This window comes from Letharia columbiana (genome assembly GCF_014066305.1).
Source record: "Letharia columbiana isolate WasteWater2 chromosome Unknown Sc0000005_s0, whole genome shotgun sequence".
Taxonomy (NCBI): domain Eukaryota; kingdom Fungi; phylum Ascomycota; class Lecanoromycetes; order Lecanorales; family Parmeliaceae; genus Letharia; species Letharia columbiana.
Genome location: NW_023501041.1, coordinates 724,829 through 1,292,440, shown reverse-complemented (window position 1 = coordinate 1,292,440; position 567,612 = coordinate 724,829). Strand labels below are relative to the sequence as shown.

The 567,612-nt window shown below is 39.2% G+C and overlaps 128 protein-coding genes across 128 annotated transcripts; 65 read left to right on the top strand and 63 right to left on the bottom strand.

Moving 5' to 3' along the window:
• Positions 1 to 51,904: 51,904 nt before the first annotated feature.
• HO173_002715 (uncharacterized protein) lies at positions 51,905 to 53,339 on the top strand (the record flags this gene model as incomplete). Its single annotated transcript, XM_037304647.1, has 2 exons — positions 51,905 to 52,369; positions 52,422 to 53,339. 2 exons carry the CDS (start codon positions 51,905 to 51,907, stop codon positions 53,337 to 53,339), a joined length of 1,383 nt encoding a protein of 460 aa, XP_037168740.1.
• An 82,321-nt stretch (positions 53,340 to 135,660) lies between these two features.
• Positions 135,661 to 136,872, bottom strand: HO173_002714 (uncharacterized protein; the record flags this gene model as incomplete). The annotated part of the gene is made up of 1 exon (XM_037304646.1): positions 135,661 to 136,872. The coding sequence occupies one exon, from the start codon at positions 136,870 to 136,872 to the stop codon at positions 135,661 to 135,663; it is 1,212 nt and encodes a 403-aa protein (XP_037168739.1).
• Positions 136,873 to 137,367: 495 nt separating this feature from the next.
• Positions 137,368 to 139,219, top strand: HO173_002713 (uncharacterized protein; the record flags this gene model as incomplete). The annotated part of the gene is made up of 3 exons (XM_037304645.1): positions 137,368 to 137,547; positions 137,595 to 138,969; positions 139,137 to 139,219. 3 exons carry the CDS (start codon positions 137,368 to 137,370, stop codon positions 139,217 to 139,219), a joined length of 1,638 nt encoding a protein of 545 aa, XP_037168738.1.
• Positions 139,220 to 139,490: 271 nt separating this feature from the next.
• Positions 139,491 to 140,141, bottom strand: HO173_002712 (uncharacterized protein; the record flags this gene model as incomplete). The annotated part of the gene is made up of 1 exon (XM_037304644.1): positions 139,491 to 140,141. One exon carries the CDS (start codon positions 140,139 to 140,141, stop codon positions 139,491 to 139,493), a length of 651 nt encoding a protein of 216 aa, XP_037168737.1.
• A 1,009-nt stretch (positions 140,142 to 141,150) lies between these two features.
• HO173_002711 (uncharacterized protein) lies at positions 141,151 to 142,556 on the top strand (the record flags this gene model as incomplete). Its single annotated transcript, XM_037304643.1, has 2 exons — positions 141,151 to 142,023; positions 142,164 to 142,556. 2 exons carry the CDS (start codon positions 141,151 to 141,153, stop codon positions 142,554 to 142,556), a joined length of 1,266 nt encoding a protein of 421 aa, XP_037168736.1.
• A 492-nt stretch (positions 142,557 to 143,048) lies between these two features.
• HO173_002710 (uncharacterized protein) lies at positions 143,049 to 146,022 on the bottom strand (the record flags this gene model as incomplete). Its single annotated transcript, XM_037304642.1, has 2 exons — positions 143,049 to 143,502; positions 143,558 to 146,022. The coding sequence occupies 2 exons, from the start codon at positions 146,020 to 146,022 to the stop codon at positions 143,049 to 143,051; spliced, it is 2,919 nt and encodes a 972-aa protein (XP_037168735.1).
• A 333-nt stretch (positions 146,023 to 146,355) lies between these two features.
• Positions 146,356 to 147,232, top strand: HO173_002709 (uncharacterized protein; the record flags this gene model as incomplete). Its single annotated transcript, XM_037304641.1, has 2 exons — positions 146,356 to 146,507; positions 146,572 to 147,232. The coding sequence occupies 2 exons, from the start codon at positions 146,356 to 146,358 to the stop codon at positions 147,230 to 147,232; spliced, it is 813 nt and encodes a 270-aa protein (XP_037168734.1).
• A 1,457-nt stretch (positions 147,233 to 148,689) lies between these two features.
• Positions 148,690 to 149,596, top strand: HO173_002708 (uncharacterized protein; the record flags this gene model as incomplete). Its single annotated transcript, XM_037304640.1, has 5 exons — positions 148,690 to 148,725; positions 148,794 to 148,918; positions 148,992 to 149,046; positions 149,099 to 149,235; positions 149,293 to 149,596. The coding sequence occupies 5 exons, from the start codon at positions 148,690 to 148,692 to the stop codon at positions 149,594 to 149,596; spliced, it is 657 nt and encodes a 218-aa protein (XP_037168733.1).
• A 717-nt stretch (positions 149,597 to 150,313) lies between these two features.
• Positions 150,314 to 151,104, top strand: HO173_002707 (uncharacterized protein; the record flags this gene model as incomplete). The annotated part of the gene is made up of 2 exons (XM_037304639.1): positions 150,314 to 150,532; positions 150,679 to 151,104. 2 exons carry the CDS (start codon positions 150,314 to 150,316, stop codon positions 151,102 to 151,104), a joined length of 645 nt encoding a protein of 214 aa, XP_037168732.1.
• A 734-nt stretch (positions 151,105 to 151,838) lies between these two features.
• HO173_002706 (uncharacterized protein) lies at positions 151,839 to 153,050 on the bottom strand (the record flags this gene model as incomplete). Its single annotated transcript, XM_037304638.1, has 1 exon — positions 151,839 to 153,050. One exon carries the CDS (start codon positions 153,048 to 153,050, stop codon positions 151,839 to 151,841), a length of 1,212 nt encoding a protein of 403 aa, XP_037168731.1.
• Positions 153,051 to 153,694: 644 nt separating this feature from the next.
• On the top strand, positions 153,695 to 156,175 carry HO173_002705 (uncharacterized protein; the record flags this gene model as incomplete). The annotated part of the gene is made up of 5 exons (XM_037304637.1): positions 153,695 to 154,153; positions 154,329 to 154,616; positions 154,669 to 154,761; positions 154,821 to 155,289; positions 155,385 to 156,175. 5 exons carry the CDS (start codon positions 153,695 to 153,697, stop codon positions 156,173 to 156,175), a joined length of 2,100 nt encoding a protein of 699 aa, XP_037168730.1.
• A 171-nt stretch (positions 156,176 to 156,346) lies between these two features.
• On the bottom strand, positions 156,347 to 159,052 carry HO173_002704 (uncharacterized protein; the record flags this gene model as incomplete). The annotated part of the gene is made up of 11 exons (XM_037304636.1): positions 156,347 to 156,514; positions 156,583 to 157,004; positions 157,161 to 157,532; positions 157,591 to 157,811; positions 158,001 to 158,072; positions 158,123 to 158,253; positions 158,322 to 158,409; positions 158,463 to 158,525; positions 158,587 to 158,606; positions 158,672 to 158,686; positions 158,801 to 159,052. The coding sequence occupies 11 exons, from the start codon at positions 159,050 to 159,052 to the stop codon at positions 156,347 to 156,349; spliced, it is 1,824 nt and encodes a 607-aa protein (XP_037168729.1).
• A 648-nt stretch (positions 159,053 to 159,700) lies between these two features.
• On the bottom strand, positions 159,701 to 160,863 carry HO173_002703 (uncharacterized protein; the record flags this gene model as incomplete). The annotated part of the gene is made up of 3 exons (XM_037304635.1): positions 159,701 to 160,275; positions 160,331 to 160,499; positions 160,561 to 160,863. 3 exons carry the CDS (start codon positions 160,861 to 160,863, stop codon positions 159,701 to 159,703), a joined length of 1,047 nt encoding a protein of 348 aa, XP_037168728.1.
• Positions 160,864 to 161,323: 460 nt separating this feature from the next.
• Positions 161,324 to 163,683, top strand: HO173_002702 (uncharacterized protein; the record flags this gene model as incomplete). The annotated part of the gene is made up of 3 exons (XM_037304634.1): positions 161,324 to 161,465; positions 161,541 to 162,148; positions 162,199 to 163,683. 3 exons carry the CDS (start codon positions 161,324 to 161,326, stop codon positions 163,681 to 163,683), a joined length of 2,235 nt encoding a protein of 744 aa, XP_037168727.1.
• A 343-nt stretch (positions 163,684 to 164,026) lies between these two features.
• HO173_002701 (uncharacterized protein) lies at positions 164,027 to 166,021 on the bottom strand (the record flags this gene model as incomplete). The annotated part of the gene is made up of 1 exon (XM_037304633.1): positions 164,027 to 166,021. The coding sequence occupies one exon, from the start codon at positions 166,019 to 166,021 to the stop codon at positions 164,027 to 164,029; it is 1,995 nt and encodes a 664-aa protein (XP_037168726.1).
• A 361-nt stretch (positions 166,022 to 166,382) lies between these two features.
• HO173_002700 (uncharacterized protein) lies at positions 166,383 to 168,958 on the top strand (the record flags this gene model as incomplete). Its single annotated transcript, XM_037304632.1, has 5 exons — positions 166,383 to 166,539; positions 166,920 to 166,933; positions 166,985 to 167,433; positions 167,488 to 168,042; positions 168,190 to 168,958. The coding sequence occupies 5 exons, from the start codon at positions 166,383 to 166,385 to the stop codon at positions 168,956 to 168,958; spliced, it is 1,944 nt and encodes a 647-aa protein (XP_037168725.1).
• A 1,148-nt stretch (positions 168,959 to 170,106) lies between these two features.
• On the top strand, positions 170,107 to 173,739 carry HO173_002699 (uncharacterized protein; the record flags this gene model as incomplete). The annotated part of the gene is made up of 5 exons (XM_037304631.1): positions 170,107 to 170,679; positions 170,729 to 172,586; positions 172,637 to 173,006; positions 173,066 to 173,240; positions 173,293 to 173,739. The coding sequence occupies 5 exons, from the start codon at positions 170,107 to 170,109 to the stop codon at positions 173,737 to 173,739; spliced, it is 3,423 nt and encodes a 1,140-aa protein (XP_037168724.1).
• A 487-nt stretch (positions 173,740 to 174,226) lies between these two features.
• On the bottom strand, positions 174,227 to 175,958 carry HO173_002698 (uncharacterized protein; the record flags this gene model as incomplete). Its single annotated transcript, XM_037304630.1, has 3 exons — positions 174,227 to 175,118; positions 175,169 to 175,743; positions 175,839 to 175,958. 3 exons carry the CDS (start codon positions 175,956 to 175,958, stop codon positions 174,227 to 174,229), a joined length of 1,587 nt encoding a protein of 528 aa, XP_037168723.1.
• A 975-nt stretch (positions 175,959 to 176,933) lies between these two features.
• Positions 176,934 to 177,603, bottom strand: HO173_002697 (uncharacterized protein; the record flags this gene model as incomplete). Its single annotated transcript, XM_037304629.1, has 4 exons — positions 176,934 to 177,263; positions 177,317 to 177,410; positions 177,471 to 177,489; positions 177,588 to 177,603. 4 exons carry the CDS (start codon positions 177,601 to 177,603, stop codon positions 176,934 to 176,936), a joined length of 459 nt encoding a protein of 152 aa, XP_037168722.1.
• A 399-nt stretch (positions 177,604 to 178,002) lies between these two features.
• Positions 178,003 to 178,774, top strand: HO173_002696 (uncharacterized protein; the record flags this gene model as incomplete). The annotated part of the gene is made up of 4 exons (XM_037304628.1): positions 178,003 to 178,029; positions 178,087 to 178,219; positions 178,275 to 178,539; positions 178,600 to 178,774. The coding sequence occupies 4 exons, from the start codon at positions 178,003 to 178,005 to the stop codon at positions 178,772 to 178,774; spliced, it is 600 nt and encodes a 199-aa protein (XP_037168721.1).
• Positions 178,775 to 179,236: 462 nt separating this feature from the next.
• HO173_002695 (uncharacterized protein) lies at positions 179,237 to 181,751 on the top strand (the record flags this gene model as incomplete). Its single annotated transcript, XM_037304627.1, has 2 exons — positions 179,237 to 180,817; positions 180,867 to 181,751. The coding sequence occupies 2 exons, from the start codon at positions 179,237 to 179,239 to the stop codon at positions 181,749 to 181,751; spliced, it is 2,466 nt and encodes an 821-aa protein (XP_037168720.1).
• A 753-nt stretch (positions 181,752 to 182,504) lies between these two features.
• HO173_002694 (uncharacterized protein) lies at positions 182,505 to 186,076 on the top strand (the record flags this gene model as incomplete). Its single annotated transcript, XM_037304626.1, has 2 exons — positions 182,505 to 183,267; positions 183,327 to 186,076. The coding sequence occupies 2 exons, from the start codon at positions 182,505 to 182,507 to the stop codon at positions 186,074 to 186,076; spliced, it is 3,513 nt and encodes a 1,170-aa protein (XP_037168719.1).
• An 863-nt stretch (positions 186,077 to 186,939) lies between these two features.
• On the bottom strand, positions 186,940 to 189,015 carry HO173_002693 (uncharacterized protein; the record flags this gene model as incomplete). Its single annotated transcript, XM_037304625.1, has 4 exons — positions 186,940 to 188,354; positions 188,407 to 188,624; positions 188,679 to 188,763; positions 188,814 to 189,015. The coding sequence occupies 4 exons, from the start codon at positions 189,013 to 189,015 to the stop codon at positions 186,940 to 186,942; spliced, it is 1,920 nt and encodes a 639-aa protein (XP_037168718.1).
• Positions 189,016 to 189,373: 358 nt separating this feature from the next.
• Positions 189,374 to 192,884, top strand: HO173_002692 (uncharacterized protein; the record flags this gene model as incomplete). The annotated part of the gene is made up of 8 exons (XM_037304624.1): positions 189,374 to 189,537; positions 189,810 to 189,948; positions 190,289 to 190,666; positions 190,720 to 190,757; positions 190,905 to 191,541; positions 191,669 to 191,887; positions 191,977 to 192,325; positions 192,496 to 192,884. 8 exons carry the CDS (start codon positions 189,374 to 189,376, stop codon positions 192,882 to 192,884), a joined length of 2,313 nt encoding a protein of 770 aa, XP_037168717.1.
• A 663-nt stretch (positions 192,885 to 193,547) lies between these two features.
• Positions 193,548 to 194,078, top strand: HO173_002691 (uncharacterized protein; the record flags this gene model as incomplete). Its single annotated transcript, XM_037304623.1, has 2 exons — positions 193,548 to 193,589; positions 193,644 to 194,078. 2 exons carry the CDS (start codon positions 193,548 to 193,550, stop codon positions 194,076 to 194,078), a joined length of 477 nt encoding a protein of 158 aa, XP_037168716.1.
• A 239-nt stretch (positions 194,079 to 194,317) lies between these two features.
• On the bottom strand, positions 194,318 to 197,311 carry HO173_002690 (uncharacterized protein; the record flags this gene model as incomplete). Its single annotated transcript, XM_037304622.1, has 5 exons — positions 194,318 to 195,253; positions 195,312 to 195,533; positions 195,585 to 196,226; positions 196,283 to 196,915; positions 196,982 to 197,311. 5 exons carry the CDS (start codon positions 197,309 to 197,311, stop codon positions 194,318 to 194,320), a joined length of 2,763 nt encoding a protein of 920 aa, XP_037168715.1.
• Positions 197,312 to 197,407: 96 nt separating this feature from the next.
• Positions 197,408 to 199,011, top strand: HO173_002689 (uncharacterized protein; the record flags this gene model as incomplete). Its single annotated transcript, XM_037304621.1, has 4 exons — positions 197,408 to 197,563; positions 197,649 to 198,024; positions 198,096 to 198,442; positions 198,496 to 199,011. 4 exons carry the CDS (start codon positions 197,408 to 197,410, stop codon positions 199,009 to 199,011), a joined length of 1,395 nt encoding a protein of 464 aa, XP_037168714.1.
• Positions 199,012 to 199,371: 360 nt separating this feature from the next.
• On the bottom strand, positions 199,372 to 201,054 carry HO173_002688 (uncharacterized protein; the record flags this gene model as incomplete). The annotated part of the gene is made up of 6 exons (XM_037304620.1): positions 199,372 to 199,614; positions 199,674 to 200,110; positions 200,168 to 200,492; positions 200,543 to 200,671; positions 200,722 to 200,800; positions 200,852 to 201,054. 6 exons carry the CDS (start codon positions 201,052 to 201,054, stop codon positions 199,372 to 199,374), a joined length of 1,416 nt encoding a protein of 471 aa, XP_037168713.1.
• A 341-nt stretch (positions 201,055 to 201,395) lies between these two features.
• Positions 201,396 to 202,446, top strand: HO173_002687 (uncharacterized protein; the record flags this gene model as incomplete). The annotated part of the gene is made up of 2 exons (XM_037304619.1): positions 201,396 to 201,583; positions 201,633 to 202,446. The coding sequence occupies 2 exons, from the start codon at positions 201,396 to 201,398 to the stop codon at positions 202,444 to 202,446; spliced, it is 1,002 nt and encodes a 333-aa protein (XP_037168712.1).
• A 127-nt stretch (positions 202,447 to 202,573) lies between these two features.
• HO173_002686 (uncharacterized protein) lies at positions 202,574 to 203,908 on the bottom strand (the record flags this gene model as incomplete). Its single annotated transcript, XM_037304618.1, has 2 exons — positions 202,574 to 203,788; positions 203,837 to 203,908. 2 exons carry the CDS (start codon positions 203,906 to 203,908, stop codon positions 202,574 to 202,576), a joined length of 1,287 nt encoding a protein of 428 aa, XP_037168711.1.
• Positions 203,909 to 205,712: 1,804 nt separating this feature from the next.
• On the bottom strand, positions 205,713 to 207,038 carry HO173_002685 (uncharacterized protein; the record flags this gene model as incomplete). Its single annotated transcript, XM_037304617.1, has 3 exons — positions 205,713 to 206,711; positions 206,760 to 206,885; positions 206,943 to 207,038. The coding sequence occupies 3 exons, from the start codon at positions 207,036 to 207,038 to the stop codon at positions 205,713 to 205,715; spliced, it is 1,221 nt and encodes a 406-aa protein (XP_037168710.1).
• Positions 207,039 to 207,644: 606 nt separating this feature from the next.
• Positions 207,645 to 209,165, bottom strand: HO173_002684 (uncharacterized protein; the record flags this gene model as incomplete). Its single annotated transcript, XM_037304616.1, has 3 exons — positions 207,645 to 208,436; positions 208,495 to 208,929; positions 209,013 to 209,165. The coding sequence occupies 3 exons, from the start codon at positions 209,163 to 209,165 to the stop codon at positions 207,645 to 207,647; spliced, it is 1,380 nt and encodes a 459-aa protein (XP_037168709.1).
• Positions 209,166 to 209,711: 546 nt separating this feature from the next.
• HO173_002683 (uncharacterized protein) lies at positions 209,712 to 212,048 on the top strand (the record flags this gene model as incomplete). Its single annotated transcript, XM_037304615.1, has 3 exons — positions 209,712 to 209,902; positions 210,175 to 210,355; positions 210,411 to 212,048. 3 exons carry the CDS (start codon positions 209,712 to 209,714, stop codon positions 212,046 to 212,048), a joined length of 2,010 nt encoding a protein of 669 aa, XP_037168708.1.
• A 159-nt stretch (positions 212,049 to 212,207) lies between these two features.
• On the bottom strand, positions 212,208 to 215,546 carry HO173_002682 (uncharacterized protein; the record flags this gene model as incomplete). The annotated part of the gene is made up of 4 exons (XM_037304614.1): positions 212,208 to 214,373; positions 214,422 to 214,501; positions 214,548 to 214,747; positions 214,795 to 215,546. 4 exons carry the CDS (start codon positions 215,544 to 215,546, stop codon positions 212,208 to 212,210), a joined length of 3,198 nt encoding a protein of 1,065 aa, XP_037168707.1.
• A 1,193-nt stretch (positions 215,547 to 216,739) lies between these two features.
• On the top strand, positions 216,740 to 218,056 carry HO173_002681 (uncharacterized protein; the record flags this gene model as incomplete). The annotated part of the gene is made up of 3 exons (XM_037304613.1): positions 216,740 to 216,793; positions 217,170 to 217,358; positions 217,409 to 218,056. The coding sequence occupies 3 exons, from the start codon at positions 216,740 to 216,742 to the stop codon at positions 218,054 to 218,056; spliced, it is 891 nt and encodes a 296-aa protein (XP_037168706.1).
• Positions 218,057 to 218,712: 656 nt separating this feature from the next.
• Positions 218,713 to 220,334, bottom strand: HO173_002680 (uncharacterized protein; the record flags this gene model as incomplete). The annotated part of the gene is made up of 4 exons (XM_037304612.1): positions 218,713 to 219,441; positions 219,493 to 220,081; positions 220,132 to 220,211; positions 220,284 to 220,334. The coding sequence occupies 4 exons, from the start codon at positions 220,332 to 220,334 to the stop codon at positions 218,713 to 218,715; spliced, it is 1,449 nt and encodes a 482-aa protein (XP_037168705.1).
• A 372-nt stretch (positions 220,335 to 220,706) lies between these two features.
• Positions 220,707 to 222,694, top strand: HO173_002679 (uncharacterized protein; the record flags this gene model as incomplete). Its single annotated transcript, XM_037304611.1, has 9 exons — positions 220,707 to 220,787; positions 220,841 to 220,912; positions 220,964 to 221,096; positions 221,147 to 221,251; positions 221,299 to 221,619; positions 221,818 to 221,911; positions 221,967 to 221,982; positions 222,037 to 222,154; positions 222,207 to 222,694. 9 exons carry the CDS (start codon positions 220,707 to 220,709, stop codon positions 222,692 to 222,694), a joined length of 1,428 nt encoding a protein of 475 aa, XP_037168704.1.
• A 295-nt stretch (positions 222,695 to 222,989) lies between these two features.
• HO173_002678 (uncharacterized protein) lies at positions 222,990 to 223,802 on the bottom strand (the record flags this gene model as incomplete). Its single annotated transcript, XM_037304610.1, has 1 exon — positions 222,990 to 223,802. One exon carries the CDS (start codon positions 223,800 to 223,802, stop codon positions 222,990 to 222,992), a length of 813 nt encoding a protein of 270 aa, XP_037168703.1.
• A 480-nt stretch (positions 223,803 to 224,282) lies between these two features.
• Positions 224,283 to 226,023, bottom strand: HO173_002677 (uncharacterized protein; the record flags this gene model as incomplete). The annotated part of the gene is made up of 3 exons (XM_037304609.1): positions 224,283 to 225,737; positions 225,790 to 225,845; positions 225,909 to 226,023. The coding sequence occupies 3 exons, from the start codon at positions 226,021 to 226,023 to the stop codon at positions 224,283 to 224,285; spliced, it is 1,626 nt and encodes a 541-aa protein (XP_037168702.1).
• A 317-nt stretch (positions 226,024 to 226,340) lies between these two features.
• On the top strand, positions 226,341 to 226,827 carry HO173_002676 (uncharacterized protein; the record flags this gene model as incomplete). The annotated part of the gene is made up of 3 exons (XM_037304608.1): positions 226,341 to 226,343; positions 226,403 to 226,594; positions 226,651 to 226,827. The coding sequence occupies 3 exons, from the start codon at positions 226,341 to 226,343 to the stop codon at positions 226,825 to 226,827; spliced, it is 372 nt and encodes a 123-aa protein (XP_037168701.1).
• Positions 226,828 to 228,163: 1,336 nt separating this feature from the next.
• Positions 228,164 to 229,217, top strand: HO173_002675 (uncharacterized protein; the record flags this gene model as incomplete). The annotated part of the gene is made up of 6 exons (XM_037304607.1): positions 228,164 to 228,192; positions 228,263 to 228,280; positions 228,444 to 228,507; positions 228,664 to 228,855; positions 229,022 to 229,093; positions 229,140 to 229,217. 6 exons carry the CDS (start codon positions 228,164 to 228,166, stop codon positions 229,215 to 229,217), a joined length of 453 nt encoding a protein of 150 aa, XP_037168700.1.
• Positions 229,218 to 245,064: 15,847 nt separating this feature from the next.
• On the top strand, positions 245,065 to 246,891 carry HO173_002674 (uncharacterized protein; the record flags this gene model as incomplete). The annotated part of the gene is made up of 2 exons (XM_037304606.1): positions 245,065 to 245,604; positions 245,656 to 246,891. The coding sequence occupies 2 exons, from the start codon at positions 245,065 to 245,067 to the stop codon at positions 246,889 to 246,891; spliced, it is 1,776 nt and encodes a 591-aa protein (XP_037168699.1).
• Positions 246,892 to 247,100: 209 nt separating this feature from the next.
• HO173_002673 (uncharacterized protein) lies at positions 247,101 to 248,477 on the bottom strand (the record flags this gene model as incomplete). The annotated part of the gene is made up of 3 exons (XM_037304605.1): positions 247,101 to 247,892; positions 247,948 to 248,382; positions 248,445 to 248,477. 3 exons carry the CDS (start codon positions 248,475 to 248,477, stop codon positions 247,101 to 247,103), a joined length of 1,260 nt encoding a protein of 419 aa, XP_037168698.1.
• Positions 248,478 to 248,987: 510 nt separating this feature from the next.
• HO173_002672 (uncharacterized protein) lies at positions 248,988 to 250,615 on the top strand (the record flags this gene model as incomplete). The annotated part of the gene is made up of 3 exons (XM_037304604.1): positions 248,988 to 249,365; positions 249,421 to 250,274; positions 250,345 to 250,615. 3 exons carry the CDS (start codon positions 248,988 to 248,990, stop codon positions 250,613 to 250,615), a joined length of 1,503 nt encoding a protein of 500 aa, XP_037168697.1.
• A 700-nt stretch (positions 250,616 to 251,315) lies between these two features.
• Positions 251,316 to 252,587, bottom strand: HO173_002671 (uncharacterized protein; the record flags this gene model as incomplete). Its single annotated transcript, XM_037304603.1, has 1 exon — positions 251,316 to 252,587. One exon carries the CDS (start codon positions 252,585 to 252,587, stop codon positions 251,316 to 251,318), a length of 1,272 nt encoding a protein of 423 aa, XP_037168696.1.
• A 240-nt stretch (positions 252,588 to 252,827) lies between these two features.
• HO173_002670 (uncharacterized protein) lies at positions 252,828 to 253,295 on the top strand (the record flags this gene model as incomplete). Its single annotated transcript, XM_037304602.1, has 3 exons — positions 252,828 to 252,904; positions 252,980 to 253,162; positions 253,223 to 253,295. 3 exons carry the CDS (start codon positions 252,828 to 252,830, stop codon positions 253,293 to 253,295), a joined length of 333 nt encoding a protein of 110 aa, XP_037168695.1.
• Positions 253,296 to 253,454: 159 nt separating this feature from the next.
• On the bottom strand, positions 253,455 to 255,066 carry HO173_002669 (uncharacterized protein; the record flags this gene model as incomplete). Its single annotated transcript, XM_037304601.1, has 5 exons — positions 253,455 to 254,361; positions 254,502 to 254,529; positions 254,581 to 254,856; positions 254,911 to 254,925; positions 254,976 to 255,066. The coding sequence occupies 5 exons, from the start codon at positions 255,064 to 255,066 to the stop codon at positions 253,455 to 253,457; spliced, it is 1,317 nt and encodes a 438-aa protein (XP_037168694.1).
• A 10,170-nt stretch (positions 255,067 to 265,236) lies between these two features.
• On the top strand, positions 265,237 to 267,096 carry HO173_002668 (uncharacterized protein; the record flags this gene model as incomplete). Its single annotated transcript, XM_037304600.1, has 4 exons — positions 265,237 to 265,274; positions 265,427 to 265,679; positions 265,742 to 266,055; positions 266,109 to 267,096. The coding sequence occupies 4 exons, from the start codon at positions 265,237 to 265,239 to the stop codon at positions 267,094 to 267,096; spliced, it is 1,593 nt and encodes a 530-aa protein (XP_037168693.1).
• Positions 267,097 to 267,712: 616 nt separating this feature from the next.
• HO173_002667 (uncharacterized protein) lies at positions 267,713 to 269,499 on the bottom strand (the record flags this gene model as incomplete). Its single annotated transcript, XM_037304599.1, has 3 exons — positions 267,713 to 269,304; positions 269,355 to 269,439; positions 269,497 to 269,499. 3 exons carry the CDS (start codon positions 269,497 to 269,499, stop codon positions 267,713 to 267,715), a joined length of 1,680 nt encoding a protein of 559 aa, XP_037168692.1.
• A 391-nt stretch (positions 269,500 to 269,890) lies between these two features.
• Positions 269,891 to 270,945, top strand: HO173_002666 (uncharacterized protein; the record flags this gene model as incomplete). The annotated part of the gene is made up of 2 exons (XM_037304598.1): positions 269,891 to 270,048; positions 270,111 to 270,945. 2 exons carry the CDS (start codon positions 269,891 to 269,893, stop codon positions 270,943 to 270,945), a joined length of 993 nt encoding a protein of 330 aa, XP_037168691.1.
• Positions 270,946 to 271,653: 708 nt separating this feature from the next.
• HO173_002665 (uncharacterized protein) lies at positions 271,654 to 272,668 on the bottom strand (the record flags this gene model as incomplete). Its single annotated transcript, XM_037304597.1, has 4 exons — positions 271,654 to 271,913; positions 271,965 to 272,244; positions 272,311 to 272,562; positions 272,627 to 272,668. 4 exons carry the CDS (start codon positions 272,666 to 272,668, stop codon positions 271,654 to 271,656), a joined length of 834 nt encoding a protein of 277 aa, XP_037168690.1.
• Positions 272,669 to 274,606: 1,938 nt separating this feature from the next.
• HO173_002664 (uncharacterized protein) lies at positions 274,607 to 275,748 on the top strand (the record flags this gene model as incomplete). The annotated part of the gene is made up of 4 exons (XM_037304596.1): positions 274,607 to 274,651; positions 274,700 to 275,187; positions 275,236 to 275,309; positions 275,372 to 275,748. The coding sequence occupies 4 exons, from the start codon at positions 274,607 to 274,609 to the stop codon at positions 275,746 to 275,748; spliced, it is 984 nt and encodes a 327-aa protein (XP_037168689.1).
• An 810-nt stretch (positions 275,749 to 276,558) lies between these two features.
• On the top strand, positions 276,559 to 284,525 carry HO173_002663 (uncharacterized protein; the record flags this gene model as incomplete). Its single annotated transcript, XM_037304595.1, has 14 exons — positions 276,559 to 276,597; positions 276,650 to 276,713; positions 276,762 to 277,542; positions 277,636 to 277,747; positions 277,844 to 278,645; positions 278,696 to 281,109; positions 281,162 to 281,398; positions 281,486 to 282,175; positions 282,224 to 282,430; positions 282,491 to 282,568; positions 282,738 to 283,090; positions 283,144 to 283,312; positions 283,360 to 283,668; positions 283,719 to 284,525. 14 exons carry the CDS (start codon positions 276,559 to 276,561, stop codon positions 284,523 to 284,525), a joined length of 7,062 nt encoding a protein of 2,353 aa, XP_037168688.1.
• Positions 284,526 to 285,636: 1,111 nt separating this feature from the next.
• HO173_002662 (uncharacterized protein) lies at positions 285,637 to 289,299 on the top strand (the record flags this gene model as incomplete). Its single annotated transcript, XM_037304594.1, has 4 exons — positions 285,637 to 286,083; positions 286,131 to 286,249; positions 286,307 to 287,227; positions 287,283 to 289,299. The coding sequence occupies 4 exons, from the start codon at positions 285,637 to 285,639 to the stop codon at positions 289,297 to 289,299; spliced, it is 3,504 nt and encodes a 1,167-aa protein (XP_037168687.1).
• A 3,555-nt stretch (positions 289,300 to 292,854) lies between these two features.
• HO173_002661 (uncharacterized protein) lies at positions 292,855 to 297,090 on the top strand (the record flags this gene model as incomplete). The annotated part of the gene is made up of 6 exons (XM_037304593.1): positions 292,855 to 292,938; positions 293,024 to 293,054; positions 293,114 to 293,764; positions 293,817 to 296,324; positions 296,379 to 296,474; positions 296,531 to 297,090. The coding sequence occupies 6 exons, from the start codon at positions 292,855 to 292,857 to the stop codon at positions 297,088 to 297,090; spliced, it is 3,930 nt and encodes a 1,309-aa protein (XP_037168686.1).
• Positions 297,091 to 297,973: 883 nt separating this feature from the next.
• On the bottom strand, positions 297,974 to 299,292 carry HO173_002660 (uncharacterized protein; the record flags this gene model as incomplete). The annotated part of the gene is made up of 3 exons (XM_037304592.1): positions 297,974 to 298,951; positions 299,007 to 299,113; positions 299,166 to 299,292. 3 exons carry the CDS (start codon positions 299,290 to 299,292, stop codon positions 297,974 to 297,976), a joined length of 1,212 nt encoding a protein of 403 aa, XP_037168685.1.
• A 6,366-nt stretch (positions 299,293 to 305,658) lies between these two features.
• On the top strand, positions 305,659 to 306,812 carry HO173_002659 (uncharacterized protein; the record flags this gene model as incomplete). Its single annotated transcript, XM_037304591.1, has 2 exons — positions 305,659 to 305,680; positions 305,791 to 306,812. The coding sequence occupies 2 exons, from the start codon at positions 305,659 to 305,661 to the stop codon at positions 306,810 to 306,812; spliced, it is 1,044 nt and encodes a 347-aa protein (XP_037168684.1).
• A 19,688-nt stretch (positions 306,813 to 326,500) lies between these two features.
• HO173_002658 (uncharacterized protein) lies at positions 326,501 to 329,795 on the top strand (the record flags this gene model as incomplete). The annotated part of the gene is made up of 4 exons (XM_037304590.1): positions 326,501 to 326,841; positions 326,897 to 327,060; positions 328,462 to 329,291; positions 329,352 to 329,795. 4 exons carry the CDS (start codon positions 326,501 to 326,503, stop codon positions 329,793 to 329,795), a joined length of 1,779 nt encoding a protein of 592 aa, XP_037168683.1.
• Positions 329,796 to 330,354: 559 nt separating this feature from the next.
• On the top strand, positions 330,355 to 330,888 carry HO173_002657 (uncharacterized protein; the record flags this gene model as incomplete). The annotated part of the gene is made up of 1 exon (XM_037304589.1): positions 330,355 to 330,888. The coding sequence occupies one exon, from the start codon at positions 330,355 to 330,357 to the stop codon at positions 330,886 to 330,888; it is 534 nt and encodes a 177-aa protein (XP_037168682.1).
• Positions 330,889 to 331,660: 772 nt separating this feature from the next.
• On the bottom strand, positions 331,661 to 332,316 carry HO173_002656 (uncharacterized protein; the record flags this gene model as incomplete). Its single annotated transcript, XM_037304588.1, has 2 exons — positions 331,661 to 332,145; positions 332,193 to 332,316. The coding sequence occupies 2 exons, from the start codon at positions 332,314 to 332,316 to the stop codon at positions 331,661 to 331,663; spliced, it is 609 nt and encodes a 202-aa protein (XP_037168681.1).
• A 568-nt stretch (positions 332,317 to 332,884) lies between these two features.
• Positions 332,885 to 333,381, bottom strand: HO173_002655 (uncharacterized protein; the record flags this gene model as incomplete). The annotated part of the gene is made up of 2 exons (XM_037304587.1): positions 332,885 to 333,180; positions 333,252 to 333,381. The coding sequence occupies 2 exons, from the start codon at positions 333,379 to 333,381 to the stop codon at positions 332,885 to 332,887; spliced, it is 426 nt and encodes a 141-aa protein (XP_037168680.1).
• Positions 333,382 to 337,179: 3,798 nt separating this feature from the next.
• Positions 337,180 to 338,694, top strand: HO173_002654 (uncharacterized protein; the record flags this gene model as incomplete). The annotated part of the gene is made up of 1 exon (XM_037304586.1): positions 337,180 to 338,694. The coding sequence occupies one exon, from the start codon at positions 337,180 to 337,182 to the stop codon at positions 338,692 to 338,694; it is 1,515 nt and encodes a 504-aa protein (XP_037168679.1).
• An 810-nt stretch (positions 338,695 to 339,504) lies between these two features.
• On the top strand, positions 339,505 to 340,512 carry HO173_002653 (uncharacterized protein; the record flags this gene model as incomplete). Its single annotated transcript, XM_037304585.1, has 1 exon — positions 339,505 to 340,512. One exon carries the CDS (start codon positions 339,505 to 339,507, stop codon positions 340,510 to 340,512), a length of 1,008 nt encoding a protein of 335 aa, XP_037168678.1.
• A 1,357-nt stretch (positions 340,513 to 341,869) lies between these two features.
• Positions 341,870 to 343,493, bottom strand: HO173_002652 (uncharacterized protein; the record flags this gene model as incomplete). The annotated part of the gene is made up of 3 exons (XM_037304584.1): positions 341,870 to 342,831; positions 342,885 to 343,200; positions 343,485 to 343,493. 3 exons carry the CDS (start codon positions 343,491 to 343,493, stop codon positions 341,870 to 341,872), a joined length of 1,287 nt encoding a protein of 428 aa, XP_037168677.1.
• A 3,353-nt stretch (positions 343,494 to 346,846) lies between these two features.
• Positions 346,847 to 348,199, top strand: HO173_002651 (uncharacterized protein; the record flags this gene model as incomplete). The annotated part of the gene is made up of 6 exons (XM_037304583.1): positions 346,847 to 347,038; positions 347,127 to 347,163; positions 347,221 to 347,282; positions 347,335 to 347,708; positions 347,763 to 347,827; positions 347,889 to 348,199. 6 exons carry the CDS (start codon positions 346,847 to 346,849, stop codon positions 348,197 to 348,199), a joined length of 1,041 nt encoding a protein of 346 aa, XP_037168676.1.
• Positions 348,200 to 348,548: 349 nt separating this feature from the next.
• HO173_002650 (uncharacterized protein) lies at positions 348,549 to 353,024 on the top strand (the record flags this gene model as incomplete). Its single annotated transcript, XM_037304582.1, has 4 exons — positions 348,549 to 348,845; positions 348,897 to 349,160; positions 349,214 to 351,237; positions 352,505 to 353,024. 4 exons carry the CDS (start codon positions 348,549 to 348,551, stop codon positions 353,022 to 353,024), a joined length of 3,105 nt encoding a protein of 1,034 aa, XP_037168675.1.
• A 312-nt stretch (positions 353,025 to 353,336) lies between these two features.
• On the bottom strand, positions 353,337 to 355,098 carry HO173_002649 (uncharacterized protein; the record flags this gene model as incomplete). Its single annotated transcript, XM_037304581.1, has 4 exons — positions 353,337 to 353,372; positions 353,425 to 354,676; positions 354,733 to 354,883; positions 354,936 to 355,098. The coding sequence occupies 4 exons, from the start codon at positions 355,096 to 355,098 to the stop codon at positions 353,337 to 353,339; spliced, it is 1,602 nt and encodes a 533-aa protein (XP_037168674.1).
• Positions 355,099 to 355,650: 552 nt separating this feature from the next.
• HO173_002648 (uncharacterized protein) lies at positions 355,651 to 358,322 on the bottom strand (the record flags this gene model as incomplete). The annotated part of the gene is made up of 2 exons (XM_037304580.1): positions 355,651 to 357,792; positions 358,044 to 358,322. 2 exons carry the CDS (start codon positions 358,320 to 358,322, stop codon positions 355,651 to 355,653), a joined length of 2,421 nt encoding a protein of 806 aa, XP_037168673.1.
• A 768-nt stretch (positions 358,323 to 359,090) lies between these two features.
• HO173_002647 (uncharacterized protein) lies at positions 359,091 to 361,037 on the bottom strand (the record flags this gene model as incomplete). The annotated part of the gene is made up of 3 exons (XM_037304579.1): positions 359,091 to 359,217; positions 359,264 to 360,926; positions 360,992 to 361,037. The coding sequence occupies 3 exons, from the start codon at positions 361,035 to 361,037 to the stop codon at positions 359,091 to 359,093; spliced, it is 1,836 nt and encodes a 611-aa protein (XP_037168672.1).
• Positions 361,038 to 361,602: 565 nt separating this feature from the next.
• HO173_002646 (uncharacterized protein) lies at positions 361,603 to 362,626 on the bottom strand (the record flags this gene model as incomplete). The annotated part of the gene is made up of 4 exons (XM_037304578.1): positions 361,603 to 361,901; positions 361,948 to 362,170; positions 362,222 to 362,367; positions 362,434 to 362,626. The coding sequence occupies 4 exons, from the start codon at positions 362,624 to 362,626 to the stop codon at positions 361,603 to 361,605; spliced, it is 861 nt and encodes a 286-aa protein (XP_037168671.1).
• A 164-nt stretch (positions 362,627 to 362,790) lies between these two features.
• HO173_002645 (uncharacterized protein) lies at positions 362,791 to 365,655 on the top strand (the record flags this gene model as incomplete). Its single annotated transcript, XM_037304577.1, has 2 exons — positions 362,791 to 362,911; positions 362,972 to 365,655. The coding sequence occupies 2 exons, from the start codon at positions 362,791 to 362,793 to the stop codon at positions 365,653 to 365,655; spliced, it is 2,805 nt and encodes a 934-aa protein (XP_037168670.1).
• A 352-nt stretch (positions 365,656 to 366,007) lies between these two features.
• On the bottom strand, positions 366,008 to 369,205 carry HO173_002644 (uncharacterized protein; the record flags this gene model as incomplete). The annotated part of the gene is made up of 1 exon (XM_037304576.1): positions 366,008 to 369,205. The coding sequence occupies one exon, from the start codon at positions 369,203 to 369,205 to the stop codon at positions 366,008 to 366,010; it is 3,198 nt and encodes a 1,065-aa protein (XP_037168669.1).
• Positions 369,206 to 369,511: 306 nt separating this feature from the next.
• HO173_002643 (uncharacterized protein) lies at positions 369,512 to 371,415 on the top strand (the record flags this gene model as incomplete). Its single annotated transcript, XM_037304575.1, has 2 exons — positions 369,512 to 369,702; positions 369,753 to 371,415. 2 exons carry the CDS (start codon positions 369,512 to 369,514, stop codon positions 371,413 to 371,415), a joined length of 1,854 nt encoding a protein of 617 aa, XP_037168668.1.
• A 230-nt stretch (positions 371,416 to 371,645) lies between these two features.
• On the bottom strand, positions 371,646 to 375,141 carry HO173_002642 (uncharacterized protein; the record flags this gene model as incomplete). Its single annotated transcript, XM_037304574.1, has 3 exons — positions 371,646 to 371,889; positions 371,967 to 374,533; positions 374,617 to 375,141. 3 exons carry the CDS (start codon positions 375,139 to 375,141, stop codon positions 371,646 to 371,648), a joined length of 3,336 nt encoding a protein of 1,111 aa, XP_037168667.1.
• A 480-nt stretch (positions 375,142 to 375,621) lies between these two features.
• Positions 375,622 to 376,652, bottom strand: HO173_002641 (uncharacterized protein; the record flags this gene model as incomplete). The annotated part of the gene is made up of 4 exons (XM_037304573.1): positions 375,622 to 375,709; positions 375,761 to 376,445; positions 376,498 to 376,552; positions 376,608 to 376,652. 4 exons carry the CDS (start codon positions 376,650 to 376,652, stop codon positions 375,622 to 375,624), a joined length of 873 nt encoding a protein of 290 aa, XP_037168666.1.
• A 6,706-nt stretch (positions 376,653 to 383,358) lies between these two features.
• On the bottom strand, positions 383,359 to 384,426 carry HO173_002640 (uncharacterized protein; the record flags this gene model as incomplete). The annotated part of the gene is made up of 3 exons (XM_037304572.1): positions 383,359 to 383,612; positions 383,654 to 383,959; positions 384,051 to 384,426. 3 exons carry the CDS (start codon positions 384,424 to 384,426, stop codon positions 383,359 to 383,361), a joined length of 936 nt encoding a protein of 311 aa, XP_037168665.1.
• Positions 384,427 to 386,783: 2,357 nt separating this feature from the next.
• On the bottom strand, positions 386,784 to 388,147 carry HO173_002639 (uncharacterized protein; the record flags this gene model as incomplete). The annotated part of the gene is made up of 3 exons (XM_037304571.1): positions 386,784 to 387,673; positions 387,724 to 387,861; positions 387,916 to 388,147. 3 exons carry the CDS (start codon positions 388,145 to 388,147, stop codon positions 386,784 to 386,786), a joined length of 1,260 nt encoding a protein of 419 aa, XP_037168664.1.
• Positions 388,148 to 389,046: 899 nt separating this feature from the next.
• HO173_002638 (uncharacterized protein) lies at positions 389,047 to 393,482 on the top strand (the record flags this gene model as incomplete). The annotated part of the gene is made up of 4 exons (XM_037304570.1): positions 389,047 to 389,705; positions 389,756 to 389,873; positions 389,935 to 391,674; positions 391,767 to 393,482. 4 exons carry the CDS (start codon positions 389,047 to 389,049, stop codon positions 393,480 to 393,482), a joined length of 4,233 nt encoding a protein of 1,410 aa, XP_037168663.1.
• Positions 393,483 to 397,294: 3,812 nt separating this feature from the next.
• On the bottom strand, positions 397,295 to 399,213 carry HO173_002637 (uncharacterized protein; the record flags this gene model as incomplete). The annotated part of the gene is made up of 6 exons (XM_037304569.1): positions 397,295 to 398,127; positions 398,177 to 398,315; positions 398,435 to 398,471; positions 398,533 to 398,893; positions 398,950 to 399,040; positions 399,094 to 399,213. 6 exons carry the CDS (start codon positions 399,211 to 399,213, stop codon positions 397,295 to 397,297), a joined length of 1,581 nt encoding a protein of 526 aa, XP_037168662.1.
• Positions 399,214 to 399,656: 443 nt separating this feature from the next.
• Positions 399,657 to 400,348, bottom strand: HO173_002636 (uncharacterized protein; the record flags this gene model as incomplete). Its single annotated transcript, XM_037304568.1, has 4 exons — positions 399,657 to 399,727; positions 399,777 to 399,909; positions 399,963 to 400,229; positions 400,331 to 400,348. 4 exons carry the CDS (start codon positions 400,346 to 400,348, stop codon positions 399,657 to 399,659), a joined length of 489 nt encoding a protein of 162 aa, XP_037168661.1.
• A 526-nt stretch (positions 400,349 to 400,874) lies between these two features.
• On the top strand, positions 400,875 to 401,993 carry HO173_002635 (uncharacterized protein; the record flags this gene model as incomplete). Its single annotated transcript, XM_037304567.1, has 3 exons — positions 400,875 to 400,950; positions 401,008 to 401,703; positions 401,848 to 401,993. The coding sequence occupies 3 exons, from the start codon at positions 400,875 to 400,877 to the stop codon at positions 401,991 to 401,993; spliced, it is 918 nt and encodes a 305-aa protein (XP_037168660.1).
• Positions 401,994 to 405,495: 3,502 nt separating this feature from the next.
• Positions 405,496 to 406,787, bottom strand: HO173_002634 (uncharacterized protein; the record flags this gene model as incomplete). The annotated part of the gene is made up of 3 exons (XM_037304566.1): positions 405,496 to 405,669; positions 405,740 to 406,299; positions 406,361 to 406,787. The coding sequence occupies 3 exons, from the start codon at positions 406,785 to 406,787 to the stop codon at positions 405,496 to 405,498; spliced, it is 1,161 nt and encodes a 386-aa protein (XP_037168659.1).
• A 242-nt stretch (positions 406,788 to 407,029) lies between these two features.
• HO173_002633 (uncharacterized protein) lies at positions 407,030 to 409,292 on the bottom strand (the record flags this gene model as incomplete). Its single annotated transcript, XM_037304565.1, has 5 exons — positions 407,030 to 407,913; positions 407,967 to 408,255; positions 408,304 to 408,654; positions 408,708 to 408,754; positions 408,812 to 409,292. 5 exons carry the CDS (start codon positions 409,290 to 409,292, stop codon positions 407,030 to 407,032), a joined length of 2,052 nt encoding a protein of 683 aa, XP_037168658.1.
• A 1,685-nt stretch (positions 409,293 to 410,977) lies between these two features.
• HO173_002632 (uncharacterized protein) lies at positions 410,978 to 411,551 on the top strand (the record flags this gene model as incomplete). Its single annotated transcript, XM_037304564.1, has 2 exons — positions 410,978 to 411,289; positions 411,369 to 411,551. 2 exons carry the CDS (start codon positions 410,978 to 410,980, stop codon positions 411,549 to 411,551), a joined length of 495 nt encoding a protein of 164 aa, XP_037168657.1.
• Positions 411,552 to 411,802: 251 nt separating this feature from the next.
• HO173_002631 (uncharacterized protein) lies at positions 411,803 to 412,673 on the bottom strand (the record flags this gene model as incomplete). The annotated part of the gene is made up of 3 exons (XM_037304563.1): positions 411,803 to 412,155; positions 412,306 to 412,441; positions 412,581 to 412,673. The coding sequence occupies 3 exons, from the start codon at positions 412,671 to 412,673 to the stop codon at positions 411,803 to 411,805; spliced, it is 582 nt and encodes a 193-aa protein (XP_037168656.1).
• A 712-nt stretch (positions 412,674 to 413,385) lies between these two features.
• HO173_002630 (uncharacterized protein) lies at positions 413,386 to 414,027 on the bottom strand (the record flags this gene model as incomplete). Its single annotated transcript, XM_037304562.1, has 2 exons — positions 413,386 to 413,870; positions 413,919 to 414,027. 2 exons carry the CDS (start codon positions 414,025 to 414,027, stop codon positions 413,386 to 413,388), a joined length of 594 nt encoding a protein of 197 aa, XP_037168655.1.
• A 23-nt stretch (positions 414,028 to 414,050) lies between these two features.
• HO173_002629 (uncharacterized protein) lies at positions 414,051 to 414,395 on the bottom strand (the record flags this gene model as incomplete). Its single annotated transcript, XM_037304561.1, has 1 exon — positions 414,051 to 414,395. One exon carries the CDS (start codon positions 414,393 to 414,395, stop codon positions 414,051 to 414,053), a length of 345 nt encoding a protein of 114 aa, XP_037168654.1.
• A 469-nt stretch (positions 414,396 to 414,864) lies between these two features.
• Positions 414,865 to 415,779, bottom strand: HO173_002628 (uncharacterized protein; the record flags this gene model as incomplete). Its single annotated transcript, XM_037304560.1, has 5 exons — positions 414,865 to 415,079; positions 415,153 to 415,176; positions 415,243 to 415,296; positions 415,345 to 415,417; positions 415,498 to 415,779. The coding sequence occupies 5 exons, from the start codon at positions 415,777 to 415,779 to the stop codon at positions 414,865 to 414,867; spliced, it is 648 nt and encodes a 215-aa protein (XP_037168653.1).
• Positions 415,780 to 422,188: 6,409 nt separating this feature from the next.
• HO173_002627 (uncharacterized protein) lies at positions 422,189 to 422,581 on the bottom strand (the record flags this gene model as incomplete). The annotated part of the gene is made up of 2 exons (XM_037304559.1): positions 422,189 to 422,239; positions 422,312 to 422,581. 2 exons carry the CDS (start codon positions 422,579 to 422,581, stop codon positions 422,189 to 422,191), a joined length of 321 nt encoding a protein of 106 aa, XP_037168652.1.
• A 3,408-nt stretch (positions 422,582 to 425,989) lies between these two features.
• On the top strand, positions 425,990 to 429,010 carry HO173_002626 (uncharacterized protein; the record flags this gene model as incomplete). Its single annotated transcript, XM_037304558.1, has 1 exon — positions 425,990 to 429,010. The coding sequence occupies one exon, from the start codon at positions 425,990 to 425,992 to the stop codon at positions 429,008 to 429,010; it is 3,021 nt and encodes a 1,006-aa protein (XP_037168651.1).
• Positions 429,011 to 429,519: 509 nt separating this feature from the next.
• Positions 429,520 to 430,684, top strand: HO173_002625 (uncharacterized protein; the record flags this gene model as incomplete). Its single annotated transcript, XM_037304557.1, has 3 exons — positions 429,520 to 429,972; positions 430,045 to 430,489; positions 430,542 to 430,684. The coding sequence occupies 3 exons, from the start codon at positions 429,520 to 429,522 to the stop codon at positions 430,682 to 430,684; spliced, it is 1,041 nt and encodes a 346-aa protein (XP_037168650.1).
• Positions 430,685 to 431,413: 729 nt separating this feature from the next.
• Positions 431,414 to 433,036, top strand: HO173_002624 (uncharacterized protein; the record flags this gene model as incomplete). The annotated part of the gene is made up of 2 exons (XM_037304556.1): positions 431,414 to 432,946; positions 433,010 to 433,036. 2 exons carry the CDS (start codon positions 431,414 to 431,416, stop codon positions 433,034 to 433,036), a joined length of 1,560 nt encoding a protein of 519 aa, XP_037168649.1.
• Positions 433,037 to 433,242: 206 nt separating this feature from the next.
• Positions 433,243 to 439,197, bottom strand: HO173_002623 (uncharacterized protein; the record flags this gene model as incomplete). Its single annotated transcript, XM_037304555.1, has 4 exons — positions 433,243 to 433,399; positions 435,711 to 438,760; positions 438,820 to 438,970; positions 439,043 to 439,197. 4 exons carry the CDS (start codon positions 439,195 to 439,197, stop codon positions 433,243 to 433,245), a joined length of 3,513 nt encoding a protein of 1,170 aa, XP_037168648.1.
• Positions 439,198 to 441,466: 2,269 nt separating this feature from the next.
• HO173_002622 (uncharacterized protein) lies at positions 441,467 to 442,665 on the bottom strand (the record flags this gene model as incomplete). Its single annotated transcript, XM_037304554.1, has 2 exons — positions 441,467 to 442,012; positions 442,525 to 442,665. The coding sequence occupies 2 exons, from the start codon at positions 442,663 to 442,665 to the stop codon at positions 441,467 to 441,469; spliced, it is 687 nt and encodes a 228-aa protein (XP_037168647.1).
• A 149-nt stretch (positions 442,666 to 442,814) lies between these two features.
• On the bottom strand, positions 442,815 to 443,168 carry HO173_002621 (uncharacterized protein; the record flags this gene model as incomplete). Its single annotated transcript, XM_037304553.1, has 1 exon — positions 442,815 to 443,168. The coding sequence occupies one exon, from the start codon at positions 443,166 to 443,168 to the stop codon at positions 442,815 to 442,817; it is 354 nt and encodes a 117-aa protein (XP_037168646.1).
• A 468-nt stretch (positions 443,169 to 443,636) lies between these two features.
• Positions 443,637 to 446,391, top strand: HO173_002620 (uncharacterized protein; the record flags this gene model as incomplete). The annotated part of the gene is made up of 3 exons (XM_037304552.1): positions 443,637 to 444,031; positions 444,087 to 444,345; positions 444,403 to 446,391. The coding sequence occupies 3 exons, from the start codon at positions 443,637 to 443,639 to the stop codon at positions 446,389 to 446,391; spliced, it is 2,643 nt and encodes an 880-aa protein (XP_037168645.1).
• A 609-nt stretch (positions 446,392 to 447,000) lies between these two features.
• Positions 447,001 to 449,590, bottom strand: HO173_002619 (uncharacterized protein; the record flags this gene model as incomplete). Its single annotated transcript, XM_037304551.1, has 5 exons — positions 447,001 to 447,345; positions 447,409 to 447,723; positions 447,892 to 449,371; positions 449,423 to 449,442; positions 449,504 to 449,590. 5 exons carry the CDS (start codon positions 449,588 to 449,590, stop codon positions 447,001 to 447,003), a joined length of 2,247 nt encoding a protein of 748 aa, XP_037168644.1.
• A 608-nt stretch (positions 449,591 to 450,198) lies between these two features.
• HO173_002618 (uncharacterized protein) lies at positions 450,199 to 453,045 on the bottom strand (the record flags this gene model as incomplete). The annotated part of the gene is made up of 3 exons (XM_037304550.1): positions 450,199 to 452,701; positions 452,751 to 452,917; positions 452,971 to 453,045. 3 exons carry the CDS (start codon positions 453,043 to 453,045, stop codon positions 450,199 to 450,201), a joined length of 2,745 nt encoding a protein of 914 aa, XP_037168643.1.
• Positions 453,046 to 454,312: 1,267 nt separating this feature from the next.
• HO173_002617 (uncharacterized protein) lies at positions 454,313 to 457,141 on the bottom strand (the record flags this gene model as incomplete). The annotated part of the gene is made up of 1 exon (XM_037304549.1): positions 454,313 to 457,141. One exon carries the CDS (start codon positions 457,139 to 457,141, stop codon positions 454,313 to 454,315), a length of 2,829 nt encoding a protein of 942 aa, XP_037168642.1.
• Positions 457,142 to 460,555: 3,414 nt separating this feature from the next.
• Positions 460,556 to 461,722, top strand: HO173_002616 (uncharacterized protein; the record flags this gene model as incomplete). The annotated part of the gene is made up of 3 exons (XM_037304548.1): positions 460,556 to 461,256; positions 461,311 to 461,497; positions 461,558 to 461,722. The coding sequence occupies 3 exons, from the start codon at positions 460,556 to 460,558 to the stop codon at positions 461,720 to 461,722; spliced, it is 1,053 nt and encodes a 350-aa protein (XP_037168641.1).
• A 6,807-nt stretch (positions 461,723 to 468,529) lies between these two features.
• On the bottom strand, positions 468,530 to 470,667 carry HO173_002615 (uncharacterized protein; the record flags this gene model as incomplete). Its single annotated transcript, XM_037304547.1, has 3 exons — positions 468,530 to 469,297; positions 469,435 to 470,165; positions 470,271 to 470,667. 3 exons carry the CDS (start codon positions 470,665 to 470,667, stop codon positions 468,530 to 468,532), a joined length of 1,896 nt encoding a protein of 631 aa, XP_037168640.1.
• A 1,229-nt stretch (positions 470,668 to 471,896) lies between these two features.
• HO173_002614 (uncharacterized protein) lies at positions 471,897 to 472,145 on the top strand (the record flags this gene model as incomplete). Its single annotated transcript, XM_037304546.1, has 1 exon — positions 471,897 to 472,145. The coding sequence occupies one exon, from the start codon at positions 471,897 to 471,899 to the stop codon at positions 472,143 to 472,145; it is 249 nt and encodes an 82-aa protein (XP_037168639.1).
• A 189-nt stretch (positions 472,146 to 472,334) lies between these two features.
• On the bottom strand, positions 472,335 to 473,756 carry HO173_002613 (uncharacterized protein; the record flags this gene model as incomplete). Its single annotated transcript, XM_037304545.1, has 4 exons — positions 472,335 to 472,765; positions 472,823 to 473,399; positions 473,449 to 473,629; positions 473,689 to 473,756. 4 exons carry the CDS (start codon positions 473,754 to 473,756, stop codon positions 472,335 to 472,337), a joined length of 1,257 nt encoding a protein of 418 aa, XP_037168638.1.
• Positions 473,757 to 475,182: 1,426 nt separating this feature from the next.
• Positions 475,183 to 476,084, top strand: HO173_002612 (uncharacterized protein; the record flags this gene model as incomplete). The annotated part of the gene is made up of 3 exons (XM_037304544.1): positions 475,183 to 475,575; positions 475,625 to 475,954; positions 476,001 to 476,084. 3 exons carry the CDS (start codon positions 475,183 to 475,185, stop codon positions 476,082 to 476,084), a joined length of 807 nt encoding a protein of 268 aa, XP_037168637.1.
• Positions 476,085 to 479,992: 3,908 nt separating this feature from the next.
• On the top strand, positions 479,993 to 480,761 carry HO173_002611 (uncharacterized protein; the record flags this gene model as incomplete). The annotated part of the gene is made up of 3 exons (XM_037304543.1): positions 479,993 to 480,383; positions 480,581 to 480,693; positions 480,750 to 480,761. The coding sequence occupies 3 exons, from the start codon at positions 479,993 to 479,995 to the stop codon at positions 480,759 to 480,761; spliced, it is 516 nt and encodes a 171-aa protein (XP_037168636.1).
• A 1,248-nt stretch (positions 480,762 to 482,009) lies between these two features.
• On the bottom strand, positions 482,010 to 482,949 carry HO173_002610 (uncharacterized protein; the record flags this gene model as incomplete). The annotated part of the gene is made up of 3 exons (XM_037304542.1): positions 482,010 to 482,591; positions 482,642 to 482,721; positions 482,778 to 482,949. 3 exons carry the CDS (start codon positions 482,947 to 482,949, stop codon positions 482,010 to 482,012), a joined length of 834 nt encoding a protein of 277 aa, XP_037168635.1.
• A 263-nt stretch (positions 482,950 to 483,212) lies between these two features.
• Positions 483,213 to 484,215, top strand: HO173_002609 (uncharacterized protein; the record flags this gene model as incomplete). Its single annotated transcript, XM_037304541.1, has 3 exons — positions 483,213 to 483,411; positions 483,467 to 483,785; positions 483,885 to 484,215. 3 exons carry the CDS (start codon positions 483,213 to 483,215, stop codon positions 484,213 to 484,215), a joined length of 849 nt encoding a protein of 282 aa, XP_037168634.1.
• A 462-nt stretch (positions 484,216 to 484,677) lies between these two features.
• On the bottom strand, positions 484,678 to 485,607 carry HO173_002608 (uncharacterized protein; the record flags this gene model as incomplete). Its single annotated transcript, XM_037304540.1, has 3 exons — positions 484,678 to 484,711; positions 484,781 to 485,344; positions 485,504 to 485,607. The coding sequence occupies 3 exons, from the start codon at positions 485,605 to 485,607 to the stop codon at positions 484,678 to 484,680; spliced, it is 702 nt and encodes a 233-aa protein (XP_037168633.1).
• A 534-nt stretch (positions 485,608 to 486,141) lies between these two features.
• Positions 486,142 to 487,062, bottom strand: HO173_002607 (uncharacterized protein; the record flags this gene model as incomplete). Its single annotated transcript, XM_037304539.1, has 4 exons — positions 486,142 to 486,585; positions 486,671 to 486,852; positions 486,909 to 487,008; positions 487,060 to 487,062. The coding sequence occupies 4 exons, from the start codon at positions 487,060 to 487,062 to the stop codon at positions 486,142 to 486,144; spliced, it is 729 nt and encodes a 242-aa protein (XP_037168632.1).
• Positions 487,063 to 487,862: 800 nt separating this feature from the next.
• On the top strand, positions 487,863 to 488,384 carry HO173_002606 (uncharacterized protein; the record flags this gene model as incomplete). The annotated part of the gene is made up of 1 exon (XM_037304538.1): positions 487,863 to 488,384. The coding sequence occupies one exon, from the start codon at positions 487,863 to 487,865 to the stop codon at positions 488,382 to 488,384; it is 522 nt and encodes a 173-aa protein (XP_037168631.1).
• A 1,093-nt stretch (positions 488,385 to 489,477) lies between these two features.
• On the top strand, positions 489,478 to 491,244 carry HO173_002605 (uncharacterized protein; the record flags this gene model as incomplete). The annotated part of the gene is made up of 4 exons (XM_037304537.1): positions 489,478 to 489,481; positions 489,729 to 490,031; positions 490,081 to 490,547; positions 490,600 to 491,244. The coding sequence occupies 4 exons, from the start codon at positions 489,478 to 489,480 to the stop codon at positions 491,242 to 491,244; spliced, it is 1,419 nt and encodes a 472-aa protein (XP_037168630.1).
• Positions 491,245 to 491,835: 591 nt separating this feature from the next.
• On the top strand, positions 491,836 to 492,875 carry HO173_002604 (uncharacterized protein; the record flags this gene model as incomplete). Its single annotated transcript, XM_037304536.1, has 4 exons — positions 491,836 to 491,866; positions 491,930 to 491,963; positions 492,020 to 492,261; positions 492,322 to 492,875. The coding sequence occupies 4 exons, from the start codon at positions 491,836 to 491,838 to the stop codon at positions 492,873 to 492,875; spliced, it is 861 nt and encodes a 286-aa protein (XP_037168629.1).
• A 612-nt stretch (positions 492,876 to 493,487) lies between these two features.
• Positions 493,488 to 496,112, top strand: HO173_002603 (uncharacterized protein; the record flags this gene model as incomplete). Its single annotated transcript, XM_037304535.1, has 4 exons — positions 493,488 to 494,008; positions 494,120 to 494,755; positions 494,808 to 495,327; positions 495,381 to 496,112. The coding sequence occupies 4 exons, from the start codon at positions 493,488 to 493,490 to the stop codon at positions 496,110 to 496,112; spliced, it is 2,409 nt and encodes an 802-aa protein (XP_037168628.1).
• Positions 496,113 to 497,156: 1,044 nt separating this feature from the next.
• HO173_002602 (uncharacterized protein) lies at positions 497,157 to 497,918 on the top strand (the record flags this gene model as incomplete). Its single annotated transcript, XM_037304534.1, has 1 exon — positions 497,157 to 497,918. One exon carries the CDS (start codon positions 497,157 to 497,159, stop codon positions 497,916 to 497,918), a length of 762 nt encoding a protein of 253 aa, XP_037168627.1.
• A 992-nt stretch (positions 497,919 to 498,910) lies between these two features.
• HO173_002601 (uncharacterized protein) lies at positions 498,911 to 500,627 on the top strand (the record flags this gene model as incomplete). The annotated part of the gene is made up of 4 exons (XM_037304533.1): positions 498,911 to 499,236; positions 499,304 to 500,012; positions 500,084 to 500,509; positions 500,592 to 500,627. 4 exons carry the CDS (start codon positions 498,911 to 498,913, stop codon positions 500,625 to 500,627), a joined length of 1,497 nt encoding a protein of 498 aa, XP_037168626.1.
• A 2,526-nt stretch (positions 500,628 to 503,153) lies between these two features.
• Positions 503,154 to 507,249, top strand: HO173_002600 (uncharacterized protein; the record flags this gene model as incomplete). The annotated part of the gene is made up of 9 exons (XM_037304532.1): positions 503,154 to 503,172; positions 503,227 to 503,271; positions 503,323 to 505,424; positions 505,473 to 505,764; positions 505,815 to 505,972; positions 506,027 to 506,311; positions 506,366 to 506,680; positions 506,734 to 506,872; positions 506,999 to 507,249. The coding sequence occupies 9 exons, from the start codon at positions 503,154 to 503,156 to the stop codon at positions 507,247 to 507,249; spliced, it is 3,606 nt and encodes a 1,201-aa protein (XP_037168625.1).
• A 511-nt stretch (positions 507,250 to 507,760) lies between these two features.
• On the bottom strand, positions 507,761 to 507,985 carry HO173_002599 (uncharacterized protein; the record flags this gene model as incomplete). The annotated part of the gene is made up of 2 exons (XM_037304531.1): positions 507,761 to 507,918; positions 507,979 to 507,985. The coding sequence occupies 2 exons, from the start codon at positions 507,983 to 507,985 to the stop codon at positions 507,761 to 507,763; spliced, it is 165 nt and encodes a 54-aa protein (XP_037168624.1).
• Positions 507,986 to 508,831: 846 nt separating this feature from the next.
• On the top strand, positions 508,832 to 510,791 carry HO173_002598 (uncharacterized protein; the record flags this gene model as incomplete). Its single annotated transcript, XM_037304530.1, has 8 exons — positions 508,832 to 509,128; positions 509,186 to 509,214; positions 509,277 to 509,395; positions 509,461 to 509,860; positions 509,945 to 509,996; positions 510,070 to 510,342; positions 510,410 to 510,541; positions 510,597 to 510,791. 8 exons carry the CDS (start codon positions 508,832 to 508,834, stop codon positions 510,789 to 510,791), a joined length of 1,497 nt encoding a protein of 498 aa, XP_037168623.1.
• Positions 510,792 to 511,871: 1,080 nt separating this feature from the next.
• HO173_002597 (uncharacterized protein) lies at positions 511,872 to 514,304 on the top strand (the record flags this gene model as incomplete). Its single annotated transcript, XM_037304529.1, has 3 exons — positions 511,872 to 511,941; positions 513,134 to 514,143; positions 514,200 to 514,304. The coding sequence occupies 3 exons, from the start codon at positions 511,872 to 511,874 to the stop codon at positions 514,302 to 514,304; spliced, it is 1,185 nt and encodes a 394-aa protein (XP_037168622.1).
• A 5,244-nt stretch (positions 514,305 to 519,548) lies between these two features.
• Positions 519,549 to 520,203, bottom strand: HO173_002596 (uncharacterized protein; the record flags this gene model as incomplete). Its single annotated transcript, XM_037304528.1, has 3 exons — positions 519,549 to 519,800; positions 519,953 to 520,091; positions 520,184 to 520,203. 3 exons carry the CDS (start codon positions 520,201 to 520,203, stop codon positions 519,549 to 519,551), a joined length of 411 nt encoding a protein of 136 aa, XP_037168621.1.
• A 14,463-nt stretch (positions 520,204 to 534,666) lies between these two features.
• On the bottom strand, positions 534,667 to 536,199 carry HO173_002595 (uncharacterized protein; the record flags this gene model as incomplete). Its single annotated transcript, XM_037304527.1, has 1 exon — positions 534,667 to 536,199. One exon carries the CDS (start codon positions 536,197 to 536,199, stop codon positions 534,667 to 534,669), a length of 1,533 nt encoding a protein of 510 aa, XP_037168620.1.
• A 1,423-nt stretch (positions 536,200 to 537,622) lies between these two features.
• On the top strand, positions 537,623 to 538,939 carry HO173_002594 (uncharacterized protein; the record flags this gene model as incomplete). Its single annotated transcript, XM_037304526.1, has 2 exons — positions 537,623 to 537,748; positions 537,803 to 538,939. 2 exons carry the CDS (start codon positions 537,623 to 537,625, stop codon positions 538,937 to 538,939), a joined length of 1,263 nt encoding a protein of 420 aa, XP_037168619.1.
• Positions 538,940 to 543,228: 4,289 nt separating this feature from the next.
• On the top strand, positions 543,229 to 544,503 carry HO173_002593 (uncharacterized protein; the record flags this gene model as incomplete). The annotated part of the gene is made up of 1 exon (XM_037304525.1): positions 543,229 to 544,503. One exon carries the CDS (start codon positions 543,229 to 543,231, stop codon positions 544,501 to 544,503), a length of 1,275 nt encoding a protein of 424 aa, XP_037168618.1.
• A 733-nt stretch (positions 544,504 to 545,236) lies between these two features.
• Positions 545,237 to 546,042, bottom strand: HO173_002592 (uncharacterized protein; the record flags this gene model as incomplete). Its single annotated transcript, XM_037304524.1, has 2 exons — positions 545,237 to 545,637; positions 545,730 to 546,042. The coding sequence occupies 2 exons, from the start codon at positions 546,040 to 546,042 to the stop codon at positions 545,237 to 545,239; spliced, it is 714 nt and encodes a 237-aa protein (XP_037168617.1).
• A 454-nt stretch (positions 546,043 to 546,496) lies between these two features.
• On the bottom strand, positions 546,497 to 547,813 carry HO173_002591 (uncharacterized protein; the record flags this gene model as incomplete). Its single annotated transcript, XM_037304523.1, has 5 exons — positions 546,497 to 546,525; positions 546,594 to 547,250; positions 547,327 to 547,476; positions 547,527 to 547,644; positions 547,730 to 547,813. The coding sequence occupies 5 exons, from the start codon at positions 547,811 to 547,813 to the stop codon at positions 546,497 to 546,499; spliced, it is 1,038 nt and encodes a 345-aa protein (XP_037168616.1).
• An 885-nt stretch (positions 547,814 to 548,698) lies between these two features.
• Positions 548,699 to 549,865, top strand: HO173_002590 (uncharacterized protein; the record flags this gene model as incomplete). Its single annotated transcript, XM_037304522.1, has 2 exons — positions 548,699 to 549,407; positions 549,474 to 549,865. 2 exons carry the CDS (start codon positions 548,699 to 548,701, stop codon positions 549,863 to 549,865), a joined length of 1,101 nt encoding a protein of 366 aa, XP_037168615.1.
• A 1,405-nt stretch (positions 549,866 to 551,270) lies between these two features.
• On the bottom strand, positions 551,271 to 552,907 carry HO173_002589 (uncharacterized protein; the record flags this gene model as incomplete). Its single annotated transcript, XM_037304521.1, has 4 exons — positions 551,271 to 551,444; positions 551,516 to 551,633; positions 551,704 to 552,660; positions 552,729 to 552,907. The coding sequence occupies 4 exons, from the start codon at positions 552,905 to 552,907 to the stop codon at positions 551,271 to 551,273; spliced, it is 1,428 nt and encodes a 475-aa protein (XP_037168614.1).
• An 11,882-nt stretch (positions 552,908 to 564,789) lies between these two features.
• On the top strand, positions 564,790 to 565,569 carry HO173_002588 (uncharacterized protein; the record flags this gene model as incomplete). The annotated part of the gene is made up of 1 exon (XM_037304520.1): positions 564,790 to 565,569. One exon carries the CDS (start codon positions 564,790 to 564,792, stop codon positions 565,567 to 565,569), a length of 780 nt encoding a protein of 259 aa, XP_037168613.1.
• Positions 565,570 to 567,612: the final 2,043 nt, after the last annotated feature.

Genomic DNA, 567,612 nt, shown 5'->3' with positions numbered 1-567,612 from the left:
AAAATATAAAATATTAAGTATATTTAAATTTTTAATAATATCTAATATATATCTAGATATAACTTTAATCTTATTTTTAAAAAATAATTAAAGAAGTAATAATACTCGCTTTCTTTTATTTCTAACGATCTTTCTATAGAAAAATAGTAATTTTTCTTTAAATATATTTAAAGTCGTTTTTATACGCTTAATATTTAAAGAAATATTCTTCTAATCTTAATCGTTATTAATAAAGAAATTCTTATTTATAATAAGTTTTCTATTAAGTCTATAAAACTCTTTAATTAATAAAAGTCTTAAATTTATAAAAAGACTTTATATATATAATATATCTATATAAATTATTTAAATACTTAGAATATTAAGAAAATAGCTAAAATATATATTAAAATAAATCTTTTTAAACCTTCTTTCGATAATATTTATAAATTATATTTCGTAATTAATCTTAAAATAAAGTCTTATAAACGCTATATTATCTTTAAAAGATAGAAGAATAATTTAATTTATATCGATCTTTAAAGATTATTTAACGCTTTTTATAATAATTATATATTTATAATTATTTTTCTAAATAATTTTATTTTATACTTCGATATCTATCTTTTATTAAATAAATCTAATAAATTTATTCTTATTATATTTAAGCTTTTTCTCGATAATATAAAATATAATAATTATTATTATACTCGTTTTCGCTTTAATTATAATATAGAATATTAAAATTATAAAATAAAAGTCTTTTATCTATTTAAGGAAATTATCTAGAAAAATATTATATTAAAGAATTTCTAAATAAATAATAAGTTTAAATAATTAAGTATTATTATTTAATATAAAATTAATATAATATTTAAAAAGAGCGATTTACCGTAAAAATATTAAATCGAGTTTATTTATATTAGAAATTATTTATATAATTATTAATCTATAATTAAATAAGATATTACTTCTTTTAAAATTTATATTAATTTCTTTTTTAATATTTCTTATCTATATATCGTTAAATAAATAAACTTCTATTAAATTATATTTAAAGCTATTAGTTAAAAAAAGTATTAAAATTATATAATTAAAAAATAATTTATAAATTATTAAGATTATTTTTATTATATATTTTTAAATAATAATAAAATCGCTATTATTTTAAATATTAAATAATTTAATAATATCTCTTTTAAGCTTATACTTTTTATTTTAAAAAAGAATATATATAATAATATTAAAATAATAGTCTATCGTAACGATCGCTAATTTATTAAAACTATTAATTATTTTAAAAATTATCTTCTCTCTTTATTTATAATTTTAAAAGAGAATTATTAAAAGAGATAAATAACTTCTATTAAAGATAAAGTTAATAATTTATTTAATTTTATTTAAATCTTTAAAAGAGCTTAACTAATAATTTTAGTTAATTTAAAATCTTTAGAAAAGTAATTATCTAATATATTTAATAATAAAACTCTCTCTATAGCCTCTATAATAATATCTTTTAAATTTATTACTTATTTTATAAGCGGTTATAATTCGATCTTAGCGATAAATCGCTTATTCGATATTTTAAGAATATATAAAAAACTCTCTTTAAATCCTCTAGCGCTATTAATAAAAATCTTTTTTTTAAATCTTATAAATCTTAAATCTATAAAAAAATTATATTAAACTCTTATTATAAGATATATTAAAAAATTATTATAAAGAAAAAAGTTAATTCGCTTATTATTAATAAAATTTAAACTCTAATAAATCTTTTATTAAATACGAATAAAGGCCTATAAATTAAATTTATAATCATTTTTTTTAATTAGGGCCTAGTGGGCTATCGAGTAAATAGGTGAGCGATCTTTAGTGAGCGATATTTGAATTCCTTACGCTTTAATGATTATAAGACAAATTTCTAAAATTCTCGAGAATTCGGAAAGCCCAAATAGCGCTTCAAAATTTAAAAAAGAAATTTCAAAATTTTAATAGAAAACAAAAAAGTTATTACTATTGTGAATAACGTACACCTATAATTTAATAAGAGAGACGCGAGAGGGCAAGATTTTAATAATTACGAACGTTAATTTATTTACCCGCGGTAATTTAGCTAGTCTAATTAAAGAGCGTAGTAACTCTAAATTTATAATTAACTATATATATAAATTTAAGATTTTCTAGTTTAGCTCTATCTTATTCTTTTATATATATTAATATATATTTTAGAAAATTAATAGATTTATAAATTTAAGTGTAATTCTATAAAAGAGATTATATAATATAAAACTCGCTAGATTATTTATAATTTTAAATAATAAGAAAAGATTAATTTTAATAAAATCTTCGCTTTTATTATTAAGTTTATAAGTTATAAAGCGATTTTTATATTAATAATTATCTTAAATTAGAAGCTTAAATAAATAAATATTAAAATTATCTTTTTATATAGCGATATTAAAAAGATAATTTATATTATTTAACTTATTAGCTTTAAAATTAAAAATTAAAAAAATAAGATATATAAGCTTATTAAGATACTTTATAATTTAAAATAATTCTTTAAAATTTAATATAATATCTTTATAATCTATTTAAAGAAACTAGATTTTAAATTTATTATTATTAATCTCTCTATATTTATTAATAATATTACTATTATCGCTATTTACGTAAATAATATTTTACTCGCGAGTCTTAATAAAATTAAAATATAAAGTATTAAGAATAAGCTTAATAAGAAGTTCGAGATAATTAATTTAAAATCTTATATCTATTATCTTAATATAATAATTATTAAAAACTATATTAATCGAATTCTACACTTTAGCTAAAAAGATTATATTAAGAAATTTCTAAAAAAATATAATATATTAAGCTTTACGTTATTATCTACTCTTATTAATAATAATAAATTTTATATTATTAAAAATAATTTTATCTCTATTAATTAATCTCGCTATATCTATTAATTAGCTATAGAATTACTTATATATATAATACTAGATATTTAATCTAATATTATATTTATTATTTCGATAGTTTTTAGATATATCTTAAACTTCGATAAATCTTATTAAAAGGCTATTAAGTATATTTTTTAATATCTAAATAATATTAAGAATTAATAATTAATATTTAGAGAAAATCTAAAATTACTTATTAATTATATAGACGCGAATTAGGCGAATAATTAAAATACTTAATATTCTATCTCTAATTACGTCTTTAATATAGATAGTATTATTATTAATTAATTATCGAAATAATAATCTATTATAGCGCTATCCTCTTATAAAATTAAATATATCGATTAGATATAAGCTATTAAGAAGATAATTTAGCTATATAAACTTTTTAATTAACTTAATCTTAGCGCTAAGTATATATAGACTATTATTATCTACTATAATAATTAAGATATTATAATTCTTATTAAAAATTCTTAATTTTATATATATATTAAGTATATTAATATTTAATATTACTATATATAAGAATAAGTTATTATTAATATTATTATCTTTAAATATATTTCTATTAAATAATAAATAGTCGATAAACTTATTAAGATACTATCTAAGAATAAATTTAAGAAGTTTCGTATACTAATTAAACTAAAACATCGTTTATAGTATTATTTATTTAGAGAAGCTATTTTATTAGTCCCCGCAGTTCGAGTAATCTCAAATCGCTCGCCGAGCCTTAAGCTTAATACTCTGCGAACTCGCCATTTTATATCGAAACAGCTATTTCTTCAGCGCTATTACCGCTATCGCTATTAAATCTTTAAAGCTCTTTCGAAGTATTCTTATCTATATTACTATTATTATTAGCTATTATTATTAAAGAACTAGATATTTAAAATAACCTTATAGAAGTCTTATAGCCGGTTATAATATATAGAATAAAGAATTTCTTTCAATTATTTTATTTAGTCACCCCTACGAATATCCTTCGGCCTCGAATTAATCGATTTTTAGTGTATATTAGATGGCCTAGAAATAAAATTTTCAAAAAACCGCTTTTTAATAAAAAGTGGAATTTGAAATTTAATATAGTCGTTTTTAAATTTTAACTTTTTACTTTAATTATTTAATACTAAACTTACTTTAGCTATCTAGCTTAAACTTTATTTTAATTATTTAATATTAAACTTACTTTAATTATTTAACTCGAACTTTACTTTAATTACTCGATATTAAACTTACTTTAACTATTTAACTTAGACTTTACTTTAATTATCTAGCGCTAAACTTACTTTAACTACTTAATTTAAACTTTACTTTAATTACTTAACTCGAACTTTACTTTAATTATTCAACGTTAAACTCTAACGAAAATCGATTAAGTTATTTTTATCTTATCTATTTAATTTTAATATTATTAGCGTTAAACTTCGTATCTATCGAATTTCGCGTATAAAAGAATATATATAAAGGAAAGTATTAAAATTCGAATTACGTAACTCTTAGCGTCTTGACGATTACGTAATATAATTACGTGATATACCTTAATATATTTATATCTAGTTACTCTTTTCTTTCATAGAACTCTCTAGTTAATATAACTAAGTGTTCTACCTCATATTTTAATATAAACGAAATTTCTTTTCAAATTTAACTTTTATGTTATTTATTATTTAAAGAAATAAAGTATTAAATTTAATAGCCTTACTTAATAAGTAAGAGATCTATTTAAAAATAAGAATAACGATTATATCTATTATCGATATCGTATAATTTTTAAAAATAATAATCTTAACGAAGATATTAAGAATATTATATATTTTATTATTATATTACTAGATAATATAAGAAAAAGTATTATCTCTTTAGTTATAATATTATATAAATTTAGCGAATAAGATAATATTAATAATAAAAAGTCTAATAAAGAATTATTATTAAAGATCTCGATAGAGACTTCTTAAGAGAAGTTTATAAAAGAATTAAGAAAAGTCTCTACTGTTGATATTTCTAAGTTATTACGTTAAATAAGAGACGCTTATAATCACGATAACACCGCTTAAAAAATTATTTAATTAAAGATATCTAAATAGAGAAAGCTATTATTTAAAATAATTAAGAATAATCTTAAGCTGAAATTAAGTAATTATTATCTTTATAATAGATTATTATTAATATATATAAAAGAATAAGATAGAGCTAAATTAGAAAACCTTGAATTTATATGTGCAGCTAATTATAAATTCGAGGTTATTACGCCTTTTAACTAGACCGGCTAACTTATCGCGAGTAAATAAATTAGCGTCCGCAACCATCAAAATCTCGCCCTCCTACGCCTCCCTTATCAAAAAAACAGATGTACATTATTAACACATAGAATAACTTTTTTGTTTTCTATTAAAATTTTGAGATTTTTTTTTTAAATTTTGAAGCGCCGTTTGTGCTTTTCGAATTTTTAAGAATTTTGAAATTTAGTCTTATAATTATTAAAGCGCAAGGAATTCAAATATCGCTCACCAAAGTTCGCTCGACAGTCGGACAGCTTTAATCAGGTACACATTATTTAATTTTAGAATAACTTTTTTGTTTTCTATTAAAATTTTGAGATTCTTTTTTAAATTATAGAACGAAATATGGGTTTTAAGATAAAAAGGAATTATTTAATTTAGTTCTATAATTATTAAAGTGCAAGGAATTCAAATATCGCTCATTAAAGTTCGCTTATTAAAGATCGCTTACCTACTTACTCGATAGTCTTAATTAAAAAATAAAAAATAAATTTAATTTATAGGCCTTTACTCGTATATTAATAATAGATTATATATATTAGATATTCTTAAATTATAAATTAAAATTATTAGAGATATTTATAACTCTTTACTCGAAAACTATATTAATAAATTATTAATCTATAATAGAGTAAGTAGACTTTACTATAGATACAGTCCCCGTCAAAAGTCATTATCCCCCGAGGTTTACCCGGCCACTGCTGGCTTCCCACCAAAATACTACTATAGATACTTCTAAATAGTGACTAATGAAGTATAGTATACTTCCCTACACTTCTATATATAGTTTACATTATCATAAGACTACTATATATAAAAAAGTTAAGTTCTTTAAAGCCGTTAATACCCGCGATAGTGGAAAAATAGTTAAAGATATATATTTAGATAAGAATATTTTATATAGTATAGGGAAGACTTAGCTACGAATTAGAAAGCTTAAAGCTCGAGGGCGTTAAAAGTCACCGTTTTCCGAGGTTTACCTAGTTACTCTGGCATCTCATTAAAATAGTAGTATAAATATTTCTAAATAATCAATAATAGATTATAATAAACCCCCTTATATATCTATACGAAAGCTTTATTATTAAAAAGCTACTACGCGTAAAAAGACTAAATTCTATAAAGCTTATAATACTTAAGAACTCGGAATTACGCTTAAAGATCTTTATATTTAAAAGAATATTTTATCTAATATAGGTAGAGATTAGATATAATTTCGAGAGATTTAAAGTTTTCTCGATATTAGAAGATACGATAAATAGTATTTTAGATGTTTCTTTAAAGTTAATTAAGTTATCTATAATATTCTATAAAATATAGATAATTCTATATAAGATTAATCGAAGAAATGTTAAGTTAAATACTATGAGATTTCTATTTACTCTCGAATTATTAAGCGTAATTATTATAAATATATTAATAATGCTTAATTATATAAATAACGTTTAGTTAAAGAAGTATCCGAGCTAAATATAAAAAAGAGATTAAAATATGAATATATATATAAAGATAATATTATTAAGAATTTTTGATAATTCGTTATCTGGACGAATGAAAAGTATTAGGATATTAGATTTCTATAATAGAGCCGTATATTTCGAGACGCTAATACTGTTAAGAACCTTGAAAATATATAGATAATACCTTTAAAAGAAGGTACCTCGATTTATATTTTTATAGATATCTCTTGAAATTATAAAGGTAAATTACGCTTCTATTATAATAAGCTTAATTAACCTTAATTTATAGTCGATAAGCCCTCGAAGTTATATCGATATTCTCGAAATAGAAATAAGAAGAAATATTAAGAGCGTGTATATTAATAAAAAGCTATTATTTCTTATAATCTTATTATATAATTATTTAGAAATAATATTATAATGAAATACTATATTAAGTATTAGCGTTCGGATTACTATAACTTAATTAATTAACTTCGAGTTAAATACGAGCGTGGTATTCTATAAGAGGATAGTGATTTAAGTTATAGAAAGAAATAGAGTAAAGAGAATAAAGAAGTTAATATATAAAATATAGTTACGCAATTAAAAATCGATAATTAAATTAAGATTCTCGAGTATTCGATTTAATTATTTAATCTTAATCTAATTAAAGCTATTTAAAATTTTCTTAATAAATAAATATATTAAAGGAAGTAAAATAATTAATATAAGCTTTATATAGTAATCTCGGAGGAATAAAAGTGAATTATATTGGAGGAAATCCGAGTTAGAATAGCTGAAATGTCTTGATAATATCGTATGTTATGTGTAAATAATCACGTTAAGCTAATTAAGTTAAAGCTATAATAGAATTATATATAAATAACTTTATATTTGATGGGATGCCAGAGTGGCTGGGTAAACCTCGGAAAACGGTGACTTTTAACGCCCCCGAGAAGGCTTTCTCGATACTAGAAGACTTAAAAAATAGCGTTCTAGACGTCTTTCTAAGGTTGATTAATCTATATATAATACTCTACGTAATATTAATAATTCTATACGCAATTAAAAGCTCGAGCGTTAGCTTTAATACTATAAAATTTTAATTAATTCTCGAACTATATATCGTAATACTTAGAAATATATTAATAATATCTATATATATAAATAACGTATAACTAAATAAATATCTAAAAAGAATATCGAGAAGCGATTAATATACGAAAATGATTATAAGAAGAATATTATTAAGGATTTTTAGTATTATATTAATTAAACGAATAAGAAGTATTAGAATCTAGGATTTATAAAATTTAGCTATATATTTCGAGACGTAGATATTTCTATAGAGCCTGAAAATACGTAATCGATATTTTCTCTTTAGAGTACTAAGATTTATATCTCGGCGGATATCTTATAGTATTATAAAGGTAAGCTTTAATTCTATTATAACGAGCTCGATTAATCTCGAATTATAGTCGAAAAGCCTTTAAAGCTACGTCGACGTCTTAAAAATAAAAATAAGAAGAAGTATAAAGAGCGTATTCGTTAGTGAAAAGCGAGTATTTTCTATAATTCTAATATTTAATTATCTAGAAATAGTATAATAATAGAATACTATATTAAATATTAGCTTTCGAACTATTATAAGTCTATTAAATAGTTATAAATTATATTTAAATATAAAATTCTATAGAAGAATAATAATAAGAGTTATAAAATTATTTATAGTAAGAAGAATAAGACTTTAAAAGTCGAAAATATCGTAACTTAGCTTAAATATAATAATTAAATTAAGACTCTAATACACCCCGCTTAATCGCCGAATCTAAATTCTATCGAGAGTATCTAAAATCTTCTTAATAAATATATATATTAAAGATATTAATATATATAATAAAAGCTTCGTACGATAATTTAAAAGAAGTAGAATTATATTACTCTCGAGGAAATTAAGACTAGAATTACGGAGATACTATAGCGATATTAAATACTATAAGAGATTAACTATTTTAAGTTAATTAAGTTAAATATATAATAGATTCTTTATAGAAATATATATAATAATCGTAGAAAGCTAGTAGTAGCCGGGTAAATCTCGAGAGATAATAACTTTTAACGAAGACTATACTATTAGCTAAGAATAATAGATTTCATTACTCGCTATATTAAGAGCTATTATATCTATAAAAAATCTAAGACTTATAGAAAAAATAAATAAGATCTTCTTAAACCTCTTTCTATTTTCGAATAATACTAATAAGATATTTTTATTAACTTTATTATATTATTATCTATTTATCTTAGATATAAGCGCTTTTATTAATATATTATAGTAATTATAAATAGACTTAATAAGAAGAAGAAATTTATTTCTTTAAATTTCTTAAAAGTAAAGGTAATAATTTAGGTCTTTATCGAATTTATATAGCGAGAGAAAGAATATCTATTTATTATTATCTTCGATCGAGATATTTAATTTATAATATATTTCTAGAAAAGACTATATAAAAGAATTAAGATTAAACTTAAACTCTCTATTATATTTTATTTCGAAATTAATAAATAAATAGAGAACGCTAACGCTATTCTAAAGTAACATCTTAAAATTTATATTAATTATAATTAAGATAATTAATAAATCTTTATTAATAGTAGAGTTCGAAGCTAACTTGGATAAAAACGCCTTATCGAGTATATTACTATTCCTTCTTATTAAAAGATATATTCCTTACTTAAAAATAGAATCTTTTACTTTTTAAGATTAATTCGCTAATTAAAAAGCGAAGAGAGATATTAAATTAGCTAATAAGTTTATTAAAAAGATAAATATTATAAGAAATTACTTTAGAAGTTAACTCGAATAATTATAAGCTTTATAAAAGAAATAAGCTAATTATTACTAACTTTTAATATTAGAATTTAAAATTAAAGATATAATTATATTTAATAGAAGAAATATTGAAACTATACGCCTTAGCAAATTATTAGACTATAAAACTTTTAAATTATTTAAAATTATTAAAGCTTTAAACAATTTCGCTTGTAAGTTAGAACTTCTAACTTTTATAAATAATATTTACTCTATCTTTTATTTATAGCTATTATATCTTAATAATAATAATCTATTATTAGAATAGATCGAGTTTTCATTATCTTCCATCGACGTTAACGAAGAAGAAAAAATTTACGATATTAAAAAAATAATTTAAATTAGATTAAATAAATAAAAAAATAATTCTTTAATTAGTAAGAGGGGATATCTAATATATAAAATTAGATATAGAGGCTCTAAGATTAAGAAAAACTTATTCTAGTAAGTATTTACGGATATAGCAGGATATTTAAATCTAATAATAGACTTTTATTATTACTACTCCGAGGCCGTTAGCTCTTATTTATTATTCAAAAAAATCTTTAAAATAATCTTCTTTATTAGCGCTACTAATCTATAGTAACTATATCGACTTATAAAAAAAAATCTCGAATTATTACGAAATACTAAGTTAATATATCTAAGAATATTACTTTATATCTTTTAGAAGTATTATCGACGACGGTAGCACGTTCTAAGGGCGCTAATAGCGGCGTCTTATTAATAGTACTCGAGTTTATATATAATATCTTAACGTGATAACTCTAAGAACTTAATACCTAAGGAATCCAGCTATAAACTCTCGGCTATTTTCTAATAAAGTATCTCTATACCTCTATTAAATATTTAAAAAGAACGAATAACTATATAATAGACGAAGTCTTTCTATTACTCTAATAAGCTACTTTACTTAATATCTCGCTATCGCTATATTATCCTTCGAGATATATATATATTATAACGCGAAAAACTTTTCTATTAGAATAAAGTATTAAAAGTAGAATACTAGATATATTAGAAATTAAATAACTATAACTGAAAGACTAATTATTAATTTATAGAATATACGAATATTTATATATATAAAATATATAGCTAATAACAGCTAATAATTACTAGTCTTAATAATATGTGATATATTATATAATAATCGAAGGGGTTAATATTATAATACTCCTCGATAGTCTTAGAAGCTAGATTCTCTAAATCTTAATATATTATATTTCATATATATTAGTTTCTAACTCCACGCTTTATATTCGAGATTAATTATTTACTCGATTTTATTAAACCTATAAAAAACCTTAATAAGAAAAATAGAAAGAGTGCCGAGGCTTTTGAATACTCGTTTCGGGACCTTAAAATAATATAAGAGTTTTTAATATTTTATCTATATTGTTTCGAGACTAATAGTTTACTCGTATTACTTCGAGACCTCAAAATAATCTAAAGATTTTTAATATTTTGCCCATATTGTTTCGGGACCTCGAAATAATCTAAAAGTTTTTGTTATATTATAAGTACAAGCATAAGATTTTAATAGTAAAAGTCATAATGATTCTTCTAAGAAAAGCTACTACTAAGATATCGAGTATCAAGCTATATTAAGCGCTAAGCTATATTAGGCCGTATTAAATTATAATATTAATAGATATAGCTATAGTTATAATATCTTCCCCTTTTAAAAAAAAGCTTATCCCGAGTATTAAAGTAAATAAAAAGTATTAATAAGTTTAAAATAAATACTCGATAATAGTGCTGGGAATTTCGTTAGTTTATATATAATCTTCTAGGCTTATCTATTCGCCGAGCGCTAGAGAGATTTTAAAATCCTAACCCTCGTATTAAGCGACTAGAGGTTTTATATTTAAAAACTTCGCCGCGAGAGTCTTAATAACGTTATCGCTTTTTTATAAGATAATATTAATATCTTATTTAATTTACTCTCTATCTACTATAGTTATTATAATCTTTAATATCGAGAATTTATTTATAAGAATTACTATCGTATTATTCTAATATAAATCGAAGATTATTAAGATTTAAATCTTATAATTAATAAAGATAATAGTAATAAAGAGCTTAGCGACTTATCTAAATAATCTTATCTCTACTCTTTTTAACTTTATTAATATCTTATTTTTAAAAAATTAAATTTTTAAAGAGTTTATAATTAATAATATTAAGATAAAGCTTAATAGTAGAATTAGTTATATAGTTGAAAATAAGATATTAATTAGCGAAGTTTTCGATAAAGTCTATCTAAGAGAACTTAATATCGAAGTCGATATTTAACTAAGATATAAAGTTAAAAGAGATTATAATTTCTTAAATCTCTATTATTTATTTAATAAAAGGCTTTCTAGAATATTTTAATCTAGTATTTAAATAGATATCTTCTAGATAAAAGTATTATATCGTCTTTTCTCTAATATCTTTTATCGACTTATTAGAATATATTCTATTTTTTATACTCTTTTACGCGATAGTAAAAGCTTATATATAAATCTTATACGCTCTTTAAGATTTTTATATAATTAATATATATTTTATATAATAAAGCGTCTAATATTATTCTTATTTATTTATATAGTTGATACTTTATAAAATATAAAGTTTTAGATTAATTACTCTTTCGAATTAAAGTTAAACTTTTAAAATTTAAATCTATTTTTAATATATAATTTTATTATATAAAACTTTTAAAAATTAAATAAAACTATAAAAGTTTTATAATAGCGAAGAATTTCTTTCTTAATAACGTTATTAATAATATCGATAATAATATAAATAAAAAATCTATTAATAATAGATTACTCTAGCTTTTTAGCGTAATTAATTTAAAACTATAATATAATATTCTTAAACTTTTCTTCGTTATTTAAATTATTAAAAATCTAGCGATTTATTAATTTATTAAAATCTCGATAAATAATAAAGATATCTTCTTTTTTTATATTAGTAATTAGAATTCTAAACTCTCTTAGAGTAATAAAAATTATATTTGATAAGTAATTTAGATTTTTTAATATTTAAGATATTAATATAATCGAATTTAAGATTAATAAGAAATATAATAAAAAGTTATTTTAATCTCGACTTTAATCGATATTTAATAATTTTTTTAAATTATATTAGATATACTAGAATACTTTATTTATATCTTAATAAATATTTAATTAAAAATATTAAAAATTAATATAGCTAAAAGCGATTTCTAAAGTAATATTAATAATTTTCTTAAAGTAATTTAAAGTTTAATCTATCTTTAAAATTATAATCGATAATATCTTATAGCGAATCGTTAAATAATTATTATAATTTAAAAATAAGAAGTTTTTACTCTTATTTTATAGATTAATACTTTTTTAATAATTCTTTAAATAATAAATATAAAAAGCTTTTAAGATTTTTAGCTACTTTAATACTTTTACGCGAATCTTTATTTAAATTAATTAAAAAGTATTAAATAGAGAATAATTATCGTAATTAAAAGTATAAATAAATAAAAAGATAAAATAATAGTAGCTAACGTTTTCCTTTATTTAATAAAGATTTTTATTAAGATTTAAGAGTATAATAATATTATTAATAACTAGTTAAGAGGCTTTATTTATAATATAATAAAATATTTTCTAAATTAATAATTATAGAATATTCTAAATTAAGAAATAGAGATATTAATTATTTAATATTATAAAGATTTTATTATAAAGTTTAAAAAGATTTTTAAATTTAGATCTAGCGAGATAGTTAAAAAATATTATATTATTATATTATATAATCGATATTAACTAATCTTTAAAGTTATTTATATAAGAAGTAATAATTATTATATTTCTTTAAATCTCGAAGAATATAAAAATATTAGAAAGATTTCTTTAGATTTCTTTCTAGATAAGTCTTAGATAATAATAATTTATATTCGAAAAACGCTAGATAAAATTATTATTTACGTTAATTCGAGATTAATCTATTAAATAAAAGTTAATCTTCTTATTAGAAATATTTTTATATTTATATTTAAATTTTTAATAGATAATATTAATAAAAAAATATAAAAACGCTATTATTTTCGCGATAATATCTATTTATATAATATTTATATATTAATAAAATAAAATTAAAGTAAAATAAAATATTATTAAATTAAGATAAGATATAGATATATTTATATAAATAAAGATAGAAGTATAATAATAAAAAGATTTAAATTTATTTTAATTTATTTTTACTTAATAAGTATAAAGAAGAAAGCGAGAATTTATAACCTTATTTTCGTATTCTTAATTTCTTAAATTTCTCGATTATTTCTAATATATTCTCTCGAAGTATATTTATAGATTTCTAAGTAATTTCGAAATACCCTTTTTAGCGTATTCGATATTTATTCTTCTTCTCTTATTTTTCTCGATATATAATCTTCTCTATTATATACTTCTTTTATCTCTTAATAATTATAAATATAAAAAAAAATATCTCTTTAATTAAATAAATCTTAAATATATTAGATAAAAGTTTTAGCTTATAAATTAAAGCGCTAATCTTTTTAAGAATTCTATATAAATTAACTTTCTTAATAAATAATAAGAAATTCTTAAAGATATAATAGCTTACTTTTTTAATTTTTTTTAATTTAAAATATATATTATTAATTAGATTAGAGGTTTTATATTTAATATTATATCTAATAATTATCTTAATTTATATTAACTTAATAGCGTTAGAAGTATTATTATAAATTATCTTTTATATCTTAATAAAATCCGCGAATATCGAGTTTTTATTTAAAATTATACTTATTAGAAAATTTCTAGATTTAATTTTATAGAAGGCTTCGAAAGAGATAATAGAAGTTAAAATATTTTTTACGATATTTAAAAACTACTTAACTTTTAATAATAGAGTATTCTAATTCTTTTTATATTTATTAATAAGTAGATATCGTAGAGCTATCTCTATTATTTAATTTATATATTTTATTTACTTATTTATTAAAGAATAATAAGCTATTATTATCTTAAGTATTATCTTATATTTTAAAAATAACGTTCTTTAGAATATATTAATAAATTTAGAATCTTAATCGAAGATTAATTTATAGAGAATTTTTTAAAATCTATAGATTTAATTAAAATATCGAGCCGCCTAAACTTCTATTATATCTTTCTTATTTTTCGATATTAATTAAATAAATTTAGAGAATTTATCGATAATTATTAGAATATAATTATATTTATTAAGAATTAGAGATAATTTAATTATAAAGTTTATAAATAATTTCTCTAATAATTATTAAAAACTTTCTACTAATTAAAGTTATTTATATAATAATTATTAAGAAGATTTTAATAATTAATATATTAGATAACTATCGATATATTTTTAAATTATTTTTTATATTTTTAAAAAGTAGATTAAGCTATAAAGTTAATTATATATTTAATATATATTCTTATAAATATAATAATTATAATTATACTTTAAGATTTTATAAATTAATTTTTCAAGAATATATAAATAATTTAATTTCTTATTTAATATATAAAGTAATTTTAAATTAATATTAAGACGATAGAACTAATAAATAATTTATACATCGAATTCTAAATCTTCGATTTCCTTTATCTACTTCTAGATTTATTTATAAATATAATTAAAATATAAATTATTAAATAAGACTATAGAAATTTTATTAAGGAATTTCTTTTTAACTTATATTATTACTATAGGAAAAACGCTAATTATATCTAGATCTATTATTAATACTTCTTTTATAAATAAGTCTTTAATAAAAAGCTAAAATAGTTTATTAACGTTATTATAAGTTCTTTTAGCTTTATATATAATTTTTATTCCAGATTAAAAAATTAATAAGTATAAAGTTTATTTATTTAATCGAGTAGACTAACGACTATTAGTCTTATTTTAAAAAATAGATTTTAGAATAATATAATTAATAATTATTATAAAATCTCTATTATTAAAAAATTAAGAAAGCTTAATTAATACTTAAATTAAGGCGTTAATTTTTAGTTTCGTAATTTGATATTAAATCTTAATATCGCTAAAATCGCGTAATAAAAATAAGATTAATTATTTAATTCTATCGATATTAACTTAATATAATATTATCTTATAATCTTTCTTTTTATTATTATCGATATATAATATAAATAAATAATTAAAATTCGAAAAAACGAGGATTAATATATTATATAGTTTATTTTTTAATATTTTCTAGATCTTATAATGTTCTAGATTAATTTATAAACTTAATATTTTAGCGATAAATTTATTTAATTTAAAAATTTTAATTATTTTTATTAAATCTAAATTAATATTAACGAAGAGTTATTTCTTCTTTATATAATTTTATTAAGATCTATTCTTATTAAGACTTCTTTTAAAATCCTCGATTTTAAATTTAATTAAAAATCTAGTAATAGTTATATAATATTCTATAAACTTATAATAATAATTAAAGAAATCTAAATTAATTTTTAGCTATCTAAGATTTCTCGAAAAGATTATTTTTTTAATTACTTCGACTTTTTCTTTTATAATATTAAGATTAAATCTAAAAATATAATATTCTAAAGCGATAATATTTAAATATATAAAATAATACTTAAAAAGTAAGAGAGTTATTTTACTTTTTTCTAGTAAGTTTAATATCTAATCGAGATATTTAATATAATTATTAAGAAATATTAAAAAAATAATAATATTATTAATATAGATTAGAATAAATTACTAAAGATATAAAGCGAGAAGTCTTTTTATTCGATATTAAAAAAAATTTAAGATATTTATAAAATCTATAATAGAGATCTTTAACTATTCTTATCCCCGATAAGAATTAATAAAAATAATTTTTTATTAATTCGATAGTTTAGTAAATTATTAAAAAAATTCTTTAATTAGATTAATAAATAAGAAGATTATTAATTCGCTTAAAGCTTTTAATATAATATTTTATTTAAAAAGTAAATAGATATCGAGATATAATTTAATTTTTATCTTTCTTAAATTAATAATAACTCGAGATTTATTATTTTTTTATATTATAAAAGTCGATAAGAAGATAATAAAAGGAATTTCTAGAGATATCTTTTTAACGTAATCTTACTTTATTAGCGAATTTAAAACGAAATTTATAGCTTAATAATCTCGCTAAGATAGATTAAAAGAATTTTATTTAAATTTAGCGAAATTAGTCTTATCTTTAAAAGATATTAATATTTCGATTTTATTATTAAAACGTCTTAGATTAAGCCGAAATAGTAATTAATATTTTTTAAATATCTTTTCAATTCGTTTTTTATATTTTAATCTTTAATATTTAGAAATATCTATCTATAATATTATAATTTTCTTTAAAAAATTTATAATATATAATATATTTAATTTCTCTTTAAACTTTCTTATAAAGATATTAATAAAATAAAAATCTATCTCTATAAATTTAGTCGAGTTTTAAAAAATAGATAATCTTCTTAATAACTAGCTTTTATTAGTATATATAATAGAATAAGATAGAGCTAAGCTTGAAAACCTTGAATTTATATATATAGCTAATTATAAATTCAGAGTTACTACGCTCTTTAATTAGACCGGCTAAGTTAGCTCAATAGCCCTTTCGAGCTCCCTTATTAAAAACTTATATATAGAAATTTTACACTTTAAAGTATTCAGCTTGCGATATATATAGTTACTTTATAATTCGTCAAATTATAAAGCTTACTTTACGCTTTCTAACGCTATAAAAATTATGAAATTTAATCTACTATTAGTGAATTAAATGAATATTTAAATATAGTAGTTATAGTAGTTACATTAGACGCGTTTAGAATCGAATAATAATCCTTTTATCTATTTATATAACTATTATTCTTTTACTACTCTATTAATTCTACTAATTCTATTAAACGCGTTGAAAGACCCTTAAAAAGAGTCTAAACGGATACGTTCTCCTCTATATACTCCTCTTAAGCTAGCGATAGGTGGGTTAAACTAATATTCAAATATTGTAGTCACATTAAACGCGTCCGGTTCAGGTATATATACTCCTTTTGCTCGCCTCTTAGAGCCCCTATTGACGCCCTTAGGTCATCCCTCGACGAATTCGCTATTATTAGCAATCGAGGCTATAGTCTAACAGCTATCTACTACTACTTATAAACGCGTTAAAAGACTCTCAAAAAGAGCCCGAACGGATTTATAGCCATCGTCCTCCCCTATATACTCCTCTTAAGCCAGCGATACTCGATTAGCCACTTAATTAATACTATCTATTCTATTAACTTAGTAATTTACTTAGTTAGATCGTTAGCTAATTACTTAATTATTTACTTAGTTAATTACTTAGCTAGCTACTTAATCTAATACTTTATAAGAGAAGAAGTAAGAGAAGAAATTATAATAAATAAATACGGAGAATATTACGGAGAAATTAAGCGATAATAAGATTATTATCGTTAAGAATACGGCTTAGCTCTTTAAGATTCTACGTTATATTAGTTATTTACTTAACTAGTTACTTAGTCTAATACTCTCTTTATAAGAGAAGGAGTAAGAGAAGAAACTATAATAGATAAATGCGAAGAATACTACGAAGAAACTAAGCGGTAATAAAACTATTATTATTAAGAATACGACTTAGCTCTTTAAGATTTCACGTTATATTAATTATTTACTTAGTTAATTACTTAGCTAATTACTTAATCTAATACTCTCTCTATAAGAGAAGAAGTAAGAGAAGGAATTATAATAGGTAAATGCGGAGAATACTGCGGAGAAATCAAGCGGTAATAAGGTTACTATCGTTAAGAACACGGCTTAGCTCTCCAAGATCCCACGTTATATCAGTCATTCACTCAGTCAGCCACTCAGCTAGCCACTCAGTCTGATACTCTTTCTATAAGAGGAGGAGCAAGAGGAGAAACTATAACAGGCAAATGCGGAGAATACTGCGGAGAAACTAAGCGGCAACAAGGCTACCATCGTCAAGAACATGGCTCAGCTCTCTAAGATCCCACGTCATATGCTCTCCACGGTTCCACATCAAATCATTATTCAGCAAGCGGAGAACACCATTGTAATTTAGCCTGCGATTACAGCCAATTGGGCCTCTATAGAAGGAATATCGAACGATACATATTTGAACGAATTGAAACCGTCCGATATCTTGCTCTGATAGCTATTGTCACAGTAAGCTGTCGTGACTGCATAGATACATAGTTTTACCTACCTTCGTACCTGCTAAGGAGATACCTTAATAAGAACCTTAGCTTAATATTATAAGTAGTTACTTCTTAGTAGAAGAATAATTATCTTTACTATATATTACTCTTATACTTATATTTTTATATTACTCTTATAATATAGTAATAATATTATTATTTAATATTAATTGACTATCAAATAATCTAGAAGCTTCTCTACTATTATTATTCATTTAATAATACTTTATTACTTAATTTTTTACAGCTATTCTACTATCTAAGTCTTCTACTAATACTCTTTTATTTATTAATTAAAAAGCCTTTACTATCTTATTAATCTAATAAGTAATTTTAATTTAATAGAATATCTTTTTAATATCGACGCTATTTATATCTATATTAATTAAAAAGTAATTATATTAGTCTTTCGAATTAACGACTTTATTAAAATAGTATACTTATATCTTAATCTATTAAAGTCTTTAATAATATCTATAATTCGATATTTTATTATTTATATTCTTAAGCCTCTAGAGCTATTAAGATTCTTATCTACGTTATAAAATAATAGAGTAAAAATTAAATTAAATTTTTTAGGATTTAAGTTATTAGTATTATGGTTATTAGATTGAATTATTAATAAACCTTTCTTTTATAAGATAATTAGAGACTTCGATAATTTTACTATATAGCTAGTAAAGCTATTAAAGCCTTCTTTAATTAATATTATCTTATTAAATTTATCTTTACTAAGCTCTCCTTTATTAGCTATATAAAAATCTTTAGAAATTATTTAAGTAAAAAGCTCTATATTAATAAGCTTATTTAATAGATTTTTTTTTCTATATTTAAGATTTCTATAGAGACTACGATTTACGATAATATTATAATTCTAAACTTTTCTCTCAATTATTAATAGCTTTAATAAGATATTAATAATATTATTTAAAAAGCTATTATTTAAATATTATAGAATTTATAAATATTATCTAACTTTATAGATTTTATAGAATAATTAGAGTTATAAGATTTATCTAGAAAGCAATCTATCTTATTAAGCGCTTTTAATTAATAGAATTTATCGAATCTTAATTACTTTAACTCTTATCTCGATAAATTCTATAAAGAAAATAAGATTATTATAGTCGATAAAAATATCTACTTTCGCAGCGTTATTTTTTTTATAAAATAGCTATAAGATATAGCTATTATAAAAGACTTTTTTATAATTAAAGTTAATTTTAATATAATACTAAGAGATATAGCGTTATTATAATATATTATCGAGTTATTAGATTTTAAGAAGCTTAATTTATAGATAAATAACGATATTAAGAAATAATATAAAGTGCTATTAAGATAATTTAAGGAATTAATTAAAATAATACTCGCTTATTTTATTACTAAGAAGTATATTCTAGTAGATATATATAATAGAAGAGAGCCTTCGGGTTATATATAAGTAGTTATTTATTATATTAAGTCTATTAATATAGATAATATCAAAAATTAATTAATATTTATTTATTAAGATATTATAGTAGACTTATATACTTTTGTAGATTTATTATCTACTATAATATTAATTTCTTTATTTATTTAAATACTTAAATTAAAGAAAAATATATAATTTAAGATATCTAGATTATTTTATTAAAGATTTTAATAAAGTTAACTACTATAGTAATAACGTAATAATTAAATCTTTTAATAAGATCTTTAATAAGATTAATTAAATATTAATTATTAAGATTAGTAGAACTATAAAAATTAATTATTTAACTTCTTTTAATCTTAGTTCTATTTATAATAATCTTCTAATTATTAGAATAAATCTTACGATAAAGAATAATACGCTTATAATAATTAATAATACGATTATTAACTAAATCTATAATACGCTTTATAAGGTAATCATTCGCTTATTATATCGCTATATCTTTAAATCGCTAGTTCTCTAAATACGTTAGATTCGACGTTCTCGAATTAATTTAAATAATTAAATTTTTCTTAAGATAAAAGATTTTTAAGGCGAGATAATTATTATTAAAGTAATAGGGGTAAGTAACTATAATAGTTATAAGATATCTATTATAGCTAGATCGCTATTTATTAAACTAATTATAACGATTAAATAGCTTATAATTAAGCTAATTATACTAACGAAGATTAATCTAACGTCTTTTAAGAGTATAATAAAATATAAAAAACTTATTAAGGCGAATTATCTAAGAAAAGCTTCGCTAATAATTATAAAGAATAGCTATATAAAGAGATTTATATTAATTTCATTAATATTTATATAGTCTATTAAAACTATAATATATTATTTATATCTAAAATAAAACTCTATAAGTACTTATAAAAGAGTTATTTATAAGAGCCTTTCGTAATTTAAAAGCCTTTCGTTTATTAATTAGAAGTCTTTTATTACTAAGACTTCGATTTTATTAAAATTATTAACTCTAATTTAATTAAAAAGTTTAATTTAGATATAAAAGTTACTTTTCGAGAGTAGAATTATATTTATATCTTTATACGTTTATAGCTTAACGCTATCGATAAGGAGATTTATATTAATATCGACTATAGAGTTATTTTAATAGATAAATTATAGCTATTAATATTACTATCTCTTATAAAAATTCGAAGAATAGTTTTATCTCTTCGTATTAAGAGCTTAGATTTAGCTATATATAATATTAATAAATATATTTTAATCTTAATATATATCTCTATTAATAAGATAGATAATAATAAGATTCTCTATCGAAAAGAGAGATCTAAAAGCCTATATACTACTAGAGAATAATATTATAGATTTTAAAAAGATTATATTTAATATTATTTAAGATAAAGTATATATTAATAGCTATATTATTACTACTAATATTATTAATTAATAATATAATCTATATTAGAGATATATTATTTATATTTATAAAGCTTTAATTATAATACTTTATATAAATATTATAATACTTATTAACTCTTCTAAAAAACTATTTAAGAGAGATTATATTTTCGAATTAATAGTATAATAAAACTTAACTCTATATACTTATCTAATAGATTTATATATCGTCGAAATTCTAATTAAAAATAAAATTAATTAAATCGTTTAAATTCTTAAGAAGCTTTATCTAGATATATTATATAAAATTAATTATAAAAATATCTTCTTTATAGAGTCTTCGCTAAAGTCTTTTATAGATAAGTCTATTATAAGTAATTAAATTAAGAAAATAATTACTCTTATTATAATAATATTAATAAATCTAACCAATAGTTTTTTATAGCTTATTTATAACGCTATTATATCTTAATTAGATTTTATTAGAGAGATTAAATTATTAAATAATATTATAATCTATAATAATAAGTATAATACTTAGATCTTAATAGATTTAGTTAATAAATTTCCTATCTTATAAAGAGATAAAGACTTTATTAAGATATTTAAAGATAATTAAATAAAGATTATACTACGCGATAACTAATAAAGTAAACTACTAAAATCGAATTATATAAAGATTTATTTTTTAGATATTAATAATAGAGAAGTAGTTAATAATATATTCGATGATTTATAATAATAAGATAAACTTAAATATACTATTAAGTCTATCTTATTTAACTATCTTATATTTATAATTTAGAAAATATTATTAAATAATAAGTAGAAGAGAAGAATTATAATGAATATTAGAGATCTAAATAATCTTATTATTCTAGATATATACTTTATATTATTATAATTAGATATTAGAATAAGACTATTAAAATATATCTACTTATTTATACTCGATATAATATCTTTCTTCTATTAATAACTTATTTACTATAATAATCGCTATATATTTATTATAGTTTCTTACTAAGACTAAAAGACTTTTAATATATTAATTATAGAATATATAAATTCTATAACTTATATATAACGATAGATTAATAAAATTCTATAATCTATTAAAGACTTTATTGAAATATATATTAATAATATTATACTAAACTCTAAGACCTTAAAAAAATATATTATATATTTATAAAAGTTATTTTAAATCTTAATTAAGTATAGTATTGCTATTATATCTATAAAAATCTTTCTAAAATATTTTAATATTAATTTATTAAATTATTAGATTAATTTTTTTAATATAGTAATAGCTAAGAATAAGTTAAAAGCTATTAATAAGATTATCTATTCTAGTATACTTAAGAATCTTAAATACTATCTCGAATTAATAGGCTATCTAAAAAATTTAATTTACTACTATATATAATTTACTAGCTCTCTATAAATACTAAAGATTTATTTATTTAAAGAGATATTAATTAAGAGTAATTTATATTATATTTATTTCTCTAAGCTTTATCTATTAAAGACTTTCTTATAAAAGAACTAAAGCTTTAAAAGCCTATAGAAAGCTTTAAATAGACTCTTATTACTTATATATTTTAATTTAGATAAAGATCTATAAATAGATCCAGATATCTTTAGAAAATAGGATTTTAATATATAAATATTTTATATTAAAAAGAAATATATTATTATAACTAGTATTAAATAGCTATCTAGAACTATTATAAAATTAATTATATACTTATTAAGAATACTAATATTCGCTAAGAAGAATTATTAGTCTATAAAATTTAAGATAGTAGAATTTATATAAATTATTAAGAAGATTCGATATCTTATAAAGTCGTCTAAGCGATCTATTATTATTTAAATTAATTATTTAATTATTCTTAATATTATAAAGTAATCTTCTATTACTTTTATAACGTTTATAATAAAACTAAATATATAATTAATATATACTTCTTAATTTCTTCGCTAATTTTATCTCGATATAAAATATAAATTTAATAAGAAATATATTATATTAAACGCTCTCTTACGCCTTACTATTTAGTCTATCTATAGAGTTTTATTTCAAGTAATTAGTAGTTAAAGGTCTAACTAAGTAGCGGTTAAATAATAATTAAATACCGATTAAATAGCGGTTAAATAACGGTTGAATAACGATTAAGTAGTTAAATAGCGGCTAAATAGTGGTTAAACTACTATAGAATAGCTAGTTTAGCAACTATTATTTAAGGGCTTTCAATCGTAGATTAATTATTAAAAAACTTATATCGTCTCTCTTAAAATTATTAGTAGTTAAATAATCTTAATAACGTTTTTAGTTATTTATTTATTAAAGAATAAATAAAAACGATTATTTAATAGATAAATAATCGTCTTTATTTTTATATAATTAATTATAATTATATAATCTATTATAATATCTTTATTATATATTAATATTATAATCTTTTATAATCTCTTTTATTATAGATAATTAACGATTTATTCGCTTTTATATATATATAAATATATAATATTTTATCGAAGCCTTTAGTAATATAAGTAAATCTATTTATTAAACTTTTATAAGTATATTACTTTTTATATATATTTTAAATAATATAATTTATCTAATTAGTTTAATTCGTTAAAAATATTAATTATATAAATAATATTATAATATAAAGCTAGTAATTTATATATATACTAATTTATCTATCGCTTATATATTAAAAGATTTAATATTATATTTAATATTAAATTATTTTTAATATTTTCTAAATCGCCTTAATATAATTTTATTATAATATATATAATAAGAAAAATATATTTCTTTTAATAATAGATATATATAAAATATTATAATAGTTAACTCTTTCTAATATTAATCTATATATAATTATTAATATTATATATATATCGTTAATTAGCTTTATAAAAGACTTCGTTAATCTATATAAAGAGTATACGCTATATTATACTTACAAATTTATATAAATAATTTTATAATATTATTTTAAAGTAATTATATTAAAGTTTAATATATTAAAATTATACTCGTTTTTATAAATAATTATAAAGTATTAAATAAAGCTATATTATAAATTAAGTCTTATTAGATTAATTATTATTTTAATATAAAAGAATCTATTAAGTATAAATTTTTTAAGTGAGATCTATATAGAATAATATTCGCTATCTTTTATAACGCTATAAAAGCCTTTTATATTACTTTTATCTAGATTTTACTTATCGATTAAAAGAAAGCTCTATATTAATATTATATATTAATTATTAAATAATCTAAATACTTCTACTATATCTAGATAATTATAATTCTAAATATTTATTAAGTCTAATTATAATAATTATTATATTATATTCTTTATAAATAGATAATCTATTAAGTTTAATAGCGTTATAATATTTATTATATCTTTAAAAACTTTAAAAATAATTATTAATAATTATAATTATAAGAAAAATAGTATAAATAACTTATACTTTAATTCTCTTATTAAAATATTTAAATTTATAATTATTATATACTTTCTAATATTATTTATAAGATAAAGATTTATATAAATATTTAAAAGCTTAAGAAGCTTCTCAAATTTATTATTACGAGGTTTTCTTCGTTTATTATTCTTATTCTTATTCTTTTTCTTTTTCTTTCTCTTAATTTTAGTTAATTTAGACTTTAATATATATTATAATATATTTATTTTTAAGTTATTATATATTATATTTAAAAAAACTTTCTCTAAAGCGCTTTTATCTTCGAAATTATTCTTATTCTTATTAGAGTTATTAAAGTTTTTTATAATAAGCGTTATATATATAATTAGCTTCTAATAAGTCTTACGCGTATTTAGAATTTATTAATATAGTATAATTAATTTAATATATTTTTAATTATTAATAACGATATTAGATTAAGTAATAAGTCTAAACGCTTATATAATAGTCTAAAATAATATTATTTCGAAGATTATAACTTTTTCTATAGTCTATAAAAATAAGAGATAAATTTATTTAATTATTATTTTATTATATAGAATTAATAGCGTTAGTAGAGTAGCTTTATTTATCTTTAAAAGTAATTATAATTAAATATAAAATATTAAGCTTTAAATACGCTTTTATCTAGAAGAAAAGTAGAATTTCTAAAATATTTTAAAATAAATAATAGATTTACGCTTAGTAAGAATTATAGTTATTAAAAATCTTTAAAGAATTTTTTTTAAATCTCTTTACTTTAAATAAAGAGCGTTATAAACTTTAAATTAAATAAAATTTAAGAATAATATTAACTTCGCGATTAAAGAGATATCGAGTTATATATTAATATCTTAAATAAATTTCTTAAATTTAATACTATCGAGATCTTAAGTAAATTCGCGTTATTAAATAATCTTCTAATAATACTTATTATTTTCTATAATATTAAAATTTAAATTTACTCTTTTATTTTTTAAGTAATAATAAATACGATAGTTTATAGTAGCGATATATTTTATAAAGCTATTATTATCTATCTACTAAAATATATCTCTAAAAAAATTAATAGATAAAAATCTAAAATATATTTATAACGCTATTAACTTTAAGCTCTATTCTATAATCTAGATTCTATATAGATTTATAAAAGACTTTTATTATATTTTTAATATTAATATTATAAGATCTTAAAAATAAAGTAAATCTATTTATAAGTTTTCTACGCTCCGCGTAGTCTAGATATATTAAAATAAAATAAAATACTTTAAGTATATAATATATATTTTTATAAATATTAAAATTATTAATAAAGAGAAAGTAAGAAAAATTAATAAAAGATTTTATAATAATAACTTTAAAATAATTATAATTAAAATATATTATCTTAAGCTCGCTATAAATTAAATATAATTAATATAAAAGTCGTATAATAGATAAATTAAAATTAAGAATTCTTTAAATAAAGCGATAATCGTCTAAATAGATAATCTCTTCTTTATTTTTTTTAAAGTTATAATTATAATAAATATTAAGATATCGAATAATAAATTACGAAGTTTACTCTAGCAAAATATCCTCTATAAAAAGAGTTTATATTTATTATCTAGATTTAAATTAAAGTTATTAAGAATAAATACTTTATAATTTATAACTATCTATAATATTATAATAATATATTCTATTATATCTTATCGATAATCGCGATTAATAGATATTATATATTTAATATAATATAAAAATAAATAAATTTATATTAGATTTCTAGAAATAATAAATATTCTTTTCTAGATATAATAAACTTCCCTTAATATTAATTAAATAAAAGATTCTTATATATATAATTATTAAAGCTCTATCAACTTATTTATATATTATATTATTTTAAAAAATATTTTTTTATATAGATATATCGCTAATAGTATAGTATATATAAGATTTAAGAGTTTATATTAATATTATTATACTTAATATTTAATACTTTATTATTATATATTCTTCTCTTATTATAATAATAATAATTATTTCTCGATTATAACTATAAGAGGCTTTCGTAATAATTATAATAAAGAAATATATCGATAAATCTATTACTTTAGTATATCTAGCTTTAATAAAAAAATATATATATCTAATTCTAAGTTCTTATTCTCTTTCTTAATTATAAAGCTCTTTATTATTAAAGACTTCGATAATTAGAAAATCTCTTATAGTCTTATATAGTTTATTTACGATCTATTTAATTTCTTAAATTATAGATCTAATATTAAATATAGTAATAGAGATAAGATATCTTTTCTATTTTATTAGATAATTATTTTAGATAATGAAATTAGAGAGAAAGTTAATAATTAAGCTTAATAAGAAAGAACTAATAAGAGTATTCGCTCTAAATTTTATAATTTTAGACTTAATAATAAAGAAGTTAATTATTTATTCTTATCGCTAAAAGCGTTAAGATTTTTAAATAATTTAAGAAAAATAAATAGTCGAGATTCTTAAAATATTCTATTAATTTTTTTAATAGACTATACGATAATTAGTATAACGATACTATATCTTAGAAAATTAAATATAATAAATAAATTCTTATTATCTTTACCGTCTAAATCCCCGTTACTATTTATAGCTATATATATCTACCTCTACCTCTATCTATATATCTCTTTATCGAAATCGTAAGATAATAAATTAATACTTATATTGTTATTTATTTACTTATTACTATTGAAAGTAGAATATTAGATATATTAGAAAGAATAATTATAACTGAAAGACTAATTATTAATTCATGGGATATACGGATATTTATATATATAAAATAGATGGCTAATAGTGGCTAGTAATTACTAGCTCTAATAATACGCGATATATTATATAATAGTCGAAGGGGCTAATATTATAATACTCCCCGACAGTCTTAGAAGCTAGATTTCCTAAACCCCAGCACATCGTATCTTATATATATTAATTTCCAAATCTACGCTTTATATTCGGGATTAATTATTTACCCGGCCTCGTTAAATCTATAAAAAACCCCGATGAGGAAAATAGAAAGAGTGCCGGGGCTTTGAATACCCGTTTCGAGACCTTAGAATGATATGAGGGTTTTTGATGTTTTGCCCGTATTGTTTCGAGACCTCGGAATAATCTGAGGGTTTTGTTGATTTGCCCGTATTATTTCGGGACCTCAAAATGATATGAGGGTTTTGATAGTTTACTCGTATTGTTTCGAGACCTCGGAATAATATAAGAGTTTTGATAGTTTACCCGTATTATTTCGGAACCTCGAATGAAATGAGGATTTTAGTTCGATATTTTTTATATAAGGATTAAATGGCGATAGCCCTCTCGTCGGTAAGTACGAGCTAAAAAAAATAGGCTATCGCCATAAGATGTATCTATTTATAAACGATCATCGAAGACTTAGTTTGATATCTATATTAGGAAGTACAAGGATGTTCGATACTACCTTATCCGCTTCCGAGCTCATAACCTATTGAAAGTAGAATATCAGATATATTAGAAAGAATAATTGTGACTAAAAGACTGATTATTAATTTATGAAATATACGAATATTTATATATATAAAATAGGTGACTAATAGTAGCTAATAATTACTAGCTCTGGTAATACGCGATATGTTATGCGATAGTCGAAGGGGCTAGTATTATAATAATTACTTTTATAATTACTAGAGACTATAAATAAAAATATCTTATTATAAAAGTCTTTATTAGGCTATTTAAAGAGATTGTTAGAGACTATAAGTAAAAATATCTTATTATAAAAGCCTTTATTAGGCTATTTAAAGAAATCTTAATTATTTTAGAAATATTTAATAGAAAAGTTATTTATAGAGATAAAGTTATCGATAGAAGAAAAGTTATTAATAGAGAGAAGATTATTAAAAAAGCTAATAAATATCTTATTATTAATTATATCATCGCGGGTATAATAAATAAAATTTAAACTCGAAGATAATAAAGATTAATTATTATTATTAATATTTTAGTTAAATACTTATAGTTAATTTATCTTATAAAATCGAAATATTATTCTTTAATAAAGAATTAATAGAATAATTCTTAATAGATAATTCTAGATAAATATAAATTTATTAAAGACTTTAAAGATTATAGAATTAAAAGATATAATCTTATTAAAGAGTTATAATTTTATTAAAGAGTTATATAAACTCTATAAGTAAGTCTTAATATATCTTAATAGATTATTAATAATAATATATAATTTAAGTTTATAATTCTTAATTAGATATTTAGTTATAATAGAAACGTTAATTATTAATCTAGATAAATTATATAAATTATTAAACTTCTTAGATATAATATTAAATAATATATATTATATTTTTAATATAGATTTCTTAGACTTAATTAATAGATTTACGAGTATAAAAAATTATAATTAAATTTATATCTCTATGGCTACTATATATATATATAATAAAAATTTAATATAATCTATATTAAAGTTATTAACTCTTTTTTTAAAGATTATTATAATAATCTTTAATTATTATTAAGATATATAGATTATAATTATAGATCGTAGAAAGAAAAGAAGGGTTTCTCTATTAGAAGTTTTAAAGATATATTATAATTAAGTAATTACTATATTTTTAATTAAAGATACTATTATAATATACTTTCTATTATAAACTTTATATTATAAGCTTTTATATATTATTTATAGATAAAGAAATTAATAGAATAGAAGCTTTTAATAATAAAGTTTAATATATTTAAAAAAAGATTTTCTCGCTCTTTCGTTATAATAGAATATATTAAAGTATCTTATATAGTAATAAGATATAAAGTTTATTCTATTTATTTTATTTAATTCGATTATATCTTATTATCTTCTTCTTTTTAAATACTTATTCTTTAAAATTAATAATAACGTCTTCTATATTATCTTCGCTATTAAAGATTTATTAATTTAATTTCGCTATTATCTATAATATAGCCTTTTTAATATTTCTTTAAATTATTTAATTATTAAAATTATTAGCGATATAGTATTTATATATCTATATTATTATACTCGAGTTTTCTATATATATTATATATTCGAGAATTTAAGTTTAAATATTTAAATTATATATATATTCGATTATATAAACTCTCTAATATATCTATTATAGATTTAAATTAGTTAATTCTACCGCGTATATTATAATTAGAATTTAAATTTTATTAATATATTTAATAAACGCCGTAATAATAATATTACGCTCTTCTATTTATTAATAAATATCGAGAATTATATAATTAATTATAAGAAGTTAAAAGATTATGATAAAGAGTATTATAATAGCTAATAATTAATAGAAGATTAGAATTTTCTTTTAATCTCTTATAATCTATAGTAAAATTAATATTTATAAAAAACTATTATAGAGAGATATCTATAGAAGATTACTACGAAAGCCTATAATAGAAAGTTTATTATATATTTATAGAAATAATAAAGTATATATATATCTAGCTATAAATATTATAAAATAAAATATATAGCTTTAATATATTCTTAAGCAATTCCTAGAGTAATAAGCTTAAATTCTCTATACTCGATTTTATATAAGTTATAAATCATTTAAAAAAAAACGTCTCGCTAAAGGCTATAATAATTAAGTACTTATTAAACGCTCTAGCTTACTCTTTATAAAAGGGTCTTATATATCTTTTAATAAAAGACGTCTAGAGAGGACTTAATTATATTTCTTATATTTAATAAATAATTAAACTCTTAAATTAATTTACGTTAACGAAAGTTCTTTATTAAAGAATAATCTTAAAGTACTTTTACTATTAGCGTAATAAATATTATATATTATATAGATATAATAATTTATTTAATTCTAATTAAATTTATTAGAGTATAGAGTTAAAAACTTATTAAATCTTAATCGCTCTCTAATAAATATACGCTTCTCGACTATAATAAATTATAGCTCTTATCTATAAGATATATCTATATATTTTATAGCTTTTTATTATAATAGTATTTAGATATAAATATAGATTTCGAAATATAGTTTAAATTAATTACTATTAATAAAGCGTTTTATTTTATTTATATCTATAAATTCTAATTTTATATAAAGATCTTTATACTTATAGAAAGCTAGCTCTTTCTCGCGAACTTCGATTAATAAAAATATTATTATAATTATAAAAGATTTTAAATATAGAATAATAGAATAAACGAGTTAATTTATAGAGTATTTATTTATTTATATAAGACTTTAATTAAATTAGATTATAATCTTATATAGAGCGAGTTATAGTAATAATATTAAAGTAAAATAATTAAAAACTTATAAAATTAAGATTTTAAAAATTAATAAAATTTATTTTATATCTTTTTTATAAAGAGTAAATTTATAATTAAGATAGATATAGAAATTAAGTAACGCGTAAATAAATAATAACTCTTACTTTATATATATAGAGAGAGGCTTATAATTATACTTTTATAATTTTATAATAATATCTAATCTAATTAATAAATTACTCTATAATAATCTTTTATAATAAGATCTATATTTCTAAATATATTATTATTTATTAATTTACTTATTTTTCTTAAATTATAATTAAAATTATAACAATTAAAGAGAATATAAAAATATATTTATTCTATAAGAGAGATAAAGAGATTAGATAAATTTTAATATTAAAGTCTATCGCAGATACTTAATTTAGCCTAAAAATACTTTAAATAGCTTCTTTTATAACGAGATATATAATTTATTTAAATTCCTCTCTTCTTTAATTATTATAGCTATAGAAATATTTTATTAATTATTTTTATAATAATAGATAAATCGATTATTTAGCGTAGATTATAGATATTAAACTTTTAATAGCTTAAGTCTAAATCTAGAATATATAATATTATATTTAAAAGATCTCTTATCTAGAATAGCGAGTTTAAAAATAAACTAGTAAAGATTATATTTTAATATAATAAATATTAATATAAATAATCTCTTAATAAGTTAAATATAAAAGAGATTAATAATACGTTTCTATATAGTAGCTTTATTAAAATAATATATTATTTAATACTTTTATAGCTCTAAACTAATAATTTTTTTAAATTAAAAAATTTAATATCTAGACTATATTATAGACTTTTAAATATTTATATATAAAGCCTTTTATAGCTATTATATAATTTATATTAAGAGCTTTAAAGACTTTATATATAAAATCTTTTATAGCTACTACGTAACCTATATCGAAGACTTTTAAATCTTTATATATAAAGCTTTCTATAACTACTACGTAATTTATACTCTAAACTTCTAAGACTTTATATATTAAGTCTATTATAATTATTATTAAATCTTTTATTATTAAGTCTATTAATATAACTTTAAAGATTTTAATAAAAAATATATAATATATTATAAGTATAAAGAACGATAAGACTTTTAATAGAGAGAAGAGAAATTAAAATAATTCGATAATAACGTTAATATTTAAAAGTAATTCGTAGAGTTAAATAAACGAATACGATATTATTATAAATTAATTTAGTACTATAAAAAGAAGAATTAAAGATTTTATATATTCGTTAAAGTTTAAAGTAGAGATCTTCTTCTAATTAAATCTATTAATTAGACGCTATTTTTTTATCTTTTTATTAAATATTTACGTAGATAAACTCGTTTAAGCTATCTTTCTAGATATAAAAAGTAATTATTAAATATATAGAGAGATTAAATATTATATTTAATATTTATATAAAATATAAAAAAATAAAGTTTTTAAATAAACGCTATAGTAAATATAGCGATAAATTAAAAATATTATAGATTTAAAGCGTTAAGCGCTACGCTCGAAATTATCGACGTTTTTAAATATTAAGATAAAGATTTATAAGAAATATAATTTTAAATAACTAAAGAGTATATTTAGATTTAAAATTAAAATAATAAATTTCGAGGCGATTATTGAAGATAAGCTAAGATTTCTTAAATATAAATTTTCTATTATATCTATTTATAGATTTATCGAAATCTATTATAAATATAATAACTAATTATTCTACTATCTAGATACCTTTTTATAATTTATTATATATTCTTATTTAACGAAGCTATATCTTAAGAATTCGATTAATTTATTATTAATAAAGTATATATATAAGTATCTTCTAGATTTATTTAACGCTCTTTATTAAAAGAATAAATTCGAATATTAATCGCTCGATTTTTATTTTAAATATATAATATCTTATAATATATAATATAAAAAATATCTAAAAATTAATATTAATTAGAATTTAAATATAATTATAAAAGAATCTAATATTAATATAAGCGAGGATTAGATATTAGATATTAACGACGATAAGAAAAATAATAAAATAATCTTTAATAATAGAGAAGATAATAATAGCGGTTAATAATAATATATTAAAGGCTTCAATAATCTATATATAACTCTATTATCTATAGCTTTACTATTTATAACTTTATTATCTATAACTTTACTATCTATTACTTCTATTACTTTATTTATAATTTTAATTAATATATATTTATTTCTTAGCGTAATATTATATATTTTAATATTAATTTAAGACTTTATAGAAGGATATAATAAGATATTATATATAGAGAGTATTATAGCTTTAGTCTATATAGAGTATAATTATATATATTAAAGACTTCGATAAACTATATTATTTATAAATACTATATTAAATTATTTATAATTATAAATAGCTTTAAAAAGTACTTTATTAACTTTAATATTAAATTTAATAATTAATTATTAAATAATTAATAGATTATAATTAAGAAATTATAGAACTTTATATTCGTTTTTTAATCGTTAATTAATCGCTAATTAATTATTAACTAACGATTATATATCTTAAATAGTTATTAAACCGTTATATAACCGTTAATTAATCGATTTAGATCTACGCGAGAGGTCTAGACAGTACTAATATCGATAAATTAATATTATTTAAAGATTACTTAAAGCTTAATATCTTATATATCTATATTATATAAATTATAAATTATAATAATATCTATAATTACTCTATTATTATAGTAGAGATAGATAAAGTCTTTCGTAATAAACTTCTTACTAAATACGATATAGATTTATATTAAATAAGAATTATTAATATTATAGATACTAATATAAAGCTAATAGCTAAAGATCAGAGCGTTAAACTTTCTTTTATTTATAGTATTATAAACTTTAATCTTATTTTTTATAAGAATAAATTTATCGATTTTAAGTAATTATATATATCTTAATCGCTAATTAAAGATATCCTCGAAATCATATATAGCGATAATTATTTAGATTTTAAAAAATCTTTTAAAATAATCTTTAAATTATAATATATATAAAAATTATTTAAGTATTTTTATAATTATATTAAGTATTATTCTAAGTATTTAGTATTATAGATTTATCGCTATAAGCTTTATAATTATCTATAGCTTATAGAGAGTTTTACTTTATTTTTTTATATCTTAATACTTAATTTTAATTTTATTATATTATTATCTAATAAGAAATTTAATTATATAATAATCGTTATAGATAAGTTTATAAAGCGAATTATTTATATTTCTAGTAAATCTATTTAAAATATTAAAGAGTGAGTTATTACTTTATTAGACCATCTCGATATAAATAATTAGAGAGTATTAAAGATTTTATTATCTAATAGAGATCTTAAATTTTTATTAAAGCTATAAAAAGCTATATTCGATAGATTAGAAGTTAAACTATTATATTTTATAGTTTATTATCTCTAGATCAATAATAGTAATAAACGTATTAATTAGACGACTAAAATTACTTTATACTTTTATTTATATACTCTAGAGAAGCCTTTAATATAGTTTATTATTCTTTTATATATATAAGTATTACTTAATAATATATAGTCGACTACTATAATTAAATTATTAAATAAGCTATTCTATAGATTTCCTCTAAATAAAACCCTTAATCTTATTATATCATCTAAACTACTATAGTAGATATACGCTATTACTAGAGTTAAAGCTATTAATATAATAAGCTTCGTCTAAATATCTTAGAAATTCTATTGTATTATAAATATTAATCTATATACTTTAGAAAGAAAAATAAGATATTCTTATATCTATATAAAGATTACTTTATTCTATAATCTATTAATACTATTAAAATAAATAAGATTAATTAACGCTATATTAATTCTTTTAAAATTATTATTAAAGTAAATAAGTAAGCGTATTACCTCGATATACCTAGTTATTAAAGAGTTTATTTTATATTTTTAATAATATAACTAGAATTATAGCTCGCTAGTATTAATCTCTTTTATAGATTATTATTAAATAAATCTAACTCTATTTATATAGAAGGCGATATTAATAATTATAAGTTATATAAATTATAATTCTTATTTAATAAGCGTATTAGACGTTATAATAAGAGTTATTTAATTGAATATCTAGCACGTTAAAAAGGATATAACTTTAAATATAATTAATAATATAATATTAAGTATCTAGACGATACTTCGAAATTAGTAAAAGATTACGAAATCGCTATATCGCCTCTATTAGAGCTACTATCTCCGCTATCAATAATATATTTATAAAAGCCTTCCGCAATCGATTATACTACTATACTATTATAATACCTTTACCTTATACTATTATACTATTACTATCTCCGCTATTAAAGCTACTATCTATAATACCTCCATCACATTTATAGAAGTCTTTCGCAATCGATTATACTACTATAAAAGTATCTTTATTGTTAATAAAACCTTCGAAGCTTATTATAAAGAAAGCTATTATAATTATAATACCGAGAAGAAAGAAACTAACTATATGATTATTACTATATTTACTTGCTTTTCCTAGTACTTTTTAAATAACTATAGCGTTAATATAGCTTTTAATAAAATCGCGCGAATTATTTTTATAGCGAGTCTTTATTATAATATAGAGTTTATAATACGCTTTAATCTATATTATAATATCTATATTAATAATAGTTTTAAAAATATCTCTTATAGATTATTAATCTATTATAACTCTTATAATAATCGCTAAGCGAGAGATTAATTAAATAATATTAATTTTAATATAGTATTAGAGATCTAGTAATACGAAGAAATTCTATATATTCCGCTTTTATTTATAATAATTAAAAGCGCTCTTAAGTATAGGAATTTAATAAAATTAGCTTAAATTAGTTAAAAGCTTAATATCGATATATTTAGATATAATACTATTTATAAAGAATTAATCTAATTTTTAAAGCTTAATAAGAGAAAGCTTTAATAAAAGTTTAAGAATAAAGTTTATAATATAGTAGAGCTTAATAAAGTAAATAGAGTAAGCGATATCGATAAAACTAGCTTCGCTTTAAATTCGAAGAGCTCTTTATTTAAAATTAGCTCTAATAATAATTTAAGAATAAATTAACTCGATATAATAATAGAATTAACGCGAGAAATTAGAGTATACTCGCTATTAATACTATTTATATCTAAAATACTTATAATTATTTAAAGCGTATAGAGAAAATTCTATTAAGCTCTAAAGTTGGCTTAATATAACTTAAAGCGTTATTTAAAAAAGAATTTTACGTTATAATCTATAATATAATTAATAATATTCTAAAAAGATAAACTTTAATTTATAGGTACTAGAGGGAAATATAATATAAATATATAATAACTTAAAGGAAGATTACCTCTTTTTATACTTAAGAGAGAATTTAATTAAATTTTATTTCTTATATTATTATCGCGATTATCTTAATTATTCTCTATTATATTTATAATATAATATCTTCTATTAATTAATACTTCTATCGAAGAAATTAATTAAGACTAAATACGAGATTACTTATAATTTCGCTTTACTCGCTTATTAAAATTAACTAAAGCTTCTTCGCGAGATTACTTTATTTATATAAATATAGAGAATAATTACTCTTCGATTACTACGATAAAAAATAATTTCTCTTTATATATTAATATATTAAATATATAAGATATAGATTATTTTCTTTTTTAACGTTATATTATTATCTTAAACTAGATTTTAATCTCTATTATAGAAATTATATAATAGAATATTAGAGTTTAATTACTTATTATTAGCTTTTAATATAGCGAAGTATAAGAATAAGAATATATTATCTCTTATCTTTAGCGTATTTTACTTAATATAGGAAAACTAGTAATATTCTAGCGATTATAGCGACTATATAACGAAAAAGTATAGGCGTATAATATTCTATTACGGCGTATAATAGCTTCGATATTATATAGTTAAATACGATATATTTTAATTTATCTTAAATTATCTTATATTAGAGGCGATATAAGAGTTTATATATTAAATTATTAATATAATATATTAGTATATTAGTAATTTCGATATAGTCTTCCTTACTCATAACCCTTACCCTTTTAATTAAAAGCGTATTTAGCGTATATTATCTAGTCTAAATAATTATCTTAAAGTAGGAAATACCTATATTATAAAGATTAAAGAAAAAGATCCTCCGCGGTTATAATTACTATTATTTAATAAATATTAATATAATAAATACGCTAAAAGTAATTATAGCCACGATAAATAATAGATAGATTATAAAATAATTAAAACAGTTATCAAACAGAGCCCGGGCTTATAATCTATCAAAATATAAGATAGAACACTTAGTTATATTAACTAGAGAGTTCTATAAAAGAAAAGAGCGACTAGATATGAATATACTAAGGCGTATTACGTAATCGTATCACGTGATCGCCAAGACGCCAAGAGTCACGTGATCCGAATTCCAACAGAATACTCTTATAGAAATATACTTTTTCGCTAAGCGAGTGTTACTTTTTAATCTTAAGTCTTTTTATAAATCTTAGCGAGCTAATAATCGTTTTCTTAATTGCTAGAATTCTATAAATTATTAAATTAAAAGCTATTATAATAGATTAAGAATCTAATTTTAACTTTAAAAGCTAAAATTACGCTATAATAAAAGTTAGACTTACTAAGGCCGATAAGAATAACGATATTTATTTAAATACCGGCTATAGAATAACTCTAGTTAATTATTTATAATTAGTAGATTTTCTATTAAAAGCCGTAATTTTTAAGATATCGTTATTACTAAAAGTTCGTAAAGTAGGATTTTTTAAGTATAAAACTCTAGAGTATATTATTATATTTTACTACTTTTTAGAACTTAATAATTAAAAAAACGAGGTTCTTACCTTAGAGGAAATATATAATTAGAGTATATCACGTGACTATATCATTAACTCGATGTTTATTATAACTTTCAGTCAACTTTCAATCAACTCTAGATTAATATTGTATTTTCTATAATAGTAAATTATTCGATATTCGAGATGAATAGATAATTATTAGATAATTCCCTTATTATATATTAAGATTTACACTAATTCGAGTATCTCGCTTCGCTTATAACTGCCTATTTATAAACGTCACGTAATTTATTTTTCGATTTTTCGATTTTTCTCGAAATTTAATATATAAGTAAGATATATAGCCCTATAGGACTGTAGGACTTAAAGAAATTTTCGAAAAATTTCATATATTACCGCTACTCATTAATTCTCTACTAGTAATATATTAATGTATTACTTTATAGCGTAGTATTAAAATAATTATAAATCGATATCTCTTTCGTATTCCATTAACGGTCCATTAACTATCCATTAATAATAAATTTAACTGAATTCTCTATTAACAGAAAGTTTTATATAACTCTATTCGATATACGTTATATAGAACGTAAAATCTGAATATATCCGGTGTGTAGTCCTTATTATACAAATCGTATTGTTATCGCTAATAGTTTATCTATTTTCTATTAATAGTAAATACCCATATATAGTAGCTCCCGTAAGGTATATATATTTAACGAGAAATTTATATTATAAATAGATTATATGCTAATATACTAATTAGTAATAATTTTATTAATTTTAAAGAAATCTCGATTAATATCTTTAAATAAAAGATCTATATTAAGAGCTATAAAATAGAGATTATAATTATTACTTATTAACGTAATTAATTTATTAGAAGAAAGATTTACGTAAACTTAGTAATTAAGATTTTATTATATAGCGAAGAATTTATATTAATCTCGAGAATACTCGCTCTCTTTAACGATTATAATTATATTTTTAAGTTTATAAATTAAGCGAAGATAATACTTTTCTTATATCTAGTTAATTATAATATAATTAATATACTTATTAAAAATAACTTAAATCGAGAAGTTAAGATTTCTCGAAGATTTTAACTCGGCGATATTATCGGATTTAATTATAAGAATTACTTCTAGACGAATTTCGACTTAGAATATATATCGATAGCCCCTTTAAAGAAAAGAGGGTGATTAAAAAAAGCGTTTATCGTCGCTATTACGACGTCGGAATTTTTATTAAATATTAAACCTATATTAAGAAAAGAGGAATAACTTTTTAATAAAATAATTATTTATAAAAACGATCTCGCTAGAAATACTCTTATTAATTTTATTAATAAATTTCCTACACTATAGATTAACGAAGAATTTATTAATATATTATTAAAAGAGTAAATAAAGCTTTCTTTTAAGTTTAATTAAGAAAATAGAGTTAATAATAAGACGAAGGTTTATTCTTTAAAATTACGCGATAAGAAAGTTATTAATTATATATTCGACGAACTCTATAAGTAAAAACGTCTTAAATAGACTTCTTAGCTTATTTCGTTTAGCTATTTAGTCTTTATAATATAAAAAAATCTTTTAAATAATAAGAGAAAGAGTCGTTTAATCGTAGATATTCGAGGTCTAAACGACTTATTAATACGCGATTTTTATTCGATATTTCTTTAAGTAGATATAATCGCTAGGCTTTAAGAGTATAGTTATATCTTAATTCTTAACGCTTTATTATTCTTCTATTAATAGCGAGTATATCTAGACTATTAATATTTATAGATTATTATTAATTATTATAACTAAAAAATATTTCTAATACTAATTATAGGAAATATAAACTTTATTATTTATATTTAAAGATAAATCGATAGCGTATTTCGCGCTATTAAGGAATTCGCTTAGATATATATTAACGATATAGTATATAACTTAGAATCTTTTACTAACTATATCTCTTATCTTTATTAATTCTTTATTCTATTATTAAAATATAATATCTCAATTAGTTTAAAGAAAGCCTTTTTTAATTATCTCGATATAAATTTATTTAAATAAAGAGTTAACTTACTTAAATTAGCTACTTTTAAAAAAAAATTTAAAGCGATTAATTAACTTTAATATTTAAGAACTCTCGATAATTTAAAATACTACTTAAGTCTTATAGAGTATTTATAATAATACGTATATTTCTATACGTAATTAACGAAGCCCCTTTAGAATTTTAAGACTTATTTATTAAAGAAAGCCTTAATAAAAAATAATTCTTATAAAGTATACGCTTCGAAAATAAGACTATTAATAACTTTTATCGTCGAATAAATTTCTTTCGAGAAACTTTAGAAAGCGTTATTTGAATTAAGTATCTTAATATATTTTAATTTCTTAAAAATCTTATAAATAGATCTTAACATTTTTAAAGAATTTAAAATTAAAATTATTATCTTTTACGTTAAGAACGATATTTTTATAAAAAAATAGTTATTATAAATAATTATATAGCTAATTATATTCTTATCGCGATAATTAATTTCCGCGGAGTAGAATTACTAATTAATAAAATTCGAAATTATAAGATTTATATAGACGATTAAGAAAGTTAGATATTTAATTAAATCTTCGAAGTAGATAATTATTATTTAGACGGATTATTTAGCGATTCTTAATATTATAAAATAAACTTTTATTATTATAATATTCTCTATAATATATATAAATATTTATCTTATATATATCTCTTAATTTTTTTATTAATTTAAGTTAGATATTAAATATAAATTTAAAAAGAATTATATTATCTTAAACGCGCTATTATAACTAGTAAGTATAAATAATAATAAGAAATTTATCTCTCCTAATTATATAGAGTTAGATACTTTTTATATAAGCACTTATTCTTTAATAGAGATATTTGAAGACTTTTAAAAACGTATTCTTAAGAGCTATAAATTCGATCTCTAATACTCTTATCTACTATAGTAAATTAATAATAATAAAAATCTTAGCGAGGACGCTATAATACTTTCTTTTATCCGCGAGAATTTATTAATACTACTTACTTATAACCCTTATTTAAAAATCTAAGAATTTATTTAAAAAACTTCTTAGAAATTATAAGTAACTTCTTAAGAGTTTTAGTATAAAGAAAATACGTTATTAGTAATTTTAGGATTTTAAGAATCCTAAGTAACTTTAGAATTTTAAGAATTCTAAGAATTCTAAAAAACTTTAGATTCTTAATCTCGAGAATTATAGATAACTTCGGATTCTTAAGAGTTTTAGCACGAAGAAAATATATCGCTAGTAATTTTAGAATTCTAACGATTCTAAGTAATTCTAAAATTCTAAGAATCTTAAGGATCTTAAGAAACTCTAGATTCTTAATCTTAGGATTTAATCTATTATATCGATAGAGTTATTAATTATTAATAACTCTATATTCTATTAGCGGTTATTAATAAAATCTTATATCTAGCCTATAATAATAGCTATTCGGAATTCTAAAGATACTATAAAATTATATCGATATTCTAATATATTAGAGATCTTATTAATTAATTATAGAAATTTATTCGCTATTATTCGAATTATTAAATTCTTTAAACTAGACGTTATTAATTATATAAATTACTAAATTCTATTAACTCGCTATTAATTTCTTTTTATATATTTATAATTAACTTTATACTCGCTTTATCGAAGTCTAAAAAAGACTTTAATGCGATTATATTAGTTATTAATAAATTTACTAAGCGAGTAATTAATATACTCGAAAAATCTATATAATCGATAGTTTAATAGATTAACATTTTACTCGATAGACTCGAGATAGCTAACTAAGATATTTCTAAAGCTATTATCTTAAATAAAGATTATAAATTTCTTTTAGAATTATAGCAAGTACTATTTTAACGCCTCGACGTTTCTCTACTTTATTCTATTACTTATCTTTTATAAATTAATAATAATAATAAAAGAATTAATTAGACTATAAAAATCGCTATATATTTTTATATTAATATAATACTTAATAAGACTTCTTTATAACTAAAGATTTTATCTTAATTTTAAAAATTACTTAATAATTTAATATCGTTAACGACTAGAAATACTTCTAACGAAGTTATCTACGACTTTATCTCGAATATATCTCTTAATCTTCTTAAATCTTTAAATATATCGAACTTTTTTTATACTTGAAATTTAGTAAAGAATATTATTACTTTTATTAATATAAATATTAAATATTATTATAATAGATATTATTAGCTAATATTTCTTAAGATTAATAATTATATATTTCTTCGTCTTTATAAAGATTATAATTTTTCTATAAATCTCGAGATTATTAAGAAACTATCTTAATAATATATTAATTCTTTTAAGATTCTTAATTAAGTCGATCGTCTAGCGTATTATCTCGATATTCTTAAGAATTAGCGAGTATATCCTATATTTATTATAGCGTAACTAAAGTTTACGCTATAGAATAATCTCTTTAATTATTTAAGATCAAATTATCTACTATCGATCTTTATCGAAGGCGATATTAAGGAATAAAAATCTTATAAGATTAATTAACTACTTAATAAGAGAACTATAATTAAAGATCGCGATTTTGCTATAGAATATCTTATTAAGTAAAAAGATTATAATCTAGTATATAATAAGTAATATAATATTAAGAATCTTAATAATACTATAGATCTCGTTAAAGAATATAAAGACGAATTAATATATATATATAATCTATAGACCTAGGAAATATTATAAATCTAAAAATCTTATTAGATATTATAAGATGAAGAAAGTTACTATTTCTTTAAAAATAATATTTTCTTAAGAAAGTTTCTTCGCTTACCTTATTAACTTTCTTTAGTTTCTTTAGAAAGAAGATTTCTTCGATAATTTCTTCGAGATTTCTTCGAGAAAGACGTTTCTTTAAGAAAGACTTTCTAGATAGATATTACTTTTACTTTAGCGAGATTACTATACTTTCTTCTTATTTATAAGGATATTATTATATAAGATAAGGGGAAGGTACTTATCTTACTAAGCTTTACTAAGCTTTATCAAGCTTATTATTATTTATTATAAAGTAATAGATTTCTAGATAGAAAGAATTAAGTTTCTTACACCCTATAATAACTTATATATCTATTATAATAATAAGTTAATACTTATTTATATTTAATCTAATATTACTATTATTAATATAAAAGTATACTATAAAAGCTAAAGTATAAATAAACTAATTATTCTCTAGTTAATAAAATCTACTTATTAATATACTTATCTACTAAGACTATACTAAGTCTTATTAAGTCTTATAAGATTAAATTTTATATTAATTCTCGTAGAATCTCGAGAATATTACTCTTATAAGAACTTTAACTAAATCGCTTAAATCTAATCTTAGAAATAAAAAGCGTGAATATAGAAATATTTATAGAAGACTCGCTTTCTTAGAAGACGCTTAAAAGAATTTTTAAGCTACGATATTATAATATTAAAAAATATCTAACGAGTAAAGATCTATAAATTAAATTCATAATTTTTTTATTAATTAGGGCTATCGAGTAAATAGATAAGCGATCTTTAATAAGTAATATTTGAATTCCTTATACTTTAATAACTATAAGGTTATATTTAAAAATTCTTTTTTCATCTAAAAGCCTATATTTCGTTCTATAATTTAAAAAAATATCTCAAAATTTTAATAGAAAACAAAAAAGTTATTCTAAAATTAAATAATATATATTTATTTTTTAATTAGGGAGACGCGGGAGGGCGAGATTTTAATAATTACGAATGCTAATTTATTTACTTATAGTAACTTAGTTAGTCTAATTAAAGAGCGTAGTAATTCTAAATTTATAATTAGTTATATATATAAATTTAAGATTTTATAGCTTAGCTCTATCTTATCTTATTATATATACTAATTATCTAATATAAGAAGATTCTTTAAAAGAGTTTTAAGATAAATACTTTAAATCTTATAATAAATTCTTATTTATAAATAATATCTATAATATTCTTATTAGTATATATTCGAAAGTATTTAATATTAATATATATAAAAGAATAAGATAGAGCTAAGCTTAAAAATCTTAAATTTATATATATAACTAATTATTAATTTAAGTTCGCTACGCTTTTTAATTAGATCGACTAATTTATCGCGAATAAATAAATTAATATTTATAATTATCAAAATCTCGCCCTTCTACGCCTCTCTTATTAAAAAAATAGATATATATTATTAATATATAGAATTACTTTTTTATTTTCTATTAAAAATTTAAGATTTTTTTATTAATATTAAAACGCTATTTATACTTTTCGAATTTTTAAGAATCTTAGAACTTAATCTTATAATTATTAAAGCGTAAGGAATTCAAATATCGCTTATTAAAGTTCGCTTATCAAAGATCGCTTATTAAAGTTCGCTTATCAAAGATCGCTCACCTACTTACTCGATAGCCCTAATTAAAAAAAAATTATAAATTTAATTTATAGACCTTTACGGAGGGTGATATTAAAAGTTCTATATATGCGCTAAATCTCTTAGCATGCTTGGCATTTTAATAAATCTAACCTTTTTCTTGAATAGCTTTATTTTTCTAGTGATGATACTTTATATAGCTACGTATATACTTATTTACTCGCTCCGTAGAGTTATAGAAGTAGGCCGTATATTACCTCTCTTACGGCCTTTCCTATACTCGTTATTACCTTTAAGGCGTATTACCTCCGCAATATATCTCGGTATTCGCTTTATTCACTTCTAAATCCTCTTTTAAATAAGCTCGTAATTCTAATAATATAGTTATCGTTTCTCGACATCTTTACGAGTTCTTAATACATCTTTTCGAATAGTTTAACGCTTTATTCATAGCTAAGAATATTTGCCAAGTATGCTAAGAGATTTAGCGCATATATAGAACTTTTAATATTACCCTCCGTACTCGTTTAATAATACTCGATTTAAAAATCGATAAGTTCGACGTAATACTAAAATATCTATCTTTTATTAAAGTTCTATAATAACTCGATATAATTATAATAAATAATATTAAACTTTCATCGCTAGTAACATTAATATATCTAAGATTTTAAATTATTATTTTTTAAATCTTATCGATTTACTCGTATATATTTAAAAGTACTCGATATTTAATAATATACGATCTAAAATCTACTTTAGTAATTCGTTCTTTTATAATAATAATACGAGTAAAGATTTATAAATTAAATTCATAACCATTTTTTTAATTAGAGCTGTCGAGTTAATTTAATAAGCGATCTTTAATAAGCGATATTTGAATTCCTTATCTTTAAACATTTATAAGACTAAATTTAATAATTCTTTTTTTATTTGAAAGCGTAAACTACGTTCTATAATTTAAAAAAAAATAAGAAAATTTTTAATAGAAAATAAAAAAGTTATTCTAAAATTAAATAATATATATCTATTTTTTAATTAAGGCTGTCGGTAAATTTAGTAAGCGAACTTTAATAAACGATATTTAAGCTTCTTACTTTTTAATAATTATAAAATCGAATCTTAAAATTCTTTTAGCGTTAAAAAGCGTAAACTACGCTTTATAATTTAAAAAAAATCTTAAAATTTTAATAGAAAATAAAAAAGTTATTTCATTTATTTAAATAAGAGATTTTAAAAGAGCTAGTAAGCTAACTTAGTTAGTTTAATTAAAGAGCGTAATAAACTTAAATTTATAATTAATTATATATATAAATTTAAGATTTTTTAATTTAACTCTATCTTATTCTTTTATATATACTAATATAAAAATCGAAAAATCAAATAATAGAATATTAAATAAGATTTCTAGAGCTTTAAGAATCTCGTAAATCGCAGTTGTATTAATAACGTTGTATATTAGTGTAATAAAATCTATCTAAATTCTATAAGCTCTACGTCGCGATAAGCTCGAGATAAGTTTTCGAAAGAATATTCTCTAAAACTTACTTTCGAATTTATCGAATATAAGATCGAATATTACTCGTTTCTATCTTTATTTATATATTATCTTTATTTATATACTCTTTAAATTCGATAAATTCGACGTAATATTAAAATATCTATCTTTTATTAAATTTATATAGTAAACTAGTATAATAATATTAATCTTTTATTACTATTTAGACTTCTATATCGAAGAGTTTAAATTACTATTTTTTAGATCTTATCGATCTATTATATCTTAAAAAAACTATTATTATCTTCTCTTCTACTATCTCTTCTTCTACTATCTCTTCTTCTACTATCTTCTTATCTCTTCTAAGATATCTCTTTTATCGCTTTCATCTTTTCTATCTCTTTGTCATTCTCATTCCTTCTCTCTTGCGCGGCTCCACACTTTTTACTTTACTACGATAAAGCCTCTAATAAAGTCTTTAATAAAGTCGATAAAGCCCGTTACTATAACGGAGTAGCTTCTTATTTATCTCGCTATTATTACTATAGTAAAGCGAGAATTAATAATATTAATAGATCTAATATAAGAGATATAGTAGCCTTTTTTCTAATAGAACTTCTATCTCTCTTCGTATCTTAAAAAATAGCTAGTTCGAGATAATATCTATAATACTAGATCTATAGATAACGACTATAATATCGTAGTATTAACTATTATAATAGACTGTGATAGTAGACTATTTAAATGAGTAATAGTAATAGCCATAGTAGTGGTAGCTATCTATGTCGGATTTATCGGATTTAAGAGCGTGTAAATGAGGGTAACGTATAAATAGAGGTGGAAACGAGTATTAGATAATCGTATGGGAATACGCTATACTTAGTATGGGTTACCTCAACGCTAAGGCCACTTCAATATCAATTTTCTTAATTTTTTAACTCATCTATTCTCTATCTATCTACTATAATCATAACGATATCTAACTTATATATCGTTATTTAAGAACGTATTCAACAGACCTTAGTCTCTATTGCCTCCGAAATAAAGCTTAAAATTACTCGATTAATTACTTAATTTAACGTATTTTATAATTAGCTTCTATATCGCTATAATAAGATCTCTCTTAAAGATAGCTACTCTTACGCGCTTATAGATTCTAAAAAATAGATTCTTTATTAATATATATAACGGCTCGATAGATCGAGAATATCTTATTATCGTTCGATATTTATAAAAGTTATAATTTTTTTTTAGATCTACTTATTAAGCGAGAATTAGATATTATTTAACGAGCTATAATAGCTCGAGTAACTCGAAAAGTAAAATTAATACGATAGTTTAGAAGAGAGATATTATTATTCTTATTAGACTCGGTCTTAAATTATTACACGTAAGAAAATAAAAATTAAAAGAACTTTAAGAGCTTTAGAGTGAGTAAATATTAAAGAGTCTCGGGTATATAATATATTTAGAAATAAGAATATTAAGTAGTTTAAGGCTACTATATAAAGAGTTAGAAAGTTAATTAAGATTAAAGTAATTAAAAAGATTAAAATAGACTATAGTAGTTTTAAATAAATATGTATATGGGTAGGTAGATAGAATAATTGAAAAAATTGACATTGGGGTAGCCTTAGCGTTGGGGTGGCCCATACTAAGTGTAGCGTGTTCTCATACGATTATCGAATATTTTCGGGTATATATGAGTATGTAACTAGTCTATATGGACCCTTACGAAAACTCCCCTGCCGACCTTACTTTAATGCAGATGATAGCGGTTATGATAAGCTCCAGCGGCTGTTTGTGTCAGCGCTTTAATCAGCCCCGCCCCCCAGCCATGGGCCTTAGGCTAGGGCTAGGGCTAACTTGGGAGAGAGAGGGCTAGGGCGGGGCGGGGCTACGGGGTAGTCTGGCTAGGGCTGGGCTAGCCCAGGCGGATCTAGTGATTTCTGACCACTAAAAATCAGGCTTGGCAGCGCTAGACCTCTAGCGTCGCAGCAAACTACATAGGTAGGTACGGAATTTTCAGCAGAACCTCCCTACCGGGCTCCCCCCGCAAAAATTTGGTGGCAACGAGGCTCTATGACTGTACTCCCTGCACATTGCGTCCGTGGAGGGCTGAACCATGCCAGAAACACCTCATTAAACGTCTTATTGACAGATCTCAGCACGCGAGCAAGGGGGAGGTGCAGTCGTGAATGGGCCCATAGAATGAAGCTTCAGAACCACCTCTTGCCAGCCCATGCTGCCGGTAATGACTCGGTGTGATGTAGAGGAGGAAGAGGATGAAGGGATTCATAATTCTACATTCCTACAAAGAAACATGGGTCCATTAAAATAAAGAAGGCTAAGTAGGGTTAGCCGGCCCGGCAAGTCGGGGCTGAGGCGGGCTAGCCAATCAGAGCCCTCGGGCTGAGGCTAGGCTGATTAGCCCCGCCTCAGCCTAGCCTAGCCCCGAGGCGGGGCTATTTAAAGCGCTGGTTTGTGTAGCTTGTTTAAACTTTAAAGGGTACTTTAATCTACCGCTAACTAACACTAAAGTGGCTGCCTTCAGGCATGTGATATTTGACGTGAACTTAAACATGCTCTCAATCAACCATCCAGGGTCGCTGAATCCCAGCTACGGAGACACGGTTGATAGTCATTGAATCATTGCTGCCAATCTTTTTGATGTGCACGCCAACTCGAAGCTTCCGTTGAGTCCTCGTGCCAGCTTCGATTCTTCAACTTTTGGTCGTTGAGACCTCGAAATGCCTGGCGGAGCATCCGGCGGTGGCACAGGCTCGAAGTTGACCAAGGCTACTGTGATTGTCTGCGGAGTCGCGTCTCTTGTTGCCTCGTTGCTGTCTTTCCTGTATGACACGTCTGAGCACATCGGATTCTGTTGTGTTTCCTCTCGGACTAGATCGCTTAGCTAACATTCTCCCAGATCAGTATGGCTGCAAACGTTCGTAGTGGATACACATCTTAGAGCGATGCGTGTGTTGATGAAGTTCGTAGGAAAAACTACAGGAAGCCATTGCTACAACGATACGTAATTCGCATTCTGCTGATGTACGTGGATATGTCTCGCAACGGAGCTAGCAACTCACTTTGAGCCAGGGTTCCCATATACTCTGCCTCGTCATGGGCCAGTATAATGTCTCAGGATGCCGCTTTTTTTCTGGATCCATTACGTGACATATACGAGGTATTGGCTGCTAAACCCTGAAGATTCAAATTACTCGACTAACCAATGCCTTTAGGCATTCACCATATACACATTCTTCCAACTTCTCATCAACTTTCTTGGAGGCGAACGCTCTCTCATCATCATGATGTATGGAAGGCAGCCTGTTCATCACCCCTGGCCACTCAATCATTGTCTTGCCAAAGTGGACATCTCTGATCCTCATACATTTTTGGCAATCAAGCGTGGCATCCTACAGTATGCTTGGCTAAAGCCTATATTGGGTTTGGCGACAATAGTCATGAAAGCTACCGGTACATACCAGGAGGGCTACATTGGACTGACTTCGGGGTATCTGTGGAGTGGCATACTGTACAACGTTTCCGTCACCCTGAGTTTGTACTCACTCGCGATGTTCTGGGTCTGCATGTCGCAGGACCTACAACCATTTAGACCTGTCCCCAAGTTCCTCTGCATCAAGTTGATAATCTTCGCCTCTTACTGGCAAGGGTTCTTCTTGTCAATACTACAGTTCGCGGGAGCAATACCGAACAATGTTCCTGGATATACGCCAGACAACCTCGCAGCTGCTATACAGGACGCTCTAATTTGTTGCGAGATGCCTCTTTTCGCCGTTGCTCACTGGTATGCTTTCTCTTGGCAAGACTATGCGGATGTCACCATTTCTGCGGCCCGTATGCCAGTGAAATATGCCATGCGAGACGCTTTTGGTATACGAGATCTGATTGAAGACACGAAAGAGACTTTTGGTGGCAGACATTATGAGTATAGGGTATTTGACAGTGGAGACAATGTTCTTGCACACGAGGAGTCGGAGTCACGTACTGCTCGAATGATGGAAGGAATGAGATATGAAAGAGGCGGCAAGGGCAAATACTGGATACCAAAACCCGGAGAAATCAATAGTAGAACGCCTCTCCTTGGTGGCAGCGGAGGACCGAGTCGAGCAGCGACTATGAGTACTTCTAAGCGTGGAAGAGACCTACACGAAGATACCGGAATCGATGAAGCTGATGAAGCGAAGCTTGACGCAGAGGACGAAAGGCTTTTTACCACCGCTAAAGCTTTGGAGTTCGGAGACTGGAATGTAGGCTGTCTCCCTCTATCTTGTCACAACCCTCAGCTACTGAAAAGAGCGTAGTACCCGGTCATAACTGCTCATGTGCCAGCCGCCGACAGGTGGCTCGGCGCCGACCCTGGACTCATTACCACGTCGACCAATAGAAATCTCTTGCAGCCAACAAAGGCGAATCGAGAACGACGAGCCAGCAACATTCAGAAGGACCTTGATAAAGGCAAGTCCAAATCGCGGTCTCGAGCCCCACTTTTGGATGGAATGCTCCGAGAAGAATCTTCATCATCTCACTCCGCCAGGTCGGGTAGGAGTCAGCTAATTGATCTAATGGTCGAAGACACGGAAGCTGAGGAGACTGAGCGCGTCAGAGCTAGGAAAGAAGGGGGTTCTGCATGGAACGAGGATGAGACCAAACACTACATGTAAGTCCGGGCTTGAAATTACAAGAACAGTGTCTGACGCTCCCTTAGTCGAACTTACGAGGACGAGAATGAAGGAGAAGTCGTGCGCGAAGGCTTCGAGCCGGGCAGAATCGACCCAGCGTCTGGCTCAGACTTCGCAATCGGTGACGGCGATGATGAGCCAGGTAATGTAGGTAAAATGCATGAAGATTCTGAGGAGGCCCAGCAATGGGATGAAAGCAATAGTCGGAGGGAAGAAGATTCTTCAGCAACCTCACATACGTACGGGACTTTGGACGATCGGCATGTGTGGGTGGCAAAGGATAGAGATGAAGCATGATATTCGTGATACTGGATGCTTTTAGCGAGGAGTTAAGGCGTACTCCATATTGTGCTCGATGACTCTGTCCGTCAGGAATACAGACTCTCGGGGTCAATAACCTGTCATCTATATCATTCGTCCTGGCCAAATGATTACCTTCTTGGCTACCATTTTGTCCAACTCGTGCACTTAACTTATTCAAAGTAGAGTTTCATGTGTGAAATACACGTGATGGCGCACCAGGCGCGAAAATATGCCCGCAGTCGCAACCCACTCATCGTTGCACATATCTCTCCCACCTTCACCATTACTCCATTTACGCGCCTTTGTACTCGGAATATTTGACTTGCTACGCTCGCGACATTCTACACGTTAGTCCAGATCTATCCGTGGCATATGTGCTACCGTGCGTTCACACCTGTCGATATCTACTCAGCGCGTTTGGATATCATCAGAAGTGTCATATAAGCTCTGGTAAACTGCTGTGCTGTGTCGGTCAAAACCCGTCTGTCTACGCGCTGTTCATGGCTCACAGCCCGCATGAAGGTCAGCAGTACCGGCACATGCTCTCAAAAATGGCAACTCATATGAATGCAGGGCAAGCATCGCAGGAGCCTCATACCAGGCGCACTAACCTTGTAACGAATGCACGATCTCCGCCAACCTCCCAGGCATCCTCTGGTTCTCTGAGTTGCCATAAATCACAACTTCGGCCCAATGCAGCTGGTGATCTCGACATCATCAGTCCTCACAACGCGATGACCCGCTCGACCTCGTTATCGAATAAGTCAAGCCAGGAAGACACTGACAGACTTTATCTAGTGGAGCCTGACGTATCCTCCGTGGACCAAGACGAGAACATTGATGGGCTAGTAACAGAAAATGCACTTGACAAAGTCCACCCGAGCGCGCCGAAGCGCATGGCAAATGGAGAAGTCAAGCCTTCAGAATCCAGTCTACCGGCTAGTCCAGTCGAGTCAAGCCAGTATGGGCATTCAAGAAATAGCAGTGGGACGTCCCGAAATTCACAGATTGGCGAGGTCCGTGATTTCTCGCAAAACGACTAATGTAGACACACCTAATAATCATTAGTTGTCGAATCAATTACGAACCCGTTTGTCGTATGCCATGGTCAAAGTGCAGAATGGCTGGCAATCACATAATATCAGCGAGCTCGAGAGTATGACATCAAATCAAGCTTCACCCGTTTCTACAGTCTCTAATGCGCACCGGTTGTACGATCGTCATCTTCCAGCCTATTTTCCTGCAGATGCACCGACATCCATACAGCTTTCCGAGCGGGCTGCAGCAACTCCAGATTATGCGCATCCCTCGCCCCGAGACAGCGCAACCACTGCTGAACATATTTCTAAACATCGACAGCATGGAACGTTTGACTCCACTTCGCGCCCAAGCAAAGTTGGCGCTGCCTACGAGTCCTTCTGGCGGGACCACGAAGCAAGTGGTGCCTCACGACCCGTTGAGGCACCTACCGTTGGCCCTTCGTTGGCCCCATCGGCAAATATCGTTGTCCGCACGCCACGGCGCTCAGACGCAAAGAAGAAGCAGCCTCCACCGCTTCGTACGGACAATCTTGGTACTAACTCAGCGCCTATAACCCCCCCACCAAAAGGACAGTCCAAGATTCGAACCCCAAGCCAGCAAGCCGAAGTCGAAAAGGACGCTGTAGAGACCTTGCTATTTATGTCGAGTCCGGGGAATTCTGGTTACCACCCGCCTGGAGCCTTTGCTCGGACCCCACTGCGGAATCATTTCGAACGCCAGGCCGATCAGACAGATAGCCTGGGCTTTTCTATGCCCGATTCAGCTCGTGGTCCTCGTGAACAGCCTAGGCTATCCTATTCCCCACATCTGCGAAGTCCTCCCCGAAAGAGACGACTGTCTAACGCGGAAATGGACAAGATACTTGACGAAATGCCCGATACGAGTAGCAGCGATGATGGCGAACTACAGGGCACACGTCCACCGCCACAAACAGTTGGAGCGTAGGTGCATTATTGGAATCCTTGGACGCATCTGATTCCCTGCAACTTGCTAATAGAAAAACGCGTGCCGTTCCTGCTATATGCGTTTGATGTTATGGAAATACTTACGGGACTTATCTACCCTTACCTTATAGAACTTGTATACCCTTACCTATTAAGAAAATATATAGAACTTAGATACCTTTTTTTATTAAGAAAATACTTAACGTTATATACTTAACGAGTAAATGCCTATAAATTAAATTTATAATTTTTTTTTTAATTAGAGCTATCGAGTAAATTTAATAAGTAATCTTTAAGAAGCGATATTTAAGTACCTTGCCTTTTAATAATTATAAGATTAAATTTTAGAATTCTTAAAGTATTTAAAAGCGTAATCTACGCTCTATAATTAAAAAAAAATCTAAAAATTTTAATAGATAATAATAAAGTTATTAAAGGATTAAAAGTAGAATAAGAGATTTTTAATAGTTATAAATATTAATTCGTTTATTTATAATATCTAATTAAAAAGTATAAATCTAATAAATTTATAATTAACTATATATATAAATTTAAGATTTTCTAATTTAGCTCTATCTTATTCTTTTATATATATTAATTATAAATTTTTAATATATCGCTAATCTTAATCTCTCTTATTAAGATTTATCTTTTATTTATTTATTTTAAATAAAATATTAGAATATATTTAATTTTTTTTAATTATATATATAGCTACTTAAAGTAATATCTAATACTCTATTTATATAAAAAAAAACTATATATATCTAAATAAGAGTAAAACTTTTAACTTTAATTAATTTTTAATAGAGAAATCTTTAATTCGATTCTAATTCTCTTCGTTATATTAATATTTTTATTTATTTAAAAATCTTTAATTAATAGTAATCTTAATATAATATATATTTTTTATTTTTTAATCTCTTATTAACTTTTATATCTTTCGAGTATATTAAAATTAATTTATATTTATTATTAAAATTTAATTAGCGAGCTCTATAATCTTTAAAATCTATAATTTCTATAATTTTCTATTAAAATCTCTCTTATTTTATATTTTTATTTTTACTTCTCTCTTATCTTTCTTCTAATATAAAAATTATTCTTTTTAATTATTAAATATATTTCTCTTATAATTTAATTTTTGAAAATTATTTTATTTAAAATAATTTATATTAAAGAAATCTTTATCTTTATCTTTAAAACGCGTATATTAGTTACTTTATATATTTCTATAATTCTATTAAAATATAAGATAGAATACTTAGTTATATTAACTAGAGAGTTCTATAAAAGAAAAGAGCGATTAGATATAAATATACTAAGACGTATTATATAACTATATCACATAATTACTAAAACGTTAAGAGTTATATAATTCGAATTTTAATACTTCTCTTTATATATATTCTTCAAGTAAAGGCATAATTAAATTCATGGGTTGGATTTTCTATGTCAAATCGAATTTTAGCCCAGCCCTAAGTTAAATCGAACTCAATCGCTTGCATGCGTTTTGACCTACTTCACCACGATAAAATTGATTTGATCTATGTGATATACAGGCATATATGTGCGGAGAGAGGCGCCTAAGGCCTAATTAGGAAGGTGTATTGAGTGTGGAGGATTGATCCGTAATAATTGCCCATAAAAAAAGAAAAGGCCATATTCTTATGGCAAGAAGTATCGAAATACCGGAAAGAAATGGAGACAACGTGCTAATTAGTGGTGTGAATCCTATAATATCTCCCGCCGCAGTGAAATTTTTCGAATAATAAAATAGCTATAGACATCGGACGGTTTCAATTCGTTCAAATATGCATTGGAGAGCATATGACGTGGGATCTTGGAGAGCTGAGCCGTGTGCTTGACGATGGTGGCCTTGTTGCCGCTTGGTTTCTCCGCAGTGTTCTCCGCATTTGCCTGTTGTAGTTCCTCCTCTTACTCCTTAATGTAGTGGGGATGACAGGCTAAGTTGCAGTGGTGTTCTCCGCTTGCTGAGTGATGATTTGATGTGGAACCGTGGAGAGTATATGACGTGGGATCTTGGAGAGCTGAGCCGTGTTCTTGGTGCTGGGGGCCTTGTTGCCGCTTGGTTTCTCCGCAGTGTTCTCCGCATTTGCCTGTTGTAGTTCCTCCTCTTACTCCTTAATGCAGTGGGGATGACAGGCTAAGTTGCAGTGGTGTTCTCCGCTTGCTGAGTGATGATTTGATGTGGAACCGTGGAGAGCATATGACGTGGGATCTTGGAGAGCTGAGCCGTGTTCTTGGTGCTGGGGGCCTTGTTGCCGCTTGGTTTCTCCGCAGTGTTCTCCGCATTTGCCTGTTGTAGTTCCTCCTCTTGCTCCTTCTCTTGTAGAGTATCAGACTGAGTGGATGACTGATATGACGTGGGATCTTGGAGAGCTGAGCCGTGTTCTTGACGATGGTGGCCTTGTTGCCGCTTGGTTTCTCCGCAGTGTTCTCCGCATTTGCCTGTTGTAGTTCCTCCTCTTGCCCTCCTCTTATAGAGTATCAGACTTAGTGATTAGCTGAGTGGCTGACTGAGTGGATGACTGAGTGACTGGCTGACGATCTAATTGAGTGGATTACTGAGCTGATAGGGTAGGTAGTGTTGATTGAGCGGCTGGTCGAGTATGTAGGGGAGGACGATGGCTGTGAATCCGTTCGGGCTCTTTTGAGGGTTTTCTAACGCGTTTATGAGCAGTAGTAGGTAGATTGCCAACAGTAGCGGATTCGCCGAGGGGGCCTGGGGGCGTTAGTAGGGGCCTAAGAGGCGGGTAAAAGGGGTACGCCTGAAGCGTTTAGTAACGTTTCCGCGAGGATAGGGTGATAAAGAACGGATTAAAAAGAAAGACGCGTCTTAGAAGGTAATATCGCTAGGTTGGAAGGTATTACCGCTAACTTAAGAGGAGTATATAGGGGAGAACGATGGCTGTGAATCCGTTCGGGCTCTTTTTGAGGGTTTTCTAACGCGTTTATGAGCAGTAGTAGGTAGCTGTTAGCTTGCGGCCTCGATTGCCAGCAGTAGCGGATTCGCCGAGGGGTGGCCTGGGGGCGTCAGTAGGGGCTCTAAGAGGCGAGCAAAAGGGGTGTACGTGCCTGAAGCGTTTAGTAACGTTTCCGCGAGGGGTATCGAGGATGATTATGTTCATATTAGTAAATTGGTAGAATGGTGAAAGAAGAATAGTTACACAAACAAACAGGTGGAAGGATTATTATCCGATCCCGGACGCGTCTGGTGTGATTATCATATTTGAATGTCAATTTAATCCACCAATAGTAGGCCAAACTTCATTATTTTTACAGCGTTAGAAAGCGCAAAGCGAGCTCTACAATTTGAGGAATTATGAAGTAACTATATCTATCGCAAGCTGAGTACCTTAAAGTGTAAGACTTCTACATACAAATTTTTGATGAGAAAGCGCGGGAGGGCTACCGGGCTGACTCAGCCGGTCTAACCAAAGGGCGTAGTGACCCTGAATTGATGATTGGCTGCACATACAAATTCAAGGTTTTCTAGTTCAGCCCTACCTTATTCTTTTATATATACTGATTATACGCGAAATTTAATAAATATAAAATTTAATATTAACGGTATTAAAATCGAATAAATAAGATAAAAATAATTTAATTAACTTTCGCTAGAGTTTAATATTAGATAATTAAAGTAAAGTTTATATTAAGTAATTAAAATAAAATTTAAATTAGATAATTAAAGTAAGTTTTAATATTAAGTAATTAAAGTAAAGTTGAAACTAAATAGTTAAAGTAAATTTAATATTAAATAATTAAAGTAAAGTTTAAGCTAAATAATTAAAGTAAATTTAATATTAAATAATTAAAATAAATTTAGTATTAAATAATTAAAATAAAGTTCGAGTTAAATAGCTAATATAAGTTTAATATTAAATAATTAAAATAAAGTTCGAGCTAAATAATTAAAGTAAATTTAATATTAGATAATTAAAGTGAAGTTAGAGTTAGATAGTTAAAGTAAGTTTAGTATTAAATAGCTAAAGTAAAAAGTCGAAATCTAAAAACGACTATATTAAATTCTAAATTCTACTTTTTATTAAAAAGCGGTTTTTCGAAAATTTTATTTTTAGATTATCTAATATATACTAAAAATTAATTAATTCGAGATTAAAGAATATTTATAAAGATAATTAAATAAAATAATTAGAAGAAATTTTTTATTTTATATATTATAATCGACTATAAGACTTTTATAAAGTTATTCTAGATATTTAATTCTTTAATAATAATAGCTAATAATAATAATAGTATAAATAAAAATATTTTAAAAGAGTTTTAAAGATTTAATAGTAATAGTAGTAATAGCGCTAAAGAAATAGCTATTTTAATATAAAATAGCGAGTTTATAAAGTATTAAATCTAAGGCTTAACGAGCGATTTAAATAAATTACTTAAATTATAAAAACTAATAAAATCGCTCTTTTAAAGTTAGAGTTAATTTCTTTAAATAAGTAATATTATAAACGATATTTTAATTTAATTAATATATAAAATTTCTTAAATTTATTTTTAAATAATATCTTAATAAGTTTATTAGCTATCTATTATTCGATAAAGATATATTTAAAAATAATATTATTAATAATAACTTATTTTTATATATAATAATATTAAATATTAATATACTTAATATATATATAAAATTAATTTTTTTTAATAAAAGTTATAATATTTTAATTATCTAATTATAATAAATAATAATAGTCTATATATATTTAGTGTTAAAATTAAATTAATTAAGAAATTTATATAATTAAATTATCTTCTTAATAATTTATATCTAATTAATATATTTAATTTTATAAAAGAATAGCGCTATAATAAATTATTATTTTAATAATTAATTAATAATAATATTATTTATATTAAAGATATAATTAGAAATAAAATATTAAATATTTTAATTATTTATCTAATTCGCGTCTATATAACTAATAAATAATTTTAAATCTTTTTTAAATATTAATTATTAGTTCTTAATATTTATTATTTAGATATTAAAAAATACGCTTAATAATCTTTTAATAAAATTTATTAAGATTTAAAATATATTTAGAGATTATTAAAATAGTAAATATAATATTAAATTAAGTACTTAATATTATATATATAAGTAATTTTATAATTAATTAATAGATATAGCGAGATTAATTAATAAAAATAAAATTATCTTTAATAATATAGAATTTATTATTATTAATAAGAGTAAGCGATAGCGTAAAGTTTAATATATTATATTTTTTTAGAAATTTCTTAATATAGCCTTTTTAGCTAAGACGTAGAATTTAATTAATATAATCTTTAATAATTATTATATTAAAATAATAGATATAAAATTTTAAATTAATTATTTCGAACTTCTTATTAAGCTTATTCTTAATATTTTATATTTCGATTTTATTAAAACTCGCGAGTAGAATATTATTTATATAAATAGCGATAATAATAATAATATAAAAGATTTAAAACCTAATTTTTTTAAATAGATTATAAAAGTATTATATTAAATTTTAGAGAATTACTTTAAATTATAAAGTATCTTAATAAACTTATATATCTTATTCTTTTAATCTTTAATCTTAAAGTTAATAAATTAAATAATATATATTATCTTTTTAATATCGCTATATAAAAAGATAATTTTAATATTTATTTATTTATTTATTTAAGTTCTTAATTTAAGATAATTATTAATATAAAGATTATTTTATAATTTATAAACTTAATAATAGAAATAAAGATTTTATTAAAGTTAATTTCTTCTTATTATTTAAAGTCGCGAATAATTTAGCGAGCTTTATATTATATAATCTTTTTTATAAAATTACACTTAAGCTTATAAATCTATTAATCTCTTAAAATATATATATTTAATAAAAGATTTATTAGAGTTTAAGTCTTATTAATAATAAGCGAGTTAACTTCTTTTTTTATAATAATTTCTTAATATATTTTAGCCAATTATAATATATAAAATAGAGAATTTCTTTTAATTATTTTATTTAGTTACTTCTATAAATATTCTTCGATCTCGAATTAATTAATTTTTAATATGCTGCTACTACGCGTATAGCCTCTACCTTACGAAAGCTACTACATATGAAAATTTACTATTAATAGAAAATAGATAAGTTATTAGCGATAATAATACGATTTGTATAATAAGGACTACACATCGAATATATTTAGATTTTACGTTCTATATAACGTATGTCGAATAGAGTTATATAAAACTTTCTATTTATAGAGAATTCTATTCTAGCCATTACTAAAGATATATTACCGTTATATAACGATTATATAACTAATAATCGATAAATAATCGATGTATTATCGATATATAACCGATACGAAACTCAATTTATACTCGTTAGAAGAATTGTTCTAACTTATAATTTTATATTCGTTGTTTAACGATTACGTGACGGTTACGTAACGGTTACGTAACAGTTATCGAACGATTATAAAACGATTATAGAACGATTATACGATTCTTATAGAACTATAAATACTATAGAGTCTAACTCTAAAATTTTATTATCGTAGATAATCTAGATACCTCGAGTTTTGAGATGATATTAAGATGATATAGGGCTAGTTTAAAACCGGTTTATAATCGATTATAAAATCTTTCTAATATCGTATTTAGATTATTTTTAGATAATCTTTAGCTAGTATAATATTAGAGAAAAACGATTCTAAGATCATTTAAATATCTATATCTTTTCTTAATATTTTTAAAAGTTTAGAGTTTAGAAACTTAAACTATATATATATTTAATATATATTAAATATATATTAGAAACATCTTAAATCGATCTCTATTATAACCTCTATTTAAAGATCTATTATATACTCGTCTTAAGTCTTTTATATACTTATACTTATTTTAAATAAAGTCTATTATATATAAACTTATCTTATAAATAATTAATATCTTATATATAGTCTAATATATAGTTATTTATATTCTTATATAACTAATTAAATTCTTTCAATATCTCTATTATATATAAACTCTTATTCCCTAATATAGAGAGCTTATAGATATATTACTACGCGCCTTTACGCGTATATATTAAAAGATTTAGAATCAAATCTATAATAGGATTTTCGTTCTCTATCGCTAAATAGATATATATAATAAGAAATACGTATCTCTTTCGCTAATATATATAAGAAAAATATTAATTTAGTTTATCTCTAATATCGTTTATATAAAGATAATCGTTAATATTATATATATAATATTTATTATTTCTATAGAAGACTTTAATAGAATCTAGATTAAGAAATATATAACTTATATATCTATAAATTCTATTCTTCAATATCACTTTAAAACTCTTATATTAAAATTAAGAACTCGAATTTTATAGTCTTAATAATATATCGCTATTAAGTATTAAATAAAGTTATATTATAATAAAAGCTTTATTAGATTTATAATAGTCTTAATATAAAAATATATATCTAGAATAAAACCTATTATAAAAAGATAGGAATATCGATAATTAGTATTTTTCATTATATCGTAAAAGCCTTTATTATCTTCTTCGTTAAATAATTATTCTTTAACTAATAGAAAGCTTTTTATAAATATTAAATATTAAATATATAATAGCTTTAATACCTTTATTATCTTTAAATAATTATACTTTTATATCTTAATAAGATTAAATTATAATAACTATTTTATAATATCTTTAGCGAATAGATATTTTATAAGATTTAGAGATATAGCTATATTCGCTATATCTTTAAAAACTCTATAGAATTATTAGCGTCTACTATATTTTATATTAAGATATTATACTTATATTTTAATTTATTAATTAATATATTAGAATTTATAATTATTATATATTTCTTCGCGTTCTTAATTAGATATAAACTTATATATATATTAGAGAGACTAAGAAATTTTTAAAATTTATTACTCTTAGATAGTCGCTCTTTATCTTTAAGTTTTAATCTCGCTAATATTATTTTCGATTTAGAGTATATGACGTTAGATAGAATAGTTTTTAAGATCTTATATTTTTTATCTTCTTCGGCTTTTTTATCTTCTCTATCTTCTTTATCTTCTTTATCTTCTCTATCTTCTTTAACTTCTCCGACTTTAACGATTTATCTATCGAAGTCTTTTCTAGCTATTATAGTATATAAAATTAACTCTTAATATACTTTTTATATCTTTATTATATATTTATATAGCGTATTAAGCTCAATATAGCGCTAGCTTTTTATTAGAGTATTATTTCGTATAATTAAATCGAATACTTATACGATAGCTCTTAGAGATAAAGATTAAATAGTTATAATATTCTTTATTATCTAAAAAATAGTAGTTTAAATTATTTAATTATAATATAACTTCGAAATATTAATAGAGCTAATAATATCGTCTTTTCTACTTCTATTAATAATTAAGATTATATATAATATATTAGACTTTAAATTTATATTTAGTTAGAAGAAAATCGATATTACTAAAACGCTTTTAGATAAATAGTATTTTTATATTTATTTAGAATTAAAGTTATAAAAAAATCTTAAAGAATACGTTTTAACCTCCTTTATTTCGAATAAGGCGTATTATATACTTATAATTAAATTAGATCTAAGGCTAATACGAGTTTCATAATAGTCAAAGCCTTTAATCGTATTTTTATATCTCGGAGAAATATCTTATATTCTATCTTATTATTTAAATTCTATATATATTTCCTCTATTTAAATATCTTAATATAATATCTACTATTAACTTTAATATCGTAATTAAGATTCCCTTATTCTTTCTTTAAATAATAGTAAGTTTTATAATCTATTAAAGTATATCGCTAAAGAATATTATATTAAAGACCTATATTAACGTTATATTTCGATTTCTATTAATCTTTAATTTTATATTATAATCTAACTTTTAAATAAATTTATAAAAGACTTTTACTATATTATTAAGTCTTATATTATATAATCTTAATAAGATCATAAATATATTAATAAGCTTTCTATATTTCTTATAATTTAAATAAATCGAAATTAAGTAAAATATCTTAAGGACTTTATATATATTTTTATATACTTCGAGTTATTAATAAATAAAAGATATAGTATAAATATATAAGATTTAATTATAAATACTTCGATATATTTATAATCGAAATATTATATTTCTAACTCTTCTCAAGTTTAATAGAGATAGCGAAGAGATTAAATACTCGATATATAAAGATTAAGGACTCTTCAAATATAGTATTAATCGTCAAAATAGATAATCTCTTTCTTATTATTATTATATTTATAATTAAGATATATATTAAAATAACGATTAATATTATTTATCTTAAAAAGTTAATTCTTAAATAGAAAGAATTTATATATATTATCTCTATTTAAATTAAAATCGTATAAGATAAATTATATATATCGCTATTCTATAACTATCTATATAGTTATAACTATTTCTTTATCGATATTCCTCTAATAGTCTTAATTAATAAATATTATACGATTTATTCTAAAAGATAGAGATCTAATACAAATTAGATCTTTAGAGATAATTGTTGAAATGTGTCACCTGACTAAGTTGGAAGGTTTGCCGAGGCAAGGAAGATTTGCCGAGGCTTGGCGATATATGTATTCATGATACTCTCTGCAGTTAGATCTAATTAACTAAGTATTTTATCTACTACTTTTAATAGATTATAAGCCTAAATCGTAAGATATTTATTTAATATATTATTTATAAGTTAGCTAGCTTATTAACTAAGTACTTAAAAAATAAAGGAAAACTTTATTATAATATTATACCGCTTAGCGATATTATCGTAATATTAAATATTTAATTAATTTACTTCGAGATAATTTGATAGTACTCTCTAAGCTTTATAAACCTTTAAATTATAAATTATACTTATTACGTAATAGCTATAATTCTTATAGAGATCTCGCTATTATTATCTCTAATCGCTATATTATAAAATAGAAAATTAAGATAAAGAGCTTAAGTATTAAGTTAATTAAAAATTTTATCGAGTTAACTAATTAGCTAAGCGCTTTAAATAATATTAATTTCGCTTATAGAACGCTAAATTTATAAATAGAAATAATATAGTTATAAAAGAGGTAGTATATAAAGAAGTATTCTTATTTTCTAATCGAAATATAGTTATATTAGCTAGATAGATTATAGCGAAGTATTATTATATTAATACTATTAATTATTTAATTAATAAGTTATTAGATTAATAATTAAATATTTAATTAATAAAGAATATAATTACCGCGTAAGATAAAGAGTATAAAGAATTCTTAGATTTTCTATCTAATATAGACTTTATATCTACTTAATTACCTTTAAATCTAATTATATCTTAAGAAAATCCTTTATTTAATTATATTAATTAAAATAATATTATACGTCTTAGATATAGTTATATATTAATATCTTCTCTTAATTAAGATAATATTAAACGCCTTAAATATAATTATTTATTAATATTTTTTATAGTTTAAGATAAGCTTAAAAGCTACTATAGACTATACGCGTTTATTATATCTCTAGATATCTCTTAAGAATAATTTTATACGTTATATAATAAAGCACGCGCGGGTAAATATATTTTTAAGCGCGATTTCTCTCGATATAATTAAATATTAAATAAAGTCTAATATTAATTTAGAAAGCGTCTAGAAAATTAAGGACGCGATTATATATTTATTTATCTCTTTAATAACTTCGTAATTCTTAATAATTTAACTCGCGAGTTATTTCTTAAATTAATTAATAATAAGAATCTCTTTAATACTATTATATAGTTTATTAAATTTAATTTCTTTATAAGCTCTTAATCTCTTCGCGCTTTAAATAATATATCGAAATTAAAGCTATATTAAAAGAAATTAATTTAAATATAAAGTTTAGCGAGCTATCTCTTTATATCGTTAAGTTTAAAGAATTTAAAGATCTTTAAATATAATAGCGAGATATACGTTAATATCTTATAATGTAATATTTTATTAAGTTTACTAGAGTTAAATAAAAAGATTATTTTATTATTTTTATCTTAATCGAAAATACGTTTAACGCTAAAATTATAAAATTTATTAATATTATTAAAAATAAAGTTATTAAGTAAAAGCTAGAATATAAATTAACTATTAATATTATCTAAAATCGCCTCGATAATAATCTACTATTAAATTTAAAAAGTTAAATTAATATTTATCTTCTATAGGAGGCTATTATCGCTAATAATAAATTTAAAAATTTTAATACTTTTAATAATCTCTATTATTAATTACTTAAGCTAAATCTTAGCTAATATAAAGATATATTAGATTTTATAACTCGCCTTAAGAGTATTTATATTAATATTATTAATATATCGCCTAAATTAAAGTTAAAAATTAACTTTCTTATTTTTCTCTTTTATATCGATTTAAGTAAGATCTATAACGTCTATTTTATCTATTATATTTAAAATTATAAGCTAATAAACGAGATAAATATAAAGCTTATCTTCTCGCTAAAGTACGCTATTACTTAATTTATTTAAATAATTATTAACTTATTTTTTAAGCGTATTAAATTTAGCTATATCTTTACTACTTAATATCTTCGCTATTTTATCTTAAATAACTTAAGTTTTATTATTATTATTAAGTTATAGAAGAAAGTTATATCTAATCTTAATAATTATATAATTTAAAAGTATATTAAATATTATATCTATTATAAGAAATATTATTATATTAAAACGAAGTATAATTAATTTAGTAAAAAGAGTTAAAATAAAGTTATTAGCGGTAGTAATAATAGGGGTAATACTCGAGATAATAACTTTAAGTCTAATAATAAAAAGAATAAGAATAGAGATTATAAGTCTAGTAAAAAGCGTCGTTATAATTCTACTAATATCGAAAGAGAAACGTATATCGTATATATCGCTAAATCTAATAGCTCGCTTATGCGATAGGCTTTAGATTATATCTACTTATAGTACTTTACTCTTTATCGAGACGCCTTTATTAAGTATTATCTTCTCGACTTTAAAATCGATAATATTCATCTAATTAAGAATATTAAGAACTTTTTTATTTCTATCGATATTAATAAAGTATATTTTAATATTATTATTAATAATAAAAAGAAGAAGTTAATTCTTATTAATATTCTTTATCTTCCCGAGTTATCTCTTAATTTAGTTTTTTAAAGATAATTAATACGCAATAGTCTATTTATAAAATTCGTTTTAAATAATATCGAAATTAGTTATTATAATATTATCGCTTAGCTATAAAAAAATAATTATATATCTTTTATATATAAGAGTTAAAATCTATATTAATATCGTTTAAAGTCGAATTAATATTTATATTAATATCTAAATAGTATAATATAAAGTTCGCTATACTTTAGGTTATTTTAAAATATAAAAAGAAGACTAATTCGGTAAATAGAGATATTTTTGTCTTCACTAAGTCTGATATCTTTGACTCTAATTTCGACTTCGACGGCACGCCTTATAAAATTAACGAAGAAATTCTTAATCTTTAATATACTTATATAAATTATTTAAGATATTAAAATATTTAAAAGCTCGCCGGGTTATTTAAGGGTATAGACCTTATTAAAAAAGTTATAAAAACGAAGTTTTACGCTTTATATACTATTAAAAAAGCGAAGAATATATTATATAAATCTTATATTTATCTTAAGAAAAGATTAAATAATTTAATTTACACTGATATCTATAATTTTATTATCCCGCGTGACTTCGATAAAGATAAATACTTTATTATTTTTCTAGATAATTATAATAAACGCTTTAAGATTAAGATTATCGAATAAAAGAGCGATATCTTTATAGTCTTTAAGCGCTTTTAGCTTTATAACGAATATAGCGATTTTACTATTAGATATTTATAAAGCGATTATAGAGGCGAGTATAAGAATTATAATTTTAATATTTATTATATTAATTATAATATTACTTAAAAGCTAATTTAATTAGAGAACTTCGAATAAAATAGAGTTATTAAATAATTTAATTAAACTCTTTTTAGTATTATTAATATTATTATAGAGAATATTAATATTAATTAAAAGTTTTAATTAAAGCTTATAATAGCGGTAAACTATCTTCGTAATTATAGCCCTATTATAGGTCGTAAATTTACTCTATATAAGACTTATATTAATTATAAATCTCATTTAGTATATATTAGATATATTAGAATTAAGAGCTTCACTATAATAAGAAAATTAGCTATTAAATAAAAGAAAGAATAATATTATATTTAAAAAGATATTCTTATAGATTATAACGGTAATTATATTTATCAAATATTATTATTAGATAATAGTATTATATACTTATTAAAAGTTATATAAGATAGAGAAAAGAATAAACTCTTATTTAATTTAATATCTTCTTAATCGCTAAATAATCTAGCTATAAAAAAAAATACGCTTAGATCTATAATATCTTTCTTAGCTAGAAATTTTCTTTTTATAAATATAATAGATATAAATAAATTTATTTAGTTATCTAGATTTATTCTAAGGCCTTTAAAATCTATAGTAACTCCTTTTAACTTCGATACTTCTATTATTACGCCTTAGTCTATCTTAACGATATAAGATAATATATTTTTATATCTTAATTATTCTTACTTAATCTCTCGAAATCTCTCTTTAAATCCTCTTATACTTTATATTATAGTTATTTAAGTTATAAATATAAAGTTATATAAATTAAAGATTTATAAAGAGGTTATAATAAATAATTCTTTTTATAAGTAATAGAAAGGCGGTATAATCGAAGAATTCGAGTCGCTGAAAGAGAATAATATCTAAACTCTTATCGACTTACTTTATAAGCGTATTATACTTTATAATAAATAGATTTATACTTTAAAATATAGATTTAATAATAAAGTTATTCGCTATAAAGCTCGCTAGATAATATATAATTTTAAATAATATAAAGGCTTAGATTATAATAAAATCTTCGCTTTAGTAATTAAGTTTATATTCTATAAGACTATCTTTATCTTAGTTATTATCGAAGATTAGAATCTAGAATAAATAGATATTAAAATCGCTTTTCTCTATAGAAATATTAAAGAGGAAATCTATATAAAATAGTCTACTAGTTTTATTTTAGAGAAGTACTCTCGACGAGTTTATAAGTTTAATAAGATACTCTATAATTTAAAGTAATCCCCGCGTATATAGTATAATATCTTTATTAACTATATATAAGAAATTAATTTTATTTCTATTAATATTAATTATAATATATTTATTAAACTCGATATTAATATTATTATTACTTTTTATATAAATAATATTCTTATTATTAGCCCTTCTTAGCTTAATATTTAGCGAATTAAAAATACACTTAATATTAAGTTTAAAATAAGCGATTTAAACTCTTATAATTACTATTTAGATATAATTATAATTTATAATTATATTAATCGAATATTATATTTAAATTAATTAGTTTATATTAAATAATTTCTTAGATATTATAAAATATAAGAGTTTAAATTATAGTTTACTTCTATAAAAACTAATACGCGATTACTTTTCGTCGAGAATAGTTATATAATATTTATTAAGTTACTAAAAACTTATTAATTAGCTATTAAATCTCTTATATACGCTATACTCGATATAAGGTCGAATATTATATTCGCTATATCGATAATCTTATAATATTCTTTAAACTCTATTAAAGTCTATTACGCGGCTATTAAGCGTATTTTTCGATATCTTAAAATAATTATTTATTAATATCTTATTTATAAAGATTCGCTTTAAAACTTAATTAATTATATTAATTTCGATTAAGCTAATAATTATAATACTTATAAATTAATTTTAGATTATATTTATAATCTAGAAAATAAAGTAATTAGCTAGTCTTTTAAGCGATAAGTTATTATCGTATTATTTATCTATAAAATTAAATATATTAATTAAATTTAAATTATAAAGAAAGTTATTTAGCTTCGAAGACTATTTAATTAAATTTATCTTAATAAATTACTTTAAATAATTATTATCTTCGATAATAATTAAAACGTAATTATCTTAATAAAGAATTTTTAGTATTATAGTCGTATTAAGTATATTAATATTTAATATTATTAGATACGCGATTAAATTATTAACGATAATATAAATCTTAAATATATTTCTATTAATAAATAGATAGTCGATAAGCTTATTAAGGCCCTATATAGAAATAAATTTAAGTTTTTTCGAGAATTTATTAATCTAGAACCTCGTCTATAGAATAATTATTTCTTATATTTTAGCGATACGCTTATTATTAAGAAAGAGTTAACTTTAACACCTTAAGGGGTAAATAGATTATTATTAAGAAAGAGTTAACTTTAGCACTTTAAGGGGTAAATAGATTTCGATCTTATTACTTATATGAAAGCCTACTTCTAATTAATTTTTATATCTTAAATAATTTATTTAAGCCGCTCGTCGAGCCGCTATATTAAGCTTAACACTCTACGAACTTATTATTCTATATCGAAATAGCTATTTCTTCAGCGCTATTATTACTACTACTATTAAATCTTTAAGGCTCTTTCGAAATGCCCTTACCTATACCTCATCCTATTGGCGCATTATGTACGGGGCGCACATTACTATTATATCGCCAAGGACCAGAACGTGATATAGTTATTTTTAGATTTCAACTTTTCATATTATCTACCTTATTGTGAATATCACGAACTTCCGGCCGCTAATCGATCGATCTTTGGTGTATATTAAGTGGACTGGAAATAAAATTTTTAAAAAACCGCTTTTTGATAAAAAAAAAAAAAAAAAAAAAATGGAATTTTTTGTATGGGGTGAATGGAATTTTCCTATGCACATGCCCTCTTCACTTTTGTCACCCGGCGTTCGGATATGGTTATTTGCTCGAATGGGGGGGATAGGGGGGTGAGGGTATTTCTTCGTTTTTCTACTTATTTAATTTGAGCTGTATTTCGAGTATGTGGGAGTGTCGAAATGTGTTATCTAACTAAGTTGAAAGGTTTGCCGAGGCGAGGAAGATTTACCGAGGCTTGGCGATATATGTATTCGTGATGCTCTCTGCAGTTAGATTAAATTAATTAAGTATTTCACCTACTACTTTTAACAATAATAAGAGTATTAGTACTTATATAGTAAACGTCTTCAAATATTATTTATATAAATAATTTCTAGATATTTAACTCTTAAAGCTTAGTAAACTTATTTATATAATAAGTTATATTAAAAAATATTTTCTTACATAGTCTAGTAGTTAATAGAATAGTATATATAAGATTAATAAAATTATATTAATATTACTATATTAATCTTTTAATTCTTTAACATTTTATCGCTTTCTATCTTTATAAAAGTAATAGCTATTTTTCTAGAATAACTATTAAAGACTTTTTTATTAATTATTATAATAATATATAGCGATAAATCTAGCGTTTTAATATATTAAGCTTTATTAATAAGATCTATATTAGATCTAGATTTATAATCTTATTATTCTTTATATTAACTTCCTCTATAAAAGACTTTTATAATTAAAAGATCTCTCTTAAATATACGTAGTCGATTCTTAAATATCTAAATCCCTCGAATAATCAATCTAATACTAAATATAGAAATAGTAGAAAGACGTTTTTTTTATCTTACTATAGAATTATTTTATAAAATAACGTAAATAAGAATATTATAAGTGAGAATATTATAGATAAGAATGCCGTAGATAAGGATATCGTAGATAAGGATATCGTAGATAAAAATATCGTAGATAAGGATATTATATATAAGAGTAATAATAGCTTTTTATAGTCGTTAAATCTAGTAAAGCTATTTTACAATAGTAAATTCTTATTATTAGTATTACTAGAAGACTCGAGATCTTTAAGATAGTTTAATAATATTAAGATATATATTTCTTAAGATATATTTGAGACTTTATCAGCTAACTGAATAATAATTAGAATTTATTATTATAAATATAGAGAGCTTATAATAAATAGATCCTTCTCTTTATTACTTTTCGTATTTATCTTAGTATTAAATATTAATTATTTTTATTTATTTATTTTCTATCTATTTATACTTAAAGAAGCTATACTCTTATTTAAAAATACTTATTACTCTATCGTATTACTTATATAAAAATCCCCTTTATTAAAAACTTTTATAGCGTATATAGACGAGGGCGAATTATTCGTTAAACTAATATAATATAAAGATATAATCTATTATTTTTTATAATTATTATCTATAATAATAATATACGAGAATAAATTTTTAGACTTATCGTCTCTAAACTTATTATCTTTAAACTTATTATTCTTACTTAAATTCTATATAAATACTTATAAACTATTAATCTTTCGAAATTTAGAAGTTATAATAATAATTAATATATATTTTAGAGGAGAAAAGTTATTTATAAATTTAAAAGAAAGTTATAAAATCGCTTTTTATAAGATTTATAGAAAGTTATAGCCTTAGAGTAATCTTATCATAAAGCTATATATTCTTATTTAAATCTTAGAAATCTTAAATTATAAGTTTATCTAAGATATAGTATTTAATAATATATATTTTTTATTAAGGATATTTTAAGAATAGTTTATTAGTATATATAGTTAACTTAATATTTAACTATTATATCTATATATATTAAAGATTAGATATATAATTTATACTAAAGCTATCGAGTTTCTCTATAAAGATTATTAAAGTAGTTTTTAACTACTACTAAGATATATAAATTATAATTAAAATATAATTATAAGAAAAGAAAAAAGAGAGCCTCTATTAAAGGTTTTAAATAATATAATAATTATTAATAGAAGAAAGCTATAAAAAGTCTTTTATAATATTTATATTATAGCTTAACGTATTAATAGTATTAATTATAGAATTAAATTATCTCTATATTAAAGATAAGATATAGAGAAAAGAAGTATATTATAGTAGAGATTATAGTTATAGCTTTATAAATACGCCTCTTATAAAAGGCTTCTATATATTAAGAATATTAGTATAATATAAAAGAAAGTATTTTATAAAGAGAGTAGCTTATATTTATAGCTATATATATTCTCTTTTTTTAATTAAAAAGATATAGCGTAGTATCTTATAAGGGGTTAAGATATTAAATATCTTATTTTTTAACGCTAGATTTAAATTATTAATTCTTATTAATCTATTATTAATTAATATTTAGTTACTTAAATTAATTTATTTAATTATTTTATCGATTAAATAAAAGATAGCGCGATTTAACTTATCTATAGCTTTAAAAACCGTCTTTTTAATATTTTTTTATATTATAATATTATTAAATATATTAATAATGTAGTATTTATAAAAATATATAACTTTAAAAGAATTATTAAATTATTATACTCTATCTATAGTCTATTCTAAAACTTTAAAATTCTATATACTCTTAATTATATAAATATATTATTATTATTATATATTTAGATTAATACTTTTAATAGTATATATTATTATATATATTATTACTTTATTATTTAATTTATTAAATTAATTTATAATAAAATTATATTCTTTTATTTTTTAAAAGATAGTAATTATAATAATATTAATATCGAGAATTTAAAAAATAATAAATAGTAGTATAGTAATAGCTAGTAATTAATATTAGATAATATACGTTTTTTTATTTCTAATTATCTAGTACTATTGTTATGAATTATACTTAATACTTGATAGAAGCTAGTGAAATGGCTTAATATGGCTTGGCATTAAGATGTATTTAGGCAACTAGACTCCATAGGAGAAGGATTATCTTTTTATCACTCAAGAAACGTCTTTCTTAGAAATGAGATTTCTGAGAATCTTATGCTATTATAATAGTGGTAGTAATATTTATATAGCAGCAGCTATCATATAATGGCTTGCTGCTAGAAACTAATAGAGTCCTCTATTAATATTAATTCGAAGTTGAGGATTCTTATACTTCTTGAAGTAAAGAATCCTTATACTTCTTTAAATATAAGAATGAAGAATCTTTGTATCTCTTTATCTTCCACTATTTCTATATACCTATTAAGCTGGCTTCTTATAATATAATTATTTAGACCTAGTAGCTACGAGATTTTATTATTTTCGATTATTAAGTAAGCTTTCTTATTAATAGAACTACTCGAAGAATTATTTAATATCTTATTAAGAATATTTTTAGACTTACTAGACTAGTGTTATTATTATTAAGAGACTAATAAGTATAGTCTTATTTTTTATTATTTAATTCGCTTTTTTAGTAGACTTAATTAGAAGATTAGATAATCGATTATACTACTCTAAGAACGGTACTTTATTTCTTTTAAGAATCTACGATTTAGAAATATCGTTTTTTTAATCTTTTATCTATTGATAATACTCTAGAAATAGAAAGATATACCCCTTTAAAGTAAGCTATAGATATCTTATCTATTAGATCTTTAAGTAATAATCCTTAATTTACTACTAAGTTTAGCGATTTATAATATCGTTTATTAGAAATCTTAAATATCTCTATTAACGAGATTATTCGCTATTATAGTAATAGTAGAATAGTAGATAAAGGATTTAGAGTAGACTTTTAAGCTATTAATATAGAAGTAATTATTATTAATATTATTAATCGTTATATAAGAAATTATTTAAATCTAGAACTCTCTAACTCGCTAGGTTTGCTAGAAAATCTAGGAGATCTAGGAATATTAGAATAGAATATTGTTAATAAAAGTAATAAATCTTATTTTCTTAATAGCGATATCGGATTCTTCGATTTTTTCTATAATAGTAAATCTTCTAATATAAAAATAAGTATAGAGTATATTAAAAAAGAAATCTATTTTTAAGATATTATTATCTTTATCGATATAATTAAGAATATTGCGAGAGTTAAGAATATAGAGTTATTACGAAATAATTTATAGATTTATTTTTAAGGCGAAGTACTTAAGTAGTATATATATTAGTTTATTAATAATAATAAGCGTTTATTAATTTATAATAATAACGTTAATAAATAAAGCGTTATTTTATTTAAGAGATTTAAACTTATTAAAGTATTAGAAATAGCTATTATCGTTAAAGAAAGATATATATTTAATAATATAATGAGATATCGTAAGCTACGTAAGTATATTATAATTATTATTAGAGTTATTAAAGTAGTAAAGCTTAATAATAAGTATAATTAGCTTAATATTATTTAAAATAGCCTTAATATTAAATTTCAATCTAATATAGATTTATTAATTATTTAAATTACGCTAAATTAATTTCTTATAATTATAAATATAAGAAAGAATTAATAGTAGATAAAGGCTTTAAGGATAACGAAGCTTAGTATAAGTAATACTTTTTATATATTAAATTTATCTTATAGAGATAATCTTAGTTAATATAATTAAGTAAGAGATATATCTAATTAATCTACGAACTCTAGTTTTTAGAATTTTAATTAGCTATAATAATAATCTTTAGCTTTCTCTAATTAGTAGAATTATTAAATTTATAATTAATTCTAAAATCGTTAATTAGCTTATTAAAGTAATAATTCTACTTATTAAAATTACTCTCGAAGAGATATATAGTAAGTATTGCTAGCTTTACTAGCTTTATTAGTATAGCGTTAGATTATTATTAATTTAAATTAATATTAATAGTAAAATACGTATAATTCTCGCTAATCTTTTAAATTTAGTTATATGTTATATTAATTTAAAGAAGTCTATTAGAATATTATTACTTAATCTTTCTAATTATAAAAGTAATAGATTTATTAAATCTTAATTAATAAAGTAAAGAAATTCGAGAATTCTTAATGAAATTTAAATTACTCGAAGAATTTTAATAGCTTTTATAACGACTATAGTAAAGAGAATATCGAGAAATAAGAAAACGATTACTTTAGTTTTCACGAATCTTATAGAAATATAGAATTGGAAGTTAACTTTATCGACTCGTCGCTATTAGAATACTCTTATTAGCGATATTATAAGAAGTTTAAATTTAAAAATAAGCTATTCTATTACCTTAAGTAGTAATATTAAAATTATAAACTTAGAAATAAGATTTCTAGAAAATTTATAGATTTCGGGAATAAGAATTCTAAGTATACTATTGAAGTAAGTACCTATATTACAAAAGTAGTTTTTATTCTTAAAATCATTAAGTCTACTATCTTAGCACCGTCTAAATATAAGTAAAGAATCGCTTTTCGTAGTTTCTAATATATTAAAGTAGATGCTTATCTAAATTCGAATTCTTTCAATATAAAAGTTTACTTAGATTCTAAATACTCGATTATTCTTAAAAATTGTGCTTTGCTAGCTTTTTTTATTTAACTTTAAAAAACGAATCTAGAAGTAAGTATTTCTTATATCGATTTAAGACTATAATAATAAAATTATTAATACTATAAAGTATATTCTTATAGATTTATATTTTTTAGAAAATCTAAGAAATATAAAAAACGCTACTCTTACTAAGATATAAATAAAGATTTATTTTATAAATAATTTTAAGATTAAAATACTAATTAAAATTAATATTTTTATATTATATAAGTTTCTATTAGATTATAAGTTATAGTTTATAATTATAGATAGTTACTAGAATATTGAGATTTCTATCTATTCTATAACGAAGTCTTATTTTTAAATTAAGTGAGTTATAAAAATAAAGTTTATATTTATATTATTACTTAACTTTATAATAAATATCTTAATTAGCTATTATAATACGCTTTTTAATAATTATAATTATCTATTTAAGCTTAAATTCTTAACTTTCCTCGAAAGAGAAAGCGATATCTTTATTTATATTATAAATTCTACTTTAATTTTTATATAAGTAAGAAATTCTATAAAAGTATTAGTTATACTTTTTAGAAATACTAGATTAGATATTATAGTAGAGTATATTATAAATAAATACTATTAAGTTTCTTATAAATTAGTAAACTTAGTAGTTTATAAATAATGTATTTTAAATTAATCGAAGATAATTATCGTTATCGCTATTATAAATAATTCTATTAATATAAATTATATTGCTATAATAGATTTTAATCTTAAATATATACTTTCAAATAGCGTAATCGTCTATAATAATAACGAAGCTTATTATACTTTTAGCTCTATTGTAATAAAATATAAAGATATCTTTACGAATTTAGAAAGAATTATAGATATTTCTGAAGAATAGTAGATATTGATTTTATTAAAGTTAGATTCTAAAGTAAAGCTATCGAAGGTTTATTTTTTTAACTATAAAGATTAAGAAGTAATTAATATTATTTTTAATAAGCTATAGTAGTAAGAAAAGCTTCGCTTCTTTACGTAGTTAACTTCTTATAGCTGACTTTACTTCGTAATTTAATAAGATATACTATAAGATCGTAAGAGAAGAGTTATTATTGATATTTAAGGATTTAATATTATAATAGAAGATAATAACTATCTATTATTCTTATAATTAGATATTATTATATTAATAGTAGAATATATCTATATTTCTACTATAAACGAAGTCGTATAGTTCTATTAATTTAGTATAAAGCTCTCTAATAGATATAAACTTATTATTATTAGTTATCGCGGTTAGAAAGAATCTAGTATAGTATTTATAGAATATAAGAGATCTTTATTATATATATAACGTTAGACTAATACTCTACTACGTTTACTTTATACTTTTATATATACTTTTAGAGACGATATTATCGTCTTTAGTAGAATCTTTTAGAAGTATAAATTTTATCTTCGATAGCTATTTTAGCTACTGCGAGAGAAATATGCTTCTCTAATACTAATAAAATTCTTTCTAAAATTCTTATTTATAATACTATTAGAATAGCGCGTTAATTCTCTTAATATATTTATAATAGAAGAAAAGATTAAGGCGATTATCGTATTTCGATTCTTATTAAGTTTTTATAACTTAAAAATCTTTCTTAACTTAATAGAATAGCTAAAAAACTTAATTTCTCGCTATACGTAGCGTGCTTAGTCGTTATAAGAATATAAGATATTTCTTATTTAAGTAATAATAATTAAGTTAATTACTTTTTTAGATTAACCCGAAGTAATTACTATATTTACTATTATTACTTCTAAAAAGTAATTTATTAAACCCGCCTATAAGTAAACTTCTATAAAGCTATATTACAAATCGACTCGGGAAGAAATTTCTATCTTTTAAGAAATATAGGATACTTTCCGCTCGCTCTTTTTTCTAATATATTTTGATCGAAAACGGAAGTTATATATTAATATTAATGCTTTTAAAGTATAGGATTTTATTACTATAGTTTATTATATATAAAAAGAAAAGAAAGTCTTTATTTCTATTAGAGAAGATATATAAATTATAATATTTCTAAGTAAATTAATTATTATTATAGAATATATTTCTTAATTTATAGAATTTAAAGTTATTATTATAATTTAAATAGTTTATAAGATTAAGTATTTAATCGAAGTATTAGAAGTATTATTAATAGTAATTTATATCGATTATTCTATTATAATTTAGATTACTTAATAAACTACGCTTTCTACTTCTTTTATTAATAAATTAAATCTTCGACTAATTTATACTTTTTAATATTTATTAAAATTTAATCTTATTATACGCTATAAGACTAATAAGATAAATATTAATTTCGATATATTATTTAAACTTTAAGTAGATATAGATTTTAAAAAAAAGTAAGTAATATTAAAAAGCCTTTATAATAATATTATAGAAATTAAATATAAATAGATAATATCGCTTAAAGGAATTTTAATCTATTATATAACTTTAATAGAAATAAATAATAGTTTTAAGAAACGTCTTATTAAGGTATATAATAAGGATTCTTAATAAATTAAGATTCTTAACTTACTTAAGTAGCTCGAGATTAATCTTTCGAAATTACTTCGCTTTCGAAAATATAATAATCTTATTTATAATATTATACTTAATTATATTAATAAATAATAATTCTATATTTCTAAGTTTATATAGTAAGAAGTTTTCTAGCTAGTATATAATTAGAATTTTTATATTAATTTCTATATTACTTATATTAGAATCTCGCTATTAATCTATATTAAGAGCTTATTAAAGTATTTTTAAATTTATTTAAAGTATTATTCTAAGTATTAACTTAATTAAATTAAATAATATTTTATTTATAGCGAGCTTAATCTAATTTCTACGCCGTCGATTCTATTTTATATTATAATAATAGATTTTATCGTTATACTTCCTTTCTAAGAAGATAAGAATATACTTTTTATCGTAATTTATAAATTTTTAAAGAAAAAACTTCTTATATTAAGATTTAATAAATAGATTATAATCGATTAAGTAAATACTTTACTCGTTATTCTAATATCTTATAATTGAAATATTTCTATTATCGTAATTAGCGATCGTAATATTAAGTTTATAAGTATCTTTTAGAAAACTATTTTTAAGAAGCTCGAAATTACTATAGTAACTTCGATTATTTATTACTTTTAAATAGATAGATAATCGAAAAAAACGAATTAAACTATCGAGATTATTTTATTATTTTATTTTATTATTAATATGAACGACTAGTTAAGCGTACTTTTATTTCTTTAAGTATATTTTAATAACTTAGTTATATTAATAGAATTTATATTAAATAAAATCGCTTATAAATTTCGAGTAAAAGATACTCTAAGATTACTTATAGATTTATTATTAGAGAATCTTAATTAATTATATCTTATTAAATAAGAAAGCTAATAATATTATTACTTTCGTTAATATTATAATAAAAACTCGCTATAATAAGAATTATAAAGCTATTAATCTTCGTAAAAAGTTATTAATTTATCTAAGACTATATTATAGCTATTTTATTCTCGACGTTAATCTTAAGCTTTCTAATTAGAGAGTTAGACTATTTAAGATATTAGAGAAAGTCGAAAATCTTACCTATAGATTGAATCTTTCGGATATTATATATATTTATTCTATAATATTTATAGTCTAATTAGAATTTACTTTAGACTAGTCTGAAGATCCTTACTATAGGAAACCACATTCGTTACTATTAGTAAAAGAAGAAGGGGAAAACTAGGTGGATTTAGACCTTACTGCTAGATTCCCACTATTCGAAATCGAGAAGCTAAGTGATAGATGGGGAATTGGAAGGAATATTAAGTATCTGGTATATTGGAAGGATAGTGGTAAGGAGTATAATGCTTGGTATCTACTATATGCCCTCTCGGGAGTAAAGGATCTAATAGCAGAATGCGACGCTCGAATTTCTGCTGATCCCACAAGAAATCGTCGAGAAAAGAAGTAGCCTGCTACACAAATACCGGCTAAGAAAGCACTTACTCTAATAAGCGAAGCACCGGCCAAGAAATCTCCTAAAGCTGACGCTGGCGGGAATCCTGCTGCTAGGAAGCCAGGCCGTCCTCGAAAGGCTTCCCTATCACCGGTTTAAACGATTCCCACAAATCCGCCTTTACTTACACCACCGCCCACCTCGCTACCAAATCCTTCCGCTACCCGCCGTAGTATACGACTTCTTACTCAGTGAAACGTCTTTCGACCATTCTTGCTGGAAAGGGTTTCTTCTACGAAGTAGGATCTTGCTACGGGAAGGGAGGAAGTTTGTTCTGTGAAAGAAAGGCCGTTCTTTGCTTGAAGCAATGAGTTTCTTTGAAGAAATGAGTTTCTTTGCTTGCAGCGAGGACGCTACCTTTCTCTTTCTTGTCGGCATATGTTATGGATTATGCTTGATACTTGGCAGGAGCTAGTGAAATGGCTTGGCATGGCTTGGCATTAAGATGTATTTAGGCAACCAGACTCCATAGGAGAAGGATCATCTTTTTACCACTCAAGAAACGTCTTTCTTAGGAATGAGATTTCTAAGGATCTTATGCTATTATAACAACTATCGATAATATTAATAAATAACTTCTATAAAAGATTTTATATTAATTATATATATTTATTAAAATTTTTAACAAGCTAATAAATAAGTAATATATAAGAAACTTTATATAAAGATAAGTAGAAGTCTTTAATAAAAATAAGTAGATAGAGATTTATCTAACTTCGAATATTATAAAATAAAACTCTAATCTTAAATCTACCGCTATAAAATATAAATAGTAATTTTTTAAACTCGTCTAGATCTACTATATTATTAATTATTTAATAAAATTAATTAACGAAGTATATCTTATTTCTTAAAACGAATTTAATATTAATTATCTTTAAATCGAATTTTTAATTAATAAAAGAAAATTTTAATTATATAATACTTATAGAGAGTTAATAATATATAATTAACGATTACTTAGACTTTCTCTATTATATAAATTCTAATTTAATAATAATAAATTTATCTATAAACTAATCCTTTATTTCGCGATATTTCTTCTTCTCTTAATTATTATATATATAATTAATTATAATAGCTTTATTAATTAATAAAGTTTCTTTAATACTAAATTCGATATAAAATAAAATTAAACTAAATATTATATTATATATTAAATAAAAAATTTCTTTTAAATTTATATTAAATAAGTATTTTTTATAATAAAATTAACTTTTAATACGAAAATCTAGTTTTTTATAGTTTTAAAAGTAATATATAACTTAATTATTAAATAATTATCTACGAGATTAAATAGATTTTAGTTCTTCGCAAAATTAAGCTTTTTTAGCTATTTCGATTTTTATTAATAATCTATTTTTTTATATTTAATAAACGATATATAATTAATTTAATCTGCGATTTCGTTAGATATAGAGAATATAATTATAAGAATATAAAAATTAATATTAAGCTAGATTATGCTTATAGCGCCTTTAACTATAAAAGACTTAATTAGATAAACTTTATTTAAAATAGCAATATCGAAGTAATTCTTAAGATTATTCTTCTAGTTCGAATTTAACTTCATCTTTATCTTATTTATCTTAATTTTAAATATATATTATCGATTAATATAATAGCTTTATAAAGTTTAAGGTCTATATTAATTTAAGAATATACTATAATTGATAATTATAATTATTCTCGAATTTTACTTCTTTTTATTAAATACTAAATACGTCTTAATAAGCTTATTCTAAATAATCTTCTCGCTAGCGACTAAATTATAGCGTTTTTCATTATTATAATATTTATAAATTATAAAGACCTTAAGCGTAATAAGCTTAATAGTTCTAATCTATTATATAATAAGATATTTTAATATAATAATTAATATAAAGTTAATATAAGATCTTTTCTTAATTAATTAATTAACGCGTATCTTTTATAGCTAGATAGTAGCTATTAATAAGCTTTAATAATATATTTATAAAAGACTTTAAGAGTATTATTTATAGAAGGCTTTAATAAAAAGTATTAGATAAAGTAGATAAGTAAACTTTATATAGAGAAAGCTTTATATAGCGTAATAAAAGGATATTTAAAGAATAGAAGTTTTTTATAATAGCATCTATCTATAATAATTATCCTATAAAAATTTAGATCTTATTAAGATCTATTATATCTATAAGTATATATTTATATATATTTAGATTAGTATAAAATAGAATAAGAGTCTTAATAGTTAAAGATTATTAGAATTATAGTTATTAAGAAAGTGTTATATCTAATATTTAAAATATTATATACTTCTCTTACTATTTAATCTCTAGAAAATTATAAAAATTCTTTAAATCTTTATATTAATAATTGAGATTATTAAAGTATTTTTATTATTTATTAAACTCTCTAATAATATCCTCTATAAATAATTAATAAATAATATTATTCTAATTTAAGTCTTTCGTATATTATATTAGCTATAGCTAAGACTTTATATTAATTAATTAATTAAGACCTCGAGTAATAGTTATAAAGTTATATAATATTTTAAAATTATAATTAATTATAATAATCTAATTAATTAATTAATACTTCTAAAAGTATTCTTTAGTATTAAAAATAAATAAGCTATTTTCTATAGTTATATACTCGATATTTATAAGAGTTAACGAATTTTTAAAATAACCCTTCGCGATAATATCTAGAATATCTAAAAATAAATATTCATCTTTAATACGTTAAAATATAAGCTTCTTCGCGAACGACGATATAGTTTTTGTTGGAATTCGGATCACGTGACTCTTGGCGTCTTGGCGATCACGTGACATGGTCACGTGATACGCCTTAGTGTGTCCGTATCTAGTCGCTCTTTCCTTCTATAGAACTCTCTAGTTAATATAACTAAGTGTTCTACCTCATATTTTGATAGGTTATAAGCCCGAACTCTGCCCGATAACTATTTTAATTATTTTATAATCTATCTATTATCTATTATAGCTATAACTACTTTTAGCGTATTTATTATATTAATATTTATTAAATAATAGTAGTTATAACCGCGGAGAACCTCTTTTATTAATCTTCGTAATATAGATATTTCTTATTTTAAGATAATTATTCTAGCTAAATAATATATATTAAATATACTTTTAATTAGAAGAATAGAGATAGCGAGTAAAAGGAGTTATATCGAAATTATTAATATGCTAATATATTATATTAATAATTTAATATATAAACTCTCTTATTATTTTTTATATAAGATAATTTAGGATAAGTTAAGATATACTATATTTAATCGTATAATATTAAAGCTTATACGCCGAAATAGAATATTATACGCTTATACTTTTTCGTTATATAATTATTATAACCGCTAGAATATTACTAGTTTCCCTATATTAAGTAGAATACGCTAAAGATAAAAAATGATATATTTTTATTTTTATACTTTATTATATTAAAAGTTAATAATAAATAGTTAAACTCTAATATCTTATTATATAATTTTTATAATAAAGATTAAAATATAATTTAAGATAATAACGTAATACTAAAAGAGAAAATAATCTATATCTTATATATTTAATATATTAATACGTAAAGAGAAATTATTCTCTATCGTAGTAATTAAAGAATAATTATTCTCTATATTTATATAAATAAAGTAATCTTATAAAGAAGCTTTAATTAGTTTTAATAAGCGAGTAAAGTAAAATTACGAGTAATCTTATATTCGATTTTAATTAATTTCTTTAATAGAAGAGCTAATTAGTAGAAGATATTATATTATAAATATAATAGAAAGCGATTAAGATAATTACGATAATAATATAAGAGATAAAATTTAATTAAATCCCCTCTTAAGTATAAAGAATAATAATTTTTTATAAAGATTTTATATATTTATATTATATTTCCCTCTAATATCTATAAATTAAAGTTTATCTCTTTAAAATATTATTAATTATATTATAAATTATAATATAAGATTTCTTTCTAAATAACGCTTTAAGTTATATTAAATTAATTTTAAAGCTTAACAGAACTTCCTCTATACGCTTTAAATAATTATAAATATTTTAGATATAAATAATATTAATAGCGAGTATACTCTAATTTCTCGCGTTAATTCTATTATTATATCGAGTTAATTTATTTTTAAATTACTACTAAAGCTAATCTTAAATAAAGAGCTCTTCGAGTTTATAGTAAAGCCAGTTTTATCGGCGTTATCTATCTTATCTACTCTATTAAGCAATTAAAATACTCTATTAAGCCTTAAAAATTAGACTAATCCTTTTATAAATAGCATTATATCTAAATATATTAATATTAAACTTTTAATTAATTTAAGCTAACTTTATTAAATTCCTATACTTAAAAATACTTTTAATTATTATAAATAAAAGCGAGATATATAGAATTTCTTCGTATTATTAGACCTCTAATACTATATTAAAATTAATATTATTTAATTAATTTTTTATTTAGCGGTTATCGTAAGGACTATAATCGATTAGTGATTTATAAGAAATATTTTTAAAACTATTATCGACGTAGATATCGTAATATAAATTAAAGTATATTATAAACTTTATATTATAATAAAAACTCGCTATAAAAATAACTCGCGTAATCTTATTAAAAGCTATATTAACGCTATAATTATCTAAAAGAATTTAAAAGAATATAAGTCTCGTAAATTAGATATTTTTAGCTTTATTATTTAAAGACTAAAGTCTCTTACTCTTATTATCTACGAAAATAAGTTATAAGCTTATATTAATTAATTTATAAGTCTATTATAAGAAGTTAATAGCTTATTTAAGAAATTTCCCTTTATTATTAATAAGAATTAAAAGATTTATTACTTTTATAAGAGTCTAGATAGCTAGTATACTTAGTATCGCGAGATTTATAATTAGAATTATAACCTTTATAATAAAAATAGATCTTTTAAATTTACGCTAGTTTATATTAGAATATAATAACTTAATATTATCTCTAATTCTACTATCTTCGCTAAGTCCTTTAATACTTATATAATAACTATCTATATCGAAATAAATATTTATATTTTTATTTCTATAGCGCTTATATTAATTAAATATTATATTTAAAATAATATTAATTCTAGTAACTCTTATATCTAAATATAGATTTATAAGTATTATATTATTTATAATAAAGATTTTTATTTTATTAAAAAGTATCTCGAATAGCTAAAGTGTAAGCGCGTTCGCGAAGAATCTTAAGTCTTTAAAAATAGAGATTATAATAGTTATAATAATTAAGATAGAAGAGATAATTAAGAAGATAATAATATTAATATTAAATCTAAACTCGAAAAGTTTAAAAAAGAGAAGAATTAATCTTTTAGCGTTAAAGTAATTATTATAATTATTTAATCTATAATAGCGCGCTATTTTATTACTTATATCGCTATTATATTTATTATTAATTTTTAAATCTTAAATAATAAAATTTATAAATCTTTTAAGATTAAATTCTTAAATAGAGTTTTTATTATTATACTTTTTATTATAATAATAATATTCTCTCTTTAACTTTATAATTATATATATACTTAATATATTATTTATAATTTCTTAATCTTTAAAATCTTCTCTAGATTTTAAAAATCTTATTTTATTAATAAACTCGTCGATAATAATTATATAACTTTCGACTTTAATAATATTAATCTTAAATATAAAATAAAAAATATTAAGTATATTTAAACTCTTAATAATATCTAATATATATCTAAATATAATTTTAATCTTATTTTTAAGAGATAATTAAAAAAGTAATAATACTCGCTTTCTTTTATTTTCGATAATCTTTTTATAAAAAAATAGTAGTTTTTCTTTAAATATATTTAAAGTTATCTTTATACGCTTAATATTTAAAAAGATATTTCTCTAGCCTTAATCGTTATTAATAAAGAAATTCTTACTTATAATAAATTTCTTATTAAGTCTATAAAGCCCTTTAATTAATAAAAGTCTTAAATTTATAAAAAGATTTTATATATATAATATATCTATATAAATTATTTAGATACTTAGAACGTTAAAAAGATAATTAAAATATATATTAAAATAAATCTTTTTAAATCTTCTTTTAATAATATTTATAAGTTATATTTTATAGTTAATCTTAAAATAAAGTTTTATAAATACTATATTATTTTTAAAAGATAAGAGAATAACTTAATTTATATCGATCTCTAGAGATTATTTAATATTTTTTATAATAACTATATATTTATAATTATCTTTTTAAATAATTTTACTTTACGCTTTAATATCTATCTTCTATTAAATAAATCTAACGAGTTTATTTTTATTATATTTAAGCTTTTTCTCGATAATATAAAATATAATAATTATTATTATACTCGCCTTCGCTTTAATTATAATATAAAATATTAGAATTATAAAATAAAAGCCTTTTATCTATTTAGAGAAATTATCTAAAAAGATATTATATTAAAAAATCTTTAAATAAATAATAAATTTAAATAATTAGATATTATTATTTAGCGTAAAACTAGCGTAATATTTAAGAAAAGCGATCTATTATAGAAGTATTAAATCGAGTTTATTTATATTAAAAATTATTTATATAATTATTAACTCGTAATTAAATAAGATATTACTTCTTTTAAGATTTATATTAATTTCTCTTTTAATATTTCTTATCTATATATTATTAAATAAATAGACTTTTATTAAATTATATTTAAAGTTATTAATTAAAAAAAGTATTAAAATTATATAATTAAGAGATAACTTATAAACTATTAAGATTATTTTTATTATATACTCTTAAATAGTAATAAAATTACTATTATCTCGAATATTAAGTAATTTAATAATATTTCTTTTAAGTCTATATTCTTTATTTTAGAGAAGAATATATATAATAATATTAAAATGATAGTCTATCGTAATAATCGTCGACTTATTAAAATTATTAATTATCTTAAAAGTTATCTTCTCTCTTTATCTATAATTTTAGAGAATAATCGCTAAAAGAGATAAGTAACTTTCGTTAAAGATAAAGTTAATAACTTATTTAATTTTATTTAAATTTTTAAAAGAGCTTAATTAATAGTCTTAGCTAACTTAAAGTCTTTAAAAGAGTAATTATCTAATATATTTAGTAATAAAACTCTCTCTATAGCCTCTATAACGACGTCTTTTAAATTTATTACTCGCTTTATAAGTAATTATAACTTAATTTTAACGATAAATTATTTATTCGATATCTTAAGAGTATATAAAGAATTTTCTTTAAATCCTCTAGCGCTATTAATAAAAGCCTTTTCTTTTAAATTCTATAAATCTTAAATCTATAAAAAGATTATATTAAACTCTTATTATAAGATATATTAGAAAATTATTATAAAAAAAGAAGTTAACTCGCTTATTATTAATAAGACTTAAACTCTAATAAATCTTTTATTAAATATATATATTTTAAAAGATTAATAGATTTATAAGCTTAAGCGTAATCTTATAAAGAAGATTATATAATATAAAGCTCGCTAAATTATTCGCGATTTTAAATAATAAAAAGAAATTAACTTTAATAAAATCTTCGCTTTTATTATTAAGTTTATAAATTATAAAGTAATCTTTATATTAATAATTATCTTAAATTAAAAGCTTAAATAAATAAATATTAAAATTATCTTTCTATATAACGATATTAAGAAGATAATTTATATTATTTAACTTACTAGCTTTAAGATTAAAGATTAAAAGAATAAGATATATAAGCTTATTAAGGTATTTTACGATTTAAAGTAATTCTCTAAAGTTTAATATAATATTCTTATAATCTATTTAAAGAAATTAAGTTTTAAATCTATTACTATTAATCTCTCTATATTTATTAATAATATTATTATTATCGCTATTTATATAAATAATATTCTATTTATAAATTTTAATAAAATTAAAATATAAAATATTAAGAATAAGCTTAATAAGAAGTTTAAAATAATTAATTTAAAATCTTATATCTATTATCTTAATATAATAATTATTAAAAATTATATTAATCGAATTCTACGCCTTAGCTAAAAAGATTATATTAAGAAATTTCTAAAGAAATATAATATATTAAGCTTTACGCTATCGCTTACTTCTATTAATAATAATAAATTTTATATTATTAAAGATAATTTTATCTCTATTAATTAATCTCGCTATATCTATTAATTAATTATAAAATTATTTATATATATAATATTAGATATTTAATTTAATATTATATTCGCTATTTTAATAATCTCTAGATATATTTTAAATTTAAATAAATTCTATTAAAAGGCTATTAAGCGTATCTTTTGATATTTAAATAATATTAAAAACTAATAATTAATATTTAGAGGAGATCTAAAATTATTTACTAGCTATATAAACGCGAACTAAATAAATAATTAAAATACTTAATATTTTATCTCTAATTATATCTTTAATATAAATAATATTATTATTAATTAATTATCGAAATAATAGTCTATTATAACGCTATTCTTTTATAAGATTAAATATATTAATTAGATATAAGCTATTAAAAAGATAATTTAATTATATAAACTTTTTAATTAATTTAATTTTAGCGCTAAGTATATATAGACTATTATTATCTACTATAATAATTAAAGTATTATAGTTCTTATTAAAAATTCTTAATTTTATATATATATTAAGTATATTGATATTTAATATTATTATATATAAAAATAAGTTATTACTAATATTATTACTTTTAAATATATTTCTATTAAATAATAGATAGTCGATAAACTTATTAAAGTACTATTTAAGAATAAATTTAAGAAGTTTTATATATTAATTAGACTAAAATATCGTTTATAGTATTATTTATTTAGAGAAGCTATTTTATTAATTATTTTATTAATCTTCGTAGTTTAAATAATTTATTTAAACCGCCCGTCGAGCCTTAGACTTAATACTCTATAAACTCGCTATTTTATATCGAAATAGCTATTTCTTTAGCGCTATTACCGCTATCGCTATTAAATCTTTAAAGCTCTTTTAAAATACTCTTATCTATATTACTATTACTATTAGCTACTATTACTAAAAATTAGATATCTAAAATAACCTTATAAAAGCCTTATAGCCGATCGTAATATATAGAATAAAGAATTTCTTTTAATTATTTTATTTAGTTATTTCTACGAATATCCTTCGGTCTTAAATCGATCGATTTTTAATATATATTAGATGGCCTAAAAATAAAATTTTCGAAAAACCGTTTTTTGATAAAAAGTGGAATTTGGGGTTTAATATAGTCGTTTTTAGATTTCGATTTTTTACTTTTATTATTCGGCGCTAAACTTACTTTAACTTTACTTTAATTATTTAATGCTAAATTTACTTTAACTATTTAATTCGAACTTTATTTTAATTATCTAATATTAAATTTACTTTAATTATTTAACTTACTTTAATTATTTAACTTTTTAACTTTACTTTTTAACTTACTTTAATTACTATTAGCTTAAACTTACTTTAATTATTTAACCTAAACTTACTTTAACTATTAATTAAACTTTACTTTAATTACTTTAAACTTAAACTAATTAACTTTAAACTTTAAACTTTAATTTAACTTAAAACTACTTTATAACTAAACTTTAAAACTTTAAACTTTTTACTTTAATTTTAATTTTAACTTAAACTTTAAATTTTAATTACTTTAAAAATTTATATTTAAAAATTAAATATTAAACTCTAGCGAAAATTGATTAATTTTATTTTTACTTATCTATTTAATTTTAATATTATTAGCGTTAAACTTCGTATTTATTAAATTTCGCGTATAAAAGAATATATAAATAAAGGAAGAGTATTAGAATTCGAATTACGTAACTCTTAGCGTCTTAGCGATTATATAATATAATTACATAATACGCCTTAGTATATTTATATCTAGTCGCTCTTTTCTTTTATAGAACTCTATAGTTAATATAACTAAGTATTTTTTTTTTTTTTTTTTTTTTTTTTTTTTTTTTTTTATTTTAAATATTTATTTTATTTATTTCTTAATATAATAATTTTTGAATAATTATATTAATCGAAATCTACGTCTTAGCTAAAAAGATTATATTGAATTTTTTTAAAGAAATTATAATATATTAAGCTTTACGAATATCTATTGAAATTCAGAGATTACGTAACTCTTAGCGTCTTAGCGGTCACGTGATATAATTATATAATACGCCTTAGCGTATTTATATCTAGTCGCTCTTTTCTTTATAGTAACTTTATAGTTAATAACTAAGTATCTTATCTTATATTTTTATAGATTATAAACTTAAGCTCTATTCGATAACTATTATATTATAACTACTATTTACTTTTATAACTATAATTACTTTTAGACTTTTAATATCTATCTTATAATATTTAAAGTCTATTATATAAAGATAGTAGTAGCTATAAAGATATTCTTTTAATCTTCTTAATAAAGATATTTTTCTCTTTTAAAATAATTATAGATTTAAACGAGTATAATTTATTAATAATATAAGAGATTAAGAGTCGCTATTATCTCTATTCTAAGCGAGTTAAGATATATTATCTCTAATCAAAATATTAAACTCGCTAAATATATTAAGTATATAATTATATTATTATATAATTAAGTTATATTATTAAGATTTTTTAAATTTTATTAATTTTCGCTAAATTAGAATATTTAATTTTATTAAAAATAAAGTTATTTTATATTAATATTAATTTTAAAATTATATATTAATTATTAAATTAATAATTATTAATTAAAAGTAATTAAATATTAATATTAATAGTTTAATTATAATTTAAAATATTTTAGAGCTAATATTACTATCTTTTAATACGCTTATAAATCTATTAAGATTAAAATAATAAGAATATCTTATTAATATTAGCTTCTAAATCTTTAGAAAGCCTCTTAAAAAAAAGGGTTAAAGCTCTATTATCGAATTCTTTCTTTATAATTACTTATATTCTATTATTATAATTATAAAATTAGAATAATCTTCGAAGTCTTATAATAATAGCTAGCGATATAAATATTTTAAATCTAAATTTTTAAATAAGTAATATAAAAAGAATATTAATTTCTCTTTAAGAAGAAGATTTATATATTTATAATAATTATACTTTATATAATTTTATTAGAAATTAATCTTTATTTATAAATTATTTTTATTATTAAATATCTTTTATTTTAATTATATTACTTATATCTATTATAGCTCTATATATAAATACTTTTTATTTTTTATATAAAAATTTAAAGCTTAAAGATGATAGTTAATTAGTATTAATAAGATCTTTAAAAACTCTAATAATAATTAGAGTATTTATTTTACTTTTACTATTTTATTAAATAATAATTTTATTAATTTTAAATTTAAAGTTAGCGAAAATAGTTTTAATTCTTTAAGCGATATTAAGCTATTTAATCTTTATATTAAAAAGTCTATTATATTTACTTTAAAATTATTCTTAAAATCTTTCTCTAAATTTATTATCTTATTTAAAATAATAATTAAATTATTATTATTATTATCGCTATTATCTTCTTTATTAATATTCTATATATCTTTATCTAAACTATCTTTTAATAATAATAAATTTAAATAATTAATTATAGCGCTTTATAATTAATATTTTTAATTAATTTTAATTTAATAAAAATAATTTTTCTTTAATCTTTATCGCTATTCTAAAATCTAATATAAAATATATTAGATAAAAATAAGATATTAAAAGCTAATTAATACTTAATAATCTTTTATTTTTTATTAAAATTATAAAGCTTAAAATTTATATAATTATTTTTTAATATTTTAAATATAATAATTATTAGCTTATTGAGATTAATTATAATAATAAAAATTTTTAAATAATATTAAATATTATCGCTAAATATTATAAATCTAAAAATTTTAAACTTTATATAAAGCTAATTCGCTAATTACTTAATATTACTCTTATTTTTAAAAAAGATATTTATTAATATAAAAAGAATTTTTATAAGATTATTATTAAAATCGCTAATTTATATAAATTACTTATTTTATTAAAATCCTTTCTAATTTAACTCTTTCTTATAAAACTTAAAAACTCTTTTAATATCTTTATAATTATTTATATTTAGATCTATAAGCTATATAATAATAAAATTATTAAATTTAATAAGATTATCTATATCGCGATAAATAAAGAAATTTATCTATTATTATTTAAAGATAATAATATTATTATATACGCTATTTATAATAATAATAATAAAAATAAAAATAAGTAATTCGCTAGATATTATAAAATCGACGATTTAAAAATTAATCGCGAAATTTATTTTTTATATAAAATCGTTAAATATAAATTTAGATATTCTTTCGTTAAATATTAGATTAAATTTTCTTATTTAAAATTTAAAAAGTTTATATTAAATAAAAAAAAGAAGAAGAAGACTTAAATTATTATAATTAATTTTAATAATATAAAGAAGAGCTTTAATATTAAGCGTAAGCGTATTAAAGAGATATTTTTTAACGTCTTTATTTTAGAGGAGAATAAGTATCTTAATATTAACTATATCTTTCTAAAAGAATTAAATTTAATTATATATTATATAAATTCTAATTTTAATAATTTTAATATTCTTAATATAATTAATAATAAGAAAGTTATTAATTTAATAATTATTAATTTTAATTTAAAGTATAACTTAATAATTATTAACTTTATTAATCTATATTCTTATATAATAATAAACTCTAATTACTCTTATTATTTCTTTATTAATTATTTAATATTTATTATTTATAAAAAGATTTACTCTTATTCTATTCGCGATATTAAAAATAATTAAATTTAATTTCTTAATCGCGATATTATTAATTTAAATTACTTCGTTTAAAATAAGTATATAAATATTATTTTATTTAATATCTTATATATATTTAATATAAATATTAATCTTCTTTTTATTAATAAACTCTTAAACTTCGATATTATAATTATTTTTTATAAGATTAACTACGCTTTAATTAAAGATAATTTAAAACTTATAAATACTTATAATTAAGATTTATTCTTTTTTAATCTTTAAAATAATTTAAATAATATTTTAGCGATATATAGTATTTCTTTAAACTCGATTTATTAACTTTAATATATTTATATAAATTATTTAAATTAATAAAATTTAAATAAACTCTTCGCTATAGCGATAGATATAGATTTTATTAAGAATATCGCGAATAAATATATTTATAAATATTATATTATAGGGTGTTAAAAGATTATTTTCTATATTAATTCTACTACGCCTAATATATAATTAAATAAATTTATTTATAGCGATTTTATAGAGCCTCTATTCTTTATTAATTTTAATAACTATAAATACTTTATAATATTTAAAAATAATTTTATCTTTTATTTTAAAGTTTACTATATTTATTATAAAAGTAAAATCTTCGCTATATTTTTATAATTTAAGATTTATCTTAAATTATATAATTATAAAATCTCTTATATTCGCCTCGATAATAAGAATAAGTATATATTTAAAGTCTTTCTTAATTATCTCGCTCTATCGAGTATTAAATAAAAATTTATTATTCTTAATAACTTCTAGATAAATAATATAATTAAGTATTTTAAATAAACTCTATTATATAAGATATATTTTATTCTATTAAGCTTTAATCTTAATAAATTCTTTTAATTTAAAATTATTATTATTATTAATTATTTAATAATATAATTATCTAATATTAAAATTATTATAATTTCTTTTAAGATCTTCTATTAATAAAAGTTTATTCTTTTTTATTTATATATAATTAATTTTATTATTTATATAATAAAATAAAATTAAAAGAAATTTATAAATTAAAGTAAAAAGTATATATTATTAAGATATAAGAGGGAGTATATCTTTTAATTATATAATCTTATTAAGAAGATAATTATTCGCGCTAATAGCGTATACTTTATAAAAAAATAACCTCTAATTATAAATTTAAAAGAAGAAATTAAGATTTATAAGTTTTTAAATAAGTAATAATATTTAATAATATTAATATTCGCTATAAAAGCGATATTAAATAAATAATGTATTATTAATATTTTAAAAGATATTAAATTTAAAGAAGTATTAGAAGATATTATATTTATAATTAAAATAGCTATTAAATCTTTAATAACTTTAAGATCTTTAATATTTATAAAATTAAGATTAAATTTTCTCTAATTAATTAATAAGAAAGCGCCTTCGCGAAGATCTATATAAGAGTCTTTAATATAGCGAATTTAATTAATTACGCGAAAGCTCTTAATTTAAATATCTCTAATATAAACTACTCGATTTACTTAATTAAATATTATATTTATATCTATATTAATAATTTAATCTATATTATTTATATAAGAAATTTCCTTAAATTTAAATTTAATATTCTTAGACTTAATTTATTATTTATTATTATTAAAATTATATAAACTATTCGCGAAGATTATAAGTTAAATACTATTTAAAGAATATTATATAATTATTTAAATCTTATAATTTTAAATCTATAAGATTTATTCTCTAACTCTCTTTCGAAGATCTTTATAATATTTATCTTACTTATAAATTATATTAATAAATTAAATATTTTTAAGTTTATTATTTATAAGTAAGCTATATCTAATTAGCTATTTTAAATAAATTAAAAACTTTTTATAAAGAATAAATATAAATCTCTTATAGATAATAATACTTAATATCTTATTTAGGCGTTTTTTAAAGCTTATATTCTAAAAAATAAATAAATTTATATCTTAAAATAAGATTTTAATAAAAAAATTATTCGCTATAAGATATATTAAATTATTTAAAAATTTAAATAATAGAAGAGTTATAATTATTATAATACTTTCGCGTTAATAATAAAGTCTATAAATTATAAAATAATCTTTATATTTATAATTATTCTAAATTAAAATCTAAAGTAAATAAATATTAAAATTATCTTTTTATATAATAATATAAAAAAAGAGATTTATATATATTAATTTGATAATTTTAATAAAGATAATATTAAGATTTATAAACTAAATAAGATATTTTATAATTTAAAATAATTCTCTTAAGTCTAATATTAATATTTCTCGAAATATATAAAGAAGCTAAGTTTTCTCTCTATTAAATTAAATAATAGCGTATTTATAAATCTTAAAGAGAGTATTATTATAGCGCTCTATATCGATAATATCTTAATTATTAATTTTAATAAAGTCGAAATTTAGCGAATTAAGAAGGGACTTAATACGAAGTTTTATATATTAAATTTAGAATTATATATCTATTACTTAAATATAACTATTAAAAAAAATCGTTATAGCGATATTCTTCGTCTAAAATAAGAGGCTTATATTACTTAATTCTTAAATTATTTTAATTATTAAAATCTTATCTCGATATTAATATCTCTCGAGATTAGTTATAAACTAACTTTTATTAAAAAGAGCTATATCGCTTTAAGAAAATTATAAAAGAACTATTAATTCGCGGTGAAATCTCTTATATATATTATACTCGATATTTATTCTAATATTATTTACGCGATATTATTAATAAATCGCTATTTAGCTAATTTAACTTTAGTATATTAAAATATAATTATTTAAATCTTTCGATATTTAAGAGATATAGTATACTATAAACTCGTATATAAAGGCTTTTTTTAAGAGCTTATTAATTATATTAATTCTAATTAAATTAATAATATAACCCGAAGATCTATATCTAATTATCTCTTTAATATAAGAAGCGATATAATTAGTTAATTATCTAAGCGTTAAGTTATTATAATATTATTTATTTATAAAATAAAGTATATTAATTAAATATAAGCTATTAAGAAAGTAATCTAGCTAAAAAACTTATTTAATTAACTTCTTCGTCTTAATAATATAAACTTTAAAGTTATTATTATTTTCGATAATAATTAAAACGTAATTATCCTTCGCAAAAAACGCTTAATTTTATACTTATATTAAGTATATTAATATTGTCTACTATTTCATATAAGAAAAGATTAATAATAATACTATAAATATACGATATATTCTTACTAATAAATAAATGGCTGATAGGCTTATTAAGGCCCTTTACTTAAATAAATTTATTACTTTTTAAAACGCTCTCGAGATAAAAGCTATATTTATTTATCTCTTAAATAATCGCTAATCTTACTACTATCTTAATATAATCTTATTTTATAAAAGAGCTATTCTACTATATCTATACCTAGATTTAAAAAAATCGCCTATTATCACCTACTTTAGAGGAGTTATTTTATTAATTCTCGCACTATAAGTACATTACGACAACCCATCTGGACCAGGAGTTCCTGACGAAATTTCAAATTCTGATTTTTCGAATAGCTAATTTACCATTTTCCATTTTTCAATATTCAGCAACTATCCCTACAAAAATCAGCCAAAGCAATTCCGTCAGATTCAAGTAGCATCTTAATCATTGCCCGTTCTGCCAGTTTAACATCAATACGGAACGAAAAAGAATAGTTCTAATGACGATTGCGACGACTAGGTTCTACGAGGCGAAGTAATAACGTCAACTCAAAGGTTTGGCTACGGACATTGAACGATTTAACTGAAACTCACTCTTCAGCCAAGTAGGTAATAACTCTAATATAGCGTAAATAATACGCATATTGATGGATAATATATATTCCAATACCATATATAGTAGAATACTACTTAGAGTATAATAGAGTGTATTGCGTAAAATTTTTTAAAAACATCGCTTGCGTTTTAATAGATCTAAACTAATAGAACTGGCGGTAAGGCTTAGATATAGAAAAAGTTTGCTTAGATAGGCTAAATGCGATTTTCAAAAATTCGTGCTTATATGCGGGGACCCGGCGGAAGTCGAACGGAAAGGAATTTTAGAGTTGCCATGTAATCTACTTAAGCCGTTTATCGAGCCGCTATATTAGATTTAATACTCTATAAACTCGCTATTTTATATCGAAATAGCTATTTCTTTAGCGCTATTACTACTATCGTTATTAAAACTTTTAAAACTCTTTCGAGAAATTTATATCTATTCGTTACTAATGTCTTGAGGTATTATATCTTTAAATTGTCGTTGTTATAGTTACTATTACTAAGGATTAGATATTTAAAATAATCCTTATAGAGGCCTTATAGCCGGCGATATATAGCTAGAAGAATTTCTTTTAATTATTTCATTCAGTCACCCCTATAAATATCCTTCGGCCTCGAATCGATCGATTTTTAATATATATTAGATAGCCTAAAAATAAAATTTCTAAAAAACCGCTTTTTAACAAAAAGTGGAATTTCGGTCGAATTTTGGTGGGGGCCTAGTCTGATATAGTCGTTTTCAGATTTCGACTTTTCACTTTACCTACCCTATTTTAGACGTCGCGAACTATTGAATCTCGTATGTTTTTCAATTTCGTGTACATAGAGGGGAGATAGGGGTATAGGGGGTATAGGGGGGGTGTGTTTTCACGCTAGCTACCCGGTACTAACTCACCTTAGCTATTTAATATTAATTTCACTTTACCGACCAACTTAACTTTACCGAATTTCACTTAACACTCGCGCAACTCACTTTAATAACCTAACGAAAATCGATAAATTATTTTATCTTTTATCTACCGGTTTTACATCGTTAGTATCGAAACTTCGTGTTCACTAGGTTTCGCTTATGAGAGAATATGTGCGAAGGGGAGTGTTGAAATTCGGATTACGTGACTCTTAGTGTCTTGGCGGTCACGTGACATGGCTCAGCGTGACTGTATCTAGTCGCTCTTTGCGCCATAGTAACTCCATAGTTAACAACTAAGTGTCGTACCTCATATTTCCATAAATATAAATTACTACTAAAGGCTTTAATAAGCGATTAAAGATTTTTATATATATCTCATAGAAAAAAAATAATAAAAAAAAATTTTTTTAAAAAAAAATTTATTATAAAAAAAAAAAATTAAATTAAAAAATAAAAAATAAAAAAAAAAAATAAAAAAAAAAAAAAAAAAAAAATAAAAATTATTTTTTATTTTTTAAAAAAAAAAAAAAAAAAAAAAAAAAATAAAAAAAAAAATTTAAAAAAAAAAAAAAAAAAATTTTAAAAAAAAATAATAAATAAAAAAAAAAAATTTTTTTTAAAAATTTTTTAAAATATTTTTTTTTTTTTAAAAAAAAAATAAAAAATTTTATAATATTTTTTATTTTTTTTTTAAAGAGAAAAGAAAAAGAAAAAAAAACTTTTTATATAGTTTCTCTAAATAGTAATAGCGTAACTTCTATACGCTAGACGGAGAAGCTATATCTTATATTTCTAATATTTAAATATATTTTATATTTTATTCTCTATATATATTCGAATATTAGTTATTTCTAAATATTATCTTTTATTTAATCTAAATAATTAATATTGAAGATTATAGCTTGAGAATCTTAATAATAAAATTTATAAAAGACTTCGTAATAGATCTTATAAAGGATTATCGTAGATAATAAACGAAGTATAATTAAGATATTTAAATCTTAGATATTAAAGATATCTAGATTTAGTCGAAATTATATATTAAAACGCGCTATAAAAATTAATAATAATAATAATTTGAGAAACGAACTCGATTAATTAAGATCTATATATAATTCGCGTTATTATAAAAGAGATATAGATAAAAACGTATTAAATAATAATAAAGTATCTTTATCTAGCAGTTTAGGAAAATCGATAGATATCTTTCGAGAACGTCTCGAACTTTACTAAATTTATACTATAATATAAATCTTAATTTTTATTATCGAAGAAGATTATAATAGACTTTACTACGCTAAAAATCTTAATAATTTAAAAATCTAAGTTTATATCTATTTTAAAGGCTTTATAAAAGACTTCTATAGGCTTAAGTCTAACTCTTAAGTTTAAACTATCGAATATATCGAAGCTATTCTTAACTACTATATAATTTTTTTTATTTCTCTCTTTAAAGCTTAATATAATCTTTAGTTTATCTAAATAATTAAAGACGATAAAAAAAATATTAAAGGCTTCGATAGAGAATATTAGAAATAGAAGAATTAGAGATAAGAGGATTAGAGATAGAAGAATTAGAAATAAGCGAAAAAGTAAAAAGAAATTTGAAAATAAGAGAAATCGTAGTAATTTAACTATAACTCTACTTTTTAATATGAATTAAAGCTAGTATAGTATAAGGATAGATATCGATATTAGTAAGTTAAAGAAAACGAAGATTAAAAAGAGTGAGAAAGAGGCTATAACTTAGCTAAACATCCTTATTAAACGCTACTTTTTAATATATCTATTAAATATATATATAAATAAGCCATTATAAGAGATATTTTTAGAGATAAAGGTTGAGTATTTAGTCTATAAGAAGGTGAAGATATATATATAATAGATATATAAGTAATAAAAGACTTATATTTTAATCGCGGTATTAATATAAATATAACGTTAAATATATTACGCTAAACTTATAAAGTCTATATAGCTAATAACACTTTAGATATTTTCGAAAATTAAAATGAAGATTTAAAGCGAGTTTAATATTTCTTAGTTAGAAATAATATTTAAATTTAAGATTAAAACTATTAACTTCAATAATATAAAATCTAAAGAAATACGCTTTTTAAAATATAAATATATTTATTAAAGGCTTCGGTAGCTAGCTAATAACTATTAGATATCTTTTTATAATTAATAATCTATTAATAACTTATAGAACTTTATAAAGATGATTTTAATAATTTTAATCTAATTAAGTATACTCGCGTATATCTCTTTAATATATTTAATACTCTTTATTAAAGAAAGAAGTTCTCGCACTCTCTCGATTACTTTATAAAGCGTATTATCCTATACGCGATTTAATATAAACGTTATTAAAAATTAAATATTAATTAGAATTTCGATACTTCGTATAGATTAAATATCGAAGAAGTAGATAAAGAGTATAAAGACTTAAATATACTAAAGAGAGAGTTAAAGATAGATAATAAAGATAAAAATGAAGATAAAGATAAAGAGAATTAAAAAGAAAATATCGATATTATATAGAAAAACGAAGATATTAAATAAGATAAATCTTTATTATAAGACTATATAACTACTTTTATATTATATAGCTTATATAATAATATATATACTAAAGACTTTAATAGACGATATATTAATAGAGTATTACTTTCGATCTAACTTTATTTAATATTACTTTTATATATTATAATTATTATTACTATTAATTCTATAGTAGACTTTAAATAGTATTATTTTTAAATTACTTTAAGTAAGATATTTTATATAGCAAGTAATATCTTTGTAAACCATCTTTACTTCCTAGATCGTCTTTAGTTTTTAAACTATCTTTAATTTCTAGACTATCTTTAAACCGTCTTTAGACCGTATTTAAACGCTATTAAAATGATATTCAGACTATATTTAGATTATATCTAGACTTTAGGCTATATTAACCCGTTTATATATCGCCTAAAGATGATTCGAAGATAGTCTAAATACCGTTTTTAGCGTATAAAAATCCTCTGCGAAAGGATTTAAGACTAGTTAATATATAAAATTAGATTTAATTTAAAAATAGATTTAACTTTTCTAGTATTAAAAAGTATTAAAAGGCCTAAACAGTAATTTAAAAAGATTATCGAGTCTCGAATAAATAAATTTAATATTATAAATTTAATTACTAATTATATTAACTAGAATTCTACTATTATTAATTTAAATAAATATTTATATTATTAAAATAATAAGAAAAAGGCGAGTAGTAAGATTAATAAGATTAGCGATTATAAGATAATTATTAATTAAATCTAGAATCTTATTATTATCGAGGTTATAACTAATTATAATTATCTCTATTACTATCGATAAATCGAGGTTATTAATTTACTTAAAATCTAGAAGTATTTTCGATATCTATACTTCTTTCTACTCTATATCTATTTATATCTATTTATTAATTATATTTAAAATTATTAAGCTTAATAAGAAATTTTTATAATTTTTTTTTTTTTTTAAATATCTAATATCTCATCTAAGATCGAAATCGAGATTATTATAAATAACATCGATTTAATTACTAATATCTATAAACTTAATATCTTTTACTACTTATAAAATTTATTAAATATATTCTCGAGATTCTTTATAATTATTAATATTATAAAGTATATTGCGTTTCTTAAAATTTAAGTTAATAATTATATTAGTAGATATCTTAAATCGTTTAATAAGTAGTTATTTTTACTTATTAAATCTATTACTAAGTTTAATAAAACGCTTATTATTATTAATAAGTTTACTAAGTTATTATTTTAAGATAAGACTTTTTAAGTAAGTTTAAAGGTTTATATATATAAGATTATTATCTTTAATGCTAGCTACGTTATAAGTATACTCGATAAAAAGATAAATATTATAGAAGTATATCTTCTTTAATATATACTTTATTGGCGAGGCTTTAGATACTATCGATTTATCTTTATATATTAAATTAAAGAAATCGATATCGCTTAGATTCTATCTCGGCTATAAGAAATCTTTATTATTTCTTAAGATACTAATAATATTTAATAAGCTCGATAATTCTAATATTCTCTATTATAATAGATTATTATATATATATTAAGCTATCGCCGCGAAAGTAGCTATCGCGATAACAACTTATATTTATAAATTATTAAGATTTATTTTATTTAATAGATCGATTAGATAAGAATAGATTACTTTATTAATAAAGATTATTTTTATTATAATTTTTAAGATTCTTAAAAAATATATAACGATTTTTAAAGATAAGATTAAGTTTATTAAAGGAAGTATAATAGTTTTTAAAAGTAAAAAACTCGGCGAGTTTTCTAGAGTAACTCCCGTAGATAAAAGATTCTCGAGTCTTTATAATAGCTCTACTCCTTCGTTAAATATTCTAAATATTATATAAAAATATAATTTATTAATAATTTAATTAAGAGGCTAGAATAATATTTCGATTAAATTTAATTTAATATATAAATAATTATTTTTTATTAAGATTTCTCGAGTTATAAAAAATAAATAGAAATTACTTTCGACGATATTTTTAATAAATTAACGATTCTTTTTATTAAGTAAATTTATAAATATATAATTACTTTTAAGAAACTTTTATAATTAAAATATAAAAATAATAATATTATAAGTAATTAGATTAAATACTAAATAACTTAAGAAAGTTAGCTTAGTTATTAATCGACGATATTAATAATTCTTAAAAGGAAGTAGAGAAAGATTAAGAAATCTTATAAAAAATTAAGATTTCTAAGAGAGAGATTTTTATTCCTTATAAATTCTTAGCTGAAATTACGATAGATATAGGGGATTTACTATTAAAGGTAATTTTAGATAATAGTAATATACTTAAAGAATTTGCGTAGTAGAAACTTAAGATAGAATTTAAAGAATAAACTTTCTTTAAAAATAGGCTTTCTTAAAGAATGAGTTTTCTTTAAACGGGCTGGCCTAGTAAAGAAACTTCTAAGATCTCTTAATAGTTAATTAATATTAAGAAATAATATTACTATTATATTATAATAATAATAAAAATCTATAGTCGTAATATATAATAAGCTTAATTATTTCTATCTAGAAATCTACTATTTATAATAGTAGACTAGTAAGCTTAGTAAGGTATCTGCTTAATAGACCTATTTACTTAATAAAGTAAGTATCTTATTAAGACTATCTATATTTTCGTAATAGACTTAAGAAATCGTAGTCTCTCTTAACTTTATATCTTAGTTAAATATCGACTATAATCTCGATATTAAACTCTCTTAAATAGACTTTATTAAAAACTTTATTAATTAATATCTTATTTTCAACTACGTAGCTAGTTTTACTTTTAAACTCTATCTTAATATTATTAATTATAAACTCTTTAAAAATTTATTTTTCTAAAAATAAGATATTAATAGAGTTAAGAATAATAGAGATTAGATTATTTAAATAAGTTATTAATCTATTTACTATTATTATCTTCGTTAATTATAAGATCTAAGCTTTAATAATTTTTAATTTATATTAAAATAATATAATAGTAATTCTTATAAATAAATTCTTAATATTAAAGATAGCGATTATTATAATAAATAGAAAGCAAATTAAATAAAATATTAACGTCGTTCTATAAAAAAGTAATGACGCTATTAAGACTCTCGCGATAGAGTTTCTAAATATAAAACCTCTAGTCGCTTAATACGAGGGTTAGAATTTTAGAATTTCTCTAGCGCTCGGCGAATAGATAAGCCTAGAAGACTATATTTAAGCCGACGAAATTCCTAGCACTATTATCGAGTACCTACCTTAAACTTATTAGCACTTTTCATTTACTTTAATATTTAAGATAAGCTTTCTCTCGAGAAGAAAAGATATTATAGTTATAGCTATATCTGTCGATATTACGACTTAATATAACTTAGTATAGCTTAATATAGCTTAGTACTCGATATCTTAATAGTAGCTTTTCTTAGAAGAATAATTATAACTTTTATTATTAAAATCTTATACTTATACTTATAATATAATAATATATCTTAAAAGATATCTAGATAAGATATTAAGTATTACAAGTAAAGGCTTATGAATTAAATTTATAAAGTTGGATTTTTCTAAGTTAAATCGAATTTTAGCCCTAGCCCTAAGTTAAATCGAACTCTAATCGCTTGCTATACGTTTTTAACCTATATATAGATATATATATACGAAGAGAGGCGCGCTAAGGCCTAATTAGGAAGGTGTATTAAGTGTAAAGAATTAATTCGTAATAATTATCTATAAAAAATAGAGAAAGGCCATATTCTTATAGTAAGAAGTATCGAAATATCGGAAAGAAATAGAGATAACATATTAATTAGTGGTGTGAATTCCACATTATCTTCTATCGTAGTAAAATCTTTCGAATAATGAAATAGCTGTAAATATCGAACGATTTTAATTCGTTTAAATATATATCGTCTAATATTTCTTCTATAGAGGCCTAATTAACTATAATCGTAGGTTAAGTTATAGTAGTATTCTCCGCTTACTAAGTAATAATTTAATATAGAATCGTAGAGAGTATATAACGTGGGATCTTAAAGAGCTAAGCCGTGTTTTTAACGATAATAACCTTATTACCGCTTAATTTCTCCGTAGTATTCTCTATATTTACCTATTATAGTTTCTTCTCTTACTTCTTCTCTTATAGAGTATTAGATTAAGTAACTAGCTAAGTAATTAACTAAGTAAATAACTAATATAACGTGGGATCTTAGAGAGCTAAGCCGTGTTCTTAATAATAATAATCTTATTACCGCTTAATTTCTTTATAATATTCTCCGCATTTACCTATTATAGTTTCTTCTCTTACTTCTTCTCTTATAGAGTATTAAATTAAGTAGCTAGCTAAGTAGCTAACTAAGTAAATAATTAATATAACGTAAAATCTTAAAGAGCTAAGTTATATTCTTAACGATAATAGTCTTATTATCGCTTAATTTCTTAATAGTATTCTTCGCATTTATCTATTATAGTTTCTTCTCTTACTTCTTCTCTTATAGAGAGAGTATTAGATTAAGTAACTAGCTAAGTAACTAACTAAGTAAATAACTAATATAAGATAAGATCTTAGAGAGCTAAGTCGTATTTTTAATGATAATAATCTTATTATTACTTAGTTTCTTCGTAGTATTCTTCGTATTCGTCTACTATATTAACTTCTCTTATACTAACTAAGTAAATTAATATAAGATCGTAAAGAGTAAGTTTATTATATTACTATTACTGATAACTATCTTCGTAATATTCTTCGTAATATTCTTCGTATTCGTCTATTATAGATTCTTCTCTTACTTCTTAATATAGTAGAGATAATAGACTAAGTTATAGTAATATTCTCCGCTTACTAAGTAATAATTTAATATGAAATCGTAGAGAGTATATAACGTGAGATCTTAAAGAGTTAAGTCGTATTCTTAATGCTAAGAGTCTTATTACCGCTTAGTTTCTTCGTAATATTCTTCGTAGTATTCTCCGCATTTATCTATTATAGTTTCTTCTCTTACTTCTTCTCTTATAGAATATTAGACTAAGTAACTAGCTGAGTAAGAGCTCTTTTTAAGAATTTCTTAACGCGTTTATAAGTAGTAGTAGATAGCTATTAAGCTCGCTTACGGCCTCGATTATTAATAGTAATAAATTCGTCGAGAGATAGTCTAAGAACGATATTTAGAATCTAATACGCGTTAAGAGGCTTTAAAAGAGAGTAATAAAGAACGGGTAGAGAAGAAAGACGCGTTTTAAGAGGTAGTATCGCTAAATTAGAAGACACCATCGCTAACTTAAGAGGAGTATATAGAAAAAAACGATAACTATAAATCCGTTCGAGCTCTTTTTAAAGATCTTCTAACGCGTTTATAAATAGTAGTAAATAACTATTAGATTCGCTTACGGCCTCGATTATTAATAATAGCGAATTCGTTAAGAGATAATTTAAGGGCGTTAATAGGGGCTCTAAGAGGCGAGTAAAAGAGATATATATATCTAAGATATTAAGTAACCTTTAAGCGAGGGGTATCGAAGACGATTATATTTATATTAATGAAATTAATAGAATTAATAGAATTAATAGAATTAATAGAATAGTAAAAGAATAACAAATAGATAGAAGAATTATTATTCGATTTCGAACGCGTCTAATATAACTACTATAATTATTATATTTAAATATTTATTTAATTTATTAATAGTAGATTAAACTTTATAATTTTTATAGCGTTAGAAAGCGTAAAGCGAGCTTTATAATTTGAGGAATTATAAAGTAACTATATATATCGTAAGCTAAGTACTTTAAAGTATAAAACTTCTATATATAAATTTTTAATAAGAGAGATACGAGAGAGCTATCGGGCTAACTTAGTCGGTTTAATTAAAAAGCGTATAGAACTCGAATTAATAATTAGCTATATATATAAATTTAAGATTTTCAAGCTTAGCTCTATCTTATTCTATTATATATACTAATTATCTATAAAAGATTTATATTTATTCTTTATAAAAAGTTTTTAATTTATTTAAAATAGTTAATTAAATATAATCTATTTATAAATAATAGATTTAAAAATATTTAATTTATTAATATAATTTATAAGTAAGATAAATATTATAAAGGTTCTCGAAAGAGAATTAGAGAATAGATTTTATAGATTTAAAATTATAAGATTTAAATAATTATATAATACTCTTTAAATAGCGTTTAATTTATAATCTTTATAGATAGTTTATATAACTTCGATAATAATAAATAATAAATTTAAGTTTAAGGAAATTTCTTATATAGATAATATAAATCGAATTATTAATATAAATATAAATATAATATTTAATTAAGTAGATTAAGTTATTTAGATTAAAAATATTTAAGCTAAGAGCTCTTACGTAATTAATTAAATTTATTATATTAAAAACTCTTATATAAATCTCCGCGAAGATATTAATTTATTAGCTAGTTAGAGAAAATTTAATCTTAATTTTATAAATATTAAAGATCTTAAAGTCGTTAAAGATTTAATAATTATTTTAATTATAGATATAACGTCTTTAGATTTAATATCTTTCGAAATATTAGTAATACGTTATTTATTTAATACTTTCTCTATAGCGAATATTAGTATTATTAAATATTATTATTTATTCGAGAGCTTATAAACCTTAATTTCTTTTTTAAATTTATAATTAGAGATTATTTTTTTACGAAGTATACGCTATTAACGTAAATAATTCTTTTCTTAATAAGATTATATAATTAAAAGATATACTCCTCTTTATATCTTAATAGTATATACTTTTTACTTTAATCTATAAACTTCTTCTAAATTTATTTTATCGCGTAAATAATAAAATTAATTATATATAAATAGAAAAGAATAGATTTTCGTTAATAAAAGGCCTTAAAAGAGATTATAATAATTTTAATATTAGATAATTATATTATTAAATAATTAGCGATAATAATAATTTTAGATTAAAAGAATTTATTAAGATTAAAGTTTAAAAAGATAAAATATATTTTATATAGTAAGGTTTATTTAAAACGCTTAATTATATTATTTATCTAAAAATTATTAAAAATAGTAAGTTTTTATTTAATATTCGATAGAGTGAGATAGTTAAGAAAGACTTTAAATATATACTCGCCTTTATTATTAAAGCGAATATAAGAGATTTTATAATTATATAATTTAAGATAAATCTTAAATTATAAAAATATAACGAAGATTTTATTCTTATAATAAATATAATAGACTTTAGAGTAAAAGATAAAATTATTTTTAAATATTATAAAGTATTTATAATTATTAAAACTAGTAAAAAATAAAAACTTTATAAAATCGCTATAAATAAATTCACTTAATTATATATCGAATATAATAAAATTAATATAAAGAATAATCTTCTAACGCTTTATAATATAATATTTATAAATATACTTATTCGCGATATTCTTAATAAAATTTATATCTATTATTATTATAAGAAGCTTATTTAGATTTTATTAATTTAAATAATCTATATAAGTATATTAAAGTTAATAAATTAGATTTAAAGAAATATTATATATTATTAAGATATTATTTAAATTATTCTAGAGGTTAAAAAAAAAATCTTAATTATAAGTATTTATAAGCTTTAGATTATCTTTAATTAAAGCGTAGTTAGTCTTATAAAAGATAATTATAATATTAAAATTTAAGAGTTTATTAATAAAAAGAAGATTAATATCTATATTAAATATATATAAAATATTAAATAAGATGATAATAATTATACGCTTATCTTAAATAAAATAATTTAAATTAATAATATCGCGATTAAGAGATTAAATTTAATTATTTTTAATATCGCGAATAGAATAAGAGTAGATCTTTTTATAAATAATAAATATCGAATAATTAGTAAAGAAATAATAAGAGTAATTAGAGTTTATTATTATATAAGAGTATAGATTAATAAAGTTAATAGTTATTAGATTATATTTTAAATTAAAATCGATAATTATTAAATTAATAACTTTCTTATTATTAGCTATATTAAAAATATTAAAATCGTTAAGATTAGAATTTATATAATATATAATCGAATTTAATTCTTTTAGAAAGATATAGTTAATATTAAGATACTTATTCTTCTCTAGAATAGAGATATTAAAAAGTATCTCTTCGATACGCTTACATTTAATATTAGAATTTTTTCTTATATTATTAAAATTAATTATAATAATATAAGTCTTCTTCTTCTTTTCTTTATTTAATATAAATTTTTTAAATTTTAAATAAAAGAATTTAATTTAGTATTTAGCGAGAGAATATTTAAATTTATATTTAACGATTTTATATAAAAGATAAATTTCGCGATTAGCTTTTAAATCGTTAATTTTATAATATTTAGCGAATTACTTATTTTTATTTTTATCGCTATTATTATAAATAACGTATATAATAATATTATTATCTTTAAATAATAATAGATAAATCTCTTTATTTATCGTAATATAGATAATCTTATTAAATTTAATAGCTTTATTATTATATAGCTTATAAATTTAGATATAAATAATTATAAAGATATTAAAAGAATTCTTAAGTTTTATAAGAAAGAGTTAAATTAGAAAAGATTTTAATAAAGCGAGCGATTTATATAGATTAGCGATTTTAATAATAATTTTATAAAAATTCTTTTTATATTAATAAATATTCTTTTTAAAAGTAAAAATAATATTAAGTAATTAGCGAATTAGCTTCGTATAAAGCTCGAAGCTCTTAAGCTTATAATATTTAATAATAATATTTAATATTATCTAAGAATCTTCGTTATTATAATTAATCTCGATAAGCTAATAATTACTATATTTAAGATATTAGAAAATAGTTATATAAGTTTTAAGCTTTATAATTTTAATAAAAAATAATTTTTTTTAAATATTAATTAGCCTTTAATATCTTATCTCTATTTAATATATCTTATACTAGATTTTAGAATAGCGATAGAGATTAGAGAAAAACTACTTTTATTAAATTAAAGTTAAATATTAATTATAAAATATTATAATTAATTATTTAAATTTATTATCGCTAAAAAATAGTTTAAATAAAAATATATAAAATATTAATAAAAAGAATAATAACGACGATACCTTAGTAATAATAATTTAACTATTATTTTAGATAAGATAATAAATTTAAAAAAAGATTTTAAGAATAATTATAAAGTAGATATAATAAACTTCTTAATATAAAGATTAAATAGCTTAATATCGCTTAAAGAATTAAAGATATCTTCGCTAGCTTTAAATTTAAAATTAATAAAATTAATTAGTATATATAAAAGAATAAGATAGAGCTAAACTAGAAAATCTTAAATTTATATATATAGTTAATTATTAATTTAGAGTTACTACGCTCTTTAGTTAGATTAACTAAATTAGCTCGATAATCCTCTTACGTCTTCTTATTAAAAATTTATATATAAAAGTCTTATACTTTAAGATACTTAGCTTACGATAGATATAATTACTTTATAATTTCTTAAATTATAAAGCTCGCTTTACGCTTTCTAACGCTATAAAAATAATAAAGTTTAGTCTACTATTAGTGAATTAAATTAATATTTAAATATAGTAATTATACTAGATACGTTCGAGATTAAATAATAATCCTTCCACCTGTTTGTGTAACTATTCTTCTTCTACTATTCTATTAATTTACTAATATAAATATAATTATTCTCGATATCCCTCGCGGAAACGTTACTAAACGCTTTAGATATATATATCTATTTTACTCGCCTCTTAGAGCCTCTATTAACGCCCCTAGACTACCTCTTAATAAATTCGCTATTATTAATAATCGAGGCCGTAAGCTTAATAGCTATCTACTACTATTTATAAACGCGTTAGAAGATCTTTAAAAAGAGTTCGAACGGATTTACAGTTATCGTTCTCCTCTATATACTCCTCTTAAGTCAGCGATAATATCTTTTAACCTAGCGATACTATCTTTCAAGACGCGTCTTTCTTCTTAATTCGTTCTTTATTACTCTATCCCTCGCGGAAACGTTACTAAACGCTTTAGGCATATACACCCCTTTTATTCGCCTCTTAGAGCCCCTATTAACGCTTTTAGACTATCTCTTAACGAATTCGCTACTATTAGCAATCGAGGCCGTAAGCTTAATAGCTATCTACTATTACTTATAAACGTATTAAAAGACTTTTAAAAAAAGCCTAAACGGCTTTATAGTTATTGTTCTTCTCTATATACTTCTCTTAAGCCAGCGATAATATCTTCTAACCCAGCGATACTATCTTCTAAAACGCGTCTTCCTTCTTAATCTATTCTTTATCACCCTATTTTAACTATATTTCTTAGTCGCTTAGTTAATACTATTTATCTTATTAGCTTAGTAATTTACTTAGTTAAATTATTAACTAGTTACTTAGTTATTTACTTAGTTAGTCACTTAGCTAGTTACTTAATCTAATACTCTATAAGAGAAGAAGTAAAAGAAGAAACTATAATAGATAAATATAAAGAATACTACGAAGAACACTACGGAGAATACTACGGAGAATACTACGGAGAATATTACGAAGAAATTAAACGGTAATAAGATTATTATTATTAAGAATACGGCTTAGTCTTAGTAATTTAGACTTACGGCTAGTCGAGATATCTATAGCCAGCCTTATACTTGTACCTCGCTTCGGGGACTAATTATATCGCAAGCTTATTACGATATACCCCTCCCTTAGAGTCTAAGTAGAAAACCCCCGAATCGCTATATAGACCGTTAATTTATATAGGCCTATCGTAATAATCACCCCGTTATCTGAATATCGCGACTTTCTCTATTTTTTTAATTATTATTATATAGTCTTTTAATATTAATTAAGAGGTTAATAGACCTTTCGAGGTCGCTAAATAAGTATATAAACTTTTTATTATAATTAAATAGCTCGTTATTATTATATAAGCTTATTTAAATACGTATTCTTCGCTAACGATTATAATATCTATCTTTAGTCGATTATTCTTTAATAATTAAATTCTAGATAATAACGTATTGTATTTAGTATTATTAAAAGATTATATAACGAGTCGGGTGTAATAATTAAATTATAAGTTTAATCGTATTATTATCTAATAAAAATCGAGTATTAAAGTTATCCCCCCTATATATATATTTATTAACTCGAAGATATATTACTTAGAAGTTAAAGGGAGTATAAAATATATATCTTAAATAATTTTAATACGCTTAACGCGTTTAAAATAAATTTAAGCGAATAAAAAGACTATAAGAGGCGCTTAGATACGCGATTTTCTCTTCGATAATAATAGCGAGATATTTTCGAATTATATATACTAATCTCTTTATAACTTATAAATATATTCTTTCTTCTAACGAATACGAAGTTTTAAAATATTTGGCGGACCAGTTCTGAAGTAAAGAAAAAAAGTTATATATTTGATTCCCGAGCATAAAAGTAAAAAAAAGAATATTTTAACGTTTATATATAATCTTAAATTATATATAACGATATAAACCCTTCTTCGCTTACGAAAGAATAAAATTCTAAGTATTATATAAGCGCGAAAGAGTCGAGTAGTTATAATAATCTTAATAACGATTTATATATTACTAGTAATATTAATACTCTCTCTTATATTACTTTAAATTTTAATATTTATTATTTTATCTTTAATATAATAATAGAGACTAATTACGCTATAATCTATATCTCGAAATATATAATTAATATAAAGAGCGAGTAATATTATACTCTAATCGTCTTATAAAATTAATAATAACATCTATAAATCTGAAAAGTGAATTTCCGCACGATTTCCGCCGAGTCCGTATTATAAGCACGATTTAGCACGATTTAGTCTATTAAGCAGACTTTATCTATGTCTAACTCTTTCTATTAGTTCTATTAGTTTAGCAACTTTAAAAAATTTTTAGTAACTTTAAAAATTTTGCGTAATGCACTTTAATACACTCTAAGTACTATTCTATATATATATAATATTAATATATATTATTATTAATATACGTATTATTATACGCCATATTAGAGTATTATCTACGCGACTAATTTTATTAAATTATTCAATTTCGTAGCCAAATTTAAGTTGACGTTGATACTCGTTATCGTAAAACCTTACCGTCGCAACGTCGATTATTAGAACTTTTCTTTTTTTATACGTATTACTACTAAATTGGTAGAACTAATAGAAAAGATTAAGATAATTACTAAACCGACGAAATTTAAGCGAATTCTAATCAGATTTACTAATTCAACGGATTTTATAATTTCCACGACATACGCGCGATCAGCAATTTCAAATTTTACAGGAACTTTTTAGATTTGCAGATGAATAGGTAAATCTTAATAAGATTAAAAATAGGCTTAAAAAGGAATAGATATATACGATTCGCTATTTATTTAACGATAAAGACGCTATTCTAATAGCGAAAACGGGCTTTAAAAAGAGTCTTATTTTTTACTCTCTACTTCTATTAAAATCGGGTAATATAGCGATTCTCGTATATTTATTTAATATATTAAAGTTAAATTAATAATTAAAGATTAATACGTTATTTAATATTAGCGTCTTTATTCTAAATACTTAGATTAATAAGAATAAAAATCTATATAATATCGCTAGCGATATCTATATATATATTCTTATTAATTTCGAGATCTTTATAGATAATAAGAACTTTCATACGATTATTATAAAGAATATAAGATTTATCTCGCGATTTAATCTTATTACTATTAACGAGATATATATAATATAATAATAGAACGATAGCTTTTATTCTAATTATAGTAAACTTTATAAAATAAGAATATTAACTTTTAATATATTATAATTTAAGACTTTAATTATATTAGACGATTAGATATTAAATATCTATCGATCGCGTATTAGTTTTATAAACGATACGCTTATCGAGGTTATAAAGATTTTTATTAATCGCGAGAATATTATACTTAGTATTAAGCCTCTATAATATAAATCGAACTCGTTTAAAGATCTTCGTTTTTTAATATAGTTATCGAATTATATATCTACTAAGATAATTTTATATATTAATTATATTATACTCGATTATAATATTATTAATTAGTTAACTCGATAATATCTTAATATAGATTAAATAAAAAGAGAGGTAAAAAGACTTTTTCGTATTTATAATAGTGAAATAGATAAAGAGGAGTTAAAAATTATAGCTATTAAATTTAAGAGATTAAATTCGATAGTTAAACTTCTTATTATTATAAACGCTTTTAATATAAATATTAATAACCTCGATATATATCTTATTATATAGTAATTATTATTTAAAGGTATTTATTCTCTTTTAAGTATATAATAGCGAGCTAGTTATATAGCTCGAGTATTAAATCTATATAGTAACTTTATATAATTTATTAAAAATAATCTAATTAGTTTATTACTCGAGAATTTAATTATTTTTATAATAGAGGTAGAAAGAATATAAGCTAGAAAGCGAGTGGATATATTAAAAGAATAATATATTATTCTTAATTAACCTTAGAGTAATTATATTCGAGAATTTTTTCTAGAGTATTTCGATAAGACTAAATCGATTATAACGATTTATTCTATCGGATACTATAATTATTATAAAAAAATTATATTTATAAGAATCTTAAATATATAATTTAAAGACTTAATAAGCGTAAAAAACTATATATCGAACGCGAGGATAACTAATATATGTAAGAAATTACTTAAGTAAGATTAAGAGAAATATAAATAAAAATATAATAGGATTAATATTACTAATATTGCTAAATTAAATATCTTTTTAAATACGAATATCGTATAGAAATAGGCTAGATAAGCTAATACTATTATTATTATTAACGACTTCTTAGCGTTAATAACGAAATAAGATTTATACTAGATAAATAAGTATAAATTTAAGCTTTATTCTCTTATTAGACGTTAACTTAAAAAAACGGCTATAGTTAATAAGAGACTAAATGTTGAGTAGGCGAAGAAGAAAAAGTAGACTAAGATTAATAAGAAAAAGATAGAAGTCTTAGTAGCTAAAGAAGTAATTAAATAAATAAGAATTTATATAATAAACGAGACGAAAGAGACGAAGATAAGAGATATGAAAACTATAGCGAAGGTAAATAGATAAAAGGCTATAGAAATAAAAGTATAAGAGGATAGGGCTAAAAAGGTCGACTTAATTACGAAGATTATAATAACGCTTTATAAGCGAAAAAGTTCTAATACTAGAATTATATTTAATATAAAGAAATAAAAGTAAATAGATAGTAGATCTTTATTAGCCGATATATTAATAACGGCGAATAGATAGAGAGTTAATATAAAGGTAGATAGAGGTAATATATATAAATAACTTTAGAAATTAGATAGACGGCTAGTTAAAGAAATAATATAGTTTAATATACTTTTTTTAATATATCTCTAAAAATATCTTTCTTCGACGGCGATAGCGACGGCGATATTATACTCTAAGCGTCTCGCTAATATATCGTCGATAGTATATATTTATAGATATTAAAAGTTTTAAAAATAAAGAGAATTAATAAAGAAATAATTAAATAGTAGTAATATAATTAATTAATATAATTATAAGACTAAAAAGAAATTAAATCTAAAATGAATAAAGAATTAAATAAAGCCCTTTAATTAGTCGAGGCCTTTCGATTCGTAAGCGTAGAAATCTTATTTCGATATTAAATAACTTAATATAAGATACGTAGTAGTTTTCTCTATAATAATACTATATAGCTAAATTTGATAGGCCTATTAACGGCGATAGCGAGGTTCGCTAATAGCGCTATATAGCTTTAAATATAATTATAATATAAAATAATTAGCTATACGCGCTTAGAGTACTTAATTTAAGATTATTATTAAGTATTAATACCCTAAGCAATTGATTAATAGATATTAAAAAACGAGGTCTTCGAAGTTAAATTTAAGTACTTATAATAAGTCTTTAAACCTTTAAAGAGGCCTCGAAAAGTATTTATTCGCTATTCGTCTATTATATTCTTATAGAAATCCCACGTATTATCGATTTTATTTATAGTTATATCGTCTAATTCTTAATTTAACTATCTTCTTTTCTTCGGCGAGATTTTATTCTTAAGAGAATTATCGGGTAACTATTTATTATACTTATTAACGATCTTATTTATCTTACTCGCTTTATTAAAAAGTAGATATAAAGTTAATTTAATATATAATCGATTAGAATTTCGCTATATAGAGCTCTCTTATAATGTACTAGCGTATTCGTATAAGTCTTTTATAGAATACTTAATTAAGTAATAATCGTTTTAATAGATATTAAGTAATAAATAGAAGACTTTTTTAATATTCCTTAAAAAATCGAGTATTAAGAGAAATATATCTAAAGAGATAGTCGAAGTTGAATATAGAATTATATCGCTTCTAAAATATAATTTTTATTTCGCTATTAAAATACTCGTCGAATAAATTAATCTCTTTTTACTTATCTAATCGACTAGTAATATTAATAAGAGAGTTAAAAAGAATAGTCTAGGCTAGCTTACTATCGATAATACTATCTTCGCTATTAGAATTAGTATAATATTTTTATTAAAGTATTAATTTCGCGTAATTATAGAAATTAAATTCGTAGAAATATAAGTATATCCGATTTAAAGCACGAGAAATTAAGCCGATATTATCCTACTTAATTTCATACTTTAAAATAAGATAGGGCTCTATGCTTTATAAGAACTTCATATAATTTTAACAAGCAATATTCTCTTTATCCTCGGGTACTCTAATAAATAAATCGTTTCGTATAAAAATTACGATTTTATTTATCTTCTCGATTATATAAGTAGCGAGCTATTTCTTTATTATAATATAATTCTATTTATTATTATAAGACGAGATATATATCTAAAGTGCTATAATTATACGGGCCTAAAATAAGTATATAAGAAACTTATTAAGTATTTAAAAGTTATTCTTTTCAGATAACTCTATATTCTTATAGTCTTAGAAACCTTACGTATATTATAGATACGAGAGATTATTAAATATATATATATCCTTTAATTTTTAATTATATTTATTACTCGCTATTATTTTCGAGCTAAAGTTAATATTATTAATTTTTTCTAGATTAGATAATAAAGTACTCGCTTAATACGCCTTATAAATAATCGTAAGATAGATTATTTTAATATAAAATAAGATTAATATAGATATTAATTAAGTTATTCGACTATAATTAGAAGTCTTTTACTCTATATAACGTCGTTTAATACTCTATAGACGAGAGAATATAAGCTAATTATCGTATATAAGACGTAAATTAATATCTTAACGAGAATTCTCTTATTTAAATCTAATTTATTTAAAATAGATATTTTTAAGTATCTTAATATTATCTTTTATAATACTCTTATTAATATTAATAGAATTAAGCGAATAATTAACGATTTTCTATAGAATTAATTTATTAATATAAGATATAGAATTAACTAGTAATAACTAGTCTTCATATAACTATTTCTATTATATAGAGAAAGTATTATAAATAGCGATATTTATAAGATAATTGATATACTACCGCTATTAGTCTATAACTTTTTTATTACTATAAATCGTTAAAGAGGCTAATCTATCTTTTAGCGAACTTTATTTTTATATAATTTAGATATCTTTAATATATAAGATATACGTAGAGATTTAAAATAGTTTATTATTAAGGCTTTAAGTCTATAGAAAGATATATTATCTTCTTAAATTATATAATTAATAATTATCGACTTTAACTTTCTATTACTATTTATCCTCTATTTCTTAATTTTCTATATTTATTCTAAATTATTATACTAAATATAATAGTTATTAAAACGATTAATATACTTAATTACTTTATTATCTAAATCGCTACTTTTCTTAATATATCGTAGAATTTCTTAATAGCGAATAATTGGTCTAAGTTGATTATAAAGCTTAAGAATTAATCGTTTAACTTTACGCGAATATATAAGAATATTTAATTAGATAGAAATCGAATTAGCCCTAGTCTTCTACTGTTAATAATAATTCTATATATCTTTTATTAAGTCGTAGAGGCTCAGTTCTAACTCTTTTATTATACTTATTATATTCTAAACCTTTCTAGTCTTTATCTTTCTCGTCTTTCTCTTCTTAACCGTGCTGATTATCTTCGATAAAGTATTACTTTTACTTCTCTCTTTAAAGCGAGATATAAATATAAAGAGCTAAAAGACTATTAGCGAATATTTAATAATAAATAAAGTAGACTCTATAGCGATAATAGATAGATTAGATATTAATTAATAATATAGAAAATAATTAAAGATAAGATCTACTTAATAAGGCTTGAAGATTTTTATTAAGACCTCGCTAAGATCTCGCTAAGATCTCTTCTTAATAAGATCTCTTTTATATTTAAACTAATTATTCTTTATTAATTTATCTTTTTATTTTATTAATCTTCTAATTAATTATAATCTTCTTTCTCTTCTTATTTAATATTATTTAAATTAAAGTTATTATATATAATAAGCTCATCACACTCTATCTTACTATATTATTCTTCTAAATAAATCTCGCGTATAAAGATCTATTAATAAATTATTTAACGATATATTTCTAGTATAGTTTAATCGTTTAATATACTATATATAGAGAGTGTAGTTATAAAGCTTTATCGTCGCTTTAATTTTTTTTTATATAACTCTATATAAGAAGGTTCTATTAAAAATTCTTAAAGTAAAGAAGAATATTACTTAACTTTTAATCTTCTTTAATAAGAAATATACTAACTATTAATAGACTTAAAGTCTAATATTCTTTAATATTTTCTTAAAATTATAGCGTTAAGATAAATATCTAAGCGATATTTAATTAGATCGTTTATAACGACGACGTAAATCTTTCTATATTTAAAGATATCTCTTTCTACGTTTTATATATCTATAAGAGACTTCGACGTTATACGAGATATTCTTATTTATTAATATCGTCGCTACTAATATCTAACTTTATATTAAAAGAATAAATTATCTTCGCTTCGCTCTCCGCTCTACTCTTCGCAAGTTCGATCGCTTATTTATTTATATATATCGTCGTGACGATACTCTACTTACTTACTTACTTACTTGCTTACTTACTTATTTACATTTATCGCCGCGACGACTTATCGTCATAGCGACTCTCGTAAGCCTAATCGTCTAAAAAATGAAGGGGAGACTATAAAAAATAGGGGGAGACTACGGCGTTTAATCGAAGTAATAAACTAATTAATAAGATTACGTATTTTCTCTAATACGCTATATCGTCGATTCGACGAGTATTATAGCGATTATCTCGAGAATTAAACTATAAGAATTTTTTTATATAATATCTACGCGTCTATTAAGATATATAATATTCTTAAGTATTAATATCGCTACTATAGCTAAGTTAGCTAAGTTTTTTAATAAAATAAAATTAAAAGCTTACTTTTTAACTACTATATTATAGCTTCTAATTTAATAAGAGTCTATTTAACTATTTATTCGACTTTTTTTAAGAATTTCAAAAAAGGTTATATTACGTAGTTACGTATTTTTATTAAGAATTATATATACGTAGAGTATAAATATTATATATCGAGCGATATATTAAAAAAGTAAGTCTTAATAGAGATTTCTACTTAGATCTATCTTAAGGTCGATAAGATTAAGCTAAGACTAAATACGACTTAGTCTTAGAATTTAAACTCTATATTTTAGAGGGGGAGTCGAAATATTATAATCTCGAGTCGATTCTATTATACCCCCCCTCTAGAGTCTAAGTAGAAAATTATAAAATCGCTATATTAATCGTTATTTTATATAAGATACTCGTAATAATTAATCGAAATGCGAAATTCGCGACTTTTAATAATTTTTCTACGACTATTATATAATTCTTTAAAGTTAATCGCGAAGGAAATAAGTTTATCGAGGTCGCTAATTAAGTATTTAAGTCTTTTATTAAAATCGAATAGCTTATTATTATCGTATAAGCTAATTCGAGATTACGATCTCCGCTAACGCTTATAGCATTTATTTTTAATTAATTAATCTTTACTAGAAAAATTTTAGACGATAGCGTATTATATTTAGTACTATTAAAAGATTATATAACGAATTAAATTAAGAAATTACCCGAATAGATTTATTATATTATCTTTAATTAAAAAATCGAGTACTCGAGATACGCTCTCTATAGAAATATATATTAACTTAAATACGCTTTACTTAGAAGTTAAAGAGATTATAGTATATATATCTTAAATAATATTAACGCGATTAATATATCTAGAATAAGCTTATATAAGTGTAAAATATATTAGAGATATTTAGATATTTAACTTTCTTTATAGCGGCGACGGCGAGATATCTTTAAACTTTAGATATTAATCTCTCTATATCTTATAATAATATTCTTTCTCTATATAATAGCGAAGTTTAAAAACTTTTAATAATTCGAATCGAAAGAAATTCAAAAATTTATATATTTGATTCCCCGCGCACGGAAGTATTATAGGGCGATTTTATAAAATCTTAAAAAACGAGTACTTATAGCGGGTCGGACTCTTCCTCGCTCTTATCAGGGCAAAATTCTAGGTGTCGCGAAAGTGCGGAGGAGTAGAGTAGTTGCCATAACTCCAATAGTACCTTACATACTCTATCAGCAATATCAAGCCCTGCGGCTGATACTTAGTGCCCGTATGTACGCAGGGGTAAATATTACATATCAGTCAAACCACCAAAAAAATAAGTCTTGGCAGGGTTTCCTGCTTAGACCCACTGCGTGGGGCCTTTCTGAGACTAAACACGGCTTAGCTCTCCAAGATCCCACGTCATATTAGTCATCCACTCAGTCAGCCACTCAGCTAGCCACTTAGTCTGATACTCTACAAGAGAAGGAGCAAGAGAAGGAATTACAACAGGCAAATGCGGAGAACACTGCGGAGAAACCAAGCGGCAACAAGGCCTCCAGCACCAAGAACACGGCTGAGCTCTCCAAGATCCCACGTCATATGCTCTCCACGGTTCCACATCAAATCATCACTCAGCAAGCGGAGAACACCACTACAACTTAGCCTATCATCCCCACTGCATTAAGGAGTAAGAGGAGGAACTACAACAGGCAAATACGGAGAACACTGCGGAGAAACCAAGCGGCAACAAGGCCCCCAGCACCAAGAACACGGCTCAGCTCTCCAAGATCCCACGTCATATACTCTCCACGGTTCCACATCAAATCATCACTCAGCAAGCGGAGAACACCACTGCAACTTAGCCTATCATCCCCACTGCATTAAGGAGTAAGAGGAGGAACTACAACAGGCAAATGCGGAGAACACTGCGGAGAAACCAAGCGGCAACAAGGCCCCCAGCACCAAGAACACGGCTCAGCTCTCCAAGATCCCACGTCATATGCTCTCCACGGTTCCACATCAAATCATCACTCAGCAAGCGGAGAACACCACTGCAACTTAGCCTGTCATCCCCACTACATTAAGAAGTAAGAGGAGGAACTACAACAGGCAAATGCGGAGAACACTGCGGAGAACACTATGGAGAACACTGCGGAGAAACCAAGCGGCAATAAGGCCACCATCGTCAAGAACACGGCTCAGCTCTCCAAGATCCCACGTTATATACTCTCCAATGCATATTTAAACGAATTGAAACCGTCCGATGTCTACAGCTATTTCATTATTCGAAAAATTTCACTGCGGCAGGAGATATTGTGGGATTCACACCACTAATTAGCACGTTGTCTCCATTTCTTTCCGGTATTTCGATACTTCTTGCCATAAGAACATGGCCTTTCTCTTTTTTTATAGGCAATTATTACGAATCAATTCTCCACACTCGATATACCTTCCTAATTAGGCCTTAGCGCGCCTCTCTCCGTACATATATATCTATATATTACATAGATTAAATTAATTTTATAGTAGTGAAAGTAGGTTAAAAACGCATAGTAAGCGATTAGAGTTCGATTTAACTTAGGGCTAGGGCTAAAATTCGATTTAATATAGAAAAATCCAACTCCATGAATTTAATTCATAGGCCTTTACAGAGGTCTGCACCGAAAGTCCTGCACACGCACTAGTGCAGCCCTAACCCTACTTTCGGAAAGCGGCCCTATAGAGGGGAAGCCTAGAAATATATTTTTATAGCGTATAAATAGGACTTTAGATACTTCTTTTAGCTTAATAGAGGTATTAAGCCCCGAAACCTGGCTAGGGCTAGATGCGATTTTAAAGAACTTTAGACGTATTATCTAGGTAGCCCTTTAGGTGGGGCGTTATTCGAAGTCTAAGCGTAAGAGTCTTAGCGGGTATAGGACTTTCGGTGTAGACCTCTATACTTATATCTAATAAAATAATAAAATTAAAATAAATACTCTAATTATTATTAGAGTTTTTAAAAATTTTATTAATACTAATTAACTATCGCCTTTAAGCTTTAAATTCTTATATAAAAAATAAAAAGTATTTATATATAGAGTTGCGATAAATATAGATAATATAATTAAAATAAAAGATATTTAGTAATAAGAATAATTTATAAATAAAGACTAATTTCTAATAGAATTATATAGAGTATAATTATTATAAATATATAAACCTTCTTCTTAAAGAGGAATTAATACTTTTCTTATATTACTTATTTAGAGACTTAAATCTAGAATATTTACTTTACTAACTACTATTATAAAATTTTAAAAATTATTTTAACTCTATAATTACAATAATAAAATATAAATAATTATAAAGAAAGAATTCGATAATAGAGCCTTAATCCCCTTTTTTAAAGAGCTTTTAAAAGTCTAGAAGCTAATATTAATAAGATATTCTTATTATTTTAATCTTAATAGACTTATAAGTATATTAAAAGATAGTAGTATTAGCTTTAAAATACTCTAAATTATAATTAGACTATTAATATTAATATTTAACTACTTTTAATTAATAGCTATTAATTTAATAATTAATATATAATTTTAAAGTTAATATTAATATAAAATAATTTTATTTTTAATAAAATTAAATATTTTAATTTAGCGAAAGCTAATAAGATTTAAAAGAGTTTTAGTAATATAACTTAATCGTATAGCGATATAATCGTATATTTAATATATTTAGCGAGTTCGATATTTTAGCTAAAAGCGATATATCTCGACTCGCTTAGAGTAAAGACGATAGCGGCTTCTAGCTCTTTATATTATTAATAAATTATACTCGCTTAAATCTATAATTATTTTAAAAAAAGGAAATATCTTTATTAAGAAGATTAAAAGAATATCTTTATAGCTATTACTATTTTTATATAATAAACTTTAAATATTATAAAATAGATATTAAAAGCTTAAGAATAGTCGTAGTTATAAAAGTGAATAGTAATTATAATATAATAGTTATTAGATAGAGTCTAGACTTATTAATATATATAAAAGAATAAGATAGGGCTGAGCTTGAAAACCTTAAATTTGTATATGCAGCCAATCATCAATTCGGGGTTATTACCGCCTTTGCTAGGCTAGACTGAGTTAGCCAGCTCTTAGCCCCTCAGCTCCCTTATCAAAAATTTGTGTGTAGAAGTTTTACACTCTGAAATAACCAGCTCCCTACGGATGCTGTTTCTTCATAATTTCGTAAATTATAGAACTCAGTGTGCGCTTTCTAACGCTGTAAAAATAATGAAGTTTGGCCTACTATTGGTGGATTAAATGGACATTCAAATATGGTAGTCATGGTAGTCACACCAGACGCGTCCGGGATCGGATAATAATCCTTCCACCTGTTTGTTATTCTTCCATTATTCTACCAATTCTACCAATTCTACCAATTCTACCAATTCCACCAATATGAACACAATCGTCTTCGGTACCCCTCGCCCAATTAGAGCCCCTTACTGACGCCCCCAGGCCACCCCTCGGCGAATCCGCTACTGCTGGCAATCGAGGCCGCAAGCGAGCCTAACAGCTACCTACTACTGCTCATAAACGCGTTGGAAGGCCCTCAAAAAGAGCCCGAACGGATACGTCCTCCCCTACATACTCCTCCCAAGCCAGCGGTAGGTGGGTTAAACTAACATTCAAATATTGTAGTCACACCAAACGCGTCCGGACGTCATATGCTCTCCACGATTCCACATCAAATCATCACTCAGCAAGCGGAGAACACCACTGTAACTTGGCCTGTCATCCCCACTGCATTGAGGAGTAAGAGGAGGAACTACAACAGGCAAATGCGGAGAACACTGCGGAGAAACCAAGCGGCAACAAGGCCACCATCATCAAGAACACGGCTCAGCTCTCCAAGATCCCACGTCATATGCTCTCCACGGTTCCGCATCAAATCATCACTCAGCAAGCGGAGAACACCACTGCAACTTGGCCGTTCCACATCAAATCATTACTCAGCAAGCGGAGAACACCACTGCAACTTGGCCTGTCATCCCCACTACATTGAGGAGCAAGAGGAGGAACTACAACAGGCAAATGCGGAGAACACTGCGGAGAAACCAAGCGGCAACAAGGCCACCATCGTCAAGAACACGGCTCAGCTCTCCAAGATCCCACGTCATATCAGTCAGCCACTCAGCTAGCCACTCAGCTAGCCACTCAGTCTGATACTCTACAAGAGGAGGAGCAAGAGGAGGAACTACAACAGGCAAATGCGGAGAACACTGCGGAGAAACCAAGCGGCAACAAGGCCCCCAGCACCAAGAACACGGCTCAGCTCTCCAAGATCCCACGTCATATGCTCTCCACGGTTCCATATCAAATCATCACTCAACAAGCGGAGAACACCACTGCAACTTAGCCTATCATCCCCACTACATCAAGAAGTAAGAGGAGGAACTACAACAGGCAAATGCGGAGAACACTGCGGAGAACACTATGGAGAACACTGCGGAGAAACCAAGCGGCAACAAGGCCCCCAGCACCAAGAACACGGCTCAGCTCTCCAAAATCCCACATCATATGCTCTCCACGGTTCTACATCAAATCATCACTCAGCAAGCGGAGAATACCACTGCAACTTGGCCTATCATCCCCACTGCATTGAGGAGCAAGAGGAGGAACTACAACAGGCAAATGCGGAGAACACTGCGGAGAAACTAAGCGGCAACAAGGCCACCATCGTCAAGAACACGGCTCAGCTCTCCAAGATCCCACCTCATATGCTCTCCACGGTTCCACATCAAATCATCACTCCAGAACGATACATATTTGGACGAATTGAAACCGTCCGATGTCTTGCTCTGACAGCTATTTCATTATTCGAATGATTTCACTGCGGTAGGAGATAATGTGGGATTCACACCACTAATTGGCATGTTGTCTCCATTTCTTTCCGGTATTTCGATACTTCTTGCCATAAGGACATGGCCTTTCTCTGTTTTTTGTGGGCAATTATTACGGATTAATCCTTCACTTGATACACTTCCTAATTAGGCCTTAGCGCGCCTCTCTCCGCACATATGTGCCTGTATACCACATAGATTAAATCAATTTTGTAGTGGTGGAAGTAGGTCAAAAACGCACAGCAAGCGATCAGAGTTCGATTTGACTTAGGGCTAGGGCTAAAATTCCATTTGACTTAGAAAAATCCAACTCCATTTGACTTAGAAAAATGAAAAATCCAACTCCATGAATTTAATTCATGGGCCTTTACTTATAATCTATAAAAATATAAGATAAGATATTTAATTATTTTCTTTAAAGTTACTATAGAGAAAAGAGCGACTAGATATAGATACGCTAAGATGTATCACGTGACTATATTACGTAATCGTTAAGACGCTAAAAGTTACGTAATTCGAATTTTAATAAATAATTCTATTATAAAAAAAGAGATTTTTTATATTAGTATATATAATAGAATAAGATAGAATTAAGCTTAAAAATCTTAAATTTATATATATAGCTAATTATAAATTTAAGTTCGCTACGCTCTTTAATTAAATCGACTAAATTAGCTCGATAGCCCTTTCGTATTTCTCTTATTAAAAATTTATATATAGAACTTTTATACTTTAAAGTACTTAGCTTATAATATATATAGTTACTTTATAATACCTTAAATTATAAAGCTCGCTTTACGCTTTCTAACGCTATAAAAATAATAAAGTTTAGTCTACTATTAATAGATTAAATAAATATTTAAATATAATAGTTATATTAAACGCGTCTAAGATTAAATAATAATTCTTTTATCTATTTATATAATTATTCTTCTTTTACTATTCTATAAATTTATCAATATAAATATAATTATTCTCGATATCTCTCGCGGAAATATTATTAAACGCTTTAGATATATATATTTCTTTTACTCGTCTCTTAGAGCCTCTATTAACGCCTCTAGACTATTTCTCGATAAATTCGCTATTACTAGTAATCGAGGTTATAAGCGAGTCTAATAGCTATCTACTACTATTTATAAACGTATTAAAAGATTCTTAAAAAGAGTTTAAACGGATTTATAGCTATTATCTTTCTTTATATATTTTTTTTAAGTTAGTAATACTCGAATAGTCGCTTACTTAATTAGATTATTAACTAGTTACTTAGTTATTTACTTAGTTAGCTACTTAGCTAATTACTTAATTTAATACTCTATAAAAGAAAAAGTAAGAGAAGAAATTATAATAGATAAATACGAAGAATACTATAAAGAATACTACGGAGAAACTAAGCGATAATAAGATTACTATCGTTAAGAATACGGCTTAGCTCTTTAAGATTCTACGTTATATACTCTCTACGATTTTATATTAAATTATTATTTAGTAAGCGAAGAATATTACTATAACTTAATTTATTATCTCTACTATATTAATATAGTACGAGTAAAGGCCTATAAATTAAATTCATAACCATTTTTTTTGATTAGGGCTGTCGAGTAAATTTTAATAAGCGATCTTTAATGAGCGATATCTGAATTCCTTATCTATAAATATCTATAAGATTAAATTTAGTAATTCTTTTTTTTATTCGAAAGCCCATATTACGTTCTATGATTTAAAGAAAGAATCTCAAAATTTTAATAGAAAACAAAAAAGTTATTCTAAAATCAAATAATATGCACCTGTTTTTTGATTAGGGCTGTCAAGCGAACTTTAGTAAGCGATATTTGAATTCCTTGCGCTTTAATAATTATAAGATCAAATTTTGAAATTTTTTTATTTTTAAAAAGCGTAAGTTCCGGGCTATAATTCAAAAAAAAATCTTAAAATTTTAATAGAAAATAGTAAAGTTATTAAAGGGTTAAAAGTAGGAGAAGAGATTTTTAATAGTTGCGAACGCTAATTTATTTACCCGCGATAACTTAGTCGATCTAATTAAAGAGCGTAGATCTAATAAATTTATAATTAACTATATATATAAATTTAAGATTTTCTAACTTAGCTTTATCTTATTCTTTTATATATATTAATCTAACTAATAATAAATTTAGCTAAATCTTTTATAAATAAAAAGTTTTAGATAACTCTATTCGATTTACGTTATATAGAATATAGAATTTAAATATATTCGATATATAGTCGTTATTATATAAATCGTATTATTATTATTAATAGTTTATCTATTTTCTATTAATAGTAAATTTTTATATATAGTAGCTCTAATAAGATAGTAATTCTAAATTTATAATTAACTATATACCGGATTAATTGGCATATAAAAAACCATATCATTATAAGGCCCCTTTGCATATAAAATACCGTTTAAAATAACGGTTTTCAGACGTAGGCCATAATTAGACTGTAAGATATGAGTTCTAGTAGCCTGCTGAGTAATGGTACTTAATCGTACTAGGCCCCCAGGGCATTACCCTCACAGTAGCAAGTCAAGTAGAATAATAAGTAGTCGGAGTAGGTATAGGCCATTTGCGATATACTACGCCCCCAAATTAGGTACCATCCCCCGTATAGAGATATTTTCCCGTCTAATAAGAGCGTCTCTCCGAGCTCTCTAATTGGCGACAGCGAGCTTAGTAAGGCGAGGGACTAGCGCCTTAGGCTATACGATACTATAGTGTTATAAGGCCCCTTTACATATAAAATACGGTTTCAAACGATGATTAGATAGACGCTTAGACTATATAATAGTATCTTATATATTAATTAATTCGATATATAAATTCAAAAGATTTTTAGATTAGCTCTATCTTATTCTTTTATATATACTAATTAAAATAAGATTAATATCGAATAGTTAAAGTAAAGTTTAAGCTAGATAATCGAAGTAAGTTAGCGTCGAGTAGTAAATATAAAATTAATATCGAGTAATTAAGGTGAGTTAGTGCCGGATAGCTAGCGTAAAAACTAAATCGAGTCGAGATATACCGCTATACCCCTATTCTCTTATATAAATAAAATTAAAAAATACGAGATTTAAAGTTCGCGATATCTAAAATAGAATAGATAAAGTAAAAAGTCGAAATCTAAAAACGATTATATTAAATTATAGCCTTTATTTAAATATAATTTAAATTCTACTTTTTATTAAAAAGCGATTTTTCGAAAATTTTATTTCTAGATTATCTAATATATATTAAAAATTAATTAATTTAAAATTAAAGAATATTTATAAGAGTAGTTAAATAAAATAATTAAAAGAAATTCTTCTAGCTATATATCGCTAGCTATAAGGCCTCTATAAAGCTATTTTAAATAACTAATTCTTAATAATAGTAGTTAATAATAGTAATTTAAAGATATAATACTTAAGATATTAGTATATATAATAGAATAAGATAGAGCTAAGCTTGAAAATCTTAAATTTATATATATAGTTAATTATAAATTTAAGTTTATTACGCTCTTTAATTAGATCGACTAAGTTAGCTCGATAATTCTTTTAAGCTCTCTTATTAAAAATTTATATATAAAAGTTTTATACTTTAAAGTACTTAGCTTATAATATATATAATTACTTTATAATTTCTTAAATTATAAAATTTACTTTATACTTTCTAACGCTATAAGAATTATAAAGTTTAATTTACTATTAATAAATTAAATAGATATTTAAATATAATAGTTATAATAGTTATATTAAACGTATTTAAAATTAAATAATAATTCTTTTATCTATTTATATAATTATTATTCTTTTATTACTCTATTAATTCTATTAATTCTATTAATATAAATATAATTATCTTTAATATCCCTTATCTAAAGATTACTTAATATTTAAAATATATATATCTCTTTACTTATCTCTTAAAGCTCTTATTAACGCTCTTAGATTACTTTTTAATAAATTCGCTATTACTAGTAATCGCTATTTACTACTACTTATAAACGCGTTAGAAGATTCTTAAAAAAAGTCTAAATAGATATATTTTCTCTTATATACTTCTCTTAAATTAGCGATAAATAAATTAAAGTACGAAGTTTATACTTTATACGGCTAACGATCGCGCGAAAGTTAATCGAATTTAAAGGGGTATATATATATTAAAAGAGAGTATATATATATTAAAAGAAGAGATATATATATTAAAAGAGGATATACGTATATTACTTCTCTTATATAATACTATTAGCCTATTCGAGACTTAGTAAAAAAAAAAATATATATATATATTATTATAACGATTATAAAACGATTATAGAATAGTTATAAAACTATAACCGTAGTAGAGTTCTAATATAAAACGATTATAAATCGATTATAAATCGATTCTAGAACGATTTTTCAACTAGTATAGAATCGTTATAATACCGTTTTACAATCGTAATACGCTAGTTCTATAACTTTGCAAACGAGTAGAACGAAAGCTATCTACTTTAAAAGAGTTATTTTATTAATCTTTATATTATAGATAATCGACTTAAGTCGCTTATAAAGTCGCTATATTAGACTTAATACTCTATAAACTCGCCATTTTATATCGAAATAGCTATTTCCTTTAGCGCTATTATCGCTATTATTACTAAAACTTTCAAAGCTCTTTCGAGAAACTTATATCTATTTATTACTAATATCTTAAATATTATATCTTTAAATTATCGCTATTACTATTATTATTACTAAGAATTAATTATCTAAAACGATTCTATAGAGGCTTTATAGCCGACGATATATAGCTAGAAGAATTTCTTCTAATTATTTTATTCAGCTACTTCTATAAATATCCTTCGATTTCAAATTAATCGATTTTTAATATATATTAGATAACTTAGAAATAAAATTTCCGCAAAATCGTTTTTTAATAAAAAGTAAAATTTATATTATATTTAAGTGAGGGCTATAATTTAATATAGTCGTTTTTAGATTTCGACTTTTTACTTTATCTACTCTATTTTAAACGTCGCGAACTTTAAATCTCGTATTTTTTAATTTCATTTATATAAGGAAATAGAAATATAGAAAAGATATATTTTTACGCTAATTACTCGATACTAACTTATCTTAACTATTCGATATTAATTTACTCTTACTATTCGATACTAACTTACTTTAGCTATTTAACTCGAATTTTATTTTAATTACCTAGCGCTAGTTATAACCTACGAAAAACGATTAAATTATTTTATCTTATTTATTTAATTTTAATATCGTTAGTATTAAACTTCGTATTTATTAAGTTTCGCTTATAAAAGAATATATATAAAGAGAAGTATTAAAATTCGAATTACGTAACTCTTAGCGTCTTAATATTATATAACTACGTTATATAATATATCTTAGCGCGTCTATATTAAGTCGCTCTTTTCTTTTATAAAACTCTATAGTTAATATAACTAAGTATTCTATCTTTATATTTTAATAGATTTTCCTTACTAATAGATATCTAAGTATCTTTCGAAGCTATAATATATTACTTATAAATCTTATTATTACTATTAATAATCTCTATTAATATTAGTTATATAGTATCTTATAAAGAAATCTATTTAATATTAAATTAGAGTTTTTAGCGTCTACGGCTCGATTTAATTCGAAAGCTCTCGATTAATTACGTCGTATTATTCTATCGATATTTTATTCGCTTAGATATAGATTTAAAAATTATTACTATTTACTTCTATAATAATAGATATTATTTTCGCTATATTATATCGATTTTCTTTTAATTAAACTTTTTATATACGCTTATATCTCGATTAGTAATATCGCTATAGCGTAAATATAACGAGTTATTATTATACTTAATATCTCTTATAGAGAAAAATATAATATTAAGATTTTCAGATACGATTATTTCTTTACTACTTTTATCATTTTTTTAGACGTTAAGTATATATATATACTTATTTTTCTACTTTTTTACTTATTAATTATAAGATATAATTTTAGAAAGAGAGAAGATAGTATTATAAGTATATTCTATATTCTTAATATATCACTTAGCCCTCTAATCTATTCGGGCCTAGCGTATTTTAATAGAGATATTTATCTACTACTTAATATCTCTCTTCTATCTATATAGTTTAATATCTTAATTATTTTATTTAATATAAGTAAAGATCTATAAATTAAATCTATAATTTTTTTTTTAATTAGAGCTATCGAGTAAATAGATAAGCGATCTTTAATAAGCGAGCTATTCGACTATCGAGCGAACTTTAATAAGCGATATTTAAATTCCTTACGCTTTAATAATTATAAGATTAAATTTAACAATTATTTTTTTTTTTTAAAAGCCTATATTTTATTTAAAAGCCTATAATTTAAAAAAAAAATCTTAAAATTTTAATAGAAAATAAAAAAGTTATTATATATATTAATAATATATATCTAAGTTTTAATAAGAAGACGTAGAAGAGCGAGATTTTAATAGTTATAGACGCTAATTTATTTATTTATAATAACTTAGCCGATCTAGTTAAAAAGCGTAGAGAATCTAAATTTATAATTAACTATATATATAAATTTAAGATTTTCTAATTTAATTCTATATATAATAGAATAAGATAGAGCTAAGCTTGAAAATCTTGAATTTGTATATATAGTTAATTATTAATTCGGGTTCTATACGCTTTTTAATTAGATCGACTAAATTAGCTCGATAGCCCTTTTAAGCTCCCTTATTAAAAATTTATATATAGAAGTTTTATACTTTAAAGTACTTAGCTTACGATATATATAGTTACTTTATAATTTCTTAAATTATAGAGCTCGCTTTACGCTTTCTAACGTTATAAAAATTATAAAGTTTAATCTACTATTAGTAAATTAAATAAATATTTAAATATAATAGTTATAATAGTTATATTAGACGCGTTCGAGATCGAATAATAATAATTCTTTCATCTATTTATATAACTATTCTTCTTTTATTATTTTATTAATTTATTAATATAAATATAATCGTTCTCGATACCTCTCGCGAAAACGTTACTAAACGCTTTAGATATATATATCTCTTTTACCCGCCTCTTAGAGCCTTTACTAACGCCTTTAAACTATTTCTCGATAAATTCGCTATTATTAATAATCGAGGCCGTAAGCGAGCTTAATAGCTATCTACTACTACTTATAAACGTATTAAAAAACCCTTAAAAAGAGTTTAAACGGATTTATAGCTATTATTCTCCTCTATATACTCCTCTTAAGCTAGCGATAATATCTTTTAACCTAGCGATATTATCTTTTAAAACGCGTTTTTCTTCTTAATTTATTCTTTATTACTCTATTTTAATTATATTTCTTAGTCGCTTAGTTAATACTATCTACTCTATATTAGCTTAATAATTCACTTAGTTAAATTGTCTTAATTAATTACTTAGTTATTTACTTAATTAATTATAATAACTTAATACTTTCACTTAGTCTAATACTTTATATAAGAAGAAGTAAGAGAAGAAACTATAATAGATAAATGAGGAGCGGAGATAGTTATTAGCAGTAGTAATATAATAGATCTACTCTTTACGATCTTATATTAATTTACTTAGTTAGTATAAGAGAAGTTAATATAGTAGACGAATACGAAGAATACTACGGAGAAACTAAGCGGTAATAAGATTCTTAGCATTAAGAATACGACTTAGCTCTTTAAGATCCCACGTTATATACTCTCTACGATTTCATATTAAATTATTACTTAGTAAGCGGAGAATACTACTATAACTTAGCCTATTATCTCTACTATATTAAGAAGTAAGAGAAGAAACTATAATAGATAAATGCGGAGAATACTACGGAGAATACTATGGAGAATACTACGGAGAAATTAAGCGATAATAAGATTATTATCGTTAAGAATACGACTTAGCTCTTTAAGATTCCACGTTATATACTCTTTACGATTTCATATTAAATTATTACTTAGTAAGCGGAGAATACTACTATAACTTAGTCTATTATCTCTATTATATTAATATAATATATTACTATAATAACGTTATAAGAGAAGAATCTACTACGACGATTATAGTTAATTAGATCTCTATAAAAGAAATATCGAACGATATATATTTAAACGAATTAAAATCGTTCGATATCTTACTCTAATAGCTATTTTATTATTCGAAAGATTTTACTACGATAGAAGATAATATAAGATTTACACCACTAATTAACATATTATCTTTATTTCTTTTCGATATTTCGATACTTCTTATTATAGAAATATAGCCTTTCTCTATTTTTTTTTAAAGATAATTATTACGAATTAATTCTTTATACTCGATATACCTTTCTAATTAGACCTTAGCGCGTCTCTCTTCGTATATATATATTTATATATAGGTTAAAAACGTATAGTAAGCGATTAGAGTTCGATTTAACTTAGAACTAGAGCTAAAATTCGATTTAACTTAGAAAAATTCAACTTTATAAATTTAATTCATAGGTCTTTACTTTTTTTTTTTTAAATATTTTTTATATGTAGGTTTAGTTTATTATTTTTTTTTTTTTTTTTTTTTTTTTTTTTTTTTTTTTTTTTTTTTTTTTTTTTTTTTTTTTTTTTTTTTTTTATTTTTTTTTTTTTTTTTTTTTTTTTATAAATTTTTTTTTTTTTTTTTTTTTTTTAAAAATTTTTTTTTTTTTTTTTTTTTTTTTTTGTTTTTATTTTTTTTTTTGGGGTTTTTTTTTTTTTAATATTTTTTAATTTTGGCTTAAAATTTTTAAAGCGCAAGGAATTTAAATATCTCTCCCCAGAGTTCGCTCGACAGCCGGACAGCCCTAATCAAAAAAAAAACAGGTACACATTATTTGATTTTAGAATAACTTTTTTGTTTTCTATTAAAATTTAATTTTTTATTTATTTAAACTATAGAGTATAATGTAGGATTTCAGATAAAAAGAGAATTACTAAATTTAGTCTTATAGATATTTAAAGATAAGGAATTCAGATATCGCTTACCAAAGATCGCTCACCAAAATTACTCGACAGCCCCGATCAAAAAAAAAATGATTATAAATTTAATTTATAGGCCTTTACTCGTCTATATTAATATTATATCTATATCGATTCTAATATAAATTATTAAGAAGATAATTTAATTATATAAATTTTTTAATTAATTTAATCTTAGCGCTAAGTATATATAAACTATTATTATTTATTATAATAATTAGAGTATTATAGCTCTTATTAAAAATCTTTAATTTTATATATATATTAAATATAAGAATAAGTTATCGCTAATAATATTACTCTTAAATATATTTCTACTAAATAATAAATAATTAATAAACTTATTAAAATACTATTTAAAAATAAATTTAAGAAGTTTTATATATTAATTAGATTAAAATATTATTTATAGTATTATTTATTTAGAAAAATTAACTTCGACTTTAGAGGAGCTATTTTATTAATCTTTATAGTTTAAATAATTAATTTAAATTACTCGTCGAGCTTTAGACTAAATACTCTATAAACTTACTATTTTATATTAAAATAGCTATTTCTTTAGCGCTATTATCGCTATTACTATTAAATTTTTAAGACTCTTTTAAAATATTTTTATTTATACTATTATTATTATTAGTTATTATTATTAAGAATTAGATATCTAAAATAGCTCTTATAGAAGTCTTATAGTCGATTATAATATATTTATATATATATATATAAATAAAATAAAGACTTTCTTTTAATTATCTTAGAAACTTCTACGAATATTCTTCGATCTTAAATTAATTATTTTTTAATAATATACTAGATAATCTAGAAATAAAAATTTTCAAGAATCGCTTTTTAATAAAAAGTGAAATTTGAAATTTAATATAGTTATTTTTAGATTTCGATTTTTTACTTTAGTTACTTAGCTTAAACTTTACTTTAACTATTTAACGCTAAACTTACTTTAACTATTCGATTTAAATTTTACTTTAATTACTTAACGCTAAAACTTATTTTAACTATCTAATTTAAACTTTACTTTAATTATTTAACGCTAAATTTACTTTAGCTATTCGACTTAGACTTTACTTTAATTATTTAATATTAATTTTACTTTAATTACTTAGCTTAAACTTTACTTTAACTATTTAACTCGAACTTTACTTTAATTATTTAACGCTAAACTTACTTTAATAATCTAATAAAAATCGACTAAATTATTTTTATCTTATTTATTTAATTTTAATATTCTTAATATTAAATTTTATATATATCGAATTTCGCGTATAAAAGAATATATATAAAGGGAAGTATTAAAATTCGAATTATATAACTCTTAGCGTCTTAATAGTTATATAATATAATTACGTAATATATCTTAGTATATTTATATCTAATTACTCTTTTCTTTTATAGAACTCTATAGTTAATATAACTAAGTATTCTATCTTATATTTTAATAAGATCTTCTCTTAATAAAAGATTTTTTTTAGTAACTTCTAATATCTCTATTTATTTTAAATTATAAATAATTTAATATTATAGAAAATTTAATATTAATAGAAAGTTAATAGAAAGTTAATTAAAATTTATAATAAATATTTAATTAGCGATATAATTACGTAATATACTTTTATATATTTTCTCTAAAATAGTAATTTATACGATCTTTATAGACTATTAAATTTTTTACGAGTTTATAATTTATCGATATATATTAATAGTTTATAATATAATTCTTTAATTTTAAATTAATTAAAATTTAATAGATATTAAATAAACTAGATTTTTTTAAATAATTACGTAAATTAGAAATGAAATTTTTATCTAGAGTAGATAGTATTAGAATTAGCATAGATGTAATATTAGTATAAGTAAGATAGAACTAGAGAATAATAAGGCTATCGAATTATATAGATAAAAAGAAGATATAATATAATAGAGAATATCTTCGTTAAGACTCGCTAGTTATAGAGCTAAGTAATATATTAAGAGTACGCTCGTAATAGATAGAATATTATATATATATATATATATTCTCTTTATCTTTACTATTCGATATTTTAAATATTTTTATTTACTCGAATAAAAAAAAAGTAGAAGAGAGGTTTTTTCTTCATAGAGAGTATTTTCTATACTTATTTAATTAAACTATACGTAAAAAAATAAAAAAATTTTTAATACAAGTAAAAAAAGCATCTTAATAACGGCACGCCGACAACAAACGATATTAAACCACCAAAAATAAGACAAATAAAATATTTTTATCTAAAAGCCATATTATCATAATTTAAAAAAAATCTAAAATTTTAATAGAAAAAAAAAGTTATTTATATATTAATAACGTACATCTAATTTTTAATAAGGAGATACGGAAGGGCGGGATTTTAATAGTTATAAACGCTAATTTATTTATCCACGATAACTCAGCCGATCTAGTAAAAAAAGAACTAAATTTATAATTAACTGCATATATAAATTCAAGGTTTTCAATTCAGCCCCACCTTATTCTTTTATATATACTGAAGAGTATATAAGAGTATTAAATTAAAAGATTTATCGAGGCGAGAAAAGTTTATCGAGGCTTGGCGATATATGTATTCTTAATGCTATCAGATCTAACCATTCAAGTGTTCCACCTACTAATGTCAACATGTAGAAGGTTCCTGGCTGTGCTGCGAATGAATGAACTTGTACAGTATTATCTATGCCCTTGCATCCCATCGTTCTACCTCCCACGAGGGCTCCTTTTGCCCAGCCCTACGATTGCGTTCACCATCGCGCATAGTGGCTGGTGCCATATGCCTATAGGAATCGAGTCGCTCAAGAGGAAAATAGATTTTGGGAAACCTTCACCCTCTCCTCAACAACCCAAATAGGAACCGAGACATGTTTCTTACACCGTGTGTATCTTGTTCGACATTCAAAATCCAAGTCTCAGAGAGTGGTGATGGTTCACCAATTTTTACCCACATTGTTTGCGCTCTTCTTGTACGAAACCATCTCATGCGATAAAGGACGCCGACCCAGTCTGCGTTAGTCTGCAGTGGTAGGTCAACTACAGCAGTCAGAGTAGTGAAAAGTCGACCGAGTCAACAAAGGCCTTCCCTTGAGTCGAAAAGGACATATCAGGAGCCAGCGCCGAGAATTGTCTTCTTCATCTCTGTGAGGATCTTGAGAAGCGTGTCGGAAAAGGAATTTAAGCTTTTCGCTGGTATACAAACGTGCGGACTAAGCTGGGCGACTGACCGGGGTAAGCTTGGAGAGGTGGCTATTTTCTGCGGATGTAGAAGATCTGGTTGCCTTTCTTCTCCGTTCACTGGCACTCATAGTGGTGCTGCCTCGCCGTGTCCGAGTAGGCCGCTCCTCCCCTTCAACGTTCGATGGAGTACTGCTGCGAGAAGTGTTTCGAGAATGTGAGTCCGACCTTATGAAAGAGTGCCTTTTCCCTTCTTTTTCGAGTTGGTGCTTATGATGGATTTTCTCGATATCACCCTTTCCACTAGTGTTCTGCACCCTCTTGCGTCCTCGCCCTCCCACCCACCAGACCCACCCGCCATGCCTTTGTGCCAGCTCTCTTTCACTTCTTTGCACCAGGTGTCGCAGGTGTGCTCGTCTCTCATTTTCCTTCTCCCAGTACTCCAGACGATATAATTCCCAATTCTCACGAAAGTCCGGAGAAAAAGGCTTAGGCAACAGTAGAAGTTTGATGTAGTCACCTCCAGGCGAAAGATCCTCCTCTCGCGGTGCACCCTCTTCCTCTTCAAACATGGGCCGGATACCACCTGAGCCGTGTTTCTCGGTAACGTGATCTATGTAATGATAGGAAGATCCTTGAGTGGGGAAAAAAGAGGAATAGGGAAAGAGAAAGGAAAGATGGCCCAACATCTCCTTCCACCAAGGCCCTTTGATAACAACGATTTTTGCATTCATACTCCTCAAGCCTCGATTTGTAATGCCTACCCAGCGCCGTGGCCATCTCACCCCCCGATCCCATTGGCCCGTCCCCCATATTAGGACTCCAGTAACTACCCCTCCCATCAATGCAACCTTCTCTCCCATTTCGACCACCCAGTAGACGGAGCCACCCACTCCGCTTCCATCCTCGCGTGGACGCAGGAACAAGAGATATGAAAAGCCAGTGATCCAGATAACAAGCAGGAGCAAGAAGAATGTATTCTGCCTCCTACGAGCGCGCAGGGTTAAATATTGAGAACGGAGGGAAGCTTCAACGATGAGAAGATTGAGGTATATTTGCGGAGGTGAAGAAGGAAGCGTCGCGAGTGGGTCCGAAGTTACCAAAGGAGGGGATGATGTTGGATCTCCCAACTCCGTTTTCTCTGCTAATGGAGCTGGTGAAGATGATCTAGAGACGACGGAAGGGACTGAAGTGCCTGGCGGAGGAGCGCCTTTGACAATTTGGTCAAGCTTGGAGCCGGACATGATCCCCTAGAAGACCATTAAACTCCTTGCTTCAGCTCCTCCCACCACTTGAAGTGCAGCAACAGTTCGCCAACCGAGACCACTCTGCTCATCATGACCAGTCCAAAGTCATTGCGAATCGGCCAGGGTGCGAAAACAAAAATTACATGGATATTCGTCCCGTCGGTCTTAAAACGTTTAGCTGCTACCTGTTACGAGTACGAGACAATGCTTGCATTGCCATCCTAAGGCCTTTGGTATTACAAATTCCCTTGTATTACACATTCCATTGTCGAGATTCAACACACATGAGTTGCGAAGATTCACTGGAGACAAGGGGATTCTATCAAGCTGTCTTCACTGAATCTTGTTTCTATCAACCTCAGCGCGAGGCCGTCGTCCAATAAGCGTGTCCTGCTGCCCTTCTACTTGCCGACAATTGTCCTCTGCAGCCCACGTTGTGTGACTCGGTTTACAACTTCCGTGCAGCTAGGGGGCTCGCAACACACCGCGATCATGTCTACCGCCACCGCTAATGGCGGCGACGATGGATCACGAGCAAGCCCTCAGCACAGTCCCCGGGACTCCCAACGTGAAAAAGCAAGCAACACATCCACGGGGACAAACAGGACAGCAAGGACGGGAAGGACGGGTGGGTACTTTACATTAGGCTACAAGGAAGGTTTCAGTCAATGGGTTGGTAATCTTGAGGGAAGAAGGTGCATTGTGCTGATTTAGCGTAGTGGGCAAATATACCAGCTGCCAAAGCCGAACATACTGTTCTGTCATACATTCCCTACCTCAAGCAACCTCCGACCCACACACAAACGGGGAAGATGCTACCCTCCGAAACCCCATCAACAGCATCCTTCTCAGATAATAGCGTCGACAAGGCCTCGGCTGTCCAGACGCATTCCAATAGCGATCCATACGGACCCCGGCAATGGCATTCAAATTTGGTGAAACTAAGCGGCAATAATCGAGCCCTCAACGAGTTCTCGGTGGAACGCATGGGCGAGGACATTGACCAGAATTTGGTCATCCTTCATGGCTATGGTGCAGGACTTGGCTTCTTCTATAAGAATTTCGAAGGACTAAGTCGAGTCAAAGGGTGGAAAGTGTATGCCCTTGATCTCCTGGGAATGGGTCGAAGTAGTAGACCACCGTTCAAACTTCACTCCAAAGATCGGCAAAAGTGCATCACCGAAGCAGAAAACTGGTTTATCGATGCTCTAGAGGAATGGCGGGTGCAAAGAAAGATCGATCGGTTCACTCTCGTCGGTCACTCTCTAGGTGGTTACATGTCCGTTGCTTATGCGTTGAAATACCCTGGACATCTGAACAAATTGATTCTGGCTTCCCCCGTCGGGATACCTGAGGATCCGTACGCCGTAAATGCTGAAATGCCGGAACCCACAGACTCCACCCTAACCAATGAGTTCAGCCAAGATCAAGAAGAAGATGTGAAGAGCAGCTCAAACCCCAAGATACCAGAATCCGCGAAGCAAGGAGACAAGAACAACTTTCTAAATGCCAGATCGAAAGGACAGGAGACCAGCAAGACTGTAGACAAAACGCTACCTACTGCTCCAAGGAAACCACTGCCCAAATGGCTGACCTACCTGTGGGACGCGAACATCTCTCCGTTCAGCTTGGTTCGCTGGTCCGGGCCGTTGGGTCCCCGCTTCGTCTCAGGCTGGACATCTCGACGATTCTCTCACTTGGCAACAGAAGAAGCTCAGGCTCTCCACAATTACGCGTACTCACTATTCAAGCAGCGAGGTAGTGGGGAGTTTGCCCTAGCGTACATATTGGCACCGGGCGCATTTGCCCGGAGTCCCCTTATACGGCGTATTCAAGGCGTCGGCCGGCAATACCTACAACCGGATGGATCGACGACTTCCAGTGTCGAGTCGGCGGTGCGAAAGCGAGAGAATGGCATTCCTGTCGTTCTTATGTACGGAGAGAATGATTGGATGGATATAGCTGGTGGCTACGCCGCTGAGCAGAAGATGGAGGAGGAGAAGGCGTTAATTTGGAAGACAGCCTCTGCCGCCGAGAAGGAGGTTGACAATGGCTCAGCCAAGGTTTTGATCATCAAAAAAGCCGGTCACCATGGTACGTAAACTTCCGAGCAGTCCTTTTTTGTCGATACCGAAACTTGCACCCCAAGACATGTTGGGGGAGTAGCTATGGGATGTCTCCTCTTTCCCCCTACGTTCTCCAGACTTGACTCAATTCGGTGCGTTAGAAAGCAGACGCTGACTTCAGAGTTGCCGGCGCAGTATATCTGGACGGCTTTTCTGAATTTAACCATGTCATGCGAGAAGAAATGGAGGAAGTTTCACGTCACGAAAGGCAGGCGTAGTGCTTTTGGAAGCGGAGGACTTCGGTCCGTCCCATGAGATGGTCCGGGCATTCGGTCTGCGGGCGTCGCTGTACAACAATAGACGGGTATCCTGGTGTGTACTGTAGAAAGGCGTCTCGGTAGACCTGGAACTTACGCATAGCGCTGTACGGATGGTTGATGTTCTTAGTAGACGTTAGGCACAAACATCTTATTGGTCAATTTACGTGCCAGTTGACCCTTGAGAAGAACCAGAAGAAGAACCCAAGGGTTTATGGTACAGAAGAGCTCTTCAGATGTTGGCTGCATCCAAAGCGGTCGTCGATTTGGAGGGTGCACGGTTGGCAAAATACTCTTCGGGACTGGTACTCCCTCCTACTCGAACGCTTGTGGGGGTCCTCGCGCGAGATCGCACGGGCGAATTGAGAGGTAAAGACACGGTTGTGAGGCTACCGGAAGTTCTTGAGCGGTGATGATTGCGCCGGCGGCCATCGACCATTGCAGGCAATTCGAGTCGAGAATTCAGAGACGTCCATATGGCATCTTCATCAGGTGTGCCTGGGACTCTCCACCCCCCCACCCCTTCAAAGTCGCGTACTACCCCACCACCGCTGTAGATGCCAAAACCGGTATCCGGAAGTCTAGGGGTTGTAGATCCACCATTGGATCCGCTACCTGCACTGCTTCTTCTGCTCTTGTGCCGCGGCTGTTTTCCCTCTGCAACAGCTGGAGTCACGCTTGTGGGCACTAGAGTCTTTTCATTTGCATGTTGACTGGCAAATTTATTCTGTATTAACACGGCCCCGAGCTCTGCATATACAAGAAGAGCACGAAAGAATAAAGTAGAAAAGGCTAGCGTGGTTGTAAGAGCAGCGAATAATGAGAGAGGAATTGAAATGAACAACAGGACTGGCGAGAGCAGTATGTAGAATAAGCTGGGCATGCTGCGTAGCTGGACAGTAGGGAGTAAAGAAAAAGAAGGCAGGGAGGGAGTCGTGAAGAGTAAGTATGCTAAGGGAGGGGGTAAGTACTTTAACGCCACTACGACCCCGCTATGGGCGGCCAAGAACAGCGCATGGGGAAAGGTCCCAGACTCCCAAGTTACACTGATTTGCCGCCGGGAGCGCCGCTTCTCCATCGACCTTTGACAACATTCTCTAAACCGGTCATTACTACATGGACTGCTTTCTCTGTGAGGTGTCTACGAATGCTGAATACTATTCGAGATCTCAAGATATTGTTCTTGACCGATCTAAATCAGCTCATGCAATCTTAGCTAGCTGCTCAACTTCATGACGAAAAGGCTACACATTCGTCGCGACATCTGCTACTTCTCTAATGCCTGCGATTCTACCCCTGCTATCGAATTTGAAAAACCTTTGATAGTGATTGTATTGGCATGTCGAATTTTTCTGCCTCGCTTTCTTTACACAGCATAATCCTGACTGATCATGAAATACTGCTAGCATCAAAGCCCGCAGGTTAATAGACAAACATGACTACTTGATATCTTCTTCGTACTGAAGTTTCCTAAGAAGAGTTTATATAAAATGACCAGGAGGCCAAGATAGGCCGGAACATTGGTGCACGATGTGACTTGCAATGAACTAGATGTTGATGACGAATTGGCAAAACATAAACAACAGAATTCGCCACTAGTGCATATCGTCCGCGATTTGTTCGCGCTCTCCCAACTGGACTCCTTAGCAATACATTCAACAACATCGTCGCTTTCCTTGCTTCAACTCATATTGCTCTCGCGGGTTTACACTTCATCTCGCTAAGGCGAGTGAACAAACCGGACAAACCTGTAAGTTTATCAGGGCGGTCCAGACGTAAACTCACCCATCTGAAAGAATATCTTACCGTTCACGTCAACACATATTCTACCGTTCACATTTTACTACCGCGTGACTGGTTTGTCCCAAGATACACCTGATCAAGACACCAAGATGTCCGACCTCATTGAGCTTCTCTCTGACCTTGCTCTTCTAGAGTCGACCCCGTCAGATATGGATCAGCGTGCAGTGAGCTTGATTTTCAACATCAAGAGAGAGGTCGACGAGTTCCTTGCCAATCTTACTATGTCTGCCAACTTAGCAGCAACCTCACCTCACCACGATGAATATTCTACCGTTAGTACATCGAAATATACACAATCCACTCTGGGCACGAGTAGATTGATTTGGGACCACCACCGGGATGCCGCTCTCTATGATGGATTCGGATCTTTGTCTCAGAGCACCGACTCTAGTACTGACTCCATGCATGCCCCCTCCCTCCAAGCCAATCCTGGCCTTGGAGTTACTGCCCTGTATAAGAGCAGCGAATCTCGCTTCGAAGCTATGAATGCCAATTGTATGCAAGTCAATTCATACGAGAATGAGACCCACTCTGAATCCAGATTTGGAATCATGAACGGCGACCTTATGGTCATCAACGCCCTCAAAGAAGGCCTTCTCATTCCTCAGTTGACGGATACAGCTTTGAAACGCCCAGCAGCTACCGGCCCATACGATCTCAGCGTCAGCCACTCCTCGGCTTCCTCTCCCACCTCTACAGGCTTGTTTCCCATTCCATTCCCTACTAGGGGAACCACAACCCAAAACAAGCGTGTGTTTCCTGGAGCACTGGTGGCATCAGGTCGTACCTCTGGCGCAAACCTTGTTCCGGATAGCGCAACTGCTACCAATTTCACTGGGCCGTCAAATAGCGATTCTGCTCTCAGAGGAAACGCCACACAGATGAAAAGAGCATTAAGTGAGGCATCAAGCCGTATCGCTGCTGGTGGGGCACAGAAGAAGGCGAAAGGTGACATGGATCCTGTAGGAGTTCCCCAATCGCAAGTTTTCTCATTCAAGCGTCTTCGGAAGCCTTGAAACCTGATTCCATAGTCCAGAAACATCTCTCATGGCTCTAGTTCTCGGCTAGAACTAGCAAGAGCTGACTAGAAAAAATCTTTTAGGAGAACCACGAAATTTATCGCCTGCGACAAGAAAACAAACAATTCGACGAAATCGCAGAGATCATCAACAACGTTCGGTCCTCCCACGGCAAGCCTCCGAACCTCACAGGAAATGCAATCTACGGCCGCTACAAGCGAAACGCGACACTCATCGCCGCTGCAAAAGGCGAAGTCTACAAGCCCTGTGCCCTTGATTTCCAGGCGGGAACAAACCTCAAGGTCATCACGCAACCGGTACCTGCTGGCTTTGATGACAACGAGGATAGGCTGCTTGTTGAAGCGTACAAGTACGTCATGGAGAACGCATGGGTGCTAGTGAGCAAGCGCCTCGAGGAAACGTCTGGCCGTGTTCATGATCCAGTCGACTGCGCCAATCGCTTCGCCTACCTCTGATTCACATGGTACACTCCCCTTGCTATCCTGTTCCTATCCTTAATAGAATAAATAGCTTCCTAGTAAGTCTCCTGAAGGTATTTCTCTTCTAAGGTTCCAAGGAATGACATTGGACAGACGTGAGTGGGTGTTAAAATCATAGCTGGTCGTCTCATACATACGCTTGATAGGTTCCGACTAGCGATAAGAGTATGGTGAATCTTCCCAGTATTATCTCCATCTCAGGGGCTGGAGACTGACAATGAATAGGTATGGATAGATTTCTTGATTGCGAACGGCTATTGGCTGTGGTGATATCCGCCAAGATTCTACTTTCAGTGTCTTTAGTAGCCAGCACAATTGCACAATGTTAACGGTGTCAATGATTATTCTCTATGGTGAATCTCCACAGGGCAAGACGTGGGTTTCAGTTCCCTACATCTTAGTCAATGCAACAAATGCAAGAATTTCAATTAGAATCTCGCTTGTTCCTGCCCGTGGTTAAAGATTGGTTCAAAACCCTCGCATTAGCTCCTTGAGCGTAATTGGTTTCCTGACCGCATTCGAGAAACCCTCATGAAAGCTTACCCACACCTTCCTCTCCTTCTCGTTCTCATCTGATTTTGAATTCTGCGATTCTTCACACTCACCCTGGCTTGGTTGGCCTCTTGCCGCGGGTAGAACTACATTGATGATCCTCCCAAAAAAGTCACGCTTGACCGCTACCGGCTTCGGCTTTACTCCTTCTTCCTCAGTGCTCGCATTTTCTCTGTCCTCGGCTCCGAAATCTGCCTCAGAACTAAGGCCACCTCCAGCTCTATATCTAGCTTGACGAGCATCAGCACGCTGACGGAGGAGGTACTTCTGATACTCCTGGTCGAGAGCTTGGCGGATCGCGTATCTCGCTGGAGCTGTCGTTGAACCATTTTGACAGGCAGTTTCAAAAGCCGCCAAGTTGTCTAGAGGCCTATAGAGACGCGTCAGTGTAAGTCTTATCCGAGCCACAGCACTGGCTAGCTTACGGCTCCATGCGATAGATGTGGCTGCTGATGCCACTTTGACCCATCTCGACTCTGGCTCGCTCAAGCGTGACGCCAACAGCGCCCATAACGCCAACAGCACGTTGGATCATTTCTCGCTCTCCTTCCTTTCGAACGCTTACTGCACCTCTCTGGTCGCCACTTCCGCCTACAACAATGGGCTTGACATCGGGCGTCAGCATCCTGATGAGATTTGGGAGGAGATCAGTCGAGATGTCCTCAGCAGACCTGAAGGAGCGAAGCAATTGGGATGATAAAGAAGACTGAAGGCCGAGCAGGACAGCCCTATTCTGCTTCAAGGCCTCAGAGGCCAGATAGTCAGCTCGAGGACCGGAGAAAGGAAGCAGCTCTTCATTCTCATCATCCCAACGTTTCTGGTCGGCCCATGAATGCTTTGCTGGAGAAGCGAACAGATGGTGGAATCCAAGGACCGATTGCGCAAGATATGGTCCAAGCTCCCATTCCTGACCCCCGTACACCTTCGAAGACAACCGATCATGGAAATGCAGCCACTCGTGCGCAGCGTTAGGCTTGGAAAGGAAAGTATCGTCTTGGAAAGAACGCGAAGGGTATGCAGTAAAGCAGTCGGTGACAATGCGGTCGCTCTCGCCACATGTGTCGACAACGTCCCGCAGTCGACTTATAGCTGTGTGTTTCGCAAGCTCTGACACTCCCAGAAAGTCTCTGTTCTGTACTCTGCCCATGCTATTTGGCGCTGTAAAGGCAGCCTTGGGAAACCCTGCGCCATCCAAGAAAACCCGCTCGACGACCTCTTTTGCGCCGCCATGACCCAATCCTCGAGCTCCGTCTCCCTCGTGCGAAAGATTTTCGAGCATATGCTCCTCTACCCACTTCTTCGTCAGTCGAGCCGTTTTCCCGGTAGATGCTCGCATCTTCGCCGCCACCCATTCGCCGACCACCAGTATGCCTCGCATGTCACCTTCACCAGTACCACTGGGATTCGTCCGAGACTCCCTTCTGTCGCTGACACCCCAGGTTGCCTCACAAAGCCTTCGCACACCATCAACGTCACAAGCGACACCCTCGTTGTCAAACACTGATTTGAGTCTAACTACGACCTTGTCCAGTGGTGGCCTCCTAATGTGGATAATCTCTGCCAACGTGGAAGCACGAAGATGCCGTAGGGCAGAATGGTACACGTCGTTACAGATTAAGATCATCGGCCGCAAAAGTCGAAACCTGTCGCCTTTCTTTTTCGATTTGTCCAAATTGGCTGAGGTAGATCCGAGAACGTTCGAGTTCTTCTGATCAAGGTTAACCAAATCAATCAAGGCCTTAATGAATCCACCTTCACCTCCACCGCTACTCCCACTGACCACGCCATCGACCTCGTCAACTATAACACAAACCGGTCTTCCAGCCTTGCGAGTCGTACCTGCTGCATCCTTGGTGTTGATACCTTTGACGTTCTCAGTACCAACGCAGTCTTTTATTCGTCCTTTGACGACGTCACGACTCCTCTCATCGCTGGCGTTGATCTCCACTACCTCATAGCCAGCTTGTCTTGCGCAAACATGTGCGAGTGTAGTCTTACCCAAACCGGGAGGTCCTGCAAGCAAAAGTATCTTCCGTTGCTGTCGAGGCCCTGCTTCGGTCTCCATCGACTTGGTCTTTGGCTTAAGTCTGCTTGTGCCGGGAAAGACAATTGGATCCCAGCCTTTGAGCCATCGCAGAACGTCACGATGCGTACGTTCATCACCGACTAGATCTGTGAACTTTTTGGCGCGATACTTCTCCGTCCACAGCATCGTTCGACCTTTCTTGGAAGTCTTTCTGGGCAATGGCGCTTCCATCGATGGACGTGGAGCGTCGCTGTTCTTATGTTTCTCATTCCTGGCATCCTTGGCCGCCTCATCGAGCAGCTTGTGAACGTCGACGCCATAATAGCTCTTTGTTGCCTTCCTTGGTGCAGTATTAGACCGCTCAGCAACGAGCTGTTCGTATGGAACGGGAGCATGTGAATGCTTCGAATGGAGTTTGAAGGTTTTACCTGATGATGTCTTGGCTTGAGGCGCTCGACATGACAAATGTTGCTGCCGACTGTTATCTGGTCTAGCTAGGGTAGACTTGAAAGCCGGTGCCGCAGCTGTTGTCCTTGGGGTTCCACTTTCAAAGGACCCAAGCATGCTAACATTACTCGCCATTCCTTCATCATCGTAATTGTCATCGTCGTCGTCGTCGGCGAAGGGCCCGTGCGACCTTGAGGGTGCATTGTCCACTATCCGAGCTTTTAGTGACACCGTGTCAGAGGTATCCAATGCAAATGTTCGGAACTCCACTCTCGCATGACCTTCGTCCTTCGCGTTCAGAGCCTTCCTCTTTACCTGCAAGGGTACTTCCAGCTCATGCTGTCTTTTGCGCTTTTCCAGTATGAGTGGAGGTGACGAACTTGGTGGATAAGTTACGGGTGACGATACTAGAGACATTGCGCGTCGAAGGCAAAGGAATGAAATACGAGTACTTGAAACAATATATGTTAAGAAAGAGGAAAACGCGTACATACCAAAGACGTGACCGATATCGCGCTACCGATCGCACTACCGTGGTAGTGTCGCCGGACCGGCTGTGGCGTTTCTTAATCTTCGCGACGGGATACATACGGTCATCGGCTCTTTTGCGCTGGAACTCTGGAGCGCTGGAGTCTTCAGCTGCTGCCATCCATTTCATGTTGTCATCGTCGTTCGAGCATTTGGCAACCTCTTCGTTTGTATATTCCGGAACTCAACCGCAGCATTCAAGACCAAGCATTAGCCTAGCCCATGGATACTCCGCCATACACACCTCCTCCAACAGGCCACTCCTCTATAGACTCCTTGCACATTCACTACTGCGACTTTGCCTACGAGCACAAAGGCCCCTTTCGCATGGCAGTGACGGATATAGGCGAAACCACAGCAAAGACTTTCGCAGAGTTGGTTCCTCTTTTCCGTTCCTGCGGCGCTACATTTTGGTTGACTAACATTGTTGCGCTTCAGACTCCTGTCAGGCTCGACCATGGATATTTACGTCGGAAAAACCAGGCGCCATTGGTCACTTCATCGCAACATCCTCTGCCATCACTCAACATGGTTCCAAAAGCAGGTCGAGCATGGGAGCATGAAAGAAGGAGGGAAAGATGTCTCGGTCGAGCTGTTTGATGACGACCCAAGAGCTTTCGAACTTCTCGTCAAGTGGCTATACCAGGGCAAGATTGACAATGTCAGCGATATGCCGATGGACAAGAAGTGGGACTTTGCGGATGCTTGCCAGCAGCTCTATATACTTTGCGACAAAATCAACCTGCCCCAGCTTAAGAACCTAGCTATCGACCAATTTAGAAAAGGGTGCAATGAAGCTGGTTTAGTACCTGGGCCAGAAGAGATAAAACCAGTCTATGACAAGACCCCTCCATCATCGCCATTCCGTAAGCTCGTCAGTAAGATCGCTGCTCGGCAGATAATGGACCCCGAAAGCGAGAGCGATGCGAGCACGTACAGGCAGTGCTTCGAGGGAAGCTCAGACTTCGCAATCGATGTGGTCAACGCGATCAAGGCTGGAGCTGGAGGCAGCCTATTCCAGGATCCTACGGAGGAGGATGGATGCTGCTATCACGAACATTCGCTGGGGCAGCGCTGCGACACTCCCTCGCACAGATGAGGTACCAAGCATGGTTCTTGACGCCATCGTCTGCCTTTTCTACTAGCGATCTAGAAAGCTTGGAAGCTTCATATCGAAGGGACACCAAGGAAAAGCGTCGAGCCAGCGCATTACCACGTGACCACCCTCGGTCCGGTGCACTTTGGAAACGATTTATCAGCTCTCAGGTGCGCCACGGGGACACGGAGATATGCAGGACTCGGGTTGAATGGAAGGCCGGCTGTGAGACGACGAGGATTCCCATTTACCATACATTCTGTCTGTGGTTTGGAGCCTCGGAGGGCGGAAGTTGCACGGGAAGAGCAAGATGCTTAGATTCCGTACGGATTCTAGGTGCTAGGAGAGTGGCAGGAGTCGCAGAAAAAAAGGAACAAGATAGTTGTGATTTTGGACGGACGAAAATCCGAAGTCAACTCGGCCTTCTCACTTTAGGTACTTGCGCTGTTCCAGAAGTGTGTTACTTGATAGAGCGAGGACACCAATAGATCAAGCAACATCTGGCTAAGGTAAATGGAAGAATCTATTGGTGTCCTCGCTGTATCAAGCAACTCACTTTTGGGGGACTTTATTACTCTAGACAATTTAGATTTGTGCCTTGCATGCGTGTATGCAACCCCTCGATCCCATGCATGTGAAGGTAATGTAAGTAAAGGATTTGAAATCCAAAAAGTGGGGGCGCTCGGCTCGCTCTTACTCCGTACTTTATACCTTCGGTAACCACATATTTTCAAATTAGCGTACTATATATAGGTATATACGGTTTCGTTCGATAACCATATTTTCACTTGCCAGGCCACATTTCGTCTTGAAAATATGTAAATTATGGGTTGACCCATAATTTGAGACCCAACGTGCGCTAAGCACATACGAATAATGGATATTTATAACTGCAATAGCGATATTTCATTTTCATGACTAATAGCCACATTTCATAACTGCAATAGGTAGCTATATTTCAGTTATAGATAACTCTCTATTCGAAGAGATAGCTGCAAGTGTTATTCTTACTGCTACTTAGTACTATTCTTCTTATTATAATAAAAGATAGAGTAACGACGGGGGTAATAGAAGTATTAATAATAATTAAAGTCTATATAGCAGTAGTAGATATATTAGTTATAAGACTATTAAATAGTAGATAGAAAGATAATTATCTCTAACGAGAAAGAATTTTTCGACTATTCTATATTCGATTCTTACTTATCGAGATTATAGAAACCGTATATATATTTTATATATTTTCAACTATCTACTAGTGCTATTTTAAGTCTATATTTTATTTATTAAGAGGTGGGGTAATATATGTTGGCATATTTTGAAAATATGTGGTTACCGAAGGGGCCCTTAGTTATATTTAACGGAGGGACAGATCAGCTCAGCTCTCATCCAGAATTCTCACCTCAAAAATCAACAATCACAACAACAATCACAACCTCACCCTCCCACTCCTTTCCACCATGACACAAACAATTACCCTCTGGTCTCACGACAGCGTCAGTACCTGTGGCCGCTGTTCTACAATACACCTACTCATTACTCATTTTGGAATTTTGCGTTGCAGGGACCCAATCCCTGGAAGGTCGCTATCGTTCTTGAAGAACTTGCCCTGCCATACGAGACCAAGTTCGTCGACCTGCACAAAGAGGTCAAGGCCAAACCATTCACAGACAAAAACCCCAATGGCCGGTAAGAAAACCTTCTCCTCAGTCAACTCCTCGATTTCCGGAAATTCCCTGGCTGACCAATCTTTCTGTGTCAGTGTACCAGCGATCGATGATCCAAATACTGGCATCACTCTCTGGGAATCTGGAGCCGTAAGTTCCCAAACACTCCTCAGACAGGTACTAACTCACTAACGTAATGTAGATCATTGAGTACTTGATCGATCGTTACGATACTTCCAACTCGCTCACGTACACTTCTATCCCTGAAAAGTACTACTGCAAGCAATACCTTCACTTCCAGTCTTCAGGCCAAGGCCCGTACTTTGGCCAAGCAGCCTGGTAAGTCCACCTGAAGACCACCGGCCATGAGCTCCACGCTGATTAATGGTGTGCCAGGTTCAATAAATTCCATCCCGAAAATGTCCAATCGGCAAAAGACCGCTATGGCGCCGAGGTTAAGCGAGTCACGATGGTCCTGGACACCATTCTGAAGGGCAAGGAATACCTTGTTGGCGACAAGTGCACGTACGCTGATCTGAGCTTCGTCACGTGGTACCAGCTAGCTCCCTATATCACTGGCGATACGAAGATCGATTTCAAAGGCGATTACCCTCACTACTATGCCTGGATGGAGCGCCTCACGGCCAGACCGGCTGTCAAGAAGGTCTTGGAGGATAAGCAGAAGGCCACGTCTGGTTAGGTGTTACTTTTGCTATCACTGAACTAGGTCAAAGCATAGCTTAGTGGGAAATGCTGGTAGTCCAGCTTGCTGTATAGGTCGCTATTGGTGATTCATTGAGACATTTCATATCTCATATGTCCAGCTGCCTACAGATTTGCTTTCTCGAGCTGTGTCTTGTCTGAAAGGCCTCGCATCTGCTACGCAGTTGAGGTTGAGCTTTGCCTTTTGCAAGCCAAACCCTGGTGTTTACTGGGTCAGATCGATTTGAAAGAATGGCCAATTCTGATGATAGAGAGCAGATTGTCCCAAATTCAAAGTTTTTAATGAGTCTGTACCGTCCACAATTGAGGCGTGACAGTTGCATCTATCTCAGAGACTTCTTTTTCTATTTCTTTAATAGCTACCATTACCACTTTCTGGTCGGTTGCCATTGTTACAAGACTTCTATATTCACGGATCGGCGTTCTCAACGTAGCTGGTATTCACTCTGATGCCTCGCAAGCTCTGAGATGAAGCCGACACGTTTGAATAGCTATTGTGTTTAAGTAAATTGTGCTTCTAGCCACCTCACAGTGAATCAAGACAAGGCTTTCATACAACACAACTTCTCCAGGCAACGTTCTGAACCTTTTCATTGATTCTCGAGAAACCTTCGCCCACGTTCCTTCGTGCTAACGCCAAATCCCACCATCTAAAGCGTCTCCTTGACAATAATCTCCAACCTCACTTGTAGTCATGGATACAGCGCGAGCGCAAGTCTCCAAGAGCTCGGAACGGAGCATAGGACAGACCCATGGTGAACCGGGCACCAAAGTCACATTACCCACAGGTGAGAATATCTCGAAGTATCAGCAGTTACGAAGAGTCCACATCCCCGGATTTCCCGCAACCACAGAGCGTTTGCCCGAGGGTATCGAGACTGAAGATATCATCAAGCAATGGCCGAATCATCTGGTACGTATTTCCGGAACCCATATTACTCTATCGAACCAGTGTTTGAGCCTTGAGTCGTGTCTTGGAAGACCTTGGTCTGTAGAATTTTTTCAAGACTCGAAACGCTTACTTGAAATCGCAATGCTGACGGCGACATCTTTGTCTAGTGGGGACCGCTTCTACTGCAGGTTATAGCTCATTGGAGCCCAAAACAAATCAGCAATCTAAGCGGAGGGAGACTTAAGCCCAATTCCATAGTGAAACGAGTCAAGGCTGCCAGAATCCAAGCGGGCGATACCCAAGGACAGGCCAAGTCTCCCAAGAAGGGAGGGAAAAACTCTCGCAAGCGCAAGAGGGATACGGATGCACCTCCCCGCATCCGTGAGGAGGCACTCAACACAGAGCAGCTTGACGTCGAGTCAGAGGCTAGCCGTCAATTCCGCATCAGTCAAATGGAGATAGAAGACGCAGTGAAAGCGAAGGACCCAAATTATGAGCTGCGTCAGATTGGTCTCAAGAAAATGCCCCGGCTGGATCGCATCTTGATAGATCAGGCTTTCGAAGAGCGAAAAGTCGACGTGAAATCACGGTAAAGGAGGGGATTGAGCTGGTACGTTTGGACTGAACGAAACATCTCGGGCGCATCCGTTGGAGACGTCTAGGGAATCCCATTGGCATAGCTATTCGGGAAAGTGGAACAATTGGTCTCTGAGACGGGATCGAAGCATAGTGAGCGATGCTGTCGTCTCTGCAGAAATGATCTTCGAGATGATACCTTACTTTAGCGAATAGATACATGTAGGCGGTCCCGCACACCAATACCGTTTGGGTACGGTTACCGGAACCCACTGCCCTCCGCTAGGGTAGGTATCGAGACGAATGGACTACCTTGCTTACCCCTGATAGAAGCGGCATTTGATAGAAAAAATACTACTGTACAACCGATGGTTTCCCTTCGCTCTTGGTGCCATGTTCTCGGAAGCGGGTAAGAAACAGCAATAGCCTGCGGGCCTCCGTAAAACATGTTGTTCTTGACGCGCAGCACCCGCCCTTCCTCCACGTCTTACTCTACATCCAAAACTTCTGCACTCAAGAAAAGGCCTCGGAATATGCTCGCTAACATCATTTAACCGCCAGAGCAATCTGTCATTTCGTGCTCCTTGGCTGATAGAGCACTCAGAACTGTAGAACTACATTGTTCGTATTTGTTCATAGGGATGTTCCCAATTGCTATGAAATTTTGACAGGGTACTCTCTCTGTCCCCCTGATCTTCCTCGGCCCATAAAAGGCAAGCTTGCAGCAGAACGTATTGGGCCAATGTCATCATTATCCAGCGCCATTCTCATTCCCTAATTTCTTTCCGAATATATAGTGCCACCAATTTGATCGTAACTGCTTCACGCCTTCCTCCAACGTCCAACCCTTGATTTGACAGATTTTTCGGACAATATCCTCTATTAAGCCATCCATCTTCTCTCCGGCGGCATGTAGGTCACTCTCAGCGAGAATTTTGTCATCAGGCACTGCTTGGATGGCAGCGACGGCCTTGCTTGAGGTAGAGGAAAAGTTGACGAGAAGAGAGAAGGAGAAGAAGATGATTGCAGGCACTGATGGGTGGAGGTACTGTCTGAGAGTATCTACGGGCCCAGAGTATGAATGAAGACATATTCGAGGAGGAAAAGGCTTAGGACCACCTAAATTGGAGCTCTGTTCATCTGCCTCGGAAAATTCTTCCTCTTGGTGTGCTGCATCGAGCGTTGCTCTTCGTTTCCTTTCGCGCTTGCTCAGAGATCGTCTCTCATGTCCACGCCAGGTTTCTTTCAGGGTTTCGAAGACTACTCCATGTGCAGCTACACCATGAACAGAAACTGCTCTTTGCAGTTCTCCGGCGATGTTGAGTTGCGCCTTCAGGATTTTCCGTTGATGGTGCATATCAACGCGGTAAGGTGACAGTCGTCGGCCCTCTCTTCCACCGGGCGTCAAAGCTGGATCCCTCTCATATCGGTTGTCTGCCAACTCGTTTCCAGGGATACGGAAGGCACGATCGAGTCCGAGTTCGCCCACAATCGCATAAGGATACCTTTGAAGGTAACTGCGAGTCTGATCGAGTAGATGGGACAGTGGTCGAGGATCAGGAAGTGTAGCAATAAAATCATCATCATTTTCTGGTGAGGGCGATATGGCCATCCGGTAGTGATTGAGTTTACTAGGGATTACACCTTTCCCATCGACGAAAATTTGATGAGAGAACCATGGATGCCAACCAAATGCAGGGACAATGTAGCCCCTCGATTTCTTATTGCCGCTTGTAGATTCAAGGGCTGGGATTGCGTCGTCAGTGATGCCCAGCTTGTCGGCAAAATCTGCCACTAAGCTTTGGTCTTGTTCCCTTGTAGCCATGACAGTCAGTGCTCGAGTCTTCATGCCTGCGACATTGTCCAGTGACGGGACCGTATCGGTCGGATGACAATGCGCATCAAATACTCCTAAGTGCCACGGAAAAGGGGGCTTAGTTTCGGAAGTCTCCTGGCGCCCCATTACTCTCGTATTGCTGCTGACTGCAAAGAGAAAAGTGGTACAATTTGCGAACTATTTATTGAAAAGTGAATCAACGTACTCGTACGTGAAAAATAAGATAAGTACTCGTAGACATCTGCTCTCGGTTAACACAGTAGTAGTATACGTACTCTCTCCTCTCACATCAGTTGTGTAGTCTCCCCAGAATGCCGGGGTCGGTACTTGGCATTTGGTGCTGAACAGTAAACAGGCAGCCGACGTGTGTGGCGGTAATTCAATACCATACGAGTGGAGTACCTTAGCCTTTTAGGTAATACGGAGTTAACTGTCTCGACTGTTATCTCCCATACCTCGCTTACTTTACGAGTGCCCGATAAGGTTAAGTAAATTCATCGATGAGGAACAATGAGTTCTTGTCATCGTCTTCCTCGGAGATTCGTTGTTATGCAACAGTTCATTGCCATTCCCTCCTCCTCCTCCTCTACACCGCCTGCGCATAAAGAGCAACCATATATCTGTATCATACACCTCCTCGTCATGTTGGCCTGGCGATAACGATCATATGCTGGTTGCTTCTTTTCCCCGCCACGCCCCGCTTCGTCGCCGTTAGGAAGTAACCTCCCAGGACCATGGTTCATGTTGCACCTCATTCATAATAGAACGAGATGGGCACCACCGACTCTCCACCTGGGAGTTCAGATTCAACAGACGCTTCCACAAGCACACTACAGCGCGTGAGATGTAAAGCCCCTACGCCAGAAATACCTGGGAAGCAGAAATGGAAGTTTCACCTAAGGCCCGACGACGATGATCAACCTCAAGATTGGTGGTTCTGCTCCACAGCTATACCCCTCCTCGCTGCTTGCACTGGACCCCTTGCCAATGTCATGTCCATTGCGGCACTGGTCACATCATGGAGGAACAACTACAACCCGGCCAATCCAGGCATCGATGCAGATTCAACGGGCTTTCCAGACCCCAGATGGTGTCTGGGACTCAATGGCGCCTCGCTAGCATGTGGTTTCGCTGGCAACATCTTTCTTCTTTTCAATTTCACCAGGCGCATACGCTATATAGTAGCTTTGCCCGTCACTATTATTCTTTGGTACTTCGCAACAGGAATTGTATGTCACTATTCTCCACTGTACTTACATGTGTCATACCAATTCTATCATTATACCGTCGTCTTCTGCAATTTTGTCCACACGACGTTACTCCTCTATGTAATTCGTCATGTGCTGTCTATACGCAATCATAAATCATGGTATTAATGAGACATCTTCTGACTGACGACGCTAGCTCATCGCTATCACCGCATCCATGGATGAGTACGTGCCTCCCCACCGACCAGACCAGACCTATAGCCAAGGCTTCTGGCACGCCGTCATCGCTGCCATTCTTTACCTCGTCTCATCGATGATCCTGATGTTGAATATGTTGGGGTACTTTCTTGGCCATTATCCTCAGCATTTTGAACTGTCCGATGATCAGCGAAATTTGATACTTCAAACTATGATGTTCTTCTGTTGGCTTGCCGGAGGCGCTGCCGTGTTCGCCAAAGTGGAGGGTTGGTCTTTTGTGGACTCGGTCCGTCTTTCCTCGCCCAACTCCGACGTCCTTCTTGGACTAATAGCGCTAGCTTTATTTCTGTGACGTTACGGTACTGACAGTAGGATTTGGTGACTTCTACCCTACAAACGACGTCGGAAGAGGCCTAGTTTTCCCGTATTCGGTGAGCAACCTCATAGATTGGTTGTCTGCATAACAGATATCTGATACTTTTCCTATTAGGTTGGCGGTATCATCATCCTGGGTTTGATGGTATCCAGTATCCGAGGGTTCGCCCAAGAACTCGGATCGACTCATGTCGTTAAGTCGCATGTCGAGAAGCAGAGAACGCATACACTACGACGGACTGCAACTACGGACTTCGAATATGAGAAACTGAAGGCACATGCGTTGGCCAAACTTCATCACAAAAAGCCAGCCCCAATTTCCGAGCCATTTAACCTTACACAGCGTACGGTCAACTTCGATGTGGAAAAGGCAATCACCCCAGCCCCTCGCGAATCCCACCAAAAGAAATCAAAGGTTGGTCCCGTGACTGCCGGCTTAAGGGTGCTAAGACGAGTTGGTTCGAGGCAACCAAAAATCCTGTTGATGAGGCAAGAAAAGGATCGGTTCGACGCAATGAGGAAAATTCAGTATGATACTCACAAGTTCAAGCGGTATTCTGCCTTGACAATGTCCTTCATAGCATGTAAGTAATGGTTGAATACTCCTTTTGTCGCTGAAGCCAACCAACTATCCCGTCGGTTTCTCTTCATGCTCGCCAGAAGGCTTATTCTTATGCAGTCGGACTTCTCTGGTGCGTAGGCGCTGTCGGCTTCTGGAGAGCGGAATCGAAGTCCCAAGGTCTGAGCTATTTTCAGGCTCTTTACTTCTGTTATGTCTCCCTTCTCACCATCGGCTACGGAGACCTGAGTCCCAAAAGCAACGCCGGAAAACCTTTGTTTATCGTCTGGTCCCTTATCGCCGTCCCAACCATGACAATCCTCATTTCCGACATGGGCGACACAGTCATCGCTAGTTTTAAGCGCGGCACCTTCAAGCTGGCCGATTGGACCGTTTTGCCGAAGGCAGGCTTATGGCGTGAGTTGCTCGAGAAGTATCCATGGCTGCTGCTGTGGCTGCAGAAAAAGTCGCAGAAAGCTGCAGAGAAGCGACGCCTGGCTGCAGGTATGCCCGTTGGGCAAGAGGAGGATGAGATGGACCCAGCACCTACAATGGAGCAAGTCAGCGAGTTAGACAATCTCGATGATCAAGCTCTAGCCGGGAAACTTGCGATAGCAATACGGCATACAGCGAATCACCTCAAAGACGACCCGCCTCGCAGGTATTGCTACGAGGAATGGGCCGAGTATACGCGGCTCATACGCTTCTCCAGACTGTCGAAAGAAGAGATTGAGCTGGCAGAAGAGGAACAAGGCATTGTGGGATGGGATTGGATTGGGGAGGATAGCCCAATGTTGGCAGATTCGAGCGAAAGTGAGTGGGTGCTTGATCGACTTTGTGAGAGTTTGAATCGATATATGCGGAGACAAGGGAGGCGTGTCTTGGCTAAGGACAGGTCGAAGGATGTATGATTTGTGAATTTTGGTATACACTGGGTTTCTCTAGGCAAGATGTCGTTGAATTCAACGTAACACGAATACATCCTCAATGTCCTCGCACAAGCTTCGCAACGGAAACCTGGGTATTATGCTATTGTGCGTGGTGACCATCAACGGGAAGAGGCCGTCGCTTGTGCACCTCCTTCACAAATACCTGCTCAGCACAGAAACTCTCGTGCGAGCCACCATGTCTACGCCACTACTCAGCTGTAGAATCCCAATCATCCTTAAAACGTCATTCTTAGCTCTCATTCTGGTTGGATTCATTGCTATGTTGTCACTTTGGGCTTTGACTAGCTCCGCGATTACTAGCTAATATTCGAAAGTCAGTCTGGGACTTCTAATAGATCCCGCGCTCAGCACGAAGGATGGGCGCTCACCGCTTCAGAAAATGCTCGATGTTGGAAATGATACCACACCATGGCCTCGTCCTCGAACAACGCGCGCAGCAGAAAGAAACTATTGATGGCCTCGTGAGCTGCGTCTAAAGTTCCCTGAATATCGATGTCTAATTGCCCATGCTCGTCGGCATATACTAGCATAAGACAGTGGAAGTAATTGCTTGTCAGGAACAAAGTTTGTCTTGCAAGCCTTTTGCTCCGGCGTGCTAAGTCGCAGATAGATGCTTCGGTGAATGTGCGGAAAGGCGCTGGGAAAGACATGTAGATGCGATGGAATGAAGCAATCAGGCTGGTGCGTTGGGTGTGCGAGGACGATATTGGGAGCGAAAGAGACCGCGGGGTACAGAGAGTCGATTGTACTATGTTTGCAAGGTTCCACATGCTCGATATGTATGTGACATCTACGGCATTCCGGGAGTCAGCGTTCCTCTTTTCAAACGCCTTTTTGAGTATTAAGACAGATTCGGAATGCAGAGACACATCATCTAGTCCACAAACATGTTTGGTTTCCAGCAGAGGTCGGGAAATGGCAGAAATAACGCAGAAAGGGTGCTTACCTGTTGCGCCGGACTCGGTGAGCGACTCTTCCACTTCCAAAGCCAGGTCCTCAATTCTGACGTCGGTATGAGTGGCTGTAGGAGGTAATTTAAGTATGACGGTGAGGAAAGTATCTTGGAAGAGCACAGCTTGCCACACCTTGCGGCGCTGCTGCTTCTCGAAAGGGTGCGCGTGGGGAACGATGATTGACGGGTCACGGTTCAGGCCTAATGCATAGGCCTGGCGGATGAGAATGCCTGCGAATGCCCAAGCATCCGCTGCGTGATTATCGTTCATGAGAAAGTATATGATGAGAACCATGGTCTGAATGACCCGTAACGAAGGACGACCGAGGTAGGAGAACACTCTTAGCGCCTGGTGTGATGCCGAAACTTTTCAATCAGGTCAGGACCTTTTACACTACTTCGAACACCAAGGCTGGTATCTTACCATAAAATTCAGCCGTTTGCTCCTTGTCATCAGACGATGGCAATGTGACAAATTGTGTACCCATTGCCAGCATGACGAATATGAGAGCGACCAATGACCCATCTACAGACGGACGCTCCGCTGGCGCCAACAACCAAAAGAATTCGTAGTCTCGTAGGAAGGACTCGCGGTGGATCATCGGATAAACGGGATCAACGACATCAAAGTATTTGGCAATTAGACTTGAGCGCGAATTAGCTGCCTCTTGGGACAAGAATGAACTAGTAGCATGGGAACAGAATGGAAAGAAAATGAGTGCTGAACGAAGCCCAAGATTAATCAAGGATGAAATTGTAAAGGACTCGCTCGCCTATTGGGTGAAAAGTTGGACACACTTTCTTCGTTACAAAGGAGGAGAAGGAGGAACTAACATATCTGCCTGGTCTTTGCTTGGCAGAACTCCGATTACTTCGTTCAGCCCGCCCTGGTGGGTCCAGTAGTTGCTTGCTCCCTGTCAGTGATAGCTCTGCAAAACCAGAATCACAAAGTTCACCTGAAGGGATGTTCGGCCTTGAAGATATTGGAAGCTGTAGGATGGGAGAAGGGAACGTTGGAAAGTGGCATCGGCGAGGATCCAGTTGACGACCTTGAAAGTGGCCGTTCTGTGGGGTTGGTGGTGCCATTCTGTGCGTGTGCTTGAGTCAGTCCCTGTGCCAACATGGAGACGAAGTCCAAAGTCGAGGGTAACAGACGTTGACAAGGGTAGAATTTGACGCAGCATCACCGCTTGGTTTTGACTTTTTTTTTGGCGTATCGATGCCCAGGGCACGATGTGATTCCCTAATACTCCATCAGACGAAGGATTTTTTGGAGTCAAAGATTGGGTGAGCAACTCGATCAGATCAGCAAGGTGGGAATAGTGACATTCGGATCTCCGTTTAACGCATGCAAAACATCTACCCATGAAGTCAGACGCGGCGTGCTTTAAGGAAGAAGGTGCTCTTAGGTATTGAATACATCGGTCTTCCTCGGTCACACTAGAAGAGATGTAAGCATGGGAATAAGGAGGAAAGGAAGGTTCAGGGATAAGGCATCTTCCAACCTTTGTTTTCTTAATCTGAAGGACCGTAAGTACAATTTCTCTCTTTCTTTCTTTCTTTCTTTCTTCCTTCCTTCCATTTTCCCTATCCTTTTTTCTAGAAAACACAAATTACTGGTACTTATGGCTTACAGTGCACGTTTCGCAGCTTAGACTTGGCTTATTACGGCGTCTCTGCGGTTTGGAGGAGGCGTCCCCTCGGTCTGAAGCGGTCACAGGAGTCGCAGCAATAATATGGTTGGTTTGATTGACATGATCCTTGGCTTTCGGCGCATTGGTAGTATTAGCAGGCGCATGATTGGCAGCCGCATTATCGGTAGCCTCAATATTGGGAGAGTCCGTCCGTACTTGCAAGGCTGATAGCCGTCGTGTGTCTTCGTCCATGCTCCGCAAATAAAATGGAAATCATGATGCATTTGACAAACGTTCTCGGAGGTAAAGTGGAAATATGACAAAGGGAGCGGGGTAAAGGAGGTACTAGTAGAGTACCTTCGCCCGTAACCACCTTAAGGTAACTTACTTACTTTACTCTTACAATAATGCAATTAATGCAATAATAAATGTGTGAACAATCACTTTGGAAACATTTAGCCGACGGAGAAAACTTGCTTCAGACACATTTCCATCTTCATACTGCTCATCGCGACTGCTCTGATATTGAATTCGAACCCCACATGCCAGTGTGCATTCTACCAATCTTGTCATTCCGTGTAATCTGACTACGTCTCGAAGTTAGGTCTTCTCTTTGACCAAACCTATGGTAGGCAAGCCTTCCTCGCCCTGGAAACTCGCTCTCAGCGACTCTCCTCGAAGATGAACAGGGAAGTGGTTCGCTTATAACCGGCTTGCCGAATACTCGAAACAGCCAGGGAATCTCGGATTTTGGGCAAGACCTGTCAGTGTCATGCTCTTTCGCTTCATAACACGAAGAGAACAATGCAAGGTGTGAAGTACGAAGTGGCTTAGGTAAAAAGGTCTGTCCAAAGATGGTGTAAGATCTCGAAATATATACATGAAGACAAGCATTCTTCGCTACTGCTTCAATTTTATAGTCAGCTCTGGCACTTTATCAAAAAGGTTGCCAACAAGACCAACGTCAGCCACATGAAATATTGGAGCATCGGCGTCCTTATTGATTGCCGCTATTACCTTACTGTCCTTCATACCTGCAAGATGCTGGATGGCTCCCGAAATACCGGCACAGAGGTAGAGTTGCGGCGCAACGTTCTTGCCTGTCTGTCCGACCTGCAAGCTGTTGTCCGCAAAGCCGCTATCGACCGCTGCTCTTGATGCGCCGATGGCTGCCCCCAAAGCGTCTGCCAATGGTGGAATAATCCTGTCAAATTCTTCTTTTGACTTTAGACCTCGTCCACCAGAAACAACTTTGCTTGCTGTTGCAAGGTCAGGTCGGTCTGATTTTGCCAAGTCTTCCGAAAGCCACTCAGTCTTGATTTCAACCTTGGGATCCACCCCCTCGGTGATCTCAGCAGAGCCGCCCTCGGCCTCGGCAGCTGTAAAAGCCGTGCCTCTGATTGTTATCATCTTGATTTTGTCTGATGATTGAACAGTGAGAATGGCATTTCCAGCGTATATTGGCCGAACGAAGGCTACAAACGAGTCAGAGCATGCTTCGCCAAAGTCACGAACTTTGGTCGATCTCACTATCTTCGCCCTCAATAACGGTAATATCTGATATCTGTTGTACGTCCAGGAGGGCAGACACCCTGGGCATCAGATTCTTGCCAAATGCCGAATGCCCAGCAAACACATGTGTAAAACCTCCTTTCTTTATGTTTTCAGCAAGTAGAGGAGCATAATTTTCAGGGAGAGCCTGAGAAATGATTAGAAGCAATCACGGGTAATCACAGCAGTATACGGCACAGTAAGCGTACTTTGTCATATGCGCCATTCTCGACCATGATGATCTTCTCTAGCCCCCTGACCTTTGCAGCCTCCTCGGCCACTGATCTAACACGACTCCCGGCAACAAAGCCTGTTATTGAGCCTCCTAGCTTTTGAGCAGCAGTGACAGCGCTGAGGGATGCACTCTGAAGTTTCCCCTCGCGTTGTTCAAGGACAGCAAGGGAGCTTAGTAGGCGGGCAAAAGCGGACTGTTGTTGTCGATTGAAGGTTCTCGAGAGCCTGAGGTAGCATTGTGCTTGCCGGAAAGCAGAGTGCCGAGTGGTGAGCAGCATTGTAGATGCGGTCAGTATGGACTCCCCCAACATCCATCGGGCAGCGGTAAATTATGACAGTACCTCTGTTGACAGCGTAAAAGAAGATGGAAATAGGGAACTCTCGGAAGTCATTTGTCGATAATGAGGAGCCGCATCACGCCGACTTGCCGATCACGCTAGTCGCCCTTAGTGTCTTCCTTACCTTATTTCCAGCACTATCACTGCGAGACTGTCGCTTCACGCGCCCAGCAGCTAGTCATCAGTGTCAACAGCCCACCCTCTCCATCTCTATGAGCGTAGGGTCAGAATGTTGAACGACATCTTAGACAGCGAAGTCATTCAATCATAACAATCAGAGGCTTAGCCCGGCGTCTCAAGACTCAGTTTGTACAGCTCAGGAGAACGCAAGCATCAGCAGCCTACTAGCATCGGCCAAGTACTACGTACCTGAACAGACATTTGTATCCAGTCAGCGGAAATGGAAGGGGGAATTCCGGACCTTGGCCACTCGTCTGCCCTAGCTTCATCAAACACCCTAGACCAGCCTCACCAAATTACACAGGCGCAAGGCAATGAAGAAATCAATGCCTCATATTCGGCTCTTTCTGAGAATGGTGCAGGTACTTTTTCATGCCGGACATCCTTTCCTACAGTTTGGATGGGCTAATACTGATCACTGTTTTGCACTTCTAAAGCCACCGTTGCACCTGAAGCCCTAGTCACCCCAAATCCCAACACATCTTCCGTATCACCGCAGAAGCTCTCCGAATCTACACCATTACCAATCTCAGACAATCCTCTAGATGCTCCGGATGCGCCTCGAACAGGGGACGACGATGGTGACAGGGAGGATGAGGAGATGGCAGGTACCGGAGAGGAGCCTGCAAATGACATTGGCAGCCCCAACAAGGATGGAGACCAGCCTGGCAGCCCTGCAGAACCTACGGACGAAAAAACCGATGGCCAGCCGACTCAAACGAAAGCCGAACTGGAGTCGGCCGCGCGATCTCACCTCGTAGCTCAGAGATATGCGGTGGTCCTACCCAGCTATAGCACCTGGTTTGACATGCGCTTAATTCACAAAGAAGAGAGAAAGTCCCTACCGGAATTCTTCAATAGCCGCAATCGAAGCAAAACACCGGCAGTCTACAAGGACTACCGCGACTTCATGATCAACACATATCGTCTCAATCCCTCTGAATACCTCACCGTCACTGCCTGCAGGCGTAACCTTGCAGGAGATGTTTGTGCCATTATGAGAGTCCATGCGTTCCTCGAGTCATGGGGGTTGATCAATTATCAGGTAATCCTTCGAACGCGCCATGCCATTTTGCCCTGCTAAAAGCTTCCAAGATCGATCCTGACACAAGGCCATCGAGCATTGGTCCGCCTTTTACCGGCCATTTCCGTATAGTAGCGGACACACCTCGTGGTCTGCAAACTTTCCAGCCAGCATCAGACGTCAAATACGAGCCGGGCAAAACCTTTGTTGGTACCGAGAATGCTCTTCTCAAAGCCTACAAGGAAGCTCCGCCCCATGAAAGGGAGAATCTTAATCTCGAGATCCGCCGAAACATCTACGATCAGAAAGGCAAGGATCTCACGGCAGATCTCAAAGACAAACAAGCCAATGGTGGGGAACACTCCTCTAATGGTGCGCCTTCCGGCGATCTCTCTACGAAGACTATTGAGGACATAGCCAAAGAGCCAAAGAGAACCGTATATTGTGCTTCTTGCGCTATAGATTGCTCGCGCCTCCGATACCACTACGCTCAGACCCTCACCGATCGTGGCAAACAGAACAATGTCTTTTTTGATATTTGTCCGGCCTGTTATCAGAACCACCGATACGATCAAAAGCATGAGTCTATAGACTTTGTCAAGTTTGAGGATCCCAATTACTCCGCTGTAGCCGATAAGGATGCGCCATGGACCGACGAGGAATTGCTCTTGCTCCTGGAAGGCCTCGAGCAGCACGACGAAAATTGGAACAAAATAGCCGACCACGTCGGCAGCCGCACCCGTGAAGAATGCGTCGTCAAATTCTTGCAACTGGAGATTGAGGACAAGTACCTTGAACCGGAAGTCAATGGCCACCCAAGCTATGGCCCACTCGATAACGGCCGTGTTCCGTTTGCCCAGTCAGACAACCCGGTCATGTCCGTTTTAGGGTTCCTAGCAGGTATGAGTGAACCTTCCATTGCTGCCGCAGCGGCAGGTAGATCCGTAAAGGAAATGGAGAAGGCTTACCGGAAACGCCTGAACATCGGTGTGGGTGGAGATCACGCAGACAAAGGGAAGGACAAGGAAGCTATGAAGACGGAGGATTCCATGGAAATTGATAACGTTGACAGCCCGCAACCGGAAGCTAACAATCAGATGGCTCTCTCGTCAGCAGAGAAACGGCAAGATCCGTCGTCGTTTGCAGCAACAACGGCGTTCGCTACATCTGCTGCTCGTGCCGCAGCGTTGGCTTCGAATGAAGAGCGTGAGATGACACGCCTTGTTTCCGCAGCAGTGAACACAACTTTGCAGAAATTCGAGCTCAAGCTGCAGCAGTTTTCCGAGATGGAAGCAATGCTACAATCTGAGCGCCGTGAATTGGAGCGTGGCAGACAGCAACTCTTCTTAGACCGAATGGCGTTCAGAAAGCGAGTGTCCGAAACACAAGACGCGCTTCGCGCGGCAAATCAGAAGGGTGGAGAGGAAGCCGCGAGGATGACACAAGATGTAAGTGCTGGAATGGGTGAGAGATTCGGGTTCCAGCGAGAGATGTCAAAGGGGACTGTAGAACCATATGGGCCTGGTGATACTGGGTACAAGAACATCGAGATTTGACATCGGGGCTCCAAGTCATTATTAGGCGCATTTCAAGAACATCGCAATATGATGTATCACAAGTGCAATGCATCAGGCGCAGATGAATTTGATCTGCGAGTTGCAATCGTTAGAGATATCTCGGCAAGGGAGGAGACTTCTTGACTCTTCGGAAATGTACTATTTGTGCTGGGTTAGACAGTATCACAAATTACCCCAGTCATTGGATACTGTGCTCTATCGTTCAGTAGGCTGTCCGTTGCGCTTCCTTAGGGTCAAAGCATGTGTAACATAGAGTCTTGTTGATTATTCCCAAAGAAAGCATGTCTAGGTCATTAAGGGTGTTGCAGCCCTCAAAATATGCTCATTCGTTGGAAAGATTGTCATCACTACTCTCCATGTTGTTGTTAGTAGCATCTAGCGGGCGTGTGAGACTTTTGGGACGCGTGTTATCGTCGCCTGGCCGCAGTCCACCTCTTCGTCTTTTGGTAGCTGGAGTATCATCGTCAAGACTTGAATGCCACATGTCTCTGTCTGGGTCACCACCATTACTGCCTGCCCAATGCTCATCGTCGTCGGCGGATGATGCATTGGGGCCATCATCGTTGATCGCACCATCGCCGTCAGCATCTGAGTCAGAGTTCGAGTCGTGCTGTTCTCTGGTAGACTCGTCGTTGATCAGACTCTCCGGGCTGGATTCGGAGCTGGTAAATCCTGCGCCAGAATCCCCGTCCCTTTTGAAATTTTGATTATTGGCAAATCTGCTTCCGAATACTGGAACCTCATGCGTCTCCCAATCCCCAGCGTAGTCTACCCAATCTCTCCAGTCAAACATTTCCTCCTTGTCTTTCCGGTTTGGAAGAGAGGCTTTGGGCAGCTTCACATCTACAGGCTCCATCTTTTCTGCCGGATCTTCGCCAAGCATCTCCCACAAGCGGCGTTCTTCATTACGACTGGCCTGCTGGTCAAGTGCTTCCGCGTAGGCGTCCTGTAATTGATCATGGGCCTCTTGCTTGTAGTCTTGCTTGTTTGTGGGGTCTAAAGGCGTCGCCGAGAGGTCTTCATGATCTGACAGAGCGTCCGCCCCGGCAGCGTCAGTCGACATCGAACCCTCCGATGCGCTTGCTGAATGCTCTGTCAGAATTCGGCTTTTTCGAAACGTTGGAATAATCGCGTCATTGGCCTTTATTTCTGGACTGTCTGGGTCGCTGATCATACTGGGAGATAGAATTCTTTCAATCTCCGCGTAGCTGTATCTCTTGCCGAAGACCTGCCGGTGCCTGACTTTGTCATAGACTCGTAGCTTGCATTTTCGAGCCGCCCTGGCCCAGAAGGCTTTCGCGTCAGTCCTCATGCCCAACACATTGAGCGCCGCCAGAACGTCTCGTCGTCTGACGTGTGATCGAGGCGTGTAGTGTCCTGATGCGGACATAGCTCTTAGCCGTGACATCGCGAAGAATAGACTCGACTGTACAAGTCGTTGTGTGATAGAAATTGATACTGCGTGGAAGTCGGAAAATGCTGTATACATGATTGAAGGTGATTTGATTTTTCTTCCCGTATAAGAACGCCAATTATCTTCCGCGATGACCGAATTCATAAAGAAGCGCTTTGAAAGTGCAAGGAAGTTCGTGAGGTTCAACAGTCTTGCCGCGGGAATTTGCTGTGATACCTCTTCCTTGCCTCCCTCACGTAATACTATACCACGTTCTACCCACCTGGCGATTCCTGGGGTTAAGAGGGCCAAATCTTTATGCCTCCTTTTCTCAGCCCTTTCTTCCTCATCTTGCTGAAGGGCAGATAGAGCTTCTGCTGTGAGATCAAGAGCCGCACAACAATCCCCACGCACTTCAAGCGCAGCTTCAATGTTTGAAGTATCCAGTATATTCTTGCGAGTCTCGTAATTCTGCTGGTCTAGCGCAGCTTTGTATAGCATATCTGAATATACGTAGACTTCAGACTCGCTCTTTGAGCCTATTTCAGTGGCAATGCCTCGGATGTCTTCTCGACCTCTCCTGGTAAGGGCACGGAAGAACGCTCCCTTCTCTTCCGTAGACCATACGGTGACTCCTACGTGGCTCTCCTGTAATAGAGTATCTGGCTCTGAAGATTTGTTCGACGCAATCTCCATAATTGCGCTATTGAACAGTCCACGGTACTCATCATTGTATGAAGACTTCAGACGCTTTAACCAAGGTTGCGTAGATGTCAAGTTTTCTATGGTCTTACGTTTCCTGGGCCTCCCTCGGCTTCTGGAACGGTCATAGGAAGAGTTTGAAGACTTCTCTGAGCTGTCTGACGCTGAATGAAAAGCGTCGGATTGGTCAAGCGCATCCAAATTGGACGCGCTGTTGGACATCGTGGCAGGAATGTGTTACTTGCCGTTGCTGGCTAAACATCAGTATTTGAACCCTCGAGATATCAACGAAATAATGACAAGATGGAGTTGATGAGCATCGAAGGTTCAATTTCAGTGTTCTTCTCACATGATTATCGGGGATCGATGCAGACCAGTACGGGGTAATCTAGTGCCTCAGTGCCGGTGGTGCTCATTAGACGAGATTCTTGCCAAGCCTCAGCCCTACCAATAGCCGCTAATACGATCGCTCTTGCTCGTCCTGCAAACACGCTTACACTCAATAAGTCAAGCAACATGAGGCATGCAGCGAATACCTCTGAGCGTAATTACGTGCCTCAGACTTCGTCCGACATGTATTTCAATGATCGATGTACGGCGACTTGCAACTTTAGCGCCCGCCATTGCACCAGAGCTGGTCTCATCGATACGCCTCCGAGAATACCAGGAAGAATGCATAAAATCCGTCCTTTCTTACCTTGAAAGGGGCCACAAGAGGCTTGGCATCTCTTTAGCTACTGGTACGTATTGTTCTTGCAGATTCCAGACTTCCTCTCAACACCAAGCTTTGAGTTTTGACGGACGTTATGGAACCCAAGAGTTGAATGCCCGCCAAATGTTGATGACATCGCTTCCGGATTGTCTGCTCGACTCGAGCTTCTACTTGATATGGTATGGGGAACATCTTGCCGTGGCTTCTTAAATCAGGTTCTGGAGATCAACACCTATTTTGAAGCATTCGGGAGCATTGAATTCGGCTATTGGGAATTTGTGTCGTAAGAGGATATAGTGGGGTTTCCTACCCCTTTGACTGCAGCGAACAAGCCGCTTTCTTTGTAGACATATCTCAAAACTGGAAATCCTCTTGTGAAAGCCGATGCTGACTCTGCAATCGTTACAGGCAGCGGCAAAACAGTATTTCGCCAAGACGAGGGTCCAGACAATCAATCACTGATCGATTGACAGGTCATCTTCACACAACTCATTGATCGCATCCAAGCACCAACGCCAGATGCCACTCAGACTCTGATCCTGGTACATCGCCGCGAGCTTGTCGAACAAGCCGCTCGACATTGCAAAAACGCGTATCCATCGAAGTCTATCGAGATCGAAATGGGCAGTTCGCATGCCTCTGGTGGTGCAGACATAACCGTTGCTTCTATCTGGAGCATCGTCTCAGGGGACAGGATGCTGAAGTTTGACCCCAAAAGATTCAAGCTTGTCCTGGTAGATGAGGCGCATCATATTGTGGCTGCCAAATTCATGGAGACTTTAACTTACTTTGGATTACTCCTGAAAGACTCGACCACTGCCGACTCCCCAGCACCAGCAGCTCTGGTTGGGGTATCAGCAACACTGTCGCGCTTCGATGGATTACGACTTAGCGACGCTATTGATCACATAGTATATCACAAGTACGTTTAGCGACGTTGTTGAGATCGATTCTATATGCTGAGAAAGGTGCTCAGAGACTATGTCGACATGATTGGCGAGAAATGGCTCTCCGATGTTATATTTACCACTGTTCAATCCAAGGCAGATGTTTCTGGCGTCAAAAAGGGACTTGCTGGGGACTTCCAGGTTGGAGATCTCTCTAGAGCAGTTAATACTCCGGAAACGAATGAGATCACCGTGAGAGCGTGGATGGCTAGAGCCGCCGACCGAAAATCTACATTAGTATTCTGCGTTGACCTAGCTCACGTTTCAGACTTGACGGCAACCTTCCGCAGACATGGTATTGAGGCAAAATTTGTCACAGGCAACACGCCAAAGCGAGTCCGCGGCGAAAGGCTCGATGCCTTTAGAAACCGGCAGTATCCGGTACTTCTAAACTGTGGTGTCTTTACTGAAGGGACAGATATTCCGAACATCGATTGCGTTGTTCTCGCGAGGCCGACCAAATCACGTAACCTACTAGTACAGATGATTGGGCGTGGCATGCGCCTTTACCCAGGAAAGGAAAATTGCCATATCATCGACATGGTTGTATCTCTCGAAGCCGGGATTGTTACGACCCCAACGCTGTACGTATTTTCGAAGTCCATGTTCCCTCTTTTGGACCAAAAATTGAATCTCGAGACGTATTTTGGAGTATCTGGCCGTCTAGACATGTTCCAAGCATCAACAAAGCTCCTCAAACAAGCAATACTGAAGCTGAAATTATAATACAGATTTGGCCTCGATCCGGGGGAACTGGTCACTGGCGCGAACATTGAGGCAATGAAGTCGCAACACGAACGAAAGGAGCTGGAGGCTATTCGCGAAGAGCGTGCTGCGGATCATGCTACTAATATCTCGTTACCATCACGACAGTCGACTATCACCTTTACAGATTATGTTTCGGTTTTCGACCTGATTGACGACACTTCAAGAGAAAGACACATACGCGGAATTAGTCAGCTAGCTTGGGTGATGGTGGGACAGAATCGCTATGTTCTATCGGCGCAGAGCGGTGACTACCTCACCATTGAATGTTCAGATGTTGGTTCTAGTACAACTTTTTCGGTCACCTATACGCAGAAAGTGCCCGAGAGAGACCGTTCACCCGAGTCTAAGGCCAAGAGCCCCTACATGCGTCCGCGCGTAGTTGCAAACTCGAGTACATTCTCTGACGCGGTGCACGCAGCTGATACGTTCGCTTTGACCAAGTTCCCTTGGAGATTTGTTCACAACGGACAAGCCTGGAGGAAACAGCCGGCGACAGAAGGGCAGCTGGCCTTCGTCAACAAAATCAGGCCAATGGCAGATCAATTGACGGGGGACATGATCAGCAAAGGCAAAGCGACGGATATGATCAGCAAGATCAAATTTGGGGCGAAAGGTTGGTTCAGCAAGCTTGAAGCAGAGAAGAAGCGGAAAAGCCGGGCGAGTGAGAAGATTAGACAGACGGATAATGTGAGGCAGCGAGAAGAGATTCGAGTTGGCCCAGTCGCTCACTGACCTCTCTGACATACGGGGCATACGTACTCTACCTACCTTAGTCCATTAATCTACTTCCCTAATTCAAGCTTTCTTCGACCCTCAGGGATCCGCTTCTTTCTAGGGGTGTGCATGGTTGTCCAGTCTTGATAGGTCCCAAGTACCTACCGAGGGTGGTTTGCAGAAGTCCTTGGACATGCCGAGATTATTCCGGTTCCCCCACTAAAGATTCCTACTATTTGATAGAGAAGTCTACTTACTTCTTTTCTATATACCACTAGAATTCAGTGCTTAATCCATCACGTTCCTTACACTGTTCTACACGCTTCTGCATGTGACAGTCTTTATGTGGAGTGGTGTGGATGTGGAAGGAAAGAATGGGTAGAAAAAGGAGGTAAGCTACCGGAATAATCTCGGCATGTCCAAGGACTTCTGCAAACCACCCTCGTACCGTAGTACCATTTTCTTAGGATGATCTGCCAATTTTGTATGGAGGGGATGAAATCATGGCCGCTTGCTTGTGCGATCGAGGCTAGACCATGCACCTTGTATTTAGAATACTTTTATCTACTTTAATATTTGGGCACTGGGGTGGCACCTGAATCAATTATTAACACGATCAATTAATTAATTAATCAATTAATTAGCCTAAGCTTGCCTGCTTAAGCAACAAACCTTTTTGATGTTTGTGTGGCCCACGGTTGTGTCATGCAGATATGCAGGAGGCAGGTAATAATAGTCTACCTGAAGCACTTGATGTGAGATGCCTTGCCTTAGCTTTCGACTATGCCTTAGGAACTAAGGTACCTTAAAGTAATATACATGTATTCTATGACACTGGAAGATAAGCTGATCGGACCTTTGTCCTCATCCTTTCTTTGTCCTGTTGCATCATGCCCAAGTCCTCCACCCCACACTCGTTCACGGTAATTATCTCATAATTGTGATTGTACGGTACTACTTTACCCTATTAATTGTTGGGGGGGCTGGGAAAACCCCGTTCTTCCTCCTGGTGCTCGCGCGTCAAAAGCTTGGCTTGGCTTGGCTTGGTTGACCCAACCACCAAACGGCAACGCGGCGACACTCTTCGAATCCCGTAGGGACTTCTCCCTTGCTCCAGAGGCTTTTCGACTTCTCATGCTGTCTGATCCTGTTTGCTGCTGGGTTCAATGATCAGAAGGCTGTCGGGCTCCGCTGAGGATACCGACAACAGCGCCCCTACCCAAGCCGAGACTGCTCCCCCTAACAAGCATGGAAACAACAAGCATGGAAAGAAGAAGAGCTTCACCTCTGCCAAGTATGACGTGACAAGGCACTCCGATACCCTGGATCGGAGGAAAATCGAGAAAGCAATTGGCCTTATTCAATCCCCTCCTAATGGATCCAATCCGTCTCCGCCGGCAGAAAATCGACAGGGCGTTTCCAGCAAGAAGCAGCTTCTCCTGGCACCAGGAGAGGACATCGACAGATTGCCGGAACCTCGGACCTGGCGACGCTCCCGAGCGCGGAACCCCTGGGCATGCTCATTGCTGACCATCAGTGTTACCGCCTTGTCCGCCCTGATCCTCCTCTTCATCGTTCATGCCTTCCTTACTCGACAGCTTGATCCTAAGGGATGCGATATGTGCTGGTCACGGCCAATTTACATCAAGTTCTCCGACTTCGATACCGAGCATACGCGTTTCGCTAGCAAATACAATCTGTACTTGTACCGAGAAGGGGGCTTTGACGAAGACCCAAAGGTGGGTGTCTACATGAAACATCCAATTCTGGTATGCTGATTCTCTTTAGGTCAAGGGTGTCCCTGTCCTGTTCATACCCGGAAATGCAGGAAGCTACAAACAGGCGAGATGCCTGGCTTTCGAAGCAGCCTCGTACTACCATGATAGTATACAACAAGATGCCCAGGCTTTGAAAGAGGGCATGACAAGTTTAGATTTCTTCTCCGTCGATTTCAATGAAGATTTTTCCGCTTTTCACGGTCAGACCATATTAGATCAGGCAGAGTACCTGAACGATGCCGTTGCTTACATATTGTCACTTTACCATGACCCTCGAAGGTCTCAGCGTGATCCTGGTCTGCCTGATCCCAGCTCAGTCATCCTAGTGGGCCATTCCATGGGCGGTGTTGTTGCTCGAACGATGCTTACCATGCCAAATTACCAATCGAACTCGATCAATACCATCGTTACCATGTCTGCGCCCCATGCAAGGCCACCCGTCTCCGTCGATGCTGAGTCCGTGCGAACATACAAGCGAATCAATGACTATTGGAGACAAGCGTACACACAGAAATGGGCAAACGACAATCCTTTATGGCATGTCACTTTGATCTCAATCGCTGGTGGAGGCTTGGATACAGTGGTGCCCTCGGATTTTGCCAGTCTCGAATCCCTTGTACCAAGCACCCATGGGTTCACTGTTTTCACCTCCGGTATACCCAATGTGTGGACTGGTGCGGATCACATACAGACTACGTGGTGTGTCCAATTGATGAAGCCGATTGTAAGATCAATATTCAGCACTTTGGATGTACATCGACCGGGGCAAACAAAGCCAAGGGCGGAGCGAATGCGTATTTTTCGAAGTTGGTATTTGACCGGAATGGAGGATGTGGTGGAGAAAACGCTGCCACAAAAAGAATCATCGACATTGCTCACCTTGGAAGACAATTCACATTCCGTAATGTCTGTGGGAGAAAGTCTCGTGTTGAGAGACCTTGGACGTGCAGGGAAACCAAAAGCACACCTTCTTCCGGTTCCTATGCGAATTCCGCAGGGCTCGAAAAGCTTCATTTTGCTGTCTGATCAACGCTTGGAAGAACCTGGGACTACTGCTCAGATCGAGGTGCTTTTCTGCAGCGTCTTTCCATTGCAGCATGGCCAATCATCAACGCTGTTCTCAATGAACATGGATCTGTCCGATGGTACTTCTGGCTCTACTAGACTGGCCTGCAAAAACGCTGCCTCAGATGTTATTCGTCTTCCAGCTTCAAAAAAGATGTCCGCTCATCCATACGATAAAGCGCAACCTATGTCCTATCTCCAATATGACTTAGAAGACCTTGCAGACTACCAGTTTGTCGCTGTGGTCGATAAGACTGTGGAACCAAGCCAAGGATGGGCCATCGCAGAGTTCACTGAAAAGTTCGACTCCATTATCGAGACCGATTTAGGCCTCCGGCGACTCCTCTCGTTCGGTCTACATCTCAAACTACCTGCAGCTAGGCCTTTCATGACTCAGATCAAGATTCCCGCGCTTCATTCGAGTCTGCTTGCTTTCAAATTGAACCTGGGCAAGCAAGCCTGCGGCGATGACGCAGAGCTGTTCACCCCACTTCTGCGACAGCATCTCTCGGAACCACATGAGTCGAAATACTTTGTGAATGTGAAGGATGCGAACATCAGCCTGCACGGCGTGGCTCCATTCATGCCGCCGCCACTGCGCGCTCAAACTGTCAGTGATGGTGTCTCATTACAGTTCTGGTCCGATCCAACCTGTAATTCTTCGATTGACGTATCAATGAACGTCGATGTACCGGGTAGCATGGGGAAATTGGTGATGCGGTACAGGATGGTTTTCGCTGCCTTTCCACTAGTCATTGTCGCCCTTGTGCTTCGGAAACAATTCAAAGTGTACGACGAAAGTGGTGAGTGCAAGTTCTCCAAATTGGGGGAGTCTGTAGCTGATCCAGAGCAGGAATCTTTATCACGTTTGCAGAATCTCTAGACCTTTGCCTGAAAACATCGTTACCGGTGTTGCTCCTTGCACTGACCTTCCTCGCCATGGGTTTGACAATATCAAGTGCTGCGCCTCCGAGGGCCGTATCTACTGGCTGGCTTGGTTGGGGAGGAAATGCCACAGAGTCAGCCATCGACTTCACCAAGAACGACCTTTTACTAGGCTCACAAGATCCAATCTTCTGGTTTCTGGTCCCGCTGTTCGGCCTCATCAATGTTGGTATCTGCGTTGGTGTCAATTATGTAACTCTCGGACTGACAAACCTCTTCTACTTGCCATATAATTTTCTGACCGCTAGGCCGGCGTGGGTGAGAGTTGAGGACGTGAGGTATGCAAACATTCAACTTTCAGTCTACCAGGAAGCCTCATCGACTAACCAACATGTAGTGGAAGATCTGTTGCTCCCGACTTCGCTGCCAGCTCACCCAGAAGACGCATCATTACCACCTGCGTACTACTCTTCTTAGTATCAACGTTCATTCCCTATCAGTTCGCCTACCTAGACGCTGTTCTTGTACAACTATCGACGTGCACGCGGGCGCTGCGGTTGGTTCGGGAAACTGTAAGTCTCACGTAAACCCGTTGAAAATTGCGAGAAATCTAATATAGGACAGCGATCTGGCGGCCACTATAATTTCTACAATTATTCTCATTCAATGCTGATCCTCATGCTCTGGGTACTCCCCATCAACGTACCCGTCCTTCTCGTCTGGGCCCACAATCTCGCGGTGCAGTGGCTCACACCCTTCTCCTCACACCATAATGTCTTATCCATAATGCCCTACTTAATACTCGTCGAAACCCTTACCTGCGGCAAGATGATCCCCCGCGTCACATCGAGGGCTCGCTACGTCACCAACATCCTCTTCTTCATACTCGCCGGCTACGCTGCAGTCTATGGCGTGACGTACGCATACGCATTGCATCACATTGTCAACTTGGTTTGTGCTTGGTTGGTTGCGGTGCATTTCTCCAGCAATGAAGTGTCGCTGCAAGGCTTAAGTCAGATCTTAGAGGGAGTCGACGACGGGAACGATAGAGGTGCGAAGAAGAGACCTTAGTAGAGAGATGTGATTTTGCATGGGTTCACAGCGGGTTAATTAGCGAGTTATGCTTCCCTTCGGTGCATATATATTCGGGATGGGTAGAAGCAAGACATTAGATAATGTATCATGGGACTATGATTGGGAGATCAGATCGTAATGTCTCAAACGCAAGGAACAGTGGATCTATTGGGTATCAGCTTCATCTTTGCTATCTATCGACCACTCTTCAGAAAACCGCTGTCCCAAGCCGTGCTCTCATCAGGATCGGGTGTCTAGGTGCAGTGGCAAGCCATGAAGCCACCGCAGAGTCCTCTTCTGTCTATTCCCAACGCCCACAATGCAGTGACATCGCAGTCATGATGTGAATAAGTAAAGAGCATCAAGAACCTAGCAAACGCTCATGGGCAGCCAATGCCCAGAAGGCCTCAGCTAAATTCGTAAGTCATTCTTTCACATAGCTACGTCGCCGAGTCAAGCAGCTAACACTGGCGGACTGGCCTCATCATCGACTTCCACTACTGCCACCTCCCCGTAGACTTCTGAACCAGCCTGTTATACCGGATCCCTGGCTGCTCCCGCTGCTCCCTTCACCAACATTCCCACTGCCGTTGCCATTGCCGTTGCCATTGCCGTTGCCGTTGCCATTGCCATTGTCATTGCCGTTGCCATTGCCATTTCCCCTCGCGTTGTTTCTCCTCCTCTGACTGTGCTGCGAAGGCTGTGGCGAAAGTTGTCCTCGTGGCTGAACAAATGCTTGTGGTTCAGAATACCGCTGAAAACCCCCGAGGACATATGGCAGATTCATGCCTGGCTGGGTGAAAGCGCCTGGCATGGGGGGTCGCTGATTGATGCCGTTCTGGCTCGGGGAGGGACCCGAACTGGGCGAATTATTATCCGGGAACGGATTCTGGGTATACCGTGGCGCCTGGCTTGGAGACCGTGGAGCGTCGGCTCCGCCTTCCTTTGGCATGATGCCCGCTCGACAGTGGGGACAAGTGTCGTGCTCTTTAAGCCAAGCGCCCACGCAGTCTCCGTGGAACCAATGATTGCACGGCAGAACAGTAACTTCGTCTCCAACGTCTACGGCGTCCATACACACTGAGCATTCCGCTTTTCCGTCTGACCCCATCATAGTCTTGTCTGCTGGCTTTTTGGGTAGCGCAGCTATAGCTGCCGCCGAAGCTGGACCCGGAGCGCTGCCTTGATGGTTTTGATCCATCATCTGCGTAATTATGCGGTCGAGGGCTTCTTCGCTGTAAACGGCGTCTCCAGATACGCCGCCGAGCATTTGTGTGATGAATGTGTTGAGGTTGGGCATACCAGCGTGCTGGCCACGATCTCCATGAGGATCGACCATGCTAGCTTGCACCGATTGTAGCATTGTGGCAAGCACGCTATGGGTGTTTAGTAATGGACAAGTACCAAATAATACATATTTACTGACCTGTGGAGATTGTTTATGTTTCGGTCGTTCGGAGGTGCATTGGGACCGTTCTGAGGCCATATTCGGCCGGTTGCTGTGAAGGCCTGTCGGCCGCCCGACGGACCGGAGCCGGGAGTCCATGGGCTATGATGATGGTGAATGTGGTGATGCTGGTGGTTAGGAAAGGGGTTCTGAGATGCGAATTCTGGGCGGTGAATATGAGTTGGATGCTGTATGGCCCGGATGTTCCTCGCTTGCGTTCGGCCCTGGGCATTTGCATTTGCGTTTGCAGCGCCTTCAAATATGGTGGAAATGCTTTGAAAGAGGGGCGCGAAGGGATCATTGGCTTGACCTCGACCCATAGGGGAAGACGATCGATAGGAAGTGCGAGCGAAGTGCACGCCCGGAGCAGGATTCCATTCGACATGCTCGATATCTGGCTCATCGGGATCTGGCGCTTCTGCTTGCCAGGGATTGTGATGATGTAAAGTATGGTGGGGTAGGCTGTCATTGCTGGTTAAGGTGGCCTCGTCGTCATCATCGTCATCATCGCTCATATCGACATGATTGTCGCGTGGATCGTGACGCTCGTCGATCTGTCGACAGGAAGGGTCAGGATTTGAAAGGTCTTGCGAATGGTATCGCAGCCTTTGACAGCAAGGTAAACCAGCTCAACACTGGGAAGACTCACAATCTCAACAACGTCGGAATGGCATTCTGGGCACTGCAGACCATGCTGATCCCGCAGCCATTCATTTTGACAGGCGTGGCAGAAGACGAGTTCTCGCTGCTGTTCGCCTTGGTCGGCCATATTATGTCTTGACAGATTGGGCTTTCTCCTCTCCACGCAGCGGTTGTTAGATTGTGTCAAAGAAGCTCTTCTTCAGGTTGGTGTGGCAAGTTGCTGCGGATTGAATGAAGGTGAAGGCGTCAAGCAAGTGCCTGGATAAGGCAGTGAATCATGTGGTGTGGTGTGGCGTATCGGAGTGGTTGTAGACTTGTAGTAGTCAGGTTTGAGGCGCAGTGGGGTTCCCGTGAGACAGAGAAGTGAACGACTGAAACTCTGGAGTGTCCAGACACAGGCCGGGGGGAGGGGGGGGGGGGGGGGGTATATGTGAATGATAAGATATGTTGGTTGATAAAGAGTTGTTCAAGATGAAATGGATATTGATGTCAGAGTAAGCAGTTAGAGTGGAGTAATGAATGTCAGATAGAGTGGTTTGGTTGGAAGGAAGTGATCATCCCTCCCATTCTCCCTTCTCCGTTTCCGGTTCCAGCCTTGAGCCAAGCGAGCCAAGGCAACTGACACTGATGCTGACACTGACACCAGCACCCTTTCACCCTTTCACCCTTTGTCAAATACCTCGCTGTTACTTTGTGTACAAGGAAACATAAACGATAATAGGCAACGAAATGTCAGAAGTCGAGAAAAAGTTGGTACCAGGTGCCCTGGTGGTGTAGAGTAAATTCATATGTAAATGGTAAGAGAATTGGCCATCAGTCTTTCAGGCGGGCGGGCAGCAATCAGAACCCGTGTCATATTGTTTGGCCTTTTTCGCTTCTTCGCCTTTCTACCATTTTCCCATACCGAACATCATGCACCATGATTCTTCTTGCCACACCAACCCGGTCAACCACAGCCACCAACCATTACGGTACTCTTGCAAGTCCGCCTCGATTGACGAATCTCATGAGCTCCCTTGTTCCAGCTACGTCTAAAGACACACAGACACTACTCGATTGATCGAATCGCAGCCACATGAACCTGTACCTGAAACAACACCCTCTACCTCCTCCTTGCTCCTTTGAATATCATAGCACCCACCCCGGCCGCTGCAATGGCCACACCACTGAGTATTGCTACTCCCAGCAGACCTTCCTTGGCGACCTTATCATCAATGAGGCCCCGCAAACTCCCTGCCTGCAGATTCGATGGCTCGTGGTCGAGAAGTAGATCATTATATCTGCGAGCCTCTGCGTAGTTTCCCAGCTTGTAGTTTCCGAGAGCCAGATAGTACAAGCATTCCCGCCTCCGCTCCGGTGCGTTTCGAAATATCTCCGACAGCAGGCGAACGCCTTCTTGTTGCTCACCGCGTGCCGAGGATTTGATCAGGCCCTGGGATAGAATGAGCAAGAGATTTCGAAATACTATTACTGGTTGTGACCCACCCATGCATAGTTAAATTTGGTCTGCACGCCGACGTAGTCTCCCTCTTTCTCGTATTGATCTCGCAGTACTTTGAGCTCGGAGGGTTTCAGGGGACTACGTAGCCTCACAGTGAGTGTGCTGATACCGGAAGTACTTTTTGAACGGGTGTCCTACCTATCAGCATCTGCTGCATCTGGTACATGTCGTGCCATGTTAGCTAGTATTGGTTCCAGGAAGCTCAATTATGCTAAGATTGGGCCCACCAAGCCCAGAAGAACGAAAGAAGCTTACATGGCAAATGAGACATTCCAACTTTTGTAGACCAATGTCGATGAATAAACAATGGGACCTAGACGGAAAGAGAGACAAGTAAAAGTGAAAGTACGGTAGGCGACAACAGTGCTTAAATGTAGAGACTCTTGGTCGTGCGCGTGCTCGTGCTTGGCTTGGCTTGGTGAGGCTTGGCTCCGCGTCATTCGTGTGGCGTTGGACGCTAGCTCTGCTAGCTGCCGGCGGGCCAGTTGTGGTCGATCATCTTCATTGTTTACTTTCTCACAAAACCACAAAACTTCACTGCCGATCCAAGCCATTCAAAGCAAACACCACTCGAAACCAACATCACTATCCTAGGAACGACGGGTACGTTGATGATTCTAGGTTAAGCTTGTCCATCGAGTGACAACAGTAACCACGGTCTGCTTCCAAGATGTTATTCGACGAGGACCCAGCCATGGTAAGAGCTCTCCGTTGAAGTGAACTCCGAGCAATCACTATGCTAATCTGTTTGAAGCTTGTGCAAAGCACCATGGCCAATTTTCATATCGACACAGACAAGATCGCCATCGGCCGCATCAATGAATCTCTCTCAACCCTCCAGCAAGCTCGTGATCTACGCATACGGGAAGCCGAGAGCGCCTTGAAGAGTATTTATGCTCTCCTTGATCTTCGCAGATGTCCCAATGCTTATCGATTACCCAGAGTTATCACGCAACTTTGCGACTATGTCACAGCAACACAGCGAGACTGTCTCCTCGCAAAGCAGTACAGATCATGCGTCCCAAATAGTCGAGCTCGATACACAGAAATTCCGTGCTGCTAAAGCAGCCTCAGACCTCGAAATTGAGGGAGAGAGGCTAGAGCAGGAGGGGGAAGGTCTGAAGAGCCGATTACATGACTTGGAGGTCGAAGGGGTAGAAGGAGACAACATGGCGAGGGCGAAGAGAGAGATGGATGACCCTACAATGTGAGCGTCCCTGATTTTTACTGATAATATTCGCGTCATTGCTAATTACTGCATTCGCAGACTAAAGCTAAAGGTGTATCGATCCCTTGGTATTGATGTGGAAGCCGATAGTACAGGCAACTACAACAAAGCCGTAATCCGAAACCACCAGAAAGGCGACGTCCATGTTATCAACGTCGACCCAAAATTCTCTAAATTCTTTTACTCAAATTATTTTTGGCAGACAATGCGCTAGGGGGGCAATCTGACGTTCATGTTCGGACATAGCGTGGCGTCCCACGAGTGGCGGCTGGAGTAGTAAAGGTGAAGGGACTTGCTTGGTGCAGGCTGAAAAGCATATCGACCCAAGATGATCGGCCTTCTGATGGCGATGGAGTTGTGCGATGGCTTCTGGTATTTGCAAGGCCAGCATCCACGTAGGATTGTACATGTATCAACAATAGGTCTCCTTGTTGTGTAGCAGCACTTATAATAGCCTCGACACGATGTGAAGATATAGAAGGTGGGAGCAATTGTGAAAGAAAGTGGGGTTCGTGGCTTCGCCAGAAACTGTGACAGCATACATTAGTGTCAAGTGCGTTGCTTCTTGTAATCACATCTCGCATTTTTTGGACAATTCAAAATCATGGACAATACAAATTGAAGCTATGAGGAAAAACCAAGGGTCAAAGCCTGGCAATCAGGTACGGTAGATAAGATGATGGACGGCTCTTCCCGGCTGGCAGCCGCATCTCCAGATCCAAGCTCGCCAAGTCCGCTGAGGGACACATTCTCCTTTAACGACAGCATGCCTCGACACAGACCTCCAACTTCGGGCTATGCCCGGATAGCTCAAGCAGATGATGAGAATGCTTATCTGGATGATTCTGAAGAAGATGACGCCTTCCGTGTCCCTCGAACGATATCCACCCTCTCAGCACCTCGCTATGCCCCCATTCAGCCACAACCCCATGGACCAATGCAAGCGGACCTCAATGAGAGCTCTACCAGACACCAGAGACGGCTGAATACCGGTAGACGGCGGTTGCGAAGGAATTCGTCGGGTGTGGACATTAAAGCAATAAATGCTAGATTGGAGAGATGGGCGGAAGAAATAGCGTCAAAGTTCAAGATCAGCAAGGTGAAAGGGAAGACGCAAGAAGAGGAACAGTTGGAGATTAAACACTCGGTATTCCAGGCTCCGGAAGGGTTACGCCCAGCAAGTGTAGAAACTCTTGCGTCAGATGTTAGCGAAACCCAAGGAGACAGGATGACAAAAATGGGATTCGACGATGTTGTGGAGAGCGTTAAAGTCGCCATCGAGCTTGGTGTACATCCAAAAATGATTTCGCAAGGTAGTTCAGGGAGCTACTTCGCCCAAAACAGCGACGGAAAAGTTGTCGGAGTATTCAAACCAAAAGACGAGGAGCCATACGCGTCGAGAAATCCCAAGTGGACCAAGTGGCTACATCGAAATCTGTTTCCTTGCTTTTTTGGCAGAGCATGTCTTATACCTAATCTTTCCTACGTATCCGAGGCAGCTGCGTACGTATTGGACAGTAGGCTACGGACGAATTTGGTGCCCTATACGGATATCGTGTACCTTTCATCTAAATCATTCCATTACGATTTCTGGGACAAGTCTGCATACTACCGAAAACGGAAACCTTTACCTGCAAAGGTTGGAAGCTTCCAGGTCTTTCTCAAGGGATTCAAAGACGCAAATTTATTCTTGCGGGATCACCCATGGCCAGATCAAGTCAATTCAGGCTTCCGGCCGGACGATGCGCCAAGATGGAGAAAGAAGCCTTGGACAGAGACATGCAGGCCTAGTAGCGCTCCGTTAGAGGATGATGAAGAGATTCGCAGCGACGTTCGGTCCATGAACGGCAATGAAGAACCCCAAGGTCAGGATAGGGGATTTTCATGGACGGACCCACTCAAGCAGGCTTTCCGAGAAGAGCTGGAGAAGCTTGTGATCCTAGACTATATTATGAGAAACACAGACCGAGGCTTGGACAATTGGATGATTAGGGTAGATGCTGCGAATCAAGAGGTCTCTATTGTTGCGGACCCGTCGCAAATGAGCGGCCGTTCTGGTGAGCGGCCTGTTCCCATGATCAAAACCAACAGCGAAGGAAACATAAAGCCCAGTACATCCCCTTACAAGCGTCAAGAGGCTATGTCAACTGCGAGCAGATCAGACACACCTTCGAATCTCGATTCAGAAAAAGGTGCCGCCATTTCGATTGGGGCCATCGACAATAGTTTGTCGTGGCCATGGAAGCACCCAGATGCTGTAAGCCAATCTCCAAATGCAGTGCGAGCTTACGCTAATCGCTTCCCAGTGGCGAAGCTTCCCATTCGGCTGGCTCTTCCTCCCTGTTTCTCTGATTGGCCAACCATTTTCACAAAAGACTCGAGATCACTTCCTTCCTTTGCTCACCTCTACGAAATGGTGGAGCGATACACAACTAGCTCTCCGTCGAGTATTTAGCCAGGACTCCGACTTCAAGGAAAAAATGTTTGCCAGGCAGATAGCCGTAATGAAAGGGCAAGCATGGAACGTGGTTGAGACGCTGAAAACATCAGATCATGGCCCGCTCGAGTTGACTCGGCGCACGCGTGTGTGCGTGTGGGATGACCTTGTTGATATCCCTGTTGCGATTCCTATGCGAGTACCTTCCGCTGAGATGCGGAGGCGGAGAGATAACGATGTGCGGAAAAGTATCGAAGAAGAGGAAATGGACATAAGCGCTGCCAACGCCTCTGCACCACAACCACAACACGATCTTCTTGGCCTGTCGTCACCCACAACTGATCTACCCAATCCAAATCGCTTCGATCTTTCACGAAATAACAGCACATCGGACCTGGGCCAGTTCCCTAATGGGACCGAGAGTCCAGTGACTGTCCAGGGGCCATTGGTAGACCACCAAGCCGAGTTAGACGAGGCCAAAATGGTCCACGCAAACAACACCAGACCAAGTGCCACAAGATCGAAGACTCGACTCAGCTTAGAAGGGCACGGTAAGAATGCAAGCACGAGCAGCCAAAGGCGGCGCTACTCTTTCTCGACCCGACATGGTGGAGGCTTTCTGGGCGATAGTGACGATCTGGAAGGAGATCTAGGCTACTCGGCTGCCGAGGGTATGGAAGGAAATCAGCGAAAAGTAATTGTGGAAAGGCTGGAAACGGTAAAAAGCAAGAACCCTGTGTTCACATGGTGTTAGAGGGTCTGGGTGCATGTCTACTGCTTGTACGATATGAGTATAGGGTATCATAACACATGAAGGGTGTTGATACATGGTGGACCGGGCATGAAGCATCACACCACTCGATGGCGATCAGGTTGCTAGAAAGGTTGCTAGACCTAGAATCAGCATAGCGTATGTCGTGATAGGGTATTTACTAGAGTATAAGGTACCTCGTTGAACATTCATTACCTTACTTACCCAAAACAATTCAAGCTTGGTGACACGGCCGTTTGGAGAAGTGAGCGGTTAGCGAACATCCTGGTGAGGCTCGTGAGGCTTGTAAGTCGTGAGGCTCTTTACTTGCCCTAAGGTACCTAGCTACCTACAGTAGGTACCCCAATTTTTAAGGTCACCGGCTACGAGTACCTTATCTTAGTTCCCGTAGATAGCGTCACTGCATGAAAGTGCATGCATGGCATAATCGACTACTCTACCTTAGGCAAGTAATCGTGGCGTTCCTCGGCATCGACTCATCTCATTGGGTAAGCATTCAAGCTAAGAGTCGTCTCATTGTTTTCGCACTTCGAGGCATCGACGGACATACAAAAGAATAGAAGATAACTTTCCAAAAGTACTTGTAGAAAGATGCCTGGAATCACTCGAATCACTTGAATCATTTGGTCCCTCATTCACTTCCTTCACTTCATTCGCCTCTTATCACAATGCCCTCTTTGTCCTTTCTTCATCCTCCACCTCAAAGTACCATCTCTCACTGAAATCACAACACTCATGATCACAACCTCGACAGCTTCCTCGAGCCATACATCTCACCACATGGCTTCCTGGACAGGGGCCAACGGTACCCAGCTATCTGCTGCAGCGCTCACAGATCCCAAAGCCTTGAAGAAGCACTTGGCCAATGGTACTTCCATTTCATCTCACTTTGCATCTTCTTCCGTGCCAGCTCGTCGCGGCAGTGAACCCCCTCGTTCTGAGCCTTTTTTTGAAATACCCTTCATTCCCGATCTTGCATCGCAAAAATCAAAGGATGACGCTTACGATGCCCTTGATCATAAAGGCAAGAAGGCCGTGAGCTCACAGAATGCGACAATAGCTGGGCGAGCGGCCTCGAGCTCGTTTGATCCACGTCGCCTTCTCGATCCGAAAGGCTTCAGCAATGACCAACGGCAAAGAGATTCTAAGAGCGCTTCAACCGAATCTACTATAGCTCAACCAAGTCCTTCCAATCTGCACCTAAACGGTAAACCCTCCGAGGCCGACGTCAATGGCTTGCGCAAGCGAGACCACGAGGACTACGAAGGTCAGGGTATGGGCAGCTTGATTGAGAAAGTGCATAATGTTTCACAACGTGAAGAACGTCCGCAGAAGAAGCCGAAAGCCGAGAGCGGCGAGTTCGATGTCGAAGAGGACAAGAAGGTCAGCTTCGTTGGCGGAGGCATGGGTGGAGAGATCGGAGAATACTTGAAAGAGAAAAAGAAGCAAGGCATCGCGGAGTCAGGGTCTGTCAACGCCGTGGTAGATCTGACTGGAGGTACGCATCTTTTATTCAAACAAAGCTTTGTCGAGCACTGGTACTAATTGGAATCTTAGATGATGAGGATGAAGAAATCGTCGTCGTTGGTGACAGTCAGGAGAAGGAAGTGTGTTATGGACGCTTGCAACAAACAAAAGTTCAAGCTCATCAACTGCCGTGCCCCGGCGGTAAAGCTGTCTACATCAGTAAGGGCGACTGGCCCGCCATGAGGTTGCAGCTCAAGCGTTTCCCTGGAAAAGACAACATTATTCGCGTCATCGATCCCATGGGCAAAGACTTCGGCAACGTTGATCTGAAAACCTCATCCGCCCTTGCAAGGATCATGGACTCCAAAAACCCTCGTTTTCGAACGCAAGCTAGGATCACCATAAGAAAGAGACAGCCTAACGACTACCCGGGCAAAGAATGCTCCGAATACTTTGACATTACGATCAACTTGTACGGTCCGAAGGTCAAGGCCCAGCCACTGGGTAAATTTCTCAGGCAGAGAAGTGTTTTACTCGGACCACCATTCATGGTAGATAGTGGGATCGAGGTCGTCAACCCACATCAACCTGCCGACACGCCTCCGAGGACCTCTTATGGAGGGACACAGAGCGCGCCCCGTACAGCTCCTGGTTACGTCGTTCGTACTGCAGAGGAGATTCACAACGATATTGTTGGAATGTTTGATTCTCTTGAGCAGTCAGAGAATCTGCCAGAGAAAGAAGCTGACCCTCGTATCATCACACCGTTGCTCAGCCATCAGAAACAAGGTCTCTACTTCCTCAGCAACAAGGAAGAAAAGCGAGTTTTCAGCGACAACGACGAAGACAATAATTCGCTGTGGCGCTTAAGATATCGACCTAATGGATCACCTACCTATTACAACGTCATCACCGGCACAGAAGAGCGCAATAAGCCACCTGAAGTACTCGGAGGAATCCTAGCAGATATGATGGGTCTAGGCAAGACACTGAGTATCTTGTCTCTCATTGTTGGAAGTTTGGAGGCAGCCGGCGAATGGGAAGAGATCGGGCACTTGCCAGAAATGGATGGCGACAGAGCCTTGATTCGCAATTCGAAAACCACATTACTTGTCTCTCCGTTGAGCACTCTCGCGAACTGGGAAGATCAGATCGCTACTCACATCAAGCCTGGGGCATTGAACTACTATGTCTATCATGGCGCCAATCGTATCACAGATATTAATGCTTTGGCCCGATTTGATCTTGTTATTACGACCTACAGCATCGTGGCTAGCGAATATGGAGGACGTGCCAAACGCAAAGACATCGAACCATTGCTGCAAACGAACTTCTTCCGCATTGTCCTTGACGAGGCGCACATGATCCGTGAGCAATCCACCCGTCAATCTCAAGCTATCTGCGCACTTTCAGCCCAGCGAAGATGGGCCGTGACGGGTACTCCAGTCCAGAATAGATTGGATGACTTGGGAGCGTTAGTCAAATTTCTACGAGTCCAGCCTTTCGACAAGGGCGGCTTTTCTCAATTCATCCTTGCTCCGTTCAAGAACGCAGATCCTGAAATCATACCGAAGCTTCGACTTCTTGTGGACAGCATTACTCTTCGACGTCTCAAAGATCGCATTGATCTTCCTGGGCGCCATGATCACGTTGTTAGATTGCCTTTTACTGATGAAGAGTTTGGTCTGTACGACTGGTTCGCAAAAGATTCTCAAAATACACTGAAGGTCATTGCTGGTGAGCAGAAAAAGAGCTTGGGCGGGAAAACGTATGCCCACATCCTTCGAGCAATCATGCGACTCCGTCTGCTCTGCGCCCATGGCCGTGAACTCCTCAGCGAAGATGATCTCAAAGTCACAGAAGGCTTTAGCTTGGACAACGCCATTACCCTCGACGATGAAGAAGAGGACAATAGGCCTGCTCTCAGCCCAAAGCAAGCTTACGAGATGCTCATGCTTTTCAGAGAGACTGATTCCGATACTTGCGTTCAATGTACGCGTAAGATTATCGTCAAAGACAGAGAAGATACGCCAAATGGTAGCGATGATCTACTTGGATGCATGTTGCCATGTTATCAGATCATCTGCAGACAATGTATGGACGCTGTCAAGAGTTCGATTATCCAGAATTCTTCGGCGGACCATCGCTTCAAGTGCCCTTTTTGCGAGCAGGCGTTGCGAACGTCGTTTTTCGAGCTTACCAAGGACGGCATCGAAGCCGCCGAAGAGGCTAGAGCTATGGCTAGGGAAAATCCCCGTCATGCGAAGATTATGGGAAGATATGGTGGCCCACATACGAAAGTCAAAGCACTTTTGGAGGATTTAAGGAGATCGGAAGTCGAGAGTCAGAGTCTACCGACTGGTGAACAGCCTATCAAGAGCGTCGTCTTCTCAGGCTGGACCGCCAATCTTGACCTCATCCAGATCGCGCTTGAAGACAGCAACGTCAAATTTGTTCGTCTCGATGGCAAGATGAGCCGCAAGAACCGCAATCTTTCTCTTGACGCATTTAGAGACGATCCGACAGTATGCGTCATACTCATTTCCATCATGGCTGGAGGTCTAGGTCTCAACTTGACCACTGGATCCAAAGTCTACGTCATGGAACCACAATTCAATCCGGCTGCTGAGGCTCAGGCTGTTGACAGGGTCCATCGTTTGGGTCAGAGACGCGAGGTTTTCACTTACCGCTTCATCATGAAGGACAGCTTCGAGGAGAAGATGCTGGATCTTCAGCGCAAGAAGCAGAACCTCGCCGATCTCAGTATGAATCGTGGCAGAATCGACAAGGCTGAAGCAGCGAAGCGCAAGCTGGATGAGCTTAGAAGCCTCTTCAGGTAGAGATTTTTTCTCAGACTCCACGCCATCTTTTATTTGATACTCGAAAGATATGACCAAAATTCATTGCGGAAATCACCAGCAAAATCACCAGCCAGCCATATGACACCTTTAACAGATCATCGAGCGGCAGAACTGCTCTGCTTTCGATCTTGCCTGCCTTAAGCTAATGGTGTCTTGCATATCCACTGTCGATTCCGTACGACGCCATTATTCATGAATCGAAATGCTTGCCATCCTTCTCACTTCAAGCTTTACGATCAAGACCTTTGACTTTCCAAGTCGTTGGTCAACATATGAGGGCATTTGCATACATCAGAGCCGAATGAAGTTGAAACTGGAGTTCGGTCATACTTGAGAAGAGGCATTGATTGAATAACCTACTCAAGACAAAGGCGTTGGCAATCCATAGATTTGATACCCCATTGCAGCAGATAGCGAATGATTAGTCTCCTGAATTCCAGACCCAATCGCTGAGGATTTCAAAGTACCGCATCAGTCGTGCATGTGGTATTGGTCACAGGTAGCATGTGAGTAAGCAAAATGTAGATTCGCTGAATCGTGTAGGTACCTACGCTATGCCCAAGCCGCAGCCCCTAGTAGAAAGAAGCTCTGCACACTCCCACAAGGAAGGTGAAGGTAAGGAAAGGAAAGGAAAGGAAAGGAAAGGAAAGGAAAGGAAAGGAGAAGAAAGAAAGAACCCGGGTAAACGCTTATCAGAAGGGTATCGCCGCTATGCTCTGCACCACGAATCTTACGTACCACACTGCCTCCAATTTAGAGGCCGTCCAGCAATCCGCCTCGTATAAACTCAAGATGATATCTGCCAAGGCAGTATCATACAGAATGCGTCCTCCAGTCCGCCTTCAGAGCAACGCCAGTGCTGCAGCTAGCGAGCCCTTATCATACTTAACATATTTGCCCTTCCCCTTATCTAGTGCCTCGTAACGATCGTAGAAGCGTGCATAGAGCGGCTCCACCTGATGCCCCACTTCCCTACTCAATTCACTCTTTACCTCTCTCTCCATGCTGGGACTCAACTCCCTATGCCTCTTCACGCACTCGTCGAAGGAAGTGTTAAAGAGCTTGAACTTCTCTTTGATCGCATCCTTTTCTTTGCTGCCGAGAGATTTGACCACTTCAGCTGAGGTGAGAGAGGCGCCGGAATGTGGCCGGGCTCCTGAGGCATTTGTGCGAGTGGAGTCTAAGAGCGCCGATGACGGTTCACGCCAGGCGTCCATATACGTGGAGACACCTTTCCTGCGCCAAGTGTCGATCTTGGTTTGAGCGCCGGGATTGGCGCCGATAAGTGAGGCGAGATCAGAGGAGCGGATCATGCGGTCGATTAGAGCGACAGTGTTAGAGATGAAAACGCCATGAACAGCTTTGGATTTGAGCAGAATACGAGCACGTGATTCGAGGGTGGTCAGGTGTGCCTCAAGGGTGTCGAGAACGTAATGCGTTAGCAATTGAGCGCCGTCTGCGCCAACATCTAGGGATTTGAGCGAGGGTAAGGAGGTGGAGGAATTGTTCGAACGGTTAGCTGATGCGGACTGAGTCCAGTTGCCGTCACCTATAGAGGCCAGAATTGATGAGAGGGATTTGGGATAGACGGTAAGGGTCTGGAGGCGTGTCATCGTTTCGGAGGTGAAGGGAATGGCCGAGCCATCTGCAGGCAAAATAGCCAAGGACATAATGCGGCGTCGTTGGTCGTCGAGCAGCTCGGGGAGAGAGAATTTCGCGATTTCCCGGACTGGCGCTAGAGCATCCCCAAAGGGTAGCGGTTCTCCAGTCTTGGAGTTGAGATGGTGTGCTACATCTGTGACGACCTCAATGATCTCGTAGGCAAGGAAGCAGTCCGTGGTCAGGTTGGATTTGATGTGCATGTTAAGCTCGCGCAGAGTTTTGGCAAACTCGGCAAGGGCTCTGCGGCAAGTGGTTTCGAATGCTATGGTCCAAGCATCGCGGGGGAAGCACGCAGAAACATTCTGGAATTCGGCAAGGAAAATGCTATCGATCGCTTTGGCATATTGATTGATGGCATTGCTGCCTTGACGATAGATTTCATCGGAGTTCTTCTTCTTCGAGGTGCTGATCGATGCTAAAGATAGATTTTGAAGGCTACCGACGAGGTAAGGACCACGAATATCTGAGTAGATATGGATCGAGGCTGACTCGCTCTGGTTGGGAACTGTACTGCGAGCGCTTGGAGAAGAGATATATCTGTCCATAGCCTCCAACTCTGATGAAGTCCCATTTGATAAAGTTGGGAAGGGCAATTCTTTGGTGGATTAGCACTCGAGGTCATAGAACGGAACATATGCGTGGCCTACCCCTTGTGAGATAGTGCAGAGGCTCCAGAGGCTGAGAAAATTCGAGTAGCACGGAACGATAGACTTCTTCCATTTTCTTACTACCTTCAGCCAAAAGCTCGTTGAAGTCACCGATGGCCTGTTGATTGGCACGCATGTTTGTAGTGCCCATCTCGGTAAGAGCTCGATTCACACGTTTCAGCGAGTTCAAGTACTCGGTCAATCCGACTTGGGCCGGTCTGAATGTTGGTTCAGCGGAGAGACAGAGAGAATCTCCCCTTGATTAGACTTACCCAGCCCGAATGATCCTCTCTTCCTTACCTTTGTCTTGTCCCGGCTCAAGCATCTTGTCAATGTGCTTGATAAGCTTCTCAATGTCTTGAACAGAACGTTAGGTTCCATGTTGACTTCTCGGTCTGCCAACGTACTATGTATTTTGATCTGATGCTGGTTTGTGTTGCTGTGCACTTGGCCCATCCCATCCCTGACTGTCCGACCTCCACCCTCGACACTTGCTTGAAGTGTCTTAAGTCTTCTGCCAATGTTTGCATGCTCATCTCTTTGTGCAAGGAGAACCTCTACCTCCGCTTTTTCCTCCGCCCAAACTGCCTTTTGAACTTTTGCCATCATTCGCTCGTGCTTCTTCTTGAACAGGATACAACTTATAAGAGACGGGGGGGAATGCCACCCCAGCTGGGTGCTGGCCTATCCTGATTATACAGATCTATAGTTATCAACCCTCAGATTCTACCAATTGAGGGGAAAAAGCAACCCTATATTGTCAGGCGTCTGCAGGCTTCTACCGTCCTACAACTGCCACGTTTTCTGGCGGCCTGCAGAGCGTGCCTCATCAACGTGATAAAGCTCGGATGATCGATACCGCTAAACCCAGATCGGTTAGTATAGAAGTGGGTATAGTGAGATCAGTGGCTTGGCAACGGTCGTGTTTCTTCCGATGGAAACTCGAAAACGGTGTACCTCAAGGACTATGAACCAGCGCATAGGCTCTCTAGTTGTGGCATCATCAGTCGCTTTTACCCTCAACTATAGGCTCAATCCCTCAGCCGTGCGATATAACGACAGCGGTAGTACTACGCAATGGCCTAGCACTCGACCTAATATTTCTAAGAGAGGGCCAAAAGAATCGAGCCAGTAAGTGCACTCTTCAACTGCTTGGTATGACCGTCAAGACATAAGCAAAGTCAGGTGTAGATCACGTTTCCATGTGTACAATCGTCCCTTCTGTCGCATAAGTTGCTATTGATGCGTGTAATAAATCTAGTCCTTCCTAGTATTATGGTATTTACAAAGAATCATACTGCTGAAGCTTCTACTTTGGCACGCAGTGCGCCTATTGTTGGCCTGGCAAAGCAACTTCTGTGGCTCAGGACTTCGGAAAAATACGCTGACCCGAGGCTATGCAGAAAGGAAGACAATGACGCCAAAGCTCCAGCAGAAAGCCAGGATGACGAAATTCCCCTTTTCGAGGATGAGGATAGTGCAGCGTGGGCCTCTTTCTCTTTGAATGTTGCTATTGCCCGCAAGTCGATATCATCTGTCCAGGTACGTACATTGAAGAAATTCACCCCTCGTCGATACCATTGGTTTGGGTCGCGAGACATCTTTCAGGAACAAAGAAACCAAATAACCCTCTGCGATTGTCTGATGAATCTGGTTCTTTTCCCAGAAAGAGTCATCTTGAGACCGAACTGTTTTTTACGAAAGGAGAATTTTCAATTGGTAGAGGAGCAACAGCTCTACTTCCAAGGCTTGCTCCATACATCCAGCTTCTCGTTGGCATTTTGAAGGGTGCAGAGAGCATTGTTATTCCTGATCCCACAAGACAGGAGACTCCCTAGATGTATTTGTAGCCGGTTTCTAGCTGACGTCGAAATTCATACAGTGGACGACACTTGGAGACAAGATCACGGATCGATTCATTCCGCAATGGGCCTACGATCTTCCGGACTATGTGGCAAAGCTTCAGCGAGAGATGAACATGGCCAGAGGGTCACTTGCCGAGGAGATCTGGCAAGAAGCTCAGGATGAAAACATTCATCCCGAGATTGCGCTGAATGCGAGAGTAAGGGTCGGCAAAGACTTGTGTTCTGATGAAATGGCCTTCGTCCGGCGCAGAAAGAGATACACAAGGTGTGCACTGGCAAAGTACCTCGAGATACCAGAGGCCGATGTGGATCCCAGAGACGTGCCCACCATCGCAGTGTGTGGATCAGGTGGAGGTCTAAGGGCCCTAGTTGCTGGAGCAGCATCATACTTGAGTGTAGAAAAGACCCCACGATGGCCTGCAATCATGCAATGTTGACCATATGACAGGCGCAGGAGGCAGGGCTCTTTGATTGCGCCACTTACACGTAAGTATCCGCGGAGTCCATGTCCCCCCTCTCGGATTGAATCCTGAGATTTGAGACGTTTCTTGGCATTGTTGACTCTCTAGTCTTGTTGCAAGTTTAAACATAAACCCTCAAATGAACAGTACTGACTCCAAATCTGTTATCCAGTGCCGGTGTCAGCGGCAGTTGCTGGCTGCAGACTCTGTACAACTCAAGTCTCGGTGGCCGTAGACATGACAAAGTTATAGAGCACCTGAAGAAACGCATAGGCATCCATATAGCATACCCTCCCAGTTTCCTAGACTTGTGTACTCGAGCTCCCACAAATAAATTCCTCCTTGCTGGCTCCGTGGAACGGCTCAGAGGAGACCCGCAAGCAGATTTTGGCCTCGTCGATGTTTATGGCCTACTGCTATCGAGCCGATTGATGATCCCACGAGATGAGCTCAGCGTCGACGATCGAGATCTCAAGCTCTCCAACCAACGGTTTTACCTCTCTAGTGGTGCAAATCCACTTCCCATTTATGCCGCTGTTAGGCATGAGATACCGTTAGAGGACGAGAAAGTGAAAGGCGAGACAATGGACGCAGCGAGGGCAAAGGCAAAGCAAGAGGCATGGTTCCAGTGGTTCGAATTTACTCCTTACGAGCTTTTTTGTGAAGAGTTTGAGGCCGGCATCCCCTCATGGAGCATCGGCCGTCACTTCCAAATGGGAAGAAGTGTGAACCGTGACAATAGGCCTCCACTTCCAGAGCTTCGCCTTCCGCTTCTGATGGGAATATGGGGCTCCGCATTTTGCGCCACCGTACGTAACTCCTGGGTCCAGATATCCTAAGCTGAGCCACCTTTCGAGGTTTGATATACGTTTCAAGAGGTCTCACGAAGCAAAATCTGTCTTCAATAGCCAATGCTGACTTCAAAATCTCTGTCAGCTTGCCCACTATTACAAAGAGGTCCGCCCCGTGATAAAAGGACTTGCTGGCTTTGGAGGCATCGACGCCCTGCTTGAGGAGAAGAACGATGACTTGATCAAATTGCATCCAATTGATCCAGGAACAATCCCAAATTTCGCAAGAGGCCTTGAAAACCGGCTGCCATCGACTTGTCCTAAGAGCATCTTCAACGATGAATATCTCGAGCTGATGGATGCTGTAAGTCACTGCCATGTTTTATGATGATGCATGCATGGGTCTTCCATTGGAACCGCAATTCTGCAGTTGCTCAATACTGATCTTCCTAGGGCATGAGCAATAATCTTCCTCTCTATCCGCTACTCCGTAGAGACCGAAACGTCGACATTGTTGTCTGCTTTGATGCTTCTGCCGATATCAGGCAGGAAAATTGGCTTTCTGTTGCCGAGGGCTACGCAAAACAACGAGGTGTCAGAGGATGGCCCGTAGGTGCTGGCTGGCCAAGAGCAGAAGACGAAACAAAGACGGAGCTCGACGCAGCTGATGCAGCGACAGCTCAACAGGCTGCTGGCAAAATAGCTGAGACGCGAGAAGAGCAGAGAGGGAGGTCTCAAAATAATGTCAAGGATCACATCGCAAAGCACGAGACCCAGGAATCTGACCTGGGCTATTGCAATGGTACGTAAATCTCCGAGTAGCTCCCTCCCAGCATGTACCGGCACTCAAGTATCAATACATTATCCCGGGAGTTCAGTTCCCGTCTATCCTCCACGTACGCTACATCTTTTGTACCTCAAGGTGATTTCGTGTACCAAGAAAGATATGCTGACTTGGAAAATTGCTCACAGTCTGGGTTGGCACCACCATGGATCGCAAGAGCGACGAAAAGCCATCACAAAGCTCGCGGGTTGAGCTTGATGCCGACTGGAAGCTCCTAGCTCCCGAGGCTGGAATTACGGTTGTCTATTTTCCCTTCCTACGAAATCCCAAGGTGGAAGACGTTGATCCAGACACGTCGCCGTTTCTTTCCACCTGGAACTTTATATATTCGCCACAAGAGATCGATAAGGTTGTCGCCCTCGCACGAGCTAACTTCGAAGCCGGCAGAGACCAAACGAAGAGGACTGTCAGGGCTGTATATGAGAGGAAAAAGGCTAAAAGACTGGAGGCGGAGGAGAAGGAGAAGATTCAGCGGTGGAAGAGGCACCTACGAGAGCATGGAGACCATTTTCAATGAGGTGGATTACTGTGCCTTGAATACTTAGAAGTTCGTTTGAGATACCCAAGCATTTCTGTTTTGTCAATTTCATCAAGCACTCGAGCAAGCCCGATGCAAGACTGATAAGCGCTGTTAGCAACCTTGTATTGCCGAAATTGGCGCGTTGTCTTGGGAATTCTGATGGAAAGATAGAGTGCCACGAAGTTTTGAATATCTGTAAGGCGATGCACAACCTGCTGTTACGAAGGTCATGCTCGGGGCGCCAGGATGACATGCTCCGACGTCTTTGCTTCTATTGCTCGGAGATTCTGGCTGCGCTATGATATAAGGTACCTTACAGGTACCTTATGTCACCCTGGTTTGGCATCTTGGCATACCATCACAGCTCCATCATCTGACGCGCCATTCTCCGATTATCGTAATCATCTGAAGCGTCTCTCTAAAGTAACGTACTCTTTGATGGTGGTGTAAAAGGATGAGGAAGAGGTCAAGTCGTTAATGGTATTTTTAGCACTTGCAGTACTTATGAGTAGGGTTTGTGGCGCATGTGTCATTGGTTGCGGGTCGGATCTCTAAGGGGCCGGAGGGGCGGTTTAGGGGGCTAGGGGGCCACGCGGGGGAACTCGTGTCCAAAGTCTCTAAACAGTTCAAGCTACCGTATATAATATACTCACAACGACCATGGCAGATCGCCTGACACAGCTTCAAGACTGCTATGATCAAGTAAGATGCCGCTTACGTCTTCTCACCTTCACCAAAACTAACACGCACCAAAAGCTAGCAACACAATTCTACGCTTCCATCCGTTATCTATCGCTCCACCACAATTCCTCCGCCCTCACACCCCCACCCCCACCTCCTTCCAACTCTCAACACAATCACAATAATAGCAACTCCAACGCAAATCCCAATTCCAACCACGAGCAACCTGAATCCTTCTCATACCCACCAGAACAACGTCCCGACACCCCCACCGCGTTCGCATTCGCGCAGCGAGAACTAGCCCAAGATCTACTACTCAAAGCAAAGCAGATTGAGTATCTCATCAGTGTGTTGCCGGGTGTAGAGAATAGTCAGGAGAAACAGAAGGCGCGGATTACGGGGCTGGATGCCGAGCTTGGGCAAGCGTTGGAAGAGCGAAAGAAGGCCGAGGAGGAGAGGGAGCTTTGGCTAGGAAAGGTCGATGGGATCATTGGGGGAATAAGGCGGTGATGCCTGACGTTTCGATACTCCGCGCCTCTCCCCCAGGCGCGTTGCTGTCTTTCTGCCGCCAAGTAACGTCACTGTCGGGCTTTGATATGCTCCTCAAGGTGACGAAAGGTGTATCCACAAGCAGCACATGATCTACAATATCGCCCACGGGTTGTCCGCTCGTACATATGCTTGCAACGCAAAGCCAAATCTGGGTACAATAAAAGGATCGCGAATCCGCAATCCAAAGACAGCTAGTACTACTTCCTGGCGCTTGAAAATGCCTCAACCAACTGCTCTGCCTCTTCAGGGCTGACCCTGGCCTCCAGCATCTGATGCGCGCAATCCACAACGTCATCCTCAATGCCTTGCTCATAGAAGCCGCCCTCACTGAATGCGAGACGGGTGAGAGCGACGAGGAACTTCTTTTCGCCGCCAGGGACCACGGAGAGACGAGCCTGCATATTGACAAGATGAGCGTAGTTGGATGTAAGGTGGTAAAGGAGTCGGGTGGAGGTATTGACGAGAGTGATCCTCTGCTCATACCCATACTGGTAATCGTAAACTCGGTCGAGCTCATCGTTCATGACGCGTACCAGGCGGCCGATAACAAGTCGATGTTTCGCAAGCGCTTCACTGCCGTGAATGGTGTTACACATGGCTTCGATCAAGCTAAGAACATGGAGACGGACTTCGCATAGCTTGGCGGCATCGGGTGGCTCTTCCCCTGGAGAAGTACGAGGAGTATTGATGAGCAGGTGGGAGAGGTTGTCAATGATATGAGCTTCGGATGCGTCTTGCTGTCCATTGTTCGGAGGAATGATCATAGCGAAGGATTGATCCAAAATGCTTGTATGGAGCATGCTGAGCATAATGTTGATTTCGTCCAGAGGGTTGATGAAGTTGAGGAGCATCATTATGAAATCGAAACGCATAGTGCGCCAGAAGCGTACTATCTCCTCTGTGTCACAAGAGCAGTCATCCGCCATCGTTTGCATTACCTGAAGACATTCGACGCAGCTAATGTCTGCTCTGTCCTTCCGAGGTGACTCTTTCTTGCAACGGGGCACGAGTATCACATCGGCTGTTGATTGAACCAGACTCATCAGGTGGTTCGTGAGATCCGGTGCTGTCTTTATTGAATTGAGCACGAGTATAAAGTTGACCAGGTCCACGAGGAGATGCACTGGCTGATGCTGAGTTAGACAGTCAGAAATGAAGGAACACCGGTCAAGATAGATGGAAAATGCTTACATATTTCTCCTCCATACATTGTGACCATAATGAGATAACAATCAGACCAAGTGCAGCCGCAAAATCGCCAGAGTCTGGTTTGAAAGTAAGTGTCGACATTTTATCAAGTAGAATGGTGGAGAGAGCTCGGTCTCGGTTTGAAGGGAATGAAAATGTTGCCAGGCGCTCGAATGTCCTTGGCTCTTCAGGTGTGAAGCGACGGTCGAGCAATCTTTGTGTAAGCTTTGGAAGTAGATGTTAGTTTGGCAATCCCAATGCGTTCGCAACTCGTACCTTGAACTTCTGGTCCTGCCGTACTGGAGCAGGCCTTGGTATTTGGTTATTGGCTAACTGAACATGACCTCTCTGAGGTCCAGCTGTTTCCTCAAAGGAGTCGATTTGGATTGGTTGCGTGAGATCCAATGGCTTGACAGGGCTGGCTTCTGTGGGCTTCCTTTTCCTTTTTGCCCCGGCTTTAGGAGTATTCGCTTTGGATCTGATGACTAGTCTGGAAGGCGACATGGGCTGGATTTCCTCATCCTCGAAGCCATCTGCAAAGGCCAAAGCTTTGTTCTTTTTCGGAGTTACGGGCTGATTTTCCTTGCCCCTAATCTTCAATTCGGCATCTTTGTCTTCCCCTTTCTTAATAGCTTTCTGTAGGTTTCTGATCTGTTTGGTCCCTTCCGCAAGATCATTTTCAAGGAAGTCTTTCTCCGTAGCGAGCTTCTGAAGCTCTGCTCGTGCCTTTTCTACTTCGATCTTTTGTCGCGCTGCTTCGTCGGCGTGCAGTTTCTGTAGAGCGAGTGTTCGATTCTCAAAATCCTTTTCTACTTTGGTAGCATTGGCTCGCACGATAGCAATTTCGCCAGCCTTGGAATAAGTATTGTCATTGGCATTCTGAATAGCCTGTTGAAGTGCCTCGCGTTCACGTAGCAGCTCAAGAGAAGTTTAAGCAAGCAGCCCCTGTACAAGAGAGTTTTGAGCAAGCTCACCTTCAGGACTTGAGCTTGAAGAGCGTTCACATCCGCACTCTCCTGTGGATGCAGGCCAGGGTTCACCAAATACACAGCCCTTTCTCCTTGACCTGTAGTGTTCGGACCACCGCAATCGCTAACATTGGATAAGGGCACGCCAAGAGCTCCCTGCTGATTCACACGTTGCTGCGCTTCTATGGGCCCTGATTTACGTTGGTTCGCCGCATATCGCTGTAGTCTCCACTGCTCTCTCTGAGAGTATTCCCCAGGCTCTTTCCCACCAGCACCAGCTTCGTATCTCGCAGCTAGAACAGGTTCCTCTGCAGCGTCAAGGATCTCGCCGTCCAACATCTCCTCATCAAAGTCGCCATAGTCTGACGATGGCGCCTGAAACGCATGTTGGTTAGCAGCATGGCTTGCAGGTCCCCCAACCGATAGTCGTCCAAGACCACCTGCTAGTGAGGTAGATTGTTTTATGGTAGGAAGCTGGACTTGTGTACTCAGGCTCGGTTGTGGCGTTGATTCAATTGCATTCTTTTGGAGTTGATGAAACGCGTGGTCCGGCAAGGCGTCTAGGTCGTCATCCGAGTAGTCATCATCTTCGCCGCCCTGGTCGTCCATGACACTCGTCGTATATCCGCATTGAGAGGTCTACAAGTTGACCATGTGAGTACTTTGAACATTGAGATAGGTATTGACGTGTGAAGGGTACTATACTTTAAGGGTCCACAGCGAGAGTGCGGGAAGCGGCGCGGCTACCTCGAGTAGGGCTAGTACTTGTAGGGCTCGAGTAGAGCTGCAGCGCACGTTTGATGGGCCAGCAGCCCAGTACTGTGACACTGCGTCTTCAACGCCGATAACGCCGATACTTTGATCTTGATATCTCGCAGCAAAACTGAAATTGTGCGGCGTGAGAATATCCCAGTCCGCGCCAGAGAATTGGCGCTCTTCCTCGCCCTCTGCATGCTTCTTTTGCTCAAGGCACCAAAAGCTTGATTTGAGCTTACCCGAACTCCACAGAGTGCGAGCGACGAGCTTCCCGGTCATCTCGCGCCGCGCGTGTGTTTGAAGTGTTGCTTGACCTTAGAGAATACAAGCTGGCCCGTTTATGAGCTGAGCAGTGAGCACCCTCTACAAAGAGCCATGGCCAAGCCAAGGCGCAACGTCCAATTTCAACATAGGGGGAGTAATCACCAGAATGGAAGACGACCCAGCATATCCGAGAGCGAGGGCGTCTCCGAGCCAGGTAGCCCAACGAGAGCAAGTCTGAATGGGAAGCTGGAGTCAAGCAAAGAAGAGGTAAACCTTTCTGTGCAGATGGATCACTTTCACCGTGACGGGCCAATCTTATCAAACAATGCTGATGCCCATGCCTTCCTTATAGGATGAGACCGAAGTTCCACCGCAATCAGAGTACGAAAAGAAAAAGCAGACCTTCATCACACGGACGATCTGGAGTTTCGTCATGATCGCCGGCTTTTTCACTGCCATGTTTTCAGGTCATCTATATGTGATCGCCATCGTGACGGGTATCCAGATTGTTTCCTTCAAAGAAGTCATTGCCATCGCAAATGTTCCAAGCAGGGCCAAGAACCTACGATTCACGAGATCGCTGAACTGGTACTTCTTGGGGACGACAATGTACTTTCTCTACGGAGAGAGCGTGATATATTACTTCAAGCATATAGTGCTGGTCGACAAGGTTTTACTACCTTTCGCAACCCACCATCGCTTCATCAGCTTCATGCTATATGTCATTGGTACGTCTCCGCTACAGGGGTCATCGTCAGCTGAAGTTGGAGAGGAAATCCGCGATTGACTCCTTTTGCAGGGTTTGTGTTCTTTGTCGGCTCTCTTCAGAAAGGCCACTACCGCTTCCAATTTACCCAGTTCGCCTGGACGCACATGGCCCTCTACTTAATCGTTGTACAAGCCCATTTTATCATGAACAACATTTTCGAGGGGATGATCTGGTTCTTCCTCCCAGCATCCCTCGTAATCACCAACGACATTTTCGCCTACATCTGTGGCATTGCCTTCGGTCGTACCCAGCTCATCAAGCTTTCGCCTAAGAAGACTGTTGAGGGTTTTGTTGGAGCGTGGATTTGTACCATCATCTTCGGATTTGCCATGACGAACGTATTGATGCGGTACAAATACTTCATCTGCCCAGTAAATGTATAACAACCTAGCCCGTACAATGTCATTCCCCCAAACTAATCATCTATTAGGATCTTGGCGCGAACATATTCACGGGCCTCTCCTGCACCCCAAACCCCGTTTTCATACATCAGGCCTATCATATCCCCTCCTTCCTCACCAACCTCCCTCTCCCAGCCTCCCTCCAAATCCCTTCCACGGTTCACATTGCTCCAATGCAATTTCATATCCTCGTCTTCGCAACATTCGCCTCCCTCATTGCGCCCTTCGGCGGTTTCTTCGCCTCGGGCCTCAAACGTACCTTCAAAGTCAAAGACTTCGGCGAGTCCATTCCGGGCCACGGCGGTATCACCGATCGTATGGACTGCCAATTCATCATGGGTTTCTTTGCTTTCATGTACTACCAGAGCTTCATTGCGATTTACAGGGCTAGCGTAGGGGATGTCATGGAGAGGGCAATCCAGGGATTGGATGCTGAGGAAATGGTGGAAGTGGTGAAGGGTTTGAGCAAGTACATGGTCAATCAGGGTTTTGTGGAAGAGCGGCTCCTCGACTGCCTGACAGGAGTGGTTGGAAAGAGGAAGTGAAGGGAACCTCGAGGAAAATCAATTATAAGCGACAAATTCCGATGCATATGATCTTTATATCGGGATGGGCATGGACAGCGGTGGCAATAGTAGCCTAATATCTTTAGATTAGATAGTTGGGGCTTTGACATAAATCCTCATGATTCTTATGACAATAGAAATTCACTCATACCAAAACAGCGGTCATTTCATCTAAAGCTATAACTTTGATCCGAAAACGTTCTTTGCAAGCGTCAATGATATATCTCCTCACTGCTCTTACCACTCGGAAGCTGTAACTTGATCTCCGGTCGGAATGTCGAATTTGCAGACTTGTGGGCACATGCCCTCAAGCTAGCTCTGTGCTTCCTGAGGCCGTATCTAACGGCCTCGACGTCTCTTCTTTCGCTTTGAAGCTCGTCCCGGGACCTCGTCCTGAACAATTGGAGGACCTCGTTGGACCAGGACTTGGTGTTCCAGCCGGCCATTGCCTTTTCGCTGACCCTCATGCGGCTTGTCCGGTGCATTGCCGCACCATTCTACGGGATCTCCTCTGGAAGATGTTGCAATGGTGGCCTCCGTTTCGGCTTTGAATGAACGAATGCGTTTCGTCTCTGGAAGTACCTACTCGCATTCCATGGTCAGAGGTCAGGCTCAAATCTAGCCCCAGGGGAAGCTCAGACTCTACGTCTTTCCCTCTCAACCTCGACCTCGACCTCGTACTCTTCTTCTTCTACCTTGAAGAACTCGGCCACAGCATTCTTCTCGTCTCTTGCGCGCTGCGGGTTGAGCATGAAGCGCACCGTGCCCTCCTTCAGCCCAGGCTTCGAGCCGCCATTAGCCGTTGGAGAGGTAATGTCTCTCAAGGATTCATCGCGAGGACTCGTGGTTGGAGTAACGGGTTTCTTAGCTTTCGAGTCCATGATGCCATTTGCCGCTTTGGCGCCATTGGTGATGGACCTCTTCTTGTGACTTTGGAAATGGCGTGGGTACTTGTTGGCCGATGCTTCCTGATTTAGGGCAATTCGGATGCTAATGAAAGTCTCGAGGGCGTGATCTTGGCCGACAATGGTAGATGCTCGATGGTGAGTATACAAGTCCAGGAGGTCAAGCAGCGTCTCTAGATTTGACATGATTAGATATGGTGTTTTGATAGGAGTGTAGTCAGTGGGCATACCCATGACCTCGGGGCGAGAGATTCTCCATTTTGTATAACCCTTGCCTGCTTCTAATTCCGAAACCGGCTGTTCGCAGATGCGCCCCGATAGTTCCACACATGCAATTGCCATGGTGGCCGTGGTCTGCTTGATGGGAGCGAAGGTGCGATAGAGGTCCAGAGATATGTTATAAGCAGTTTTGCCTACCGTATCTCGGTCTACATGATAATGCTTTGCCATCTTCAGAACCAAATTTTGAGGATAACGATTTCTGAAGTCGAAGCCTGATGCTTCGAGCATGAGACGTTCCAGACCAATGATTGTCTTTGAGTGATTCTCGAACAGCTGTCCATAGTCAGGAAATGGATCGATTTCTCGACTGGACGCACACGTACTTGGTCATCTGGAGTAAGCTGCTCTCCCGGTGTAAGTTTCAGATTGTACGCAGCACAGAGAATTTCCTTTGACTTTTTCAGTGTGTCCTCGATCTTACACGCCGCGAAAAGTGCTGCTGCAGCCGCATCCTACGATGCTATTAGAGGGCAAAATTTACTGGGGGTTTTCTGATACTCACAATGTAACCATTGCTATCAGGATGTACTAGACGGAACTTGTGATAGTACACCGCTGCAGTGTTGTAAGTTCGTACGGGACTATTCATATCAGCTTTTGGGCTTTAGAGAATGCTACCAGTCTTTACTGACAGATGCATAGCTTTTCTCACACTGTCGATCCAAGCCACTCCCTGAAGTCGAATACTGTCATCCTTCGCTTCTGATACTCCAGCAACGGTAAGACATTCATGAATTTTGGGTTCGAAGATGTATGGCTTTGCAATTTCGATATAAGACGGGTGAGGACCAACAAGACCATGCTCCATCGGCTCTGCTATCTGAGACGGAGCCATTTCATACTCCAGTGTCGAGAAATCCAGAGTCCGGCTTCTCGAGTAGACGACTGTCAATGTTACTGCGGAACGATTGAAGTCTTCTGTGAAACGAGAGTGATCGAACTCTTGAAACTGGAAGAAGTCAATCTAACAAAATCCGGGGAAAAGGCTTGGCAGTACAAGACATGATATATGCACCCCCCACGACCCCCACTCACCCTAGAGCTAATAGAGTAGGGGGTGATATTGGGGTACAATTCTTTTGTCTTGGCAACATCTCTGTGTTTCTTGGCAGCCGCCACCTTCTTCACCTAAGGGCGACATCTGTGTTTACAGCAGCGTTATCATCTCATCGTATCATGGGCATGGGCATAGATATGGGCATGACTTTTCTCTATCTCTGGGCTCTGTTGCCAATTGCTTGGAGATTTGTGACAGCTTTACCTCCTCCGCAACAGCCCATCTTACCAACGGAGAGCACTCCAATTGCAAGCTCGGCAGAGTCAGCAAACTTGCCCCTGGTGGTTTGGCATGGTCTCGGCGACAAGTGGGTCGTCCTCCTTTCAGCTTGACGTCATTGTACTCATAGGTTCTAGCTACAAAGCTGAAGGCCTTCAATCGATTGGGGAGCTACTCAACGACACCATTGGAAACACAACCACATACTATATTCGTCTTGATGGTGATCCTTCCGCCGACCGCACTGCCACTTTCCTGGGAAATGTGACCCTGCAGGTTCAGAAAGTATGCGACGATCTAGCCTCGCATCCGATACTCTCCAAAGCACCGGCCATCAATGCGCTCGGCTTTTCCCAAGGCGGCCAATTCCTTCGAGCTTACGTTGAGCGCTGCAACAGTCCCAGGGTGGAGAATCTTGTGACCTTTGGAAGCCAGCACAACGGTATCAGTGAGTTTCAAGAATGTGCTACCAACGATTGGTTATGTCAGACCTGGCGCGGTGTCCTGAAAAGCAATGCATGGGGTTCATTTTCGCAAAGTAGACTGGTACCCGCGCAATATTATCGAAACCCTGAGGATTTGGATAATTATTTCGAATACAGCAACTTTCTGGCTGACATAAATAACGAAAGGAAGGTAAAAAATGACACCTATAAAGAAAACATGAAGAAGTTGGACAGATTCGCCATGTTTATGTTCGCAAATGATACAACGGTCGTACCTAAGGAGAGTGCATTTTTCAGTGAGGTAAATACTACGAGTGAGGAAGTGACGAAGCTGCAAGAAAGGGACATCTATCAGGAAGATTGGATTGGTCTGCGCTTTCTGGACGAAAAGAGAAGACTCGATTTCAGGATCGCTGAGGGTGGACACATGCAGCTGAGCGACAATATCCTCACAGATGCCTTCAACAGATATTTCAAGTCGCGCAATAAAGGTGGTCTTGACTGATTTAGCGTTAAGGACCAATGGAATGGCTGTTCGTGGTACCTGGCTGCTGTTTAGTTCTGTGAGAAATCTTGTTTCGACGACATTGATTCGACACGCGTGGGTATCATCGTGTATGAGACTTGTCAGATCATGATTCAAATGCTGAGATCGCTGTCGTCGCCCTCCTGGTCTTTTTGACCTTGGGCTTTGCCACCAGAGTCCTGTCCATGGTCACATCGTTTCCCTCAATACTGTCCCTAGCTTCTCTCTTCTGCTGTCGTAACTTCTCTCGTCTCTCCTTCATTTCCTGACTCAGGTCTTCATCATTCAACTTTTTGACCTTCTTTTGCTTGGGCTCGTCCGCAGTCTCACTTTCACCGTCCACCTTTCTCTTCCCTGCCCAATCTGCATGACCAGCCTCCTTGCCTTCTATCAACTTCCTCTTCCTTTTTCCCTTCTGGGCTGCTTTCGCCTTCGCCTCTGCGGCTTCTTCATCCTCAAGCAAATAACCCTCGTCTACCCAGAGTTCCTCAGCCAACCAAATTGGCAGCGCCATTGTATTAGGGCCCTTCACATGCACAGCCCTTACGTTCTTCCATCCCACGAGTTTCCCGGCGAGGCTTGCCATCACAGCTTCGATGTTCGCCGCCAATTGTTCAGGCGTAAAAGATGCAAGGCCAACGCGTACTGCGGTGGTAGTCGATGGGGAGAGGTTGATCTGTGCTGTAGAGAGACTGCGTTCAATCTCCTTCGCGAGTAGAGGTGGTGCAGCAATCGATTTGGTGTCGGAAGGTTCTTTACGGACTTTGGTGCTTGGAAGAGCCGCATTCTTTCTCTCCTTTGGCTTCGAGGCTTCGAGGGAGACGGGTATAGGCCGCTTGGCTGTAGTATTATAGAACGTCTTGCCCAGAAACTTGGCTAGATATGTGACGATGCGATCATCGGCAAGGAAAAGGTCGTATGAATCACGAAGCTGCCGTCTAGATTCGAACGAGCGGTATTTCGCTTCCAGCTTCTTGATGCTGATAACCTTAGTGATCCGCTTGGACAGTGTGGTGGGAAAAGAAGGATGAGCAATGGCATCTTTGAATTGGCGTTGCGGCTCTGGTGATATTAGACATATCGATGTGTTTGAAGAGGTATGTAGAGAGTGCGGAAGTAGGACTTTGCGAGGTTTCAGGCGCTTTTGGTCGGTCATGAATTTTTTCGTGGTAAGGACAAGCCATATAGGCTCCACGTCCGAGGGAAAAACATCTTCGGAAGAATTTTCTGGTGCAAGGAGATTTTTGGTCCCAGAGACAGTCTCTTTTTTCTGCACTTCGGTCTTGATATGCTTGAGAAGTGCGCTGGAAGCTCTGAGTGTCTGTTCGGCGTTAGGCTTTTTCTACGGAAAAGCTGAAATCGGACTGACCTGGACTTTATCCAGTTGATACGGCGACTCAGATCCGACGTCTGTCGTCAACGCGGTAGACTCTGGCCCCATACCTGCAAAAAATTTGAATTGCACAAACTATAGAAAATGGATCTGGATTTTCTTTGCGCAAAAACCGGATCAAAGATTTGCCGAGATCCGAGACTAGGGCTCTCGGACTTAAAACCCTAACCAGAACACACGGAGCATCGAGGAGGTGTAAGGACAGAAGGTTTCTGAACACCGTGTAGGCTAGTTAACAACAATACAAAGCATTATTAAATTAATCCACCACCTACAAAATCATATTAGGTATTCTTATTATACATGGTAAAAAAACCAACCACTACGAATAGAAATACGATCAAGCCTCTTTTCGGGAATTGGCTACTGTAAATTACACCACCTTTCATTTCTAATTCTTCGGCGATTTAGCCCAATTCTCGAAGCTATCTTACGGTTGGTCGGATGGCTAAATTGGCTGTAGAGGCTTAATGGTACTCCCTGAGTAATACAGTAATGAAGGAAATCTATGATCTAGATAAATCTCCTAGCTTTCAAAAACTCCAGGGAGCCGGGTATATTTACCTCGGTATTATACCCTAAGACTTGTGTCGACATGTGCCCAATTCGAGGAGCACTTCGTGTTATACTCCCTTTTCCCCCCTTCATATTTACCGAGTCGAAGGCCGGATATTTTCGGCGAGACGTCTCCTTCCTTTCCACTATTTAATTGAGGGGCACTGGGATCCCAGGACAAACTATGAGAGAAAACAAGGGTGGAGCTTAACAATCGAGAATGTACCTGCGAGAATGTGTCTCATAGAGGAAAGAACTTCAATGCTTTGGTTTCTGAACAATTACGGACTCGATGGGAAAATAAAAGCGTGGTCCTGCTCGTGGCGATTGAGGTCTTTCCGATATCATGCCAGGAAATAAGCATAGTATATGCAAATAGCCTTGTGACAACCTTTCTATGGACCTCAATCACTCGATCCGTAGTGACATGCTATGTTATCTAGGGCAATGGTATTTGGCACGGACAGCTTGTCCATGGGGGCATCAAAACCGATAGCTCTCACTTCATTTCATGATATTTCGAGGATACCGGATCGCAGTCAACGCAAGGCAGCAAAGGCATGGGACGGCCGTCATGTGTGGAAAAAACTTACCCGTGTGTTTAGAAGTCCAACTTTTGTGAGGAACTAAATGCTAGTGAAGCAATGGAAAACGGATAAGAGATAAGGACTTCTTTATTGTCGAGGCAAATTCAGTGTGCCCAGGGTAAATCCGTATATGAGGCCTTGTGCCGTGGCTTCTCGGCACTGTAATGTAATTAAAAATCGGCTATCTCGTATCATGTTTATGTTCTTCAACAGGGGTGGCGGCTACAGGTGGCGGTATGTCACCGCATAGCAGGTGAGGGCTAAAGTGTAGTCTAAGAGAACCTTTAGGGCTTCCATTGACGCGTCGCTGAAAGTCGAGTCTGATCCAAATGGACCTTTGCTTTCCTGATGTGGAGATCCGCAACGACTGGCAATTCGAGGCGGGTCAAAGACTGTATCTTGCGGATGTAAAGAAAGAACAATCTGGGGGACGGTGGCAAACGTAAGGTCTTTTCAAGAACCTCTCTTAGGATGCAACAATCTGAGATTCGTGGAAGGCAAAGGACATTGCTGATTTGACTGGCTTGGCTCCCATTCAAGACCGTATCGAACGGGGATAGCTAGCTAGATAGCAAGAATGAAAGGAGACAAGGTCGCGCTGAGTAAATTGACACAGCAGCTGAACTTACAATACGAAACAACCAAGAGATCTGATTTCCGCGGAGAGACTGAGCCCATTTCTGCTCTACATGCATGGCCGCCTGTCAACGTCATTTATAGAGTAATCCATCAACCATCTCAGCAATCGCTAGAGAACTGGTCAATCCGGGACTTTCAATGCCGAGAAGATTGACAAATCCTTCAAACCCCTCCTCTTTTCTAATCACGAAGTCTAAAAAGCCATCCCCATTACCTTTCCAAACAGCGCCTCCCTTTCCTAATTTTGGCCTGATACCGCAGTAATCTAAGCCAACCTTCTCTTTCTGAATCCTTGGTAGATACGTCTCGATCTCTTCGAGAGCGGCTGGTAATCGAGACTCATTTACAGAGAGGTCGTTGGGATCATCAACCCACTCAACGTCTGGACCGAATCGAATCGCGCCCGTCATATCGATGGTCAGATGTGTACCAAGGCCAGCGGCTCCCGTAGTTGGCGCAGGATACACGAGAGTCTTCGGACGGGGCATAGGAGCAGAATAAGAGTAGTACGAGCCCTTGGCATAATACGGCTTAACATGCCGCGCGTGTGGAAGTATACTGTTTGATAAGGACACAGCAGCTAGACCCGCGCTGTTTATCAAAGTATCGGCTGTTATCCATGTCGTCTTCGAAGAAGAAGGACATTTGGTCTGTATTTTCCAGCCTTGAGAGCCCGAAGCAAGAGGCTCGACTGACTCCGCACTCGTATAGCATGCCAAGTCACCACCTTTTGACTGGAAATCAGACTCCAGATAGGACATGTAGGTGTGGGAATCTACGATGCCGGTTGTCGGGCTCTCAAGGACGGCTTCTTCGACTCGGACGTCTGGTTCACGGGCATGTGCTTCTGATAAGGGGATGAAATGTATTGGCACGCCGATTGACTTGGCAAAGTCATGTGTCTTGACGAGCTCTTCATGTTGCTGGGCGTTCTGTGAAAGGATCCACTTTTTTGCGTTGCGGTAAGGAATGTTTTGCTTCTCGCAGAGATCGTACATCATCTGTTTGCCTTTGAGACATAGGTGTGTCTTCAGAGAGGTAGGACCGTAGTAGAGGCCGGCGTGAATGACCTGCCATGGCTAAGCTTTGAGGGGTTTTGTAGATGTGTAGAGACCCGCCTCTGAATTGCGACTGCTGGTTTCTGTCCCCACTGCTCCATGCCTCTCTATAAGAAGGGTCGAAGTGCCATCCCGGTCAGCCAGCTTGCGAGCAATAGCAAGACCTACAGCTCCAGCGCCGACCACCTGAAATGTTTTAGTTTCACCTCGAGAAGAATTTGTTGCGGTGAGCATTGCACAAACCACATGGGTGAAGTCAGCCCTGGGCGTCGAAGAGGTCGAGAAAGGCCGTAGATCGCATTGCATTCGTAACACTCGACACAACGCTCTGGCGAACATGTCAGGAATAGAGAAGAAAAGTTCTCGCAACCACAATACGAGAAAGCTTCAGCATAATTGGTATTTCAAGGCTCTACCAATGCTACAGTTGTTGGCTTCGAATGACGTTCGTCCTCGGAGATAAGGATCAGTCGACGCTTTACCGGCACGCAGAAGAGGATACATGTGGAATTGGAGACTCATATCACAGCTCTCATATATACACACACTCATTTCGCATACATGTTGCTGTAGAACAACTTTCTCGAGAACAGCAGGACACGCCTTCTTCCGAGAAAATCTGCTGCTCTACCCTCTCTAGCAGCCCCAAGCGTTCCAGACTCGGAAAAGATATAGTCAAATTTTCTAAGCTCAATCGGTCTAGTGGAGGAGTCTGTCACTGCGCACCGCATGCTCAAAGTATAGACATTCGCACCCCAGCGTACTGGGTGTATCTCCTAAGTGTCCCTTGACTTAATTTCTCCGTCGTGGCAAGCTCATTAATCCACTGCTGAAAGTCAGCTCAAGGTCATAGCTGACGGCAACTTTATACTTCCTCTTGATTTGGCGTTAGTGCTCGTGGTTGTGCTCTGCGAAAGCCGCTCCGGGCCACGCCATCTCCATTCTTCAGTCAAGCATTTCAAGCATGTCTGGGATGCTTGTGAATTTTTCCCGCTCCCTACCCTTTGCTTTCCCCCTTCCCTTTTCCGCTACATCGATCTTCTTCCAATTTTCCCAACTGACAGGTTTCAGATGCCTTGCGGCTGCGTCTTCTTGCAGCGCGTCCCATCCATTTGTACCGGACATGAACGGTTCCTTGTTTTCCCAGTCTTTTGCAATGGATTCCGCTGTGTCGAAGGCGTCTTCCATTGTATTAGCAATCACGCCCGCCGGACCTCGCTTTACCCATCCAGAACAATAGAGGCCCGGAATCCCGGTCCCGTCTTCTGAGAGACTAGTGATACGACCATGTAAATCATTGGGAATGATGCCTCGACACTCATCGAAGTCTATGCCTAAATCTTTCATGCCATTGATGGCTTCTGACTTATAGCCAATACTCCGGAACGCCAACGAAGTGGGGTATAATTCCTCACTTGTAGTGGGAGAGACGGTAGCCCACGAGTCGAAGACGTCTGGACCATTTACTTTGTTCTTGAGGAATGTGAGAGAAGATAGATTACTAGGTGTTGCACTGGACGCATTGAAAGATCTAGGCGACAGGAGAAAATCCAAAGACCAGGACTTTCGCGCTTGCGAAGCTGGAGTTGATGAGCCCTTAGCTAAGAGCTGAGTGAGACGTTTGGGCGTTCGAGGAAGTTTTGCAGCGTTTGGCGGAAATAGAGCAGGATCAATAGGCTCGAAAGAGACAGAAGGCAGATTCAATAGCTCCCGGACTTCTTTGATAGTAAAGGATGCCTACACGAATTGTCAATCGTGCGGTTTTCCTTGGCATTGATGAGACGGAAGTACACACCTGCATTGGACCCCTTCGACCAACGACACGAAGTCTCTTCACTCTGCTTTTCGACAAAGAATCAAGGGCATAATCTGTCATGTCCGTCTTCCGTAGACTATTGACGTCGCTCAAGAGTGTACGTGCTACGTCAAGGGCTACGTTTCCTTGCCCAATGATCACTGCTTCTTCACCCGATTCCAGGTCTGGCGCCAGTGCTTCGTGTTCGGGAAGTCCGTTGTACCAGCCCACAAAGTCGCGCGCTGAGTAGATTCCTTTCAGGTTGTCTTCACCTGAGATTCCAAGTTTCCGGTCCTTGGTGGCACCATAGGCGAAGACGATAGCGTTATAGTGAGGTCTGAGATTTGCCAACGGCAGATCTTTGCCAACCGCAACGTTGCCTATAAAATTGAAGCGCGGTGATGAAGCAACTTCCTCAAATTTATCTTGGCAGTTCTGAGAAAGGATTATCAGAAGTGAACAGTGAGAGCATGAGAGGCAAATAAGAAAATACAGGCGGGTTGAAAAGGCATTTTTACCTTGACTTCTGGATGATCCGGCGCAACGCCAAATCTCACTAGGCCGAAGGGTACGGGCATACACTCATACATATCGATGATAGCATTCTCTATACTTGACATGACCTTATAAGCTGTATAGAAGCCCGCAGGCCCAGATCCAATAACAGCCATGCGAAAAGGCCGGTCATTCCGAACAACATGGCTGCTATGCCGCCTTGAGACGTGTAGCCTCGTAATATGAATATGTGATGGTCTGACCAACAACTTTGAGCACCTGATACAGATGCTAATAGTTCGGGTGATGGTGCTCATCTAATTAGTGGAGAAAATGAGGGTTCGTTCGTGGAATTTTCAAGTCGCTTACGAGTAAGGTACCTACCTGTACGTAAGGTACTTTACGTAGGTAACCTCGCAGTGCCCACGCGAGTGACAGAAATATCCGTACACCTAAAAACTGGAAAGTGGATGATAAATTCACAACCAAGTACCGTAGCTGAAGGTTCTTGCGAGATAATTTTGAGGATCTCATCAATCTACCCGCGTGCCTCGGTAGATAGTGTCGCTACTTTATTTTTGAAGCAGCTCGACGTTGCCCCGCCAACACCCGACTCAAGTTCCGGATTCAATATTCGATATCCTTATACATGCAAGTCTTCTCGTATGTGCAGGTATCTGTCGTATTTTCTATCTAGTACTTGCTGAGCACTGTACCAAGTCATGGGTGCTGAGCCGCCCTTCCTCTACGAACATCCTTCGAAATATTCTTTCTCAGCCCCCACCGAGCGAGGCTTCAATCCCAAAGCCATATCGCAAGCGAGCCTGTCTCTACCAACACCAAGATCGAAACCGGATGGCCTTTTGATTAATTCCAAGGAATTTAATCGACATCCGGATTCGTACTTTGTCGCGTAAGTCTTGGGCGCGAGCTTTCAGGAAAAGCACGGTTTTGCTGTCTAGCGTAATTTTTTCCCTGCGCATCAGAAGGCTCCAGGCCGAGTGCTCGAACAAACGACGTGTCCATGGGAAGCACTATCCTTGTAGCATCAGAGCATCTGGCCAAATTCGTTGTCTGTGTTTCGAGATCACTTTGAATTCTGTGCCGTCATGAATGCCACTGATGTTTGGCTGCTTGCCCATACTTGTGGCGATTTGTCCGTGGCTTTGTCTAATCGTTTGCTAGTCCGTATGGAAACCTGGACTGGAAACCAATGAGTCCGCGTACAAAGTCGAGAGTCAAATCTACACGAATCACTCAGCTAGTCCTTCGAAATTGCCAGTTGATTGGAGCAGTTGGCATGCTATTTTGTGTCATATGTATCAAAGGGACCGACGCGACCACAGGATGGATTATACGGGTGCCCGTATGTATAACCCCAATGAGGACAAAAGATCAACGTTAATCACGTATTGTATTAGCCCGGAGTTGCAATATTGCACACCGTCTATGGTACATATCATCTTTCGCGCTCTGCCAGGGGACGCACACCATCATCTTCGGCCAGTTATATGTTATTTGCAGCCATGATTGACGCCGGATTGACCCCGTTCCTTGTATTTACGGCCTTGATTTCTCACACCCAGTCTATCGAGCCTGTCAATGCCCCAGGTCATTGGTCCACTCTGTTCGCTAGCGACCAGGCTACTACCAGTATCGTGTTCGCCACCTTTGTTACCAGCGTGGTTACCGGGACGTTTCACCTGGTATCTTTAGCGATATCGATCTATCTTGGGGTCATCTTCCGCAAGGTCTCAAGACTTCCTCCGGATATGAACCCTTTAGAGGACAATCTAACGTCTCGGCACAAGCGCAATAAGTCATCTCTTCTCGATAACCGTACGAGCCAAATCTCCATATCAACAGACAAAATCCGAGGACTCAGGGCTGAAGATCCTCTGATGGCCTCCCCGACCGTCCCATTCATGCACACCCGCAATGACTCCTACTCAAACATTACAGACGTCTCCCATCCTAACGCGAGCGCCAGAGCTTCTCGTACTAACCTTTCAACTCCGTTTAACGGTCAGCCACCGGCTCATCGTTCCCCTCATACCAAGATTAGAGGCCCCTTCTATGACCTACCGCTCTCTCAGCGCTCCTCGTGGACCAAGATCCAGAGCCAAAATAATGACCAATTGCGCTCTTCTCGTACCGACTCCCATATCAACACTACTGATGCTCCCCATCTCAACACCAATGACAGTGTCTCTTTGACTGACCTCGCAACTCCTTTCTACGACCAACCGCCTGCTCATCGTTCCTCTCGTACTGAGATTCAAGGCCCTTTCTATGATCAACACTCCCCATCCCACCAGTCGTCTCGTACCATGTTCCCTGTCCTATCTCACGGCGAAAGCCTGGCGAAACAAACCGATCAACCAACAGTAATCTGTTCTCCCGCCAAGTCTTCTTCGCTTTATTCCAACTCTTCCAACCCCGCGAGCCATACCAACCAACCAAATATAATTCGTTCTCCTACTAAATCTTCATCAATCTACTCCAACAGCACCATCACCACAATAGCAACAAGTCGACCTGGATCAACACGTCCGCGGTCCACAGTCCCATCACTTCCCGACAGCAATTGGATTACGCACCCTTCTCCCTCCTCTTCTCCATCCCCATCGCCCCCAAGAGAACTCAAGCACCTTCTCAACAAACCGTCCTACCAGCCACTTTCCCAGATTTCGCCCTTTGATTACAAGACCAACGAGAACTTTCGCCCTCTGCAAATGAACCCACCAACCCCACCGCTCGATCAGCAGAAGCGAAGGGGAGCAGCCGGGGTAGAGAAGGGGCCATTGAGGCCGGGAACCGGAAATCCTGGCCAAGGAGGGGGCTGGGCCCCTGGGATGGTTGGGATCGGCAAGGCCAAAGCGTGGGGAGGCATGGGGAGGTCTGGGCCTGCAGGAATGGGTGGCGGAGGTAGGGTTGTTAGTAGGAGCGGAGTGGAGGTCAAGGAGAGAGGAATTTTCCCAAGTGGAGGCATCAGAGCACGAGAAGTTAGCGGAAAAGTGATGGAGGAGGGAAGGACAGGGACCGGAGGATGGATGTGAGCTCCAGGGATCGTTTAGCAGAGCGTGCTCATAAATAGGAGGGAGTCCGGGCTGGATAAAGGGTAACATCTCATTGTTTTACAGGTGAATGTCTAGCGTACAGCATGCATGTGGTAACTACTCGGTACAATCCTTAAACACATGTTCACTCATCTTGTTTCAACTCCATTCCTCATCCTCTGCATCCCCAGCTTCACTGTTGTCGAAGCCTTTCTCCATCTGCTCCTCCTTCCCATCATCATCTTCTCGGTCCATCTCTTCTTCTTGCTCCCTCACGCCTTTAACCCATCTCCCCCATTCAACCTTTCTCCCTGCCTCCACTCCCGCTAGCCCACCACCCTCTTTCCACCCCTCCCACTCTTTCAACCCATAGACGTGCCTCATAGTCGGCCTTCCATGCGGACAATTCCACGGCTTGTCAATTTCTCCCATTTTCCTCACCAACGCGCCCATCTGCTTCGGCGTGAGAGTCTTTCCTATCATGACACTACTACGGCAAGCGCGCATGGCGAACATGCGTCGCACTTTGGTCGGCCGTGGAACGCTTTCTGATGAGGAAGAGGAAGGATTATCGGCAAGCAGAGCGATAAGTTCTTCCAGGTCGGTAACGTCAAAGGTGACCTCTCGGCTCATCGGGAGGGACATGAGCTTACAGCGACGGCCGACTTCTTCATCGCCGCTGATGTCAATTTCGACCTGGAAACCGTTCTTTAGCAAAGTGTTATTGTTGTCGAGGATGATTTCCTCTTCGATGGCGGTGAGATCGAGTTTGTGTGGATGAACTAGGCGTTGATTTTGGACAATGGTTTTGGCCTGAAGACGCTCGAAGTTGTACTTCTCGTCTGAGGCGTGTTGGTCGATTATGAAGAGATCAGAATTGGGCGAACAGGGAGAGGGGTCACGGACAGCTAGAATGAAGCCGAGATTGAACTGGCCTGTAATATGCATGTGCGCGAAGTCGGCTTTTGATACGGTTAGCGACAACCTCTCTTCAGCAGATGTGTCCTCCGTGGGAGCTGTAGGATTTGGCGAGAAGCCATAATCGGCGGGTGCTTGCAAAGCGGTCTCCAGAGTCTTCAGTTGCTGATCAATTCTCTCTACGGACTCGTCGATCATCTGCATGAGCTGCGTAGTGGAGTCCTTTTGCCCGCGACCTCTCAATATCTGGTTTACACGTCTGATGTTGTCCTCGGAGGGCATGGCTGCCTTTTCCTCGGCTTGTTTGATCAGATCGGCGACCGTCGCTTCTTCTCGAGCTTTCTTACCCTCATCATCCAGGTAGTCATCATCAGATTCAGCCTCCGCGAGAGGCGTCTCCAGGGTTTCATCGGCACGACCACCTGGGGACTCGGCCGGGCTTTCTTCATCATCTTCAGACGTTGTCAATGCTCCGGGACTTAGGTCCGTCACACCAGATTCGTCTTCATTGTCACTAGCACTGCCAAGGTACGGCCGAGACACCCGTGATTTGCTTTGTGGTCTACCAACCGACTTGATTAGCTCAGAGCCGGGAGCAGCAAAGGCTCTCATGCTGCTACTGAATTTCTTTCGCGCTGGATCATCAGCGAAGCCCGTGGGTCTAATTGGAGTGGCTGTTGTCGAATCGAGCTTTCGCCGTTTGGAGGAGGAGGATGGTCCGAGAACAGAAGTGGTAGTCTTTGAGCCAATGGTTATCGTTGCAACTTCTGGAGGATTACGCCGGGGGCGCATTCGGTCAAAGGCGTTTTGCACTACTCCTGAAGAGTGTTCCGTCTCTGACTTACTTCCCGTTGGTGAAGATGCTTGGGACTCCTCGCGCGAAAGACATCCCATTGGGGTTGGAGTCTCAATCGAATCAGGCTGCTGCTCGGCAATCCTCCGATTGAAGTCTTCCACTGGTCTCGCAAGACCATTCAGCATGGCATCAGATTTCGCCAGATCCCGAGCATCATCATAGTCTGCAGGCTCGTGTGATTGCTCCTTCTCTCTACCAAGTTTCTTTACGAGCTTTTGCTTGTCTTTGGACAACATTTTCGTCCTATTCGATGCCCCTGGAGCTGAGGTGGCCTTGATAGCACGCTCTCTGCTGTCACGGCCTGCAAAGCTCTCAATCAGACTTGGCACACCGTCATCTTTGGCTGGCTCTTCCTTCTCACTCGATACCTCATACTCGCTATCATCGGAAATTTGAAGCTCAGGGGGGTGTAACGCGTGGTTCCCAGGCGTATGCGTGTCATCAACGCTTGAGGTTCCCCGACGGCCCGTAAGGTTTTTAAAGGTCTGACCCGACTTTTGAGACTGTGGTACAGTCTGATCCTGTTTCTCAAAAAGCGCGGTCAGAGAAACCTGCAGCGGTCAGCTCGCCATTCCCAAGAATCTAAAACGTCTACAAACCCTAATGGATTCCAATAAACTAGTCTGATCATGCAACAGAATCGTCCTCTTGTCGGGCGAAACGTTCACATCGTACGCATCTGGGATCATTAAAAAAAAATCTATGGTGTTCCCAGGGCCACGTACTAGTGTCTAACGATAGGTTCGCAAAAATGAATGGCGACTGCGAAGCATTGTAGGCCTTGTAGACTTCGTTGAAGATTTTGGCAACTTGAGGAAGTCCACAAGGCCTTGAATTGACGAAGAACATCTGGCGATCAGGTGCCTGCCGACCTTCGCCAAAGGTGGGTCTTGAAACATGGCCAATTACTTGCACTTGCTTGTTTCTTGGCAGTCAGATTCTCGTTTCTCCATGTGTAGTATGGGTACTCACTCGGAATTAGACGCTGGTTCTTGGGTCTTGGTAGGCTGTAGCTCGAAGCTGAGATTCATAGCAACCAGCGCGGGCAATGCTTTTGTACCGAAGACAGTCGCGATGTTCTCTCTGGTTGTCTGGTTCGACTTTGTCGCGAAAATTACCGCTCTCTTGCCTTTTGCCATGACATTGCTGACGGAGATCCGCGCTTGCGTACTAATGCAAGCACACGCCTGGAGAATACCGAGCACTTTACCATATTCCCTCTTAATGTTCTTCTCAAGCTCCCTTCTCCGAACTGGCAGGCTCACGAAAAGATCCTCAACAGCAACAGTAGTACCTTTCTGGCTTGCTACTACTTGAGTACTCTTCAGTTGGCCAGACACCTCGAAGTCGAGCCTCGTGCCCTTTGGAGCTTCATCTGCACGGGCAGTGGTGACATGAAACTTGGAGAGAGCGCAAAGAGAGGAAAGAGCTTCGCCTCGGAAGCCGAACGTTTGCAAAGAAGAAAGATCGTCGTAGCTAGAGAGCTTGGAGGTGTAATGCTTCAAGGCGATGGTCTGGTAATTCTCGCTGACAATGCCACTACCGTTGTCTTGAACCTCGATGGAGTCAAGACCATTGTTTTTGAAGCGGATATCGATCGAAGTAGCTCCAGCATCGAGACTGTTCTCAACCAGTTCCTTCACCACCGAACACAGGTCTACAATGACTTGGCCAGATTGAATTTGGTGAACAGTACGACCCTCGAGAGCCTTGATCGTTGCCATATCATGCCATTTTGACAGGACACGGACGCTTCTGCTAAAGTAATGGAACGCGTCTACCAGCGTGTGATTTTTGGGTGTAAAGGATTCTTGCAGGCGAGATTGGCTTGCTTGCTTGAGTTTTGAAACCTCTCAGGCGCAAGGAGATGAAGGACGCATCCTTAAAGACCAACTCATTTTCGAATCCAACAACTCCATGATGAGTATTTGGAGGGGATGAAGAGCAAGTGAAATGACAAGAGCCTAAAATAGCTCCCCTGCTGTTCCAATATGCTTTGAGTGCTTTTAATTGCTTTTGAAGTGCTTTAAAATAATAAGTGCAGGGCGGCAGATCGCCTCATCATCCCTTTTATCTAATATCGCGATTTGCCCCTGGGGCCCTGGGCATATTTTCTCCCTCCAAGCCAAATACTCACGCCCACGCCCACGCCCACGACGTAAACCCATGCTATCCTTCAACCATTTGTACTTTTACGTGTAATCTGCTTCTGCCTCTGCTTCTACTTCTGCTTCTGCCTTTACCCAACCTAATAATGCCAGCGCGTTCATTTGTATAAGCAACTTTAATTTAATCCTCGCTCCTTAATCAACTATCGCGTCCCGGGAAAACACCACGAACACCACGAACAACACTCAACACACTCTTCTTCGCCAACACCTTCCGACTACCTCCTTGCGGTACCAAGCGCTTCCAACTCCATTCTTCCACTCTACATCCCCCACAACCGCAACCACGGCTTCGGTATCAGTACCCCTCATCTACAGACACTCCCCCTTGGATCCCACACTTCCATTGCCTTCTACACATCAGATCCCGGATCTGCCAGCCTTTAAAACGGCTCCTGCAGCAGATATTCGGGCGCCTTCGCCATCGTCCAGCCTCAACCACGACTCCTCTCGGCGGTCCTCGGCCTCAACACAGCAACGTTCCCACCAAGCAAATCTCCACCTCGAACTTCCTGCTCTAGTCACCCTGGCTTCAGTCGCCTCTGTTCCGTCGCCGCATCTCCGGTAACTACCCCATTACGCAACGCACCCTATATTCTCACGCTTCCCCCTTGGCTGTATTTTCTGGCTTCACCCCCGTGAGTGGGCGCTTAGTCTTGAGCGCCGAACAATTACACGTGGCTGAGATTGGACAAGACTGAGGCTGACGGCTGGATGCTGATAGGGCGTACAATGATGTCTCCCAAACCATGAGCTATGCTACATCGTTACCTGCTGCGACTACAGGTCAAGGCAACGTCCCTGTGAGTATCTTCAGCTGGTTTACTTAGGATAGTTCCCTTCACGACCCCTCGCGTGCAAGAATCTGAGCGCGAAGAAGACCGACGTGTTTTTCAGATGTATGGCATGATCTCTATCAGAGTATTTCACAAGTTCGGCTTTGCGACCACGTTTTTGGATTGCTGGCGGGCCACAGATCCCTTTCTGCGCGCTAAAGAGCTTATTACTTATCGCTTATCGGGCTTCGTTCTTCTCTGTTTTCAACGCTTTGAAAAAACGTTCCGGGCTGAAGTGAAGTGAAGAGGCCGAGGACTAATTCGAGAGCGGCGAAAATTGTGGTTGCGGGTATTTGTGTGAAATATGGCAACATTTGCTGACCGTGAGCCTGGGAACCTACAGCCAGTATGCCAGAACTGTACTACGTCTACAACACCTCTCTGGCGACGCGACGAGATGGGATCCGTCCTCTGCAATGCATGTGGCCTCTTCCTCAAGCTTCATGGTACGCCTCGGCCTATATCCCTCAAAACAGATGTAATCAAGAGTCGCAATCGTGTCAAAACCGCAGGTCAGGGGCAGAAGCGAAAGGTAAGCACATTCGAAGTGCGCAAAGAACTATACTAACAAAAGTGATGAAGTCGCTGTTTGACGGTAACGGCTTGCCCACGTCTCAATCAGAGGGTACTCCTCCTCCAAATTATCCAAATTATGCCAACAATCAGCGAGTTGGCCACAATTCTGGGTCCGACCGATCAAATTCTCCGGTCTCGCACAACGAAACCCCCGCTCATCCTTCCAACATCGCTCCTCAACATGTCTTCGACGGTGTCTCGTCAGCGGAGCATGCATTCCAGTCTCCCGCAATACCTGCGTTTCAGCTGCGTCATCCTTCGCCAGGCTCCACGTCATCTTTCAATGACCGCAACTTAGAACCCCCACAGACATACGAAGGGCTACTACAAGCGAATACCTTTTTGAAGACGCGGGTGAGCGAGTTGGAGGTCATCAACGACCTATACAAGGGCACGGTCAATCAGTATGAACAAGGTGGCGCCCCACAAGCGGAGATGCTTCCCAAAGACTCCGAGAGCCAGCTGCGTCAGTCTTTAGACCAGGCGCTGCACCGGGAAGAGGACTTGAAGCGCCAGGTTGACGAGCTTGAGCGTGAGGTTGCGGAATTACGAGGCGAGCAGCCGGAATCACGACCTGCCAAGAGAAGTCGCATCTCAGACTCCTCGGAGTACCCAGAGCCGCCTCAAGCCTTCACCAACGGGTTGCACGCCTAACCTTACCAACACGCCCATTCTGGACCGTTACCAGTATTGACCATTCCGCTTTTTGATGATATCAGACGATGAACGCCTTCTGCAACTGTTAGAATCTCACATCCAAAAGGGACATGTGAGCTGCAGCACACCTTAATGTTAATCTTCGACCTCGGGTTTTCTTTTGTTCGAAGTCTACGGACACCTGTACCATTATCACGATTTTCATTCAATTCATGTTGTCCAGCATCGAAAAAAGTTTATGATCAAGAATGCGAGTTTTAATACCCTTCCGTTAGGCGTTTACATGTACTTTACTCGTATGACGGTGCCGTTTAATAGGTGGCAATCTATGCTGAGAGCCAAAGGCCTACGGACTTGAGAAACACATGACATCAATACACACACACACATCTGAAGAGGCCTGTTTCTAGATTTGAGACATCACCACCAGATTGAAGTAAGTTCGTGTTTTGAGAATGTGATATATCGACTGATGAGAGCCTCCTCGCATCCGTTCACATTGACTGCCTATACTATGTACGTAACACCCTAGTACCGATGATGAACCCATAAACACCATCCGATGTTAACCCTTGGCAGCCAATGCCCACGCACACCCTGGCAACAGCTCCGCAAAAAATGCCCATATCTGGATCAAAGCTACTGTGCTCCTCTTAATAGCCAAAGCGGTCCGGCATCGTAACCGGCGCCACCAGACTCCATGTGTAAATGCCATACGCCACCCATGCGCTCACAATCTTCACCCAACTAGCCCAATATGTCCTCCCAACAGCTGCAAAGTCACCAGCGTTCTCGAAATCGATGTTTTGCGTGAGTAAGGTAGCAACCCAGCATGTAGCCAGCAGGAAGATGACGTGGAAAAGGGAGTAGTTGTATTGCGTGCCTCGTCTCTCATCGTCTTTACCGCCGTGGTCGTCATTGGACTCTTCGTCTTCGTCATCGTCGTCAAGAGCATTAGCAGGCAGACTGCCAGCTTCGACCGCAGCACGGAGGGCTTCGGCGCGCATTTCGCGGCGAGATGCAGAGGGCTGAGTGTCGACGAGACCATGCTCTGCGGCCTCTTCTGAACCAAGCTTGCTGTATGAGTGGCTAGTTTGGCTGCCTAGAGCAATACCCTGAGTGGCAGCACGGGTAGTGGTGTAGGCGATTGTAAGCATGGTAACGATCGCGCCGATGACGATTGACGCTGTGCGAGTGCCACTAGCACGGATGAGAGGATTGCAGTGGTGGTCATCGGGCTCCATGGATACGGCGGACATAGTAAGGTAGGTGCAGTAGACGGCAACCATAGCGGACTGTGCGAGGCCAGCCTGGGGGTTATATTCTTGAATCACGGGGTGGACCGAGATGGCGGAGATTATGAGCAGGACGATGAGGTTCACCTAGACGCTTATTAGCGGTAGCATGGTTTGTAAGATTATAGATCAACGTACGGTAATTGCGGCTTGATTCATTGCGCAGCCACTGTTTGCGAAGAAAATATACATGACGATGGTCATGGCGAACGACATGGTATACATGCCAAGCGTCGATCCAATGAGAACGCCCCTCCATGCCTTCGAATCATAGTTTTCGATCTTCTCCAAGCAGAATTCAGCCCAAGTGTGGGCAAGATCGACTAGAAGGATGAGTCCCAGGAGCACAAACATCATGGCTCCGGCCAATGCGAAGTATTTGCCCCAGACTTGGAAGAAAGCCTCGGGAATGAAGAAGGTCATGACAACGAAAGCCAGCCAGATGATGATCTTAGGCCCCCAGTAACCGTTTTGTAAAGCAGCTCGTCCATCCCTAGAAGATTTGACACCGAGCAGCAGAATTGCAAGAGCGAAGTGGAATAGACCGAGAGCAAAGTTGACCCGCTGGACAGCGACGAAACCATAGCACTGCTTTCCTTGACAGGTTATCGCCATGTAGTCCAAAGTCAGATGTTCCAGCTTCTTGAGGGCCCATGGTGTGAGCATGAGCCAAGATATTATTGAATTGAGTAGGAGGATGACTGCGTAGGCGATGCGAGTGGCCATGCTTGTCTCCTGTTAGCTATACATCCTCGCAACGGCCCAAAGGATATCTACCTGCTCTGAAATTTCCCACAGGAACTGCATACTGCAGAACAAGTGGCTGCTCCGCAACAGGAGGCTCCAAAGGTCATCAGCTACAGATAGGTCAGTCAGTACGGATGGTTGAGGCAACGCCCGCCGGAACAAAAGCAGCGGGGCCAACTCACCGTCCCAAGACTCGGGACAGCCAAGAGCGGAAGGGAGAGTAAAGCCCCCATGGTGTCCACCAAGGTACTTTCTTCTCGCGATTTCGAGGTTGAAGGCGATACGGCGGAGGTGTATGACAATATTCGTGTTTGATGCGACCAGTGGGACGTGCTCGATGTATTCTAGGGTAGGCGCTTAAAATCAACCAATCCCGTATGATATCATTCTCTTGGCACTGATAAGTTGTCCACCAGCGTAACGGCTGTTGATCCTGACCATACTCTGTATGCAACTTTTTTCCGTCCAAATTGATTAATTCATCCTTGTATCCTTGTATGCAGATATGATGCTACTTGCTTCGCCATCGTGAAGAGGTGGTGACGAGCAATCACCGTCTCTCAAAGACCTTCTGCCCGCCTAGCCAATTACAAATTACTACTACAATGTCAGGAAACAGGTTGAGGACAGCGAGAGTACTATCAGTGATTGCAGCCACTCTTATATCACTGGCATGCGGGACTAATGTGGATATGCCAGCAACATTTGTCTTTGTGTAACACGCTGACCGCATGGACAGTATGCGTACTCGGCATGGGCACCAGCATTTGCAGAAAAGTTGAAGCTCTCCTCAACCCAGAGCAATTTGATTGTGGGCCATCTTCTTTGAAAAAGCGTTAGACATGCATCTCATGTCTCGCAGGGTACATTCGGCAATCTGGGCATGTACAGCGCCGGCATCCCGATAGGTCTACTGGTTGATACAAGAGGTCCTCGGCCAGGCGCTCTCTTGGGTGCCGTGTCGTTGGGAGTGGGCTACTTCTCGCTATATAGAGGTATGGAGCCCTATGCGGCCCAAAAGGTCAGGTTTTTGACATCGCCACAGCATATGATGGAGGTCCTGGTTCAATATCGTTGCCGTGGCTATGTTTCTTCGCTTTTCTGACAGGCGTGGGGGGTTGCGCTTCTTTCGCAGGCGCTGTCAAGACATGTAAGGCTTCCTACGTCAACACGGTCGCCGGAAACTCACAGTTTCAGCCGCTTTGAATTGGCCGGATCACCGTGGTGCCGCGACCGCCTTTCCCCTAGCAGCCTTCGGCCTGAGCGCCTTTGTCTTCGCATCCGTATCGTCCTTAGCCTTCCCGGACAATACTCTAGATCTGCTCCTCTTGTTAGCCATCGCTACGTTCACGATCCCTTTCATCGGTAGTTTCCTCCTTCGCATTGTGCCAGTCCCGCAGTCTTATGATCCTCTGCCCGGCTCACTCGAACGAAGCGGCTCGGATGCCTCAACATTACTTCAACGTTCCAAATCTGAAGACAGTAGGCACATCGTCCGTCACTTGTCTCATGAACCAGGTATGCAACCTGAGTCTATCAAATTTCATGAAGATGCACCCAAGGATCCTTCAAGTTTTAATCGACATGAAGTCCCTAGCCAAGGCACAGAAGAGACCACATCTTTGTTGTCTAAGTCTTCTGGGTCGTGTCCCGGCGATATACCTTATGAGGAAGGCGGGGCAAAAATTGCAACGGATCATGACTCACACGATGTAGATATACGAGGTTTAGCGATGCTTTCACACACGAAGTTCTACCTACTATGGGTGTTAATGGGCCTATTGACGGGCTTGGGCATAATGACGATCAAGCAAGTAAATCGCTGTTTCCATCTTGGAGGGATGTCAGACTAACAAGCTGCTCAGCAATATCGGAAGCGATGTAAATCTTCCTAATTTCTTGTTGTTTCGTTGAACATTCTCACCTATTTTACAGGCTAGAGCGCTATGGCATCATTACGACGACAGTGCCTCCTCAGAATTCGTACAAGAACGACAATTGATGCATGTCGAGATCCTCTCCTTCATGAGTTTTTGTGGACGGCTCGCCAGCGGTACGTCAATGCTGTATACTCCCGAAACCCAACGCTAATTTCATTTGCCCAGGTATTGGTTCCGATATCATTGTCAGGAAGCTGGGAATGAGCCGTTTTTGGTGCCTCTTCATATCCAGCACAATTTTTCTTTTCGCCCAAGTTTGCGGGACCCAAATTGATAATCCTCACCTTCTTGGCTTCTTGTCTGGTTTGACCGGCCTAGCCTACGGTTTCCTCTTCGGCGTCTACCCAGCACTCGTTGCAGAAACCTTCGGCGTGAATGGCTTCAGTCAAAACTGGGGCAGCATGACGCTTGCGCCTATTGTCTTCGGTAACATCTTCAATCTGGTCTACGGCCACATCTATGACCGGCATTCGATCATCCTACCTGGCGGGCAGCGAGATTGCAAAGACGGGTTGTACTGTTATCGTAACGCGTATTTTGTCACGCTGGGGGCAAGCTTGGTTGGCGTGGGAATAAGCCTTTGGAGTATACACCACGACTGGATCGCAAACTTGAAGAAGCGTAAAGAGAGGGAGAGAGCACGTGAGGCTTGATACGTGCATGAGGCCCTCCAACACATGCCGAGTGGTCTTATTGAAAAGATGATGATAGAAGATAGATGATAGATATTTGACGTTTACAAAGCATTAAGGCTGCCGCTATTTGTGCCCGGGAGTCTCGTACCAGACAGATTCAAGTTTCGGTTGAGGCGGCTCGACACTGATCTCAACAGCAACACAGATAGGGAGGCAGCCAGACTACGATGAAACCGTTCCGAGGTATGCGGCCGGAAAAGATGACAAATTTAGCGTAGCTGGGTGAACATGGCCTATTTGTTCAACCGAACCGTCATAGATGCGAGGAACCTGGAATATCGTCCCCCAGTCTTTTTCCGACATCGTCAGCTACCGCCAACATGCCATTGTATGACATGAGCACTTCCGTCTCCATTCGCCCTCCATCCTCTCCAGGTATATGGATCACGCGGGTCCCTGTGACCTTCCCTACTAACTCTTGTACCCGATCGTTCCACAAAATCTGCCTGATCCTTCCTCCTTTTCCCTCCTGCACTTCCTTGCTGTCTCCAGCCTCTGTTTCAACCTCGTCTCCACTTCCCTTCCTGTCCTTCTTGGCATCGTCAAGATCCTCAATCATGATCCAGACCACGGCCCTCTTCGACCTCCTCAGAGCATCTCTCACCCCCCGCGTAACTTCCCTCTTCGCACACAACAGCCCGATCGTATCTTCTCCCCTCCATTCACCCGGCGCGCCAGCGAGGGTCCCTTCAAGCTCCCTGATCATCTCCGGGCTAGCCTTTCGCGCTACAGCTTTGCACTGCACCACCACGTTTAGGGGTGGGGACTTGGTGTACTGCAGAGACAATGGCAGCCATTTTCCCAGTAGATCAATGCCCTTGTCGTCAGGACCGCCTGTGCGGGTCAGATCTTGGAATTCAAGGCGCGGGAGTGTCCTGGCGCATAGATGCTCGTATGATGTGCCGATGTGCACCGTCGAAAAGGGCTTGGAATGAGCATGTGTGCGACACGTAAGTGGGTCACGGTGACGTGGCGGGCAGCCAGAGAGATGAAGCGTGGTCTGGCTTGATCTGTACGGGTTTGGACCTCGGTAGGGACTGCGAATCAGGGAACGGTGGACTGACATTACGATCCGAAACTGTCAAATATGACGCATCTTCGTAGGCCGTCCATGGCACTTTGAAAATAATGAGCAATTTGAGCTACGCGCGAAGCTTTGCGTTGTGTAGTATAGTCGTGTAGTCAAGAGTTTATCACGCTCTCGAACGCACGTCTTCTAGTGCTACTCGTAGTGGCCAATTGCCAATTGGGGGTCCACTTCGATTTGGATACCCGTGTGGAGCATTATGTTCCTTTGCAATTGCACAAAGGATACACAATCATGATTTCGAATTGTGTAGATCGATATAAGATCGACGAGTGGTATTGACTACATATGCTTGTAAATACGGAGAAGAAACATCCCATTGTGCGAACATTGGCATGAAGACGTAAATTGAACGCCACCTCCTTTCCATCCAGGGCTCCAAAATACTGTACATTTAACGGCCTACAGCCAAGCCCCCTCGTCATACCTATTCGCTCCGTTTATCAGCCCTCTCACCGATCAGAAACCCGAACCAGCCGGGCCGCTTGCTTCCAATGTTATCTGCTCAAATTTCTCGTCAAATTCGCTGTTTGTGCCGTCTCGGCTGATTCGTGGACTGGTCGAGATGACACTGCTGTTAGAAGTGAACTCGGTGTCGACCGGAATAGATTGAAACCCGTTGACCACAGCGCTTCTCTCGAAGCTATCCCCCGCGTCGTCATACGAGGGTGGTAGGCTACCCTCACTCTCGTACCCCGGGAGAGTGGAGACGCTCCTCCGCCGTTCGGAGCCTTCGGCCTCGTACACGAAGTCATGCCTCCCTTCTTCGGCAGCCGTAATGCTGCTCACGACTCGGTGGGCGTTTCTGAGTGCCCTAATGTCGTCGGCCATAGCATCTTCCAGAACGGCCTCTTGTGCGATCACACGTGTCCGTTTCTCATCCCAGCTAATTGCTGCCTGAGGCGCGAAGCCGTACCTAAAACGGAGAGCTTTGAACTTAAGATGAATGCTCCGAAGCCAGTTCTCGAATGCTTGCTTCTGCGCAGCCCTACGATACATTCGCTTGGTTCTGCGTTCCTCCCTGCGAGCGGCACAGTCAACACGGCGACGAGGGTCTCGACAACGTAGGAGGAGCCATGCAAGACACGACAGGACTATGAGTCCCAAGCCAAATGACTTAAGGAGGTGGGTATTAATATTGGGTTGAGAGGGAAGAGTTGTTGTTATGGGGCTTGTCGATGTCTGCAGAGCTTCCGTCGATATTAAAGATCGCGTTTCCGCTGCGGACAGATTAGGTGTGGTGCTCGTTGAACCGGAAGCCTCAGTTGTGGAAACTGATTCCTCGTAGGATACGGGAGGTGGCTCCAGTAGTCGGTCAGTGGAAATCTTAGAATGTTCTACCGAGACGGCCTTCACTTCGCTAGGCTTTCCCTTGCTCTTGTGACACCAGATACCAGCTACCTTCTTCATGCCCTTTTTCAAGGAACTTTTGATGGCAGTCAGTTCAGCCCCGAGGCTCTTTTGGCCTTGACTCAAAATGTCATACAAGACTGAATCATTCTTTACTGCATTTGCCATAATATCCGGATCGAAATCTACGGACGGCCTCCGCCATTGGTTGGCGAGCACAGGATCAAGAGCGAAATTAGCTGGTTGGTATCTCGGAAAGAAGCGCAGGATTGCCGGATGGCCAATCTGTTTGTACGAGACCGTAAATCCACGACGGGCTGGGTTGACGAAATGGATACTGAGGACATGGACGACATCTTCTCCGACGGAATTGCTTCCATCGGTTGGCACAGCGTCGTAAAGGCAGCTAATGTGCCATTTTGCTTCGCTTCCACCGTAGATGTCGAGGTAATCGTGACCTTCGGCAGTCGTCCCTTCCCACTTGGTCTCCAGCTCTTGACCATTAAGCTTGACATTGCTCTCTCCACATGCCTTTTCCGTACCCTGGACCTGGAATGTGACGATCTATACGCTATTGGTAAATGCTCTTTAAGACTCGGTACATTGTGCATCATACTGGATCAATTGGTTCGCCAGTTCTGGCACCGAACTCTAGTAGAGCTTCATAAGGATCTAAAGGAAAATTAGTATGCTTAGTCAATCAGAAACGTCAGGGCTTTACAGATGTTGCCTTACGATATTGGATCACGGCATCTGATGACGGAGTGCTCAGGGAACCCGATTCAGGTATGACTAAAGCCGAAGCCCAAGTCGATGACAGCAAAGCTGCCGCCTTGGTGAAGCCGCGCATGCTGGTGGCGACAACGGCTCGAGGTCGCCTCTCGAGAGGAGGGGATTGTAGTATTGAACCTTTTGTTGTTGAAGTCAGCAGGCTCGGGCAGGCAACAACTCAGCTGCACCACTTTGCCAAGAGCTAAGCCCTGCTTGATTTCTTGGCAGGGCTGATCAATCGCGTCCGAAGGGTCCAACCAAAGCGTCCAACCAGCAGTCCAGCACTAAGGGTAGCGCGGAGCTTCAACCGCGCCTCTCGAATATTGTAAATGACCGTAGATACCTAGTGTCGATCCTGCAGCTTTCGCATTTCCCCCATTTAAATCAAGGCCAACCATGGTAAGTCGAGCTCGATATTGGACATACCGGTACTGTATGCTGAACTCGGTGCGACTCAGCTGCCGTTAGGTCTTCTCAATGCAGCCCAGGGTCACCCTATGCTCGTCGAGCTAAAGAATGGAGAGACACTCAACGGTCACTTGATCAGTTGCGATACGTGGATGAACCTTACGCTCAAGGAAGTGGTCCAAACAAGCCCAGAGGGCGATAAATTTTTCAGACTACCAGAGGTCTATGTGAGGGGGAATAATGTATATCACTCCCCTCATTGATGTGAAAGAACAATGTGGGCTGACTTTGGTGGTAGATCAAATACTTGCGAGTACCGGACGAGATCATCGATCTGGTCAAAGACCAACAGCAAAACCAGCCATCGAGTCGCGCCAGAGGTGGCGGTGCCCTGAGAGGTGATCATGGGGGAAGAGGAGACAGAGGAAGGGGTGGGGTAAGAGGAGCTCGTGGAAGAGGCAGAGGCAGAGGTTGAGGCTGTGAATTGTGCTGCAAATCAAATATATGGGGTGGCCTTTCCTATGAGCTCTACATGGTCGAGCAATGGGCATGCTCAAGAGTCCATCCGACGTTTGCCATTACCACCTACATAGGTTTCGAGCAGAGCTTCGTTGTCGTAGAAGTATTGAGTGACCCGGACGGATGAGGAAGCATGGTCCCCCCGTTCTTGGATGTACCTCAAAGCGGTTACAAAGTATGATGCAGGAGAAAAGGAGACACTTTTGGAAATGCCGTGGTCACAAATCGAAAGCTCGGTAACATCGAAGTAGGTAGACGACACCAGCGATAGAGATCCTCGTATCCTGCCTCTGGGGTATCGACATAGACTGCAATGAGAGACCGCGAATAGCTCAGAATCCATGTTCGATCAATTCTTGTCTATCGACGAGAGGATTGATCGCAAGTTCTTCCGTGTAAAGGTTACTTCCCTCTGTTAGTACTACAATTTTATAGTTGAGACGTTAGCGTGTTTTTGCTTCTTGTTGTTTCATCTCGCATGCTATCTTGCTTTCATTGCGATATTAATATTTCTTGGAACCCACGAGATTGCTATTTGCTACAAGCACCACTGCGACTGCTCAGAGTCACTTGGAGTGCAACTCTTTCAACATTTTTTGATCATTTCATTACCCCTTGTTGACCAGATCGAGATTTCAAATCTCGGGCGGGTAACATACCGTATTTGCGTAATTGCTGTGAAGTCTAAAGTCAATCATCTCTGCGCATTCTCAGAGAGCATCGAGAAGCAGACGAGTGGCCTAGGTACATAACAAGACGGATCGCTATTTACCCACATTCCTCATTCGCAATTGGGGAAGGGAAAAGTTATCGGTTGGGTTCCGGATTGGGTGCAAGGTCTAGGTCCTCGGTGCTCTCTGTTGTCTCCAGGACAGACATGATTGTGCTCTCCAGAGCAACCTGTCTATCAGCACCAAATCCAATTTGAAACAGCTCAGCAGGGTAAGCTTGCTCGAGTCAGGCAGGCATGAGAACGAGCTTTCAAGGTCCTTGCCGATGACTGTTTGTTTTGGCCGAACTATCCTTGCTGCAGATTTGGCGGCAGCGCATACTGTATCCCCTGCCAAGAAATACCATAGCGCTCGAAGGTCTTTCATCCACGTTTTCAGGGTTTCAACGGGACATTTGTAAGCCAATCGCTTCATCTCCACATTCACTCATTGTTCCTCCATCTCTTTCGCAAGCATTTTATATGTTGGGGTATGTAGTCTTGTTCGCATATGTATGCGATAGCCGACTACTCTCCGCCACGGTTCAAGCATGCTGGGGTAACCAGCTGAGTATTTCCCACCATGACTATCGCCATCAGGCTGTTCAGGGCGTTCGTATACCAAACGTCACGAGCTCGATCTTTCCCAGTACAATGACAGACTGACAAGAACAAAGAGAAGACCCCTCACTATCAATCAGTATGCGTCCCTCCAAGATATCATGTTTACCGCATCTGCTACTTTGGCTCCTTGGCTTTGTATTCCTGTCTGCAACAAGTCCAACACCAAATGCTGCAAATATACACACCTACAACGCTCAAAGCAGACCAAGACTTATACCATCCTCACTGACGAGGAGCAGTCCTCAGTATACCCCAAAGCGTTTTCCTGTCGCCCGGGATCTGTATGAGTTGCCGAATGGATGGGTTCGTACAGTCTAGAATACTTCCTTCTCCACCTTTTCGGAGTCTTAGATCTCAAGACATGCCCGGGAACATGCAGTCCAAACGTTAAAGATAGATTTGTCTTACAAGTCAAGTTCCTCCCCTAAGGAAGACATGCTTATGCCAAAAGTTGTGTAGATCGGCCGAGTCGACAAATACCTCTCATTACTACCTGTGCAGATCGCCGCATCGGTTCTCGAAAGCTTTTATAACGTTGTCATAGACAACGTAAGGCAGAAATGGATTCAGCAGCAGCAGCCCGTGAACAGCTTCACAATCACATGGGCGAACATTGAATTGGAATTCTCTTCTGCTACGAGAACAATACCCGTAAGGCATTTTTGGGGTCCTTTCTTGCAGCCCAGCGCTGGGTCTTGAGTCGCGTGACATGTCACTGAAGCAGGCTGCTCATCTCGCCATCTCTTTGCTCCCTCGACGCTGTCTCATGGCTCGAGGCCATTCTCGGAACGGAAATGCTGACCCGGAAATTTGCTAGTGGAATTTCGTCTTAGCATTTGCAGAGCGACTAGCCCACTTAACACAGCGAGGTTTTGTTGGAAAATATTGTGTAAGACAGCGCAGAATCTTTGGAACGAGCTGGCTAACAAGACTAGATCTACTATATCCACTTACCAACTGGAGAAGAAATTTCCATACACTTGTTGATACCCTTGGTAGCTGCGGGAGCATGATAAGCCGCGAATCGGCCTTGGCAGATGTTTACCCCTTGTATTGGCACCCTGCAAGCAGAGTATGGGGTTGTGATTTGTAAGAGGATCGAGCAAAAGTCATGCATAGAGGGGGAGATTAGGCGAGCAAGGGTTCTGACACTTTTAGGTCCCTCACCGAGGTAGAAGTGGAAATTTTGAAGCTCTACAGGAAAGCATGTTGTTGAGAGGGGGAGAGGGAAATCCCAAGGGCTTCATTCTTTCCATTTTGGCACACTTTTGTGGGAATCAGTCAGAATACGTGAACCGTTCATCTGAAGGAATTGAGCATGATGGGTATTCAAGCAGGAAAGATGCTTTCCCCATAACAAGAATTATGAATTCGGGCTCGTTTGATTACAACTGTCAACTTTTCTGGGAGAGTCCCTATTGAGATCTGGAATCTTTGCTATCATCTCTTAGCTGAGGCAAGAACTTGTACGTTTTGAATCACGGCCCCGGGTAGTGGTGGTGCGAACCCCTAGAGGGTATGCATATGCCGCGGGGTATGGATGTTTTTGACCAAGTAGAAAATGAAGTCGCATCATGCAGACTTGACATTCCAAACCTCGTGGAGTCATACTACCTAGTGCAGGTCTTGATCATGATTTCGTCGAAGAGAAGAGACTGCATCTCTGGCATAATGAAGTATCCTTGGTAAACAGTGAATTTGTCTCGGAAAATTCTTGTGCTATGACTGAAATGCTTGGGGCTTAAACAACGATGAGCGTGGACTGAAGGGGGTTGTTTGATTGATTGATTGATTACATCATACTACCCTAAAGTCTTACCCTAGTAACCGACTATACGAGTTACGTAATCTATCTGATCCTTTTAGTCAATTATATAATCTCAAATAAATGAGGCTATATAAGTTACCGTTATAATTCTATATCTTACTATACTTGATTCTTAGAAAGGGGTGTATTCTATATCGCTAAAGCCCTCTCGTCTTAATCGTATTCTTTCTTTTTAACTACTTACTCTAGTAAATTCTTATTATTAATCTTTATTAAGGGCTTAATATTATTTAATAAACTTAATATTTCTTATAAAGTTCGTCGTTATAGAGGCGTAGCGTAGTTTTATTAGCATATTCTTATAAGTAATAATCCTCTCTTTTATCTTTCTTCTTTCTTCGATTTACCTATATTCCTCGCTTCTTACTAAATAGTCTATATTCTTTATTCTCTATATTCGATATTTATCGATTATAAAGAAAGGCCTTAAGATCTATTTTCTCGATTCTTATTTATATTATTAGCGACGTCTTAACGCGCTTAACTCTCGAATATAGAAGTTATATTTATTTCGATAATATTAATTAGATTCTTCTAAGAATATCGTCTCGCTTCTCGTTAACTTATTTAATTGGAAAGCTTGCTTTCTCAATGCTCAAGACTTGAAAACGAGAATAGTGCTACGCCGTAAGAGGCTAGTGACCAATCAGATCATCGGATTTCACCATTTTCAGTCTAAAACTCACCTTATTTCTTTTATTTTCGATCTAAACGCGGGTACTACACGGGTACGTCCAAAAGAGGAAGCTGGAAAAGAACTTCAAAATCCTCAAATCTACCTATTTTGGATTCCTTGTATTTTATCAAAAATATGATAATAAACTAAGTACGTAGAATTATAGCAATATTTATACGCTTTCAAATAACGTAGCGTAGACGAAATTTGATAAAGTATTCATCCCTATCGAGCTTGCGAAGAAGAGCCTTTGAAATTTAGCAGAAACTTCTCAGAGCTGCAGAGGGTCAGAGGGTTTTAGGGTCTCCCTTATAGCATATCAAATAAATAACAACGTCTCTTTCTTTCTTCTTTCTTAGATCCCTTAAATTCCTCCTTCTTAAAATAGCCTTATATTTATAAAGAATCTGTCGAGGCGTCTAAGCAAGCTCGAAATCAATCAAATACTTTATTAAAAATAATCGATATTTCGACTTTTAGACAGCCCCTCGACAGAACCATCTGAACTTATTTAAATAGCGACGGTCTTAGGGGCTTAACGTCTCCCTGAATATAGACAGTTAAAATATCGAGTACTAATTAAATTCTTCTAAGAATATTACCCGCTTCTTATTAGCCTATATAATAGTTTATTATTTCATCGCGTAATCTCTAATAGTTATCTTAATTATCGATATTATTCTTATCTATATAATTAATAATTAAACTATTTCGTTAGTATTTATCTCTACTCTTTTATTATCAATTACTCACTCTCGCTAGCTAGTAATTTTCTTCGCCTTTTTATTCATCTATTTATTATCATTAATATTAATATACGCCGAGATCTAATATAATTCTATTATTATCTCGAGATATCTTAGCGAATTAATAATCTATACTATTTATATTATATAAATCTACTTTAAATACTTATTTAAATCTTTAATAGTTTAAATCGATATTTAATTATTTATATTTACTATAACTCTACTAAGTTATAATCTTATTTAATATATAGCTATTATAGTTAGAGCTTAAAGAATATTATATAACTTTATCGAGTATATCGTATATTAATCGCTTAAGTTTAAATAAATATTAAAAGTAGAATTAATATCTAACGATATAGCTAACGCTCTTATCTTTTTATTAATTCTATTATTATCTATATATATTATTATATAACTCTTATTAATTAATCTTTTAGCTAATTCTTTAACGACTTTCTTAGTCTTATAAATTATTATTTTAAGAGACTCTTAATTAAAAGCGACGCTAAAAGGGCGTAATTTCTTAATCTTATTAGTGTCGTCGTATTATTCTTTAAATCTATTAATATATCGCTTTAGTAAACTTAATTTTCTATTCTTTTTAAATTTTCTTTTAAACTTCTATCGCTTAAATCGTAACTTAATAATCTCGCTATATATTAAATTAATAATAATTTATAAAATAGCTTTCGAGATAATCTTATCTAGCTGTTATTTAACTAATAGAAGATATACTTCTATATTAAGTATTAAAATAAATATAATCTTAAATACTTTAATTATCTTTCTATAAGAGCGTAGTTTACTAATAATTAGCTAGCGAACATCTATAAATCTAAAAAGTGAATTTCCATACGATTTCCGTCGGGTTCGTATTATAAGTACGATTTAATACGATTTAGCCTATTTAATAAACTTTATTTATATTTAAACTCTTTTCGCTAGTTCTATTAATTTAGTAACTTTAAAAATTTTTAATAACTTTAAAATTTTTACGTAATATACTTTAATATACTTTAAGTACTATTCTATATATATATAATATTAATATATATTATTATTAATATACGTATTATTATACGCTATATTAGAGTATTATCTACGTAACTAATTTTATTAAATCGTCTAATTTTATAATTAAATTTAAGTTAACGTTAATACTTATTATCGTAGAATCTTATCGTCGTAACGTCGATTATTAGAACTTTTCTTTTTTTATACGTATTACTACTAAATTAATAGAACTAGCGAAAAAGATTAGAATAGTTACTAAACCGGCGGAATTTAAATAAATTCTAATTAGATTTACTAATTCGACGAATTTTATAATTTCCGCGATAAACGCGCGATTAGCAATTTTAAATTTTGTAGAAACTTTTTAGATTTATAGATGAATATAGACTATAAAAGACGTAGTATCGTTATAGAGTTTAATAGTATATTTAGTAATAAAACTAATCTCTAAAAAATATTAAAACTTCGAGATATACGAAGTAAATCTATATTTATTAAGTCTTTAGATATATAGAATATATTATTAAAACTAGATTCTAAAAGAAATTCTAATATAGTATATATAATATCGACGCCTTAGCGTAAGTAGCGCTAAGGCTTATAACGTATTAAATCTAATAATTATCTTTTCTTCTAAATCTTAGTCTCTAGACGTCTAAGTAAAAATAGAATACTTATTAAAAAACCTTTAAACTCTAATAGAAAAATAAGAGAAAAGAGTTAATCTATTACGATATCGTTTTAATAATATAATAAAATTAATTATTACGCGCCGTAGATACGTTATTAATATATTATATAATAATATTAATACTTTCTTTAAGAATAATATCGCTTTTATAAAATTAATTAATAATAATTTATAATAAACTAACGCGTTTAATATTAGCGTTTTTATAATATTAATTAATAGTCTCTATAGCGAATAATATTAGATTTAAAAATTTATAATAAAATCTCGAAAATTTAATAGATAAAAGAAGAAAGAAGAGTTTTTTTATAAATAACGTTATTTTTATAATATATTACGTCTATAGCGAAGTAATATAATAATAATCTTTATTATAGAAATTTAAAAAGAATAATTAATAGAGTAACGCGTTCGCGATAACGCTCTCGATTATTAATTAATAATAATAATAGAAATAATAATAATAGTTAGACGACGCGGCTCTATAGATAATAGCGAAATATTATCGCGTTATTACTATCTACGTTATTAAATACTATCTATTAATAATAGTACTACGATAAAGAATATAAAAATCTCTTTTAAATTATTTATTTTTATTCTTTATAACTTCTAACGTCTCTCTTATAAGTACTTATTTTAATATTATAACGTTAATATTAATATTAATATAAGTATAGTATATCTTATTATATTAATAGTCTACTTCTCTTTATTATAAGTATCTTACTATTACTAATTACGTTAATATATAAGCTAATAATTTTATAATATCCTTTTTTAATAATAATAATAATTTTAATAGTAAGTATATAGTCGTTTTATAGGCGCGACTACTAACTCTTAACTATTCTTACTATTATCGCTTTATATATATATCTACTAATAAATTCTAATATCTAATTTACTATATAGAACTTACTTTTATTAAAATAACGATTTATATATTTAAAATAAATCTTTTCTCTATAATAACTATAAGGCTAAAAGATATGATATTAATCGCTATATTAAAATCCCTCTATATCTTTAAGTATAGATAAGAAAATTAATATAATATTATCGCCGCGTTAAATAGTTTTAAAAGCTATCTTATCGATAGACTAAGCTTAATAAAAAGATTATTTAATAATATAAATTATAGAAATATATAATAATAACGACTTCGATCGTCTTTATTATAATTATAAATCTTTAAAACTAGCTTATAACGATATATAAGCGTATAGAGAAATTAGAGAAAATAAACGAGTTACTAAAGAAGAAGCTTAAGAGTCTTTATCGATATATAACGAATATTAATAGATATTAACTCGACGATTATACTTTAATTATCTTCTTATTAAAGTAATAAGTTAATAAATTTAATTTAGAATCTAATAATAATATAGCGAAGAATATTTAAATAGCGATTTTTCTTTAATAATAACGCTAGTATAAGACTCTTAGATAATTCTTTAATAACTACTTTAGATAAAAATATATCTATATTAATAGTATATACTTTAATATAATAAATTCTCTCTATAGTAAAGCTTAATAGATAATTAAATAATATAATTATTTTATTAATCTATATCTTAATAGTAGTAAGTATAGAGGAGTATACGCGTAGTATAAGTATTATCTAGAAATATATCTAATCTAATTAATAATTATATCTTATTTTATCGCGTTTACTTATTTATCGTTAATTTATATAATTATATAAATACTTTAATAATAAGAGACTTATTATTTATTACTTAATACTTTTACTTACTATTTATTTATTTATAAATTTAAATTAGCTTACTAATATTAATAAATTTATTATTTAATAATTATTAATTATACTCTTCGCTTTAACTAGTTTATTTAATTTTATATTAAATATCTTTCTTATATTTAATCTTATTAATAATTTCTTCAATCTTTTAAAACTTATTATTATTAATAAGATTAAAAATTTATATAAAGGCTTTCACTATGTTATTATAATTATAAAGATAATAAGACTTAAATAACGATATATAAAAGATATTATAGATTCTATATATCGGGGGTAGAAGTAGGCGATATATCTACGCCCTTATCTTATTTATAATTTAAAATAATCTTATAAATTTATAAGATAACTTCTTATTTAGATATTTCTACTTTAAATTCTTAGTTATTAATATTATTAAATTATCTATCTTATAGCTTTAAGACTAATATATTTTATTATAATACTTAAACTAAGTCATAACCGCGCTATAAAGATATTTTACTATCTTATTTCTTAATACTTATAACTTTTTTATCTTATTATTTATAGTAAATATCTCTCTCTTAATAAAGTTATTTTTAATCTTCTAATAAATTTTAGAATAATATCTATATATTAAAAAAAACGATATTATTTTAATAGAGAAATATTAACTATTTATATAAGCGAACTTTATTATTAATAATTATTTTATCTAAACGTTTTACTTATTATTAATAAATATATATAAAAAATATTTTAATATCTAATTTTAACGCTTAATTTACTTATCGATTTATAAATAAAAGACGATATTTAGATATTATTTAATTTTAAAATAAAAGTAAATAGCGAATTAGAAGCTATTAATAAATATAGAGTCTCTATTATTAATAATATCGTTTAATATATTATAGTAATATACTATTTTAAAATAAAATACTTTTATTAATTAAGCGATATCGATTATAATAGATATAAAAATATATCTTATTATTTTTATAAATTAATTTATTATAACTAAAATAATATTATAAATAATATTCTTATATTTACTCGCTAATAAGTCGATAATAAAGTTTATAGAAATTTTCTTCTATAGCTTAATAACGATAAAAAGCAAGCTTAATTCGCTATAGAGGCGATATCGCGAAGCTTTAATTTATTAATAAATATTATATATCTTAATATAATTAATAATTTATTTTAAACTTTTATTTTAATAGTATTTATAAATAAATAGTTTATACATTTTTATAGCGTTAAAATATTTTAATAATAAATTATTATAATATTTATTAATAAGCTCTTTTTTTAAGATTTTATTTCTAGAAATATAAAGGTAATTATTATATCTTAATAATCTCTCGAAGTTTAAGACTTATACTTAATTATATATACGATATTTAATCGCTAGTTTATTAATATTAATTTAAAAAAAATTATCTAATTATTATAGACTTATAAATTTTAAATTAATATTTTTATTAGTCTTTAAAGTATATTATAAATAATCTCTTATATAATCTTAAGCTCTCTTTTAGAAATAATTATTTAGATATTAATAATATAAAATATAAGCGCTATAGTTATTATAATCTTCTTATTTCTTTATAACTATTTACCGCTAATTTAAAATATAAATTTATTTTATAGTATTAATAGTAGTTTAATATTTAATAGCGAAGTTCTTTTATAATTAAGACGTTATAATAGCGAGTTAATAGAATTTAATTTATCTATCTAATAAAAAATCTTAAAGTTATAAATAACTAACTTTAGCGTTTAACGAGCTTATCTAAAGTTTAATTTCTTCTACTTTATAAAGCTCTTAAAATTATTATAATTTATTAAAATCTTAATATAAAATATATTATTTTTTAGATAGTAATATTATTACTTTATAAATACTATAATAGCGAATAACTCTTAATTATAAATCTTATAATTTTATTTCGTAAAAATTATTTTTCTAGATTAGAATATTACTAGTTATTAATAATTATTTTTATTTAATTATAAAAGTATAGCTCTTATATCGAAGTTAAAAGCGTTAATCTTAAGATATAACTTTAAATTTAAATTATAATAATATAGAAATAACGCGGTTATAAAAGTGTTTTAGAGCTATTAAAACGCTTATTTAGCGTTATCTATTTACTCTAATAATCTAGATTTCTTATTATTCTTACTTTCTTTAAATAAGTTAATAAATAATATTATTATATTAGAATAATTATAGATAAATTATTAATAAAAATTAATAAAGTCTAAAAAGACTTATATATTTCGATAATTTTTTAATTTTAACTATTTCTTAATAATAGTAATATATTTTTAATCTATCGCGATATCTTCGATAGATATAATAAACTTTAGAAACTTAACCCGCTCGATATAGAATTAATATTTTTTTAAATTAATATATAATTAAAACTAGCGTAAACGCTTAAGTACTTATTTAATATATCGCTAATACTTCGCTAAATTAGTATTATAAATTAGAATATTATTTAAATATATTATATATATTATATTTATTAAACTCGTAAAGACTCTATTAATATATACTTAAAAAGTTATTAATATATTAACGAGTTTAAAAGATATAACTAAATATTCGAAGTAGTTATAGCGACTGCGAAACGCTATTTTTCAATTATTTATCCTCTTTAATTCGAATTTAATAATAGATATTCTTAAGATTTAGCTTTATAAAGACTTTAAATTTATATAAGCAATTTAGAGTCTTAGTAATTAGAGATAGCGAATATTAATTTTTAATAATTATCGCGTTTAGACTTCGATAATTAATATAAAGATAAAATCTTTTATTCTTTTTAGAAATAAAAAAAATTAATATTTTAATTAAGAAAGTTAAGTAATAGATCTAGCTTTTTTAAAAGAAATTCTTTAAATAGCGCTATAGCTTCGCTAACTTCGTTTAAAATAGATTATATAAAAAGTTATATAGTAATTTTTTATCGCTTTTAATCTTAATAATATAATCTTCTTACTTAAGCGTAGATAAGATCTCTACTTTTTTATTAAAAAAAATATTATTAAACTTTAATAACTTCTAAGAAAGCTTTAAACTACGTCTATTTTCTAATTTACTTTATACTATTATAATATATATAATCGCGAATATATTTAGCTTCTCTTCGATAATTTAAATAAATTTAATTAATTTTTTAATCTATAATTTATTAGCGTTAACTTTAAATTATTATTACTCTATCGCTAAATTTAATAATACTTATAATTAATTTAGCTCGAGTATATCTAATACGATATTAAAGCCTTTTTAATTAATAATATAAAAGAGTATATTATATTTTTTATTTTAATCTTAGCTATTTACTAACTAATACTTCAGCTAATACACGCTATAATAATATATACTTTAATTATTTAGCGTTTTCGATTATAATAAGATAGCGTTATAAGATTCTAAATTCTATTAAATTACGAACTTTTATAAAATTAAATTAATATATACTTTAGTATTAAATAGAGTAACGAGTTACCTCTATTTACTCTAAAGCTTTATTTACTTCTTTATAAGAATAGAAGAAATTATCTCTATTAATTATCGTTTTTATCTCGCTTTTAAGACGATTATAAGATTAAATCTTTTTTTATTAATATTATATCGATATATATTATAAATAATTTATTAAGATTTAAATATTTAGATATTTAATAACTCTATTTTCTATAATAAAAATAACTATCCTTCTTATAGTTAGAGTTAAAGAATTTAATTTTATACTTTATATTATTATCTTAGATACGCGCTATATAAGCGCCGCTATTTAAAGTTAATTTAAACTTCGAAATTCGATTCTTTAAGAACTTATTCTTAGCGAATTCCTTTAAAGACTTTAAATAAAAATCGTTATTAAAGCGTACGCGTTTTAAAATCTTTTCCTATATAATAATCTAAATAAGAATTTCTTCTTATTATTTCGATATATTACTAGTACTTAGAATCTTATTTTTAAGCTTTAATTTAAGTTTAGCTAAGAAGAAATTAGCTTAATACTTCTTAAAAAATAGAGTTATATAAATCTCTAGCTTCTTTAAATAAATCTTAAAAATAGATATCTTCTAATCGAAGCGTTATTTAATTTTTTTTTACTTTTTATATATAAGAAAATAGCGATTTATTAGATTCGCTATTAAATTAAATAGAAACTACTTAAAGAATTTAAAAGTTATATTCTCTAAATTATAAATTTAATAGTATTTATATTATTAGATATTAAGATTATCTTTTAAAGATTATATATAATAAATAATTCTTAATTAATTAATAATAAAATACTTAGAATTTATAAGAAACTTAATTTCGACTTCGCGGAACTAGCGTAGATACTCTCTCTTACTAATACTCTTATAAGAATATATTCTTTTAAAATAAAGTATTTTTATCTTAATTAATATATTCGCTAAAAGCGCGATAATAATCGATATAGATAAATTTTTATTAATTATAAATAATAAGCTAATATTATAAAGCTTATAATTATAAGCCTCTAACGTAGTTAATTCTTATTCTTATTTTAGATAATAATTTTCGATTTTAATAATTATAAGATATTATTTTATAATAAGATTTTCTATTAATAAGAAACTCTTAAACTCATTATCGAGGCTATAGCGACTTTCAATATTATCTTTATTTTTCATTATACGATCTAGAGATAAACCCAATATTATAATAATAATAAGTCTTTTCCTTTAAAAGATAGAGAGATTAGAATTATAAGAGCGTAGTCTACTAATAATCAGCTAGCGAATATAGATTATAAAAAATATAATATTATTATAGAATTTAATAATATATTTAATAATAGAACTAATCTCTAAAAAATATTAAAACTTTAAGATATACGAAGTAGACCTATATTCGCTAAGTCTCTAGATATATAAGATATATTATTAAAATTAAACTCTAAAAGAAACTCTAACGTAGTATATACGATATCGACGTTTTAATATAAATAGCGTTAAGGTTTATAACAGCATCAGATCTAATACTTTCTCTCTATTTAAAATTAAATTCTTTATAGCGATAAGAGATAAGTTTTATTATAATCGATAGTATTTTTAAACTAATACTATACTAAGTAGTAGTATATTATTTATAGAATAATTACCGCCTAATAGAGCTATCTTATACTCTTATAATTATTACCCTACGTCGATTCGATAATTCTTACTAATATATCGATACTTTTAATAGTCTTAAATCGAATCTTCTTATTATAATAACTCTATAGAAGTTTAAAATTAATTTCGACTTCTAAATAGCGAATAAAGCGTCTTATCTTAATATATTATCTCTTATTAAATTATAGAAAATAGTTTAAGCTAAATCTTTATTTTCTATTAAGATATAGTAGTTAATATTTATTAGAATTAAACTTTAATTTATATTATAACGTCTACTTTATATAAACTTCGTTATAAATTTAACGAAGAGCGTTATAGTTTTTCTTAATAAAGTCTTCTATTATTAGAAGGTTTATATTATCTACGAAGCTAATAACTATTATTTTTAAATTAACGCGACTATTATATTTATTAATAAGATCTAAGTTATAAAAGAGATAAAGTATAGATAATAGCGATAATTCTTAAGAAATTTTGATTACTATAAGAGTCTTTATTATAGAGTATTCGCTTATTTTTAATACTATTATTTTATTAGATAAGAACGATTCTATCTAGTTAACTACTCTTATATTAATTTTTTACTTTTAAAGATTATAAAGTAATCGAGAATAAGAGACTTTATTATATATATTTAAAACGTCTAGTAGTAATATCGTAATTACTTTATTAGAGTTCTAGATCTAATATATTCTTTCTAGAAGATAGTAAATACTATATTTATATAATCGTAATCTACGACCTTCTATATATATAATCGATAGAAGTTTATATATCTTTATAAGATATACTATTCTTCTAGTAAGAATAAACTCTATTACTTTTTCTATAATATTAAGTAAAGCTATTAATCGATATTCTTTAGAAATCCAATAGTTCTTACTCGGCTTCGAAAGAATAATTATTATCGATATTCTAAAGTACTCTAAATAGTAGTTATTCGTTATATATATATTAAATATTCTATATAAATAAGAGAGTAATAACTTTAGAATCTCTTTAAGAATTAGATTAAAGATCGTATCTTTTCTTAAAACTCTCTTTAATAATATTTATATTATAATCTTTTTTATCTTATTTATAATAACTATACTTATTAGATAAACTTATAGATATATTATATTAATATTAATATTATCTAACTTCGTCTATATTAATAATAAGAAGAATATTCTTATAAGAAGATCTATCTTCGAGTTTAATTCGTTATATTTTTATTTATCTTTATTAAATAGCGAAGAGAGATATATCTATATTATAAGTTATTTTCTAATCTACTTAATCTTTTTTTATATTATTTATAATAACTTATACGTCTTTATTATAAACTCTTTAAACGCCTTTCTAATAGTTCTCTTAATTAGATTATTTTTAAAGTTTTTAGCGACTTTATATTTATTCTATACTTTCTTTAAAAGCGTTATTCTTTAACTTCTTTTTAGTAATTTATAATATCTTTATACTTTCTTATATTCTAATATAAATTTCGATTTAAACTATAGTAATAATCTAATAATCGAAGTAAACTTCTTTATAGCCGCTTAAATAGAGTTAATAATAATTACTATTTAATAATCGATACTATCGTTAATAAGATTTTTATTATTTCTCGAGGAATTAACTAGATACTCTTTCGATACTATAACTCTAGCGAGTATTTCTCTTAGAACCTCGACGTTTAGTTTATTAAAGTTTCGATATATTATTAATACTAACTCTATTATAATTAGCTTAAGCTTTATAAAAATTAGAAGATAGTTAAATTCGCTTTCGAAATTATTTTCGATATTATAATTAATAATATTTATTATTAATACTAGAGTAGCGAATAATAGATCTATTATTATTTAATAGTTTTCTTTATATATTACCGTTTCTACTAGTAATACTTATTCTATAGCGAATTCTTTCGCTATAAGTATTAGTTCTTCTACTCTCTTATTAATATAAGTATTTAATTTCTTTTATATTATATAATAAAGATTAAAATTATCTAGTATAATCTATTTATTATCTTTAGACTCTATAAGCGTCTTATATAATTTATTAAATTTATCTATTTATTAATTATCGAGATTATAAATATTATATATATATATAATTCTATTATTTTTAAACTTAATATTAAGAGTATAGAGGTTCGATAAGTAATATAATAAGTACTATTATTTTAATAATATTCTCTTATTAATATAGAAGTATACTTATATATTATTATAATAGAGATAAATTAAGTTAAATCTATTCTTTAGAGAATAATATAATATATTTATATTAATATTTCTCTAGAGCTTCTAAATTACTACTATATCGATATTATAAATCTTTTTATTATTAAAAAATTCTATTATAATTATTCTAGATTTTCTTATATTATATTATAGTATTAATAGCTAACTAAGATATACTATTATTTCTTAATATTATTATTAATATTATTTACTCGCTTCGTCTAATTTATAGAATTCGCATTTTTTTTCTAAGTATTCTTCTTTTCTTAGTTATCGATAAATCGAATATATCTCTTTTTATTCTTATTAACGAAGATTATAATTCTCTTATTATCACTCTTTTAACTTAAAGACTATTTATCGTTCTCGAAGTTATTAATTTCCTTTATTACTATATTATTCTTATATTATTTAACTTTATCTACATCTGCAAATTTGAAAAGTTTCTATAAAATTTGAAATTACTAATCGCGCGTATATCGCGGAAATTATAAAATTCGTCGAATTAGTAAATCTAATTAGAATTTATTTAAATTTCATTAATTTAGTAACTATTTTAATCTTTTTTACTAGTTCTATTAGTTTAGTAGTAATACGTATAAAAAAAGAAAAGTTCTAATAATCGACGTTGCGACGGTAAGGTTTTACGGCGACGAGTATTAATATTAATTTAAATTTGGTTACGAAATTAAACGATTTAATAAAATTAGTCGCGTAAGTAATACTCTAATATAACGTATAATAATACGTATATTAATAATAATATATATTAATATTATTATAATATATATATAGAATAGTACTTAGAGTATATTAGAGTATATTACGCAAAATTTTTAAAGTTACTAAATTTTTTTTAAAGTTACTAAACTAGTAGAATTAACGAAAAGAGTTAAATATAGATAAAGTCTACTTAATAGGCTAAATCGTGCTAAATTATACTTATAGTACGGACCCGGCGAAAATCGTATGGAAATTTACTTTTTAGATTTGTAGATATATTACTTTAAAGAGCGATCTATTTCTAAATAAGATTCTTATTAATAATATAGAAATATATCTTTTTTTACTCGACTAAAGATTTAATATAATAGTTCTTTCGAGATTTAACGCTCTAATTTCTTCTCTACTAACTATTCTATCTTTATCTACTAATCTACTACGCGTAAATATTAATCTTAAAAAAAATTCTTATTTCGCCTACGATTAGACGTATTCTAAAAATAATTATTTAATTAATCGCTTATTTAATAGCTAGTCGATATCTTCTTCGTTATTATAAATCGTAAAAGAGTTTATTATCTCATTATTCTTATTCTCGCTATCTTTCTCTTCTTTACTATATATACCTTATTTTAAGCCTTATATAATTCCTCGCAAATTAAATATTTATAAGTATCGACTATATATTCTTTATAATAATACTTCTCTAAGTATTTCTCATATATTAAATAATTCTTTTTAGAGTATATAGTCGATAAATAATTATATTTTTAGTATACGAAGTATTACTTTAATTTATACTACTTATTATAAACGTAATAATTATATAATTTTAAATCGATAATTAGATCTTCTTCTAGTACTCTATTTTTTTTCTCTAGAGATACTAATTTAATAATTAATAAATTCTTATTATAACTTTCTTTATTCGCGTCGAATTAGTCTAGTTATACTATATCGAGACTTAGTATATTAATATTCTTATTCTAAACTCTTTTAATTATTATAATTATATCTTTAATATTAAATATATTAATTCTTATTTTATAAAGTAGAAGACTATATATTTTAGTAATTACTCTCACACTATTACTTATCTTTAAAGTCTAATTCTTACTTTCTCTTAATCTATTCGCTTTCTTCTTATTTATAGTTATAATATATATATCGTTACTCGCTAGCCTTCTAGTCGTTCTAATTAATTTTCTTATAATATTTATATTTTTTATATATTTATTAATTATCGTAGTTATTTTACTCGATATCTTTCTCTTTAATATTTTACTTATTATCTTATCTTATAACTTTATAATAATCTTATTTAGCTTATTATATAATACTTAGTTTTATTTTAATATTATTAATAATATAATAGAAATTTCTTTAATAATAAAGAAGAATATTAAGAATTAGTCTAGTACGCTAACGTAGCTAGCTATTTTTTTTTTTTTTTTTTTTTTTTTTTTTTTTTTTTTTTTTTTTTTTTTTTTTTTTTTTTTTTTTTTTTTTTTTTTTTTTTTTTTTTTTTTTTTTTTTTTTTTTTTTTTTTTTTTTTTTTTTTTTTTTTTTTTTTTTTTTTTTTTTTTTTTTTTTTTTTTTTTTTTTTTTTTTTTTTTTTTTTTTTTTTTTTTTTTTTTTTTTTTTTTTTTTTTTTTTTTTATTATTTTTTTTTTTTTTTTTTTTTTTTTTTTAATATTTTTTTTTTTAATTTTTTTATATTTTTTTTTTTTTTTTTTTTTTTTTATTTAAATTTTTTTTTTTTTTTTAAATAAAATTTTAAAAGGTTTTTTTTATTTTTTTTTTTTTTTTTTTTTTTTTTTTTTTTTTTTTTTTTTATTTTATATTTTATATTTGTGGGAAAGGTTCCCTATGCGTCTCCGTGACTGAAGGGGCACATAGGAAAGGCTGCCAGAGTCAAAGAACTACCCCAAAGGGGCTTAGCGGTATTGGCACATCTGAGGGACCGAGGCAAGAAAGAGGAACGAAAGTTTGATAATTTTTTGAGACTGAGAAGACATGCTTTCATTTGAAGCCAATGTCATCGGGGAGAACGACAATCGATGGCTTATTGCAATGTCTTTGTCCAACATCGAGTAGAATCCCGCGGCAAGGCTTCAATGAGATCTCACGGCCAGGTGCGAGAAGTCTGATAGTATGTCGAAAACTTCACCCACGCCAGACCCACACACAAAGCTTCCTCACAAGCTCTCGAACTGTTCCGCGTCCATTACGCCAACCCGGAAACCTTCAAGCTCAGCGGTGCGCTCATCAGAAACCCTCCTTCGTTGGCCAGCATGTCCGTGATCAAGACCGTATAAGGCACCTAGACATAACATCTGCATATCAAGAGTTGCGGAGGTCAACCCTGCAAGGTCATTATGCCCATATTCGAGATTGTGTGAAGATATTGGTGAAAGAACGCGGTCAGAAGCCGAATTTGCGGTTGTACGATGCATTGCTGCTTGCCAACACGGATCATCAGTATGGCTCAGCAGGAGAGGTTGCTAGGATCTTAGATGAGATTGCGGTGGAAGGTCTTACCCCGGATTCCGCTACATATCATGCTGCTTTGACGGTGGGATATTGCGCTAGAGGATTCAGATATGCTTTGGCTGACACCATACAGGCTCTTGCTGTACATCCAGACTGCCTGTTGAGGCAACGCATACTCGAAGAACTACGCCAACGATGGTTTTCCTTGACCAAAAACGGCTGGCACGACGTGGTTACGGGCCTGATCAGAGAGCGACAGCTAGAGCTTGCGCTTGATACTCTGGACCAGATGCAGAAAGAAGGAGCCAAAGTCGACTCTTGGCTTTATGACCTGATCATATATACCCTTTGCTCTGCTGAAGAATTCGACTCGGCAGTCAACCTAATGCAACACCGCATCTCGTCAGGCGAATTCAACATCTCAGCGACCCTGTGGTACTATTTGCTCGACACTGCCTCACGCGCCCTACACCATCGAGGCACCCTCTTTGCTTACAGGGCGAGGGTCGAGAGCTCGTATCTCAATCCTTCTGCTGGAATCTGCATCAATATAATTTCTACTGCAGCTCGTCATGGAGACATTTACCTCGCGACGTCCGCCCTACGTATCCTAGGTCGCCGATCAGGCAACCCTATCCAGCTCCACCACTACGAAGCTTTACTAGAAACATACGTGACCGCCAAGGACATTCGCACTTCGTTCACTCTCCTTACCATCATGACGGCTGCCGGCCATCCTCCAACAACAGCGTCTACTCGGCCCATATTCACCCATCTATGCCTGTCGCCCAGTCTGGTAGCTACAGCAGTCTCAATACTCGAAGAACTCCGCGAGCAGGACCGTCAAATCCCGATACAGGCTATCAATGTGATAATGGAAGCGTACATAGCTCACCATGACCTCGCCTCTTCTCTTTCAATCTACAAGGCCTTGCACAACTTTGGAGACTCTCTTACTCCCGATACTGCAACATTCAATCTTCTTTTTCGCGGCTGCTCGCAAGCTGCTCGCAAAGACCTTGCCATGTTCCTGGCTTCTGAAATGGTGGCGCTAAAGGTCGTGCCGGACAGACTCACGTACGATCGGCTCACATTGGTATGCCTCAATAGCGAGAGCAGCATCGACGATGCCTGGCGCTATTTCGAGGAGATGCGTGGCCTGGGATGGTGGCCTAGACATGGTACTGCAGTGTCATTGGCAAGGAGAGCCTGTGAGAGAGGCGACCAAAGAGTCTGGAGGCTTGTCAGCGAGGAGGGAGGTGAGGGAGTCCCGAAGTGGAAAGTGGAAAGTCTGATCCACGAATATTGGAAGGATGGCTCTGAAGAGCCCGAAAAGGAGATAAATCCGGAAAGGCGTGAGGGAGAGTAGAGATGCTCGCTCTCATATTTTGAAGCTTGTATATGTGTACATGACGCCCAGATACCCTGAGACACATTCGTGGATATAGAGCACATCGCTGTCACTCCAAGGGCACAAGCACGGTCCAAGTGTTTCTATGCAGTGTGCCATGCTATGCTACAAATCTTCCACGGTGATGTACAGATTCTTACAGCTGCCAGCCGCTATCACGCACTCCTTTACCTCCGCCGTAGATACCAATTATGAGCTAGAGTATTTATCTCCGTTCCGTAAGGTGTCGGCACCTCCGCTAAGCCTGGTCTCGCAACCGGATGCCTTAGATACACCGCCGCGCATACTCTCTGATGCACCTCCAAGTATCGGGGCACAAATGCAAATGCGGACATCCACTCTCTAGGCCGCCAAGGAGTAGCATACGGTTTTGATGGATCCACAGGGTTCTCGCGCGCGTCTTTGAGAGCGTCGCGGAGAGTCTTGAGTTGGGTAGAGTCGAGGGTGGCGGCTTCCGCCTGAAGTTCGGGCGTTGAGAGTACGGGTACTTCTGGTGTTGGGGGTGACGGTGATTTAAGACCGGTATTCGGTGCTGTAGTCATACGCGCTACTATTTCTGCTAATTGACTGTCGAGCGAGGTCGCTGTCAGGGTCTTGGGGCGGCCTAAGGTGCGTTTCACAGTCCTTTGAAAGGCGCGGAGATCTTGCTTTCGTTTTGCAGTCAGAGAAGTTGAAGGAGTTGCGAGAAGTTCTTTCGCTTGGCTGAGGAGAGACTGAAGGCTTTCTTTGGGGGTTTTGTCCGTGGTGGTGGGTTCATGAGATGGGTCTGACTTGGGCGTTTTGGGCTCGGCATCTTCAGAGCCTTCAGAGTTGGACGCTTTCTTGGAGTATCTGGCCCGTATCTTGCGGCCAGCGCGACGCTCGAATCTATCTTTTGGGGCGCCGGTGGCATAAAGCACGCGATCAGGCTCCACTTGAAACATGTCGCCTGGGTTCAATTGATAGCCTGGGTAGATCATCTGCGGACCGTGAGGTTAGCTATGTGCTAGCAAACATCTCGAGAGCAATGAGGACCTCCTTTCCGTTGACTCTGACATATCCATGTACCACGAACTGGCGGGCCTGCCTCGTACTACTTGCGAACAGAGCCCTGAAGATAGCGGTATCCAGCCTCCGCTCGGTTGGCGCATATGTCATGTTGAGGTATGGTGTCCGTGGGAACGGCTTAGGTTTCTGATCAGGAGGTGGATCAAGTCCTGATCCCCTCCCTTCGGCCTGTTCTGATCCATCCTTCTCTGCTAGCATCTTATAATCCATTGGCACAACAGAGCGAATTGTTCGTCGGAACATCCTGGTCCACTGCTTCTCTCTGATAGTTTCGCCATGGTATGCTCTTGTCAAAGCTTTGGCGGTCCATTTCTGTTGGAAAAAGGTTCTTTCGATATTTTTGGGCTGCTCGACTCGAGAGAGATTGAACAGGTTGTATTTATTCCATGACTGTCGAAGTTTCTACGAGATGTATTAGTCATTCTTTAATCTCTAACACGTATGCGCCGAATATAAAGACTTACTATTCTCTTGAGACCATGAAACCTTTTGCGCATGGTCAATCGATCTGGTATGAGTGAGTGGTAGTCAGTTCTGTCAGGGCTGTCGCTATAAATTATCAGATCACTAGAATTCGCGTTCGCTGCAGGGATTTAGTGGTTCACCGTATTCTAGTCGGAGCCGGGAAAAACTGCCCCGCTCGTTTGACAGAGCTGTCCCTCCCACTTTTTCATGACTCTAAGGTAGTTAACCGATCCACAATTCTCCGCAGAACATTCTCCAAGGTACACGAGGACATTGGATCGAGACCCAATCACTGCTTCCCATCATCTATATACCATTTGACTTGAAGACCCTGTCCCACTAGAGTGACTGGAGAGCTATCAGTCCTTCGATATTTATGCAAAGCAGTCTCTAATAGGATCTTCTAAACAAAAGGTAAAGCCTTTAGCCTCACGTCTGATGATTTATTAAATTCGCATCATGTTTAGGGACTTTTTCTTTCTGTCAACGGTGGAAAGGATATGGCTGAGACTGACAGTTGCTTAGAGAAGAGTCTACCCAATATGGAGGTGGAAGAGGTAACCAAGCCTGGAAGCGAGGACCAAGTAGAAGTACCATCGCTTGGCCAGTCGCAAGATACAATTGAAAGATTGATTGAAGAGTCAAAATCGGAGAGTCAGACCAATGGCACCGAAGCAGCGTCTGCCGGAAAGAGCGCCAAGAGCCCAGTGGAGCAGGAAGAGAAGACGCGCAAGGAACCCGAGAAGGAGAGTCCAAGCCAGGACGGACCTTCGAAGAGGGTTCGAGAAGGACAGAAATGGAACGACAGACCTCGCAAACAGTATGGCAATCCCAATGATCGTCCACACAAAAGGCACAATAACAAGTCGGATCTCGTTTCTCAACAAGAGAGTAGCGATCCTGTTGCCATTCGCAAACAAGTGTGTAATTCTCCGATGTTATATAACTTCATAAAGACTGACCGCCATACCCAAGGTCGAGTTCTACTTCTCAGACTCCAACCTTCTGACAGACAAATTCCTGTTCACAAAAGTCGAAGGCCATGAAAATCTACCAGTCCCAATTAGTACCATCCACTCGTTCAAGCGTATGCGCCACTTCCAGCCCCTATCTGCCATTGTCGACGCTCTCAAAGAGAGTACCATCCTAAACGTCGTCGAAGATGACACGTCCATCCAGCGAAAAACCCCGCTACCTGAAGGTCTGGTAGGTAAGCCAATGGTAGAGATACAAAAGGTTCACGAAGACAAAACCATGGCTCGAAGTGTCTACGCAAAGGGTTTTGGGGAAGAACGGCCAAGCACTCAATTTGACATTGAAGCATACTTTGCTCAGCACGGCCCCACCAACTCTGTGCGTCTACGACGATCGTATGACGGTACCTTCAAGGGAAGTGTGTTTGTGGAGTTTGACTCGGAAGAGACCCAGAACGCTTTCCTCGCTCTAGACCCCAAACCTAAGTGGCAAAGCAATGAGCTGCAGGTCAAGAGCAAGAAGCAGTACTGTGATGATAAGGTCGATGATATTGCAGCTGGCCGTGTGAGGCCCAACGAAGATGATCGTGCTCATCAGAATGGTAATCGTGACTGGGCTGGTCGTGATCACGATAGGCGGGGAGAGAAAGGTGTCAGACGCGATAGAGACGACAAGGATGACCGGGATTGGAGGGTTCGTCGGGAAGAAGACCGCAAAGGCGGCTTCAAAGATAGAAATGGCGGAAAGCACAAGGGTTTCCGCGGTTCAGAACGCGGTCGAGGAGGCGGCCGAGGCAGAGAAGGCCGAGATAGATCTAGGAACAGGAACGATCAGAGGAGAGAGAGAGACGAGCGGTAAGTTCGTGTGCTTCTGAGACGCACTATCGATTCACCTGATGCAAGACTCATTCTAACAAAACGACAGCGGAGTTCCAAAAGTCAGGACCTCAAGCCCCGGATCGGACGACAAGGATAGCCCAAGCACAGAAAAGCCGGTCAAAGACGAAGCCAAAGAGGCTACCGACACTTTGACGAAAAATGACGGAAAGGCAGTGGATGCGACTACAGCACCACCTGAAGCTCCTCCAGATGCTGCTGCCGATCCAGGCTCGAAGAAGCGTGCTCGGGAAGACGACGATGGAGCAGAGGAGCAGGGGAACTCTAAGAAGGTCGATTCAAAGGTCGAGGAGTCGTGATGTGAAGTTTGCAATTAGAGAAGAGGTTCATTCTGCAGTGGTTTGCTGATGATCATGCATGCATAGAGAGAAGATGGCATTGGCTTTCCATTTTTCTGTCCTCAAAAAGTATCAAGATACCAGTCTTGCTTGTACATATTGCTTTTGCATACTGTTTTTCGGCCACAAGGATAGCTTTGATATGAGGATATTGTTGAAAATGAGAGATAACGATGAGTGCTAGTGGATACTTGATTAATGATTAATGGCAAAGACTACAACAACGTGATGGGTCTTGACCCTTATTATATCTCCGCGTAGAATAGAAATGGAGCCAATGTCTACGTACTTCCTCTCTTGAATCACAATCTAACCCAAGTGGTGGCAATTGGGAGTCGTCAGGGTATCACGACAAGAACAGCAAGGGAACAGTGTTCGGTGGCATACGACTCTTGTCCACTCTTTTCGTGTACGGAGGAATTTGTGGCGTCCATTTCGGGTGTACAGGCAAAAGGAGAAATTGACCAAACCACCACCAAGCATTTCCAGCAGACATAATATTTGGAGAAGGGCGTTTTCCTCTATGTACATATGGTGTACAGGATCAGACGCCGCCTAATGAAGCCTGCTGATGCACGCAAAACATTTCCACAAGAAGCGCTTAGATCTTGCAGCAGCAAAATGCTGGCCAGGTATATCCATCCGCTTCCACCCCCAAAACTCACACAAACACCTCTCCACCATCAACAAGTACCGGCTCCCAAGGCTTCTCTTCGGTAGCCTCGCTGGGCACCCTCACCTCCAACGGACTGTACAGGTACCAACCCTTCAATGCACCTATGGCAGCTCGAATTCTGGCTTCATCCAGACTGCTTCCGGATCCCTCTCCGAGTTTGTCCTTCCCTGCAAAGACACCAACCACGAAGACAGGATGTCGACTCTTTCTCCCAGTCTCACTCAATATTCTTGCCACAGGACTCTCAAACCCTTCTCTCGCACACAATTTACTCAGGTCCCTCGTTGGTTGTCGAAACTCAAACAACTTGCTCACATCCAAATGCCGACTGAGTATGTGCGCCTTGAAGAAATTATAAGCAGCCCTCTTCCCAGCATGTAGATACACAGCACCCATCAGCGCTCTCACAAACCCGGTGGATGCTACTTCGAGCGTGACCCCCCTCTTAGCCTTCCGCTGGGCGTCTTCCTGTCGCAGCTCGGGTCGCTCTGCGTAGTCGGTCTCGGTGCGCTCGATTTCGTCTCCGAAGTCGTCATCATAGACGGTCTGGCTAGTCGCGCCTCTGCGCCAGCCCCTTCTCTGCTGCTCTGGGTTAGGTCGCGTGCTAGGATCTTCAGCAACTTTTGGGAGGTCCTTGAACTGTGTGCCAGTGCCGTTCACGCTTGCATTGCCCGCTTCCTGCCTTGTGCATTGTAGAACCCCAGGATCGACTTCTCCCCCTGGCGCTGCCGCCACTTCGACGCCCCATTCTCGCGTAACGGCCGCGAGAGTTTTAGGCCCACAGTAGGCGTGCATGGCGGCGAACGTGACTTCGGTGGGGAGACGAGGGTAGCGGCAGACGATGGCTTCGGAGGTGTAGTAGCCTAAGAGGTCGTAGCCGAGTATGGAGAGGGAGGCATTGTTGAAATTAGGGTTTGTATCGGCGGAAGGGTCGACAAGGCAGCGGGCAAGAGACTCTAGGGGAAGGCGTGGAGGGAGAACGAGTCGAGCATGTAAGGCGGAGAGGCGAGCGGAGGAAAGGGCGCGTGAGGGTGGTGGAGATGGGAGGAGGGTGTAGTGTGCTGGTTTTTGTGGCTCAGTGTCATCTTCTGGTTCTGAGATGGTTCTTATCGGTACTGCAGCGGAGGATTGAAGGCGGAGAAGAATGTTGAAAGGTTGAGGTCGATATCGACTCGGATATTTGTGAATGAAGCAGCATGGTCTCGTGCGCGGTGAGAGGACTGAGCCGCTCCATCGTAGGAGGTGCAAGGCTTTCATATAGGCATATGACAAGACGGTAGGTCCTCGGTTTTCCCTTTTCCCCCAATTGCTCAACGACTGTTCCTTAGGGATATCTGGAATGTTGATGTTGAAGCTGGTGCATCTTTAAAATTCTTGAGCCACTTCTAAATTTAATGGTCTTGTCGATCAATTCCGATGCCAAGGCCCTGAATAGAGTAAAGTCAGAAAGAGCGCACTTCCTCTTCGTCTTTAACAGAAACCCGATTACCACGCGCAATGGAGAAAGACCATTCGATCAAGTCGGTCGAGTCGAAAGGAGCGTCAGTTTCGCACTCTAGCGGAGGAAAGATACCGTAAGTAGAGCAAGGGCTGTGGATCCAATGGCTCTTGAAACTCCATTCTGTTCAGTCGGCTTACCCCATTTCAAGATATCCCAAGCATGTCTGGTCACCAGCAGGAGGATGGTATGCACAGCCAGCCAATTGGAAAGCAAACACAGCGGTAATGGGGGTGGTCGTCATCGGGATTACGGCAATTGCATGGAACATCAGTGCGGAGAGGGAGGTCAGGCCAAGAATGCCGGAGAAGGGGAGATTTTTCCCAAGTCGATAGTAAGAATACCCTATTTTCTACAAGTTAAGTGCGTATATACTGATGTTGGTCTATCTTAGTTGGAGCAGGCAAATAATAGAGCACGAACGGGCAGAAGCTGCCAAGGAAGCAGCGGCGAAAGGGCAGCAATAACGACAGGTCCATGCAGCTGATTACTGCCGGCGTTGCAGATAATCGACGAGCCTATGGGTATCACAAAGTGTAGATCAATTCGCTATCTCCTTTTGCTATCTTTCATGAGAAGGCCGTTACCAATCTTGGTAGATCCTCCACTTGCTCGAACCTTTGTCTTCATGAAATCCGCGTTCTCGCGTCTTTTATTGTGCTTCGCCTATGTACGAGACGTTGTGAGGTTGTACCAGTCGCCGCAGATCTCTTTGAGACCTCCCATGGTGAAAATTTGTCGAACAACTCGCCAGAGACTTTGGTGATATCGAGCTTCTCGACTCTCTCCCGCATCACGTCTAAGCGATCGAGACTTCGTTCACCGTTCCACAGCTCTTTCCCTTCATGGTAACTTAACGTTGGCATTCCGGATTGCTCGATGGCGAAACTGGCGCTGATGGAGCCCACTAATGCACTACCTTCAAATGCAGTGAGGCCGGGCCCAAGATCGCGCCACTCGTCCATCAGCAACCCTATGCAATAGCCTCCTAGGAATGCGTTGCCACCCCCAGTTGGATCCGTAACTCTGTTCTTCCAGGTCGCACGGTCTTCCTGTTTTACGTGCTTCAATGGCGTATGGTACGCTGGCAATGCAACATTTCGGGTGTGCGAAGCTACGAAGCAACCATCTTCCCCCATTCGGACCACTACGGCACTTGGCTTGAGTCCGAACCCTTGTGCGAGGAGCGTCTTGCAATACTGTTGGAGATCTTGTTGAGCTATAGTGCCCTCACCCTGATTGTCTTCGTTGAACAGGGCAAAGAGTTCGCGGTCATTGGGCGAAAATACGTCCACAAAATCCATTGCCTCAAAGACTGATTGCAGCTCGCTAGGCCGACAACAGTGCTCCATAGGCTCCCACACAATGAATGGCGTCTGGAATTGATCAGAATTCCATTGTGGGTGTTCGTTTTTAAGAGCCTTTCTTCGACTCATGATGCCCTTCACCAGTTCAATGCACCGAATAGGAGTGCAGATGAGGTGGTAGCTCTTGGACGTCAAGAAACGACCACTGAGCATTGCGTGGTCGACCCTGAATTTTAGATTCGTGGTCAGTATTACCTGTTTTCGAGGGGATCTCGAGGCTTGGAACAAGAATAAAAGCTCTCAAGATATGTCTCAAATTTCAATGTTTGGTCCAGAAGAGAAAGTATGGACACGGAAAATACGTACTGGATCTTAGGAGTCAGGAATTCAAAGTCTGGTCAAGTAAACATTGGCGTTGCTTCTCGAGATCATACCATTGACTTACCACGGACTCCTTCTTTAGAGTAGACGTTCTTCCCGCGAGTGGTCAACCTGTGCGGCGTCCTGACGAAGATGCTGCTCAGACACCAAGACTGAAGCTCAACTTTTGCATCCACTGGAAAATCACAACCTTCATGTACGATCATACCAACAGATTTCGAGTCCACCCCATTGCCTTTGATTTCCCGGAAAATCCTCGCGCCAAGAGCTGCGTAAATTCCGGCACCTCCAAGTACATTCGAATACAACAATTTGGGCGGCGATTCTTGATAGATGTCGTCTGACAAGCATTGGAGATGGTCTAGATATGAAAAGGGATTTCGGACAAGCTCACCAATGATGCACGAGCCTGCAACATATTCAGTTGACATCATGAGTTTAGCCAAGTAACTTATTCACCAAGCGTAACAAAGTCGATGGGGGTTTCTATCTCATCTTCTCCCGTGAAGTTGATTTGCTCCTTCTCGGGTATCAAGTGCTTTTCCGGCATGATGCCTCTGATTGGTGCCAAAGTTAGAAGCTTGAGAGCGGACCAGATGGCTAATGCTGGGAATCCGCCAAGGAATCCTTGTGATTGTAGGCAGGCAAAAAAGGCCGTTGTAGCGAAAACAAACCAAGTCGTTGCAGGCCAGATCTGCGTGTAGAACCGAATACTGTCAAAATTGAGCACTGCGCAGACTTTAGAGTAGACACATTTGGAGAGCAGAAATATCCTTTCGCTGCCGAAACACGGCATTTCACTCGAGTAACAAGACAATTCTGGAGGATTCACAGTGAAGGAGCTGTCTGCTCTCGAAATCTGAATTGTGGGCCCTAATGTGCTATCGAACAGGGAAGTTTCATTCCGAAAATACATACATCTACAGTACTACTGTACATTCTCAACACTGAACCCGTCGTCCACTCTCCAGGCCTTGTAGTCGTGAGTAACTTTGTCTACTTTACTTTAAAGAGCGGGTCGGCTCGCGATTGGAGCGGTAAAGTACGAAAAGGTACTAGAGGGATTAGTTAGGGGCCTTCGGCTCTATGGCTATTTAGTGTGATCCATTAGATAACTAGCTTAATTATATATTTTCCGATAAAATTATAGAAGCTATGAACTAGTTAGTTATAATAATAATATTCTAATAATTATTAGGCAGCTACTAAAGAACAAGAATAACCAAAATGTTTTGGTTTGTGTAGATTTTATATTTTTTTTTTTGGTGTGGTTGATTTTTTTGGGGTTTTAATAAAAATAAATAAATTTAAAAAAAAAAAAAAAAAAAAAACAACCGCCCCCCCCCTACTCCACCTTAAAAAAAAAAAAAAAAAAAACCCATAACCAATTTATATTTAAAAAAAATAAAAATTATTTTTTTTTTTTTTTTAAAAAAAATTAAAAAATATAAAAACAAAAAAAAAAAAAAAAAAAAAAAAAATTTATTTTTTTTTTTTTTTTTTTTAATTTAAAAAAAATAATAAATAAAAAATTTTCCTTTTTTTTTTTTTTTTTAAAAAAAATAAATTTTTTTTAAAAAAATAAAATTTTTTAAAATAAAAAATTTTTTAAATTTTTTAGGGGGGGTTTTTTTTTTTTTTTTTTTTTTTTAAAAGGGGGGGTAGTAAAATTAAGAAGATAGCCTATAAAAGTAACGAATTTCTTGAGATAATCACCGTAAAATGCGTGTTTAATTTTTCGGTTATTGAGTTATATAAGTATAAAAGATCTTTTATAAAATCCATTATATTCATTTATTCAGAACAGATCTCTCTAGCGGGCTTTTAGCTTTTCTATATTTTTCTAGTATAATATAATTAGATCGTTAATATAATGCGTAACTTGCTTAATCTCTTTATTATATCGGAAAGTTATATCTTTCTTCTACTAATTTAAACGTTATCTAATCATATTATAAAGATTCACTTAATAAATAAGATATTATTATACGATTTAAGTATAATTAATTAAATTCTTTAGCTAAGTTATCTAAGTAGGAATATTATATTTAAAAAGTATACGTAAGGTAGATATACTAGTAGAAGCTTTTAATAGCGATTCGAAAAGAATACTAGTAGAAGAGATTTTTAGATATTCGATAATTCGTATATTAATAGAATCTCTAGTCTTTAATAACCGCTAATTTCATTTTAGTTCGATATAAAGAGAATTCTTACGAAGTACCGCTTTCAGTAGTTTATTATAGACCTCGATTATTCTTATACTTTTAGAAGTATTAGAAGAACTATATATAATCGTAATACCTTTAAATCTTAAGAATTCTTTTAATTTATTATTAAAGAAATGCTAATCGCGATTGAGGTAGTAGATATAAGACTTTCTATATATAGTAAAGAATAACTTAAGATATTATATAACGTTCTTTACATTAGTAAATATAATAGTAAAAGAAATTATAAATCTACTTATATAGTAGACTTTTACGAGTATAAAAGTAGATTCTACTTTAATAGTCTTAAGTAAGCCTATAAAATCTATTTCTATAAGTTAAAAAGAATATATAACTTTAATAGAATATAAAGACTAAGATCTAATAGTAGGTCTATACTTAATATACTCGAGATACTCAGTAATATACTTCTCGATATCTTATACTTTCTTAGGCTAGTAATAGCTACGTAGTCTTACTAGAATATTAGTCTTAGCCTAATATTCACTTTTATTATAAACTTCTTAAAATATAGTAAGCATCTTTTCTTCCGACACGTAAGATAAATATATATCTCCTCGAAAGATCTATAGAATATATCGTATTATCTAATATTTAAAAGCTTTTCAAAGCAGCGTAATAGTAAAAGTCGAAGATTCTACGATAAGAAATTCGTAGATTTTATCGAATTAGATATTGCTGCGGTAGGCTTTAATCTAAATCTTAACATTTTTATTAATCTTATCGAAGGCTTTTATAAATAGTTTCATAGCTTTTATAGCAGAAATAGCTTTTAAAGAGAAAGAAGAAATATTATATAGCGTGCCCCTATTAATAACTTTAAGTTATTCCGATTTAATGAGTACTACTAGAAATAAATCGAATCTATTCTTATTATTCTTCTAGATCTATTTTAGACTATAATTCTTTAATTTATATCATACTCGTATAACTATAATATTCTCCGAGTATTTAATATCGAATAAGATTCTCGATAAGCCGTCGATAGCTTTATTTCGAGGCCTAGATATATATTAAATAATGAGATTTAAGCGATAAAGTTTATTAGCTTAATGTCTATAAATTTTCTTATAAAGATCTAAGTCGAGAAAGTGCGTAAGAGGCTTATAATTAGTGTGTATTATAGTAGACTAATATAGATACTTATATAAGTAGTTATACTTCTTATAGAACGTGATAATAGCGTAGAGTTCTCGCTTATAAGTAGGGTACTTCTTTTAAGTGGGATTAAAGGTAAACGAATCGTATAAAATAAATACTTTCTTATCCTTTTCTATTACGATAGACTTCTAAGATTATAAAGCTTCTAATAGAATAGCTTCTTATAGCGTAAGAATATAATATTATATAATAGTATACTTAGCTATAAAATCGAAAGCATTAATATATATATAAACGATTCGACTTAAGTTAATATTATATATACTTATTCTTATAATATATTTAATATGTAAGATCTTAAAGGATAGCTATTTTACTTAAGTTTACCGCTATTTCACCTTTCCTATAAGTCTAGAAAGAGATCTCATAATTTCCGCGAAGTTCTTTACCCACCGACACGTAATATCTATAATTTCTAAAAAACCTCGAACTTCCGACTAATCTAAAGGAATAGACTATTTAGCTACTTTAATAACCCGTTTCTTAAAAATATAAATATATTCTTTAATAATATAAATTATATTAAGAGCTTTAATTAATAATATAAATAGTCGTAATTTCTTAAAGAATAAAAGCAACTTAGCTTATTCGATTTTAGAAAAGAAGTAATACTATAAAAAGGAAAATAGATTCTCGAAGTTATAAAAGTTATCGAAAAAGTCGTTTATATAAAATATAAGAGATAGTAAAATCTTAAGATTCGGCGAATATAGTAAAGAAGATTCTAAAGAAATAGAACTAAATACTTTATAAGCTAGCTTTATTATAATAAAATCTATAGACTATAATTTCTATTATATTCTCATAGGCTATATCTAATTAATATCTAAAATAATAAAAGTAAAATAATATCTATCGTTAGGATATAGAGGTATTATAAGATACGCGTACTTTAAATTAGCTAAAAATAAATATTTATAATATAAATTAGATAGATAATCGTAAACTTTCGAGCTTAGCTCGAGATAAGCTTCTGAAAAAAGCTCTATAACTCGTAAATAATCGAAAGTTATTCTAGACTTATTAGTAGATTTCGAATTCTCGACTTTATCTATTATAATAGCCCGTGTATTTTACTAAAATAGACGTCTATTTGCAGACTTAGTAAGTTTATAAATACTATCTTCGAGATCATCTTAAATAAACTTTCTCAGCTATTACTTCGTATGAAAAGGCTAACATTTCTAAGATTTCGAGAAAGTAGGCTTTATATTAGATATAATGCGTACTCGATATATAATAAGATTCGTATAAGGTAAGTCTCTTAGATCTTCTCTATTAAGATGTTTATATTAATATAGTAGTTATAGCACTTATAGTCTCTACTCTACTATAGTAATAAGTAATTTAAAGATTAATCTCAATTCTAGCTTATTAGTCTATTCTTCAAGTTCTAATAATAAGAGATATTATAAAAGATTTCGGCGAATTATTCTTCTAGAAGAAAATACTTGTTTAAGAGATATTTATAAAAATAATAGTGCTAGCGTTCTCGAAGCACTAAAGACTTCGATAGATTAGCCGAGAAAGTTTATGATAGTTACTTACTTTAGTAAAGAAAAAGAATTAAGAACTTTAAAGGTAACGATAGAGATATTTAAAGGGCTTAAATTCTTAAGATAGACTTTTACGAGCTTTGATAATTTAATATTCTACTTAAGATAGACTTGATTTACTAAAAATCCTAACGCTTAACTTTCTTAATATCTAATAAGTTATCTCTAGAATTAGAAGAATTATTAAATTCTGAAGAATTAATTTCCTTAATAAAAGCCTTTAACTTATTCTACTTAATAGCCTTTAAGATAGTTATAATAAACTTAAAATACATTAATAAATTATAATCTTTATAGAAAACCATTTCCGAACCCACGATTCTTCGAACTTTCTCGCCTTTCGATCTGTCTCTTAAGAAAATAATAGAAAGATAAATTAAAATAAAAGCATTTATAGTCTAAAGTTACGGAATTCCAAGAATTAGACTAAGATATTTAGATCTTTCTAATTCTATAATAGATATAACTTTCGAAATTACAAAGTATCGAATATTTCTTTAGATTTCTTTTATATCAATCGTAAGTTACACTTAATATTCTAATACGATATTACGATAATCCGCCATATATATAAAAAAGACTTTTAAATCTAATCTTCGAAAGTAGGTGAAGATATAAATCTAGAAGATATATTAGTTTAGAAGATATTACATTTATATCGAAATCTTAATTCGTTTAAGTATAAGATTTCTCGAGGTTAACATCGAATTTATCTTATTTCCTTATAATAATAAGAATATAAAACGCTTTATTCACACCCATAAGAGAGCTTAAAAAGTGTATATATTTCTTAGCTTCTATAGTAGAAATATTAATTTAAAATACGAATACTAACGTAGTAGGATTTCTTAAAGTCTACTAAGAAGGCTAAGATACAGATACTTATAATACTAATATAGAAGAAAATGCCGATATAGATTAATAGGCTTATGAATACCCTGGAGATAGTATAGATATCTATAAAATTTATTAAATAAAAAGTAGACTAAAAGCTAATTGAAGGAGCTTGCGTAGTATTCGCAGCAGGCTTTAAAATTTGTTTCTTAAAAACCCGAGTGTAAAAGGCGTTTTAACTTCTTATATATAGTAGATAATTATATTATAAGATCTATTATATTTATATTAACTTTAATACTCTTAAGTATATATCGAATTAATATAAGAGAATTATATTCTAATTTATTAAATAAGCCTATTAAAGGCTAAGATTCTACTTTCTTATTAACTCGCTTCTTACCTTTATATTTAAGACGCTCTTCTTTCGAAGTAGCCTAGAATAGATATAGCTGATTTTAAAAAGAAAATCCTTAATCTATAGCTATCGAAGGCTATTATAAACTTATTTAAATAGAAACTTACGACGGGTAGAAAGAAATATTAAGATTTAGATTAATATTAGATTACTTTTACTAATATTAAGATATCTAAAATTACTATAATATAAATTACTATAATTAAATAAGTATTAATTAAGATCTCTTAAGTTACTTTTCTTATTATTATTAAGATATCGATATTAATACTAATACTAATACTAATACTTCTTTTATATAAGCTCGTTTATTAGACCCTAATTCTTTATCGAGAAAAGCTTTAGCAATTTTTATATTAGCGAAACGAGATCGATTTAGTCTCGCTATTTCGAACTGCACTAAATTAGAATAAAGAGAAATATAAGAATTTATAAAGCTTAAAGATATTACTTAACCCGATCCAGCAGAAGAAGAAGAAGAAGAAGAAGCTACGGAAGATTTCTGCGAAGGGATAGTCTCGTAGAGTTTAGAAGATCTATTAAACTTATCGAACCTAACAAAAGTAAAGTTTAACTATAAGTTATCCTCGAAAATAAGTATTCTTAGATATAATTATTCTTAAGTAGGTAGTAAAGTACTATTATAATTAGAAGAGATGTAATTCTTAATATTACACTTAATATATAGCTAATCGTCTTTCCTATAAGATCAATAAATTATATTATTAATATAAGGGTTTTTCGAAGTACTACACTCGAGTATATCTCTTAAGATAGATTAATAATTACGAAAGCGATTATCAGCTATAAAATTCGAAGGTTTACTCCTATTAGCGTTTCCTTTATTAAAATTCTAAGCTAAGATCGAAGCCGAAATCGAAGTAGAAGCCGAAACTTTATATAAAGAATAACGATACTCTAGAGATTAGAATTATATAAAATGTTAAGATCTCGCAAAAGCCTCTAGTAGCTACTTCGATGAATTTGTATAAAAGAATTAAGACTAATAGTATAAGGGCCTTAGAGCTTTAATAGCTTAATAAGAAACTAGTAAAAAAGCTATCTACTACTTTAATAAGTTTTATTTCATAAAAGATTTATAAAACTAAAGCTAATCAAATCTCGATTCTTTATTTAAAAGCTTCTAGATTTCGGCGTTAATACGTTATACTTCTTTTACGAGATTATAGATTATATATAAAGATCTATCGGACGATATTATACCTCTTATTACTTTCTTTTAAATCTCGTAATTATTTAATCTTTTAATAAAGGTACGGAGAATAATATCGAGTATAATAGATTTAAGGAGGCTAAAAGTAGCACTAAGAGTAGTAGCGGGTCTATTCTTAATCTTAACTCTCTATATTAAGTTAATAACACGCTTAAAGTAGAAAGTAAGAGATTCTTTAAAATATTAATATAGATTTATAATCTCGATATTAAACGAGATCGCACTTACTTCTATAGCTTTCGAGGAAAACTTCTTATAAAATATAGTCTAAAACTATTAGATTATTTACTAAGAATTAATATTCTCTATTTTAATAAGAAGTCAAATAGCTTCTAGATAACTTTCTAATTACTTGAAAGCATTATCGATAAAAAGTATATTAAGATATCTCAGATACTTGACTAAAGGAAAACGATCTTCTTTATCTTAATAATCCTTTATATCGAAGTCGAACTTTCGAAGTTACTTTAATATTAATATGCTAGTAATCTTCGAGAAGTTATTATATATAGTAAATATAGAGTAAGATATAATTGCTTTTATAGTATTGCTAGAAAGGATACTAGACTATATAAGAGCTTTAGACTAATTTAAAGAAAGCGTATTTCGATGAGATTCTAATAACGAGACTGTGAAATTCGTAGAACTATTATCGAGAGGAATTCTCGAGAAGTCTAAGGCGTTAAGACGGTAGTAATAGACTAATTCCTCGAGAAGATTTCTAATACTCGCTAGAATAATAGTGCTATAACTTACTTTCGTAGTAGTAAAAGAGTTCTAATAAGTAACGGTGACGGCTTAAAAATCGAGTTGGGTGATAGTAACTTCTTGAGATATTTACTAAAGGCTTCTTAAGTCTCTAGAAGTGATTTAATAGATATAAGAGGCTTTCTAGACTGAATGACTTAAGAAAGTACTTTCGTAGTGAGATTTTCAGTGAGGGATTTAGTGGAAAAATGAATAACGATGGATTACAGCCGGATAGGCTAAATGAGGATTATAAAAGATACGCAAGAATAATAGTAAAGATGATTCTACTTTAGGGTTATAAAAGATCCGAGCAGGGACCTTCAAAGAATAAGAATAATCAGGCTCGTGTGGGTAGAAGAGGATATAGATTCTATGGAAGCAGGATCCCGAGGATTCCCTAGGGATCTAGCCAAGCAAACTATACTATATAAAGCTAGAAAGAACGACCCCGCAGGAAGCACCTTCCGACTCTACTACGCGTACAGCCCCTACCCAGTAAGCGTACAGCCCCTATCTACTAGGCGTACAGCCCCCTAATCGTGTTAGCGGCCGCGCGGAAGCTAACAAGATCTAACCGGAAATGGTAAAGAGCCCGCATCTAGTCTCTGCCAAATGCCTTCACAGTAGGAGTAGTAGAACCAACTCCCACCCCACCGCCCGCCTACATCCCTCGCTCAATAGGCAAGGATCAGAGCGCATACCTACACCTACCTCTACACCTACCTCTACACTGCAAGCGTCACAGCGGGGGGGTTTGCGACCGCTGTAGCAGCCACCCCGACGACTAGGCATTACACGAGGAGGGCGGCGAGGTGGTGCTACACGAGGACAGCGAGGTGGTGCTACACGAGGACAGCGAGGTGATGCTACACGAGGACAGCGAGGTGGTACTACACAGGCCTACATGCAGGGTAATGAGGCTATGTTCAATACGTTTCAGATGTAGGAAGATCAGCTGGCCGATAGGTAGTGGACATTTGAGTATGATAGGCGTATTTTTAATAGCAAGCAGAGAGGGTAGCTTGCCAATCAGCTATCCAAAAAATTTTTTTTAATTATTCCTTTTTTTCTTTTTTAAATTTTCCTTTTTTTTTTTTTTTTTTGGGGGGGGGGGGGGGGGGGGCCCCCTCCCCCCCCCCCCCTCCCCCCAAAAATCTCGAAGAGACTAGATGCGGGTTCTTTACCGATTTCGGTTAGTGTCCGTTAGCTTATGCGGTTCTTTACCATTTTCGGTTAGTTTTTTTTTTTTTCCCCCCCCCCCTATTTTTTTTTGGGGGTTTTTTTTTTGTGGTTGGGGGTTTTTGTCTTTTTTGTGGGGGGTTTTCCCCTTTTGGAGGGGGGCTTTACGCGTAGTAGCTGCCTAATTAATAATTATAATAGAATTATTGTAATAGCTTTATTTCTACAATCTATAGCTTATTTTACTACGTAGGTACGTAACGAGACGAGATAGAACGAAGTTTAGAGTATTATATCCTATTCTAGAATGCATAATGGATGAGGTTGCTGGCGTAGCAGGGTTTATAGGTGATAGTGGGGTGAACTGCTGGAATGCTTGATGATGACGACGTCGATAAGGAGCTTATAGGTATCGTGGCTCTTGATTCTAATTCGCTAGTGAGAGCAGAGTGGTACAGTTGCAGATAGTCGGCCAGTCTGTTTAGAAAAGCTGCCAGGGTTGATAGGTCGCTGAAGCCTTCCGCAGCCGGCTTCTCTGCGGGGCAGGGGAGAAGGGTACTTGTACAAACGGCTCAATGGCCAAAGAGGGTGATAATACAAGCAAAAATGAAAGAATGATCACTTGAGGGCCACCTAGGATCTGGGCAAGACCTCCAGAAACCAAGAAGAGCCAGCCATGGGTGGGTAGAAGGATGGATTGTTCAGAAGTCTATGGTAGCTATCTACCTGCAAAAGCCTTCCAGGAAGGACCACCCCGAACTATGACTCCGAATTCAAAGACCCTGGCTGTGGAACGTTACCCAAGGCCCTGAGTTTCATGAGACTCGCGTCATAAGTTCAGTTCATTTCCGGCTATCAGATAGGCCCTTATATTGAATCACTACAATTAGCTCCGTCCGCTACCTCTAGGACCTGCCAATCGTAACGAATATCCTGAGATTGATTCTCATGATACTGTAATGATAGCTTGAGCGATTAGCTCGAGATTGCTTATTGCGAGTGCTAACATGCTTTGACCTGCACCGCTGAGACAGACTCTACCAGGGTATACTCTATATTGGGCGTGAGGTCTTTCAGGACTTTACCAAACCCTGGGACTAAACCACTTCGATAAAGGTTGATGAAGCTTAATCTATCTTGCCAAGGCAAATAATGCAAATGCGAATGTACCTGCGAAACAAAACTAAAGTATCTATCACATTATTCAATTTTTTTTCAACGGAGTAAGAAAGAATTGGTTGTTGATTTTGTGACAGAGCTTTGCCTCTTGTCCTTTCTCCTTTGATTAGAGTACAGCTGTGATTGCTACTACAGTACTCCAGCGAAGCGCCTGTCTTTACTCTCTCCTTTTCCCATAATGGCAGCTTCGGTGAACTTGACAACCCTGATCAAGCGGTATGCACGAACCCTTACTTGCTTGCCAACAGTCTTGCTCTGCCTTACTCTGCCTGCTAAATTACCCATTCCATCTCTGTCAAATCCACTCCACACCCCCGCCAAATGCCCTCCACTCTACCTGCAAAGTTGGCACTGACCATACTTGGTAGGCTCGAAGCTGCAACTTCGCGTTTGGAAGATCTAGTACCTACGATAACCGATCCTTCAGTCACGACAGATGCCGCCCAGCCTCTGTCCGGCCAGGGACCATCCGCAGAACGGGCTTTGGACCAGGCAAGATCGCCTTCCAGGCACATGGAAACACTACCTCCGGTCATTGATGATTTCGATGCTATAATCAATGGGCAAGTCAAGTCCTTCGTTAATATGAGCGAAGAGATTGGGGGGCTAGTTGCTGAGCAGGTACGTCCACCAAGACTTCCTCACCAACGAAGCATCTGGCTTGCTGACCCTCGCGTCACCAGTCTGCTGCTGTCCTTCGAGCCTTTGCTGCAGAGCGCAAGTTCCTTATTATCACCACCAAAGCCAGAAAGCCGGACATCCAGTCACCAGTCTATATGGAGATCTTGAAGGACTTGCAAGCGATGATGGGTGCTGTCAATGACATTCGAGAAGCCAATCGAGCATCGCCCCTTTTCACCCATCTGACAACTGTATCCGAAGGCATTGCTGTGCTCGCCTGGATAACCATTGACCCCAAACCCGCAGACCATGTGGCGGAAACACTCAGTAGCGTTCAATATCATGGGAACCGTGTGATCAAGGAGTATAAGGAGAGGTAAGTCATCGCCGTCGCACTCGATGCCCGATGTCAATTAATTTCTTCATCAGGGATCGGAGACATGTCGACTGGGTTAACGCCTTTTACGCCATTTTTAAATCCCTAATCGCGTACGTAAAACAGCATTACCCGTCAGGCGTGACATGGAACAACCAAAACGGCATTGATCCACAAGAAGCCCTCCACCAAGTTCAAACTGGCCAGACGTCCTCAAAAACCCCACCGCCATCTTCTGGCCCGGCACCGCCTCCACCACCTCCTCTGCCTTCCTTCGATGGCCCTCCACCTCCACCGCCAATGCCGCCGAACGGCGTCACTCCAACTTCCAGCTCCTCAGACATGGGTGCCGTCTTCGACCAAATATCTCGTGGCTCAGATGTGACCTCTCACCTCCGCAAGGTTGATCCGTCCATCCAAACCCACAAAAATCCCTCGCTCCGTGCCCAGGGCGCCAGCGCTCCGCCTGCTCCTAGCCGCTCTTCATCTCAAAGCTCTTCTCTCGGCAAATCGCCCATCCCTGGCAAAAAGCCTAAGCCAGAAAGTATGCGCGCAAAGAGGCCACCCCGAAAAGACCTTGAGGGCAACAAATGGCTCATCGAAAATTATGACAACCCTGGCCAAATGCTCGAGATTGAGGCTTCAATCTCGCACTCCATCCTCGTAACGCGCTGCACCAAAACTCCCATCCGTATCATCGGAAAGGCCAACGCTATCTCTCTCGACAACTGCACACAATGCTCGCTCGTCATAGATTCTTTAGTTAGTGCCGTCGATGTCATCAAAAGCCCTAAATTTGAAATGCAGGTTTTGGGTAAGCTGCCGACTATCATGCTAGACCAAGTCGATGGCGCGGCGATCTATTTGAGTAGAGATTCGCTCGGGACAGAGGTTTTCACGAGCAAGTGTACGGGCATCAACGTCAATTTGCCGGGACAGACAGAAGATGATGATTATGTCGAGAAGGCGCTGCCGGAGCAGGTCAAGAGTGTGGTGAGGAATGGTGCGCTCGTCAGCGAGATTGTTGAACATGCTGGATAGGAGATGAAATCTGGAATGAGAGGGGTAGGAAAAGCGCCAAAGATGATCTAGGTCTGGCTGGTGAGAAGAGAGCATGTAAGATTGAGATTGACAAGATCTTTGTAATCGATTACAATATTTCATGAGATGCTGCCATTCAATGGTAATTCCACATGGAGTTGATATCGAAGAGCAGCACTACACACTAGCGTACGTTATGAGTTCTTGCTCAGGCGAGCATGTCTATCAGTAGCTGGTTTTGTTCGTCTGGAAGTTGAATAGGTGAATAATCCTGACCCCGAACCGAGGGATAGTACAGGCAGCGTGATCAGAGGATCGTCTTCTTTTCCAGCATCTTGGTAAGAGATGTGAGCTTGGATTTCCTCCCAGGTCCGAATGTCATTCAAATGGGCCGATCACATTGCCGCAGCAAACAGCCGGAAGTTCACGAAAGACTGGCTGACAGACACGCTTAGGTGGGCCGAATGCAGGGCTACTTGCACTGCTCAAAAGCCCATTCTGACGCCATCGCTCCAACAAATGCTTGCTATGCTCCTACTGAAATGCCCAAATGCAGTTGAAAGAGCTGATTGGCCCTGATACGCCGGTCGTTGACCACATTCATTCACCATCTTCCTCATGGCAATTGCCCGTGAATACCCGGCAAATCCTGTGTACTGGCTGATCTCATATCAGGGTCAGGAATAGGGCTGCGCATTTCCTCGATTCCCAAGTTGACGTTGGGGGGCCCGCCAACTCCATCTGAATGACTGCGATCCATCGGCGCAGGCTCCGATATAGAAATAGCAGGATGATCCGGATGCGGTATATGCTCTTCCCCTTCCGGTCCATGGGCTTTGACGCCAGCTTCCGAATCGCTATCGCTTCTTTCTGCAGCCAGTGCTGTATTGCTGAGATCAGTCGTACTGCTGGCCTTACTCACATTAGTACTCGACGGGCTCTCAGTTCGCAGTCCTAGGTCCTTGCCTAGACTTTCGGCAGCGATTTTGAGGTTCGCGTTCTTCCAATCCGCGGCTTTGCTCTCTGGGACCGGCTGGCCGACGCTTGGCTCAGTGATGATCTTGGTGAGGCCTTCCTTGGTTTCTGGAATAGCTCGCCATACGACTGCTAGACGGTCAAGCGCGCGGGTACCTTTACGAGCCGACCCTTTGATGCCGTCCATTGCTTCCCAGTCAATTTCGAAGACACCGCTGTCAGGTAGGGTGTCCGCGCTAGGAGGATCGGCTGTGGCCCTGGAGGTAGTCCCGTAGTCAGGTTGAGAGGTAGAGGAGTTTTGAGATTCAAAGAACGCATTAAACCAGACATGTGCGACTGACGTGACCATTGTGAGGCCGTAGGTAGCCTTATTGCGGCGTTCGAAGTCGACGTTGATGTCGGATGTAGGAAGTACGATTGGGCGTTCAGGACGGAAGAGGACAGCATCCGCGCCCGGTTGGTGAGCTATTTTGGAGTAGACCGAGGATGAGTAGGAAGGATGGCTGGGGTCAGCTTGAAAGTTGGTCTCCTGGAGAGGGAGAGCTTTCTCGTTGAGATGATCCGAGACGCTTGCGGGATTGACCATCTTCTGCGACTCCCCATCCATGATCATCCTCTCTTTTCTGTCGAATGTGTGAAATGTCTTGATGACTCTACCTTCCTCCACGTAGCCCGCAACAGCCACTTTCACCCCGTCTCGGAGTCCCCATACGTGTACTTCGAGAATTTCGATTTGCCTCTCAATGTAGACCTTGCCATGTCTCGTCCACCAATCTACGTAACCGACCCACCGCAATTGGCTTGGTATACTGACTCCACTTCCGAATCCGCTCCTCATTCTCCTAGAGGTAAATCTCGTCAGTGCTTCCTCAATGGTCCATCCTTCCTCGCTGATCAGGTAGCTACAAGCCGAGGTCCCACTCCTGCCTTTTCCAGCTTTGCAATGTACTACAATCGTTCTCCCCTCTTCCGACTCGGGACCTTTCAGCCACTCTCGCATACTAGCCACGATGTTGGGTATCAGAGCGAAAGGGGGAGGATGATGATCTGGCCATGGAAAATGTCTTATTCGATTGTAGACCTCGCTGTCCGGATAGCCTGTACCTTCGGCACGAAACTCCCATATCGCCCACTTGTTGCCATGTTTGTAGTCAAGAAATCTAACAAGAGCGTCGGTTGGGTTGCGGTAAGCGCGTTGGGGATAAGTCGAAGATGGGCCAGAGGTGGCGATGACTGACCGGGTATCAGAGGCTGAAGAGTGAAGGGTAGGTAAGATGGTTTACTATTGTCTGTAACGTAGCAAAGGTCCAAGCCTGCCTCGGGATGGCGTGAACGAGGACCTGCTACAATTGATCGGAGAAGAGAAGCCTGAGGGTCTTAATACAAATGACATTCGGGATGCATCTCATTCTCCAGTGGACATACCATGGTTCTAAGGATTTCCGCTTGTTTGGCTTACTGCACTTGCACTGGCAATCCCTTTGTACGTGTAGGTAGGTCTTGCACAAGAAAATAGCAAAAGATTCCCTATATTTTTTCTTCTCTTTTTTTTCTTCTCTTTCTTCCGATTTACTTCCCACGCTCAGCAATTGGGCCCAAGTTCATTCTCATTGTAAAAACACCGAGTGTTTGGTAAGATGCTTAAGTTCCGCAGGTGCAACTATTTACGCACGAAGCCTGCATGATTTAAGCTCATCGGTGCGTCACTCACCGAGATGCCGATTTGATCGACGCAGGGATATTTACCTCAGTCGTGATAACTTTGGTGCAAGGGATGATGTCCTTCAAAAACTCATAGAAACTGTTCATATATACAGCAATGACTCGGACGGTCCGCACGACTCCCAAACCATTACCAACACCCCTCGCTATGTCCGCTGCCCCAAATGAACCTACTCCCTCCCCTCTTCCTATCCGCCCCAAGGAGGAGGCTCATCTTTTCAAAGAGGAGGGACGAAAGAAAGATGGAAGGGAAGAGTAAGCATTTCAGGGGGTCTTTAATGATCTGTCTCGAGCTCTGACAACCAGATCAACGACAGGAAAGTGACTAGTCGTCCACATCCAAAACCAACCTTTCCAACCCCAAAGCTCCGCCTCTCTACCCTTGACCTTGATCACCCTGGTTCCAATGTCTTTTTCAGCAATACGAACCCTTCCAAAGCTCTTTCCGAGGCAGTCGACGCCGTCCTTTCTATTCTCTATCAACCCACCAAAACCAACGATCATATCCCTGCGTGCCGCTCCGTGACCCTCTGTCTCCATGCTATGGGCGGTGTCGCATATACAACGGGCTCAGATTTAGACGGAGACCACAAAGAAATCCACTTTTCTCTGGACTATATCAATGGAATTCCATCTGCGCGACAGAAAGACGAGGTACAAGGGGTGCTTGTACACGAAATGGTCCATTGCTGGCAATGGAACGCCGTGGGAACCGCACCTGGCGGGCTAATCGAAGGCATTGCTGATTTTGTAAGGTTGAAGGCTGGCTTAAGCCCACCACATTGGAAGAAGGAAGGAGGTGGGCAGTGGGATGCTGGATACCAGCATACAGGATATTTCTTGGAATGGATAGAAAGTACTTGTGGCCGAGGCAGTGTGAGAAAGATTAATCACGCATTGAAGGACAAGAAATACGCAGAGGATGACTTTTGGGAGCAACTGTTCGGCAAAAACGTTAGTCTTCTGTGGAAAGAGTATGAAGGAAGCCTAGACGAGGAACAGAAAATGACGAAAAAGGTGGAGAGCAGCGCGGAAAGTCACGAGAAGGATAGGAAAGATAATGCTGAAATGAAAGAGAAGGGCAGGAAAGACGGTCGCTCCGAGGGAGACGAGTCTGTCGAAAAGGACAAGCCAAACGACAACCTTGCATGAACTGGAATTGATGATATCGAGCAAGACCAGGTGTATGAGTGATGAGATGATCTCCTCTCCATTAGCCCTCGTTGTTCCCCACTCATAGACTCAACATCCTACAAAACGCTTCAGTCCCAGCCGCTCTTGATCCGCTTGTCAAAGATCGGGTATTAGCTGAGTATGGACTCCCATGGCTGAGCAGGATGGATCTGCTGCTAGTCAACTCGATTCTAGAAGCATCAGGCGAGATGCAAGTTCCAAATTTCTTCAGACTCACCTTCTCCAGATGGATCCAATGTAGCTGTGCCTCGTTGGTCTTCCAATTCTAGCAGCATCTCGAAATGATGGTGTATTGCAACTGTACGTTTCTACTACTTTTAATCCGAGTTCATTCGGTGAACGAGCTTTATCAATCATACTCGTAAAGGTTAAAAGGTCCATGGCCGTCGAATCGTGGTAGTCTAGGTTCGAAATCTTGTGTGACCGAGTAGATTTAATAGTGGCGTTAGCTTTTCACCTGGATTCATAACGATATAAGAGATCCCCAGGAACACAGGTAAAACTTGTTGAATGATTCACATAATCTTGAAACATTTCCTGATGTCGGAACCTGCCTTCCAAAGCTTGTCCAGCCTATGACTCGCTCATAGGGGCAAAACTCCAGAAGACAGGTTCTTAGGACCGCTTTTGATAGCTAGGGCTTGTATCCTATTCCTACTGTACAGATTACATTCGGTTCATTGTAAGACTTAATCCAGCATCAACTATGAGACCCTGGCCATTGATGTAGCTGGCCGAGGCACTGGACAGAAAGACAATCACGTCACCAACTTCTTCTGGTACAGCCATTCTCCCGACAGGTGAGACGGCTTGAATGATACCTTTGAGCTCAGGCTGCTTGTCGAAGTCTGCGGCCATCATCGCCGTATCGACCCACGCAGGACAGATGGCATTGACCCTGATGTGGTGAGCTGTATTGTCAAGCGCTGCGTCTCTGATCAGAAAGATCATCCCCAAAGACAACATTCGAGACTTACCAGCCGTTTTCGTGATGCCCATCACTGCATGTTTCGAGGCTGCGTATGGAAGTTTGCCACGAGCCCCAATGAAGGACATGACGGAAGTAATGTTGATGATGGACCCTCGACCAAGAGATCGCTGCCCGTGACGGCCTCGATACATGAGAGGCTCTTGCACTGCCATGGCTTTTGAGACAGCGCGTACACACAGCATTGTCCCTCGCGTGTTGATTTCTGCAAGCTTATCAAACTCCTCGACGGACGCATCCGCAGTCGGTGCGTTTGAATCTGTGCCTACCTGAACATGTCCATCCGCATCAGCTTCAGATATCGTGAACATTGTTCCTTAACACGGGGGTGTTACCCCAGCGCAATTGACACTGTAGTCGATCCTGCCAAATTCCTTGATGGCAGCATCGACCATGGACTGCACGCTCGCTGGATCTGTGACATCGAGATGGACGACGAGGTAACGGTAGGCTGACTGGATGGCTACAGTTTTGCTCTGTTCAGCTGCTTCTCGAGCACCATTGTCGTTCATATCAGCGAAGATGATGCCATTTGCCCCGGCCTCAGCAAAAGCAAAAGCAGCCTCACGCCCGATGCCACCAGCAGCCTAGATGCAAGCGAAGATGAGTGCTCGATAGTATGAAGCGTATAGCTTATGAGGATGCACGCACCCCCGTGATTAGTGCAACGCCATTCACGCCCTTGACGGCCATGTCGTCGTCTGTCAATGGCTGGGACACCGGGCAAAAATGGAGTGAAAGCTTTGAGGATGGTCAGATGCAGGCGAAGACTGGATTATGTCCAGATGTTGCTTGAGTGAGATAATGGGTGGAAAGCGGAAGAAAGTAGAAATGTTGGGTTACAATGAAAAGTGCCTCAAAACGCAGCTAGGCAAACAGCCTTAGACTAGGAGTGGACCTCGACCGTTTGAAAAGCGTTGGGAATATGTGCGGTGCCGCAAGAGGTCTTGCAGCTCCGTTGTTAATGGTTGTAAATCTATGGAGGCTGCAACCATAATAAGGGAGTTAGCGTCAGAGCTTTAGCGCCAAGTAAGCTGACATACACATAGGTACAATGCTGATGGAACGGACGATGCCGACGGTAAGGGACCTCATGGGCAGTATTCGACACCATTAAACAAGCCTGATACATTTATAGATCACAGATTTACAGTACGAGTATGGTAGGTAATTACATACCTGACATCGTGTATCCAAAATCGTTGATTGGAGTGTTCCCCCCAGCTACGATTGTATCGACTAACAGTATTAGTACTAAGGTACCTCACAATACTGTGTGCGCTTCTGCAGGCACTCCCGTAAGGTATTGGACGAGGCAGAAATTTCCTTGGGAGAATCATGCCCCCACACTACTTTAGGTACTCTAGTTCGGGTACGGTACGTACCGGAACGATGGTAGTCTAATCCAGTGTATGCAAGGCGGAGAAAATGCTCGAAGATTTCTCCGAAAAAATCTCCTATTACCCTCTAGTAGCCAACGGATCCCGAAACACCACCTTACGAATCTTTATCTCAAATACCAGTGTACCACCCTCTCATGTTTTGCTTAGTGCTAACTTGCTTCGACACCCTCTGAAGCGTGCACGAGTCTGACGTACAGTAAGCCGAGCTCGGCCGCCCGGGATGATTGATAATTGAGATATGACGAGGCGAGGAGGGTATTTCAGGCATAGTCTACATGCACGACACGGATCCTACGCACGAAAGGGAAAGCAGCGGACATTAGGCGCCGTAGCTACCTGAATTATGGGGAAAGCTTTGCGAGCCGTAATTCTTTGGTTCTTGCTTACCCCCTACAATATAGGTACTCCCTACTTCTACAGCCTTAGCCTAACAATGTGTTGTGCCATCCATACATCTCTCATTTAATTCTGTCTGTCATTTACGACGATGACGCTGGCTGATCCTGAGCTTACCGCCCTTTGAATCACTCAGCCTTTCAGCCTGCTCAAGAAAAATTGCGGACATCTCGGCCACCAGCTCATGCGCGGCCCCGAGTCAGCAGCCACCAGCTGTGCACGGCCCGGAGATCAGTTGCATTTTTTGGTTGATACCAATGTATCTGTAAAAGGCCAAGATACATCTCCGGTCATGCTCCTCGGGTATACTATCAAAGCTGAAGGATGCGAATCGACTCTCGTCATTCCTTGGTACTGGTGGTACGGTAATGTAATGCCCTAGTAAAGCTGGCTCCTTTTGTTTTTATAATGATAGTCTCGACCTTCTCTCTCTATTCAATACTCTTCCCATCTGCTAAATTTCGTCCTACCAGTTTGATAAGCAATGCTCATGCTCCTCAAAGCTTCAAATTTGCAAAATTGATTCCAAGACGCGTGCCCCTGTCTAGACATGAATGCAGCTCCATCCGAGGACCGTGGCCCCGCGGCCAAAAAATTGTACATTGCCATGATCATCGTCCCTTTCATCTGTGTGGGGATCCGTCTTTGGTCGCGGGGAGTTGTGCTCGGATCTTGGTCTCGTTCGTCAAAAAGGGCGAAATTTTGGTGGGAGTACGTATTTTGGGAGACCATATTTCACTTGCTGGAATCAAGTTTGAGTCTTGCGATGTGGATTGGGAAATTTTACTTTCGCAGCGTGTTCCAAGGCTCGACAAAACCTGTCAAATAGGCAATGCTGACTGCGAAATCCAGCGACTGGTTAGCAGTGGCGACCTTGGTCAGTATCTCCATCTCAAAAGCGGACTAGAATGGCTGAATGTGTAAGCCTTTCATCGTTGCGCAAAACGTGACAGGAGTATACTGGACAACAATCGGACTGGGGAAACACATAAGTCTAGTCAGCCCGGACAACATCGTCAAAGGACTCTTATTGCTCTACGCCGATTATCCTCTCTACGATACCGCAATATCGCTCCCTAGATTCTCGGCGCTCTTGTTCTACGCTCGCGTATTCAACGCCCACAGCAATCGGCTCTTGCGGACTGTACTCTGGACTACTGCTGCCTTGAACATGGCCTGGTTGATCTTTGCTATAGTTTCATCCATATTCCAGTGCACCCCCATCGAAAAGGTTTGGAAACCAAGTATCCAGGGCCACTGTATCAATACCTATGATTGGTGGATGAGCAGCGCTATTTCCAGTGTTATCATCGATCTCATCATCCTGCTCATACCTTTGCCGATTCTGTGGAAACTACAACTCCCGCCACTTCGAAAATATCTTCTTCTTGGCGTGTTTGTCTGTGGCTATTGGTAGGCATCCCTATCGCAGTCTAAAATTTAATGCTGACCTACTGCCAGCGTGATAGTCATCTCAATTGGACGGCTCGTAGCTGACATCAAAGCTGGTCCTGCTCTGGTCGAAGATTTCACATGTAATTCCACAGCGTCTTGATAGTCTCACCAAGAGTGTTCGCTGACCTATGATCATCAATAGACAACGTTGTTCCCATCACATATTGGTTGTCCTTGGAAGCGCCGGTGTCCATTGTTAGCATATGTCTACCGAGCATTTTCTCTTTCATCAAAAGAGGCATCCAAGGCGGCCCCTACTCTTTGCTCACATCGAAAAACGAAGCCTCCCTCCACTTCAATGAGCAGCGAGGCGACATAACGGCGTATCAAGGCGAGGGACTCGGCGGGCTTCACGGCGGAGAAACATCCATTGAAAGGCTATACATAAACGAGAGGGCCAATCAACACAGTGCCACAGCTTTCAAATCTCACTCCTCGGAAAGCTCTCAGAAGGACGCGGAAGAGCTTGCAATGGATGCTATTCGGGTTCGGCAAGATTTAAATGTCAGCGTGCAGTAATAAGACTGAGACCTGTGAAAGTGACAAGTCGAATGTTAGGTCGGATCACAATTTGGTCTAGGTCATACATCAGTAGCTTGCTTGTCGCTGGCGCAGGCTCGGATTTCCATAGCCGTTAGGGGTTTTCTCCCTATTCTCAGGACAAGACATCTGAGAAAATCTTATCTGCGGAGTGTGATGAGTAGTCCTGAAGGGCTCAAACCGTTCATCCTGGAGAGCCAACGCGAAGTTACAAATAAGCGGGCCGCGTAATCGTGTGGGTCCTGATGGTTCCAGATGACAGCCTCGACAAATCGAGACGCCTTAACGGCTTTAACATTGATTTCATGGAATACTGACTAGTCTAGAGTGTTAATACCTTGAAATTTTTCACTAGCTCTTTTTGTTTCAACTCGTCCATATCACTCAATTCTCCGATACGTCAACCCATATTCCCCCTGCGGGCCCTGCGGGGAGACTCGGCTGCAGCATGTAATCGATAGCGTGGACCCTCACAGCCAGTCGGGGTATGTTCTGATCAGTGAGATCCCTATCCGTGAAGTGGGGCACATGCACGTCGATCCTACGGCGACAGTGGCGGTAAGGCATCGGATTGGAGTATTCATCCTAGCCTATACCTGCAGAGGGCGCTCGGGCTAGTTCAAGGAAATGTAGGTGTGCTTTCAATCATGAATGCTCCCATAAGATGTGCACTACCCCAGTGGCCACGTATATGAACGCGTTAGATAGAGACGTGATAGTTATTCACCCATTCGAGATAGCCTGTCTATTCTTTCGCCATTCCCTCTAAGATCCATCGATAGAGTGCTCATGGCGCCTGATAGCAAAGAGCTGAGCGGGGGCAACCTTGTGCGTAATGATGTATCACACAAGGATGTGCCATGACTGACCGAGTGATTAGGAGAAGGTCTCTACCAAGGGACACCAAGGCAGTCAGTACGAGCCGATCGCTATCGTTGGAATGGGTATACTACGTAAACCTCTTCAGCTGGCTCACTGCTAATCATTTCAAGGGTGTCATCTTCCGGGCGACGTCTCATCTCCATCTGACCTCTGGGACTTTCTGCTTCAGGGTCGCTCGGGTCATTCAAAGATGCCTCAGTCTCGTTTCAATGCCGAAGGGTTCTATCACCCCGATTCGAACCATCCGAACAGCATAAATGCAACCGGAGGCTACTTCCTAACCGAAGACATTCGATCCTTCGACAACAGCTTCTTCGGAATTAACAACTTGGAGGCTAAGTACATGGATCCACAGCAGCGCAAGCTTCTGGAAGTGGTACACGAATGCTTCGAGAATGCAGGTCTACCCATGGAAAAGCGCTTGGGCGCCAACGTGGGCTGTTACGTTGCCAACTTCACTTCCGATCACCAACTGTCGCAGGTGAAAGACCCTGATTCCTTTCATCGATATAGTGCTACTGGCATGGGAATTACGATCCTTGCCAACCGTATAAGTCATGTTTTTGACCTGCGAGGTCCAAGTATGGTGCTTGATACTGCATGCTCTTCATCGTTGTACGCTTTACACACAGCGTGTACTGCCCTAAATGCTGGCGAGTGTGACGGGGCCATCGTTGCCGGCGCAAATCTGATTCAGTCGCCTGAGGTCCATATTGCAACTGTCAAGACGGGCGTCCTCTCAGGAACTTCGCAGTGCCACACATTCGATAAATCAGCTGATGGATACGGGCGTGCCGAGGGTGTCGGTGCACTCTTCTTGAAAAGACTGAGTGATGCCGTCCGAGACTCAGACCCAATACGTTCTGTTATTCGAGGCACCGCTGCCAACAGGTGAACACTCACAGTGCTTTATCTCTCAGTCAAACACGCCTGAAGCCCTTTCGTTCTTCGGACAATAACGCTGACATTACTTGAATATCACAGCAACGGCAAAACCAACGGTATAACGCTTCCAAGCGCTGTAGGACAAGAGGCCGTCATTCGGAAAGCATACGTCAGAGCTGGCCTGGACCTGGATGAAACAGATTACGTCGAGGTATATCACCGAGCGTAGCCTTCGGCCAAGGTCATGCTGATGTCCGGGGACCGTAATCTTGGGCTCGACTTGTGCTGACTTCCTGAATCGTACTAGGCTCACGGGACTGGAACGCCTGTCGGAGATCCAATTGAGATAGACGCTTTATCACGCGTGTTTCACCATCGAAGTGGGCGGAGAACCCTAGTCGGCTCATTAAAGCCAAATCTGGGCCACAGTGAAGCTGTAAGCGGGATATCTAGTGTCATGAAGGTAACGCTGGCACTTGAGAATGGGCTCATACCACGCACGATCGGAGTCACCGACGTGAATTCTGAGCTCCGCGTAGATGAGCGAAACATCAAGATAGTCACGGAACCGACTCCTTGGCCGGAAAGCACGGCTCGGAGAGCCAGCATCAACTCTTTCGGATACGGTGGCGCTAACGCGCATGTAATTCTGGAAGCTGCTAATGCTCACGTTCCCGATGCTCCTCAGAACTCGAATCCTCAGTGCCATTCTCTTGGAACAGCAGTATTACTGCCACTGTCCGCACACAGTCGACTGTCTTTGAACGAATTTGTAGAAAATCTCGCATCTTCCAACATTGGGATTCATCGTCTCGAGGACCTTGCTTTTACGTTAAGCTGTCGCCGTTCACATTTATCCTCACGTGGATATCTTCTCGTCACTCGAGATACTATATCCAATGACTTACACCCCAGTAGATTGCAAACGTTAGAAGCTGCTAAAGAGCCCCTTAGACTCCCTCTTGCTTTTGTTTTCACCGGACAAGGAGCACAGTGGGCTACGATGGGAAGTCATCTCCTTGAAAGGTTCTCTACTTTTCGCCGTACGATTCAAGAGCTGGATACTTCCCTTGCCGGTCTTTCCAATCCACCTTCTTGGACAATCGAACGTGAGCGTTAGGGCATCGTTTGACTTTGACAACTGACTCATTTCATTAAGGAGCGATACGGGAACCGGAGGTGTCCAGTATGATACACGTTGTGTCACACTCTCAGCCTGTCTGTACTGCGATCCAGATAGGATTGGTAAATCTGCTAAAGGAATGGGGGATACTTCCACAAGCCGTCATCGGGCACTCCTCGGGTACTCTTGCTGATCAACTCTACGAAGACTGCACTGACACCGGATTCTGTACAGGAGAAATAGCGGCCACTTTTGCAGCTGGACACATCACGGCGGCCGAAGCCATCGCTGTTGCTTATCACCGTGGGCAAATCTTGTTGAGATCTCCATGCAGTGGCGCAATGATGGCGGTGGGTCTAGAAAGCAGTTCTGCTTTCAAGATATTGTGCGACACTGGATATCAAGATAAGCTCGCCATTGCGTGCGTGAATTCACCCGAGAACGTTACAGTCAGCGGTGACGAAGAGGCCGTCGACGCCCTTGCTGCTTACTGTCAGGAACAAAACATATTCACAAGGAAATTGAAGACAGATGGAAGGGCTTATCATTCCAAGCACATGTCCACCCTTGGCCCAGATTACGAGAACATGATATCAGAAACAACTTTTCAAACTGAGTCATGTCAGTCAAAGTCGGCACAAATTCCAATGATATCGTCCATAACGAGCAGACTTGTTGAGCCCAATCAAACGAGGACCGCCAACTATTGGCGCCAAAATCTCGAATCGCCTGTTGATTTCTGTGGTGCGCTGAAAGTGCTGTTCTTGGACCATAAGTATCACATCATCGAAATTGGACCTCATCCGGCCCTGAGGCTCCCTATTGCTCAGACGCAGAAGACGCTAGGCATTGAGGAAAGTCACTGTCTTTACTCATCGACTCTTTTTCGGGGCGTCAACTCGGTCAACAGCATGCTTCAGCTCGCTGGATCCCTTTTCCTGCGTGAACATGAGGTCAACATTGAAAGAATAAATCGCACAAATTCCGCATCGAGCGAACCCCCACGGCACGTTCTACACAGCTTGCCAAACCAGAAGTGGGTCTACGGCCCGCTGCTATGGCACGAGTCACGCATTAGCCGAGAGTCTCGCAGTCGTCAGAATCCACGTCATGAGCTCCTTGGGACACGGCTGCCCGGGGATAACGGGAAGACAATGACTTGGAGGAACTTACTAAAAATCAAGGACGTGCCATGGCTCGGAGACCATAAACTCGGTCAGACAGTCGTATTTCCTGCTGCGGGGTACTTAGCCATCGCTGTTGAAGCACTCCATCAAGCGCTTGGGCCTGACAGGCATTTTGGTCCCGTACTCACCTTTCGCCAGGTGAACTTTGTCAAGGCACTGGCAATGCTAGACGAGGGCTCGGATGTGGAGATGCTTACTGAGTTGAGACCGCTGCAGATTTCCAGCACCACAACTTCAAAGGTGTGGTGGCAGTTCGAAACGAGTTCGCATGACGGCCATACTCCGACGACGCATGCGAATGGCTATCTTGGCCTTGAAATGACCTCCCAATTTATTTCGCCTACCCTGAACTTCTCCACTGCCTCGATGGAGTGGCAACCCATGCGGAATTGGTACGAAAAGATGCCAACTTGCGACATAAATCCTGGTTCCTCTTTCCACTCTTTGGCTGAGATAATGGTCGACAGAATGAGAACTGCGCGTCAGACAGTGGCCAAGACGATTTCGAGATCAGAAGCTCTCCCCAGCCCTGGCGGGTGTCCTCACTATTTCATTCATCCCACTACTATTGATGCATGCCTACAGACAGCGTGGATCGCTAGCACAGCTGGATTGATCGAGGATTTGAAGGGATTAGTTCCAGTGTCCATAGGATCCATCAAGATGGCCACATCTATAGATCGTTTTCCGCCGGGGGCGCGCATTATTCGCGGTGTCTCCGAGCCTGTTGGGTTTCAATCGGCCAGATTTTCGTCAGAGCTGTACGACTCGGAGGGCAATGTCCACCTCCAGATGCAAGGCATGCGAGCCGTTCCGTACCAAGAAGGCGCGACTCAGACTGTTTTGTCCGGAGAGCGCTATCCTATGCTTCGAGTCCTTTGGAAGCCAGATCTGTCGTTACTAAAGGCAGACGACTCAACAGTTTTGGAGACTTGCGCTGATAAGCTTCCTCTCATTCAGAAGATGTTTTCGGATACTGATACAAGGACCGTTGCAGGAGTTTTGGATCTTCTGGCTCATAAGAATCCAGATATGAAAATTCTGATGCTTGGCAAATACAGTAAAGAGGTCACTTCAAGCTTCCTGGAGATGCTCCACGCAAATACTTCTTTGAGGAGGTTTGGTTCTTTTACTTGGGCTTCCTTGACGGTCTCAGGGCAATTAGTCTGTGAGGACAGCAAAGAAAACGTCAATCATCGATACAGCATTGACGCTGCCGCAATTCAACAAGGAGCACTGTTCGACGCCATCGTCATGCCAACTGTAAGTTTTCAATGCTGGTCAAAACACTTTCATCTAACTGATGGTGGGCAAGACTGCATGCATAAAACCCTGTCTCGAGGACAACTTAGAGAAACTTCTTGGCTATCTGGCGGATTCTGGAAGCTTGCTCTTCGTGGCTGACCCTGCAATGACTGCACAAAAAGTGCCTAGTGGTTTTTCGAAGATACTAGCACCCGTGAGAGACTCGAAGAATAAAGTAGTCACTCTCACTCGAGCTCGTCGTTATGAAGGGCCTAAAATAATTGCGCGTTCCACGACCGTAATACTGGTATGTACTTCTTTCTCTTGGAGCAATTTTTGTCTGAATCCTTCAATCAATTTATTTGTTCTGCGCTCACATGCTCACCCATCCTAGATTGGACATATACAGGATAGTGCCTTTAATGACGCGCTGAAGACAAGTATCTCGAGCACTCATGGTTATGAGGTTGTACGCGTGTCCTTATCTGACATCGCCGAAGCGACGTTGCCGGCAAAATCAATTGTCGTCTCCACGATTGAACTTCGGAGGCCGATTGTGGGTACTATGAGTGCAGCTGATCTAGATTGCCTTAAGCTTCTAGTGGAAAAGGCATCAATTATCTTGTGGGTCTCGGGTGGTAATCTGTACAATGCCGAGCGCCCGGATTTTGCACCGGTATTTGGACTTTCACGATCCGTACTGCTGGAACTACCATCGATCAAATTCGTCGTTCTTGACATTGATACTACACGTGAGGAGCTGAGGTCAGCAGAGAGTAATATCCCAATGCTGTTGGAGCAGGCGATTCATAATCCTAGAATGGACCTCGAATACTTACAGCACATGGGCATCCTGCACGTTAGCAGATTCATCCCGGACCATTCCATGAGTCGCCGATTTCGGGAGAAGCAGGACGAAGAGGCTGTAGACCTACTGCTGAAAGACGTGGGGGTTTGCCAACTATCGATCAAGCACTTGGGCCAATTGGATACAATTCAATTTGTCACCAGTCCAGAGCAAAACAGCCCTTTGGAGGCAGATTTCGTTGAGGTACAAGCAAAGATCTTGGGCCTTAATGCAAAGGTAATTTTTCAACACATTGGAGATTGCTGTTGTGCTCACGTTTAGAAGGATGTCCATGTGATGTCCGGCCGCATTGACACGAAGAATGGAACATGCTCAGCAGAGATTGCCGGCATCGTCAGAAGGGTTGGCTCGCAAGTAACAAAGTTTGCGGCTGGAGATCGAGTGGTTGTCATGGCTCCTAACCACTTCGCTACTGTCGAGAAAGTGCCAGAGTGGGCTTGCTGCAAGCTGCGCGATAATGAAAACCTTGCCGTCCGTCTCATTCATGCACAAAGTATTTGATTCTCATACCAGCTGACTTCTGTGCTCTAGTTGATGGCAACCATCCCTGGCGTATTTTCCACGGCTTTGTATGCTTTGCATCACCGCGCACGTCTCGAGCATGGGGAGGTAGGCTAAGAACTTACGTTTTTGCACGTCATGTTTTAACGAGCGTCAGTCCATCCTGATCCATTCAGCAGCGAGTGGGGTAGGGATCGCAGCAATTCAGATTGCACAGCTTCGCGGTGCCAAGGCATGTCCTCAATCAGAATCCTCGCGATGAAGCTAATTTCTCAAGATCTTTGCTACTGTGAGCACGACGGAGAAGAAGCGATTCCTGATCGAAACCTTCGGTCTTGATGAGGATCATATCTTCTCATCTCGAGATTCCAGTTTCCTTCCTGCGGTCTTGCGTGCCACCTTTGGGCGTGGAGTAGACGTTGTGCTCAATTTCCTTACCGGCGACCTTTTACACGACAGCTGGCGCGCCTGCGCAGACTTCGGTCGCTTTGTAGAGATCGGGAAGCGAGACATCCTGGATGGCGGTAGACTGGACATGGAGATATTTGAACGTGGAATCACCTTCACCGCTTTCGACCTTTCTGCTTTATATTATTCTACTAGCCTCAGTCGTCGGGCTATATGGCAAGCGTAAGCTCAGGGACCTTAAGTCGTATTCACACTCCAGCTGACGTCTTCAAAAGCCTGTTACACGAGAGTGTAGAGCTTTACAGGTATGGAAGAATCAAGTTTTTTCCGCCGCCTCAAATATTCGACATTTCGGACGTTGTCAAAGCTTTTCGAGCTGTTTCGCTCAGTTCCCGGATTGGCAAGATCGCTGTTTCCTTGGAAAATCCTGATAGCGTGATACCAGTAAGTGGTTTTCCATGACGTAATTTTATGTTTGCTCACACCACCAGTTTGTACGTCCCAGATACGATACAAGACTGGATCCAAACAAAAGCTATTTTCTTGTTGGATGCCTCGGCGGCCTGGGCAGAAGCTTGACCAGATGGATGTTTGGCCGAGGCGCGCGCAGCTTCGTTTTCTTAGGGCGCTCAGGCACTGAGAAACGTGAGGCTATAGACCTAGTTGAAGATCTTCGCAAGAGTGGCGCACAAGTCCGTGTGGTCTGTGGCGATGTGACCGTCTACAAAGACGTTGAACATGCCATTGCCCAAATACCTGGAACCATCGGAGGAGTTGTCCAGGCTGCAATGGGACTCGATGTAAGTCAAATTCTCGTGATAGCTGGATTCAATTGTTGATCGGAAACCAGGAGGCATTGTTTGCTACAATGTCAAGTGAAAAATGGCGAAAAGGTGTCGATCCGAAGATTCAGGGAACTTGGAATATTCATAACGCACTCAAGGAGAAGGACGGCCACCTTGACTTCTTCATATTGACGAGCTCAATCTCAGGAAGTGTAGGAACCGCCACGGAGAGTAATTATTGTGCCGCCAACGCATTTATGGACACTTTCGCCAGATATCGACGGAGCCTGGGTCTGCCTGCGATATCAATTGGGTTGGGGATGATTTCTGAGGTCGGCTATCTGCATGAGCATCCCGATATTGAAGCCTTGCTCTTGCGCAAAGGGCTTCGGGCCATCACCGAGAGCGAGTTGTTGCAAATCATGGATATTGCTCTAACAGAAAAATTTCTTAGCAACCAGTCGTATGGCAGCGAGCATTTTATACAAGGCCATGTTCTTACCGGCCTCGAGGCGCAAGGCTTGCAGGACATTCGAAGGAAAGGTTTCGAAGGGGGGAGCCATGTTCTGGACGACCGACGCACTTCAATAATGGCCCGAGCTCTTTCTGATGGTAGCAGCGGAGGCATGAGCAGTGTCATCCAAGAGGGTCCGGGCAGTGGCCACCTGCCAAAGTCCATCGCTGAAGCTCTTGCTGCGGATAAGATCGACGGCGGCGCTCTCACTAGAGCTCTCGAATCAATCGTGGGGCAGAACATCAGCAACTTGCTCTTGTTGTCGGCCAACCAGCTCAATGCCAAGAGCTATCTGTCCAAATTTGGGCTAAATTCTGTGTTGGCGGCAGAGTTCAGGTATCATCTACCGTGTCTTTGAAGTCGATGTCTTCTTTATAATGCTTTTGTCTAAGACTACGACTGTCGCCTGTCTTGCGAAGCTCAAAGCAGAAGGATTGCAGAATTCACAGAGCTAGCTCCGAGCCTGTGAAGGAGGTGCATGCGGGTAAATGAAGGCTATGTGTGTGATAGGGAACCTAGCAATTGCTAGAAGGTACCTTAAGTACTGTCGAAGTTTCGGTCTATCAATCTTAGCATCCTGCTTTTTTCTAGCTACTCAATTTGTAACTTGCCAAATTGGGCTTAGAAGTCATGAATTTCACATTCTGCAAGTCGGTCTTCCTCATTGATAGAGCTGTTAGTAACGCCGGCAAATCCAGGAACGGACCACTCCGAAATTGTCGATGCTTTCTCGGCTTGTAGCGCATAAGAATTGAAAGAGACACTTGATAGTGGCAAGGTAATCGTTGGCTTCGCCCTGTCATTTCCAATGTCCTCAGTCTTGGCTTTGGGCTCATTTCAGGCGCCATACCGAGCAAACGAGGCCTAAACGTCGCTTTAAAGTGTATGTAGGAGGTATGATTAGTGATATTCCCTGAGCAAATATGGGAGGGAGTTTCGATAACGCTAACAAAGGGGATGGGCTGAGCGGCAACGAGCCCAGGGGACAGAATTGGAGGCGAATTGAATCGTTCTCAACGGTACCCCACCCCGAGCCATCTTCAGAAAGGTGGAAAGACGGTGGGAGAGATTTGGATACGAGTAGGTAAGGTAGGAAGGGCGAGCCTAAGGTAATGTAAGGTAGGAGTACCTTACATACCCGTCTCTGAAGTAAGAGAATGCAGAGACAAGGCGCCCACTAAGGTAGGTACTCTTACGAATTAAGGTACTCTTTAGAAGTAGAGTACCTGAGGTACCTTTCTTAGAGTACCTTACCTTACCTTAGCCTCTGCGTTTTCGCTGGGGTGCGAATTGCGAAACCTCGGGCTTCCTGAAAGCGGACACTAAAAGCGGACGCTAAATATATTGCTTTCAAAACATTGCGCGACCCCCCCCCGACCCCGAGGCAACTCGAAGGACCAGCAAGCACAACCACAAGTACAAGCAACGCCGAACTTTCGTTGCCATTCTTTCTCCATAGCATCCACGATATGGAGCTTCTAGCTAGCAATACACTCACTGCCTTAAAAAGCACTGCACCTATTGACACCAAGCTTAAGCATTTGACAGAACTCAAGGCCGAGATCAAGCACCGTCACTGTCCTGAACATGCTGTCGCACCACTCTTTGATGCTATTCGCATCTCCCTTGCTACACCACACCTCACCGATGCCGGGTTCTCCATACTCGGTCATCTCATGAAACGTTTAGAGTTGCAGGACCAGGACTCGCTTCTCCAAGCACAAGGGATCAGAACTTACCCGTGTCTACTCGAGCGCCTGGCAGATCAAAAAGATCGCATTCGACAAAGGGCGCTGCAAGCATTCACTGACTTTCATTCCGTTTCTGCACCGGATGTCGAGCAATATGTGCGCGACCATGTCTTGACCAATAGACACCCGAAGACGAAAGAAGCTGGGATGCAATGGATAATTAGCGTATGTGTTGTCCTTCCCGCCTTGCAACAGATGCTAATAAGTCTCAGATCCGCACAGAAAAGAACATACCCTTTCGAACCTTTGTGCCCAATATTGTGGACTGTCTTGAAGAGGCTGATGGAAGCGTTCGACGGACCGCACAGTCTACAATCATTGAACTGTTCCAGTGAGTGCCCGGAGCTGAGTCTCGACCGCTACGGTAGCCATCGCTGACAATGCGTAGAAATGCTGGAATCAAGGGAACCAACGACCTGCAGAAGCATCTTCAACAGCGCAATGTCCGGAGATCAATTGTTGACCACATCTTATCCGAGCTTGGACTTACTGCTCATGAGGAAATCGAATCTGCCCCGCCAACACAGGCGCGAATTGGTGAGCTTCCGAGACAGACACACTTTCTTGGCAGTAGTACCGCAAGCGACCCCCCGCTTGATGCGCCGCCAATGTCGGTATCTGAGCAAGAAGCCGTACATTTGGATCCCTTGTACATCGAAAGCCACAGAGATCTTGAAGAAACGTTCCGTGAGATGCATCCATACTTCGAGGGCAAGGAGTCTGAGCAGAATTGGCTCAAGCGAGAGAAGAGCATATTGAAATTGAGAAAAATAACAAAAGGCAATGGACTTCAAGACTTCACCACAGTTTACCTTGCCGGCATCAAGGGACTCCTCGACGGTATTCTGAAGACTGTCAATTCCTTAAGAACAACCGTATCCGCCATTGGCTGCCATTTGGTACAAGACTTGGCCCGAGTCGCCGGGCCTGGTCTTGATAGCATGGTTGAAATCCTACTTCAGAATTTGATCAAGCTTTGTGCGAATACAAAGAAGATCACAGCAGCTAAAGGCAATGACACGGTCTCCGCCATCATGGCCAATGTGACTTTTAACAGTCGACTCACCCAACATATTTACAGCGCTTGCCAGGACAAGAACGTGCAACCTAGAAGTTATGCGTGTGGATGGCTCAAAATCATCATCAACAAACACGGACACCATAAGCATGTCATTGAGCACGCCGGAGGGCTTGAATGGATTGAGAAGTGTCTGAGAGCTGGTCTCGGAGACCGGGACCTAAAAGTCCGTGAGAGCATGCGATCAACGTACTGGGCATTCGCCCGTCTTTGGCCGGAAAGATCTGAAGTGTACGTCACACGTCTATCCTCGACCACCTGGTCTCGTTGCTAATGCGTCTTTTAGCATCATGTCCACTCTCGACAAGAAACAACAAGATTTGTTGATAGAAGATCCTTCAAACCCGAACCCTCACAAGATACCGGCACCGCACACTACTGTAGCTGGTGCTAAGCCCGGGTTCTCTCATAGCACGACCTCAGTACCAGCTAAACCTTCGATCAAGGAGACCATTGCGGCACAAAAGAAAGCAAAGCTAGCAGGCAAACATCTTCCCGAACGCCCTGGGTCGGCCGAACCCTTTGGATCACCCAAGAAATCTGTCCTACAGCCTAGTCTGGCTAGACCGGCAACTGCCATGTCTGCAGCCACCCGAAATGTGTCTACAACATCGATTGGTACATTATCCTCCGCACCAGTGCGCCCACGACGGAGAGCAGATGTAGCTCGCCCGGCTACCGCAGATCCCTATTCTACCAGGAAACCCGCGAGAACGGAAACACCACCAAGAAGTCCTGCGGTGAGCCCTGTCAAGAGACCAAAGACCCCCGCAAACACCGCAAGTACGATTAAGTTGGGTCCTACGAAGGTTGGTAGCCCTGCTAGTACCAGCTCCGTCAAGGCGAATTCATCAAAGAAAGCTGGCATAGTCAATTTGAAAGTCCAGCCCCAGCATAGTCCTACGAAAGCTGCAGAAAATTTCACCATGGTTATGCCCAATATGAATGAGACGAAGTCGGACGCCAGCGACTTCTTGCCTTCACTCAAAGCACCTATTGAGATCAAGTCTACTTCCTCACTAGATATACCACCTACGGGAGATCCATTCATGCCTACGGAGTCCGAGAACGCTCGATCATCCCCGAGTCCAAGGAAGTATCTCAACCAGAACGGTTCCGCTTCATCGATCAATGGCCATGGAGGTGACAAGTCCCACACGAGTCCCACAAAGCTAGCCAACGACTTTGATCATCTATCAATGAACGGGGCCAGTAGCCAAAGAATATCGATGAGCCCAAGAGCTATTGGATCGAGGAAAGAAAATCTGACCATGAAAACCTCCTATTTCCAGGAACAACGGCCGCTCCAGGTCTATGAAGATCCTGTGCTTGACCCCAGCGATGGCAAATTATCCCTTCCGCCATTAGTCCACACGCCAGGTGCCCTTGAAGAACTTCCAGTGAACGAGCCTGCAAAACAGCATCGCCAGGTATTTGATCATCAACTCTTAGCGGAGGAGCCCGCTAGTCCCGAATACCACGAGAAGTGGTTGGCTATTGAGGCAGCGGAGAGACAACGTATTAGCAATTCGGAAAACATTGATAATCCCCGGCTTGCACGCAAGATCTTAGACAGCGGAATCGTCCGCGTCCAGTCAAGGAGCTTGGATGTTCACGGATTTCGCAAGCTTCAGGCGCTGATTCGCACCTCGGGAGAGTCAATCTGGGAAGGCGGCTACAAATTTGACGAGCTAATCCTCCCACTCCTCGAATACCTCGAGACACCAAATGACGAATCAACACCTCGCACAGGCAAAGCGCAGGATTTGAAGACGCAGGTACTGGTTACGGTACGAGTTTTGCTGCAACATCAGCCGAAATACTTCTTCACCTACCATCCGCGCGCACTTACCGCTGTCCTTGCTGCTCGCAAGCATTACAGCAGCACATCCCATATTGTTTGCGGTCTCGAAGAAACCGCTGAGTCCATCGTCTATCAGTGTGACCCGTCTCCCTGCATTGATTCTGTTCTGGATCTTCTAGAGACCGAACGTCCCGAAGGCGCTGAGACTAATACCATTCTCATGGGATTGTATGTCCTGGCCGGCTTATTACACCGTGGTCAAGAGAAAGGAACTCGCCTTCATCTGAGTGAGGAACAAGAAGAGAGACTAGGCTGGATGGGTGCGAGATGTTTGTCAGATACGAATCCTGATATACGACGCGCTGTAATCGAATTCGTGCTCGAATTATACGATACCGTGGATCAAAAAAGATTTTGGGGCCTTGTGACGGGTGCGAAGGAAGATCATCGCAGCTTGATCACTTACTATTTGGCGAGAAAGAGGGCTGTTATGCAGTAACGCATGGTTGACGACGGAACGTTTCTGGGGTTTCTGGGCTTCGAGCCTTCCATTTCAGCGATGGCGCTGGTGGCTGTCGTTGTATTGTATATGCACTCTTCAGTAGGGCTCCCCAACTTGTGCACTCAAAATGTATTAAATAGCGCTGAAATAAAATGCAAAGTGTTCACTGTTCGATGTGTCTCTGCCTAAAGCTATGCGTGCCGTGGTAACCAGTTCTACAAGTAGTTTCCTAGGGCTATGAGGTTCTCTTTTTTGAGTAGCGGACTGTTTGGCCTCAACTTCTAACAGGGTTCCGAGGTTCAAGTCTTTACGCCAAAAAGACAAAGGCACGGATCTGTGACTGGAGACTCGGAAGTATCATCCGTGATTTAGAGATTTCTCGCCCAGAGCTCGTGCATGCATCTGCACTTTTCAAATCACGGAAGTGATCCAAAAATGGGGCTACAACGCATTGCCAATTCCGAGAACGTGAGACGTACGAATGGCTCCGATGTCATCTTGAGTCTCAAGATGAAGCTCCTCCAATACCGGTGGAAGAGCGGCCGACATTGACAGATTGGGCAAGACTAAGGAATCGATCCCCATACAAAGTCGTTTGAATTTGGGGAAGTCTTGCAGGATGAGCGACCGAGAATCATCCAGGTCTTGGGGATAGACAAGAGTAATGCATCGTATAGCTTCCCGCTCGAACATGGCCGATGTAGATGCCCGGCGTAGCTCGTAGGGCACGCTTCAATGGATAGATTTCGCAGAGCTTTGGGCTAAATGATCACTTCTGGCGGACCATTGCCTGGTGTACCAGTATTGCGAAGAGCTGGATCAGAAACGTCCGACGCTTTAGTTTCTCTCCGTTCACCATAGCCTTTGATATGACCCTCTCGGGTCCAATACTGAAGGCCGTCAATTGATAGACGCGTCAAGGACAAGAAGCAGGATATGTCGTGTAGGAACTGAAGGTCTTCGGCAAGTTCTGACGCCCAATCAGCACAATCTCTGTCATCATACCAGCTTGACCGGATACTGAAAGAGCTGATTGGGGCTCTATTGAGAGCTCTGACGTAGGGACTCGTTGAAGACAGGGGCAATCCTTTCAAGGAGATTGACCCGAGTATTTGTAGTAGTCGTCGAACCGCTTTATCATCGGTAGGCCCTTCGTTGTGTCATGTCAAATCCACGTCTGAACAGAAGACAAAAGACATTTGGAGGATTCTAAGTTCCGTGCGAATACATTAAGACTGAATACTCTTGACGTAGCTGGTGATGAAGTTTCTAAAAGGTCTTTGCTTAAAGTGGTGCGATGGATGAAGTCGCCCATCTGGCTAAAGAAGTCGAGGTGTCTTGAACCCCAGAAGTATGCCGCAATTGGAGCATCATAGGTAGTAGAGCTACATGGCGCTGGTCTGATTGTGTGGATGCGTATGAACGCCTCTTCAGTCTTCTGCCGCCCTCGAAGATGAACATACGCCTGGTAGTCGGTATCCTCTCGATGTGATGATTATGATCACAGTCAGGCGCGCTTCTACAAGCGCAGAATCAACAACGCTAGTAGCGTCGTACTTTACTTTACGAGTAGTGCCCAATTCGAGATCCCAACGGCGCTAGCAGATTGAACCTTTGAGTTTTAGGAAATGCTTGCGGGCCGCGATTATCGGATATCGAACATTGATTGGAATGATTAACATTTCAGATCTTTGTCATCTGCCTATCGTTATTGAGGTTCTCTTGTCTCGCCGGACCATAATCTCCTACTTTACTCATTACTACTAGGCCCTGTCAACGACAAGCTTGCACGGCGACGGCGGCACCAGGCCTTCTTAGGGACGGGCTGGAGGTGCAACATGGGCAAAGTGTTTCAAGGCAACGATGTTTCTGAGAAAAGTCAAGAGGCGTAAAGCTTGACTGGTGGAGAAAGCTACTTGACTTGCAAGCCTTTGAGCTCAATAAAACAGGCAGGTTGGAGCATTACCTATCAGGATCAGGATTTTGAGGTGAGGCTGAAGGGGATAGGAGGCATACTGCATGCATAGTAAGATACCTTAATGCTGCAGAACGGCAAGACAAGGCTGAGGGAGATGAATGATGTTGCAGGTACAGAGGTACAGTAAGGTAGACCTAGTTAGTTGCAGGACAATAGGCATATTGTCAAGGTTTGGGCCGCTAATCAGGCCCCACGTCAGCCCCCGCTATGCCTAAAGGATTTGGGTGGCGTCTAAGGCCCCCTGACATCCTGACACCCTGGCAGTGACAGGGTATGTGTATTCCTGCAGGGGCTGCGGGGGCGCCCAGAGTCCGGACAGCGCGTTATTGGTTTTTCTATCAATTTGAAACAATAATACTACCTATCAGGCTTCTGGAGTTCACGCTCAGTGATTTGGCTGATAACTAATTGACAAGTCGTGGGATGTAGAAAGGAGCAAGCAGTTGTATACTTATACTCCTTACATACATGGCTTGCGCCCATTCCATTTTCCATTCCATTCGGCCCTCCCGCAAAGTTGCAATCAAAATATCTTCCTCATAAAAAGGACTCCGACATGGATTTGCCGTTAGATATGCGTTTCAGCCTGGCTGCGCACGTTTGAAGCGGTCAGAACATTCGTAGCACAGCAGTCATCACTCATCAGTCACCAAAAACCCCTTATGCGAGGTACTTGTGGGCACTGCCGTAGAACAGTAGAAAATGTTTGTACCCACCCCCTCCCCCCTGTCTTTAAGTACCGTAGATTCGTAATGGCACTGGCTTGGAAAATGCTTCACCAAACTTTTCTCCCGGCGAACTACCTTTTGCCCTTGGTATAGTAGTGTATAGTGGAAATACTCTCAAAAAACGCACTAGCCACTTCCTCTTCTGCGCCTGGACATCGTCACCCTGAACTTCGGAACACCACTGGCACCTATGATGATGCTGACAGCGACAGCGACACCGACGAATCTTCATTCTTGCTTGCACGCTTCGTCGTTGACCTTCCCACAAGGCCAATTGCCCTAATAATCCTGAAACACCATTGCCGAGAGCCCCAGTCACGAGTCCCAAGGTCCGCACCTCGAAATTCTTTCTCCGTCCACTCCCCAATGAATCAATATAATCACGACCAACTTCATCCCACTGCCCTTTCGGGGCGAGTGTGAGTGCTGTACGGCTTAACTGCACGACTTTTCGGGAAGCTGCGAGGCCTGCATCATATTACAGCTTTCTGCGCGCTGCCCTGGCCAGAGCTTAGGCTATCCACTCCTTTCTCTCCGCTTGTCGCTCGCGGGTGTGCATGTACCTGTCAGCCAACGTCAGTCCCATCATACGCGCACCATAAACCGAACCGGTAGTCGACTAGGCTTGCCTTACGCCCGGAAGACGCAGATTTCGACTGTTTGAGGTCTGGTTTTCTTGCGAAACGGCAAGGGATATCAGTCCATTTGGGTGGATCTGGGCAAGTCTGGCCTATGTCCCATGAATAGAGCTAGCGGGGAGGATCAAACGTCCTATCGATACGCTGGCCCTGACGTCTGCTGTTGATTGCTACAGCAGAGTTGGGTTCTGGCAACCCAGTGCCTCTGATGATGATGGACTCGTCTTCGGGCTTTCCTGAGTCTCCTATGGAGCAGGACGAGGCAGCATATCCGTGTAAAGGATGTGGAGAGGTATGTTTCACGCCGCCATGCGGCCTTTCAGCTAAGCCGCCCCCTGTGCTAGGCCGGAGTGCTAACGAGTGTAACCTGCACGTAGATACTCGAGGAAGGAAAGGCCTTCGAACTGGGTACGTCTCTGCTACAACCATGGTCACTTTGCGAGATCGATATACTGATAGTCTACCAGCGGGCAATCGATGGCACATAGACTGTTTCCGCTGCAACACCTGCGGTACCATCCTCGACTCGGATGCAAACCTCCTCCTGCTCGGCGACGGCTCACTCATCTGCAACAATTGTACATATAGCTGCAGCGTCTGTAACAATAAGATAGAGGACCTCGCCATTCTCACGGGAGACCAGGCCTTTTGCGCTACATGCTTCAAGTGTCGGAATTGCAAAAAGAAGATCGAGAATCTCAAATATGCTAGGACTTCACAGGGCATATTTTGCATGGAATGTCACGAATCCTTGATGCAAAGGCGCCGGAAAAAATCTCAAAAGAACGGCTCAAATCGTCATAAACATCTTCAGCAACCCCAGAACAACACCATGTTGCTGGACAAGTCCTTGCCATCTCTACCGCCAAGCGCCGTCAACCAAAGTGCCTTTTCGCCGGACAATGAGAGCCCACCTTCAGAGGGCTACTCCGAAACACCTACCGAACTCCCACCTGGCGCGCACAAAGTGCCATCGAATTTGAGATCAAGATCGGAGACTGGAGCACCGGCTGAAATACCCCGAGGGCCCCCAAAAAGGCCGCCGAATTTCAGATCGCTTTCATCAAGGAGTGAGAAACGTGAAAGGTCACCTATGACTCAAGAAGACGAGCGCAAAGGTATACATCCAGTGGGGTGGCTCCCTTCAATGCGGTAGCTGACAATTGGCAGAAAATATCACGCTACCCAATACCACCTATCAAAACAATAGACACTCAGTTCATTCGCAACTATCTGATGGATCTGGAAATGGCGAGGGATTCTTCATTCCCATGGCACTTGATCCCAACCCAGCGCCTGGACCGTCTCCATTAGCTAGGCGGGAGTTGTTCGACGAGCAAAAAAGTACACCCAAGTCTCAACCGAGCGAGAGCAAACCTACCGCTCGAGATTACTTCAACGCGATAAATTCCGCGTCACGGAAATCGCCAATCGAGAAAGAAAATACTCAGACAGCTCCCACCCCTGTTTCGCCAACTAGCTCTCGCCATTCATCTCCGCCTTCTCAACCGCAAAGTCCACACATTGCATATCAAGAAAGAGGTCGGCAACTGTCCACTGACCTCACGGATCAAGTCCGCAGCAAGAAAGAGCTTGGGAGCAACTCAATAAATGCAATTGCCCACGAGACCCCACGAGCCACTCCTGGCGAGGAGCCTCGTCCGCGTCGGAACGGCGAGACAACTAATGGCAAGTTCATGCTACAAGAAGCCCCCAAGAAGAAGAGGAATTCGAAGTCAGACCCGATTCCGCCAACGAGAGATACCTCCATACCGGCGCCAAAGACGAAGTCTGCGCCAGTAACGGCAAGTACGCAGGTAAAAGAGCAACAGGTCATATTATCTTCGCATGAATCCCCAACCTCCTCACGCTCTGAAGCAACTCTAAGCGGCTCGCCTCCTGACACCCAAGGTTCGAGAAGTTATACTTCGACGGATTCGCCAGTTTCGCATACTTCGCCGTTGAGTACGCAATTAAAAAACCTGCCGGAGAGGGGCGATTCTTTGGCTAAGCCATCGCTTGGCAAACAACCTATTCCCAGGAGAGAGATGGATGTAGCAACTGTGAGCAAGCTGTCGAATAATGTGTCAACTTCTGAGAGCGGTTACGAGAAACCAGCATCGGCACCAGCTACAACGACTACTCAACCACTTGCAAACACCAATGGGAGTAGAGGCGTTACAAGGGCGCAGGACTCCCCATCAGCTGTCAACTTTGCTGATGCTCCGCCGCCTCCTTTACGTGCCCGCGAACGCCTCGCTCAGCAAGGTGCCTCCTCAAGCGATTCCTTTGTCGCGCCCAGAGTGCCTCCTAACCCTCCGAATACAGCAACTTTCAAAGCAAAGACCGACTTGATGAAGCCTGAATCGCCACGCAATGGGGACTCCCCAGGCTCACCAAAAATGCGCCACCCCGCAGCGGAAGGTTTCACCATGGATAATGACATAGCTCACGCTACGAACACTGACGGACAGCAAGACCAAGGTGGCTTCCTAAGACGTGTCTCGCATTCGGTCCGTCACGCTCGGAGCTACAGTGACAGAGGTACCCGTCTTTCTAGGGAACAAAAATGGCCCAAGTCACCTCTCGTTGGATCGAACAGTCCTGGTTTTGCCAATGAAGTCAGCAGTCCCACAGCCTCATCGCCAGAGAACAAAGAAGAGCTGAGACGGTACAAAAATGAAAGTCGTAGGGACAAGCAGAAGATGACCGAAATGGAGCAGAGAATCGTCGAATTGGAAGCAGCGGTTGAAGCCAGGACCAATATCAAACAGATGAACACAGAATTGCGGGAAAAAAGATCTACGATGGTCGTACTGGACACACAGAAAGAGATAGTGATCCGGGAATTGGAGGTTCTGACAGAGCATATCGCTGCAGCCAAGAGAAGCGGCGACCCACTGGACGTTGGTAACTTGAGTAACGCGGTACTAAGAGAGTTTGCGGAAAGCCTACAGAAGCTGAAGGATTCTTTTGCGCCGCAAATCGAAGAGCTGACGCAGCGAAGGAACGATTTGACCGAAGAAATCTTCAACCTCACTCAACTGAGAGAGAGCAGCTTTCAGGAATTTGAACAGCTGTCTTTGAAGAATGCGCAACTCGCAGATCTCAATAATCAGCTTGTCCACCAGGTCCAGGAGCTTCGAAAAGCAAATGAGGGCCCTGCTCCTGACGTTGTCCGACCTCAAGCCAATGGCCTGGGTATCTATGCACAGAACCAAAATAGTAGGTCTAACTCTGGGATGGACGTTCGGGATTCACGGCCCTCGTTCACGGAAAGTACTATGACCGGATCCACCGTGGTGCAGGAGAACGAAGTCGAGCCTGCAACATACTTGACAGCACCTCAAGTGGTCAATATCCGAAAGGCCCAACCAAAGAAGTTCAACTGGAAGAAAGGAGGTCACAACGTTGCCAAAGGCGTCACGAAAGGCCTGAAAGGAGCTTTCTCTAGCGATGGGAACAGGAATCAAAGAGAAGGCCAGTATCCTGAAGGCATGCCTTATGGAGCTATGCAGCAGCAAGAATATCCCAGCGGTAGCCTCTCCAGGAATCAGAGTCATGACCCAGCGCGACCAGGATTCGTAGGCTTCTTCGGCAATCAGAAGGGAAGGCAGCAGCCGTGGAAGAACTCGCCCAACGGTAGCATGCCTGCTATCAATCACGAAGGTGGTCCAGGTATGAACTTGCATTCTTCCGCCAGTGCTATGATCTCGCTAACATAACCAACAGCTTTGTTTGGCTCCGAGCTTGAGCACCGCGCAGAATACGAGCGGGTGAACATCCCCGGTATCGTAATGCGTTGTATCCAAGAAGTGGACGCGCGAGGTATGTTTTCATGCCATTGCTCCATAACCTTGTCTATTACTGACACCCTTCACTAGGCATGGATATCGAAGGCATCTACCGCAAATCTGGCGGCAACTCCCAAATCCAAACCATCAAAGAAGGCTTTGAACGCAGCAACGACTTCGACATCTCTGATCCCGACCTCGATATCAACGCCGTCACCTCCACCCTCAAACAATACTTCCGAAAGCTTCCCACACCACTTATCACCTACGAAGTATACGATAAACTCCTCGAGACTCTTCCACCTCCTGGGCAGAACCCAATGGATATCGACCCCTCACATCCGGCCCACCCCAATAATCCCCTCAACCACACCTACCGCGTGAGCAGCATGAGAAACGCAATCAGCGAGCTACCCACGCATCACCGTGATACGCTGGAAGTACTGGTATTTCATTTGGCGAGAGTCGTGGAGCAGCAGGCGGACAACTTGATGACGAGCCAGAACGTGGCGGTTGTGTTCGCACCAACTGTTATGCGGCCAGAGAGTCTGGCGAGAGAAATGCAAGACACGCAGGCCAAGAACGGGGCCGTGCAATTCTTGATTGAGCATTGCCAGGAGGTGTTCATGGGTGACGATGAACGGAGATGAGAGCGACCTGAAAAGAAAACTTGTGACCTAGGGAGAGAGGGAGGCTCATGACGGCGTGCTCGATGCCGCCGTCCAAGAAGTATCGAGAGATGGACCTGGCAAGGTCCGAGACACCATGACACTCCCGAATTCGAGGAGTGGAAACGTCACAAGACGAAAGTGGGTATAGTGACTTCGGCCTCCAGGTTACGTGAGTGCGAGAGCACATCGAAGAAATGATACTGATACCCTTATTGGAATGATTTTTACTTCTACAGCACTTCGAGCGGGCGCTATCCTTGTTTATCTTACCATATATCCTTCGGAGATGATACTTTTTAGTTTCCTCCGTGTACTGGGTTCCGGCATGACTAGCAAAGCGTGCATCATTTACGGGGGCATTTCAATCTTTTTACCTTACGGATGGAGCATTTTAAGGACCTGATGATACGGGTAGATATATACCATTAGTTGTATTTAACTTGAGAAAGTATTTCATGGATTAGACTACTAGTAATCTTTGCACTGGAATCGTTGTCGTGCTTTTGATTGGGAGCAGCAAACCAGTGTGAGGGTATTTCTTGGAACAAATCGTTTGGAAACGAGGTTATAACCACGCTTTCCGGAGGAGGATTGAGAATATCAGGCTCACTAGCGGAAAAGATGACAGATGCAGCGGTACAAATCCCGAGAGTCTGGACGGATACAACTTGAAGTAACAGTTTTACAGCTTTCAGCCACTTCACTCGGAACATTGCCCACGACTCCGCTGAGATCGAGAGGTAAGATTACAAGCGTCGAAGAGCAATGCCTGATTGATTCTGCAAACCAGGATTGGACAGTAGGGGGAATGTGAGATGGAAATTGGGCCTCTTCCTCCTCTGTACTATACACATAGAAAGCCTCAAAAGGTGTCCTCGTCTCCCAATCTCGCTCTCTGAACCACACTCGGGCTGTCTTCCTCCAAATCATCCGTCACGTTCCCACCAGCCGTAAGCAACAAATCCTCGACAATCCGCTTCGAAGCTTCCCGTGCGGGCGTCCTCAACAACCTCGGCTGCGGAACATGGAATTGCATCGTCTTTGGCGGGCTCATCCCGACGCCCATATCGTCTTCACCATCGTCGCTGTCACTATCCCACATCTGCTGTTGCTTTCCCCTCTTCCCACTTTCGGCGGCGCTGTGTGTCCTCCCTCTTGCAGGAGTGAGCACACTGACTCCTGGTACACGGCTCTTTCGTGCCGGCGTATCGAAGATTTCTGAATGTAATTGTGGTGCAGGCACTGCAGGAGAGGAATCCAGATCGAAGTCCTCCTTCGCTCTGCCTCTACCCTTCTTGGCTGTGCTGGGTTTCGGCGTTGCATCTGTGAATGATTTGCTACGCTGAGGCAGTCTTATGGTGGAGTGTGGGGTGGCCTGTATTCGCCAGTTCTTGTCCAGAACGCGGTGCAGAAGGACATCGTTTGCGGGCGTGCGGCGGGCTGTGTGGTGAGATGTGGAAGGCGGAGCGAAAGGAGATGATTGAGGCACTGGAGAAGCGGCGGCGCGGGGTGTGGATGGAAGAGTAGATTCAGACGGCGAAGGCGCAAGGGTTTCTCGCTTGAGGGTTTCGTATGGCGAAGAGTACGGGGCTGTTGCTATTGGCCGTTTTTGCTTGGGCGGACGTGGCGTGCTGTTGGTTGGGGAGGGAGAGAGTGTTTCTTCGTTAGGATACGGCTGGTTCGAAGGGGTGTTGGGCTGGGGGGAGTCGTAGGTTGACGTTGACGGCGTGGTTGTGGTGGGATCGTCTTCTTCTGTGGTGGTGGCTTCGTCGTCGGCGGGAGGTTCCTCGTAGCCAGAGAGGGAGACGTTGGCCGAGGCTTCGAAGAACTGTTTCCAGAACTGTGGCATGTCAGGCTATAACCTCGATGCGATTAGGACGGGGGGGGGGAAATACTTTGGAGCCTTCCCAGACGTTTTTCGAATGCTCTGCATATCGTTCGACAACTGGCAGAATGCTCGTCGTTACGATCCGGTGGGCTCGACTGAAGTTATGATCGATCTCTAAGAAGCAAAGTCAGCACAGCACATTGGTAGGCGCATGGTATGGAATCACCTTGGAGGGTCAAGGTAATGGATTGTTCCAGCTTCTCCAGCTCTTCGGTCAGGGAGAGGTTTCTTTGAGCTGCCGAGGTGGGATTGGAATTGATATCCCTCTGTCCGAAGGCGCTTGGGCGCGACATGGTTACAAATGATGTTCTATCTACTTCGTGGGAAGAAGACTTTGTTGGAGAAGCATCCCAAGCAATCAAAGCATCAAAAGGTCGCGTATTTATTTAGGGCTTTTTTACACGCGCCCTGAGCCGAGGCACGGGATATCGGGGACTTCTTATCGGGGCTAGTGCGGGGGCGAAGCATTAACTTTTTTTTAATTTATTTAAAAATATTTTTTTCCAACAACTTTTATATTATTTTTTTTTTTTAAATAAAATATATATATAAATAAAAATAATTAAAGAAAATAATTTTTTTTTTTTTTTTTTTAAATCCCCTCACCCCTAACCCCAAACAAAATAAAAAAATTTAACCATAAAAACAAAAAAAAAAACAAACTTTTTTAAAGAAAATATTTTTTTTTTTTTTTTTTTTAAAAAAAAAAAAAAAAATAAAAAAAAAAAGAAAAAAAAAAATAATAAAAAAATAAATATACTTTTTTGGGGGGGGGGGGTTTTAAAAAAAGAAAAAAGGAAAAATAAAAATTAAAAATATTTTTATTTTAAAAAAAAAAAATAAATTTTTTTTTTATAAAAAAAAAAAAAAAAAAAAAAAAAAAAAAAATATTTTATATATATTAAATAATTATTTTATAAAAAAAAAAAAAAAACAACAACCACCTACTAGTTTTTTTTTTTATTTTTTTTATTTTTTTTTTAAATAATAAAAAAATTTTTTTTATATTATTTTTAATATTGAAAAAAAATTAAGTATCATATAATAAGCTAAACGAGATCATTATAAAGTTACAAGACGAGATAGTAAGTAAAGTACTAAAGGAGAAGACATCGAGCGAGATAACCATGATAGTCAATAAATATATAAAGAGTACGAATACTATAAGGAAACCTATTAAAACGGCCAGGAGGCTAGCGAGTAGCGATATATATATCATAGTTACAAATAAGAAGAAGGCGAATAGACTGAGAAAAAGTAAGGATTAGACTTTAAAGATAAGTGGTAGCGCGAGAGTAATTATTAAAATGTATAGCCTTTTACTTTATAGAGTAAGAATTAATATATTCGATATTAAAGATATGGCTACGGCAATCAAAAGGATTTAAAATGAGAATATTAATACGCTAAGCCTTAATATAGTATAGCTAGACTAGTTTGGCGCGAATAAAGAGAGTTATAATAAGAGTTCATTAATTATCAAATTAGCATCCTTAGAGAAAGAAAATAGAGTACTAAAAGAAGATCTAGTTATCGATTCGAAATTATATAGTTATTACATCTATAACAAGTAGTATAAATCGAAGCAATACTTCATATACTGGAAATATAGTCATTTATCGACTGCATACCCTAAAAAGAATTACTTAGTATACAGGAAATACTTAGAGAAGCATCATTATAAAGAATATACGGCCGACACTCGCAAATGCCCGGTTTACAAGGGATTATATAAGGCTTAAAATAAGGTATATATAGTAAAGAAGAGGGAGATAGCGAGAATAAGAATGGCGAGATAATAAATTCCTTCACGATTTATAACAACGAAGGAAGTATCGACTAGCTATCAAACAAGTAATCAATTAAGCAATTACTTTTAAAATACGTTTAATTATAGGCGAAATGAGGAATTTTTCCTAAGGCTAGCATTCACATACGATAGGCCAGTAGGCAGAGATAGAATAATTAGTAGGGGAGGAATTAGAGGGCCGAACCTCGAAAGAACTACTACATCAAATCTTTAGCCGAGTAAAAGAAGATATACTTTCATATTACTAACAAGGGCCTCGCCTAGAAATAAATCGCCCTTTAAAGTAATAGACGAAGTTAAATAATATAAGAACGATATAGCGGTAAGGGAAATTAATAATTTCGAGGACGATAGATAACCTCTAAATCAAAAGAGTGGTAATAAGAGAATTACGGTCTCCATTAATGAGAATAAAAAGAGATATATCTAATCTATCGACGATTAAGAAAAGAAGAATACTTAGAAAGGGGATATAAACTCTATAAACTAGGCGGAGCGAGTAAGTAATATTAACAATAACATCGAGAAATGATAGTATACCTCAGTCAACTATTAATACTATAATATAATATAAAAAAATCTAAAATGGTTATAATAGAACTCTTCGATAATAAAAAGATCTATAACATCGATATAGTAGCAATTTAGAAGCCCTAGAGAAACATTAACATAAATATATCATATTATCTTCTAAAGAATAGATTTAATTTAATCTACCCCTATTATAATAATATACGAGTATACTTCTATATTAATAAGAGAATATCATTAAAGCAATAATACTTATTATATTACTTATCGAACCTCTACACTCTTAATATCAAGTTCGAAAATAATAGAATTATACGTATATATAATATCTACAACCTCGGCGACTAATAAATAGACGAACTTAACGAACTATATAAGACGCTTATAAAGTTTAAAGATAACGAACAGATTATGCTAGACGACTTTAACCTTTATTACACGATATAAGAAAGATCGAATACTTATATCGATGAGAGAGTAGAAGAACTAATACTCATAGCGAAAGAATTCGTTATAAAATAAGTATTGTTAGTAGAAACGATAATATATAAAGAAAACTATCAAATAATAATAGATCTACTATTCGTTACTCTAGCACTAATAGTAAATATCATTAACTACAATATCGAAAGTAATTTCGAAAGCGAATCTAATTACTTTTTAATTCTCATAAAGCTTAAGCTAGCCGTAATAGAGTTAGCATTAACAATACGCCGAAACTTTAATAAACTAAATGTCGAGGTCCTAAGAGAGATACTCGCTAAAGCTATAATATCGAAAGAGTATCTAGCTAATCCCTTAGAGAATAGTGGAAATATTATTAATAATAGTATTAATCATTAAGTAGCAGCTATTATTAACTCTATTTAAGCGGCTATAGAGAAGTCTACTTCGGTTATCAGATTATTACCACGATCTAGACCGAGATTTACGCTAGAATATAAGAAAGTATAAAGACATTATAAATCGCTAAAAAGAAGATAAAGAATAACGCTTTTAGAGGAAGTATGGGATAAGTATAAAGTCGCTAAGAACTTCAAAAATAACTTAATTAAGAGAATTATTAGAAAGGTATTCAGAGAGTTTATGGTAGAGGCGTATAAGTCGTTATAAATAATATGAAAAAAGATTAAGTAGGCCAGAAAATAACTTACAATATAGGTGTGTCTCCCTTTACTATTTAATAAAGATAAATAAAAATATAACAAACTAGACTCGAAGGCAGATCTTTTTATAAGAATATTCTTCTTATTATTAGTATAGGCGGAGTTAGATAATATTAGCGTCGATATAGTATATCCATAAGCCTATCTGATAAACACGATCATCGTAAATAAGATAAGAAAGGCTATAACGTAGATATCGTTAAAGAGAGCTTTAAGGGGAGACGCGATCCTTAATCTAATTCTTAAGGAGATCCTAAAGTCGTTACTTTTTTATCTATATAGAATATTTAATATATATATAATAAACGACTACTATCTAGAGCACTTTAAGATATTAATAATAATTATCCTTTTGAAGTTAGATAAGAATTACTCGATTTCTAAAGGATATTAATTAATAGCTTTACTTAATATTATAAGAAAGGTAATAAAGTTTATTCTTGCTAGGAGAATAGTATATCTTATGAAGATATATAGACTTCTATCGGCTATATATATGAGAGGCCGTAGATTACGATCATATAAATACGATATTTACTATCTTCTAGAAAGGATATATTAGACTTAAAACTCTGATAAAGTAACTACGATATTATTATTAGACGTTTTAGATATATATAATAAAGTCTCTTATCCTCGATTACTTTATAATCTTCGAAAGCGAAAAATCGATATAAGAGTAGTTAACTAGGTAGAATCGTTCTTATCTAATAGAATAATAATACTAAAAATAAGCGAATACTCTATATTAAAGACTCTTATAGCAACCGAAATTTCTTAAGAATCACCGCTATCACCCATACTTTACCTCTTCTATAATTTAGATCTTATTAATAAATATAATAATCGCGTCGATTTAGAAACGATAGCCATCGGCTTTGTAGACGATATAGGTCTTCTAATAGTAAGAGACTCCACCGAGGAAAACTATAATATACTTCGTAAAATCCACGACGAAGTTTATATAAAGTAAGCGTTATAATATGAATTAAAATTCGATCCCAGTAAATATCAACTATTACACCTTAATAGAAAATAGAGATTTAGCTTAAACTATTCTCTACAATTTAATGAGAGGTAATATATTAAGATGAGACGCTTTATTCGCTATCTAGAAGTCGAAATCGACTCTAAACTTCTATAAAGCTATCATAATAAGAAGATTCGGTCTAAAGCTATTAAAAGCATCGATATACTAGCGAGAATTACTAAATCGATATAGGGTGACAACTATAAGAGTATAAGACAGCTCTATTAGGCGGTAATTATCTTATAAATAACATACTACTACTTAGTATAATATTAGCCCGAAAACATTATCGGCTATAATAAAACTTATCTCTTATCGCTATAAAGAATTTAATCTCAGATAGAGAGGAAGATAACTAAAGCATTTAAGATTATATTTATTTCAGCACTTAATATAGAAGCGTATCTTCTATCAGTTAAATAATAGCTAAATAAGATTATCTTAAAAGCTATCTTATAAATTACTACTAGTTTAATATATAATGAGATTATTAAGTCATATTTCGAGCGATAGAAGTTTAAAAAAAATCTAAAAAGAATAGGAAATTAAGTTCACTAAAGCGATATATTAATAGATTCGAAGAATAATACAACGATATTAATAAGATTAAGAAACTACGCTCTTTTAGCGCCGCTTTCAACTAAGAGTCTTCTAAAACGATAATTCATAAAATTAAGAAAGCCGCTAAAGAACTGGTTAAAAAATCGATTAATAAGAAATATATAATAATATATATAGATAGTAGCGGGATTAATAAAAAGGTGGGAGCATTAACTATATTATTAGATATTGATTTTATTTTTAATATCTATTTAGGCTTAAGCGACTAGTATATAATATACTCGGCGAAGCTATATGATATTCTCTAAGCTCTAACTATAGTAGCTATATATTAAATAAAATTACAACTTAGCAAAGTTATAGTAAATATAAACAATTAAGTATCGATTTAGGCTATCGAAGACTTAAGTAAGTATTTAAAATAGATCTATATAATATAGATAATATAGATTATTAATTCGCTAAGGTATCTCGAGATAGTAATAGAATTATACTAGATCTCGATATATATTAATATTAACAATAATAAATAGGCGGATAGAGAGGCGAAGAAGACTATTAATTAGCGAGAGCGAGTAATTTATAATAAAAGAGTAGAGATAAATATTAATAAAATAATTTAATTATTAATTATATAGATAAGAATAATATCAACAATTAAGACAGCTATTAAGAACTACGCGATAGAATAATAGACTATTAAATAAGTCAATAAGAAGCGAGACGATATTCTTAGAAGAATCTAATTAACACCGTCGAAATAAATATAACTTCTATATTCGAGAGTCAAGCGCGCTAAGACGTCGCTAATAATGTAAATAAGAACCGAGAAAATAGGTCTTAAGGCCTTTCTTTATAATCGATAGATATCGAATATAGAGGATAAAGAATATAAGTGTGGAGCGAAGTAGATGACTTAGCATATCCTTTATAAATATAGACTATTTAGTAAGAAGCGAGGAATATAGTAAGCTAAAGAAAGAAGGAAGGTGAAAGAGAGGGTTATTACTTACAAAAATATACTAATAAAGTTACGCTACGTCTCTATAGCGGCGGACTTTATAAGGAGTACTAGACTTATTGGGTAATATCAAGCCTTTGATGAGGATCAACAATAAGGATTCACTAGAGTAGGCGGTCAAAAAGAAGGACACGATCAAGACGGGAGGGCCCCAGCGATGTAGGGTGCACCCCTTTCCCAAGGATCAAGTACCCAAAACGCAGAACCATGACGGTGACTTGTATAGCCTCATTTATTTGAGATCATATGATTGGCCGAAAGGATCAGATAGATTACGTAACTCGCATAGTCGGCCACTAGGGTAAGACTTTAGGGTAGTATGATGTAATCAATCAATCAATCAGTAGCTTGAGCATGCTCATGAATGAGTACTCGGTCTTTCGGTATGACGACGAGACGGCCTCTTTTCCAGGCACCGCCGATTTGCTCTGCAATACCTCTACCACTCTACCACTTACCACTCTCTCCTGAGCCTGCCATATTTCCAATTTACCTTACATAAACAAGATTTTATACACGACACCTAAAGTCTCTCTCACCATGCCGGCGCCATTGGCCAAAGGTCAGTCACACCCTCATGAAACTTGAATGCCTGCACTAGTCTCAGATGAGAGACCAAATCACACGCCTCTGTCTCGACGATACCATTCACAGCAAGCTTACAGTCTCCAGGCCTGATTCTCACCATCTCCCTCATCTGCGCTGCCGGTCTCGCTATCTACGAAAACCCCCAAGTACGGCAGTGGATCGACGAATCACGACGTAAGGCTGCAATAGCCCTATACAGCCTAGGCGACGAAGTAGCACCACAATCGGAATCCCGAAACACATCACCAGATGCTTCAACTCGCGAGGATGAGGACCCAGAAGCGGTTGAACGAAGGCGTAGAGCCAGGCATGAGATTTTAGAGAGGGGCAGAATGATAGAAGAGCGACGGAGATCAAAGCAAGCAGCCAGGGGGAAGGCAAGGAGCTTCGATGACCTGGTTGACAGGGATGGCGCTCTCAAAGTCGAGGAAACGACGGCGACTTCATCGGCTGCCGAGGCCCAACCAGAGGAACTAGGCCTACGCCTCAGACATATAGAATCCAGGGCCGCAGCTCTGGGCTCTGCATATGCGGACCCTTTCGCCGATGAGATGGGTGTGCCAATAATGGATGCACCTCCTTTACCTCAAGAGCAAGAGCCAGATACTATCTCAGGCTCCAGCACACCTACTCATCCCGCCTCATCTGCTTCCCCACCTACTCTCCGTGATTCTTCGGCCTCTCCTCCAGTCCCTCCGAAACCAGCAGCGTACCAACCCCAACGCCTCCTTATCGACACCGACGAAGTCTCCAACCATCCCTCTGAACAGCTACTGGACCTCACACCCACCACGTCCGCCTCCTCAGCTGCTGCAGATCTAGCTGAGCTCAGTAATGAGCCCCAGCCAACACGTTCAAATTTTTGGTCTGTCAATGAATGGGCCCAGAGCAGTGCACCGGCTTTCTACTCACCACCTCAATCCGAAGCAGCTGGCAGTATCGAAGAGAAAATGGAGAACCACACTGGTGGGTCACATGCAGGTACCGGTGAGCATGCTAGTCAAGTCGGGAGCGAGGATATGGATGTCATGAGCGATGACGAAGCCCTGGTCAGTACGCCGGGGAGCTGGACTGAGGTGGGTAGTCAGGTCAGCGAGGGTTACTGATGACAGGCTTATACGTGGAAAGGGAGCGCTTTTTTATGGTGGCAAAAGAGATGGCGTTAAAACTGGGTGGCATTCGCGGAATTTGGTGATGGCGCTCATGAATTTTCCTAAGGTTAGACTTGAAGGCTCGTCAATTCAATTGAGATACTTTTCATCACAAATCTTCGGAACTTGAACCCCTACTGATCTTCTTTTCTACCTTTTTGTGTCAGAGAACTCCCCAGTTTCCTAGCTTGTTCCCACAACACTCAAGATCGTGCCGAGAGGGCATCCAAATTCGAGATCTCGTCGATTCTGCGTCATCTTGCTTCTTGGCATTCGCAGCAGCGCTGGAGTGTCAACTTCGAGTGGAGTGCCCAGGCGAAGAGGTTCGTCTGCGATCTTCATGATCCTACGCCAATTGATCGCTGACCATAACCGCCGAGAGCACCCACGCTGTCAGGAATTCATTACCATGCTGGGTAAATGTCTGCTGCATGACGCGCAAACCTGCTGTCAGGGACTCAATGGTGTGTGTGGTAACTCTGTATTGTAGTATGAAGAGAATACTATCTATATAGGATTATTACAAGTGTGGGCTTCACAGTAAGGTAGAAAGGCCGAAAGGCCTTGGCACGCTAAGCCTAATTGGGCCATAACACAAGTAAGTAAGGTCGTAAGGTCATTGGAACCGTGACATTACCCCCCTTCAATTTAGAGCTTCGGCGACGACTACTACATAATAGACACCGATCTCATAGAAAACATACCTAGGCGTATACAAAGTAACATCCTTAGATATATTAACTTAATATTCCATTACGATATCGAGATTTTCTCATAAATCGATATAGCTATTATAGATTAGTAGCGCTAATAATAAAGATTATTCTAAAGGTCTTTTAAATAATAAATAAGGGCTAACGACCTTAGAGTAATAATAATAAAAGTCTACTACTAGATTCGAATATTCTACTATATTTATAAATAATTACTAGAATAAGTTTTTCTTAATCTCGAGGTCTCTATATCTAATTTTATATATAAGATATCCCCTCTTATTAGTTAAGGGATTATTCTTTTATTTATTTAGCTTAAATTAAACTATTTCTTTAATATCGTAGATTTTATCTTCTTTATTAATATCGATAGATAGTAGCGGAGACTCGATTTATTCTAATAGTAGATTACTATTATCGAGATATAATAGCTATAAATAAAAGATAGAATGAATATTATTTATAGAAGTAGAGAGTTCTAACTCGTAAGCGAAATTGTTTAAAGCTTTAGTAATTTTAAACGATTCGAAATTTTTATAATTTAGTAATTTACTAGGGCGTATAGTTTTAATATTTCTTCTATTAAGTATAATTATATCTTCGACTTTAAATTCTAATATCGAAAGCCGGTAACGATTAACTTATTCTTTCTATAAAGCTTATAACTATTCGAGCTAACTTCTTAGATAATTTCTTATAATATCGATCTTTTCGATAAATCTATTAGTTAACTTAATATCTCTTTTCGCTCTTTAATTAGCGAATTAATTCTAAAAAATCGAGGGTTTTATTCTTAAGCGAGGAATATATTCTTTAATAAGAAGGAATAATAATATATCTAATAAGGTGTTCTTATCGAAGTTAGCTTTAAACTCTACTATTAATAATAGATCTATTTAATTATCTTAATTATAGTTAATATAAGCTCTAAGATATTACTTTAGAGTAGCGTTAGCGTTCTTTATTTATTTATTAATTTTAAGATAAAACGTAGTAGAGAGTTTAGATTTAATCCTAATCCTTTCGTATAGTCTTCTTTAGAAATATATTATAAATTAAATACCTCGATCGAAGATAATAATAAATAGATATTCTTCCTCTCGCTATATGAATTCGATGAAGATCTAAACTACTATCTTTACTTTTAGAAAGTCTAAGAGAACGAATTTCTTCTTCTTACTAAGTCTATCTATAACTATTATAATATATTAATAAGAATACTTATATCTAAGATAAATAGATAATAGTATAATAAAGTTAATAGAAATATCTTATTAATACCGTTCGAGAATAGAAAGAGGTTTAAGTAAACCTTACTTACCCTCTCTATAAGTCTTAGATCTTTTATAGATATAATAGCTCTTAATATAGCGAATAACGGAATTCGTTATTCTTAGCTAATAGTAAAGTCTACTTACTCTATTATAAATTAATAATCTATTAGCGTAGCCTTCGAGTAAAGAGTTATAAATACCTCTAATAATCTTAATTCGTAATTCGAGAACGTTCGATATATATAATCTATTATTAATATATAATAATCTATCGTGAAAGTAGTAATTATCTAGTTTTAACTTAAGATTATTCTTAATTATTTTAAGTAATAGCTTCCTCTATTTAAATATCTTTAATTAAATAATTCTCTAAGCGATATCGTCGTAATTATAAATATTCTTTATTTAATATAATAACTTAAAAGTATTAGTAGTAAAGACTTCTCTCGATTCTTCTAAAGACTTCTCTTAAGAAGTCTCTATCGAGGCCCTTAATAATAATTCTTTATTAGACTCCTTATTATTAATATTATCTTATTCGCTAAGTTTATATAATATTATAACTAGAGAGATAATACTTTCTTTTATATTATCTAGAAGTATAGTAGCTAGATATATAGTATTCTTAATATCTTCGTTAAGATTATTATCTTTAAGAATTATATAATATCGATAACGAGTATAATCGTTATTCTTATTTTTAAATAAATCTTTTACTCGTCGAGTAAGACTATTAAATTTAATACTTTATTTCTCTAAACGATAGATAATACGAAAGTTAAATTTAAATAGAAACTTCGTTTATCTTACTTAGCGAAAGTTAAGTTATTTAGATAATATAAAGTATTATAAATTCTTATAATCTAAAATAACTTTAATAAGATCCTCGATAAAAGTACTAGTTAGCTTAAAATATTATTTCTCGAAGACTCGTATTATAGTTATAAGTTTCTTATTATAGATATCGTAGTTATACTTTATAGAAGATATCTTCTTAAAAAGAAATATTATAAATTTAAATATTTTATCTTTATCTTTTTATAATAGAATAAGTAAAGGCCTATGAATTAAATTCATAGAGTTGGATTTTTCATTTTTCTAAGTTAAATGGAGTTGGATTTTTCTAAGTTAAATAAAATTTTAGCCCTAGCCCTAAGTCAAATCGAACTCTAATCGCTTACTATACGTTTTTAACCTACTTCTACTACTATAAAATTAATTTAATCTATATAATATATAGATATATATGTGTAGAGAGAGGCGCGCTAAGGTTTAATTAGAAAGGTATATCGAGTGTAAAAGATTAAAATAGAGAAAGGCCATATTCTTATAGTAAGAAGTATCGAAATATCGAAAAGAAATGAAGATAATATGCTAATTAGTGGTGTAAATCTTATATTATCTCCTATCGTAGTAAAATCTTTCGAATAATAAAATAGCTATTAGAGTAAGATATTAGACGATTTTAATTCGTTTAAATATATATTATTCGATATATCTTTTATAGAGACTTAATTAACTATAATTATCGTAGTAAATTCTCCCTCTTATAACGTTATTGTAATTTCTTCTCTTACTTCTTAATGTAGTAAGAATAATAGATTAAGTTATAGTAATATTCTCCGCTTACTAAGTAATAATTTAATATAGAACCGTGGAGAGTATATAACGTGGGATCTTAAAGAGTTAAGCTGTGTTTTTAATGATAATAGCCTTATTACCGCTTAATTTCTTCGTAGTATTCTCCGCATTTACCTATTATAGTTTCTCCTCTTACTCCTTCTTTTATAAAAAGAGTATTAGACTAAGTAGCTAGCTAAGTAGCTAACTAAGTAAATAACTAATATAACGTGAGATCTTAGAGAGCTAAGCCGTGTTCTTAACGATAATAACTTTATTACCGCTTGGTTTCTTTATAGTATTCTCCGTAGTATTCTCCGTAGTATTCTCCGCATTTATCTATTATAGTTTCTTCTCTTACTTCTTAATATAGTAGGGATAACGAGCTAAGTTACAGTAATATTCTCCGCTTACTAAGTAATAATTTAATATAAAACCGTGGAGAGTATATAACGTGGAATCTTGAAGAGCTAAGTCGTATTCTTAATGCTAAGGATCTTATTGCCGCTTAATTTCTCCGTAGTATTCTCCGTAGTATTCTCCGTAGTATTCTTCGTAGTGTTCTCCGTAAGTATTCTCCGTATTTATCTATTATAGTTTCTCCTCTTACTTCTTAATATAGTATTTCTATATTTATAGAATAATCCGACTAAGATATATAGAATATATTTATTCTTCTTTATTAAGAGAGAGGGAATATAAAGAGTAATTTAATATAGCTATTTATCTTCTTATTAATAGTAATAATTAGAATAATAATTAGAACTATAAGCGTCTCTATTCTTCTTTTTAAAATTATAATATAAAAGAATATTCTAAATTTTAAATCTTTAAATATTATAAAAATAAAATTCTATAATTATCTTTATTTATATATATATTTTAACGAGTTAGATAAGCTTAATAAACTTTATATTTATTCTTCTCTTAAACTCTTCGCTTACTCTTCTATTCTACTCTATCGCGATTCTTTTAAGTACTTTAAATTTATCTTTATCTAATTAAACTTATTAACTATTTATAAATAAATTCGCTTTTTAAATTATTTTAAATCTTTTTATTAAGATTAAATCTATTATTATTAACTCTCTCTAACTATAAATCTATTAATTATCTCTTTATATATTATAGAGTATTAATAATATATCTTAATAAACTTATAAATATTAAACTTATCGAAGTACTTTTTATAAGCTTATTATCTTTACTAATATAATTATTATAATTATTAATTAAATTTTTATATAAAGTACTATTAGCTCTTTTAATCTAATCTAATATATTAAAATCTTCTTTAAGATTAAGTTTAGTCTATTTAAGCTTATTTTCTTAATACTTTATATAAAGAATTATTATTAAAATATAAAATATCGCTAATAAATAATACTTCTAAGTATTATAATATCTTTTAATTATTAAAAAATATCGCTTATATATAATAGCCTTCGCGAGAGAATAAAGAATATTATAAGCTATTTAAGTAATTATAGCGTATTTAAACTTTAATTTCTTTTATTACTTTAAAATTAAAAGATTCGCTAGATTATTAAAAGAAGCTTTATAAAGATTAGAAGTAAGATTATAATTAGAATAATAATTAGAAGACTTATTATTTTATCTATATTACTAAAAGCTAATTATATTTATTCTTATTATCTAAATTCTTAATTTTAGATTTTATTATTTAATTAAGCGTATTTTTTTATTTAATTAATTTATTCGCTTAGCTCTTTATAATTAACTACTTATATTAATATTTTAATAATTTTAAAATATTCTTTTAAGCGCTTTTTAATAGATCTTTATCTATAACTTCTTTTTAATATTAATCTTTTAATTTAATTTCTTTAATTTTATATTATTATAATTTAAATATAAAAGCGTAATTTATTTATATAGATAGTTTAAATCTAATTAAGTTCGATTATAATAGATAATTAATTTCTCGCGAGTCGTCTTAAAAGCTTTAAAAAGTTCTTTTTTTTAAGAAACTCTCTTTCTTCTTAATTTTCTAAGCTCTTTATCTATATAATTAAATAAATAATTATAAATATTAAAGACGTAGTAAATTATAATCTTCTTTTCTCTATTTATTAATTTTATAAATTTATAAAAAGATCTAATAAGCTAAATTAAATATTAAATCTATTAGAAATTAATTAAAAATTATTTAGACATCTAGACTATAATTTTTATTTATAATTATTTTTTATTACTTAATCTTAAATAGATAGTTAATCTATTTTTTAAAAAGTATATAATATTAATATAAAGAAGTAGAGCGCGAATTAATATCTAATAAATTAAATTTTAGCGAGTCTTAATATTCTAAAAGAGCTTAAAAGAGCGTTTTTAATAATATTACTCTTTTTTAGAAGATTAATATTTATCTAATATTAAAATATTTTTATCTTAAAGTCGTTTAGCTTATAATATAAAAAAGATCTCTTTACGCTAGCCGCTAATATTAATATATATAATAATTTTTTAAATCTTAATATAATTAATAATATAATAATTAGAATAATAATAAGAAATATTATATTTTTATTAGAGTTATTAATAGATTAATTATACTTATTTAAACTTAATTCTTATCTTCTTTATTATCTTAGCTTCTTTAAAATTTCTTATTTATTAAAATAACTCTAATATTATCTAGAAGTTCTTTTAAGATTAATTAAATAATATATATTATATAGAAAATATATTATAAATAATTTAAGAATTTAAATTCTTTAATATTAAGCGGGTTCTTTATTATAAAAATAAAAAGATAAATAATTAAATCTTTAAAGAGTATATTATTATTACTAGCGTTATTAATTATAAATTTAAATATACGATTTTAAATCTTATATTTTATAAGAATTAAATTAATAATACTTATAAGTTTCTAACTAATATATTTATCTTCGATATATTTAAAGTCTATAAGAATCTTATATTATTATTAATTAATATTAATAAAAAAAATTAAGATTATTATAAATAATTAGTAGTTATAAGATAATTAATAATTTAGAATTAGAGAGACTTTAATATTATCGAATTAATAAATTCTTTAATAATTTTATCTCTAGCTCTATAGCTTTTTTTATTAATTAATTCTTTATAATAAATATTAATTTTAATTATATATTAAAGTTAAGATAGCGTAAGAGTTATAATATTTTAAAATTATTAGTAATTATAAATAAAATATTAATATTTATAATTTAGCGATAAAATTATTTTAAAAAGTCTTCGCGTATAAGCTTTCGATCTTCTAATATTATAAGAGAATTTTAATATTATCTTTTCTAGAGTAAATAGTAAATTAGATATTCTATTTATTATTTTATTTATTAATAATTTATATTATCTAATTTAGAAATATATCTAATTTTTATAATTATTAATTAGATTCGTTTATTATAAATTACTTAAATTAGATTTCTTAATATATTTCTTAAACTTAATATATACTATTATATCGCTTATTTTATAATCTATAAATAAATAAATTAGAATCTTATTATAGTAATAATAAATAATATATAACTTCTCGAAATCGATAAGCGTATATTCGTTAAATTATATTTATTTCTAAGATTTTCTAATTTCTAAACTCTAATAAATAGGTTAATAATCGCTATTAAATTTAAACTAATTCTATATAATCTATACTATCTTTATTTATTACTATATTTATTATTTTTTATTATTAATATTAAAAAGAAAGTAAGATTTATTACTATCTTTATATTAAAATATATTTATTAATATCTTATATTAAATATCGTTAATTAAGAAAGTTAAATCTATACTAAATAAAGATCTAATTAATATCTTAAAATTAAGATATTTAAAGAGAAATTAAAAGAGATATATAAATAAATAAAATATTAGAAATAAAATAAGATTAATATTTAATATATAAATTCTATCTTCTCGCTATAATAGAAACTTATATCGCTTTAATAACTTATATCGCTTTAAAATAATATATTACTATATTATTTTTAATATTTTAAATTAGAGATTAATTCTTTCTAATTAATATTATAATTAGTAATTATATATTTAAGAGTATATAATAATATTAATATAGAATTAATATTTAATTTTATTAATTTAAAACTCTAATTAGTCTAGCTATTAACGCTTTTCTACTTAATATAATATAATATATACTTTATTTACTTTAATATTAATACTTATTTATTATTATATTATTTTAATTATTAGAATTAAAAATTATATTTATTTAATTAATATTCTAATCGCTAATTATATTAATAAAAGTATATATTAATATCTTAAAATTATTAAATAAATTTTATTAGATATTAATATAGAATTAAAATTTAATTTAAACGCTTTAATAATTTAATTAACTAGATTAATTATTATTTAAATCTTCTATATATAGAAATTAAATCTTTTATCGCGCTAAGATTATTTTTAAATCTTAAGATCTTTCTTATTAATATAACTCTCTTTTATTTAAGTAATATTATAATATCTTTTACTTAAGCGTTAAAATATTAAAATATTATATTCTTCGCTTTTAATTAAATAGTTTCGTCTTTAAATTAATATCTTTAATCTTATAAAAATAATAATTAATTTATTATAGACGAAGGCGAAAAAGAAATAATATCTTCTTCTATCTTTAGAGTAGAAGAAGAGAAGAGAGTAAATAAATTAATTATAAGCTATAAACGGCTTAATATCTAAGAATAATAAATTAATAAAGTTATAATATTAAAATAAAGAGCTTTTCTTATAATTAATAAATATAAGATTAAATAGAAATTAATTAAATTAATAAGATTATCTTTAATAAATATATCGCGTATATAAAGAATATCGAAATATATAAAATATATATAAAATATAAGAGGGGGCGTATATATATAGCTATAAATATCTAAAGTATATTTAAAATATAGAAAAAAGCGCTTATATATAGCTCTACGATATATATTAATAAAAAAAAATTAATCTCTTTTTTTAATTAGCTTTCTAATTAATATTTAAACTTAATCTATCTTTAAATAATATTTTATTTTAATAAGATTTTAGTTATATAATATTAGTTAGCTTAATAATAAATATTTAATATTATTCTTTTCTAATTTACTCTCTTTTTTTTTAAAAATTCTTTTTATTATTATAATATTTATATTATAATATACTTATTTATTATAATACTATCTATATCTAAAAAAATAAAATTATTTTCTTTATATTCTATAATTAAATTAAATTAATAATATTATTTTTATAAAGTAAATATATATCTAATAGCGCTATATCTCTTAATATAATAATTAATTATAATATTAATTATAATTTATTAATATATAATATTATTATCTATTAAAGTTATTAACTCGATAATTATAAAAACTTAAAAAATTCTTAATAATTTATTAACTACTAATTTAGACTTATTTAAATTATCGAAGTAAAGTAAAGAATAAGACTTCGCGAAGATAAAGATTAGAAGATTATATATGAAGTTTAAAAAGTATAATTATAAATAAGAAAAGTGCATAGTTATATTAATTATATATATCTAAATTAAATAATAAATTAATTATATATATTAATTATATTATTACTAATTAGACTTTAAAGTTTATATATTAAAGAAAATTCGCGAATAGTAGAGATTAATAAATTTAATTATTTCTTAAATCGTATTTATTTAAATAATAAAGAAGATCTTAATTTATATAACTTTAAATTCGATTAATTCGCTTCGAATTTAATTCTCTATATTATATATACTTTAAGAAATTATAAAAATAAAATTAGCGAGTAATTTTAATAATATAACTTACTCTTTAATAATTATAAATAAAGAAAATTACTAACTAATATCTAGCGACTTAATTATATATATTTTATATAAAAAGAATTACTTTATAATTAAAAGATATATAGCTTTTTAAATAATTATAATAAGATATAAGTTTATAAATAATAATATAGTATTATTAAAGTCTAGACGTAGTTTTTATAAAAAGAAAATATATAATAAATAAAAGAAAAACTATTCTAAGTTAAGAATAAGATATTCTAATTATTATTCTATTTATTACGCTTAATTAATAATATTTAGCTATTATACTTAATCTAATAACTTTATATATTTTATATTTATAAAATAAAACTTTTTAAATCGATTTAAATATAGATATATATTTATAAAAATACTACTACTTTAATAAAAGAGGCTTCTTATTCTAAAATCTATATTAAATTAAAGATTATATTTCTATATTTAATAGCTTTAATTTCTATAGTTACTATTAATATCGCGATTAAATTTATATAATAATAATATATCTTTCTTATTAGCGAGTATTTCTATATTTGATAGCTTTAATTTCTATAGTTATTATTAATATCGCGATTAAATTTATATAATAATAATACGCCTTTCTTATTAGCGAGTATTTCTATATTCGATAGCTTTAGTTTTTATAATTACTATTAATATCGCGATTAAATTTATATAATAATAATACGCCTTTCTTATTAGCGAGTATTTCTATATTTAATAGCTTTAATTTCTATAGTTATTATTAATATCGCGATTAAATTCGTATAGTAATAGCACGTCTTTCTTATTAGCGAGTATTTCTATATTTAATAGCTTTAGTTTCTATAATTATTATTAATATCGCGATTAAATTTATATAGTAATAGTATATCTTTCTTATTAGCGAATATTTTTATATTTAATAGCTTTAATTTCTATAGTTATTATTAATATCGCGATTAAATTTATATAATAATAATACGTCTTTCTTATTAGCGAGATATCTCTATATTTGATAGCTTTAATTTTTAATAATTACTATTAATATCGCGATTAAATTTATAGTAATAATATAATATTAATATTTCTATATAAATTAATAAATAAAGTATAAAATAATAATCTTCTTATTAAGTATAATTAATAATCGTAAATAGTTAAAATATAATAGAAAATAGTAGATAACTCTTAATAATATTCGATTTTAAATCTATAGCTTCTTTATCTTATCTAGAAGTAAAGATATTTATATCTAGAATTTAAAATAAGTAAATTCTAATATATAGTTAATAAATATCTAGATATAAATCTTCTAGTACTTCTCGCTAAGCGTTTAACGCTTAAAAGAAGAATATTAATCTTTAATTACACTTATATAAATCTTTTAAAAAAAAGCTATATATTAATAGAAAGTCTTAATTTATATTAATTTTAATTATAAAGATAATTATAATTATAATTTTAAATATAATTAGATATATAAGTTATAAGACTTATTACTAGCTAGTAAATAAAAAATTAAATTCTATTAATTATTCTATTTAATATCTTATTTATTATAAAAATATAGAGTTATCTTTTAAAAGCGAAACTTTAAAGATAATAGTTAAATAATATAATATATATATAATATAAAATCTTATGAACTACGCGCTAAAAGAAAAGCTTTAGAATTATAAAATTAATTAACTTTTAATAGCGATAGATCTCGCGTAAAGCTTAAGCTATAGCTCGCGTTAATAATATATAATAAAAATAATAATAGCTAGAAGAATATATTATCTAGTTTTTATTAATACTTTAATATTATTAAAATAAAGGCGATATCTATTAAAGCGATAACGATATCTATTAAAGTAATAGCGATATTTATTAAAGTAGCGGCGATATCTAATAAACGCTTTATTATAACGCTTTTAAATAGATTATTATCGCGCTTAGTTTAAAATAATATTAACTTTTTAAAAAAGCTATTAATAATAAATTAAATATATATAAATTAAGCTCTTTACGCGATCTATCTATATATTAATTTAAAGTTATTAATAAATAAAAAATAAATATATAATTTAATATCTATATTATATTTTAAATATTATTATTATAATATTAAATTATTTAAATAGAAATCTAATATATAAAGAAGATAGTCTTATAAGAAGAAGAGTTAATATAAAAAAAAAGTCTTAGAGAAAAGAAAAAGCTTAGATATCTATCGCGTATATTAAATATTTAGATTATTTTAAATTATTTAGTTTATTTTAAATATTAATAAATAATACGCTTTCTCTTTAATTTTAAAGATTTAAATTTAAGCGAATTATATTTATTAAGCGCTATTATCTAATATAATCTTATCTACTTTTATAATATTTATAATTATTATTATAGCTTATATAGATTAAAAGATAAGATATCTAAAAGAGCGAGTTAATAAATAATTATTCTTATCTAACTTAATTAAAATAAAATTATTATAACTTATTAAAATTTTCGCGTATTTCATTTTTATTTTCTTTTCTTTATATAAATAATTATTCTTTTAATTTAAACTCTATAATTAAAATAGTATATAATATATATTCTCTTTATTTCTAACTTCGATACTTACTAGAATTAATATACTTTTTAATAAAATAAATATTAATTAAAATTAAGTATAGTTTAATATTTATAGATATTTATATAAACTCTTTAATTTCTTTATATATATCTATTAATTTATCTTTTTATAGCGATTAAAGTAGAAGATATTAAGTCTAATAATTTATTATAATAAATATTAAATATTAATAATAATAATAATATTAAAGAGTCTTAATATAGATTAATTAAACGATAATTAGATTTTTAATTAAAATAAAAAGCGAAGAATAAGCTTAATAAAAATAAAAATATTAAGAGATCGCGATAGCGAATAAATATATTTATATTTAAGAAGAAACTAATTAAAAAAGTAAAGAAAGTTAATATTTTAATTATTAATTACGCTATAGTTTATAATAAGTATAAAATTAGATATATTAATATATCGTAATTAAAATAGAAGTAAGCTTTTAAGAAAATTAGATAAAATATAATAGATAAATAATAAGTAATTTCTAATTCTAATTATTATTCTAATAAACTTATATTTTAATAATATTATATAAAAAAAATACGCGAGCGTAATTTAGAGAAAGTCTAGAGTTTCGCTTTTTACGCGAATTATTATATATATAAATAAAGATAAAAGCTCGAATTAAAAGAAAATAAATAATATCGAAGTTAAATAAAATATAAGTATTAAAAATAATTTTATTATACGCGCTAATAATTAAGTAAACTTTATCTTTTAAATTATTTAAAAGCGCGATATAGAATTTAATAATAAGCTTTATTATAGTTTAAATATAATAGTATTAACGCGTTAACTAATAAGTATTAAGCTATTATAAAAATCTTAAAATATTAAATATAATTATATTTAAAAGATAAAATTATAAATCTTTATTAATATATAATTAATTTAATATATAATAATAAAAAGTCTATTATAAAAGCTACGCTATTTAAGTTAATACTTTAATCTTAATTATTACTTTTACTATTATATAAGTAATATAAAGCTATCTCTTATTTAAGTATATCTAATTTTTAATTTTAATTATTATTATAGATATCGTTAATTTATTCTAGAATTATTAAATATACTTTTATATACTTTCTATATCTTATCTTTTTTTTATTAGAATAGCGATTAAACTCTAAATTAAAATAAATACTTAGAAGAGAAAAGTTTATAAGTACTTAATTATATAATTTTATTTCTTTTATACTTTTTATAATTACTTAAATAATTAATAATATATAATTATATCTTATAATTATATCTATAATAATTAATTAATTTAGTAATTAAATTATATAAAGATAAATATATTTTTATTTTTAATTTAAACGACTTAGCTAAGATAATTATAAGATTTAAATTCTTTTTCTATAATATAACTCGCTTTTTATATATTATATAAAGATAAATATTTATTTAAATAGAGATTATTAGAGCTAATTATAAAGCGTAATAATAAAAAATTTACTCTTAAACTAACGAATTAGAAAGACTTCTATTATCTTATATAATACTTTAAGAATAAATCTTTAAATATAATAGCGCTTTAACGAATTTTAATTAAGTATAATTTAATAAATTAGATATTAAAAAAAGAGCTTTAAAATTATAAGATTAATTAATTTTTAATAATAATAAATCTCGCGTAAAGCTTAAGCTATAGCTCGCGTTAGTTATATATAATAAATATAATAATAATTAGAAGAATATATTATCTAGTTTCTATCGACGTTTTAATATTATTAAAATAAAGATGATATTTATTAAAATAAAGATAATATCTATTAAAGTAATGATAATAGCGATTAAAGCGATTAAAGCGATAATAATATCTAATAAACTCTTTATTTTAACACTATATCTAGTACTCTAAAATAGTATTAACTTTTTTAAAGAGCTATTAATAATAGATTAAGTATATATAAATTAAGCTCTTCGCGCGATCTATCTATATATTAACTTAAAGTTATTAAAAGATAAAAAATAAATATATAACTTAATAACTATATTATACTTTTAATATCGTTATAATAATATTAGATTATTTAAATAGAAGTTTAATATATAAAGAAGATAGTTTAATAATAAGAAGAGTTAATATAAAAAAAAAAGTCTTAAAGAGAAAGAAGAGGGAAAGAAAAGCTTAGATATCTATCGCGTATATTAAATTTTTAGATTACTTTAAATTATCTAGCTTAAATTAAATATTAATAAAATACTTTCTCTTTAATTTTAAAGATTTAAATTTAAGCGAATTATATTTATTAAGCGCTATTATCTAATATAATCTTAGCTACTTTTATAATAATTATAATTATTATTATAATTTATATAGATTAAAAGATAAAAGATTTAAAAGAGCGAGCTAGTAAGTAATTATTTTTATTTAATTTAACTAATATTAAACTATTATAACTTATTAAAATTTTCATATATTTTATTCTTACTTTCTTATCTTTAAGTCTTATTATCTTTATAGAAATAATTATTCTTTAAATTAAACTCTATAATAATATACTTAAAATAGCGCGCGATATATATTCTCTTTATTTCTAATATCGATACTTATTAGAATTAACGTACTTTTTAATAAAATAAGCTTTAATTAAAATTAAGAATAGCTTAATATTTATAGATATTCGTATAAGCCCTTTAATTCTTTTATATATATTTATTAATTTATCTTTTTATAATAATTAAAGTAGAAGAGATTAAGTCTAATAATTTATTATAATAAATATTAAATATTAATAATAATAGCGATATTAAAGAGTCTTAATATAGATTAATTAAATAGTAATTAAACTTTTAATTAAAATAAAAAGCGAAGAATAAGCTTAATTAAAATAAAAATATTAAGAGATCGCGATAGCGAATAAATATATTTATATTTAAGAAGAAACTAATTAAGAAAATAAAGAAAATCAATATCTTAGCTATTAATTACGCTATAATTATTAAAAAGTATAAAATTAAATATATTAATATATTATTATTATAATAAAAGTAAGCTCTTAAATAAATTAGATAAGATATAATAGATAAGTAATAAGTAATTTCTAATTCTAATTATTATTCTAGTAAACTTATATTTTAATAATATTATATAAGAAAAGTACGCGAGCGTAATTATAAAGAAGTCTAGAGTTTCACTTATCGCGCGAATTATTATATATATAAATAAAGATAAAAGCTCGAATTAAAAGAAAATAAATAATATCGAAGCTAAATAAGATATAAGTATTAAGAATAATTTTATTATACGCGCTAATAATTAAGTAGATTTTATTTTTTAAGCTATTTAAGAGCGTAATATAGAATTTAATAATAAGCGCTATTATAGCTTAGATATAATAATATTAACGCGCTAATTAATAAGTATCGAGCTATTATAAAAATCTTAAAATATTAAATATAATTACGCTTAAAAGATAAAATTATAAATCTTTATTTATATATAATTAATCTAACGTATAATAATAAAAAGCTTACTATAAAAGCTACGCTTATTTAAATTAATATTTTAATTTTAGCTATTATTATCGCTATTATATAAGTAATATAAAGCTATCTCTTATTTAAATATATCTAATTTTTAATTCTAATTATTATTATAGATATCGTTAATTTATTCTAGAATTATTAAATATACTTTTATATACTTTCTATATTTAATCTTTTTTTTATATATCGCGAGAAGATAGCTTAAAGAAATATAGCTTATTATATTAAGCTATAATACTTTTAAGAGAATATTAAGAAATATATTAACTTTTCTAAATTAACGATTTAATAAAAAGACTATAATTATAATATATATAATTTTATATTAGATAGCGATATCGAAAATATATAATAGATATATAAAATTATCGTTAACGACTTTAATTATAAAGTATTAACGAATTTCGCGCGATTAATATTAGAGAAAGATAAGCTTTTCTTATTATTAGTAGATATAGCTCGCTTTCTTTTATATATATAAAGTAATAAAATATAATTATATTTAATTTTATATCTTATTAATTTAGCGTAATTATTAACTAGAATAATAATTAGAATAGCTACTTCTAAATATAGAAATCTTAATTAAGATATTCTATATATATATTATTTTATAATATAATATCATAGATATATTATATCGTAATATATATCGCTAAGATCTTATATTATATTAGATATAAGATTCTATAAATCTTAATAACTTATATTATTTTAAGAGTATAATATAATAGATTAATATCTTATAAATTTATCATAGCTTTCCGACTAAGATTCTTTAACTTATAAAAGAATTTTATTATAAAAACTTATTTTTATTAGCTATTATAGCGAGGACGTTAAGCTTATAAAAAACTCAAACTTTCTATAATATCAGCGACGTAAAGAAAACTTTACTATTATTAAAATTAAAAAATTATTCGAAGTCTTAAAGCTATATAGTAATAACTTTAATTCTCTAATTTTTTAATTATCTTAATAAAGATATAGATAAAGATTTCTACTATATTCTTTTCTTTAAATATAATCTTTACTATATAATTTAAATTCTTTCTTAAAGACTTATTATTACTCTAAATAATAACGAGTTTACTATATAATAAATAATTAAATATATAATAATCTAAATTAAATATAATAATTCTAAATCTAAAGAATATATAAGAGTTATACTATTTTAGTTATAATATTTCTAAAATAATATTAAATCGTTTTAATAAGATAATTAAGTATTAAAGTTCTTTTATATAATCTTCTAAAATAAGTTTTATTAAGACTATATATATAATATTAAAAATAAAGATAGATTTATTATTAATTAATTATAATCTATAGAATTATATTAATACTATCTTAAATAGCTTATTTATTTTAATAAAAGATATATTTATAAAGCTTAATATTAAAGCTTTAATATTCGAGAGATAATTAATCTTAATCTATTCTATTAATATAATAATTTTTCTATAAAAATCTAATTAGCGTTTATTTTATAAAGAGGCTTTAATAATAATAATATACGCGGATAGAGAGACGAAAGCGAGTATTCTTTCTATTTCTAACTCTTTAATTCTTATATATAAGACTTTTAGATCTCTAACGACGATTTAATTAAAAACGTTTAATTTTCTAATTCTTATAATAATTCGACGAAAATATTCTCCTTAACGTCGACGGCTTTTAAAATTATATTAACTTATTCTTTTATTAATAAGTCTATATTCTTATATAAGATACTATTATCGCTAAAACGATATCTAGTCTTTAAACACTTAAAATATCTACATTCTTTTTCGAATTTTATTTATTAATAATTTAAGATACTTATATTCTCGTATATAAAAAATTTTCGATAGTAATATTATTATTTCTTTTAGTAAGAAAAAGTATTACGCTAATTATTCGAGGGGGTAAAATTTCTATAACTATTATTAATTTTATTAGTTTCTTTTTTACTTTTTAAATTTAATGCATTATTAATAGCTCTATAGATTTATATCTAATACTTATAAAAAAATAACTAATTCTCGAAAAGTATTAAAAGACTATTCTAAAATTCGATATCTTAGATATATAGAGATTAATCGTTTTAGATTAAATATCTTATAAATATTAGTAAATTCTAAGAGAGCGATAGCTATAGAGAATCGTACGTAGAAATCCTCGAATAATTCCTTCTTATCTATTACTCTTATATTAAATTTAAAATTAAATATCTTAATATTTAATTTAGTAATCTTATTATATATTTCGAATATATTATCTAATTTATTAATTATTTCTTAGACGATTTAATATAAATCTAAGATATCTTCGTTTACTCTTATTTTAATAACGTCGTATATAGTAAACTTATAATAATTTCATATATAATCGATTTTCTTAAGTTTAATAGAGAAGATTATAGTATTTTATCTAAACTTCGCTTTAAGATATTAACGTTAGCTATTCTACTTATTTCGATTATTAATATTATAAAAATTTAAAATATCGAGATATCGTTTATTTAATTCTATATTCTTTACGCGATTCGTAATAGAGATATAATATAAATTTCGATAAATGCTATTAATAAGAATACTCGACTAACGAGATATAACCTCTATATCTTTTTTATCGAAGTTTTTTAAATTAGCTAATATAAGAGATTATTACTTCTTTAGCTATTACTCTTTACGTCTTAAGTCTTACTTAAGTTTCTTATTTTCTTTAATAAGTTCTATAATATTAATGCGATATCTATCACGTAAACCTCGAAGTCTATTATTAATTTCTTACTTATAGAATAATTAGCTATTATTATTATTTAGCTGAGTAGTAATTATTAATATCTTTATCTTAATATAAGCGATATTCTAATTAAGTTATTTATTTTATTATTAAAGTACCTTAATATTTCGGCTAGTAATTCGAAAGCTCTCTATTAGAGTTTTTAATCTATTATATTAAATATTAAAAGTATTAATAATACTTTTTATAAAATTCTATAAGTTAGTAATAAATATAAAGATTATAGTAGACTCTTTCTCGATAATATCTATAAGTTATACTTCGATATAATCTAAACTAGATTTAATAGTATATCTTCTAAAGATAAAACGCTTTCTCTTATATCGTACGAACAATATAGTAAGTATTTAAGACCTTCTCATCGAAGTTCTTAAGTTCTTCTAGACGGTGATATATCTATAACTCACACTTTGGTACACCAGGTCAAAGGCACCAAGGCATGCTTTGAGCTTTGGTGGTTGCTAGTCGGTCTTTCGAAGCGGCAATCCTGGCTTTGGACCTGGCAACGCTCTACTCAAGCTCTGCTCTCTCAGCTGCTGGTAAGGCGTTCTTCGTTACATCTGTACGTCTGCCTCGGAAGAGGTGTCGTTGCTGCTGAATGCTGCTCGGTTCAGCAGTGCTGCACCCAACACCTGATGTGTTGAGAAGATCCTTTGCATGAGATCTAGAAATGATATGCTGATGGGGGGTTGTTGCCCCCGCATTTTTATTGTGTTGTGTTGAGACGATGCATCGCTGCCACGGGCGAAGCAAGTCTGTATCGGAAGAGGAACGAATGATGAGTAGCAGGACTTGGGCTATATTTTAGGACTTCACTCGGTTTGAGAGTTGCAGGAGATGGCTAGGATACTGCTCGGGGGGGGAAGATTGTAAGTGACATATGGAACATAAAAGGAGCAAGAACAAAAAGTGAAAAGAATCAGAAACACCAATTTTTGACCAACCCAGGGTTTAGAACAACAAAAAGAAAAACCCTTATAGGGGATTTCTTCGGGAGTGGGAGATATTTTAGCAACGTCAAGGGCAAATCCAGAAGTGTCTTTGTGTCCTTGAAGGCTTCTTTTTCCACTTCAATTCAAATAAGACCAAGGCAAGCTGGGACCCATCGTCGGTGTTGTCGACAGACCTAATATTAACCTATGTTGATACTAGGAGAGACCATTAAGCATGCAGCTATGCAATCGTGGCCGACACGTGACATTCGTTCAGAGGCAAAATCCTGTCAGCCATCGACTCAGTCGGGAAGTTAGTGCCGAAATGAGGTATCTATGCTAACGAAAGTAATGGAGGACACTAGACTCTTACTTGCTAGCATGCTCAAGCTACCATTTTCGCAAAAGCTGGACCACGGAAGTCATACTGAGCTGCAGTGTCTCGCCCTGCAGACTTCAGACGACGACTGCAAAACCAATCATGCGGATGAGTGTCCGCGTGATGCTTCGTCCCCGGAGGTCTCGACCGCTCAAGAGAAGACCTGCTCCATTCTACGAAGCGGCGGTACGCCCATGATTTATGTGCCGTTTATTCCAGAGCATGGAAATCCTCCCAAAGGAAGAATTATAGACTATATCGCCAATGGCCTTGAATATGTGGCGATTTCTCATGTTTGGGCACACGTTCTAGGAGACCCCAAAGCAAACGTTCTTTCCATCATGTCAAATATTGCGACTGAAGCGCTTGAGCGCTGACCTGGTGTGGTCTTCGACAAGACGTGCGGCACAAACCGCGTTCTGGGTTGATACACTGTGTATTCCTGTCGATCCGGTCCGCAAAGAGCTCAGGAAACTTGCAATTACGCAGCTGGCAAATACTTTCCGTCAAGCCAGACAAGCAGTCGTGCTCGATGCGGATACACCGCGCTCTTCTAGGCGTTGTAGCAGAACAGAATTGGCAACAAGAATCCTGTGATCTGGCTGGATGAAAGGGCTTTGGACCCTCCAAGAGGCTGTGATGACCGAAAAGACCCCAAATTGCAGCAAATTGGATACCCACTTCCACGAAGGCTCGATTGAGTTCAATGCGGTCGCCAGGCGGAGCTGTCTTAGTCTTATCATACCGAGTCTGCCATAAAGCTCGTATACAGCGCCTTCCCACAATTCCAGGCAAGGGATAGGACGTATGCTTTCTTGAGCCGGGCACTTGAGTATCGGGCTACGAGCAAGTTAGAGGGTGAAACGATATTTCTGGCAACATTCATATATGTTCAGAATCCGAAGAGCGTTTGTGAGCGGCATAACAGCGGAGCAAAGGATGTAGGCGATGTATACGCTGATCGAACAATTCCCGGCTTCCGTCCTCTGTCACCGATCAAAATGACTGGCTGATGGCTCTCGCTGGGCGCCGGCTTCTCTGTTGGGCAACAACAGAAACAACGTCTTCAGTGATCCCCGGGCAAAGTGCGATGCCGAGGATCTCCACGTTCGATATGCTGGTTACATCGTCACTAGACATAAATCACGGCCCCAAACTCTAGACGAACTCACCCAATGTAACTATTACAGTGGCAATTTACAGGATACGGAGCTCAAAAGGGCGGATGAGGTCTCATGACGACTGTGAACACTCTGATAAGATGTCATCGGTAAACAAAGGCATTGAATTGGACAAGGTCATAAGGGAGCTCACTCTTCCTGCAACAGTCTTGAATCCAACAGAAAGTACAGAATCAGCACTTGTGTCTGTGACCGAAGAACGAGGAGGCGTCATATACGCAATGTTTCTAACGGAAGTCTACGTCAAAAAACCTCGCTTGGCAGGACTGGTAAGTGAGGTACGTCAGGGTTGGAAAAAGCACTTCATTGAGACACGTGAAGTTCTCATCGATTCAGCGATGGTGTATCAGGTGATTGGTTACCTTTTCGTCATCATTGCACGGCCCAGAGCCTCGATAATGCAAGCCTGTCGCATAAGCCAGTCAGTCGAAAACCTATCATCCATTACCACTCAAAACACCGCAAGTCGCGACTAGTTCGCCTACGACATGCGGCAAATTGCAAGGGTAGTCACTTTGCGTGGGACCTTTTGTTTCCAGATAGTTGCTCTACATGAGCTCTGTCTGACTTTGTCAGCTGTCTTCATCATTAAATGTGCTGCGTTGCTCAAGCCCGATTTGCAGTCTGAAGCCTACAGATGCACACCCTCTGTGCACTATCCACGCTCTTTCTCCAATCCCTTCTCACCGTTCCGACAACGGTACTTTCGCCGTCCGAATTCAGGAATGAAACCTCTATTGCATCACTAGGCGCCACTAACACCTCTTCAATTGTTCGTATAGGCTTGACTTCTCTTCCTTCATCAATCTCTTTGACCTTTGATCTCTTCGGTTCTCAAATCCCATCTTCTGCAGTCAACGCCGCCTTCAGCGGCGCCATCACTAGGATTCACCCTTTCCTCCAAAGTAAACCCGACGGACCCATCGCGAACGATGAATTTCAGTACCGTGCTGTTGGCGGCAGTGTACAGATTGGCGTTGAGGCCATTCTGCATCACGGAGTATCATGGCAGCAGTTGAATTCTGTGCTGCGTCAGGCATCCAGTTTCATGAATGGTGATCCGGGAGCCGGCCGGCAGCATATGCAAGAGTTATCATTCGAGATCATCGAAGACGGGACCAAGACGGGGGAAGGGCTCGTCTCATACCGCCCTTCCCGCGGCCTTCAATTCCGAGATCCTACACTGGTCAATCTGACGAACGCAAAGGACACAAAGCTCCTGTTGGCTCCCACGGACCCCTTATTAATTGCGCTAAGAGCAAACACCATGCCTTTCCGAATACCCGACACTCCCTTCGCCCTAACCTTCGACGTGCTCGGCGACGCAATCCCGATCTTATCGGTCTGGGCAGCCTTCGACGGCGCCCGCTCGCAGATCATTAGCCCTCTGGGTCAGCATCCCTCCTCGCCCATCCCTAACGACCAGTTCGAGCACGAGGAAGAAAGTGTTCGTATCACTGTTCTTCCCGACACGGGGATCATCATGACCTGGAAGCAGTTGTCGTGGATCTTGGGCGGAATGTACGCTTTCATGACCGGGACGCCGGAACATTACCAGCTTTTGACATGCGATATCGAATTCGTAGGCCATGGAAAGGTGGGGTCTGCGTCGGTGTGGTATTCCCGCGAGCTAGCTTGAAAGTGACGCAGAGAGCTCTGCTCAGTACGACAGTCTCGTTGCCTCAAGTCTCAAATAGCGGGAACCATTCCATTTCCCTATGCCGAACACACCAACCATCATCACCTTCAAACACCGTGGAATGTCCATTCCATGGCGCGAGCTCGACGTCGCAATCTGAGTTGGCTGGATCAGCTCGGCCCGTCATGCAGGGAACATGGTACAGATCCGGTCCCTGGTGACCACTTCTTTCGAGCCCTAGAAAGTGTCCGCATGACAATCTCTACCAATCTGCCTCACATCATGTCATGGAGTCAGCTCTATAACACTGTGTGGGGTCTGATGCTATTAGTGACTGGCGCTGACAGAGGAGACGAGCATGATCGGATCCTGACTTCCGACGTGGACGCCATGCTCGTAGGCAAGCTGGCGCGCGGGACACTGCGGTATACTGTACCTAGAATGGTGGATCTTAAAGAGGTAGACCGAGCTTCGTAGCGTAACTGTATAGACGATGCGAGCTGCCAGATCGGTTCACTCATACTTGAACCACTGCAGAGATCTGTCCTTGGGGGAGAAGGCCACACGACGTGCCAATTTGACGACTGTAACGCAGGGCCCACCGCGGTCATTGAAGTATGAAATTGGTTGTGAGCCCCTTTTTCTTGGTCAAGAGTGGCGGTCGTGCCTATCCTGTGCGGGTTCAAACCCAGAATAGCCATGTGACATGGGCCAGTAGCTAGAATAAGCCCCCATTGAAATCGTTTGCGTTTCCATGTCACCCATTTCCAGCTCTAGGAACCTGAGAACAAACCATAACCAGGGGCTAGAATCCAGTGTATGAGTACGGAATTGCGGCTCCCACGTGTAATTTGCCCAGAACATCTCGACAGTTGTTGATCTATCGCTTGAGCGCGTGACCGGCGCTTGCAAGTCATCCAAGCGAGAGAAGAAACCTCTTGAGGCGCAACATACGCAGAGAAGTGACCCGCGTGTCGATCGTTGAAAAGACAAACACAGACAAGATCCCGCCTTTGCCAGCCCACAATCGAACGCCATGAAACCACCACCCGCCCTCTCCTTTTCCGTGCTAATCCTCTTCACCATCACCACTCACGCCGCCCGCACCCGCCGAACCGGCAACGGCAACGGCAACGACCCATCCCCCGGCATCATCACAGTCCAAGATACCAAAACGATACACTGCACCCCCCTGCCCGGGCGCATCTCCCTCCACGCCTGCGCCGGCGCCATCCTCCGCCTCCCCATCGACCACACCGTCGGCACGTTCCACGGCGGCGGCGCCGACGACGGCTTCCGGCTCCCGGTCTCCCGGACGTACGGCGGGTGCGACGTCCTCGTGGGACTGCGCGGGGGCGGACCGGATCGGGATCGGGGGAGCTGGCTGGATGCCGGGCGGGCGGCGGCGGAGATGAACGGACGGTGTGCGGGGAGCAGGGGGGCGGTGCGGAGGTACGGCAGCGCTTGGGTGAATGTGGGGGAGTCTGGTCGGATACGGATTCGGTTGCGTCCCGCTGGTGGTTTGCGGGATGTGGATGGGAATGGAACGGTTGTGGATGTGGTGTTGTAGCTTTGTTTCAATGATGGGTCCTGACCGAAATGGCAATGTTTGTCTCCATCGAGTGTGCAAGGTACTTCTTGGCTCGTTTCGTCTCGCCACGAACATCAAAGCATAAGTGTACGTACAAAGGAATGATTGCCATAAAAAAAAGTCAAAGACATGAGCGGCAAGGTCGGCCAATGCTTCGGTTCGTACTTTGTCACAAAGCAGGAGGCTAAGAAACATAAGAACTCCGCGCTCTGGGTCTTAATCCAGCATCATCAACTGAGGTCGATGTTCGACGGCTGACTAATGCTGAAATTCTTACGGCTGAGAAGTGATATGATAGCAAGACTTGCTAGGTAAGAGCCACAGAATCGTAGCATTGTTTCCCTAACAATCATGCCCCTTATCACAACAAGGAGGTAGAGGCAAGGAGCCACAAGCTTCCAGATAGTATCAAACAGATCCGTAGACCTGGAAAAGATTTACTGGCAATGCTTCTCAAGACGCTTTGTCCTCGGCGTTTTGAGCTGGGCAAGGATCTGTCTCCGTGCAAGTATCAGCGTTCCTGGCCGAGACAATCTCGGCGATCACAGTAAAGTGTCGAGGCTCCCATAGAGCAATTTCGTCGTTGGCTACCATTGGGTGACGTGACGTTAGCCCAATACGATTGAAAGTAGCCTACTGGCGCAGTTTAATAGCAGCATTAGATCTGAAGCCCGAGGCGATGATATGTGCATATCTGTGTCGTGGGAGCAGAAGGACCAGAGAGTCTCATTCCAAATAGACCATCTTTAGTTCAAGGTCCCATTATCCTCTGCACTTTCTCCAGCAGAACCTTGCTCTCGCGCCCAAGCTTCCTCTGCCCATCTCTGCCTCCAGATCTTGCTTTAGCCATGGCCTTGCGGAACCTCTCCCTCTCCTCGATCTTCGCCTGCCGCTGCCGACGGATTTCCTCAAATTCCTTCTGACGCCTTTCGTTCTCTTCTCTGCGTTGCTGGGCCAGGAGGGCTTCTTTTCGGAAAGGCACCGACTTTGGGCGTGGTGGTTTCCTCCCTCGCAGCACCTGCTGTTGTGTATCTATCTGTTCCCGTGGCGCAGGCTCAGGCTCATCCAACATAGCCTGTCTCTCAGGGTGCAGCTCTAGCGATGCAGAGGGTTCTTCTGGAGGAGGGGTCAAGGTGTAGACGGAAGGTTTTGTGTCAACTGGTTCTCGTTCTTTGAGCTTGCTGTAGGATTTCTTGACCTTGGCTTTCCGAATGAGATCTTGCTTGATCTTTTGGACTGTCGATGGGTTAGTCTATGGATTTGCCATCGTGCAGAGAAATTACCCTTGCGACGATATGTGCCATCGGGTAGTGTGGCTGGTCCTACGGAAAAACCTTTTTTGGCCTTCTTGGCTTGTGTTTCTGGGTGATCATGCTGAGCTTCGTCTGTTGATCTTTTAGGTGCCATGTCTGGTAAGGAGTGAAAAAACAAAGAGGGTTGGTGAGACGCAAGTAAATTGATTTTCGGCGACGTTCTTTTAGCGCCTTGGCACTGGATGCCTTCGACTACGACGTGTCAGCCATCCTAGACTTGAACCTCTACGCATGTCTCTTACAGGATGGGTTTGCGGCGGAGATCAACAAAGTATCGTGCCTGGAGGAACAGGTGAGGCTGATGGCTACGGATGATGTGCAGATGTACTACAGGGTTTTGGATGATCCAGTATGTTGAGTATATGAGTCTATGATCGAGGGCGTCGTGAGGCGTGCGCTGGTTGATGAAGATAAAAAATGGAGGGGGATGCCAAGGGGCAATTGATCGTTGAAGAGAAACAGCATGTTCAAAAAGCGAGGTTGGTGCTTACTTGAAGGGACGTTCAAAGCGTTGTCGAGGCCCAAGCGGATTTCAGCACGGTAGCGTATTTCCGGACATTCAAGTCTCGAGCGGTGAGGAAAACATTTCGGAACGAGATTAGCTGGTGTTGAATTTGACGTCTGTTATCATATTCGAATATCTGTACACGAAAATTTTCGCATCAGTTGCTCTTGTGAGCGAGAAAGTCTCGAGCAAACCATAGACCATGTCTCTGTATCGACCAGACAAAGCACCTCCCAAGATAAAGTCGTACACGAGGATCACGTTGGCCACCCTGCTTCCACCCGCTGGTCATTCCTTGACGAGATCGAGTTCCGAGAGCTTGACACCACATCACATCAGCCGCCATTGATTTCTGTAGCAACTCCTTCTCACGACATGCCAGAGTAGAGAAGGACCAGCTCACATCTGCCAACCCATCCATCGCGTCATTCTCCAAGCCTTCTCTCTCAGTTGCTGCATAAACATCAGCATCTCTCAATTGATCAGATATGCCCAGATCTACCACATTCAGTAGGTAGTCTTACTAGACGTCACATTGAAAGAGAAATTATCAGATGAGGATCCCTGCCGCTTAGTAGGACCCATTGGTACGGCCCCGATGCGACTACTTAAGAACCAGAATAGCATGATGAGGTTGAGAGACGGGGCGTGCATGGTTCGTTTGGTTCGTCGGTGTATTGTTCTCGTGAGAAGATTGGAGGTGGGTTGGGGGAATATGGACATGGGAGTTGACTGGAGGGCTGGTGATGGGGTGACATGGACGTATTTGGACAACGGGTAGGTATTGGTTGAGCAAAAGCACAGTAGAGGAAGTCGAGGTAAGGCATAATTAATATAGCAATACAAGTGCGTGCACGTACTCCGCTCGATACGAGCACAGCATGTGGTAGGATTACAGCAATGATCTTTTGGAGGAGAAAACTTTCTGGTCTTTTGCTGCCTCGTGCCTGCAGATACTATACTTGCAGGTCCGTGCGTCCTTGTGTATGCACTAGCAAATCCGCTGTGGCTTGATGGATCATGTTCCATATACGTGAGCATACCTATTTCCGTCTGTGCGTGGATCGGGAAAAGAAGAGAAGGAGATTATATGCAAGTCCGGCATGTCATCGCGAGAGATGTGGACGCGCTGGACTGTTGCTTAGGCGTGTCGGTCTGAGGACTGTATTTATGTCCCTTGGACGGCAAATATAGCTAAACACAAGTAAATAAAAAAGAAGACTCATGTTCGAAGATAGTGAGGCTGTCAATACCACTTCGTCTAAAGCAACGAAGGAGGACCATCTTCGTTCCCAAAGACCTTCTGATTGCAATGTTCTATGCAAGAAGGTCAGGTCCGAGGGCTGTATCTCAGACAGCGCAAAGTTATACGATGCGCACGTTGCATGGCGTTTCGATTTGCCATGTACACATAGGAAGCAGGGTTGCGAGTTGCTCGAGCTTGTGGTAGAGCCGGGTAGCCTTTGTAATACTGTAGCTACTGAAGCTGCATCCTTGTTCAGGTTGGACTCCCAGAGCTAGCAATGCAAAATGATTGTAAACGGAGGTGAAGGTTGATGCGCAGTCAACTCATGAACCTGCCGTCAAAGCATTGACCAATCTTCATGACTGAAGCGCTTCAAAATGGAGAGCACTTCTTGCAGTGCTGCTGAGCCTACGTGCATAAAAACAACAACTCCTGACACTATTTTGCAACCTGAAACCAAAAAGACGCCTGTACCATGTCGTGCAGGCATAAAGCTCGCGCATGTATGTCAACGGGTAATTCTTCCGAATGTCAACGGAAGGGACATGAAGCTTTAAACCCTGGATCTTGTGGGTCCTTGCTTAGATACATCGTGATCGTGCGGTCATTGACATCGGAAAAAGATGTCATTTGCGCTGCAATTGCCCGGTTCGGCTCAAGAGTGAACTCCGTCGGTGGTGATGAAATGGTCGAAGCTTTGTGAATGATCTAAAGTTGGTATCTCGAGCCCAGATTTGAGCGCCTGGAGATAGAGCTCGAGAATTTCTCCTGGCGAAATCTGGGGAAAGAAAGTCGGCAAACATGGTGCTGCAGTGTGATACCTGCGCATATGAATTTGGGTAGAGTCTGCCTACTGAAATTCGTAAGAAATGGTACCAAGATTGTGTACTTAGACAAAAGTACTGTTGTCTTCTGTGTATCGCAGACCCGCTGCATGATAACAGATCAGACCTAAAACAGGGGAGAAGACCCAGATCATCTAGGCACAGAAGTGTTTATGATGCTGCCAACTATGCGTGAGCTATTTTCAGCCTATGAAACGTATGCACTGCAGGGAGATCGCCGTTGCCTCTGGACTGACAGTCTGACGCGAGTCAGAGCAGTTAATACATATCTTTTGCGTGTTTTGGAGGTTAGACAAGATCAGCCACATCCTAGTCTTCATGACTCTACATATTCCACATTATCGAAGTGGCAGATTCAGCGGTACCGTAGCAATAAGGCTTGGAGCCTCGTCTGATGAGACTGCCACGCTGGTGTTCGTGACGAGCCCGAAGGCACAGCAGCTATGTTTAGCTCAATCCGAAAATTGGCAGCGTTATCTGTGAGTGCGACCGGGAACGATCTCTTGCATGAGACGGCGCAGGTGAACTCTGCTTGTAGCCAACGAATTGGAAGGAAGGGAAGAGGTGTTCGTCAAAGAAAACGAATAAGATGTAGGCGCTTTTACCGCACAGTGGGCTAAGCCTCAAAGAGGGAAAGATGGACGTGGTGCTATCTCGCGGTCCAATGAATAAGATGAGAGGGTGATCCTTCCAAAAGCACCACCCAGGCACACGAGAAACGAGTGGCTTTCCTTGAAATGAAAGTCGCCGAGAAGGGTCATACTTGCGAGCGATTTGGCCACATCTCCGGCTGGGTCTGGCCTCATCATGACCGGATTCGGGGAACTCTGGTAAAGATACGGCGGGGGTGGTACAAATGGTGAGATTTCCAAGACCAAGCATGTGCCAGCGCTGAGGGAAGTACTTTCCCAAACCATACATCCGGGGAGTTGGACGATATAGGCGCATGAGCAGAAGATCTCGATGGGATAATTTTGCGATGCGATCCGTGTCGACAAATTGTGCGAGTGGACTCGTTTGCATGGACTGGACCGCTGAAGGTTTGACAGCTGCACACCATTGAAGCGTCTATCTCTTTTTTCGCGAAATCCCAAGAGTCGTGGACTCCGGAGAAATGTGCGCGTGCAGATGAGACACGGTCATGCAGTCTCTGAAGATCCCAGTTCCCAGTTCCCAGTTCGAATATTTTTTGGCGTTTCTTACAGTAGGAATGTTAGTGGTACAATAATAATGTCAACCTGCATTCGATTTGGCCGTCTTGGTCGGAGGTGTAGCAAGTCAATCATGTTGATGAAGTTGATGGGGATGAGGTGATGACTGGTTGGCTGGCTTACAGCGATTCGACGGGCGACTGGATGAAAAGTACATGATATTAAGAGAAGTATGATTTATTGATTGGTTGTATTCGACAGGACAGCCTTATAGCTAGTATCTAGTTGTATCTAGTATCTCGGTGCTACATGTCGATTTGGGTCATAGCGCTTTCGGCTTTATAACCGAGGTTAGACTAGCATGGGTTAGATGCAAGGCTTTCGCCCTGCTGTCACTCAAATTCTCAATGGTTTGAAGATCATGTCCCCCTACTTCTATATAGTACATACTATTATCATACTACTGCCTGTACTACAGATGCACTGGACCCTACAAAGGCTTCGAGGGTAACCCTAAGGTACCTTTAGGGTATAAGGTATGGAGAGAAGGTTCTAGTGGTAATCGAAATACCGTTAATAACGTAAACAATGCTCTGTTACCCCGCAATTTGGGATATGATTTGCCTGCTTACCCTTTGCACTTGGCCTGTGACGGTTTGATTTTGCTTGGGTTTTTTATTTCAGCCCCCCCCCCTCGTTTTGCTGGTCGATCGCATTGGACTTCTTCACCCTCAACCCATTTTCATTTCTTCATTCCTTCACTTCTTCCTTTCTCCCTATTAGTCCCTTTCTCCCTGTATTCCCTTTCTCCCTTACCCTGTCATTCAACATCACATTCAACCCCCCCGTTGTTTCGTCTCTCAAGACCTTCTTCGATGCGCAAGCCGTCAGAACCGTGCTGTTTAGCCGCAAAACGGCATTTTTGACCCCATATTCTCCGCAGAGACACATTTACCCGTCCGCTTATTCCATCGTCGTTATATCCTTCCTTCCAAAATCCAATACTCCGCAATAACTATCTTATCATTTCCCTTTCCATCAAACCCTCTACCGATTCTTGTTGCGGCCTTGGCTGGTTGTGCAGTCAAAAGTGCTTCCCTGAATTCGACTACAAGTAATTGCGACCCCGATGAGTCCACACTGTTGACCTTCCACTCACCCATCCTCAACAATCATTTGCCCCAAATACCCGACGTTTAGAGTCGCCAAAATGGCCCCCCCTGAAGGAGAATCCGGGGGACCAATCCCGCTCAACAAGGGTGTTTATATGGCCATAGCTGCCTTCACTGCAGTCGCATGGTACAATGTCGCCGAACTCAATGTCCAAGTCTTCCTCACTTTCAAACGACATCGGGGCCTCTACTTCTGGTCACTTCTGATATCGAGTTATGGCTGTGTGCTTCATGCTCTCGGCTTCCTCCTCAAGTTCTTCCAGCTGGTTTCCCGCAATCAGTCCCTCAACGACTATGTTGCAGTTACTATCATCACCGTTGGCTGGTATTGCATGGTGACCGGTCAGGCCGTAGTTCTGTATTCGAGGCTCCATCTCGTCGTGCGGGAGCAAAAGATCCTCCGTGCAATTCTCGCAATGATCATCGTCGATGCTGTTTGCTTTCATATACCTACTACCATACTCACATACGGATCAAATACGATGGATTCTGCCAAATACATCCCCGCATTCAACGTTATGGAGAAGCTCCAAATGACGGCCTTCTGTTCGCAAGAGTTTATTATCTCCGGGGTATACGTTTGGTCAACCATCAGACTTCTCAAGCCAGTCTACCATGGTCGAACACGAAAAGTCATGACGCAACTCATATGGATCAACCTAATCATCATCGGGATGGACGTTTGCCTGCTTGCCATGGAGTACTCGAACATCTACGAGATCGAAGCCACATTGAAGGCGATGGTCTACAGCATCAAGTTGAAGCTCGAATTCGCGGTGCTCAACCAGCTCATGACCCTCGCCAATTCGACTGTCAGTAGTCACCAGCAATTGAACATAGAAGAGGGTAGCGAGAAACCTACCAGACCGCCCACCGGTCGTTCTAGATCCACGGAGTACATCAGCAATAAGTACAAGAAGCCTTCGAAAAAACCGAAAGACAACGCCAAGAGATCCGCTCCTGCCATTATCCACAGTAGCTACTCCACCTCGCGTGTACCACATCACAGCCGCTCGAACTCATTTGGACCAAACAACAAGAGCCGATTTCAATGGATACCCACTCTGGATCGCAACTGCGTCGTTGAGACAAAACACATCGAAAACACTGAAGACTGCCAACTTAATGTATTTACCAATCCCGCCGCCTGCTTCAAGCCTGGCCGACAACAGCCTGACGGCTATCCTCCACACGATGGTCTTGGCGGCATCCCTAACTCATGTCCCGATTCTCCTGAGACATCACCAACCCGAGACATAGATGGGTCAACCCTCCACAGTCGCCGGGCTCCTCCGCCTCCACCCCTTGACCTTGATAACTCCGTCATGCCCAACGGCTTGCTACGAAGTACCAGGCCGAGTGTTAGCGAATGGGGCAAAGGACCCGACAATGAGAGCGAGGCTAGTCCCAACAGTGATGAGATTCGATTAGATCCATACGAAAATGCAGACTATCTTCCGCCTCGAAGTCCCGGGAGTGTTAGGGTGGGGAGGGACAGGGCGGCCCGGAGTATGGGTCAATTGGATTTCATGACGAGTGCTTTGCGGGAATGATGCTCTTTGCGCTTTCACATCCACAGATGGATGAACAAGCATGGGCGGGCGTTCCGGTATTAAAATCAAGGATTGGAAGGAACGGGACCTTGGGTTGGGAATGGATTTGTGCGGCGCATGATGTAACTCGCCCATCGAGGCTTGAGTTGGATTTTCCCATGCTTTCGAAGTGGTTCCTTTCCCACGAAACTCCTTCCTGATGACATACATTGGGTAGATACAACCACAAGCATATGTCTTAGATATATTTGCCACCCATATACTATCACACTATTTACGCTCCAATTTTCGCGCCCCTCTGAGCTTGCTACTTGTCGGCCCCTCAAGACAGACTTTGAATGCCAATTTTAGGAAGGCATGCGACCCGAGAGTATTCATGCTTTTTTGGTCTCTCGCGCATGCAATCTTTGTTTTCGCAAGCTTGACTCACATTTTGATGCGCATTTCGCCAGCGCATCAGGCATTTGAGACACGGCTCGAGGAGAACAGTGCTTTGCTACTAAATTTAGAACCGAACTCAGCCCTGAATCCATTCGGCCTCAACAGTGAAACGGTCGCTTCACTCACCAGCAAGGAATGCCTCGCCTCTCCAGCCATTGTTACTATATGTTTGAAACATCAAGCATGGCGGAGCGAGGGCTGCGGCATCTATTCCTACTGTCCTTTCACAACCGTTCCCCTACAACATTTATTAGGTTTGTGTCTCTCGCTTTTTTCCCAATGTCGTCTTATCTATCAGACTGTAATATTTCTATCTCTTCTTTCTAATTGAAAAGATTTAATTTGACTTTCCCTCTCGAGTCCCCAATCATGATCACCATCCGTCCCTCCCGCCAGAAAATGTACGCCGATGACCCTAAATTCCTCTGGAAATACATCCTGCGCTCCCTCGCCATCATCCTCGCCCTCATCAGCATCGGCCTCATCGGCTGGTCCCTAGCCCACCAAGTCGTCTTCCCAAACAACATCTACGACAATTACGACTACGCCTACTACGACTGGCCCTACAACAGCGACATCTGGTTCCTCCCATGGGAGTTTATCACCCTCGGCCTCTCCATAATCTGGAACGTCGCCAACATCCTCGTGCTCCTCATCCGCAACAGACCGATCCACCCCGGCGCGAACGTCGCATGCGATCTGCTGCTGTGGCTCGGATTGATAGTCACAGGCACATTCGCAACGGTGGGCGCCGGGAATTATTTCTGGTGGTACCCCAACGACTACGACAACGACAACCAAGGAGGCCCCGTCGCCGAAAGCGACGACAACAGCTCCTCCTACTTCATCTTCCCCAACAGCACCGTCAGCAACGCCACCTCCACCGCGTCCGACCTCTGCGAAACCTTCACCAGCTGCGCGGCCCAAAAATCCTACAACGACGCCGTCAACCGCAAAGGCACCGTCATCGCCGTCGGCGCCGCCCTGAGCTTCCTCGTCCTGCTCCTCCACTTCGCCCTCTTCGTCTCCGCGTGTCGCTACACGAACGCGCGGCTCGTCACCGCTAGGGCTACGGTCATCGCCGACGGGATGTACAACGAAAAGGTCAGCGGGGACGCGGGGGGGGAGAGGAACCCGAACGCGGGGTTCGTGCCCATCAGCGAGCCGGTGGAGCAGCAGGCGCCGTTGCATTACGGCATGCCGCCCGCGCCGACGGGGATGACGGTGGGGGATAAGGGGAAGAGGAGGGCGGTGATGTCGGAGGAGCTGGGCAGGGGGGTGAGGTTTTCGTATGAGCAGCCCGAGGTTGTCGTCCAGGGTCCCGGTGATGAGCGTGCGGCGGCGGCGGCTTATGGGAACGATGTTTATGAGGCGTAAGGACGAGATGCTAGGGAATGAACTTTTTTTGAAAATCGCAAGAGGCGTCTTTTTTTTTCAGAAGAGGGCGGTGTTGCTGCATGGCGCTTTTGAGGTTTAGATACCCACGTGGGATATAGCACGGCTTCGCATGTACTATTAATGGAGAAAGAACGGTCCACAGGCGAAGCTCCTCCATGTGATACGATGCTCTTGCAGTAGGGGGCTCGAAGAAAGCCCGTGGGTGCCCAAAGCGAGCTTCCCAAGAGTCCCAGCAAGCGATCTGACACACTCGTCCATAGCACCGGCGGACTCTGATCCCTTATCGCCAGCCAAACACTTCCATTTGCCTCTTATGCCCAACTTGAAGCGTGAGATGCAGCATGGGCAAGCGCGAGGACTGCGAACACGACAAGGGATGACTTCGCCTTCACTCTTGAATCGAAATCTTTTAGAGCATCATCTGCCAGAATGCAATATCTCATCGGATGCTTCGAATGCCCTCCCCACCCCCATCGAGGCGTTTTGCTTGCTCTTACAGCACCTGCTTCCGACTCTACTACACAGGATCTCTTTTCCCCGAATTCTCCTAGAACCCTTCAAAGCGACCCCGCCCTCTCCGACTCTTACAGCAGAGCCACCTCAACGCCCCCATCAAGGACCCACAGCCCGACCTTGAACCACACCTCCTTCGCAAATCACATCGTAACATCCCCATACCTCAAGCCTAACTCTGCACCTCCGACCCCAAGCACACGTCCAGATCAACCCTCACTGCACTACCATGGACTTAGACGCATTGCCCGAAGTGATGGCGCGCGTTCTTTTCCGAGGGTGACGGACCGCTACTCCCCAGCGACGATCCTCAAGCGAGCCCTTCCTTGCAAAGTGTCTAGAGCGAAGTTGCGAGGGGAGGAAGTGCACAGTCACGGGGTGGGGTGGGCTGGAAGCCTGGATAGGAGCTCCGGCAAGCCGGTCCGGCGCCTGACTTATTGGCGATTGCCAGCCAGCGGTGCTTCCGGGGCCTGATGGGTAGGTATATGAACCGGGGACGCCGTGATGACGGACTGCGGTTCGCTAATGAATGTGAAAGGTGGGGCGTGATGGGGAATGGGGCTGTTGCGACGCCGACTGATTCAATCGCTTGTCATGGTGCAAATGAGGCTACGGGAGTGAGGAGATGTGAAGGGCGTGATTCGGGACTTCGTGTCTGGTTTTGGGCGATGGTTCACGCTCGCTCTGCACAGCGAGGTCTGTTGCTCTCGTTGGTATAACACACGCACATATCATGGATGTTTTGGAACTTAGAAACCAACTTTTCTCTGCTCTTTGCTGGGCTACTTGCCGCTCCCTTACGCCGATGTCAGGTGCCACGCTATTACCGACCAGTGGACTGTGATGGCAAATTTGAGCCTTCAAGATCAAATTGAGAAGGCAATGCGGCCATCTCATCTTCGATCGCCTGTTGTGCAGTTTTCGTGGAGTCTGCTGTGTTGGCTTCACTGTCACCATGATTGCTTGGCTTGCTGTCTCTGTTTCCACAACTAGCTTTATCAGTCGTATGACGAATGACCTCAGCACTGTGCTTTTCTGATGTACCGCCGACAACTGCGTCATCGCAAGCCTCTTCCGAGACATGATTCCTTGAGTTGTCTTGCTCCATGCCAGTCGCATCAGGTTCGTCCGTCGAGGTCAGGTTTCGTATCGAATTTTCGAACAGGCAGCTGAACTGAACTGTATTCTCCCGATCCTGTTGGAACATGCCTAACCTTGCTTCTTTTGCCTTCTTATCCAAAGCTGCTCTCTGTTCCTGAATGTTGCAGATTTCTGTGTCCAATTGATTCTCGAGGTCGTTTTTCTTTCGTTCCATGGCCTGCATCGTAGCCCGGAAAGCCACAAGGATATCGTGAAGCTTGCGCTTGCGTGGCGTATCTTGTAGAGCCGTGGCCAGTTTCAACGCATTCCTGAGCATCTTCTCAATTCCTTTGACGCTTGTGCGAAGGCGATGTACAGCTGCATGACGAAGCGGGTGCGTTGCCTGGAAGACCGCGGTTAATGCCTCCCCTGACCCGAGAATCTTCGCATCAAAGCTGGAAGCGTCAGCTCGTTTAGGTATGATTGCGGTCCACCTGCCAAGCTCTACGGCTTCCGAACAAGTCCAATTCCGCTCATTCAACAAGGAAGGGATCCACCTGGCCGCCCAATCGTAGCAGCAGTTCTCCAAAACTCTCTGAACAGCATTCAGCAGCTTATGCTGAGAAATATACGACAAGTACGAGGGAAAGAGAGATGGCGATTTGGGGGAAATGGACCCGGAGGGGTCTTCGTTCGGTCCGACTTCTTTTCATACACATTAGCGGGATCAACATTAATCGCATGGCAGAAGCTATAACCTGCAACATCGACGTGCTCGCCACCTAGGTCGCCTTCAAGCATAGCTAGATCAGATCTTGAGGCTTCATCTAGAGCCATCGCTTCTGATTGGGCTGCCTCTTGCTCCAAAGCGTCATGCTGTCTGTCCCTGAGCGCAGAGGGCTGATGAGTCTTAGCGGATTCAAGCTGAGCATTTGTCTCCAACGCAAATGTTCCGTTTTCAAGCAAGCTGGATATTATCTGGACGACCATATCGCTTCCATACAACTTCACTACAGATTCAAACCTTGCTGGATATTCGAAGATGATAGCCTTGATTGCATTCCTGTCAGTGGCCTGGATTGTATTACCCATGAGTATTGCACTTGCGGCCCGAATGATACTTTGACGACGTTGTTCTTTCCAGAAGGGATTGAAAGACGACATGGCCAAAGACTTTGCTCTCACGCTTTAATGATGTATGCTTGATGTCCAGGATGTCACTGAAGAGGAGTGTGTCTCGAAATGTCATGGGCTCATCGAATGAGGCATATACTCAAGACAATGTCACATCACTCATTGAAGTTTGCTCAGAGTGAAGACGAAGCAAACCTCCATGTCGGTATCCAGAAATGCCCCACCTCACTCATGTTTTAGGTCCAATATCATTAGCCCTTGACCAAGTAAGCCAAGCATAATCCATCCGGTAGGAAATGGTATTTATACGCGCTTCTTGCCAACCTACCGAGCCATCAATACTTTGCATTGTTATTCTGTGATGGGTAACCTTTGGAATCTGGTCGGTACCATCCCATAGAAAATCAAAAGGTGCAACAAATACTCTAGCGAAACTCTGCCCTAGACGCGTGTTCCCAAACACGTTTCATGACATCTGAGTTCGGGGGGTATTTTTTTGGAAGGAGACCATCGATGCCGTGAGAATACATGGCACGGTATATAGGAAAGCTTTGCGGCCTTACCGTCATATATAATAATTTCCGCTGCTTGGCTCGGAACAGAAAGCTGATTTCAAATACTAAGCATTTACTGTGTTGTAAGATAAAACTAAATAGTCTCGCTGAGGTGTAAAGTAAGGTGGCAGACAGCACACCGGATGGAGGCTGACTGATCAAGATCTTGGCGCTCTGTACCATGACGTTTGTGGTAAACACACGAGTAAACAGCGATGACGCGCTTTGCTTCACCTTTCAGAATAGATTGATACTCTCAACAGCCACTGCTGATAAGATTGGAAAGTTTCTACATGTCATTGGCGAACAGTCTTTCGAATCGATCAGACTACCTGGAGCAAGCCTTCAGCGCCGGCCTGAGTGGTACATTCGGTGACAACAGGAGTACTTGTGCATCCAGGGCCCCACAACTATGGTCTTGCTTACTGAGCATGCATGGCCCCGGCACCAAATTGCAGAATTCTGGGTGTGGTGATGTCAGTTGGAAACCTTCCGGTGCTCCAAGAACGACTTGAAAGCGTTCGCAGCAACGCTGTCGCAGGTTCGCAAGTTCGAATTGCAAATCTCGAAGGAATGGACGCCTCCGGGAACACACAATCGGCTTCGGATTACTAGAATGCCGCCGGTTTTTGAGGAATGGGCTCGTCCAAGATCCGATTTCGGGAGCCGACGATCCGGAAAGATTGAATATTAAGCTCGATTGGCAGTGATACTCCCAGACGAGATTTCGATTTGGGGGTCGTTAAGTGGGATGATACTCGTCTTCCGGAAGACGTGCCCATGATTGAGGAACGAAAGGCCGTCGAAGAGTGAATTTAGGAAGGGCGGAGATTGCCCACTCACTGACGAGTGGTCGAAGGAATGAAAACTCTTTTTCGAGCAGTCTTCTGAACTATCCGATCACCACGACTGTACTACCTACTATAGGCATGCGTCCTGCAACAAGCACTTGTGTGTCGGCTTCATTCATCTCTAAGTCTCAATTGAGCTTCCTCAACATGCAATAGCATCTGTGCATGATATGATCGCCCAACGTCATTGCGACTGATCCTGGATTGATATGTACCCATCTTCAGTATGCGGGCATGCATGCCCACTTGTTTCTGAGAAAGCATGGTTGGCCACATTGAGGAGATCGCCACCTTTACTTGTGCCTAGGTACCATCATTCTCAACTGTCTGTCGTCATGGCGAGGTCTCAGAATCAAGTCACTTTCGGCATGCTTTGCTTTTAGATAGTGCAAGTGGGCGGGGATCGATGGCCAGAACCTCAGCTGCCTTTCAGAGGCATGACTCCTCGTGTTTGGAGACTGGATATCTCGTCATGACGCAGGTCGAATGTGCTCTAGTGAAGACTAAGCACTCTCCTTCGAAGAGCGTTCTCCATCAGGTAATGTTTCTGTTTTCGCCATGCGTGGGACACAGTCTAGAATGCTGACTGAAGGACTTCGATTTCCATCCATGGCCTCTGCCTGCTACCAAATTGATGTTGGAAGAGCTATCCCGGCCTTTTAGAACTCGCGTTGAATACGTGCTGCATGGGTGAAGAAAATGATTTGGAATTCGTCACCGGTCTGTCTTCGTCCACGACGCCATCGTCTGTGAACCGTAGCCGGGGTCCCGATCCAGTAGGTTCGCGAAGAAATCGTAAGGGTACCGGTACCTGCAGCATCTCGACCATCGCACGAGATTTCATCGAGCATTGGGCGAGCCTAGAACCCCGCGAATTTTGAACAATATCCACTTTTTTTTCATCTGCTGGCCCCTATTGGGAGTGACTGTAATTCACTCCTCGTTGCAGATTCAGCAAACGATTAGAATATGCCCGTGTCGAGGTTTCACAGGGTCTTGGTATTGCCAGCTGTCGATGGCGCGCTTCAATGCACAATGCAGTTAGTATAGTATATGCGCGCATTCAAACCGGTAGTCTGGCGGTCCCAATTGAGAAGATCGGCGTGTTTTCTGATTCGTTCTGAACCTATCATTCATCGTAGGGTCTCTGGACAGCCTCTATTGGTCGAGTGTCAGTGCGAAGGTTGCGAAGTGTGAAGGACGACTGATAGTGTAGCGGTTGTAGTCGCTGCTAGCGTAAGACGTAAGATGTGGGAAGAACGCCACAACGGTTGCGGGTAACTGAGGCTTTAACATGACATGCAGGAGTTATCTAAAGTTTCAATTATTGATGTCGATAATCGATAATCGATGAACGATGAACGATGATCCTGGAGACAAACGACTGGCCATACGTTGTGCCTCTCTCTATGTAGGTACTTCCACTAATCTTATACACGTATACACTCCGAGTGCGACGTTTTGCCCGACTTATTACTCGTACCACATCACATACGCGATTCATGTTGGAGAATGCGGAGATTTTAGGCGAGGCCTTAATCAGATGCAGGCTTATGGGCTGAATCAGATTCTGATTGGATGCTCGCAAAAGATGATTGTATGGAAGGACCATAGAGATTGTTAGGAAGAAAAGGACCTGCACACAGCCTACAACAGTGCATCAATCAATACGCCGGTGATGGCACCCCATGCACCACTGAGTGCACCAGCCTCCAGCACAGCGCCCTGTCAGGAACCGAGTACTCGTCAAAGGTGCATGAATGTCACTGTGCCGCGTGTTCGACTCGAATCTGCTGCAACGTACTCAACCTATCGGCGCAATACGACAGCCAAAGCCTAGCATCCCACATGCACCGAAATTTGGTCCTGAGTCTTGACAGCCCTCCCGCTTTGGGCCCTCCTCTAGCGAGGCGCCATACTCTAACGGCACCTTCTATTCCATGTCAAAGCTCATTTGATCTACTGTTCCCGCGCATTCTTCAGTCGCTTCTCGTGGCTTGCTGGAAGAGAAACCTAAAATCATCAAGCAACATAGAGCAAAACTACCTCCTTCCGCAATCTCAGGCTTGTGTAAGCGTCACATTCAAGCTTCGTTTACGAAGGAATCCCTGAGTCCGAAACCAAAGGTCTCCAAACAGTCAGCCTTGTGCTCTACATCTGGGCCTTTGGCAAAGTCGTTCAATGGCACCACCAAATGCCCAAGAGATCCAATATCAACTCGCACATATCCACCAGGATCGGTCCAACGATATCGTTGTATCACACGGCATATGCATTGTCATTGCGGCTGTTGCAGTGGTTCTCAGATTTTCTTCCCGACGACTATGCAAAGCTCCAATCCTAGCAGACGACTACATGACCATCGTTGCACTTGTGAGATTCCTTTGAACGCATTACTCCCGCCATCAGCGCTCTCGTTGGCAAGAAGAGATGGTTAACCGGTGCAAATGTTGCCGCCTAGATCCTTGCAGCTGGAGAGGTCGCAGGAGGTCTCATGTGTATGCACTCACCCAATAGATATGGCGAGATGATACTGAGAGATTCTCGTTGATTAGGCGTCCATTACGGAGGTGGAAAACACGCGGTATTGCTCAAGAACCCCGAGACGTTCGCTAAAGTAAGTATTCGATATCACATATGGTTGAACGCCGGCTAACATTTTATGCTAGTGGGTAATCGCCACCGAGGAGCTGTACAACGCTGCCATCACAGCAGTCAAGCTGTCCATCTTGCTACTCTATCGTCGCCTCTTCCCAGATCCTCGATTCAAGATTGCCCTCTGCACCGTTGGCGGCTTCGTAATATGCTGCGGTCTAACCATGAACCTTCTTGTCGTCTTTCAGTGTCGACCAGTCAATGCGTCTTGGAACCTGACTGTGCAGGGCCAATGCATTCACCTGAACACTGCGTTCATTATTTTGGGCTCGTTGAACGCACTTACTGATATCATTGCACTTTGCCTGCCAATGCCGTTTCTGTGGCGTCTCCACGCCGACAAAGCGAGAAAATTTCAGCTCATTGGTATATTTTCGCTTGGGAGCCTGTAAGTTACCAGATCCGTTCGTTGGTAAGGGTGACATTGACCGAAGACGTGAAGGACTTGTGGCATCAGCCTATACCGGATTCCTCAAATGGCGAATATCTCGCTTTCAGACGCACCATGTAAGGCCTCGACTTCGTGATATCGAGCTCGTATTGCGGGACTACACTAACAAGCTACTAGGGTCCGACGTCAAGCCATGCGTATGGGCCGTCGTCGAGGTCTGCCTGGGTATCCTCGGCGCCTGCCTACCTACGTTCCCAGCGCTGTTCCGCTGGAAGAGTGTCCGCGACAACCGAAGGCCGAGCGGAATGTCCCAGTCCAGAAGCGCCGATTCGTCTCGGTATCCTGTCTTAACGCCGGATGAACGTCGCTCAGGATTCAAGAGTGGAGTAGGGAACGCTCATAAGGAGTTCTTGAAGATGATTGATTGGGCGGATGTACCAAAAGCCGTCAAGAAAGGGAATGATACGAAACTGCAGGGATATTTTTGATATAGTTGTGCAATGATTCCTGACAGCAGCGATGAGGCTAAAAGATGTTATGATAGATGAAAGACGCTTTCATAGACTTTTGTGTATTTCTTTGGGCCTTCGATGTAGTCGGAACGAAGATTCAACAATCTTGAATATATGGCGGTCTCAACGCGCATGGCGTGAGATCCCAAATAGTACTAGCCTATCCAATCTATTACGGCAGCTCACACGTACAAAGCCGCCAGCTTTACGCGAAGGAACGCGATTTCAACGCGTTCTATAGACCGAACATCAACCTTCCGTATCTTCTGAATATCTCAAGAGAAAATCCCCTACCTTCATTCATTACCACTTTATCTCTGTCAAGATGGATGGTCTACAGCTTCGCGATGAGGCAGTACGAGATCGCATACGCCTGGCAGAAGAATTTCTAGATCCCAGCGATCAAAGCGCTCGAAGCTACCGCGCGGACATCATACTCATGCTCAATCGAGGTCTTCGAAGACTTACTGTCAGCCTTGATGAGATCAGAACACACAATAGACAATTGGCAGATGGACTTCTCCAAGCACCTTTCGATTTCTCTCAAGCGTTCGACCAGGCGCTCAAAAATACGATTGTGGCTTTACCCAATAGACCTGCGAGGGAGTCGTCTGACGATGTTGTAAGTTTTCTTCGTTCGAAATCCTATCAACAGGCCTGATTGCATTGCTAGATGTACTACTGCGCATACGTTGGCAGCTTCGGTGAATTCTCCTGCAACCCTCGAACCCTCAGCTCCAATCACCTCAACCATATGGTATCGCTAGAAGGAATTGTTACGAAATGCTCCTTAGTCCGCCCGAAGGTGGTGAAAAGTGTGCATTACAATGAAAAGAAGAACATATTCCGGTTCAGGGAATACCGGGATCAGACGATGACCGTGAATGGAGCCGCCAGCACAAGTGTGTATCCTCAAGAGGATGAGGATGGAGAGCCGGTACGATGCTGGAAGACGGAGCCTATTTGGTGGTAAGCGCTGACAATCAATAGCTCATTACAGAATATGGTTATTGCACTTACAGAGATCACCAAACCATCTCGATACAGGAGATGCCAGAGCGTGCACCGGCCGGACAGCTTCCTCGAGGCGTGGACGTGATCATGGACGATGATTTAGTAGACCAAGTCAAGCCGGGAGACCGAATACAGCTCGTTGGTATCTACCGGTCCTTAGGAAACCGCAATGCCGGTCAAGGTAGTGCGACTTTCAGGACACTGATACTGGCAAACAATGTCATCATGCTCTCTTCTAAGTCGGGTGGGGGTATCGCTCAGTCGGCAATCACAGATACGGATATTCGAAATATCAACAGAGTATCGAAGAAAAAGAATGTCTTCGAACTATTATCACAGTCGCTAGCACCGAGTATATATGGCCATGATCACATCAAAAAAGCAATACTGCTCATGCTATTGGGTGGTATGGAGAAGAACTTGGAGAATGGTACACATCTAAGAGGAGATATCAACATCTTGATGGTGGGAGACCCTTCGACTGCGAAATCTCAGCTGCTCCGATTCGTCCTGAACACAGCACCATTGGCAATTGCAACGACTGGCCGAGGATCCTCAGGCGTTGGTCTCACAGCAGCAGTGACCTCAGACAAAGAGACAGGAGAACGACGTCTCGAGGCCGGCGCCATGGTTCTTGGAGACCGAGGCGTCGTTTGTATCGACGAGTTCGACAAAATGAGCGACATCGACAGAGTAGCCATCCACGAAGTCATGGAACAACAAACCGTCACCATCGCAAAAGCGGGCATACACACATCTCTCAATGCCCGCTGCAGTGTCATCGCAGCCGCAAATCCCATCTACGGCCAATACGACCCTCACAAAGATCCGCACCGCAACATCGCCCTTCCTGACTCGCTCCTCTCCCGTTTCGATCTTCTCTTCGTAGTCACAGACGATATCGATGATTTCCGCGACCGTCAGATTTCTGAGCACGTCCTCCGTATGCATCGATATCGCCAGCCTGGCACTGAAGAAGGCGCACCAGTTCGCGAACAGCAATATCAGACCCTCGGCGTAGGCCTCGACGAAGAACAAGACGCCAACCAACCCACCACAGTCTACGAAAAATTCAACATCATGCTCCACGCCGGCGTGACCGTGACCTCAGGTCGTGGCGCCGCTCGAAAAGTTGACGTGCTGAGTATCCCTTTCATCAAGAAGTATATTCAGTACGCCAAGCTACAGCGCAAACCTGTCCTCACAAAAGGGGCTGCAGATCACATCGTAACAACCTACTCCGCACTTCGCAACGACGAGCTGGAAGGGAATCAACGCAAGACTTCTCCTATGACAGCTCGTACCCTCGAAACACTGATCCGCCTTGCAACGGCTCACGCCAAAGCTCGTCTCTCACACAAGGTAGAAGAGAAAGATGCCGAAGCCGCAGAGTCGATTCTCCGGTTCGCCCTCTTCAAGGAAGTTGTCGAGGACGAGCGGAAGAAGCGGAGGAAAGTCAGCCATGCGGATGCAATGTCCAGCGACTCTTCTTCTGATGACGACGATGACGACGGAGACCAAGGAGAAGCACCACGAAGGAATGGCACCACTCCTCGCCGAACTACACGGACCAACGGGACCGCAAGAACAAGGGGTGCTGCTACTAACGGCGACAACGGCGGCGACGTGGACGGCGACGGCGACTCGGACAATGACGACATGTACACTGCCAGCCCCCGAACCAATGGCCGCACCACGCAATCGCAGATGTCGGTTGCGTCCTCAGCGCCAGCATCTCAGCTCCTCACATCGCAAGGAGATGATAGCCAAGCGACCACTAACGGCGACTCACAACAGCCCATCAGTGCAAACCGCCTGCGAGTCTTCCGGACTGCATTAGGGCAATTGGTGAATACCAGTGTATTCCAAAACGAGAGCGCCGACGTAGAGCCGCTTGTCAAGGCAGTCAATGAGAGGTTGGGAAGGACAGGGGATGCGGAGTTCGGGCTGGCAGAAGCTGGGAAGGCGCTGGAGGGGATGCAGGAGAGGAATGAGATTATGTGAGCCTTAGCCCTTTTCGCTTTGTCGAAGCTGGTGTCAAGGGAGTTTGGCTAATAACGATTGGTGAAATAGGTATTCCGAGAGCGACGGTATTGTGTATAAGATCTAAGTTCGGTCTGTTTTGAGGTAAGAGAAGTGGTTGGGATGGGCGCGGCGTTGGTCTGGGAGACAATGTTTGCGGTATCAAATCTGCACCGAGCCACGAGGGAGGGATCATTTGATGCATCGGCGTTGCACAGTACCCTTTGATTTGTGGAAGCTAGTAGAGAAGAACGACTGAGTGTTCAGATGCTTTTGTGCAAACATTGTACCTCTTGCCTTGACCTCGTCGAATCATTCGTGGCGGCATGCTGGTATTGATCTAGAGACCATTGTTTCCAGCGGCTCCCTCTTCCAAGCAGCATCACAGCTCCTGACCTACCGAGTATTCGTCTCCACCTCCCCAACCGTCTTCTCCACCATCTCCCCCCCCCCCAACCCCTCAAGCTCCTCCCTCAGCGGATCACAGACCTCAGGCGTCTCAGGCGCCGAAAGCCCCCTTTGCCAGCTTCCCGTCCAAAGACCTGCATAACCGCCACACCCACCGGTCTCGCCAGCGCGGAGCAAACCCTTCGGATCGCCCATACATTACTCACCCAGCGTACTGTACTATTCAGTTCGCGTCCCGCGCTTACGGTCCGCAGGTTCGATGTCGAACTTTGTGCTGTGGGAAGACGGGATCCTCGCTCGCCTCCTTCGTAGTGCCGTTTTCATTTCGAGGGGAGTGGAACGGAGGGGTTATGGCTTCTTCGGAAAAAGAGACCGATCCAGCAGCGGGGCTTGACGACCAAGTCTGCACCGAGGGGGAGCGCCTTCCCAGATGTCATTGGTAGGTTATTCGATTTCGAAGGAGCCAGACAGAAGCATACGTGGACGAGCCAGACTTTCCTCCAAAGATTGTTCTACATTTGGTCAAAGTGTTGGTGTGATGTGTGACAACTGAATGGGGAAATAGTCCGTCTTGGATAAACTTCGGTCGATAGACGACGGGGCGGCCGGACCTCATGCTCGCTCTCCCCAACCTTCTCTCCACCAGTGCGTACCGCTCCCCAACATCCCAATGGCCCCGCCACGTTCCCTCCTCGCCCAAACCGTCATCCCAATCCTCACCCGACAACCCGTCCTCGCCGCTCCCCCGCGCTTCTTCCGCCGCCACCACACCCACCTCCTCCGCCGCCCCCTCCCATCCCCCCTTCCCCTCACCCCCCGCCACCGACACCGTCACAGCACGGAACCCTCGGCGCCCAGACCCTACACCTTCGAAGAGGTGCGTGCCCTCACGGCCGACCCCTCCCCCTCGCCCTCCCGCACCATCATCATCGACGTCCGCGAGCCGGCCGAAGTGCAGGAATCGGGCCGGATCCCGGGCGCTTACTCCATGCCCCTGACGTCGAACCCGGACGCGTTCCACCTGAGCGACGGGGACTTCTTCGACAGGTTCGGGTTCGGGAAACCGCACGCGTTCCGGACGTCGACGTCGGAGTCGCCGTACGCGGCGGAAGCGGAGGGGAGGGAGGCGGGCGGCGGGTTGGGTGCGGAGGATGGGGTTGAGGGGGCGGATGCTGGTGGGGAAGCGGGGGAAGGTGGAGGGGGGATGGGGGTGGAGGAGGTGGTTTTTTACTGCAAGGCCGGGGTGAGGAGTAGAGCTGCGGCTAGGATGGCGAGGGAGTGGGTGGGAGTCAGGGCCGGGGATATGAAAGGCGGGTGGATCGAGTGGGAGGGGAGGGGAGGGGAGGTTGAACGGTGAAGGGTTAGGAGGTGAGAGTCCGCGGGATATTGAAACTTGCCGTAGAGATCACGTATTGGAGAGAAGAGATAGAGGCAGTGTAACATCTAGCGATGTCTAGAAGAGGGTACAACGGACGCGGAGTGATTATATGACGAGGATGTTGGAACTTCGAAGTAATGAATCAGACGCTATATGAACGCCCAGAACGGCCATAAAAGCCACCCGACACGACTCCGGGTAATGTAATGTCGCGGGACGAAGAAGAAAAAGGGAAATCTAATTACAATGATATGAGGACTCGTGCAAGCTGAGAAACAAAGATGGCAGCATTCATGATCGCTTTGAGAAAACCAACGGGCAGTGATCCTGTTGCCAACTATTAGCACTTCTTTACTTTTTTTTCGGATGACAGACTCACCTGTGGGAATATCGTGGCGAAAACCTCGATATCTTCACTCTTCTCGGTAGGCTTATGCGACCAGTCTAGGCACAGACTGGCCTTTCCAATCATACCGATCAAATTCAATTGTGCATACGTCTGTCCCAGACAGTAATGTGGACCAGTACCAAACACTAACCAGTTCTTACTCTTGCTCTCCGCATCCCCACTGATCCATCTCTCGGGATCGTATGAATCAGGATTTGGGTAGACTTCTGGGTCATGTAGTGCGGGCCAGCAGCTCGGTATTATCATGGAACCTTTAGGCGCGGTATAGCTATCTGTGACAGGGAAGGGCTTCTTGACAACGTAGGGCACCATGATAACTGGCGGCCGATACCGTAGGAGTTCTTTCACAACAGCGCGGGTATAAGGGAGGTTTTCGAGTAAGTCCATGCTGAAGCGAACATCCTTGTCACCGTTGCGGGCTGCAAGATTCTCTGCGCGTACGCGGTCGAGAATCTCGGGTCTGTCGGCCATGATTTGGAAGAGCCAGGTGCAGGCGCTGCTGGTCGCATCTTGCGAGGCAAAAAGAAATGTGAAGACAGTTTGGGAGATCTCAAAGTCGGAAAAGTCGCGGACGAGGGTGGCAGGTTTCTCTTCCGGGTCGACCGCAATCCCCTTGGCAATTTTCTCATTATATTTAGTGGAATCGATCATAGACTTTACCCAGGCGTCCATGATGCAAGTGATGTCACCGCCGACGGCCATGCGTGCTTTGCTCTTTGCGGCGCAGTTGGCGAATTCGTCAAGGACCATGTCCGCCGCCTTCTTCCCATACCACGTCTTGGTGAAAGGAAGGATGATTGGAAAGTTGACAAGTTCAAGGGCCGCGGTTATCATCCAATAATCGTCTGCAATCTTCTTCACTGCATTTTCGGACAGGTAGTGGCCAACGAAGGTCCGGCAGGATACGGCGCACATGAGCTCTCGGAAAAATGGCATGAAGGGAACACCCTTCTCCTTATCTCCTTGTTCCGATATCTCCAGAGTCCTCGCGAAGTATCTGTCATAGACCTCCTCTTGACCTGGCAGATATGCCTCCAATGCCTGGCGGGTGAACAAGCCGTTCAAACCTTTGCGATAGTCGATGTGTGCCTTGCCATCCAGGAACACCCAATTTGTAGGCCGGAGCAGCTTGATTGCTACGTCTACCACGCAAGGCTTGACGAACGTAGGTGAATTGAAGACCTTTCGCGCCATATCCCGAGACGATGCCATGACCACAAACCTAAAACAGCGCGATCAGCATTTGCAATTGGTGGTATCAGAGCTGCTTGTCCGTACTTATGGAAGACGGAAACGCAGCTCAAGTCTCCACTCGCCCACTTTGCCTTATATTCGTCCATCTTTGGATTGACGGATTGCAGGAACGGCCCAATGAAGGGTATTTTCCACGACGGTCCAACAATTGATCCCTTGTTCCAGACATATTTGACTGCGGCATACCTCAGCGACCCATAGAAGCTGTGGATGCAATGTAAACTCACATTGATCATATGCGACAAGTATCAACAGCAGGGTGACTGTGACACTGAGTCCGCTCATGCCATTGTACACTCTTGACAGGAGTCCTCCCTCTGCTGGGCTGAGAGCAGTGTAGTCTGCGCTTGCAATTGGCGATGCAAAGCTTCCATTCACAAGGGCGGCCATGCTGCGCGAAGGGGGAGAAATTAAAATTATTGGCGAGCGGTCAAATTTGGGTCAAATAGTCAAATTTGAAGCCGCAAATAAAGAACTTTTTGATTGATACTTAATCTTACAGAGGCCAAAGAGAATGTGCCCTTCAATGAACAAGCCAGTAAAGAACGCGCAAATTACGATGAGCACATTGAATTATCAAGCCTATACTTGTCGCCTCTTTATACTAGGTATGAGTATCATTCGTTAATAAAAGGAACCGGTGGCGGTGAGCGAGGTGGGCGAGAGGTGGGCTCGGGAAATAGGTCTGCCGAAGCTCAGACCGCACGCCCGAGGCGCCAAGAGGAACGGTCCCGCCAAGAGCTTCAAGTGAATCTGAATCGAAACTGAAGCGGATACTATTCATCAAGGGGAACCCTTTTTTCATCATCGTACTCTGTACGGACAATATTATAGGTATTCGGAATGCCGCCGCTATCTATGCTCAAGGCCTAAAACCCGGACAACTCCCCCCCCCCCCAACAAAAAGTCGTGCAATTCCACCATGATTGATGATCAATACAATCACATCTCCTCCTCTACCTGTCTCGAATCTCGCTGGACACCTAACCCTTTCAGTCTTCTTGCCAATAAGCCTTCGCCGGGCTCCGGAGTACCAGGCCTCCCAAAGACGCCGCCGTAGCCAGACTCTCCTTTGTTCAGCTTGTTGTAGCCGTCGCTACCATTGCTGGAGGAATTGCTCTTATATGAGCTTGATGGCTGCACGCCATTCAAGTAAATGGTAGTCTTGTCGCTCAACGGCGATTGCATGTCTGACGCGGTGGTGGGCCTCGAAGTATCCAGGTCCATGGCTTCACTGTTGCTGCTCCCCTGGCCCTTGGTAGGCCTTTGCCGTGACACTGCGATATTGAACGGTATTGCAGGAATAGGAGGAACGGGGGGGCCAGTAATGAAGGGGAACGTTGATCCGCCTGTAAAAGTCTGCGTAGCATGACCATCAGCCTCGTCGCTATCAAACCCGAACCCGGAGCTCCGTCTTCTAGATGCCTTTTCTGCCGTTAGCTTCGCACCTGCGCTCAAGCTGGCACCAAACAACGGGTCTCTACTTGGTTTATAAGCGCTGAATCTTGGCTGGGGTACCTGGATCTCGTTTCGCAACTGCTCTTTGTTGTCTGGCACGCGGTTCGCGAAGACAACCCTGATCTGCTGGTAAAGGTAGAATCGTCCTTTTGAAGGGCTGCAGATGTTCAAATGGATCAGATAGCGCAGAGTTGGTTTGCCGGATATAAACGCTGCGTCCGGTTCAGGTTTTGAGGCCAGGGGGCTATCGATGACTGGATCGGCCGAGTAGGAACGCTGTCGCACGAACGTTTTGGTGCCTGATTCCATCCCAGATAAGTCATACGGGATCAAAAAAAGCTTCACCGCTGTCTTGTTGGGGTTCTTGATGATAATCTGTAATTGGCCCTGCTCAGGTATCCTGTAGCTCCCTCTGGGCGGAGCAGATGCAGGCGAGGTACGCCTTCTCTTCTTGGATTTTCTCGGAGAAAGTTTGGCAGCGGTTGTATCATGCTCCGCACCCTTCACTTTGGTCTGAGATTCAACCTTAACCTCTGCTTGGAGCGTTGAAGCCATTTCAGGTTCTGGAGGTGATAACGAGTGCTGTAGATCGATGTGGCCCACGTAGGGGCTAGGATCATCGTTCACGGAGCTCCTACCATTGCCTGCACTCCAGCTGTAAAACACCGCAGGAAAAGGAACAGTCACATGAGCTGGACATTTGGGCTTGCAATTGCTTTTACCAAGGACGCCAATCTGGGCCGTAAAATCTAGAGGCTTAGAGGGAGCGGTTGACATCCATCCACGAAGGATGGACTCCTCGTAAGATCCCACCATGTGGGCATGCTGCCGAGGGGAAGCCTCGGAAGAGAATGATATCCGCCTTGGGCGTAGGTACGCAGGCGTTTGCGGGGAGCTGGAAGCTTGCAAAGACCAATTCGAAGTCAAAGATCTGCGCTGATGGTGGCCATATGGAAAAGGACCTTCCCTTCGATACGATGGAGGATGACGAGCTGCCTGTGAAAAAGTCGAAGCTTGGCCACTAGAGGACGAGTGCATATCTTGAAGGGTATTGGGAGGTAATGTATGGCGCCTGTTGCCTTTCTCGGGGCTAACGGAACGAATCGTTGGGGAGAAGTCCAGATCGGTCGTGTTTGATTGCTGGACCAATGGAGTTGTGGGGGCCTTGAGTACATAGCTTGATGATGAGTACGAGCTAAGTGATGGTGCTCGGCTCCTCCAAGGCCTTCGGTCTGAGGGAGCGTAGTCTCGGTCACGGGGACTGACTTGGGAGCTCGCATCAAATTCCTTGAATGATGAAGGCGGATCATACCAGGGAGTCGTTGGTGAAGTCCCTAGGGCCCCTTTTGGGAAAGCATCAAAACGCCTGGAAACCCGTGGCGAGTCTCGTGAAGTTTCCTTCACTTTTCCATGTTCCTCCGTGAAGTCCCCAGCGTGTAAAGCTGACCTTGGTCTCTGAACTTCCAATGGTGTACTTAATCCGTCATTCAATGTACCATCCTGCTTCTGTGCCATACCCTTGATTTCGGCGGCTGGAAGGAGAGGGGAAGGGGCTTTCCACTCGGAAGTCTGGCGTCGAAGGCTTGGAACATCCCCATTATTGGTCTTGAGGTACTCCTCTTGCAGCTGTACGATATGTCCGTTAGCTACTATCTCCAACGTAACATTGCCTCTAAGAAGGTCAAAGAAGCTTGCACGTCCGGTACATGTGAATCGACTTCTCCTTGACCATGATACAACGTTCAAGCAAGCAGCTTGACACAACCAAATCACCCTTTAGAGGTTGGCTTGCAAAGTCCATGGCCATGTATTCATAGATGTGGACCATACCCAGAATCCCCGAATGTACTTCAAAGACTAGGCCACCCCCAACTCACCGCCTGATTAGGAATCCAAGTGGGACTTTCTCCTCGCTTGATTCGTTCGATCAACTCGGCCCTATCACTGCAGACTGCTTCTCCATTATTGCTAACCCTGCCTTCTCTCCGTGTCTGTAGGGCAACATCGTCCATTTCGATATCCGGTACCGGCCCGTCACAGTATTCTGTCCTTATGGTCTCTTCTGACAGTCTCCGCACGTTGACATGGTGTGGAGGAAGCTCTTCTTGTTTGTAAGCTTTCGAGAGCTGCTGTTCAGGATCTTGGTGGATAGGCATTCTGGCGGCGGGGTTTGGCAGATTTCATGGTCCGAGCAGATGGGATGTGGAGGGTGAGTGGTTGCAAACAGGGTTATGGCGCGGAGACGAGGGATTACCTTACTCCTGATTCACACAGCGGTTTTGTATGACACTTGTGCAAATGCGGAGTTATGCATAAGTTTCCATAAAGGTCATGCCCTAGGTGCAGTGTGGCAATGTTAGTGCAGACAAAGCAGTCCTAACTCCTAGAGTAATCGACTCAACTTCCTTTCTCCAGCTGGACGCAAATAGGAAGAAGATGCTTTGCAATGAATCCTGCATCTGGAGGAAGCTTTGTTGCACTCATGACTCTGTATGACTTCCATGTTGACGTGATGTTGGAGGATTATGACGAGACTCGCCGCTTATCGGGGGTGATGTGATTCACAATTCTCACAGGGGCCACATCAGGAACGCGCGAGCTGCCGAAGCGGGGTCGAGCTCCTCGTCCAAGCCAATCCGATAAGCACTCATGAGACCAGAAGCAAAGCCGATTTCATAAAGTACTATATAAAGTACAATATAAAGTACTATATAGAGTACCCTCGAAATATGCGAGACCCAGTACTCAGTGGAGTCTGGAATGACAACTGATGATTCAGAAGGTTGCCCGAACAATAGTATGCTATTGCTGTGGTAGAGTACACCCTACTTGAAGCAATCCATGGCTTTCAAAATGTGCAAAATGTAGAGACCTTGCAGTATCCTATACAAGGTGCCGCCTGAATCAATATGCTTCCCTTAAATCTACAGCTTTGCTTTTGGGCCTTCGGTCGTTGGTAGAAGCAGATCTCTAATATCGCCCGCTGCCTCGTTAAGCCAGAAGCTCATGCGCTCACTGCCCAATCCTTTGCTCACAATGTTGAACTGAATGCTACATGCCGTTAGCCATGATTTCATCAACCAATTGGACTACACACCTGTTCTCGTTGATCATATACGCAATGCCAAAGCCGTCATCTATAACCTGACTCCACCCGTATCCGTTGAAATACTCGCTACTCAATTGACTGGTGCTTAGATACCACGTTCCGCTGTAACCGTATGCTCGATCTTTGAAGATCTCTGGCAACTCCTCTCCCTCCTTCAAGCACTTCTTCAGGCCGAACAGATGTCTGTCAACGCCCTTTCCGTCGCTTGCATCAGTGATGTACTTGACGTGGGCGTCAACAGCGGCTCGGAAAGCCTTAACGCATTCCTCTGGAGGAACCTCCGGGTCCGCCATGGCAGCGCAGAATGCTACGCTCTCATCACTGACGCTACGGCAAGTTTCAGTGCGGCCTTGTTGGAAGCGTCGAGTAGCGGCTGATTCGTAGGTGGGACGACAGGTGCCGTACATCTTGTGGTAAGCGAGCTGGATGATCATCTGCACGTAAGCATCTGGCGAGCACTTGAACTTTTTGATTAGACCTTTGCCGTAGCCTTGATAGGCTTGCACCCTCAGCTCATGCTGTGCAATTAGGTTCTCATGATCGGAGATGGCCCGGTGGATCTCCTTGTTCACAACTTCGTTGATGTGGAATTTGACGGCCACAGGCTCAGCGAGGTCGGAGCGGACGTTGGAGTCGGAGAGGTCGAGTTTGTTGGTGAAGATCATCATATTTATGTAGTCGTTTAGTCGATGAGTAGGAGTGCCGTCCATCATGCTGTGCTCGCCAATAAAGCCAGAAGTGCCATTCTCATTAACGATGAACTCCAGGGGTTTATCAAACCATCTATTCGCACCATCACCATGCCAATACTGATGGGCACGCTCTTCTAACGTTACTGGTGAGGCATCATCCAGGCAGATCAGGAACCCTGAAGCCTGGATGGTCTCCAACGCAGCAGCGTTGGCTGGATGCGCCGAGAGAAGTGTCTCGCGAGCGGAGTACCAGATATCACGATTTTGAGTAGTCAATGCACCGACTGCTGGAGTCTTTTGCGCCATCTTGTAAATTCGATTGAACTGCCTCTCCAACTCTGCAGCGTTGAGCTGTTGGCCACTGACCTCGTACATCACTTTGAAAAATTGGTTCTTTCGGACCACCGTAATGTATTTGTGGTCTTCATGGGAATATTTGACTGGGTGGTCGACTGCTTTGCCAGGAATGCGGCACGCATTGAACATCCACTGATATGATTCCATGCTAATGGGAAGCCTTTTCATGTACTCTGGTTCCAAACTCCCGCTGTCTACCTGCTTTTTGAATGCGAGGACAGCCGTAGCCAACGCTGCCGCCCTTTTCGCTGGGTTCCGTCGCCTCCTATCATCCCGATGTGAATAGAAGTAGCTTACGTACGGCACGACCGGGTCTCTATAGCTGAGGTATGCTGCATCGTTCCACCACTCGTAGATCCAATTCCGGTGTTTGGGATCTTCTCGACGGGCCTGTAGCCTCTTTTGTAATTCTTGTCCAATGCTGCCAGGTTTCACGAAATCGTCAACGGTTTTCTTCGTTGTTGCGAACTCGGCTTTATTCAACAGTGGTTGTACGGACTTCAGGTAACGCTTTGAGGTCTCTTCGAGGGTAGGAACCGGTAATTTAGGGAGCGAATCCTCGAATCGTAGCATGTCACCTTTCGAGCTGTCTTCTCGGTACCCTGACACGCAATGCATGAGCGATGCGACAATAGGATGGGCCCGGATGAAAGGAAAGACCCCATACCTTCGGGTAGCGCAGACGAGCTTCGTCGGGAATTTGCTGGCGCCATGGTGAAAGCCTGAGCAATCCGTCAGTCTTTCCTGCAATTTGTTTATCTCAGCCACTGTTAAAGCTACCTTTGCAGGATGGACCGTCGTCGAGCTATTCCGGAATGCTGAGCGGCTTCTTGCCAATGCTTGCAACATCCCCGGAGCCAGTCAGCAAAGGAAAATTAAGGAGAAAAGGAGCTCCTGATCAGTGTAGAACAAGGAAAGAGCGGAAGAGAATTGCTTTCTTGAGTGTTGTTGTTTTTAAGGATGCCCCAAATTACGTGTGTCCTTGAACACGAAGCAATGCAGTTGCAGTTCTCCATGAGCGCTAGCCGAGTGCCGAGGCAACCCCACCAAACGGCCTTGAACGCGGTCTCGTGGGGCAAAACCTCCAGCTCCTTCCAACAGGGATCAATCACCTGAGCACCGAATTCACTTATTAGTTCCCTATTCTTGTGGTCAAATCTGTGAAACTATGGCTTACAGTAGTAGTAGTATATTGCCTCAAAACTCACGCTTAATGCCAAGGATCTTGGAAAAGGTTCGCAGCTTTGGCTAGAATATGCCCCCTTTCAATTCCGAACCCTACCTCTTCCGTCCACTTCTCCGCGACGCATTACTTTTTATTGCAGCTCCTTTCGATGCTTTGCTAGTATCCTTCAGCGTGGCAGCTTTACTATCGTTCTCGTCTTCCCCCATGGCCTCGCCGTCATCTTCATCGTCCTTCTGACCATCGTCAGTACCTTGATCCACTGATCCTTTACTCCCCTGTCTTCCTCCAATCGTCGAGACTTCTGCTAGCAGCGATGTTCGCGTACCCTTCGACGTACGAGTGTTGCGGCTTATTTTTTGCCCACTAATTGATGCTGGCGAAGAACGTGGATCTGGAACATTCACTAAGCGTCCGTGCAAATCAATGAGCATGCATACCATCTGTGTCGTCCACGGTACTATATCTTCTTGCCGCTCTTCCGCCTTCAACAGACATGCCAGAGAGCTGGTGGGCAAGTAGCGGCGGCGACGAAGTTCCTTCACCTGCTAATCTCTTTCCAAACATCATGTCCCGGTATTCATCTTCAGGTAATGCGAACGGACAGAAGGGCTGCTCAGCAGGATCACCGTCCATTTGGATTGGTTCGCCGAAAGCGTCTTCCTGGAAGCTATAAGTCTAAGCTTCCTGTGGCCCAGTCTCTGGAAGACTAACTCTTGCATCAAGAGTCTCGAGATTGTACAGACTCCCCAGTTTCTCCCAGATCCCTGGTATTCGTGTATGAGCATTTTGAGGAGAGGAGTAGCCATGGTTCCTCAGATTCTCAGAGATAGATATCATTCGGAAGTGTTTATGCATGCCTGGCAATGACTGTCAGTGCAATCCGCCATGTAGATGGAGCGAACTAATGTAATTCGAAAACGAACCTACAGGCTTCCATCTAACCATGCTTTTGAAGAGCGATGTCTCCTGTTCATCAGTCCATGCATCTGTGACGATGATCCCTATGCCCGAATCCGGCTTCATTGTGGTCGGTGTCTCCTCTGCCTGCTCGACTACGTCACCGACCGGTGTTGAGGCAGCCCTCGAAGGCTGGCGGACCTTCTTCTTGGGAGCCATGGCTGGATTGTTTATGTGCAACTGAAAACCTCTTAATTTCTGAACTTGTACCTTACCTCCTAAGGCCGGACTAGCGCCTTGGCGACAGTGTCGCGTCGTCCGGAATTTGCGCAGGTCACGTCGCCCACAACCATTCATGTTGGAAGATTATATACAAAGGGATTATGGATCAACAGGTCAGAGATGGAAACGCGTTCGCGATTCCAGACCTTTGGAAAGCATCAACCCTCGCTCAATTTAGTGAGCGCGCAATAGATTCTATTGCGTTCGAAATTGAACCATTGAGTACGTCTTTGTCACCTAGGAGTGTATGAGAAAGGACTTCATGCTTATTCTTTGCGAAAGATGTACAAGATGAAAGTCATGAACGACTTGGGATATCGAAAGACCTAGACCTGGAGCTGCCCGATTTCTCGACCTTTACTTATGGCCCCATAGAAGACCTAGGCGCATTCGACGCTTCTTTTGTGCTTTCCTCCGCAGAATCATTTGAGACCCTTGAAACGCCTGACATCTGGTCATTTCCACTTGATCCAGAAGTGCAAAGACCGGCCCAGTCGAAAAGCTGGGAAACCTTCTATGATAAAACCTTCCACGAGCCTCGGACTACATACATTAGCGAAGGTGGACCCCGGGTTTTTGATGCCATCCTTGCCGTCGAGGACGGAGATACAAAGAATGATAGTCTTGGCAAAAGATCTGGATGTGTGATCAAATCTGCCGCTCTGGTATCCAGCCTTGTCGAGCTTGGGCTGGGAAGAGAATCCATGCTATATCGCTATCATGAGCACGAACGATCCTTTCTTCCCCTCATCGGGAATGGGCGCATGTCAGGATACAGCCTCGAGACAGTTCAAAGTCTTAGCGCTACCTTCATCGACCATGGCAACAAAACAAAACGCTTACAGTCTTTCATTGACGAGACACAAACCTCGAGCATGTCAATTCCAACATCTATAGCTTTGGTGGGTAGCATCTCTGCCATCATTGCAACACTTCACGCTCAAGTCGGAGATTCATCGACGTCAGCACGTAGTTTACTCCAACTCCAATCACTGTTTGAAAGGCCTGGCTTAGTATTGTCTTACCTTAACGACATAGTCATTAAGGTTGACGCAGCCAGGAGTGATGAAGAGCTCTTATCTCGGCTCTATGAATATGTGGAAGATACCGAACATTCAGCTGAGTGGATTCGGCCAGCATTGTTCCAGATTCTTGCAAGCGTGTCCAAACCATGGCTAAGTTCTGTCTGCAAATGGGTGGGTCTGAAGGAAAAGACCGGTGCTGGAATTTATGGTCACGGTCAGAACTTTGTCGTTGTGAGAGAGGAATCACAAAGACTCGAGGGCGGTAAGGAGACGAAGAAGTTGGAATATGATTTTAAGCATCTATCAATGCCAAATTTTATCTCAGAAGAGGATTCTTTTACAATCTTCGAAACTGGAAAAAGCTTGCGACTACTCGAAAGTCATCAACCCGAACATCCTCTTTCGAGACCGACACAGGTTGGTACTATGGAGGCCCCCGACCTAGATTGGCGATTCTCGTGGCGGGACTTGGAAGGAACACAAAGGCAAGCCCAGGAGTATGAATCAAACCTTCAGAAAGCCATCGCGGACTTCAACCTCCATGGTGGCAATCCAAGAGAGGCGCATATGCCCAAAGAAGGCGTCGCACAGGCTGAGATAGCGACGGTTGCGCTTTCGGAAGAGACGGCGAAAGCCTACATCCACGCATCCATTGCAACCTTCGAGAAACCATTACCCGATTTGAAGGCGGAGAAGGGCAATAATTTTATACCCAAGTGTATTTACAATGACTTGCCAGAGGAAGAGATCTTTGCGCCTCCATTGTCTCTGCTTCCCATCCTGTCTTTCAATCCTGTGATCGCAAGTCAGGCCCTTCTCATCAACCGTGCGTGCCTACGCCTTGTTTTCAAGGAGCACAACATACGGTCTCACTTCATTCTCCTTCACCGCTACAGCCTTTTTGGCGACGGCGTATTCGCTTCTCGCCTTTCGCACGCTCTCTTTGACCCTGAACTCGACTCTGCTGAACGCCGGAAAGGTCGCTCCCGCGCTGGCACCTCGGGCTTGAAATTGGGCTCTCGAGATACTTGGCCACCAGCGAGCTCTGAACTGCGACTGGCGTTGATGGGTATTTTGACAGAAAGCTATTACGAATCTGGGCGAGGAGCCAATGGTTCTTCAATGTTCCGGAGAGAACTCCCTGGAGGCCTGAGTTTTGCCATTCGAGACATGCCTGAAGACGAGCTGCAGCGTTGTATGAACCCTAACTCTATCGAGGCCCTGGACTTTTTGAGGCTTCAGTATAGGCCTCCGCCACCTTTGGACGCAGTGATTACCCAGGCTTCCCTGACAAAGTATGACACGGTCTTCAAACTCCTGCTAAGAGCAGTACGAATGCTGTTCGTCGTAAACCAGCTCTTTCGTGACACAAAACTGCGCTTTGCAATTCGTCAAGAAGCAGACCCTATATCTAAATCTTTCCGAATCCAAAGCCACCACTTTGTCTCCGCAATCTGTCGGTATTTTTTCAATGGCGTTCAAGCGAATTGGAATATCCTCCAACGGAGGCTCGAAGAGGTTGACATAGCCTTGGACCGCGTTGGCACGAGCGATGGCGACAGTCTTCATAGACTGCGCGACTTTCACGAAGATCTGCTGGACCGGCTAATGTTTAGCCTGATTCTAAGGAAAAGACAGGCGCAGGTCATGAAGTTGCTCGAGGAAATTTTCAGCCTGATACTGGTGTTTGCACGGCACGCCAGGACTGAAGCTACCCGAGACATGGGCCATTCGGGCTTCAAGGTAGACCTGAAGGAGACCTATGAGAAGTTCAAGAAGAAAGTCAGAATTTTCATCAGCGTTTGCAGAGGTTTGAACGAGCGGCGAGGCGAGGGCGGCACTAAAAGTCACGATGCAGGTGAGGCGTTGAGCGAAGATGGAGGAAACACCATTGGCCAGCTTCTTCTGGACTTTGAGATGAGCGGATTTTATGCAAAATGATACCCCTGAAATACAGCTGCTCTTAAAATCGAGAACTTTTTTGGTGCGTAGAGATCGCTTACAATGTCTTTACTGTCTGATTACTATCTCACATGACACAAGTGATGGACATATACCCAAGTCACATAGTAGAAAGTCAGGGAATAGACTCCCTATCGGTCTTACATATTCGGTTTCCAAAGATGTAGAACGGGTACAGAAATGGACGCGAGGGTCAGATGTATTGACATCCTTTTATCAGTATGGGACCAAAAAATAGAAATTATGTACGCCAAAGATGCCCCTGTCCCATATCGTACGGATATATACATGTCGAAGTTCTCCATTCCTAGCTACTTCTAGCCATGCACCACTATCCTCCACGTAAAAGAGTAATCTGGTATGTATCTGCCATCCTAGGCATATTACTGAGCGCATCCACCGTCTTTGGCGCAACCCTGAAAAAGCGCCGTGGCGGCGTGAGACGAATCCCTTGCTTTGCCTGCAGGTACACAGCTGCCAAATGTACCAGAGTCAAGTATGCTGGCATCTTTTGGTTCGGCAAAAGCAATGTATCCCTCATCATTGCGCGGAGTTTGACCTTGACGTAAGTGGGATCGCCCAATGTATCCCAGCCCGGCCAGTTTGAGATCAGTTCGCGCTCGCAGAGCTCAAAGGCGAGCAGCTGATGTCTAGATTCGGGGGACTGGGCAAGGTGTTGGATGTAGAGGTTCCAATTAGGACTGTTGAGGGCGAAGCCAGAGGAGTGTAGCTGTTTGATTGTGCTGATCAGATCATCGATGCGGCCTTGTTCAGCTAGGGAGATTATGTAATGCCGTAGAGGTACATTCATTACAAGGCGGCGTGAGTGTAATACCCAGCCTGGCTCCGACGTAACGGCCCTGGCGCGACAGGCGAGCTTCTCGGACTTGTCGAGAGCGAGGAACCAGCATCGCTCAACTTCTTCATGGTCGCCAGCGCGTATGTGAGCGATCATGAGAGCGCTAAGTAACCGAATTGGAGGACTGGCTTCGACGTCACGGTGGCTGAATCGGGCGGAAGTGGAGATGTAGCGTTCGTAGAGCTCAGTGACCTTAGCAAAAGCAGCGTCTCTGCCATAGAGGAAGATGAGATACTCGAAGTAGGTGGAGGAGAAGGACTCATTTAGGGGGTTAGGCCCCACGAATTTGCGCGGTTCCGAAGCCGCGAGTTCCATTGGATCCAGATCGGATATCGTCTGCTCAAAAGTCTGTTGTGCACGTCCAAGCTCGGTTCGGTTCTCAGGATCTTCGTCGTAACCTTGCTTCGCCTTGTCCACTGAGGCTGCCGCTCGGAGAAGGATGTTCTGGGTGCTCATTGTCGGGCTGAGATTGCGCGTCAGCATATCTTTGTAGAGTTCGAATATTTTGCCGTAGTTCTTGTTTGCAAGGTATCCTCCCATGACGATGGCATAATGTAGCGACGTTCTTTTCATTTTTGCTCGCGGCATTACCGTATCCAAGATCTTATATGCTGCTTGGGGCATCTTAGCAATTGTCAGGCTTGTCATCAAAGCAGCATAAGTCATGCCATTAGATGCCACTCCTGCAGCTTGCATTTGTTTGTGCAACACAGACACCTTCTCTACCTCTCTGCGCAGAGCATACGCGTTGAGCAGAATGGTCCACATAAACGTCCGAGATCCTTCTAAATCCATGTGCAATGCCTCTTTTACAAGTTGCTCGGCTTCTGCCAATCTCTCATCGTTAATGTTTGCCAAGACAATACTGTCAACCATCAACATGGTTGTTTTATTACCGTCGATCTTCGATTGTTGATGGAACTCATGGACGGTCTCCCAGTCCCCTCTATTCGCGTACAAAGACATTAGCAGGAAGTAGGTTCTGGAGTCCGGCCGTAACTCGGACTCGAGGAGTTTGTTGAACCAAGTCAAAGCGCCGTCAACGTCGCCAATGCGAGAGAATGTCCCAATAACATAATTCCAGGCTCGCACGGTAGGCTTGAAGTGAAAATCCTTCTGCAGGTCGTTGAAGGCGCGCACCACACCCTCAGGGTCTGCTCGCCTGTTGTGGACGAAAAGCAGGATGTTGTACCACCATTTCCTGGTAGGCCTTCCATACGTAGAACAAAAATCATGGAATAGGTTTTGGAGGGGCTCAAGCTGTCCGAGTTGAGCAAGGACGTTCGCCACATTGATAGCAATGCCAGCGGGTAGTTTCTGATGGTAAGTGCGCCAATCTTCGATAATCATAAACATGCCGAGACTACTCTTTTCTGCCACTAGCTTGCTCGTCACCAATGAGAGTAAGTCCGTACTAGGTAAGAATGCCGACTCTGTTCGTAGTATCCGGTAAAGGTTCAGTGCGCGATGCCCATGCTCCCTACTGTTAATGGATAATAGCTGCTCCAAAGCCATGGTTTGTGTCGTCATATCCGAAGCATCAAGGGTTCTTGCCTTCTGAACGAGCCGCCAATGGTTGTGGATATCGAAGTTGGTGTTCTGAATGCAAAGAGTTTGTCGAATTAATTCTAATGCGAAATCGCGAGCAGCCACTGCATTCTCATGTTGTGAAGAAGATTCAGCAGTCGAAATTGCGAAGTTCGCAGCCGAGATAGCCTTCTCCATCAAATCTGGCAGAGACAGAGCGTTGACTCCTGTCCAAATATCGGGCCTTGTGTAGTAGTGTAGTTTATTGACCCAATATGCGTGCCATGTGTCTATTGCCAACTGCCACTTCTCATGTTGCACGGTATACCGAAGTAGTGCTGCAGTCCCGATAGAACCACTAATCCTTGCCAAAGCCTCACGATGGATGTCGATTGCTGTGTCCAGGTCCTCCAATGAGAGCGCAGCTGAGACGGCGTAGCTGTAATGAATAGCCCGCCTCTGCGTGACAGGTATGCTGTCGAATAGAGCCACGGCACGTTCGACATCAATGGTTCTCTTTGACGCCCCCAAGGATCGCAGCATCCTGATAAGCTCTTGTGGCGTTAGCGATTGTGACATCTCTAGTAGAGCTTGATAGCTTTGCCACAGCTCATCATAGATCCAAGTCTGATCCTTCGAATCAAGCATCTCGTTGATTCCTCGTCTTATTGCATCGCCCGGCTGAGGCGTCTCTGACGAAGACCTCGCGGAAGCGTCTTGGGCCTGGGCCCCAGTAGCTGTTCTAACTGCCTTCGCTCCATTGATTAAATCTGCAGCAATTGAGGTGTAGCTTCTGGAACAGTGCTTGATGTTCTGAGCAGCGTGATGTTGCGCCTTTGTGGACCGGTTGAGCCGTCTAATGAGTGCTAGCGTATGTACAGGATACAGGAAGTCTAGGAAGATCTCTTGAAGCCCACTGGACAATGCTACCGTTGGGATTCCGTGTCTTTTGCTCGAACATGACTCCTGGGCGGAGCCTGATTTTTGTAGAAAGAGCATCCACCAAGACGGTAGATCAATGTTACCGGCACCGTGAGACCAGAAGGCAGAGTGTAGGTGGCGTCGATTGCGAGAATGCTTCTTGGAGCCCCGGAGCACAGCTCGTTCTCCCGTGTGGAGCCATCCAACCGCTCTCTCTATCATGCCCTGGCAAGTGTGCTACCACAGGGGAAGGGATCGCCGAGGCTTTGGCTGTCATAGATCCTCGAAGAAAAGTGTAAAATGGGAGAGTCAGTCAAAGGGAGCCCGAAGAAATGTTCGCGCAGAGGCCAGTAGAAAATATGTACAAAAGTGGCATGATAGACAAACAGAATTTACGAATAGAATTTACGAGTAGAGTACATCATCGAAACGGGAGCGCCAAGACCTCGGAATTCATTCCGAGATCCACCCACAAAGCGGGCAAGCTCACTGTCAAGGACATCAAGGTTCTCCTCCAAGTAAGCTACAATGGATATCACCAATTTTATCGTCTCTCAGCGTGAAAAGGCACTTCTAGTTGGTGATTATGCATCCTACAGGAAACAGCTTTCTCGACGCTTGCTTGTTGTACGGAAGAAGCTCCACTATACCTCGACCAAAGGCAAAAAGTATGCGGCAAGACCTGCGGTCACGGCCGAAGATATAGCTGGGAATCATGAGTGCGTCAACCCTAGAAACTTGATCTGCAAGTCCTCATACAGAAACTCAGATTTATATACTTGCTCCTGCTTACTTCAGAGCGAGCATGGGCCCTAGCGATGCAAATAAAGTCAACGCATTCTGCAGAATCCGGAGCTCATGGTAGTACCGGATCAACGAAGTCTCACATGCACTCTCGCCTACACAAAGCTAGTACCTATGCTGGACAGCTTGTGAAGTTGCTTAAAAATAAACAAGTTACGAAGGCTACTTCGGAGGCCCTACTCGAAGCACGAGCGTACTACGTCTCACTGCGGGGAGCCATTGAATTCGAGAAGCACCGCTGGGAGGACTGCCTGCGTGAGTATTCGGAGGCTCGTTTCATTTATACCACGCTTGCGCAAAGTGGAGGCCCAAAACAGGAGGATCTTTTCCGGGATCTCTTGAACACCACAGTTGACCCTAGCATACGATATGCCGCCTACCAATTGAAATTGCCCCGTACCACATCGATCGATACCATCATCTCACGCTATGTTCCCGAAGACAGCCCGTTTGTCCGAGAGATCTTGAAAGACCACCCAGATGCATTGGATGACCCAGCCACTGCCCAAAGGAAGACGCCCAGCGGTAACGCTGAAAATGTACCAAAGACAATCCAATGGCGATCACGCCTCGTGAATCTCGAAGACGCAGCCACTGCTGAGGCTTTGGCAGCGGTCTCCAATGCGGAATCCAAGCTCTCCGCGTTCTTGACAGCTAACCCAGATGCGGCACCTCAAGGTAAAGCAGCCGCTTACGATGAAGTCCTCATACCCAGTCAAGACGCAGTTGACGCCACGAAGACTGCTCTTGACGAGTTGTCTGCCGAAGGTATTTCCCAAGGAGATCGACGCATGCAGGCGTTGCAAATCACTAGGACCGCAGTCAATTACGCATTGGTGGAGTGGCGAATTGGTAGGAATCGAATACTTTGTGGCAGACAAGACGGGGCGTTGCTTGAACCAGAGATATATAGAAACTCTCGAAAAGACGGCAAGACGACTGTAATCCAAGAAGAAAGCACCGGACGGAAACTCACCAGGCTGCGAGAAAGAGTTGTACTTTACGACTCCACACTACAGAGCTTAGACTCCGTCAAAGAGCTACCCGGTGTAGCAGCAGACCAAAAGTTCGTCGAGGAACTCGAACCCAAAAGGGCATATTTTGCAGCATTAAGATGCCTCGCTATCGCTCGCTCTTACGCCCTGCTATCGGAAACGAAGAACGCACTCGCCCTGCTGTCACGTGCTCTCGATTTATCTAGTCGAGCGTCTCTTCACCCCTCTAGCACCCAACGATCGGATGCAAAGCCTCCAAAACTCGACATCACCCCAACACAAGCCTCCGATCTTCACTCACTCCTCCAAAGTCTCGTATCCCAGCACCGCGCCCTGGTCGAACTTCACAATATCCACTCCGTATCTTTCAACAAAAACATTAACCCCGTACCACCGCTGATAGAGCGATTGTACGAATATCCTCTAAATGACGTCGACCTCACAAAATTGGTCACTTACCCGCCTAAGGTGGAGCCGATACCTGTTAAGCCGCTATTCCTGGACGTAGCGTTCAATTACATCGAGTATCCAGGGCGGACTCAAAAGATCAACGAAAAAGCGGTCAACGGGGTTGCCGAGGGAGCGAAAGGCGGAGAAGAGAAGAAGAAGGGGTGGTTCGGATTTGGTCGATGAGGAACAAACAGTGCTAGGAATCTACGAAACTAGACCGCCAGCTCTTGCATATTGTTGGGTCACACCGTCACTGTAAAGATCGCGACATGCCCAACAGCAAATGAGGCTCCAGAGATGCATTTGCGTATGTACATGTACCAAGCGTCCGCCATTTGTCGCATCCAAGCCAAGCTATCTATGCAAAACCATGCCAATCGTGTCACTCAAACATCTCGCTCCCCTCTTCCAATTCAGGGAATGTCAAAAAACCCCTTCAGCTTCTTAATCAGCGCCCACTCATCATTGCTGACATCAGGCCTATAAAATTCCTTCAAAGTATCGATACTCTGCCGTGAGATTAACGAGTAGAGTGCGTCCTTTTCTTCCCAATGTCGACCATAGACAGGTTGGTTGGGACCTTCGATTTTAATGGCGACGGAGGGCTGGCCGCGCTTTACCATGGGAATTTGTTTGTGGTCGCGCTCGATTGATTGGCTGTAGGGGAATTAGTAACAATTCTCGGAAGACTCGTGGAAGAAGCGAAAGAGGGTACGGAGGACGAGGAAGCTTACACTCTGCCTAAATTGACAACCTCTTTGACGTTGGTAACCGGGTTCGTCCGTACCACGGCGATTGGCGTGAGGAGTCTGAGGTTGCCTTCAACAACATCTACCCCAACAACGATTGGATCCTTCTTATTAAACACCGCCACCTGATTCAGCACACAAGGGAACACAGCCAACAATTTACTATCCTCCTTCTTCTGCTCCGCCAATTGCGCCATATGTTTCGTAAAGTCGTCGAAAAGATGATAGATGATATCCGCCGTGAAAATTTTAATTCCCTCCCGGTCAGCATACTCTTGCGCTTCTTTATCAACTTTGACATCGAAACAGAGCATGACTGCATATTCCCTGGCTTTTTCGAGCATAATGCCTGCGGACATGACGTCCCGCTTGTAGACGGGGCCAATGGAGATGTTTGCGACAGGAATTTTGGAGACCTTGAGGAATTCAAGGAGGGCTTCGAGAGAGCCGAGGGTGGATGCTTGGACGCTGACACCACGTCCTGTTTTAGAGACTTTCGATAAGAGGTTCTCGATATCAGACATGACTTCCTCCTCAATATCCTCTTCGTCGTCGCCTGGTCCGACGACCAAGAGGCGCGAACCGGCGATGGCGTGTTCGAGGTCATTGGCCGCAATTTTGACACCTAGCGATGCTTTACATTCTTGGTTGTGGACATACTGGGACTTCAGGCGGAGCTCCTTTAGCGGTGCTGGGGTGAGTAATGCTCGAATGTTTGTGGCAATGGCACCGTTGATACCGCAAAGAACTATCCGATCGCCCTCTCGTAGGACACCGTTAGATAGGACGACGTCGATGGTTGTGCCTAGACCTTCAATGACTTTCACTTCCAAGACTGTACACTCGATCTCGGAGAGATACATGAGTTTGTTGGTCATTCGCTCTTGCGTTAGACTGACGAGCAGCTTTAGCATGTCTGGTATACCTTCTCCTGTGTGCGCGGATGTTGGTACTAAGGAAACGAATTTAGCAAGGGACTTGTTCTCGCAGTAAAGCTCAGAGTTGAAGCCTTGCTCGGCGAAGGCGACTTTTGTCTTTTCGAGGCGATCTCGAAATTCGTTTTGAACCCCCTTGTTCTGTAAGGCCATACTTTCTTGAAAACCATTATTATCAATCTTCTTCCAGCCATATAGACGATCGATCTTGTTGAGAGCAACAATGAATGGTGTTTTCCGGTCACGGAGTAATTTCATCGACTCTAGAGTCTGCGGTTCCAGCCCGTGCATTATGTCGACAACGAGAATGGCAATATTACATAGCGAGGATCCTCGAGATCGCAAATTTGTGAAGGATTCGTGACCAGGAGTATCGATGACCAGAAGACCAGGTACCTTGAACTCGAAGCTGTTGTCCTTGTTGACGACCGCAGTTTTAGCTTCTAGGGCGTCAACTGGGAAGTAGGTTGCACCTATTTGTTGCGTGATACCTCCAGCTTCACCTTCTTGGACATTAGTCTGCCGTATCTTGTCCAATAGCTTAGTCTTCCCGGTATCGACGTGACCCAGGATACAGCAAATAGGAGAACGGAGGTTGTCTTTTGATCTGGCGGCAAGCGCCTCCTCGTGTTGTTTCTGCCTCCTGGCTGCAGCTTCAGCTTTCTTCTGTGCAGCTGCTCGTTGTGTGGCTGTTCCTTGCGCATCAGCAGACGAGTCGTCTGAATCCGACTCGGAATCGGATTCAGCTGGCTTCGGTTGTGGCTTCTGCTGAGGTTTTTGTGCTGATGGAGCGGGCCTCAAAGGCAGGTCTATTTGTGCGGCTATGAGTTGTTCCATACCATTAGTGACAGCACTGGGCTTCCGAGGCGGTGATTGCGAGGCAGCAGCTTCTTCATCAGAGTCCATCTCCCAGCTCTCTTTAACATTACCGTCGTCAGCATCGGCAACAGCCTCCCAGTCCTCGAGGCCGTCACTTTCGGGCTCCTCTGCTGCTGCTGCCGCCGCAGCTTCAGCCCTCGCCTTCTCCTCTTCTTCTAGCCTCAGACGCTCCGCTTCTTCAGCTTGCCGCCGAGCTTCTGCTTCGGCAGCTTCTTTTTCTTCCTGTATTCTGGCATCGTCGCCTGGCTTCTTCAGTCCCTTCTTCTTCTTGTTATCGTACACCGGCTTCTTCTTCTCCGCAGGTTCCTCGTCCAGTCCTGCAACCTTTACACCGGCGGCAAGCATTTGTTCTCTCTTCAATTCATTCCGCCGATGCGCTTCCCGTTGGGCTGGTGTCATCAACTTGCCCTCTTTCTTTAACTGCTCTTTTTTCTCCTTGTCCTTCTCCTTCTTCCGCGCTCGAGCATCCTCTTTCCTCTTTTCTTCCTCCGCCGCTAATCGCTCCTCTTCTTCTATCCGGGCTCTCTCTTCGGCATCTGCCTTTTCTTGCTCCTCTTGCTGTCTTCTCAGAGCTTCCTGTTGTTTCTGGAGTGCTGCAAGGGCGGGCGGTAATTTCTTCTTTCCTCCTTTCCCTGCATCGGCAGCTGAGGCAGCCTCAGACTTCGCTTCGACTACGGGCTTCACAGGCTCCTCTTTTTGTGCCGGAAGTGCACCTCCTTGTTTCTTTTTTGCAGCAGCCTGGAAACAAAAAGCATGTTAATAAGCCACGGCCTCTCTGTATCCCCACGCTTGTAATGTCAACACTAAAGATATGCACGTACCTGCTCTTTCTTCCTCGCCTTCTCCCTCTCTTTCTTTTCCTTCTCTTTCTCCTTCTTACTCTTGACCCCTCCTGTGCCCCCCTCTTCTGTATCCTCTCCGTCCTCGTCCTCGTTGGGCACTAGTGTCCCTTCTTTCTTCCCCTGTTTACCCTTCCCATTCTTGGCCTTCGTAACCTGCTCATCGAATAGGTCCTCTGTCGTAGCCTCCTCAGGTGCCGTGAAAGCTAGGTCTTGTATACCATTGGGTTCGACATGACCGTTGACACCATCCGCTGTGGGAGGATCTTCGCCGTTCACATAGTCTTCCTCCACAACCTTACCTTTCTTCTTCTTGTTAGACTTGTTTTTCTTGAGTGCAGCCAGTAGACCGCCTCCTCCACCAGGAGCTTCATCAGGTTCGGCATCTCGGGCTGCTTCAACCTCTTTGGCTTCTTGGGCTGCGGCGGCGATAGCATCCGGGGTTTCACCCAAGTCTGCTTCCCAGTCCTCGTTGCCCTTCTTGTTGCCTTTCTTTTTGGGCGCCATTTGTGCAGGAAGGCTTTTGGAATAAAGAGATTGAAGGATGGTTCTCTAGATGTTTAGTAGGATATCTGTGGGCGGCGCTGAATGGCGTGGGCTGAAGTTTGATCGTGGGAGCGGCAAAGATGCTTGCTAGTGCGGGATGCGGAGAAGGAATTGGCGGTGGTTTGACGGTGACCCAAGGTACTTCGTAGATGAACCTGAACATACAAATTTAGATCACATAAATGTCTCATGCCTTTTGAGAATTCCTTTCGTTAAGCTGTGGATACACACTGAGCAAGCTTCTACTCCGGACGTGTGGGACTCGGTACTCTACAGGAGGAAGATCAGCTTCATTGAGATGAGTCATTTCACAAATTCTTCATTGAGATGAGTCATTTCACAAATTCTTCAGATCTATGAGTGCTCGGCTCTACTTCTAAGAAGCTGGGTATCCGAATAAGAACTACAGGGAGCTATAAACGAAGGGCGAGTTCATATCATTCAAAAGCCTAACAGAGGTCTTGTCGTATTCGTGGCTCCAACTCCATCGCCACTCGGCTTGTTGACCTTTACAGCGGGACTGCCATGTCTGTCAAAATATATCAGCACATAATCTCCAGCAACTGAAGGGGATATTCACGCGAAGAATGTAAATTTGATCGCAATAGCCAATCCCGCGTGCAACAACACCACCGCAATGACCAGCACCCGACTAATCTTCGCGTCTGTAACACTCACAACCGGCCACAGATTCCTGACCAGAAACGCAACGCTCACCACAAACCCTAACGCAGTGAAGACATAGTTCAACATTGAAATCGGACTCCAGCTGATGATGGCCACGGGTATCCATATCACATTCGCATACCCATATAACGCCCAACATTCGACGAGTGTTGCGGATTCGGCTCCAAACCACCGCAGCAAGGCCCATAGGCCAACAGGGACGAAGCCCGTGTAACCGTAAATCAAACCTGCGGCGCCGCTGAGCAGGGCGAAATTGTATTCGAAATGGATATCATGGTTCCGGCTCAGGTATTGACTCATAGTAGCTGTGATGAAAAGTATAAAGACAAGCGTCGTAGCGATCCAGAACGGGCCGTAGAGATCGGGGTTTCCGTCCAGAATATCCAGGAACGGGGCACGCGGGTAGAGAGACGAGGTACAGCGGCGGAGCACTTCCGATGTATCGACATCGAAAAATTGGGCATAGAATGATAGGGTCCAGAGGAAACGTTTGGACGGTGTGGGATTTTGGGTGCTGCCGAAAGGAGTGGATGTGTCTGGAAGTATTTTGGAGCGTGGGTTCGATGGGTCGTTGAAGTCTAGCAGCAGGAAGTTAGAAATAGGAGGTTTGGACGAGTCCTGAGAGCATACTGGAAGAATGGAATTCGAGGTCGTCTTGTTGGAGGTCTGTATGACCCAGATCGCCCTTGGGACGAGGTTAGCGCATGTGGGTTAAACTTTCCATTGGACAGTGAGCATACCCCTTCATCGACGTCTACGACGACATCATAGCCCTGGTTCGCCATCAAAAAATGTACCCACCTTTTCTTTGTCCTGGGTGAGGTACTGTGAATGGCGGAGCTGAGCGTCGATTGGCAAACGTGTCGCCAAGCTCGGGATCGGCTAAGTTGCCATTTTTGTAGGCCAAGGTCACTCTATCCCGCACTAGAAGTCACTTCAGTCTCGGGGGGTTAAAAGTCATCATCCTCCGAGGTAATCCCGGCTACTACTGGCTTTCTACCACACACATTATTTCTACTACTCGAATATATACATTTCTACCATAGCTTTGATTTAATAAGCTTATTATGGTTACCCTCACGTAGTATACGATATCGCTAAGGCATTTCAGTAATTCTAGCCTGAATTTCACTAAGTTTAATCCGCTTTTATTTCTTCGAGATTATAATACGAAGCTTATATTAATTATCCTACTTTCTTTAATATATCTATTCATTTAGAAGATTCTAGATATTCTCTATTAAATTAAGATTAGATGATTAAGTAAGATAATTAAGAGTCTCGATCTAATAATCGATTTTTAGTTACGTAGCTATATTTTTTATATTAACTTTCTTATCTTTCTTACTTTTTTTTATTTCGTAATTTAAATCATTATCTTTTTATAAAATATTACGTTCGTATATAATTCGTAGCTAATTTATCGAGTTATAATAATTCGAAAGTTAATACGCAGTATAATATTTCATTATTATACTATTTTTAGTAGATTTTATAATAGAATCGTAAGGCATAGTAGCTTCTTATTACCGTATACGCTCTTAATATTTCTTCTTATTTTTATTTTGAGGACGTCGACGTAACTTTAAAGGTTTTTCTATTATAATTTAAGAGCGATTAAGCTCGTCGTAATAGAATCGTAATTTACCTTTATAATTTCAAGAAATATTCGTAGATATATAAATTATAATACCTTATTTTAAAGATATAAGTTATATATTTTTAGGCTTTTTAGTAATATTAGCGTCTCGAAAAGTATAATTCTATTATATAAATTTAACGTCCTAATACTTTTTATTTATTTATATAATAAATTACTAATAATTCTCTATAGTATTATCTTTATAATTATATCCGTAATCTAGTCTTTTTTCTATATTAAGATTAAATACTTATTTAACTAAACGTTACTTATATATTTAAGCATTTTTAATATACTTTAACGCGTTTTATTAAATAATTCGAGAGTGAACTAAAATCTTATAATATCTAACTTAATATTCTATTGATTAATTATAAATAAAATTATTTATATCTTATAAAATATTATACGTAGCTTGAGTGACTTTAGAGAGACATTTAAAATGCTATTTTCTAAGCTTTCTAATATCGGAGGAGCTCTTAAATTTTCTAATTCTCAATTAAGTCTTGCCCGTATTATATAAAATATCCTTCTCGACGTATATATCTTTAATCGTTTTTCCACGATCTCGAGTATTAACGGCTTTAAAGAATTTAGCTTTCTTACGCGTAGTAGCTTTTTAACGATAAAGGCTATATATAGATATATAAGGGGATATATTATACTTCATAGTTGACGATATAGAAATATTTATAATAGTATTTTGGTGGGGAAGTCAGTAGTAGTCGGAATTACCTCGGAGGATGATAACTTTTAACGCCCCCGAGAGTGTAGGGACGGATATTACGAAAAACTTTCGCATAACGCTTATACTATATTATTAAGCTATAGAAAGTAGATATACGTATTCAAAGCACTTAGTAAGATTAATACCTCTTTAATTGACTTTAAGGGACGCTTATATCTCTATAATTATATCGAATAAAGTTAACTAGCCTTAATAAGACTATAGTAATTATAATTTTAAGAAGTACGTATTTATACTAAAGTTATTAATAAATACTATATTAAAAATAATAGATAAAGACTAGAAATTATTAATAGACGAAGTAATTATTATTTTTAAGGCGGTAATAGTATTTATAAAAAGAATAAATAATAAATTTAAAATTTAGATAGTCTTAAATAAAGTATATAAACTAGTTATTAATTTAAATAATTAAGATAATAATATAAAGAAAAAGATTATATATATTAAGTATTAAGTAGCTAGTCTAAGAAGTAATATATCGATAGCTAGCTACGCTAGCGCATTAGATTAATTTTTAATATTCTTCTTTATTATTAAAGAAATTTCTATTATATTATTAATAATATCGAAATAAAGCTAAATATTATATAATAAATTAAATAAGATTATTATAAAGTTATAAGATAAGATAGTAAGTAAAGTATTAAAGAAGAAGATATCGAGTGAGATAATTATAATAGTTAATAAATATATAAAGAATATAAATACTATAAGAAAATCTATTAGAATAATTAGAAGGCTAGCGAGTAATAATATATATATTATAGCTATAAATAAGAAGAAGGCGAATAGACTAAGAAAAAGTAAGAATTAAACTCTAAAGATAAGTAGTAGTATAAGAGTAATTATTAAAACGTATAGTCTTCTACTCTATAGAATGAGAATTAATATATTTAATACTAAAGATATAACTATAATAATTAAAAGGGTTTAAAATGAGAATATTAATACGCTAAGTCTTAATATAGTATAACTAGACTAATTTAACGCGAATAAAGAGGATTATAATAAGAGTTTATTAATTATTAAATTAGTATTTTTAGAGAAAGAAAATAGAGTATTAAAAGAAGATTTAATTATCGATTTGAAATTATATAGCTATTACGTTTATAATAAGTAATATAAATTAAAGTAATACTTCGTATACTAGAAATACGATTATTTATTAATTATATACTCTAAAAAGAATTACTTAATATATGAGAAATGCTTAGAAAAATATTATTATAAAGAATATACGGTCGATACTCGTAAATACTCGATTTGCGAGGAACTATATAAGATTTAAAATAAGATATATATAATAAAGAAGAGAAAGATAGCGAGAATAAGAATAGCGAGATAATAGATTTCTTTACGATTTATAATAATAAAGAAGATATCGACTAGCTATTAAATAAGCGATTAATTAAATAACTACTTTTAGAATATATCTAATTATAGATAAAATAAGAAATTTTTTTTAAGATTAATATTTATATATGATAGGCTAGTAGATAGAGATAAAATAGTTAATAAAGAAGAAATTAGAGTATTAAATCTTAAAAGAATTATTATATCGAATCTCTAGCTAAGTAAAAGAAGATATACTTCTATATTATTAATAAGAGTTTTATTTAGAAATAGATCGCTCTTTAAAGTAGTAGATAAAATTAAATAATATAAGAATAATATAGTAATAGAGGAAATTAATAACTTCGAGAATAATAGATAGTCTCTAAATTAAAAGAGTAATAATAAGAGAATTACGATTCTTATTAATGGAAATAAAAAGAGATATATTCGATTTATCGATAACTAAGAAAAGAAGAATATTTAGAAAAAGAATATAAACTCTATAGACTAGGTGAAGCGAATAAGTAATATTAATAATAATATTAAGAAATAATAGTATATCTTAGTTAGCTATTAATACTATAATATAATATAAGAAAATTTAGAATAATTATAATAGAATTCTTCGATAATAAAAAGATTTATAATATTAATATAATAGTAATTTAAAAGCTCTAGAGAAATATTAATATAAATATATCGTATTATCTTTTAAAAAATAGATTTAATTTAATCTACCTCTATTATAATAATATATAAATATACTTCTATATTAATAAGAGAATATTATTAAAGTAATAATATTTATTATATTATTTATTAAACCTCTATACTCTTAATATTAAGTTTAAAAATAATAGAATTATATATATATATAATATTTATAATCTCGGCGATTAATAAATAGATAAACTTAACGAATTATATAAGATACTTATAAAGTCTAAAAATAATAAATAAATTATATTAGATGACTTTAATCTTTATTATATAATATAGAGAGAATTAAATACTTATATTAATAAGAGAGTAGAAGAATTAATACTTATAGCGAAAGAATTTACTATAGAATAAGTATTACTAGTAGAAACGGTAATATATAAAAAAAACTATTAAATAATAATAGATCTATTATTCGCTACTTTAATACTAATAGTAAATATTATTAATTATAATATTAAAAATAATTTTAAAAGCGAATTTAATTATTTTTTAATTTTTATAAAATTTAAGCTAGCTATAATAAAGTTAATATTAATAATATATCGAAACTTTAATAAATTAGATATTGAGATTTTAAGAGAGATACTCGCTAGAGTTATAATATCGAAAGAGTATTTAATTAATCTCTAGAGAAATAATAAAAAATTTATTAATAATAATATTGATTATTAAGTAGTAATTATTATTAACTCTATTTAAGCGACTATAGAGAAGTTTACTTTAATTATTAAATTATTATTACAATTTAAATTAAAATTTATATTAGAATATAAGAAAGTATAAAGATATTATAAATCGCTAAAAAGAAGCTAGAGAATAACGCTCTTAAAGAAAGTATAAAATAAGTATAAAATTGTTAAGAACTTTAAAAAATAATCTAATTAAGAGAACTATTAGAAAGGCGTTTAGAGAGTTTATAGTAGAAATATATAAGTTATTATAAATAATATGAAAAAAGATTAAGTAAATTAGAAAATAACTTATAATAGTATAGATATATCTCTCTCTATTATTTAATAAAGATAAATAAGAATATAACGAACTAAGCTCGAAGATAGATCTTCTTATAAGAATATTCTTTTTACTATTAATATAGGCGGAGTTAAATAATATTAGCGTTAATATAATATATCTATAAGTCTATCTAATAAGCACGATTATTATAAATAAGATAAGAAAGACTATAATATAAGTATCGTTAAAGAGAGCTTCGGGGGAAGATACGATTCTTAATTTAATTCTTAAAAAGATTCTAAAGTCGTTATTCTCTTATTTATATAGAATATTTAATATATATATAACGAATAGCTACTATTTAGAGTACTTTAGAATATTAATAATAATTATTCTTCCGAAGCCGGGTAAGGATTATTCGATTTCTAAAGAATATCGATTAATAGCTCTACTTAATATTATAAAAAAGATAATAAAGTTTATTCTTACTAGAAAAATAGTATATCTTATAAAGATATATAAACTTCTATTGATTATATATATAGGAGATCGTAGATTACGATTATATAAATATAATATCTACTATCTTCTAGAAAGAATATATTAAGCTTAGAACTCTAATAAAATAGTTATAATATTACTACTAGACGTTTCAGATATATATAATAAAATCTCTTATCCTCGATTACTCTATAATCTCTAAAAGCGAAAAATTAATATAAAAATAGTTAATTAAATAGAATCGTTCTTATTTAATAGAATAATAGTATTAAAAATAAGTAAATACTTTATATTAAAGACTCTTATAGTAATCGAAATTCCTTAAGAATTATCGCTATCGCCTATACTTTATTTCTTTTATAATTTAAATCTTATTAATAAATATAATAATTATATCGATTTAGAAATAATAATTACTAGCTTTATAGATAATATAAATCTTCTAATAATAAGAGACTCTACTAAAAAAAATTATAACGCTCTTTATAAAATTTACGACGAAGTTTATATAAAGTAGACGTTATAATATAAATCGAAATTTAATCTTAATAAATATTAATTATTATATCTTAATAGAAAATAAAGATTTAGCTTAAACTATTCTCTATAACTTAATAAGAGATAATATATTAAGATAAAACGCTTTATTCGCTATCTAAAAGTCAAAATTAATTTTAAACTTCTATAGAGTTATTATAATAAGAAGATTTAGTTTAAGATTATTAAAAGTATTAATATATTAAAAAAAAATTTTTTTTTTTTTTTATTTTTTTTTTTTTTTTTTTTTTTTTTTTTTTTTTTTTTTTTTTTTTTTTTTTTATTAAAAAAAAATTTTTTTTTTTTTTTTTTTTTTTTTTTTTTTTTTTTTTTTTTTTTTTTTTATTTTTTTTTTTTTTTTTTTTTTTAATTTTTTTTTTTCCCTCCCCCTAAGTCAAATCGAACTCTAATCGCTTGCTATGCGTTTTTAACCTACTTCCATCATTATAAAATTGATTTAATCTATATGATATATAGGCATATATGTGCGGAGAGAGGCGCACTAAGGCCTAATTAGGAAGGTGTATTAAGTGTGAAGGATTGATCCGTAATAATTGCCCATAAAAAACAGAGAAAGGCCATGTCCTTATGGCAAGAAGTATCGAAATACCGGAAAGAAATGGAGACAACGTGCCAATTAGTGGTGTGAATCCCACAATATCTCCTGCCGCAGTGAAATCTTTCGAATAATGAAATAGCTGTAGACATCGGACGGTTTCAATTCGTCCAAATATGCATCGTTCGATGTTCCTCCTGCAGAGGCCTAATTAGCTGTGATCGTCGCAGTAGATCCTCCTCTTATGACGTTATTGATGTATCATATGAATGCAGTGGGGATGATAGGCCAAGTTGCAGTGGGGATGACAGGCTAAGTTGCAGTGGTGTTCTCCGCTTGCTGAGTGATGATTTGATGTGGAACCGTGGAGAGCATATAACGTGGGATCTTGGAGAGCTGAGCCGTGTTCTTGGTGCTGGGGGCCTTATTGCCGCTTGGTTTCTCCGCAGTGTTCTCCGCATTCGCCTGCTATCGTGACTTCTCTTACCCTGGCTAAGTGGATTGGTGTGAGACCGTGGAGAGTAGGCCTATTGTGTTACTGCTGCTGATGACTATCTCCGCAGTGTTCTCCGCAGTGTTCTCCGCATTCGCCTGCTGTCGTGATTTCTCTTGCCCTGGCTGAGTGGATTGGTGTGGGATCTTGGAGAGCTGAGCCGTGTTTTTGACGATGGTGGCCTTGTTGCCGCTTGGTTTCTCCGCAGTGTTCTCCGCATTTGCCTGTTGTAGTTCCTCCTCTTGCTCCTCCTCTTGTAGAGTATCAGACTGAGTGGCTAGCTGAGTGGCTGACTGAGTGGATGACTGATATGACGTGGGATCTTGGAGAGCTGAGCCGTGTTCTTGACGATGGTGGCCTTGTTGCCGCTTGGTTTCTCCGCAGTGTTCTCCGCATTTGCCTGTTGTAGTTCCTCCTCTTGCTCCTCCTCTTGTAGAGTATCAGACTGAGTGGCTAGCTGAGTGGCTGACTGAGTGGATGACTGATATGACGTGGGATCTTGGAGAGCTGAGCCGTGTTCTTGACGATGGTGGCCTTGTTGCCGCTTGGTTTCTCCGCAGTGTTCTCCGCATTTGCCTGTTGTAGTTCCTCCTCTTACTCCTTAATGTAGTGGGGATGACAGGCTAAGTTGCAGTGGTGTTCTCCGCTTGCTGAGTGATGATTTGATGTGGAACCGTGGAGAGCATATGACGTGGGATCTTGGAGAGCTGAGCCGTGTTCTTGGTGCTGGGGGCCTTGTTGCCGCTTGGTTTCTCCGTAGTGTTCTCCGTATTCGCCTGCTGTATTGACTTCTCTTGCACTGGCTGAGTGGATTGGTGTGAGACCGTGGAGAGTAGGCCTGTTGTGTCACTGCTGCTGATGACTGTCTCCGTAGTGTTCTCCGCATTCGCCTGTTGTAGATCCTCCTCTTGTTCAACTGAGTGCGAGGGTACCGACGCGTTTATGAGTAGTAGTAGGTAGCTGTTGGGCTCGCTTGCGGCCTCGATTGCCAGTAATAGCGGATTCGCCGAGGGGTGGCCTGGGGGCGTCAGTAGGGCCTCTAAGAGCCGGGCAAAAGGGGTGTACATACCTGAACCGGACGCGTTTGGTGTGACTACAATATTTGAATATCAGTTTAACCCACCTATCGCTGGCTTAAGAGGAGTATGTAGGGGAGGACGTATCCGTTTGGGCTCTTTTTGAGGGCCTTTCAACGCGTTTATGAGTAGTAGTAGGTAGCGATTGCCAGTTACGGATTTGCCGAGTGTGAGGGGTGGCCTGAGGGCGTTAGTAGGGGCTCTAAGAGGCGGGCAAAAGGAGTGTACGTGCCTGAGACGTTGAGTAACCTTTCCGCGAGGGGTACCGAGGACGATTGTGTTTATATTGGTGGAATTGATAGAATTGGTAGAATGGTGAAAGAAGAATGGTTACACAAACAGGTGGAAGGATTATTATTATCCGATCCCGGACGCGTCTGGTGTGACTACCATGACTACCATATTTGAATGTCCATTTAATCCACCAATAGTAGGCCAAACTTCATTATTTTTACAGCGTTAGAAAGCGCAAAGCGAGCTCTACAATTTACGAAATTATAAAGAAACAGCATCCGTAGGGAGCTGGTTATTTCAGAGTGTAAAACTTCTACACACAAATTTTTGATGAGGGAGCTCGGGAGGGCTAGCGGGCTGACTCAGTCAGTCTAGCCAAAAGGCGTAATAACCCCGAATTGATATTGGCTGCACATACAAATTCAAGGTTTTCAAGCTCAGCCCTACCTTATTCTTTTATATATACTGATATATTATTACTTAATATAATATTAGTCTAAAAATATTATCGATTATAATAAAACTTATCTTTTATTATTATAAAGGATTTAATCTTAGATAGAAAGAAAGATAATTAAAATATTTAAGATTATATTTATTTTAGTATTCGATATAAAAGCGTATTTTCTATTAGTTAAATAATAGCTAGATAAGATTATCTCGAAAGCTATCTTATAAATCGCTATTAGTTTAATATATAGCGAGATTATTAAGTTACGATTTAAGCGATAAAAGTTTAAAAGAAAATTTAAGAAGAATAGAAAATTAAGTTTATTAAAGCGATATATTAATAGATTTAAAGAATAATACGACGATATTAATAAGATTAAAAAACTACGCCTTTTTAGCGCCGCCCTTAATTAAGAGTCTTTTAAAATAATAATTTATAAGATTAAGAAAGTTATTAAAGAACTAGCTAAAAGATTAATTAATAAGAGTTATATAATAATATATATAGACGATAATAAGATTAATAAAAAGATAAGAGTTTTAACTATATTATTAGATATTAATTTTATTTTTAATATTTATTTAGACTTAAGTAACTAATATATAATATATTTAATAAAGTTATATAATATTCTTTAAGCTTTAATTATAATAGCTATATATTAAATAAAGTTATAACTTAATAGAGTTATAATAAATATAAATAATTAAATATCGATTTAAACTATTAAAGACTTAAATAAGTATTTAAAATAGATCTATATAATATAAATAGTATAGATTATTAATTCGCTAAGATATCTCGAGATAGTAATAGAATTATATTAGATTTTAATATATATTAATATTAATAATAATAAATAGACGAATAGAGAGATAAAGAAGACTATTAATTAGCGAGAATAAGTAGTTTATAATAAAAGAGTAGAGGTAAATATTAATGAAATAGTCTAATTATTAATTATATAGATAAAAATAATATCGATAATTAAGATAGCTATTAGAGATTACGCGATAAAATAATAGATTATTAAATAGACTAATAAGAAGTAAAATAATATTCTTAGAAGAATTTAATTAATATCGTCGAAATAAATATAATTTTTATATTTAAGAGTTAAGTGCGTTAAGATATCGCTAATAATATAAATAAGAATTAAGAAAATAAGTCTTAAGGTCTTTCTTTATAATCGATAGATATTAAATATAAAGAATAAAGAATATAAGTATAAAGAAATTTAATTTTTTTTTTTTTTTTTTTTTTATTTATATTATTTTTTAAAAAAAAAAAAAAAAAAAAAAAAAAAAAAAAAAAAAAAAAAAAAAATTTTTTTTTTTTATAAAAATTTTATAATAATTTTTTTTTTTTCCTTTTTTACCAAATTTTTTAAAAAAATTTTTTTTTTTTTTTTTTTTTTTTATCCCCTTAAAAAAAATTAATATAAAAAATTTTTTAGGGGAAAGGATTAAAAAGAAGAATATAATTAAAATAGAAGGCTTAGCGATATAGATAATTAGATATACTTCTTTAAAATTTTTTAATTTTTTTATTATTAAAAAATTTTATGTTATTTATTAATAATAATTAATTCAAAGATCTGAATCTCTTTAGCTTTTGTGATCTATTGGTGTATCTAAAGTACAACATCCATAGAAGCAGCCTCTCACAGTTTCCAACGAAACTTCCTGAAGACTTCCAATATCTTCTTTAGACCAAAACTGGGATCCAGTCCTACTCTTCTGCTAAACCATATCGAAAAGATACCGACCAAGAATGCCAACCCCATTCGACTAGCAGAACGTCTGTATTTCCATATAGTTGCCATTGCTCGTTTCTGCAACTCTTCTCTCCGTAGCTGTAATGCCTGGTATTCGAACAGGTCTTCGCCGTCCTCGAGAGTCTGGTTTCTGACAGATTCTCTTGTGGTTTTTAGGACGCTGTAAACTGAGATCTTCGCCCAAGCTCTTAACGGCAGACTTTCCGGAGGATGCCCCTCAAATAGCGTCATCGCCCGGGAGATCAGAGCTTCCAAGTTCAGAGGCTTGGGTAGCTTGGACAGGACCGAATGAAGCATCTCGGGTTCTTCCGCAGGGATCTCAAACAGTTCATCGCGGCGCGAGAGTATGATAACGGCAAAGAAGTAGATGGAGACAACAGCTGGTTGCGCGATCAAAAAGTCAAACAGTCGAGCTATGTCACCATACTCCTGAATGTCATGAGCGTACAAAGTAAGTGTAGCCGCCAAGGCGAAGAACGGCCGCGTCTGTGACAAATGGAGGCAGAGCTTCGGATCCACAGCGTAGAGGATGGTCGGCAGTAGGTTCAGATGTGCAAGGGATGCCGAGAGCGAAGGCAGCATGAAATCACGAATACGTAAGAGTGAGATATGAGCGACAGCTGTGGGCGCTCGATCGACACCAAGAACGAGTAGAAAGACCTGAACGATATCGTGGAATCCTTGAAAGTAGGAAAGCATCGGATGTTCCCTCAAGACTTGAATGATCACCGACGAAAGCTCGCGTTTCCGTCGATCAAGCTGCCTTTCCGATTCGTCTAGATTCGATTTAGCATCAAGCTATCCTAGGGGCTCAAAGCACGCCTACCTTTCGGGTAGTAGATGAAAGACCGGTTCACATCAAGCTCGACTTGATCTTCATCTTTATGGATTGGCAGATCCAGCGGGTAGCGAGCAGAGCCGGTGAGCTCGGACTCTTCGCTTCTGTAGCCCAGCAAAAGTGGCCCTCAGTAGCGGTCAGTCTCGGGAAATAGGGGAATTTCAGCTCTGGCAGACTTACAGACCACCTTCCGTACCTCGTCGTTGATCAAGCCACCGGTAGAAGTTGCCAGTCTGATCAAGAGATCTAGATCGTGGGGATCCTCGCAAGCAGCTAGTATACGATTGACCTCATGTGGCAGCTTTGATTTTCCAGCATCCCTGTTCTGAGATTCTTTGGAAATACCAACTGCGGAGGTACGGCTGTCAGATTGTTCTGACAGCTCACGCTTGTCCTCATTCCGCCTCTCCATTGCACGTGTATGGTGATATGGTCGACCCCGAAGGCCTGCGAAAGGTGGAGATGATCATAGCTTGCAGCAACCGTGATGTAGAAGCAAGACTGACAGGTCTTCAATCATGGGTGCTGAGATGTTAGTACGGCGGATGATCGGCGGTGCAGGGCAAGACGGCGGGGACCGACTACCGAGGTACTACTACTATAATACCGACAGGCCTCCAAGCGCCAGCCTGCCAGCCTCGAGCTTACCCTACCGTACTTCACGGCCAGCAGTACCAGCAGCACAATAATGACCTTTACATATTCTCCATTGAGACACCAAAAGGCGACCTGCATTCAAGCAGAAGATTTGTTGATTCCATCATCATCATCTTCATCACAATTCAATTGGTCCTTCCTTGAGAGTAGTGGACATTTTCTACTGGAGAGGTACGAGTACTCCGCTCGAATCGCCAGAAAAAGGTCGCCGGCCCACCAGCCCAAGGATATTTGGGTGCAAGTCCCGTGAATTGGTCGCCCTCGATTTTCAGTTGCATAATCGTTCCCGCTCAGCTGGAACCTTTAGCTTCTTCTCCTTTAGGTTGCGTGAATATTGCTGGCGTCGCACCCATGTACCCTCACCACATCGAGACAGCTCTTTCTCTCTGTCTTCCGCATGAGGGGCAATGAGCCCCTTGACAATTGCTTCCAGACTCTACAGACTAGGCCAGGCATATTTCAGAGGGGTTGATTCCTTTTCTCCCTCGTCTTAGGACGCCGTTGCTCCCTCGAGTTGCCCTAGTTCCCTGGCAACTTGTCCTTGTTTCCTTTGGCTTAAGAGGACTGCAGATCTACCATAGCCTCTCCTGTAATCTTTGAAAAGGCCCAAGAACATTGTTACAACAGTGGATTATCGTTGAGCCTTTCCTCAAAATGTCGGTTCGAACTACTGTCCTTGAGAATGGAAGATGGGTCACTAGAAACGTGGACCCCTACCATGTAAGAGCCCAAAATGCAGAAACGCCGCGCAAAGAACGGAGTCAGCCGTCGATCAGTATTCCAAAGACGCCTTCTTTAGGAATCCTTACGAAGACTCTGGTCAGAAGTTCCGTCATCAACCGGATTATCCCTGCGAGAATACGGCACAAGACGAAGAACGACGTGCTCTTTATATCGGCAAATTCAGTAACAATCAAAGAAGCCAAAGCGGACTACACTTTAAGAGAAATAGCCACCAAGAGTGACTTTGACTCAGCAATCAAGTCCGCTAGAGTAATCGGAGAGCGAAGGGAGCTGACAAGACACGACTACAGCTATAGAAAGCTCAGGAAGGAGGAGCGTTGGGATGATACCCACACTAACAAACATAACGATTTGGTCCCGGAAGAAAATCTTCCGGATCGTGCTCCCCTGTACCGACGAGAGCTTCCACCTCATATCCTCGTTCTAGCTTTGGAGTCGAACAGGCTTGTGTTCTTGTGTGCAGTCAGTGGAGATTTGGAGCATGCTGAACTTTTCTGGAGTCAGAAGGCGTTGCCAGCTCCGACCTCGCCTTTGCAACGCCTTGGCGAGCATATTGCTGTCGATCCGAAGTGCGTTGTGAGCCAGATACGTTGGACAAGCTCCTGACTGACAAGTCTAGGTCCCGAGCAATGGCTGTTGCTGCTCACGAAGACAGAGCTTACGTATACGCTTTGAAGCCAATGAACGAGATGAGAGCAGAGTTCAAGGAGAAGTCTCAGCTTGGGCCGATCAAAGAAGTGAGTGTTCGGTCAATCTAGCTTGTGCACACCCCCCAGCTAATAACCATCTCACTGTAAGGAAAAGCTCATCTTGCTGGGCGGAAGAATTCTGAAGATGGAATTCCTCCATCCGCCGGAGGACGAGCCAAACCAAATTATTCTGCTGTTCGTTGTCGCAAGGGATCGCCAAAGTTGGTTGTTTTGGTACGACTGGAACGCTGATATGCCTTTGCACCTGTCTCAGCCGAGGCCAAATAAGATAGCTTTGCATCCAGACGAACAGCTGCCCTTACTTCTGATACCTCTTATGAAAAACAGTGCATTTATCATGGTGTGTGAGAAACGCCTGGTCTTGATCAAGGATATCTTGACGGGGGGTTGCCACCGGTTCTTACATCGCCTCGCCGTTGAGCAAGAGCCTCAAGAACCTGGCGTTTCTACGAGGCGGCCACTTTGGGTTCAATGGGCAAGACCAATGAGATCCAAGAGGAAGAGGCCTAACGAAGACAACATAGTCTTATGCCGAGAGGACGGGATTGTGCAGTATGTGGTGATTGATCATGGTCTCAAAGAGATGATCGACAGCAACCACAACGTTGGCAGACTCGGGGTCAACATCAACACATCATTTGCGACTGTAGATATTGGTCTTTATACAGAGGATGTGCTGATCGCAGGCGGCGACGAAAGCGATGGAGGTCTGTGGAGCTTTCCACCCCGTCAGAAAAGTCCCAATCAGCGAGGTACTTTACCAAATTGGACGCCGATCAATGATTTCGCTATTGCCAATGTTCCGATGGACCGACAGAATGCAGGGATCACAGTTGCAGCAAACAACGCCTCAAAGGGACAACAACGGCTGTTCGCATGCTCCGGCAGAGGAAAACACGGCGCGATCTCAGAGATACGCTACGGAGTGCAAGCATCGAAGAAAATCAGCACAGTACCTGATCTTATCGATGAATTGAAAAATGGGTTGTTTGGAATTTGGGCCTTGCACGGCTTCTACGGAAACACAGACGAGCAAGACAGGCAAGACAATTATCTGGAAGACGTCACATATATCATCTTGTCTCACCCACTGCGAACTTATCTTCTGCGAGTGTGGCTGAAGCAAGAACCAGAACCCACTAGCGATGATGTAGGCCTGCTAGACGCTGATTATAAACTCATTGACCATGATGTGGGTCTTGACCTCAACGCTAGGACGATCGCTGCAGGGCGCACAAATCGAGGCCTCACTATTCAAATTACAGAAACCTCTCTTATGGCCACATCATTGCCTTCGCCACCGTCGAACGACAAAGAGATTAAAGAAGAGGATATGGAGGACACAAAGCCGGACAAAAATCAACTTGACGCCGAGAGATATGAGCCAGGATCTAAGTATCCATTTGGAGACTCGCGGATTCTGGCGGCCTGTATACACACAACTGCGGACAACACCATTATTGTTTTCGCTACCCAACGGAATGGACAGTTTTATCTAGAATCTGGAAATTTTGCCAATGAATATCAGCATTTGGATCAACAAATACCGCTTCACGTACAACCATCCTGCCTCTCTGTGCTGGAAACCGGAAAAGAACTTCTCGTACTCGTTGGTACTCTTGCGGGAGAGCTGGATATCTATCTGCCGGCCAACATTGGCTCCGGGCTCCTGAACCCTGCTACTACCATTCACCATACTTTTGCCGGTCCCTTTGGTATATGTGATAGTATCGCTATCATCGCAAGAGCCACGAGCAAAGGGGTACAACCGCTCCTTGTCTGTGGCCTCCGCGATGGCACTGTGGAAACATTAAATCTGAGCAAGGAAGTAGGTACATGTGAGTTTACCACTATCCTGGGATTCTACCCAAGATGTACATGCTGACAATGGCAATGGACCATCTAACTCTCTGCGAAAAGCTGGCTTTCGGCCATACTTCCGTGGCTGTCCTTAAGGACACAACGGCCAATAGAGTCGTCATCCATTGCGAGAACACTTTATGCACCCTAGAATATCCCCAAAAGGACGATAAAGCACCCGCGACGGTGCTCAACGTGTGGATAACAGACCCATGCAAACCTTCACTTCAGCAAGGTAAAATCTCTGCAATCAGTCAAGTTGTGGATTCATGGTTGCCCGGAGGAACCCCTGGATTCACCGCTGAATCTTTCGTTTGCATGGATGGCAATAAACTCCATACGATCTCTCTCGATTCGCAGCCAAAAATGGTTCCTCGCCGTCTAGAGCTTGGTGGGAGTCCTGTTAGAGTGTTATATTCAAAACGCCTGGATAAGCTCATTGTTCTCCACAACAAGTTCGAAGTTCTTCGGTCTGCTAGACAAATCCATGGGCGACCTAACGTCCGAGGCAAGCGTGCTCTGCGCCCGATGATCTCGTTTCTGGACTCGGATGTTGACCCAGTCGCCGGGCTTGATCCCGATGCAATGGACATTGATGATGGGGAAGAGCCCAAAGACAATCAAGCGCTCATGATATCGGAATGCAAACCAGGCGAGAAGTTCCTTGGTATGACCGAGTGGTTCCCTATAGTTGGCGTCAACGAGTACCATATGTTGGTCATTAACACCATGTTGACCCGGGCACAAAAGCCAGTCGGGCGGTTACTCTTCTTCGCAATTACCAAGGAAAGAAGCAATCAGCCTCCAAAACTTGTCACAAAGAAAGCGATTGATACGGATGAACCTGTGTATTCTGTGGCTATATACCCTGACAAGTCGCTCGTCTACTGCTGCGGAAACGATCTATACATGCAGTCTCTCGGGGTAGCTGATCCATCTCGGATCAATTGGCAAACTCCAGTCAAAGTTGCAATGCGGTCACCGGGAAGGCATATAACCGTGAAAGAGCCATACATATATGTTTCAAGCAGTCGTGAGTCGTTGTCAGTATATCGGTGCGATGCTGGTCAGCTGATCTACCAGTTCGGGGATCAGTCCGCTCGATGTGGTTTACATCATCTTCAGTTGCCCACCCACTCACTTGTTCTAGCTTCGGATATGTCAAATACAGTCGTAGGACTATGGCAGCCTCCCGAGCGAAGGATCGATAATGCGATGACTACAGTGTTTGAGGCTGTGTTGCAAGGGTCCATAACCCGTCTCAGACACGTCAGTCGTCCGATATGGTCTCACGATCCTCGTAGTTCCCTTGAAAGCAATGGGAACAAGCCCGTCAACTCTTCACCACCAGGGGATGAAGTAATACTCGGCTCCTCCGCAGATGGTACTCTGACTCAAATGTCTATCCTTTCTAGCATTGAATGGCGCTTCCTTCGCTTCACTCAAAACATGGCCGAGCGACACCCCATAATCTGCCCCTTCCACCCAGGCAAGCCCCATCGAAGACACATCGAGCCTTCGGCTGCCCGACCGCATTACATGCATATCAACGGGGACATACTCGAACGAATAGTCGATCGAGGGGGCGAAGGCCTGTTGAACGACATGCTAGATGTGGAACCGGACCATGAAAGCCACACGGACTTTGGGTCTAAGGAAGAGAGGAGGGAGAGGTTTGAGGAGTTGGCGAAGGCAGTGCTGAAGGACGTGGAGAAGGGCGACGTGTTGGGAAGGGTGGTACTGTGGCTTAGGTACCAATTGCGGAATGCGCTTTAGATGTGTTTATGATGATGAATGATGAGGAGGCTTGGGGATGAAGACCGATGAGCTACGAGAATGATGGCAGGAATCCTTGAAGTATGACGAACGTTCGCTTCTGCACTTTCCAACTGTAAAACAAACCAGAGGGCGTCATCATGACAAATAGGCAAGATCAACCCAACAACCCGCGGACTTTCGAGTCAAGTAGCTTTGTATTTGCCTATGCTATCTCATCCGCCTAGCACACAACAACAGCACAAACTCCTTTCATCTCAACCGTCCAGCTCAACCCACAGCCACAGCGTACCCTCTACTTCAACTTCTTCTTTGGCCTCAGCTGGTTCGTGTGGCCGCACTTCTTTTTACGGCTACGTCCTGTCAGCTGCAGCGCGCGATGTTCCACGAAAGAACGCCTACCAGTTCGTTGCTCGTGGTGGGAGACGGGCGTAACCTGGAATCCCCCATCCGTCAGCAGTCTTCCCCCACTTGCCGCTGGGAACCCGGGCAAGCTTGGGGAATCGGAGAGGGGGCCGGGACGTACATTTCCGGCAGATCATCTTGTCGCAGTTGTATTTCGAGGCCAGAGCCTTGAGGGAGGGCTCGATGATGCCGCCGCGGAGACGGAGGACGAGGTGCAGGGTGGATTCCTGTTCCCGTGCAGGTCATCAGCGTTTTGTTTTCCCAAAGGCCTGCACCATTCGAAACTCCGGCAGATTCCCTCCCTGGCCCACTGCTCTTGCTCCCCGCCAACAGTTTTGTGGATGCAACCTACTTTTTGGATGTTGTAATCCGACAGCGTACGCCCGTCCTCCAATTGCTTCCCGGCGAAGATCAAACGCTGCTGGTCCGGGGGGATACCCTCCTTGTCTTGGATCTTGGCCTTGACATTGTCGATGGTGTCGGAGGATTCGACTTCGAGCGTGATGGTTTTACCGGTGAGGGTTTTGACGAAGCTGTGGCATTGTCAATTCTCTGTGGGCGGACGGGCTGTTGTGGGTGAGGGCCGCGGGAGCTTACATCTGCACTGTGGTTGAGAGGAGAAGTCAGTACATGTAGATTCAATGATATGGTGATGTGGAAGGTGGCTTACTGATTGCGGTTCTTCGATCCTGCTGTGCTTAGATGTGGTCTTTTGGTGTCGATGACTCGGAGTTTTGGATTGTTCGTGGGACGAAACGCCTCTGCCAGCCGAGACTTGGCGCTATTTTGATTCGGGCACGACGTCCTCTACATACGTATTGTGGAGTAAGAAAATCAACGCACCAAACGGGTGACGGAATAGATTATCGTTTACGGCAGTATAAAACAAGAATATATGAGGCGTTATAGCTACATTTTCGCTCTTAGCGATCTCTACTACTACAATAATTTCAACGTGCTGCTCTCGGAAGGATAAGACTAGACATAGAGGCTCGAGTGAAACCTTTCCTGAAAAAAGGAACGTTGACTGTAAAGAGTGCACCTTGATAGAGCTTCTCAGCTTCTATGGTTCAAAACTTCGGGTAGAGGATTGCCCTGTGACGTTGGGGCTTGGATCATAGAGTACATTCTTTTCAATTAGAAACCCGCATACGAATGGGCTTATGCTATCTGTCATGGATACAATGATGATACTGCATAGTGGACTTCTGGATCAGACAGTGGATCTAGACGGGACAAACACGCAATACGCAGGCTCGCACGCAGACAGCAGCACATTTGATCACTGATACATCAGGTGGGAATTTTAACAAGTTTCTCAGGTCGTGGTTTGTGGGAGTTATGCGAAGCTATCAAGAGGACATTACTCAATCGTCTTGATCCACTTCTCGAGCATCTCGATGATTTCCAAATTGTTTTGCTCAAGGAACTGTAGGTGCCCATTCCCGTGAACCCCCTCGTCCGCAAGCTTGAGATGCTTGACGTTCACGCCTGCCTGCCTAAGGAAGCGCACAGTGAACTCATCGTAACAAGCATGGGAGCTTGCTTCGCCTGTTTCTAACAACACGGGTATCTTGGAGAGATTCTTGAGTCTTCGCGCAGGCTCCTGTTGCAGGATACAGGTTCTGTCATTGAGGGCAGCTTGTTCGTGTGTTTGCAATGGTGCCTGGCCGTCAATCGTGGCATCGGCTGGTGGATCATAGCTCATGGGGATCTCCGTTATACCGTAGAGCTTGACCGTGGCGTCTTTGACAATAGTGCTTTGGAAAGGTGGTCCGCTGGGTTCAATTGCGACAATGGCTTTGACAAGCTCAGGTCGAACGTCAGCCCACAGCCAGCCATGGGTGCCACCTTGAGAATGAGTGGCTAAGACAGCGGGCCCTATGCGGTCCAGCAGGCTAGCTCCAGCGGCCTGCATAAGCGTTTGTTCCACGCCATAGTCCCTGAGGGAGGGGACGGTGCTGGCGTAGTAAGCATCAAATACAGGGTCGCCAACACGGCCTGAGCCTGGCCACTGCGTGTGAAGGGCGGCCTCCGGCCAGAGCTGAAAGTCGCGGCATGCAGTCCAGCGTTTTTCGGCCAGTTCGGCAGTGTAGGTGATAGTTGGGCCATTAGAAGGGTGGTAAGAAGAGCGCCCGCGCGAGATTTGGTCGAGGAGGTAGACAGTATAGCCTTGGTCTAGGAGCCAGGATGCCCACCCTTTACGGCCATCAGGAGTGTTGAGGAAGTTCTGTGCATTATGAATGTCAGCGAGGGATTACAAAGGAAAGGTGGACGCTTTAATGGATATGCCAAGCGTGAATTTGCCAAAAGAATCCTGGTACAAGAGAGGACAACAGCATGCGATGAGATACGATCAATCCAAAACAGTTGCGTTGAGACTGGCGAGGAAGGTCTGCTTGCTCGCACTGTACGCTCTTCAATCCCCAGGCCGATCTTCCCCAAGGTGTCTGGCGTGCGGCACACCTTATCTTTTCTCAAAGGACGTAATGCGTTCTTTGCCTACGCAGTGAATTGAACAATTTGAAGCAGACAAAGCAATGATTTAACCCACCGTTCCTGTCTGACCTGCTCCTTGAATAAAGACAATTGGCCATGGGTGCTTTACACCACCAGCTGGCGTGAGCTGCTCCACGTACATCTGGCCTGTGAATATACGCTGGCCATCGCCACTCTCGGCATCCACATACTCACCTCCTACGTAGAAATAGGAGCGATTGTACAGTGATTCTGCTGTGGCTGGGACGGGTATAGCGTGGAAGACACGTTCGGCTGATGTTGTGGGCATTGCTGGGTATAACAATCCTACCTAGTACACGGACACTGATCAACGCGCTATGCGGTGTACGCTGAATGTCTTGCCAATTGCAAAAGGCGGGTGATAACAGTGAATGTCTAGATGTAGTTCGGTGACACAAAGTGCTGACTCTTGCCGCAGACGAGGACTGTTGTGACGGAGGGTAAAATGGCGCTCCGAATCCCTCAATCCAGCCGCTGCCCCTCGCTTCCGACGGTTCTTAAAGAGATTTAGATGGTTTCTTTACCGAGTAAAAAAACCATAGATGTCTAAAACAAAGGGTACGCCGTCTGACTGAGCCGATCAGGATATTGAAGCAGAACAATGGTTGCGCATGCGATTGGTAGAAATACGAGCCCACTCCTTGCAGCAGATGTCGCACAAGAGTTTTCTTGTGTATAACGCTATATGTCTTCTGCAGCGATCCAGTTGGAATAGAAAAAGTTCATGGATGTGGAACAGTGTTTCAAGAAGAAGCAACACAACCGAGAAAGCCTACAGTCTGGAACTACTATGAATATCAGTAGCAACGGCGCCGCCAGCCGAAGGTAAGTTCCATGGTCCTCACCCGAAATCCACTACGTTTGCGGTCATGCACCTTCATGGTTGGTCAAGCGTTGTTGTCGCTTGTATTCTCCATGAGCGCATCACCTTCCTCTTTGTCTGCCTTCACCTTTGCCTCTCTCCACTTCACCAAGCTTCGCTCCACCTGTCCCACCGCTAGAATGAGGCTTTCAAGCCTGACACCGATCGCTTCAGCAACTGCTTCATGGAAAGCTTTGGCGTGCGGCGTTAAATCCTCAACTTTCCTGTATCTCTTGTAGAAGCTTCCGATTCGAGTCGAGTCCCCATGAACCCCAGCGGAATCTTCAGGGTTGTCAGGGACTACATTACGCAAACGCAGCTTGCCCATCACCACATTGAGCCTCTTGTCGATGGTCTCCTGCTCCTTGACAGCCATCTGATCGTAATTGTATGGCGTAGGGCTGGAACCATCTGTACGACATATTGGAAACATGTCGAGGAGCTGCTTTGGAAGGCCACGAGCTTTTTCCTCCACACGGGACTCGTCGACATAGGTGCGTTCGTACCAATCCATGTAATCGTCCAACTGTTCCCCCGTCATATTCATGACATCCCTTTCCGTGACATTTATCTCGCTTCCACGTTCCACGTGAGCCTCGCCGGTAGCATGGAGTTTGTGAGAGCTTTGAACGTCGACCCATGTTGCCCAGTCAATTGTCAATACAGCCGAGTCTGCAAGAGAGCGCACATGGCGGGTAAAGCCGTCAAATGGGTGATAGAGCTTCACCGTTATTATCAGCAGACATATCAGCTGAATTTCGGGCAAGGAAGAGATCTGCTGCCGAAAGCTAGGCAATGGAAAGGCGAACGTTATTAATAGTAGTCGAGAAATCTCGAGCGTTTTGAGGTGGAGCGTGACTGCGTCTCGTTAGCTGGAGACTTGAAGAGGGATAGTACCTAGACATACTTGGTAAGGAGAGATTGCGTATCTGCTTGTAGAGTAAAAGAGGAGCGTTGAGTGGAGGGAAGACGAGCGCGAAATGGTGTGTGTAGAAAAGAGAGAGATTATGGATCGTCTTGCGTAGCTGATCTAGCTCGAGCGGAGACTGCAAGTACAAAGTCAGTCAAGCCTTTCCAATATTTTGGATAGCCATGCCGTGGTATCCAGTGCTTTGAGGTACTGTGCGGGTAGCCTTTGCTTCATGATAGCCGGTACGAATCTCACGGCCCTTATGAAAGGAATGTCCTCTCTGACAGCCCACCTGGACATCGAGACCGTTTTAGCACAAGTCTATTCCGAAGTTCAGGCAGCAAGCCACGTACCGATGCATCTCCCCAATACTAACAGGCAATCGCAGCAGGATCGTTCCCAGATAGCAGAGTCCCAGCGTCTCAATCAAGCTGGGCATAATTTTCCCCCTAACCTTCCACTTTCTCCCAACACCCTCATGCTTATCTTCTGTCTCCGTCTCGCTCTGCGGCTGTGAGCTAAACATCGTGTCCTCGTCTGAGGTAGCATCAGTCTTGCTTTTCAGCAACTGCAACCGCAACGCCCATAAGTCTTTGACCACGGTCTCGAGCTCTGCTGGGAGGCCAGTGGTGTGGACCAAGGCGTAGCATTGTTTCCAGAGGATGAGCTGATAGGATTGAAGGTAGAGCTCTGTAGCAGTGGCGCCTCTGTAAACTGGATGCTGTTAGAGAGGTCCTGTAGAGGAGCGGGGTTGCAGGGCGTGGGCTTACTTTGGGAGACCTTTTCTTTTGTTTCCCTTCTGACGCGGGTCTTTCTACCCTGGGTGCCAAAGTCATCCTCATCTTGCTGCGTTGGTATTCCCTGGTTATGACTCTGTCAGGCTCAATGCCCAACTGGCTTAGATCCTCATTTACCTCCTGCAGATGCCCCCTCTTGCAGTACTGGAAGCTATTTTCTTCGTAGTACAGCGTTGATCTGCAATTATCCTCCTTGCCGCACCTTTGACCCTTCGTGTATTCCAACTTTTTAGGCATGTATTATTCTGAGGCATGCTGATCTTCGTGATGGGCCTTGCCTTGGAGCGGCTTGGATGATGGGTGTATAGGAGTGAAGAGGTTCATAGCTACGTCGCGCAACGGATCTACATCGAAAACTTAAATATTGCCTATGTGTATCAACATCGACTTTCAATGACTCGGTGTCCTCATATCTCAGCGTTTGAATTCTTTTCTACATTGATCTCATCCTTATCATCAACTCATGCAGTATCCATCGCCTAATACATGCAGAAGGTATATGCCGAAACCCAAGATACCTTTTGAGGGAGATCCATCATGAAGTGTAGCAAGATAAGCTGGGCTGCCAGCTTCGATCCCCCGCTAAAGTGCACAAAAGCAACCAACGTTAACCATGATATCCACTTTACTGTCTTTGTTCTCCGGAGGATGTAAGCCCACTTTTTGGTTGAGAAAAGCCTTCAAGCGGCCTTCGGGGCTTCCTTCGCTTCAATAGCCACCTCCTCGCCCATGGAAGTAAGAACAATGACGTCTTGCAAACATTAGCGAAAGTCATACTTCTTGACAGATGTTCGACTTACTCGTGTCTTTTTCTTCGGTGCGGAAGAGCTTCTCGATCTTGTCACCAACCTCTCCATCAGGAACCTTGACATCATCTTTGGTAGTGCCGTCGTCAGACATGAGAGAAAGGAAATTATCGTCAGTGACATCCAGCTAGTGAACGGTCAGCAAAATGTAATTTGCAGGCGTATGCAGTGAATCATTACAAGCTGGTATTCCTTGCGCTGGACGTTAGGGACGTCCATGTTGTGAGTGGAGGGGCAAAGGTCTTCGAGCTTCTTGCCAGTGAATATGTCAATTGCAACGAGATGAACCTTCGCGTGACCGTGCTTGCCGGTCTTGGAAGTGCTCATTTCGACGATCTTGCAGGGGCGGCTCTTAATGACGACGAATCCGTTCTTGCGGAGCGCAGAGCACTGCATAGGATAGGTGGTAGAAGCACCGGCATCGGCGCTCTCGAAGGTATGCTCATGCTGATAGGCAAGTTGGTCAGCAAAAGTGGGAAAGAAAATGCTCGAGCTCATGCGCCGGTCTGGCGGGGGAAAGTCTGTGAGACAGCTTGGATGTCACTTACCTGGGCGTCGTCCGCCATGATGAAAGCTGATAAAAGCGAGATGAAAGGAGCGAATAGATAAATAGGAATTAAAGGGAACTAGGCGCCGGCGGCGAGGGTTAGAGTATCTGTTGAAGAGTTGAAGTTTTTCTTGACGTGAAAGAGTCAAGAACTCGAAGAAAGTGCGATTGGCGGGGCGAGCTAGTTCGGCTCACTATGGCTAGATGGGTGTGGGGTCACCAAGTGCTTACCCCTGCGGCTTTCCTGCTTTACTGAGGTTCTCAGGATTCTACTCTCCAGCTTTCTTATGTCGCTTCTATTCCGTAAGGCATAAGGTAACCAGTGCAAATTGTCGCTTGTGCTTGTACTCTACTTGCCAAGCTGCAGATATCTATCATGGCTTGCCCCAATCTGTCTTCGGCAAGTCTCGGGCGATCACTCGGAAAGACGTTAGGGGCAAGGGATAGTAGCCAAAAGATGCAGTGCTACTGCCCTCTTCTTCTATCCAGCTATCCGACAATCCAACACTCTCGAATCCTCCTTCCTCTTCATACGACGGTTCAAAATGTTTGGCGGCAAGAAATTTGATCCGGACACGGAGATTCCTGATCTAACAGGGAAGACAATCCTGGTGACTGGAGGTTAGATTCAGATCTGGCTGTCAGTACAGCGGGCAATATACTGAACTTTGGTCCTAGGTAACAATGGCCTAGGACTGGAGACCTGCCGTCAGCTTGCCAAACATAACGCCCATATCTACTTAGCCGCCCGAACACCATCCAAGGCACAGTCTGCCATATCAGACATTAAAGGGACAGCGCCAAATGCCAATATAACCTTCCTAGAGCTGGACCTAGCTTCTCTCGAGTCTGTGAAAAAAGCTGCCGATACTTTCAATGCCGAGTCTGATAAACTTGACGTTCTTATCAACAATGCAGGGGTCATGGCTCTACCTGCCTCCACCACCAAAGAGGGGTACGAAATTCAATTCGGTACCAATCATATCGGTCACTTCCTCTTCACAAAGCTTCTCATGCCCACATTGCAGCGCACCGCGGAGGGCAAAGGAGACGTACGCGTCGTCAATCTCAGTTCAGAAGGGCATAGGCTTCCTCCAAAAGGCGGACTTGTATTGAAAGATGCCCATTCAAATATGGCCTCTTACAACACCTGGGTGCGCTACGGCCAGTCGAAGTTGGCAAATATCCTGTTCACGCGAGAACTCACTAGGCGCTACCCCGCCCTCAAGAGCGTTGTCCTTCACCCAGGAGGCATTGACACTGGACTTTCCCTGGGTTTCCAGAAAGAACACCCATGGCTCGCGGCATTCCTTCGCCCTATAGCCTCACCATTCCTGACGACGGTCCAACAGGGTGCTCTCACGCAATTGTTTGGTATGTGATTTCGCAGCCAGAATTTTTCCTTTCCGTTCCATTTCCGAAACTCGCATCAAGTGTCAGGAATGTTGCTGTGTAGGCTTGTTTCAACACTCGGAGACCGCTCTTGAAAGGGCAATGCTGACACCGAAATCTTTCCAGCCGCGACGAGCGAAGAGGCCAAAACTGGAACGTACTATGTCCCTACTGCCACAGAGAATGCTGGGTCCAAGTACTCGCGAGACTCGAAGCTGGCGGGGGAGTTGTGGGAGTGGACCGAGCAACAATTGGCCGAGCATGGGTATTGAGGTTTAGGAGTGCAGATTCATGGACCGCAGTCCAGGCATTTGTTCTTTCGTATACCGACAGCCGCAGGCTCAAACCCACAATCGTTGCCAAATCAGTCTTTTCTCAAACCTACAGAGTAAAGTCTCTGAATTAGGTCCTTGGAATTAGGTCCTGAAAGACTCTTTTCCATTATTATATACGAGTTATAAACCTTACTTTTCCATACGAAGGAAACCTTACATTAGAGCCATTCCAGGCCAGCAGCATGTTTACATACCTGGTGACGGAGAGAGAGTTTCTTACGCTCTTGGGCAATGGAGGAAAGCCAACGTTCCAGATATCGTGATGAAGCCATAGGTTACGGTCCAAATCACTCCAGAGTCACTCTCGAGATGATCTTGCGCATGAATCAGCTTGCATTCTACGATTGCCCTCGACCTGAAAAGGCCCGCATGTTGTCAATTTGGATTATTGACTATGCACCCGCTCCATCATGGCAATGTGTCACTCGTTTAGACATTGCCAATCCAAGCTTCATTTTTTCGATACCCATATCTTTCTTCGAAACATTCGATCGTCAGCTCCGTCCATCGACCGTCCTTGATGTTGGCGTAACCTTGCGGCGCCCTTACAAACCCTAAAAGGCACTTCCGCAGCACAAGCTTACCTTAAGTAATACTGCTCTGCTATGTCTTGAGCATGCACTTTCTCTCACAAATCTGAGAGTTGCCATGACCGGCCAAGGATTTGTCAACTCGATAGCCCTTATGGAAAGAACTTTGTTTCCGCCAAAAGTATGTCACTCCAGACTTCGAACATGTTGTCGGTGCCGAAATTGAAAACAGTTTCGAATGTTATGTTCCATGGCATCACCCCTGCGTTGCTTAATTCTCTCTATATGTATGGACGAGTCTATGCAAGAAACTTGATGGTCCAGAGCCCTCTATCATAACGCTGCGACTGTGGAGCTCATAGTACTCGCTAGAAATGGAAGGGAGTGACTAGGCACTGGATATACCTCAGAGGCCCCCGGAAACCTTTAGTGTCTTCTTTTGATTCAAAGATCCCCTTGTATAATTTCCATTCGGGCGTTAGCTAATGGAGCGTTCAACCTGCGGGTGAGCGACGCGCTTGTCCGATGTTTTGAATGCCCCCTTTAAAATTCCCTAACGAAATCCTACTCAATATCCTAAGTAGCGTCAACGCTACAGATCATCTCAGCGTCAAGCTTGTGTCCAAAAAATTCCGCGGCTGGGCCACTGACATCAACACGACTACCCTCACCCTCGCAGAAGTAGTAAGGTGCCATGCCGCCATCGAGGCCGCTTTCCCACGCAATAGAGAGCTAGTTCGCTGTTGCTGCACCCACTGCGGGCTTGTCAAAGATACGGCTCAGTTCTCAGATCCTGACGCTAAGAAGACGAAGGCAAACCGCACGTGCATTGCCTGCGGCATTCGAAGGAAAAATTACTCGCACAGATACCTCCCTACTGTTGGCGGCCAGCAACGAATTCCCCGCCACGTATAGCTTAAGTGGCAGAAGCGACGATCCTGCTTGATATCCGCGCTGGGAAGATCTATTGCGAGCATTGCTTGGAGTCCAGACTAAGTTTTGTCACATGCGCCCCTACATTGCATGACTTTTTGCTTGGGTCATCTGTTGCCAGTCTTTCCGTCCTGTGGGGATCAGAGCCTGAGGGGCAGAGCATCAGGGGAAGTACAACTGAGGAAGAAATCGATTAGCTACGCAATAGGGCTGTGGCATTTTTATGTAAATGGGTGCTGGCCTCTTTAGATTACGAAGCGGCTACAACGCTCAGATCATCAGCATCTCAATGAAGAAACCAAAATCTATTCCTCTAAACAAAAAAATTATAAAAAAATGAAATTGTGAATGCTATCAGAATCTGCCTCTTTCATGGCGAATCAGGTCGACACGGCTGCCGTTTGATCAGGGAAGTTTAGGTTCGATCCCAACCCTCCGGCACGTATATCACAGCCCACAACATGTACCAACAACACAAGCGAATTACCACGCAAAGCCATTCCTCAGCAGTAAACCCTACGGCACAGGGCGTACATTAGAACGAGCAGACAGCCCAAGCCATCGCCCACTTTAACACCTTCCAAGCGCATGGTATGCGGCTTCTCTGGCAATTTTTCCACATGTCAGCTCATTCAGTGACCGGCGCCAGCCCCTCCTCTGTACTTACCCAGGGTGGACTGCGTGCGAGATCTGAAAGAGCGAGCTCGATATGTGGAAGAATCAACGCTCACTCACCTCGGGTTAAGTGGGAGCGAAGAACAAGATCGCTTTACCAATCAACAAGTACCAGAGATTGTCGAAGTGGACACCACGGCTCACGATCGCGATATATACAAGGTAATCCTTGGGCATCCGGAACGTCGTTCGTGAAAACATATTCGAAACCCGCTACATCCTGGCGGGAGCTGCCAAATCGACAGCGCAGGCGAAGCTCACTATGTAAGTAAATATTTAGCACTGCAGTCATCAGTCGATAACAACGAAGTGGAGCTTTTCTTCTGTTTCTCATCATACCAATACATCAAAACGAGGCGCAGCGAAAATCCTTGAAGCGCCCCAGCACTATGCAACCCACCAACTCTGCCTTTCGAAGTCTCCGCCCGTTGTCCCCACCGCTGACCTCTCATCCGGCAATCATCATCAATATCCACCTCCATGAGCCCGACCAACTTCTGAGCCAGATACCCCGTTCTTTGCCCCATTTCCATCTGCTCGTCGCTCAACAACGCCCCATTTATCGTCATCGTATACCAGTGTTTCTCTCTCCGCGTCAAAGCGCGCAATGCGACGGCCCTCGAAGAGAACCTGGCCGCTGCCGCCAGGGTCGGTAAGGGGAAGAAGTAGGTGCTCCAGTGGAGGCTGTGGGGTCTGGTGAAGTAGAAGAGGGCGATGGGGGAGAGAGCCTTTAGCACGCCGAAGAGCATGCCTCTGACGGTGGCACCCGATTGGCTGTCGAGGTTAATAAATAGTGACATCTTGTCGCCTGGGCAGGAGTGTGGATTTGGTATGTGTTGGTGTGGAGTGGACGGGGGAGCTCGTTGGGCTTCTTGGTCTCGCAGGATATCAGTAAGAGGAACTTCGCTGGGAACAAAGGGCCTTGCCTGTAATCTTCGCTGAATTGGCGGTGGTTTGGCTAGCCTTTCGGTGACAAAAAGAGATCTGGCAAGATAAATACCTCGCTGTTTATAACCAAAAAAAGCCAAAAGAAAGCCTGAGACATGCGTGCAGAATCGTTTGAATCTTATTCGCGGGATCAACTGCCCGATTCTCAGATCTTAACAGTTCAGAAACGTCAAATCCTTGCACGAAAGAGAAGTATCTCACACTTCTATGGTACACCATGAAGCATGTGCTTACTCCACCACCCAAGACAAACCCCCCATTCTAGGCCATCAACGCCAATGTCCTCACGTCCATAGTACAATCTGCATGCTTAGCCGGCATGACTGAAGCTACTTCTTAGCGGTCCGGATCATTTACTCATCTTCCACCTCTTCAACCCTCGGCGCAGCATGCGCGTGCCGCTTGCTGACTTGCCCATTCGTTGTTTCCGTACCATTCGTCAATGGCGATGCCTCAATCAATTTAGTAGCCGCTTTCTCCCCGCCTCCTCCTTTCTTCGATTTCTTGGCTTTCTTCGCCTTCTTGTCCTGCTCATGGATTGCGATCAGCCTCACCGCCCGCTCCTCAAGTTGAAATACAAGCTGAATGGTAACTCACCTCCTGCCACCCCCATACCGGCCTGAAACTATCAAAGAAACCCACATCCTCAAAGAGGTTCGGATATAACCATAGTCCAGGTGGTACCGTAAAGACCGTCGCGCAGAATAGTATGAGGCGGAATATAGCCATAGCGAAGAACAACCCTATCAAGCCTAAGAAGCCCATACTAAGATACCAAACCCCAATCCTCAACGTAACAGGCCACAGTGGGAACATGACGACCGTCATAATCAGTATCAAAGCTCCCACCGCATACAATTTTGTCCGCCATTGCGGTCCCTCGTACAGCCAGACATAATGTAGATCATCGTTTATATCCTGCTGCTGTTCGATCTTAACGGTCCATAGCCCCTTAACTCGCTTTTGAGGCTTCGAAGGAGCATGGCCATGGCCTTCGTGGGGATCTGATTTTGACACACGTAGAGCAAGGAGGGAGAGGGGGAGCAGTTTGAAAATTTCGGCTTTTGGGGTTGCGGTAGTGATTTCGGGGAGGAGAGGGTTTTTACTGCGGGCTTTCGTGTAGGCGGCGGAGTCGATGGCTCGGAGGGCACGTTTGACTGCTCGAGCATTTAGTGACCTCGTAGAGATATGTACGAAGGTGAAAGGCGTAATGTATACCTCTAAACATATCTTTTCGCTGCCCATTCAATATACAAGTCCTCGGCTTCAAATCCTGACCCTTCAACCATTTTGCTAGCGCCAATGCCCTCGGATCCGGCGCTCCCGGTGTAATAGGCACCTGTTGCCCCTGCTGCCCCTGCATCTGCGGTTGCCCTTGTGGTTGTGCAGCTTGGTTCTGAGCTTGTTGCTGCGCCATTTGCTGCTGGCGTTGATGGTTTTCGAAAGCTTGTTGTTTGAGCTTGTTGATGTACTGGTCGAAGGTCAAGCCCGCTTTGTCGGCTTCGGCTTGGATCTGCTGCCGTTGCTGGGCTTGCAGCTGCTGGGGCGTCATGCCTCGTCTCTGGGCTTCGGCGGCGATTTGTTGCTGGATGGTTGCCAGTTGCTGAGGGGTGGGCTGCTGGCCCGGAGGTGGTGGGCCTGACATGTTGAATGGTGGTGCTGAGCGAATCTAGTCTCTGTAATTCTTTGTACAAAGGTTTTCGATTTTCTAAGATCTTACAACAGTCGTGGGCGCTCCTCGAAAGGACAGCGCAACCAGAATTTTGTTATTGCCGACCTTATCCCCGAGCGATATGAAAACCCTTTGTTCAAGCAGTTCACGTGCTTCATATACTTGACCGCGAATCAACGTATGATTGATTTGGATATTTCTACTTCCGCGTTGTCTCAATATTCTCCAACACCTTCCTTCGCTTGCTCAAACCACTCCCTCGTCTCTTTCGCCAATCTGCCGCCCGTATCTCCTACAATAGTCAATACAAGACTGTAATTGTTCCCTAAGAACCTTCCCCTTCTCCCCTGTACTAGTCCCTTCGAAGACTTCATCAAGAAAGCTTCAAATTCCCCGCGCAAGCGTTCCAAGCTGCGGCCCACAGGTTCGGCATCACTCGGTGCCGCCTCTCCTGTGACTGATGCTATATTCTCGTTGCTGCCGAGCGCCAAGATGCCTTGCAGAAATTGCCCAAAGCGCTGAGTCAGAACGTGGGGAGCTGTGGACCCCTTGCTATCTGCACTTGAGTTCATCAAGGACAATGTAGCGCGGGAGCCACCTGAGAGCGAAGCTGTAGAGCGCCGCACAGATTCAACATGCACATCCATAGCCAACTGAAACCTCGGCCAAAGAAGCATGTTCGTGCCATTAACATATCCATCCGCGACTGGGCATTTCCGCCGTTGCAGCTCGAAGGCTAAATGTTGATTCAGACGAACGCAAAGTAGTATTCCCAAGCAGTCGTAGGAAGTATCTATTAGATGTTTCGTAAAAGCATTTCCCAAAGCAAAAGTCGGGGCAAATATCGAATTGAAGTGCTGGGAGACGACATGAAATGATAAGTTAGTGAAAAAGCTTGTGAGGAAGGAGTATTCGAAGGAAGCATTGTCGATCAAGGCGGTATTGAAGGCGTAGAAAGGGGTTTCGAGATACGTGGGAGCTTTTGACTGCTCCGCTACATGGGAGGAAAGCGCAGAAGAAGAGGCGCGCTTCAGAATGTCGATACGTCGACCAAGTGAGAGAGCGTCGTGAGCGGGTTGGGCACTTTTGGAGGCGGCGCCTGGGATGACCAATTAGTGAGCAGGATATAGCATTCGTGGCCAAAAGACACACCTCGTTGGTTCATTTGATCTCCCAGAGCATCATGCTTGTCCACAGTGTACAGAGTGATCTTCTCAAGAGCCATTCTATAGCGTGTGAAGTGACTCAAGTAGTACCAACGCATAGTGTTAATGTATGCTTGAGCAATTTCATCGGCAAGCTGGGCATGATGTTTGGCCAGGAAAGCATAGAGGTCCTTGTAAGCAATGAATGCTCGCTCCTGAATAATTTGGGCATTGATGCTTGGTGAACGTAAAGCCTTGATCTGAGAGACCAGAAAGTCACGTATTCGCTCTATAGCCTGTGTGAAGATATCAGTCAGGTCTTGTTGAAAAGTCGCAAGTCTCACCAAGTTGGTAAGGTCCTCCAAAAGCGGCTTGACCTCTGACACTGCAAGGACCTTGTCAGGTCCTTTGAATTTGTGTTCGATTGTCTTGGATCGTTTGTCAAGTTCTTCAAGCGCCTTGATCCAAGCGTGGTCGATTGGACCTTCGGAGATCTGTTTGACTATTGTAGGAGAAACGCAAATCTCCTCGACGGCAGGACCCAGAAGCTTCTCAACCACTTTTCGGTTCTCTAGCTTGATGTTCATAGTAGTTGAGCGGGATTGAAGGGTCTCGATCTCGGCTGACACTGCACCCAGGTCTTTTTGAAAATTTGTCAGGGAAACTTCGACGGACTTGAGAACGTCGTCGCATGCCTAACGAAGCATCAGCATTACGCAGGCATTACCTTGACTAGGAGAAGATCTACGAGGATGGATCTATGCAAGTCCTCAAACTTGTCCTTGGCTCGTTCATCTGATGCCGACGTTCAGTATCAGAACAGTGGGATTTTGTAAGAGTATACATACTCACATTCCATGGCACTTTGTGCGGTATTGTCATAGGAGTCTAAATCTCCAATGTCGTGTCGTTCATCTTCGTCCTCCAAGAAATTATGTATGCTCCGCCCCCCAAAATGAACATCCTCGACCAGGTCAGCCGGCTTCTCCCATTGGCCTTGACCCTCTTCTCCATGCCCCTCATCCTCGTCAGCTACTGGGCGCCCAACTATCTCCTCTAGCAATTTCAGTGGGTTCGTGAGGTCTGCTGGCGGGGTGATCTGCTGCTTTAGACCCGAACCATTGGGCAGACGTGGAGAGTTCAATGACGTGGTGGAAGCGTTGTATTTGCCGGAGACGTTGAGAGATGAAGATCGAGGATTGTGTGGTGGTCTCGCCGCAAGTCCAGGCCCGAGGTGACTGGGACGTCGAGGCGCAGGTGAAAATGATCTCTTCTGTGGTGGAGGAGAGCCAGAAGGGGTGGAATGGCCTGAGAAGCGATCGAGCCCCCACATTTCGCTCGGACCTCCTGGTAATCAGGTTTCTGTATAAGATGAATGTATCACCAGCTTCAAGACGACATGTTCTCATGCGTCGCCAGCTGCCATTCTTTGAGTCATCAACGACATTAGAGAGCTTCAGATTTCGGGCTTAGGAGTAGTCACGGAACAGAAACCCTAAGGCTAAATATTTCAGTCTTGCTTGGCTCCTTTCCTTAGTTGGAGGGGATTATTGATTAATGTAGTTCCGGCCGTCTTGGCATCAAAACTGTAGTCAGGTCTAGACAAGAAATCGCGCCCGCAAATTAGGAGAGCAGCTATCTATGTCCATTTGAACCACTCTACATATAAAAATACACCAAACCCGGGTCGCCTGATCAGGCTATGTCGCTCAGATCTTCCACTCCACCAGAGCATCTCTCCCTGTACACTCACACCACACTGGACCTCACCACCCTCCTGGATTAGTCTCGCGCGCAAAGATTTGTCAGTAAGCCGGTCGATGACGTGTTTCTGGCACAGTTCAGTCGTCTAGATCGCTATGTGCAGGGAGTGCAGTCATAGAGCTCCATTTCATGGCTGCGTACCCAGATTTCTCATTTAGCGACCAGAATCGAAGTTCTGCCGGTTTTTTGTAAAGTGACAATTGTGTATAGCTTCGAAATATCTTCATTTGACAACTATGTGTTCAATCGTAGAGTGCTACAGTAATATCGCGCAAATCGCAACAACCTTTGATGTGAAATACACTACTCGGTGATGGAATCTAAGGCTGGCGTCTGAATCAGCCAATCAATAGCCCTGTCTAGCTCCCTCCACTAGCGTGGCCCTCCCGAGCACAAGGAAAGGGATATTAGCGGGATATCCAAGAAGAGATCCCTACAGCCTCAAGTAGAGTATTTTACCCTCTACATACCCTACCAAAATTATGTATCTTACGATACGATACCTTCTTACCCTACGGTGTTTTCATACCCTGCAATACTCTTCTACTCTGCGATATTTCTCTATCCTGCGATGCTTCTTTATCAACGCGACCAATTCAGCCTTCGAGAAAAGAAAGCGTGTATCTCGACACGTAGAGTGTAGCTGTTTCGTACTGCATTGTCATCAACGCTATTATTGACTGAATCATTTGTTGTTGATTCCGTTTCAGCGGCGAATGAAGACTGCAACAAGTACAAGCAAATACTTATAGAGGACTCAAGACTCTGTGAGAGAAGCCTTGCGAGCTCTGAGCTTTAGAGCTTGCAAGACTAACGCGACTCTCACCAGCGTTGTACAACTGTGAAATATCGCTAGACCTAAGCCTGATAAGGTGTGAGGTCAAGGAACATTTCTCTCGGGCCTGGTCATGACATGCTACGGTGTGCTTACTTTATACACTCGGATGAAAAGTCCGCAGCCCAAAGCTTCCCAGCTTCCATGCATGCCAGCTTTCTGTTTCCAATTCACACATGTTGACGGTGCTCCGCTCTTGAATATTGCGTGCGTGCTTAGAGGTACAATGTATTAGCTCCCGGCACATACCCATTGACAATTTTGAAGATGGTGAAGAAGACGAAAAATCGGGATGCCAAGGGGGAGATGATGATAATGATGGAAAGCTATGCGGCCAATGATGGTCTGAGAAGCCAGGAAAGCCAAATCTGGCAACAGGATTTGTTCCAGGGAGGGTCGACACCGGGAAGGCGCTGGGCATGACCGAACCCAAACCCGACACAGTCTTCGGCAAATTGCGACCCCAATTCATAAAGCCCGGAACGCGAGGACCCAGCGACATCAAAGCGATCAAGAGCCTAGGCTGCATCGTTGATTGGCCATTCTTCAACTTCGAAGCCAAACCCGCCCAAACCGCCATCCCCCATGCCCGTAACCAGGCTCAACGCGACTGCGGCGCTGTCCTAAAGTCACTCGTCAAACTGAAAGCATACGTCGAAGGGCGCGGCTACAAGAAGAAGATTGGTGCAGTCGAAGCCTTCTGGGTCTTACTCGCTTTGCTGGAACCCAGAGTATGCCAGATTACTGGTGCACTGGGTCGAGATCATGGATGATGAGACGGAGATCTTCCATGTGACAAAATTCCGTCAGAAGTTCATGGATGATGAGGAAGGGCGGGCTGCGCTGCGTGCTTACAGGCACAACGTCTTTGACCATGGCCTCTTCACCCATGTCTCCGCCATGGAGAAGATATGGGCAAAGGCCGTCATGGCGGGAAACCCTTCGATGAGGACTTTGATGTGTACGCCTGAATATCGGGATATGTACATTTGAGCTTTCCATTGCAGACTGTTTTGGGTGAGGTGGGGGGGCTCCGTTGCTGGATGCGCAGTCGGGACTGGCTGTCAAAACATCAGACCAAGATAGTCTCAGCTCTCACATGGATTCTGTCTATTCAAACACTTCTAATCCGGGATTCATAGTTCGAGACTTCCCGCAACCAAACGAATTGGCAACAGGCTGCGTTCAATCTGTACAGAGAAAACAAACCAACACTGCCTCCTTCCCCCTCCTCCCTCTTTCCCTCACGCCCCAACCCCAAATAACCACCATCCCACGACCGCTCCGCTCCACATCATGCCTCGCAAACCGAATCTCGCATCCCAACCACTGGCACCAGAAGTCGCAGTCCCTCTGGCTTTGCTTGTTGCAGTATCGCTCGCCTGACTCGTCGCCGTCGTAGCCGCTGCGAGCGCAGACCTTGATGGGGACGCATATTGCAATACTTGTGTGCTGGTGGTAGTCACAGGCGAGGGCATTGGCGTGGGCGTATGTGTGTTGGTGATCGGAGAGGGAGTACTACTCCCCTCTACACTGGCACTAACGCTGAGGCTCACGCCCACGCTACCGCAGATCTGTTGCGCGAAGGCTAGGACTTCTGGAGGAAACATTCCCGGTCAGTCAATCGTTACATCTGGAAGCTTTCGTACCGCCTTGCTTCTGTAGCGATCATCGCCCCTGTACGTTGTTTCTGAACCTCGGAGGTGGGGCTGGGGGAGAAAGGTTATGAGACGGGGGCAGTACACACTTTGCAAATCAGCTTGCGAGCACTGTTTCTCTGCTCCGGCGAGGGCTGCGTTGATGAAGGAGTTGTCTTTGCAGAGGCATGCGAAGTCGTTGGCTTGGCAGCCCGTCGAGCCGATAGCGGAGAGGGCGGGACTTTGCTGGGAAAGAGGGAAGTATGGTATTAGCTTAGTCTCCTTCTCGTAAGGATGGCTTGGGGAGAGTGGCGAGCCGAGTCGGTGGGGCTGTGGGGAGGGCAGAGGGGGGGAAGGAATGGTGAGTGAGTGCTGAGCGACGTACTGCGCAGGAGGGGAGATTGGATAGATTCTGGGCGTGTGACCTGGAGGAGAGAAGAAGGACGAGTGGCGCTAAGTATGGGAGTTTCGAGTGCATCGTGATCTCGAAGATGGATTGATTGTCGCGAAGGCTACGTTTACCACATCAATTTCTTCTGTAAGAGTGAGTACACTGCACGGATTTCCCCAGTTGAGCGTCCGGGGAGAAGAGCAGAGCACAGACTGATGCTATATTCTGTGAAAGACGAAGCGAACGATCCAGATAGGTGAGCCGGTAAATAAGGCAACCTCGACACCTGGGCGCGCCCACCATCGCCCAAAGTCGCGAACCCCCTGCATGCAGAGGGCTGAATAATATCTGATTGCGACACCGGTCGTCCCCGCCGATCGACGTCCTGCAGGGAGACGATCATCTGCAGTGTCTGTCAGCTGCTGCGGCGGATTGACACACCCGGCCAATGGGATCGTGGTGAGATGGTACATCAAGTTCTTGTATCTCTGGAACATGGATCTCAGTGGCTGTTAACGGTCTGTGGTCATCACTTCGTGGAACACGGGAAATTGGGATGCCATGCGGATGATGCCATTGTCGGTAGCCAATGTCCACCCTCCTACATATATGTGTAATGTGTCTGGCATGTATTCAGCTCGGCTGCGGGATTATGATTTTCACATGATTTGTTTAGTCGATGCTTTTCTTTGCAAGGCTGCCGTATCATCTTCCTCATTGGCAAAGGACGACGTGGAAGGTAAATCTCTCAGCCGGAACTCTTTCCAGCCAATACCCCTTCTTTCAAGGATTGCAGGCGCTATTCTTCACCGAATTCTCCTTGCCGGTTGATGAAACTCCGCATGCCAGTCATGGTGGCCCGCTCTTCGATCAATGGCAGTTCTATCCCTCGGTTACTGGAGTCTTCAGCAATTTGCAGTGCGCTGCTTTTCCCTTGCCATGACCACGGCCTCAGCACCAATTTGAAGAACCGCCAACTCCTACTAATCCAAGACTTGTTGGATCCCTGTCTCTGCGCTGGTCTGTCTTGATGTCTGGAGATGAAGAACGCTCGGAAGGCTGTAGCCGCTGTCATGGTCAGCGCGATGTTGGCAGTGACGTACTGCCAGTATGTCTGCCAGACGGTGTCTAAGGAGGAATCGCTGGAGCTCGTGCGAACACCGACGACACGGGTTATTGTGCACATGATGGTTAGGACGGTGAAACAGAGGGTTGACGCTAAGACGAGCTTTTGCGACAATCGGACTTTGATCCTCCAGATGAGGTGGAAGGGAATAACCAATACTGCAGGGAGAGATCAGTCATGAAACGGTCAAACCGTGTGAAACTGACTCAAGAGATCACCGAAGATGTCGAGAACCATCTGGCTGATTGCGAAAGCAAATGATTTGTCTAGACCGTTTCCCTGCAAACACTCCACTGAACCAAACCCATCAGTCATCGTTCCCAAATCATAGGGATGGGTCAAAGCAAGAATCCTAGAATACCTGAAATAGTGGTACAATACCAAGGGCGTATAACGGCATAGATGATAATTCCATAAATCGAGATCAACGCATTAAATATCACAGCAACCCACCAGTAAAGGACCATGGGACGAATTCGATCAATAAGCTTTCTGAATAAGAACAGATAGCTGAACTTCACGGAGATGATAGCACACCACGTCAGCACCAGAGCACCAACAACCAATTTTTCGAAATCGAAGACACGTTGAAGGAAGTCTACCGGCAAGTCGGCCGGGATCGTGCTTCCTTCCAGTGCCTCGACCAGGAACAAGTCGTCGACGAAGATGATCAGTAAGACCATGGCTGAGATCAAGCATAGAATCCCGAAGAGTAGAATGCCATCGTCTATCGACAACTGTTTCTGTATGAAGAAGCGGACGTAGTATCGAACGCTAACGCTTGCTAGACAGACGCCAAAGAGGACGGAGTTGGATATCTAGTCTCTTTCAGTCAAGCCACGCACAGAGTTTAGAGCCCCACAGACCAGCAAAGGCAACTTGTGTAACTTTTGCCCTCTTCTCAATCATATCCTCTGCGACGAACCCCGCCTTCTCGATACCATCGGAGCTTATTCGCTTTGGAACGCTAGAGAGCCTTCCATTAAGATCAAATCGAACAACTATAGCAGTTTTGCTGATCCGTGCTTATAGGAGGCTTATCTCAGCGCTGTTTACCCAGTGCAAAGGGACTGAAGACGTGCTAAATAGTTGCTATGTGCCCCCGTAGATAATTTCATTTCCCACAATTGGCATCGAGTAAGGTGGTGAATTTCATACAGCTGACGATTGATAAGGAGGTGCAGGTGGGTCTGGCCCTTGAGGATGTGGGTCTGGCCCTTGATAAGGAGGTGGGTCTGGCCCAGTTGGCGGCTTATGATATAGACCGTCGGGAGAGCCGAAGTCATTTCGCGAGTCAAAAGGGCGCAGGTTCGCATAATTTCCAGTGCGAAGATCAGTATTAAAACCGGTCTGATAGCCGAAGACGGCTAGATCGACGTAAAGAATTAACCTATTAGCGTGACTGGAATGCTACTATGCTGTTAAAATATAAATGTATACCTATAGCGATGAACGTATAGGGCACTAAGGGGTGTGACCGTCAGTAAGTGAGGTTGTAATGTAATATGCACACTTGATCTGGAGGCTTACAAGCTTGTATTGCCGCATCATTGGGATTTCGGATAGTAACAAAGTAGGGCCAATCTACAACGTGTCAGCGAGTCGAAGGAGCAGGGACATTTCGGGACTGACCACGGGCCAAGCTGGGATAAACGCTGCTTGCAACACTGTTTCTTCGCAGGCCGCCGTTCCGGGTGTGCATGAGCTGAGCAAGGCCTTTTTGTCAACAGATTGCTTTATAAAGCACGTGACTTTGTAAAGTCCGCATTTCGACCATTGACTTACCGCGTTTAAAAGCAGGATGTCCACCGCCTTCGCGGACAATAAGCTGTCGGATTGACCAGTATACGGGCTGTCCTGTGGTAGGAGTTGCTGATTCCGCCAGGATCGCCATTGACCGAGGTTCCAATCCTTAAGAATAATTTGTTTCCTCATGTTGTAGATTTCTGTTCTGGTATCCCACATCTGGGGAGCATTCGCCATCTTCTCCAGCCACCAAGGGCAGATAAACCAATAATTCACACCTTTTGTTCCATCGTATGTTTCATCGTAGTGGGATATTAACATTGCTGAATCGGTTGTGTAGGTATCGCCGCATGGTGGTTTTGGTCCCTGGAACGAGGTTTGTGATACTAAGCTGCGGTCAGTCTGCTTTTAGCGTATAACTGGCGGATATTACCTTGATTGAACATGATATTACCATTATTAAATCCGACGTTATTGGCGTTGCAATATATAGCCTTTAATATATATTAGTGAAAGTAGATGATGAGAGTAGTTATGCGAGCGATAATCGTGCTGCGATCTTTTCGCAAGTCCGACGGGAGTATTTACTAGGTTCTTCGATGGAGTATGGGAGGACCAGCCCCTAGGACTTGTCCACTGCATCCGCCCTGTAAAATCTGCGATCCCCAGAATATCTATTGATAGGCCGTGCCAGCCGATCTCTCCACCACCGAATACGGATCGGGCGTAATTGGAATTTGATCCGAGTAAAGCTTTAGCGAAGTTGGGCTTGCTGTTGAAACGGGGATTTGCTGGCAACCAGGTCGCTGTCTTCTTCGCTATTGTCGTTGCACGCTCAAGAGCAGGCTGGAGGACCGCAAGATGCCTTTGGTTACATGAGCCTGGGTCAAAAGCCCAACTACTTGCGCCAGCGACAGGGTCGCAGAGTGCAAGGCTTGCAATGCATGTCAAAAAGGAATGGAGCTTCATGCTGTGCACTGAGAAAAGGATGTCAGTAGTGAATCATCTATAAAGGAATATATGGGTGGAGATCTCATCTTATAGTAGAAATAATCTTCGAATTGTTTTCGCGACTGCGTCACGGCTAATTAGATAGGTTCCGCATTAGTCTCAGAAAGGCCCCACGCAGTGGGTCTGAGTAGGAAACCCTGCCAAGCCTCATTTTTTTGGTGGTTTGACTGATATGAGATATTCACCCCTGGGTATATATTAGCATTGGTAGGTTTCGGGGTAGCTTTGACCCGGAGCGAGCTACCCCGGAACTATTCTAAAGAAACTTAATAATCTATAACTTCGATATATTATTACTCGATAACCGAACCATCACTTTTTATAAAAATTTATAAATATATTCTTAATATATATAATAATAATATATCAAATTTTCTAAATTTAAAATTCGAAGTCTTTAAAGTTATTAAGCTTTTTACTTTTTTTTCTAAAAATCTTAAAATAATTAAATAATTAAATAAATTAAAAAATAATATTAATAAAACTTTATATATCTTTACTTATATCTATAAATTATAAAATATTAATTTAAAATTATAAATTAATTAATAAATTAACTAAGATAATAGCTTAAATAAATATATTTTAAATAAATATTTAATAAATATTAATGTATAAAATCTGGCCTAGAGAATTCTATAATAATATTCTTAAATAGACTTATAAATATAACGAGTATTTTGATATTATTTTTGGAATTTTGTCGGTGCACGTTAAAAAATAAGAGGGGGGTTAAATGTATAGTTTTTAAAACTCTAATTTAAATCTTTTGAAAATAATTAATTAAGCTATTTTATTAAAAATCGAAAAAAAAATCTAATTTTACGATATTTAAATAGTTATTTTATAAAAGAGTATTTTTTAATTAGAGTTCTTAGTAAAAAGTTATATATAAAAGAAACTGTTTATTTTCTATTTCGGTCAATTTTGGTGAGGATCCCATACAAAATAACGGTCAATGTAGAGAGGTCTGCACCGAAAGTCCTGCATATGCGCTAGTGCAGCCTAACCCACTTTCGGAAAGCGGCCCTATAGAGGGAAGCCTAGAAATATCTTCTCACAGCGCATGGATGGGACTTTAGGTACTTCTTTTGGCTTGATAGGGGCATTAAGCCCCGAAACCTGGCTAAGGCTAGGTACGATTCCGAAGAACTCCACACGCATTGTCCAGGTAACCCTTTAGGTGGGGCGTTATCCGAAGTCTGAGCGCAAGAGTCTTGGCGGGTGCAGGACTTTCGGTGCAGACCTCTGTACGGAGTAGCGATTCCGTGGTTTCCTACTCAGACTCTACAGGGGGGGTATGACGGAATCGGCTCGGCAATATAATGTTCCGGCCCCCCCCCCCAAAAATGTAGAGTCTGAGTACTGAGGCTAGTTCCGCAAAGATTTTGAAGACAAATTTGAATAATTATTAAAGATTATTAAGATTAAAGCTAGCCACTCTGGGGCAAGAAGAAGATTACATAGCTATATGTCTTTAAATAGTCTCGCCTCGAGGCTAGACTAGGCTAAGACGAGACTAATTAGTCTAGTCTTAGCCCGAGAACTCTAATTAACTAGCTCGCCTTAGCCTCGACTTATCGAGTCGACTAATTCTACTTAGCCTTCTTTATTTTAATAAACCTATATTTCTTTATAGAAATATAGAATTATAAATTTCCTTTATTCTCTTTATTCTCTAGATATATCTTATTAATAACGCTCTCTATGTAGTTACTATTATAAATCCTATAGACTATTATAATACTACGTTATATTCTATTAAAAGCGCGATTATTAATAAGAGCGATTATATTTATAAATAGTCTAAGAAATAGTTAACTATCGAAATAAATAATATCGCGCTAGAAAGTCGTTTAACGACTTATAATAAGAAGTACGTCTATACGAAGAACTTAATATACTTTTTAAAGATTATAAAGAGCTTAAAGATATAGAAATACGACTTAGAGATTATTGAGTTAAATATATTAAAGAAGTTCTAGCTTTATAAGTATTATAAGTTTATCGTATTTTAATTATATTAAGATCGTTTAACGCTTCTTTCTATAGGTTATAAATATTATAAAAAAGATAAATATCTCTATTTAAGCACTAGATTCCTTATAGAAAATAATCGACTACCTTTAAGAGTGCTCGCGTCTTGATATTATAAATAAGAAGACTTTAAATTCTATCGCTTCTACGATTACTCTAATAACTATAAAATATATCTTAATTTAAAAGTCTTATAGATCTAGATCTCGTAGAAAAGATGAAATACTTCTTTATTCGGTGGATTATTATTATATATATCGCGTTTTCTATATATAGCAATTAGTTCTTTAGAGACTTACTAAGACTATTTTCGAAGACACTTATAGAGTATCTATCGACTTCTAGCTTTAAAAATTATTCGCGATTAAATTATAACGATCTATCTAAAGTATTAAAAAGTTATTAAAGAGATACTCTATAAGAGTAGAAGTAATATATATCTTTTATTCGATTTATAGACCTCTAAGAATAATCTCGCTCTTATCGCTATTATAAGTTATTTCATCGATAATAATAATAATTCTTATATTATTCTTCTAGCAATTAGACGTATATAAGATATATATTTCGATAAAAATATAACTTAGTAAGTAATTACGATTATTTAGAATTATAATATAATTAGTTATCTCGAATACTTCGTTCTTAATAATATAGAGTTTAATAATATATGCGTTAATATTATTTTTAAGATATTACGCTCTAAATTTCGAAAATAAGATTATCGACTACGTTATCTTAATTATATTATTAATTTCGCTATCTAAATACTTCTCTTTAGCTATAATTCTAACGCCTTTATTATAGAGATTCTTATCGCTAAGAAATTAAAATACGAATAAAAGATTCTAGATCTATAGAGGAAATATAATTCTATTAAGAAACTCTATAATATCGTTAAATTTATTCGCCTTACTTCTTAAAGACGCGAAAAATTTAATGCGATTAAGTATACTACTTTCGAATTAATTCTCGAAACTATTAAAGATCTTATAATGAAATTAGATAACGCGACTCGATGAAATTTAGTCTATATTATAATCGAATAAGTAATTTAACTACGTTATAAGATTAATCGTTTCTACGCCGAGTATTAGAAGCTTATAAAGAAACCTTTAAATAATAGTAATAATGGCTCGATTAAGGATAATATACTTTTATATAACGATTAAGAAGTACTAATATAGATTCTAATATTTATTAAGTCTTTTAAAAAGGCTATCGCTTAACTCGAAGGTAATATAAAGATAGATACTTACGATAGATTATGAAAGTGAACTTATCTACTATAGAGTATCTAATTTAGCAATTAAAAGAGTATTAAAGAGATTACGATACTCTTATATAGTCGAAAATCTACGTTATTACTAAGTATAAGTATCTCTTTTATTATCTAAATAACTATATAGTAAAGCTTAAAAAGTATTAAGGCCTTATTAATAAGTTATCTACTTATATCGCTATAGTTATTATATATTCTATAAAGAGATAAAAATAAATTAAACTAAATACTTTTATATTATTAGACTCTATGATAATTATAGTATAAGTAATATAGAATACTTAGTATAAGAATAAAGATACTTCTCAAATAACGTCAAATCCTATAATTCTTATCTTCTTCTTCTTCTCCTCGCGCGATTATATAGCGTTTAATTAATTTCTTAATATATTAGACGAAGATATCGCCTTTAGTAAAGATAGCTATACGATTTATTATTAGCTCGATAATCGTATTAATAAGAAGAATTATCTAAACTCTAATATTATCGACTAGTAAAAGAAGTATAATTATAAGAATATAATAAGATTTAAATAGAATATACTTACTATATCGACTATATCTATAGAATATAAGCGAGTCTTTAATAGTATAGAACGTCTACTTACGCCTATTAGAAGCTCGCTAAAGAATAATATTATTAAGACCTTTAAGTATCTTAGAATATAGATCTTATAGAATATTAAGACGTTATAGATAGTCTCGATATTTAGTACTTTTAGTACTTAGTTAAATCTACTATTATAAAACTAGTATCTAATTCGATTAATTCTCGAATATAGCTAATTTAGATTTATTTTATATTTAGCTAATTTAACTTCTTTTATCGTTTAACTAACTACTCTCTATTAAGCTATCTTCTTACTAAAATACGTTTTTATCTCTTTATTATTCTAGCTAATTAGTTATAGATATCTTTCTTCTTATTCTTTCTCTTTCTTCTCTATATTATATCGAGTTATTATTAATAATATAAGCTAATAAGAGATATTTCTAAAGCTTTATTCTATAGACCCATTTACGACTATATCTCTCTCTTACTCGCGTATTAAAATCTATTAATAAGACGTTTAATAAGATATTTCTAATATAGTTTAATTCTTTATAAATGTAATATATAGGGAGTATAGTTATAGAGCCTCGTTGCTATTAAATTTTTACGAAGAAAGCTCGATAGAGAGATTCTATTGAAAATTCTATATTTATCTATATAGTTTGCTGCGACGCTAGGGGTCTAGCGCTGCTAAGCCTGATTTTTAGTGATTAGAAATTACTAGATCCGCCTAGGCTAGCTTAGCCCTAGCCAGATTACCCCGTAGCCCCACCCCGTTCTAGCCCTCTCTCTCCCAAGTTAGCCCTAGCCCTAGCCTGAGGCCTATGGCTGGGCGGGGCGGGGCTGATTAAAGCGCTGGCTACAACGTGGATCGCGACTACTTTGACTTCTCTGATTATTTTGACGTTTTTTAGTTAAGGCCTACCCCCAGCAATGCAACGACGCTAGTCTTTCTACAGGGGCTTCTATTGGTCAATTGGCTTCTTTGAAGTCTTCATGTGTGTTCTGAAGACTTCAGGACGTCCATGAAGCTGCAGCCAAGCAAATAGTATGAGGCCTAATAGTTACTTAATGGCGTTAGGGTGGACTCGAAATCTAGCCGCATGTAGGCAAAATGTGGTCTTCAAAATCTTTGCGAAACCTATCTATGGTAACAATACAGATAAGAGACCCTGATAGGTATAGAGTCAAGAGCAGATGGTTACTCACGGCATGATCCAGTGAATGCTGGACCTCGCACTCTATCCGTACCAGAATAATCCCACAGGCACCTGGAACGCCCCTATGATGAGAACAGGAAGACGAAACTCAGGATGACCCTGCCCGCCGTTTTCCTCACACAACTTCTTATAATACCTATCGGCAAGGCGTGTTCCAAGTTGTGAAGCTATACCCATTCCTACAAACAATGAGATGTAGTTGAGGAAGCCAATGGAAACGGTTTCCCCATAGGTAACCGTCCAGACATTCGGGAATGTTGCAATCAGGAGATAAAGGATACCGTAGAGGTATGCACAATACAGGCTCCAGACCTGCACAATGGGTTGGGTTCCAAGCAGCATATAGAGCGTGATGAGACTAGTGCGCAGTAGCTGTGAAAGAGACACCCTATCATTTTGGGTGTACAGATCCGGATTTTGGGTGCTTTTTCGTGACCGTTTGCATCTTCTTTGAAGAAGAACTGGGGCGTAAGTTTCGCGGAAAAAGGGGAAGCCGAAGACCTGGACCGCGCCGCCAGCAATTGAAACAACATAGAAGCACCATCGCCACGATGTGTATTGGACGAGGAAACCACCTGCAATGGGGCCTACAACAACTCCAACAAGAGGTGCAAGGGTATAGACCGCTCAGCCCCTTTCGCGAGATCGGAACAGATCGGCAGTGATGCCACTTCCAATCTGCAGCTCGAGTGTTAGCATTCAAAAATTTGCCAACCATGTTCATTACAGAGTAGTTAAATGAAGACTTACAGCAAAGGGACCGGCTCCACCCAAGCCGGCGAGGAAACGGAAGACAATTAGTTGATTCTGGGTTTTCGCAGCATCACACAGGGTATTGAAGATGATGTAGAAGACATTAGTTGACTGAAGGACTATCGATCTCCCAAAACCTTCGGAGAGGGGAGCCGTAAACAGAGGTGGCACCGCAGTGCCTAAAAGGAAGACTGACAGAGATAAGATGACAAGGAGGGTGGATTGGAAATGGAGATCTTGCTGAATAGTGTTCAATGCTGGGGCCATGGTGGCCGAACTCATTGAGGCTAGAAAATTGAACAATGACATTGGAAGGAGGGTCGTCCATTTTCGACTTGTTGGCCAATTCTTAGGATTCTCCGGATCTTCGGGACCAGCCCATGTTACCTGTCGTGTTTAAATCATCAACTGATTCAACAACTTGGGAAGAAAACAACGACCCTCGCCTGGCTTCAAAGATATAATGCTTACCAGGTTAGGATGTGATGGAGACGCGTCTGCAGCAGCGCTTGGGGCAGGCTGGGAAGGCTGAACAGGGTTCGAGTTGCCATTGGCAACTGGTTTCCTCTTTGTCGGCCATGGTAATTCAACAAATTAGATCGGCCGTGGTAACTCAACAAAATGGATGGACAATGATGGAATGGCCTGAGAAGCGATCGAGCCCCAACATTTCTCCCGGATCTCCCGCTGACCTAATTTCTGCACAAGACGTACATATGGTTAGTTTCGAGACAATAATTCTCATACCTACGTCAGCTGTCATATTCTGCGCTAGAAACGAAATGTAAGACCGCGAACACGCAGAGAGCTTCAGTCTCCCGTCATTGGATAGAAACCCTAAAGCTGACCATCTTGGTCCTCTTCGGAAAATTGGTAATCTCGGAGGCAATCCGTACCGAGTTGTCTGTTCTGCGAGCTCGTCACGTGTAGATAGAACACGTAGTGGTATATAGCCGGGCTGATGCCCATCAATCAACAGACAGTCTCGCGGGTGACAGATCGGCCTGAACACCTAAAATCTACAAATCGATCACGCTTTGCCAACGAAAGGTCCTGTCAAGAATACTTCGAATCGTGATATAGACGAAGAAGCAGAAGTAGTACATTCCACCGCGACCATGAGTTTGTGAGAGGGTATTAATAGAATCATTCCGAACATTAAACTGGGAGGATCGCTTGGTGGTGTGCAGGCATTTCTGTCACCCGCGAGACTGTCAATCCTGCTGGATTTATACTTTTGCGCTTGATTGGCATCTAAGGCCTCACATCGTGTACGGAGCGGAGATTACTTGTGGATCCTACCATCTTGTTCATCACTGCTGGTATTCGCAGGTTTCCGAACGTTGTGTGGAGGCAGAATACCATTACTCTTCTCGAATGCGCAGAGTCTCCCAAATGTACGGAGTTCCGAAGTATCAACGTGAGCATAGTCAATGTGTATAGCACGTGCTTCTTTAGGCAGAAATGAGACGTGGTGATTAAAAAGGGGTTTTCACACGCGTTTCTGCTGACCTTTCTCAAAGTGTCTCCTCAAAGTGTCTAATCCGGATAGATACGACGCCGGGAGACCCACAGTAAAGCCCGCGTTGCCGCGCCCGCAACTTCATCTATTGCTATCATCTGAACCCGAAAAGGCTCGTAGACCCGACATCAAAAGCCCCTCGAAGCTCCAGCTGCTGGAAATGAAGATCTCCCTGCGCCAGCGTGATCTTCGGCGGGCCCGCCAGCGTCGGGTTGAAACCCACGAGAAAGGCTACCTTCACTTTCGGCAATCTCATGGAGTTTCTCACTAGGCTGGTGACGGCATTGTCAATCGCTCCTTTGTTGGCTACATGGACGTTCGCACACAGGTTATTCATTGGGTTGCGAGGACACTTGGCACCGACAAAGCGGTCCGCCGACAATATGTGAATTCGTTGGCCAACTTCCATGAAGCATGAAATCCTTGCAGGCGCCACCAATATTCGTCATTTCGCAGGTGTGGTAGACGGTGCAGCTGCGAACTTTGGTGGCGAGTGTTGAGGTATGAGCTGTCTTGTCAGGATAATGCACATGGCTTGCATGCTCACTGCCGAAGGTTCGCGGTACTTGAAGGTTAACCTATAAGAGAATAGAGTCCTGGGGTGACGCCTTGTAAAAGCTACACCAAGCACGAGCAATGCACCGGAACCATGTGATGGCGCATGGGAGCGCTTTCTGATTTGCTGGGCCAAGCCTGGAAGCTGCCCAACTGGATATTCCTTTGACTGATTACTAGCAAGCATACAGAAAGCCCATTCGAAATGAACAATGTTGGATAAGTTGACCTTGAATACTCAGGGTAGAAGAATTTCGTGTTTTGAATGGAAGTTCGCCAAGATGGATGTGTCTTGTCTGTTGCCTGTAATTGTAGTTGTAAATATAATTGATTATAGGGAAGTAGGGCAAATTCGACTTCTCGACTTTTTTTAAACATTTTTAAGTTTGAAAAAGATGGGCATGACGGAAGCATGTCCTGTATGTTGATGCAAGACATCGAGATTGGATGCAGGTCAATGGATATATGGCCTGTGCTTAGGTCTGCGTCACCCCTAGTTCCGGCTCCGGAGATGGTCGGTGCGCTTAACTAGTTAAGATGACAGGGTTTGTTAGATGCGTTAGATGCTGCTGATTTCTCTAATTTCTAATTTCTCTACCATACTTACATGTACTGTACTTTAATAACTTCTCCGTAGAAATTGAATGGAAATACCAGCCAACTTCGAGTGCGCCAAACCATGGAAAATTGCAAAGGAGTGCTTTGAAAATCACCCCTTTGTCACAGGCTACATGCGGATCGTCGGCCAACTATTTAACGAGCATCAGTTGCTGTCTGCTGAGCCTGTCACTCAAAGCATGTAAGGCTAGACTAGCACCACACAAACAAAACAAATAAACCCCCAAAAAAATATAAAATAAAATAATTCGTAAGAAAAGAAACGGAAAATATATTAATATTGAATATAAATAGTATTAAATATTATTCAAAGGGCTATAAAAAAAGATATTAAAAAGTTACCAAGGCCCTTATCCTTGCGGGATGCTTGCAAAGGGTTGCAACGCAGCGCGTGTCGAAATCCAACTCTCCCGTCCAAGACTCCCAGACGTGTCTCCAACTCCCTCGTGTTCTCGCCCTATCACCTTCTCTACGAACACCCTCTTATACACACATACACTCTCTGTCTTTCTTTCTTTCCACGAGGTGATATCGCCTGCCTGCCATTCATCGGAGGCCTGGTCCATCACTACTCTATCCAACACGCTCCTTCTCCGCATTGTTTGTTTCAGCTTCTATGCCGCATCCTCCACTCATCATTCTCATCCATCCCACTACCATCCGACCGTCTAATCCGTGTCGTCAATTGAACATCCGATTTCCTCTTCCAAGATTAGATTCTGCCTCTCAATCATCGCATTCCACTCTTCCAGCAAAAAGATAATTGGCGAGGTATCCCAAGTCAGTCCGGGAGAGCGATCCACAGCTTTCTGACAGGTCATCTCACGCGAAAGCTGGTCTCATGCAATGCAGTCGGAGGTCATGCGCGAACTGTATCTCCGTTGACCTCGACCAAGTCAACCAATTCTCATTCCGACTTCAGGCCCTGGTGGCCCGCACCAAACCCTTCGCATGCTCTCCTTTCCTCACAAACATCAAATATGACGTCTTCCAAAGAAACCCCTCAAGAGCCTCCGCGCAATGGCTTGCGGCCACCACCTCCCGCGACTCCTTTCAATAACGAGCCCTCTCCCTCTCATCAGTCTCACCACACAGTCCTCACGGACCCCGTCTTCAACCCAAAGCGAAGCAGTCAGCGCAACAAACATAGTTCAATAGTCCCGGACTCAATGTCACCCAATTTGAAGCGGCGAACTTCTAGGTTCGGGCTATCCAGTCTTTTCAGCAGATCAAAGCCATTGGCGACTGAAGGAGTGCAAGAGAAATTGGGTGTACAATGGGAATGTGACGAGCCTGCGGGGACATCAAAGAGTGCTGAAACGACAGCATTACAAAAAAAAGATTTCGAGCCTCGCTCTCCAGAAATTCAAGCCCGGCCAGACATTGACCCCCCTGCTGCTCCACTGCGGAGCCGAACCTCGAAATCAGCGCTCAGATCATCCTTCAGAAGGGATATTACCAGCAGGAGCTCAGCCGCTTGGGATCCACCTCCACTATTCCAAGCATATCCCCAGGCAGTTAGGCACGCGACGTTACGAGCGCCCGCACTTTCCGCAGACACAATCTTACGTCTCAATGCTGAAAGGAATGGCAGCTCGAACCAAAGAGTGGAGTCGTACACTCCAGAGGTCAATGGAATGAAATGCTCAAAAGAAAAAAAGCTGAAAAGACCTACCGCATTAGATGTGCTATCGAAGGGAGATTGGACGAGGAAAACCTTCGTCTTAATTACTTCCGGCTATTTCCTGCAGTATGCTGGCCAAGGGCCATTTGACAGACTGCCTGAGAAGATTATGTCGTTGACCAAGGAGTCAGCCGCCTTTGCAAGCGATGCCATTCCTGGCAAGCCTTATGTCCTGCAAATATCTCAAGTCGCCCACGACGATGGGTCATTGGACACGGAAGCTTCGAGGTCAATGTTCAAAAATCTAGGTTTACGAAGCCAGATGAAGCGGTCTACTTCTAGCTTCCTACTTGTATTTGAAAGCCCGGAAGAATTGAGCGCTTGGATGGCAACTGTAAGGAAAGAAATTCAAGCTATGGGTGGTAAAGAATATCGACCAGACGAGTTTCGGAAACCAGCTGAAGTTGAATCAATTCAACAGCTGCATCAGAGACCAAGCCAGCGATATCTGGTCAAAAGGGATCCCAATCGATTTTCTCAGATCACGGACCTAGTGCCGAATGTTACGTTCGGCAACAATACTCTCTCACCGGAGCCCTCAAAGCAAGCCGTTGTTGACCCAACAGATCCTTCTTTTGTCAGAAGGCAATCCATGGCTACCCAGCAGTCCATTGAATCGCGTGCCACATCGAATACAGCCGAGTCTATAAATCAAATCCACCTCGATCATTTGAGAGAAAGCCCACGACAGTCGTATGCGTCAGTGGGAAAGACAACGTCGTCATCAAGAGATTCATCGCCTGGACCTTCGCCAGTGAATCTCCAGGCCGACATACCACAGTGGCCACAGAACTTCAACGAAAGGCGACAAACAACATCTATGTATCATGGACTGGTCAAAAGCTCGGCGCAACAGCTGACGTCTCCAAATAAAATACGTCGAGAGTCCACAACATCCCCTCCAGCGCCTCCATCATCGCATCGAATCTCGAAATACGCACCACAGCAGCAACGGACTCCATCCCCTGCAGCACCCAACTTCAGTGTTCCAACTTTCAGCAAACGTTACTCGTCCTCAAGCAACTCTCCTGCGTTATCTTGCACTACTTCAAAGCCGCAAACTCCACCGGCAGCCCTTATCCATGCGTCTCCTTCTCCAGCTGTCATCATTAGCGAGGAAGGGGCAGGTAATGGAAGGCGTACTTCTATCATAGGAGAACTCCAACATCTCCAGAAACCAAGCCCAAGGGCCTTGAATGGTCTTTTCCCATCAACGAGCACTCCGCCTCGTTCGGCAGGCTCTTGTGGTCCTCCATCTTCGTCAGAGGGAAATCCTCCATTCTCTCGTCGATTCTCCTCGTTGGAATACTCTCGAGGTGTATCTCCGCTTCAGCTGGCGAGTCACTCACCATCGCCGCACCCACCCCCAACTACGGCTCTGCCAGCAATTCCTGGAGCTGACCTCTCCTCACGATCTTCCTTTATCAACCCACCATTGTCCCCCTTGCCCCCGTTGCCAGGTGCCGAAGAGTCAAGAGCCAGCTCCACAACTCCGACCCCACCAACGGCTTTGCTCGCGTCTCCTTCAGCGACACCATCGCCGCACACTTTCGTTACTCCATCACCATCACCACCATCGCCACCACCAACAGCTTTGCCAGAGATGGAACCTCCACGAGGAGGCTTTTCTTACCCGCCACCAACAAAGGCTCTGCCAGCTGTGCCTGATGTGAGCCCCTCATCACGCGCTTCTATTCTTCCATCCCCTCCCAGGACTCCGTCCCATGAATCAACAGCTCGTGAGCCGCCACATGATTCTGTAATGCCTCAAGCGAATTTGTCGGTCCCTATTGTACCTCAGACTGAAGCGCCGCACCAATCCTCTTTTATCCAAATTCCCACCACACAAGAATCGACGAGGATCGATCAAACCCGAGCTCAAGATCTACGTCGTCCAGTGAGCATGCAAGTGCGCAGCCAATCTCCTGCTAGCTATGCCACTCCGCCTCAAACCGCCTTTAAGACGACCTTCGACTTCGAAAACATTACACCGCCACCAACAGAGTCTTTGCCATCGCCCCTACGGCCTACCCGCGACCCTCCGCCGCCGCCTTCTGAGCAGCGACCACAGCTTGGCTTTCGCAAGAGCTCGCCACGAACCGGTCGAGAGCCGCCGCCAGTGTCTGCCGTTCCGAGCCCTAGGAGCAGGATCTCGGTGATTTCTCCGGCAACCCACTACTTCGATGAAGCTGCCCCACATCCTTTTATTCCTCCTATCAAGGTTTCGGATCGGAAATCTCGTGGATCGCTTGACGGTCCATGGAACCCTGCGTACGGGGCGCCCCAGCGAACTTTTCTCGATCTGGGTGCTGTTTGATTTCACGCAACCGTATATTCACCCATGTCACTTCGCCACCCATGCTGTGCTGGTCTCAGACTCATGTTAAAAGACTTCGTGCATTATGTTCCAATACTTCGGTTTTTAGCGGGGGCTATTGGGGATTTTTTTCACAAAAGGATGGGACTACAAAAGGATTACCAAACGAGGGGGTTATAGGCTAGCAGGAACATGATACCCATGGATTAGATTCACACAATGAGATTTATCAAAGATCAATCCATGCACAGAAACTCTTTTGAGGATGCAAGCAACTTTCGAGAGATCTGTAAAGGTGATTATGCAACGGCGAGAGCCCTAAAAGTTTGAACCAGCCGGGACAACTTCGGGCCACATTATTTAGTGCCGAGCTGTCAATAGGAACTTCTGTAAACCTCACCTTGTTCCTCTCAGTCACACCTCTGCACCATGACCCAGGGTCTCATTGTATGAAAAAGTAGGTCCGTCGTTGGAGCACCCAGCTTGTATTAGGTCCACTACTCCTCACGATGCCTGACATCGATTCAATAACCCAATCCTTTTCACCCTCACGCGCTTACAGCAATGGCACTCACTCACCTTCACGCCACTCGCCTTCCCGCCATGCCTCAAGCTCCTCTCTTGCCGCTGCAGCTACTATCAACGCAGGCTTTCAAAATGAAGAATCCCGCCGCTCATCCATTAGCTCGAACCGTGGGCGCGCATCACCGCAAGTCAGCCGTAGTGAGCGTGAGAGGAGACGCTCGAATGCTTTTCTAGGCTCGTACGACCCCACAGTACCTGGACCTGGAGAGTTGCAGGTTGGAGATTTGAGGGGTCAGTCATATCAGGGTATGAACCTTCCGTTTCGTTCAGCCAGTCCGCAAGCGATGGGAAGTCCAATCATGGGGGTTCAGCGGGATAGGGCACCGAGCTTGGGCGAGCTGCATCAAGAATTGGAGGCGGAACAGGAGGCTCAAGTGGTAAGCAGTCTTCTCGGTCTATCATTTTCTGCACCTATATTCTTGCTTTACTGACATGTCTGCGCGCGTCAGAACCGTCTGCTGGAAATGATCCGCCAACAGCAAGCGCAATTACAAGCAATCCAGCAACAAGCATCATACACACCTCTCAGTAGCTCCACAGCACTCGATGACACCACTCCTCCCTCTGAGCGTTCAGCAAATCATCCCTACCACTACTCCATTCCACCAAACCTGCCGTCGGCCTCCGTGTCCATCTTCAACAATCCCCGTCCGAGCTCACCTTTCCGTAGCTCTATGGATCTTTCTCGGCAGTCTTCCCGCCGCTCTAGAACACCCAGCCGCACTGCGTCGCCTTCTCTGCGCCCTGTCTCCGCTGGTATGCAGGGACCGGGTGAGGACTGGGGCTTTGCAGGCAGGAGCCAGTCGAGCTTCGACGACGGTGCTTTCTACCAGGCGGAGACGCAAATGCTCACGAGGGAGAACCAGATGTTGAAGCAGAGGATTAGGGAGTTAGGTACGTCAAGTAAGAGGTCAATCTTGTCTACCATGGTACTGACGACGCGTAGAACGCCAACTCAGTGAAAGCACCTCAGCTGTTGCCAATAGCCCGGCCACCCCCTCGAATTTGACAGCTCCTCCTCTTGAGGCGGACAACACTGAGGCTATTGTGGGAAGCCATGCCAACACGACTGAGGACAAGGAGGATTGAGAAACCACATGAGAGCAGCATGACTGGAACGCATCTAGGAAAAGTGAATCCTCATTGTCACAAGCTACGAAAAGGAGATATGGCAATTGATATCCCTGTGGCATCCGTGAGCCTTTCACCCTCAACTGACCTGATATACCTGGAATTCACGTTCACACATAACATCCATGGCAGTCGAGAATTGTTCTACGGTTCGAATAAGCATAATCTTTCATCAGCGGGCGTTGGGAGACGAAGGAGCGGTTAAGCATAGCATTTTATACCCCCAAGCAAGTCTCCAGATCAGGCTTCGCAGCGCGCATCTTGCAACACTAACACTCAGATAGTCAGATAGAAGAGCGTGATCAATTGTTTTATTTAACCAGTTTGACCAATCTCCACAATGAATGTATTGGAAATGATGTATGTAGATCGTCGGGATATGTGGGGTTCTCGGATTGAAGATCTAGTGGTGGGAGAACGCGAGAGCACGCGCCAGAGAAAGCGAGTGGAGCGGCGCCAACTAAAAAGAACTGACCGTGTCAGAGACCTTCTCTTCTTCCAACCTCTTACCACTGTACATCTTCAACATTTTCTGCCAATCAAAGCCTTTTTACTCATAATACACCATCTCGCTTTCTCAATTGATCATGTACAAAGTCCTCTGACCCAGTGCACTCATACTACATCCAGTATAAAAAGTGCCGTCTCCCTCGCGTTCATGCATGAGCCCGCATACTCAGAACAGAAATGCCTCTCTCTCCGCAGCATGTCCCTCTCCCCGTCTCTCCAGTCGCTGGTGTCAAGCGTCCAGCTCCTTCTCTACTGCCAGCATTTGAGCCTCTCTCCTCTTCGCCAGCACTACCTCGACCAATGAAGCGCCTGGCTCACGCGTCTCCGGCAAAGTTGGGAAATAGAGAGCGCCAATATCCCACACCTATTCCATCTTCTACCACTATGATCCCTTCTTCTTCTCCGCCTCAACCACTACGTACGCGTCGCCCAGGCTTGATTCGGACTTATTCCGCAGTCTCTGAGCGGGCCCCTCTAGCTACCGTACCATCCATAGAGCTTTCTGAGCATGGAGAGCCAACACTGATGGGCAGATCGAGCAACTCCTCCCACTACCAGCTCTCCACCAACAAGCTCATCTCCCGCGTCCACGTCAGCGCAGTCTACATAGCCTCTAACCCTCCTGCTCCTAAAAGAGTGCAAGTTGAATGCAGGGGCTGGAATGGCGTAAAAGTGCACTGCCAAGGAAAGGCATGGGAGCTCATGAAAGGGGATACTTTTACCTCTGAGACTGAAGATGCGGATATCATGGTGGATGTACAGGATGCCCGTGTGTTGTTGACTTGGCCGAAGCATGAGAATAAGATTTCGACCCCTACAGACTCGGACTCGACGTGGGATTCCGAAACCTCTCCGCAGCGCAACGCCACGGCCGCCCCACGTAATAGGCCTCTAGATACAAGTCCGCTTCGCCAGCAACATAGGTTGCAGTCGCCTGTGTCTCCTTCGCCTGCTGTGCAAGCTGTTCATGCTCAGCCATCTGGACATTTTGCTTCCGATCCTCCTATACCTGTACCTGTGCAGGTATATGAAGACGAACCATCGGACGAAGACAAGGACAAACCACCAGCGGGTAACACGCAAGCTACACAGTCTACACAAGTGGCGTCACAACCTTTTGCTCTCCTGGAAGAAACCCCCAACCCCAACGACTTCTCCGACGACAATGACGAAGAGAACGACCCTATCATATCGTCCTTCGGTCCCTATGGCGCCAACCTGGGAGCTCGCATGGAATCATTCACCACTAATGCCTCGCCTAATCGTCATCCCCTGAATCCTCTCAAAGAAGCGAGCATATCACCCCAACGCTCGAGCGGAGCTGGCATTTCTCCTAAACGCCGTCGCCACAACGCCCACCGCGACGTCTCTGACTCTCTGCATCGAGAAGATGAAGCAGGTGACGCCATTACGCACCATGTGATCAATCAACTAGCCTATTCGCGCGTTCAATCCACACCACTTTCAACTCTCATGCAAACCCTGCCTGCTGCCCTGAAAGACGCTTCACTTACAGAAGATGTATTGAAGGCAACGCTGGACCGTACGCGCTGCATTGGAACTGTGGAGCGTGAAGGCAAGGACGCGGCCGGCAAGCGTCTCGAGAGCGAGTACTACTACATCCCAGAGGCCGATGTTGATGGGAGCCGACGGGAAGTAGTGGAAGGAATGGGAGGGAGAGGGTTGAGAAATTGTAGGAAGAGTCACAAGGTAGGCAACTGCAAATCCAGCCATGGCTGAAATGTCTGATTGGACATGTGCTAACGAACATAGCAATACTACTGGCGGAAACCCAAGTAGCCTCAGCAAGGCTCAATTGTCGATACAACACTATTCCAGACCAAAAGTATCGAGGTGTCTAACTCCTTGTGCGGTGTGCATATCAGATGCAGCATTTTAGCGATCCCTTTCGTTTCTTCCATCACGTCCAAAGTCTTACGACTGCGAGATACCACTTGTTCGGTTTGCTTTTACTAAATCAGGATATCCGAGTACGGCCGGCCTTGTTACTTCCACCTGCCTGCCCTGGATAGGGGGTATGATGTCTGCATAGCGAGGTGCGCTGGCTTTCGAGAATCGGCAGTCGATTCGTCTTTTTGTACATGCTTGCGTGGTGGGGGACGCTGTTGACTTGAAGGGGGCCGGAAATTGGAGAGCAAGGGCCTGGGTGGGATGGGGTCAGGGTAGATAGATAGAAATTGAGAAATAGCCTTCAAGATACGTCCACCTTCACCAGGCAACGAGGTAGGTAGTTCAGCTCGATCTCTACCTGCTCATTTCCCACGCCAATGTTACACGGAACGGAAGTATTCGAAACAGATGCATGACGGAACGGAACGAGATGCGCTGTGTGAGTCGTTTCCGTCCTTCCTTCCTTCCTTCCTTCCAACGCGCAACGTCCATCACCCCGGAAGCTCTTCCGTTGGCGTCGGCGTCACAGCTTCACGTAATAGCACTCTTCCATACACACCCTTTCTCTCTCTCTCTCTCTCTCTCTCTCTCTCTCTCTCTCTCTCTCTCTCTCTCTCCACCGTCATCACGGACCCCCTCGACGACATCATCCCCTGTTCGTTCCCGTTTCATCGCTCAAGCCGCACCCGCAGAACTTCACCCTCTGTTTTTTTTTTTTTTCTTCTTTTTCTTCTTTTCTTCTTCTTCTTCTTCTTCGTCGTCTTCTTCTTCTTCGTCTTCTTCTTCGTCTTCTTCTTCTTCTTCTTCTTCTTCTTCTTCTTCGTCGTCTTCTTCGTCGTCTTCTTCTTCTTCTTCTTCTTCTTCTTCTTCTTCTTCGTCTTCTTCTTCTTCTTCTTCTTCTTCTTCTTCTTCTTCTTCTTCTTCTTCTTCTTCTTCTTCTTCTTCTTCTTCTTCTTCTTCTTCTTCTTCTTCTTCTTCTTCTACGTCTCAAAACTGCACGTCGCCGGGATATCCCCCGCCCACCTGCACCGCCGCCGTCTGCGTCCGCGCCTGTTGTTTTGAAAACTTAGACCAAAGAAAGAAAGAAAGAAAGAAAGAAAGAAAAGAAAGAAAGAAAGGGAAAATGATAGAATTTTTGAACATCCCTGCCGGGATAAAACAGATGGAATAGAATATGTATAGTCCGTCCAAACAACGTCAAACCCGAGTGATCGTAATCTTTCGTCCACGAAGACGTACCGCTGCCCATCTTGCGGCTCAGAAGTATATATGTATATGGAAAACGGTACGCACACAGGGCAAACCAAAAAAAGAAAAGGCTCTGTGGACGCGAGAGAGAGAGAGAGACAGCATGCATGGTGTGTACGCATGCAACGTACCGGTAGAAGGTCGCGCCGCCGTTCGCCTTGTCGGCCTCGGAGCCCGCGTCGGTGCGGACGGGGCATCCGCCCGTGTGAGGTTTCGGTTGGTAGGTGTGGTGAAAGGGATGGATTTGGGGCAAGGCATGTGGTGGCCGAAGATGTGATGTTGGGGGGGGGGAAGGTGAAAGCAGGGTTGGGGTGGGGGAAACGGACAGTGGTTCGGGGCGCCGGGGCAGTTGTAGGGATCGGGTCCGCCGCGGTGAGGGGAAGAAGGAATGCGGGGCGGAGGGGATCCATGCTTGGGGTTTGGATGGCGGGTCGGGGGCAAGAGAGAGAGAGAGAGGGGAGTGCCAGCCGGGGAAGGACGACTGACAAGACTGCGGGAAAGTGGGCGCTGGTCCGGGGGGAGGAGTCGGTAGGGTATACACCCTCTTTCGAGCGCCCTTCGATGCATGTTCCGTAGCAGCAGCGTCCAGTCGGAAAGGGCTCGCATCGCTTCAGCCGTGAAACATCTCCTGTCGGCCTCGCCCGCTTCCACTTCGGGGGGGGGGGGATTCACAAGACCGATGCAAGGGCCGGAAGCGGGTGGGAAACGAGACTTTGGGAGGGTCGGTCGATCGATCGGCTGGTACATGTTAATTACATGTAGGCGGTTTTGGCAAAGGGAGGGGGAAGAAGATGCGTGGTTCTAGAAGTGTGTAGTCGGCTGGTTACGGCTGCTAGGAGGAGGGGAAGTGAGAGTCGTAGAGCCGGGATGTCTCTTGAGGCCTTTGATGTGAGGGAGGCATCTGGGTCGGTAGTGACGGGGAAGATGTAGATGTAGATGTAGATGTAGATGTAGATGTAGATGCAAGCCGTCCAGATACGAGGAACGAATGAACCGACCCACCGTCTCAAGGCTTGTTCTGTACATCCTTTCTTTCAAAGGAGCGAGGCCCCGACGCAACTTCCTCTTGTCGTGCATGAGGTTGACGGTTCTTTGTCTGTTTTGGCTTGGAGGGGGGCAAGCTCGAGGATGGCGGGAGCCGGAGGGTTTTGTACTTGCATGAGAGGGGTGAAACTCTGTATGGACGACCAGTAGGCGTAGGGAAGCGTACCTTGCACCCATCGTATAGGCATTCTAGGAAACCGTTTTGTACAAGGATCGTGGACTCCAACGCACTATGCTTGTCCACGCAATGCACGTCGTCATATACTCTTACCAATCAATTCCCCCATTTCCTCCAGCCGTAATCTCCCTCGCAGCCTTCACCTCGCCCGCTCCATCCTTAAAATGACTATCCTGCAATGGCTTCCGTCCCTTCATGCCCTTCAGCTTCTCATCCAGCTTCCCAAACGGTTCACTCCCTTCGCCCTTCCTGACCTTCCATTTGCTGGTCCCCAGTCTCGCGTCCAACTCGTCAACGGGAGGTAATTTGATATAGACCCAGCCATCGTCTCTTTCTTCAACAGGGAAAGTAGCGATATTGACTTCGGCGTCATTGGAGCACTTACCCGCATCGGAACCGTTGAGGGTGAAGTTCCTCTTGTGGAAAGGGCAGGACACCCAGAGCTTATCCGCTTTCGTGTCGTCGCCTATCAAACCTTCGCTGAGAGCAAAAGTGCGTTTGTGCGGGCACATCTGCTGCGTGGCGTACCACTTTCCTTTGATCTTGAAGACGGCGAGTTGCGTGTCTCCACGCTTGACGTTCTTGCTGCTGCCGGTCGGAGTATCGACGAAGTGTTTGCTTTCCACTATAGGCTGCCACGCGAGGTCACTCCATTGCGTGCCACGGAAATCCTCAGTTGTGCTCTCTTTGGGCCAGTAAGCCGGGCGTTGTTGGCCACGCTCGTCGACTTTGTCAACAACGGAAAGGGTATCGTCTGTGTTGGCGAATTGTTGGAAGTTTGATCGGCGAGCGGGATCTTTAATGGCAGCGGCCCATTCGTCGAAGAAGGTGCCCACGAGCTGATTCATTTGCATTTCGAGCTCGGCTGCTATGCCGAGTTTGTCTTGGAGAATGACTTCACGGAGGTACTTGATGCCACCTGGTAGTTGCTCAATCCAGCGGGCTGTACGTTGGAGCTTGTCTGCTGTGCGCATGTAGAACATCAGGTAACGATCGAGTATGGGGACGACATCATCTGGTGGTACGTCTTTGGCGAGGAGCTCGCTGTGGCGTGGCTTTGCTCCACCGTTACCGCCGACGAAGACATTGAAGCCTTTTTCCGTGGCGATGAGCCCAAAGTCTTTGTTTTGGGCTTCAGCGCACTCACGTACACAACCAGAGACGCCGCCTTTCATTTTGTGGGGCGAGCGTATGGACTTGTAGCGTTCTTCAAGGCGGACGGCCATGCCTACACTGTCGCCAATGCCAAAGCGGCACCACGTAGTTCCAACACACGACTTGACAGTTCGTAGGGACTTGGCGTAAGCGTGACCGGATTCCATGCCGCCGTTGACGAGTTCGGTCCAGATATCGATCAAGTCTTCTTTCTTAGCACCGAACATATCGATGCGTTGGCCGCCAGTGATTTTGCAGTAGAGTCCGTACTTCTTGGCAACGGTGCCGATGATGATGAGCTTCTCCGGGGTGATCTCTCCGGCTGATACTCGAGGAATCACGGAATAGGTACCATTTCGCTGAATATTGCCGAGGTATCGGTCGTTGGTGTCCTGGAGACCATGCAGCGGTTTGTCCATAACGTGCTGATTGTAGAGTGAGGCGAGGATGGAGCCGATAGTTGGTTTGCATGCTTCGCATCCCAGAGAATCTGGATCTGTACCACACTCCTTCATGACCTCCGGAAATTGTTTCAGCTTTTTGACGGTAATGATATGGAAAAGATCGGCTCGTGAGTGTTTGAAATGAGGGCAGAGATGGTTCAAGACCTCCGATCCTAGAGCCTTCATTTCCGTATTAAAGATCGTCTGCACAAGAGGCATGCAGCCACCACAGCCTGTGCCAGCCTTTGTACACGACTTTACATCTCCAATACTTTTGCATGTTCCGTCCTTGACGACCTTTGTTACATCTGCTTTCGTGACATTATGGCATGAACAGATCTGTGTGTCGTCAGTCAAATCGTTTGCATCGTCCTCTCCTTCCTTGGCGGCTCCTAAGATGAATTGGCTGGGGGGAACGTCCAACATCGTTTGGTTCTTCACCATCGGTACCAATTTGACATAATCTTTGGTGTCTCCAATCATCATGCCTCCCAAGAGATGTTTGCCGTCCAATGTAAAAAGGAATTTCTTGTAGACCGCTTGAAAGGGGTCCATATAAGTCAAAGCTTTCACTGGTGGCGGGGGTGGCCCATCAGTAAGGTTCTTTACTTGCTCTTCCTGTTCTTGGACCCCGGTTTTATCCTGGCTTTTCGCTCCATGTCTCCTAATTGGTAGGTCTTTAGGTCCGTCTCTGTCGGCAAAGAAATCTCCGAAGCTGGCCACCTCCACACCTAGCAACTTGAGCTTCGTGCTCAGGTCCGGTCTCTTAAACTTCCTTGTAGCATGAACCTTTGCCTGAGTCATGTTGAAAGCAAGAACCTCAGCCATCTCGATGCCGGGAGCGATCAAGCCGAAAGTCTGACTTTCCCAGCTGGCGCACTCTCCAATAGCATAGACGCCGTCCTGGCTCGTCATGAGACTTGGATCAATGACTATACCTCCACCTCTGTCGGCACATTTGATTCCTGCACTTCTCGCAAGTTCGTCTCGAGCCTTGATACCGATACCGAACATGAGACACTTGCACTCCATGTGTTCCCCGTCTTCAAATAGCACCCCTTTGACGGCGTTGTCCTCATCCACTTCAATCCTGCCGACTCGCTTACTAAGAAGCACGTCTAAGCCTAGCTTTCGCACAAGGTCTACGACCATGCTGCCGGCATCGTTGTCCAATTGCCGACTAAGAACCCATCGGTTGCGCTCGATGAGCTTGACTTTGCCAAAGCTTTCGAGATCCATCATGGCCTTTGCAGCTTCCAATCCGAGCAGACCACCACCTACGACTGCACCCGTAGCGCCCTTGCACGTTTCTGAATAGCTGATGAGCTTTTCTAGGTCATCAATTGTGCGATAGACGAAGACTCCCTTTGCATCATGACCAGGCGTGTGTCGCGGCAGAAGAGCGTCGGAGCCGGTAGCGAGGACGAGCATATCATATGGGACGGTTTCGCCGGTGGATGTTGAGACGACCTTGTCTGAGGAGTGTATTTCGGTTACCTGGGTATTGAGGTGGTAATTGAGGGAGCCTTCTGGCAAACCAGAATACTGGACGGAAGCAAGCATTAGCCCCGTCATGATAGCTCGAGCTTGAGCTTACGACATACCCATTCTCGAGGGTTCAGATATAGGTTCTCCGCCTTCCTGTGCTGGAAGAAGCTAGTCAAGCCAACACGGTTGTACGCCAAATGTGGTTCCTCTCCAATAACCACGACGTCGTATTCCCTCCTTTTTGCATCCATCTTCAGTAGCTTCTCACTGTCGACAACATTCGTGAGCTCGTGTTTCCAGCATTAGCAGCGCTGTAGTCTGCAAAGTTTGTAGACTCACATGAATGCAATGCCCACCATTCCCAACCCCACAACAACAACCTTCTTCCTCTTGTCGGGGGGCCTCGGATATTGGGCACTTTCTTCTTCTGGGTCATGGCCATTGACAGGCACTCTTCCGGCCTGCATGCCGGGGGAGGAGTCTGCCCAAGACATGCTGAATATTTGTGATACAGCTGGGATAGTGAAAGAGTTTTCTGTTAGCAGTCAAGAGGGTTGCATGAAGCAGTCAAGCTCACGCCGTAATGAGACTTGGAAGGTAGGCAGAGAATAGTGCAGAGAAAGAGAGCTAGAATGAGATTTCATTCAGTAGCAGATGAGGCGAAAGGAAGCACAGAGAAAGAGGCATTGTTATTGGCAGGTTTCCGACGCATGCCATGCCTCATGCTCTAGGAGTATCTTGGCCTCTTGCCGCGGGGAAAGGCAGAGGAAGGTGGGTAGCTTATCGGTTTATCGTTTTATTTGGTGATCCTCTTGTTCGAAAAGATGGGAAAAGGGAAAAGTCGGATGCATGGCAATGGCAAATACAATTGATCTTTCTCCTCGGCAATGGAGAATTATTCATAAATTATGAACTGTGGTGGAGTCGACTTCATCTTGAAGCACAAGATAAGAGAAGATAAGCATGCGTCGTCTGGTTGGCGCCAACATTTTGTTTAGCGCTAGTCTAGCCCACCCCACTTACAAGCGAGTCGCGAACAGCTCTTATACTTTACCTTACTTTATCACATTTTAGGAAATTACAATCTGCTACTACTACTGTAGAAGGCAGTTTCTTATACTTTAGATTCTAAGGAGAATGAGGGTAAGCTTCCTTTTCAGCCCGATTGTTAGCGTAAGGTATTCTAGATCCCTTGGCGTTTGAGATGTTTCGCACCACACAAGTTGAAAGACGCTTCCGGGAGGATCACGCTAGCCAAGTGTCTTCGCTTGGTGGGGGAAGATCCTGCAGCAGGCTTCTCCATAGAATATTCATCCTTGCTACCTTACCCACACCATACGCACGTAGACCTCGTTTCTACACATCGTGTCCACATCATCAACTTTACAACCATGATGCCGCTGGATCCATAACTATTGTCTTCAAATTACTGTCTCTGCAAGTGAGATCGCAATCTTCCATATCCACTCAGTCTTTCTTATTCAACCATACACATCTGACCCGAGATCCTCCTTTGTCATTTCGTTCTTCAAGGACTCCCCCCGTTTACCACGGCTTAATTCTCTCGCCCTTCTCCAACCCTTCCAATCTGAGCTCTGGCATGCGTGCATTGGAAACGGTCGGATGAAGGTGTGATGGCTGGGGACGGAGGATTGAGGCACGCAATGGTGATGACGGGAGTCCTGGTGATGAGACATTATGGCGGTGTGGTGACGGCTGGTGTCGGGGGCTGAGGAAGGCTTCAAAGGCCGGTATCGTATAGCACACGACTTTCTTTAGCTCTCAAAGCCTTCGACTCTCACTGAACGTGAGCCTTTCAATAATTGATTTTGAGGTTCGCTTGCACTCATGATCCCGCTGCAGCGTGATGAAAGCCCAGTCCGGGCGTTTACATAGCAGATGTGGTGGCATCCGCTTACATCAAAGAGCACCTTTCTGCAGCTTGAGTGAAACCCGGGTCCAAGATGAGATGCGTGAAAGGTATGCTGGATGCCCTCGGCTGGGCTCATGGCATTCCTGCTTCCATTGCTTCAATTTCTTCGAACCAGGACCATGAGATTCTGATGTGATGGGGCTAAAGTAAGGTTGAGAGGCTTGTGGGTGGTAGAGGTTGGACGGAGCGGAAGTTTTCTTCAATACGGAATTAAAATAGAATGGTGGGTTCCAGACGGTCAATCACCACGAACGCCAAGAGCTGCACCTCGAAAAGTTGAAAGTTAGGATTTCGCTTATTCACAGCCAAAGCCGCTGCTTGATGGAATGAATGCTCCTGTTTATTCATATATAATTATGTTTTATAATTCTTTCGACATATAACAACATATGCCGCCTTCATTAATAATTACTATACCGTTTTGATTATTTACATCATACAAGAATACTCGCATTATTGCATGTAATGAATGCATAGAGTAGGCATCGTCTTTTGCTTTTCAATTATTTAAACCTCCACTTCCTTGGATTTGCCATTTCCATTTGCCATTTACCGTTCACCATTTTATCAGTACTATTTACCATTTACCATTTGCCATTTGCCATTTGGCCATTTGGGAATGGACCAGACCGGGGGATGTCTTATCTACGCGCTAATGGATAAGCATCTTCTTTCTTTTGACTACTACCGCTACACACGATTGGGAACTGCACGATGGTCCCATGTGCTCTGTGCTCGAGGAATGGCAATTAATCGTAGTCCGACTATTCGCTCCGCTTATAGTAGTCCTCAACTCAAAGACGTACTAGTCTCAAAGACGCGAAAATCCATTATTCCTTCCTAATTCTACATAGATCTCGACCTATGACTCGAATCCTAATAAACACGTCCCAATGTGCATGCACTAGCTTCCATAGACCATAATCCAGCTTTCGGATGTAAGCCTTAATGGCCTTGTCGGCCTTTTCTTGCTGAATTTCCTCAGCCCGAGTAGCTCGCTTCAGAGCCTTCTCCGCCTTTTCTATGGCTGTTTCTTCCACCACAGTCAGAGATTTGCGTATTTGATCTACTGACATCCATCCTCCCTTCTGGGCAACCGTCCCTGAAAGTGTCTTACGTGCCCGCTTGACTACGGCCTCTTTGTGGATGGCCTCAATGTCTCGCTCGGCAATTTGTCTCGAGTAGCCATTAGCAATAGATCCTTTCACAAACCGGGCTAATGGCTGCCGCATGCCCTTTGGAATGACAAAAGCCTGAGTAGCAAGTAGTGCTTCAAACCATTGACCGTATTTAATGACGTCTTCGGCTTTGTGGGGGTTCTGGCAAGAACGAGAGGTATGGACTCGTCTGGAGTTGTAGCGCGGGGTGCCAGATTTCTGATTTTTTCGAGTACTACTTCAGGGTTGTAGGGCACGAAACCTGTCTTTCGGAAGGCCGAATGTATGGTACTGGGCGTAAAGGTTTGAGTTCTCATCCAATTGAATGCAGCGAGAAAGTCCAGCCTGTCAAAGTCGCTACTGCCAAGGCGCACAGCCGAATCTACAGCCTCCGTGTGGTAATGTTTGAATGGTTGAAAGCATCCCACATCTAATGGCTGTGTAATGTGTGAGAATGCGGGGAAGCACAAACAAGTCGATCTTCAATTGCTGGGCAAATGTATGAAATTCGTAGGTGTAATGGGATCCGAAGCCGTCCAGAATCAAGACCCTCCATTCTCCCACTTGACGACGACAAGAAAATGTATCAAAATGCAGTAGCCAGTCGTATGCCAGTCGGTCATTTGAATATCCAGTAGGTGAAACGGCCAATACAGTGTCCGGAGGCAAGTCGTTTTTACCCCATTTGTGTAGAATATGGGCACCTTTCAGAATCACGAATGGAGGCACACCCAGCCTGCGGCGCTGATGCATTCCACGGACGTAATGTAATCACGATTGTCTGGATCTACGAACCGTAGAGGCTTGCTTTTATCCAAAGTAATGACACAATGGACGATTCCACAGCCAATTCGAAAGCCAGTCTCGTCCATATTCCAAATGTCCTGATATTGTATGCCCTTCTCTTCACAGCCCCGTCGAAATTTCTCGTACGCCACGCGTATACTCTCAACATCGTGCGCATTCTTACGCTCGGCACTAAGAGGTTTTTGCTTTCGTTTATGGTATTTGGGGTACCGTTTTATGAATCGTGTAGCCCAATCTTTGCCGAGTGGTTTGGGGGATGATGCGGATCCGAAGCGATTTTTAGGATGTACTCAGCAGCACCCTGAATGTGATTCAGTCGAAGTGAATGCTCGATGTTATCTAGACGATCAATATAGTCACATAGCGACTGTTCTTGAGCCGTAGTAAGACGTGTGTGGGTGGGTGTTCGAGTACTCCTAGAAGCTTGTCCCCGAAGCCGTCTTTGCACCCGTCGCGGTTTGAGACCATAATGCTCTGCGGCCGCTGCAGCGCTGCGAAAATGACCGTCCTCATACTCATCAATGGCCTTTTGGACGAGTTCCTCTTGCTCAGAATAAGATGTAGACATGGTGTGGTGAAATAATGGTGGATTACAATGTAGGGTGTCAAATCGCGAAAAAACGCGTCTTTGAGACTAGTGCGTCTTTGAGTTGCGGACTACTATGAGCGGAGCGAATAGTCGGACTACAATTATGCAATGCGTTGGATATGCCACTTCCGCGGGCTCCTTTTCCTCCACGCATGTCTACCTAGCTTTATGCACCACCAATACAGTCAGTAGCTCATTGGTTCATTATTCTACATTCTCAATGTACGATGACAGGATCGCCATCTCCTTTCAAACTTGCATGACTCCCTTTCTTCTGTCATATCCTCTCTTGGCCATCATGTCGGACACTCCACCAACTCTGGCAATCCGATCCGAATAATCCTATTTTCCCCCATTTTCCACTGATTTAATTTCGACCTATTCTGTGAATTATTCTGTGAGTAATGACTTCTTTGCTTTCTCTTCAATTGCTTCCCACCCATCACCATGGAGGACCCTGCTACCCAAGACAAACGCTCTCACCAGTTATTACACAAGCATGAAAATTTACCTCAATATGACCAATTACCCCCTTCACCCCCGCAGACTGAAGAAAATGACTCCCAGTCAAGCGAAGAAGTCGAAATCCCCCTACCGCCACCGACCAGTCCACCCACCAATGTCCTAGACCTCGACAAGAAGACCCCCGATGCTCACGTACCCCGAGACCCGAGATTAATACGATTGACCGGCACCCACCCATTCAACGTAGAGGCACCATTGTCCGCCCTCTTCAACGAAGGCTTCCTAACAAGCCCTGAACTCTTCTACGTCAGGAACCATGGTGCTGTTCCAGAAGTCAAGGACCAGGACATCCCGGACTGGCAATTTTCGGTCGAAGGGTAGGTGGAACACAGCGTCCAAGTCCTTCTCAATTCGCTGACGGCTGTCCTCTAGGCTCGTCGAAAGACCCCTCACCCTCACCCTTCGTCAATTGATTGCCGAGTACGAGCAAATCACCTGCCCCATCACACTTGTCTGCGCTGGAAACAGAAGGAAAGAACAAAACCAGGTCAGAAAAAGCAAAGGCTTCTCATGGGGAGCCGCCGGCGTCTCCACCGCGCTTTTTACTGGGGTTGCAATGTCGGAGCTCATAAAGAAAGCGGGCCCAAGAAAAGGTGCCCGATATGTGTGCATGGAAGGCGCGGATAAACTGGTATGGAAATCCAATCAGTCGTCCTGGGGAGCTCGACTAACAATATACTACGCCTAGCCCAATGGATTCTACGGCACATCCGTGAAGTTGAATTGGGTCATGGACCCGAACCGAGGGATGATGCTTGCCCACAAGATGAACGGCGAGATGCTTCGACCGGATCACGGCAAGCCATTGCGGGCCGTCATACCAGGGCAGATTGGAGGACGAAGTGTAAAATGGCTGAAAAGTCTCATTGTCACAGCTGCTCCGAGTGACAATTGGTATCATATATACGACAATCGAGTCTTGCCGACCATGGTCACTCCCGATGAGTCTGCCAGTGATCCCAAATGGTGGCATGATGATAGGTACGCCATCTATGATTTGAGCACCAATTCAGCAATAGCCTATCCTGCGCATGAAGAGCAGGTATGTCTAAAAGATGGCCCTGAGAGATATCGGGCCAAAGGATATGCTTACGGTGGCGGCGGGAGAAGAGTAACTCGGGTTGAGATCTCCATCGACAAAGGCCGGACGTGGCGGCTAGCGGACATCGACTACGCCGAGGATCGATATCGTGAAGCCGAGCAAACGTTATTTGGAGGACGCCTCGACATGTCATGGAGAGAAACTTGCTTCTGTTGGTGTCACTGGTCGTTAAACATACCAACGGTGGAGCTCGCAGACGCGAAGGATATCGTTGTTCGAGCCATGGATGAAAGCATGAACATCCAACCAAAAGATATGTACTGGAGCGTACTCGGTATGATGAACAATCTGTGGTTCCGTGTCACCATAAGTAAAGAGGGCGACTATTTGCGATTCGAGCATCCAACTCAACCAGCACTAATGCCAGGCGGCTGGATGGAGAGAGTGAGGAAAGCAGGCGGCAACTTAACGAATGGGCACTGGGGCGAAAAGCTCGCCGGCGAAGAAGAAAAGGCCGTTGTCCACGAACAAGCAAAAGAAGTCCCCATGACAAAAGCAGGCTTGAAGAATGAAATCACGATTGACGAATTGCGAAAACACGACAGCGAACAAGACCCCTGGTTCGTCATAAACGGCGAAGTCTACACGGGTCTCTCCTTTATGAAAGAACACCCCGGCGGGGCCCAATCTATCATCAGCGCCGCGGGTCTCGACAGCTCAGACGAATTCATGGCCATCCATTCCGAAACGGCGAAAGGCATGATGCCCTCCTACCACCTCGGCACCCTCTCCGACTCCGCCAAACTCGCCCTCTCAGAACCAGCCTCCGAAACCGCATCCAACGAACCTCGCCCCACTTTCCTCAACTCCCGCGCCTGGACAAAAGCTGTCCTGCACTCTAAGCGTGCCATCTCAGCAGACACATTCATCTTCACCTTCACGCTGGAACACCCTGAGCAGACCCTCGGTCTGCCCATAGGCCAACATTTGATGATCCGCCTCCGCGACCCCGTCGATCGCGAAGCCATCATCCGCTCCTACACGCCCATTTCCGACACCACACGCAAAGGCCACTTCGACGTTCTCATCAAGCTCTATCTCTCCTCGGACTCTCATCCAGGCGGTCGAATGAGCAAGGCCATGAACGCCCTCCCCGTCGGCCACGGCGTCGACTTCAAAGGCCCCATTGGTAAATTCGAATACATGGGTCGCGGACGCTGCGCCGTCGGCGGCACAGAGAAACAAGTCAGGAGATTCGCCATGATCTGCGGCGGCAGCGGCATCACGCCCATATTCCAAGTCTTCCGCGCCGTGATGCGGGATAAAGATGACCCGACCACGTGTACCGTCCTCAACGGAAATCGTCTCGTCGAAGACATCCTCTGCAGAGAAGACCTGGACGCTTTACTCCAAGGCAACGAGGACCGCGCCCAGGTCATCCACACGCTTACACAAGCGCCGGCCGAGGGCTGGCCTGGCCTGACCGGAAGGATCAACGCGGAGCTGGTGCGAAAACACTGCCATGCGCATGACGAGACCATGGTGTTGATCTGCGGCCCGGAGACGCTGGAGAAGGCTGTCCACAAGGTGTTGAAGGAGCAGGGGTGGGCGGATGAGCAGATCCTATTCTTCTGATTTCGGGGGAACTCGTGAAAGGAGTGGCTGCCTGGCTACCTTCGATTGATATGTTTCCGTACACTGTGCATATGGGATGCGGTTTGCACATATCTCCGCCCTCGCTTATCGGAGGCTCTTTTTTTTTAAAAAAAAATCTCGAGTATATACATACGGCCGGCCTGCCTTCTTCCATCCCCGCGCGCGGCTTTTGACATCACCGGTGCAAGACTCTGGCGGCGTTGAAAAGCTCGCCGATATATACACGGCAGCTGTGTCTCAGTCTCAGATATTGTATAGAGCAAAACGAAGAAATGATATTACTACTGTGGGTCTGAACGGTTACTTATCCCCGAACAATGATGATGACCGGAATAAATCGTCTGACCGTTAACCGGCCGGGAGGAGGAAAAATTGAAAAACATTCGAGCGTGGCTAACGTTTTCCTTCGATTGCTTGTCTATCGTCATAAGAGGTACTGGAGAAACCATCGTCTATCCCTGCGCTTCGCGCGTCCGTCACGGCAAGAACGTACCAAGGACCTCTATGCATACCATCCATCCTGAGGTTCTCATCATTCTTCATCCGGCTGCCACTTCTGCCTCTTGGTCATTTGTCTGTTCGGCGCCCTCATCCCTTCATCTCGGCATCCGGCTCCTCGACCCCCTCGGGCTTCACCGTCTCCGGCGCGTCCCCCACATCCTTCATCTCCTGATCGCCCTCCCCATCCTTCTCCTTCTCCTTCTTCCCACCCTCCTTGGCCTTCTTCGCCTCCTCCTCCGCCTTCTTCCGCGCCTCAATCTCCGCCCGCTTCTTCGCCGCCTTCTCTTCTTCGATTTTCAGGATAGCTTGTCGTTCCTCTTCAATTTTATCTTGGTAGCGGCCAAAAATGGGACCGGCGACGAAGCGGATTTCGTCCATTTTGGCGACGTAGACGCCGCGGGTGGCGTCTTCGCCCTCGTCGTAGAGCCAGTCCTGTTGTTGGAAGTATTAGTTTCAGGGTAGCCAGGAATGCGAATGCATAGGGCAAAGACGAACCTCGCTCTGCTCCAGCTTCTCTTTTAATTTCGACTTCTCCTCATCGCTTGCATGTTCGGAGTATTGATCATCGATCTTCGATCGAAGCTCGTAGATGTAAGATTCCAGCTCGTTCTTCTTGTCTTCCGTATCGGCAACAAGCTTGTCTTCCATAAACATAGCACCTTCCTTCTCCGCGGCAGCATCTTTGGTTTGTTGATCGAGCGATGACGTGCCCGACGATAGAGGCAGTTCGCCCTTGCGGACCTGCTTCTTGATCTTCCGTGTTTTGGGCTTGGGTTCCGCGGTGCCGTTGGGAGCGTCCGTGTCCATTGCCTGATTGGTAGACTCTGTCAGCGGTGTGTCGCGAGATGGTGGTCGCTTGGAGCTGCCGAAGACACTCTTCGCGAGATTCTTGAATTTCGAACGTGGACCAAGTTCGTCCTTCAACGATTGGTCATCGGCAAAGCAAGCATTTAGAGATGAAGGAGATATGGGACTTACATCACCGTCTTTCTTCTCCTCCTTTTTGTCCGCGTCCTTCTTTTCCCCTTCCTTTTCTTCGGGTATGGGCTCTTCTATCTCGACATCTTCTACGTAGTACCCCGATTCAACGTTGAGAACGCCATGTAGGTTGAGACGTGCCTTGAGCTTGCAGATCATAAAGTCATCATCACCGCTGGCTTTCACTCCCTTGACCGAAAATTTTCCGATCCAAGGATTCATCTTGCCAGGGAGCATCTCAGGCTTGGCATACTTGGCTTCCAGGTCGAATGGCTGCTTGCGGTAGAATGTGAGGATCTTGGTCGATGGCATAACGTTGCCTTTGTTGAAGACGGTCAAGCTTGTATCTTCATCCGGTATGTCAGGCGATTGCTCCCAGTTGAATTCGATAGGGTAGTTCACGATATCATGGACCGAGAAGTCGCGAACGCGGAAGACGGGGGAAAGGATAGCACAGCTGAAAGCGCAACCACGGGCAACAGCTTCATCTTGGTTGAGGGTGAACGAAAGTCCCTTGCCGAAGAATTTGCTTATCCGTTCTTTCAGAGATGGCACACGAGTGCATCCGCCAACCATCTCAACCGTGTCAATGTCTTCCACCTTCATCTTAGCTTCGGCGAGTGCTTGCTCCAGAGGTAATGTTGCGCGCTCCAGTAATGGTTGAAGGAGCTCTTCCAGCTCTTCACGCTTCATCATCCCGTTGACATCGACGTCGTTCATCAGGGACTCAATGCTGATCGGAGCTTGTGCGTTGGCGGAGAGGATCTTCTTCATCTTTTCGGCGGCGGCGGTGACTCGAACGAGAGCTTTCGGGTTGGTATTGATATCGATCTTGTATTTCTCCTTCCATTCTCGAGCGAAGTGCTGTACCAAAGCCTTGTCGAAGTCTCGTCCACCAAAATGCCTATCGTAAGCCGTAGACTTGACGGCCAGCTCGCCTTTTTTGAACTCGACTATCGAGCATGCGTAGTCGCTGTGCCCAATATCGACGAAAGCAACACGTTTTGGCTTTTCTTCTGCAGTCGGAAGGTCGGTCCTAGGAATACCATAGCCCAGCGCCGTAGCGGTGGTATCGTTGATCAACCGCAACAGCTTCAGCCCAGCGATCTCTGATGCGTCCATTATAGCTCTCCGCTGTACATCGGTAAACCATGCTGGAACGCTGATGACGATATCGGAGACCGGCAGCTTCAGCTCCGCGGATGCCGTAGCCTTGACCTTGCTAAGGAACATCGACACAAGTTGGGTCGCCGTGAACTGCTGCTTCTCGCCCATATATGTGACCTCTGCACCGACCTCATTTCCAATCTGGACTAGTTGGGATGAGACAAATTCGCGTTCAAGTTGGACATCGGGATCTTGGAGTTGGCGGCCGGCTAGGCGCTTGAGGGAGCTGACAGTGTTCTTTAGGTTGGAGATTTCTTGAGTCTTTGCGGGTTCGCCGAGATATCTACTCTTAGGTCCGAAGCCAACGAGTGATCTGTGGGTTGTTAGCTGGAAAAGTAGTTGAGGAGTGCGTGGGGGAACGAACGGTGTAGCCCGATTGGAGACCTACGCAATTTCCGGCGTCAGCATGGCTTCTTAACGACAACAGCCAAGTTATGAGACATACCTCATTGGTAATAACATCGACACCGCGGTTCCGTGCAATGGCAATGACCGTGTTGAGCGTACCGAAATCAACACCCACGACCGACATGCTGACTAGGAAAAATGCTTGTTTGAAAGGCGGGAATTAGGTGGAGTGCAATGTATGGTCTCGATGGCGAGTAGAGGATTAGTTGTGAGATATCATGTGTGAGTTTGGGCGAATACGTGGTGCTTGAGTGGTGGTTGAGTTGCGAGGCTGAGAAACAGCCAGAAGCTTCTAGTGATGAAAATATTTACTGAAGATGCCAAGACACGCTGCAGATCTGCACAACGGTGGTGATGGTTCTTATACTTTCGGACGTTCCTCCGACTAACAGTGGCAAGATACGATAGAGTGCTCTATTGATTTTGTGATTAACAAAAAGATTAATGTCATGTAAGGATGCAGCTTTCTCAATCTAAAGACTTTGACCCTCTGCTAGTATGCTGTAAACTTCTTTTCTCTTGCCATTACAGTTACCATTGCAAACAGCTAGTAGTACAGCATACTCCATATCCAGTATCGATGCCGTCAAATACTGCATGCCGCTAATGCTAATAAGACCACTATCGACCATGTATATGCTGCTTTTTTCGTACTGGTTATGCCGAAGCCCCTTCGCTATGCTCACAGACGCCTTGACAATGCTTTCACCAGTTGAACCACCACTTTATTCATCACTTCTTCGGCCGCGCCTTCTGCAACCTCTTCCGATTGCTTTTTGTACTGGCTGTCTCGGACCTCTCGCTCCTAGTACTTGATGGACGACCGGGTGTCTCCCCCATCAACGGATCCTCCTGCCTCGGTGGCCGATAGCTCGCTGGCGGAGGCTCGTGCGTTCGCGCCGAGCGACCCATAAAGGGATTCTGCTGTCTGCCTGGCTGCTCCAGGAAAGAATCCTGAGGTCTCGCCTGCTGTTCCATTTCGATGTCATTCACATCCTCCCGTGTAGGCATTCGGACCATTGGCGCTCGACCCAGTGGACTACGATCTTTTCTAATCGGTCGTCCAGCAATGGCAGGTGGTCGCTCTGGATGATTGGGAGCAAGTCTTCCGTTATTGGTGCTCGAGCGCTGCCCATGGCTCAGAGAGAAGTCTGGCACTCCCAAATCGCCATGGCCCGGTCCTTCAAAGTCAAGCGGAACGCCGACCGGGTGTCTAGGCGCGAAAACAGGCGAATGTCGGCCATGAACATCACGAGAGTAGTGCGGAATATCTTGGTTCTGATACTCTTCAGAGTCGACAGACTCAGCTGATTCGGTCCAGGCATGCTTGGTGTCAGGGTCGTCTCCCATTTCATAAACATGGCCATGATCCTGTGCCTCCATGCTCAAGTAAGCGCCAGTGGGTGCCTGCTGTGCCTGCTGAGCGAAGTAATACTTCCTTCGGTCTTCGTCACCCATGATGCTCTCGACTCGGCGGGGCATATAGACGGAGTTGGTGGGTGATGCGCTGGTGACGAAGGAGTCGAATGAATCTCGAGGATGTAATGGGATGCGAGGTACGTTCGGATCTCTTGGGAGCATACTCGGTAGGGTGAGTCCAGAGTCATTGTTTTGCAGGTACCAACCACCAGGAAGATGCTCGGCAGGGGCAAAACGGCCTTCGACGTGGTCTGTAGGCTGTAGAGGGACGGTAGCTACAGTTTTCCCAGGGTGCTGAGCTTCGACGGCAGGCTTGAAAGTCTCCGGCACGACATTGAGATCGTCGCCAGTCGCTTTCGCATGCTCAATGGCTTGTTGAGGCGTTGTATGCGCGTCAGCCGCGCCCGCATCAGCTCTTGGCCCACCCCAAGTCCGCTGCCCAGCAGTGAAAATCCCATATACCATGTATACCCAATTGAAAAAGGGATTAATGACGAACATGACTGGATACAGCCAAGTTTTGAAGCGCCGAAGTCTGACGCCGAAATAGATCATCAGAAGCCAGTTCAAGCCAAGCGATACAGCCAAGAAGCCGATTGGGAGATTCGAGACCTTGTTTGATGTGGTTATAACGGAGAGAACCATTATGAAAAACAGCAAGGCCGTCGTCCTGATCGTGCAGTTCATGAAGCGGACAATGCAGAGAAGTGGATACCTCCTCCACAGCCGGATGTCGGTCAGCATGCATACTTCGTTAGTGATGAAACCCAGAAACCATCGTCGGCGCTGTTTCAGAAGACTCTTGTATGTCTGAACAGCTTCAGTCTTGCAGAAGGCTCCTGTACAGAGCTGGATTTGGTATCTCTCCTTTGCACCAATCATGAACAGGTGGGTCAACCATCGGTCTTCTCCCAAATGACATTTGCCGTAGTCGAAGAGATCGTCGCACTGTTCCGCCTTGTCAGCGAAATAGTACTTGGCCATCTTCCGGAATGCCGAGAATCGAAGCATGGTAAGTGCACCGGGCAGACAGGTAACGGAACCGCAGCCGGATTCGACTGAGCGCTCGAAGAGTTGCCCGTGTAGGTATTCCATGTCTTGCAAGAGCGTGATTAAAGTGTTCTTCACGGTCGTCGAAGTGATGATTCCAGTCATAGCCAGCATGTTCTGCTTGCTCCCAGGCTTGAGCTCCATTTCGTACATGAAATTCTGGATGCAGACCTTGTCGAGGATGCAGTCCGAGTCGATGAAGAGAATGAAAAGGTTGTCATTGCGCTTCAGATATTCCGTGTAGATCTTGTCAATGAGCTTGAACGTCGACTTCTGACACTGCCGCTTTCCGCCATGCGGGAATCTCGAGACCGTGACTCTCGCCATTCGATACGTGATATCAATACTTTTTGGATAGCTTTCCAGCGTCAAAGGCACCCCAAGCTTCTCAATCGTCTTCAGATATAGCTCGTCTTCTTGGTCGCCGTCGAAGGATAGGAAGACGTGGAGGCAGGATGGCGGGTAATCGCAATCCACCACTGAATCTATGGCTTTCAAGAGGACATCCGGCTCTTCTTTGTAGCATGGCATGACGATAACAGTCTTCGGCGCCGAGTCCTCATCCAATGCCGTCTTGATCCTTTTCGTGCGGCCAAGGCTGTTGACGACTAATTGGTAGACACAGAAGAGCCATGGGATGATCAGAAGGCCTGAGAAGGAGTAGAAGGCGAACCATTGCAGGAATTTGACGAGCTCAGGAGGAAATTTGGCTGTGATTTGTGGAGGCAGTGGTAGCGTGACAACCATGACTGGCAAAAAGATGCATCTGCAACGAAATCAGTAACGTTCTTGCGCTTTGGCTTTGTGTGACTGACCTCAGGGCTGTGAAGCTGATCATCATGATAACGGCAAGAAGTCGAATAGTCCAGTGCTCAGCTTTCTTGAAGACTTTGACCAGGCAATAGAGGAAGGCAGCGAGCCAGAGGAACCATTCCAGGGCGGCTGCGCTCAGGACGAAGCCCATAATCGAAACGAAAACAATCTGGTCGCCACTGTAAGCCCATGGCCTTGCACTGAGGTCTTGCCGCAACCTACATCTGATACCGGCCATTTTGCCGAAGTCGAAGGATCGCTGGCCATGGTGGCTCCTTGTCGTGGGTAAAGATCCATAGTTGTTGAAGCGGTAGCGACTGTCAGAGTAAAACAGGTTCTTGTGGTAGCACGAGATGGTACCTCGGCGGCTATGACGCGTGGTATGCGGAAGGGCGGGCTGCACGTAACACGAGTAAATCAGCCATCTCATACTGATTAGGAATGTGGACGAGCAAGGGCAAGTGTTGAGTGGTACATGAGTGCCGATGTAAGGGCGGTGGTGGGGCTGTCATGGGGGGCATGTGTAGGCCCAAGGTACATGTCTTGGCTCACCTCCAAGTTCCTCAGGAGTCAACGCTGCACGGTAGAACAAGAGTATCCATGAACTTTGCCAAAGTGACGATAGCAGGTATTTGTCTTGGCGGGGTAGCTATTTAGCGAAGACGAGCGCTATGCGACGACTAGAGACTGTTCAATTAGAAATGAAGCACGCTGAAACATGACAAGCTTTAATGACTGTGATGATGAAGAAGTAAGAAAGATGAATTAAGAGGTTCTCGGAAGTGAAGTGAAGTGAAAATTCAAGGAAGCAGTGACGGAATTTTGTAACCGCAAGCTTGACCGATCTCCACCCGCTGCAGGTCGGCCTGCAGGCTATCCGCTTGCCACCAAAATAGACCTACGTAGACGCCGCCTTCTCAAAAGAAGAGCTACCTATGACAACGAAAACCAATCACAAGGCCCATGTCAGTCACGCACGCATGGAGAATAGAAGCAAACGCAAAAGGAGACAGGCCAGATTTTAACATGCACTCGCAATCCATCGAGATGTCTTTTGCGCACGCCCAGACGACATCTCCAGTCGGGTCCGAAAGCGGCCGCCCGAGTTTCTATTACGTGAAAATAAAATCCGGGTCAAGATGGTCATCGTTTTTCATGCAAGATGTCGTTTTGGAAGTCGAGCAGGTATCAAGCGGTCCATTGGATGTCGTTTCCCAAATAGACTGCCGCAATGATCACCGCAGGCATTCTCGAGCCGCCCGGAGGGTGCGGCGTGGTGAGACCGCAAAAGTCAAAACTAGCCCAGGGGCCCAGGGGTTGGTTTGGTTTGGTTTGGAGCCTCACAATGATCTACCTACTCAAGGCTTTGCATAGTCTCGAAGACTGCCTTGTTGACTTCGAGAACAACCTCATGTTAGGTAGACGCTGTCTCGTTACACTTAGTGGTGGCTTATAGATCTTGAGATTATGCATAAGACGATACAAGGAATCGATGGACATGTGCACGTGAAACGCGTGTTACAGCATCTTGAGGAGGTACATTTCTTGTGGTTATCTATTCGATTCACAAGAGTGATGGGATGTCCACGGAGAAGGATGGATCTGTATAATTCTCACTTGCGGTTGAAAATATTACATAGAGTACCGCGAAAACCGTCGTTTGCTTTGAGGCGTCGTACCGACCCACTACAAGCAAAGAATTGTCAGCATTGATAATGTGGTCTTCAGGTACAGATCGCTGGTATTGACTCACTTCACAGTAAGCAACAGGTTCCCACTCATCCTCATATATATCGTGTGTGCTCGAACAGCTCGTCTCCTGCTCCGTCGGCAAATTGCAAAACACGGCCTCCACCTGATCGCAGCCAAATATCCCAAACGAAACACTAGTACCCTGATATTGACAATTCGTATACACACCATGACTGGTGAACGTCCCACTGTTGATGGCGTAAAACTGCACGTCGTCGGGTGCGTTGTCAGGGTATGAATAATAGTGAATATACGGTGGGTTGGAGCATATCAAGACGGTGGGGGAAGACGGCACGACGTCGTAGACGTAGCCGTCACTGGCGCAGTTGGTATCATCGCAGTTGACGTTGCGCATGATTAGGACCGCGAGGTTGGGGGTTGGCGTTGGGAGGGAGGCGATGGAGGCGGCGCTGAGGACCGAGGCGACACTTGCTGCTGAGATGGCGCTGGCGACCGAGAGGACGCTGGACTTGGACACGGAGGCTACACTTTGCGCTGAAGCGGCGCTGGCGACTGAGAGGACGCTGGACTTGGACACGGAGGCTACCCTTTGCGCTGAGGCGATGCTGTTGATCGAAGCCTGGCTCTGGATCGCAGCAATGATCTCGACAAGGGCAACACTCTGGGCTGCAGCTACGCTTTCGACGGATGCTGCGCTTTGGACTGATTCGACGCTCTGCACTGAAGCGACACTCGCGCTAGAGGCTGACATTATCGATGCCATGAGCGCAGCACTAGCAGCTACCACAGCACTGTTCGACACCCCTGACATTGGCGTAGTAGTCGCCGTTGACGACGGACCGTTCGTCGAACTTCCACCACCACTCGCAGCATTAGGTATGAAGTCGATCGATACTGCATTTCCATATCCCGTGTTGGTTGGCAGAGGCGGAAGTATCTCAGATCCACTCCCAGTATCTATCCGCCAGATGGCATAAGCGGCAGTGACAATGTCGCCAACGTATTCTGGGTCGTTGGGATTCCAGGTGGGGCTGTCGTCGAAGGTTAGGGAATCTGTGGGGATGCTGAAGAGGGGGCATGCGGTGTCGGAGGCTGTGGTTGTCGCTGTGGTCGACTTTGGGAGGGTTGATTTTGGCGCGGTGGTTGATGTTGGCACGGTGGTGGGGGTTGGGTCGGACGTTTTTCGTGTCATTCCTTCCTGCGTTTTTGGATCCGGTAGCGTTTTTTTGCCCTCGTCTTTTGGGATGCCGTCGTGTCCTCCTCCGCCGCCACCGCCAGTCCCTCCGCAAAATGGCCATATGCAGATCCCGCCGCCGCTACAGAAAGGCCAAATGCAGAAGCCTCTGGTGCCTAGAGAAGCGAGGTAGAGTCCCCAAAATATGCCATCTGTACCAATTATCACAGCACCAGTTACCCAAACTACTACTCCAGCAGAGTTGGTCGTCATCTCTGAAGTTGTCACAGTTGTCGTGCCTGTGAAGTCTTCGAAGCCAGGCATGGTTTGCCGTGTCAAGGTGATGGATTGGCCACTCATGCTCAGTGTGATCAGTGAAGGACCTGATGTTTCGAATGCGTCGAGGTCAGAGGATATGGGTGGGGTGAAATTGCCGGTTGCGGAAGCCGACGACTTTGGCCGCGGCGTGATGGTTGGAATTGATAGGAAAGACGATGCTGTCAGAGATGTAGCGGCCAAGGCGATGCGAATGCTGGTTGTCGTACTTGGAAAGCCCTCTGTCGGTGGGGCGGATGGTGCATTGGTCGCGGGCTCATGGCTACCCCGGGAAGTAGAGATGCTCCTTATTAACGACGACGAAAGGGAGTAGCTGCTGGGGTTTGATTCTAGCTGCGGACTACTGGAGTTCTGACCTAAGTTTACAAGTCTTGTCACTGAAGAGGCGCTGTAGCCCGAGCTAGCGTTGATCGAGGTGAGAGTACCGGAATCCGAGCCGAATAAGGTTGATTGAGTTGTCAATGAAGGGCCGTGAACACGTAGATGATAACTCCAGGTGAGATTGGCGGAGATGGAGGTGGCACCTGATTTAAGCGAACTTGATCCGGTGCGCAATGATGTGCTTCTGTTGCCTGAGCCAGAACTTGTGTTCTGGTAGCTTGATACGGTGCTTATTGACAAATTATTGGCGACGGAGCCCTGACTTGTGTTTGAGAGATACAGACTCGTTTGGGTGGCTGTAGGAGGGGAGTTTGAACGAGCTCCCCACAAAGACGTCGAGACACCTGAGCTAGAGTTCAGGCTGATATAAGAAGACGGAACGACCCTGCTGAAGGCGCTAGCCGTGGAACTTGCTGTGGCCTTTGTGGAGAACCGGGTTTGGCTGGCGGGGCGAGTCGAACTCGGCGGGTTGGCATCAAGCCAAGCCTTGGAGGCGAATCGAACATTGCCTGAAGGAGCGATGATTATCTCGGCTGTTGTTCCATCGACAAGGACTTTCTCAGACCATATGGGGGCATGAGCTACGTCGGCGCAAGGTACCGGTATGTAGTCGACGGTGTTGCCGATCGTGGTCGTGATTGTCGAACAGACACCGGCAACACTAGCAGCGCTGGGCAGGAAGATGCGCCCGTCTGATACTTCGACAATGGGAATGTCATCTCCGGTTGTTTGAGCGAGAATGCGGAAAGGATGGGTAAAGAGCAGCACGCATAAAGGGGTCCAGAGCATGATATTATGGAGAAAGAGAAGGAAAGGGAAAGGATGAGGAAGACAGCTGAAGATGTCAGGTCGTTGAAGGCTGCAGCTATGCTAGCGACACTGAAAAGATCATGAAGAAAACATATCACAGAGCATAGGATTTTCGTCGTTATTGACAATCTTTTGAGTGGCCACGGCTTATGGCTGGGGATCCGCTACGGACCTCGAAATCGAATTGGGTCCCATCTCAAACCCCACAGTGGCCCTCTGTTCCACACCAACACTGACATAAAGCTCAAGCGGCGGACAAGATACAATCAAGTGATACTCGTGTTCAATAAGAAATCATGATAAACAGCAATCTTGTGAATCCATCGAACGATAGAGCCAGTGCTACGCCGTCACCGGCTTGAGTCAGCCTGGCGCCAGCGTGATAAGAGAGCGGTTGTAGGTAGTGTATTTTTGGTCTGAGCTCGTTGTCGTGTGTCCTAGTGCAAACTTACTCTGGGCGTCGACCAACACAAAGCTCGGTAATGCGACGATAACGGGACAATATATAGGCGTTGAAGACAGAACAGATTCATGTAGGAGAATGAAAACTCACATCGAAGGAGGTTGTTCTGTGGGACTGTGATAGCGAGATCCCCACATGTGCTGGACGAAGCTTAGCTGGTAGGCTATTCTTTTTTGGTGTATCTGGCTCCGCGACGGTGCTTTAAGTGGTGTCCTCCTTAGATCAGATGGAGCTGTAGCAAGTCAACCTGAGCATATTACGCCGACGGTAACGGGCACAAGCTCTCAGGTACAGTATGCGCGTTGGGGCAGATAAGGAAACGATCAATGTTTCACGCCGCAATGTTGCAAATCATGTATATGACGGAATGAAGGAACTCGTATCCGTTCAGCGCCATTTGATTCTAGCGTGAAGTGGGTTAATGGGACTCTGACAATATCGACGCAATCTACTGAGTTTGGGGGTGGCAAATGGCAATAAGCTTTGCTCGCTGGCCAAATTCGCGAGATATACTTGACAATTAAAAAGAAGGTTCGCAGGCAGCTTGTTGTTGTCGTCGTCGTATTGTCTGTCACTTTTGCAAATCCTACAACTCAAAAATTATCCATCAAAGCGATGATCACAAAATCTTCAGCATATACATTAGATTGAGATTTATGATCATTGAGACTCGTAGTCTCAGTATTCAGACTCGCATTAGTGGGACCATGGCCAGCCCACACCGTTCCGCTTCGGGGGCCAATCATATCGCAAGCTCATTACGGCATACCCCCTTAGAATGAGACTCGTGGAGCCGAGATGTGTGTGAGTGAGCATTTCTTCGGATGGCGAGTTCGTGACGAGCTAATTTAAGGTCGGCAGGGGTTACAATCAACCGGGGTGTTAAAAATGTAGGCGGAAATACCCGCATGACAAGGCTAGGAAGAGCATAGTAAAATAATATCGTATTTTACAGAGATCCTAGGAGTGTTTTTAAAAATTAGAAGAATTTTCGCTCAGGATATCCCTAAATCAGGAGATCTTCTCAGTCCTACCACTAATGACTAAGCCGTATTTTACACTTTAACGTAATACTGCTTTACAGCCTACACCCCATCCCATCACACCCCGTCCCATCATATCCCACCACCCCCCACCACCCCCCGTAAGACCTCGAGAATATCACCCCTGCGAGAACTTTGGCTAAATCGCTTGAATCTAAAGTCAGAAATTAAAAAGCGTAGATGTAATTTACAGTAGCCAGATCCCGAAAACGAGGCTGGCATCGTATTTACGGAAATAATTATAGAAGACTCGCTTCCAGGAGACTCCCGGGAGGAACTAAACCACGATATCATGAGATTGAAAAAAATGATATAAAAGATTCTTCAAGAGGATTTCAGGGTAGATACGTGAATCTTGTAATAAATCTTTATTTGTAAATGATACTTATGGTATTCTGTTACCTAACTAGCCTACAGAGGTCTGCACCGAAAGTCCGCACCCGCCAGACTCTTGCGCTCAGACTTCGGATAACGCCCCACCTAAAGGGCTACCTGGACAATACGTCTGGAGTTCTTCGGAATCGCACCTAGCCCTAGCCAGGTTTCGGGGCTTAATACCCCTATCAAGCCAAAAGAAGTACCTAAAGTCCCATTCATGCGCTGTGAGAAGATATTTCTAGGCTTCCCCTCTACAGGGCCGCTTTCCGAAAGTAAGGTTAGGCTGCACTAGCGCATGTGCAGGACTTTCGGTGCAGACCCGTACATAGACCATTACGAAAACCCCCCCGACCTTAATGTAGTTATTGTGCCCTGGCGGCACGGGCTCTTCCCGTGTCGACTTTAAATCTAATCTACAAAGAAGATAGATAAGCTTAGCGTATTCAAAAACATCGAATGCTGGCACCGGAGATCTTTCACACCACACACCCAGATTCGTACTGTAGCATAGAAATCTCTCCGCAAAATTATTCAATAACACTGCTATCGCTAGTATAGGTCCCAAATGAAAAGATGAAGCTATACTGAAGTCTTGGTATGTTCCTCAGTGTTAGCAACTCAGCTAAAAAAAGCCTGGTCCCGGGGGGTGTCTGCGCTTGACAGTCAGACACCCCTATTTGGACCTAAATACTTGGCCCGTAGGGCCGTCGCAGGGCACCCGTAGGGACTGCTGCTACCACTCAGCCCCCCATTTATCTGTTTCTGAGCTTCTTAAGCAGAGGCTATTTCAGTAGTTATGGGGGGGTAGTTCTTACTGCGACGGCGGCGGTTCGGTGGCTGCTGCGTTATTGGTGCGTTTGGGAGGTATAGCTGAGGTTATATAGCTTCAAAAGTGATTAAATGCGACTATTTGCGATGTGGCTACTTGATTTGAATGATTTTGCGGAGAGATTTCTATGCTACAGTACGAATTTGGGTGTGTGGTGTGAAAGATCTCCGGTGCCAAGCATTCCAGATGTTTTTGAATACGCTAAATAAGCTTAGCGATACAATTAACGTACATACTATCTATCTATCTAGACGAATTTTGGCTCCTACACACTCGACACTCCCCACCAACAAATCCAACGGGGAAGATGGGAGGCAAGTTTCGCTTTTCATGCCGATTGCCGTTGAAAGATACTTGCTGCAGGCAGTACCAAACAGACCGACAGCCTAGGTCGGGACAAGAGTCGACAAGGCGTATCTGCAATTGCTGCCATATTGTGGTTTGGTGCGTCGACCATGGCGTCCAAGGGTCGGCTTATCTCAACATGTTGGAGCTCATTTTATCCTTCATCATACCTGACTCTGCTCTCTGCAGTATCCAGGCCTTACATAGCATTGGGCCGATCAAAGCTCTACCCTTCATGATGTACACCTCTCTTCCTTGCACCCTCGCCTTCTCAGATGGATCCTTTGTGAGCGGCTACCACTCATAAGCTGCTCTGCAATATAGCAATTCCCAGGATGAAATCTTCTCTGGCTATTCGATGCCTAGCTTCTACTTTGCTTACTTTAAGCTTGGCACCGTTCTCCTCGTCGCACTATGCGCATGCACGCGCCAGCACTCACCCGTCAGAGCACGTTCCATCGCGCCCTGCATTCGATCGGTCTCATGAGCGTCATCATCTGGGAGCTCTCAGTGAGTTTGATGAACGGGAGAACCATACTAGGCTCGAGAAAAGAGGCGCCATGACAATTGCCTATCGAAGCAATGCCGAGGACGCGGATCTGAATCACGCTTATCAAGACATGGTATACTTCGTCGGCTACATCTATAACAACTGGGCTCGAGTCGATCCTAACATCTTCGAGACCTATTTCCACCCGTTCCACGTCACCAAGGTCCAGCAAGTAGCCTACACAATTTTGCGCATGGCCCAACCGGGAGGGATTACCGATATGGCCGGGAACTTGCAGGCTTATCGACCCACGGACCTCAGCGAAATCCTTCTCTTAAGAGAACATGGCACGGCTCCGAACCTTGCCCAGTCATTCAACGTTGCTCCTAGGGCTCTGGATCCAAAGATCGCCATCTACGACTTCGGATGGCAGGTACTGAGAAATCGGAGGTTTCTCTCCGACTATCCCGCCGACTGCAGCAAGATCGGTTCGAAGGTAGACTATAGGATGCAATTCCTTGGAGGACTCCTTTTCCACGAAGTACTGTGAGTAGTCAATCAACGAAGAAACAAGGGCCTTGTACTGAAGTTGCCATACAGCCATTTCCATAACGTGGGTCAGCTAGCATGGGGCACGGTCCTGCAGGCCGGCGAGTTCATCGACGACCAAGAGGGTGACTTCTGTGGCTCTTCTAAAGCTTACGGACCGTATCAAGCCAGATTGCTTCGCGAGGGTGACTATGGTAAAGCACTCATCAACAATGAGAATCACGTTTGGTTCTTCCTCGTGAGTGACACATCCCGAAACAATCGGCGTAGGGTGAGAGCGCTCACTGTCGTTCCCTAGCACGCTTACTGGTCGCTGGTGTGCCCGAAGAGCATGCCCGTTACTACCTCCACCCTAACTAGGACAGGCCGAGCCTTTATCCTTCCCGAAAGCAATGACATTCCAAGGGTGTGCTATGAATCTTTCCAAGGCGTGTTGGGTACAATCTGGTGTTGGTTCTCTTGAGCGACGCATCCCGGCTGGGGGTTTGCCACACGTACAACCCCATTGATTCAATCTAGCCACAGCATAGAGTCTCCGATCGTCTTGGGCGTCCCGGCACCATTCTGCACGTGTCAATCCGAGCCGCAAACGGAGCGTGTATGTAGAAGATAGTAAATTGCAACGCCAAGCTCTCACAGAATCTTGTCCCAACCTCACTCCACGTAGAGACCAACAGAAGCACCATCTTAGTATCGCAAGACTTACATAATCAGCGCACGATATAATTGATGGACTGTTTCAATCGCTAGCGTAAAGCACTTCACACGATTGCCGCTACCAAAGTTCCCACACTTCCAGATTCCTGAATACCGATGCCGATACTACGTTGCTGGATAAATATAAGCTGAGGCTAATCATCCAACGCAGACCTCGCGCGAACTTCTGATCTTTCCAATAGTGCCACCGCCGCGTGCGCTGAGCAAAGGCTAGCGATGGAATCTATCACGTGATGGATGATGTTCTGGTACCTCACCGCCAAGTCCAAGGATGGAATGTTTTGTTACAATATCAGCCCCCTTCGGCTATCGCATACATGTCGCGTATTACCAGGGCTGGTAATTAACCAGCCACTAAAGTAGCCACCAGCCACCTGTTTTATGTACATAAATATCCGTACATCCCATGAATCAATAATCAGTCTTTCAGTTTCAATCAAATTTTTAACATGTCCGGTATCCGACTTTCAACATGTTGAGCTCGAGGATATCGATATCCTGTCAGCTACATGAGTGCACTGATGTGATGTACAAAACGACCATCCCGTCAGTGAGCATGGGGTTGTCCGAGAAACACGGTTTTCAAGAGGTTTCACTATTGGCTAAGGGTAGCACAAGCGATACCACGGGACCCCCGCTTCCGACCGCTACCTGGGCACTGTGGGAAGCTGTCACGTGGGCACCCCGGCAGCCATGGCTGGAAATCCGGACGCCGGCGTCTGCCACATGTTGACGGCGGAGAGGGTAGTTGTGCGCCTTTGCAGCACCCATGGAGGTTGGGAAGGGTTGGGTGCTGCGAGGCACTGCTGCTGCGCCACTAGCATCTGGTCAGCGTTGGATTCATCTATCGAAAAGGAATGATGAGAGCAGGGGAAGCAGATATGCGACCTACACGCTACGTAGAGTAGGATGTTCGTGGGGTTCTTGACGGAAGACTCGACACCATAGGCAACGCACTCGTTCCAGTCGAAGGTCTCTTTGGGAAGGCTTTTAGAACCCAGCGCGTTCTTTTGGAGGTAGAAGCGAATGAGCTCGTACATCGCCCGTCCCAAGTCACAGGTTTTTGCTGGGGCGATAGAGGAATTGAGGAATGAACGAGTTGCTGGAGGAGGAGCTCGAGAGCCTCCGTCGGCACACGGCGGACGTCGACGGGTACCAACACGAAGACTATGCTTCAACCACCTCCTCGTTAGAGAACTGGGTCGATGAACTCGACTCGGGATCTGACGCTGAATGGCGGAGGACACTTGAGTGGCGACCTTTTTTCAGTAGCAGCGCTGGCGTGGGGTCCCCAGGCAGTCCTTCAATGGCTGCCCTGGGTAAAAACACGCCTACATCAACAGCACGTGCCCTGGTGCGACAAACCCCTCCATAGCAGAGTTTAGTAGATAGCCAAACAATGCAATCATTTTATCAACCCACATCTCAACAGTAGCAAGTGTAGAGGAGTGCGCGCGTAGCATAAGCATCACCTAGGAATGTGTCTGACCTAGTCGATGGTCATGTCTGATTTCGTCGCCTCCGCTTGCTCGCCGTTGATCCATGTGGTTGATCGAGCTCTTCAGTAACAAGAGACTCATTGTTTGTTGCTTGGTGCTTCCGCTTGCTGCCCGCCTGCTCGTAGGCTTGGGTTAGCTCGCTAGCACCAGTAAGTTCGTCATCTGGCAGCCATTGGTTGTATTCTTCGCCCCAACCAGTCCATTTGACTTTGTACCAGACGCCTTTCTTGTACTTGACCTTATCAATGATTTCTTCGACCTCCCAAAGCTCATCGTCATCGATAAGATCGGGGGCCTGCATGAAGGCTTCCGCTGCGTCACCGCAATCGCGAAGGTGATAAGGCTCAAGCAACGATACATGAAAGGTATTGTGGATCCTATACGTCGAGGGTAGAAGCAGGCGGTACGCCTGCGCCCCTACCTTGTCTGTGATCCGAAATGGTCCCACGAATTTGTGAGACAACTTCTTGCTTGGGCGTTTCTGCTTCAGGTTCTTAGTCGCTAGCATCACCAAATCGCCTACCTTATAGCTTTGAGGCTGGTGCGTTTTGTTGTAGTACTTGGACTGAGCCGCAACCGCGCTGCGAAGGCGCTCTGCTGTCTCATCCCTCAATGCTTGCAACTTCTTTATCCTGTCATTTGCAGCGGGTACCTCCCCCTCGGCGGAGTCGTCCTCGATCTCCCAACGGATTTCAGGATGATATCCGTACATTAGGAAGAACGGTGTCGTTCCGATGGAGGAATGCCAACTGTTCATGTAAGCGAACTCTGCCATTGGCAGTTGTTTCGCCCAAACGTTTTGCTTATCGTTAGCGAACACGCGCAAGAAGTGTTCTAGCACCTGATTTTGCCGCTCAGTCTGCCCGTCGGTTTGCGGGTGAAAGGCGGTGCTCAGGCGCCGCTTGATTTTGGAATGGAAGCAAACGGCGGACCAGAAGCTACTGGTAAATACAGAGCCTCTGTCACTAACAATACCGTTTGGCATGCCATAGCGGCATACTATTTCGGAATGAAATACTTCCGCCAGCTGAGCGGCATCGATTGTGGTAGATACAGGAATGTACCTTACCATTTTTGTGAATCGATCCACTACAACCAGGATAGCATCGTAGACGATGCCCTTGTACTTGCTCGCTGGCAAGCCGGTGATGAAGTCCATAGAAATTTCCTTCCATGGCTTGGTGGCGACGGGAAGCGAGCTCAACTCGCCATATGGGCGATGCCGCGGAGCTTTGGTCCGCTGGCAAACGTCACATGTCTTGACATAGTCGGTGACTTGCTTCAGGCTTCCGTCCCAATGGTATTTGCGGGCAAGCAGCTCATGCGTCTTCGCAGCGCCAAAGTGTCCTGATAACGGATCATCATGGCATTTGCTAATGAGCTCTTCCCTCAAGGCCTCATCCCTAGGGATGTAAAGGCGACTGTTATGTCTTAACAGTCCCTCGGAGTCTAAGACCCATGCTTGGCTGCGTGCGCGACGCTTGACCGCTGGCTCATTGACATCAGTTCGAAAAGAGCTCACCCAATCATCATGGGCTTGCAGGTCTCGAATCAATGTTTTCATTGGCCTTTGGGGTGCGTCATAAGCAGTCTCTTGCACGGCCTTAGGCTCCCTCCTAGGAATGACCACCTGGACGCCGGCAATGCGGAATGCGGGCGCCATCGCCGCTGCAACCTCCTTGCCCCTTTGCGACTGCTCGCCGCTAGTCCAAAGTGCGAGTTTGTTCTGCAGTGTCGGCAAAAGTTTGGTATTCAACGGCGAAGTTCCCTCGTAGTCAGGGCGCCGCGATGGCGGGTCGGCAGGGTTTAGTTTGCCTGCCCGATGAAAAATCTCAAAGTCATAAGCAGCTAACTTCAGCGCCCAACGGGCTTGCCTGGAGTTTAGTTCCTTCTGCTTCATGAAGCCTTTGAGGTTGTTGTGGTCCGTTAGGACCTCAATGCAAAACGTACTACCTTCTAGGTAGTGACGCCATTGCTTCATAGACGCTACGATGGCGAGTAGCTCTTGGTCATGGGTCTCATAGTTTTGCTCCGCAGGAATCATTTTCCTAGACCAGAATGCCACTGGTCGCCAGTGGCCATCCTCATCCGGTTGCGAAAGTATGGCCCCCATACCGAAGTTGGAAGCGTCGGTCTCAAGACGTAGCTTCAAATTTGGATCGTAGTGGCGCAGAAACGGCGCGGTTGCGAAAGTGCTTCGGAGCTGCTGGAACGCCAGCTCCGCGTCGTCTGTCCACTCTAGCGGTCCAGGTTTCTTGCCATCCTTGCTCCCTTTGAGCAAGTCAGTAAGTGGCGCTGCTATGCTGGAATAGCCATAGATAAATCGCCGATAGAAATTGGCAAAGCCTAAAAAGACTTGCACATCCCGATAACTTTTTGGTTTTGGCCACTCCTTAATGGTAGCGACACGTTCCTGGTCCATTGCGACACCTTCGGTGGACACGATGAACCCTAGAAACTCAACCCGTTCGGTGTAGAATTGACACTTCTTCAGGCTGGCGTACAGTTGGAACTGGCGCAGACGCTCAAGCACTTGCTTGACGTGCCGCCAATGCTCCGCTGGATCAGCACTGTAAATCAGAATGTCATCCAAATACACCACGCACGTCACATCCACCAGGCCCGCAAGGGCTCTGTTGATGTACGCTTGAAAAGTTGCCGGTGCATTGGCGAGCCCAAAAGGCATAACCAAATATTCGAAGTGGCCGTAGCGACTGCGGAACGCTGTTTTCCACTCGTCGCCTTCTTTGATCCGGATCCGATGATAGGCATCCTTAAGGTCCAGCTTCGTAAAGACTTTGGCCCCGCATAAGCGGTCCAGAGTCTCGGTGATTAGGGGTAGCGGGTGTCGATTTTTGACAGTCATCGCGTTCAGGCCCCGATAATCAACGCAAAGACGGAGCCCCCCATCCTTTTTGGGAACGAAAAGGATCGGTGCTCCGGCTGAGGAAGTCGAGTGGCGGATCCAGCCTTTCTGAAGGGAGTCCTCCAGATAGCGCCGCAGCTCCGCCAACTCCGTTTGAGATAGATTGTATAAGGGGCCATATGGCGGCTCCTTACCGCTCTCGATCTCAATGGCATGGTCTCCCTGCTTGAGCGCAGGCAAGATCCCTGCTTTTTCGTTGGAAAAAACGTCGTCAAACTCTAGCAACTCCTGAGGGAGCTCCAGGCTACGCCCGTTTTCCGGTTCGCTTCGCGCCACCGCGGCGCACACGATTGCGAACACATTTGGCTCCTGTTCGATGGTTCGGGTAAATTTGGCCGGTTCTTCAACCTGCAATTTGCCAGCGTTGACTTTGAACCGCCACTGCTCCGCCGCTGGGTCCAGCAGTACTTGCAATTGACTCAGCCCGGGCATACCCAACACGACATCAGGGCCTTTTTGGTCAATGGCATAGAAGAGTGTGCTGCACTTCCTACCCTGACCCCAGCTGTCCACTAACCAGTAGTCCAGCTGATACGCGCCATAGCAATACATGCTTTGGCCGCTCAGCGCTTCCGGTTGCGGTAAGATGGCGTCGCAAGGTTCCAAGTCCCATTGGACCACGAACTTTTGCGAAATCAGATTAACATGCGCTCCAGTGTCGAGCAGAGCAACGAGTTGCCTCTGTTCACCCTGAAGCTTTGTCCACCCCTTCGTAAGGATAGAAGGGATTGTCTTTATTGATCGTCGTTCTTGCCTCGCTTTTGAGGCGGTTGTGAGGCCGGATCTTTTTTTGTTAATACTGCGTCGATATGGGTTGTAGGCGGTTTATCGAGGTTTGGATACTTAGGTGTCCAATGACCCTGTTTACCACAATGGAAACAACTGTCCTTCTTGTGGTCAGGGTTAAAGGATTCGGCTTTGCGCTTTGCGCCACCGTCTTGGGTGCGCGCTACGTGAACGCCGCCGTTTGAAGTCGATTTAGGCTTCGAAATTCGATTCTTTAGAGGCTTATCCTTAGCGGACCCCCTCGAAGACTTCGAATGGGAACCGCCGCCGGAGCGTACGCGTTCCAAAATCTTTTCCTGCATAATGGCCTGGGCAAGAATTTCTTCCCGTTGTTTCGGCACACTACCAGTACTCAGGATCTTGTTCTTAAGCTCTGGTCTGAGCTTAGCCAAGAAGAAATTGGCCCGATGCTCCTCAGAAAATGGGGTTATATGGGCCTCTAGCTCCTCCAGGTAGGCCTTGAAAACAGATACCTTCTGATCGGAGCGTTGTTTGGCCTCCTCCCACTTTTCGTAGGCGAGGAGACGGCGGTTCACTGGATCCGCCACTAAATCAAGCAGGAACTGCTTGAAGAATTCGAAAGTCGTACCCCCCAGGCCATGGGTTTGGTAGTATCCATACCATTGGGTATTGGGGTCGCCTTCTAAGGATTGCATACAATAGACAATCCTTGATTGGTTGGTGGTGAAATACTCAGGACTCATAAGGAACTTGATTTCGACTTCGCGGAACCAGCGCAGGTGCTCTCCCTCACTAACACCCTTATAAGGACGCATCCTTTCAGGGCGAAGTGTTTTCGCCTTGATTGGTGTATCCGCCAGAGGCGCGATAGTGACCGGCGTAGGTGGGCCCCCGCTGGCCGTAGACGGTGAGCTGGCGTTGCGAAGCTCGCGATTGCGGGCCTCCAACGCAGCCAATTCTTGTTCTTGTTCCAGGCGACGATTTTCGGCCCTGGCGACTGCAAGACGTTCTTCCACAGTAAGGTCTTCCACTGGTGAGAAATTCTCGAACTCATCATCGGCGCCATGGCGGCTCTCGATGTCACCTTCGTTTTCCACCACACGGCCTAGAGGTGAACCCGACATCGTAACGACAATGGGCCTTTTCCTTTGAAAGGTAGAGAGATTAGAACTGTGAGGGCGTAGTCCACTGGCGGTCAGCTAGCGGGCATAGGCTACAAAAGACGTAGTGTCGTTATGGGGTTCAATAGTATATTTGGTAGTAGAACTAATCTCTAAGGAACACCAAAACTCCGGGGCATGCGAAGTAGACCTATGTCCGCCAAGCCCCTAGGCATACGGGGCACGTCATTGAAACTCCCCCCCAAACCCCCTCTCCCCCCTTACGTTTTCGGTGCCTTGGCGCAAGCAGCCCGCCACCCCCCGTGACGAATCGCGCCTGACAACCACACACCCAGATTTGTACTGTAGCATAGAAATCTCTCCGCAAAATTATTCAATAACACTGCTATCGTTAGTATAGATCCCAAATGACGATGCATGAAATTATCAAAGTAGCCACTCCTCGGATTCTTCAAGGGGGATTCCGGACCCTGTTTATTGATCAGGTGTTCGACCTCCCCAACATCTTGCGGCATATCATTCTGGGGATCATAATAATTCGGCAGGGGGAAGTGCGCGATCTTGAGCCCGTGAAGCTTCGCATAGGTAAAGGGGCCGATTTCCGGCGTCATGGATACCCCATCCTGCGACTGGGTCGAGTGCATGACGCGCAACAGACGTCTGGAGAAGCGGGCGATGGCGAGCTGGACACAGACTCGGACTTCGAGCGAGCGTTGCGGATCGCCTGGGAATTCCTTTCCGATGCCCCAATCCTTCCCACCGGGCCAGTAGACCACAGCGCCTACAGTGATGATGTCGGCATCTTCCCCTACGCCCCACGTATATTTGTCTTTGGCTGGGTTAGTGACGGGAGGCTCAGGTCCGATGGGTTCTGGTACGGCAATGTGTTTGGGGGACCCCCAAACGCCACCATTGGGAGTGCTAGCCTCAACAAGCTCGGTGAAATTTGCCCAGGTCTTGTGGATATTCGGGACGAAGAACCTGCTTGCGCGCTCCCATTGGAGTTTCCGAGGCTGTGAGCGTGCCCACTGTACCATTTTGGTGTCAGCATCATTATTCTCGGGATATCAATTCGAAGAGAAAGTATGACTCATACTCTCCGAACACGTCTTCGGCTTCAAAGAGGGGTGCAGAAAGGCGTATTGAATCCCAAATCAGGACGTACCGAGTCCGCATTCTCCAAGAGATTGTACCAATGGCCGGTATATCTTACATCCAGCTCTGTCTGCCAAAAATGATCAAACTCTGGATGCAGCTCTGCAAAGACCTGTAGCGCCTGATTCAACCCCTCTACCTTCAACGTACTTTTCGGGTACCAGGAAGACATCAGCGCTTCCCTTTTGAACAAAAGTGTCATTTTATGAAGCTCCTGCGGAATGTGGTTTTCAAGAATATCCTGATACACTTCAGGATCATCAATCGACCTCTCATCCTTAACCTCGACGAGCAGGAAAACCGAGTATTCCCCGCCGGAATGAAGAGAGAGCTCCGCAACGAGAGAACGTAGTAACATCATCGTATCATTCCTGAAATTCATCTTATGGTGCGCGCGCACCACGACCGCAGTGCGAGACTTGGGTTTCCCAAACAAACCTTTTTTCGCGTTGCTCTTGTTCTCTGTCGTGTTAAAGACTAGGTCTTCAGCAGTGGCATTCCTAAGTGGCTGACGCATAGGAGTCGCCACGAGAGCGTAGCGGTCTGCGTTGCCTTCCACACATTGGTCCTGTAGCGTTCCCCAATCTACTCCTGTCCAATTGACTCGAGATGGTTGCGCCCATCCTGCGGGATTCGCGCTTGAATAGCCGTAGAGGCCGAGGCGGCCGTTACGGTCGAAGCAATGCTCGCGGTCTAGTCCACCTTCGTGATAGGAGCCGAAGATGGGTTCAGGTATGCTTACTACGGTAAAATAAGACTGTCAGCGAGAATGTATCAAGTTAGATGGGCTGTGATGGGGGAAGAAGATCTCGGAATTGGATTGAGCGCAAGGAAAGCGATGCGTACTCGGCGGCGAGACTGCATATGCGAGAAGCATGTCATCTGGGTTCCCATTGACATCGACGCCTCGTGGACCAACACATGGCTTGCGAGAGCTGCGCCATATACCATTGGACTCGACGTATGGGTTGTAGTGCGCATTGGACAACGAGGCCGTATCCAATTTGTTCAAGTCTATGAAGTCGAAAGACGGAGGTGGAGCGGCCGGCTCCTCATGGGACGAGTTGTGCCGATACTCATCGCTGTAGTGGGAGACTGAGGGTTTCAAGGCTTGTAATGCGCCAGTGCTATGAGAAAGGTCATGTTTGGGGAAAATATACAGCAAGGCAATTAAAAGGAAGACAGCGAGGCAAATGGGTTTGAGATGGGAGACTCGTAAAGGAGATGGGAATTGCATTCCCATTTTTGAATAAGTGAGGAAGTGGAGTTGAAGTAGAGGAGTTGTTGGAGTCGGAGAGATTGAAAGCTTGGAGGGACAAACTATATCTCTCGTATTATCTAAGGTTGCGGCATAGCAGGCTTACCTTAAGATGGAGTAAATCGCGAATTCGTACGCTCGCATCATTCTCGTACAAATGATACGTAAATCGCGAGGGAAGATTGACGCAATGGGCATCATCTGGAGGGATTTGCCTCCCCTTCAGACTCTCCGCGCCCTCTTTGCCCTTTTCTATCAGTGGACCAGCTCGGCGAGCAAGCATGGTTGTATTAATAAGACTGGAGAAAAATTCAATCCTGGAACTGCTGTACGGTATCTTGCCCGGAACTCCGTACCGAAGTCGATTGTTGTAAGGAGCTGATGGCCAGCCATATCCAGGAGCATCAATCATCCCACTCGCCCTGCAGGAATTGATTGCCCCTTGCTCGGTGGAGTTAAAGGGCACATGGCGGGAGGCAGCTGATGAAATAAGGTAGGCTCGCTCGGTACTTTAGGGTTACAACATCCTGTTTCACCTTAATCCTAAAGTAGCTGCCGAACGGGAAGAGCACCCCTAAAATAGGCCCAAGCTCGCCAAGGCCTGGCAGCATCTTTCACCCCCACAAGGCCCACCAGCGTTACATACCTTAGGTAACTACTAATAGTGTCCGCTATCCAAGAGACGACTGCTCATAGCACTCTAGCCTACAGCCTTTTTCCATGTAAGATAGCCCGTACATCAATGAATCTCACACCGACCCCTCGCTGTTGCTCGGAAAGCTCCACTCCTTTGCGCTAAAGTAGTATTAGCGTGCCGAAGGCATTGCTTTCGCGCGAAGAATGCCGGCTTTGTTCGCCATCAGATGAGGCAATCAAGAACGCATCTAGATCTCCATGAATGCCGATTCCGACCGAGATGGACCGGTGAGTCCAGGCGAAGATCTCGGAGAAGCTGGATCTTCGGCCTTCTCCGGAGGGAAGAGAACCCGCCAAAGATGAACTGGGTCAAAAACGAGTACTCTGTCACTCTTCTCGGAGCATGTATCCTTTATCGCACTGTTGCCGCGGCCGGAAGTTCAAATGGATGCCTGACGGAACAAATGGTATGAGCGCTGTTGATTCAGAGGCTAGCTTCGCAAGACGCTGTTGGCTCAGGGTGCGTTGAAGGCAGAGAGGGGACGGTTAGGATTCAATTTCGTCATCGAAAGCTGCGAATGGATATTCAACGCTCCGGGTATTCGGGAGGACTCATCCGTGGCAAGGTCCATGTGAATGAGGTTGATCGAGGGTTCGTGAGTGGTGATGTTTTGCATGGGGAGGAGATAGGCTGGATTGATGTTGTTGTTGTTGTAGAAGCACGAGCGGATCTCCGGAAAGTGAAGGAGGCGAAGGAGAGGGTTGAAGGAGTCAACAGGGACGAAGGTAAGACAGAGGGGGGGAGGATGCTGGTCGAGGCGAAGTAGACGATGGAGCCCAGTAGAGATATGTGTATGCAAGAGTCATATATGCGCTTAACTCGACGGAGGTGGTTAGTTGATGTGAGGTTGCAAACAATTGACTGGGCCACTTCATTTGTTTTGACCGTATTTGATCTGCCACCAAATGCACGAAAATGCTTTTATGTACATATATCGAACCCACTCTATCAAAACTTACAACTGCTCATTCACAAACAGACCCGCCATGCCCTGACCTGTCCCAATGCACATACTCGTCAACAATATCTTCTTCTTCTGTCTTCGGCATTCACTCAGCCCAGTACAGATTTGTCGGGCGCCTGTAGCTCCCAGCGGATGCCCTAACGCAATAGCTCCGCCTCTCACATTCATTTTCGATGGGTCGATACCTAGGACATTTGTGCAGTAGACAGCCATCGAAGCGAAAGCCTCGTTGACTTCGATGATATCGACGTCCTTCTGGAGGTTTAGATTGAATTTGCCGAGGAGCTTGGGAATGGCGAGGGAGGGCCCAATACCCATTATACGAGGAGCAACTCCGGCAACAGTGGCGCCGCAGAATTTCGCGAGGATAGGCTGGTTCATCTTTTGGGCGGTGGACCGCTTCATGAGGAGAATGGCGGCCGCTGGCGGAGGGGTTAAGAGGGGTAATCAGAGAAAAGCAATTCGCGAGCAATGCTTACCTCCATCGGTCACTTGGCTAGAATTACCACCTGTGCTCCTATCGCCGTAGGCTGGGAAAGCGGGGCGAATCTTGCTGAGCGACTCGAATGTGGTTCCGTAACGCGGTCCCTCGTCTTTTGTCAATGTGACTTTTTTCTCCTCGCCGGTCTTGGGGTCTTTGATGGTAACGGCAAACGGCACAATCTCGTCGTCAAACCAGCCAGCCTTCTGCGCTCTCTCCGCACGCTGATACGATTCGGCTGCGAATTTGTCTTGCGCTTCCCTTGAAATATCAAAGTCATTGCCCACGTTCTCTGATGTCTGCCCCATGGGTTGCATACAATCCTTGGCATCTTGGTTCTGGAGAAGTGCGTCATGGAAGGGTTTCTCGAGGCGGTCGCCGCCTTCCGACATTGATTCGGCGCCAATGGCAACACCACATTCGATGCTACCGCTACTGATCTGGTTGGCGATATCTTGCACGGCTTTCAGACCGGAGGAGCAGAAGCGGTTGACGGAGGATGCGGCACTCGTCGTGGGGAAGCCGGCAGCAAGGGAGGCAGCACGGGCGATGTAGGCGGCTTTACCGTTAGATACCTCGTTCATGTCAGTAAGGGCAATGAGATGGGCCGTGGTCAATACTGACATTTCCGAGGCAAATGTCCTCTACCATCTGCGGGTCGATATTTGACTTCTCGATGACCTTCTTGAGCAGCTGGTAAACTATGAAGTCGAGCGAAGTATCTTTCATGCCGCCTTTAAAGCCTTTGGTCAGGGGCGTCCTTATGGCGAGTGTGATGACTACATCGTCGGCGTTCTTCTGGGTTCTGTTGACAGTTGGTGATCAGCAAATGCAACCGGACTTATGGCGGGGAAAGCGGCGTACATTGCAGACAGTCCGCTCTTGCTGGGGCTGAGGTGGCTGAGGATGGAGTTGAGTCTTTCGGTTGCCATGATTGAGGAGTGTCAGAGTGTCAGAGTGACTGGTGAGGGTATGAATGTAGAGGAAAAGGAAGAGGAAAAGGAAAAGGATGTAGGATGTGGGGGAAGAGCGTGACAGAATCACAAAGACAATAAGCCGAGGTTCAATTTGGGAGCTAAACTACGGCAGTTCCTGCGTACCAAAGCGCATTCTATACATTCGTTGACGTCGGTGAGTTCGTATCAATAAGCGTTGCCTTGATAGTTTAGTGATACAAAAGAGCCCTACGGAAGGGTTGGTGGTGATTAAAGATTTCGAAACACTAATAATGTTGCGCAAGACTTTTTCCAAAGAGGGTACGTTGAAATATTCCGCTACAATAAGATTCCTTTGTGCCCAGGTTTCTGAGACGTATCAATAAGCGTTGCCTGGATGAGGCAACCAGTTCGATGCATATAATCATTCTCTGGCATGGTGATGGCTGCTACGAGTCCGTGGATCGCTACATAGTCGTACACCGCGTGGTGACTCTCCTTCTCGGCCTTGCTTGTCGAAAACAAAAAGGGAGATACCCACAAGACGAGGCAACCAGTACGAAATTAAACACAACTCTTACAAACATCCTAAGAACCGCCTGCTCCAGTCACGACACCTATGGCAAGCCGCAGCAGGATACGGACGTATGGCGGGCTGTTGCTCGCCACCGGACGAGTCCATCCATCTCTCCGAGCTGACGAAAAGCACAAATTTTGCTGCGAAAAAGGTTGAAGATGGTCAATAAGATCATTTCTGGCCTTTTATAATTTCTTGTGTCCTTTGGCCCAAGATGGAGTTATGTTGCTGCTCAAGTACTGGAGCAGAACCCGGGCATGTCTCTAGTGGAGGCAGGAGAGAAGCAAACCCGAACAGCAATCTGTTCATTGTGAAGTGGCCATCTCGCTCATTTGTGTTACTTCTCCTCCGCGGCGAACCCGTCTTGAAAGTGCGCTCTGAGCTTGACAAAACTCTTTTCTGAGGGTAAAGAAGCCCAACTCACGTCTTCGTGCTGATTTGAAAGTCGGCTTCTGCGTTGACTTGCCTAGCGCTAGTAGTCCTTCACTGCGAAACTCACGTGCTGCATGCTAAGATTCTCAACATCTTAACGTCCGACGATCAAATACTTTTTTTAGATCCAACCCATGTCAATTCCTCTTTTTCTCGCTTCCCTCCACTATCCCAATATTTACACTCGCTAGTTCTCTAAGTCGACTCATGCGGTCACCAGCGTTTATCCATGAACGACCAAGTCAAAGTGAGGCTTACAGGCTTTCATTGTGAGGCTTATACATTTCCTAGCTGTCAATACGTGAGCTGGCAACTTCGCAAGGACGCCGCAATCTCGGACCCATCATCAAACTTCAAGGGAACAAAAAGCTTCCATCATTACTCGGTATACGTTGACCTTCTTGGATGTACAGCATGAGCCAAGACCCTGTGTATCTCAGGTTTCTTGAGTCATTCGGACCAGGCATGACTGCAGCATCTCAAGTCTTCGCCATCCCGGAGCTTCTGGAAAGTATCCTACTCCACCTTCCTGAACGCGATCTGCTACTTGCGCAGCGTATCAAAAAAGCTTTCCGAGATGTCACTACCGCTTCCTTGCATCTGCAACGAAAGCTATTTTTGACAGCTGATGCCAAGCTGGATGACGAGCTGGTCCCCGAGTGGAAGTGGAATCCGTTCATTGACATCTTCAGGCCCGGAAAAGGCTGCACTTACCCAATGCCTGACTTGCCAAGATCAACGTATATGATCAGCTGGTGTATCTGGCGAAACGCAAACGTGGAAAGCACGATGAGTATCGATGAATTCGTACGTGACCCTCGAGTCCCGCGATTCCCATTCACTGATGGACATTAAGATCATGCTGTTTTCGGTACAGCTTGATTTGAAGGCTCTTAGGAACGCCGACTACTCTTCCGCCTCTTGGAAACGTATGCTCTTCACGCAACCTGCGCTTCGCGAAATGCAAATGCGGAACGTCCTTTTATGTCGTCACGACTTTACCTTCTATCCTATACATAAGATAGAGGACGTAAAGGGAGTACAGACGGGGCAGTTGATCGTGATCGCTTGGCAAGGTCATGCGCCGGCTACAATGGATCACAGCATCATTACAGAATTTGAACATCGAGGTAAACCTGGGCTCTGGATACGGATGTTTAATCTGCCCCAGTTCGGAGATATAATGGTAATCATCCAACTTCCCTCAAAGGCGGTACCTCACCGGTTTATAGACCACTCTAGTCATTGGCTATCGAGCAGCATACGTTCAACCGAGTCGGGAGGCAGGTTTGACAGGGATGTGGAACGCATCCTAACATTCCTCTGAACATGCTGGATGTAGGCAATCGAGCAAAACCGTTTCGAGCAAAGCCACTTCGTGCGGAATGATAAATAGGTCGCTTATCGAGAGACACTACGATGAATTATAGCTTCCCCTCAAGTAGCCTCACATCGCCTACCCTTACAGAATACCTTTGTCGCCTATGCTGGAATATCTTTGCTAATATTCACTTCAAGGTATCAACTACAACCCTCTCGCAACTCGTCCTCTAGCAATCCCATCTACTTCTTTACCAATGTGCATTTCATTGATGTCTTGGTGCACCTAACTCTACGACATATATTTTGCCAGCCATTTTAGCGGTCCTTAGTAAGTCAGATTAGGAAGGCACCGTGGAATGCTATCAACACTTGCGTTTCGTTGGCGTTGGCGTCATGCGTGCCACTGTACATACGTTTTCCGTAACTTTGATATCTTCGGTATACACCACAACAGACTTTGATCTGGCCCGGCCTAACACCCCATCGCTTTTGATAACACAAACAAAATTCTATATACTCCTGTCTCCCTCCTGAGCAATAACAGCAAATCGATTCCACCTCGCCAGACCCCCCTCCAACCAAAGGCCAACCATGGCTTTAGCAAACCAAGTCTTCGCCTTTTCCTGAGCTACTAGAGATGATCCTACTGCAATTGCCAGAGCGTGATCTACTCCTCAGCCAACGTGTCAAGACAAGAGAGCGAAAACTCACGAGAACATGTCCGCATCTCTAGCGAAAACACTTCTATAAAGCCGATGCCTACGAGTCCGCTATAATGCTCGATACCATATGGAACCCGTTGATAACCCGCCTTCCCCCAAAAAGGCTGGTTTGAGTATCCCGACAACAGGAGCTTACACAGAAGAGCGAGTCAGAGTCCTTCTGAGAGGCAATTTTCTTGACACGACCTGCCGTCAGGGAGATGTATGTCGATTCACCCAGATTCGATGCTGGGTATATCAGCTATATGGGTCCGTGGTGAAGCTGAACGACGTGATGATGGGGGACATTCGAAGCTCGGAGTAGTTTGAGAAAGAAGTAGCAGTCAGATGTTTGGGGGTGGACAGCAGTACCATTCATGTACGGGTCGTCAAGATACCGTCCGTAAGTCGGCGAATATTTTCACAATCTCGATTTCACCAGACTAACAAATGATAGTAGAACGATTTGTTCTGGCTTGAAGAACGCACGCTTCTGGAGTTCATCTGATTACGCAAGTCTGCGCAATGTCTCTTTGGCGGATGATGAAGAATCCTTGACGAAGGTTCGGAGGATGAGTACCAATCCATCGAGGCCAAATGATAGAAATCTCGAGGCGGCCAGTAAGATCGCAGCACGTGATCAATGTAGAATTGTATAACGCAAATCCAAGGCTGGGTCCGAAACTTTCATTTTTCTTCGCTCATCATCAATCCTTCCTTTTGAATTCCCGTTGTCAACCGTGATATTTGAGTGTTCCGTAAGCTCACCACATCTACGCTGCTGAGCGACGCCGTCTCCAACACCACGAAGCCAGTGTAGCTACGGTGAACATCATGAGAGCCGAGACTGTGTGAGCTAGGGGCAGTGAAGACACAGTTGGTCATCACGTTACATGACTAGACCTTAGCTGACAAACCATCCTAGCACGGCGGGACAACCGCAAAACATCAAACATGCTTCCATCCACCGAGACCTACGGTATTCCTGAGCTGCTCGGAATGATCTTAGAATACAACAGACCACAAGATCTACTCCTTTGGCAACGAGTCAGCAAGACGTGGCAAGCAACTATCCAGAGATCGCCTCCAATCCAGGAGAAGCTATACTTCAGAATCAAACCTTGCAAAGGTGAGTATGAGCAGAAGCACGCTGTTTGGAACCCCTTCATGAGCTCCTTTTGCAAAAATACTACGGCCCCCGGGATTGGCGTCAAATCGCCAAGAATGCCTTCAGTGAAAAAGCCAGCTACCCGACAGCATCATGGAAGCGTATGTTCATGACCAAACCCGCCGTCACTGAGGTGGGATTGTATGCGGTTAGTGGTTGGGAGAAAGATAAATACGTCAAGCCAATTGCTTGTGGGTCTGGAATCACGATCGGCCAGCTGGCAGACGCCCAGGAGAAGAGAGACCTTCTTCATGCTGATTACGATGAGGATAGACCCCTGAAGATTTGTAAATAATCACAGGCGTAATAGAGTAAAAAGGAGACACACTTGCTCACTGTGACTTCCAAGTTTTCTGATCGGGACAGTCATACAGCAAGACGAACAACCAGCGGCACACGCCGGAACGAACACCCCGCAGACAGGATGGAAGGCTCGGACAGATGGAACAGCCTTCTTGCAGGACTCTTCGGTGCTGGAAAGCTGCAAAGTTTGAAGTGGAGCTTGGTCCGATGGCTGAACTCTCAACACTTGAGCCTTTTCACCACCACCGGTCATCAAACCTCGGTACCATAACATCAGGCAATGTGGACAATGGAAGCGATAACTCGAAGTGAATGTGCAATGAGAAACTCTGTTCCAGACAGTCCGTCCTATGAAAACCATCGAAAGTCACGGGGCCAACGTCATCGGGCATCATGGCCCCAGGGCCTAGATCTCGTGACCAAAAAACTTTGATCTTCCGTCTTTCCTCACCGTCTCACCAAGCTTCTCCGAACTCTTTGCTTGGTCTCTCTGCTCACCCGCACCAGCCTTGCGCTCATTCTCTCCCACATTAGACCAGAGTAAGCCGTTCATCGCCAAATAACCACCCATGACTCCAACGGCCCCGAAACCTGGCAGTCCAGAGCCACATTGTGGCGCAGAGCCAGCCGTATCTCTACCTACCAACTTCTCAAATCTCCCAGCGCAGGATCGAGCCACGCGTTCTTCTACCCAGGCCCTGAACCTGCCAGAACTGTTGGAGGTGATTTCGCTGCATGCATAGTACCAGCCTAGGATCTACTCTTTCAACAACGCATTAACAAGAAATAGCACCGGGTCGTCAAGGGTACGCCCAGTGTTCAGCGGAAGCTGTTCCTCCGCGCAGATGTCTGGGACATAAGCGTTGAGCTCTCAGTTCTGGAGTGAAATCCTTTCCTGTCTCACTTGGGCGAGGGAATACCACTACCCGTGGAAACATATTACAAAGGACCTCCCATACTAACCAAATCTTAGCATAAAGATCATGGAAGCGTAAACAACCCCACGGCCTCTTGGAAGAGAGCACGTTCGTTACCTACTTACCTAGCTAGCTGCCGTGTGCACGTGCAAATTTCCTATAACGACGGGCGTGTATTTGCACGTGCGTTAAAGAGCGAGACGGGATGGACTCTGGGCTAGATCACGACCTGGCACGAGGGGCTCGTTCGCGAGATCATAGGTCCTCAAGTCTCAACTCTAATTGAAGTGCCAGGCCTCCAAGACGAGATTTGCCTCGCTGTTCAAGACCTGTGGAGCCTAGTGTGGAGGGATGCTGGTCGCTTGTTACCACCCCAGAGCATTGCATCGGTCGCGAAAGAGACATGGCGAGGCGGTGAGAGAGGTCGATCGAACCTTGCTAGACAGATAGAATTTGATAGTCTAGTGGCACCAAACACTCGTCCAAGCCTGCTGTTCTTCGATACAAACAGAGACCTCGATGAAAGTTCTAGAAGTTTCCGATCTCTTGAACTGCGTCAATCCTGAATGTAAATGCACCGGTTCAGTAGATTGAAAGGAGTCTCTCGTCGGTGCCCGCCTCAACACTTCCCGAAAATTTAGCGTCATCGAGCGTCGGCTGAAGCGCCCAAGCCGAGTGCAGCCGAGTGTCTTCAAAAACCTGCTCGACTCTTCGTCTTCGCATTCTGCAATTCAAATCTCGATCAACCTCTCTCTAGGATAGAGCCCATTGTGCTCCCGTCTATGCAAATGTCGAATTCAGCTGCGCCAGACATGCCCCCAAGCACGATCGTACTAATGCTCCCAGAGCTCCTCGAGATGATCCTGTCCTACGCCGCCGAGGAAGACCTACTCTTCCAGCAACGCGTCAACATGACGTGGCGATGGATCATTAACACGTCTCCGAAGCTACAAGGAAAGCTGTTCCTCTTATCGAAGGTCCCTGAAGGCGATGTCGACCTGACCGGCTTAGAGTGGAATCCCTTGCTCCACCATTTGGGTGGAAGGAAAGGCGACTTGGAGGGACATGATAGATGCCGGTCGACGGACGTAAAGATCCTCGAGATGTTTGACTACCCCGGTGCATCTTGGCAGAGAATGTTCATCACTCGACCGGCGATTGGTGGGCTGTTGATGCGCGATGTGGTAGCGCACCCACTCAATAGTCGCTCTCTTTGTACATTGTGGATAGATAAAGGGATAACGATGGGTGATGTGTGGGAATTTCAGAAAATGCACAGGATGTATCCTCACCTCAGAAATGGGGAGGGAAGGATGCCCCTCCATCTCTGTGCTCCATGTTGTACGCACTCGGGTTCCCCCCCCTTCCATCATCATCTTTCGACAGCTAACAATGTATAGCCATCTCTGAGGGAGACATGTTCGAGGTCTTAGATTGCCCACTATGGGGCGGCACAAAGCAGTACCGCTTCCCAATATGCGATTACGACATCGGTAGCGGTAGTGGTGCCCATGTAATCCGGATTCCCGAGGGAACATGCGATGTTTATAGCTGTTGTTAACAGGCCAGGCACGGTCGTAAGGGAAACAGGACGCTGGTTGGCTCGATTGATTCTAGTATTTCTGCCCTTTCGAACGCATGCAAAGATAGATCAGCCTTCGGATCTCTGGAAAATCTCCGTAGGTGACAGGGTTAGAGAGAAGGGTCTGCTGTATCATGGATTATCTCTCTGAATAAAAGCCATCTCCTCTCGTCCATAGTTCACCAGGGCACGTCCGCTTTTCATCAGTTCGCTAGACGGAACAACTTACTGACGTCTGGTAAATCTGACCACCTTCACCAACCATGTTCGATGAAACATGGATCGAGCCGTCGTAAGACATGAAGCCCGCTTAGATTGGTTCATCTTACGTCCGGATCTGAGATATCCAGGTTGTATTCAACCTGAAGCGAGTGATTTGATCGGCGAAAGACTGAATCCGGTTGGACGCCATTTCTCGATAAACGCTATGGAAGGGTTGTTGGTCGGATCAAATACACATCCCAAGCCAAGCCAAGTGTTGTCCCACTGTCAAGAGTAGGCATGCGAAAAGTCCACTTGGTTGACGGCGTTCTGCGTAAATCTTTGACTGGACGGCGGAGGGGACTGCAGGAAGGGCTATTTCCGGAGTTGGAGCAAGGCTGGATAGCAGTACTGGCAGGAGTAACCATTTTTGAACCCAGCATGAAAGGCCTTTTCGTAACCCTCGGGCCTCAATGGTCTTAGTCGAGCGATTTCTCTCGAGCCAAACAGTTGTTAAAGCATGTTAGAAGGCGCTCGCGCCGCAGAGACGCTTTGAAGTCAACCGTCAACACTCTGAGCAAGCCCCTTTTCACCCCTTCTATGCTCTCCGTCCCCCACCTTTGAAATTTCTCCCGCTCCACCTCCTCACCACGACACGGTGAAGCGCTATACCTATTTGAGGTTTACAACCCGGCTGTCTTTGAAACACGGTAAACAAATGCTCAGAAAAATAATAGATTTGAAGACGCTACATGTGACGCTAGTGGTCCGGTTGATTGAGTCCAGTCATCAACCACCCCTATACGATTCTCATCTTTCACAAGCACATAGCCACCGCCGGGTGAAGATCCTAAGATACCGGGTCAACGAAGTAAGAGAGTATTGATGTCCTCTTAGATATCGATGATCCCAGAGGTGGGTGTCTCTAGCGCGAAATAAGCGAGATCCACGGCATGCTAGTCAATCTTCGATCGATGCCGTTAAGGCAAGAGGAGTTGATGAGTTTCATTGCTCCTAGAAGTCCTGCCACCATGGAGATGCAGAGCTTAGCGTCCAGGTTTTCTGGCAGTCTCAAGAGTAAACAAGACTCTTTCCGAGGTCTCCACCTCCACAATTTCCGCTCTGATGTGGTTGCTCGTACTCATTTGGGTACCAAATTCGGTGCGCCAGTCTGTTACATCCCATTCGAAACCGTGCATCGTAACTTTTGATGGCCTTCCAATTGGTATAACACCAACGTTCTCAGTGAAATGTCTCGGTCCCACTGGAGCATGGATTCTGTTCTTCCCCTTTTCCAAAAGAAACATCACGCTTTCCGCTGTGATAAGGTACAAATCGCCAATCATCGATGGAAAATCTTGGGAGCTTGTGTAAAGGTGATGTAGTTGAGAGAAGGCCTGATCGGCCCTGCCACCAAGGCTTCCGAAGATCGCTACGTCCACTCCTCTCCGAGGAGATTCGTATTTATCTTCTGTATCGACTATTTGATCTCTTATATACTTCAAGCATTTTGTTAGGTCTGTTGAATACTGATCTGGGTCTTTGATGATCTTTACGTCTTGGCTTCGATAGTGTTCCTCGACGTCGAGACGTAAAGAGTCCAAGTCTCCGCATATGGCGTTGGGGAACTAGAACTTGGTCAACAAAGAAATAACCAACAAAGACTCGAATGACAGACACAGATGGTTTTTTCTTTTCCCGCAAGGTGCAAATCATGAAGTCTATTTGCTCCGCCATCGGCACATACAATGCAACGAGCTGACCTATTATATCAGCCATGAAACCCGAATCTCTTGCCTTAATATGATGCATACCTTCGATACAGACATCGACTAGAAGGTTTCTGTTCTCCAATGGGTTATTGAGTATTATAACAGTGTGTTGCTTGACTTCATCAGGTCCAAATGGTCCATCACCCGAGCCATGGATGTGGCCGTGGGTGAAGCGTGCTGGATGCCATAGTTTGGGGTTCTGATCTTGGACCATGCTTGCCCTACCTGCTGAGAGCTCTATTCAACGTAATTTTTTTCAAAGATTACATGGCTTAAACATAACAAAAGAGAACTAATTATATCCCCCTCGATCTAGGAGAAGAGTCTTGGCAACATCTCGTCAATCGTCATGGCAGACCGGACGGAAATTTCCGCTGACAAAACATCTCGTACCAAAAAGTTGCTACTCACCTTCAGCTACTCTGACTGCACCTGCAACATCAGATTTCCTCGATGTCCTTCCTTCCAGCTTCCACAATGATAAGACAAGCACCCCGTTGCCTCTTCCGCGCTCCTATCCCTTCCCTCCGCTCCACCCCAACGCGCCGCTTCCTTTCCACCGCGCCACCAGCGCAACAGTCGCGGAGCTGGAAAAACTACGCAACGAGGTTGGGGTTGGCAGTTGGAGTGGTATATTATTACAATACAAGCACCTTGTTCGCCGAAGAACCTCCATGTTCGCTCCCTAAGTACCCCCTTTCAATTCCTGAAGACTAACAACAATTCCCCAGTCGCAGTCCCTCCTCCGAGCAGCCCCTCCGACGAAACCTCTGTCCCAACCCTTGAATCGGTAAAGCCGAATCGCCAAGACAGACCTCCCCTTCCCACGCCTCCGTCAAAGTCCACGGAACCGGAAACACTTGAAGAAACAGAGCAACAAGCCTCGCAAGAGGGTGCCTTCAATGAAGAGACCGGCGAGATACATTGGGATTGCCCATGCTTAGGGGGTATGGCGTACGGGCCGTGCGGGGAGCAGTTCAGGGGGGCGTTTAGCTGTTTTGTGTTTTCGAAGGCAGAGCCGAAGGGGATGGATTGTATTGACAATTTCAAGTGAGTTCTCCTATCTTTGACGCGCTGAGAATCTTGAGGAGGACGACTTGGGAATGAGAAAAAGAAGATGGGGAATGAGTGCTGACTCTGGAGTGACAGGACGATGCAAGATTGTTTCCGCGGACACCCCGAAATCTACGGCTCCGAACTCGAAGAATACGACGCCCCCCCACCCGACGAAGGTGCCCCGTCTCCAGAGTCGGGCGATGGACCAATACCAGCAGCCGCGACGTCAGCTGTACCTGCGTCGCAATCACCGCCGTCGTCATCTCCAGATCCTGTGGCCTCGGGAGCAGGTGTTAGTGATACAGAGCGCGCACAAGCTGCGAAGCGGCAAGTGGAGAGTGAGCATGGCGAGCCGACGAGTGAGAGCGATGAGATGGTACCGAAGGCGGCACATGATGCTACGGGTGCTAGTGTTAAGAAGTGAAGGCTTTGGAAAAGGTGTATTGTACTGTATGACAAAGCATTGAGCGGCATTTACATGGAAAGAAAAGTAGGGGCGAGTAAATGAAAGTTTGGCAGATTGGTGTTAGATCATTAATCTCCTGGTATAGGAGGTACTCATGGGCACCTTGTAAATTATGGGCATCGGCACTGCGATCTCCTCTCCGCATATAGAGCTTGCGAGCATACATTCGGGATTGTAGAGAATATTAGTCAGGACGACTTGAGTGATCGGGCAAGGTCCACAAAGCTGTGATCAGACAGCACTTGATAGTACTACACCATATGTCATATCACTGACGGCATGGCGACTAAGCAATCCCAAGCTACCTAGCGCTCTGACCAAGGAAATCGAAATGAGTCGAGTATGATTGTCGAAAAGCACACGCAACCGCCCATCCTGGCGTCTCCTCCCTATGGCACCCTCGGCGTTCCCCACGCACGTCTACTTCTTGGGGTACTTGTTCTTGAACAGGTATCTGCTGCAGTGTCAGCAATCGATCATTGCAACAGCTCAGATATCCAACAGAAGGCAAGACAATACTCACTGGCTCAAATAGTAGTCGCCCACAGCCAACACGCCCACGACTCCAGCGGTGATGGCCGCAATTTGCCAATCTAGCTCTCCCTTCACATGCTTGGTGTATGCTCCATATCCCAATGCCGCGCTTCCAGCGACTATCAACACGCCGTTGGCAATGACAACTGGATTGTCCCTGTTCTCATTCAGGTCTTGTCCAGCACTCTTAATCTCCTTCTTGGCCTCCTTTGCATTCTTCTCCGCACTCTTCTTCGCCGAACTGTAATTCTTGCTTGCGGAGTCTGCGAAATCGGAAGACTTCTCTTTGGTATAGTCGGCTGCCTCTCTGGCCTTCTCTTTGGCGGTCTGGGCGTAGTCAGAGGATTTCTCTTTGGTGGTTTCGGCAGCTTCGGAGGACTTTTGCTTGGTTTTATCGGCGGCTTCAGAGGTCTTCTCCTTTGCTTGGTCGGCGGTCTCGGAGGCTTCTGATTCAAGATGCTGTGAGTCTACATTGGTGAAGGAGGAAGACGAGGAGTTTAAAGAAGGGGGTGCTGGCGCACGGCTACCGTTTGGCATGTCAGTATTTGGCATTCTGGGTATAATGTGTCAGTGTTTATATGGGGAGGGATGGATGATTTGCGGGCTTTGGCAGTGATATTTGCACGAGCTGTGAAGAGGATATGTTGACGCGATGTGCAGAGCCAGAACATGGGGAAGGGTACTGCTCCTTGAAAGAAAATATGTTGCGTACGCCTGCAAACTGTTAGTCACGAGACCATGCAAGCGAGACGGACTTTTGCATACTTCTTCAGGTGACTGCTTGGGTCCCTTCTGTGCAGCTTGTGCGTACGACATGTCTGTTGTTGTTATAGTATTCAAAGCTTGAGAGCAAGGAGTGTCTGCTGTTCACGCTTAGCACCACGCGATAAGGACGTCCACGCATATGATGCCTGCCTTTTGATGGTGTGTAATTGAGCTGTTGCTTGGAAGGACGATGTGCAGAGATTTTGTTGAAGCAGCGATGAGTTGTTTGACTTTGGAGGTCTCGTGCAAATCCAAGCTTGAGACTTGCAGCGCTGGCCTTGGCGAAATGACATCGGTTCGCGCCTACCGCGCGCTACGACTTCTCCCGATGCGACGCAATTGAGCAATCTACAGCAAGGCTGCAAGAGGGATTGAGAAACAGAGAGCAGCCACCCTATCTACTTTGGACTTCTCCATGTTAAAAAGGCCAGACTAGAAACCGTCTATTAAGCCGTTCAACGTGCGTATGGATCCGTTAGAAACTGCACTAATACCTAACAGCGAAATTGTCTGGCCCCAACACCATGCTCAAGTTGGAGTTGCCTTAAAGCGATAGTGCACAGTGGCTGTCCTTTTCGTTTCCTTTTACCGAAGGTAATGTATGACTAGCCAGCAGAATGCAAAGAATATAATCGCGCCAGCCCCAAAGATCCATCTGTCTTGCCTCGATCTCCTCTCAACCATCCTAATCGTATCACCACTTATACCTAGTGTGTTGGCCACACTGTACAGCTTCTTTTGTGTTCCTTTCAACATTTCTCTTTGGTCTCCCAAATCACCCAAGACCGCTCGTCCTCGTTCAAGATACTCATCCAGTGCAGCATTGGTTGAAGACATGAAGGTCTGCTCACGCAGAGCGTGTGTTTCTCGGGTGTAGTCTTGTGGAGCGGCGCCAAAAGACAAGGATTGAGGTTTAGGGGGAGCAAAGGTTGAGTTTTGAGCCAGGCTGGATTGCGAGTAGGGGTTTTCGGGCGTTGCGGTATGATGCGGGCGACGACCAAGGAGCTCAGTGCGGTTTTGGGCCGTTTGCTGCAGCCGAGCGAGCATTAGCAATGAGAAAACAAGAATCTATTCGGCGATTGGATCGCTGTAGCAATGGATCAGAACGCCTTACACTGTCTTCTCTATCCTTTCTTAAGCGATCAAAACTCTGCCTATAGTCTGCCAACTCGATCCGGAAATTCTTCAAGCGTTCATGGGCCTTTTCTTGTTTGCTTGGAATAAGCTCCTTCTTCGCCATTTCTGCATAGTCGTCTATTGTGCGAGACAGTGAAGTAAGTGAGGCAGATATTTGGCCTATGTGATTTGGTCAATTTGGATGCTATTTGACGAGATCATCTGGCCTCGCTGACCTTGCAGTGCGGGCGACGAAGTGCCCGGTGCATCGGCGAAGGCATCGAGGTCGCGGCGTAGAGAAGATGACTGCTTGAGAGCAGAGTTAAAGAGGGTGTTCTGTCTTCGCTGTCAGGACAACCTTGCTTTCCAGATTGGAGCTTTACAAACCATATTGACAGAGAGGAAGGGATCGCATTCGCAACACGTTTCGAATCCGTGGACTAGCGCGGAGTGAGGGCCCTTGACGGGAGCACCCGCCGCCAGTGGCTCATGCAGATGTGCCCTCAGTCCCTGATTCTAGACCTTTCAGATAAGAGATTCCAGCTGCTGGAAACAACTTCGGCGATGATCGCAGTCTTTGGAGAGAAGGAAGCAAGGCAACACAAGATGTGCAAGGTGCTGGCTCGATTCTATGTCCTGTCTCCGGGCAGGAGCGTGCAATTTCCCGCGCGCTCTCGGCGATTTACTTGGACAGAAAGTACAGGTCTCAGACTGCTGAGAATGCCAGGTTTTATTTGGATCCAATTAACTTCTTAAAATGACGATGAATTACCTCCCTCCCAACTCACTTTCAACTATACTTCGATCATGATTTCCATAGTCTCCTACTTCCCTCACAGACCTGAGAGTCTTGCATAAGCCTATCCTCTGACCCTGTGGAAAGCCGTCAGGTCTGAATATCGGTAGAGGATCAACAAGCTTTCAGCTCGCGTTCACCGATTAAATATACACTCCTTCTTTGGTGAGTCTGCCACAAATTGAGGTGCTTACTCATTGGAGTCACACATCATCTACGGTGGCTAACCAGCAATTGTGTCCAAGGCTTCGACTTTGTACTGTCCTATACTCTGCGAGGCAGGCATCTGCCCAACACTCTCGTCAGATTCAGCAGAGGACCATCCAGCGATTTATTCTACCACGAAGGTCGTCCTCTATATCAGACCATATTGCTCACATCTACCTTCGCCACCATGCATCCCGCAATCTCGAAATCCTACATCGTGCCGGCTATTTTCCTCAACCCGGTCCTTTTCCTCCTCAGTCTCAACACCGTACTCTCACGTGTTCTACCACCAATCTTAGTGGACGCTGCCAAACAACCGCCGCCATACTCTACCTTCGGTCCTTCAGCCCAACATCCCCATCTCAACGTCCACGCTTCAGAAAAGCTCTGTTGGAGCTACACCTTCTTGATCGTCTGTGCGCAGCTGGCAGCTTTCGAAAGGGTCAGTGGATGCAGGGAAGCGGGTAAAGTGAAAGCAAGGATAAAGGGGGAGCGTGCCCGGGTGAAGAATGGTGCTCGTAAGGAAATTGGGAAAGCTGTCTCTCTGAACGGCAATGGCCGCGCCATTGGGATTGTTGAGCATGTTTCGGAGACTCCACTGTACGAAGATCAAGAGGATGGTTCCCTTGGATCAGACCCGAAACTGTGGCGTCCCGAAGTGAGCGACGAGGACTCTATTAATACTAGCGATTCAGAGACTATACTTTGATGTTCTCTAAGGTCTCTTACCCATAGCGTGGCGTTTCGGACTGCAAAGAGAAGTAGAAGTTTCAGGCCATCATATTGGGCGACTAAGTGCGTTTCATGAGAATTCATGGATCGAACCACCGGGCGCAAAAGGGGTTGCTGGGAGGAACATTCATAGCAGAAGCAGCCATTGGTTGGGAGGTTGGAAGCCTAGAAATACCCTTTATGCAGCAGCGAAAGAAACCTTTGAATCTCCGCAACTTCCACGTCGTCATTATCTCATCTATGGCTCATCTTTGATGCTGGAGAGAGTGCACTGATCAAACTCCGAGACCGGCTGTGAAAACATTTTACCCATTTTTGGTCAGGACAAGGCTTCTTATTTCCACCTTCTCGCATTAGCACATATGCGAAGGTGTCCCAGCAGGACAGCAATCCCGAGACAGTATGCACAGTCAAAGCGTTAAGGTAAAAACAGAGTAGCGTAGTATCCTGATTGGTCCACTTCACAAAGAAACAAGGCAATTCTGTCATGCTGCTTCCCGTGAAAAGTAAATGATAGCCCACAAGTAAGTCGAGAAAATTCAGCTTTGAACTTCCGGGCGATCACATGTGCAAGTTGTACGAATAGGATCCCCTTAATAGAGTTCGTTGAGAAGGTCGCTGTGAGTGTGAGGTGTCAAAAGATCGTGGAGCCGTTGACCAGCCCGTAAGGCTGAGACCCTTGTCCGTTCCTTCATCTCTATGAAGCGCTAACGGCCCCCTTAAGCCAAAAATCTTGCACTTCTGGACGGCAACAGAAACCACGACACGCCTGTCATATCCTCCCTACATATCGTTCACATATCGTTGTGGCATCATTCGCTTGCTCACTTCTCATTGCGTGGGAACATTCGTTTGCGCAATTGGTGTTTCGACCTCAGAAGGTAAGCAAACAATAAGGATTCCCCACAGCTTGGCTTGCATTCGCGTCCCGCCCAAACATCCTACGCCGGTATCACCATCGACTACAAACTGCAATCAACGAGCTCCTGCTAACTTTCAAACGGAATTTACAGGTGACTGGTCACTTCCTCACTTGATTCCTCCTTCCACACTCTGTCGAGCTCGTCAACATGGGTAAGTTGGATCATCATACCCCAGAACGCTCTCTGCCCCAATCATCGTTGTACCTGCAAGCAGCCATATATTACGAGAACATGAATAGCCAGCATGTTAGAATGTTTCGAATTGCATCATGTCAGGCGGGTCACCCGTACGAGAGGCAGCGAATATTGTGTTGAAGACGGAAGTTTCAGATCGCCGACGCCTCCATCAACGCCCAAGAAAGAACGAAGACTGGGGGACATCTCTAATTTCTCTATAGCTACCAATGGGCCTTTATCGCAAGCGCCGAGACAATCTCCAGCGCCCCAAAGCGGCCCTCCAGTACCAAACGGAAAGCCCACTTCACCGTACAATGAGCGCACCAACCCAATGAGCCCCACTCAGCAAATTGCCTCTCAAACTGTCAGCTCCAAAGACCCCAAGGCAGCAGCACAGGCGGCTAGTGACATGAGGAATGTTGTTCGGAGGAAGCTCACAGGATACGTTGGTTTCGCGAATTTGCCTAACCAATGGCACCGCAAAAGTGTCCGCAAAGGGTTCAACTTCAACGTTATGGTCGTTGGTGAGTGCCAACCTCAAGATCCGAGGACCACAGCAACTGACCGTCACAGGTGAATCCGGTCTGGGAAAATCTACCTTGGTTAACACCCTTTTCAATACCTCCCTCTACCCGCCAAAAGAGCGGAAGGGCCCTAGCTTAGACATCATCCCAAAAACCGTCTCAATCCAATCAATCAGTGCTGATATCGAGGAGAATGGCGTGCGTCTACGTCTCACTGTTGTGGATACACCAGGTTTCGGTGACTTTGTCAATAATGATGACTCCTGGAGGCCCATTGTCGAGAACATTGAGCAGCGTTTCGATGCCTACCTGGATGCTGAGAACAAGGTCAACAGAATGAACATTGTTGATAACCGAGTGCACGCATGTGTATACTTTATCCAGCCTACAGGTCATTCGCTAAAGCCATTGGATATCGAAGTGATGCGCAGACTACATACCAAGGTCAACCTGATTCCGGTCATTGCCAAGTCGGATACTCTGACGGACGAGGAGATCATGTCATTCAAAGCGAGAGTAAGCTGATGCTGGATTTTCGGTGCGGTGACAGGCGCTAATAGCTCGTCAGATCTTGACCGATATCCACCATCATTCTATTCAGATCTTTGAAGGACCACGCTACGAGTTGGACGATGACGAGACTATCGCGGAAAACCAGGAGATCATGTCAAAGGTTCCATTTGCCGTCGTTGGTGCGAACAGCGAAGTCACTAGCCCAGAAGGTCGAAAGGTCCGCGGACGACGCTACCCTTGGGGTGTCATCGAAGTAGACAACGAAGACCACTGCGACTTCGTCAAGCTACGACAGATGCTTATCCGTACACACATGGAAGAGCTCAAAGAGCACACCAACAACGCGCTCTACGAAAATTACCGCTCTGACAGACTTACTCAAATGGGCGTGGCACAGGACCCAAGCGTGTTCAAAGAAGTCAACCCAGCTGTCAAGCAGGAAGAGGAGCGTACGCTACACGAGCAAAAGCTAGCGAAGATGGAATCGGAGATGAAGATGGTCTTTCAGCAGAAGGTCGCCGAGAAAGAGAGCAAATTGAAGCAGAGCGAGGAGGAGCTGTATGCTAGACATCGTGAGATGAAGGATCAGCTGGAGAGGCAACGTGCAGAGCTGGACGAGAAGAAGTCACGTGTGGAAAGCGGACGGCCACTGGATGAGAAGACGAAGAAGAAGGGCTTCTCACTCGGGGGGAGAAACTAACTCTAAAAGCGGCATCATTGTGCCCATGACTATGCGACCTTCTACCGGTTCCTTTGCCACGGGAGGACGTCGGTGCAGCCTTGATTAGGTTCCCAGCATATTCTCGATATCCCAGGTCTAATTTCATTGGTACTAAACTCTACAGACTGGACACTGTTGAAGAGTAATGTCGAGGAAGGGCAGGAAGCAAAATGGCATGTCTGTCAAGATAGCTTTCTGAAGTGTATTTCCTCATATTCTTTAGCCCATAGCCAATCTTCTTTATCATGCGACAATTGCTCGAGAATGAGTTCGAGGCTCCCTGGCTGGTATGGCTCTTACCCTAGGCATACGTAGGCACCAAACCCATCATTGCTAGAGGACACCTGGTGACTTGTGGTTTATAAAAGTAGTGAAGACGCAGCATTATTTTGTGTCGCGTGTCAAGAAACGACTTGTGCGTCATTCAGCAGGGCTGGGAAATTTAGAGCTTCAGCCTGACCCTGTTCTTCACGGCTTGAAACTTCTTTAACAACCACCTCACCACTACAACGAAGACACATTCCACTGTCACCATTCCACAGCTTTGAATCAACATATCATTAAAAAACAATGGCTCCGCCTCCTTCCACTGGATCTCTAGGTACACTTCGCATCCCGTCAAAGTCTTGCTTTCTACCACACATGCTTATCAGAACCTGATTAGGCGAGCGCTTCATGCACCTCGCGCAGACACTTCAGTGAGTCCTGGAAGCTACTCTACCATGTTTTGCCAGCACTGACTTTGTTTCTACAGATTCGGCTGGTTTGTAGGACATGTGACGTTGCTTCTTTGCACCCTCCGCTATGGCCTATCCTATGTCACTTTCCACCCATATAGTGCCTGGGCCCGATACTCCTATCGCACCGCTTTCGTGGCTGCCGCGGCTACCTATGGAATCGTCGTCTACAAGGCCTACCGTGCACGAGCACGCACCAATAGCCGCCAACAAGGTGGCCCTATGGCCCTCGCTGGAGATGAGAATGTGCAATATCTAGGTTCGTGAATCTCTAACGTACCGCCACAACTAGTACCAATCTGATACCCCTCGTCTGCAGCAATGGCACTTGTCTGGCTTTTCGCGCGCCAGGTCCCGCTCGCACTCCTTCCGTTCATGGTCTATTCTGTCTTCCACGTCGCGACCTACACCCGTACCAACATCCTTCCCACTATCTCCGGCCCACAGCAATCTGCCGCCGGTGCTTCACCAGGTGGCCGCCCAGCAACCAAAGCTTCTCCTATGGCTGATACAATTGGCAAGTTTGTCAAAGAGTACTATGACTCCTCCATGATGCTTGTCGCTAGCCTCGAAATCTTCCTCTGGTTCCGCGTCCTCTTCTCGGCAATCATCTTCACCAAGGGCAGCTGGATCCTCCTGGGTATCTACACCGTCTTTGTGAGGGCCAGATACAGCCAGAGCAGCTTTGTACAGGCGGCTATTGCGCAGATGGTCGCCAGGGTCGATGCGCTGCTTGCAAATCAGAGCACGCCTCCAATGGTAAGACAGGGCTGGGAGACGGTGAAGGGAGCGGGAAGACAGGCTACTGATGCTACGGATATCAACAAGTACGTTGGTGGTCAACAGCAGCCAGGAATGAAAAAGGCGCAGTAGACGCACGCGAAGAGACCCGAGATGAGGATTAGTTGCTCGGCTAAGGTGTGAGATAAATGTGCTCTATGACGCCACCTAGTCCTCTCCGCGGTAGCTGCCTTCCGACAGTGGAGACGCGAAGGGCTCATTCAAGACACGCAGATTCGAGCAAGTGGCGTAACTACTCGTATTACAGCAGGGGAGTTCAGAGACTCGCTAACCGTTTCTTTTCTTTTTGTTCCCCCGTCTTTTCATGGCGTTACGTTGCAAGCAGATAAAATGCGCCTGTAAAATACACTATCATAGACAGTATCAATACATTTGAGAATAGACCGATAGTACTTTGACCAAAATCATCCGCATTGGAATCGTTTATCTGTGACTTGAAGTTGGGCGCTCTATAAGCTGTTCACACATGCCACCTGGCCCAGCGTGACCCGGGAATCTGAGGTAACCCGCATACCGTTGCGGAAAAGCATCACGGGTCAACGACCTTTTACGATGGACGTGAGAGCATCATATATTTGTTGCATATCTAAGTTATAGACCCATCACTACCATACTGGCATTGATGATACGTCCAACCACCGCCAGCAATTAAATCTTCCCTTCACCCTTCTACCAAGCCTCGCCATGCCTTCCCGAACCTCGTCCTCCCATTCGAATCTTTCTCCTCCCACGCAACGAACACCGCTCCTCCAGCATTCCATATCTAACCAGAGCGCCAGGAGCGGTCATGCCTACCATCGTCCCTCCTGCCAACAAGAAGAATGCGAACATGGTCTGCTAAGTCCGCATGCTAGCCGTCCTACCTCTTCGGACTCCAACAAGCCCCCACAATCTTCTTCCAATGCCGGCAATGCACGAGAAAACAACTATACTCCTACACATTTAAGCTACGAACCTCAACATACTGAGTCAGGTAATGGAGGTGTCTTTGGGGGAAGGCATGCTGGAGAGACGGATTTGAGACATGGCATTCTAGGAGATGCGCTTGCGGATGGGGTCTTTGGATCTAGAGCGGGCGGTCAATTGGATGGGGCAAACGATGGGAAAGGCGGGAGAGGAGACGGAAGTGGGGAAGGAGATGAAGGGCCCATGAGTACGACGCAGTGGTTGGCTAGAAGGCATGGTGTGAAGGGAAGGAGGGTAATGTATGGTCTTTTCCCCAGAATCCGGCTTAGGATGTTGAAAGAGATGTATTGGAGTGTGTCCGAAGCTGGTGAAGGTATGAATTGACTACTGATTGCACGTGTTTCACACAGGTATCTGGCATACTACTTCCCCTTCCTACAATGGATAACCCAATACAAATGGTCATATCTCCAAGGCGACCTCATCGCTGCCCTTACCATGGCATCCTTCTACATACCCATGTCTCTATCCTATGCCTCCAATCTAGGCCACATACCGCCCATCAACGGTCTCTATTCTTTCGTCTTCAACCCGTTTATCTACGCGCTGCTAGGCAGCTGTCCGCAAATGGTTGTTGGACCAGAAGCTGCTGGCTCACTGCTTGTGGGTACGGTGGTGAGAGGTAGTGTAGACTCTGGACACTCTGGGGATGAAGACGATGCAAGAAACGCAGCTATTGCAGGTGTTGTGACGGGGATGGCTGGTGCGATCATATTCGTTGCAGGGTTGACAAGGCTTGGGTTTTTGGATAGTGTGCTTTCGAGACCTTTTCTCCGGGGTTTCATCAGCGCAATCGGATTTGTGATACTGGTTGATCAGCTTATACCGGAAATGGGACTGAATCGAAGGGCTAAACATGATCCAGGAGGGGTGAGCCACGGGAGTAGTGCGGCAAAGATTGTGTTCTTGGTGACGAACGTGAAATATGCGCACGGATTGACTTGTGGTGTTGCATTTGGGAGTTTTGCCATTATTATGGTTTGCAGGTATGTCGTGAGCCTCGCGAGAGACTAGGACCATTTTGCTAAAAACGCACAGGCAACTTAAGAAATACATGCAGCCGCGTTTCCCATCCGTGGCATACGTCCCGGACCGCTTCGTCGTCGTCGTTCTATCTGCAGTCTTAACGTGGAAATTCGGCTGGGACAAGCAAGGTCTCGAGATCCTCGGGACCATCCAATCAAGCACCGGCTCACCGTTTCCATTTCGGTGGCCTTTGCAGCCTTCCAAAATGATACACATACAAGAAGCCATGAGTACCTCGTTCCTTATCGCGCTACTCGGCTTCTTTGAATCTTCGGTAGCGGCTAAAAGTCTGGGAACCGGAGGGAGCGAAGGATTGCAGGGTATGTCACTCAGTGCCAACCGTGAGCTTGTGGCCCTTGGGGCGGCCAATGTACTGGGTGGGTGTTTCATGGCCCTACCGGCTTTCGGTGGGTATGGAAGGAGCAAAGTCAATGCGTCGACAGGTGGGAAGACTCCGATGAGTAGTATCTTTCTAAGTCTTATCACTGTCATATGTGTTCTCTTCCTCTTGCCGTATTTCTATTACCTACCGGTACGCTTCATTCCATATCTCCACCTCGTTGCCATCGCTGATCCCTTCCCCAGAAAGCCGTCCTCTCAGCCATGATATCCGTCGTTGCCTATTCCCTCATCGAAGAAGCCCCCCACGACATCAAATTTTTCGTCCACATCCGCGGCTGGTCGGAACTTGCTCTTATGTTTCTCATCTTCGCGGCCACAATCTTCTACTCCCTAACCCTCGGCATCGCCTTCGGTGTCGGCCTCTCCCTGCTCTCTGTTATTCGACATTCAACAAAACCGCGCATACAAATCCTGGGCAAAGTACCAGGCACACAAGACCAATTTGAGAACGCGGAAGATAACCCCCAAGCCCTTGAATTCATCGAAGGCTGCCTCATCGTCAAGATACCCGAACCCCTCACCTTCGCTAACACCGGCGACCTTAAAAACCGTCTCCGGAGACTCGAACTCTATGGTACCAACGCCGCCCATCCCGCCCTGCCACGCGTGCGAGCACCGGAGCACAACAAAAACATCATCTTCGACGTCCATGGGGTCACCTCGATTGATGGCTCAGGCACACAAGTATTGACTGAAATTGTGGACGGGTATATTGACAACGGTGAGAGGGTGTTCTTTTGCAGAGTGCCAAAGGAGAGCAGTCATGTTTATCGGATGTTTGAGAAGAGCGGGATAGTAGGAAGGTGTGGGGGACCGAGGCATTTTGTCAAGAGTGTGGATGAGGCGCTCAGGATGACGGAGCTTGAGAGTGTGAGCGAGTTCTATAGGGATCATCCAGGGGAGGGAGGGGGTTGAGGGGGGCTGTGAGTGGATTCATCGTTTGTTGCTGGATAGCGGATATGATACCAACGAGTACATGCATCAGTGATGGAGGGGACCTAGATCCTGCATTTGCTACGTAGCGTTCTGATAGTCTTCCTAATATATCCTCCGAAGTGCTGCTGCAACAACCTGCTGACCACATCTTCCGCACCGCGATCTTCGAGTCACCATCCTAAAATTGCCACCTTTGGGACTTCTTCCGAGCCACATTCTAAGTCAGGACAGTCTTTCGCTCTCGATGTTCGAGGATAGCCATGGCCTCATACCTCAAGACTTTAAGTCGGACATGGGTTCTGAATCTTGAAAGCGACCGTCGAGCCAAAGTCATAATCCTTAGGAAATGGAAAGTCGCCGGCATCCAACCCAAAGGACTTCAGCGATATGAATGATGGATTTTCGTGGTTAAAGAGTTGTGATCTATGAGATACCTGGAGGAATAGATCCTTGTACTGCTCGAGAGGTCCGCAAGGAGGCATTGTATTGCGTTATACTCTAGTGCATGTGGTATAGACTGCGCGTAGAAAGGTGGGGTTGATGGATTTGTCGATTTGGAAACATTGTACGTGTCATTACGCAGGTGCTTTTGTAGCATGCATCAAACGCGGTATCTCATTTTGTCCGGACCCCACAGTTTACGGTTGTAAGGCTGTACAGCATGATCAACCCCAATTTTTCGTGCAGGGATCTCATGGTGTCTTGGTGTTCCCCTCAATGTACTCGTGGCACAACAGGCATATTTGCATCCCTAAGTTTGCAGTAGTGCGTACAGATTCTGCAGAAGTTTCGCCTCCCAATCAGTAACTCGTACAGATGGGTCGCCACCGAGTCGACTGCGGAGGGGTTGGAAGAAACTTTCATCGCCTTTCCCCCAGCCGTCGAGGCCCGCTTCGAAGCTAGTTCACCATCACTCCAGTTGCAAATCCATCCTATTCACACAGCACCAGAGATCGGTGGTTATCAAGGGAAACGGCAATCAATTTCACTGGACTCTCTGGTGCAGCTTCGATAATCGTGCTCATGCCCAATATCATCGTAACTGGCGCTGCCTCCGGCTTAGGCAAGGCCTTCGTGACAGCCTATCTCAAAAGTGCCGACAATTCCGTCCTTGCAGTCGATAGGAGCTTTTCTTCCTCCTCTGCACAAAACGTTCTGGAAGCAGCAGATGCGTACCGCAAGGACGTCGGCAATAACGAAACGAATACGCTTCGCATGTTTACCATTGACGTAAGAGATGAGACCCAAATTACCACGCAACTCCATGATGTCGAGGATATTGACCTCATGATCCACAGCGCTGGTGTGAGGGGTCTCGAGAGTTCGGTATCCATTAAGAGGAGCGCCGATGTTGCCGAGGCGGAGACTATGAATGTGATAACTGCTGAGACAATGACGGATACTTTTCAAACCAACACTGTGGGCACGTTCTTACTCATTCGAGCTTTGCTCCCCAAACTGAGGCCTCTTGGCGGGGCGAAAGTCGTTATCATGGGTTCTCGGATGGGTTCCATGGGCTCTAATACGACCGGTGGCGGGTATGCGTATCGTGCGTCCAAGGCGGCGCTGAATGCGATCGTGAAATCGTTTTCGATAGATTTGCCGGATATTATCTTTACGGTTGTGCATCCGGGAAGGGTCGAAAGCGGGTTGGTGGCTGTGAAAGAGGACGGAGCAATTAGTGCGGAGGAGAGTGTGGTGGATGTGTTGGGGTTAATTGGGAGATCTGGAAACGAGGATTCTGGAAAGTTCTTCGATCGCTTTGGGGAGGAGGTGCCGTGGTGATAGTGTCCAGAGTGATAGAGGGTTGCTGGAAGCCTGAATATGGGCATTGATGAACCCAGGTAATCTCACGACGTGGGTAGGAACGACATGACTACCAAATTAATTGACCAATCGAGGTGTTGCCGTTGCCAGCAAAACCGCTACAAGCGAGAGAAGTAATACATACAAATCTGAAAAGAAAAAAGAGGGTGGGGGGGGGGAAGGCTTCGAAGTTATGATTCACAGAGTCCAAGGCGTTTCCAGACCTGGCGACTGAGAATGCCTTTGGAAAAGAAGCCCGTGCCGTACCTATATCAAAGCATAGGATACAAACGAACATCATAACGCCGCTATCAGTGGCCCCAATACGAAAGGTACTCTTACGAGAAAGAATACAGCAGAAGGATTTTTGGCCTGACAAGGACTAATCTCAACCTCTTGCCTTTTCAGCCATACCAGATATGAAAGATGCGATACAGGAAGGTTGGCTTCTGGAATTCTGAGAGCCGCTCATCTCCATTAGTAAAGGGACTGTCCCATCACAAGATGGAATATAGGAACTTTTAGCTTTCAACACAAGAGTCTATCTTATGTTGATGAAGTGATGCAGAAACAAATATTCACCTGGTCGATAGGAAGTCTCCGCAGCGGGTCAGCCTGGAGGTTTTACCTCATTAAAAATGACACTCTCGTATGCGGAGATGGGATGCCGGAAACGCGGTGGAAGTTCTGCCCTTGAAGAGAGATAAACATGGACCAGAATGAAGTTCCAGCGCTTCAACAAAACTTCATTAGTCGTGGTCGGGTAGCATTTACACTTTAATTCGTGATGACTGTCTATCTTGAAATTGATCGTCATCATAGTGTTCTTGCCCAGAACTTACCTGATGTTGCTTGATATTCATGTTCACGTTGCATCCTTACAGTCAACACTCTGAACCGCGCCTTCCTCAACTCATTCGGGACCCCAGAAACAGCACCACGTTGCTCATACATGAGCATAAAGCATCGTCATGCATCTCCTACCGCTATTGACACTTACGTCAGGACTTCTGTCCTACACGCTCGCTTCAGCGCCCGCCTTACGCTCTCTCGACACTGCACCAGTCTTGCACTTCACTCTCACGCGTCGAGGTGGCAAATTCGCTCCAACTGAATTCGCACGCGACTACGTCAACCTGACCTATCTCGCCGAAGAGCTAGAGAAGACAGAAGCTCGTTTCAACCTTACGAAGAGAGAGGTCAAAGGCAACAAGTTAGTCAGGAAGGCAAAGAACAATGAGGTGGGTGGAAGGGATCCAAGTGCACTTATGGGTGAAGTGGCCGCAGATGGAGTCTGGTAGATCCCGTCCGCCAATTCTTGAGAGGTGCGAACGGCTTGCTGATTTATGGCTGTCTTGTTGCAGGTATGCGAAGGTCAAGATTGGAGATCCACCGCAAGAGATTGAGATGGACCTGAACATGCTGGTCTCGGACTTCTACGTGGTTACGACAACAAGCCGCAAAGGGAGTCGATACGATGACTTCTTCTCCCAATCAGCACAGAAGTCGCTAGATCGTCCCTACCCAACCTGCTACCAACACACAGACCTCTTCACTCTACCGGCCATCAACGATCCATTGCCCCTTTCGTTCCCATACTGCCGCCCCTCCAAGTTCTCCCGCAACACGCTTGGCCCTTCCGGTAGCTCCTTGGGTCTTGCTCCATCAGAACATCTCAGCCAGACCGGCTCAATATCATTATTCAAGCAGTTACTTGAGAAAGAAGTCATCCAGCATCCGATTTTCTCTTTGATGCTGATCAATGGTCAAGACGGAGTCCTTAGTGTTGGAGGTACAGCTGCCAGCACCATAGAGATGGTGGTCAGCCAGACCGAGAACGCGCTAAATCAGCTGGATGGGACGGAAAAGGGTGACGTAGGCCCAGTTGAGAAATTGGCGCCATTAGTGAAGAGGAGCAGACACGGTAAAGAGGTTGTGACAAAGCGAGAGGATTGGGAAACAGGATGGGTCTGGACAGGAGTCCAAGGCGCCGAGGGATGGTGGCAGTTGCTGATGCGAGGAGTATGGGTTGATGGAAGTAAGGTATTGCAGAATCAGGCTGTGGTCATTGATGTAAGCTACGACTGATTATTTCTCTCTTCGTAATGGTGTACTCCAAGCGGCCGTGAGCTGATACGTTACAGATAAACAGCCCTTTCATTCTCGCCCCACCACTCGCCGTAAAAGCCTTCTACGCCTCCATTTCGGGTTCACGGCCGCTTCCTCCTCCTTTCTCAAACTTCTACGTCTTCCCCTGCCTCAACCCACCAACGCTACATTTCGAGTTCAGTGGAACCCCTTTTCCATTCATGCAAGGAGGTCGTGGCGCCGAATGGTCTGGCATTCCAGGTGGCAAGTTCAGTCTGGGTAGGCTAGAGGCAGGCAGTGGGTATTGTGTTGGAGCGGTGGTGGAGACGAGGATGGGGATCCGAGAGGAGAGGGATGAAGTAGTGCATGATGGGAAGAAAGGCCGATCAACTCCTAGCAGAGGAGGACTAGGAGGCAACGGTATGAGAGATGTGTGGGTCATTGGAGAGGGCTTCTTTAGGGGTGTTGGAGGGGTGTTCGATGTAAGTCTTTCCTCTGCTCTCGCAGAATCTGGGTACTCGGAGATCTTTGCAAGATTGTTGAACTGATCAATTTCGCGAACAGTTTAAAGAGCATAGAGTGGGATTCAGGGCGTATTAGTCGCGAAGTTGTTACTGGCTCTCGCTAGGATATGAGCCCATGGATACAAAGGTAGCATAGCATGCAAATAACTGGCATTTACGCATGAATTGTTGGCTCTGTAGCGACTAGCTAAGCAGAATACGCAAAGATTGAAGGCAGATTCTACACACAAGAACATCAAAACCTGCAATGTTGAAGAGACTCAATATGCCTTAACGCGCGAAGGAATATGTTGAAAAAGAGAAAGGCGGCTCAAAGCTTCAGTTGATTCAATTCAGAAAAAGAGACAGGATGAAAGGAAAACACGGAGTTCAAAACTGGCCGTGTCCAAAACCGATTGTGTTGAAACTCTCAATCTGACATCGCGTTTTGACGAAAAAAATGTTTGAAGGGCAACGCGTGCCTGAGTGGAGGAAGAAAATGGGTGGAAAAGAGGATAGGAAATTCAACAGCGACAAACATATTCACTTTTAGTGTTTGAGCACGCAGTGGGTTTCTATCGTCGTCGTCGTCGTCGTCGTTTTGGTGTCGCTAGTGCGTTTTCGGCCATCTCTCCGTGGATCGTGTGGTGTGTGGTAGACTATGGCATTTGGGTATCGTCACTATCTTATTGCTACTGTTTGACTCGGATGACGGGATGATGGAGCTCGTGACCAAACAGTAATCTAGACCGCCACGCATCCCCGTGCATTTGCCCAGTCTCCCAATATGTGAGGCGAAACTCGTTCAAAGTGCGATCATGAGTCCCGACACCCGTGTTGGATGGTGGTACCGAGTGATTAGCGTCCCGGGAATCGAGTTCGACATCGCTGCCCTATCGCCCTGCATTATATCGCATGGTGCAAGTATGAGTCTTATACTCGGCCGGATGCCTCAGCTTTCTTTACTCGTGCTGACATTTTGTCGTTGTGGCCTGATTGGCATTGATTGCCGATGATATACATCATTTACATCTGTTGAGATAATTGACAGCGTTGGGGTAATCGTGCTCGGTCTGGTGATCACTCAAACGTTACCCGGCCCAGGGGCGGCAGGCACTCGGCTCCGTTTTATTCATCGGCGGCTAGAGCGTTCTGACATCCCCATCAGGTTATTGTTTACCCAGGTAGGCTGAGCCATGACGGAATTGGTCGCGTTGCCGCTGTTGTAGGTGCATGGTTTTGGTTCGATGGAGGTTTGTCCTTTGCAGGGTCATCGATGTGAATGAGGTTGTTGTCGGCCTTTCTGAGTGGCAGGTATTTCTCTTTCCCTCGTTGGGATGTTGTCTGCTTCGCATGATTCTGATGTTTGGCTGGAATGATGAATGGGAGAGAAAGCTTCTTTGATATCCAGTCGACGTCCAGGACTCGTTGTGTCTGCTCATCGCTGTTCGGATACCCTGACTCTCCCAGGTTTAATTTCATCTTCCGACTTCTCTCACAACGTACGCACAGTGTCGCTACTACCGTTTCGGTTGCCCTTTCGGCACCTAGATATTGCTAGGCGGAGTTTGAGTGTCTGATTTAAGACGGTCTTTTCAAAGCATTTAGTTCATCAGCGTAGCAAAAGTCTGAGATTCTAAAATTGTAGTTACCACTTTTTCTGACGAAAAAGAAGTTGTGTGGTCCAATTGCCGAAAAACAATATACGCGCTCGTACCGTCGGGTGCAGAAACCCCTCTTGTCCTGGCGCAAAAATTGACTCGTCATACAAAAGGGGGCTGCCTCCCATTCTTGAAAGGTCCCAATCAAGAGTTCTGTGGCCGTGTTGACACCGTGGCAGGCGAGGTGCAAAAAAAAAGAAGAAGAGGTCGCAGACGAAGCGGTACAAAGCCCTAGAACATCGACACAACAAGCACCAACAAGTATCTATCCCGCTACTGAACAATCAACCTGCAGCAATTTCGTTCGTGAAATGCCAGCTTATCTCTGGATGACATGTCAAATAAACGTACTAATAAGAGTATTCAGTGTCCCAGACTGCACACTTTTCTGGCAAGTCTGCCTGGCGTTCAACTGTCACATTTCATTTCGATATTTTAAAATTGCAACGTAGTAAGTCAAAAGGCCGTAGAGTAATGTGGCTGAGAGATGATACTGCAAACTATCTCATGAATTGCACGAATTGCATGTAGTATTGTCAATGTCAATGTTATGTAATTTTCACTATCACAGCCTTGCCCAGCAAAACGACGCGAAGTGGGGAAGATGAAGAGTGATTGGTTCGGGTCTCGGAACGATGTGATTACCTTAATTGATGTGCCTTGCAGGCTAAGATCGTCCGCTAGCTATCCGCCGCTAAATACTTATCGATCTCCCAAGCTCAATGCATGCCACTTCGCCTCTGGTCCACTGTCCACCATATTTTCTTACCTTCATACCTCCATAATTTCTGACCACCTTGTCCTCTTCTCCGAGAAAAGAGACGACAAATGCTAGATATCTCACAAGCTTACAGCAGACATATGAAGCCTCAAAGCTTCTGTCTCATCATTCACAGTGCGGCGCACATGAGAGATCCTTGAACACCTAACAGCACCGTGGAGGTGCGCATCAAGTGGGGTTAATGGATCGTAAGAGAAAACGTGAGACTGGGCTATCGAGAGCACTTCACATACATGCGCTAACCTAGCATCAAGGTGAATTGCGTGACGTCAACTCGAAGGCTTGGGCTGGCGCAACAGGTACACCATGCTTCTTGTCCAAGGCAGGGAAAGAGCTGACTTCAGAAGTAGACTTGTTTAGTGTCAACAACTCTCTCGACTCATCCCTCAAGAAAAATACTGCCTTCATAAAGCGACTACGGACAGCCATCACAGCTGCTAGCACCACCACCTTTCTCCAAGAAATCCGCTCCCTGTCGCTTCAAAAGTACCTTTCCGAGGTGATATCCGCCAGCTATGAAGGTCTCACCAAGCTCAAGACGCCGGGAGAGATCGCGGCGGGGGTGGAGATTATCGGTGCACTACATCAGCGCTTTGGACCGGCTGAGTACACAAGCTACCTCGGATGGCTGATCGGACGGGGCTTGAGCACACCGGACAAGGGACAGCTGAAGAATCTAGGGCAGGAAGCGAGAGAAAAGGAAGAGAAAGAGCGTCTAACAAGGCATAGGGTGCTGCTCAAAGTTGCGACCGAACTTTGGCTTGTAGGCTTGCTGCGGAGCTTGGACGACGTTGCAAGGCCTGAGGATGCTACGGCCAGGGGAAAGGAAAACGCTGGACCTGCGAGCAGTAAACTGGGTGAAGCTGTGGGGAAGTCAAAATCTGGACAAGGCGTCGGTAAGGCGGGGTCTACAGACGCAGAACCTTTTCCCCTCGAAGTACTCAAAGATTTGCTTGGCCATGATAAAGAGCACGTCAATCTTCCTCTGGTAGTTTTGTTCGTGAAGAGCTTTGGTTGGGATGTATTGGGTATCAAATCGCCAAGCACAGACGGACAGAAATCTGTCAAACCCGACGGGGCGATCTCAGCAGCTCCGGAAACATACGACCAGAGCTCAACTGACGAGGATCTTGTCACAAGAGTAGAAGATCCCCCGTTGACCACCACAGAACTCCAACAGCGCTTCAAAAACGTACTCAATCGCTACTTTGAAGACGTCAAAACCCACATCATCCAGGGTAACAAAAGTATCACTGCACAAGGACGACGGAATGCTGAGGCCTATGTCAAATCCGGTGAAGTCTTTGAAGATCGTCAGGCAAACTATGACAAACAATTGAAGTCCCAAGAGAAGCTAATAACTAATGCGCAAATCCTGTGCGACGCGCTGGAAAACCAGGAAATGCCAGACTTGAAAGAGAAAGACACACAAGATACGGGAGCATTTGCTGGGATAGGGCTTGTCAAGACTGGCGAATACCTTCGTGGTCAAGCCGACGGTGCAGGCATCTGGGAGGATGACGAGGAGCGCCGTTTTTATGAAAATCTGATAGATCTGCAAGATCGGGTACCAGGGATTTTGCTCGAAGACGGGAAGAAAAAGAAACAAGAAGGAGATGAGCAGGTGGGCAAGCGAGTGGAAACCAATGACGAAGTCAAGGATTTGCATGAGAAGGTGCCCTCGACTACAGCGTCGAACGATCAGTCGACTGCAATCGCCAATAAAACCGTTGGTGCACAGGTGGATGCCCTTCTAGCTCGCCTTCCGGAACTTCAAAACAAGGAGCAGATCGACCAAGCTGCAATGGACTTCTGCTTCCTCAATTCTAAAGCATCTCGAAATCGCTTGATCAAGACCGTCCAAGAAGTGCCCAAGGGCCGATCTGACCTGTTACCATCCTACTCACGCCTGGTGGCAACATTGGGAAAGTATATGCCCGATGTCTCTCACGGCCTGGTATCGCATCTCGATGATGAGTTCAGAAGCCTGCAACGGCGTAAGCAAAAGGACTTCCTGGGCCAGGTCCGAACCAGCAACATTCGATACCTTGCAGAGCTCACGAAATTCGGCGTTGTGCCAGAGCACGTCATTTTCCACTGTCTCAAAGTCAGCTTAGACGACTTTTCAAGGATGAATATCGAGATCATTGGCAATCTTCTGGAGAACTGCGGTCGCTATCTGCTTCGGAACCCAGACACGGCTCCCAGAATGAACTCGTTCCTGGAGACGCTGCAACGAAAGAAGGCTGCTCAGCACCTTGGGCAGCAGGAGCGAATGCTGATCGAAAATGCAATGTACTATGTTAATCCACCCGAGAGGGCTGCCATTGAACAAAAAGAACGGACGCCCGTCCACCAATATGTCTCGCGACTTGTCTACCTTGACATGAACAAACGCACCTACACCAAGGTACTCAAGTCTTTGCGCAAACTCCATTGGGAGGAACAAGAGGTAAGCTCCCAACTGTTGATCTGCTGCGCATGAGCTGATCGCGTGCAGGTTGTCAATATGCTAGAGAAGATCTTTTCCAAACCTGGTAAAGTCAAATACAGCAACATTCATCTGCTTGCTGTCCTCATCGGATCTCTATATCGCTACCATCAAGACTTCGTGATCATGGTCATTGATAACCTCATGGAGAACATCACGTTAGGCTTGGAACAGAATGACTTCAAATTCAATCAGCGTCGACTAGCGGAGGTTAAGTATCTGGGAGAACTATACAATTACAAGATGGTTGACTCGCCCCTGATCTTTGACACGCTTTACCGGATGGTTACCTTCGGACACCGTAAGTACAGGAAGCTATGGAATTCACGAATCCATACTAATACTAGATAGCCGGTGGAACACCGACTCGAGAGAGACTGAACCCAATCGACATGCCCGATGACTTTTTCAGAATACGTCTTGTGTGCACTCTTCTCGACACTTGCGGCTTATGCTTTGATCGTGGCGCCGCCAAGAAGAAGCTTGATTTCTTCCTGACATTCTTCCAGGTAAATTAATTGAACAGCCCATATTGATGAGCACAACCGTCTGATACGTGCTAGTACTATATCCACACAAAGGAGAATCTTCCCATGGACATTGACTTCATTATCCAGGACACGTTTTCGCTAACGCGACCGCAATGGAAGCTTGCTGCTGACTTTGAAGAAGCTGGTCGTGCGTTCGCCGACTTGGTGAAGCAGAACTACAAAGCACAGGAACAGGAGAAGCCAATTGAAGCAGAAGAACCTGACGATGGAGTCTCTTCCGAGGATGAAGCTGATGAAGATGAGCTACCCGTGCCAGATGTGGACGCTCAATCATCAAGTGACGAAGCTGAATTAGAGGTTTGATTTCTAATCTGTTACTGCTTTCTATTCGTGTACTGATCATTTATGTAGCCCATTACTAATGGCGAATCGAAACATGACTCCGATTTCGAGGAGGACATTGTCGTCACGCGTCAAGAGGAAGAGCGAGATCCTGAAGCTGAAGCTGAATTTGACAGGGAGCTTGCCAAGATGATGTCGGAGAGCCTAGATTCTCGCAAATTCGATCGAAAGCCCATGTTTGATGTTCCACTACCTATGCGTCGTGCACAGCGAGAGACGACGACCGCCGCCGATGACAGTGGCAACGAGGGCGGTACCGCGACCCCACCCAACGCCAATACCATGGCATTTTCCCTTATGACCAAGAAAGGGAACAGACAGCAGGTATGTATGATTTGGTGCTGGGCCAACGAGATACTGCTGACAAGGGGGTACAGACTCGAACCATCGAGATGCCCTCCGACTCCCATTTCGCCGTTGCGATGAAGTCCCAAAAGGAAGCTGAGCGCGCAGAACAACAGCGTATCAAGAACCTGGTCTTGAACTATGATCTGCAAGACTCAAGCACAGATGCTGGTACAGACAATGCCATTTCCGATTACTTCTCCCACCCAAACCCCAACCTCCGTGACCAGCGACCTGCTGGTTTTTCTTTGGTCCCCCTGGATGAGAACACGCTTGCTCACAGTTATCTGTCTCAAGGTCTAGGTGGCGAGAAGCACGGCCCTTCTCACCACCAGCACAACGCATCCCTGCATCAGTCATCGGCGTCGAATAACTCGAATGCCAGACCTGCGGATAAGTCTGGCACGAACCGAAGCGGTCATCGTGCAAGGAAGCTGCAACTCAGTGATGTTGATTGGTATGACCAGAAGCCTGACTCTTCCCGGAGTCGGGGAAGCGGATCTTTTCCCCATGGTCCCCATCGGGGCCCGCGTAGAACTGCTGGCTGATTACGCTTTATGTGGCTTTACAGGACCTGAGAAATGTGCATTGCCTATCTGGCAGGCCCATCACTACACCTCTTGTTATGCATCAACTAGAAACATGTGTCTCAATGATACCCGACCGTCAGCGTCGACTAGCTCGTATGGTTACGACGTGAAGCAGGCGGACAACTTCGGACCGGTATGCTCCCTCAGCTTAGTCGACGCAATCCGGCACGCCAGCATGACGAGGAGCGTACGTAGGATGGTGGTGGTGGTTGGAGATGTGTGCTGGAGACTTGAGGAGCACACCCTAGCGGAAGAGATACTTAGTACAGATTGTACCAGCCAGAGATCTGGCGTGCCATTCATTTACTTTTTCATTTGTCAGTGCATGCACTTGAGAAGGAGAGGGTGGAAGTAATGTGACCTGATAGTGTATCAGGGGGCCAGTCACAAGGAATGATAGATTTATCTGCTCCGCGTCCTGAACCCGTTCCAGTCCATGTCATCAAAGTTCGCAGTTCATTCAGATGATTCATATCACTTCTCTTGAGTAGTCCTCTTTGCTGAACGCTGTCTGCTTCGGGTAGGTGGTCCTTGCAAGCTCATGTGCCACAACTAAGACTGTGACAAAGGGTTCCCTTCGAAGACCGTCTGGTTGTACCTCGATGTCAGCCAAGCATTGCCCAGGCACTAAGATGATCAGCCTTGGCACTCTCTATCTCTGTCATGTGGCTACGGAAAAGAGCGTACCGATCATTCTGGATTTCACGAGGGGCTGCTGCGTACGTCGAGCGCATCGTCTCACCGTTTTCATATCCCACGTCTGTCAGCAAGGACCGAAAGAATAACACCTATTAGAATTAAAGAGAGGTTGAAGGATTAATTAGCTATAGAGTAATATGTAGATTACTTATATATCATGTGAAGCCACGCTATGCCATATTGTTATTGCCAGCGTGAGGGGTAGCTATAACACACTATGCTGCAGCAGCATGATTTCCAACAACAACTCTGTTACTTGCACAATCCATCTGTGCCTACGCCGCTCCACTTCTATCTCTCTCCCTCTTCCCATCAATCAAAGTGAAATCTTACATGTGAGAAACGTGGATCAAACAATTCTCTTCCGCCATTATGGATCCCTCAAACATGGATCTCACACTTGCCCTTTTCTTGGAAAATATTCCTCGAACCGCAAGAATCTTACCTGTCGCATTTTCACAATGTAAGAACTCCATTGAAATGCACTTTTGCGCCTGAAGACTTTTCAGTCGTTCAGCATGTGCATGTTCCCACGGCGTAAGCCTTAAAGTACCACTTGCGGTTACTGCTGGCTTGAAAGGCTAAATTGTCAAAGTAGCTGCGATCCACCACTCCAGCGGCGATTTCCGGCTATTTTTGATAAGGATATTGTATGTGGTCCGTATGCGGGGTATTACTGGCCACGGCTTTGGCCCCCAGGCGGGACATACGTAATACTGCATACCGAGAAAGGGGGCATGGTCAAAACGCTTTTCCGTACTAAGATGAAGCACTTTGGGGTTTCCACATTGTCTTGGACTTAGTACAGCTTACTATCGCGTCTGGCCGACGTCGAGACGCCATGGCAATCCGATCTGCCTGGTGGATGCGGGAGCCAGCAACTGGTCGGACGGGCGGTGAAAGCAGGTATCTTAATGCAACGACACATCATCTGCACCCACATCAGAGCTGGCCGAACCAAGGCTCAAACGGACTAGCATTCAAGGAGCTTGAGCGATTTCTCCGCGAAAACCCCGGAACCCATTGCTCTGTTTGTAGACTGTCTTACAGCTACGACGCTAGCAAAAAGAGGGCGAAGTGGGGCCGGGACAGGCAGGCCAGATCTTCGGTAGAGTTAGAGACACTCTTACTGGAGCAGGTACGCCATCTGTGTTTGATGATAAAATAAAGAAAGTGTTGTGCTCATATGAAAAAGCGGCCCGAGGAAACATACTGTGCGTTATAGTACGTACTCCTTGCATTCAGATGGTAATCTTACAAATCCATTGATGGTATTGTACGCACAGTATCGTATCCAGTCTTTCAGCAGAAGCCCTCCAGATGCTTGGCTTTCATCTCAATATCACACCTCGCTTTTTCAACTTCCCCTATACAATTCTGAGTACTGGTGTGCCAGTAAATGATTGTGCGTCGCTCTGTAGCTTACCAAGCTGCCCAAATTGCAAAAATTAGCTGACAACCTTCGAATAGTTGTCTTTTTCGGTCTCCAGGTCATGGAAAGATATGGCCATAACAATCTCCCTACAGAAGCCAAGCGCAGCAGCAATTCTCCGAAGATGACTTTCCGTACCAAGAGCGGCCAGTCAAGCCATACCTGGCATGTGACGCGGATCAATGTGGTGTTCATAAGAATTCCCCTGGAAAGGTATGCCGAAGGCTGTGCTTTTACTGTCGCCGGCTACGTTGTGAGCTACCGACTGATCTTTAAAAGGCCGCGTTATAATGGAGTGATAGTATTTGACCCTGCCGACCAGGCTTTCGTAGAAGCGCTTCTTGCACTTGCCGCAAATGTCGAGGAGGAGCTCCCGGGGCTTGAAGAGCATAAACTTGGGCTGTGCGATATTCTAACCAAGGTATTCTATATCATCAGGTCAGTCATGAGCACGAGCATGAGCACGAGCAATAGTACCTAGTCCCTCAAAATTTCTGAGTTAGGGCGCTGAGACAAATACAGTTTTACCTGGGGCTGTTTCCTCGAGGAATTGGAAGAACATCTCGACGTCCTGGTAAGGAAACCTTCCATTGATTGAAACTCTTCGAATTTTGGCAGACTTCCTAATCGCAGGTAACGGTAAGCAGAACCAAAAGTGCGTAGAAGAGGAGCTCTCGCCCGATGACCAGCTCATCTACACCCGTGAATTACATAGACTGGTGCCGCTGTTTGGCGAATCGCGTCGACGCATCCTCGCGGTGAAAGACACAATTCAGCAAATGCTGGGCCATCCCTTCTTCACCAGCGTCAACGCCCACCAGTCAATGACCGCGTACCTTCATAAGACAACGGCTGCGCTAGATGATTATAAGACACGGTCGCTTGAGCTCTCGGAACAGACTAATAACTTGATCAGCCTGGTATGTATTGCCACCTGGTCGAACCAGTATTCAGGCAGACGAGATATGATAGACTGATCCACTCCAGATTTTCAACATCGCAACGCTTCAGGATACTCGAGTCGCTGTGGAAGAGAGCCACGCAGCGAACGTATTGGCGGCGAGCATCCGCCGCGTCACGGTCCTAACCTTCATTTACCTACCATTAATGCTTTCAGCAGTATGTGGTTGGCTGCCGTCCCTCGTCTTTCCACCCAAGAGCTAACAAAGAGTAGTCAGTATTTGGCATGAACGTGTTCGAGATCACTGAAGACAAGTCCAACCACTCTATCTGGATTTTTGTTGTAGTGTCTGCCGTTCTTATGCTTTTTACTGTTTTAACTTGGACCACTTGGTCAAGGGTGACTGACGATAAGCAACGCCGAAGAGATCTGAGAACTAGTCTGAATGCCGGGAACCTCGAAGCTTAGAACAGCTCTATGAGGCGATATTGTACTACATTCGTGTGGCTGTCAGGCTCTCCACTCATCTTGACAGTAACAGTTTCATTGAAAGGAACCGTCGTTGTGCTAGCTTGGTGAGATTATACCGGTGGAATACAACGGGTAAGTTTGTGTTTCCGTGACAGAACTCGCCCGTGGTCTCGTATGAATAATTAGCCAAAATGATTGGCGGCTCCGTTTACTTCAATCATTCGAGGCTTCAGTGTTCTAGCGCTGAGCTTACACTCGCAAAGTGGAATATGTGAGTCCCGGCATTAACTTGCGCAAAAGTAGTTCCCTTTCAGCGGGAGTATTTGCAGTTTGGTTTTACCCATTTACAAGGGATAAGCGAAAAACATCTGGTCGTTAATGACGGCCACTGTAAACCGATCTGTGTTCGTCCCCTAGTAGGATGATGCATGTTGTAGGTAGTATCAGCATTTCTGTCTCATCTGTCATACATGGTTTCCGCGTCTTTCATCGCTCACAAGTCGCACCCTGGTCTTGAATTCTTCCTCCTGGTGGAAGCTATCGGTGTGACTATCCTCTCACTTGGACAACTACACGCACTTCGTGTTGAGGTCATAGTCATCAGTCCGAGCCGTTCACTAGCACTAATCGTAGTCTGAATCAGGCCGACTTAAGTGATATCCTCGTGCTCTATCTCGCGTATCAACAATAGAAGTAATCGATACTCCCCAATGGAAAATCACAACTCACTACCATCGACATCTGGATTTTCGAATGTGATACTACAGCGATTTAGACTAGAAGCTACACACAATATCAAAGTGGAGGTTTTCATCCTAGGCGGCACGTGCGCTAGACGACTGCCAAATCAGGTCCTCTGCGGATAGTCGCTCACGAACAGTCCCCTTTTGAGGCTGAATATTTAGCAGCGGAGTCACCCGTAAGAATCAGCAATTTGATTGTCGCATATGAAAATTGCAATAGTTTAAGGCAGTTCTGCAGGAGAGCAGAAAACGGATCCGATCACTTCAACAGTTAAGGCTATGTAAGGATCTGCGCGCAATTACCCTCTCTAGACCAGGTAGGGTAGGGGCATGTATGAATCCCGAAACCACGACTCGTCAAAATGGCGACAGGAAACGAAAGCTAAAGTATATCCCAAGCAACGGTGCTGAGCATTAGCGGCACCGCTTTTGAGCAAGCATTACCCTGCACGAACCGTAAAGGTTTCATGAGGCAGTTGGGACTAATGCACGCACGTTATCCGTGCATCTGAACGCAAGGCTGACCATTCAGCTGAGACTGAACGACAGCGATAATAGCGTTCCGGGTTCTCCATTCGCTAGGACTCAAAATTTCTATCCGATTCTGAACGAGGCTACGGTACTAAGCATGCAACCCCCAATTCCACGTGCTGAGGCAGCGACGTTCATACGCCGACCTCTGGTCCGCCTGTCAGCTGATGCAAACCGTTGCGCCATTTTTTGGTCTATACCTACGGAGATTTCCTGGCCATTGCATCGCATATCCACACCATTAACCAATACGTATAGGTCAATCTCCTCCGCACCCCGCCTTTCACTGCCTCCACAGCGATATGGTGGTGCCCTTCAGATCAGGCTGTTTCCACGCCAATTTCGCCTTCTAAGGTTCATTCATTATATACCCTCTTTATATGTAAGAAAACTGTCATTCGCGAACGTTGTACGAAGAAGTTGCGAAGACTGCGTGCCCAAAGCTTAGCGTTATGGCTCTTTTCTGGATACGTCTAAGCCTCTACATCTTCCCCTTCCTCCGGATATTAATCGCCGCCAGCGGGAACTGCGACGTAGCACCATTGTCGCTGCCGTGGAGCAATGTTACTGTATCTGCCAACGGCGTTGCTGTTGCGAGGGGCTTAGAACTTGGCATCGGGTCTCCCAATCAGATCTTTTCTCTCCGACCCTCAACCACTCTCAATAACACTCGTCTCTCGAACGTACTCGGCTGCGGCTCGGAAGCGAATAATTCATGCGTTGGTGGAAAAGGCGGCGTGTACTAGTACGATAGCTCGAAGTCATCGACCTTTTCAGTCTCGATCAAAGATCGATGGAACGGCAGCGCAGCGGATACTGAGACTGCCACTGGCTCTTACGTCTATTTAAATGACTTCATTGATTTTCAATCCAATGACAGTATATGGGGTTTTCCTTTAGTTGAAGATTCTGACTTGGTATCCGGTAGGTCGTTGAAATCAGCTCAGCCCAATTATGCAAGAACAATGGGACTTTGTGTACTAGGATACATTACTGGATATTTTAAAACAGGCGTGATCCATTCTGAGTTAAGGGTTGGCTGACTTTTGTCGATATGCTTTATAGGGACTCAATCTGGTCTCCCGCTCGGTCAGAACTCCTCTTTCCTGGCAGCTGTGACCGAAGCCAACGTGGCGCCATCCAAAGCCTGGGGATTATGGGCAGGAGACCGGTCGCTATCACCCATCGACGGTGCTCTGACAATTGGTGGATACGATCCTGGAAGAGTTGCTGGAAATTTCGCCACGTTCCCTCTAGGAACTTGGACACTTCAGCAACCCTGTCCACTCCAGGTCACTGTCATTAGTATCATGTATAACCAACCAAATGAAACTTTTGAATTGCTTTCGTCCGAGAACATGGTTGCCTGCATCGAACCTTTTCAGGACCGCTTCACCTTCACACCGGATGTGGTTAACAAAGTCGCAAATGTCACCAGCTATGATTCCTCCTACCGTGGCCTAACCTATCCCGTAGCCCAGGCGCCAGACGGTAATATGACAATAACACTTGAGAACAACTACACAACTGTCATTTCAAATTCCAAATTCGTCGCTTTAGAGAGAGGGTCAGATCAATTCGGACATTTTCAGATCACAAACTCATCAGTCGTGGAGACAGAAATCGTGTACAACGCCCAGAGTGACCCTTCAACCGTCCAGCCAATCCTAGGTGGCATATTTCTAACATTCAACTATTTAGTCGTCGATTATGAGAGCGACCACTTTCAATTAGCACCCGCCGTGCAAGGAAACCAGCATACTGGCTCACAAGCAGTTAAGGCAATTTGCACACCAACACCAACAAGCAACCCCAGTTCTAGCAGCTCCCCTCCTCTAAGTTCCTGGAACAAATCTAGGAAGACTGGCATTATCGTCGGTGGGACGGTCGGGGGGGTAGCAGGGCTGGCCATCATGGGAGTGCTTGTGCTTCTATTCCGTCGTCACCGTCAGCAACAGAGGGTCCAGGAATTAACGATAGAACCAAGCGATAGAGGGGCTCAGCTGTCGCCTAGGCTGCTATCAGTTACCCCTTCCGAAAAAGTGGCGCACTCATCGCCATCAGAGCTGCCTCTGGTATGATACGCTTCTCTAAGAGTCTTTTACGTGGGCTAACAGATCCGCGACGACAGTCTCTCGCTCCTGCCGTTCATGAGATGCCAGGGAATCCACGCTCGGGCCTACATCCTCGTGCCGTTGATCGTCACAGTGGGACTGTGGGTGGCTCGGTCTCATAGTGGGTCTCAGAGTGGCAAAGAAGACCATGGAAGGTGGCAAACAGAGACATTTGTTAGCAGCGAATACTACACATTCTTAGCGTACATCAGTGAGTGACTCTTCATTCACTTTCGATCGATGTCCGCTGGTCCCTAGGCCAGCTGGACGGGAAAATCCTCATGTTCTTCGCGAGAAGAGGCAATGTCCTCGAGTCAGACCGGTAGATCGCAATCCTTACGCAGCCCGGCGCCGGAGGCCCCTGGACTTTCCTGGGGTTGTACCAGGGCGACAGCTCTCGCGCTCCTTACCCCGGCGAGCCTTGACCTCTATAAGAGTATGCAGTCCAACGTCGTCGAGTACTTGCCACAACCGTCTGCATACGTAGCTTCCTGCCCACGGCTTCCCTGTATGTACGGGCAAATTAAGTAACTCATACATCAAACTATGAAATGCTTACCGAATCATACCGGTGTGGGTATGAAAATGTAAGACGGGGTATGAATCTGTAAGATTCCCACAGTCGGGCTAATTAGAATCATACCCCGAAACTATGAATCCTTACCGAATCATACCCTAATTACTGAATCATACCCCTACACCAAAATTTGGGGTATGATTCGGTAAGGATAATTGCTGGGGTATGATTCGGTAATTTACCAAACTTGCTGTGTAGACTATTGAGAGTGAAGACTGTGTGTGAGAGTCCCAGACTGGGTGTAGACAGGCTGGGGGGCCAAATTAGCTCCCTGTGTTAGCAGCCCCCACGGGGGCCCTGCGACGGCCCTACTTTATCTAAATAGGGGTGTCTGGCTGTCAAGCGCAAAAAGCCTGGTCCCGGGCGCTGACAGCAGACCCATATTAAACCTAAATAGCCCCCCGAGAGAGCGCAACACCCACTGGCTTTCGTCTGATATTTAAGCTGGTAGGTCACCCATTAAATGCGGTCGGAATATTTCCTCTTTTCTATGGTCGGATGGCCCAGGTCGCGAATTTTCTCCCTTGCGATTTTTGTCATGAATGGTAAATTACCAAATCATACCCCAAGTAATGGCAAATTACTGAATCATACCCCTAGGGGTATGATTCAGTAATTAGGGTATGATTCGGTAAGGATTCATAGTTTCGGGGTATGAATTAGTAATTAGCCCCCACAGTCTGGGGTATGAACATGTAATTTGCCCACACCGCTCCCAACCAAATTTTGGGATATGATTTGGTAACCTATCATCCACAGGGGTATGATTCGGTAATCCATCGTGTTCAGGCATATTTGAGGGCATATCGATAGAACATCGATCAACGCTCGTCGCCGTAGAACTAGCTTGTTCTAAAATACGAGTACGTTGCGTGACGGGGCGGAGTAACCCGGGGTTTCGGGGCGGCTGGGTAGCCAACCCGGAGCCCGCCCCCCCTGGAGCCCGCCCCAAGCCGGTAGCCTAGTAGCCCCTAAGTAACCTCCTTTACTTCACCGGAAGGAGCGCCCGATGGTGTCATGAGTATGATGCGTAGCTTAGAAAATGCTTCGAGGTGGAATCATCAAGAGTTATGATTGGTAATAACTCAATTGCTATGATTACTTTACAAGCTTAGCCTTTTTTTTGTCATCTTTCTAATTGTCTATCCGTGGATTAACCCCCTGGAAAGGAAGACGATACTCACCGAACCATTATCAAGAGGGTATAGATCGGTAAGCATTTCACAATTTGGAGTATTGGTAAGTGATTTGGCCCTGTATGTACCGTTAACATTCGTAAATTGAAGATCGCGCATCGGTGTTATAGGTATATCCTACTTCCTTCTCGGTGCGCATGTATAAAGGCTGACTTACCTGAATTGAATAAAGTACCTCTCGCCGACATTGTAACCACTCTTTAAAGGTGAGCCGAGGTGTAAGACTGAGTCTGAAGGATCAACGGGGACGAGTTGTAAAGCTAAGCATCGTCTCGGCATTTGGCGTCGATTGGCACAATGCAGTTGTGAAGAAGGGGAAGTATGCTCCGGAAGATCGTCGAAGGTTGGTCAATGATAACGCAAAAAGCCAGGCGGCTGTCAGCCTTGACCTCCCACTGCAATGCCTTACCCAGACCCCGCATGGACTCGGGCCTTATCTTCCACCCAAACGGAACGCGAAGAGATCGCCTTTGTTACCCGGCTTGTGTGGAACGAATGTTCCTCATGTGGGGGTCGTCTTACCTTCGTTGATTTCCGGCTAACATGAGGGTCTGACTGGATAGTCCTCTGTCCAAAAGGAGAGCTGCATATCTGTGCGTCTGTCGATCACTTCGCACGGGCCTTATTCGTGCAGACCGCCCTTCTGCGCTTCTATCCGGAACGTTTTTCGTAACAGCAATGTAGATCCGGCCACGCAGGGTAGTGACGCATCTTCGTGTCATCTCAGCCTTCATCAGTGGATACTTTGGGTATGGAAGTCCACGGAACATTGCGTACCGGCATGGTACCTACGAGAATATTGTGAGGAGGGACGTATTAATTCATCCTATCTCTCTCCATCACCTCTCCAGCTGCGCATCATCTGGTACCGCATATGCCACTCACCCTTGCGAAAAAGCCGCTGTAAACAGCACGTAGCCAATACACAGGATTCGGAAAGGGACCACATGCACCGCTGGCTTCGTTGGAACACTGCGCTTGCGTAAAGCATTAGTACGCGCTTCTCTCGCCCAACGAAGCAGGTTGCAGACAGAGGGATCCCATTGTCTTCGTTGTCAATTGAAACTTGGCCTAGCACCCTTGAAACCGCACATCATGAAACCCCTGATACTGTTAGTAGATGGCCATGACCTCTTAAAGCCGTCTGAGCTAGATACAAACCGTAAGCAGCATATTGCAGTGTGTGCAGATGGGAGCAGTCAGCAGCGTGCCCTTTTCGGAAGAGTAGTACACGAGTTATAGGAAGCGAGATCATGTCATGCAAGTTACTGGAGCGTATGTACTGTATGGCCTTGCTAGAAACGGTAGGAAGGGTAGAGAATGTCTTCCGTGCCTGAATCGAATGTCCTGAGAAGATGCATTCTCTCATCGTACGGTACGTATGCGGAATGCGACTCCGGTCGGGTGAGCTCCATTTATAGTATGTAGGGATGATGAGGTTGAAGCAAACAAGCAAGATGGCAAGTGCGGTCCGGGGGTTTCTGTCTTATTAGAGACGCTGAACTGAGCCACTGCACAGCTTTATTTGGGCCCCTGGGTTCCATTTCATGAATGTTGTCGTGCCTGGTGTGCTCTAGCTTTTGCCATTATTGGACACTGGATTGATTCTTTTCGTCCGGGGGGCGCAAGATTTGATCACGGGTGAAAGTGCAAGAATTGGGCAGAGCAGCTTTGTGCTTCGGCTTCTGTATATACGGATTTGGCACACTTTGGCAGATACTCCTCCTGTCATCAACACACGATAAGAGATCAGAAGGCTAGTGCTGAGGCGAAGCATCAGAATTTCTTTGCCTTCTGGGCCCTTAGAATCAACGCTGGGACTTCTTAGTCTCTCAGTTCGGGAAGCTTTGATTCTGATCTTGTGCGAGATCCTGGCTTCACGGCGGTCTCACTCTGGGCTTCTGCGGAGGAATCTGAGAATATTCCTCCACTGATGACGCGTCCTAGATTGATCCAGACATGCACTTTTGAGAGGGAGTGAGAATATTAGCCAGTGCAATGGCCCCGTTGTCATGACTGCATTATGATTGTGTTCCTAAAAACGAGAGTCGTTAAGACAAAATGCTAAATACCATCTCACTCCGTTCAAAAGGACTGTATTAGAGCAATTCTCAACCGGCAAACCGCTTCCTCGCCACCCTCCGTCATCGTGCCAGTCCGTACTCATTTTGATGCCGCTCCGCCACTCCATTCCGAAGCCATGTCCGTTGTATTGGCGTCCAAGATCCGCGAGATGTTGTATACTGTTTCGAATGGGGGCTCGCCTAAGAGATGTGAGGGAAGTACGTGGGCCAAGTTGGAACATCGTAGACCCCGGCCGAGAGATGTGAGAGGTTGATGAAGCATTCGACCACCAGGTAGGCTCGTGCCAATATGTATGCCACAAATATCAAGACGAGAAGAACAAGTAGAGAAATGAAGATAGACGCTTAATCACATGCTACTCAAGAAGCTCAGATATAGATCTTAACGCAAACTCGTTAGAGTAGAACTGAAGAGGTGTATACAACGAAGAGGACAGGAATCCCGCCCATCACTATGCAAGCGGAGATCCGCCACAACAGTTGCTCAGTAGATGAATCGAAGTGTGCAAACCATGCCAATGCGTGGAGTCCACCGTATATAAATGCTGCCGCACTGAAACGGAGGGCTATTGAAAATTCTACCAATCGATCTATATCGGGCCAGTTTTTGCATCGCCGAAGTGTCAAAGAAAGAATAAAATTCATTCTGATGGGCGCGCCAGGCCATTGTCCAACGGTTGACGTCTTGAGTTGTGAGCCTAATGTTCGGAAGAGGTAGATGTGATCCGGTGTAATTGCCGAAAGACTTTTTAAAATTGCTAGTAGACGTTTTATCGATTCGATTGACAATGTTTGTAAGGGTTTGCGCCTTGAAACCTGTCCCCTGTAGAGTTTGACCGGACTTCAAAATAGTCAAGCCGGTTTCGTCGTCTCTTTCATGCCTTGTTTCTTGCTCTAAATGTGTTTCGTTATTGCGATTGTCCTGGGAAAGAATCGACGAGACTAGCATCCGTTTCTTCGTACGGCAAAAGCAGTTGCTTGTCTTCCTGCGGTAGCAGTATTAGCATCTGTGGTCCAAACCGAGGTGGCCATTTAAGATTTTTTTTTGGCAATTACTCTTACATCCATGCGAAGAATCAATGCAAAGAACAATACATGTCAAAGAAGAAGATGTTAAGTCATCAATGGCACTCTCTGTATTCGGCGGAGAAAGCAGTGCAAGAATACTACCCAATGAAGCGATATTGAAAGATTCTACCTCTGAGAGTGTCTGGAACCATTGGTCACTTTCTAGCCAATTCCTAAGATCACGCTTGAATGACTCGGCAGCAGATGATCGATTGTTGTACATGAAGAAAAAAGAGCGAATATCCCAAAGGACTTGACCCTGGATCATCGTAGGATAGTCTACTTCGAACGGCTTTTCCCACCAGAGAATGTATACCAGCACCGCACAGATCGCGTGACCAACCGTGTTGAGCTCCAGCAAACTAATCGGGATGCGCTGTATCACTGTACAGGGCTGTTAGGATAGCTTCCTCGAGGTTCCACGGAGGTAGGGTAATCTGTCTACATACGACGCGTCAAGCATTGTGCAATGAACCATAAGGCCTGGATGCAGACAAGAGCCTTCGCGAGTCCATTGGCTTTGCTTTTCGATTCTATCTCTTCCTCTGAAAGGTTCGGGATTACGTTGCGGCCGATCTCATGCTCTGATAACATAATCAGGTATTCCATCAATCTTACCAAAAAACCAAGTCTCACTGTTTTGGGAAGGTAAGAATCTCTGGGATTCGGGAAGGTTTCCTGGAATTTCAAAGGCTATTCCACCCATTAACGCGTAGAATCCATGCACCATATTCCATGGGTGACGGTCCTCAGATGAGGGATGTCTCGGAGCTTCAAGAGTCGGTTGCTATTAGAAGATCAATGCACTTCGCTCAAGCGGCACAGTTCTAATCGTTCCAACTCACCCGAACAGGTTCTTGGTTACGTGGCATGAACACTCCTTTGAACCCTGTGACAGCCTTTTTGGCTATTGAGGGAGGGTTCGGTAACGCAAAGGCCTTGTTGACCTTATGCATTATGGAGAACGCCTGACGCCTCTGGTACCTGCCATTCATTAGCCTACACTATTTCGACTAATTGTGGTAATTAGCAGGTCCCAAATCCGGCGATCAAGATGTTGTTCAAAGCGCACATACCAGGCGGTGTAAGCGATCATCTCAGGGGCAAGAAGTGCCAAAACCAGCCACCCAACCTTCCTCAGTCTCGGTTTCCAAACGCTTCCAGGTGGAGAAACATTAAGATGCACGGCGGTCCAGACGCACAGTAGCATGGTAATGATACATGTGCTTAGGATGTCAAAGGTGCCACGAGTGGTAGGACTGGGTTTCCAATGCACTAAGTTGGTGCTGTTGCCAAATAGGAGCGAGCTCATCTTGAAATTTGAAGCACTGGACGATAGATTTTCGTGGTGGCTATCAGTGAAGTCTATTAAATAGAACAATTCATCTAGGTAAAGTTGTCTCGAGGGGTATATGTATGGGCTGGGGCATGGGCAGAATTTTAGCATAGCCTTATTGTCAGCCTTGAGCTGGTCTAGGCACGGGCCTTGATTGGGTACCAAGGGGCCGGACCGTGATGGCTTGGATGACGATACAGTCGATCTGTAAGCACCTTATTGAACAAGTCAGCCAATCCAGGACATGAGATCACACCAGTTTAAGATAGATTGATTGATTGATTGATTACATCATACTACCCTGAAGTCTTACCCTAGTGGCCGACTATGCGAATTACGTAATCTATCTGATCCTTTTAGCTAATTATATAATCTCAAATAAATAAGGCTATATAAGTTATCGTTATAGTTCTACGTTTTATTATACTTAATTCTTAAAAAGAGAGTATACTCTATATCGCTAGGGCTCTTTTATCTTAATTATATTCTTCTTTTTAATCGCTTATTCTAGTAAATTCTTATTATTAATTCTTATTAAAAGCTTAATATTACTTAATAAACTCTATATTTCTTATAAAGTTCGTCGCTATAGAGGTATAGCGTAACTTTATTAATATATTCTTATAAATAATAATTCTCTCTTTTATCTTTCTTCTCTCTTCAATTTATTATATTCCTCGCTTTTTATTAAATAATCTATATTTATAAAGAATATATTAAGCCGTCTACTTCGCTTTATACTTATATTCTTTATTCTCTATATTCGATATTTATCGATTATAAAGAAAGGCCTTAAGATCTATTTTCTCGATCTTTATTTACGTTATTAGCGACGTCTTAGCGCGCTTAACTCTCGAATATAGAAATTATATTTATTTCGACGATATTAATTAAATTCTTCTAAGAATATCATCTTACTTCTTATTAATCTATTTAATAATTTATTATTTTATCGCGTAGTCTTTAATAGTTATCTTAATTATTAATATTATTTTTATCTATATAATTAATAATTAAGCTATTTTATTAGTATTTATCTTTACTCTTTTATTATAAATTACTTACTCTCGTTAATTAATAATCTTCTTTACTTTTTTATTTATCTATTTATTACTATTAATATTAATATATATCGAAATCTAGTATAATTCTATTACTATTTCGAGATATCTTAGCGAATTAATAATCTATACTATTTATATTATATAGATCTATCTTAAATATTTATTTAAATCTTTAATAGTTTAAATTAATATTTAATTATTTATATTTACTATAACTTTATTAAGTTATAATTTTATTTAATATATAATTACTATAATTAAAGCTTAAAGAATATTATATAACTTTATCGAGTATATTATATATTAATCGCTTAAATTTAAATAGATATTAAAAATAGAATTAATATCTAACGATATAGTTAAAGCTTTTATCTTTTTATTAATTTTATTATTATCTATATATATTATTATATAATTCTTATTAATTAATCTTTTAACTAATTCTTTAACGACTTTTTTAATCTTATAAATTATTATTTTAAAAGACTCTTAATTAAGAGCGACGCTAAAAGAGCGTAGTTTCTTAATCTTATTAATATTATTATATTATTCTTTAAATCTATTAATATATCGCTTTAGTAAATTTAATTTTCTATTCTTCTTAGATTTTTTTTTAAATTTTTATTACTCGAATTATAGCTTAATAATCTCGCTATATATTAAATTAATAACGATTTATAAGATAGCTTTTAAGATAATTTTATCTAGCTATTATTTAATTAATAGAAGATATATTTTTATATTAAGTATTAAAATAAATATAATCTTAAATACTCTAATTATCTTTCTCTTTATCTAAGATTAAATTCTTTATAGCGATAAGAGATAAGTTTTATTATAGTCGATAGTATCTTTAGACTAATATTATATTAAGTAATAATATATTATTTATAAAATAATTATCATCTAATAGAGCTATCTTATACTCTTATAATTATTATTCTATATCGATCTAATAATTTTTATTAATATATCGATACTTTTAATAGTTTTAGATCGAATCTTCTTATTATAATAGCTTTATAGAAGTTTAAAGTTAATTTCGACTTCTAGATAGCGAATAAAGCGTTTTATCTTAATATATTATCTCTTATTAAGTTATAGAGAATAGTTTAAATTAAATCTCTATTTTCTATTAAGATATAGTAGTTAATATTTATTAAGATTAAACTTTAATTTATATTATAATATCTACTTTATATAAACTTCGTTATAGATTTTATAAAAAGCGTTATAATTTTCCTCGATAGAGTCTTCTATTATTAAAAAGCTTATATCATCTATAAAGTCGATAGCTATTATTTTTAAATTAATATAATTATTATATTTATTAATAAGATCTAAATTATAGAAGAGATAAAGTATAGACGATAGCGATAATTCTTAAGAAATTTCGATTACTATAAGAGTCTTTAATATAGAGTATTCGCTTATTTTTAATATTATTATTCTATTAGATAAGAACGATTTTATCTAATTAACTACTCTTATATTAATTTTTTATTTTCGAAAATTATAGAGTAATCGAGAATAAGAGATTTTATTATATATATTTAAAATATCTAGTAGTAATATTATAACTATTTTATTAGAGTTCTAAGCTTAATATATTCTTTCTAGAAGATAGTAGATATTATATTTATATAACCGCAATCTATAGTCTCTTATATATATAATTAATAGAAGTCTATATATCTTTATAAGATATGCTATTCTTCTAATAAAAATAAATTTTATTATCTTTTCTATAGTATTAAGTAGAGCTATTAATTAATATTCTTTAGAAATTAAATAATTTTTATTTAACTTTAAAAGAATAATTATTATTAATATTCTAAAGTATTTTAGATAATAGTCGTTTATTATATATATATTAAATATTCTATATAGATAAGAAAGTAATAATTTTAAAATCTTCTTAAAAATTAGATTAAAGATTACGTCTTCTCTTAAGACTCTCTTTAACGATACTTATATTATAATCTTTCTTATCTTATTTATAATAATTATATTTATTAGATAAATTTATAAATATATTATATTAACGCTAATATTATCTAATTTCGCTTATATTAATAATAAAAAGAATATTCTTATAAGAAGATCTATCTTTAAATTTAATTTATTATATTTTTATTTATCTTTATTAAATAGTAAAGAGAGATATATCTATATTATAAGTTATTTTCTAATCTACTTAATCTTTTTTTATATTATTTATAACGACTTATACGCTTTTACTATAAACTCTCTAAATATCTTTTTAATAATTCTCTTAATTAGATTATTTTTAAAGTTTTTAATAACTTTATATTTATTTTATACTTTTTTTAAGAGCGTTATTCTTTAACTTCTTTTTAGTAATTTATAATATCTTTATACTTTCTTATATTCTAGCGTAAATTTTAATTTAAATTATAGCGATAATCTAATAATCGAAGTAAACTTCTTTATAGCCGCTTAAATAGAGTTAATAATAATTACTATTTAATAATCGATACTATCGTTAATAAGATTTTTATTATTCTTCTAGAGATTAGTTAGATACTCTTTCGATATTATAACTCTAACGAATATCTCTTTTAGAATCTCGATATTTAGTTTATTAAAGTTTTAGCGTATTATTAATATTAACTCTATTACGACTAGCTTAAACTTTATAAAAATTAAAAAATAATTAAATTTACTTTCGAAATTATTTTCGATATTATAATTAATAATATTTATTATTAATATTAAAATAACAAATAATAGATCTATTATTATTTAATAGTTTTCTTTATATATTATTATTTTTATTAATAATACTTATTTTATAGCGAATTCTTTCGCTATAAGTATTAGTTTTTTTACTCTCTTATTAATATAAATATCTAATTCTCTTTATATTATATAATAAAGATTAAAGTTATCTAATATAATTTATTTATTATTTTTAAATTTTATAAGTATTTTATATAATTCGTTAAGTTCGTTTATTTATTAGTTATTAAGATTATAGATATTATATATATATATAATTCTATTATTTTTAAACTTAATATTAAGAGTATAAAGATTTAATAAATAATATAATAAGTATTATTATTTTAATAATATTCTCTTATTAATATAGAAGTATATTTATATATTATTATAATAGAGGTAGATTAAATTAAATCTATTTTTTAAAAGATAATACGATATATTTATATTAATATTTCTCTAGAGCTTTTAAATTACTACTATATTAATATTATAAATCTTTTTATTATTAAAGAATTCTACTATAATTATTCTAAATTTTCTTATATTATATTATAGTATTAATAGCTAACTAAGATATACTACTATTTCTTAATATTATTATTAATATTACTTACTCACTCCGCCTAGTCTATAAAGTCTATATTCTCTTTCTAAGTATTCTTCTTTTCTTAATCGTCGATAAATTAAATATATCTCTTTTTATTCCTATTAACGAAAACCGTAATTCTCTTATTACTACTCTTTTAACTTAAAGGCTATCTATCATTTTCGAAATTATTAATTTCCTCTATTATTATATCATTCTTATATTATTTAGCTTCGTTTACTACTTTAAAGAATAATCTATTTCTAAATAAAATCTTTATTAATAATATAAAAATATATCTTCTTTTACTTAGCTAGAGATTCGATATAATAATTCTTTTGAGGTTTAACGCTCTAATTTCTTCTCTACTAACTATTCTATCTTTATCTATTAATCTATCGCGCGTAGATATTAGCTTTAAAAAAAATTCCTTATTTTATCTATAATTAAATATATTTTAAAAATAATTATTTAATTAATCGCTTATTTAATAGCTAGCCGATATCTTCTTCGTTATTATAAATCGTAAAGAAGTTTATTATCTCGTTATTCTTATTCTCGCTATCTTTCTCTTCTTTATTATATATATCTTATTTTAAGCCTTATATAATCCCTTATAAATTAGATATTTATAAGTATCGATCGTATATTCTTTATAATAATACTCTCTTAAGTATTTCTCGTATATTAAGTAATTCTTTTTAGAGTATATAATCGATAGATAATTATATTTTTAGTATATAAAGTATTACTTTAATTTATATTACTTATTATAAACGTAATAGCTATATAATTTCAAATTAATAACTAAACCTTTTTTTAATACTTTATTTCTTTTCTCTAGAGATATTAATTTAATAATTAATAAACTCTTATTATAATTCTTTTTATTCGCGTCGAATTAGCTTAGTTATACTATATTAAAATTTAGCGTATTAATATTCTTATTCTAAATCCTTTTAATTACCGCGATTATATCTTTAATATTAAATATATTAATTCTCACTTTATAAAGTAGAAGACTATACGTTTTAATAATTACTCTCGCGCTATTACTTAACTTTAAAGTTTAATTTTTAATTTTTCTTAGTTTATTTATCTTCTTCTTATTTATAGTTATAATATATATATCGCTACTCGCTAGCCTTCTAATTATTCTAATAGATTTTCTTATAATATTTATACTCTTTATATATTTATTAATTATTATAATTATCTTACTCGATATCTTTCTCTTTAATATCTTACTTATTATTTCGTCTTATAACTTTATAATAATCTTATTTAGCTTATTATATAGTATTTAATCTTATTTTGATATTATTAATAATATAATAGAGATTTCTCTAATAGTAAAAAAGAATATCGAGAATTAATTTAGTACGCTAATATAGTTAATTATTAATATATTACTTCTTAGACTAACTATCTAATACTTAATATATATAATCTTTTTCTTTATATTATTATCTCGATTACTTAAGTTAATAGCTAGTTTATATACTTTATTTAAGACTATCTAAATTTTAGATTTATTATTTATTCTTTCTTATAAATATTATCGCTATCTTAAAAATAGTAATTACTTTATTTATTAATAATTTCTAGCCTTTATTTATTATTTTTAATATAATATTTATTAACAACTTTAATATAAATGCGTACTTCTTAAAATTATAATTATTATAGTTCTATTAAGGCTAGCTAATCTTATTCGATATAATTATAAAAGTATAGATATCCTCTAAAGCTAATTAAAGAGATACTAACCTTACTAAGTACTTTAAATACGTATATCTACTTTCTATAGCTCAATAATATAGCATAAGCGTTATGCGAAAGTTCCTTGCGGCGTAGGTTCCAGTTTAAGATAATACTCATCTCGCTGATTCGCGCGCGTAAAGTTACTTGTGCATGAACATACATTGATCGGTCAAAGGAAAGTATCAGCTCATGTAACTTAAAGGACAGGCGTCATACTCGATGTAGACACGTCAGCCATTAGGAAGGGCGAGACAAGCACCGCCCTCTGACCGCTACGAGTCAGGGCACTTCTATATCGCTTTAAACCACTTAGCTGTAATTACGCCGCTTCATCCATCAACGGTGATCAATATCAAGACAAGGGTCAGTTCAATTGTTTGAGCTAGGAACAGGTAGGGTAAGCCAAGATGAGATAGGCTGAAATATACTGATAGGGATGAGCCGAAGTTCCCCAAGCGCTCGAGCTGAAAAGAAACACTCTTAAGATAAGAGCCTCGCTCAAACTTTCCACTTCCCAGCTCCTGTCTTCTTCTCCTTCGGGAAAGGGGGCTCACGATCGACACAATCTTGAGACTCTTGAACTTATCGCGCACATCTTCATGCGCACGCTGAAAGTTTCCAAGTCAGGAGGAGAGTCTTCGACCCCAGCAGACCATCCCTTCATCCTGAGGGGGTATCAGTGATAACTAAAATCCGATGGCGTTTGCAAGCATAGGACCTGGTCGGCGCATCGTTTCTCAGAGAATGACTGTCTACGAGTCACTGCAAAATTGGAGAGAGAAGAAGAAGTCAATAGATAGGCGTTGTATCAAAGCTCACTTCAGCCCAACTCTCAATATGCTCTCTAGACACATATACAGACCGTAGTCGTTCTCATCCTCCCTCGTCTTCAATCAACCACGGCAGTAATTAGCGATGAACAATGCTATCTACTCAGCGACTGCTCTATCCCGGGATTCTGGCGACCCTGCAAATCCTTTTGTAAGCGCCGGCGATCTGTAGCAGACTAATCATGGCGCTGATGATGAACGCGGGATCCGGGTACCTGGTCACCGGCTGTCTCGGCTCGTGGCCGGGCGTATTACTAATTCATACCCCGAAAGTATGGGCTAATTACCGAATCATACCCCGAAACTATACCCCTAATTACTGAATCATACCCCTACATCAAAATTTGGGGTATGATTCGGTAAGGATTGATTGCATGGGGTATGATTCGATAATTTATCAAACTTGCCATAGTGGCCTATATCGGGCTAATTACTAATTCTGTTAAAATTCTTAAAATTCTTAGCCCTCAAGCTTCCCAGCCTTCCCAGCCACCTTGTTGAACCAGCCACCTGAATTTGTCCTATATATAGAACCTTATCCCAGAGTGCTTCTAGAGTAATTAATCTATTCTTCTTGAATATTTTAATAGGTTATAAGCCCGATTCCGACGCTTTTATAACGCTACTATATATATTATCGTTATTATATACCTTTATAAACTCTAGCTCTAATCTCTATTAATTTTAAGTATCTATTGTATTAATACTAGTATTAGTATTAATATTAATTATAGCCTAACGAGTTATCTTAAATCTATTCTTTAAGTTATTTATTTATTAACTTATTAAAATAAATTACTCGAAATAACTTATTAACGTATATATCTTATTACGTAAATAAAAGTTATAAAAGTATATTTAAGAGATCTCTTTCGAAATATTAATCGTTATAGCTCTAGTTAAATAAAAGAATTTTTTTAAAGAGACTATTAATACGATAATATCTACTATTAATAGCTTTATTAAGTAACGACTTATAGCTAATAAGTTTAATTATAACTTTAAAATAATATCTTATCTCGCGAATCTCTATCGTTCTATCGGGGATAACGAATTTATACGTTTTATCGTATAATATTATACTATTAAATATAATAAATTCGACTTTATAATCGATTATATTACTTATATTAAGTTACTCGAAGAGCGTATTATAATTATTAACGTTAAACTTACGTCTAATAAATAAACGATTCTTTATCTATCGATATCTCTTCTTAATTATCTTTAATACTTAATTAAAATCTAGGCTGTTACCGTCGATATAACGGCTCATAAAGCGATAAATATACTTTTAAAAGAGGAGAGAAAAGGGGAAAAGCTAAAGCTTACGAAGGCGGAGGAGATAGCTAATATATTTATAAATACGAGGGTTATAAGTAAGAGTAATAATCGAAAGAGTTATAAGATGTATAGTAAGATATATAAATTAGTGTGTTATATCGAGTATTTAAAATTAGCTTTAAAGTAATATTACGAGATAATAAGAGGTATAAAGCGAAAGCGTATCGAGAACGAGACTACTGTAGCGATTGCGTTTTCTTTTTAAATACTAGACGATATAGAGTTTGAAGGCTTATAAATATTAGATAATATAAATATTAGAACGATATGAAGTCTAAAAGGCTTACGAACACTAGACGATATAAATACTAGAACGGTGTAAGGCCTAGAGAGCCTATAACGCTATAGAGGCGATGAGATATTTATATAGTTATATGTTTTTTATTAATGGGCTAGTACGCTTAACTGCAGAGGCGTATTGAAATTCTTAGAATTCTTAGCCCCTAAGCTTTCCAGCCTTTTCAGCCACCTTATTAGACTAGTTATCTAAATTTATCCTATATATAAAATCTCGTCCTAGAGTGCTTCTAAAGTAATTAATTCATCCTTCTTAAATATTTTAATAAATTCATATCTCGAAACTATAAATTCTTATCGAATTATATCTCTAATTACTAAATTATATCTCTATATTAAAATTTAAAATATAATTTAATAAGAATTAATTATATAGAATATAATTCGATAATTTATTAAACTTATTATAGTAGTCTATATCGAAATTTAATATAGAGATATATCGAATTTAGTTCTTACGCTTTTTAATTATTATATTAATTAATTATCTAATTATATATTATATTTAGAGCCTAGCCTCGGAGAGGTTTAAAGAATCAATTCGTTTATTTTATTACATATCTAATAGTCTAATAGTCTACTTGAAGATATAGCTAGATATCTACTTTATATCTATACTACTAGATATCTATATCTATATAAACTATTAAAAGTAAAAGTATATATAAGAGTTATAATATTAGTAACTTAGCTAAAAAGTCTAATTTCGAGAATATCTACGCTTAATAGCTAGATACTTCTATTTAAATCTAAATAAAACTCTCGTAAGATCGTTATAAAGCTCTCGTAGAGACTATTACTAATATATAGACTAGAGGGTTAAATTTAATCTACTCGACTTTCATTTAATATATTTAAACTAATAGATTACTTATTAAATACGATCGAAGATATTTCTCTTTTTCTATAGTTAAACGAGTAAAGGCCTATGAATTAAATTCATAACCGTTTTTTTTAATCAGGGCTGTCGAGTAAATTTGATAAGCGGTCTTTGATAAGCGATCTTTAGTGAGCGATATTTGAATTCCTTGCCTTTAAATATCTATAAGACTAAATTTAGTAATTCTTTTTTTATCTAAAAGCCCATATTACGTTCTATAATTTAAAAGAAAAATCTTAAAATTTTAATAGAAAATAAAAAAGTTATTTTAAAATTAAATAATATATATCTATTTTTTAATTAGGGCTATCGAGCGAACTTTAGTTATTACGAGCGTATTCTTAATATACCTCTTAGTTCTATAACTAGCGAGTCTTAACGAAGATATTTTCTACTATATTATACCTTCTTTTTATATATATAGTTCGATAATCTTATTATTCTTATTCTATCTTATTTATATTAATATTATACTTATACTAATTCTAATATTATAATAAAGCTTCTTTATATATCTTCGACGAAGAGAATTAACGAGTTTTTTACTTTCTATTTAAAGTAAGTAATCGAGCTTAATAAAGAAAACGCTAGATATTTCTATTATATAGAAGTCTTACTATATATTTAAATTATTAAATATTTATATTATTCGAAAGAATCTATATTAAATAATTTATATTATTAACGATAGTTTAATTTATTAAAAAATAACTCCTCTATATCGAATATAAGAAATTCTTCTCCGCTTTATTTCTCGTAAAAAGTCTATTACCGGCTAATATACCCTTAACGAACTTTCTTCTATTCGAAAAGATATTATTTAGTATATTTATAGTCTTTATAGCGACTTAATCGATTAAAAAACGAGTGTTATAGACCCCCGCGAAGAAATAATACTATTTCGAACATCACAGCTAAAATTCAACACTCGATATAGAGATCTATTATCTTTCTCGACTCGTATACGCCTTTATAGTATCGAAGTTCTAGAGATCTCTTTATTTCACTCGATAGAGAAGCTTAATTAAATTTTTTACTTTCACGCTTATCTTCTCCGCCTTATTTTTATCTATATTTAATATATTATAAATTCTAACTTAAATCTATCTATATTAATACTAAGATATATATCTTTATATCGTCGATTATCTATATATTATAGCTAGCCTTATCTTATCTACGAAGATCTATATACGAGATATTCGCTTTTAAATTCGCTATAACTTCATATATTACGTATATAGCGATCTCTATCTACTAAGAATCTATATTAGCGATATTACGAAGTATCGGAGATATAAGGCCAAAACTCGCCTAACATCTCTGCCCTCCTACCGCCGTCCTCATTATTACCTATATTATAAGATTTCGAGATACTTAAATCTAATTAATATCGACTAATATCGTTATAGTTAATTAAATAATTACTTAATCTAAGACTATTAAATTTATCTATCTTTACGAATACTAATTTAATATTATTTAATAACTAAAAAATAAGAATTCGAGATAAGCTTATCTATAATAATAATTATTTTCTTATCGATATCTTTAAAATTATCTATATTATAGCGAGACTTAAAGAGAAAGCTAGTTAGCACGTATTTATTAGATAATAATATCGCTTATACTCTATAGTCGATAATCTTCTAGATTATTTATATAACGTATATAAGATACTCTTATTCGTTCTTAAGAAAATCTATTAATATACTTATAATAAAATACGCTAAGAAAGTTAATTATTTCTTAAATTCTACGATAATCTTATTAAATATATTAAATATAATTTTAGAAATAATAGTTTAATAAACGATATATTAAAGAAATTAAAACTTCGTTATTATAACTTAATTAATCTATTAATAAGAAATTAGATTATATCTAAATTAAAGAAACGTATTATAAAAATATAGCTTTAATATTAATAATTTATTAAGAAATTAATTAAAAAGAAAGTTAAAGAATTCGCGAAGTAATATATAAAAGTAAAGATTAAGACTAACGTAAAGAAGAGTAAATACTCGATTATAACTCGCCTTACTTTTAATATATAGAATTTAAATCTTATTAAAATAAAGTATTTTATAGATAAAAACTAGACTTATATATAAAAGTATTATAAATACTCTAAATCCGATATAAATTTCGACGAAGCATACGAGCTTAGTTACTAGGGCTTCCTATAATCGATATATAATCTAGTAATATCTCGAACATCGCGTTTTTAAACGAATTAAAATTATTCGATGTTTTTAGAATAGCCCCATTTTTCACATTCGTAAATTAATTTCTTAAATCTATATTACTTAATAATAATCTTATATTAAACTTACTAAGTAGACTTTTCTTATTATTATATATCTAAAGATCTTTCGAAGTTATTATACGTTATTTATAGATCTTATTATCGCCGTCGATAGCCTCTATCGATATCGTCTATATAATATCTTATAGAGAAACTTACTTAATATTAAATTAGAGTTTTAGCGCCTACGACTCGATTCGATTCGAAAGCCCTCGACTAATTACGTCGTATTATTTAATCGATATCTTATTCGCTTAAATATAAATTCGAAAATTATTACTATTTATCTCTACGCTTATAGATAAGATTTTTATTATATTATATCGATTTCCTTTCGTCTAAACTCTCTATATACGCTTAAATTAAAACTAGCGATATTATTATAATATAAGTAAAAAGAGTTACTACCGTTTCTAATATCGTTTATAAAGAAAGATACTATACTAGAAGTCTCGAATACGATTATTTCTTTACTACTCTTATTATTTTTTCAGGCGTCTAGCGTATATATATATTCATCTTTCTATCTTTTTACTTATTAATTATAGAATATAATTTTATAAAGGGGGGGGGTAGTATTATAAGCGTATTCTTAATATACTTCTTAATTCTATAGCTAGCGAGTCTTAACGAAGATATTTCCTATTATATTATATCTCCTTTTCATCTATATAGTTCGATAGTCTTATTATTCTTATTCTATCTCATTTATACTAATATCGTATCTATACTAGTTCTAATATTAATAAGTAAACTTTAATAAGCGATATTTGAATTCCTTACGCTTTAATAATTATAAGACTAAATTTAAAAATTCTTTTTTTATCTAAAAGCCTATATTTCGATCTATAATTTAAAAAAAAATCTTAAAAACTTAATAGAAAATAAAAAAGTTATTCTATATATTAATAACGTATATCTATTTTTTTAATAGTTACGAACGCTAATTTATTTACCCGCGATATCTAATTAAAAAGCGTAGATCTAATAAATTAATAATTAACTATATATATAAATTTAAGATTTTCTAGTTTAGTTCTATCTTATTCTTTTATATATACTAATAACCTAGATCGCGAATTCTCTTCTTTACGATTTTTATTATAAATAATAAATTATCGAATTATATCTTAAGTAATAATAAATTATTAAATTATACTTCTAGAGATATAATTTAATAATTAGAGATATAATTTAGTGAGAATTTATAGTTTCGAAGTATAAATTAATAATTAGCTCGATCTATATCGAAATTTAATAAAGAAATATATCGAATTTAGTTCTTACGCTTTTCAATTATCGTATTAATTAGTTATTTAATTTTATTCTATATTTAAAATCTAGTCTCGAAGAGATTTAAAGAATTAATTCGTTCGTTCTATATATTATATATCTAATATTTTAATAGTCTACTTACTTATAGATATATCTACTTTATATCTATACTATTAAATATCTATATCTATATAAATAGTATTAAGAGTAGAGAGTATATATAAGAGTTATAGTATTAATAGCTTAGCTAAAAAATTTAATCTCGGGGATATCTGCGCTTAATAGCCAGACACCCCTATTTAGACCTAGGGCCGTCGCAGGGCCCCCGTGGGGGCTGCTGCTAACACACAGACTGGGTGTAGACAGGCTGGGGCAAATTTAGCCCACTCGGCTTTCGTCTGATATATTTAAGATGATAGATTACTTATTAAATGCGATCGAAGATATTTCTCTTTTTCTATAATCGAATGGCCTTACGATTTTTATTATAAATAATAAATTACCGAATCATACCCCAAGTAATGGCAAATTACTGAGTCATACCCCTAGGGGTATGATTCAGTAATTAGGGGTATGATTCGGTAAGGATTCATAGTTTCGGGGTATGAATTAGTAATTAGCCCCCGAAAGTATAGATCCTTACCGAATCATACAGGTACCCCTACACCAAGTTTCACTCAAATTTGGGGCATGAACTGGTAAGCCAAACTACGAAGGAGACAATCCGCGATCTGGCCTGTCTGACCATAGATGTAAAGCATTTTCTCCAACCACATTTGAGGAGAATTCTATCAGTCTAAAAACATCAGATGAAAGTCGAGTGAGGGTAATTTGGACTCCTCGAAGGTCAAATCACACCCTATCATACTAGCACCATCAATAACCCTACGCTTCATTACACTCCCCCGAAGACGCTTCCGGGACCCTCTTACCCTGAAGGATTTAAATACCTAGGTTATCTTTAGGTTATTATTGGTAACCCGAGTTACCGGTAGGCTAAAAAGCCATACGTGAAGATATCTAGCCCTGAAGGAACAATTTCTAATAGGCACCTAGCTGTATCTACATGTAGGCTACTCAAGTAGACCACTACGGCAAGTACGAATGTGCAAATCGGGTAAGTTTTTTCACCTAGCGAGAACACTGCTACTATCACTCTTATAGTAGCTTACGGCTCTTTCAGATTCGACTACAAATGGTGTGTCAAGTTTCGGGCGCAGTATGTTCCACTCTTTCACAATCCTCTCCGCCGCTGCACTGTGCCAATTCGCTGTCAATCCAAGTGTTGCGACTCTGTAGAGTCCCCTCATGAGGCGGGAGGATTCAGAGTATGCCAATCGTGGGTACTCGGGCCCAGCATGGTCATCGAAAATGGACTTGAGCTCCTGTTGCTCGAGTGTCGAGGGTGTATTGTTGGCCCCTTCCAGCTCATATGGCCAGGGAAGTAAGCTATTCTCGGTATGGATGTCTTTGTCGTAGCCCCATAGCCAGCCAGGGGGTTGACAGTTCACAAATTTTGGTGCCACCACCGCTTCGTCCCAGTCAAGAATCCCTGTGACTCGAACGGAGTCCTCGGAATTGATTTCGACCATGATGTTGCGAGGGTGCAAATCAAGGTGGCACAAGCAGTTCAACTCTGGCTTGAACAAGCACAGGGCGTTCATCTCGTGCACGACTTTGAGCATGTCATCGTACAATTCGACGTCACAGTTGGTCTCCCCAAGACTCTCTGCAAGAGCAGTTTTCCTCCAGCGCGAGAGGTAGTATTCAAAGAACTCCACGGTAGTCTCGCTCGAACGAGCAGTCCCTGCACCACTGGTCGCGTCCGGCTCCATTTTCTCAACGAGATCTCCACGTGCATCTGTCAGTATGAATGGGACGATATTTGGCAGCTCGGCAGAAGTGTATGAGCCGTTGGTAGCTGCTTCAATAGTGCCAGCGACCGGACTCTCCACTGACAAGAGAGCTCTTATCAAGCAGCCCACTTCTTTTGCAACTACACATCGCTGTGAGCGGCTAAGAACATCCCATACCGAATCCAAATCTCGTCCAGGAATCCGATGCTGGATGGCATATGGTTTCCCTACCGCGTTGTTGCAGGTAAAGTCGGTAGCCTCGATCGAGGCTACCGGGATTGCTGTTCGCTGTCGTACATAATCCAAAAGGGCCACTTGCTGATCAGGCCGTGACTCGCCTTCTCGGGGTACTCGAAGGATGAGATTGCGGTGGCCTTCATCGTAAGACGACGGTAGTGTTATACTTGTGATGTGATTGAAACCTCCACCTTTGAGGTGCTCGATCAGTGGTACTTGTGGCGCTGGTACAAAAGAGCGAAAGAACTTATTCGTGCGTAGGCGTAAAGCAGCTTGACTAGCTAAGAAGCGGTGCTTGATAGACGTTGGGGAAGGCCATAAATCCTGGCACAGGTTTTCGATGCGCTGATTGAAAGCGTCCTCGGCTTCCCGCTCTGCCCGCTCGTAGGCCGCCGTAGAAGACGTTCGGACTGAGCCGTTCGAGTTCGAGGATCGGGTTGGCGAAGCATTGACGGATCGGGTTGGCGAATCAGACACTCCTCCACTTGCCCCGTGCGAGCTGTCTATCGCCGGCTGCAGTGAATCGATCAGAGGTATCTCGATTTTTTCTGTTTGGTCAAAAGCCATATTGTCTGACATCTATACGAGGTTGTACTAGACGTAAGTCTTTATCGTTCTTTGTTGGATAGGTTTAGTTGCGCAATATTTGTTGTGAGGTGAGTTCTAGGAGGAATCAAAGAGGAGTCGAGAAAAGATGATAGAAATATGCGTTCATTGGGTTTCGTTGAGGCTTTGTTTGCCAGCAAACAAAGTCAGGCTTTGTCTTCGACTTGACATCCAGATAATATCTTCGTGGTTCAACATCTTCGTGGCTCAACAAAGACCACCGAAAGGAGCCTTTTGCTAATACTGAAAGCTGTCAGTACCTATTTATGAAAGATTGTCGGTTTATCAGATCTTTTGGTTGGATACACTATCAGCGCAGTGACAAAACTATGTGCCTCTCAGTTGCCTTAAGTTACACTTTACACTTCTCAGGACTAGTCCAGATCCGGCCACCTACGTTTGAATTTTTGGCCCCTCGAGCTTTCTTGTGCTCGGACAAAGCTGGGATGAGCATGTTAACGACAGCGTGCGGAAGCCTTCGGCCCTGAGACCTCCTCTCTAGCACTTCATGACAGGATTAGATGTCAGTGCCCATATCAACATAGTGCACCTTCTTCGTAGATCCCAAGCCAGCGTTTGGACCTCGTGACCCATGGAGGGTAGTTGGAGGGAGATGAATTTCTGGGTATTTTGGATCGGATGTAATTTTCCGCACCGCACTAGGCTGGCTTCGTAATATATCCTGAGTAAAAACCCGTACAGTCACAATAATTAAGCGGAGCGTTTGGATCTCGTGACCCATGGAGGGTAGTTGGAGGAGATGAATTTCTGGGTATTTTGGATCGGATGTAATTTTCCGCACCGCACTAGGCTGGCTTCGTAATATATCCTGAGTAAAAACCCGTACAGTCACAATAATTAAGCGGGCTATAAAATGAGGAACTATGTAGGAGGAAGTATGAAAAAAGATCAGAGCATTAGATCCAACGAAGGTTGCTTGGAAATTCATAGCCTGACATTACCATATTTCTATGGCACTTCGCTTTGAGATTTGGTGAATGAAATCAAGCAAGACAGTTACCACGCAGCCGCCGGTACCGTACCGAATCGACACTAAGCTTACCTCGTTAGATAACATTAGCCACAAATACATTGGCTTCCGTTTGAATGTCGCTTTGTAGTCTGCCATCATCTTCATCTCATCCTGAAACACGATGCCAGCAGGTTTTTCGACCTCAAGACAAAAAAGGATAAGCCGTGGAGCATTGGTCCTTTTTCGTAAGACTGCCGAGTGGCGTACTCAATCTTTAGTTGTAGTCTCAAGGTCGTCTTTGCTAATGAGCAAGAAGACATTTCCCTCCCTACGCGAGACCACCAAGCGACCTCAACCACCTCTTACGATTATATCCTATGATCCTCGAGCCCTCTCAACGTCTGCTCAGCCATGGCTGACCTTGACATCGATGTGTCCCTCTTTACGAATCGATTACCGCGAGAGATACGCGACGAGATCTACCGGTACCTGTTCTTGGCCAAAAATGTCAAATGCTATGCCGAACATGTTAACCGTGTAAGTCATGCGATACCTGGTATTGAAGTTTGCTGACGTCGGCGGTGCTCATAGGATCCATGTTGTGCAAAGCTCTGGCCGTGCTCCTACTTTCGCTTTCAGTCCGCAGTTCTTCGTACTAATCGACAAATCCACGATGAAGCCATCAAAATCTTGTATCACGAGAACCTCTTCGTCGTGGTATCAAGCATTACTTTCAATCTTGATGATAATATAGCCGTTGGAGGCATAGCATTACTGTACGCAGGTGGAACAGGCAGCAAGGCACACTCCTTCGAATACTGCGCCATGTCAGTCACTCTGGAGGAAGATCCCAGATATCTCAACGTAGACTACGGAAGAATGTATTATGTGATTGCCTGCGATGATCTAGGATCATTGTGTCAAATAATGTTACACCACGACGCTACTTGCGAACCAGCTGAAGCGTCTCTCCCGGATGTCCATTTCGAGGTCGCCATGCGTCCACAACCCAACGAGAATATGATCATTGAACCAGTGTCCACTTCGGCTCAACGTCGTTTGTTGGAACCATTCACCGCTCTCCACAGCGTGCGCAAGTTCACCATAAGCGGTCACGTAAACACTGATTACAAGAACAGTGTTGTCGCGAGGCTCTCGAAACCAGCCCCGAGTGTCGAAGATACTGTCGATCGTGTGATGACCATGTCACGAGAAGCCGTCAAACTCAGTGACCGGGGGTACCATGCGCAAGCAATCCTCAAGTACATGTCAGCCATAGTACAGACATTCACCAAAAACCGGTATCTTACTCCCAAGACTGTTCTTGAGACGGGGCTGCTGGGTGGCCGGACTGAGATGTTCGCATTCAATTACCTCCATTTCATGCTAAGATGCAAGATTGCCATGTGCCATGCAAAGCTCAACGACTGGAAAGAGGCCCATTTCTGGATATGTGATGCCATGGGTATCGAATTCTTTCCCATCGAACTCGCAGAGCTGGTCTACTTGGTAGCGTGGGTGCTGAACGCCGAATCGAGCGAATCGGTGCAGAATTTCGAGAGACTGGTTGAGAGTCTGGATGAAAAACCTACGCAGTCGTACTGGCACCAGGATCTTAGTGAGCTGGAAGAGAAGATGAGGAGCAAGGAGGGGATGGATAGCTTGAGGAACCTGCAAGTAATGATGGAAGGACTGGCCGACCGAGACCGGGTTGGAGGTTGTGAATGAGAGGGAGTTGGAGAACCCAGCAAAAGACTAGCTTACAGATATTATGCTACCAACTAGTTGAATGTCAGTTCCATATCATGCCGAATCGCATTCTCAAAGCTCGAGGTGAACTTGATTTGGACCTATCTAACTCGTCACTGAGAGTTAAAACTCTCTATGCATCTCGTATGGGACTTAATGATTGCGAAAAGAAAAACATCTCCACTGTAAAAGGAGTCGCACTGAAATCGTACCTAGCGCTGACACTAGCATATGAAAGTAGGTAGTCACGGTAGGAATCAACCCTACCTCCCTCCAAGAACTTATAAGATGTCTGCAAGTGGTTCGCGTGGACCGCATCCTTCCAAGCTTTAGATGGGTGGGTGGTGGAATGGCCTGTGGGTAGAGACGCGCTATATACGCACAATGCTCTTACGTTCAGATAACGGGAACAGCTATCGGAGTTTTTGGCTGTGGCAGCCACCACACATGCGGCGGCTGGCATGCATGCTATGATACCTGACACAGTCCATAGGAAGTCTGTAGTTCGGTAGTCTCATCGTAGTACAAAGATGCGGAGGCAGTTTGAACTGTTCACTCACGCTAGAAGGACGATGGCCTCATCAGTAGAATGCGCCAGCAGTTGGACCCTTACCTTACATTTACCACCTCAGCTTCCTCCCATGTTTAACCAGGCAGTTTGATGGGCTTAGGCTTCTAGCCGCCAAAACATTCGGCGGTTTTCGGTGACTTTCCGAATCCCGTTTTTTCTCCACCATGCAGTGAGATTCAATTCGAGTATAGGAGAGAATACTGCACGTAGGTGCCACTACTAGTTTTGATAAATGGAAGTATGCTAGATCAAGAATTGGGAAAATTGACATCGGTCAAATTGGTCTACAGGTCAAATGTCTTCGCCGCTTCGTGGGAAAGGCAGAAAGGTGGACAGAGAGACAGAGAAAGAGCTGCGCAGCGACAAGAAAAGCGAAGATTTCGTTGTTCTACTTGCAGAATGTTGACTCCGATTGTTTTTTTGACGCGCCCTCGGATCATGGCGCCGTAATTTGACTGGTGCATTGTTATACTTCAATCGTCAAGGTCGTAGACGCTGGCGGATCCTGCCCAGTCTTTCTCCACAGGTACAAGCATAAACCCAGCGCCTAGCCGTGGCATCTGTTGGTTGAAACCTTGTTCAACAGTACGGAAAACCTTTCACAAGACATCCCTCCTTGCCCCCATCCACCACACTACGCCACCCTTCCTCTATGCTCAGCGAACCCTAACAGCCCTCCGCCATCACAGTAGTCCATCTGCAAGTTCTCCAGTCAGTAGTTGCCTTCCCAAGATCACAAATTCCGTCAAGAAACAGATTCCTTTCGAACAACATCAAATCAGGATCCGGAGAAATCGCTCACCTCACATTCCCACACCCGTAACAAGCAGTGACCGTTGTCGTCTCAGCACTGGCCGGACACCCGCACGGCACCGTTGTCGTTTCCAGCATCACGAACTGAGGACACGCTTGCAGGTCCTTGAAGCACTCGTCCGGGCGGACCGTCGATGTGATTGTGGGACAGCTGTTTGCGTTTGTGGCGGTCGGGTTGGAGGATGTGATACTGGTGGAGAAGCTGTTGGGAGGGGGAGGGTGGATTCCGTCGAGCGGCATGTGGGTGAGGGAGAGGGGAAGGAGACTGTGGGAGCGTTAGTGTGATGGGTTGGTTGGGTTTGGTGAGCGTGTGGGATAAGTAACCCGGGCGGGAGAGGGAGGAAGGAATAGCGGTGGAAGATATGTGGTGGGGTTGGAGGCCGAGTCATAGCTTCTTCTCCCTTTCCGCGATAGATGGAAACGAAATTTCGAAATCGTGACTGTGGAGGAAAAGGTTTCGAAAGCGCTCACCTTATGACTCCAGCGAGTGCGACCTTGAAGGCGAACATTACGGCAAGTATTCTCTTGAGAAGAGAAAGTGCAGTTCAAAAGATAGACCGATCAGCTTGTAGGCAGTGAGATCTTGATAAACTGGCTGACAGGAGAAAGACGCCGGAAGGATGTATTTTGAAGGAAACTCTTTTCAGAAATATCAAATGCGGAATCAAGCCTCCTTGATGTCGAATCTTTTGCATAATCAAATGGGCGGTGTGTCTTAGACCGTCAATGCTCGCTGGGCCACACTTTGTCTCATATCCGTCATTAGTCACATATCTCAAGTTCATTCCGAGAGAATTTCCAATTTCCGCTGTCAGCATGGAATATCCTGCGAATCTGTGGACAGGTGGAGTTGAAGATCACGATGCAAGGGGTTGATTAAATTGGAACAGGGCATTGTGTTGCTGCAACTAAATCCCATTGTACTCTGCAGCCGCCCTCAAACCGCTTCACCTTCTGCTTGTATTCAATATTCGAACCCGGATCTCCATCAGCTATCGAGGTCGTTTGGAGTACGACTTCTAAATCAAACATGCCACCAGTACTTTCCAGATCATTCAGGTACGCTCAAGGATAAGCTACTGCCAGATTGGGACATAAGATGTTGCGGATTCTTAGGAGGAGGATTGAGTCTGTGTAGGGGAAGTTCCAGGCTGGAACAGGTGGAAGAGGGATTGAGGTGCTAGGATTCCCTATAGAAAGGGTGGCGCTGGCAAGGCTTTTGTATGTCTACCACTACTTCAGAATGGATCTGGATCAAGTCCTCTCTTACGTAGTTTGCGTCACGCAGTCGAACTGGGAGACTGCTAATAGAAGCGACCTCCCTAAAAAGCGAACCGGCAAGTGAGCAAGTCTTCGACCGAAATTCCACCAACTTTCACTCAAGCTCATGCATGAGCAACCTAGAAAGCGGGATAAAACAAAAGCTGACGAAGAGAAATTGGTGGCTGCTAACTCAATCCAATCGAGTTCAATCAGTGACCGAATGCGACATCAAATCCTGTCACAGCCTTAACACACTTCTGAGTCATGTCCGCATTCTGAATATACGTCTGCCTCACCGAAGTCATACCGCAGTACAGCATCCCCACCAACTGACCATGGGCATTGATATCCTACATACCCGATCCCCTTGGCAGCATACAAAATGCTTGGGCAAACAGGTACACATACCACATCAATGATTATAATCAATGATTAAAATCAAGTATGCGTTCACTTCCACCTAGTGAGATTTAGAATTTGTCGATGGTGGGGTCAACAGGCATCTTATTAACTCTGTATGCCCGTGTCTCGAGCAACTTTTGACTGGAAATTATGCAAAACCAGCCAAAGACATGGTAAATCTGCTTACCTCTCGAGCCAGCTTGGATATCTGACGGGACTGGATCGGCTTTCGGTAAGCCTTTGAGATTGGAATACAGGCTGCCCCATCTTGTTCGCTGGAAGAAGTGCAATTGCTGCGCGGGCGGAGTAGGTCTCTGTTACGACAAGAATTTGCATACAATCTTCTGATCGATCTCAACATAGCTCATGACTGTGCTTTTCATGTGACACGCAGAGTTCAAAGAGGACAGCTTGACGTGACAGAAATCGGAGTTCGGAGGTAGTACGTGATGTGGTAGAGTATACCCAAAAAGTCTTCGAATACAGCTTTTCAAATCGACTTGCGTCAGTCATGTTTGATTTCTCTTTAGTTGTGCCATTCATGAAAAACTCGCATCACATGCACATATAGGGGCCCACATAGAGCGTATATAATGACTCCGAAAGAGACGAAATCGAATGACGAGCCATTGACAGGTGCAAAACAGTTGGCTATATAGATCGTACTGGACACCTGTCTCCTACCCCTTGCAGGGGTCCTGACAACGGCCCGAAACAGGGGCATATCCTGTGACCCACTAAACCCCCGTCCCACGTGGCGAACTAAGCAGACATACTCGTATACACCGCCTTCCTAGATACATTTGAGCAGATGATCACCTCAGATGGCGGACACGAGCCTATCTCGGCCCTCACCCATGGGAGGATTCTCCAACGTTATTCGTCGCTCCAACTGATTGATTAGCTATTGTGGGATTGTCTAGGCTAAGCCCATAATCAGCACGAAATGTTGAAGGCGGGTATACACTATCCAGCTTGCAGTAAACAGATAAGAGCATCATTGAGCAGATGATTGGAAACGTTTCAAAGGTAAGCATGATGCCAGGCTTCTCTGAAATCCGTAGGATTTTGCCCGACCGATGAATACTGTGGTTTCAGAGTGGGTTGGCGCTAAGCAACTTCCGTTTCGCCCAACCCACTCTTCTTTCCCTTCCCATCTATCTCTTCCCCAAGTAACACATAGATTCAAACCACAAAAGGAAATCATAATACAACCACAATGAAGCTGACAGACTTTCCAAACGAGATTCTCAAGAATGTCGTCGCCAACATTCCCCTCAACAGCGACCTAGCAAGAGTCACGCTTGTGTCACATCGTTTCAAGAACCTCACCGAACCCCTCCTCTACCGCATCGTTCACCTGGACGCGGAGCCACTCGAGGAATGTCCAGTAGGATTCATACCCACCCTCAAGCGGACAGACCAACTCATCGCAACCCTGAAAGCGCGTCCGGAACTCGGCAGATACACCACCGCCTTCTCCTTGAGAGTCACCCACTTTCCCTGGTACCACAGCTATCCCCAGATCAGCATCATCCGTCGCATGCCGGGACTGCGCAAGCTTTCATACGACCCACCCGCTATTCATGGCGGTGGTACCCCCACTGAATGCAAGGACCTCACGGCCCAACGGTTCGATTTCAGTCATGTCACGAACCATTATAACGCAAATGGTGGCCGCCTGTGGTTGGAACTTGGCGTCCCCTTGGAGATCGTAGCCAAGCACCTTTGGGGGCCATCGGTACGGAAGGTACAGGCCGAGAAGCTCTTCTTCACGGATAAATTCGAGCTTGAGAAATGTCTTGATCAGCGTCGAATCCGTGCTGGTCTTTCGGCTGTGGAGGACCTTCGATTCCTGAATTGCTGTCCGCGCATCCATGGCGATTCTGTAACGGCATTCCTAAACGCTGTCATACACTTGAGATGCTTCGTTTTCGAGATCAAATCACCTTGGGAGCCTCTGATGGTGCCCAACGACCCGGCACACGAGATTGATCTCAGACCCGCACTGCTAGCCCATCTATCAACAATCGAAGAACTTGCACTCTCTACAACGGGCCATGCTCTCAGGAATTACCAACCGGTGCAGTCTCCTGGTTCATTCGTCCAGTGGACCGCCCTCAAACGGCTAGCGGTGCCTTATGCCACGCTGTCTCACGCCATGTTGCATGAAGTCCTACCACCACAGTTGGAAGAGCTCCAGCTCGAAAGGCTGAATTGCTGCGAGGAGAAGCCAGCCGGCCCGGAGGATGATCTCGTGTTGTTCCGGGAGCTTGCGAAGAATAAGGAAGTGTGTGTGCCTGGGCTCAAACGTCTAATCTGGTGGCTCCAGCATCCCTCCGCACAAGATCCCAACGACCATAACTTATTCCAATTATCCGTTGTTGAGGGGTTGGGGCTGGAGACATTCAAGAATGTGGGCGTGAGGTTTGAGTGGATCTCAACACCCTTTTTCAAGGACACACCGTTTGGTCAACGACTATACGAGTGGTGAAAGGTAGACCAAACAGGACGGCAAGCATCTAAAGGAATTTGCAAGTTTTCATGCAGTCTTTTGTCTTTATACGTCCCACGCCGGGCCCTGGCCCAGAAAATGTACACTGCGGACACCTGAGCAAGAGCTAGACAGTGCGAAGGCAAGGGCAAAATGTCGAGACAAGGTGTACCCCCAAGAGCTGGCAATGCTAGCTTTGTGAACAAATGTGTGCAAACAGCCAAGATACTGCGTTAACGTGATGCAAGGCTAAGCTCGGCAACGATCGTTTCCTGAATAAGCCTGCCGAGATATTCCGTCAACGTGTTGCTAGGTGAACCCAGCCAGTTCAGATTCCAAGCTCAACTCCGTCTGATAGCGCCACCTTATCATGGATGGGGCCGACTGTGGTAGTCGATAACGATATGTCGACAGCCCAAACAAATTGTCAACACCCTGAGGTGCTGAGCCAAGGACAACAATCCCTCAGCTTGGAACTTCTCGATATCGCCATTCACCCGAGGTCGGAGTCCACTACAGACCCCGACCGCTTATGCGTCCAGTATCACTGTTTCCCCAATCCCTCCATCTTACCCTTCACCCACCCCTCCCACCACATCGGCTCCCTTCCCAGCACCCACCTCATCACATTCGTACTCCCCACCAACCCCCCGTAGTTATAATAGAGTAGCAGCCTCTGCGCAACATCCCTCGTGTGCGGATTCTCACCTAGACCAAACATAGTTTCTACAGGCTAATCTCTCTCCATAGTCTTCTGAAACGGCATCTTTTCGACTTTGATGTCCTTGCCAACGACTTTGCTCACTATTTTGCAAACTCCGCCATAGTCCATAGGCGGAGAGGTGGAGACCATTCGATAAGTCGCATAGAAATGGTCCTCGCGCCGATCGAGGATAGCGGATGAAGCTTCCGCGAGATCGTACAGAGACGTGTAGCAGAAGGGAACATCGGGGTTCCAAAGCGCGCGGTAAACCGGCCGCTCGTCAGATAGTATCTCCCGGATCGGGAACGGGTCGATGAAATTGGAGGGTTGAAGGATGGTGTAGGGCAAGCCGGACTCGATCAGTGCTTCCTCGACGTAGCGCTTGCAGACGTGGATTAGGAGTTTGCGGAGGCAGGGGTGCAGGACGGAGACTCGAGTAGGTGAAGTGTTTGAGGTTGTTGGTCAGAGCGGCGTTGATCATGCGATAGCTGCAACGGGAGCTGGTCAGCGAGAGAGTTCGTACGCGTGAGTAGAGGAATGTTGGACCCGATCTTTGTTTCTCTCGGATGGAAAGTTGGTTTGACATGATACACTGCTGTGATACCTTCTAGTATCCTCTTACAGTCATCTGGCTGCGTCAAATCCGCCAGGACAACCTCGATTTGCGCTTTAGACTCGCCGGCATATTTTTCGAGGAGCTGTTGGCGGGAAGAGTCATTGCTGACTGCTAGGCGTAAACGCTTCCTTTTGGGGAGCAGGAATGGGATGAGCTGGTTACATGGCTTGCCGTTGGCGCAGGTGAGGAGGATGATGTCATTTCCATGGTCGATAGGCATAATGGGAGACTGCTGTGTGGATTGTGGGTGGTGTTGGTGTGGCTGTGAATATGGATTGAAGGCGAGGGACGGAGGATAAAGTGGCGGACGAGAAGAAGCGTAGAGCGACGTCATAATCTCATGCCTGATATCATCATGCCATGAATGTGAAATGCAGGGCATTGCGTTCGGCGCGGAAAAAGGGAAGGAAGAGATGTTGCGGCATGGGATCCGCCGTAGAGGAGATGAGGAAAAGGATGAGATCAGCCTGTCAAGGTCCTTGATATGAAGACAGAGCTATCTGATAAGGAAATTTCACAAATATTGCTTGCTTTCGAGGATTTTCGGAGAAAGGGAATACAACAAATCCTTAGAAGGCGGTAAGGTCAGGCCCATTGCCAAATTCCAAATCCCATATCCGGGGATTAGAGCATAACCGCCTATGGTCTTTACAGTGGAATAGTTGCGTCCCTATCTATGGGTTCGACTTGACAAACTCGACACCTGCAAGTAGAAATTAGTCGTGGTGCGCTTCTAGGAAGGAGGGTTCAATGCTGGCGCGGAAGACATACCTTTCACAATATTTTTCTTTAGATCTTTCAGGGCAACATCCAATAGTTCCTGTTCCTTGGGTGTGATCTTACCCACATCATGGATCTTTTCTACCCCATTTGGTCCTAGCTCCACCTTCGAGGCGAAGAAGTCGATGCCTTGGTCCTTATATAGCGGGCTGTCAACAAACGTGGGCTCCACAACGCCCTTCTGTCCCTGAGCAGCCTTGAGCAAACTCTCGGCGAAGCGAGCACCAGCCATGGCCATCGAGAGCGTAGCTGATCCAGCACCGTCCTTTGCCTTCACAACCTCATCACCGCCAAATTGCACACGGAAGACGAAGTCATCCAAATCCTTGCCCTCAAGACTGTATCCCGATTGGCTCAAGAGTGGCACGATCGTGGCACCTGAGTGCCCTCCCACAACCGTGATGTTCTCATCAGCGGGATCCGTGCTCTTGTGTTGCGAGATGAAACGGCTCGCGCGGACGACATCCAGGGTTGTAACGCCGAAGAGACGTTTGGGGTTGTATGTGCCTTTTGCCTTGAATATCTCGGCGCAGATGGGGACAGTGCTGTTGACAGGGTTGGCGATGACCAGAACGTTGGCATCTGGGGCGGCGTCTGCGACGGCTTTGGCCAGATCCCGGACGATGGAGGCGTTAGTGTTGAAGAGGTCTGTGAGCGGGCTTTGTTAGAAGACTGTTCGGAAGTGGGGGATAGACGTGTATGGGAAATGAGAGAAGAACGGCACCATCGCGGGTCATGCCTGGCTTTCTTGGTACGCCGGCGGGAATTAGGACGATTTCTGCACCAGTGAGAGCTTGTTTCAAGCCATCGGCATCGGGTTGGTAGCCGGTAACAACGCTCTTGGTGTTGATGTGGCCAATATCAGCGGCGACACCTGCCCTCAAGATCAGCGGTGATCCATAGAGTATAGCTTCTGTTGCTGACCAGGTCCGCCTTTGATATCGTATAGGGCAAGCTCGGTGACCCGAGGGTTCAGCTTCATCAGCAAGGATAGTGGCTGTCCAATACCCCCCGCACCACCTAGAACGGTGACTTTGGATGCCTGACGAGCACTGTCAGTGCCATGATGAGTTTTCGGGGGTTGAGCTGCAGCCATTGGGGCTGGCGGAGCTGTAGGAGCTTCGTACTTGTCTGACTGTTGCTGAGAAAGCTCTCCTCTGGCAAGCGCCGAGAATAGGCCTAGAGGCAAGCATAGTTCTTGAAGCAAGCATAATGTATACAGGTAATGTCGAGCTTAGTTTGAGTGGAAGGATTGAAGCAATTGCAGGATGTGAGATGCGGTCAAATGGGTGAAGAGAGGAAGCTTCGAAAGGTCGGAAGCTCGGCAAATTTCGACATTTTTACCGCGCTATGCCAAATCGACTCTAGCTGCAACTGCTCGAACATTATCACCTTTTTCACCCTCTCCGAGATACCGTGGATATCTTTTCAATCCTATCCTGACGCGGCACGTCATGCACCAATGCTGGTCTGGGGTAAATTTACGCTGGCTTGGGTTATACTGTAGTACATAACCTTGGAAGCACGTCTTTTATTTACGCCATCTGGGTCATCTGTCGCTGAAATTGGGACGAAACCCAGAGATCTCAAATCTGTTCTGATACTTTCAAGTCACAAGATATCCCAATGATACACCACTAAAGGACTATGCAAGGAGTACGCCCCTGTACGTGCCGTATGATATCATTGGGTAGGCGCGTCATTTCCCACCGATTCGTACAGATCGGCTGTTCGTGAGAAACAAGGTAAGCGAAACTCTCGGTAGGTATACATTTTGTAGCGTTCGTCGTTGTTGTTGTTGCGTAATGCAAATCGTACATGAGAGGCAATAGCATTGGTGGAGGCTGTCGCCTGCGGCAATATACTTCTGGCTTTTTGCAAGAAATTGATATTTCCGACGTTTCAAGCACTTAGCATCATTGCTTGCTGCTAGTCGACTAATCCGACCTGTCTGTGCGTCTGATTTAAATGAGAACTTCAGATATTTTTTTCACCCATCTTTCCCTCGAAGATTTCCCTCAAATCAAGGGAGAGACGGAAATTCGATACCTGCGTTGCTTACAGGGCGGGGATGTGTATTCTAAACCATCGCTACAATGCTTTTCAAGCTCCTGTCACTATTGCTCTTCGCTTTGGCCCTCTTGCATTCAGTCGGTGCTGAGGACACGGTCAGCAGCGGCAACTATCTCATCCATCTGTGCAACTCCGGACAGCCTGACTCCGAAGCATCCAAGCTGCAAGACCTTCTGCCACAGGTGTACAATGGATTACAAAAAGTGATTGCAGACCTCCAGCTGGGCACCGCTTCCACGCATGGTTACAGCGCGTTTTTCAAGGACGACTCGAGCAAAGCAAAAATACTGCGAGTTTATCAGAGAATGGCCGTTGGTGCTAGTGTCGCGTTGGGCGGCCAAGGCCGCAATATCAATCCCATCACTATACGACACCCAACCTTTGTATGCGCCAACAACGTCCCAGAAACCGACCTCCTCTACCAACAATGCATGCATGCGCCAAACAGCCCACTTATGAGTTGGATGCGGACTGAGTTGATGCCTCTCTGTCCGTTGTTTTGGACAATCAAGAAACAAGCAAGGCTATCTGATTGTCCGCTAGTGGTAGCGAATACTTTAACCCCGAACGATGATCGGTTACTCAAAAACCAGGAGGCTCTTCTTGTTGGCAATCTGGTGCATCTTTATCATCGAGTTTCTGGCGATATGGTTGTCACTATTACGGACGCTTCTGCGCTGAATGTTTCGGAGTCCCTGAAGCATCCGCCAAATTACGCCCTCTACTATGCATGTGAGCACTTAACGTATCTTCCCATTGAGAAGCAGCAATCTCGCTAATATTTTCCACGCTTGGCAGCCGTGCAGGCTGGCTGCACCAACTTTCCCAATATGCAAAACCCACATGACGAGTTGCGCCACCTACTAGAAATATGCGCCAACTGTAGCGAATCCAATACTACACTACCAATCTATTCCGAAATACCCCCGTCCGTACCAGTACCGCCTGATCTCAACACCTTGCAGGGTTTCTGCAATGATGCAGTGTATGCACCAAACGCGACTGTCTGTTGTGATGAGAGCACAGGCCTATGGATGCCAGCGCCAGTGATAAGAGATGGGCCGGCAGCAAGCTCGGTGAGCGCGAGTTGTCCGCAAAATACGGGAGGAACAGGAGGGGCGGACGGAGGGAGTGGAGTGATCAACACAAGGAGAAGGAGGATGATCAACTCAGTAGAGGCACGACTGTAAGCATTACTTGAGGACTAGGGAATATACCGCGATCCATTAGGTCCACTGCAGCGGAGTTCGTCGAAAGCCATTCCTGAGGGTTTCTGGACGATTCTGCTGTCACATGTGGAGGAGGTTGGGATGACGTCCCTCGCCAGGACGCCATCGGTCACTAACCGCTAGAGATTTGATAAACGTGTTGCGGCTCGTGCCCAAATTTTCTATCATTTCGCTCCTGTATGGAGCAGTCACATTTGAAATCCGGCTAATCCACATTTTTGTTCATCAAACAAATTTGAGACTTTTCACCCTACTTTTCAACTGAGCCTCTGCCAGTTCGCTCGTGGAAATGAATGTCATGACGTTGCTACCGGATTCAGCCGTCTTGTTGCGGGGACTGTTCAGTGTGCATGCAGCTTGCCATTTCTTCGCCTGACAGATCTCCAAACTTTCGCACCTTCTATTCCCCTAGATCCAAATCTAGCTTGACGTCCAAGAGAACCCCAGTCTGCTGGAAATTTCATCTAAAAGAGGATATAACACACCTTGAGACATTTCTTGGCACAAGGCTCGACTGGGGTCAGCCATGCCACGGTACTTGTCAGGAACTTGCTTTGCCACCAAGCTGATACATCCATTGCGAAACTACTTGTAGATCACGACGCGGACATCTATACGATAGCAGAGGAAGAATGGCCAAGTAACGCGGCTTTGACATATTCCTCTCCTCATCAAGGACGTAGTCCGATGCGCTATCAACACCAAGAGCGGACCAGAGAACAGCATTTCACATGCTGGCCCTGTGCTCCGATGACAAGGATTACGTACGGCAGGTCCTCGCCGCGAGTGCAGGTATTAGCATACTGAAAGTTGACAAGCATGACTTACGTCACATCATGCGCCAAGAGGACTGGCAACGATTTCTGTATGATAGAGCATTCCGGTTCAAAATTCAGATCCCTTAAAGTAGTACTCACACATGGGCGGAAGGGGTCTGCAACCTCTGTCTTGAGAAGACAGACTTGGCCAATTAGAGCTCTCGGGTTAGGAACATTTCTCGGTCAACTACAACGACGCTACGGGCATGGGTCTACGACTCAAACTCCTGCATACTCGAACAATGTGGCAACATAACGCAGCTCACGCAACGACAGAGACCCGGGCGGTCTTTCATGCACATACTGCGGATAATGTGGTAGACTAGCTTCCAGACAGTGCAGCCTGGGCACCAGTGATCTTGCATGCTTGGAAAGACTATTGAGCATTCTCACTAAACACTGCCCGTGCTGCTAGCAATTGTCATCATCATTCGTGGCCCCTCAGCACCGCTAAAGTCCATCACGTTTCGTCCGTCTGCAGACGCTCTTCCAGGTCGGCATGGATCTCCATCTTCGCGTTTGACCTACTGAACATTTCCTACTTGTTCTCAAGCTGGCACTCTACACAGCCTTCCCGGGCTCTCAATCTCCCACTCATCGCTCCCAACAGCCGTGGTAGCGTAGAAGATGTCATGAGGGTCATACTTAGCTTTGATCGAGCGAAGACGCGGGTAATTCGCGCCGTAGAAAGTCTCTTGCCAATTCGGCTGGTAAGGATCTCCCTGCACGCTCATCAGCGTCTTTTTACACAATACCTGGTGAGGGATGCGCGGTGAGACAAAGGACGGGATACCTCGTTGAGATAACATCCCGACCCCGGCGTAATCGCCTCCAACTGCGGCAATAGCACATCCGTCATCTCCTCCTGCAACTCCACCATGTCCGAAAGCGGCGCTGTGAAATTCCAAGGCCTGTTTCTCAAAGTCAGCCCCATCGTTCCCCACGGTCGCCTTGCTCAACCCGGGTTTGGACCATACTCACGTCGTAATGACAGCATCGATCAACGTATCCCTCCAAGCCGGCAAAACCGCATTGTCTACATCCCCCGCCACACTCATATTTACATTTAGCCCTATGCCACAAAATAAAGGCGCTGAATCCTGCTCATTGATTGTTCGTATTGCAGCCGTGAGCGCATCAGTATCATTCTCAACGACCGAGCGCGGAATCAACCGGCCGCCGTACTGCGCGGTGCCGACCTCGATTGGAAGCTGAAACGTGTTGAATTGATCCAAGTACGTAGGAAATTCCGTCGGGCCCGTCATGTTGTATTCGATCCCCAGCCGATTCAATTCATCGATGAAAGGCTGCAGGAGTTCCTTGGCCCTCGACGCCGAAATACCCGGCCCCGTGAAAGGCGTGAGGGTGAAAGCTGCGCTGGTGACGTAGTAGACCGTCATCGCGCCCGCGTCTACGAGCCGGGGCAGATTCGCATGCCAGGCCGTCAGGGCCGCGTAGTACGTATCTGTCGATATACCCTCGCTCGAAAACGTGAGATTGGCACCCGAGACGGGTATGTCGACATGTGCTTTCGACGTCAGCGACCAAACGACACCGTAAGTGCCCCCTCCACCTCCACTCAGCGCCCAATACAGATCCGCATTCTCTCCCGGACTGGCTCTCACGAACTCCCCGGTTCCGGTAACGACTTCCCATTCCAGCGTCTGATCGGCCGCTAAGCCATACTTGGACGCTAAGGCCGAATGGCCGCCTCCTTGCGTGTATCCGCCCGCGAGGCCGACGGTGGGGCATTCGCCTCCGGTGACTGACAGTCCGACTCGGTGTGCGGCGGCGTAGGCTTCGAAGCCTTGGACGCCGGCGCCCATTTTGATGGCTTTGCCGGTGTAGGAAGGGGATTTGTAGTCGGTGAAGGAGATGGTTTTGAGGTAGTGGGTCCAGATCGCGAGGGCGAAGGCGCCGGTTGACTTTCCGTTGTAGCTTTGTTGAGTGGTATTAGGATGGTTGGGGTTGAGATTGGGGGTGGGAATGATTGCGGGAATACTTACTCGTGGCCTGTATTGCGGATGACGAGCCTGATGTTGTTCCTCGTTGCGAATGCGATTCCCTTGGCTACATCGGAGGGCTCGGTGACGTTGATTGCGTAATCTACGTAATTGCCCAAGGTGCAAGGCCGAGACTCCGGCGTGAAAGGGTCGCAGCTTTGATTGGCGTAGAAGGGTGCCATGACAGACGAAGATGACACGTAACTGCTACTCTCAGGATACTTTCAAATCGCGGTACTCCAAGACTCACTGTTCCTGCGGCCAGACCCAGTTCTCCTGCAAAATTTTGCAAACGGTAGCGTTGTAAGTAGGGTCGTGACATGGTGAACCAAGCGGAACGGTAGCAACTAGTCTCCCACCAACGGAGCTGTTAAGTGCTGCCCACTCTGCTGGAGACGGCCAGCAGGTTTCTCCTGGATAACAACGACACTGATTTGTTGATGCGAAAGCTGTGTGGCAGAGGTAGGCTAAGCCTATCGCAAGGACGGAAAGTGAAATCAACATCTTTTCCTGCTGTCTATCGGTAAAGAAGGCAATGCCTTCGGGATTGGGAATATCTTCTTCTATGAAACAATTTGCATACAAGAAAGATCAGGTGAAATGCAAAGCTTTACATACAAAAAAATATGGAGCTTGAAAAGGGAAAAACAAGAAGTCTGGCCGACACGTTGAACAAACAGACTGAGCTAAGCATCCGATGGATCCCTTTAACACTACCCAGCCAAACAACCGAAAGATATCTTTAACACTTACCCAGCTAAGGAACGGAAGGATACCCTTAACACTTACCCCGCGTAGGATTCGACCTGCATATGTTTGTTCCGTACCAAGCCGTGAAGAGGTCGAACAGATAAATCACAAAACAGCGCTACACTTTATTAATTCTCCTGCTGCTTCACAGAATGTCTCATGCATTGCCAAATAACCGAGGTCTCATAAAGAAGTTTTTTTTTTTTTTTTTTTTTTTTTTTTTTTTTTTTTTTTGGTTTTTTTGTTTTTTTTTTTTAGCGCTTGGTTTTTTTTTCATCTCCTAAACTTTTTTTTTTTTTTTTTTTTAATATTTTTTTTTTTAAATATCTTTTTTTTTTTATTTTTAAAAAATATTATTAGTATAAAATTTTTTTTATTAATTTTATTATTAAATAAATATTTATTTATATTTTTTTTAATTTTATAAATTAAATTTTTTTAATTTTATTTTTAAATTTTTAATTTTATATTAATTTAAATTTAAAAAATATTTATTTTTTAATATATTTTTTTTTTTATTTTTTTTTTTAAAATTTTAAAAATTTAAAAATATATATTTAATAAAATTAAAATTATTTTTTATAAAATATTAAATTATATTAAATTATTTAAAATTTATATAAATATTTTAAATAAATTTAAATATATTTTATTAATAAACCTAAGGAGGAGGGTAGGGTAGTTATAAACATAGGAGTTTTTATTTAAAAATAGGAAAGTTTTTTATAAAAAAACAACTAAAATTGTTAGGTTTTCTTTTTTTGGTTTTTGAGTGTCTATATTTAAAAAACCCAAAAAATAACTTAGTTTATCTCCCCGCAGGGCACCTTGGAGAACCCTTTTATAATTTTTTAAAAAATATATTTTTTAAATATTTTTTTTTTTTTTTTTTTTTTTTTTTATTTTTTTTTTTTTTTTTATTTTTATAAAAATTAATTTTTATTAAAAATTATTCTTTTTTATCTATTTTTTTTTTTTTATAAAAATTTTTAAATTTTTTAAAATTTTTATTTTTTTTTTTTTTTTTTTTTTAAAAAAACTAAATTTAAAAAGAGGAATTTTGGAAATTTAATATTTATATAAAAATATAAAACTATTAATATAGATAAAGATAAGCTTATTTATTCTTATTATTTATATTCGATTACGATATTTATTATAAAGAAGATTTTAAATAGAAAAGGCTCACTCTTAAGATTACTAAATTAGCTAATATTCTAAATAGTCTTTATACTATATAAGTAAGACCTAGATATATAAATAATACTCTTTATTAGAAGAGTATAGAAAAGTCTTTATCTTTTAATATAATATATTAATTATAAATACTTTAGTTCTATACTTAAAGTTATAGAACGAGACGCGTATATCCCTCTTCTCGTTCTCTAAGCTATCGTATACCCGCTTTAAGAAATTAAGAACCTTCGTTTATTCTTTTAGCTATAAGTCTCTTAGCGATATTTATTAAATTTAAATAATAGACCGCGTAGTAAATAGAAAGTACTTATTTTTCGAATTAATACTTTTATATAGATTTATATTATTTACCCTTCTTAAATCGCGATTTAAAGATCTTCTTTATATAGTATTTTTAAGCGAAGAAAGAATAATTTTTTAGATAACGTAAATATGCTTTAATAATCTTTTAATTTAAACGCTTTATCTAACTAATATAATTTATTATTTATAAATAAGATTAAGAATTAGCTTTAGATCCTTAATTTCTATTTAAAAGACTTTATCTTATAATATATTTATAATCTTTTAACTAGTCGTCATAGTCTTATCGATATAATTATTAATAGTATATTTATAAAGCGTATTCTTACTATAAAGAAGAGAGTTAATTAATTTTATTTAAGTATATTTTATCGTATAAATATTAAGAGTATAAGAGTATAGACTCGATCGTATTCTTTCTTCTATATATCGCGGAGAATAGATAGTTATTTATCGCCTTTTTAGAAGTAAATTACGATATTCTAAACTTTCTTAAAAATCTAATTAAATTAAATAAGATTCTTAGTAGTATAAGTTATTAATAACTAAATTTTATAATTATTATAAGAGACGTAAAGTATATACTCTCACCTCTTTATTTTTTTTAATATAGTTTATATTATATATATCTTTAACTCTATATTAATAACGATAAAGTTAATATATAAAAGATCGCCTTTAATTTAATATAGAACGCGCTTATTAATATAAAGAGTCTAATTTATATCTATCGTATATTAAAGTATTAATTTTAAGAGACTCGAGATATATAACTCTAAGCTCGATATATATTAATAAATGAATAATACGCTTATAATTAATATTTAAAGAATTGTTAATAATAAAATTTAGTTATATATAGCTATTAAGTACGTTCTAGATCTCTTATATAATTATTTTATATACTTAATTTAATAGAGGCCTAAAAAAAGACTAGCGACTCGATACTTTATAGACTAAATTTAGTTTCTTTAGAAACGTCTATATATTAACTTCGCTATATATACTTAGAGATCTTCTATCGATATATAAAGTTATTACTATAAGATTATTTAATTTATTCTATTTCTCGATAGATAGCTTAGATATATAAAGCTTAGACTAAGTACTCTTAAGGTTTAGAAATATAAATATTATCTTATTTTAATATATAACCTTCTATCTAATCTACTCTTCTTTCTATAAATTTATAATATAGAAATAATTATTAAGAGAGTTCTAAAGGTATAAAAGATATTCTTTAAGATAAATTTTTATACGTAAAGAATTTATAGCTTAATTAATATATTTACTAATATAGAATTTATAGATAACGATCTTTAATTATCTAAGTTAGTTATATTATTATTTAAAAAGCGAGTTCTCAAGTATCTTAATAGTTCTTAAGGAAGCTAATACGTAAAAAGCTCTTTAAATAATCTTATCTCGTTATCTAAAGTATAAAGCTATAGCTATAAGACTAATATAATAAAAAAGTATCAAAATTTAAACTTTTAGAGCTGTCTTTCTCCTAGAGTCTTAATGTTTTTATTTACAAAATAACTACGTAGACTAATCATAGGCTCGAATTTAATGATTACTAAGCTAATACAGAAAATATAGGCCTGTCAGACTTTTATATGGTTAATACCTTTATAGTGGGTTATGATGGGTAAACCTACATCCCTCCTGCTGCAGAAACGATGTTGTGCCAATCCCCGTGCTGGAGTGGCAATTAGCACTGCCCTAATCACGGCCCTACAAGTGACCCTGTCCATGATAATACCCGTCATCGTCTCTGTAGCAGCGATAGCGGCCGTTCGTCCATGCAACGATCCCTGTGTAGTCAATTGCAGGGAGAATGCTGTGGTGCAGCTGCGCCATCAAGAATATAAGACATGTTTGCGATGAGAGCGGGATTTCTTTAATGTTTCCAGTTGACGATCTTGGTGGTTCTTGTCGAATGGTCTAGGACTGCATCCGAGGACCTCCGTTAATCTAGAAGACATGTGGGGACTACAGCGCAGACTTTGGCCACATGCAACCTTTAAACCTTTCAATTGTCAATCTCTTCGATAAACAGTTAGAAGGACGCGGGAGAAAGAGAAAGGAGCGATAAAGTCTTAAATACTTATAAGTTCTCTTTTCTCTTCTTTTTTTTTTTAGTTATTAGTTTATCTAGTAACTAATTTATCTATTCTATTAACTATATATCTAGATCTTATAATTATATAGCTACTACGTAGTTTTATTAAAAGAGATCTTACTATCTTATAGTTCTAATAACTTTATTTATATAAAGTTATTTAATTTAGCTATAGTAAGTAACTCGCGAGTTAATTCTATTAATTTACGAAGTAGAAACGTTTTATTACGATCTATTAGCGACGTTTTTAATCTAATAAATAACTCTTATTAGAATACGCTTATTACGTAATTAAGCGATTATAATATTAATTCTAATATCGATAGAAATTCTAATAATATTATCGACGGAAATAATAATCGTTAAAGCGTTATATCTAATAACTCTTTATCTATAGATAAAGACTCTTATTTTATAGACTTAATTTAAGTTTAACGCTATCGACTTCTAGAGCTTAATACTAAAAAGTAGTTAGTTATCGAAAAACTTAAGCTAATTAAAATATAGAATATATAAGAATATCGCTATAAGTATAGCGATAATTACTATTATAATTCGAGTTATAAGAAGATAAGCGTTATTAAGATATCTAATACGTAATATCTTAATAACTATAACTCGATAGTTATATTTCTTTAAGACTACGACGATTTTATCGCCTTAACGTCTTATATCGATTTTTATATAAATAAAGAAAAGACTCGCTAGTTTTTTACTCTCTTAATAAATACTAAGAAGTAGATTTAAAGAAATATTAGAAATACGATATTATACGATATCGAGAAATCTATCTAAAAGAAATATAAGAGATAGTACTTAAATTAAGTTTATAATTTAGTTATTAAGTCTTATAATATAGATCGCTAGTTAATTAAAATAATAATAAGAGATATATAATCGATAGCTAGCTTTAATAACTATCTTACTATACTCTAGTTATAGTAAGATCGCTATATAACCGATTTAAAACGTATAAAAGACCTACGAGATAGGATAATAGAGAAAATTTCTCTAAAAGCTATAAAGGAGGCTATTTAATCTATTATCTATACTATATTATTATAATAATATTAAAATATAAAGTAAAGACTATAAAAAATAAAAGAGCTTTCTACTCTAGATAAGACTCGCTTTAGTAATAAGATAAGTAATTAGAGAAGTAGTAATTAATAGTATACTAAGTCTAAGGGATAATATATAAAGAGTTAATAAGATTAAAAGAAGAGTTTATTCTCGTTAACGCTATAAGATCGAAAGTTTAAACGAATTAAATTCGAAGATAGCGACTCTTATATTAAGTATAAAATATCTCTTATTAAGATATAATACTATAATTATAAGTAGTTAAAATATTATAAGAATTCTTCTAAGTATTTAAACTACGTTATAGATAATAAAGTATATAATTATAAATTAAGTAAGGGAAAAGATAAAGTTTAATACTTATCGCTATAGTATTAAATACGCTATTAATTAAGCGATAACCTCGCTCTCTATTATTAAGAGGCGAAATTACTACGTTAAATAAAAAGCGTAAGATAACTACTCTAATAGATATCGATAGCGAGAAAATCTTTATATTATAATCTTTTATTAAAGAGATATAGATTTCTAAATCTAAATACGCGTTAATAATAATACGTATTATCGATAATTATTAAATATTCTTATATAAAAAGTATAATCTAATCTTTAATCTCGCGAATAGTCGAGGAAAAAAGTAAGAGTAAATCTTAAAGGCGTATACTATAAATATATAAGGATATAATCTTATTCTTAATTTCTCTTAAATCTATAATATCGATTTAGATATTTATTAGCGCGAGTAGTTCTAGATCTATCGCGATTTTTCTATAAGCGATAAGATATAAGTAGATATCGTAATAATAAATATAGAATAGTTTACGTTATTAGCTAATATAGTAATTATATATAGTCTAGAATAAGCGTTTATTACTCTTTTATATTAGATTCTATTTAAAAGTAGTAAGAATAATTATAATAAAGCTATATAATATAATATTACGTAGCTAGATAACTCTAATATATCTAAATAACTTAAAGATTTATTAGAAGTCTTTTTAGAAGAGCTATCTAATAGTCTTAATATATATAATTAAATCGAGTATCTAATAGATCTATAATCTAGAAAGCTATTTAGAAGCGATTCGATTTATAATATATTATATAACGAACTCGTAGCGATTAGAGATTATCTAAATACTACGCTTAAGAGAAAGTAAATTTAACTCTTAATTAGTTAGATTAGCTCGCTAATACTATTTATTAAGAAATTAGATAACTCGCTATAATTATATATTAACTATTAAGAACTTAACGAGATAACTATTAAGAATAATTACTCGTTATTACTACTCTTAAAGATTTTAGAAAGATTTATATATACGAAGTACTTTATTAAGGTTAATATTCGTAATATATATTATCGAATACGAGTACGAAAGAAAGATAAGTAGAAAATTATCTTTCGAACTCGCTACGACTAGTTCGAATATTAAGTAATATCTTTTAGCCTTATAAATACTCTTATAATCTTTTAAGCTTATATAAATAAAGTACTTAAGCTATATATCGATATCTTCTATATAATATACTTAAATAATATATTAATCTATTTCGAAATAAAAGAGTTATATTAAAAGTATATATATAAAATACTACGCGTACTATTAAAGTATCGACTCTATATAAAGTTATCGAAATATACTTTTAATCGTAATAAGATTATCTTTCTAAGAGTTCTTAATAAATTAACGTAGTATTTAAATAGAATTATCGCGTATTAAGACTATTACTAAGTAGCTAGAATTAGAGTCTACTAAGAATATCTTAATCTTTCTAAAATTCGTAAACTTTTATTAATAATTTATATAAGACTTTTCGTAGATAGCTACGTCTTTAACGAATCTAATCTAAAAAGCGAAGAAAGGCGAGATTAGATTACTCTTCGTATTTAATAAAAAAGTATATAAGACTTTTAAGATACTTAAGCGAGTATTTATTATCGTATCTATACTAAAATACTATAATTAAAAAGTATCGCTTATTATAAAGATTAATATTTCTAATATAGATATAGATAATATACTTAGTTAACTAAGCGAAAACGAGTAATAATATCTTATTACTTTTTTTAGCTATAAATTTAAAGGCGCTAAGTCTCGCTAAGATATATATAATAAAAAGCTCTATACGATTATATTAGACTTTAAGAATTAAAGATATTACTTATAAGATAGTAAGTACTCTATTTATATAATCTTAGATTATAATAACTTACGTTATTTTATAATAATAAAAGAGCTTAATATAAAGTAGATTCGCTAGACTAAGAAATTAGCTATATTTAACTTTATAATTAAATATTATAAGAGAAAACTTAACTCTATAAATATATTATTAAGAAGATTTAATATTATTAAATCGAATAATAGCGAGAATAATAATAATAATTTTCTCTCTATCTTATAAAATAAGCTTTATAATTAGAAATATTAATCTAATCTATAAAAACGTAATAGCGTATCTATTATAGTTAAACTTATAGCGTTAATAAAGTAATTAAATAATATTATTATTATAGATATCTAAGTTATTAACTTAAATAAGAGAGTACTTAATAGATAAATACGTATTCTAGATACTACGATATCGTCTTAATTTCTAATTTATTAGATTTTAAAGTTAAAGAGATTTTATTTAAAGTTACGGAAATTAATAATAGTATAATTACTTAAATTATAATATAAGAATACTTTTATTATAAATAAGAAGTAACGTTAAAGATACGCTATTAAATAGAATAAGCTTTCGAAATAGAAAGTTAATAAGAATAAACTACTACGTCGTAGCCTCGTAGTCTATATTTCTAACGATTCTACTATAAAGAAAGAGATTCTTTATATAAATTATAATAACTCTAATACTAGATACTTCGCTTATAAGCGTATTAAGAAGAATATTAGATTTAAGTATTATTAAATAGATATAATAAGCGATATAATAGAGTATATTCGCACTTATCTCGATTATTAAAGAGTATAAGTTTATTATTATAAGTCGTATAGCGAGCTAGCGTCGATTCTCTTAGATAATATAAATTTATTTTATACTATAATACTAAATTTTATTATAAATCTATTATCTATAAGAAATTTATATATTAATAAGACTTATAATATTATCTTAATCTTAATAGATAAGCTAATTAAGTATATAACGTATATAGTAATTACTAAGAATCTAAAGACTAATAGTCTTATTAATATCTTATAGCGAAAGTTTATATTACTACGCGATATAATACGTAACTTAATTTTAAATTAAGACTCTCTATTTATAAGTAAGTTCTAAATAACACTATATTAATATCTAAGTACGAAGCGTAAACTAAGTATTACGTTTTATTCTTAAATCGATAATTAGACTAAGAGATAAAATTAGATATTAAAATACTATCTATAAATATATTATAATTATAAATAGAATAACTAATCTAAAATCTTATTAATAACTATATTTATATATAATAATAGCGTATATATAAGTATTAATAAGATCTTATAAGATCTATTAATAAGATATATAGTAGACTTAGAAAATACTTCTAAGAGTAGAATCTTAAGAGAGAAAGTATCGCTTATTATAGAGCGAGTAGAATAATTATAAGAGATAAGATTATATCTAAAAGAATTATAGAAGCGAGCGTTAAAGTAGTAAGTAAAGTATTATAATAGTAATTATAGAGCTATAATCTTTAAGAAAAAAGATAAAGTACTATTATAAAGCTTAAATATATATATCTTATAATTAAAGAAGAAACTTAATTATAGATAGCTTAAGTCTTTTAAAGTATTAGAGAAAATAAATATATAGACTTATAAGCTAGACCTTTCTACTAGATATAAAAGAATTTATTTTATATTTTATATATCGCTATTAGAGTTATAATACTTATATAATAATAATTCGAAGTTATAAGTAATCTTAATTAATAAAGAAGAAGAGTAAGAGATTAATAAGATACTAGATAAAAGAGTTTATAAGAGCGAGACTAAGTATCTTATTAACTAAAAAGACTCTCTATCTTATAAAGCTTTATAGAAATTAATAAAGTATCTCGAAAATATTAAAGATGTAATTAAGAACTTCGAGTAAGTAAAGAAGTTATATAAATTAATATTTAAGATAAAGTTAAAAATATAATTATTAAGAGAGATTAAGAAGTAAGAAAGATCGCGAAAGTAATAGTAGTATAGAAGTCTTAAAGGGCGAATAAGTTATAGTTAAAAGGCTTAGCGAAAATAGCTAAAATACTTATAGATCGATTCTAAGACGTCGAGGCGTTATATATAATAAGAAAAATAGCTATTAAAGTTATATATAAAACTATTACTATCTAATATTAATTTATCTATTATCTTATATTAGAAAGTAATTACTTATCTAGAAGATTTATTAGATAATAAGAAGACTTAGTAGAAAAAATAGTAAGAGAAGTAATCGAAGAAGAGGCGAAAACGGCGATATTATATCGAAGTTTCTTAACGCGATAAGCCGCTATATATATTAACTACGTACTTTAATATATATTAATAAAATTTATATCGATTTAGCGGCGAAGAATAATATAAATATTCTCGCTAATATAGGTTATAGTAAAGATATTAATCTAATAAATAAGAATCGAGTCTATTATATATATATAACCCTCGCGGAAGTATCGCCTATATTTACGCTAACGCGAGCTAGTAGAAAACGCGATATAAATTATATAAGAGTTATATATGAGAGTATATATATAATAATAATAAAAGGGAACTAGTATACGTTAGCGTAACCTCTTAGTTATCTAATATCTCTTTTATTTATAATCGATATTCGAAGTATAAATAAGAGAAGTAGCGATAAAAGTAGTAATAAAAGTAGCGATAAGAGTAGCGATAAGAGAGGCTAATAGTCTTCTTAGTTAAGTATATCTTTAAAATAAATATAAATATCTATTAGTAATAGCGCGAGATATAAAAACTATAACGGCTATAAGTACTTAATAACTCGTAGAGCTATAAGAGCGAAGATTTAATACTACTATCGATATATTAATATACTTCTTATACTATTTATAAAGTATTATAAAGTATTCTTCGAGATATTTATTATATATAAAGTTAATCTAAGTAACTATAATCTTATTTAACTATTATCTTAATCGATATATATATTATACTATTACGATAATACGTAGCTCGCTATCGCGATATTACGATAAGAATAAATAAAGATAAGATAGTAGATATAAAGAAGAATAGGGTATTTACTTATAATAGCGTCGACGTTAATATTATTACTAAGAAGAATAAAAGTTAGATGAAAGTAAGTCTTTTATACTTACTAGCGCGACTTTTAACGATTATTATAATAGAATTATTACGATTATAAAGTAATAATATAATAATAGCGTATAATAATAGTAATAATAGTATATCGTAATAAAATAATATTACGCCTATATTCTATTAATTAAAATAATAATATATATAGCGATACTATCGCGATTTAGTATATAAATATAATAATATACTTAAGAAGACCTTAGAGTATATAGTACGAATACGCTATTATAGTATACGTTAGTTTAGACTATATTTAAGCTAATAATAAGTAGCGTAGATAATATTAATAAGTTTATATATATTTAATTATAAGACGTAATAATAATAAGATTTAGAGGCTAAATCTTCTAAGAGAGAATATAGTTATAAAGGTAAAAGTACTCGAAGTAAACTAATAGACTCGCTTACGTCGCTTATTAGGCTATAAGCTACGTAGCTAAGATAAGTATTTAATATACTTAATAAAGTCTTAAATACTTATGAGTTCTCTTTTCTCTTCTTCTTTCTTTAGTTATTAGTTTATCTAGTAACTAATTTATCTATTCTATTAACTAATGAATTGAACTTAGGCACCTTTTTTGGGCCTGATAGGGGCGTAGACTCCCAAGTGGGGGTTACGCCAGATACAAATCTGAAGCAGCCCTGAGCGCATTGTCCAGGTGGTCCTCCGGGCAGGGCGTTATCCGACAGCTGGACCCTTTCTTAGCGCGTGCAGAACTTTCGGTGCCGACCTCTGTACTTGCCATGGCTTCGAAACAATTCCCAATTCTATGCCAAAAAGTATCGAACCTCTTAACTAGGATGGTGTGTACTAGTACTCATGCACCCTGAATATCAACGTGTACCCATAGAGGTAGCACGGTATGTGCGAAGATTACTCTGAGTGCATTTCAATAAGTTTTGTTACAACTACTCCATGTCGAGTTGACTGTCTTGTTCGCGTCTTTCCTACGTCTGTCAGGGATGTCCCGTATCTCGAATGACAGACAGGAGCTAGAAAACAACGCCATATGGTAGGGAAAGAGTAACGCTCTAAGCTCATTCGATCTTCTCCCTCCGCGGAATCGAAATGTTCTTGATATTTTCTGCTGTTCCTCCTCATTTTCTGATTGCAGCGGCCAGCACATCTGAAGATTTGTTTGTTCTTGTTGGATTTTGCAAATTATACACGCACGTTCCGGCACACTTCTCTTTCCGTAATAAAGTACTATCCTCTTCTCCAGGGAGTCGCATTCCCTTGAGAACCATCTCAACACCGGAAAGGAAGACAGCGATAATGAGCTCCTCCTCAGCCAACATAAACCCGACAATCAACGCGATTCCCATAGGGGTTTCGCTGGACCATCCCCTCGGCGACCTCGACGAACTCATCAACAGGGTCCGCACATTAATTCAGACGACGGCCCCCAACGGTATTTCTAGAGATGACGGCATCGACAGGGTCTTAGCAGGATCGACATATGATCCCATTGTTCCAATCTTCTTCCGCTGCACTTGGCCTTATGGTTCGCAAACGCGCCATAAGCTGATCTGGATGAAACCTTCCATCCCGGAAGAAGATTTTGGCAGCGAGATCACCAAAAATTTCAAGTTCAATGAGACTGGTGGCGCAGTTCGACAAATGCCTGCTACCTTTGTTGGATGTAGCCCCTTCACCTCGGGTGAAAGGCACTACGTCGAGGCTCGCAAGAGGCTAAATTGCGAGTTCGATAAGGAAATAAGCCCTACCAACCAGCAACATATCAAGATGCTGGCATACACAATGAGTGGTTTCTTCGAGTTGTTTGTGGAGCCGCTGCAGGATAGAGCGAAGTGCTTCCTTTGCCGCCAACCCTGTCTACTGAGATCGGAGAATAGGGATCATATAAGCGTACTGGTAATGGGGCAAGTGATTACGTGCAAAGAATGCACGGAAAACCATGAAGCTGTGGAGATACAGCGCTTGGGAAGGAAGTGGAGTCTCGCCGTTATGTACAGCCTGGCGCAACAGCATGTTCTGGCCAGCTCCCTAAAGTACACGCTAAACTTGGGAACAGCGGAATATGACTCTTTGTAAGATTTTTGCTTTGATACCACTGCTTCCATGGAGGGGTACAGATCCCGAAGTGTGTTCGAACGACCCAAGTTTCATAATATAGGGCAGCGAGTGCATTAGCACTATTAGAGTTCCTAGCTGTAAGTGTGTGCGACTCATCGACGATCGGTGACTTCTAGCAAGGTTTCTGAGTGACGGCGACGGGAAACAAACAGTCAATACACAAGATGCTGAATTGTGCGCGTACTAGGTGGTCGCTAGGAAGAACTATGTACTATTTCAAAGCTTGGCACGGAAAGTCCAGGGCCAACTTGACTCGGAGCGAGTTACACACATAGAAGTCTTAGATATCGCAAGATGTCTAGACACATGCCTCAGCATCTAAGGACAGCAGAATGAACAACCATTTTTCAACTCCAACTCCCAACAGGAAAGAACGGCGCAAACCTTACTTCTAGATTAGTATAAGGGTCGTGCGCAATAAGGAAACCTGGCAAGCCTCGCTACGAGACATACTCCTCTTGATCACTCAGTCGTGATCAACACAGCATTGCTACTAAGCCCAGGCCTCGACGAAGGCCTAAGACTCTGCATTCCCTTCAAGAAACAATCAGGGCCCTGATTTCCGCGTACGCCGTGGTCAAAGCTCGCGCCGTAACAAGCCGAGCTTGGGCGCAGACTCGGGACTCTTTGGTTGTGGCTGGCGCAAGCGGTAATGCGGTCTTCAAACGTGAATGCGGTGAAACTCATGAGATCCGCAGACATGTCAAAATGGTCCGTATCGCAGTTGATGTTGAATGAGTTGTTGCTTGTGGTCGACCATAAAACCGTTGCCGAGGGTGTGTAAGGCGACGCTAGGCTATAGCAGTCAGTTGCGGGGACGAATGATGTAGGATTCATATTTTGGAATTGTAGGATTTGCAGGGCTGGTTGAGTCATCTCTTCATAGGAAATTGGTCGTTCGCATTGAGCGTTGCGTTGAGGTTTTTTAACGTGGTCATACTTTGGCTCCGTCGTCGGTGTCTGAACGTTCTTCAATGGTCTTGGAAGGCGAGGACGGATCAGCTGTTGATATTCTTCCCTCTTTTTATAGTATTGTAAACAACCACATCCGCTGCTATGACAGCCAGCACAGAGACAGGAGCAAATAAGCCGCTCCAGCAAAGTCTGAACCCTGATCGCATTCGAACTCTTTTTCCCTGCCCCAGGTCTTTTGTCTTTGATAGTTGCTGTGCTTCAGTATGTTATCCGGGGGTACCTGCTATGTATCATTTTTGTGCATTGAGTGGGTTTAGATACTGATTTTGTCCGTCCAGATACAAGAAACCTTCACTTGCTCTCTGATGCGGAATCGGGATACCGCCGGTCCTTCCGTCGATTTCATGTCTCGCTTTCTGCGCCGAGTCGAGGGTTATCAGGGGTGCCGGTATGTGAGCGGAGAATCAAGATGTCAGTTGCGCACGTGTCGCAGGTGCGCAAAGCACTGTACTACCATTGTGAAAGCTTAATCGTCACATCCCTTTCCGCTACGTTGGCTAAGCGACGCCCAAAATACAGTAACAAGCAGCTGTCAAACGATGCTGCAACAACGATAGGCTGCCATCAGAAACAGTCAAGATTGTAAGGCATTTGTCTTGATGCATGTCAGATTTGCCATGTTTCGAGGTAAACTTGCAGCCTTGCTGAAAAAGAAACCTGAAAAACAAAGACACACAGACAGTCTCTGTTGACCGGTAGAATACCGGGATAGTGGAATAGAGTTAGAATGATTATAGACTATTGATTTATGGGGAGTATGAATAGTCATATACATATAGATGACTAGACAAGTACACGGTATGCGCTAGCATAGGGGGCTGGCGTTTCAACAGTCGCCTCACGTATGAGAAGTCCATAGTGTTTCAGGTAATTCTGCAGAGACCGAAGCACAGCCAGAAGTACGTATAAGGGAACCCTTTCCCAATGCACCTTAGATCTTTTTCTGCGTTTCAATCTTATTGATCTTTCAAATAAAATAAGTTCACTAGAGCGAAAGCCCTTTAAAGTCGCCGATTTGTTTAATGG